Below are 576,716 nucleotides of genomic sequence, written 5' to 3' on the forward strand. Positions count from 1 at the left end.
GTGACACTGTATATATCAACCACTCTAGGATAGGCCTCATGTTCAGGAGTTGTTGACCAACATATAATGGACTCAACATTTGTTTTTGTTTGTTTGTTTGGTCTGTGTGTGTGTGTGTGTGTGTGTGTGTGTGTGTGTGTGTGTGTATGCTTTTATTTGGTTATACTTTGGTGGTTTTATTTTCCTTTTTGGATGTGGTTTTATTTTTGTTTTTGTGGTTTTGGAGGGGTTTAATTGTTGTACTGTTTTTTTGAAAAACATTAAAGTTGGCTGGGTAGTGAAGGGAAGGACCTGGAAGGACTTGGGAAAAGGAAAAATATGATCAAAATATATTTAAATAATAACAAATATAATTTTAAAAAGAAAATGAAAGAATCCTTATAAATTTCTTTTAAGAGCTCTTCATTCACTACTTTATTTAGTGTGCTGCTCAATTGGCAAGTATTTTTACATTTTCTATTTATGGTAAAAAATCCTGCCAAGAACAGCAACATGGGTGGGCCTGGAGAACACTATGCTAAATGAAATATATTAGGCACACAGAGAGAAACACTGTATAGCCTCAGAGGAGGAGTCTATAATAATCAAATTCATAAAAGCAAAATTAGAATGGTTATTGTCAGGGACAGGGGGAAGGTGAATGTGAAGTCACCAGTGAAGTTCAAAAGTTTTGTTACAAGTATGAGTAAGTTCTAGAGGTAAAGTGCAGCATAGTACTTATAAATGACACATACAATACTTATACTTAAAATAAGGTAGATCCTAAGTATTCTCATCATTAACAGATAACTAAACAAATTTAAAGATATATTCATCATATTAATTTTATGATTCTCCACAGTGTATACTTATATTGAGTCATGTTGTATATCAGTACATATAATCACATTTTATATTATTGTTTTGCAGTTTGCCTTAATTTTCAATTTAAATACACTTGTATTTTCAAGAAACACTAAATATTCTTCCACAAAATATATATTTACCCAGTAATAGTTGTTGTATCTATTGATCATGGTTTTCATAGCTAATAACCTGTAGTTCGTTGGTTGTGTTCATAACTTTTCATTGTGAGGAAAAACAAAGAGATAGCAGTAAACATCAATGTATCTTTTGACTCTATGTAGTATCTGGGTAAATTTCAGACTGGGGATTAAGGAGCATGCATGCATATTTTACCTATTGCTTAATCCTGCCTTTGTGACAAGATAAATGATGGGCAGCGCTATAGTTTATTTTAGAGATCTGATGTCTAAAAACTATTAGATACCTGAAGAATGCTTAATTTGACACTAATATTCTTAGCTACTTAACTATAGCATGTTTATAGAGCAGACTTTATACTCACCCAGCTTTGCAATGACCTTATAGTCAACATTGCTTGATCATTATGAGTTTTGTGGTAAGGAATCTAGTCATAGTGCGTTTTTATCTGGGATATTTGCTCCCCAAATTGAATAACCCCAACCTCTACTGTTTTCCTCGCATAGTCAGTTCTAGGATGTAGAAAACAGTCTTCCTCGATTTTTTTTCTTTCACTAATGTAATTTATATTGCAAGGAGAACTCAGAGAAAAATGAAATAACAAAACTTCCTAAGTTGTGGTGTATGTCCAATTCTAAGTAAATAGACTCTGACCTAAGGCCATTTTATTCCAACATTGCACATCATTTCCCAGAATCCCTTTCCATCACCTCCTCTGACACTGGTGTGCAGCTGCTTGAGATTGCTAAGTACCTGACCTGAAGAACATCAAGTGTTTCTATCACAGTGCAGCATGTTCTTAATCATGTCTAATACTTTAGGGTTAGGATACATCTTCTTTGTATTATTTGTCTCGAGTCAATTTTTCCTCAAGCATACATTCTCCAACAAAAACAAGGAACTATCAGGGGGAGCAATGTTTACTCCTGAACAGTTTCACTAGAGCATTCTTTTCCAATAATTATCTCCCATGGTGTATCAGATAGGAAGCCCTGCACATTTGCTCTGTAAATTGGAGGGTTTGTCTCTGAAATTGACTTATAAACATAGTCTGCAGATGACCTTTTATGGAGGATGAAGGAAAAGATGACCATAGAGCAGGTTATTATCTGCACTGGTAGCATAACAGGTACTTAAGTTCTCTCAAACTCAAGCATCAACAGGGTCTACATAATCAAAGTAAAGTGCAGAATTAAAGCAATTTGAGATAATTCAGACTGGCAAAATCTACCCCAAAAAAACCTTTCACGTAATTGCATCAATTATCTAATTGAAGCAAATCTTTGGGGATTAGGGCTTGAATTATTCTTATAATTGATTTAATTTTCATTTAGCTTGTGTATGAAAACACACCCACACACAATCTACCTTAAACCTTCATATTTAGTGGCTAGTTAATGCAACTTCCAAACCATAATTTTTGCTTGTGGTTTCCTCCTATTGACATATCTTAACTGCAATATTTCATTAACATGGTCACCATGCAGCTCTGAAAGGAAAACTGCAACTTTCTACGCTTAAATTATATATTTAAGTACGGCTTTTTCAAATAAGAAATCAAATATTCCTACATTTCTAACAAGGCCTTGTTCATTGATTTTTCCTTTTTTCCTCCCTCCTTCCTTCTCCTCCTCTGTCTTTCTTGTTTCTTGTGCATTTGACATTCTGTAGGAGAAACTGGAAGTACTTAGTTGGAGAGCTTATAGTGACAGGGATTTCTTTTCTCTTCAGCTGTGCCTATTTAACAGGAGCCTATAAATACATTGTCTCCTCACTGCACCAAACCTAAAATTCTCCTCTTAACTAAGTTCTCCAAATTGACAGTAGGTGTCCCAGACTTAGATCCTTTTCTCTCTTAAAAGAAAAAAAAAATTCTCCTACTTCTTTCCCCTAGTACTGGCAACTTAAAAAGTTCAGGATCATTAAGGCTTATCTCTTCACATGTTGCTGCTAATGAGTACATGAATATTATTCAATCCAAACAGTATCTAAAACAGAATAGTGACCAATGATTATTAAAGGTTAGGGTGAGTTGTCTGGGGAGGAAGGAAGGAGGAAAGCTGGATAATATACAGCAAAGCATAGGTATAAATGTTCCCCAGCACAGTAAGGAAACTACAGTTTATAACTATTGTGTGCTTCGTGAAGATCAATCAGAAAGGAGTTCAAAGACTCTTCTAAGCAAAAAGATACACTAGATAGAAAGGTAATGACGCTGATTTGCCCAAGTCTGACCAAATACTACACAGTGTACAAAAGTGTTGGAAGAGCCCATAGTGCTCCACAAATATACATAAATTTAAATGGTCATGGTTTAAAGCAGTGAAAAGTGGAGGGGGAGGTATGGGGGACATATGCTTAATGTATAATACATACTTGCATTAAAATGTTCTTATGTAACACAATATCATGTGATATGAATATATACAATGAAGACCATTTAGTATATTATAGAAAAATTGATAAAGGATTCTAATTTTCATCAAGAAAAGAAAAATACATAACTATGGATAATATATCAAATAGATTGAAAAGTCTGTTGTCAGATATTAACCTAATTAATCTCTAAAATATGGGATTCAGAATAATTCTATTTTGGTTTTTCTTTATTTTTATTATTTTTTAATTTAATTTATTTATTATGTATGCAGTGTTCTGCCTGCAGGCTAGAAGAGGGCACCAAATCTCATTACAGATGGTTGTGAGCCACCATGTGGTTGCTGGGACTTGAACTCAGGACCTCTGGAAGAGCAGTCGGTGCTCTTAACCTCTGAGACATTCCCCCAGCCCCCAGAATAATTGTAATTAGATTTTTGCATCTCATAATTTGATGACTATTGTTTATGAACTTTTGAAATTCTATAATAAAATGCACTTACTTAGTCAATGAACAGAAGCATGCAGGCACAGAGAACTGTAAGAGTTAAGTCATTTAACAAGCACTTAATGAGCCTGAGCTGGATCAAGGAGCTGGAAAATAGACAGTTTTTGTCGTTTAAAAGACTTCAGCCTAGGTGAAAAGAGACATGAATAAATTGATAAATTTCAACCTAGGCTGAGAATATTCTGGAGATGTAGTGGATTATAGGGTACTGGAGGTGCACACGGGAGGAGCCATAAACCAGGCTTTAGTTATAAACTTATAGGATACTACTGAAAGATTATAAGCAAGGGTTTAAGCACTGTAAGAACATTATGCTTGAAAGAAATGTTAGGGGGTGGGTAAGGATGGCAAAAACAAATTCAGGAAGACCATTTGCCAGGTGCTGTAGTGGTCCAAGCACAAGAAGATGCAACTCACTATGGAGATAATTGATGAACTGAGAAACTATTAGGAGAAAAGCTGAACACAATTTATATGAGGAAATGGATGAAGATGGAGAGAGATATCCAAGAGAACTCATTGAATCTTGGTTGGGATAACTATATCTATTGTGGCATCATTCACCACCTGAGACATGCAGGAAGAGGAGCAGGTTTGGTACAGGTAAAGAGAATGAGTTCAGTTTATGACTTGAAGAGTATAAGGCAATAATAGCAATTCAAGTGAAGATCTAATCTAAGGCATTTGGCCATATGAGACCTAGACTTAAGCAGAAACTGAGCCAGAGACATGGAGGAATGAATCCTCGGTATGTAGCTTATTAAAGCCATGGGGAAAATAACATACGCCCAAAGGAGTGTATATAGAAGAGTGCAGACATGAGGACCCGAGGAACAAATGGAAGGAATGCAATTTTGTGAGAGATAGATGTATGAAGAGGAACCCACAATAAGGCAAGAGCAACCAAGGAAATGCAAGGAAAAAAAGAGTCACTTGTTGGCATCAAAGAGGCTCTGAGTCTGCTGGCAGTCACCTACATCCTTCCATAAACTCTTTCACCTTTCTACATTCTTTTACTTGATTTTTATTAAAGTCAAACATGGTAACTGTGGTTTTATGTTGTTAGGTTAAATGGATAAATGCAAATAAAAAGAAAGCTGTGGCAAAACATACCACAATGTTAATCATAAAAGGCAATATCTCACTTTGCTTATAGCTTTGTTCTGGGAGAGCCAGGAGCTGGTGTGGTTTTGTTTGTTTTCTAAGATCACTCAATAAAACATTACTTATTAATTGCAAATTGCCACTGTGTACAGTAATTCTCTTCAATTTATTCTTCCTCTCTACCTAAAATTTTGTATCGACTTCTTCCAAATCTGTCCTTGATCTGGCCTCGGCTCTACATACTTGATCTCTGTGGTTAGTCTGAATGCCTCATGCTTCACATAGGAATAAAACCATTCAGTAACTATCTTTCTGTTCCTGAGTTATTTCACTGAAGGTAATGGATAGGTTCATCTAAATTGTCACAAAAGATGGAATTTCTTTCCTTTTAAAGGCTGAATCATATTCATGTGTGTATGCACCACATATCCATTCATTTAATGATGGGGATTTTGGTTGATTCTATGTCTTGGCTATTATAAATATTGTTGCAATAAATGTGGAAGAATAGATGTCTGTTCAACACACTGATTTCATATCTTTGTATCTATGCCTGGATTGTATGCTTTGTATACTTGCTTTTGATTTGTCTGATAAAATTCCGAAGATTTTTTTCCAAAATAAGAGTAGTAATTTCATGCAAAAGGATTGATTCCCTTTTTGCCTATATCCTCTAAATCTTTATAACAGCCATTCCGGTGGCTGTGAGGTGATATCACATTGTTTTATGATTTCTCTTTATGAGACATGATCTCATTATGTAGCCCACACTGGCCTCCAACTCACAAACCTCTCATCTCAGCTAGCCAAGTGGGGAGAGTACCAGTGTGTGCCAGATGCATGCTCCATCATGGTTTTGATTTGCATTCTCATAATGACTAGTGATGGTGAACATTGTTCATATGCTTAGTGGTCATTTGCATGTGATCTTTGTCTTAGAAAAGGTCTTTTGCTTATTTTAAAATGGGTTTATTTACTGTCTTACACAAACTATCAAGTTCTTATGTATCTTGGACTTTGACTCCTTATCAGATTTGTGGTTTGACAACATATTCTTCCATCCCATAGGTCATCTTTTCATTCTGCTATTTTTCTTAGGTATGCTTGTGTCTACTGTTTGTTTAGTTTTTTGTTACCTATGCTTTGGAGGTTAAATTAAATAATCATTACAGGGCCTGAACAGATGGCTCAGCAGTTAAGATTGTGTAGTGCTCTCACAGAGGATCTGAGTTTGGTTTCTGGCACCCATATCTGGCAGCCCACAACCATTTGTAACTCCAGATCCATGAGATACATCATCCTCTTCTGTTTACCTATGACATTGCACTAATGTGCACAGACAGATGCACATGAACATGTGCACACACACAATTAAAAATGAAAAGTAAATCCTTAAAAACAGAACAAAAATCATCATGAAGACAACTGACATGAAGCATTTCACTTTGTCTTACACTTGAGTCATTAATCTATTTTGATTGATTTTATAAATAGTGTAAGATAAGAATGTAATTTTATTCTTCTGCATATAGCTGTCTAGTATTCTCAGAACTACTTGTTCAAGAGGGAGTCCTTTTTCTATTGATTATTCTCAGTATCACATTTAAAAACTGGGATAAATTATTTTAATGATAGAAGCAATGATATCTATCAGGAAGCATAAAGAAATGTGTAAGGTCAGCAACCTTCTCCAAATTAAGACTTACCTTAACATAAATAATTACCCATCCTGATTTATTCTGCATAGAGATACATTTTCAGCTTTTTCTTTTCTTTTTGAGATTACAATCTAATTACATCATTTCTCCCTTCCCTTTCCTCCCTCCAAACCCTCCCATATACACCCCCTTGCTTTCTTTCAAATTCATGTTCTCTTTTTTCATTAATTGTTTTACATATATAACTAAATATAAAAATAACCTGTTTGGTCTTATAATAGTACTCATGTGTATTTCTTCAGGGCTGACCATTTGATATTAGATAACCAATTGCTGTGAATAAATTCAAATTTTAATATATCAGATTTCTTAATTCAGGGTGTATTTCTACTTGTATTTACATCTGTTCTTATAGTCCACAGGCAAGGGTATATATTTTCATTTCTAGGTGGATTTGTGTTGAAATCTAGGCTTCCACTAATTACCATAAGTAAAGCTAGTTAGTTACAACATAGTTAAATGTTCCTAATACTATATTAATTTTTATCTTTTTCAGTTTTCTTTTTTAACTGATTTTTTCATATGTATTCTAATCATGGTTCTTCATCCCCCAGCCCATCCCAGATCCTCCTCACTTCCCACCCATCCAACTTCATGTCTTCTTTTTCTTTTTGTAGAAATCAAACAGGTAAATAAAACAAACAAGTCAGAATAATTTTTAAAATACAAAGCATAAGAAACACACACAAAACCCATAAAAACATAAAATCAGAAACTATAATAGACAAGCAAAAGGCCAGTAAGGTTAAAAACAAATACTGCCAGGCAGCAATATCATCAGTATTTTCAGTATGACCCACATACTTGTTTGATGAAGTATAGAACCTGAATGTGGCTTCCTGGGAGCCATTTGTGAATATGTCCAAGAGGTGTGTGCCATTGGCATGATACTCAACACTGGCTGGCAGTCTTACATGATAACAGGGACAACTGGAAGTACCAGAGCAAGGGGGTAATAAAATCCACTACAACCAATCAGAATATCCAAATCTGAAACTTTGGTTTTCATTTGAGGAAGAAAAAGAGGTGGAGACGTGAAAAGGAACAAGGTCCACCCTGAGTACTCAACCCACCCAACACTCTCCAATTCTAAGATTCTAAATCACAATAACATATCGAGGTAAATGTCTATGTTGATTATCCAACACAGGCTAAACTCACAGTTAAGAACAAATGAAGGAACATAATTATTGATTTCTAAGAATTTATGGCTTAGTGTGAATGGCTGGCATATTAATGAATACTCACAGAGCAATGTAATTAGGGTTCCAGTAAATGTGTGAACTACTGATATTGTTGAGAACAAAACCTATAATGGTTAACTCCATCTCTAATAGTATATACTTGGTCTAGTAGAGATTCTCGATGCTTTGTGAGCATGGAAACAATATGGTTTCAAAAAAAATAGGTGAGAAAACAGGAGCAGGGGGCATTTCATTTCATCACATTAACTATTTCATCAACCCTCCTTCAGGACTTGCAGAACTCACATTCTAATACAGCTAACATTTTGACAGTCATATAAAGGACAACATTGATGTTCTTGAAAGACAGGCATATGTGAAGAGAGGGTACTCCCATAATCTCAGCACTTAGAATACAGTGGCTAAAGGATTGCTGCAGGTTTGAAACCAGCCTAGTTAACATAGTGAGTTGCAGGCTAACTAGGGCTACATAGTGAAACCCTGTCTTAAAAAGAAAAAAGAGAAATAAATCTCATATTATCTTACTTCTATTTTTATTTTTTGTAGAAACTCATATTCAGAGCACCCCAAATTTTTATCCTGTAACATACTAGTGATTTAGATAAATGGTAGCTGAGAATTTTAAGTAAGTAATATAATTTGAACTTGATTGAATATTACAGGATACACATATGTCATGAAATGATTAAGTAAAGCAGATTATCACAACAATTATGTCAGGCAGTTATGTTTTTGTCACAAAGCAGCTAAAGTCTAAGTCCCCAATCTAGTACAATTTTAATATGTGGAGGGGAAATAAAGAGAGATATGTCAGAGATTATAAAATACCAGGATGGACAAGTTTAGAATAAACAAAACCATCCTGAAAAATACCAAGTTGGAAAACTTATGCCTATTGACTTCAAAACTGACAGCAAATTGAAATTAAAGGAATTCAGGTTAAGTAGAATCCTTGCCTAGCATGCACAAAGCCATGGGTTCTATCCCCAGTACTGCATGAACCAGGTGTGGTGGTGCACACATGCAATTCCAGAACTTGGGAAGTATAGGCAAAAGGATCAGAAGCTTTTTATTGTAAAGTAAAGGTAGTCTTCAGTCACATGAGGAATTCAAGACCTACCTGGAATATATGAGACTCTATCTCAAAAGAAAAAAAAAAATGATACTTATATGTGGATAGACATATGGATCAATAAAATCAAATTCAATGTTCAGAAGTAATGCCTCTCATTTTCAGTGATTTTTTTATTTGTTTACATGGGTACCAAGATGATTCAAAAAGAAAAAATATGATCTTTTCAGTAAATGGTGCTGGAACATTCTTGCTCACATAGTCAACAATAAAGTTTGGCCTCTATATCCCATCATATACAAAAATTAACTAAAAAAAATGGGTCAAACTCCTAAATATTAAGCTGTATCTTAGGAAAGATCATGAGAATAAAATTATTTCTTATATACAACACCAGAAATGTAAGAAAACTAGAAGTGGAGAAATAGTGTCAGCAAATTTAAACACATTAGTACAATGGCAGGGAGCTGGTGTGTTGATAAGTGCCTATAACCATGGAACTCAGCAAGCTGGTATAGGAGGACCATGAGTTCGAGGCCAGCCTGTGCTACCCTGAGAGTCTATTGGAAGGTCCACAATAAGATGACAGGGTGTCTTAAATATTGACAGAAACTACATGTAGACCATGTATTTGGTGAATGAAGGGAAAAGAGTAAATGTTGGTGAAAACTGCACACTATGGAGTTAGAAGCCCACAATTGGTGGGCTTGTACATAGTGAGTGGGACTCCAGGCTTAAAGAAGCAGTCTGCTGGGAAGACTGGGTCCAGTGGAAGCAGAGGTGAGGCATTGACACATAAGTGGGCTAGGAACATGCGGGTTTAGGGAAGACTGAAAATAGTCTGAAATTTTCAGTATAAACCAGTTTCCTCATCAGCATCAATAACAGTTGGAGGTGTCAGCTCATCCTTGGCTAAGAGTACTTTGGCCTAAAATACACATTCATTGAAAGGCTTCAGTAGCATACACCTATATCCCAGCTCTTGGGAAATATGGTGACAGGAGGACCAGGTCAAAGTCATCCTTTACTACTTAGTGAGTTCAAGGCCAGTCTGACTATGTGAGATCCTATCTTAAAAAACCAGAAAGCAAAACAAAAACTATTTCTTTCATATTAGATACCATTTTAAGGTAATCAAACACAGTCCATAAGAAAGAAAGTACTTTATAGCACAATTTCAGGAACCGTCCTTATTTTTGTAACCACTATTAAATAATGCAACTAAATATGTGTGGTGTGGATATATGGAAAGGGTACTTTGATGTGGTAGTAGAAGTAGGCTGTGAGCTCTTTATATTGGTTAAAATGATATATTTTGCACTGGTTCTGGGGTTTCCTTCTACATGCCATGTTCTTACCCTGGATATTTGGATGGCTAACTCTTCTCATGTTTTTTTTTTTTTTAATCAAATGTCACTTTCTTTAAATTTTTTAAAGATTCATTTATTTTCTTTATGTGTATGAGTGATTTGCCTGCATGTATGCATATGTAGCACATGTATGCTTGGTGGTTTCAGAGTTTATAAGAGGCCATTGGATCCTCTGGAATTGAAAATATGGATGATTGTGAGTCATCATGTGGATACTGGGAACTGAACCCAGGTCCTCTGCAAGAGCAACAAGTGCTCTTAGTAGCTGAGCCATCACTCCAGCCCCAAATGTCACCTTCTTAATCAAGTTTACTGTGACCATTCTATTCTAAGTAACCTATCCAATCCACTCTGCATTATCATTCCCCTTAACCCTGCTTCAGCTTTTGTTGAAGTCTTTATAATACTTTTATGAATGTAACATAATACATAATTTGATAATTTTTGTACTTACTGGTTCTTCCCAGTCTTAATCGGTTGGAATATAACCTCCTTGAAATCAACAATATCTTGTTTTTGTTCAGTGATGGCATCCCAATGTTTGTGGTAGAATAGAGTGTGACACATAACAGAGCCTGACACTTATCTGTCCACAGACAATACAATAGAATCTGATGCAAGAATCTCTTGTTTTTGTTCATTGACGTTACTTCCAGTATCTAAGACACAATGGGGCCTGGCATGCCTGACACATCAGAGTCCAGTAAATATTTGCTGTACACAATTAATTCGTATTACACATTCTAGAGCTAGTCTCATGTGCTTCTAGGAGTTCTGTGACATTTCACAGTACCACATTGTTGTCTTAGTTGTTTGGAAGACCGAAATGTTAAAAGTCCCACCCTGCTCTTCTTCAACAAGCATCTCCACTCAACAACTGCAGTGCTATGCTCCTTATTTAAAAGCAAACATGCCTGCTTCTTAGTAGCAAGTAGAAGATTACATACAGATAAAAAAAGAAAATGGGGATTAACTCTCTTCTGGCCGAGCAAAATAAAGCAAAGGGCAGATAAACCCAGAAGAGCGGGAATGATACCTCAACCTCGCTGCAAATGTTTGAAGAAGGAAAGCAGTGCTGGCATACCTTAGATATAAAGCCATTCACTGCTGGGTTAGAAGACTTCTGTGGGATAAGTGCCAAAGAAGGCAAGGTACCCTATCTTAGGAAGTCCACAGAAAAGCAGACGCTAGTAGTATAAATATCTTATGGCTGGGATTAGCAAAATGACTTAAATTCTTCTGAGAAAAATATTAGAGGGTGTTTCCTAATGTTTCCAGGAATGAAGGACACCCCCTTCCTCTGCACACACACAGATACAGACACCAGGATAAGAGCTGAAATATTCAATTAGGGGCCTGTTTTCATGAATTTGAAGGAACATGCACTTGAATTGAGGAGGAACATATTCTCTGCCAATGAGCTTTTATCTTGAACACATTCTGAATTGAGAAAAGGACAGTGTCTCTTAGATGATTAGCAAAGCACAGACTCATGGTTTACAATCATGAAAGTGGCCTGAGATAAGTCCTTGTTTAGATAGAAAAAGAACAAGGTCTTCACTGGCTGAGCACAGTGATTTACATCAAAGCCAACACAGCATGTATAAAGGACTACCTTGTACTCATATGTCTAAAACACAGAGTATGTAGGAGGGCAATGCTGGGAGAGAAAATAGATACAAAGGGAAATCATCATAAGGCACTTCTCTCCCTTAGAAAATGTCCAACATGGAGTTATCATAGCTATAAACAGTAGAGCAGAATACTATTTTGTTTTATGTGTTTATAGTATAAATGAAGTAAATTTTTGAGACTTCTTTTCTCCAAAGCCACCTGATAATTAGTAGTGTGAGAATGTATGGAAGCAAAAGTGATTAGAGTGTGTGTGTGTGTGTGTGTGTGTGTGTGTGTGTGCATGTGTGTGTGTGCATGTGTTCTTGATTCTTCAGTTGGGGCTAGAAGACTCTGAGGCCATCACTAGGTTCTCATCAAACTAGAGATTAGGTACATAGTGTGTATTTAGTGTGTACCCTGGATTTAGACAGACCAGAGTTTTAAATTTCACTAACTTTTTGTGAGTTGCTACCTTTAATTGGTTTCTTAACCTCTAGATCAGCAGTTCTCAGCCTGTAGGTTGTGACCCCTTGGGGTCACACATCAGACATCCTGCAGATTCGATATTTCTGTTACAATTCATAACAGTGGCAAAATGACAGTTCTGAAGTAGCAATGAAAATAACTTTATGGTTGGGGTCACCACAACATGAGGAACTGTGTTAAAGGGTCACCACATTAGGAAGGTTGAAAACCACAGATCTAGGCCTTAGTTTACAGCTGTAAAATAAGTTTCATAAAGCACTATTATAGTCCAAGCACGTACAAATACACAGATGCAATGAACATGCAATTGGAACTGTTTTAGTACTGACAACCAAGTGTCCCCAAAGAACAGCGAGTCTCAAAGTTGGACAGGATTTTCCGCTTCTGCCACCACACCCTTTGAACGTGACTTGACTGCCCTTTAGTAGCGTTCCAACCTTCCTTATCATCACATCTGTGAGTGCAGCAACTAAGAAGACAACTGACTCCCTACCTGTAAAACTGGAAGAGCCATGTTTTCTGCCTTCCTCTCCAGGCATATTCATTTTAAAGGACTAACCAGGGGACACTAGGAATTACCTCATCTATTATCAAGAAGATAACAGCCTTGTTTTCTAGGCATTGTCTCTGTTAAGATACTAAAATGTTCATTTTATAATTATAACCAACAAAAATTTTCATTAATTATACCCTTCTTGGACAATAAGCAGTGAATTTGGTATAAAAAAGATACTAAAGTGTTAACATATGACTAATCTTTTAATAGAGGAACTAATTGAAAAATTCATGTTTTGTATGAATGTATGTTAGGTTTTAAATTCAACTTCACAAATGATCTCAAAAAAAAATACATACTTAATTAAGCCCATGTATCATATTCATTGACAATCTCTTTAGGTTCAATTAAACTTGGAAATTAATGTAAAAAACTCATAGCATATGTGCTTCTATCCTAGGTCTCTGGGTCATCCAGCCTCTGGGTCCTGGTGTTCCAAGCAGTGTTAGGGGTAGGCTTACGTTCCTGGTATGGGGTTGTAGGCTAGATCAGTCATTGGTTGGGCACTTCCTCAATCTCTAGGGCACTCTTACCCTTACATCTCATAAGCAGGACAGACCGTAGGTATAAGGTTATATGGCTGGGTTGGTGTCCCAATCCCATTGATAGTCTTGCCTGATCACAAGAGATGGCCAGTTCAGGCTATGTATGTGCTATTGCCAGGAGTCTTAGTTGGGGTCATCCTTGTAGATACCTAGGAGATTCCCTTCAGGGTCAGGTTTTTACCTGACTCCCAAATGACCCCCTTTCTAGTAGACTCTTTCAGTACTCTCCCCATAGTACCCCCCTAACCTGATCACTCATGTTCTCATACCCACCAGCCCACATTTCTGCTCAGGTAATCCCTTCTATTTCCCCTTCTCAAGAAGATCCAGGCATCCCACCTTGAACCCTCCTTGTTACCTAGTCTCTCTGGATCTGTGAATTGTAGCATAGTTATCCTTTATTTAATAGCTAATATCCACTTATGAGTGAGCACATACCATGTTTGTATGCCAGTGTTCCACAACAATATGGCTTTCAATGGCCAAAAGAAGTACAAATCTAAGTGCCTATCAACTGATGGGCTCATAAGCCCATAACATAACCATAACCATAACAGGATGCTGTAAACAAGGAAATAGAATGGAGTTAAAGCAAGGGATCCTGAAAGTAAGTAATACCTTGTGGTGTAGAATGACAAGATCTTTATTTCAGGGAACCCAGAGAGTCAACAGTTTGTTCACTGGGTCTATCACTCCCTGAAGGTTATAGACTCCTTGAGAGCAATCATTTTCTGTTTGATACATTGCTTCCCCAAGATACAGCACACAGTAAGGGCTTTCTAGGTTCTTTCATTCCACAACCTATCAGGCCAAATAAACTTCAGATTTCCTAGGATACTGGGACTCTGTACTTTGCATACCCTGGAGTAGTTCCTTTGCAAGCTACTGAGAATGGGCTAGTGATCCTATGGGTGGCTAAAAATACTACTAGAAGGAATTTACATCCCAAATTGAGATTTAATTGCTCTGTGGTGGTGCTGGCAATAGATGTCATCTATGCATCCTTCATGTGATTTTGCTATGTGGCTGCAATTGAGAACCACGGTCCTATAGTAAGTAATACTTGAAGAATTCAATCTGCTAGTGATAGTGGGCTGCATATGTTTCTATGCCAGAGAGTTCAAGAGTTATTTAAAATGTTGATTCTCTTGTTTCCATCCTAAGAGATCCTGAATCAGGGTCCTTGTTAAGGTGTCTAGGAATCTGAATTTGTAGTATAGTGTGTTATTCTGATGCAATGGAGTGCAAAGGAAGACCATGCCTTAATAAAAAAATAATGTAAAGCCATTATTTGTGTCACATGAAGACTCTAAGTTTTGAGAAAAGAAAGCAGGTAAATAGTTCTTTGTAAACACAGAAGAATTGTTCTCTTAAGCCATTAAACACAATAGGAAGACCCATTTCTCTGATGAATGACTCCAAAGTACCAAATTTTCACCATACTAATTGAAATGCAGGCTGCATACAACCACTTGTTACTTTTGCCATGCCATTGTTCTCATTAAAGCCTCACACACTCTTAATCCGTTGGCATCACAATGAATACATTTGTGCACTTTCTACATAACAGCTTTGCAAATAAGTTCAAGAGCACAACATTCTCATTTTAAAAGATGGAGAGATTAAGGAAGAAACTGAGCCCAAGGCATTGGATAGATTAGTTTGGGAAAAATCAAAGCCTAGATTTGATTTGCGTCAAAAGCACTTTAATGTCCCTGACTTAATTTTATCCTTACTAATTCCTTTATGAAGCAAGTGGGGGCAGGTGTCATTCTCCTTAAGAGTTGACCTTATCTATGGGAGAAGCAGATACTTAAAAGGGATTGATGGAATCAGAAAAGCTTGATGCCAATAGACCTTCACATTTGTCATGCCTTAAATTTTGTATTGAGCAATCATTTGTTTCAACTAAACTTCATCCCCTCTTTTCATATGCAGATGGTCTAGCAGTGTGTAGCATTGGATATTTTTTTCAGATGAACTCTTCTATGGTAGGAGATAGAACAAGCAGGAAGAGAGCACTGAGAATTAAGGAAATAGGAAGTACTATTCAAAAGAGGAATTTGGGAAAAAAAAATCCCAAATAGGTTGGACAGGCGCATGAGCTCAGTGCCATATTCCTCATTAATAGCAAAAACATAAACATTATACAGGAAATAAATTGACCTAGAACTAAGATACCATTTGTTTATATCATATTCTTATTTTATTTAACAAAATTTTTAATTAGTATATATTCACTGTACATGTACTGGGTCCTGGGTTTCTTGTTGTTGTTGTTTGTTTGTTTGTTTGTTTTTGTTTTTCAAGATAGGGTTTCTCTGTGTAGTTTTGGTGCCTGTCCTAGATCTTGCTCTGTAGACCAGGCTGACCTCAAACTCACAGAGATTGGTCTGGCTCTGCCTCCTGACTACTGAGATTAAAGGCGTGTGCCACCAACGCCCGGCTCAGGGGTCTTGGGTTTCATAAATACATTTTCATACAAATACATAAGATGCTTTTTATGGTAGCAAATGCCAGTAGACAAATGCTGAAGAGGATGCAGGAGGATACTGAGTTCAAGGTCAAATTCTTATATTAAGTTGCTGACACTGGGTAATCTAAAGTCTTTTGAGGGCTAGAACAATGGCTCAGTGAGTAAAAGCACTTGTCACATAAGAGTAAGGACCTGAGTTCAAAGCCACAGATCCAATGTGTAAGTCAGACAGGTAGCAGGAGTACATGTAACCCCGGTGCTTCTATGAGGAGACAGGAGGCAGAGACAGGATAAGCATGGGCCATCAAGCCCGGTGTGTACAGCACCAATGAGACCCTGTCTCAAACAAGGTAGAAGACAAAGATCAACACCCAAAGTTGTCCTCAGACCTCCACACATGCAAATTCACACACAAAATGCATGCATACAAATATACATACATACATACACACACACACACACACACACACACACACACACACACACACACACGTATTTCAGAACTGAATCAGTCTGCGTGTTTTATTCTCTGTTGATATAACAAAATATCTAAGAGTGGATAATTTATAAAGAAAAAAATTGCTTTAGCTTGTGATTTTGGAGTTAAGGAAAATCAAAATCAGGTTGCATATAGCCAGGACACCTCATGCCACACAATAACACAGCAAGTGGAATGACATGATGGAAGCATGTGCAAGAATGATGAGTAGGTATGAATGGAAGAGAGGGGGGAGGACAAAAAGGCAAACTACTTTATAAGAGCCCGTACTTGCAACAATTACTCCATTCCCATGAGAACTAAACCCAGTCTCAAAAGAAAGGCATTAATCCCTCTTAACAATTTAATCACCTCTTAAAGACCTAATCACCTCTTAAAGCCCCACTTTCCAACACTGCTCCATTAGAATTCAGACCTCTTCTTGATTGGTGGAAGGGAGAAACTACATTCAAATCACAACACTGGGTAATACAGAATTATAATCGTAACGTGAGGAAAAGACACTCTTGATTTTCTTCCCTAGAAAAGGAAATTTTCCTTGTTCTTGTTAAAGATTCTACAACCTCTGCTTCCCATATTTTCTTTTCCATACCATTACAGCCTTTATCCCATCAAATAAAAGGGGTCCAGGTTATAGCTTCAGAGGTGTTAAAGTTTGGTAAAAACCAAACAGAAACATCTGGACTTCCGATGCAGCATTCTGGGAGGTTCCAGAGAAGTGGTTCTCAACATGTGGGTTGTGACCCCTGGGGATGTTGAAGAACCCTTTCACAGGGGTCACATATCTGATATCCTGCATATCAGATATTTACATTTTGATTCATAACAGAAGAAAATTACAGTTCTGAAGTAGCAATGAAAACAACTTTATGGTGGAGGCATCACCACAATATGAGGAACTGTGCTAAAGGGTCACAGCATTAGGAAGGTTGAGAACCACTGTTCTAGAGTCAGAAAAAATTCAAATATGCGTACCTCACTACACAATTTTCTTTATGAAGGATGTTCATGGGAAGATAGGAGTCCATTTGGCCGGCTCGATGCAATATACTCAGAAAGGTATGCATGGAGGTAAGCAGAAAACCCAGGCACCAAGTGCTACATGTGGAGTATGTGGGGGTCAAGGTCAGAAAAGAATAGTCTTTAAAGATGAAAGAATGTTGTTGGCAGGAAAAATGCTCTATTATAACCAACAGTGATAAGATTACCAAGCTGTTCAAAGGTAGGTGGGTAAACATTCCTATTAGCCACCTGCAGATATTAGCAGCTGGCACCTTGAGCCTGAGATAAAAATGATAGAAAAAGCCTGAAGAACTAGGTTGTTAGGGGAGAACAGCAAGTCACAGACTCAAGGATGATATCCTAGGGCATGGCATAGGCATAAAATCATAAACATTTTTCCAGGGAATAAAGTAGAGGACCCAGATAATCCCATACATTTACAACCAACTGATTCTTGATAAAAACTGCCAAAAACACATGAGAAAAGACAGCTCTTAAACAAGTGTTGCTGGGACACTGGATAGTCACATATTGAGAGCATGTCCCTATCACTCTATATATACAAAATCAACTCAAAATAGATCCCTAACCTTAATATAATACCGAAACTAGAAGAAAACAAAAGGGAAAATACTTCAAGACATTGCTATAGGCAGTGCTTTTTTTTTTTTTTACAAGATTTAAAAGCACAGGAAATAGAAGCAAAAAGGAGGCATATTGGTTTATAGTAAATTTTTTAAAAGGCTTCTACAAAGCCAAAGAAACAACAGAGTGAAAAGACAACCTAAAGAATGGGAGAAAAAAATCAACCGATTCATCTGACAATTAACATTTTGAATATATGATAAACTTATATAAATCTCAATACTGAGATCTGGCATATTTGGGGAAGCCTGTAATCCCAACACTCAGGAGACCACTGAGTCAGGAGGATATCAAGTTTGAGGCCAGTCTGGCCAAACCTAATAAGACCCTGTCTCATAAAATAAACAACAAACTTGATACCAGAAAAAAACAAAACAAAACAAAACAAAACCCAGGTGATTCAGTTTAAAATGGGCAGAGGATATGAATAGTCATTTTTCAATAGATGAAATTCAATATGGCTAACAAATTCATGAACATGAGGAAATACAATCCAAAGCCCTTAATGAAGTATCATCTCATCCTGGTGAGAATGGCTATTACCCAAAAGACAGAAAATGACAGTGCTGGCAAGGATGTTGATAAAAAGGATTTTCATGTGCTGTTGACAGCCACTACAGAGAACAATATGGAAGTTACTTAGGAAACCAAACAGAATTAACATATTTTCCATTTATAATGCTCTTGTGCATATACCTAAGGACTCTTGAGTCAACATATTACAGAGATATTTGCACATGTTTATTGCCATGCTATTCACAATAACCTAGTTACTGGATCAGCTTATATACCCATATTATATTTATATTTATATAAATTTGTATAATTATATTTATATTTATCCATAGACAAATGGATAAAGTTACTGCACTATGTATAATCAATGAACTTTTATTCAGCCATAAAAAGAATGAAATTATGTCATTTTCAGGAAAATGGATGAAAGTGGAGATCATTGTGTTAAGCAAAATAAGTCAGACTCAAGAAGACAAATTCTATGTGCTCACTCTCATTTCATCATGGATGATTTTTAAGACATCAGTTGACATCAGGCTAGGTGATACATGCCTGTAATCCCAGTGCTGAAGCAAGAACATCTACAATCCTGACAAGTCTGAGATACACAGTGAGACCCTGTCTTGATCAACCTCCCTAGTCAAGCAGAATAAGAAATAGTGACAATAAGAGGGTAGAAATGTAGAGGAGGGAGGATAGTGGGAAACTGTGTAACGGATATGCAAATACTGATGGGAGTAGTAAGCACTAGTGTTCTACAGTGCAGTTCTCAATAACCTATTACAGTGGTCCTCAACCTTCCTAATGCTGGGATCCTCTAATATGGTCCTCAGGTTGTGGTGAGCCCCAACAATAAAATTATTTTGTTGCTACTTCACACCTGTAATTTTGCTACTGTAATAAATTGTAATATAAATATCTGATAAGCAAGATATCTAATATGTGACCCCAACGGGGTTGTGTCCCTAGGTTGAGAACTGCTGATGTATTTTATAATTGATGAATAACTAGAAGAGAGGAGCTTCCAGGCTCCAAACACAAAGTAATGCTAAGTAGGTGGGAATGTTAAGTTCCCCAATTTCATTGTTACACATTGAAGTATCACACAGTACCTCATAAATATGTACTATTATTATATGCAAATAAAACATTTAAAAAACAAAGGACCTCTCAAGACTTGGGTTCTTGGTACCAGATCAGCTCTGAGCTTGATAAAGGCATTCCACCCATCTCTAGGAAGAGGGAGTTGTTCTAAATCATAATGTGACATAGCTAAATCACAGTGCTTTCTTATCATTTTCTCTCATAGTATATAAAGGTTCATGACCTTGACACTTGGAGGGAAATGTGTTCTGTACAGAATCAATTGTCTAATGTGTAGAAGTGAAGGAAAATGTTTGTAAATTATTTATCCAGAGCATAATTTCTCACCTCCTAATGTTCTGTGTGTACAAATAATTAAGGTATTTTGTTCAAAGGAAGATCTGGATTCAGAGGATCTGAAAAGAGTGTTCAAGGCAATATTGGCACTAGTGATTCAGGGCCATCTGATGGATATTTAGGGAGTAGACCTTACTAGCTGTCTTAGGGTTCTATTGCTTTGATAAAACACTATGGCCAAAAGCAACTTGGGGAGGAAAGAGTTAATTTCATCTTACAGCTTGTAGTCCATCATCTAGGGAAGTCAGAGCAGGAATTCAAGGCAGAGGCTATGGAGAAGTGCTGCTTACTGACTTGTTTGCTCATGGCTTGCTCAATCTGCATTCTTAGAACACCCAGGAACAGCAGCCCAGAGGTAGTCATCCCATGATACTAGCATCTCCAAAATGCTGGTGTCCAATGCAACTGGTCTGCATCTTAACCACGAGCCTCTCATGGGCTCCCTTCAGGAATTCTCAACCTGTCACATGGTGCCAAGCCTCAACTTTTCTCCATGACCCCTTCAAACCTGGGGCATCTCCTTCAACTGAGGCTGTAACATCACCAATGGTGCCAAGCTTTAGCTGCCCTTTTTGTGACCCATTCAGACCTTCAAAATCAGTGCCTCCTGGGAAGTTCTGGCACATTACCCAGTTCAGTTACCAGCTCAAGGTTCATCCTGGCCCCCACTGGACTACAGCTTCTATGCACTGAACCTGAGGAAATAGTTCTGAGTAGATTTTTGCCTCAGTGATGCTTACCAGTGTCAATTGTCCAAGCAAAACAAAGTTTTCATTTTGGCCATGTTGTTCTCCTATTAATCATAGCTGCTGACTCTTCAGCTCTAGCTGATCAGACACTGTGGATTCTTAATACAAAATTTCCCAATATTTTCATTTCTTGATCCTCATGTATAATCATTCACTCTCTTCCCATCGTTCTTTCTCCCCACTTTAGGTCAAGAATAGTCCCAGATACAAGCCTCAGTGAGTCTGCCAGGGGAGACATTTAGGAAAGTGAGGAGCTAGAAACACCACTTCCCCTGGGGGATCCATATGCTAAGTCCCATCATTTATGAGCTGAAGTCAAAATCATAACAACTGTCATGGCTGGGACTTCACTATGATATCTTCTCTTCACTTCCAAGCACTCCTTATGAAATCATAACAATGGGCAGAGTTGGCAGCAACACCGTGTCTGAGAGTCCATAACATTTAACTGGAGTCACCTATTTTCACTGTAGGAACATGCTGATAAAGGCAATGAAGGAGACATTCCTGTGAGGAAAAGGTAGTGAATTCATATGTGATATCTTCCCAGGTCTTCTCACATGAAAACACCCACCTTCATTTACTTTAAACTGCCTTCTACTTTAGCTAGTTGGCTTACCTTGCTCGTTGCCAGGACCCAAGCATAAAGCCATGTTCAGCAAATATTTGTCAAAAGAATGGATCAATCAAACCAGTTTAGCTAGAGTTTGCACAAAGAACAATTCTTTGGGACCTTGTACAGCAGGAGACAGAGAACAGGGAAGGCTGCTGTCCTTTGGTCATCATCATCCAAAGTGTTTCTGCCCTCACCCTCCCTTTTGTTGGTCTGCAATCACAACAGGATGCACCTGTGCAGACATGGGAACTCCAATGGGTAGATGGGAAAGCTGATATCCAACCCTTGTTAATTAAAAAGCCTTTGCCAATGGAGTTGTCTTCTATCTGACACAAAGTGCCCTGCATCCTGATGGCTTTAACATCCACAGGCTTCAAGAACATACAATGAACAGTCTCAGGATTATCCACTAATCCTGAACCTAGTAAAGGAAACAAGATCTGTCCATAGCCGTCTACTTGACTGTTATTTATCATGTCAGGACCAAAAATTAAACTGATGTACAGCCAGATGGCCAAGGAACCAAAGTACGCTTTGTACAGATTTGTTAGTGAAAATGAAATTTAATACTTTTTGGCTCAAATTTCCTCTGGTTATGCACTCCTTGATTCTACTTATCTCTGAATGTTCAGACAAGTAACTGCACCAATGATCATGCTAGAACCTTCAATATGATCCGCTCAATAAATCACACCAAAGTTTGCAAACATCAAAGGAAAGTTACAGTTTCAAAGAACTTTCTAATTTTACCCAATGCAATAGGCTGAAGAGAAGACAAATGGGGGAAACAGGGAGAAGGGAGAAAATTTCCTTGAGTCTTACTTAGAAGTCATCTAGGTAGTTCACCTTTCCTCTCCTGTGCTTATTAGTTTGGAACTGCCTTCTGACTCCCACTAAAAAGCTTTACCATAAAGATAAAGACAGCTTGCCATAGACAACCTAAACACATTCTCACCCCACTATTGCTTCATTAGGGTGGTTAGCCTAGAAAACTCTTTTGAAATAATAGAACAGATCAGAGTTGTTCTCTGGCTTAAGAGGGGTCTCTTTATTTGCCTCTTGCTCTACTAAATGATTTGGGCATCCAGTCATGAACAGCATGTACTCCAAAGCTGCCTGGTTCCTGTGAGCTTTCAATTGAGGGGTGAGTGTGCTCCCTGGTGACCAAAGCCAGAACTGCATCCCAGGGGAGGAGACCCAGAGAAGTTCAATACTGCTGAAGAACTCTCCTCACTGTGTGGCAACTTTGTTTCCCAGGGCCAAGAGACAACGGCAGAGGGGATATTTAAAAGAGCTTTAGAGGAAGACTCTACATTCTGCATCCAGTCTTACTCATTTTCCTGTTGAAAATTAGGAACTCTTTAGTAAAAGCATCGCTGGAGCTCCATTAGGGCACATGTATGACAAAGAGAAGCTACTAATGGCCCTTAATGATGGGAAAGTGGGTTGCTCAGAATATTACTTATTTAATAAAAAGTAATGGCTGTGCCACCGCAGCCAGGAGAGTAATGCTAAGTGGCCTCTTCACATATGTGCTCCTTTTAGAGCTAGCCTTTGTCAGAGCATACGTGCTTGAGAGATTCAAAACAAATGACTCATCCCCATCTGCTAACTACTACAGAATGCACCCTGAAATTGCTTGCAATCCATTTCTCCAACACTCCATGGTTTGTCCAACTAATTCTCTTAGTGTTCAACTTGGAGACCATTGGTGCAATGGAAACAGACCAAAGAGTTAAAGAGTCTATTTTTTTCTCCTACATCAAAGTTTCACTAAACAGACTGATATTAGTGATGACAACTATCCTTCATTTGGAATATGAGAGGCTTGAAATCAAAGGGCTTAAGGGACAGTTCTTGCAACTCTGGGTTTTAGTACTCTTGAGTTTCTGTTTGGTCAAAAGTAGACAGGTGCTATCACTAAGGAACACTCCTGAAACATTGCATCAACTGGCTGATTAAAGGCAAAAGCCCATTGTTAGTTTGTTGGCATCTAGATTTCTTCAGCTTGCCAGCAATCATTTCACCCTATCATTCTCCTTGCCTAGAAAGTATTTGACAGATGCTACCTTTTTGTTCCTTTTTATTAGATTATTCATGTATTCATCACATGCCATTTCCCATTCTGTGTGTGAACAGTTACTTTGCCAGAATTCTTTACTTCATTCATGGTATGATTAACAAAGTGTGCCTGAACTAGTCCTTCCTAAAATGGTATCCTGTCTTTCTACAGTCTACAGACCACAACAAATCACAAATTTCCTTCCTCCCTCCCTCCCTCCCTCCTTTCCTTTCTCCTTCCCTCCCTCCCTCCTTTCCTTCCTTCCTTCCTTCCTTCCTTCCTTCCTTCCTTCCTTCCTTCCTTCCTTCCTCTTTCTTTCCACCTATTAAAGGAGATAGGCATTTTTGCATCCCTGCAAACACCTTCATGTCCCAACTTAGCATCTTGATCCTCCTTTCTATCTTTTAGCAGAGGACTGCTGTGTCATTCTTGTCTTTGCTAACTTTGTTTCATTGTGGTACTAAGTTGCTACAAACATTATAATTACTGATCTCTTTAAACACTGTGAAATGAATTAAGCCTGCAATTCAAACAAAAGTGATACCAAGTGAAGGAGTACAGTTGGAATGAAAACAATAAGGAAATACACATTTAACTAAAACCTAATAAAAGGTATCATGCTTGGCTTGGGAAATTTCTTATACATTCTGTAGTAATCAACTTTCATGGTAGGTCAGCCTGTATTCTCAAAAAGGAGAACTAAACTCAGATATTATTTCGTTATTCATTTGTTTTTCCATATAAGTGTGTAAAGCCCCTGTTATAGCACTGACCACACTATCTTCCTCCATGTTTATGTACAAGACTGACTGTTATTCCTTCAATACACTGTCCATATTTTATCCAACTCAGTGTTTACAGCTCCTAGCACAATGCCTTTTTTACTAGTTCAATAATCATATATTGAATAAATGCACCATTTATACATATTATTCAACAGAAAGTGGAAATAATGTTTTGATTGCTGTCAAGGGAGATGAGTAAAGACATCAGCCACTGGTGTCATTACATGTTGATACCATTTTTTCCAGGGCTCAATTTATATCAAAAGCTATTAAATGTTACCAAGCTCACACCCAGTAAATTTACTGCTATGAATTTCTCCTAAGGCACTAGCTCAAAAGAAGAAAAATAGATAATACACAAATACATTAAAATGGTACAATAGGCAGACTTTTGAAATCTGATTGGCAGAATAGCATGCAGATATTGCAAATTATAGATAAAATAGTACAACAATAAAGAGTATCTATGAAACATTGGAAAGGTTCAAAAGGAGAATTTAGTATTGTACTTCCTATTACTCCAACTGAAAAAATCCTGTGAGCATAGAAATAAAGGTTATGAAAGGGTGAGGGGAAATGAGGAGTTATATTTGCCTCATAGAAGTTGAACATGTCTTTCTAAAACATTTCCTTTGGTATAGGTATTATGTTCATAAGCATTTATGTACTTTGACTTCCGCTTTGTTAGGGATGAGCTTGCTGCCACATGCAAGTATTCTATCATGGAGCTATGCCACTAGCCCCTAATGCATAGTTTTGAACCAAGTTACGAGGCCATGTTTCAAAAACGGATTGCATTCCTGAGACTCCTCTATAAATTAGATATCTGTCACATAGAAATATTGTAGACTGTGTTTCTAGATAGCCTTAAACTATATCAAGCTGTCTTACTGGATGTAGTTAACCAAAATATAACCAAATACTGAGTTTTCGGTAAAGGACTAGAATAACATCACATTGTAGCAATAGAATAGGAAACAGACTTTGTTTCAACTTTTTTATATTTATGGCATTTAAAAAATAAGCAAATTAAAGTTAGTGGATATATAGAAGGTGGAAAGGAATTTTTGCTGAGATTCTGAAAGTGTTTTTGGACTTGTTTCAAAGTCTTTATCAGATTAGGGCATTGGCTTATTGTGGAATTTTTGTATCATAATTTATGAATTCCTCTGTGATTCAACTGCATTCCTTTTTACTACTATTACCCATTTTTGACATGATTTTTCTTTTCATTTTGGTGCACAAATGAGATGAGAATAGAGAAACCCAGAAAAGAAATTCTCATGAGGTAAATTCAAAGCTAAGGAAGAACTGTGTAAAAGCAGCTTGAAACAGATGCATTCAAGAGTGCAGAAAAAGACAAAAATAAAACGTTCCAAAAACAAAGACAAGTTCATTGGTGGCTTCTTGACAGACACTCTTACCCTAAAAACATTAAACTAAACTAAAAGCTTTGAATGAAATATTCAAAACATCTTCAGTCATATCAGAATGGACAAAAAGTTTCTAGTTAACAGGCCAAACTGTGAGCAAAGATTAGACCTCAGCCCTAGATCTAGTTGAGGGGTTACTGGTTTACCGAACTATGAAGATGCTTATTGGACCTGGAGAAATCACCATTCCGATTCCCATGGCCGGCTGAGGTGTGTGTGATAGAAGATTAAGCACAGAGTCACCCAAGGTGGGGTAGCTAATGCTGCTTCTATAATTATAGTTCCTTGTAGGGTTAAAAGAATAAAAGAAAACTAATTAATATGGTAGTCTGTCAACCCAAATAGCTAACTAGTTGTCTTAGGGGAAGAATAGATGAAGTTCCTGTTCTGAAGTCTAGTAATCGGCCCAGAGAACAGGAATACAGTTGAATATTTTTGATAGCTTAGCATGCATGTTGCCATTTCAAAGCTAACTATGAAGAGAACAATCTACAGCTAACTAGAGAGGGAAGTGGAATGATAAATCAAATCCATCTAAACTCATTATGAGAGAAGCACAGAACAAGTGGTACAAATGGAAAGAACACAGCTCGGGCAACAGAAAGCACAAAATCATACAGGGCATAGAAACCCAAATAGATTGTGAATTACATGAAGTATAAGTGGACTAAAAGCTTCAGCTAACAAGAAAGACACTCAGAGTAGATTAGTCAAAAAGGCCAACTCAGTGTTGTTTATAGCAGAGCCATCAAATTGATAAAGGTTAAAGTAAAAATGTAGACATAATGTATGCCATGAACATGCTAAGGAAATGAAATGTAATTTAGCCAAGTTAGTGACTATTAAAATATTGTTAAAGATGATTACTGCATAATAACTATAATCTTAGAAATGCTTTAAATTAGTATTCACTGATGCCATAGTCTCTAAAATGTGCGAGCAAATCGTCTACAAAAGGGAATAGAAAAGCCCAACAGTAGTAGGAATTTTTAAAAAGCCTTCAATAATTCAGAGAACAGGTAAAAATGAGAATATGAAATATTTAAATGATAGGTTTCAAAAATTGTAAAAAGAGAAAGGCCTTGATTCTTAACAACTACAAATACATATTTTCCCAAACACAGAAGATAGAACTTTTTATAAGATTCATCCTTCAACAATTTTCAGTCTTCAGAATCACATAGTTAACTATCCTTACAAACTAAAATAGAAAACAAAATAAATATTAAAAAATTATACAAAAACAAAAGGTTATATTTAGAGATATATGTGTATATAAATACATAAGTGTATTCAATAACATTGATGAAATAAAGGCTATGAATTTGAAGGAGAGTGAGGAGGAGTACATAGGATCATTTGAAGGGAGAAACATTGTAATTAAATTACAATCTCAAAAGTAAAACCTCACAGATCAGAAATAAATAAGACATATATTTTCAAACTTTATTGATGTTCCATCTTCTTCAGGAATCTTTCATGAGATAAATTATTTTTATAATAATTATTTTTTTAAAAATTATTAAGCTACTCTAACAGTCTAACTTCATGGTCTGTAATATGGGGCTGGTACCTCTCTTAGAGCAGTTCTCTCCATACTGGGATAATTTATACCACAGCTTGGTATGAGACTAGGATGTAACAAATAATAGTGATCATGTAAATATTAATTTCCTACTTTTTCTGTCTTCTTCCTTCTTTACTTAGAAGTACATGAGTGATGATGAATATACAATATTCCAGGTATGGTGACTTAAGCCTGTCATCCCAGCATTTTGGTAGTACAAGCAGGAAGCTCATGAATTCCAGTTCAAGCTACACAGTGAGTCTATCTCTCAAGGAAGGAATGAAAGAAAGAAAAGAATGAAAGGAAGGCTAAGAGGAAAGGCAAGAAAGTAGTATTTAAGTATATAATAATAGACTAGGTGAATTACCCAAATATTCCTATCTCTTAGAAATTCACCAGTATGATTGAGCATTCTTTGGCTATATGCCCAAGAATAGTATAGCTGGGTCTTAAGGGAGGTTGACTCCCAATTTTCTAAGAAAGCACCATATTGATTTCCAAAGTGGCTGTACAAGTTTGCATTCCCACCAACAGTGTAGGAGTGTTCTCCTTGCTCCACATTATGCTCAACTATGTTCATAGCAGCATTATTTGTAATAGTCAGAACCTGGAAACAACCTAGACGCCCTTCAACTGAAGAATGGATAAAGAAAGTGTGGTACATACACACAATGGAGTACTACTAAGTAGAGAAAAACAATGATATCATGAGGTTTTCAGGCAAATGGAAGGAACTAGAAAAAAATCATCCTGAGTGAGGTAACCCAGACTCAGAAAAACAAACATGGTATGTACTCACTCATAGGAGGATACTAGATGTAAAGCAAAGGATAACCAGACTGCCACTCACAACTCCAGGGAGTCTACTTAGTAAAGAGGACGCTAAGAAAGACACATGGATTGCCCAATGACAGAAAAATGGATGAGATCTACATGAGCAAAATGGGGGTGAGGAGGATAACGGAGGGCAAGGGTTGGGGGAAAGGGAGCTTAGGGGAACAGGAGGCCCCAGCTGGATCAGGAACAGAGTGGGAGAACAGGGAAAGAGATACCATGATAAATGAAGACCCCATGGGAATGGGAAGAGGTGGAAAGGTCCCCAGAAATCCACAAAGATACCTCCACTATGGATTAGTCACAATGGTTTGGAAAGTGTCTGAACTGGCCTACTCTGGTGATCAGATGACCGAACACCCTAACTGTCATGATAGAAATCTCATCTAGTGACTGGTGGAAACAGATGCAGAGATCCACAGCCAGGCCCCAAGTGGAGTTCCAGGAGTCCAATTGGTGGGAGAGAGGAGCTATTGTATTGAGCAAGAGCTATTGAGACCATGATTGAAAAAAGCACAGGGACAAATAGCCAAACTAGTGGAAACACATGAGCTGTGAACCAATAGCTGAGGAGCCCCCATGGAACTGGACCAGGCCCTCTGGATAAGTGAGACAGTTGATGAGCTTGAACAGTTTGGGAGGCCCCTGGGCAGTGGGACCTGGACTTGTCCTTGGTGCATGGGCTGGTTTTTTGGAGCCTGGGGCCTATACAAAGACACTTTGCTCAGCCTTGGTGTAGGGAGGAGGGGACTGGACCTGCCTCAACTGAATCTACCAGGCTGGGCTGACTCCCTAGGGGAGACCTTGCCTTGGAGGAGGTGGGAGTGGGCATGGATTAGGGGGGAAGACGGGGGAATCCGTGGCTGAAATGTAAAATTAAATTAATTATAAAATACAAATATTTATAATGAAAAAAAATGGAAGAAATTCACAAGTAACTAGGCTCAGCATGTAGAACCTCTTGAACACTGGTTCCATAGTCTATTATCACCTTGAATGCTGCAAATTCACCCTTCTGGTTGATTGACAGTAGTGTGACTACCCAGCTATTAGCCTCCTTTGACTTTAGGGTCAACAGGAGGGAACTCATTGAAGTGCATCAACTTGGTTTCCACACTCCTGCATCAGAGAAGCTGGGATGGAAGAGGAGTAGAGTGGCAGCAGTTTGACACTGGGTGAGTTAGGGCGGTCATCTCCAGCTCTGTGCTAAGTGCCCATTGTCAGGGTAGGCTGCATAGCTAAGCAGGCACTCAGCAGTTTTCTAGCTGACTCAGATCATGCTCAGTGTGTGTCTGGGTGCAGGCTAAGCTGGTGTCAGTAGTGGAGCTTGTGGCTTTATACTAATTCGAGTGTGTCCCATGGGTCATAAAAAGAACAGCTATTTCATCTGCCACAGAGGAATGGCAGCAATCATACTGTCATGTCTGATACTACTGGAACTGAGGAGGACTGTTTCTAGACAAAGCAACCCCGAACTTTTTCTTTGGAATGAGACTGTGGGGAGTCCATTAGATACCATTTCTGTTTCCTTATTGTGTTTGTTGTATGTAATTGTTCCATTGGATTCTTCATGAGCATGACATCTTCAAATGTAAATAGTAAAAGGACTGCTGTGGAATAATGCTTTTGTACACTGGTTTAATAAAACACTGATTGGCCAGTAGCCAGTCAGGAAGTATAGGCCAGATAAGCAGGCAAGGAGAATTCTGGGAAGAGGAAGGCTGAGTTGGGAGATGCTGCCAACCAATGCCATGAAAAACAAGATGTAAAGGTACCTGTAAGCCACGAGCCACATGGCAAAGTATAGATTTATAGAAATGGGTTTATTTAAGATATAAGAACTAGAAAACAAGAAGCTTGCCATGACCATAGTTTAAAAATAATATTAGCCTGTGTGTGTTTATTTGGGTCCAAGCAGCTGAGGGACTGGGTGAGAGAGATTTGTCCTTACTGTGGACCAGGAGGGACACAGGAAAACTTTCAACAACAAAGGACAAACACTTTTTTTCTAATCCTAGTTTCTCTGCCAGTTAGATACAAAAGACTATACCAGATCCCTTATCCAACTCTATCCCATCCAGCACCACTGCCCACCTTGCAGAAAGTGCCTGGGCTAGGGAGGATCGCTTCCGAGTAAGCAAGTGGACTAGGAAAAGCCTGAGGTCCTGACCTAGACACATCATTGGCAAAAGTAAAGCTGGCTTGAGGGCATTCCAGGTGTGCTGATTCTTATAGCTAAGAATCGAAGTTGTAAAATCAGATTATTTTGACTTTGAATGCTACTACTAATTAGTTATTTAACCTTCTGCAACACTACTGCCCTGGGGAAAAGAAACATAATGAACTCCACCAACTCCCATTCAGCATGATCTATGTATGGAGCTTAGCATAGTACCTAGAACAAATTGTTTGATAAATATTAGCTCATAGTATTATTATCAATAGAGCCATTGCTATTATTGAAGGCAGTAGTTTGGCCAAAAGCAGGCTGACTCATGCTATGTATCTTTAGGGTCACCAGTAAATTTGGCCTTGGAGTTTGATAGACTATAAGAGATAGAGAACCTTTACAATTTTAAATGCTTTTCTTTACTACATAGCCTTAATCTTCAGTTTCCAAGAGGTGGGGTTAATTTAGCTATGCCTAATATCTCCTGGCAAGTACAGGTTGACCAGCATCCAGAGTGTTTCAGGACTGCTATGGGGTGATGTCTTATTACTGTGATTCTGTGTAGCTGGCAGATAGACATATACAGCAGGCTCTGACCTGGGCCCTGTCTATGTTCCTGTTGTTAGTGTTGATCTTGCAAGAGTCCCACGTGGAAGGATTTTGGTGAAGAGAAGAAATGTGAGAGAAATAGGGCTAGAACTCGACATTGGGAATGGTCTCAGGCTGCCATGGAAGCCTGACCAAATTAGTCTAGGAGGAAATTCAAACTTGGCAGAGGATCTCCGAACACAACACAGCAATGAGGCCTCTGTGGTCCATTCTGTGCTTCCCAGTTAGAGATCTGCTATGTATACTATATGTATGTAACACAGATATTGACATAGATGTGTAAAAAAAAGAAAACAGTGACAGAAATAACATTTTTACCAGTTGCTTTTCAGTTGCTGTGATAAAATACTGTGACCACAAGCAACTTAAGGAAGAAAGTTTGTTTTCACTTATGCTTCCAGAGGACTAGGAGATAATGGCAGAGGAGGCATGAGAGAACAAAGTGGGACTGCACATCCTCACAGTCTGCCCCTTCCTCTAGGAAGGCAGTACCTCCTAAAGGCTCTCTAACTCCTCCAAACACCATCTGGGGACCAAGCATTGAAATACATGAGCCTACCAGGGATGTTCTCATTGAAACCACTGCAACATTATATAATTTTCAGTGTTCTGCTCTGCCAGATGCTTATTTGGTTTACTTTTATTTAATTGTGTGGTACTGGGAATTAAACCCAGGATCTTACATGTAGTAGGCAAGTGCTCTACCACTGAGCTACACTCCCAGCCCTCTTCATACATTTCATTTTGGGACAGGGCCTCAGAAATTTGCAGTGGCTGGCCTTGAGCTCACTCTGTAGTGCAGGCTGGCCTTGGTCCTGTCATTCTCCCATCTTAGACTCCTACATGGCTAAGATTGCAGTCATGAGCCACTTTACTGAGGCTGCAGCCGGGTTTTGATAGCATCCTTTTTCAAAGAAGCTGGCTAGATGCAGTATCTCCAAGGCCCTAGCACAAACACACCAGTATCCTGGGGCACTTCACCCTGTTCCTTCTCATCAAGATCTGTGATTATACAACCAGAAGATTTTGACAGCTATGAAAATTAGGTTATATTACAACTTAATGGCATGAAAAAGTATTCAAACTGTGTTTTTAATTGAAGAAAACCACATTTTAAGCCCTGTATTTACAGTATAATTTCCATTTCTTTAAAAAATATGTATGCATAGGGAAAATGTAGAAAGATAAATGCAGAAATATTAACAATGGATATTTAATGTTTTAAACTTTCTATGCTTTTCTATTGTTCAAATGTATTTTTTGAGATATTATTCCCACTACTTTGGAGGTATTTTCCATTTCAAAATTCTGAGCCAAAGACTGAAGACTATCGCTGGCTTGGTCCCTCTGAGAAAGAATGAAATGATGAAGTGGTTCTCCAGACTGGTCACCATTGGAGACTTAGGATTTGGAAGCCGAGCACTTGCCTCACATCTGCATGGCCCTGACTTACTTCCCAGCACTGCTCTCCCCAAATAAATAAGACCATGCTCACTACTTAAACTACCTTATTAGTGGCTTTTTTCCTCCCTCTGCTGGAGTTTAAACTCAGGGCTTAGTGTACTATAGGCAAGCCTTATCCTGTAGAACTATGCTCCAAGTCTAAGCTTTTGGTCTCTTGCCTGGCTTCTGACCATAGAGAATTAAATTACTGCCTTCCTGCCAAGGTCTCCATAACTCTCTTGTGTCTGGATCCCTTACCTGACTTAACTAGGAGTGTCCATTAGATTGTTCCCCTTTGGATTCAGTAGTAGCAATAGGGTTATTAATATATTTCATCTACTTTCCCTGTTTCCCAAAGACAGTAATAGTAGCTAAGATTTTTTTGTTTTGTTTTGTTTTGTTTTGAGATAGGTATTCCCTGAGTTCTCAGAACTCACTCTGTAGACCAGGCTAGCCTCAAACTCAGAGATCCACCTGCCTCTGCCTCCCAGGTGCTGAGATTAAAGGCATGTACCACCACCACCTGGTCAATAGCTAAGATATGATTGAGTGCTTACTACATGCCAGGCCCTGTCCTGTGTGCCTTAAATGTATTGAGTCATTTAATTCTCTCAATAACTCTGTAGGATTAAAACATAGTTACCCATATACATAAGAGATGAGGAAACTATTGCAACAGAGACATAAATGAAATGTATCGAGCTCACACACAGCCAATGAGTGACAACACCAGGATGCTTGCCTACCTTTGTTTGAAATGTTGATTTCTTGTTGTTTCTTGGTCCTATATCCAAATGGTTATCTTTATCAACCACCACTGGCCTATATTCAACTATAAAATATCTATACATGTTCCTTCTCCAAGCAAGGAGCCACAGAAATATTCACCTATGACTTTGATCAAGTTGTTTCAAATCTCTGAGCCTTAATATACCAATTTGAAAAGAACACTGGTATTCCTTGGCAGAATTCTTAGCAATTGAGTTCAATATGTTACAGGAGCCACCTAATATCAAGTCCCTGCACATGGAAAGCAGTAATCAGAGAGGAAATGAAAATGCTCACCTGCACTTAATGTAAAAGATAAACTTAGGATCTGAGCACATTGAAACATTCCTTTGCAGAAATGAAGAAAGAACAATGTTGTGTTCAGAGGGGGAGCTTCCATGACTTAGACATTTGAAGTTGTAGACAGTGAAGGAATTACATGACTGTGAGCTCCAGGGCACTTTTGAAGAGAAAAGGAGATTCCAAACAAAGAGGAGACTAGGAACATGACTCTGAACAAACACTAGAAGAATTAATGTACATACAGAATTGTAAAGAGTGAACAGAGATAAGCAAAGAGTCGCTTTAGGTTCTTACCAATGGAGCAAACTATGTCCACAAACAATGCCATCCTCTTTCTACTTGCTGAGTGCTAAGTGCTTCTTATATGTTATTTCAAATCTCTGTAAGGTAAGTGTCACTATGGTCATTTCATAGATAAGGAAACTGAGACGAAGGCTCGGTGGAGCCATACAAATGCCACTGATGACCATGCATTCCTACCTCAAGACACAAATGCATGGTACTATGTGAAAATCCTCCCTGCAGATGTGAAAAGCCACACCGAGTTTGGAGAACTGAAGACTATCCAATACCTCTGGTGGGCATCTGGAATGGCGAGGAGAAAATGAATAAGCAAGATGCAAGTCACACAAGCCTTTGAATGCCGTGCTTGGGAATTTAGACTTTCTCCTAAAGGAATTGGGAACAATGGAAGTATTTGTGATGATGGAAAGGCATAATTGGTTCTGTACTGTTGAATATCTATTTGACAGCAGCATATGTATTGAATTAGGTCAAAATTGGATGTGAGATGAGGCTGGAGAGATGGATCAGTGGGTAAGAGTACTTACTGCTCTTCCAGAGGACATGGGTTTGATTCCCAGCACTTGCTCAAAACCCATGTCCTCTGGAAGAGCACCTGTCACTCCAGTTCCAGGGGATCTGACACTGAAGGAACAAGTACACACATGCAAGTAGGCACACATAAAATCATTCAAAAACAAGTCAAATATGAAAGAAAATTCAATGTGGGAGGTCAGTTCAAAGTTATCAAAGCCACTTGATGATAAACCTGAGGAAAATGAGCACAACCCATTCAAGAATCTGCTTTGATGGATGAGTCAGCTAGAGAAATTGCATTATGTTTGAATTATTTCTTTCTAGAAACTTCACAATGCCTCTGCTGTCTCTCTTCTTTCTTCTACTTACTCACCCCCTTCCTCAGGATAATTATAGACTCCCAAAACAGAGAGTAGTCTTGTAGGGCTTGGACCTTGCTCATTCCTCTAGCCTCACTTTCCCTTCCCCATCCCAGATGCCTATCAGCATCTCTGGATAGCCTTCAGTTCTCCGAACTCATTGTGGCTTTTTGCATCATCAGGGAGGGCTTGCGTATAGCACAATGCATTTATACTTTGAAGTCATTGTGAATGGTCATCACTGCTATGACGCTAATGAACTTTTCAGTCACTGTTTTCTTATCTGTGAAATGAGCATGATGACATAGGAAGGGGAATGTTCAGCGATGGATAGATATCACTCACTTTTGGAAACAATGCTGTGGCAATAAGGGGGGAAAGTCTGCATTTGTTTTAGAGCAAAGAGAGAACAGAGGAGTGGTGTCATAAGGAACAGCATTACTAGTTACATCAATGAGGCCATGTGTCCTGTCCAGCCAGGGAACAGGAAATAATACCTCTCTACTTCATGTAAATTACTAAGATTCTTGCCTTTAGTAACAGAGATAAGAGCTTTCATAGGGAGCTGTCTGTTCTTGTTAATTACCCATCAGTACTTCAATTCTACACTAGCTATCTAATACTTGAAATACACAAGATACAGTGCGAAGGGTAGAAAGCTCACTAAGCAGAGCATTAGTATCAACTGGGATACTAAATTGCTAGGTGATTTTAAGCAGCGCTCTTACTTCTTTTCTCTGGGCTTTGATGTTTTGCCCACTAGTGACACACCAAAGCACTGGTGTTAAGAATATAGGCCCCATTGCCAGAATACTTGGGTTCAAATACCACACCAATGTTTACTAACTATGTAAACCTGGGGAAATTACTTAATCTCACTGGGTCTTGAGTTTCTCAGGATGACATCTACTGAGTATGTATGAAGATTAAATGATTTCCAATATGTAAATGCCTTAGTGAGTATCTGGACCAAATGTTCCCAGGCATTCCCTACTTGCTAATACAAGCTTGATCCTGTTCATGGATCAAGTCATTGATGCTGCCTCTTAACTACAGTCTTTGGCTCTATGACTTCCACTCAGTCCATTGATACCCTGCCTATCTCCTCAATTCTTGTGCAAAATCTTCTCCATGTACCCCCAGGATCTTAAAATATACTTATAGCCTGAGTTATTTTTGCTAGATTCTCTAACATCTCTCTAATTTTGTAATAAATACAGATCACTAAGGAAAGTTGATCCACAGCCAGTTAGCCACATCCACATTTTTCAGCATTCTGTAACCTTTCCTACATGTGCAAACTTTTATACTCTTTCTCTGACCCCCAAGAATTTTTATAAATCACAACTTCCTGAAGAAAACAATCACAGTCTTCAACTGGAGTGGACTGTGACTAATCAAACTGTGACCATTAGGAGGTGGATCTGGTTTTTTCAAATACCTTTTTCCCTTGCCCATGAAAGATTTGAAACAGTTACCCATACAGATAAAATAGGTAATCTGGTGCTCAGGTGAATGCCTGTATTAGGAGCTACCTTAGCTAACTGCGACAAGTGGATAATCTGAGCCCAGGAATTTTAGTTCAGCCTCAGTATGATAGGATGGCTGTATGACTGTATAGGAAGGTAGTTGAAAACATGATGCTAAACAAAAAGGAACAATAATGTATCTCTCTCCGCTCCCTCCTCCTCCTCCTCCTCCTCCTCCTCTTTCTTTCTCTCTCTCTCTCTCTCTCTCTCTCTCTCTCTCTCTCTCCTGCCCCAGGCAACATGGGCCACCAAACTCTCAACTTACATAAAATTAATACAGAATGCTATCTGTTGATCTTAAGCATCTGAATGATGTCACAGAACGTTCATCCTCAAATGTACAGAGAATCATCTCTAAATTCAATGAAGAGACAAGAACCTATGAACCTTTTTCAAATAGTGCAAAGGGATGAAAAGGTTAAGACAATTCACTCACAAGATGACATTTTTTTTCTTAAACTCCCCAGTCAAAGCTATGGGAGCAGATAAGGACAGCACACACTGACACAATCTAATTTCTGCTGGGAAAAGATGATGACGAACTTAATGGATTTGGGAGTCCATACAACATAGTGTATTTTAACTTTAGAAAGACTTTTGTTGATTCTGCTCTTGGCCATGACCTACTCATTAACTAGCTTGAAAAATATGTTTCAGACCCAACACAATTGGTGCTAGAGGATGATATTGACAAAGTAGTTTTTGATAGTTCAATAAGAACCAGAGGCAGAGATGCACACTGAGTCCTGTGACCTAAGGCTGACACCAGTTAATATTTTCATCCATGCTTCAGTGGATGAAAGATAAAACATGCTTGTTAATTACAAGAAAATAAAGGAATGGAGCTTTTAACATGGAGATATGAGATTGCACTATAGATGGCAACTATTTTATCCTTCAATCCCCAAAGCAAAAGGAAATGGATTTAGAAATATATAGGAAAGAAAACTAACTTTAGTATGTACCACCTCCCAGAGACAGAGAAAATGTGATCAAGGGGAGTTAAAGACAGAGAGCAAATGAGTGATGCAGGGGAGAGGAGTCTCTGGCAAGGAGTTCTTTAGAGATGGACAGATCAGAGGAGCTATTAGAGAAGGCTTCAATAACATTTACAAATACCGCTGCAGGTCAGCATCTGATGGTGATGTGTGAGTAGCAATCTCTAGGCTTGTTGTAAAACACTACACTGGGCTACAAATGGCCAAATATGCCTTAGGAATATGTTTAAAGCAACCACTCAACAAAGAAGGTGAGTAATCACTTGAAATGAATAGCATTCATTGTGGCATGTTTTTATTTGATGTTTTTTTCCTGTGAGGGTCAATAGTTAAGGGTTGAATGTGGATGGGACTTTAATGGGATGCTGCCGTGGTACAGGAACATACAGGAGACTCTGAAATCAAGACCATTAAGAACAAGTCACTTAGGAGTAAAAACGTTTTGAGCAAGCCAAAAGCCAGGAGAGAAAGCCCCCAGGTGGTCAATAGGGAAACACGGGGCAATTTTATGGGTTCGTAATAGATTCTGTCATTAGTAGTCCTTAGGAAGAAAGAAGAGGAGAGGGTAGCAAAAGATGGAATTGGCTTTGGTGCGATTTCCCTAGAGTACTGGAAAGCAACTTGAAATGCTTTTCCAAATGTCCAAATCTATCCAGAGCACAGAGCTCTAATGACAAGCACTAAAAAAGCACATAATAGTAAATATATGTAATTTGGAAAGCCCTGAAATGAGAAAGGACCTGAAAAGCCAAGCGCAAAACAGTCTTCAATCCGCGCAGGCAACAAAGGAGGCTAAACGGAAAGAAAAACACAATTTTCTAGTTCCTTCTCTTGCTGCCCACCCCAGCCTTTGACATGATTCCTTGGAGAGTGACTGCCAGCTGCCAGCTGCTAGCTGCCAGCCAGGAAAATCTTCTAATGAAAGTGAATTCCCTTTCATTTGCCTGAAATAACAAACTTAAGGGACACCAGGAGCACGTAAATTTCTACCTCGTGTCGGTCTCAGCTTTGTGCATTTATGATTAAGGATTATTTGGGCACATTTGAAGCTTTGAGAGGAGAAATTATAACTTTTATAAACCTAATAATATCTTTCAAGTGGTTTTTAAGTTTTGTAATGCATTAACACCTGATCATTATTAAAATATAGAAAAAAGAGTAGGAAGGGAAGCATTACTGTCTAGGGAAACAAAGGGGACTAACAGGAGAGATGGGGAGAGGGGAGGGTAAGAGGTATGGGGGGGAAGGTGCTCAACATACATTGTATACTTGTATGAAAACGTCTTTATATAACAAAACCTCATTCAATGAATATGCACAATGAAAATTAAAACTAAAAATAAAAAAGGAATTCTAAAAGAGGGATATAAAGAGAAATGCAGTTATGGTCCTTCACATTGACAATCCATACACCCACCACAGATTTAGAATGAATTGAATTGTCAGTTTACAGATGATTTTTTCTTTTACATGTGTTTCTGTATATTTGCACATACAATCACACACACACACACACACATCACTTCTTTAATTACATATCCTCAATATCAGCTCATGCCAGCACACACACGTCAGCTTTGTTTCTTTTTAACAGTGGCATATTGCATGGTATTAACAGCGTATGCTTATTTATGAGTGATTTAGTTTGTAGCTAATTATAATGGCTCTTTTTCTCATATAAACAATATCATGTTGAATATATTTGTATACGCAAATGTGGGAGTGTATTGAGTATTTAAAAAAGAGGAGAGACATTCCTAAAAGTTGAATTCTTGGCAAAGACATTAGAATTTTTGTTAGAGGCTGCCTAATTTCTATACAGAATTGATATTCTTATTTAGTATCAAAGGTTTTACACCATAAAGAACCCTCGAATTATGCTTCAATTTTCTTCCTTCCTTCCTTCCTTCCTTCCTTCCTTCCTTCCTTCCTTCCTTCCTTTCTTTCTTTCTTTCTTCCTTTCTTTCTTTCTTTCTTTCTTTCTCTCTTTCTTTCTTGTCTATGCCCTTCCCTATTATCAATAGCTAGGGAGACTGAGCATATTTTCAAGTGTTAATTGGCTATTTATATTTTCCTGTGAATTGCTCCTTAATTACTTCTATCTGGCTGTTGGGTTATTTTTCTTTTTATTACTTGTGTATATGAGTTATTTGCATTTATAGATATTAACCCTTTGTTATATGGTAGCCATTTGTCGTTTATGTATCATAACATTAAAATTATCTTTATTGAAGGCATTCCATGAAGAAAAGCAGCCAACAATAAAAAGTTAGACCTCTAGTTTTGTTCACTTTGTTAAAACAACTAATTTTCCTAACCAGTGAGTAAGTTAAAGGCAACACAGAATTTACCTTTTCCCCCTCAGTTACTTAAAGTTAGCTTGCAATTACCTTGAAATCCTACCCTTTCTAAAATTTTAGCCAGGCCCTACAGGTCATATGCCTACCTTCAATAATCATGTTGTTAACCAGTAATATGAATTCATCTATGTCTACCCTGTTACACTCCAAACAGACAAAATATCAAAAAAATTAGCTGAAAATAGACAATCCATTTTGTGCTGCTGGTTTATATATATATATTTACCAATTTGCATAGGATTTATGTGGCCTAAAATAAATGAACCTCATAATCCAGGCTGCAAGAGAAATGTTCATGGTCAGAGAAGGAAAAATGTATGTCTCATTCCACCCCACAGCCCACTGAGCACATCAGATTGGAACAGAATCTGTTGTATACAAAGCACCAATATGGCCCACAATTTACTAGCTTGCTGTATAAGTGAGGAAGAACTCATAATTAACTGACATTTACAGATTTTATACCCGGTAGTTTTCACCAGGATTCCAGAGCCAAGTATGAGTGTAAATAGATTTTCTTCATTCTCCAACACTGTAGATAATATTTGGCACAATACTTAAACTTCCTGGCTCTCTTCCATGTTTGCTGTCTTCTCAATGCTTAGATCCCATATGGAAAAGCAAGAATGCTGAATATTTAGAGGGTTTTGATTACTTCCCTGGAGTGCATACCATATGCACGGTCACTACACCACCGTGTGGCCATATCTATGAACTGCCAAGTTCTCTGCTATGGGACAGTCAGCCAAGATTCTCTCTGCTGAAACTTAGCAAAGGTTGGCCACTGACTTGTATTTTTCTCCCTTATCAGATGCCAATTCAGAAAATAAAGGGCATGTTGTCAAATACTGTTTCTGGACTGTATTTTCTTCTCTGTCGATCTCTTGCGAGCTCCACCCCACCCCCTGCCCCGTGTGTGTGCACGTGCCCAGTATCTGCATGTACACTTAGTCACAACTGCTCCAGTGCCTCAACTATTTAGCTATATTTAAGACTCAGTGAGACATCCTGAAAGTCATGGCTCAAGGGCCATGTGGAACAAATATTTCACAAAAGGTGCTATTTTCTTAGATCAGTGGTTCTCAACCTTCCTAATGCTGTGACTCTTTAATACAGTTCCTCATGTTGCATGACCCCCAACCCTAAAATTATTTCATTGCTACTTCATAACTATAATTTTGCTACTGTTATGAATTGTAATGTATGTCTGACATATGATCCCATGTGGGGGTCACAACCCGCATGTCAAGAGCCACTACACTAGATAGATCCCATGTACCAAATAGCAGCTGTACAGTTGATTTATTTGAAACAGCTGCTCTGGTTCCTAATGAATTGAAGCACCTGATGCTTATAGAGAAGTGTCATCCATAAGAATCACCCAGGCAAAGGTGTTCATCAGAAACAACAGCTATTAGGACTGGGATGTAGCTCGAGGTAGAGTAGTTTCTATCATGTGGTGAGGCCCCAGGCTTTATCCCCAGCAAAACACACACACACACACACACACACACACACACACACACACACACACACACACATAAATAAATAAATAAATAAATAAATAAATAAATAAATAATATTTAGCCAGTTCCACATAGAAATAACATTATGAAGTCAAGTATATATGTCTCTGAGGAAGTGAAAGTGTGACATATTTCAGAGTTTCACTCAAGTACACTGAGGCTGGATCAATCAAATATTTCACCTCACACCTAGGAAAAGCTGCTAAGAACTGGCCATTCTCTCATACCCTAAACAAGTAAAAAACTTTTAAGAGCATAGTGGCTCCCAAGAGTACAGCCTAAGTCAAGGCCTTTGTAATGTATTCTAATAGCTAGGCTAACTGTATACATTTCCTGTATGTTTTGATTAAAAGGATTTGTTTGTTTGTTTGTTTGTTGCTTAGTTTTGAAGTATAGGGGATTAAACTCCAGGACTCATATATGCTAGGCAAGAACTCTACCACTGAGCTACTTCCCTAACCCTGATTAGAGTGGTTCATGAAAGAATTCACTGAGATGAGAGATTTGGAAGGCAGAGGAGAGTTACCGACAGTTTGCAGTGCACACACATTGGCACTAACCTGCTGGTTCACCTTCCTGGTCTGAGTCTGTGACTGATCAACCTTTCCATTTATCCTACAGAGCTTTCTCAATTTCTGCTGTTTGGGTCTGTCCTTATGGGTTCTACAGTATGCTTAATTTCTACAAATTAATGTCCATCTTCTCTTCTCAAACATAAACTTCAAACTTCAGCATGAGATACAAAGCAACTAGTTACAGAGATTGTTTACCAGCTCCTATGATATGTACTGTCAAATCCTAGACACAAATCCTCTCCCATTCACGATGTCTTTATAACTAAATCTACATCTTGTTCTTCTGCCACATTTCAGATGGGTCTCACACAAAGAACACAGACCAACCTGCGAGCTATCTTTGACCTCTGAAGTTTTGTCAGAATTCTAATGTTGTGATGCACAGGAAATATTTAACCCAACCTACATCATGAGGGGCTGCTGTGGGCAAGCCAAAACAATGGAAGACATAAAATGGGCAGCCCTAAGGAATGTATTTATAGTTCAGCAAGAGAAATAAGGCTGTTACACACAAACAAAATTTAAGGCAACACTTGGTGGAAAGTTTTGTAAGAAAAACTCGGAGCACAGATGGACACATGATCTTCTTGGCCATGGATCTTAGGTTCAGCTGTATAGAAATGACTAAAATCACCCTACTTTGCAACCATGGATACACCTACCACACTCAAAATTTCCAAAGTGTATGGAACTCAGGTGGGTTAACATCTTAGCTACTCTTGTGACAGGCTGTTTGTAGCTGGAAGGAAGCTCCTAGGGAGGAGTTGCTGAATTGAGAAGCAGCCAAATTTGCCTGTACTTCTGGGCTTATCAGGAAATAGGATGACAAGATGATTGACTTGGGGCGCCCTCTGCTGAAAGCACTTGCTATAACCTCAAAGCCTGCTGCCTAAAAGACAGATTGGAGTCTCAGACTGCTGAGGGGGGAAAAAACCAGAAAACCCCAAAAAAACAAAACAACAATGACACAACAACAAAAAAACCAAAGTAGAAAACATAGACATCAGGGGTGGTGAACTCCATTGCAGGCAACCATTTACAACAAAAGGCTTTTGGTAGGATAATTATTTTAAGAACCTAACACCGTTCTCTATTTCAACAAACATTTGCTCTGTCCATAAAATGTCTTTCCTCTCTCCCACGACAAGTTGTCTTTTTGCATGTTCAGCACCTTTTCATCATTTTATGTCTTGGTTTAGACGTCACTTCCTGAGGCTGCCTTCCTTTAGCACCCTGAATATGTTCTTTCTGTTACCCTTTATCACCTTTGTCCGCATTACCACAACCCACGCCAGCACTGGTGACAGCTCATAGAAGCCAGAGTGGTCTGAGCCTCTTCCAGGCAGCTCAGCTGATCTATTTCTTTTGGGCAGCTTGGCTGGTCTCCCTCTTCCAGGCAACTCTGCAGCTCTAAGGGTCTGCTAGGCAGCTCAGATTGTCCGTGAGTGTTTCTCAATAGTCCTTACAGCTTGTGTGCCCTTTAGAAGGGAGGAGGTCAGTTTCCGGGACCTTCTGAAGCAACCAAGTTACTTCATTTCTAAGCTTAGGAAGCTTATTTGTGGTATGGAATGTTTCACCTCCCCATAGAACAGCCTGCTGTTTCAGCTCCTGTCTAAAATCACATGTCTTAAAGAACATCTTTTGTGTGTGTATGGTGTGTATGTTGTATATGACCCGGGCGGAGGCAGCGGGGGGGGGATACAAGAACAGTAAAAGGGCAGTGTGTGAAGGAGAAGGAAGACAATATAAGGCAGAGAGCAGCTTGCACTCAATCTTTAGAGGTGAAATGACACACAAGGACACGAGGGAGAATCTCAGATTCTTGGGATGGTGCCTGGAGTGGAAGAGCTGAGATGTATTTCCTCAAAGCTGGATCCTGAGGGCCCTTCGATGCTAATCTAAAGACTTAGGATAATGCTCAAATAAACTCATTAGGTGGACTTCGTTTATAATGGTATGGTTTTGTGGAATATATGTCACTGGGGATTAAAATGAAATATACGACACATTGCTAACAGTACAATAACTACAAATTACGCTGTCTTTTTGTACACAGCCTGGAACACTGAGTGACAGAGGGATGAAATAATGAAGACTGTGGTTGTTACAGAGAATGCAGAGAGCATGGCTGGTGCATACGCATGGCCTATGCTCCATTCCAAACACAAGGAATTTGGGGTCCTGAGCACTGAATACTGTGTGCATCTGTTCAGTAGTAATTCCATATATTGTTGAAAATAAATACTCTTGTTGTTGTTAGGATGAAAGAAAAAGAAAGGTAGAGGGGCTCTCAGCAATGCCTCAGCAAGTCAAGGTGCTTGTCACCAAGCTTGATAACTTACGTTCAATCTCAGGGATCCACACAGTGGAGAGAGAAAATCAACTCCAGCAAGTTGTCCCCTGACTTCCATGCCCATGTCATAGCACTCATGTCCACCTCCAAGAAATACATGCAATAAAAACCTGGAACTACAAATACAAGGTAGAAATCAGTTTTCTTCAGGGGCACTATGTAGAAACATTTCTTTCAGGTACGGTGAGATCAACTGCTGGGTAATTTATCGGAATACAATGAATGTAAAACGTTACCAAGGAAAACAGTGTAGGCGTTCCATGAAAAATGTACCAAATGAATAAAACATACCAGTTAGAAATAATAATCAATTGCTTGCATGCTAGAAATGTTTTTCTCCATTAATTCAATCAAGCTGTCACTGCTTTAAAAATAAGTTGCACGAATGAATCCTTAGAAAGCTAGTCCAGGTGAGAGGTAGTACATATTTTATCTGATTGGTAGTTGAGAAGTAGAATGAGAGAATATCATTGAGTTGAAATCCACAGGGATGATTTTCTTGTGAGATAGCAAGAAAGAAAACACTTTTATCAAACTACATAAAAGCTTTTCATGTAGTTTTTGCAAATAGTACAAAGCATACACTAAATAAACTACTTTTACAAATGGAAAAAGTACTTTGCATGCTTTAACCACTTCAATTATTATGGAAAAATCTATGGAATAAGTGCTGTTATGACTTCAAATTGGAAGGGAGGACATTAAGGATCATTTAGCCCATACCACACAAAAGATAAGTGGGTAGGACCGTGTGAATGGCTCCGGACACTGTGCTTTTGACCACTACACTCCTGTAGAAGAAGGCTGAGAAAAGTGTTTACTTTTGGCTGCAGACAAATGGTCAATGGAACAGAGAGTGAAAAAAGTTGGCATGCTAACAATCTGCTCATTAACTGTTAGGGCAATGCTGTGTACACTTAGCAGACCTAGAGAGCGGGGTCTCAGCTCTATCATTTGCCCTCTGAGGTCCTTAAAGTAAACCTGTGAAATGATGAAGACAAGTAAAAATGTACCACAAGTGTGATGATGATGTTAGAGGTAAAAGAAGCTTTAAACATGCTTTCAGAAAAATATTGCTGCTCATCCACCATGTCGGCAGAGCACATGTGTTCTTCAGTGCCCTGAAAGGCAGTGTATACATTGTGATTAGTGACGGACTTTAATAAGAAATATATTGTATATGAAATGGAAGGGGGATTATGTAAGGACAGCAACTGGTAGGAGGGGGCATGGGGCACAGAGGAGGGCCATTGGGAATAGGAAAAAATCGAGAACAAGATAAAATGATAAATATGTATGAAAATTCTATGATGTATCCTTATAGAGAAAAGACTGCAATGTAAAAATGCAAATAACATAGAAGCAAATGTCCTTTTGTGTGCTTTTTGTTTTTCTTTATGTGCTATTTTCTTTAAATGTCTTTACTTTATATACCAACTTTAAAAAAATAATTACAGTTCACAATATATAAAGTGCAGGGTGCCTACCTCAGACTGGAGACCCAAACCATTTTATCTTAAAAGAAAATAATTTTCTAATGGTCCAGAGTTGAATCAAGATTTTGGGAAGTGGAAAATGTAAGTCTGGTACTATTGGTCAAAAATCCTGACATTGGTGGCCAAGGTTTTGCTGTTGTTGTTATTGTGTACATGTGAGTATTTGCATGTACATATGTGCATCATGTGCTTGCCTGGTACCCATGCAGGGCAGAAGTGAGCATTGGATCCACTGAAACTGGAGTTATAGGTAGTTACAAGATACCTGATGTGGGTCATGGGAACCAAATCCAGGTCCTCTGCAAGAGCAGTACTTAACCACTGAGCCATCTCCCAAGCCTCAAGGACCAAGGTTTTTTACTTCCATACACAAGACCTTAAAGTATATTTATGGACCAATCACATTGAGTTCAAGGGTTAGAGTCTACTTTTGTTTCCTCAATGATAAAGATACAAGACTGTTCACTTCCAACAGTATGGACTGGGTATGTCTGGGAATGTCTGGGACTAGAGACAAGTGATGAGCAGTGTGGAGTCCAAAGAAGGTCAGGAAAACTGGTTACCTTATGAGGATACCTAATTGGAAAAGAGCTCAGTGTTAATTATTGGAATATCCAGGAATGGTTTCCCATGCTGACTATCTAAGGAGCTCCATGGTCCTACACCCACAACTGCTGTGCTTTAGGAAGCTTCAGTTACAGACAAGAAATCCATGTAGGGTACAGATAAAGTCTTGAGGTTGACAGCCCTGGTTGTGAAACAGGGTTCGCACTCCCTCATTGTGTGGTTGCCAGCTCTGGTATCTGTGGCTGTATAGTCTTGTACACCCTTAATCTCAGCACTTTGGAGGCAGAAGCAGGTGGATCAAGTTTTCAAGGCTAGTTGTGGCTTTTTAAACAAAGAAGAAAAAACCTTGCCTCTTTGGCCCCCAAATATACCTCCTAGAACTTCACCTTACTTTCCTATATTATGGGAATGTCATACAATTTATTTGCTAGTTTTTTTTTCTTTTCAAGATGCATTTTATTGAAGTACTTACACTGGCAAGGAAATTAAATTTGAGCAAACACTGATAACAACTGACTCTGAGTGATGGGGACATGGGCATTCCTGGTACTCCTCTGCTTCTGTAGAAATTTGAAAAGTCCCATAAGAAAATGCTTGAAATAAAGAATAGCATAAAGAGATGGAGCTTTGGACTTAGAATTAGGTTTGATCCTGAAGTTGAACTTGTGGGTTAATGAATTAAGTTTTCCTGAGCCTAGCTGTACTCCTGTATAAGATGGGAAGTAATCTTTCCTGTCTCACAAAGTGATTCTGATTATTAAGTGAGGTTCTGTATATAAAGGACTTCACAGAGTGTCTGAGCTATAATAAAATTTCAGTAAGTAGCTGCCAGCATTGTATGAAGAGGCAAGTAGAGCATGTGACATGCAGTAGGTATTTGATATGTATGAGTATGGATCCTCATTATGGTCATCAGCCTCATTGAGAGTGGGCTCTTCATGTCTGGCCAGAGCGAACAGTCAAAACTGAGCTTCTAATCTCCTGATAGGGGCCCTGGGTGTCTGCACTGAATAACTGTTTTCCTATGGAGGAGTGGAGTTGTAGCATTTGTCTCCAGTCCCACACATTCAGAACTTCCACCCAAGAGGAGGACCCTTAGGTGCTTAGTAGCACCCTCCAGCAGAACTGAAAGCCTTCTTTCCCGGAACCTTTGTGAGCAGGCAGCTGCTATGTTTACCCCGGCAGTTCAGAAAGGCTTTTGCTTTAGGGGAAAGGCACACAGCTGGGAATCCATTTATTTGTTTGTTTGGTCTTGAGACAAAAGTCTACATATGTAGAACAAGTCAAGCTGGCCTTGGATTTACTATGTGACCCAGCCAAGCCTTGCAGAAATCTTCCTACCTCAGCTTCTTAAGTGCTGGGATTATCAGTTTGAGCCACAACACTTGGCTTTGGAAACACAGCTTGATAAGCATTTTTCTGAGATTCCCCTCTCAGCTTTTTAGGATCGGGCTAGCCTCATAGGAAATTATTCTTTATCATATGGCCACTGAATGGGCCACAAGACCAAAACCAGGTTAGGAGATGATAAACATAGGTGCATAGTCCAGAGATGAATTTTTTAAAAAATCTCATAACCAGGATGACAATGCTCCTAGAGCTTGTGGTTGGCCTGCACAACAGCTGTAACATGGAGCCTGAACTATGGGACTCAAAGTTGAAATGATGGTCAAACCTCCAGTTGTTTCCATGCCCAGTGGAGGCCCCAGCCCCTCAAACTGTGGTATCCTAGGCAGCCTTCCTTTGCTTTGTACTGACTCAGTCTGAGTAGGGAACTGTTATCTACTCCACTTGTTGCTCCAAATGATTGGCACTTGTTTCTTTCTGGCCAAAGTGTGAGTGTTTGCTAAAGCTCTATTAAGATGACAATCAGCCCACTGAGATTTTTTTCCCTATAGATTGTTCGAGACAGCAATACCTGGTAAACTCCTGTTCAAATTCATTTTGGAAGGTCAACACTTGGGGCAAGGAGTAAAGCCATTTAGATAGGATATATATCCTGCATGTCAGATATTTACGTAACAATTCATAACAGTAGCAGAATTATAGTTATGAAGTAACAATGAAATAATTGTGGCTGGGGGGGTCACCACAACCTGAGGAACTGGATTAAAGAGTCACAGCATTAGGAAGGTTGGGAACCACTGCTCTAGAGCATGGTTAAGTCACAAAAACTTTCCTATATCCAGGTAGGCATCATCAAAGCTTACCAAGATTAGTGAAGTAATAAGACTTCAATAAGTATAAAACTTAATAAGTAATAAGTATAAAACATAACAACGGACAAGGAAACTTGATGAAGATTATTGAACCTTATGCTATCCTTAAAGTAACAAGACTGAAATGTAAAAATGCAAATGAGATAGAAGCAAATGTCCTTTTTGTTTTGTTTTGTGGTTTTTCAAGACAAGGCTGGTTTCTCTGTGTAGCCCTGGCTGTCCTGGAACTTGCTCTGTAGACCAGGCTGTCCTTGAACTCTGAGATCAGCCTGCCTCCACAATGCTGGGTTTAAAGCATGCGCCACCACTGCCTGGCTTTTATTTTTTAAGTGAAGTGAGGTACTTGAATTTAAAGGCTCGTGTCACTTTTGCTGAGAGTCCACTGTAACTACCAACCTGATTAACTAACATATACTGGTAATGGGTTATTCTGTCTTCTTCCTCTTAGGTAGTACATTCGCATGGTTTTTGAGAAAGTTTCACAAATAGCCCAGTTTAGCCTCAAAAATCTCTATGCAGCAGAGGATGGCCTGGAACTACTGATCTTCCTGCCTCTACATTCTGAGTGCTGGGATTGTAGGCATGCACTACCACCATGCCTGATTTTATACATTTCACCCAGAATAAAGACTCGGAGTCCGGGAATTCCAGGAAGCAGGCCAGACCTGTTACAGAGGCAGCAAGACCTTTGGAGCCTTGCAGATATCAGTCATATAAGCCTGACCTCTGGAAATGCTGGGTAGAGACACGGGTGGGAAGGAATGAAATCATAAGTTGTCCTTGCCAAAGTGTGACCAAGCAGATCCCAAATCTATTAGGGTTATCAGAGAATTCATTTTTATTATCGGAGAGATAGTGATTCACTTGACATTTAGTGGGTTAAGTCTTTCAGAATGTTTTGTGTCACTGGCTACATTCAAAGTTTAGATGTCATTTTTAAAAACATTTTTGAGCATATGATTATATGAGTATATGGAATATATTATTACATAATATGAGTATGTTCTCTTATTCTTTTGGGGAACATGTCTTACCTTCTAGCCTAGGATGGCCTATAACTCACTATATTACACAGGTTGGCTTTGAACTTTTACCAATCCTTGTCTCTGCCTCCCAAATGCTGAGATAGCAGGCATAAGCCACCACATCCAGCAAGGGAGCGGTTCTTGAATTAGTCACAATAGGACATGGTCTAGGTTTTTGCTTAATTTCTTGCCAATATTTTCACTGTTTATTTTAATTTTAAGTATTCATTCATTCCCAGAGCTGAGGACAGAATTCAGGCCCTTGGACAGTCTAGGCAAGAGCTTAACTGCCAGGCTACCTTACAGCCCAGTGTTTTCAAATCTTGATTTCAGAAGAGGGGAATTTGGCAGACACTTGGCCTTCATGCTACAAGCAGTGAAAATAAGTGTATTGACAAGTATACACAAGGCTCTCTGCACCTCCGTCATTATCATAAATGTGTTGTAGACAGATACTCCAATCCACAGGAGGAAGTCCTGAACTGTTGCCTATTGCTTCTCCATTGGTAGAGAAGAAAACAGAAACATGAAGACGTTAATGACTTTCTCAGATATTAGGGTTGGCATTTGGCGGGAGAGAATGGCACCAAACCCAGACAGTATGTGGCTGAAATATTTGTCCTCAACCTATGACATCTGCAGCAGTCAGTGTGCAGGGTGAGGGGGAACCATTGACTATAGTCACAGCTGCGAAGGAGAACCATGAGACACAGGTGAGCCTCCAGAAAGGGGAATTAAATAAGAGTGAGGACAAACTAACTCCATCATTGTGTAAATATTGTTTATGATTGTGCAAAAGAAGAAAAGAAGAGAGGAAAAAAGAAGGAAGAGGGCAGGGGAGGGAAGAAGAGAAGATGATGGAGGGGAAGGGAGAAGCAAGTAGAAGAGATGGGAAAGAAAGATTTCAGTGTGATTAGGACCAAGAGAACTGCAGTTCCTTCGGACAAGTGCTAAGTTCACTGCTTATGCTAACTTCGCATACTTCCATACCGTTTAATTCTCACAAGCACATGTTCAAATTAATCCCCTCCCTCTCTCAGAACTGGTGAACATGTTGCAAGCATCTGACACAACCGCAGACTTGAGTTTTTATTCATACTCATTGACACAGTACTTGTTCTCTGTAACTTCACTTGTGAGAGCAAAGCTCAGCTTCTCCTCATTCTTGTGCTCAAGGAGGCACCCCAGCTTGTGGTGGGGTGTACTTAGCAAGCATGACATCTGAGTCATACTTCTATTCTCTTAGACTCTGGGAAACTCCAAGTTTCCAATACATAGGGAATTTGGAATTGCTCTCTAACTCCAGGGTCAGTCAACTTCTTGTCCACAGGGCAAGGAAACAGACATTTCAGGCTCCAGAGTTCCATTTTAATGACTCCTGCTGCTGTATATTAGAAGCAGCCAGAGAAATGGCTGTGCTACATTCCAATAACACTTTAATTCCTCCTTAAGTTCCCGGCACATTGAGCATCTGTGAAAACCTGAGGTCTGCATGCTACCATGTTTGTGTCTAAAGTCAAATTCCTTGAGAAATGTCACGATACTTCCTCCCTCCACCTCCTGTAAACAATCAGAAATCCAAGTCCCTGGTGGTAAAGTTGAAAGTCAGCATATCCTTGGTTTTTGTTAGTATTCTCTATAAGCACCCAGTCTTTGTTTACTCAACCCCCAGTGAGGAAAAGAGGGAAGAAAGTCCCGGTTCACTGCTGCACTATGCTGTCCCTTCTCAACATATTAGTGTCAGGAGCCATGTCATTACAATGCCAGAAAGCAGTGGGTTATATGCACATTGGCAGCCATTAGTATCCCATAGTTCTCTTGTTCCAAATATGTGGTGCTGTGGGAAATGCTTTTGTACCCTGGTTTAATAAAATGTTGGTTGGCCAGTAGACAGGCAGGAAGTATATGTGCAGTAACAGACAAGGGGAATTCTGGGAAAAGGAAGGCTGAGTGGGCAGACAACAACCTGCCTTCCATGGAGCAGCATGTAATAGCACACAAGTAAATCCACAGAACACGTGACAACATATAGATTAACAGAAATGGGCTGAGTTTAAATGTAAGAGCTAGTCAGTGGTAGGCCTGAGCTAATGGCCGAGCATTTTTAATTAATATAAGCTTCTGAGTGATTACTTTGTAAGTGGTTGCAGGGTCCGTGGGGCTGGCCAGGACCGGAGAGAACTTCAACTACAATGTGGTGCTGTGCTTATGCCTTATTTTCACCCCCATGAAAGGAAGTCATTCTCCTCCTCAACTCCACCCCGGTCCTATTTTGTTAGAACACACTGAAGGTGTGACTGTTTGAATGTGAAGCCTCCCCCGACTCAGGTGCTAGGCCACTTGGTCTCTGGCTCCTGGTGTTGTTTTTGGATACTGTGGGATATTTGAGAGTGGTCCTGCTGAGGAAGTGAGTAGCTGTCCAGGTGGACCTTGAGGCTTATAGCCTGGCCCCTGGTTTTTGTCCCATCTCCATTTCCTGGTTGTGGAGATGTAAGCAAGTAACCTCACAGGCCTGCCACCACAATGGACTGTACCCTCAAACCACGAATGAAAAGAATGTCCTCTCTCCTTTACATTGTACCTTTAAGGTCACAGTTATGGGGAAAATAATACACGGGGAAGAGCTCAAGCCTTGGGGAACTAGGTCAATCATTTCTTCATTTCAGCTCTCCTTCAGGCTCAAATAGCCCATTTGCTCAGGACACCATTTCCAACCTGTTTCCATGGTACCCATACCTCTCAAGCGAAAAATGGAGCTAACCGTTATTTACTAAGTGTTGTGGTTTAAAGACAAATGCCTCCCATAGATTCATGTATTTGAACCCTTAGTCCTGAGTTGGTGGCATTATTTTGGGCAGGTATAGGTGGTGTGGCCTTGCTGGAGGAAGTATGGCATTGGAGGAAAGCTTTGAGATTAAAAGCCCCTCACTATTTCTAGTTTGCTCCCTCTGCTTCTGGCTTGCCATTGAAGATGTGCCCTCATCTTCTGGCTCTGGCTATCATGCCTGATGTGTGCTGTCATACCTCCCCACCATGATAAACTCAGGCCTCTGGAAGTGTAAGTCAGACCAAACTCTTCCTTCTAAAAGCTTTGGTTTTTTTCTTTAATCATAGCAATAAAAAAGTAACTAATACACTAAGTAGTTTACATTTTAGGCCTTCAGACTCCCCCATTCCCAGGAAGCTTGGGGTCTTCATATAATGGACACCATTAGTTAACCATTTTTCTGTGGTGTTAGGGTTGGAAAACAGGGAATTATGCATGTTAAGCATTCTACAACTGAGCTGTGTTCCAGGTTTAGTCTCCTGATTACTGCTCAACAGTGGATAGGAAAACCCTCACAAGAACAGTTTATAAGCAGAGGATACTAACAGCCACCTGAACCTATAGATTTCCTCCCTCTAGAATGGATATTTAAATTCTCTTTGAGAAAGAGCTAGCACAAATCATCCCTACCCATAGTCCTAGCCCCAAAGATTTGGGGAGAAATGTGTAGGCCGAATATAATTAGAGCAAATTGTGGTCAAAGCCAAAGTGTTAATACTTACCTTTAACCTTTTTCTTGTGGATAAAAGAAAGAGGTAAGTAGTTTAGAGTATCTCTCCTTTTTGTATCCTACTATATATCAAAGCACCTACTATAATAACCTTTAAATTAAAACATGGGTATATTCCATTTGCATGGCAAACCTTGTATTTCACGGACAATCTTGTTTTACTCAAATCATGGCCTCCAAGGAGGAAACATCCCAAATTAAGGCTATTTCAGCATGAAGGATTAGAATGGACCATCTAGTTTTCATACTTTGCTGTTAAGTGTAAAGAAAAGCACTGTCTTAGAAAAGATTCCAGTTCTGGTTTGTTTATGATGTCACACTGTCTAAACCTTGAAATCATGAAATTGCTCAAAGCTTGCAATTGAAACTTTATTTCACATCTATTGTTAAATTACACAAAATCAGTGAACGGTTTGTAAAGCTACACCACTGAACAGATGTTTACAGTTTGAAATTGTGGGATTTACATGATGATGACAAAAATGTATATTTATAACATTCTCTATATACAGTAATCAGTAGAGACAGAGAAAATGCACTTAATCTCTGCAAACCATGCACACCACAGCAATAACACATATTTTTTTCTGTAATGAGCTTTTCCACTGGCTCAGACTTTGTCCTGCTTTCCAACATTGTCACATTAAAGAGCAAACATTTTCAATTAAAACTAAAGAAACTGAAATACCATAGTGATCTACAGAATATTTTAAGAACACAATGTCCACCAAATAGGTTTATTCTAAAACACTTTAAGATGTGCTTTTAAAAATTCCTTCCAGTTTTTTTAAGGTATCATAATTCTCAACACTGCAATACCACAAAACAAAAGCTGTAAATATTGTTACAGAGCTCAGAATCACGAAAATCCCTTTAGACTCAGATACTCAACTTCTTGTCCAACTTGTGGCCATATTATTACAGATGAAATCAGGTCATGCACTTGGGCAGACTGTGCTAGATATGACTTTATGATCATACTTTTGAGCATGTCCCTCTTGAAAACAAACGACACTTCTAGTCACCGTGTTTGATTGAAAGCCAAGGGATTAATGTAAGTTCTTATAGGAGTGTAGCAACAACCATGAAGTGGAAACTGCCAAGTAGAATGATGTTTAACAACACAGTGGTGCATAATTCTTCCTTTGTTCAATTTGCAAATGATACCATCAATGTACAATTACACAGACTTACACTACCAAACTATTTTCAACTTGTATGTCCATGAAACTTAGCTTCAGTGCAGAACATTCTTCACTTTTGATCTTTCATCAATAAAAGAACTGGTAAAAGTGTTAACACCAAGTATCACGAGGCAGCTTTTGGTATTACTTGAGTACCTCTGGCTATCTCAATGCTTAGTACCATTGTCTTTGAGAAAATGTTTTGCTCTTGTTATTGTGTACAAATCTTTCAACACAAAAGAAGAACCATGGGCCAGAAATAGGCAGCCAAACTGGAAACATTACAATAAACAAAATAATGAACAGTTCACATTCAGGTTCAATTCAATCTGATCAAGAAGAATAAGTTCAGCAATATTTAGAGACACATTATCCTGTTTGAGAGTTTCTTCTTAAGGACCTTACTACATGAACATTGACAAGACAATTCTATAGAAAGTCCTGACTTTAATCCAGGATTAAATACCACAAGAGATTCGTTAACACACCATTTAGATTATGAAGAAAAATTCTATACATGGATTCATTTGGAATGAGCACAACTCGGAAAAGCCTTAAAGTGAATGAGAAGCAGCGCCAAAAAGATTGAAACTGTTGAAATTACAGTGCCCTGAAACCATCTGGAAACTGGATCTTTCCACTGGTATTCCGTTTGGAAAAAATGCTTTGTTAATATGAGATATACCCTGTTTAAAACCTTTTAATCAGCAGAAGGTAGAAAAATTTTAAATTTTAAACATCTGTTAAATTACAAGACATGAATCCTGATCTATTTGAAAAGCCATATTTTTACATAAACCCACCTACATTTAAGTGAGAAATTGTTTACTTTCCACAGTTTGGCAAAATTTATCATCAGTTGTTTTTCTGTTTAAATAGACTCCTTGTTAAAACAAGAAGGAAATGAAAGGTTTTGAGTGTCTTTTAGTCTGTTCATGTTTTTACTTAGGCTTCCCTCTGGCAGGCGGGTGGCAGGGTGGGGAATTGCTTTCAAGACTGGGTTTTAACAGAGTATCCGGAATCATTTAAAAATCTGTTTCTTAGCCAAGAGTTTAAATGGCCACATTTCGTGTTTTCTTTGTGTCCCCATACCTAATTTAAGAACTTCTTAAAATATCTAAACTGCAATTTCTGGTGTGTCTGGTTTGGCTCTTGGATTGCAGAAATAGTTCATCCCAAAAAAGACAATTTAATTACACACTGAGATCTGTTTTAGCCACACACAGTGTAACATTGAATCAAAAGGCAACTGTAAAGGCAACACCAACACTTTTTTTGAACTTCCAAAATGAAGGAAGCAGGATGTGTTTGGACATTTCCATCTTGTAAGATACATGCCATCTTTTTGGTGGTGCTTTGGGAAGCAGTGTGCACAAACCTTTCGGAGCCAGTTAGCGCCATGTCTCTACGCTGCCTATGTAGTCATTGGTGCCATTGCTGGTGCTGCTATCACTTTGCTCCTGGCCTGAGCCCTGCTTCTGACTTCCCCGGTTCTCCTTCTGTACCAAATTGGGATTGGAACTCTGAGTCAGATTCTGACTCAGATTCTGAGTCAGGTTCTGATTTAGGTTGGGATTTGGATTCTGACTCAGATTCTGACCTGGACTCTGGTTCTGGCCCTGACTCTGACTCTGACTCTGGAAATGGGTCTGAAGGAACCTTCCCTTCAGAAATTTGCGTTGCTCCTGACGCTTCCGCCTGGCATCCTGATGCTCCTTCTGCCTCATGAACTGATACCTTTGCAGAAATAGGTCTTTCGCATAGCTGTACAACTCCATATCCAGAAAATTCAGTCCCTCAATACGCTTTTGGGTTTCCTCATTGATCTCTACACTAGAGGCCCTAGTGGTATTGTATTGGGTAAACGGCGAAATAAAGTTCATGTTGAAGGTCTTCTCAAACAGGTACTGGGTCTTGCGCTGAAACTCAGTGAGGCCAAAGAATGCCATGTGCTTCAGATTGGACTTGGCACTTTCCAGAAGGACCTTGTTTCTTTGCTTTTCTGGCATGACAGAGAGGTTGTAGCAGCCCACTAGAGTCAAGTCAGAGAGCATGCGCACTTGGCGGTTGTTGGCCAGATTGAAGGGGCAGTCCATGAACTCTTTGAGAGGGCAGCCAGACCAATCGTCACCTGTGTAGCAGCTGGGCAGTTCTTCAGAGGTTGGGGGCCTCCCATCACAGACATGCAGGGATGCTTTCCATGTCGCCCCTCTCTGGACATGTCTCCATTCGCTCAAGTACCGGGACACTGGGTCTCGGAGGATGGTGATATAGTGGAAGTTCCTATGGACAAAGTATAAAGATCAATAGTCAGAAGCGTGGCTGACATAAGTGTAGTCAGGAAGCTGTGTGGCCTAAGTGATGTTCATGATCACTAAGGAATGCAAGAGAAGAATGACAGAGATTTAGTGTCATTTGTACTGTGAACTGTGTTGCGGTCCCCTCTTTATACCCAGCTAGCCTGACCAGATAGCTAATTCATTTATCCAGTTTCCTGACACTGTATGTACAGCAGGCATAGAAAAAGTTAGACTCCGATAGCATCCTTGTCGTGTTTTGCCCTCCTTTGTTCTCTTCCCAATGATGCTATTGGTCCAGTATACAACCATTTTATTTTATACTCTAAACCCCTAAAACTTCATTAAACCAATCACAAAATGGAGACTCAATTGAAGCAAATGACTTATGGAAGTGAAATGGAGTTGACAAGGGAGCTAAATTTTAATGTTTCTTGTGAATGAAACACAAGCATTTTTCTAATAACCTGGTCGAATACGGGAGTGTTATAAAAGAAGAAAACCACATCAAAACTATTTGACATGATACTCTCCATTCTTGCTATTGCCAGAATATCATGGCTCATCCGCTAGAGAAATGGAATGTAGAGACAGGCAGAGCATCCCGGGGCTTCCAGAAATAAACACAGTGGTTAGTCACTGACTAAAGTAGGCATGTAGCTGCCAATGGCATATATGCAAGCATCTACCTTTGCTTACACAGCACCATTCCCAGGACAGGAAAGTTATCTCTGTCAGTTCCAAAATATCCTTTTTCTTTATTCACTGGATCGACAAACAAATATAACAGCTGTGAAAGCATTGCTGGATGCCTATCTTTCCTTTGGAGTTGCAAACAGATAAAGTTCTCTGCAAAAAAAGTAGACTAGTAGACATTTAAACTCACTGGCTGACACTCAAATACTTACATAGTACATATACACTCATGGCCCACAAACCCAGAGATACACCAAAGTCTATGTGGTTAAGCATAATCAAAGAGAGAAATTCCTTCACAATTGTGCTTTTTTGTGAGACATGAATAGTAATTCACATACAGTAGGTGAGGAGCAAGGTTATTGGAAAGGTATATTTGTGGCAGGAAAACAGCAATAAATACTGAGTATTCATATTTCTTAAAGGAAACTCAGGAAATAGCTTGCAACTTTTCTCACTTTGTCATTCCCATCTGAAGGAGCTGTGAATGTTCTCTGAGAGGGAATCAGAGAGGACCTTCTCAACTACCTGGCCTATTCAGCGTTCAACCAGGAAAGGTTTCTCTCAACTCAGACTCAGGGCCTTTTGGCATCTCAGGGGTTCCCAGGTTCTAGCATTTGTGTCTCTGTCATGTGGCATATGTGGTGCTTCATCTGTCTGGCACAATCCTTCTTTGACTAGAAGATGATACTCGCCCTTCAAGTCCAGTTCAAGTACCATCTGTCCATAGAAGACCTATGCTGACATTCCTTCTTGCTCTGTTACAATAGCACTTCCTTGTCATACCGAATTAAAATTACTCATTTGTAGCTCCACTGCAACTGTTTTCTAGAACACAGACTCTGTCTTGTTTCTATAACTGTTGTACCACCCATTCCAGCTTTGCACTATAGTGTTTGTGCCTGGTCCCAAACAGAATCCTAGCAGTGCTTCAACTGCTTATGTAAGGAGCCATTCCAAGTAAGAGGAAGGACAGGGCTGGGGACATGCCTCATCACAGCAAACCTCTTGCTCATATCACACATGCCTTACAAACATTACAGGAAAGTGTTCTGTGTTTTAAAGAAAAATTACCTTATACATTTTCATGGGATAAACAATCACCAGGCACAGAATCTGGGAGTAGGAATGAAGAGTGGGCTGAGTATCTTCATTCATCTCTCTGAACCTTTTCTAGGACCCAACTGTGCTGATACCACTAAAATGTGTCTCTGAAAAGACCCATTACTGAAGAGTATCAGTTTTCTGTTTCTCAGCATCCTTTAGGAGTTCACATAACCACTGTATCTATGGACTGTCTCCTCCAATGGCTAGTTTTTCTTTTCATTCATTCCTTTGTTCATTCACAACATATTCATGGAGCATTTATGCAAACCATGAGGCAAGATTTTAGTGGCAATTAGCCTGATTGTTAGAAAGAAAAAGAAATTTATTTAATCCAGTGACACATTTGAATTAACCTTTCTTTCCCTCTTTTATTTTTTAATTAAGCAATTTTCTATTCACTTTACAAACCAACCACAGATTTCCCCCTCTTCCCTCTTTTGGATTAACCTTTTAAGCAGTTTTTGCAGGCATGCATTGTAATGGGGACTCTTGGGCAGGGAGTGAGTGAGGTGGGGGTAGTTAGCCCTCATAATGAAGTCACCTTCATGCATAGCTGACAGCCCTCCTGCCCTAATTTGTTCTGCTGGTTTAAGTCTACAGTAACATCTTCTGGCAAATCTTAGAGTGCATCACAGTGCAAGTTTGTGCCTTTCCTTCCCTCAAACTGATCCTTTCAGACCAGATAGAGTCGACTACTAAGATTAGAGTCTGAATCCTTGTTTTATAAGCACCACTCACACATGAAAAGACCAAAGAGGAAACAAAGAGTGACTGAGACAGAGAGTACTCTAAATGTCCCTCGAATTATGCATGAGATAATCCAATATACCTCTGAACCAAATGTCACCTGTATGAAATGATGACGTGGACAATGGGAGCAGTCTCAGTTTCCATACTGTAGTATTATCAGCACTACACACACACACACACACACACACACACCCTGCAACTCCTTTGATATATAGCAACACATATTCAGGCAGCAAAAAACTGGAGATTATGTTGATAGCTTCATTCTTCCCGGGAAAATAGTCTCAGGGACCTAGATGGGCTCAATTGGGAGCACCCGATGCTGCTGAAAATAATATTCAATGGTGAAAAGAGGATGTGCTGATGGACTGGTCTTCAGTGCTCATTGAACTCTGGAGTTACCTTGTGTACTGGAGGTGGGAAAACAAACATAATACACTGGGGTTTGGGAAGAAGGTCAGTTGGGAAAGTGCTTGCCTTGCAAACATGAAGACCAGAGTTCAATCCCTGGAATCCACATAAAAAGCCAGGTGTACAGTGTGTGTTCTGGAATTCCAGAATTGTGGAGGCAGAAACAGGTGGAGACATGGAAGTCAGTGGCCAGCCAGATTAGCTCAGTCAATGAGCTCTGGGTTTGGTGAGAGACCCTGTCTCAAAAGTAAGGTGGATAGTCACTATCACAATGACCCTTTTGGAGGCCATGTCAAACCACTGACACAGCAAACAAAATTGTTCTACTTTTTTATTTACCTGTGTGGAAACAGAGGCAATTTTCAGGAGGAGGTTCTATCCTTCTACCACGTGGGCTCTAGGAATCAAACTCAGATTATTAGACTTGGCAGTAAGTGCCTTTACCTGACCTATCTTGCTGGCCCTGCAATAGAAGGTGGACCAACGTTGGGCTGTCTTGTGCCATTAGAGGCACCATGGGCATACTGAAAAATCAGAGACATCCTGTTAACCCAGGAAACTGATAAGGAATTTTGAAAGCCAGTCTACTCATCCTGGATGGATGTAGGTTGCTTGTGACTTTGTTCAATTTCATCCTTTTAAAGGAACTCTAAGCCTGTCAAAAATACATCTGGATTCTGGTTATTTCCCCCAGTACCTTCAGCACACTTTCTTCTTCCTGACCATGTCTGTATCCAGGCACTGATTAAAATAGAGCAAGATACTGCAGGTCCGTAGCATTTGCTAGGAACCTCACTTCAGATTGATATAAACCCAACTGGTACTGTGAAACAGACTGGTTTAATTTTCAAAGAGCAAGCTCATCCCCAGGAAAATCATACATAGTTGGTTTCACTCAGCAATAATTGGACAGTATTGACTTGCAACCCAACGTGTCACTTAATTAAAATGAACAGGTTTCACATTGTGAAATTGGAGTCACGACTCTCCATCAGTTTCCCGGGTTAATGGAATGACTGATTGTTCAGTGCATATGTATGCCCATGGTGCCTCTGGTGGCACAGGGCAGCCCAAGGCGAGCCACCTTCTATTGTAGAACAGCTGCTCTCCAGGTGGCCTTGGATTAACCCAACCTTCACTTGTTTCTTGCCTGTAGTTTTTGAGATTATTGAAGAATGTGCTTGGAATTTGATATTCTGAGATAGGAAGGAACAGCCTGAAACAGCTCCAGCCTTGCTCCTGTCTTTCCTATGGAACACAGCATCTGGAATTAGGAAGGAACTGCCAAGATTTGGTATTTCAAACATTTGTAAGTGACACACATTGTTTTTAAGATAAAATTTGGGATTCTTTTGTTATGGTCTACATGCAGTATGAATACTTTTTTTTTTTTTTTTTTTTTTTGAGGCACGGTCTCACTAGATAGTTAAGCTAGTCTGGAGCTCACTAGATAGTTCAGACTAGCCTGAAACTCTTGATCCTCCTGCCTCAGCCTCCTCAGTAGCCAGATTACAAGCATGCACTACCGCCACTCTTGGCTCTGGCGTGAACATTTGAACTCCATGCACCCTGAGTAGCTTTCTTAGGCCTTGGAAGACTAGCTCACAATGGATCCTGGCTGCTTTTGATCTTTGCTGTCATTCTATAATGAACAAATTTACTTCACTTAACTTGTGTGTGAGTATGTTCTGTCTTGCTAGGCTCAACATATTGTGAGCCTGCTTCACGTATACAGTGTCCTATCACTCATAAAAAATCATGGAGAAAATAAGATACAAGGAAAAAGCTGTGTAAGCAAGAAACCCAGGGGTAATCGCTGACTCTTCTGTCTCAGGAATTATTTATACCTAAACAATCCCCCCATGTTCTGCTGATCCTGAATCTTAGTAGGACTCTCAAATCTAACCTTTGTGTTGTTACCCATGTGTCAGGCCCTCATCACTTCTCTATTAGATAATTGCTACAGCAGTGTCTCAAGCTACTTCTCTGCACTCATTCCTATTCTACTTCCACAGCCTCAGAAGAAATACATCTGACCTGTCATTCCACAGGAAGTTCTCTCAATAATGCATTCTCAAAAATATTATAAAAACTCAGGTGTTCTGTATTAGACAGAGCCATGTGGAGTCCAGCTTATATTCTGTCCAGTCTGATCTCTAATGAGCATACCCTTTACTGCCCTAACTTGGGGATATTGACAATTGACAAAATTGATGTTTGGTTGGTACAACTGGAAAGAGCAGTTAGTATTGGTTTTCAATGGCTTGAATCTAGAATATCACTAAGCATTCTACAAGGCCAAGCACCCTACAACAAAAAAATCATTCATTGTCCAAACAGCAACGGTTGAGAAATTTTGTCCTATTTGTCATACTCCAAGGATATAAAAAACTTTCCATTGTTCAAGTTTATCCCAGTCAATGACTCTACAAAGCCCTTGCCTACGTATATAGTGTACCTACTCTTTCAAACAGCATCTATTTGTCCTTCATAAATCACCTAGAAAACAGCACTCTATTCATAGGTTTTCTCCTCCATGAAGCCTTTCTGGACAAAATAAGCTCCCCGCCCACCACTACCCTGGTTGCCCTGGGATATAGTGATTGGGACAATCACTACAGTACACTGTGATTGTCTAGTGATTTTTCTGCCTCCCCCTTTGAACTCTGAGCACTAACCGAGTAGAGAACGTGTATTGTTTATCAATATAAGTTCTTCTGGGCCCAGCATAATGTTTGACATGAAGTAAGTGATTAATGAAAGAGTATTGAATGAAGCAGCTAAAGCAGCCAGCAAGAAAATGTGCATTTTATTCTTTGAGAATGAAAAGCCACTAGATGTCACTATTTAGTAATAGATACACCACTTTGTACTGGTTATGGGGCATTTTAAGGAGATCTGGTTATATTCAGCTGCTGTACCTGACTTCTCTCTCAGTAGGCCACTTTAAAAGGATGCTGGGAAGATCAAGGACATTACAGAGTAAGTGAGTAAAGGACAAGAAGCATGCTTTTCTCCTTGTTTTACTATTGACTTACTCGGCAATAAGAACCTGAGTTGAAAGTCACAGAGGCTCAGCTTTGTCAGAACAAGAAGAAACAGTTGCAGCAGCAAACCATCTGATTCAAACCCTCCACTCTAGAAGCAGGAGGAGCCAAGGCCCTGAGGGATATAAGACCTTACCCAGAAGCCCCTGGGAACCAACCTAACCAGGAACACAGGATAGCACATTCAGGCAACCTTTAAAGAGCTCACTAACCCCAATTAAGCAGACAGGTCTGACTGTTGAGAAGGGGCACTTCCTCATCTAAAGCCCATAGCTAGCAGTGCTTTGTGCCTGTCCTTTCTGCATTAAGAAGTGGAGACGCTGAGAGGAACAGCAGGACCCAAGGTCATTTCTCAAGATAAAACAAGGGCATTCACACTTGCATCTTCTGATTCTGGAAAAGTTTTTTGTTTGGTTTGGTTTGGTTTGTGTCCTCATTCCAGCTCTGGGACCAAACCCCAGGTCTTCCAGCTTTGAGAAGAAATTAAAGGAGTGGTTCCAGATGTGAGGACCTAGCATCAGCACCACCATCCTCCAGGAGCTTCTTGAGTCATCCACTATTCTAAACCTTGGGCCTCAGGGCTCTGGAACCTGTGATTTAGAGAGCTCTCTTAGGCGGTCTGCTGCATCCTTACACATTGGAGCTGGAGAATCTCTGGCCTAGAGGTGTGGTGTCAGTGATCAGAAGTTTTTCCAACCAAGTGAAGCCCTAATGGAAAGAAAGCCCAAACACCTGCTGGCACTGATCGGAAAATTTCTGGGGATGCTCATTTCTGTCAGGGACCATCCAGGGACCCGCTCCCTGAACGAAGTTCTGAGGAACAAGTGTAAATGTTGACTTTCCTTTGAGTCCACTGGTTCACAAAAGGCCATCGCAAGATTTTTCTATACAATTCATAGAGGAAATAAATATCAAAGCCATTTTTTTAAGTGGAAGAAGGCCGGCAAACTCATAGCAGTTAAGGTCATAGGAGTGATCAATAAAAAATTAATTTAAGAAAGGAAACAGTTTCTTAACCCAAATCAATAGGAGCAAATTTTTTATTATACCTATAGTTTACTTCTGAATTTTTGCCCTGAAAGTTCAATCTTTAAACACCTTACCTTAATTTTGGAGTAATAGTGATACTATTGAAGGTTATAGAAAACAAGAATTGTAGTGGTGGTCCTCAGTAAACTCAGCAGACAGTAGGGGGTATACATGTGACTGATCATTAATGCTGAAAGACTGGTCTCTATCCTCAGCTATAAAGGTCTGAAGCAAATGTTATGATCCTCTCTTTGCATGTAAATAACACAGTCCAAGCAAGGAGGATGACTTCCCATTCAAAAAACATAAATATGTGAGCCTCGGCTAAATAAAAGTACAGTAAATTGAATTAAAAGCAAGCACATCTCTGATGGGACCAGATCCCTTCAGGCCTGCAGTTGCTGTCTGAATTGATTTCCTTGTGTGGCTCATATATTGGCAGTCCCCAAAGAGGAGTTCCATAAACTCTGTGATCAGCAGTGGAAACAGCCTCATTAAAGAAGAGTGGGGCTTCGCAAGGGGACTACTTTGAAGCGGGTGGACGCTCATTCAGATGTTCTGGTTTTGGTACATTTGCCACAACAATCTTGTGGCTTAGTAGTCAAGCTTTATCTAGTGAAAAGAGTGAGCCATCACATTTGCAGATAGTGAGCTACACAGGGCATTGATACCCATGATTTCGTTTCATTGTCTTCTCAACACTGGAAGTCCCAAATGATGTGGACACTGAACCTCTACTTTCCCCTTTCAAGCTGATTCTCTGGGCTGTCGTTTGGCTTGGTTCACTCAGCAAGCCAAGTGGGACAGGACCAATTATTAGGGGCCCACAGAGCTATAGGATAACCAAAACTCACTATGATCACTCAAGGGATCCTTAGCAGGGGGTATCAGTTCCAAGCAGAGCATCTACTGAACAGAAAACCAACCTGGAACAGGCTGAAAGTCTTCTTCCCACCAAACAAGTTACAATTTTTTTTAATATATCAAAGAAGGAACTCATATATTTTGATGGTCCAAGATTATTAAAATGCAGCCTAGGTGTGCCGTGATATCTAAGTTGGTATAGGATACTCTAGGACACTTAGACAACAATAAATATTCTTTTTCTTTAAATATTTGTTTATTTTATGTATGAGTGCTTTGTTTTCATCCATATCAGAAGAGGAAATCAGATCCCATTACAGATGGTGAGTTCAGTTCCCAGCAACCATGTGGTGGCTCACAACACATATTCCTAATGACAGGTGTCTCAAGACATTCTTTAAGTAACAAATGTATGTATTCAGCTCTTCATGGAGAGGTTTTCGCTCTTCTTCACACCTCAACAAAGAGACTAGTTCTCTGGGCATAAAGTAACATTTTAACAAAGTTATCTCCCCACTCTGGTTAACTAGCTGTGGGCCTAGTGTGTGTGATATGGAGAATCCTAAGCGCACAGATGGCCTTCACTAAAACAGAAGCCTGGTTTTGGTGATATCTTTTATGGGACAGACAAATGATTCAATTTTTTTCCTCTATGGAAAAGAAAGACTTCTAATATGTCTGAATTCAAATTCAAGATGGAGTTCTTTATATAATCAGTTATGGGGGTATTAACTTAAAAAGTCATTCCCCTCTTTCCCAAAGCCCCATAGATTTCAAAGTACATAAATACAAAGGGGTTTGCAAACAGTGGGAAAACTGAGTTTGTTTAACAAGATGTAAAATTCCAAGCTTTATGACCTGTGGCCACCAATCTTTACCCAGAATCCACTCAGTTGCTTGGCATCATGAAGAGCTTTGCAGCTTATACCACTTCCCCACCACCTTTATTCTTGCACTCTAAAATTATGTTATGAGTTTTGGTTCATTAATACTCCAAGTGTTTTGGAGGAGGGAGGGAACTTTTAGAGAAAACCCTCTTCAGTGTGTACATGAGGTAGATGGGGGGGGATTGCAGGAGGCATGAAGGGATATAATTTCTCTAAGTCACATGCGACTAGTTTGCCATTGATTAACAAATTCAGACTACCTAATTCCCCTCCCAGGACCTCTTTCTTGCTCACATGGTATTTCTTGGGGTTCTGAGTCTTTCTATTCTTTCTATGTGACATTCTATGCCAATCTGCCATGCTCTGAGGGTGGGCATCTGAAGCCAGCGATAGGGGTTGGCTCTCTTCCTTCCTCCAACCCCAACATGAGTAGGTGGGGCTAAGGAAAGGAGCTCTTACACCCTATGGCATCAGAAGCTTCTAAACAACCTCTCTGTGATTACTCTAGTTTGTGTCTCACTCATCAGATGATGTTTCCTATAACCCCTTGAGCTGGAAACCCAATGGTTCTGCCCTGCCTTTTGATTGGCCTGTAAAACCACTATAAACCATGATATGCTTCAGGTTCCAACTAGGAAATAATAAAACTAATACCTAAGTGACATCTAATTTGGTAACCTACAAATCTAAGGAAGGACTAGAGTGTCCTTTGACTTTTAAAGCTGGGGGAAGGTTTTAAAAGATAATACTCAAACAGTGTTTGTTACTATTACTGTTTTTGGTGTTGCTATATGGATAAGGATATCCAACAAAAAGATTCAAGTCAACCACCCTTCAAAACGGCACAGCCAGATACTGACTGTCTGGTAGCTCTCTATAAGCCCTGAGCCCAAACTCTTGTGCATAGCTTCAGTCGTCATAGGCCAGAAACAAAATCAGCCTTGTGGGGGAGGTAACATCTGAAATAGGGGGCAGTTGGCTTTGACAAAGGGTACTAAACGATTGGGGCTAACCCTGTAGTTTTGTGGTTTCCCTATGAAGCCTTAGGAATGGGATCCGAGCATTTCAGAGCTACAGAGTCTTGGAGTTGGGGCATTCTAGCTCAAGCTTTCCATTCCACAGATACAGAAACTGATAAGTCTGTTATCTTGCTATCTCCAGATCCTGAGAAATGCAGAGGCATATGGACTCTTTTAGGGACTGCCACAATGACAAAGAATCAAGTCACAGCCCTTTAACATGGTAAGTGGTCAATAAATATTATTTAGGGCAATTTTAAGGGCTGGCCTCATTCATCCACCCAGGGTCTGCTGTACACACACTGTCAGCCAGGCAGGCACCCCCTCAAGTGTTCTTTTTGCAGAAATCATTAGAGGAAACCTAGTCAGGAAAAATGCCTGCTCTCAGCATTATGCTATTTTCCAGAACAGCACAGAGGGGAAGTTTCTCTTAAATGAAGGCTGCCCTTCTTATGCCCTGGGTTGATTTTAATGAGCTCCAATATTGTTTTAAGGTACTTCGAAAAATGAAGTGCAAAGCTTGGCTTTGGTGGGGAGATGCAGACCTTCTTAACCATTTCACCTGGAAAGAATTGGAACCATTCAGAGTCTCAGGGGCTAGAGAGGTCATGAATTTCATAGGCTTATCCCCCTGGAGAGAGTTTTCTTTAGTTATTCCAGCTGCCAAAGCCATACATTCTGAACAACATGGCAGCACCACATGTGTGTGGAAATCAGCATTAGTATAGTAACAAGCACTTCCTTGTGTCTTCATACTGATAATAGAAAAAAAATAAAACTCGTTAATCTGCCATATAACTTTTTCCCGAAGAATCCAACACAAGCTAGAATGAGTACAGGAGTGTGGAGGGACTGGACATGGACGCTCCTGCTTTGGCAGAAGTTGTAATCTTTAAAGTTAGTGCAAGAAGCCTGGAAGAAGGCTATGTGTTTTGTACATCAGAGATCTATCTTTCATGTGTAGACAAAAGAGCTTGGACAGCTCTGTTTCCCTTTTAAGGTAAAAAGGGGACCTCCTTCATAACCAGTGGTGCAGTATTGGGAAGCCAAAGGATGAGTGCCCTCACCATCATGTCTCGTTCCCTTCCACCACCCACCCACCCACAATATGCTCCTATAGGTAGCAATTCAAAACCACACTGGAATGTCTGGAATCTGAGAGAAAGACATTTTTCTTCAAGTCCAAAACATTTTAGATTGAGTAAATTTATAGTGCATGAAATCCAATGCCAATGTATACTGTAAAATGTAAGACATGGTTTCTTTTTGTTTTGTGAATATGTAAACATGCCACAATTTTTGACAGAGTTTAAAAAAATTGGCATGCTATAAACACCATCTTGTGAAAAACAGAGCCTCAGTTTGTGGAAAAGGAGAGGGGCCATGCTATTTGTCATGCTGGGGAGCAGTTCTCAGAGAGAACTGGCTGGAATGTTCCACATTGCCAGTCTATGTGCACTTAGCTATGGTTGCTTTGTAGATAGTGAACGCTGTGTCTTATATGTAGAACTGACCACCTGATTAAAGACAGAGGCCATCACAGATGTAGATGACCAATCTGTATTTTGCTCAGAGCCTTGACAGGCCTCTTAAAGGTCACCTGGTTCAAACACTTGAGCAATGAGACACCAAGACTTAGAGATGAAGGATAAGGACTTGCCCAAAGTTACACATTCTTCTTATAGCATAGCTACATTCCAAAGCCAAGTCTTCACCTCCTTTCTCAGTATTTAAATTTTTAAAAAATTAAAATAATTTATTATTATTATTATTAATTATTATTATTATTATTATTATTATTATTCAGATATTATGACCAGGTGACTGGCAAACAGAAATGGAATTTATGCAAAGATAGCTCCTCTAATGGGTGGAAGTTTACTTCTTTTCACTGCATGATCTCAAAGCTGTAAAAGAGGTCTCACAGTCAGTGATCACTTGGAGAGAGATGTCTGATCCTGAGTTCCAAACTTAAGACAAATACTAGAAGAGAAAGCATCCTGGGTTTTTTTTTCATTCAATGCTGACACTGAACATGTGCCAATGGGAAGCTGCATTCATTCATATGTGTTCCACTTACAAGGCAGGGCTGCCCTTCCTCACTTGGTCTTTCTTACTAGACGTGAGGTTCATCCTCAGAGATGGTGACTGAACGTAAATTGAAGGCCACAGATTCTGGATGATATCCTCCTACCTGTATTGGTAGTACACAAAGGTTGACAGCAGAAAATCTACAGCTATTAGTCCCTAGAGGAGAGAGAGAGGGTGGCGGAGGGATGGTGGAAGAACAATGAGGCCCAGTGGTCTGGGTAATAAAAATTGGGTATTTCTTTGATCATTCTCTCTTTACAAAGAATACAAGACAGGTATTAATACAAGCTGAGGAAACTAAGCTTCCAAATAAGTAGGCAATTTGCCCAAGGAGATGCAGCTAGCCAGCACTGGGTCCAGGACTAGAAGGCTGTGGTGTTTTTCACTGTTCTTTTGCATAGTAAACACTAATGTCAGAAGAATTATTTTCTCCCATTTTGTCTCAGCAACCACAGACTTGTTCCTTAAGAGCCTCAAGAGCCAAACAATTTGGCACATTTCCCATCTCTCAGAAGAGGGTCAGACATCTTACAAGATGTCATACTTGAGGGACAGTTGATGAACTACCTACCATGAAACTTGGTGATTGTCCAGGTTATTCCTTTTAGCTTTCTCCTACCTGCTCTATGTCAGTTCCTTATTCTACCCATCAGAACAAATGTGCTCTTCTGGTCCCAATGCTGGCCTTTCCCCAGCAGCAGAAAATGTGACAGTCCTAAGCCTACCTGAATGGGTGGCCAAATCTGGTACTTTCTTAGGTCTCTCTACTGAGGCCTGAAATACTCGAACCTTAGCTGCTGTTTCTTCTTGTCTTGTACTGTCAGAAAGTCTAGCTGCTCAGACAGCTGACATTCTCCATCTCTTGTCCCAGATCTCCAGATCTTCATTTTAGTAAGCCTTTTCTTCTTTCTTTTTCTTTCTTTCTTTTTTTTTCTTTTTTCTTTTTTTTTTTTTTTTTGCTTAAATTTCTCAGGTCTGGTAGTAAAGGCATTAACAATACATTTAACCAAGATATCACCTATTTAACAGCACCAAAAAATTTTTGTAAGAAGGACACATCCCTAAAGGGCAATGCCATGCCCTCTTCATTTAATGAGGGAAGTTCTGGCAGCATTAGGCAGAGTATCATGACAGAGGTCCTGGTGGAGTGACAGCCTGCAGGTTGCTGGCTACTATGGACAAGAGAAAGGCTCTTTCCATAGTTATCATTAAGAGGCTTTTTTCTTTCTGCTAAAAGAAAGCAAAGGAATTTGAAATGAGGCCATTTGGTGACAGTTTGATCAAACTTTCCCCCCACCTTTTCAGAATCATGAATCAGTCATGAACACAGTAAGTTAAAGCAAGATTTGATTTCCCTAGGGCTATTTTTGAAGTTCCGTTGTTCCCCTTTCCCACGTCCTTCCATTTAACATTCATGAGTCAAGGTGTGGGGAGAACACACCGACCTTCACCTGGAAAGAATGTACTGACAGTTGATATATGGGCAGGTATGATATGCAAAGGCTGTCGTTGCTGCAGTTCAGCATACCAAGTTCTGTTCAGGTGACGGGGGCCTTAGCGCTGAGATACTTCACTAGAAACCTTGGTATTTCTTGGTGCATGTTCAAGGATTAAAGCGATATTGCCCCAATACCTTTCTAAAGGCATCATAGGCTCTTTTTTCTTTTGTCCTAAAAGAGATCTTTTAACAGAGTACATTTGCTTTCACTCTCATTAGATCCTCATGGCATGCCTGTAAAATAGACAGGTCTAGCCCATTCCACAAAACACAGAAATTAGTGCTCAGAAAGGTGAAAGGTCACATACCTAGTAAGTGATCAAGTTGCATATGTCTTAAACCCATGTCTAGACATCCAGACTCATTTTGTTATCCGGTGCCACTTTGCTTATTTTTAGAATGAAAGGAATTTTGTGTGATGGAGTATGGAGCTTTCCGCAACTCTTAACAGCACAAGAAACCAAAGCCAGCCTTGTGGGGTAGTGTGATTTGAAGAGTGCTGGGGAACAGAGTCCCTCCATCTCATAGTAGCCAGAAGTCCATAACAGAGGATGTGTGCCTTTTGTTTAAGTATTTGCCAGGTGTGTGTGTGGTGTGTGTGTGTGTGTGTGTGTGTGTGTGTGTGTGTGTGTGTGAGAGAGAGAGAGAGAGAGAGAGAGAGAGAGAGAGAGAGAGAGAGAGAGAGAGAGAGAGAGAGAGAATGATAGGGAATAAGCTATTTATTTGTTTGTTTGCTTATTTATTTAGTTAGTTAGATCTTTTTACAGACAAGGTTCTCTGTGTAGCCCTGGCTATCCTGGAACTAGCTCTGTAGATCAGGCTGTCCTGGAACTCACAGAGATCCTCCCTGCCTCTCTCCCTCGTACTGGGATTAAAGGCGTGCACCACCACTACCTGGCAGTCATAAGCTATTAAGATTTATCATTTACATAGAGGAACAGGAACTCCAAGCTAGCCTCCTGTGAACGTACAATCAGATCCCACATAGAGAGGAGATGGTTTGGGGTAGAGAAGGAAGTGTACAAGGCATGCATATTACTAAGCATGAGGGTTAGAGGAAAGAAAAGGGAGAAATGAAGGAATACAAAGGACCCCACAGGAATTATACTGGGGCTGAGAACCTGTCAGAAATCTCTGTTTTAAAATACATGTGATATGTAGAAGGGAGATATAGGGACCAGAAAGAATGGGAAAGAAGAAACAGGGATAAATAAGAGCTATGTTCAGTGATAAATTTTGTGTACTAAAAAGTAATAATAAATCACATTTATATGAAATTAGAGCTACAAAGGGTAAAGCCCAAGGCTTTACAGAGGAAATGAGCAGACTGGGTTTTGGCAGAATAATATCGATAACTAAGTTCCTGGTTTGGTCTTGTCTTCTATCTCAGCACTACTCCCCAGCCTATGGACCACACACACACACTAACTAAGCAAACTGACCTCCTGCTGCCTCACAGCAGATGGCCACCCATGGCTTTGCTCCATGCTGTTTTCCCCAGGCACAACATGGTCTGTTTTCTTTCTCTTTCCAAATAGCTTATAGGAAATCCACAGGGGATGAGTTTGAGAAACATCTAGGGTTGCCCAAATCCACACACGGTCAAGTCCCTTACATAAACTGATGTGTGAAGTATATCCACACCATGCACATCCTTCCATATAGATGAATCATCTCTAGATTACTTATAATGTCCAAATGCATGCAAGCACTATGCAAATGCTGTGTTAATAATTCTTACACTCGACTGTTTAGGGATTAATTACATGCAAAAATGTCTGCAGGTGTTCAGGACAGTCACAATGATTTTTCAAATAATTTTCCTTTAGATTTGGTGAAACCACAGAAATGGACCCCATGAACACAGAGAATCAACTATACTGTTGTCTTAAGGTTCCTTTCCTCCTGCTATTCACAGCTGAAGCTACCGTGTATTCGTATGAATCTCCAGAAATGCCTCTTTGGACATCCTTCAGAGCAGTAGTTCTCAACCTGTAGTTGTGACCCCTTTGGGGGTCGCTCATCATATATTTACATTATGACTCATAACAGCAGCAAGAGTACAGCTACGATGTAACAACAGAATACTTTTATGGTTGGGGGCCATCACAACATGAGGAACTGTATTAGGAAGGTTCAGAACCACTGCTCTGGAAGATGCTGCTCATTTAACCCTGTAATTCATGTCTGAGTCTTTTCTTCCCTCCAAGGTCATGGACATTTTACAAAGAGAGCAGGTTCTCTTTCTGTCCTATTTTTCTTCTATGGACCTTGTGGGCTCCAAATCATGCCGAAAACCCAACCACTGACAAATGCTTAGTATTTGCGACTCTGGAGTCAGACTGCTCTGGAGGCAAGTTCTAGAGTATATTATATAATGCCTCTAATGTGTGTCTCTCCTCTTCTGAAAGCATCTACTGCACAGAACTATGATTCTTCAGTGGGCTAGCAAAGGGCAAGACACCTAGCACAGATTCCCCAGCCTCTCACTAGTGTATCACTTTGCTCTTAATGAAATGTGCTGTCCTATCAGGCTCCTTTTAGCCATAAACAAACAGAGCTGTTATCTCGAAGCAAAAGGATTCATATTAGTATGCCTTTGGGTGAGAATTTGTTAAATGACCTGACTTCCACTATATTTACAGTGATATTTGTTCCTCAAACTCTAAGGAAAGACAGGAACTGGTTTCAACTTGAATTTGGTACTTTTGTGGCCCACACACTGAATGCCACCAAAGGCTCTACTCCCTGAACAGCAGTTTGTGGAGATGGAATAGCGGCAGTTTTTCATTTTCCAGAGTCCACTCACCCTTCCAAGAATCTCAATGCCTCATTGATTCATAATACAGTGCATAAAGATTTCATTTTTCCTGCCCACAGTGATACATTATGGAGGCAATCTGTTTTGCCACTGAAAAGTTTGCTTAGTAGAAAAATTTGGAGTTTTGACATTCAGGAAATTACAGTCATCTGTAAAACACGATTGATATGCCAAGGCTAACATTTTCATTGCACTCTTGGAGCCAGAATAACTATGATAAAATATGTGTTACCCCACACACATTTCAGGATCTTTTAAGGAAACATTAGTTAGCACTGGGAACCTGCCTCCCTGGGCTCGAGGATTACAATGGCAATACCAGACAGCTGCTCCCTTCTCACCAGCGTATCTGCATGTCCAAACCAAGACTCAGGTGCTATGACAAGGCAATGACTTGACCCATGTTCCATCTTGGTCCTAGGCTGAGCACTGGAGCTGTTCGTTATGATGCTGCCAAGTTAAAACCATGAAAGGGAATCAAGAGAATTAAATTTGAGGATTCTACACACCCCCATTTTGGAATGGCTAACCAATTGCAAAAAGTATGGGGTCTAGGTTAGGTAGAAGTGGAAGCTGAAGCCTTACAAAAGGGTATCTGCCTATGACCCCAACTTGTGCTCATACTTTAAAAGGTTAGGCTAGCCTTGAACTCTTGGTGATTCTCCTGCCTCAGCCTCCTGAGAGCAGGATTACAGATTGTACGCTACCATGCCCTGTCCTTTTCTTTGCCTCATTACAGGTGCAATTTTCTAAATGATACCAGAAGCCTGCTGCTCTGGAGCTATTTGTTTAGCATTTGGTTTCAAAGTGATAAATGCTGTGGACACGGTAGAGGGGTTGGATGTGATATGCCCTTTGGGTGATGTTATGAGCAGTTTTCCTTGGTCCTCATCCATTGGGTCTCATTGGAAGTACACATGCAAATTTATGGTTCCAAAGCAGATAACAGGCATTATTCTCTTGGCATTTGGAAACTGCTTAAAGTTGATCCCAATATAGCCTCTCCAGCACTGGGAAATGCATAGCACACAAACTGTATGAATAGGTCTGACTCAATCAAGGAGTCCTTAAAGGCATTAAAGAAGTCTTAATGCATCCATACTCAATTGTCCAAATGCTCAGTCATCTTTGACTATATTAGACACAATTCTAGGGGATTAAAATGTGTTCATTCAATTATCACAACAAACCTACAGGGTAGGGACTAGTACTGCCATCCCCCTTTTAACAACAAAGAAACTGAGGTTTAGAGGGATTGAACAACTTAAAAGTCACACAGCTTTTTAGTAAGAGGTAGAGCAAGGGTTCAAAGCTCCTACAGGGTGGTGACACACATCATGTTCATGATCTATATTGCCTTTCATATGGAAAAAAATTAAAGCCCTCTCTTGGGGACCAGGAAGATGGCTCCATTAGTAAATTACTTGCTGTGCAAAAGCATGAGGGCTCAAGTTGAATCCCTAGCCCCCCCATAAAATGCTAGGCATATGGTAAACCCAGGGTAGGAGAGGGAGAAACAGGCAGATCTCTGCGCTTGCTGGCCAGACAGACTAGCCTAATCAGTGAGCACCAGATTTCAGTGAAAGACTGTCTCTAAAGTCAAGGTTCACAGCTCCAGAGGAATGATATCCAAGGTCATTCTCTGGCATCAACATGTGCATGCATCTGCACACACACACACACACACACACACACACACACACACACACACACAAAGGTGGGTGCATGCACGTACATGCATTCACATTGACCAAAAAAAAAAAAAAAAAAAAAAAAAAAACCACTCTGCTGGGCTTTATTGTCCCCGAGAAGGTCCCTTTTCCATGCTAAGCCTCTTACAGGAACAAAGATGACAGAGGGGAGGGAAAGAGGCTGGAGGAGCGAGAAAGGGGGTTGAGAGGAAAAGCACATAGGTTCTCTTCTTCATCACAGTAACATCCAAACTGCTCAAGTTGGCTTGGTTCTCCACTTCCTGGAACATGTTCTGGGTAACACTGCATGTTTCTGACCTGACCACAGGGCTCTAGAGAGGTGACCTGACTCTCTGCAGTCTTGGAGACAAGTCAGAACCTATGTCCCTAGTTTTGACTTATGTTATTTTGTTTTATCTATAACTAAGCTACATACTCTTTACAGGTCAGGAGTCAATACTTAAACAGGACATTATTGCCCTAAAATCTCTCCCTGACCACTACAGGAAATCCTTAGAACAGGTAACTGACACATAAAGCACAGGACGGGAACAAGGACACTGCCTGGAGAACACAGATGCTGGGGAAGGGGTTCACAGGAACACCAATTGAGCTAGTCTCCCAAATAAACCCTGCACTTAACCATCCCCCAGAGCTAAAGGGAGAGGGCCCCAATAACATTGCTTTTCATAAATCATTCTTCTCCATTTATATGATATACCTAGAGGCAACTCTCAGAGTTGGTTCTGAAATACTCCTAGGCATGAGTAAGAATGTTTTTGGAAGTCACCTCAAATCTTTCTTAGAAGTAGGCGGGAAATAAAAAATAAATGTACAGGCAAAAATAGAAAGGCGTTCCTCCTTTTTATCTTGACGATGTCTTACACATTGATTTAGACGGTTTTATTACTCTGTGAGTCACACATTTGGTGAACAGCACATTTCGAAATTTAGACTCCATAAAAAGACCTAACTGATTGCTGTAAACTGCTCTCAACTGGGTCCACTTGTCTTCAGTCCTCAGAATCCCAGGAAAGCAAGGCCCTTGGCAGCCTCTGCAAATATCAGTCAGCAGGCAGCCCCAACACACTCTCCCAGCAGAACCTGCACTGTTATTTCCAGCCCAGCCCCCTCCAGAAAGTTCTTCAGCTCCATCGATTCAATCCCTTACCCACTTAGCAATTTTCTTCATTTCTGTCCCCAGACAGGGTTTCTCGCACTCCCCATATTGTTCTGTTTCTTCTATCATGGAGTGATCGATGGCCCAATAGGCATTTACATTTTCAGAGCAATTGCATTTACATAAGATAGTGCTTATCTCAAGCTTCAAAGAGGCACAACTATAACAGACATATACTAGGGAGGCACCTATTCATCACCCACATTTACAGTGTCTTGAACAGGATAGACTGTTCTAGGAACTGGTATATGAAGGGAGAGAGCCCTGTAAAATGTATCACTAAAAGGAATCAATGAGTCTCAACTAATAGACTCTATAGCTCGAGGAAAAAATATATAAAGGTATAGGGAAATATATTTTGCGTTTAAAGTTTGGGGAATTTAATTCAAGCGCTCATTGATTTCATTTAATACACAGATTATATAAGCAGGAAGTCCATAGCAATTGAAAACGGCAAGTCTAGCCTTCACTCATCAGGGCATTTTGGTAATATCTAATAATGATAGGGTAGTCTCATTTAAGTGAATTGAAAATGCAACATATATTAGCTTACAAAACTAAATCAATGTAATAAAATTAAAACAGGCCACTGCCACGCCATCCTGATTAAAGCACTCAACAACACTCCACACTTCTCAGAGATTTGTGGTATTAATGATTTAAACCCAGGTTTCTTCTCAAGGGAGTCAGATTCAGAATTTTTTTTGCTAGACAATTAGAAATGTCCATTCTTTATTCTGAAAAATGTTGCAGAGGCATTATTGATGTTAATTCTCATGGCAGAATAGGAAAACCATGTGCTGGGGAGCCTTTTTTCTCTTGACCATCACTGTCTTCCCTATGGGATGATCACTAATCTCAGAGCTGTAACTCTTGTGAGTGGTAGTGAAGCTTAGCAATGGTAAAGTGAACATTTCTAAATAGTTTGGGGTGGGGGGTCCACTTCTCCACCTTTTGCGAAGCAGCTCGAGGGTTCACTCAAAGGAATTTGCTTAAGGCCCCATTAAAAAACAAACCCTGACTGAACTGGTCTGCTGCCCTGAGTGGAAGAATGTAGAATTAGGCTTCTTTTCAATGTGCCCTTAAAAAACCACCAGAGACTACGTGGGGAGACATGAAATACTTCTTCCTTCTTTTAAAACACATCTCCCCAATCTTTAAACTGCAGCAGCACTAAAGTACCTAGAAAGGAATTGATGTTTCTGCTTCATTATTTCTTCGGATACTTGTACTTGAGTCAGCAAAGGAACACCCTCATTTAATAGCCTAGAAAGCATAAACTCAGAGAGGCTAAATGGCGTTCTTGAGGTGGCAGAGCTGGTCAGTGTCAGGCCTGAGGACAGAAGTTCAGTTTTTACCTTGTTTTTGTTGTTGTTGTTGTTGTTGTTTGTTTTTGTTTGTTTGTTTGTTGTTTTTTGTTTTGTTTCTTTTTTTCTTCCCTACCCCAGACTATATCTGGCCTACTTTTCAGACATATGCCAAGTTCTTAGACTCTAACTTTACCCTCTCTATCTATCTCTGCCTCTCTCCTCTCTCCAACCCCTGCAACCATATATAAAGTATTTTTAAAAGCACGCTCAGCAACAATTTCCCAAGTAATAGTTCTTGAAAGGCAGACAGAAGAAGAGGTTCAGATAGAGGGTCAATTGGGTCTGAATATCCATCTCTGAAACCTCACAGGACCCAGGGAGATGCAATGAGCCCCATACTTGATTAAATATAAAACTCTTCAACAGGAACAAGGACACTTCACTTTAAATAAGTTCAAAGAGAAAGACATTTTGTTTATTATCCATTTGTTTATCTTTTTTAAAGCAAGGCCACCATTTAAATATTTTTGCATGCTGAATTCCAGGGATATACTTGATGTTCTGGGAACAAGAGGAAGCAAAGAATCAGCGGCCGATCGTAGGGTGTACTGCCATCATCTGTTGGGCTTATTACAAATACTTTGCAGACAGCTCTTACTGCAGTCTTGGGGAGACTCTGCAGAAGACCAAAGGAGTACACCTACTTTCTCAGAAGAGGTCATAGTCACAAATTTAGTGGAGAAAGGATTAAAGAGTGAAGTAACTGGAAAATGGGCTAACAGTAGCAAGGGAAGCTGTGATTGGCAGGACCTGGCCTTGTTTTGTCCAGTGTTTCTAGTCCTCCAACCCACTGTATCTCTGATTGCACCTTTCTTACAAGTCCAGTTTGTTCTTCTGGCCTACTTATTTGGATAGACTGGAAAAGATGCTCAGTAGCAGTGACTGACTTTATGTGGTTCAGACTCATATGCCACCACCACTGCCCTTCCTCCTGTCTACTTTCAGCCACACCAGCAGGCAGTGCTTGTAAAAACTGGGTTTCCAATACAAATTTGCTGATCGAATTAATAAAAAAATCAGACAGTGCATGATTAAATGATAAATGGATGTTATTCAGAGATGGAGAGATGTTCTCAGAGTGAACCAAGAGAGACATGATAGAGAAAGACATACTCATCATTTTAAAATGTGAATAATAACAGTGATTCTCTTTAACATGCTCCCAAATGTTTGAGAATATTTTTGTAAGTCATCTTACTGAATCCTCAAGACTCTCTAGCAGGAGGAAATAATGCAATGTACATTTCAAAAGTCTAGATGGAGGGAATTTTTAAAGTTTTCACCAAATGAAGTAATAAATACCACTACCATCATACAATGTATACCTGTATCAAATGCTGATTGTGTGGCATCCCACAGACATTAATGTACAATCTATATGGTTTTGTGTATCAGTTAACTTAAAATCCAATCTCTGCTGGACAGTATGGTCTGACTATTACTCCCATTTTACAGATGAGGATATCGAGACTGAAAAACGTGGCTTATTGGAAGTGCTAGAGCCAAGATGCCAACCTATGTATATCAAATTGGAAAGATCAGGCTCTTTCCAATAGGATTTTGACAGGGGCATTTGAAAGATGAAGAGCAAGTGAGGGTGCTATGATGGCACCTAGTGGATGAGGAAGACAACAGTATAATCAAGGGGAAAATTAGCTATGAAGATGATAATAGTATGTGGTTAAGGATGCTGTTAAATTAGTCAATGAGCATATAAACAGTGAAAACACTGAAGAGAGTTTTTGAAAATTCAAAGCAAAATTATGCTTAGAATCGTACAAAATATCTGATTATAAATGTTAGAAAAACCACAGGCCTTCTAATGGCATTCAGGTTCGACCTTGACCTTTAAACATCTGCTGGACCATTTTCTGGGACAGGATGGCTTTAGCAACTAAAAGCCCTCTCTAAGCCAATGCTCTTTTCTTCTACAGGTTTCATTATACCCTCGCACTGAGGCCGGTGGAAGGAAATGGAGTGGAAAAAGTGCATGCTCATTTAGTCTGGAGAACAGCAGCCAGTTTGGGAGCATTACTCAAAACCAAAGGTATTCTGTTCTTTCTAAGTATTTCAGTTTGTATACAGGCTGTAATCTTGAGTATTATCACCCAATCAGGTACCTCTCACCCAGGCTGAACAATCTGACCACATGATGGGGGACTCTTTCTTTTTGGCCTTTTAAAAAAAGAGCATGCAGAAGTGAGGAAAGGGGTGCTTCCCCTGTCTCGGAACAGATTGGGCAAGAAGAGCCCAGGCTGTAATCCTCACACACTTTTCCTTAGTTATTATCTGGTTAGGTCTGCACCAGTATTTAGAAACTAGCTCTCCACAATTGGATGAAAACAGAGTCACTCAGGAAGAGTCGGGTCTGGGGCTTCGACTTTCTAATGCAGCTTATCCATCACTCTAACCTTCAGCATGCTCTCAATTCCTGCCGTAGAACCAAATGACCAGAGAGCACAGACTGGAAACACTGGTCCTTGCAAAGGAAGGATGTGGTAAACACATTTCCCTGGATCATCGAATCTAGGGTTTTTTTTTTTTTTCTTTTAGTATTTTCAGCAGTTAGAAGCAGTTAGATCATGTCTGCTAAAGGAGAACACTTAAGAAGCGAACATTTGGTGAGGCACTGGGCATATTATGACTGTAAAGGATATAGCAATGTTGAGCAGGGCTTGGGAAGTGTGTGTGGGGGGACCAATACAAACGGGGTCTGAAGAGAGCATGAAGATAGTCTCAGGACAAAGGGTCTAAGTTTGTCAGTTTATGTGGAAATGTGCTTATTCCCCGCAGTTCCTGATAACCGCTTAACACAGTGGACATGTAACTAGTAGCTTTCAGTGGGTCTTGGAGACATTTCACTGTTTGCTTTCCCACCTTCTTGGTGATGCCAGGAGAAGTAACAAGAACAAGTCTCTGTTTGCAGAAGGAATGGTAGTTATCCTGGGAGAGTAATGTGGGGAGGTAGAGACAGCAGACTAGTTTCTGACACAATTTACAACATAACCAACTGCCCTAGTACTTACTGTGAGGGCACAAAAGAGTGTGGCCATCCCTGAAGAGTTCACATGTAAGAATAAAAAAAAGAAGGTACATATGCCAATGCTGGTAGAAAACATCTCATTAAAGCCATCAGTGGATGAATCTCCTCCCTAGCCATGATGAGAAAGAGGCACATGGAAGTAAGCCCACCATTTCTAATTCTTCAGTTCGAGTTCTGATGCTTAAAAGAAAAGTCTTAGACTAAAAGACTGGGATAGCCAATGATCTGACTAAGCTCAACAATGCAGCCACATTAAAGTCCTGTCTAGGGACTTGAGATATAGCTCAGTAGTTAAGAGCATTTGGTGCTCTTCCAGTGGACCCAGGTCCAGTTCCCAGCATCTACATGACAGCTTACAATCATCTATAACTCCAGTACCCCAGGGGATCAGATGAGTTCCTCTGACTTCTGAAAGCACAAGCATACACATGGTGCAGAGACATACATGCAAACAAAACACTGATAAACATAAAATAAATGAATCTTAGGAGGAGCCATATGTGTAGAAGACACCTAGCTGCTCAGTCCCAAGTCCCTTCAGAAATTTGTATGGTCCAATGCCATAGAAACATCTGAGGAGTTCTCCTTGAATTAACATCATGCGGCACTTTCCAGGATTAGGACTATTCATGCATTTAAAGAACCTTGAACAAGGGTAGTACAAAGAAAGCACCCAGTAAAGATCCCCCCTTATTACTTAAAAAAGTCCTATTCCATGTGTAGCTACAGTCTTTACTACCTTCACTGGAAATGAATTCTGTACATTTCCCACGTGCATGTAACTGGATAAAGTGTTGAGGAGGTTAGATATCTAAAATTCATTCTTTGGCTTCCAATTTCAGAGTGGTCTGTGCCTGTGCCCTACAGAGGTGGGAAGATAATTCAGACTTACATGGATACAGACTTAAACCACGGTTCTGAAACTTACTAGCTGTGTGACTTTGGGAAAAACACATTGCTTCTATCAGTTTAGTTTTCCCATCTCTCGGGTGCAAAATCTGCCTCACGGAATTGCTGGTAAAATTAAAGAAGATAACAGATTCAAGGTCTCTTTGAAAACTTATGAAAAACTATGTATGTTTGTAATTTTTAGTAACTTCAGGCTTAGCCAAACTCAGCTCTTTTCCTCCTCATGTCCCTCAAACACAGTCAGAGTTGTGAAGATAATAATGGTGTAAGGAAAGATACAGTGGCATGAGCATGGGGTATGTCTGCAGCTGAGCTGTAGAGAGATGAAGGTCTCAGTCCCCTTTCTCTGTCTTTCCCTTTTTATTCAATCTGGGACTTCAGTCCATGAGAAAGTGCCACTTGCCTCCATGGTAGGTCTTCTTCCTTAGAGTAGTCTGGAAATACCCTCAACATACACACTCAGAGAGTTGTTTCCTAAGTGATTCTAAATTCAGTCAACTTGACAATCAAGAGCAAGCACCACAGAGGAATAAATGGATATTTATTCCAGCAGCCAGATGCACAGGGGTGGGGAGATGGTATGGAAAGATGATCACTTGGATTATATAATCCAGTCCTTCTCCTCTCACCCCTATTCATATGATCCAAAACAGTAGGTTGTGAGGGATCAAATAAATAGGTATTTCAAGGAACATAAGATACTGTGGCTCCTTTTGTGGGTGAGAGTATCAGGGTGTCATACAGCCCAGGCTGGCTTCCAATTTGCTATGTGGTCAAGGCAGACCATGGACTTCTTATCCTCCTGCTGCTACCTACTCAGTGCTAGGATTATAGGTATGTACCACCATACTGAGTTTATATGGAGCTGGAGAATGCAACCTAGTACTCTATGAGCTAGATAGCTTTGCATCAACTGAACACCAGCCTCAGCTCCAACACGATATTCTTCTCTGATTATCTTCACCATCTACAATCTTTCCACATATTCTAGTCACCTCTACACTACTGATTTGTTCTTCAAATGCATTTGATATCTTGATTACCCAGTGCAAATGCCACTTGAAGCAGGCACAAACAGATGGTGGCCTGAGTTTTATAGCATTGCCAGCATTTCCCAGGCAAAATATATCATTTATTCATCACTGAGCCATGTCTTCCTTTACATTTCTCTTTTGTCTAAACTTTGGCAAGCTAGCATTCTGAAAACACAAGGTATTTTTTTTAGAAGATGTAGTCATCACTGACCAGTCAAGTTGCTTTATTTCTGTCCTCCACACTCCAAACTTTGGGGTGCTTGCACATAACACGTAATAATGAAAGTGTCTGAGCCAGAGGCTGCTGGAGCACCAGGAAAGACCAGCCTTATCCTCCAGTGGAAATACTAGGGGAAGATGAGACAGAACCATTCACCCCAGCTCCTACAGAACTTTCTCCTCCCTCAACACCATTCCCAAGACCATTCTCAACAGCAAGATCAGTATTCTAATTATTTTTGTAACTCTACTTCTAATACACTGCCTAAACACAAAGTGTAGCTATATAAAGAAAAGATGAGTGTATTCTCAGGGGTCAAGCACAAAGTATCGTGTGAATTTTGACTATATCACCTGTAAACTACGTCACTTTGAATTCCCTCTTACAAAGGGCTTATAGTTCTTGTTCCAATAGTCAAACAAGGGAAAACATGTGAAGAACTTTGCACAGTGCCTGACTCAGAAAACACTCAATAAATTACAGATGACAAAGCATTGATATAATTTATTATATATGAGATTCTTTTTCAAATCCTTTTATATGTATGTGGTGGTTAGTTCAATTGTTAACTTGGCATAACCTAGAATCACCTACAAAAAAATCTCAATGAGGGATTGTCAACATTTGGTTGCCCTGTGGACATGTTTGTGGAGGACTGTCTTACTAAGTTAACTGATATGGAAAGACCCAGCCCAGCATGAGCAGCACCATTCCCTGGGGCAGGCAGTACTGAACTGCATGAATGAAGAGATTTAGCTGTGTGCAAGCAAACAGGCATATACACATTCATTTCTCTCATCACTGTGTATTTGATATATTCAGTTGATTGAAGTTCCTGCCTTGACTTGCCCACAATGATGGACTGTAATCTGGAATTGTAAACTGAAAGAAACCTCTTTCTCTTCTAACTTGCTTTGTGTTAGGATATTTTATCACAGCAACAGAAATGAAACTAGAACAATGTACTAATTCATTTAAATAATTCAGACCTTTCATATGTTCTTTTGGTGCGATTTCCCACAACCACTTCATCTAAATCTATAGATTTTTGCCCCTTCCTTCCTTCCTTCCTTCCTTCCTTCCTTCCTTCCTTCCTCCCTCCCTCCCTCCCTCCCTTCCTCCCTCTCTCTCTCTCCCCTTCCTTCCTTCCTTCCTTCCTTCCTTCCTTCCTTCCTTCCTTCCTTTCTTTCTTTCTTTCCTTCTGAGACAGAGTCTTGCTATGTAGCACAATCCAGCTTTGAACTTGGAATTCTCCTATCTCAGGCTCCTAAGAGCTGGGATTACAGGCATATGCTACCATGTTTATGTGTATTTATTTGTTTAATGACCATATCTTTCCACTATATTGGGCAAAATGGCAAAGAATACTGTTGAGTTTATTCTTTTCTGAATCTCCAGAATGGTACTCAACACCTGTGTGTATGCACTAGGTAAAAATTTTGAAAACCCAATACAGTAAGTAGATACTACTGGTATCTGATGTCATTTGTATATAAAACAGTCTCCACAGGTTCATGTGCTTGAATACTTAGTCTCCAGCTGTAGGCAGAGTTTTTGTAGAAAATATGTCACTAGGGGCAAGCCTTAAGATTTTAAGGCCAGTCCCACTTCCTATCCACTCTCTGCTTCCTAACTGGTGACACAATGGGTCCAGCTACCTCATGCTCAAACCATGCATTCCTTACCATGATGCACTGTATCCTTTGAATTGTAAGCTAAAATGGACTCTCTTCCCCCTGAGCTGCTTCTTGTCTGGTGTTTGGTCACAGCAGTAAGAAAAGTAATTAAGCAAGTGTTTTCATTGTTACATGTGAAGGAAGTAATACCCGGAGGATGAAGTACTCTTCATAGGGTAGTGCTCTAACCTTTGAAGTAGCAATTGAGTTTTAATATTTGCCGTTTTAATTAATATACTTTGTTGAGTGGGGGAGGAGGCAGAAAGAGGAAATGCAAGCAAGAGAATAAAACCAGAGGAAGATTGTATGTGATTATATAAACTTTAGGTGTTCTTTTTTTTTAAATTTTGTTTGTCTTGCCCGAGACTCTAGCTTTGACATGTGATGTAGTTATGATTAAACCACTTTTTTCTCTCAAGCAGCATCTCCGAAGGATATTTCCTCTGTTCAAAAATCTCTCCATCGTCATATGTGTTTATTTTTAAAAATGTTACATGGGAGAGAATTTACACATGAGAAAACTCAGATCTGTTCAACATTGTAATAGAGCAGTAAAGCAAGAAAGTCTCCTTGGGATGGAAGAATAAAACAGTAATGCTCTGTGTAGAACATCCAATGGGATTGGCAAAGGAAAGATCTCTTGGAATTAATGACCTTAGCAAGTTCTCAGTACACGAGATTAACAGACAAAAATTGACTGTACTTCTCTACACTTGAAATGAAGAAGTATACAGTAAAACAATCCAAAAGCAAAAGTACAAAACATTAGGGACAGAGCACTGGCTTAGTACACACGCGGCTCTAGTTTAAATCCCAAGCACTATAGAAAAGGTCTGAAATTCTTGAAGATTTACCCGACAAAGTCGAGGAAAGCTATGCACCCTGAAACTCAGAGAGCATGAATTGATCTAAGTGAATTGACAGAGTTCATAGAGACTCAATGTTGAAATGTCTATTCTCCCTAAAGCTCATGCACACATGTAGGGCAATCTATGCCAAATTCTTCTAGGATTTTCAAGTATAAACTTATAGTCTGTTTCTAGAAATCATAAAGAAACAGAAAGAAATTATACTAGCCAAAACAACTTAATGGAACTGAGAATGTAGAAACAGAACAGCTGATTTTTACAAAGGTGCCAAGGTAATTTGATGAAAAAAGTATGGTGTCAAAACTCGGTATCTATATGTGTAGTGGTTTGCATGAGCAATGTTCTCCAGACACTCAGATGTTTGAACAATTGGCTTCCAGCTGGTGACGCTGTTTGGTGAGATTATGAAATCTTTAGGAGGTGCAGCCTTGCTGGAGGAAGTGTGTCACTGGGAGAAAAGCTAAGCATTGATAGCCATCTCACTTCCAGTTCACTCTCTCTGCTTCCTATTTATGGGAGGAGATGTGATCCACAAGCTTCCTGCTCCTGTTTCCTGTGGCCATGCCTCACCCACTGTTACAGACACTCCCTCTGAAACCATAAACCAAATTATTCTAGAAGTCACTCTTGGTCATGGTGTTTTATCACAGCAATAAGAAAATAACTAATACAACATGTAAATTAAAGCCTTTCCTCACTGCCATACACAAAATCTAATTCAAGATGAATATCTGGTTTACATAAAGGATAAAACCACTATAGGAGCAAACCTTCATAACTTTGCGCCAGGGAAGGATTTTGTTAGGTATGAGATTAATGAGATTAGAGCATGATTCGGGAAAGACAAATATTGATGAACTGGGCTTCCAATTAAAAGCTTCTCTGTTTTAAAACTTCCACATTCCAGATTATTGGTCAATAATGGACTCGTCATAATGATCTAGATGGCATATCACTTTCCCCCTTTGTCTCCATTCTCTCTTAGTACTGCCAGCCACAGGAGGCTGCACTCCACTGACCAGTTGTCAGAAAATCAACACATGTGTTCTAACAGCGTTCACTGACACTGTTCCTGTAGCATCTGTAATTCCCATAGCCTGGAAAGACCTGGAGGATCCTGACTACAGGGAGCAGCAGGACCTTGCCTCCTTGAGTTTATGTGACACAAAATGCAGGTCCTGTTTTCCAAGGTCCACTTGCAAAACACACTTTCCCACCAAGAGGTACCGTCTAGGCCAATACTGACAGGCACTTCTTGGGAGGGGTACTTCCTATTTAGTACGTGTACTATATCTCACAGAGGGGGATGAAAACCTGCTAGCAAATGTTCTTCTTCCTAGATGTGCTACTCATTTGTTCTCTTATCCAAACTGTATTACTTGTATATGCTAGTGGTGAGATTACTATTGCCCCATTTCAAGAGCTGGCAAGGTAGATAAACAAATAAGCTGAGCCAACCAGAGCTCATCAAAATCCTACTGGCCAGAATCCTATTGGCCAGGTCACATTGTCCCCAGCTGCAATTCATTGGCAAATGAAACAAACATAATCACTAGTTGACATTTAGTGAACACTTGCCATGTGCCAGGCACTATGAGAGCTCCACTCGGCTTAGGGTATTTAATCCTCACAACAGCCCAATGAGGTACATATAAAGTTATGAAGCAAGGATTCAAATTCAGGTCTATCTGACTCCAGGGATGAATCTTTTCATGAATACACAAGGCTGCCTGATTAATTTATTTACAGGAGTATTTGAACAGGCGTGTGTTGCAGCTGCTTAGCCTGAGGTTAAACATCAAAGTATCAAAGTATGGTAAGCCTATGTTATTTATCCCTGGTTCCTGTAAACCATTTTTCAAGTGGTTTATTTGAGTTTCCCAACTTGTTAATGAATGTGTTTTCTAGGATATATCTGAAATTTCTGTTTTAACCAAAAGTTTCATAGTATCCTGGCTAGAGAATATGGAGGAGAAGAAAATCAAATTACAAAGGAACTTGTCCTGGGCATGTCTATTTAGGATCTAGATTTCCCCATTCCTATAAAGAAGTAATGAGCAGGGATGGGTAAATTAAACAATCAGTTTAATATTTTGGTTTTGCATGAGCTTTGTGGTATTGGTCTAACAGCCAAACGAAGGGCACTGTTGGTATTATCACCACCCAAAACTACAAAATCATATGAAAATTAACACTTGACGATTTGATGATGTTAGCATAACATAGCAGTGAAAGAACATACACAAACAGGCAAAACTCGGAGTTGAGAAGCAGTCACAGCTCACCAACTCAGAACAAACACACATGTCTCAATGAGAGGAAAGGCCAGGCAAGCTTTCTGTGATGAACATGTACATAGCTAGCGCAACCATAAAGCACACACAAGTGAGTTTGCAGAGCACCTACTTCTTCCTAAAGCAGGAATGCTTTTCTAACTGGCTTCTTCCAACCAGAACCACTCTCTCCCCTCTTCCCACTCCATATTGCCGAATAGATACAGAACTCTGCTTGCTACAAAACTTTCAGCAAATCCAGGCTGTAGTCAGTCATCCAGTGGCATCTGCTACTACCGTCAGTCCCATGCAGTTGGTGCCATGAGAAAGTTGGACTTTGTTAAAGGATTTTTCTTTGGGCCACCAGCTCACAAAAATAATATGTGGAATTATTATTAATCATGAAAGCTTAGCCTATAGCTTAGGCTTGTCCCACTAGCTCTCATAACTTAAATACCCCATTTTAAAATCTACATTCTTCTACAGGCTCATTTCCTCATCTCCATTTTGCCTATCCTGTTTCCTCCACATCTGGCTAGAGAATCTGCCTTTCTTTTTCCTAGAGCTCTCTCTGTCCAGGAGCCCACCCCTGCTATACCTCCTGCCGGCTATTGGCTGTTTAGCTTTTTATTAACCCAACCACAGTGACATATCTTCACATAGTGTAAAGCAATATTCCACAACAAGACTTGGATATTCTATCATGCAACTGTTCTTCCCTTCCCCTAGTATAATTCATTTAAGCCATTACTTACAGTACTTAATTCACCATTTATGGTATCACTTACCAGGTACCATGCTTGGATGATCTGCAATGGCTTTTTTAATTATGAAATTTATTTTGTATTCATTTTATATAGCAACAATAGATCCCCCTCTCTTCCCTCCTCCTGCCCACCCCCAGCCACTTTCCCCCAACCCATTCCCAATTCCCTCCTCTAACAAGGTAAGTCCTCCAATGGGTATTCAGTAAAGCCTGGTGTATTCAGTTGAGGGATGTCCAAGACCGCCCCCCGCCCCTGCATCAAGACTGTACAAGGTGTTTCACTATAGGTAGAGGGTTCCAAAAAGCCAGCTCATGACCAGGGGATAGATCCTGACCCTACTACCAGGGCTTACCCCAGGAATCAGATCAGTAAATACCCTAACTGTCATCATAGAGCCTTCATCCAGTAACTGATGGAAGCAGATGCAAATATCCACAACCAATACAATGGCTTTAAATATTCATGGCCTTTAAGAATATTTGAGCCAGGCATGGTGATGGATGCCTTTAATCCCAGGACTAAGGAGGCAGAGGAAGGTAGATCTCTATAAGATCAAGGCTATCCTAGTCTACATAGCAAGCTCCAGGCCAGCCTGGGCTATATAGTCAGACCTTGGACAAAGAAAAATAAAGAGTATTTAAAAATGGGAATTAGTTCATGCCTTTCCATCATCTCAGCCTATGTTAAAACTATATTATGCTGAGATTAACTGATTCTTAATATCATCTCATCTGCATGTAATCCACTATAAATGGGCAACCCTATAATATATATATATATGTGTGTGTGTGTGTGTGTGTGTGTGTGTGTGTGTGTATGTATATATGTATATAGTGGGTATATTAGTATACACACTCTTATTGTTGTACCAAAATATCTGACAAATACAACTTAAGGGAGGAGAGTTTTATATTGGCTCACAATTCAGGGCATACAGTCTCGAAAGACAAAGAAGGTTTAGTGGCTGGCAGCCTCTGTCAGTAGTGGCAGGGAATTGTGGGATAATTTGTTATAACATCTACTAGGTCAGGAAGCAGAGAGCTTGGGCTGGAAGTAGAGATGGTCCTTATGTTCAAGCCTCAGTCTATATTTATTATTATTATTATTATTATTATTATTATATTTTAATTTTATACATCAGCCATGGGTTCCCCTGTCCTCCGCGCTCCCGCCCCAACACCCACCTTCCCCCCAGCCCCTCCCCTCCATTCCCATATCCTCCAGGACCAAGACACCCCTGGGGATTCATTTAAACCTGGTGGATTCAGTACAGGCAGGTCCAGTCCCCTCCTTCCAGGCTGAGCATGTGTCCCTGTATAAGCCCAAGGTTCCAAACAGCCAGCTCATGCACTAAGGACAGGTCCTGGTCCCACAGCCTGGGTGCCTCGCAAACAGATCAAGCTATTCAGTTGTCTCACTTATCCAGAGGGCCTGATCTAGCTGGGGGCTCCACAGCGGTTGGTTCATAATTCATGTGCTTCCATTCAACTGGCTATTTGTCCCTGTGCTTTTTGCAATCTTGGAGTCAACAATTCATGCTCTTACAGTCCCTCCTCTTTCTCGACAGTTGGATACCTAGAGCTCTAACTGGGGCATAGCTGAGGATCTCTGCATCCACTTCCATCAGTTATTGGATGAGAGTTCCAGCACGAATGTTAGGGTGATTAGTCATCTGATCACCGGACTAGGTCAGATCAGGCTTTCTCTTGACCATTGCCAGCAGACTACAGAGGATATATCATTGTGGATTTCTGGGGACCTCTCGAGCACTCTGCCTATTCCTGTTCTCATGTGGTCTTCATTTATCATGGTCTGTTATTCCTCATTCTCCTTTTCTGTTCTTGATGCAGCAGGGATCTCCTACTCCCCTAAGCTTTCTTTCGCTCAAATCTTACCCTTCATTAATCCCACTGTCATCCAGGTTGTTCATGTAGATCTCATCCATTTCTCTGTCATTGGGTGATCCCTGGGTCTTTCCTAGGGTCCCGTTTTCTAGGTAGCCTCCCTGGAGTTGTGTAGCAGTCTAGTCATCTTTGTTTTACATCTAGTATCCTCCTATGAGTGAGTACAAACCATGTTTGTCTTTCTGAGTCTGGATTACCTCACTCAGGATGATTTTTTTCTAGATCCATCCATTTGCCTGCAAACCTCATGATGTCATTTTTTTCTCTGCTGAGTAGTACTCCATTGTGTATATGTACCATATTTTCTTTATCCATTCTTCAGTTGAACGGCATCTAGGTTGTTTCCAGGTTCTGGCTATTACAAACAATGCTGATATGAACATAGCTGAGCAAATGCCCTTGTGGTATGATTGAGCATTCCTTGGGTATATGCCCAAGAGTGCTACAGCTGGGTCTTGGGGGAGATGGATTCCCAATTTTCTAAGGAAGCACCATATTGATTTCCAAAGTGGCTGTACAAGCTTGCATTCCCACCAGCAGTGGAGGAGAGTTCCCCTTGCTCCACATCCTCTCCAGCATAAGCTGTTTTCTGTGCTTTTGATCTTAGCCACTCTGACAGGTGTAAGGTGGTATCTCAGAGTCGTTTTGATTTGCATTTCCTGGATAATTAGGGATGTTGAGCAATTCCTTAAATGTCTTTCAGCCATTTGAACTTCCTCTGTTTAGTTCTATAGCCCATTTCTTAATTGGACTATTGGGCATTTTGATATCTAATTTCTTGAGTTGTTTATATATTCTGGATATCAGCCCTCTGTCAGATGTGGGGTTGGTGAAGACCTTTTCCCATTCTGTAGGCTGTCACTTTGTCCTGTTGACCGTGTCTTTTGCTCTACAAAAGCTTCTCAGTTTCAACAGGTCCCATTGAGTGATTGTTTCTCTCAGTGTCTGTGCTACTGGTGTTATATTTAGAAAGTGATCTCCGGTGCCATTGCATTTAAGACTACTTCCTACTTCTCTTCTATCAGGTTCAGAGTAACTGGATTTATGTTGAGGTCTTTGATCTACTTGGACTTAAGTTTTGTGCATGGTGACAGATATGGATCTATTTGCAGCCTTCTACACATTGACATCCAGTTATGCCAGCACCATTTGTTGAAGATGCTTTCTTTTTTCCATTGTACATTTTTGGCTTCTTTGTCAAAAATTATATGTTCATAGGTGTGCAGGTTAATGTCAGGGTCTTCAATTCGATTCCATTGGCCCACGTGTCGGTTTTTATGCCAGTACCAAGCTGTTTTTATTATAGTAGAGCTTGAGGTCGGGGATTGTGATGCCTCCAGAGGTTGTTTTATTGTACAGGGTTCTTTTGGCTATCCTGGGTTTTTTGTTTTTCCATATGAAGTTGAGTATTATTCTTTCCAGATCTGTGAAGAATTGTGTTGGTAATTTGATGGGGATTGCATTGAATCTGTAGATTGCTTTTGGTAAGATTGCCATTTTTACTATGTTAATCTGCCTATCCATGAGCATGGGAGTTCTTTCCATTTTCTGACATCTTCTTCAATTTCTTTTTTCAGGGACTTAAAGTTCTTGTCATATAGGTCCTTCACATGCTTAGTTAGAGTAACCCCAAGGTATTTTATATCATTTGTGGCTATTGTAAAGAGTGATGTATCTCTGATTTTCTTCTCAGCCTGTTTGTCTATTGTATATAGGAGGGCTACTGATTTTTCTGAGTTGATCTTGTATCCTGCTATGTTGCTGAAGGTTTTTATTAGCTGTATCAGTTCCTTGGTTGAATTTTTGGGGTCACTCATGTATACTACCATGTCATCTGCAAATAGGGAGAGCTTGACTTCTTTCTTTCCAATTTGTATCCCTTTAATCTCTTTGTGTTGTCTTATAGCTCTGGCTAGAACTTCTAGTACTATATTGAATAAGTATGGGGAGAGGGGACAGCCTTGCCTTGTTCATGATTTTAGTGGTATTACTTTGAATTTCTCTCCATTTAATTTGATGTTGGCTGTTGACTTGCTGTAGATTGCCTTTATTATGTTTAGGTATGTTCCCTGTATTCCTGATCGCTCCAAGACCTTTATCATGAAGGGGTGTTGGATTTTGTCAAATGCCTTTTCTGCATGTAGTGAGATGATCATGTGGTTTTTTTCTTTGAGTTTTTTTATATGGTGTATTACATTGACAGACTTTCGTATGTTGAACCACCCTTGCTTCCCTGGGATGAAGCCTACTTGATCATGGTGGATAATTGTTTTGATGTGTTCTTGGAGTCTGTTTGCCAGAATTTTATTGAGTATATTTGCATCAATGTTCATGAGGGAGATCGGTCTGTAGTTCTCTTTCTTTGTTGAATCTTTGTTTGGTTTAGGAATCAGGGTAATTGTAGCCTCATAGAAGGAGTTTGGTAATATACCTTCTGCTTCTATTGTGTGAAACAATTTAAAGAGTATTGGTATTAAGTCTTCTTTGAAGATCTGGTAGAATTCTGCAGTGAAGCCATCTGGTCCAGGGCTTTTTTTGGTTGGGAGACTTTTAATGACTGATTCTATTTCCTTAGGGGTTATTGGACTATTTAAATGGTTTATCTGGTCTTGTGGTACCTATCGAGACAATTATCCATTTCTTTAGATTTTCCAGTTTTGTGGAGTAGAGGTTTTTGAAGTATGACCTGATGATTCTCTGGATTTCCTCATTGTCTGTTGTTATGGCCCCCTTTTCATTTCTGATTTTGTTAATTTGGATGCTCTCTGTCTGTCTTTTGGTTAGTTTGGATTAGGGCTTGTCTATCTTATTGATATTCTCAAAGATCCAACTCTTTGTTTCATTAATCCTTTGTATTGTTCTCTTTATTTCTATTTTATTGATTTCAGCTCTCAATTAGATAATTTCCTGGCCTCTGTTCCTCCTGGGAGACTTTGCTTCTTCCTGTTCAAGGGCTTTCAGGTGTGCTGTCAAGTCACTAGAGTGAGATTTCTCCAGCTTCTTTATGTGGGCATTTAGTGCTATGAATTTCCCTCTTAGCACTGCTTTCATAGTGTCCCATAAGTTTGGGTATGTGGTATATTCATTTTCATTGATCTCTAGGAAGTCTTTAATTTCTTTCTTTATTTCTTCCTTAACCCATTGGTGATTCAGTTGAGCATTATTCAGTTTCCAAGAGATTGTAGGATTTCTGTAGTTTTTTCTGTTGTTGAAACCTAACTTTCAACCATAGTGGTCTGATAGAACACAGGAGGTTATTCCAATTGTTTTGTATCTGTTGAGATTTGCTTTGTGGCCAAGTATGTGGTCGATTTTAGAGAAGGTTCCATGGGGTGCTGAGAAGAAGGTATATTCTTTTTTGTTTTTTTTTTTTTTTTTGGTGGAATGTTCTGTAGATATCCATTAAGTCCATATGAGCCATAACATCAGTTAAGTCCATTATGTCTCTGTTAAGTTTCAATTTGGCCGATCTGTCCAGAGGTGAAAGTGAGGTGTTGAAGACTCCCACTATTAATGTGTGGGGGTTTATATGTGATTTAAGCTTTAGTAATGTTTCTTTTACATATGTGGGTGCCCTTGTGTTCGGGGCATAAATGTTCAGAATTGAGACTTCATCTTAGTGGATCTTTACTGAGATGCGTATGTAATGTCCTTCATTATCTCTTTTCATTGATTTTAGTTTGAAGTCTATTTTGCTGGATATTAGGATGGCTACACCAGCTTGCTTCTTAAGACCATTTGATTGGAAAGTCTTTTCCCAGCCTTTAATTCTTAGGAGGTGTCTATCTTTGAATTTGAGGTGTGTTTCTTGTATGCAGCAGAAAGATAGGTCCTGTTTTCCTATCCATTCTGTTAGTCTGTGTCTTTTTATAGGTGAATTAAGTCCATTGACATTAAGGATATTAGTGACCAGTGATTGTTCATTCCTGTTTTTATTTTTATTCTTTGGTGGTAGTGTGTGTGTACTTCTCTTCTTTGGGGTTTACTGCTGTGGTGTTATCTATTGCCTGTGTTTTCATGGGTGTATCTACCTTCCTTAGGTTGGAATTTTCCTTCTAGTGCTTTCTGTAGGGCTGGGTTTGTGGATAAGTATTGTTTAAATCTGGTTTTGTCTTGGAATGTCTTGTTCACTCGATCTATGATCATTGAAAGTTTTGCTGGGTATATTAGTCTAGGCTGGCATCCATGGTCTCTTAGTGTCTGCATTATATCTGTCTAGGTCCTTCTGGTTTTCAAAGTCTCCATTGAGAAATCAGGTGTTATTCTGATGGGTTTGCCTTTATAAGTCACTTGGCCTTTTCCTTTGCTGCCCTTCATGTTCTTTCTTTATTCTGTACATTTAGTTGTTTAATTATTATGTGGTGAGGGGACTTTTTGTTTGGTGGGGGTTCTAGTCTGTTTGGTGTTCTATAGGCTTCTTGTATTTTCATAGGCATTTCCTTCCTTAAGTTGGGAAAGTTTTCTTCTATGATCTTGTTAAATATATTTTCTGTGCCTTTGAGTTGGTATTCTTCTCCTTTCTCTATCCCTATTATTCATAGGTTTGGTCTTTTCATGGTGTCCCAAATTTCTTGGACATTTTGGGTCATGACTTTGTTGCTTTTAGTGTTTTCTTTGACTGATGAATCTATTTCTTCTACCATATCTTCAACACCAGAGATCCTCTCTTCCATCTCTTGCATTCTGTTGGTTACGATTGCCCCTGAAATTCCTGTTTGTTTACTCAGATTTTCTATTTCCATCATTCCTTCTGCTAGTGTCTTCTTCATTTTTTTCTATTTCCCTCTTCAGGCCTTGGACCGTCTCCCTTGCTTTTTCATGATTTTCTTTCAAGGACTTATTGTTTTCTTCTGCTTTAATTGTCCTTTCCTGTAGTTTTTTATAGCGTTCTTCCCATTTTTTGTTTGTCTTTTCCTCTACTTATTTCTGTATAAGGCTCTAGCCTCTTCATGATGTTACTTATAAGGTTGTCTTCTTCTTCTTCTTCTTCTTCTTATTATTATTATTATTATTATTATTCTTATTCTTATTCTTATTCTTATTCTTATTCTTATTCTTATTCTTATTCTTATTCTTCCATTCTGTGATGTTCAGGTCTAGCTGTTGGAGAAGGGCTAGGTTCTGGTGATGCTGTATTGCTCTTTATTTTGTTGTATGTACTTCTGCCTTGATGTCTGCCCATCTCCTTGTGGGTTCATTCTTGGTCTTATCCATGTACTTGGTCCAGAGAGAGCTGACAGATTTAGGGAGCCTCTCTGGTCCAGATGGAAGCTCTGGGCCAGATGGGAGCGCTGGTCCAGATGAGAGTGCTGGCCGGATAGGAGCTGGGGCCCTGGACTCTGAGTCTCTGGAAGTCCCTGGGGTCTCCTTATTTTGTCCAGATGGGAGTTCATCTGGTCTCCGGTCCAGATGGGAGTTCCAGGGCAGGATGGAAGCTGGGGGCTGGTCTCTGATTCTCAGGAAGAGCCTGGGCTCTCTAGCAGATGGGTGTGGGGGCAGGATGTGGAGACTGCAGGGTATGCCTGCAGTCTTAGAAAAAGGGAGCCTTCCCATAGGGCCCACCAATTGGCTGGAAACTGGCGCCAAGTTGAGCAGGTCCTCCAGGGATGGCCTGTGTCCAGCGGTGGGACCCAGGGGCAGTTGCCTCTCTGGCTATAACCCCAGGCACTCAAGCCTCATTCTTATAGTCCTATGCCTGCACCAGGTGCAACACGTAAAAAGTCCCACAACCTCTCAGAACAGCATTAGTGGCTAGGGTTCAAGTGTTCAAACAGAGTAGTGTGAGGGGGCATATTTGACATTCAATATACACCAGTCTATTAAGTACATTTTTTGAGCCTGGGTTCTGACCTCAAATTGACAACTTGTCTCTCTAGCCTCCTAAGAATGTGCATGCACATGTGTGTATGTGCATATAGAGGTCAGAGGTCTCTTACTGACCTCAATCTCACCAAGCAGGTCAGGCTGGCCATTCAGTGAGCCCCAGGGATATTTCTGGGCCAGCCTTTTAAATGCTAGGATTACACAGATGTGCCACTGTTCTCAGCTTTCTTACATGGGTTCTGGGGCCTGAACTCATGTATATCATCATGCTTATATGATAAGCACTTTAGTGAGTTATCTCACCAAAATTTATGTGTAGTTTAACATGAGGTTTTCAGCTTATGGTGGGTTTATCAGGACATAACCCTATTAGAAGTTGAGGGGCATCTGTATCTCTACATAGAAATGACCACCAGCATTGGCTGTTTGATTTGAGAGAAAGTATCTGTGGTGAGCTGTACATTCTAATTATTGCATCATTGGCAGTGCCATAATAATCATGAGAAAACATACCTCTTCAAACACAGCAGAATGGCATTTCAGAGAAAAATGAAGAATTGAAGAAATGCATGCTTTTTCCTTTCATCATCACTACTGCTATATTTTTTGCAAAGTAGAACAAATCTAATTTTTCCAAACTCTCCAATTTCACTGTACCACCAATCCATACATCATGGAATATGGAGGGTAAAGCACACTGTTGGACATCTGAGAGCAAAAGAGGCCAGGAGCTGAAGTGATGTTCTCTGGAACAATGACACCATTCAGTGTTGAGCATCGGGTATGGGGAGAGTATTAGAAGACCAGACTAGGCTTCCGTGTGCTATTAAATAGATGTGTGACTCAGGATACCCTTTATTTAGTGGTGATGTCCTTATCCACAGTGTGTCCAGCAAAAGAACGGGTCTCATGTAATGAATGAAGATATTCTGCTACAAAATGAGCAGTTTTTAAACGAGACATAGTGACAGATGCCACTAATCCTAGAGTGTAAGAAACTTGTGAGAGTTTCAAGGCCAGAGTGGGTAACATACTAAGACTCATATCTCAAGAAACCAGAACTGAACACTTTGAAAGCATCTGGTAGCAACTACTCATTTTCAGCCTTGACAGTTTCAGTGTGATCCAGTGGGAAGTAAACTGATTGACTGTGGACTGCTGTGTCAGCCAGAGTAACATGTTTATATTTTTAAAAGGAGCCCGATGTGTGGCTTGGTGCTGTGGTCTGGCCTAGTTGGTCATGGGTCAGCAGCATCTGTAAAATCTACACTGTTTGCTCTAAATGCTATGGCTCTGTACTGATTTCTGTCACTGTCTTGTCAATCTGACTCACTGTCAACACTGAAGAAATTGCTTGCTCCTCACTGAAAGTCATTGCCAGGGTGGTCTGGCTCCACTGCTCAGACATGTCCCACTCCATCTGTTCCTCCCTGAAACAGAAGGTTGGATGCCCAGCTTCAGATCCAAGCAATGCAACAGAGCAAGCAGAATTGACACAACGTCCAAGCTGGAGTTTTCCTGAGCTCCTCACTGACCATGCTTCATTGGACCTGAGTTGGCTCTAAATAGGTGAAAAGGCAGAAGGAGTAATTGGTCGTGCACTTTTAGCTTTGACCGACTCCATAACTCCAGCTTCTCTGACCCACCTTTCCAGCATGCATTTTCTTTGTTAGGGAGGGAGGGCAAGTGAGTGAGTGGTGAATGTATGTGTGTGTGCCAATAAGCATGTTCATGCAAACACACACCATGGCCAGAGAAGGGTGTCGTGTGTCTTTATTGCTATCTGCCTTATTTCTTTGAGACAGAACCTAAAGCTCACCATTTCAGTTTGGCTGGTTAGCAAGCTCCTGGTACCCACTTGTTTCTGTCCCCTAATATTGAAGTTATAGGTGTATGCAGACCATACTCTCTACTGGTAAGGGGAATTTGAACTCAGGCCCTTAAGTTTACACAGAAAGTGCTCTGTTCATTGAACCACCTCTCCAGCCCCGCATCTTGCATTTTCCTTGGTCTTGACCTAGGCTTGTTACTTAAGAGGTGAATATTGATAACATTAAAGAGTTCGGGAGTCACTTCAGTATCCCCTCATGACTTAACTTATTCTGCATCCCAATAACTGCATTGGGTCATGGGTGACTCCTGTCACAGCCTGGGATTATTTCATTGCATCAGTTAAGCAACATATCACCATTCCCACTTTACTAAGACTGAGCTATTTGGGGATAATTACTGAATCTTTTGTTTTTATCTGTGTGGCCCCAGGATAAAATACAGTGACACAAAGTAGATTTCTCCCTCCCCCCATATCTAATTATCTATCTATCTATCTATCTATCTATCTATCTATCTATCTATGCATACACACTTGAACACATATACAATGTAACTTCTAGAACTTGAGTCAAATATGGTCTTTGCAAAAAGCATTCATTTGTAGATCTCATTTGAACATATTATTGTCCCCGAGTCATAATTTCTTCACATGTGAAGTAGAAATAATAATAATGTCCACTTTGTGAGCTTTATGTGGGCAAAGATTAATGAGGAAAAATTATACTGCATGAACCATAGACATGCTGGCACATAAGCACACAAGCAATACATACTAGTTACTATTAATTTATGCCATGAGGCAAACTTGGCACAGATTGATTTTTGCATTTTAAATTTCATCAGAAAATAGAAGAACTATTTTCTTTTCAGAGAAGAACAGTCTTTCTCTCCTATAGCCTATATCTGGCCTCAAAAATAGCACAGAGAAACTAGAGCTACTCTGTAGCTATATAAATTACCATCATTACATCAAAAAATGCCAGGAAGCCCAACAGAATGGCACCTTCCACTTCTGGCTATTGCTACCACCATACACTCTGGAACTAAAGACGTGCAAGGACAACTTAGCAAGAAGTATATAGAGCACCTTTCTCTGAACTCCAGAGCAGAATGCCTAAACATTGGTAGACAGTATTCTACAAAGTGTGAAGAAGGTCCCCAAGTGCCTTGTCACAGGCATGGAACACCAGTGCTGTTCCTGAGGACAAAGGTAGCCTAAGGCAGAGAAAATATGCAGTGACAGATTAAGAAAAAATTCTACCCCTCAAAACCAATGAGAGATAAGTGAAGGGCTATGATACAAAGGAATATGGTCCACACAACTGTGAAGAAGGACTCTGAAATCTTTCTAATTTAATACTAACAACTGACCAAAATGACGAGAAGTTAAAAGGGACTATTTCAATCTGAAAGTCACTGTGTATGGCAAACCAAAGACATCGAGCTCAGAATGCAGAATGGCAAAGGCTTAGGATGAACACAAAGTAGCTGTGATAGAAGATCATGGTTATCTACTTGGGAATGCATTTATTCAGGCCTCCTATTGTGAACAACCTGGACAGAGCATTTAGCATGCATTCACTACAGCAGCCTAACTTACATTATACCAACTGCTCCTTGGGTGCTACACAGAGAGTCCTCACTTAATAGGTAAAAGATCAGGTGCCTGCAAAATCCAAAGATACAGAGCAATGCTCCTTTTGAAGTGCATCAGTAAATCACATATATCCATGATATACATCAGGGTCTAATGAATGGAAATTGTACCCTAGAATCATCAGTGTGACAGGTATGAATAAGGGTGCCCAGACAGAGTCTGCACATAGATAGGGTCTGTCATTTCATCAAGTCTGGAATTAAAGCTTCTCTCCAATGCATCATTGTGAACTGAGTGTGCAGTAACAATGGAGTGGGACTAATTTGGAAACCTTCAACTGTTTGGAAATGAAATCAATTCTACTCCTTCATAATCTATATAGCATTTTGACTGTGGTGTTCGGCAATAAATAACTGAAATGAATTCTAACTCTTCAGAGAGTTGGTCTCATATCTTTACCAACACTTTTTGTATTTTCACAGATAGGCCACAATCAACTTTATATGCAAAACTGATATGGTATTCAGGAGTTGAAAAAGAAGGAGAAAGCGGCAGCCGATAGATATTTCACATTAGGAATCCAACAGCAGATTATATTCAAAGTACAGCATTTAGTGTCCAGTGCTGAATGCATAAAATATATGACCATTACAAATCCACCTTCCACTGCAAAGCCTTGCTCTTGTAGTGACATATTTTTATTACTCAATTAGAACTTCTAGTGTGATGAAAGCATCTTTCATTTTCTAGATGCAGGCCAGCATAAAGTCCCACATCCTTGGGGAAAAGAGCCTATAAGAAAAGTTAGGGGCTGGATAGATGACTCAGCAGCACTGGCTGCTCTTCCAGAGGACCCGGATTCAATTCCCAGCACCTACATGGCAGCTCACAACTGTCTGTAATTCCAGTGCCAGGGGACCCAACATCCTCATACAGATAAACATGCTGTTAAAGCACCAATGCACATCAAAATTAAATAAATAAATGAATAAATGAGTGAAAAGAGAAGCTGAGTTGTTCATAAAAGGACTGCACCTATTGGAGAGGGAACTACCTAACTGAATGTATGTCACCTTCATGGGGACACACCACTTCAGAATGCCATGCTCTGCTGAATCCAAGAGGAGAGATTAGCCAAAGCTGTCTTTGGGAACCATCATAAAGACATAAATCTACTACCACAAATACCCAATCAATACAAGCTCTGGCAATACAAAAAAAGATGTAGGACATTGTACATACCAGTTACTGTGAAAAGAATAAACTTATCATTTGATAAGCTATACAATTCAAAAGTAAATGTATTTGAACCAGGAAATAGATGAACTGGCTTTCTAGAACCTTCTCATTTAACCCTAAAGCTCAAACACAGATTTCCACACATTGCACAAACCATAAAGTGAATAACCAATGCTGCTTATTTAGTTTTTTAACATCTTATAATAAAGCTGGCATTGCCTTGGCAGACATATGGTTTTACCCTTCTCCCTTGCAAAATCATCTCCTGCCTTTTCTTCCCCTTCCCTCCTCCTTAGACAAGTATCCTCCACAGAGATATTTTTCTATGAATTTCCACTGTCAGGTGCACAGAAAGTATCCACACTTCTTTATTGAATGGCTATGAAGGAATGACCAAATGACCATGGCTTTGTGTAACTATGTGAGATGCACAACAGCATTTTTCACTTACTTCCCACTCTTAGATGTGCTCCGGGTCTTAGTAGATGATGGAGAGTTGGCACCTGAGTTGAAGTTTGAAGAACCCCATCTATCCTTACTATACCCACCGAACAAAAATATATATAAAGAACAGAGACAAAAAGCAATTAGTCATTTCATTTAACGATTTTCAAGACCACCCCCCTCTCCTTCCCTCCCCTCTCCCAGCAAATTTTTATCCAGTGATGTCATTCAATGACAAAGATAATAGGAACCATTAGTCAAGGTCAAATAAAATTGTCCTTTAGAGTAAAGTTTGACCTGTTACATTCTAGTAATAGTAGCACCATAGCCCAAGCTCCCAGGAAGGCTTTAGTGGGGCGGGGGGGGGGGGAGAAAGCACAAAATACATTATCAACCAAACAAACAAATGAAAATAAAACCCCTGGCGTGTCTGCATCACAAGTTCAGTTCTGAAGCTGCTGACTTTCAGTGAGAGATACGGAACCAAGTGACTTCAAAGTGTCTTTGGGAGATACTGTCAGATCAATTAATAATTTCCACTCATAATATTGCATGGAAGGCCATGAATTCAGATATTATTTCAAGAGAAGCACCACTTGCTTCATGAGTAATTGAATTTAAATTTCCACCTTCAATAACTCCACAGCTTATGTCAAACCTTGGAAACAATTACTAAATAAATCACAAGGAAGTTCTGCTTAATCTCATCAGGTTAATAAATGAAGGCAAATTAATCACTTCAAGGTAAACAAAGAGGAATAATTGATTGGAGTCTCCTTGATTACTTTATTCTATTTTCTTTATCAAACTATTATACCATTATCTTCAATTCAGCTGCTTTGCCTTGAAATTAATACTTTACTTCATCTTCAGATTTCCATGGAAACCAATTCAAAGCCTTTCTCTCACTTCCTGTGTAGAATTATTTATCCCGATTTCATCATATTTTTTTTCTGTTACTAAAATCTGCATCAGCATAACTTCATAAAGAGTAAAAGGTAAAACATGCCTATCTTCATGTTCAAGTAATTTAATAGGACCCTATTTTACATTTATTTACTTATTGTGTATCTAATCTCAAGTGTATTCGCAAGGTGCCATAGCCTGTGCATAGAGGCCACAGGGCAACTTGTAGGAGTTATTTCTCTCCTTCCACTATATGGGACCTAAGGGATGCATTATGTTTGGAGCGACCTCCTCAGCCCATAACCTCCTTTTTAAATTTAAAATTTATTACTATTAATGCATGTATGCATGTGTGTGCTGGTGTGTGTGTATGTGTGTATTGGTGTGTGCGTGTGCGTGTGCGTGTGCGTGTGCGTGTGTGTGTGTGTGTGTGTGTGTGTGTGTGATGGTGTGCATGTGGAAGTCAGGACAGCTTTTAGTTGTTTGTCCTTCAGCCAAAGGTTCCAGGATCAAACTGAGGTTGATGGGTTTGCTCAGCAAGTGCTTTTACCTGCTGAGCCCTCTCATGGGCCCAGAACCATCTATGGGTGGAGAATAGTGTCTAAGAGAATGTCAAAGAGCCTTCTAGATTGTTATGAATCTTTAAAGTCCTTTGAAAATAAGTGTCTCTGTGTAGCAGCATTTATGTGAAGGCTGTGAGGAGGTCATAAATGACGTTCTATCCTACATTCACTAGTTTCAAATGGGCACCAGGGTATGACTAGAACAAGAAATAATGAGGATTTCCTTGTGATTGCAAAGGTAATAAAAGTGTATAGGCATAGACAAACACTAATCAGGAGGAGTTGACATTAGCAAAAGCTCCCACAGTTTGGCTGGAGTGTCTACAAAGGCCAAAAGCAGTCGTGTAAAGTGGGAGCCATGCAGGTGGGTTCTGATGCTGCTGCATGGTGTGTGGCTCTGCAGTCAGGATTGAAATGCAACACAGTGAAGCAGTGAGGACAGCACTTTCTGTGCTGCTCACTGACTCTCCAGCATGGGCAACATGCTCACCAGGAAATGAGGGGCCCAGGGGAGTGTTACCAGTGCCCATCCATTATGATTTCTTGGCAAAGAAATTCTTGGGCAGTTTGGGGATGAATGCCAGTAACCCTCCCTATCCAGAACCAAGATCAGAAATTGACTGCCACAATTCAAATCTGGACAAAAGATTCTGGATGAGAAAAATCAATCAGAGGTATGTATGAAAATGCCATAATGAGACTTACTATTTTGTATGGCAATAAACAGCACAAGGAAGGAAGGAAGGAAGGAAGGAAGGAAGGAAGGAAGGAAGGAAGGAAGGAAGAATGGATGGGAGAGGGAGAGAGGGAAGGAAGAGGGAGGAAGGGAGGGAAGGAGGGAGGAGGAGGGAAGGAAGAAAGCAAGGAAGGGAGGGAGAGGGGGAGGGAGAAAGAAGGAAGGAAGGAAGGAAGGAAGGAAGGAAGGAAGGAAGCTCTCATTCAAAAGCATTCAAAATTATTACTTTCAAAAAGTGGGTGCAGTCTGATGTAAAGGATGCAACAAGTTTCCTGTTACAATCAAGTAGTGGCTGGGGCTATAGTTCAGTTGGTACAATGTTTGCCTAGTGTGTATGACTCCTTGGGTTAGATCCCCAGCAGAAACCCTATGTGGTCATGTATGTCTGTAATTCCACAGAAACCCCGTGTGATGGTGTATTTCTGAAATTCCAGCACTGAGGAGGTAAAAACAGGAGGATTTAAAGTTCAGGATCATCCTCAGCTGCAAATCAAATTTGAGGTCAGGATGGGTTACAAAGGGCCCTGACTCAAAGGGGGAAAATAACACAAGTAGCTCTTAGCCATCTCCCTTCAACATTCCTGGGCACTGGGCCTCTTCCAATACACAGTAGGCAGTGGGAAATTTGCCTGGAAGCACTCTTAAACCAGAGATCTTTTAAATCATCCTTTGCAGGCTACAAGCTCAGATTATGTGCTCATCTAACTTTAGCCATCCGTGTACTTTTGAATAAAACAACACTCGTTCTCACTGCTAAATCCCCACCTCTGTGCCTTGGGAAAGAAGGTCTTCTAAAATTTGCATTACAAGTGATTCTCAAGGGACAGCAAGGCAGGACATCAAGGGAAAATGTCAGCCTGCAATGACAGCCTTATTATTGTTAACTGCTGCTCTGGAGGTGGGTTGTCCTGGAGCAGTAGCCTTTAAAAGATCGAAATGACCCCACCCCACCCCCAGGCTTACTGCCAAATCCCTGAGGTGCAGATCTGAGGGGAATGAAAATAAAAACATTCTCAAGACTAAATCACACAGGGAAGGCATGGCACCGAGGCTAGAGGTGAAGGTACTCAAATGTCTCCAAATGTGTGTTCTGTGCAAATAACAGATGGGCTCCCGGTGGGAGATGAATCAGAAAGAGGAGTGGGCAAGAGGAACTTCTGGCAGGCTTGGATCCTAGGAGGGCAATTTTGTAGCTATGCTAATAAGGAGAGTTGTACAGAGAGATCTGCCAGAACTTGGCAGAAAAAAAGGCATCTTTCCCCATCCCAGAGATCTAGGCTGGATAGATAAACCTGAACAAGATGCTGTAAATCTCAAACCTTGAGACAAAGACTATGAAAGCAGGAATTCTGAAGGCCTTGAGTTTTCCCAAAGTGCCTCCTAAGAGAAAAAGAGAAAATACTGCAGCAGCAGGCTACTGAGAGCCTCAAAGATCTGGAAAGACTCAGGTCAAAGGCCCAAAGATTAAAACGCTGCCAAGAATCTTGGTCACCGAAACATCCAGCACTGCCAGGGACTTACAGGAATGTCTGCTTGCTTCTCAGCTATGGATGATAATTTGTGGCATGTGAGCATGGGGAGGGGCTGCACTGCTTTTTGAACTAGCTCCTAACCTTTGCATCTGAAACAGACATGCCCCGTTGTCACTCCTTTGATCCATCTGCTTCTACCCCACTTGTCAGCCCCCTTCACTTTCATCTCTCCTTTAAGTTGTAATCTCAAGAGCTGTGGCTGAAATCCTGGAGGGTCAGGGGCTGGCCCTCTTGAGCCCCACCTGAGTGTATCCTCTTCTGAGATAAGATTCTGGCTCTACTCCGGGCCTCATCAAAGGCTTGCGAAACCAATTCCAGGTGAGTTTCTGATAAGAAAAGCTGATGCGAGCCAGCCCTCCTCTGACTGTCTGGTGGGCTGTCCTCACTAACTATTAATAGCAAGGAGGTTTTTTTCTCCCTCCAGGTTCCATACATGCTCCAAAGGCTGGAAAGGTGTGAAAGACAATCCCACAGTGTTGTGCACATTCCATCTAAGTAGGAAAATTGTGATGGGCCCACATCTGCAGCATTCTCAAAGGATTCCTGGTGAGACAATTTGATATCCATTGTCAGAAACTAAAATGGCAACCATACCCACTCCTGCTGGAGTTTTTTTTTGTTTGTTTGTTTGTTTGTTTTTTGTTTTGTTTTGTTTTTTTGGTCTTGCCAGAGAGGTAATTATGAACAAAGAATTTAGTGGTTGAAAACACAATTCATTCACTTTTTTTCCCTGCTATTGGGATTGAAGTTAGAACCTCATTCATGTAGGTCATACCCTCTATATGCCTCAGTAGTTTAACCTACTTTCATGATGAGCAGCATGCAGAAATGTGTATTGCTCATAGTATATCATAAGCTCTCTTTGGAAACAATAAACCTTGGGTTCAAGAAAAGAGTTTGCTTCTACAGTTACTGAAATTGTAAAAATTAATTTCCAGAGCCCTAAGAACCTGAAAGTGTATGGGCTAGTGCATACTTATTGTCACTGTATCATTGTTTGGCATTGAGCATATGGTCCCATAGTGTTGCTTATATTTTATTGCTAATCTATCTCTTCTACTAGTCAGAGCTTGTTAAGGTTTAAACATCCTTTGTCCTCCGGAAAAAGTACATTGAGGGTTGATCTCCAAATTTAATGATATAGGTATGTGGTGAGACATTTAACAGGGACATTTAATGGTGGTTACCATTTAATCAGGCTCATAGGGTCCGAGCTTTCATGAATGGGTTACTGTAAGAACATGTTGCTCTCAAGGGAGTCTAACACTCCACAATACATCTGCTCTCTTCAGCCCGTGTCTGCTTGCTCTTCTCACATGTCCTGCCTTCACCTGTCATATTATATGCAGCACGAGGACTTCGGATATGACTGAATGATGGAGCATAATTAACCTCTTTGAGAAAACTCCAGCAGAAGTGGGTCTGCCCTTCATTGTGGTTTCAGACAATGGATATCAAATTGTCCCATCTCGATCTTTAGTACCTTTCCAACCATGATAAACAAACCAGCTTCCTTATAACTAACCCATGCTCATGAATTTGATTAATGGAATAGAAAACAGGCAAAGCAAGCACATAGAGAATTCTTGAACAAATAAATAAAAGACAACCTGTATTTGGGCTCAGATGGAAGGATTATTATCAAAGATTAAAAAGTCTGGCAACAGTGTGAGAAAAAGAAGTAGGGATATATATAAAATCTATCACATTTTCCATGCCTGACAAATGGTCCAGGAGAATTGGAATCCAATTGCTGATGTTTGATCATTGTGTATATTGCAAAAACATATGAGTTTTGAAAAAAATTCATTTTCAAGCAAGCATGCTTGGAAGATAGGCTAGTACTTCTTTATAATAGTCCTAAGCCTTTTGCAACCATATATAGCATTTAATGATTTCTAATGCATGTTCTTGCAAGTGATAATAAAGATGCAGCCCAAGCAACTGTGGAAGGCTTGTTCCAAGTCTCTCTTGGGAGAAACAGTAGCAATTCTGTGCTTCTAGAAAAGATTCTAGGATTCAGAAGGTTCCTAGGATTGGGAAATGCACTTAAAACACAGCCACTAGCAAAGATACAAACTCATCCAGTGTGCTTCCCAAACAGAGGTTTGAGTCTACTCAACAACCCATCTGCCAAGTGGAAATCTTCTGAGAGAGGCTTTTAAATCATGACTGCCTCCTGGTGAGAACCTGCCTTTCTCTTCTTGAAGAGGCTTACATTTTTGAAGTAGTTTGCCCTTGTTCTATTACCGAGTAAGAAAACTCTTCAAATATTGATTCCTTTAATTAGAGCTGATGAAGCATCTGTATTTCATTTTCCTGCCTTGTTATGTCCTGAGTGGTTTTCTTTCCTTGCCCCCAACCTTTTCATTTTCATTCCTTCTACCAGAAGTGTTTGAATTAGAGTCCACAGTCCCTTTAGTCTCTTGTACTCATTATCTCTATTTCTGTTACTCATCAAGCAGAGAAAGTCCTCTAAATTCTCTAAGATGCACTTTCATTTTGCTGTCCCCCTGGCTTCCCTTGGCTTAACTGTGGATAGCAACTGAGGCTTTTCAGAGAAGACAATGGCTCATCTTTATTGCCCTGTAGCCTAGTATAACTATAGTCTTTCAGGAACAACTCCTACGTCCAGAGCACTTGTTCAGAAATCTTGAGTTCTAATCTTGGCTGCCAGTAAGAAGTCTAACTGTCTTCTTGCTGTCTTAGGATTGTTATGTGTAAAACAGAGGGTATTAAACCAATTGGGTAACCCATTTGTAGAGAAGCTCACAGCTGCTCTGTAATTGCAAAGCTTTGAGGAAAGGCTGCTTGGGCACATATATTATCTTGCCCTTGGGCACATATATTATCTTGCCCTTTCCCATTCCATTAACTTCTCACTCTAACAGCTCACCACGGGGCACCAGGAACTGCAGCAAAGAGTTCATTGATTATTGTTGCTGTTTTGCTCTCTTCACCTATTGGCAAATGTTGGCTTTTGCCAAGAGAGTGATAGTCAGGTCCCTCTCTTAGAGGAAAATCTGAGTCAGATTTTAAATTATATTATGATCTCATGTAAGCGGGCCAATCACTTATGTAGTTTGAAAGAGTGTGTACCTTGCTTTCAGAGTATCTGGGGCCAGTGAAGGTTTACCTAACAGTTATAAGTGCTATTGTACTATTACTATATTCACATCAAGCTCTGGTGTTCCTCCATCAGAAGGAAAGTTCAGGAACAAAAATCATACTTCTGGGATTAGCTGGCTTTGGATGATTGAAACCTAAAATATGAAAGGTGCTTGGACTAGACTGATCTCTAGAAAGGTGGAAAGAAAGAAACCATGCCCAGAATAAAAAAGGAAAACATAACAGAACTTGGAGATTGAATACATTGGAGGAATGAGAATAAACTCTAAATAACAGCTGCAGAGAATGCTCAGAAGCCAGAAGACTGGGAAACAAGTCTACTCTCTCTGTGAAAGAGATTAGTTGGGAGGAGGATATAGGTTATAGAAGATGATGAGAGATTTGGCTTGGCTCATATTAAGCTGGCTTATGGATGGACAATTTTGGGCAGACATTTAGAGATGACACTGGAATTCCAAAAGAAAGGCAGAGTAAGAAGCTAATCTCTGCTCCAAAAGGGTGCTCTAAGGATGAGATAAGCAGTGAGACCAGATGGAACAGTTGTCCTTGTGATTAAGAAACAGGCATGTCTGGTGGCAGCCTTTGCCAGTTCCTCCTTGGTTTATGGGAATTGCGGGGACGTTGCAAAGATGTATAGACCAAGAATCCAAGTAAAATAGGCCAAGCCAGTAGTAGATTCAGTTGTAGAAAGCTCAGTGCTAAGGCTAGTGAAGGAAAGTGCAAGTCTTGATCCTTGTACACCCCAGTGGTTTTCTTTATCATCCCCATCCCCTAATTCAGACAGATCACTAAGCTAGATACAAAGGGTGGATAGAAAGAACATTGTCAACCCTTAGTGGAAACCCATCACAAAGTCCCTCACCCGGTGCTGCTGCCACCTCAGTGTAGGGAAGACACTGGCTGATGAACAAAATTAATCGTTAAACACAAGCTTCATTTACAGTTCATATCTTGTCTTTGTCCACTCTTCCCAAGGGCTGACCAAATATTAGAGGCTAAACTAAAATCTACTCTAACTTTTCTCTGTGGTTCTACTGCCCTTCCCTATGTTGTTTCTGTATTTTGGCTTATTAACTGCATCCTAAAGTACCATCCTTGATGGTAGAAGGATACCATACTTCAATAATAAAACACTGCCCCTCTCAGTTGGACATGGGGACAAGCTATCTGGGAGTAAATCAAGGACCTGAAAATTTACAATTCTAACATGCTCTCAGCTAATGCTAATGTTGTCTGCCCATGATCTGCATTTTGACAGCCCCTGCTGCACAGGACAGCTGCACTAATAAAAATCAAGAGAACAATCACCTATAGGCACTGTCCCTGATACAATTAGAACCCTGATACCTGAAGAGTAGGGGAGGAAGACATAAACGGTTGCTGACATGCATCTTGGGAGAAACTTCTTTTTCCTGAGGAAGTGGCAATTACTGCAAATACCACAGAGTGGAGCTCAATAGCAGGTGAAACAAAAATTGAATCTGACAAGCATTAATTGAGCCTGCAGTTCTATTTACTGAAAACGATCTGGCATAATTAAAAATTCACAACTGGAGGCTTGTTGGTGAACGTTATATATTAGGGAGTTCCCAGAGTAGGCCAGAATCTCAGAGAACTTCTGAGGAAAAGCTGAAGGAGCCAAACACTACAGCAGGAATTAACACATGAACAGAAAAAAAAAGGTCTGCCTATTTACTTGACAGAAAATTTGATTTTATATGGCAGAATAAGATAAGCCAAAAGCCTTTGTACAGGTGAAGACCACTTCCCTACTGGGTTATCAGTGATTATTTTTACTTTCTAATAATACATACTCTTACAAGATTTTTAAGAAGTGTGTTCATGTTTTCATAAAACCTCATAATATTCGATACACAGAAAGTTTTCAATATCAGCTTACTGATAAGCATGCCTGATGAAGTGGCTGATAGGATGTATTTGTTGAACTGAACTGGCTGACTGACACATATTACATTAGAAGTTTGTTAATGGAGTCATGGTCTTTATTATTGTGCAAACAACTTATGTCACATAACACTGCATGCTGAAAAGGGTGATAGTCTATTGCAGTACCATTTTCTGAGCCATGGTGCCTACATATATGAAACTCTCATTACAGTAAAAATCACAATATGTCAGCAACTTCATAGAACAGCATTGCTGAATGAACTGGAAGCAATCCTGGGGTGTGGGGAAAATTTGGGCACTGCAATCAGGCAGAAGTTGGATCATATTTTTTTTTTTTTTGCACTCTGGAGGAGTTGGACAAATAGCATCAGACTTATGATCTTAACAATGGGGATTCAGGCACTAGCTGTTTATTTGTTGTTGTTTGTTTGTTTGTTTTTTAGGGTTAGGGTTAGGGCTAAAAGCTAGCATTTGTAGTGCAAATATCTAGTTCCTGCCCTCTTAAGTGAATAAATAATAAACAAACAAACAAAAGACTGAAAAGAGCATCTGTAACCTTAGAAATCAAATGGAAGCGCTGAAAATTTCAGCTGAAAATGTTTTCTAGGGCAGTAAGAGAAGAAGGTTGCTATAAACCGTGCTCCCATTTTAATAGCTTCTTTCTGTTGTGTTACAATTAGGAGAATAGCATTATTGTAGTATACACACTCACATACAATCAAAAACCTACCAAATTTCTAAATCACTTCATAATCACTGTTAAATAGTAGGTCTTATATAATTGATAAAAATAGATGTCTCTTCATGCACAGTCTACTCAAAACCAGGACATTTATCTGAGACAAAGATGAAGACTCTTTATTAACTATAATCTACACTCAGACAAGGAAAAGGATCACAGAAATATGAAACTTGAAATAATCTTTGGAGACAGGAAGATAAAGCTCAGAGAGGAGATGGGATATATCCAAGAGAAGTATCTAAGGATAAAACATGAATTTAATGATAGCACTTGGCTGGCATGTGAGAAATAAGGTCATAATCTCCATGAAGTGCAAAGCAAGGCAAGGTGGCTTAGAACCAAAAATGATGTAACACAAATTAATTGTAGCTCCATTAGCAAACATAAGAGGGGCGGGTGGATTTTGGTGGGGAATGGGAATCCATACATGGAAGGAGACAATATATTCAGTTTTGTTGAATTTTGCATGGCCATGGGACCACCGAGCAAAATGTTGATTTAGCAATTGGTTATATGGATACAGAATTTAGCAAGACAGAGATCTCAGCTAAAGGCTGGCCTTCACAAATCTGAGCAGTGTAGGTGTTCAAACCCATAGAGTACAAGAGACTACACAGAGGGAGTATGTAGAATACACTGAGTGAGGAGGGAATAGCCAAGGAGGATGATTAAGGCCAGGCCAGAGATGAGATTGTGTGCTGATGAAAGCCAAAGAGGAAACTGAATCTGAGAGCAGGATAATTCCAATCATAAGAGACTCATTTGCTGATTACGAGGTTGTCCTATGTCCAAGGATTCCAACTGCTGCATGTTGCTTTCTCCTAGTGGACTTTTCTGATTAGTTGTGGTATCTCATTATTCATCCTGTTCTTTATCACACCAAGAGCATGTGGATAGTAAAGAATTCGTCTTGATCACATGCAACCTGTCCTCATCAGTTCCTGGGCAAGGATGATCTGAAGTACAGTGAAGGAAAGATATCATACATTAACTAAATCCATAAGTATAAGCTTTAGATGTGTTTTTTCAATCTGGCCTTATTTACAAAGGCAAAAAAAAAAATAACCCCAAGAAACTGTCATATGATAAACTAAATGTACTAAGGCTTGTGCAAATATAGTTACAACTTCTCTCAAAAAAAAAAAAAAACTAGGCTTTTGATTGTTTGGTTTCTCTATTATATGCAAAAACAGAAATAAGCCTTATAGCCCTCATCTTGGCTTCAAAACCTTAAAGAAATTCTTGACTCTGGTAGACTTAGAATTCAAATCCACCTGATGCTAATATCCACTTGTCTAATCACTTGGGAAAACCTAGGGACCTCTTTGTAGTATTGATTCTGGGCTTTGAAAACAGTGGTTCCCTGATTCTCACCAGTCACTAGACAATCCGCTTATTCAAATAATACTTTAAAACTCAACAAATCAGGTCTCCATCAATTTAGAGCAAGCTCTTCAATCACAGTGTGCACCATCAGTGTGAGCACTTCTTGGCTTAGTGGAAGTAAAGGAATGAAGAGGGTAAAGACATGAAAGGCAGAAGAAAGCTTTCTACTGAGAAAGTCTCCAAAGGAAAAGGAGGGAAAGAACAATAAAAGGCCCTTCCAGAGAATGTCCTCATGACTAGCTCAGTGTCACTGGCAGATGCTAGTATGGGAAGGGCAAGCTCTCATCCTGGCATTCATCCTATTTTGTAGAAAATGGCTGTCTTGTTGTTAGTGAGATTATCCAAGAAGGAATGCTATAAATGTCGAACTATCTCTAGACTCCTCCTCAACAGAAGAGTATGAGTTTGAACAGCTCTTGGAGATTATTTTAAAAGAATTCTGGATGTGAGATAGACATATAACTGAAGCTGTGAAGAATGCAACCTTCACTGAGGCTCAAGAATCTCAGTCAATCTTCAGGGAAGTAGATAAACCCTCCAGATGGCTCTCTAAGAAGAGAGTTCTAGAGGCAGAACAGAGGAATCTAGCTAGTGGAAGCAGTGTTGGCACTCAAAAGGGGTCAAGTTGGTATTTAATTCAGAGAACCTACATTTGGAAGAAGAGATATCTAGCTAGCTGCTGAAAGGAATATGAACAATTCTTTGTGGCTTGGGGGTAAACAAAAGGAGCTCCTAAAATCTGTTTCATGGATAGGGAGACAGCTCAGTGGTATACAGCTAACACAACCTGAGTTCTATCCTCAGGAGCCACATGGTAGAAAAGAGAGAATTGACTCCTGCAAGATGTCCTCTGAACTCCGTATGCGTACTTTGTCATTCACATATATGTGCACACACATAAAAAACAGATGTAATTAATAAAAACTGTTCAAGGTCAGAAGTGTCACAGTGTAGAGCAGTGGTTCAGTACTCACAAGGCTTAGATTCACTAGCACCACAAAAATGTTATTCAGTACTTATCTTAGGATTCTTACCATTATGGATTTTGTGGCCTCTTCTAATGTCAATTATGTTTTCTTCTCATTTCCAGAGCACTTTATTAAAGTAACCTTTTACATACTCTGCTTATTAGGGTTCATGGGAGAATATTCAGTGTTAATATTCTAGAAAGACTAGGGGAAATAAAACCCTGGAGGAAGAGAATGACCCTCTTATACCCAGAAAGCTTTGTTGTTAGATCTTCTTTAAAGCTTTTCTCTTTAAAAACTGTTGATCTACTCATCCCTGATAGGTCCTGGGAAGAGTTTTGTTTCAGTTAAGAGGACATTCCCATACTACATGTTTGCCAAGATGTCAAAACTCATGTCAGACCTATGGAGGCACTCAAAATTCCAGAGTAAGCTTATCAGTGATCTATGAAAGACCACACACTATGGGATACATATGGCTTGCAGACATGGGTCTTAACCCATCTGGACTTTGTTTCTGGGCAAAATACAGATGCTTTGTTTCTTGAGACAATATGGCTTCTGGAATCAGAGTACATTTTGAGCTTTGTGAAGTCATGACAACAAATTGAAAGTCAAGTAGGTACCATGTAAAACGATTCTAGAATCAGTCAGCTACACAGGTCAGCAATTCCAGCTCAGGAAAATTGTGGATTAAGTAGAAATTTTCTTAGTTCCAATTTTAAATAACCAGATTTAGAAATAAAGAAATACTGAGTGATACAAACTGCTCCATGACCCCTCACTTATACTGATATTTGGGGAGACAGAGAAAGAATAATCAAAGATGACCACTACCTACAGTGTTAAAAGTGTGGCTAATAGAAACTTAGTTTATTACAAGAACAACAGGTCCAACCTAGTACCATGGGGCATGGAAAACACTACCTTGTATAACACCATTTCAGACTACTGCAAAACAGTCATTTGTCATTTCCAACATACCTCTTATCTCCAAAATTGAGAGACTTTTCCCTAAAGTACCATCATAAGATGGGAAAAAAACAAAAGCAACAGAAAGACTTTAAAAGAAAGCCTCATCCACAAAACCTTGGGCTACTTGGATTACTGAAATTGAGTGTTGGAGTTAGCTTTGAGTTTCCTGGCAACAAGGGCCATTAATGGAGACATGATGGCTAATGGCATTGTCAAGCTGTTATTTAAAAAAAGACCAATGCTATTTTGTCAGGAGGATTAAACTTACTTTACTTTTTTTGTGCCAATCAGAGCATCACCTGTTTTATAGAAGATTCTGAAAGATAATATCCTCTCATCCTTTCTCTCTTTTCCATCTCTCTATCTCTCTATCTCTCTATCCATCTATCATCTGTCTATCTATCTATCTATCTATCTATCTATCATTTACATAGAGACTTTTTTAAAAAGTGAAGTTTATTGGGTCTAATTTCCATTCAAGAAACTTCAGCAAGCTACTAGAGATATTACATAATAAATATGGCAGTGGCAACTAAGCTAAGCTAATGTGGTGAAAGTACAGCATTTTCAATCATTCAGTCCTATCCTGAGGATGACAGTGGAAAAACTCTGGCCTCTTTGAAGAAGCATAAGTTGGAACATAAACAATCTGTTCATTGCACAGCAGGGAGGATCATGTCCATTTGCCTATTTTTCATTGGTGAGTTTGAGGCATTCTTTGGTGGGCTCAATTACCTGGTCCTGCCCCCAAATCCATGCCTGTATCTGCTGTGTCTGTCTGGTAGGGGTTCAGGGAGACTCAGTTGAAAGCTACAGAGAAATGTACTCATGATTTCCTTAGGTCCTCTTTCTAACTCTTTGTTCAGGGTTCCTGGGATATTATTCTCTTGTCTAGTGATAGCACTCATTCTCTTTAAACATCATCTACTTCCATTATCTGCAATTCTCCATCTATGCTTCCTATCAATTCCCCAAAAAGCTATCCCTCTGGGCAAGGTAGTGGCTCAGTACTTGATCTGCAAATCCAACAATTCGATGTACTTTGCAGTCTCAGAGCCCACTTTTCCCTCTCTTATCCATAGGTTACTAAGGAAGAATGTAAGGAAAGTTATCTTTCTCCAGAAGCATGCTTACCTATAATCAAAGAGGACCCATAAAAGGGCTCTAGCACAAACAAAGAGGCTCCCTCTTATAGAATTTAACAAATTAAAGCCCATATTAATTAATTCTTTAGCCCTTTAATTGCTCCTGGATTAAATATGCTGGGGCTATTTTTCATTCCTGCCCTGGTTGTCACAAGTTCAATAATTCACTTAGGGAATTCTGGCATCCTGTATTTGGTCCTGCCTGTCTATAAAGTCAAAAGGAGTAACTCATTAGTAAGTAAGAAACATTAATTAGACTTGGGTAAATTTATACTTGTGAAAGATGCTATTTTCATTCCAGATTGTTGGAAGGAAAGTCATGCTCAGAGTTGCTTGGCAAATGATGAGTCAATGTAGGCAATGTGATAAAGTCTCGAAACAGATCTTCAGCAACCCACCAGAGGCTACACTATATCCAATGCATGCTGCTCCTCTTAAAGGTGTCACCTAAAAAGGCTATATGAAGATTCAATAAGTACTGATGGTATCCATATTTCCAGGGCTCCTCCTTGGTAACTGTCTTTATGGGCAGTTATGAGACACATAATAATAATTCATGACTATGTAGTGACACTTTATTTTTGGCCTCAACCATAAGACCCAGCTTGATTATCCAATTACAACATCATAATTATCTTCTGATGAAATCCGGCTGATTCTCAAACTCCAGTCTACCTTCCAAAGACAATCTCACAACTGTGCAGAGTCATGACAAGATGCTATAACTGTCAATGTACTACCAATGCAGAAACATGGAAAGGCCAGACATGTTGAATAAATCAGCATTGATTTCCATCTATCACTTCTGCTGTGTCAAAAATAAATCTGTTGGATTCTTTTGTTTATTATAGTACTTTGGCATCATTCCACACTTGAATAGAAATGAATCCCAATATCTGTACCTCAGGTTAATATTTTCTGGATTTTCTTATGTACACAGCAAAGAACCAAGTGCCATGGTGAAATGCCCTCTTCCCTGCCCTTGATCTTTCATTGACTTCTCTAATGGAAATGGTTCTGATGACAGGTGAGGAAATGGATTCACAGGTCAGTACCTTCAAAGGTCCATTAAGTATAGTGCAATTTAATAGCACATTAACTATCTTAACCAGTGTCAGACAACAACTAGGGAAATGCAGAAGTTTACAAACTAATACAGAATCTTGGGAGGCTGAATGCAAATATAAATCACTACCCTCACTAATTAAAACTTTGGCCCTTTGATTGCTCCTGGATTAAGCTCACAGAGGTGATTTTTCATCCCTGCCTTGGTTGACACAAGTTCAATAATTCACTTTGGCATTCTGACGTCACTTGCTTGGTTCTGCTTAGCCTGAGAGTCAAAAAAGGTACCTGATTAGGGAGTGAGTGATATTAATTTGACTTTTGTAAATAGTACTCTGTATGATATCAGCTCCTGATTTCACCCTGAATACTGAGGGGCCATATTGAGAATTGGAAAATTGGGATTATTGCTAGAAGGCATCATGCCACTTATCCAGTTGAGTGGCATGCTTCATTTCACACAAATGAAATGTGGACTAAAATAATGCAGTCTTGACAGCTGGCCTAGTGCTCATGAACTGGAAGTGGCAGAGTATATTAACACAAATTGTTCTATAATTAAAATGTGGTGATGGCTCTTGTCGTATATGCATTATAGCCATATAGGACTTATGGTACAAATTCACAATGCTGATCTACTGCTGTTTCAATAACAATACCCTTAGCACCTGCTAGGGATAAAATGCTACTGATACAAAGACCTATTGTACACTACCTATTCGCAAAGATATTACAGAATTGAAATGGACAATTCAAATGACAGCTCATGTCAGTGAGGATGTGAAGTAAGGGGAACACTCATCCATTGCTGGTGGGAGTGCAAACTTGTACAGCCACTATAGATACCAGTGTGAGCATTCCTCAGGAAGATGGGAATACATCTACTTCAAGATCCAGCTATCCACCCTTAGGCATATATCCAAAGGGTACTTCATCCTACAACAGAGACAGTTGCTCAGCTATGCTCATTTCAGCTTTATCCATAATGACTAGAAATTGGAAACAACCTAGTTGCCCTTCAACATATGAATGATAGATAATGCAGTGAATTTACACAATGGAATATTACCCAGCTGTCAAAAAAATGAAATCCACATATAAATGAATGGATCTGAAAAAAATCATCCTGAGTGAAGTATCCCAGATCCAGAAAGACAAAGATGGTATATATTCATATACATATTGATATTAGCTGTTAAGTCAATGATAACCAAGCTACAATCTGTAGGACCACAAAGGTTAGGTATAGAGTAAGAGACTAGGGGCAACAGATAGAACTCCCTAGGAAAAAGAAATAGAATATATAGTTATGGATGGATGGGGAATAGGGACTGGAACAGGAGGATGAAGACAGGAAGGGGAAGGAAGTGGGAGTTCAAAACCAGAATGGGAAACTTAATGAGAGTGTCTCAAAATAAAAGGTAAAGGGAAGACTCATGGTGTAGCTTAGTGGTAAAAATACTTATATGCATGAATGAGGCTCCAGGTACTACAAAATGACAACCACACACACACACACAAAACCCAGCCTCATTACCTTCAGGGGGTGCTTGGATTAATGATGGTCATCCTTGATGAATGAACAATTAAACCGAGAGGCAGTATAAACATTCTATTCTGGCCTCATGAAGGACACTCTTCTGATCTTGGGGGAGGGGAGAAGCAATGGAGTATGATGACCTACAGATCGATACTTCTCTCAATGAATTTCATCATAAGTGACACTCCTTTGGGATAAAGAATGGCTGACTAGAAATCATTCAAGGTTATCAGATGAATGATAGTTTCTAAAGTGTTCAGGTGCAATATCTGGAATTTAAACTAGTGGCTAGACACAGAAGCATAATTAAAGCTTCTTTGTCTGGACATTGAGTGGCTGTTACGACAGGAGGTGACACTTCGAATACTATTCATATAAATCTTCAATTCAGTGACCAGAGTCATTGGAAGTTAGCGCTGTTCTGATTTCAGAGCCTTATGAAATACAAATTTAAGGTGGTTTTGATTACTTTAGCAGCAAAGATTAGCCAGAGGATCAGGGGCTAGGGAGGACCTTCCTCTTAGAATACACAAATCCAACAAGAAGAGGATTAAAACCCCATGAAAAACATAGCATAATGGAAATGTGTGGTTGGGAGTGTGAAAGCATTGATTCAAAATACAAGATAATAATTGGAAAATTACTATCTCTAATATTCATTAAAGCATTCCAGTCCACAGAATCAGTGATGGAAATCTGAGATAGAAAGGCCCTTGGCCCATATAGCTACCGGGATAAATCTCTTCCAAGAATAGGATTCATTATCTCTTAGATCTAAGCTACAGTTGATACAAGTGCTCAGTTAAAGAAGTAGAAAGCAGAAAATTGCCTGAATTGCATAGGCTTCAGTGACAGCTAATCAATGCAAAATATGTCCTTAGACTGCACAAGAAACGATTCACAGGTTCAACATACTAATATGCAAAAAAAAATGACCTTCCTGACCTTCCAAAGATGATTCTTAGCCCCTTCATTTGTCTCCTGTTGTCTATCTCAAGCCAGGACCAACCCTGCATCAACCTAAGTGAGTAGGTCCAGAGAGAAGTTTTAGATGAGCATGTAAATTCCTGCTTCGATTTCATTATTCAAAAATGCCCTTGGGAAACCCAGCTTTGAAAGGGTATTATGGTGAGAGACAACACAATGAATAATTAGCTCAAAATTGGTACATATAATAGCCTGCCCCACAACCAACTCAATATCAAAGCTGTTGGTATAGAGGCATTAAAGAAAATAGAATCCACAGCTCGTTTTTAAGTCAAATTGCTGATTTAACCATTCAGCTTTAACTACAGCTAATCGACTCAAAATATACCCTCTATCAGCCTTCAGACCCCAAATTGCTTGCTTTTAGCTATACAAAGCAGATTGTTATAAAGGGCAAATACCAAAATTTCCCCTTAATCTCACTGAGAAATACTGTTAAAGTTAATATTACATTTTAGAACACTTAAACATTTGACATATAATTTTATAGAATATAATTTATAATAATCAGACTGTAAGCTAGGATTGTGTGTTTCTAACTTGACTGCAAAAGAATGGTGGTGAAAAAGAGCTGCTGAAATAAGTCACACTGACCCAGAGTGTCAGTGAGTCTCAATATCCCTGGAACTAAGAGCTAGGCTCCAGAGACAGAAAGTGAAATCCTTTAAATCAGGAATCTACTTCAACTGAAAGCTGAAGTTGACATAGATTTCCTATAAAGGGCCAGATAGGAAATATTTTCACATTTGAGGACTCCATTGTTGTAGCACAAAAGCACCCACAGACACCATGTAAATGAATGCATGGCTGTGCTCTAACAGAACTTTATTTACAAACACTCAAATTTGCATGCCATATAATTTTCAAGTGTCAGAAAATAGTGGTCTGGGTTTTTTTATTTACTCATTTGAAAATACACAACTTGCTCTTAGCTCATAGAATATAACAAAACCAAAGAAAACCCATGCCATGGGGCTAGGGCTGTAACTCAGTGATGGTGCATGTGACTATGAGGCCCTGGGGTTCATCTTCAGTATCTGGAGTTGGGGGAGGTATGCAATGAATTAGATTTGTAGTTTGCCATAATTTATTGACCCATCATGTAAAACCCTAAGTCTTTAGTTTCTTGGGCAGTCACTTTCAAGCAGAAAACAACTGATGCTCTATGAGATTTAGGGTCATTATATATTCAAATATCAGTTGTCTGTCTCAAAATTTTGTGTTTGGTGGTGGGGGGGCGGCATTTGGAGACACTTTGCTTTTGTTAAGTCTTCATATAGTAGTTTATTCCTTGCCCCTTCCTTCTTCTAGCAGTGTCTCAGTAGGTTCAAGAGGCTGTCTGAAAACCCATTATCAGCATTTGTTCCTGACCTAGAATCTTCCATTTTCTTGTCTTTTAAAACTGCTCGTTCCACCTTAAGTCTATTCTGATCCTGAACTAGTCTTATGTGGAGAATATGTCAAGTTTTATTGACAAAATTTTAAGGAAGTAAGAAAGAACATAAAACCTTCCTCAGTTCTATTTCTATCCATACTCCACTACAGCTGCAGCACAGTGCGATTTAAAATGTCACCAGTACCACTAAGAACAAAACTGGGAGAGACATTCAAGATGATATGGTGAGGGCCTGGGTGTAGCCCAGTGACAGAACACTTCTCTAGTGTACATGAAGATTGGAGTTAGTTCCCCAGAACCACACTATGGGGAAAACAGTTACACCAACTCTTAAAGTGCCATCGGCAAACATGTTAGGTAGTTAATTGTGGTGCTGTTACATGGCAAGAATGTGTGCTTATGAACATGATAGTGTCATTATTAGCTCATTAGAGTTACTCCAAAGGGGGATGTGACAAGCTGGTTTTATCTGGTGGGACAAAACACCTGGGTTGCAAATGAGACTCTACCTCCACTTATGTTCATGACTAGCTGGGAAGAAAGGGGAAGAAATGAATTTTTGTGAGCCTTGGCCTTGAGTAAAATGGAAGGGTTTTGGCAGAACCTATAGGACCCTTCCATGTTATAATTTCCATATGTTTTGAGCTGTCCATCATAACAAAAGAAGATAATGAAACTTTTTGAGAAGTTGCTGGTGCTACCTCATAACATCAGAGAAACAGTTGATGAGGAAATACCTCAAGCTCCTCTCACCTGGTTGTCTTCAAGCATAATGGGAGCAAGATGGGTTGTGGTTGCAATATGACTGCAACACGAAATTTAGGCCTAACGTAGAATGTGTGATTGTTTACTAGGTATGTCAAAAGATACATTGCTGTTTCAGAAATGAAAAAGTCAATAAGCCATGTAGTTGGCTTGGGGCAATACATATCTCTATGGACAATAGCATTTGATTGCCTTTGGACTAGTTAGTAAAACCCTGTGGGACAAAAGCTACATGGAAAATATATTCAAAAGGCAAACATTTCCTGAGGATTTTCTCTTTATCCTTCATCATCAACCCTAGTTAAAGCAAACCTCTTCACCTTCACTGGACACACCTTAATAAGTTGCATATTCTTAACGATTTCATACTCCCTAGATGTCTTGTCTCAGTCTAACAAGGTAGAACATGCATAATCCATATGTGAGGGAAATGGAGACAACGCAGCCGGCAGACATCGCTTTCTGGCTTGTGCAAGGCTCAAAAGTACTAGCTAAAACCCATGAGGGAAAAGAACACCAGGAAAAGCATCTGTTTCCAAGTTCGTTGCTTGGGGTGGGGGAGACAGGGGAAGCCAGTTGTTTATAGAACAATTTATGGTTACAATTTCAGTGGTTGATTGCTTGATTCCTTCATCCAGTTCCTAATCACAGATCAAACACAGGTTCCAATAATGAAATAATTTTAGGCATGATTATAAACAGTCTCCTACTGAGGGCTTTTACTTAGAAACAAGGAGCTTTTACCCCAGCCCCAGTACACACACACACACACACACACACACACACACACACACACACACACACGTCACCTCCCCCCTTACTCAGTGAAGCAGCCACCAGAAGGAGTGATAGGATTTCAGTTCATCTTCCTCTGAGGAATAACACTATCTACTCATTCTCACTAACATCTCTTTCCTTTGTATGGGCAGTTGTTGGTTATAGGCAGAATAGGGCATAAGTACCAAAGGAGACACCTTTCCCTTTCTGTGAGCACTAACTGAGCCAGTGCTATATTCTCTCTTTGACAACAAACTGAGATACTTATCTTTGTTTTATCATATTAGATAGCTCATTATTGCCTTCCAAATCAGGCCTACATCTCTTCGCCTTCTTAGGCGATCCATGTTGGAGCTCAGGCTTATGTATCTTCTACATACCATGCCAGCAGTTCTCAGAGATCTTCCACACTTGTTCTTGCCTCTGGGAACTGGCAAAGCTGCTTCCTCTAAGCAGACCACACTTCCCCATCTCGTCAGGGCAAACTCTTTTCTTTGAAAACTTGCAGTTGCCTTTTCTGTTGCTAGTCTTCTTTACAGCCCCAGGCAACATAAGTCCCTTCTAACCGACTCCATTTTGTTCAGACTGGATTATAGCACATTAAAAGCATAGTATCCATCTGCACTTTTATCTCTGTATTCCATACCCTTGAAACTGTGGGGTTTGGGGAAGGTCTGTGGATCATGTTTCACATTCACATATGCTCCTCTCCCATGATGCCCAGCTTAATCAGTACTTGGCAAGACTGAGCCTGATTGGCATATTAGTTAAGTATATACTTACATAAAACTCACAGCACAGAAAAAAAATCCTCTTTGTAGGATAGGAGTAACTTTATTTATTCCTCATAGTGTAGCTACCTATTCTCAATAGTCACACTAATGATACTATGTTTCCTTCTACTCAAGTAAAGATCTCACATGATAAATGGGGCAGGTGGGACAGCATCTTCAGATTGTAGCCAGCATAACAGGATACATATTACAGTCCTGTTTCGGGAAATGGAGAGCTTAAAATATATTACTGGACAGTTGCAGGCAGAGCTGCTTTAAGAACTATGTTGGGTATGGGTGCAGAATCCTCCCAAGATCCGTACATTGCAGAAGTGACTTTTACACAATTCTTGGACAGCAAAAGAAAGGAGGATATACCACTGAGGTCAATAGGTTCTAGAATAAATAGATACAAAGAAGGCCAACCTCTTCTGTAGCTGGTGGCTAGGGTAAGAGTGCAGAGGGCAGAGGCGAAAAGGAGGAACAGCAAATGAGACTGCCATGCCTGCATATGCTTTCCAATAAGAGAGGAGATGAAATAAAGGGCAAAGTCAACCACATTATTGGAGACCTCATATTATTCATGTTTTTCACTAGTGGGTGTTAACTGTCTGAACCACCTGGTAAATAGCTAGTCATTAAGAGTTTTGCTTGATATTATAGATATTTTGTGAATTTAAATGATACTTCCAGTGTCTAAAAGGGGAATTTTAAAAGTGGGGCACTTAATAGACCAGCAGACACTCTGAAGTTTCCTATCACCCAAAGAGAATGAGGATGGTTTCATTCAGCCTTGCTTTCTAACCTGCACATAGTATAAACCTCCAAACTGCTTATTTAATACTGTGACATATACCAGTACTCAAGAAAGAAATCAAAGATCCCTGTAAAAACACTGAGAAATCAATCACAATGTATTTTTATGTAACCAAATGTTTACAAACAAGATACTTGTCCATTATTTAAACACTGTCTACTGAGTGCCTGGCATAGGGAGGGATGACACAATGTCAATGAGGCATCAGTAGCAGACTCATGAAGCACACACTAGTAAGGGATATAGACAATTAGAAAAACAACCTGGCTCTGCTTCTGCCACCTGACTGCAACTCCTCTATTAAAGGTCATCAGTGACCTCCTACTATCCAGGTCCAGCGAGTTTCATTTTAAAAGGTGGTATGGTTGGTTATGAGCAGAATAGGACATTTATTTAAGGAATATATTGGATATCTTGGCCACGAGTTTTCTAGGAAGAGAAAGGATGTAGTACAAGTTCCTGATGTTGCAGAAGTCCTCGTGATTGAAGAAAAAGCAAGGAAGTAGATAGCAATTAACAGAGCCTCATAACTGTCAGCATGCAGAGAATAAAAGTGTGGGAGTGCTCAGCCTTAATGGAATATCTATCGCATACCCTGAAGGCTCAGGGACCTATGTAGAAGAGGAGGCAATATTGAAAGAGCCAGAGGTAGCAGATGACTGCAAGAAAACAGTTTCTCCAGACACAAAATGGAAGATACACATATGAACTCACAGGCATCATGACAGTACACATGAGACTTGCACAGGTTCAAGCCACACCAAATCCCAGCGTGAAGCCCCACCCCTAGCTGAGGAATTATTTGCATTTGATTGCTGTTGAGAGAGGAGAGACACTTTTCTTCAATGGTGTGATACCTAATATATTATCATGGGATCATCACTGTGGTGACTAGGTAGATGAAGGACTTCAGGGGCTGGGCTGGCTCACATTTGTAATTTTCAGGGGAAACCCATGGCCAGGAGTAGTTGGCTAGCACATTGGACTTGATGGCGTGGGGTTGGAATAGTAGAGAAGGTAGGATATGGGTGATTATGGGAGGAGTTTGGAGGGTGCGTGTTGAAAATAGATTACATGATATTATAAGAGAATTGATTAAAATACTGCATAAAAAGAGAAAAAGTGAGGAGACCAGCATTATTAGAGAGACATGGGCATGGAGCTGAGTAACAAAATAAGAAGTCAGAGGGGGGCGGGAACAGGGGCAGACTATGCAGGTTCTTGCAGCGTTGCAGTCCAGACGGGGTAAGGATCCATTAGGATGCAGGCCAAAGGCATGACATGCAATGAACTAACAGTTTTAAAGGATCAGCACTAAGGTATGACTACGTGGATGGAAGAGTTGGAGGAGGGTGTGGATCACATTTGTAATCCCAGTATCTGGCAGACTGATACAGGGGGACTGCCACAAGTCCTAAGCCAGAGTGGAATGTATAGCAAGACTTTGTCACAAAACAGTAACAAATAAGACTGTAGGAGGTCAATTGTAGATCAGAAAGACTAGCTAGTAGATTTATAGAAATCCATGTAAGAAATTCAAACACATGGTGTTGGTAAGAGGTAGCCAGACTCCTAATACACAATGAAAGGCAGAGTAGATTGAATGTGCTAATGACATGGCCATGTGGCCTAAGAGACAAAAATTAACATGAATGGGACTATTTCCACTTGAACAATGGAAAAGTCAGAATTATCATTTACTAAGGTGGAAAATACCTTAAGACATCCTAGTTCTAATAAGTCTGAGAACCAAGGAAACTTGCCAGTGGAATTGAGGAATATGATGTTGGTCAACAGCAGTCTAGAGAGCTCAAAGGGGAGGAGAGCCTGGAGATATACACGAACACAAACCTTTCAGCATCCTCTATTACCCCTTGGCTGCAACCATCCTCCAATGTTGACAAGCAGGCTGGATGTGTTTCAGCCAACCTCTTCTTTCTCCTCTTTACACCATGCTCATCTTGGCCTTTGTTCTTAGAACCTTTGGTCTACAAAAGCAGGGGTTCCATGTAAGGAGGTATTATAGTAATGGACATAATGCAGATTCTGTTACACTAATGACGTATCTTTCACTGGAAGAGGTTATTTTCAGTGGAATTATTCTTTATATGTTCTTCCTTACTTGAGCATTAAAATGTGAAAATCTGGATATAGTCATAATGGTATACCTCACAGACACAGAGAGACCAGTGCCTAAGCACTTCTGGTAGAGGCAGACCTACTTTCTATCAGTTCATATGCCCTCTGATTAAACTGTTGGAGTATGCTTTGTGTATTGTTTTGGGTTGAGATATGACAAATTGTAGTAATCAAAGCAAAAGAAATCATAATATTTTATTTCTTACAAGGCCAAATTAAGGCAAAAGAAACCAGATCCTAAAACCTGATCTGAAAAGCTTCATCATTTTACTTCACTCACTGAGTACATCATTAGCTTCTTGCTGAAGTGATTCTCTAGCTGGAACATCAGCTTGCACTAATTATTGTCAGCGATTCTATGACTCTGTAAATGAGATCCACACAAGTTTAAGAGTGCTAAACTAACTATGAAAGCCAGGAGACACATTCTGCTTTAAATTATCCATAGAACTTTAAAGGCAGGTATCCAGACAGAAAGTTCATGAGAATAAACTTGGGGGTCATCAGCATTCCTACACTCTCAAGTGTTCAAACAGCAGGTCTTCTGTATTTTCCTCTTGAAAGGAGGGGGGGGTGTATGGGGGGAAAAGAACCCAGTATAATGATCTTATGTACAAAGCTTGACAAATGACTTCTTCCTTCTCCCACCTGAGTATCAAAGATAATTTGTAGATCTTCACTCATCCATGCTTCTGAGCCAATAAAGGAAGAAGTGGCATCCAGGCCACCTAGAAGGCCTTACCACCATCCCCTAGAACTATGGTGGGCACCTGACAGTGTAAAGCAGTAAATTACTCAATTTACCATGGCAATACCAAGGGTGATGAGTTTTGTGGATCTAGCTGGAGCACTTTAAGATCTACTGGTGCAATATGGTTTTAGTCTTCTCCTATTATTTTCTGTCAAACTAGCCTATGCACATACACAGCTTCTGATTGCACAGCTGCCTGTGCATATTTTCTCCCCATTAATCCTTTTTGACTCTGTACATATTTTCTCACTATTAATCCTTTATGTGGCACTCATAAGAAGTACTAAGGGATCTGTAAATTCTCTTATCATTTTCTAGCATATCCCCTCAATTTATAGATGGATAAACTGAGGCTTGGAGACAAATGATCTGACAAATGTTTCTCTGGATTTAAGGACCAGAGTGGGACTATAATCAAGGTTGGTTTTTTTTCAATTATTGGTCTTTGTTTATTCCTTGCTCTTGGTAATTTGTCTATCTCTCTTTATCTTCATTTCTACACACCTTCTCATGTACACACATCTCAGCCCGGCACAGTAGGTTGCTCACAAGTGATCACACCTGAATAATAGGAAACTTAGTAGAGCCTTGTTATTTTACTGTATTGCCTAAGCTTCAAGTCTTGGTCATGTTTTGCTACAATCTCCTTTTGCTAAAAATGTCACAATAAGCATCTTTATTACTCCACAGATGTTACTTTCTCCTCTAGGATTATTAGAAAATATTTCAGGGGTAGTTCCTTAATTTAATTTTTATGATACCTCTTCTACTCTCTGGTTAACACCGATCTTAGAGTATTTGAAATCCTGCACATATTTCCCCATGGCAAATCATGAATCCAATTTTAATTTAATCCATAACTTCTAATGTAACTTGTTGACAGTATGAAAGAGAGGAAGAAAGGGGAAAGGGTATTGCTTACTTTCTCATCCTTATTTCCTAAAGTAGTACTATAATCTAGTACATGTTATAGTCAACTTGAAGAACTTTTGGTGAAAAGAGAGGACACTGTGTAGAAGATTGTGTCATTCCTGTAGAATATGACACACTACTTCCTGCTTTCTTTGTATTTATGTGAGAAAAGAAATGAGAGTATCAGCTGTGATACATATCCTTTTCAAAGTGCTATTGGATTTAGACTATAAACTCGCAGAAGACAAAGCTACCTAAATTCTCTGTTCAGGGCCCATTAAGAATCTTATGGCGAACAATCAACGAATCTTTTCTATTGACTCAGGAGTAGACGTAATGCTTCAAAAAGAAAAAGTAAAGAAAGGAAGAAAAGACAGGAAGTTAAAGCTGGCTCCTCAAAACAGTTGGTCAAATGAGTACAGTTCTAGCCTAGTTGGGCACGGCATTCAAATCGCACATCCTGTAACAGCTATGTACCTTGAAGCTAGACAATTTTTCTCAAGGCTTTTAAAAAGTGGCATATGTATGTATCCATGTGTGTATATAAACTGTTCCAAGACTGCAAAGCAATCTAAATGTGAGGTAAAGGAAATGACCGTAACAGTTCTCGTGCTAACTACCTCAAATCATTTCAGTTCTCTGGTAACTTCTGACCCAACCTCAAATTAATGCAGATCTTCTGAGGCATGAGGGATGTACCTTTCTATTAGCAGACACATATTAGTGTCTACCACAATATTGGTCTTTTCTTCCAAGTTCAACTCTAAGTTACATGATGGCATTATCTCTCTGTAATTGACTTCTGTTCCCTGAGTGACTGGCACAGTTCTTGGTAAAGGAAGTAGCTGCAAAATCAGGGAGCTAAAATCATACTAAGATATAATTAAATTTCTATCATTGGATTCTTCTCATTTTCTAAAATCAATTTTACTAACTGTGTTTTACTGAGGATAGTTCTAGAATAAACAGAGTCACTAAAGGAAAGAGGTAGAGATCATTTACATTAGCCAGGAAAGAGAAGTCAACTTGGAGTTCTTCTACCATTCACCTTATCCTTGCTTATAACAATATTTTCCTTGACTTGTTAAACTTCTTTGAAGTACTATATTAACATTCTACAGATTTACTTGATACAAAACAGTATAAATGAAAATTTACTTCATTATACTAATAAAAGAAAAAAGACTAAATTCTCAGCTGTCAAATAAAATTTTACATGTTAACAGCTATATTACATGGTTTGAAACATCTCTATGTTGACTTTACATATCAACATAACAGTTAAAGTGTGTTTGTCAATAATGACAAGGGTTGACCAGAAGCAGAAGGAAAGAGAGGAACGGAGACAGTGCTGTTGACAGCTGTGGACATCTACAATATTACCAAGGGACAGTTCTGCTTGAGATGGAAATAGAGATTGGAGAAAGAGAGATGAATCAATAGTTAAGAGCGCTTCCTGCACTTCCAGGTGGTGAGAGTTCAATTTCCAGTACCCAAGCCATGTGGCTCATAACTACCTGTGACTCCAGCTCCAGAGACGCCAATGCCCCCTTCTGGCTAATGCAGGTACCTGCACACACATAGTGCGCGCGCGTGCGCGCACGCGCGCGCACACACACACACACACACACACACACACACAGAATAAAAATAAAAATAAACCTTAAAAATATAGAGGTGCACGTCCCTAGTTTGTCTAGTGTATATGGCACTTAAATATATATAATATATAATCCTCAGCCACAGTATTGGGTAATCACCAAGTTGTGGCGCCCTACTGGGTTTCCCCACATCTATTGAAAGCTGTCATCTGTTTCTTTTTGGTCTCAAAGCTGAAACGCTGTGTACTTCAATTACAAATACAATTCTTGGGTATTCAGAGTAAACCATAGTTTACATAGGCTGAATTTAAAATCAGCTCCAGGAGTATTATTTTACTTTCAAATATTTTATGAGAACTGTAAAGGAGACACTGAAACTGCTCATATAGAAAGTAGTAAATGAGGCTTAAGTCTCCTGGTGCATGGCTTTGCATGGCATTCCATGAGCGGGGAGTACTAAATTACATGGCTCTTCAGTAACACATCCTGTGGTTTTTCACTGAAACTTAAACTACCCAAACCCTCTAACTCTATTTCATTTTCTTATATGATCCAAGCATCTTTACAATTACACCTAATTATTTTTTAGACTCTTTATTTCATCCTTTGTGAATTTCTCAAGCCTTCTATATTTATGTAACCAGAAACTAATTCCCAAGAGGTTATCAAATCAAAAGAACATCACAGGGGCAACATTTTCCTGCACAAATTCGAAAGCAGGGTATTGCTTAAAAAGTATTTCAAGTCAGAAAATGGCTCCTACCTAGAGAAATCTACAATGTTCATTTCTTTCCTATGCTTTTTATTCCTTTCCATACATCATCTATAACATTGTCAAATCAAGTCATATGAAAAAAAAGTGAGAAAGACTTGTATGCCTTTATGTTTTAATATAAAAACAATCAGTAAATGCTACTTAAAGATATCTTTATGCCAATTTATTATGAGTGACATTCCACAGCCGTACACATAGCACAATCTTCTTTTAGGTCTCCTGACAAATGAACAAGAGCTTCCAGAAAAGAGAAGGTAAACTGTGCCCTGTGGGCAGCAGATATCAAGTTGGAAATTATAGAAATCTCAAGAAGAAAGAACAAAGTGCTGTGAACTGCATTTTATGAATGGTATTTAGCATCCATATCACTTGAACTAGCAAAGTCAAAAAGGTTTTCAAACCACACAAGGCCTTGAAGAAGTCCTCTAACAATGTCAGTGCCTAGGTGATGATGCAAGGCTGAGCTGTCTAGAAAACAACAGTGAGCCAATGGAAGAAATGAAACAGGAAGTCCATGGTGCTACCTTTTTTTGGGGGGGGTGTAGGTACAATTTTAAGATTACAGAGAAGAACCACTTACAAAACAGGAAATACTTCAAAGTCAGAAACAGAACAAAAATTACCTAGTAATTTCTAACTTGTGAGTTCGTCTTCTCCATTTTACACACATACAACATCTCCTCTGCTATGTGTGCATACACACATACACACACACACACACACACACACACACACACACACAGAGTTGTATACAAACATCAATGGCAATCAAACGAGCAAGCACAACAAGCAGCTATAGTTAACTATATGTCAAAGTACAAGACAGGATTCACTTGAACTGGGCGCCTGTCCAGCATCTAATTAATTGCATGTACGTAGGTAAGTTATTATCCTAAGGCTTCATGGAAGTCAGAGAAGGCAAGCTTTCTAACTCTCAGCTCAGGACCTAACTGAAATTGGACTGAGTGCCCAGGGATGTGACACAAAGATTGCTACATGAATACATGCCTTTTTGATACCTGAATCACTGGCCTGCAAAACCGATGCTATATCATATGGGAGTCCACTTCTAATTTAGTCCCTTATATCCCTATTGTTTGGTTCTTTGTGAAGATTCCCCATGGGCAAACTGGAAAGATACTGGATTTCAGGTAGTCACATTAAAGAAGTTGACACTTGTATTGGTGGCTCTGAATTGTCACCCTAGCTAGCAGAGGTTAGAACCAGAAGCAGTGTTTTGACTTCCCGTGACATTTACAAGAATTGTAAAGCTGGCTTTTGCCAGAAAATGTATGTTTAATCTAAGCAGTTCTGATACACTGGGAAATTGGTCCCTACATATCCACTTTACAAAATTAAACCAAATTTTGAAAAGACATTTTGGTCCATATCTCAGAAAACAACTAATTGTACCATTTCAAGCTATGAAGACACTATGGGGTCATATGCTTTGAACGTTGGTTTTATTCATGAAGAAATTAGCTGGGAGAGAAGAAGTTTTGATACTTAAAATCACAGTTCCAGTTTTCCAGTTCCCAACTGGGGCTCTTCCCACTCCAGAAATAGACAAAGGAAAGGCTAGGCATGGCAGATACTTGCAATCTCAGTCCTTGGGAGCGGAAAGGAGAATCCTTAAAGAAAGTAGCCTGGGCTATTTTACAAACGCAAACAGACAAAGTCAAATGCTTTGTAACCTTGAATGCTTCTGTCTTTCTTTTAATAGGCAGTATGCTTTGATTAACAAAAACACTCAAATTGATAAAAAGAAGTATCCCTAAAAGACTAGAAGGATCATTCATATTCTATAATAAGCAAAGGAGGGATATGGCCAAATTCTAATGATGAAAAAGACAAGAAAAGTATGGAGCAGAAGTGTGACCAGGAACTATGCTGGGCTGTACTTGAGGGCTATGTTGCTAATGAATGAATGGGCAGAAGCAGGAAATGAGAATTGGTACCAAAGCCAGGAAAGCATGAGGCAGAGGGAATGAAAGGAGCAAATTTCATCTCCCTGACCACTCCCCACTCATCTGATCATTCTCTATCCAATTTCGATTTCTTCCATGGCATTGGCCACTCTCCAGAACTAGCATATTCATATACTTCAGCTTTAATTGCCTCTAGCACCTGCTTCCAGGTATACAGACATTCCATAAGGAATATAAGGACAAGGAGTGGGCTTGCCTTTCTCAGACCATGTGAAGTGCTCAATACATATACATTGAATAAGCAAATCTAAGAAAGATATAAAAAGTTAGACTGGGTGGATTAGATCTGTGAGAAAAAGATATTAAACGCTAAATTCAGGACTTAGTTTTTACTGTTCTGACATCCAATGAGAATAAGATACTGTGTCTAATTCATCAGTGTTTGCACTGATGAATTCAAGGCAAAGGAAATAAGAACACGAGAAATTTATACATAGTTTTACTATGAGAGTTTCCATGGCATGTAATATCTGAAGAGCATGGTGGAATGAGCTACAGGCAAGAGCTGTGGGATATCCATAATATCCCTAAGCTGTAACATTTCAAGCAGAGATTGGATCTTGGCATCTGAAAGGGCCACAAAGTAGACTTTGACATACAGAGCTACGACAAGAGCACTTGGAAGTGAGACCTGCAAACTCATAGCCATGCAGAGCTCTAAAATGAAACATGATGTACAACTGTGAGGGCAGGGATCTCTACCTATTTGGAACCTAAGCTGGCCTTCATGTACTGCATAAGACAGAGGAAGTACCTTGGGACTGCAGAGTAGAGCCACACTTCCAAAAAAGATAGTATTCTCTAGTAATGATAGCAGTGCTGAGATTATAGTTTCCAGGGGAGGAGTTTGTTTATAGCCAGGTTTCCTAATGACAGCACATACATTAACCAAGATTTGTCTATCCCCTTGCTCTAATTAAATTTTAGGGTTAGACACAATCATTCATCTGGCCTGAAACACTGATGAGCCCACTTGCAATGTAAAACCCCAAAGCAATTCAATATTTACTAAATTTAAAGGAAGCAATCAATTTGTAATTCGAATTTATGTACATCTTTCCTCCACTTTGGATCTGTCTTATTTCCCTTAAGTTCCTCTGGTCATTAAGATGGTCAGCAAAGTTACAGTCTCAGTGTTTCTGCAAATAACTAAAGGAAAATGTATCAGGCATCTAAGGACAGAGCCTTTATAGGTATGGCATTCACAGTCTCATTCCTTCACAGAGATCCTGGCATTTTTTCCATAAATGTTCACAGAATGAAGGAGAAAAATCTTTATAACTCTTGAAAGAATGAAGGAAATAATTCTGTATACCTCTTTGCAGCTTGTCATGGTAGTTCATTCCTACAATCCCAGAACTCATGAGCCACAGTGATTGCTGCAAGTTCTAAATTGGCTTGGGGTTACAAAAGTGAGTATTCCAGGCCAGCCTGGGCTACAGCTTAAGACCTTGCCTCACAAAAATTAGTTTCACAAACAACATCTCAGACACCTCTGACCCAGACTATGAGTATGTCTATGCACTCAAGTACTCTCAAAATTCCCATATGGTCACTCTTCCCTTTGACATGTGCATTTTAATAACCAAATTCTGGAACAATAACCATTTGTTTCCCAAGAAAGATGCTTTTAATTAACATTCCATCCAAACATGCCAATCATTCAGCACCTTAAAAAAATGAATTCAATTAATATCAGAAAAGCTGTTCCCTTTTCCCTAAAAAGCATACAACTTTTAAGGACCCAGTTGGCATCTCCAGTTCATAAAAACCTTGTTTATCCATCATGCTTCCCCTGAAAGCCCATTTGTGTGGATTTGCTAACTTAAACTTCGTTTACTTCTGCTTAGGCTAATATCTCACCCTTGCTCCTTTTTGTTAATTCTTAATACTTCTGAAGCCTCCATCTGCTTTCCTAAGGGTATGACAAAAGCCAGACTACATTTTCAGCTTCCTAGGATATCCTGCCCTGGAGATGCTCAGCAGGCATTTTGAAATTGGAGTTAGCCCAGAGCTCCAGAGTGAATTAAGAATTGGTGATGTCAGTTTGGCAATCATTAGTGTAGGGGTTAAAGGTGAAACCACCATGTAAAGAGATGAAATTACCCAGGGAGACGACATAGCAAGAGAGAAGATGCAGATCAATGACAGGAACTCAGGAGTTGCAACATTTAAAGAGGTGAAGAGGGAGCATGCACATGGTTATGTACATGCACTAGTGTACTCTGTGTGTGTGTGTGTGTGTGTGTGTGTGTGTGTGTGTGTGTGTCAGAAATCCCAACAAAGCAAACTTAATGAATATTACGAACACATCAAGATAAATGGTGATCACTTTTCAGCAAAAGAAGCTATGTTCAGGTGCAGGAATCTCCAGATGTCCACCTGAATGAAGCTAAGAGGCAGCCTTCAAATTCTGACAAACAGTGGTCATAGATAAATTTTGGGAAAAGCCATCTTCCCAGTGTGGTTCTGTGGACAGTGTGCAAGACCAGCCACACATGGATGCATGCAAGATACACAGGTGAGGATCCCAAAGCATCAGAAGATTAAGCATTAGTAAAGAATAAGATTGGTACTGGGTATTCCAGACAATGACATTAATAACCACTGTTGCATATTGACTCTTCCCCGTGTGTTGAAATCAGTGCATAGTATTTCTGTGCATGGCTTAACTTTCTTCCTCATCATAGCTCTAAGAAGTCACTACATTTTGCAGTTGAGAAAACCAGAGCCAGCAAAGGTAAAATAAATTACCCAAGGTCACACAGTTAGACCATGGTAGTGCTAGGATGGTACCGAATTCTACTTGAAACTCAAAGCCCCTACTGTCAGCCACTGAAGTTAACACCTCTACACTCATGTTAGTTAGATAGCTATGCTTAGGCAGAAGGGAGCTGAAACTGATGAAGTACCTCTTAGTATTTATCAGGCTCTTTGCATTGAGTATCTCCTTTTACACATACGCCATCAACTTTTAGGCTATATTTAGGTAAACCTTATGAGGACATATTCAAATAATTATATTTTGGGTTCTTAAAAAAAAAAACCCTCAAATCTATGTGACTGCAAAACAACCTGTTATCATTCAAATGTACTTACTACAATAGTTCCCAGTGGTTTGAATTGTTTTTAAAGTGTGGCATCATTGATTAGGTGGTTGTTTTTAAGATTCAAATTAGTAACATTCAAAGGCATCAGGTAACTGGGGGAAATTTGGCAGCATGCTCTGAAAAGGCCTGGTCTGGCCTTGAATTTTGACAATTCTCACATTCAGATGGAGTGGCAATAATGTTCAAGATGGGAGGTGGGGCGTAGAATGAGGTGCAGCAGCAGAACTGGTTGCCATGCCAGCATCCTTTTAGTCCTTACAACAGTAGAAAACTAAACTTGTGGCTGGTCAAAACAGTCCTTGCTAACATACTTAGAAGCTTGAGAATGCCATACAAAAGGATATACTGGAAATCCAACTAACCAATTTACCTGTGACCCAACAAAGATCTTAGAAGATCCAATTGGTTATCAGGAAGAAGGAGAGACAGCAAGTGAGTGAATGAGTGACAAAATGTTTTGCTGTCTATAGAAAACCAAATGAGGTTCTGGTCTAAAGCAATTAGTATCACTGCTAATTGTGCATGTGTGGAGCAATAATACTAGGCATTTGGGGTGGCTCGCACTGATTGTTCCCTTCTTCCTCTGGATTATAAAAATCCATTCAGACAGCCAAATAATAGCAAGTACTTAGGCAAATTGTTAATTATGAGGCAGAGGTAATCATAATCTTGTACATTTATAAAACTGAATATACAATGAGGATTACCAAATGAATTGTGGCTTTATTATTTTACCAGTGACTGAAAAATATGCTAGCCCTGCAAACAGTTTTCATACATCATTCATTCGGTCCACCAGAATTCAAAAATGGCCCCATCAATATTTACCAAAGCTGTTTCTTTCCCATCTCGCCACCTGCACATCCCTTTTCTTTCTCACTAAGACTGTGTGTAAGGTTGCTCTGACGACTTCTGCTCCAGCTGAGCAGCACCATGGTAAAAAGAAGAGTATGTCAGAATGGTGCTACCATGGAACTTTCAAAGCACAAAGAGAATAGAAACTATCAATACTTATCTTGTAAAAGTAATTACAAGGAAAATAATCCCTATGTTATTGACTATTCTCCTAATAATAATCCACAAAATTTTATTCACAGATGAGTAAATCAAATCTCATAGTGGAAATCGGATCTGTTCAAAGTTACTGCTCTAGGCAGTAGCAACATGTAATATTCTTGCCATGAGGACACATATCCAATCTATGATCTTTTAAATACTCTCCCATAGTAATGTGTGATGAAGTGTTGATATCTATCTATACCTTTTATCTCAATGAGTTCAAAACTGATTATAGCGTCAAAGGATGACTTTCTTCTTCTCAGTTGTCAGATAGGTCCACAGGATACTAAGAAGAATATGGAAGCCAAAGTCATGAAAATAAACTGGTCATTTTACAGAGGGCCCATCTAATATATTTCACAAGAGGCTGTCCTAGTGGAAGAATGCTGAGCTCATCACTTTCCTACTCTTATTTAGTCAGGGAGAGGTATAGGTAGGCAGGAAAAGAAAACAGAGGCACTGGTAAATATTTCTAGAGCCAATAAACCTACAATAAGCCAAATACAAAACTGGTGAACACCATAACTTCAGAAAAAAATGCCAAGCAAGTAGAGTATGCCATTGATGGGGGGAAGGCTTATCATTCTCATTAACCTCTTCAGCACTGGTGACAATATGAAACAGCCATAGCAACTGTGGGTACTTTCCTGGAGCATTTTTATTGTTCCTTCTTTCCCACAGAAAATAACTTTCTTGTGTTTGGTTAGATTTGTTCTCCAGCAGGGTTCATATGACCAAGGCCTACTGCCAATGAGGTTACTCTACCTTTTAACCCCATAGGCATGTTGGTCCAATGGTTCTGTAGGCATGTAACCCCATAGAAAATGTTGGTTCAATTGTCTTGTAAACCATCATCTGACTTAGGAAGAGGCATGCATGCCTAAGCACTGTAAAGACTTGGTTGATGGTGGGGATCTTCTTACCCAGACACTCTTCTATGTCATCCAATTTCAGCTAACTCTCAGGAGTGGTGGGGCAAGCTAAATCTTCATCCCACTTCCAAATGGGATCTGCCATTATACCCAAGACTACATGCTGCTTTAAACTAAAACAAGCCAAGTATCTATGATAAAAAAAATAACTATTTTGCATTGCAGTTAAACTGGCAGGCTATTGCAGAGTCTATTTATTTTCTAGCTTTCCCAGACTCAGTTAAACTAAAAATACATTGTTACTTACCTGGTTGCATCTAGAATCTGAAATATCCTCCACCTGTTAAAGGAACAGTAAAACCAATCGATAGCAAGAGCTTGCCAAGAGAAGAATTAAAATAATAAAAATATCCATTTTGCTTGGATATCATATTTTTATAGTTTCCCAAACTGTAAGGAAATAGTTCATGGGTAGCTTTCCCATTTTGTTCCCCATTAGCTCATCTCCAGCAAATGGTGACATTCTAAATCACAAGGCTGAAAAGAGCATGGCAGCATTGATAACCAATCTTCTGCATTGCTGTTGGCATGGAATGATGGATTTACCACTCAACTAACTTCATTCTCTTTCTCCAGGGGGCAGTGGCAAAGTTAGCAAGGACAAAAGCCAAGAAACCCAAACCCAGACCAAGTCTAACCCTGTAGCATGGATGAAATGGAAACGGCTCATTGAAAGTACTGAGGAGAGATTTTTCACATCATTGGAAATGTATGAACATGGATAAAAGAGAGAGAAAAAAACCTTTTAGACTTTGCTTATACTCTTAAATGAGATGAAAATTCAAAGCATGCATGTATATACGGACACAGACAGACAGACAGACAGACACACACACACACACACACATACACACACACACACACACACAGTGAAAAATAATTCCTTTCTATAGTGACTGTCACCCAAACAGAAGATGTCCATCAAAGTAAGTAAATAATATCTCCTCATTTGGGGCTGGAGAGATGGCTCAGAGGTTAAGAGCACTGGCTGTTCTTCCTGGAGGTCCTGAGTTCAATTCCCAGCAACCACATGGTGGCTCACAACCATCTACAATGAGAGATCTGGTGCCCTCTTCTGGTCTGTAGGCTGAACACTCACTGTATATATAATAAATAAATAAATCTTTTTTAAAAATCCCCATTTATAAAACTTGCTTAGATATTTCTCATAATACAAGTTTTAGGATTCACAAAACATTAACTCTTCAGTGTAAGCTTCTTTTAGGGGTTTTTTTTGCATTTGCATTTGCATTTGTGTGTGTGCACCAAGGTGTATGTATGGAGGTCAGAAGATAATTTGCAAGAGTTGTAGGCTCAGGGGATTAAACTCAGGTCTTTAGGCTTGATCACAGCTCCTTAACCACTAAGCAATCTCACATGTGTGAACTTCTCATATGAACAGCATCTCTGAAGTTGTACCCAGGTCACTATGAGACTCAGTTAGCTTTCTGATTTTAAATATACCGTAACAAGGACCATTATAAATTTTTACAGTTTTTTGTGCACAAAAAAATGTTATAAGGGCCTGAGTTGTTATTGGGGAAGTGTCTTTTGATATAAAAATGTTTTATGTTTATATTAAAAATCTGTGCAGGATTCTGAGGAGAGTTAAGATCTTTTAATAGCATATCCTGTAGCAGAGCCTTGTCTGTGTCTCACTTGGGAAACAGTAGGTGAATTTTTAAAAATATTGAGTCCATGGTATGGTTAGACCTCACTTACCTGCTTCTCAGTTCTTAAAACTGCCAGGGAAACATGTGTTATGAGAAACCAACATGATATGCCTAGTGAGTTCTGACACTACATCTTTTAAACAAGATACCCCCACAAATTAGCTTGATATTCAAAGCCCAATGTATTCTCTTCCACTCCAGCCACAAAAGGAAGAAATTTAGACTATACTATTCTGCCCCATGACATAAAATCCTTATAAATGAAGACAGCTTGGGAGCCCTTTTACCACACTTGGTCTGGTGAACAAAGAAAATACAACTTTGGATGAAAATACAAACAAAAACCCCTAACAAAAACAGCAATAAGAAAAAAATGAAAACAAGACCATGTGATGATTTTTTTTAGCTCCAGATAATTCCAAAGCAAAATATACCATAGTTTCTAAAACCATAATTTCTATTATACTATCTTAATGGAAATCCTCAAAATGATGTAAATATTTCCATTGATTTACTGATTTGTATCAGGGCTGATTTAAATTTAGCTTCAATCAGGAGCTATTATCTCTTCGGAATATCATTTTTTTTTATTTCTAGGCAAAGTTCCCTCATATGTGTTAATATTTTCCCAATGATTGCACTGATAGGATTTTATGGAGCTCACTGCCTTACCTGGGTGTCCAGACAGCCAGACGTGCAGTATTCAATGATGATCCATAAAGATGTTACAGGTACACCAATCAAATGGGTGGAGAGTCATTGCAAGTGACCAAAGTCCATGGGGGAAAGGTTAAAGAGAGAGAGAGAGAAAGAGATGCACAATGATTAGAAGAAAAGGAATTAATTTCAAATTTTATTTTATACAAATGTACACATACTCTCTCTTTGGGATAGTTCTCAAATGGAATCCTTTAAAAAGATCCTTTAATCATGAAGTCATTCAAACTGTATTTATTATCCATTATGTGCCAGGAATTGTTATAGGATAGAGCAGTGGATAAAACAAATAAACAAACAAAAAACCCTTCCTTTCTGCAGGCTCTGCAATCTTATGGAATATTTTGTGGGTCATATGCTTGAAATAAGAATTTTCCAGAAATATACCACATGTGAAATCATTTCTCCTGGTTTTATTTATTCTTTTCTTTATGTATGGAGAAAATAACCAATGGCATCACAGTCAACATTTGCAGTATAAGAACTGCTTTCTGATTATAGAAGGAACACTATAAGTTATGGTCTCTTCCCCTTAAAAACCCTTCCCAAAGTCTGTCATAAGCCTCCCATGCTGGCATTTTGAAAGGCTGTGAAAACAGGAAGTCTCTCAGTAGCACTGTCAATAATAGCTCAGTTCCATATCTGACTGTTATTGTTTTCTCTAAAAGGTGGCCAAGGTGGCCTGCTGAGATGAGACCCATTAGTTCTCAGCAAGCCCCATCCTGGGACAACAGCAGACCTGGGAAAACAAAGGAGACTTGGATACTGAGCTAAGTTCAAGGAGATGGGCTCAACCTTCAAATGTTAATAACTATCTAAAAATGGCAAGTTAGTAGGGAAAGTAAAAGAGGGAAGTGAATTCAAAACACATCACTGGAATAATGGGAATGTGAGAGCATCTGAGATTTTGAAAATTTAAAGAGGAATTCATCTTTTCTTTGCAACTATTTCATACATGTATACAATATATTTTATTAGATTCTTCCCACTGCTCTTTCTTGTCATCCTATCTATCCTGTTGAGCCCCCCTTTCCCCAGTTACAACCATTTTTACTCTCATGCCATTTACTGTGACCCTCTGAGTTTAATTGGGGTAGATTGCTTGAGCATGGATGATGGGGCCTGTTTCACTGGAGTTTGGGACACTTAGAAGTGCCTCTACCACTGAGGAAAATGACTTCAGAGGGGATTCATTTTAACTAGGAATCTCAAACTACGGCATCTACTTTCTTTGGTGTTTATAGTATTAGGTTTGCTGCTTAAGGTTTCAGAAATAAAATTAAAGCAATTCACTTTGATATTAAGACCCAAATCAAGACCTTAAGAAAAGCAAAATAGAATAACAATGTAGGAGCTCTTGCCCAGGAATCAGGATCCCTGGTTTGTGGTCTTGATTTTCCCAATGACTCATTTGATCTTGTGTGATGATCTTCTCCATTGTGTTTCTTGAGAAGAATCAGGAGATGAAATAGTTGGTTTCTAACCCACTCATTATCAAGCCTAATCCTTTACCTTCCATTTTTGAGCTGTGTTAATTGAAAAATATACTAATCTCTAGTTGTTTCCTCAATACAGCCTGCCACTGGTAGACCCAGCACTCCTGCATTCACAACAAGCAAATGAGACATAGCCAAAACAACAGTGTCCAAACTGAAATGTGGCCAAAGATCATTCTGTTCGAGAAAACAGCTCTGTTTACTTAAATATACAAAGTGGCTGATTCTTTATGATGGAAAATTTGCAAAAACATTTGAAAACTACCTGCTCAACTCTCTTGCCTCCAAAATGGGACAAGTACAATGTCTGTAATCATAATGATATTTGAGATACATACAAAATATATTGTTATGAGTGATGCTCCTTTAGAAGAGAATGTAATCCAATCTGAGCAGAAACCTGGTGCCTTTTGTAAGCATATCAATGAGTTTGAGTACAGAAAGGTAGTTCTCAAGTTACCTGTAATGATTTGATATGATTATACACAGAAACCCTGTGGCAGAAGACAAGAATCAGAGTCAACATGCAAACAACTTTTTGTCCAGGAAGAAGACCAGATAAGAGAACAGTCCAAAATGATAGTTACTGAGGCAGACCACAGAAATAGCTCCCAAGTCTGTCACTGAGTCATCTTTCTCAGGGAACAGAACCAAGTTGTCAAAACCATGCTCAAAAAGACCTCTATGTCAATGGCCACGGTGAAATCAACCACATTTATTAGTATAGTGGAGAGATGTGCCCTAATTTGTGTTTGACCACTTTGTATTATTCTTCAGCCTATGCCAAGTCCACATGGAATCATGCACACTGTATCAGACAGGGAACTTCATGACTGGCCTGAGAAGACTACAATCCAGGTCAGCCTTTCTAAATTGTGCTTTTTGAGGATCTGTTTTTATTCCACAAGGCCTAGCCTTTGCCACAACTGTGAAGTCCTCTGAGTTTGTTTTGGTTGTTCCCTTCACAGTAACTCCCTTTCTCTAAGACATTCAAGTTGGTTTCCAAACTTATCCTTGTGTCTTTCTATTTTCTGACAGCCAACAGGGATTTCAAACTGTTTTTTTTTTTAATTTGGGCAACAGAAATAGGAATAAAGAGCCTTTTAGAACCACAGTAATTACTGTTCATTGATTTTTACCTTCAACCTTCTGACAATTATGAAGTTTTTTTTAAAATATAGCCGCTAATAACAGAAGGCATAACACAGATCTACTTATAGTGATGTGTTTCATTCACAGCTACTGGTTGCTTATTCCCTACACTCAGTGAAGGAAGGGAGAAACAAATACTATATAGTATAAGGAGACAGAAAGAAGCTTGGACTAGAACTCAATAATTAAGGTCTTCATTCCAGACCTGCCATTATCTGGCTCAGAACTTTGACAAGCCCATTCCTAATCAGAGAAGTTAGTTGACTAGTTCCCTTTTCCAAGTTCTTTATTCACTCTAATATTCTAAGACTCTGTGATAAACTTGGCATAGTCAGGACCATTCCCATGAACTATAATAGCCCAAGTCTCATAAACAGAAACAGTAGACAGAAAAACTCAATTTTTCTAAAAGACCCCCATGCCAAAGGCTGGGTAGACAAGTTGGTCCTCACTTGTCTACTCTTCCTATCAGATCCTCAGACAGCTCACTAGGTCCCCAGGCATCTGTACATGGCCATGCCCAAGAATTTCTATGATACTGGGAGCACAAGTGAAGAGATACCTAACTTGGGCATATTAAGCCAATTTAAGGAACACTATTGATGACTTAGCATGTTACATCTCTGAGGTTATATTTGTTGTGAGCTATAAACTTAAAAAGTGAGTAATATGGACACATCAGTGTTTTGGGGGTGGCAAATCCTTTCATTGCCATCTGTAATGAAAACAAAGAGTCAGCACCTATCTCAAGATGCCTATTACGTCATGTCTGAATCAGAACACAAATGGCTGCTATAAACAAGTGATACCGAAAGATATTTCAACATTACCTATTAACCTTTGACATTTTAGATCTGAGTGCCCTATCCACTTGCTCTTCCATACCCTGACTACCATAAGTCTAGATTCAGTCTCTATGGATCTATCCCTGGAATGAGGATGTGTAAAGAGACACTCTAAGGACTGCATGACATCTTTTAGGGACTATTGGAGTCACTCAATCTTTCCCTAATACTGATATCCTTCTGGGGACTGGGATTCACCACAGAGTAGAGTAGTGGTGGAGCGAAGCCCAGGACCTATCTTAATAGTATGTCACTCATACTGTGTCTACTAGAATCTACTTAGAGGTAGCAAGCAAGCATCTTCTCTCAGACACAGTCACACCACACTTCAGAACAACTAAAGACCAAGGTCTGCAAAAGACTGGAAAACAACTACAAAAGACACCAGGGATGTTTCATTCTTTTTCCTCTAGTAGCTGTTAATTTATAAACACCCTTTTTGTGCTTCTTGCTAACTTACGTTGACTACTTCACTCATTATCAATCCAATTCTTTTATTCTCTTCATTTGAAGAACAATGCCAAATACCCGGGCCCTTTATTGCTGAAGCACCAATCATGTTTTGGAAACAAAGTGGATCTGATGAGAAAAATTGCTGCACAGCCCCTTTCAAATAAGAATTTTCTTCTCTGCTGCTTGTAAATCAGTCAGTTCTCAGCTGCAGATGCCTGCTCTCAGCTGTTTAGTGTCTGCATTCCTGGCAGACCACCCTCCTTTTTCCTCCCCAGTACTCCCACTCTCACACACCAGAATTTAGTAAATTTCCTCCATTTTGGCATCATAAGAGTGCCCTCTAGTGATGATCCAATTAAGAACCTGGGGAACAGAATTCTTATGTTATGGTGGGAAATGGGTTTGTTCTTAACTTGCCCTTGACCATCTGAAGGCATCTACAGCACCTGTTTAACAATTTAGTCTTTCTCAAAGCAGGAAAATGGGTGTAATGGAGTAAACAAAACCAAATAAAGTGGAGGACACAGACCAGACGTCCAGCTTCTTGAGAAGTATTAGCATTCATGATTCAGGACCCCTGTGTGAGTTATAAAATAAGTATGCAGACACAAGCTGACTCATCAGTTAAAATCTAGCAACTATTTTCATACAATCCTTAAGAGTTCCCTGTGGGTAAACATCTGGGGTTATGTGATGGGACCTAGTAGTATGTTTCTCAATTTGTTCACATGAATATTTTTCAGCAGAAAGGAAAGAACCACAAGTCCCTTAGAAATTTCCCCAAGTATAACAGGCTTGCCATCCATTGTAAGAAAGACTCGAAAAAGCCATTTGCAATATGAATGTAATATAAAATTAATATTAGGAAACATTTGGGGTCATTGCCTCCCATTTTACATCCACGTTTAAGAGTTTTTGGTCTGGAAGATCCACGATGCATGCTAGTTTAGCACCAGTTCAAATCAGCAAAAAGGTTTCCACTGTATCTTTAATAGTCAATGATGCAGGGCACTACAACTTTATTGTATCCATAATATTTTATGTTGACACAGACAAAAAGTGGGGCAAATTGCCAGCATGGAGTATAATTGCTTCATTAATATGTTAGCATGTTTCACCACAGGGACTGTAAAAATGTCCCTAACAAGTAATCATTTAGCCAGTGCTAACATGAGAATTGAGATCATTCCCAAGAAATGTTTAGAGAAGTTTCTAAAAGGATCAGACTCATGGGATGGTGCGTTCTAGATATATGGCACTCCTTTTCATCAGGGGACTTAGGTTTCTGACAAAGTAAAATCATGGTGAGAACAGTGGATTTGATTGGAAACTTCATTCTAGCTGTCTCAAAACAAAGAGTTAATTGTGAGATGAAGCTGAGTGAGCAAGTGTTCTGGCAATTGTGTTTGAACCCCAGCTCCTCTTCTTTGGTTACTTCAAATTGTCAGTTTCATTTTTTTTTCAACAAAATTGGGAGCCCTTTGTGATCTGCAGCAACTATTAAACGACCCATAAAATATCTGTTCAATTTAATAATCCAACAGTCTTCATGAAAAAGGAAGGAAGGAAGGAAGGAAGGAAGGAAGGAAGGAAGGAAGGAAGGAAGGAAGGAAGGCAAGAAAGCAAGCAAGCAAGGAAGGGAGAGAGGGAGAGAGGGAGGGAGGGAGGGAGGGAGGGAGGGAGGGAGGGAGGGAGGGAGGGAGAGAAGGAGGGAAGGAAGGAAGGAAGAAAGGAAGGAAGGAAGGAAGGAAGGAAGGAAGGAAGGGAGAGAGGGAGGGAGGGAGGGAGGGAGGGAGGGCTGTGGATATCACTCTGTATAAATAAAATGCTGTTTGGCCAGTGGCCAGGCAGGAAGTATAGGCGGGACAAGCAGAGAAGAGAATTGTGGGAGGTAGAAGGCTGGGAGGAGAGACACCACCGCCGCCATGAGAAGCAACATGTAAAGACACTGGTAAGCCACAAGCCATGTGGCAAAGTATAGACTAACAGAAATGGGTTAATTTAAGATAGAAGAAGTAGATAACAAGAAGCCTGCCATGGCCATACAGTTTGTAAACAATGTAAATCTCTGTGTGCTTTCTTGGTTGGGTCTGAGCATCTATGGGCCTGGCGGGTGAGAAAGATTTATCCTGACTGTGGGGCAGGCAGGAAAACTCTAACTACAAGGGAGGAAGCAAGCAAGCTAGCTAGCTACATCACCTTATTCAGATGTTTTCAAAGATGTGATGCATGGGATCAAGTAAATGAAACATTTGGGTAATGGTTTTCATTATTATTTAAAAACATCTCTGACAAGGATTTTGGATATGCCACTGTTCTTCTTGCCTCCACTTACCCAGCTAGTGCCTTCTGCATAAGTTGGGAGCTGAGAGATTATGTCTTTATTCACATTTAGGAAGGCGAGAGAATGAAGTGGAAGCTGAGTGAGGCTATAAAACCTCAAAGCCTCAGTGACGTACTTCCTCCAATGTGAAAAACAAACAAAAAAACACATTTCGGGGATTGTTCTCTAAATAACTACAAAACAAAAAAACAAAAACCAAAAAATCTTTAAAGGTACGATAACCTCCTCAAACAGCACCACCAACCACAGACGAAGCATTTGAATACATGAGGTTATAGGTGGACATCATCTCTGATTAAACACAACCACACCTGCCAAACAGAAAGTACTATTTTATTTTGCTGCCTGCTGCCATGCCTCCCATGTCATTATGGACTCACCCTCTGGTGAGTTTCTGTAAGTTGCTTTTGATCAAGGGATTTTATTCCACTAACCAAATAGATGATAGATAGATAGATAGATAGATAGATAGATAGATAGATAGATAAGTGGTGGGGCAGGTATAGTGTGCTCCTAGTCAGATTTTTCTCTGCATTATCTATGGCAGCATTTCTTTTGAATGATTAATTAATAATTTTGTGGGCTGTAGGCAAAACCAGGACCAAAAATACTCAGTACCTTTGTCTGCCAAAATACAAAATACAGACCACATTTGCATTATCTGCCAGAGAAACACATGTTTTCCAGAATTACTGGGACTTATCCCTGGATGGCAAATAATAACATCCACACCATTAAATAACATGTAACTAGTACTTACTCTGTGACAGACACTATATGGTTTTCCAGGAACTATTTCACCCAGACAAAGACAAACTTACTGTGTAGATAAGAAAACCACATGTTGAGATGTTGAGATGGCTCAGGGGAAAATGCACTTGTTCAGCCAGCCTGACAACCAGGACCTATCTCAGGAAGAAGAAAATCAACTCTCTCAAGCTTTCCTCTGACCTTGGCATGCACAAATACAAACAAACAGTAAATAAATAGATGCAATTAAAAACATAATAAAAAAGAAAAGAAAAACGCAGCTCAGAGAGACTAGCACAGTAAGTGGTAGAGTCTTCATTCAAATTTAGAATCACAGGATGCCTGTCCCCAAGCTCATTAGCCACTAAGTTGTCTTACCCGAAATTGACTTTACTTTCACTGTAATGCTGTAAGGTAGACACCATTTTCATTTCACAGTGAAGGTAGACGGGCCTCAGAATGCAACTTACTCAAGGTCATATAGTTAGTGAAGCCACGAGGACAGAAATATCCAGTCTGCCAGCCTTAAATACCATGTTTTGATATTAGACTCTGTGCTTGTCTCAATGTAGCCCTGATATTGAAAGGGCCACTGCATATAACCATGCTAGGCATAGAACACTTCCACTGAGAGCTAAGGATAGCACACTTGAAAGTATTTCCATGTATGCCTCTCTTCATGCTTCTGAAGGGATTGTTTTTCATTTTGAATTCCAAGATAGAGTGCAAACCACTTGAACACAAGGAGACTAGATGAGAACTCAGTGTAAATCTTCCCTAGAGCTGTATTGTGCCTGAAACATAAATCAAGTGGCTGTGGGTGGGCCAGGTACCTTCAGGGAAAGGGAATTGGCAGGTGGGTCAGGTCTCTCTGGAACAGTGAATAAACCTGCCTTTTTTTATTGTTCCTATATTTTTATCAACACAAAAATATGATTATAGTGGAGAGGCAGAATCCAGAAATGTAGGGCAAGAATACCAATGTGCATAGGGAAGGGGCTAGAAGAAGGGTATGTGCCTTATTCTAAAAAGCCTTGTGTGATTACTATGGGAAAAGGATGAGTGGATGCCTTGGAAAATAATAGGTGTTGGTCCTAAATGGCAGGGTCCATCCACTAGCATGCCAAACCAGGCCATGAACAACTTGATAGCAACTTAATTTTAAACTTACTAAAACAGGAAGGTATCCTTAAGAGACCATCAAACCCAAACTCTTCATTTATAGCCTCTGAGAGAGAGAAAGATCTATGGAGGTTCAAAGAGTTCAGCATGGGCCTCCAGTCTCCTAGCCTTTAAGACTTTTAGTTTAGGAGTTCAAAAAGCACAAACATTTTCTTTTAAAAAGACAAGAAAAAAACTCCAGTTGTCCCTGCAAGAGGGAGGTACAGGAGAAAAAGGGCCAGGAGGAAGCTGGGATTAGAGGTTGTGGAATGAAGACCAAGCTTTCTTTTCTAACAGTAACTGTAAGATGTTCTTTCCTAACTTCTTGCTCAGGCCAGGAAACTGAGCCTTGAAGAGATGAAGCACCTTGCCCAGTGTAGCACAGTGAACACACAGAGAAGGAAGCTTCCAGGTTGCGCTCATTCCAACAACTGTGGGATTTTCACAAAAGCAGTATGAAACCAAATCATTTCTCTTTAGCTACATTCCTAGTACAAAAGAAGTGCCTCCATATTGAATTTTTATATACGTTTGACTTCATAATTTCTGTAACGAAGCTGATCCAATGGAGCCTTGGATAGTGCCTTGCTCTGAGCCTTTTGAGAACACATTGGGCAGCCTTTATTCTCTGGACTCAAGGAAAATAGATGCCACCAACAGCCTATCAAGTAACAAGTAAAGTGCCTTTTAACCACCCCCATGTGAACTGGTGTGCCACCTCAGGCTGCTAAGGCCATCTCCCCAAGACATGAGATGTTGATCATGGTATCCAAGTTTCCAGATAACTAGGATGATGCTGTCAGAGTGTCTTCATACTGAAAAGCAAGAGACCTAGATGACATCTGCATCCAGAGATACTTCCAGAATATCTCCATACATACTGGTGCAAGAAGGCCCACCTCCATTCACTAGTGATAGCCAGGTAGTAGGTCAGAGTCTGACAAACACTAAGATTCTAAGCATATTCCTAAAGAATGGAAGAGTAATTTGGTGGTGCTTATTTGAAGTTGGACTTGCTGACTTGCTAATTACAGAAGTGGCCCCTCATTTGGCCTGCTTATTCTTCCTCATCTAAATGGGGAGTGCTCTATATCACAGTCCAGGCAGAAAGCACCAGGGAGCTGGTTTTGTGAAAATCAAATCCTGGTTTCCCACTGACATATATTATGATCAATCTCTAGCAACCCAACTTTTGGCAGTTGCCCTTCATACTCTGGCTTTAAGCTACTCTGGCCCTAAGCCTTCATCAGATGGGTCATGATCTGGAAACACACAAGAGCTACTCCTCCATAGGAGGCCCAATTTAAAAGGACCTTTCTCTACAGAAGCCCTTTGTGCCTGTACCTTATATTTTACATGGTTGTCTCTCCAAACGAAGTATCTCCCTTTGATTCAAAATTTATCTTCTACTTCTTCTGATATATGTAAGCTTGATAGTTTTGTTTCCCATATAATTGATCTATTTGAAGTATACAACTTAGTGGTTTTCAGTGTACTCACAGAAATATACAATCATCATCAAAAACATCTTCTCATTTCCAAAAAAAATCCTTGAAATCTTGGATCTACCTGTCCTATTCGGTTGTTATCCCAGACCTGACTGCCGTAAATGTAGTTCCAGGCTACAGATTGGTCTTTCTGGGACATTTCAAATAAAAATCATATGGTAGTAGTTGCCCTTTGTGACCAGTCTTTTCTACTTAGCATATTCATTTCAAGGTTCATCTGTGTTGTACATTACACCTGTCCTTCCTTCCTTCCTTCCTTCCTTCCTTCCTTCCTTCCTTCCTTCCTTTCCATAACCAAAATGCTCTATTACCCCATATCCAAAATTTTAAGACATAAAATGGGTCTAAACAATTCTATCCTCACTTCCTTATCAAATCAACAGAACTATCCTGAGTACATCCTGGGCTACAATTATTACTAGCACTATGATTATAGAGGTGGACTGATAAATACAATGGACCCATTCATGCATTCATTTATTCATTCATTCATGTATTCATCAAACACCCTATTGGATGTCTCCTATGTACTAGGAAAGTTTAGGCACATGGATTGTAAGACTGAGTTAGACAAGACCCATGTCTTCCATGATATCACAGTGAAGCTAGAAGAATAGGAAACCATGCATTATAAGGGGTAGTTCCACCAGACATTGTAGTTGAAGTTTTCCTGGTCCTATCTGGCCTAGGTCCTGCCTGGTCAGATCAAATCTCTCCCACTCACATCCCCCAAGTAAACACACAGAGACTTATATTGATTATAACTGTATGGCCATGGCATGCTGCTTGTTATCTGTTCTTATTTCTTAAATTAACCCATTTCTATATACCTTGCCATGTGGCTGGCTCATGGAGTTCCAGTATCTTACATCATGCTTCTCCTCCTCGCAGCTGGCAGCATCCTGCCTCAGCCTTCCATCTCCCAGAATTCTCTTCCTCCTTGCCCCTCCTACTATTTATCAATCAATTATACCAACAAGGCATTACTACTGAAAATACATATAAATTATGCTGTGTCCATTTGCCATTCACAGCTCAGAACTGGGTTCCTGACTCCACAGATGTTTGTGAGAGAAGACAGTTAGGAAAGAGACAGTAGTCAAGAATTCAGGTGGGTTTTATACATGTTCTGCAATATAAGATGAATGATTTAAAGTTTGGGATTTAGAATAGACATATATTATCAAGCTATCACCTCTAGCTAGTTCCAAAACATTTTAATCACCTCAAAGGAAACCTTGTACTTAGTAAGCAGTTACTCCATCTCCCCCTCCACTCAGTGTGCAACAACCACAAATGTTTTTTTTTTTTGTCTAAATGGATTTGCCTACTGACATTATTCATACAAGCAAAATCATAAAATGTGGCCTTTTAAAATATGGCATATCTCACTACTTAGCATAATGTTTTTGAGATTGGTTCACATTGTAGGATATACCACAAGTTTGATCCTGTTTAAAGCTGAACAATATTCCTCTGGATGAATACACCACATTTTGCTTATCAATTCACGCACTTCTGAGTATTTGGGTTGTTTGTGTTTTGCATGGTCACACTTCATGCCACTATGAAGATTCATATGCAAGTTGCTGTAGAGACATATGTTTTCATTTCTCTTAGATTTAAACCTAAGGGAAGAACAGTGAATCATATGGTAATAGCATGTTTAACTTTTTGAGAACCTGCCAAACACTTCTGTACAGCAGCTGTACCATCTTACATTCTCATCAGTATTGTACAAGATTTCAGTTTCTCCCAGAGCATTGGCTTTATTCTTAACTCTCAGAGAAGAGTTCCATTAAATTGGAGACACCCAATTAGCCCAAATGATTGGCTATAATGTTGGGCATTTGGATCTGGGCCTCTTAATTAATGCTTAGGCCAGCAGGAGAAACAAAGCAAACAAGGACAGAAGGGGAGTAGGGGTCCTCCTCTCCTCCACAGTCCAGGAGTGTCTTTATTCTAAAGGCTGGAGTAAGCAGGTCCACTCGAATGTTATGGAACTGTCCTCCAGTCCTTGCCTATGGGATTCACAGCACCCAGTTCAGCAGAGAACCTAGAGAGGAAGGTTCTTGGCTGTAAGAACCAAGGCCAGAGAATTCCACATGAATATAGGGGAGAAATGTCACAGAATCAATACCGACTATGGCAAGGAAAGAAAGGAATAGTGCTGCCTTCTCTGTTCCATGAGAAATTCAAAGTTTCAGTGGGTTCTGCAGGCTATTAAATCTCATGGTATTTGACACTGGCTGTGATGTGGATTTAGGAAATAAATAATAATGATGAATAACTAGCTCTCAAGATGATGGCATGTGAGTATATCACTGAAACTTGCCCTTATGGCCTGTCTCTCTCCTTCAGTGATCAGACAGCTGGATGGCTACTGAATCTGTGGCTCCTGCAGTCTATATCACTCTGTGGGCTGTTCAGCCTCATTCTGAGATGCCATTAAATCGTTCAAGCCATTCCATGCTATTTTCAGGCACTGAAACTGTCACTGTCAGGATGACATACCTCTTACCATCCAGGAAGGACTGAGGCACAATTCCAAAGTCCCTCCTCAACATGGTAAGAGGAAAGGAAAGAAAGCCTCCAGGTAGAATCTTGATGATCCAGATCAGTTTCAAAATCCTTGACTCTTCAATAACCTGAGATTTTGATGAGCAGATTTGAAATCATATTAGGAGAGGCAATTTTTTTCCAGTGTGTATATGTGCAGATAAGAGGTCAGTCCTCTGGGTGTCATTCCTCAGGAGCCATTCATTTTGACTCTTTGAAATAAGAGGCGTTTTCTTTGTTTGTTTTGTTTGTTTATAGGACCTGGGGCTCACCAATTAGGTTTGGTTGGTGTGTCAGAGAGCCCCTGGAATATATCTGTCTTGTCTGCGCCACCAGTGTTGGGATATATGTCTGTTTAAGACTGGATTCTACTCATATATTTCAACTCAAACAACCTAGATCACATCAGATCAAAGAAATAAGTTTATATAAAAGCCTATGAATCTTTTATGAAACCAAATATCAAGTATTTGCAAAATGTAAAGCACCACCTTTTGCTAATAATTTGTTATTCAAATGTGTTTTTCATATAACTCATTTCTGTGTTATTTGTGATAGCATTTAATAAGTGCACTATCCTCATTTAAAATGAATTAAAACATGTTGTTGAAATTTTTAGTTCTAAATCCTAACATTGGCAATATTAATACTTATATCCCATATAAGCAAAAACAATTTGAAGTACTTAATAATTTGGAGGAGGGAAATAAAGGAGTCCTGAGGCAGACAAGCATGAGAACTGCTGATAATAAACTATTTTTCCCTTTAATTTGCTACATAGCACTAGCTGGAATCAACTTTGTAATCCTCCTGCTTATAACTCCTGAATGCTGCTGATTATAGGTATGCAGAATGTTGCCCAGATCTAGAACATAATTTGAATGAGAGTTATGTTCTGAAGCCCTGACTTCTGAGTGTTGACGCAGAGTAACTGAAGTCTTCCTGTTTGGAACTCTGAGGGGCCAAGATTGAAAATGAATAATGGGAGTCCAACCGCTTCATTGTAGAGACCATGGAACTTATAGAAGGCAATGGGAATGGGTGTGTAACTCAAGAACAGCTGAGGTCACATCTGGATCTTCAATGAGCTTCTTTGTAACTAGCTGCCTCAAAAGTAACACTGGCACCTTCTACTTGTTGAGCTCTCCATCTGCAGAGCACTGTGCTAAGAAACACTGTGCCTTAGGAAGTAAAAACCAAGCTCCCTCCATACCCTGAATACTTCTACTCTATAAGTACAATTGTTCTACATGCTCGACATTTACAAAACTGACCTAGAAATGCAGGCAATAGTCTATCCTTGTTCCCTCACCATATTCTTCGTTGAGTCAGGTCAGCCTTGATCTCCCTAAGATAAAGAATTCAACCAAGCACTGACTTCTTTAGACATCTTGATAAGCAGCAGGCAATCCACAAGGGAATGGATTTTTGAGAAGCAGGGAATCAATTAATTTAATCAGGTCCCTGTATGGTTCAAGAAAAGGTCACATGGCTGACAACTAGAAAGCCGTCTTGGCAGCTTGCCACTTGGTGACTCCACAGAGCGTGTCTGGTGCCCACCACCCTCTCACCCTACACAAACATCCCTCCCTATGCAAAGACTCTGCTGGGAAGGGACATGCTAAAAATGCCTTTAGCTAATCCCCATATCACTAGAGCAGCAGCAGCAGGACAGACAAGACCTGAAACAGCACCCAGACACTGCTCACTTGAATCTCAGAATAGCAGTGGTAGGATGGCCAAAGGAATCAAGACAGCCAGGAAGCTAAGCTAGACCTGCACATCAGGATCATGAGGGAGGCAAATGAAACAGCATACCTATAGAACTCTGTTCTGAAGGAGAGCCACATTTGTTAGACAGCACTGAATCCCCCACCCCCCCTCTCTCTCTCTCTCTCTCTCTCTCTCTCTCTCTCTCTCTCTCTCTCTCTCTCTCTCTGTGTGTGTGTGTGTGTGTGTGTGTGTGTGTGTGTGTGTGTGTGTGTTGTCTACACACATACAGTCTTGGGAAACCACTGAGCACCAAACATTCTCATGTTATAGTTAGGGAAACTAAGAGAAGGGAAAATTTTACCTGAGGGCATATTAAGAGTTCAAGAAATAGCTGGAATGTGAACCACATCACCAGGATCCTAGACTAGTGCTCTTACTACAGTGGCCCACTGTGGAATGACTGAGTGGAGGACTAGTGTATGCACATACGCATGTGTCATGCAAGTGTGTGGTGGGGAGAAAGCAAAGGGTATTTAGTAACAACCAAGCCCTTTTTTATTTGATTTGTGCTTTTCCTTTTAATTCCTCCTCTTTTCTTCCAAATTGGTCATCAAAACCCAGCCTCTCAATTTATAGATGAGGAATCCAGGGACAAGAGTGGAGAAGGGAATTTTCTAGGTCAGATTTTAAGAGCCAGATCTCCACACTTTTTCCTGCCTGTGTTCCTCCCACTACATTTTCACCCCTTAGTCACATCCTGAGAGAAATATATGGGTACCGATAGCATTTAATTAGTAATCCTCCTACTGAGAGGTAAGCATTGTTAGAAGCCAGCACACTTCCGGATTCTATAGCACCAGCCTGCCCTGGGAACTGTGCTGCCTGATTATTTCCAATATGAGTTCAAATTTCAGGGTTTCCCTGGAAATATCTGGGAAGCCAATGCTGCTAATGCAGATAAATGATGGCAAAACTAAAAGGGTAGTGTTGTCATGAAATAAATTATTTGCATAGGTGGGACTTCTCTCTTAATTGGACTATTTTAAAGTTACAATTTGTTTTCTGGCCTTTATGTATAATTAAATATAGATGTTCTTGGAGCTTAATGTCAGTTTAAATTTCAGCCCTTGGAAAGTAATTTGTTTGCATGTTCAATGAACAAAACATTTTTTATCGGTTTCAAAGACCGAGGTTCATGCATCATAAATCAAGGTTGCCTTTATGAACACTAAAAAGGTCAGACAAAGTAAGCTTCTAATTCTAGTGTAGTCATTCTCTAAAAGTGAAAAATTAAGCTTCTGGTGATCATAAGTACAAAGATGACTTATTTTCTTTAGGAAGCATGTGTAGAAAAATACAATCAATCTTACTTTAGTACCCAGTGCTCACACACAAGCCAGCTAAATGATGCCCATTATGTCCTTTTGGATGAAATAACCTGGAAGAAAATTTGTTTTTCTTTCAGTGCTTCAGTTTCCTTATATTCCATATAAATGTACTTCTACAGTTCTTTCTGTCCTGACAGGATAATGTAACTATTTAGAGAAGAACTAGCCCTATAGTTGGCATTAAAGGATGTTGATTTGTCCTAGCAAGTAGTTCATAAAGCTTGAAATACTTTAGGTCAGGCAATCAACAAACACATTGATCTATGAGTTCTTAGAAAACCTCCTTCTGCCTTTCCTTCCTGTCTTCTACTATTGGGAAATCATCAAATGTCCAGCCCCTTTTTCCATAGTGTCAAGGTTAGTCTCATGGAACTTATAGTGTAGTGCTTGGTCCCTTGGGGTTCATCTTTTAACTCTGCCTATGAAGCAGAAAGTGTTCCTTGACAATATACAACTAAGATATATTGTCAAGTGGGAAGAAAAATGGGGTATTAAACAGGATATCCAGTATGATTTTATTCCTCCAACTGACAAGTGAGCCTGTTGACACCTCTTTCTGACATGGCCTGAATCTGACTAATCCAGAGCTGCTTGCTTGCCTTTGCCTCTTTTTTGTCGTTATTGCTTTTGTTTTTGTTGTGTTGTGTTGTTGAGAAAGGCTTTCTCTGTGTAGCCCTGGCTGTCCTGGAACTTACTATGTAAATCAGGATGGCCTCGAACTCACAGAGATCTGTCTGCCTCTGCCTCCCTAGTGCTGGGATTAAAGGTGTGTGCCACCATCATCTGCTGCCTTTGCCTCTTAAAGTCAGCACAGAAGAGTTTTAGAAGCTACCTCACGGATGTGCCCGAATGGATGCTCTGTCTTACCTTTGTTTAAATCTGAGCCATTCCCATTTACAGAAATATTTTTATGGTTGTCTTCCAATTCTGAAAATAGTTAGGAAAATGGGACTGGGAACATTAGAAATCTTCAGAGTCTAAAGGTCCCATACTAGAAACAAAAATAACTGAATGATAAGAATGGAGACATCTAGAAAGTATCAGCGTTGAATCTGGACTGGGGTGATGTGATAGACTCCAGCTAATGCTAAGTGCACTATGGTCTTTTCTCATTTTATCAGAACAATCAAACATTAAAAATTACAATTATCTCCATTTTGCAAATGACACAGAACAATTAAGCTATTTACCCGAAGTAAAAGCTGAGTAGAGATTTGCATTAGTCATTTGTTTCTAGAGCTATGAACTTCATCTTTGCTTTAGGGTTATAAAAATAACTGCCTAGAGTTAGATAGTTCTAGTAAATAACCAACTTCTCTCTCTCTCTCTCTCTCTCTCTCTCTCTCTCTCTCTCTCTCTCTCTCATTCCTTACCCCCGCCTCTCAAATCACCATACTAGACAAACCCTTAGGACACTAGAAGAAGCTCTAATTTTTTTTTTATTTTCAAGAAAACATTCCATTCAGTTAGACAGGCAGATGGCAGAAAAATGATAGTGATGGAACAGTCCAAGATAATAACAAGGAGTCTCTATCTGGACAAAAGTGGTATTACATTAATTGAAAGTGGAAACATGGCCAGGAATTGTTCTGTTTAACATTTTTAGCATTAAATAAAATACCCAATTATATATAAGTGAGTTTCCTTATGATATTTTCTTATTTACACATAACATACTTATCCTCTATGACTTGGTTCTTTACTGGTGGGAATGGAAGGTTGGCAATGATGACTACAGAAACATCCTTGGGATCTCCAAACTAGAACCTGATAGTTTTAACTACAGACACTAAGGCTGCCTGCACAGCATAGAGCCCGGAGATGAACACAAAAACGAAGAGCAGAGGACCAAGCATCTAAAAAGGGATAAAGAAGGAAGACAAAGACACAGAAGGATGAAAGCAGAATTTTTAAAATGCAATAAATAGTAAACTATCAGTCACGTCAAGAGAAAACAGGATTTTAAAATGGGAGATAAAATAAAGTGACCAGAAATGTTGAAAACTTGAGGGGGTCAAAGCATATCCGCTTGAGAACCATCACAGCTCATTCTCCTCTCTGAAAACATGACTTCTCCTTATACAGGCAGCTGAGGTAAGGGTATATCTCCGCTGTTCTCATGGCATCCTATGTGTACTAGGCACTTGATGTTCTCATACTGATCTCAGGCACACTCAACTTACTAGCTTCCATCATCATAGGCTGATTCTTCACAAACAAAGGCAGCTCTAATTGAAGGCAAATTTTTATTTTTATTTTAAAAAGAGTCTGATTAAGGCTGGAGAGGTAGCTTTGTGGTTAAGAGCACTTGCTGCCTTTGAAGAGGACCTGGCTTTGATTCCCAGTACCTACATGGTGGCTTATAACCAACCCTAACATCAGTTCTAGGGACCCTCTTCTGAGTCCCTCCTCCCCTGGCTACAAATCACAAACATATACATGTAGGCAAAACATTCAGAGATATAAATTAAAATAAATAAATCAAAAAAATAAGAAAAAGAATATGCCATGTTGGCCCGTACAAGCCAAACTGCATGGCCCTGGATACCACTCATCATTAGCTATGTCATCTCTACATGAAAAGAAGTGAATGGTGACAGCAGAGGCAGCACCCTCAAAAAGAATGATGATGGAATGAGGGGTGGAGGGGAAGGTAGTGGTTGGAAGGATGTATAATGAACATCCCAGAGAAAGATGATGATCACAAAATCTATATTAATAAGAGGCAATTTATTTTCTTATCATTTCAAATGGATAAACTAAGTTAAATTATTTTCTCAATTTTAAAACATACTTGAAGGATTTAAACCAAAAGCAAAAATAAAAATATAAAGAGATCTTGCCAATGCTTTACTCAATTGTCAGCTGAACAACTCATGCATCACTGTCATTAGGTGTCTCCTTGTATGGGGCCAAAATCATCATTCTCCCACTTACGGGAGTGATATCAAGATAGAGAACAGAAGGTACCTAAGTTAGGTTACAATCACTCTAGTCAAGATATACTACAGAGTCTCTTGGGCCTCAGGGTCAAGGGTCAAACAGGTCAAATCAGGTATCAAGAAGATTCAAAGACTCTAGTAGCTCCAAGAAAAAAAGTTCATAAGATAGCAAATGTCAAAGGACAGTCTGTGGCAAGGAATCCATGCAGTTAATCATACCTGTGAGGTCAGTTTAATTATAAATGTCTAAGGATGCAAACAATCTGGATTCAGGGCATGGAGACTTTTGAGCAACAGTCATCAGAATTTAAAAAAGAAGCCTGGTTTCAAGGCTCACTCTGATTATGGTGTCCACACTGAAGTTCACTTGAATCTGGGGCATTTGAGCTTACAAGTGAGGACATATCTGAGAAAGAACAGTATAATTGGAGAATAAAGGTCCTTGGGTGGTGTTGGCAGCTTTTTATTTTTCCTCCTTCTCCTCCTCTTCTTCATTGGGTACTATTTATCCCCCTAAAAGGATTGGTTTTGCAGCACCATGACTATATTATGAGGAATTGGACACTGTTGTACATAACCACATATGGCCAGTTTTGCATTCTATGAAGCAAGAATTAGGCAAGAGCATTTAACTCTAAGTTTGAACTATTCAACCTAAAGACACAGTGCTGTGGGATGTCCTATATGATGTTAATATATGTTGCTATGATTGATAAATAAAACACTGATTGGCCAGTAGCCAGGCAGGAAGGGACAAGGAGAGAGGAGAATTCTGGGTGGAAGAAGGTTAAGGGAGGAGATGCTGCCAGGAGCCATGAGGAGAAGTATGATGTAAGATACCAGTAAACCAAGAGGCAGAAGGCAACTTATAGATTAATAGAAATGGGTTAATTTAAGATATAAGAACAGATAGCAAGAAGCCTGCCATGGTCATAGAGTTTATAAGTAATGTAAGTCTCTGTGTGTTTAATTAGGTCTGAGCGGCTACAGGAGCTGGGTGAACACAGGAATACTCAACCTAAAACATGACAATAGCTCTGCAGCTCCTAGAATTAATTTGATAATGAGATACATCATGGATATCCTATCATGACACTGTTGTGGGGGGTTGGGGGAGACATACACTTTCCACTAGCTGATTTTCAAATTCTTTTTTAAGTTTTAACATCCTTTAAGTCATTTCATTCTTCACTGCTTACCTATGAATTGATCATTTGAAATCTGAAGTACAGGGTGGCTGACTGTATTTCTAATGGTACCATGAAAGTCTAGAGATGCCTATCAGGGGAAGTACCTGAAAGTGAGGATGACTCCAGCAGGGTTATAACTCAAGATAGCAGCGGGATTCTTCACAAGTAATCTCCCATCTTACACACACACACACACACACACACACACACACACACACACACACACACACATTGATAGGGAAAGAAAGGTAGAAAAGATCGATCGAAGTTCATGGTTCATCCAATTTAATGTTCTCTGTTTACAAATAGCAATCATGATGAAGGAGAGTTTTACTTCACAATGTCAAATAATCTAGATTGTGTAGAGAACTAACCATAAGCATCTTAGCTTGAGAATACTTTAGGATCTGAGAATCAAAGAAGGCACATAGTAAAAAGGGCTTGAATGTGTAATTCTGGGTCCACATAAGAATCTAAGAGTACTTTCTTTCTTGGTAATATATTTATTGTTTTATTAAGTGTAATGAAAGCATCTGAAGTTAGATGCATAGTAAGAGCTCAAAGAAAACTAAGAAGTAACTTATACAGTCCATAATAAAAGTCACAGCCCTAGGGGCTGGAGAGATGGCTTAGCAGCTAAGAGTACTGACTGCTTTTCCAGAAGACTCCAGTTCTATTCCCAGCACCCATAAGGCAGCTTACAACTGTCTGCAACTCCAGCCCCAGGGGATCCAGTGACCTCTTTTGGTCTCAGTGGGCACTGCATAAAAGTGCAGAGACTTAAACGAAGGCAAAACACATAAAACAAAAATAAAATCTCACATAAAATAAAATAAAACCCACACAGCACTAGTAAGAATAACACTTTTTAGGCACAACATAAAGGTGACAAAGTATTCAGCAATGAACACTTTGTTTTTTCTAGTTTTATCACTGAGGATGGATTTTCATAGTGAGAATCCTTTCTTCGTGACTACCTCCCATCTCCATGCTGGAAATTTGTTTAGTTTCAGATCACAAAGATCTTGTGCATGCTATCACATCCAAGAATATATAGGTAGTATAAATTGGATTTGATTGGTTTTTGATAGCAAAAAGAAGACAAGTTGGGTGGGTAGGGAAGGGGAGTGTCAAATCTGGGAGGAGCTGGAAGAGAATATCATCAAAAGATATTGTATGAAAATCTCAAAGAACTAACAAACAATAGCCTTTTCATGATAAGTCATTCATCTTTACATAACTTATATCTGCTAGCGAACATGTTCTGGGGCTCTCAAAAAGAATTATGAATTGCACTCACTAGCCCACATTAAGGATAATGGGAAAGTGGTACAACATTTAGCCACAGTATGGTTGCAAAGACACCTTAAGCTCTATTTGTACCATTTTTTAAACATATGGTAAATTAGCTGTTAGCCTCATCCACTTTAAGCAGCATGGTAGAAATATGGTCTGGAACTGAAGCACAAATCTAGCCTTTCACACGCTGATTTCATCTGCCATAATACATACCCCACCCTCAACACTAGTCAGAGACCCAACTAATTGTTTTTCTCAATCATTCACTGAATCCCTCAGGTCAGTGCTGGGAAAACAGTCAAGCCTGCAGAGAGGGCAAGCACAGCTGTTTGGCATTTCTCTGGCTAGAATATTCTTTGCTCTTCCCAGGCTTAGTGGGAGGAAAGGCCCCAAACACAGACTAGAGAAGTGCCAGCTTCAGCAGCCAGTAGATGGCATGGGAAGGCTCTGCAAGCCTCCCGCAGAGTTGAGAGATCCATTCCTGGAAGTAGGAGTGCCTTTGACCAGGCAAAGTGCCAGGCAAGGTGCCAGGCAAGGCAGGCCTACAGTATCCTCAGACCTGCTGGCTGGGCTTTTGGCCGACCCTTGTATCTAGACCAGGGCAGATTTCTGTCCGAGGCGTGGACTGAACTGGCAGCCCTTAACTAGTAACCATCCTGGCAGAACATGGCATCCTGAGTGACTCTACTGTCCTTTTGGTTTCCAATGGGTTTCTCTTACTTCCTCAGCTAGGGTTGAAAATTCTACTGTTACTTCCTTATTCACATAGCCTGAGATGGAATGGGAAATGGGGGCCATATCTTTGGAGAAGGACAACCCTCAATGAACTGAATCTTGGCTTGTTTTCCCTAACTCACAGACACCCTTCCAAGGTCAGACAAAATTATCTTCCTCCCTGTTGCTTCCTTCTGACGTTGACAAATCCAAATGGGTCTGGGACTAGACCTTGCAGTGAACATGTACAAATGCTTTCCCTAGATAGGCTGCAGAACTCTGGAAAAAGAATGGAACAAGATTGCTGACAGCTATAAGAGAAACTCTGCATTTTCACATCAACACTTAATCTACTGCGTCACATCTCTTAGGAAACTAAAAGAAATGCAGTAATGCTCTGACATTGAAGCTGCATTCCAAAAACGATTTTGCAGAGCAAATAACTATCTTATACTGGCTATTTTATGCCTTATTGAACAACCAGCAGCTTATGAAAACAACGTTTCATAAATACAGATGCAGGTTTCCAAGTGGAAAGTGGTGGGATTTGCAGCAGGGAGAATCAAATAATCAGATTTTTCATTCTCACCGGAGCTCTTGCCACGTTTGCCCAACTAGGGCCTCCACTGAGATCCAAAGTCACTATAGGAAAGAGCTAGTGCTATAGCAAGGCTGGCCTAAGGTTGATAAATGAGACCCTGACTACTAGAGACTCTGGAAAAACCTCAGCCTGACTATCAAGGAACCTGGATTGCAATCCTACCAGGAACTAAATGTCCTACAGAAGTCCTTTAACACTGGCAGTCAAGTTAACTCAAGATAGTCATCTGGAAAAAGCAGACAAATGCTCTTGTCCACTCAGGATTGTGAGCAACTAGGGTGCCTCATTGGAACTTCATAAACATAAACCACTAGATTTGTGAAGGCTTATCATTATGGTTATATTTTTGAAGAAGTAGTTGCCAGAGGCAGTGAAATCCTTAAATACAGTATTTAAGAAAAAGCTGCCTCAACATGTATGCCAGGAAGATAGCGAGAAGATTCCCATTGCTTTGCTCCAATCAACACTAGATGTACTTCAATGTCTTCTGGCACTCTAACTTTGTCACTCCAGAATATACAAGGTTTTCATACTTTTACAGGGGCAACCAGGCATGTGAGTTGGTCTAGCATTCTACTAGCCCAGCTTTAAATTTTCTACCATTTTTTTCTGACTATAGAAAAGGTGTCGGTATAGGTAAGATGACACTGGGTTCCATCTCCAGTACTGCAAAAAATATTTTTAAAAAGAAAATCATTACATACTCATTATAGAAAAAAGAAGAATGTAAAAAAGTATAAGGGAAATAGTAAAATCACCAATAATCTTCCATTTTAGAGGTGATTGCTATTTACATATCACAGTCATTTTCTATGTATTTTGCTGTTGCTTTTCTTTTTAAAGATTGGGATATTTTATAAAGCAAGGCTGTGTTCAGTTTTGTTCCTGGAATTTCCAAACACACACCTACACACATACACACACTCACAGGAGGAAGAGAGGGAGAGACAGAGACAGAGACAGAGAGACAGAGATAGATAGACAGGGACTAATCCTTTCCTTAGAATTTTAAACCTTTAAATATTCCCTAAGAACATGATTTGGGATAAAGACTTAAGCAAAATCTAATCTATGATTATACATTAACTTAGGTTGTACAATCAAAATTTTACAAGATTGTGCTTTGATTCTATTGTTAAAGGATGCTTCACCAAAGATCTTTATACACCAGTGTCTGTATCCAAGAGCTTTTCTTGGTGATGATATGTGCAGGTTCAAAGCATACACGTATTTTTTACTTCTATTCATCACATTATTGAACATACTCTCAAGAAAAGCTGAGTAATTTGTGGCTCCTGCTAATAGTGTATGAAAATATGCACTCAACTAACACCTATTCAGCCCTCGGAATTTTTACTCAAACATTTCTCAGGCAGTTTCATGTGTAAAAATATTTTTCCATTGTTAATTTTAACTTACAGTTCATTGATTGCTAGTGGAGGTGTGTGTGTGTGTGTGTGTGTGTGTGTGTGTGTGTGTGCGCGCGCGCGCTTTTCTTTTTAAAAACGCTGTTTGTACCTAATGTGTGGTGAACTGATTTTTTGCATTAGCTCCTTTTAAGACATACAGTGCAGATGGAATCAGTTCATAGCCATCAATACCCAAGGGGAGCAGTTGCTCTGAAAGAAGACATCCCATCAGAAGCTCCTAGCATTCATCTCCCAGAAAACCACTCAGAGATGAGGTAGGAGAGAACCAGAGTAGGCACTGAAATCCCGCACTGCTTTTTATTTCCCTGCTTGCTTTTCCTTCTGCTTTGCTTCTAATGAGCAGCAAGCCAAGAAAAGACTAATCCCTCAGCTACGAGTGGGGAATGGATGGGGTTGTCCCGTAGAAATGGGCAGGGAGACGGAGAGCAACTTGTTTTCTGGGAGCCATGCAATTCCCTGTATGTACCACTGGATGGCAATCCTCCATTGGATAGGCAAAAGCCTGTAACATTTCTAACAAGGCTAGGGAAACTGAGGAAGTGGCTGCTGAAATTGATAGACAGGCACAGAAAGGCAGTGAAAAGCTCAATACAGCTACCCTTTCAGTTCCACTGGGGACATGGATCTCTAGTACGAAAAGCAATGAAAAGCAATGAGACACTATGGGAACTGGTCAAGGAAGATCAGACATAGAGGAATATGTTTCTCCCAGCTCCTTTCCCTGTGTTCTGTTTTGAGTATAGCTTGATTTACTTCTTTGTCCCTGAGAAAGCAAAATTACCTATTTGGGGCATGTAATTGTCAATAAGTTTTGCAAGCTTCTCAGCCACCATGGAGTATGGGGTAGCTTGGAAGGGTTGGCTGCTGGACTGTTAGGACTCTGAATTGCCCAAGCTCGGAAAGCTGTGCTGGCAAAACCATTCTAGAAAGCAAGAACAAAGTTCCTAAGAACAGACAATCAATATCAAACTCTTGTGGCTGCATAAAGCTTGTTCTAATCTCAAAGGAAGTACTGTATAGGAGAAGCAGCATAGGTTTGAAGGCATTTAGCTTGGGGTTCATTTCAGCTCGGTTGTTTATAGGTGTGTGACCTTGGAAAAAGCTTCCTTAACTCTCTAAGCTGTGATGACTTCCCTGTGTGATGGAGGATGACAGTATCTCTACCTCATGACATGCAAGAAATATTGCTACTAAGGGCTGGGGAGATGGCTCAAATGCTAGTATGTGAACCTGAGTTTTGATACCCAGCACCTACTGCTGTGTGTGGTAGCATGTACCTGTAATCAGTGCTGAGGGCTCCATGACAGGCATTCTAGCCAGCCTGTCTAGTCAAAAGAGGGGAACTCAGAGAAAACCTGTCTCAAAAGTAGGTAGAGGGTGACTGAGGAAGACATCAACCTTGATTTCTGTGGTTCATACACATACATATGAGTACACAAACACACACACATATGTATATTTATATATATCTCACCCCACTCAATTAAAAAATAAACCTTTAAAAAAAACAAATGACAAGTATGTCCATTTATTCAGCTGTCTCTTTTGAAATTACTGGAATAGCTAAAGATCAAATCAGAATGAAGTAATGAATTCAACCTTGTTTGGGAACTAAGACATGGGGATAAGCAATGGCTCACACAAGGCAAAGGAGAAGTGGTCACAGAAGATAACACAGGTTCTATATTCCAGAGTCATGAAGGAAGAGACTAGACTGTCAGTGTAGACAATCCTCTAGGCAGGCTGCCACACAGGGGGTCCTTTAAAGAACCCATTACATAAAGGTCAAACAAGGATTATCCAAAATGTGGGAAAACCATTGTGGCATATCCTCAGTCAACATTTCCTCAACAGGGGCAAATATGAGTTTTGTTTGTGAATCTACTCATTCAAAACTTGACTCTTATTATTTGATCTTTATATATCAACTTAAGAAAGCAGCTATATGGACAATTCATAAGTCATGTATGGTTATCTGGTCTTCCAAGTCACATGTACACCTGTTAAATCCCCCGTCACATGTACACCTGTTAAATCCCCCAATAGTTCAAAGATTTAGCAATTCAGGGTAAGCTCTCTATGGTCCTCTCTAGGCACAATAGTAGCAAAATGCTATCTGATGACCAGCAGTCCCTGTTCAGTAGTCTGGGTTCTCAGGAAAGCTAAGTGAAAAGCAGACACTTCAAATTTCACAAAGCCACAAAAAGAAACAGGGAAAGCAGCAACATTAGGAAGACTGCAAGACCTCAAACCATGAAAGTGAACAACAATCACACACTGTCTAATGACAAACTCAACCAAAAAGAAGCAGAAGGCATGAGACAAGGCCTGTGAGCATCTAGAATCATTGGCCAAACCACACGTGGTATTTGGTGTGGATAAAGGGCAAGATGCAGACCAAGGGTCAAGAATACAAATTAAAAGGTTGGGAGACGTAGTTTAACAGCAATCTACACAATATGACCTTTGGATCTGGTGCACATGGGGTGAAGGGCATTCATAGACAGGGAGCTTAATCTTAGCAATAGGGCAATGGATATTAAGAGCTGAGTTTAAAAAAAAAAAAAAGGTAACATTCCAGGTCCTGAGTGCATTTTGTGTCTCACATTCTCTCTGAAGCAAAGAGCCAACCAAAATGTCAAGGAGTGAAGAAAACATACATTGCCCAGTGAATGAAGGAAAGCAGTATCTTAGTGGTGACTTACAGGCATAACATTTATTGACCACTTTCTTAAATATATCATGCATTGTGCTAAATACATCAGCCAAGTCATCAGTTGTGAAAGATGTAAGAAAATAGTGACCTACCATGAGATTTTAAGCTAACTTGCCCAAGCCACCCATCAAGACCACCTGACACTCAATATCTTCACACAAATCTGGTTTCACTGGATTGGGCTAGCTTCATCTCACTAATGGCTAAACAAATGCTTTGGTATCAGTTGGTTATCAGGTCTCCTAAGTCAAAGTGCTGTGTGCTTCAGCCTTGCTGAGTGACCCCACTAGCCTTCTCAGTCATATAAACCATCATCATTCCTTTAGTTATTGGTTGAGCTGTATTCACTTCTTTGGCCTATTTGAAATTGCAGTGCCCACTCCATCAAGAGTTCTCTGGGTAAAGCCTAGAGTCGAAAAGCTCCAAAGTCAACGATCTGGTACATTCATTCATAATGGTGGTACCCACCATTTGATTCAGAACAAAGGAATCGAAGTATGGAAGTCATGTATCAAACATTTACCATGCAGAAATACTTGAACATTTTCTAGAATACAGCTCTGGCCATGCTATTTACAATACACCCCTTTGGAACCACTTATTTAAAGTATATGTGATATTTTGTAACTGTAAGGAATGCCTGGTGTGTTGAACAATCAATGAAGTCAAAGAAAAAGTCATTAGTGTCTACAGGCCATGGAAGATATGGCAGGAAGAGAGTTGTTTCATCCACATGTTTCAAATCCACATGTTTGATGTGAATTCGTGCTGGATTCAGATGGACGCAAATCTCCAAATGACAGTAGATAGAATACCTCTCAGTATCTGCTGTATTCCAAACCATCCTTCACAGAGTTGGGAGAAATTCTAAGAGCTCTGGTTCAAAGGGACATCAGCATATAACAGAACAAGAGTTCTGGGTATGGCTTAGGTGGTAGAGTCCTTGCCTAGCATGCATGTAGCCTTTTGTTTGATTCCCTAGCACTGCATACACTAAACCACATGTAATGTTGATGCCTGTGATCTCAGCGCTCAGAAAGTAGAGACAAGAGGATAGAGATGTGAGTCTACAATTAGCCTGGACCAGATAGTTCAGCTGGAAGCAGCCTGGGCTACATGATACACTAGGTCTAATAATCCAACAAGAAAGTAGCATGATAACCACCTTCTCCCTGGACCAATAGTTTGCATTGCACATTCAAATCAAATGAAGAGTTTCTAATATTTGGTCAAGGTCCAGCCTGTAAGATTTTGAAGAAATAGCTCTGAGGTGGGTCAGAGCACTGGTTATTTTTCCTATTAATTCTGGTATTAGATTTTATTTCTATAGCCAAAATTTTTAATTTAAATATGGAGAATGATGGACATGGACAAGTAAGAATTCCAAAGCAAGCCATTTGTCTCCAATGATTCATTAGTAGCTGTCCCTCCTACTATAGTTTGAATAAAAACTCTGAATGCTTAATTGTTTCAAATTTCAGATTTTCCTATGATTTTTTTAATATCTGCATATACATAAAGAGATATCTCTGGAGTGAGACTCATCTAAATGCAAATTTCATTTGTTTCATAACAACTTATACAATAGCCTGACGGCATTTTTATATGATGTTTTAAACTTGTCACATGGGGTCCTGTGTGGGGAGTTTTTACTTGTGGCATTTTATCACTGCATAAAAGCTTCAGGTTTCAAAGCAATTCAGACTTCAGGCTTTTGAATTAAGGATGGAACAGTTACATTGTACAGCTCTGGCTAGAAAGAAAAAAGAAGATACCATGGAGTGAATGTATCTAAGCCAAATACACTGCATCAAATAATCGAGGAATGAACCTGAAGATACATCATTTCCAGAAACAGCAAGACTTTTGAATAGAAACCCATGGAGTAGGTACCAAGGCCAGGGAAGCAGAACCAAGCCTCTTATGGAATACTGTCCACTGGGCACGCACAGTCACTGCCATTTTAAAACTAGGGAAGCTATGATTACACAAATGAGACCATTACAGATTGAGCCCACTAACGTTCATCATGGAGAGGACCCAGAATTTAAAAGCACACCAAATGCAAGCAACCCTACCTTCCCTGCAGATGTGAAAATAGTGAACAGTTGCTGAGGAAGGAAGGCTTTTCACGAGTATAGTGTAGCTACTGTGAAGCTGCTCCTGGTTCCATAGGTAGCTCAACACCTATGTTCTAAGCACCCCAACTAACCTCATTGGCTCACTAAGATACATTTGGGTGTAATTGTTGCTTTGGCCTATCCTTGATGTCCTATCAGAGGTGAATACGTGTTTGTTTTCATGCCTCACCCCCCAAAAAAGCTAATGTGACAATGCCACCTTTGGATAAGAGATAAAGTATTCTGACCTGAAATTCTAGCTTCATAATCTCCATGTTCTTCTACGCCTGTCTTGGAAAATGTCTCTTTCCTGTAGTGTTCAAGGGAAGTAGAACATAAGTAAACCCCAGCCTTTTTAGTACAACTTAACATCTATCAAAGCAATCTTTACTGTGCTTCTGGAAGTTGGTTGTCACAGAAAACCAACTGAGAGAAACAAACTGTAGGATTATGCTAGTGCACACAAGGCAAACAGCAGGATTTGAGTCAGCAGTGGCAGGAAGTATCAAGCCCAGCAAGCAAAATAAAAGCTCATCTTTCTTGTCTATCTCTTTACCTGGAATGATGCCTTTTTAAGTTGCTAAGGAGAGAAGCATCAAACTTTGTTATCATGAAAACCTGGGTCCTCAATTATTCAAAAATATTCACTGTCTACTTTGGCCTAGGCCTTACCTAATGCCCTAGAGAAATGGCTGCAGTTCCCAAGGAGCTCACATCCCAGAAAGGCAGAGAGATGCATAAATAATGGCATACAGTACTTTAAAGGCTAAACCAGGACAGTCTTGTACAGCTCACGTGTGGAAATGAGGGAATGTTTCCTGGAAATGGTGATACCCTACACCATGTCCAACTCTGGTGATTTGAGGCCCAGGGGAAGCTTTGGTCTTATAACATGGCTTTGTCTACCTGAATGCCTTCTGCAACTTAGGGACATCATTGAGTCTCTAACAAAGTGAAATAAATAAATAAAGACAGCAGCTTGCTGATTGGAAATGTGAACAGAAAGAGCCAAGGCAGTTCAAGTGAGAGAGGGCAGCAAGGAGGCCTGTTTCTCTTTTCTATGCCTTGTAGCATCTGCAACAAAGAAGACACTCACTTCCCTTTGCTTCCAGATTTATCTCCTGCGTCTGACAGGGAAAGGGACAGTAGAGGGACTATAGCCTACAATTGGTAAAATGACTAAGAGGGAAAGAAATCTGAACATGAATCCTTGCATCACCTCCAAGGGTAGTATCGTGACCATAAACAAGTCCACAGAGAGGAGCTCTGTGGGCCTCCATTTCCCAATTTGTACAACAAGTTGGACTCGGTGCACTTTCTCTATGGCCTCTCCTAGCTCCATACTCTCAGATCTTTTGCTTGCTTGAGGTGAGACAGGCACAGGGCAGAAAGCAGAATGATGCCACTGAGCAGTCACCTGTCATCTCTTTGTAGGTGCTGGCACTCAAGGCTTCACACTTTCCACACTACAGGTTGACATTTCCCTGTTCACTATGGTAAGGAAGCAGCAGGGTTGTAAAGTTTGGAAGATAAAGGCAGGTGAAAGGCACACAGTTAGTGACAAAAATCTTACACTACTTTCTTTGATTTTTGAGAGGACCAGAAAAGGGGGGGGGGGAGGCTTTCTTTTCTTTTCTTTTTTTTTCTTTTCTTTTTTTTTTTAAAGATAAAGCAGCTGCATGGGCCATTCAACATGCCCGTGAATCAGAGATCAAATATTTTCTTTCTTCTTCAACATAACTCTCTCTGTGGGAAAAAAGAATCTAGTATTAATAAGAGCATTAGAGGGGAACTACCCTTCAAACATAGCTAAGCTGTAATTCCAGCCTGCCAATCAGGACACAGGCAACTCCAAACCCCATAGCTATTACTGTCTACCTCTTTTCTTTTGAAGGACCCTTTGATTTCTTTCTTTCTTTTCATTTCTTTGCCTTTGCAAGCCAACCCTGAACACGTTGGTGACACTCAGGAGTTCATTAGGAGTTTCGCTCTCGTTAAGCCTTGCTCAGCAAAGCCCGCTGGTAATGGGACCAAAATAAATCTTCTCAGATTTAACTCCTCTCTCCCACAAAGCTGCTGTCCTTGGCTGCTACCGGTGTCGCCACCATTTAAGGGAAGGTGGCCTCATACCAACCTCTGACACTGAAGGAGCACACACTGCTTTTTCCAGAAATGCTGACCAGGATATGGTTCAGTCTTAATGACTGGATCACACTTGGAAAGAGCTGTTCTATAACAAGGTACTCTTTATTTAATGCATTCCCTCCTATTTCCCAGACAAGGTTCCCCCAATACCTCGAATGCCTTTGCTTGCACAGTTCCCCTTGCTTAGAAGAGCTTTTCCACCTGACTTAGCACGAATATCACCTCCCCTGAATGCCTCTCTTGGCCTTCTCCCCTCCCAAGTAGAAGTGATCCTTCCTTCCTTGGTTCATATGGCATGCTCTGCTCCTGCCACTATCATGGTACTTGCCGAAATGCATCAGAGCCAGGGGGTGCGGGCAGTCTAGGCCCCAAAGAGGGACCTCCTTGAACACAAGGACTAGAACTAGTATTGAAATCCTTAGAAACTTCAACCAAATGATGAGTAAATGCAGCCTTCAGTAGTGCAGCTATACAGCAGTCCTTTTTAGACATAAAATTCTGACAGTCAAAGTAAAATGGTCCCATACACACACTGCTTTCAGGGTATCGCAAAAGTACCTAGTCTAGCCAAACCAGACTGGTATAGAAATTCCCTTAGCTAAACTCACCAAATGGTTTTCAATCAAGCTCGACCACTAGTTGCTTAGTGTAGATCAACTTGATCTATGCTAGGCAGACAGCTGGCTGAATGGTCAGTAGCCTTGGACATTGGGTCACATACTTAAGGGGAATAGCACAGGGAATTGGAGGCAGGGAGACCAGAGCAACACATCCTGTTTTATTTGAATCAGGCAATTCACTTGTATAAAAGCAAACTGGAACCCCTAGTGGAGTTGTTCAGCAGTATCAAAGATCTCTAGTCACTCCAGCCTGCTAGGGGGAATGTCAGTAGTTACAGTTGCTTGACTGTAAAGAAAATATCTCCAGGAATGAAGCCTTTTCATTTGAAGTGATTTGATCAGGAGCAGCTGACAAAAATTTCAAGAAAACTGGCAGTGTTAAGAGGAAGCTGTATATACCAATAGGAGAGGGACTTTGAAAAGAGCTAATGAAGTTTCAACACACAGCTTTGAACATGAGCTGGGCCCAATTTTGGATACTGGTCAGTGTATTTCAGAAACAAATTAACAAGGGTAGAAGTTTAAGAGGCCATATATATCCAGCTCCCTTCTAAAAGTTTCCTGTAGAACACTGGGAGGCAGCAGCCTCTTCCAGCCAGCAGTAGGCCTTATCTCCAGACTGGATGAGGTCCAGTTGGGGCGTATGTTCCTGTAATATCACGCTCCAATTCCAGGGCCTGGAACAGGATCATGAACCCGGTAGGTGCTCAATAAATGTTGATTGACTCGAATTTCTGGAAGGAGTATTTAGGGGTTTTATTTAGAAGCAGAAGATGCCAATCAAGAAAAAGGAGCCAAGGAAATCCCAGGAGTCACTTCGCCTGGGCAGTATCATTCCAGCAGGAAGTGGGGTAAGTGAGCAAGTAAAGCCAGAGCCACAGTCTATTTTGAAAACTACAACAAGATGTGACCTGTACGGTAGTGCTGCTAACTTTGTTTATATCTATAGACATCTGTTAGGGGTTTCTTTGGTTCCAGGTCTTTAGAGCTGTGGTGTAATGGACCAGAAGTATGGGAACTGTGTGGTTCCCCAAATAGACATAGAATTGTCTGCAGAAGCAAGGCACTGAAGGAATATCATGAGTTCTCAACTATCTAGGAAAATTCCCCCATCCTCAAATACCCATTTTCAACCTGCAGCTGGGACCTAAAATTAAACTATCAGCACATCAAGCCTCTAGCTTAAGAATTTACCCCTGAGGTTGGATGCTTAATATTTGTCTCTTCAATGTGGGATTCCACAGAAGTGAAGAATAGAAACCACAAACAGCAGTCTGCATGGTCTTTCGTTACTCAGCCCTTTGAAATGGTGACCACCTTCAAGTGGTCTGGACAAGGTATGACAGACTGAGCACAGGATAAAATTGTAGACACGTTAGTCATGCAGAGAAGGCTGGATGCAGGTGTTACAGGTCAAGAGTTGGTTTTCGAATTGCTCTTCATGGCTTCCTAATGTATAGTCTAGTCACCCACAGCTCAGTCTGACCTCTGGGCACACAAAGAAAGATTTGGGTAGAGGACAGCTAGCATTCTGGATCTACTTCCACCCCCATGGAACATTTAGGAGCAGTGTGTTCCCTAAGCAGGGAAGCCTTGTTTCCTGTGGCAACAGCTGCTTCTAGCCCCCACTCTATCCCTCAGTTTTCAATGATGTCATCTGGTCCTCAGCTGCACAATCAAAAAAAAAAAAAAACCAAACCAAGAAAGAGTAGACCTCTCCAGTTATGAATGTCACTAAAACAGAACTCTATCAGGGCGTTCTCAGAAGTGCACCTGGGAAGGCAGATGTATGTTGCTGCCCGTGGCCCCCAAGGCTCTGAGAACAAAGCCTAGACAGAAATCATCATACATTCCAACTCAAAGAATACTATATGCACCCCCAAATAGATGAAGAAAGCATGGCTAAGCTTTCAGAGCTGCTCTCCTCTGGAAACTCCTTAAGAACACCCCCTTGTGGTGGTATTGTGTTCCCCACAATATTGTGCACCCAAATAAACTTATCTGGGGTCAGAAAACAGACAGCCACTAGAACAGAGCCAGAAATGGTGGCTAGAAAATGGGTCAGAGCAAGCCATAGCAGAAGTTGGGCGGCGGTGGTGCACGCCTTTAATCCCAGCACTTGGGAGGCAGAGCTAGCCGGATATCTGAGTTCAAGGCCACTTTAGAAACAGCCCAGAAATCCAGCCTTTAATCCCAGGGAGTGATAGCAGAAAGCAGAAAGGTACATAAGGCCCGAGGGCCAGGAACTAGGTTAGTTAAGCATTTGGGCTGGTTAAGCTTTAAGGCTTTGGAGCAACACAGTTCAGCTGAGATTCATGTGGAGGAGGACTCAGAAGCTTCCAGCCTGAGGAAACAGGATCACCTGAGGAACTGGTAAGGTGAGGTAGCTGTGGCTTGTTCTGCTTCTCTGATCTTCCAGCATTCACCCCAATAACTGGCCTCAGGTTTGATTTTATTAATAAGAACTTTTAAGATTCCTGCTACACCCCTTCTTCCCGTAAGCCTGAAAAGAGGAGGATAAGAAATCTCACTCAGGTGGGGCACCACTTTGGAAAACCACCATTTTCAATGGGGATTCTTCCAACAGTCTCCAAAGAGAAGCTTTTGTCCCTGAACCAATTCTAATGTGTTATTCAGGAAAGCTAGTGAGTTCCATGCCACTAGCATCTCCAGAGTCAGTCTGGAGACAGTTACTTGTGGGAGTTTCTTATCCAGGCTCCAAGCTGAAGCCCTTCACTGATGAAGAAACTCATCCAGCAGGCATCTTTCCTGTGGGCTGGGCTCACTAGTTCCCTTCATTGCAGAGCAACTCTGTCTTGGTGTCCCCATTTTCCGACGAAGAAACTTGGTTTCTCTGATGGCTAGGTTTCTTGTCCAGGTCTCACTGTTAAGTAATTCAGGGACTCAAGTACAAAAAAGATGGGATCCACACCCAAGTTCACTTGAAGGCAGAGATAATGCCTATAATGAATCCGGATGGTGTCGCTAGCATTTACTTTCATTTGCTTTCTAGTATTTCTTTTAGCAGCAGACAGACACCAGATTCATCCAATTACTCCAATGAGAACCAATTGGCCTTACTTTGAGGGATCTTCTTACAGAGATGCTCATCAGAGAGCAGAAGGTACATTCTGTGATTTACTGTCAGCACCAACTATTTCCGGATCTCAACGCCCCTACAGACAAATCTTCCTGCCCAAAACAAGTTACTCAGTATTGTTCTTTCATTGATGCAATTTCACCTGAGGGAATACAGTGAAAGCAATGCGTCTCCCCAGATTTCTGGCATGCACTGGCAGCCTAGCTTCTCTGCACCAATGGACAGAGTAGAGGTAGAGGGAGGAGTGAGGGACAGTATACACCTAAGACCTCAAGGCTGAACTAGAGGCTTTTCCTGTCTTATCAGTATTGGTGTGAAAGGCAGTAGGACAGCAACAAGAAGGACAAAACCTACTTCGATCATACCGCGTTCTAGGACAAAGGTCCTGGCTTCTAGAAACAGGTAGCTGAGAGCTGATGCTCTCTGCCAGGATGATGATGCAATGCAGCCAACCATAAGGAAGAGCTTGCATGGTGACCTACCTTCTTTCTTTCCTTTCTTTCTTCCCTCCCTCCTTCCTTCTACCTTTCTGACTTCATCCTGTCTTCCTTCCCTCCCTTCATTCCTTCCTTTACAGGATCTTATGCAGTTTCTGCTTTAATATCCCAAATGCTAGAATTATAGGCATTAGCCACCATGCCTGACTTTCTATATATAAAAACACAAAGCATACTGGCCATCTGGCCTGTGTGTATAGTTCTCTCTCAGGAAACTCGGTGTTAGGGATTTGTTTTCCATATGGAATTAGGACTGTGACTGTGACAACATGGATGAGGAACTCACCTTTTTTGTGGAATTGAAGGAGACAACAAAAAATCATCCAAATAATATTCATAATTTTATGTTTTATGATAGCTTTAGATTCACAGAAAATTTGGAGAAGGAAGAACAGAAAGTTCCCATATACCCCATCTCAGGCTTTCTTACATTGCTTTTCTTATTTCACGATAGGGCTTCATATATATCCTAGTCTGCACTTGCTAAGATTTCAAGTGGGTGTCATCAAGACAAGAAAAGCAATTTATTTATTTATTTTTTTAATTCTGGGAATGTAACTTGGGGCCATACCCAGGCTCGCCAAGCCCTGTGTCACTGAGCAGCATCCCTAGCCCTTCACTTTCCTCCATTATTAACAGCTTAGTTTTATAAGTACCTTTGTTATGACTTGTGAGCTATATTTTCTTAGTTTTTACTTGTTCTGTCCATTGAGATGGCACATCTCTTCAGGCTCTGATTGGCTGCAGCAAATTCTCAGATGTTCCTCGTTTTCTTTTGTTTTATATGACCAACAATTGAAGAGTATAGTTACAGAATACTCATCTGATGGAATTTTTTTTCTGACCTTTATCCCATTAACATGATTTATGGCTGATGATATTGGCTTTGAATACCTGGCTGAGGTACTACTTGGCAGGATTTGCCACTGGAAGGCTCCTCCTCTTTACTCTTCCACTATATTCATTATGGAAAAGTCACCAACCACCTCTCAGAGGTAAGGAGTGGGGAGCTATGCTCCACCTCTGTGAGGGCAAAATATCTGCACAGATCACTTGGAATTGTTGTATGCAATCTTCCCTCAGGTTACAGATTTACTGAAACACTGAATTATGTCAATGTGATTTCTTGACTGTGCTTTCGGTGCTTTGAATAGTTGGGTTGTAGAATGATACAACTTAATTAGTTTCTCAGAATTTTCCAGCTTTGGTCACTAGTAGCTGTTCTACTTGGTTCATGAGGTATGACCCATTGGTATTTGTTTGTTTGCTTGTTTGTTTATTAGGACTTGCTTACTCTCTGGCACCATAAGGTGCTTGTGCTATTTCCAGGCTCATTCTTAGAACCAACTATTTCTCCAAGGAGAATGGCAATGGAAACCATGATCTGGATCTTAGCTGAATAAATAATGTCATAATGTAGTGTTAAAAAGGAAATCAAACCCTGGACAGCAAGATGGCTAAACGGGTAAAAAGCATTTGCTCTATAAGCCCAAGAATCTGAGTTCAGTCCCTAGATCTAGACGTTTCAGAAGGAGAGCTCTGACCTTCACATTCATACCATAGCACAGGTATCTTCATTCAGGCACATCACAAACAAGAATAATAATATAAAGAAAAGTATTTGATAAGTGAAGCCTATAAACCATGGCCCACAGTTGGTTGGCTGGTTTTATAAAGGTTAACTGGAACTAAGGATAGATGATTCAAGGGAAGTAGAGGTACATAAGTGAAGAATTGGAACTTCTGTTTATTTAAAGGTTTATATTTTCTTGGCCATCAGTTTTTCTACATGAATTTTGAGTCTTTGTATTAAAATATTATTTCTACTAGTTGCTGATATCTAGTCTGGGCCTTGTTAGAAAGCATTCTGACTGCAGATCAGTGACAAAAATGAATTTGCTTAAAGCTAGCATCTTGCTAGGCAGCAGAACCTTGTGGTGGGCTGTGTGCTATCTCTCCAGCCCCTGGAAACATTGTGTGTGTGTGTGTGTGTGTGTGTGTGTGTGTGTGTGTGTGTGTGTGTGTTATACATAAAAAATGTGCATGAGTGTTTTGCCTGCGTGTGTATCTGGTACATGCCTGATGCCTATAGAAGCCAGAAAATAGTGTTGGATATCTTGGAACTGGAGCTACAGAAGTTTGCCAGTCATGTGGTTGCTGGGAATCTAATCAGCGTTCCCTAGAAGAGCAATAAATGCTCTTCACTTATGAGGCATCTCTCGGCACCTAGAACATGATAGAACAAGCAAGAATCGGTGACAAGTATCCAGCTCTGGTGTTTGGGAATCACTAAGGTAAACCACTTTACTCATGAGTTTCTGGTTTATTAGTAGCATGTTATAAAATGATCAAATTTGCCTCTGTGAGGAATAATACCAAATTTTCAAATACATTGAAAGAAAAGAGTAGATATATTTTCAGTCATGCATGGGGTCTTTTGTTATTTTGTTTTTACTTTGGGGAGAAATGGGGTTCTCATGTAGTCCAGGCTGGCCTTAAACTCCGTTTGTAGTCAAGGGTGGCCTTGAACTCCTGATCCACCTTCCTCTACCTCCCAAGTACTAGGATTCTGGTTCTAAGTCACCATGCCCAGAATATGGTGTACTAGGGAATGAACCAATGGTTTCCTGCATTCAAGTCAAGTGTTTTGCCATCTATATCTTCAGAATGGCTTCTGGGACTTTAAAGTGCTCAGCCAGTAGAAATTTTGAAGCTCTGTGGTCCTGAAGTTCCATCTGAGGTACAGGGGGCCTAGGCTCTGTGAGGAGACTGCTTCTGTCTTTGAGAGTTTCCTGTTAATTCTTTGTCCTGGGAGTGTTTGCTCTCCTTCTTTCTTCCTTCCCTCATGCTTTTGTATTGTCTTACTTGTCTCCTCTGTCATTCCTGGATGCTCACATTTCTCTGTGATCTCTTTGGCAGTCTTTTTCACAATTGATCCTGCAGGAGCTTCTCAATCTCTCTTGAACTCCTCACACTCCCTTGCTGTCTACTGGCTCTAGCGTAATTGTGACATCACTTTCTTCATTGTTCTGTCTGTCTTTCGTCTGCTCTGTCCCCAGCCTTCTTTACCCATCCCCCTGTACACACTGAGTGTTCCTGTGAAGAGACATTTCCCTAGATATACTGAGTACATGACAGAGAGCAGAGAACTAGGCTCACTGCATGAAAGGAAATGGGAAAGGTTTTTGTTGTTGTTTCATGGATGTAAGATTGTCAGGAGTGATCTCAGAGAATGTTTAAAACCCTAGGGTTTTAGAGGTTCCATAAAGATGTAGATGTGTAATCTAGCATTGTCTATTACAGATAAAGTATGCAGCCTCATTACCAGCAGTGAAATTTACCACAGGGAAAACCACTTCACAAGGAGAGTCCTCTGGGAAACCCTAACAGCTGGAACTATTTAGGACTAATTGCGTAACTCACCCTCAGGAACAGGAAGCTGAAGCTGTGGGAGGACAACATTTTAACTCACCTCAAATGTGTTATCAGCAATACAACTTCCCAAAGAAAGAGAAGTCAGCATCTCTGAGAAGATAAGGAAGGGGGACTTCCAGAGAGATGCTTGCCTGAGGCCTTTTGAAGGCAAACCTCAAGTTTACAGTTATTGGATTAGGTCCTTAATTTGGGCCACCAAGACAGTCCTGGAATCTCACTTAATCCCCTCAGAAAACTTCTCTGTGGACCACTGCCTTTCAGGGAACAGAGATGTACTGTGGTCTGTGGCATCTGAACAGACATTGAGACATGAGTAGGGGTTTGACTACAGAATGACCGTAGGACATCCTGAAGAGCAAACAAGGAAGGCAAGAGAAAAAGAGGGCTCTAGGTGGGGGCTGTCTTTCACTTTCTCTCCTCCCCCAACTCAGTTAAAGGTCAAGTTTTAGGAAAGGCCGACTTAGATGCTTTAAATGCTTTGAGATAAACATAGAGCAAGGGCCAAAATAAGACTTGAGCTGTTCAGAACCTTCCCTTTGTGAAATACTAGCCTTTTAAGAGACATTAAACGAGACTATTTCAGGTTCATTTATAGGAATCCATCTAAGTACAGCAATAAAACAATGATTCTACTTCCATCCACAATGCAGTTTAATTTTTAAAACACACTTTACTCCAGGAACAGAGAGGGCAAATTTAGTAGGAGCCACTAAATCTCTGACGCTGTGAACAGGAGGTGAAAACTCCTCCTTCCTCAATTCAAACAAACACGAGGAAAAGAAAATATCCTTGAGCATGAAACTTTTAGAAATCTCTGTTTATTAAGCCATGAAGAATACTTTCAAATTTAATCTCATGGATGAAGTTAAAGCTATAATTGTCAAAGGCTGTCCTAAAACTTCACTTAATGTGTTTTCAATCACAGATAATGGCCGCTTACTTAAGTCTCTTCAGAAAGTAGGAAATGTACATAAACAGAAATGAGTGAGAAACCCTATTTCATGATCCCTCATCTTCAGTATAACTAGCTCATAACTTTATGAATAATCCGTTTGTTCTGATCCTGTTATCAAACTTAAGGGTCACAATCTGTGCTCCAAGCTGGGTCTGCCCACTAGTCCCCAATAACCAGTTAAAAGACCAAATTCCAGGACGGGCAGTGGTGGTGCATGCCTTTAATCCCAGCACTCGGGAGGCAGAGCCAGGCAGATCTCTGTGAGTTCAAGGCCAGCCTGGGCTACCAAGTGAGTTCCAGGAAAGGCGCAAAGCTACATAGAAAAAACCCTGTCTCGGAAAAAAAAAAAATTTGAGGTAGAAAACATTCTTATGTCTCACGATTTAGCCCTTTACAATTCCCATCCCCAGAATTCCTGAGACCACTGTTTCCCTAAGCTCAGGTCCAAGGCAAAATACTTCAGAACCACTCAGGTTACTTGCTCAAACATATTTTTTTCTGATATCAGCAATGTGTCTGGTTTAGGGACCCAGATATCTGAATCTCAAACATATTCTAACTAATTCTTAAGTTAGCATATAGAGTCATATATTTCATTGTGGCATTAGGAATCTGACTTCTGAAGAGGCACATCCCTGGTCTCTAGGATAATTCTGATGGAGGGTAAACTGTACCATTTCCATCAAAAGAAGCCAATTGCAATTGCCACCATCTCTTAGGTATTTACTTCTAGATTATGAGAACCTCATTTCCCATTAAATAAAAGTAAGGTTTCCCAAGTATATCAGTACTGATTTACTTCTATTTATAGCCTTAAAAACTGGAGCAAGGGTTGGAGTTATACCTGCCTTCTAAATTGTTCATCAAATGTACACAGGACATCGGCTTTGATCATCAGTATGTGCTCCCACACACAACCAACTGCATCCAAGTTTTCCCAAAATGACATTGTTTTCTAGAAGGAAATTATACTTTGTAAGCTGGTAGCACAGTGACCAAAGCATCAACATCCTAGCCTTTTAAAAAAAAAGGCTCGCTTCAACTAATAGACACTTAGCCAAGAAGCCTGCTCAGCCCTTTAGCTCGCAAGGGCACAAGAAGCCTTATAAGGTAGCCCCACTGTCCCAAAGTACAAACTAATACATAGTTTTCACAACCATTTGCAAAATCCCACAGTATTTCCACCAAGAAATTCTCTCTCTCTCTCTCTCTCTCTCTCTCTCTCTCTCTCTCTCTCTCTCTCTCTCTCTTTCCTGTGTTTCCTTTTCTTCATTTCTTGTAGATACAGCCAACTGGAGTTTCTCTTTTGTCTCCATGGCAGTTGACTTATGAAGCCTTCCCTTCACACAGCCTGCTGTGGGATGCTTATAAATGGTTCCACTGCAGTGTGGTGGTCAGGCAGACTGCACCTGAGTGCTGATGAGTGGGGCCCCTCTAACTTGGGTGGTGTGAGTTGATCAGCAGCTGCAGAAACAGACAACCAGCAACTTCAAAGGGCCAAATTTCCCCTGAGGGTTATCTGGAGCCTCCCAAGACTGAAATTCCTCTCCTGGAATGTGTCAGGATAGAAATTAACTGCAGAGAGACTGACCTGCTAACCTTCCTCCTGGCTTTCTCATCACTGGTTTACAGGACCATTTAGGAAAATCCATCCCTTCACTACTTACTCAAAGACACAGGTCTCTTTCTTTTTCAGTTAAAAGACAAGAAAATAATGTAAAGGATAAAGACTAGATATCAAAGAGTCAATTTTCATGATGGCTTCATTTCTTGGAAAAAGAGCTTACTTACCACTTCAGATTTTTCACTGTATTCTCTAGTAAGACAGTGTTTGGATATTAAAATGGCTCCTCTATTTGGGGACATGTTCCTGATTTTTAGGAAAAATGTGCCACCTGGAATTTATCTTCCTCAACTCCTCAGTATCAGAAACATATTTGAACAGTAAATAATTTCATAGGTAGGGGATGATCAGTGATTGCTTAGTGGGTAGGTGGTCTCACCTTGGGGTGATTTTGAAATGTTTCAGAACTAGAGTGATGATAATTCCACAATATTATCAGTGAATTGTTCAATTTTAAATGGTGAATTTTATGGACTATGAAAAGCAAATAATTTGGTTCTAAACAGGGAAGAAACAACATGAAGATGCCATACTCCACACTAAGCTCCTAACCTCTACAGAGCCTGTCAGAAATGAAGACTAGCTGAAGATTCATGAAGTTTCTCAATCTATTTGACTAGTGAAACTGTGGACCCCCCCCCCGAAAAAAAATGGCAATTTCCCTAGGAATCTAATTCTTGGAGAAAGAAAAGCCACCAGACAGAAAAGGGACTTGTCTCCTCGAATGAGATTTCACACAGTTCTAACAACTTGTTAGACCACCTTAGAGGATGAGCCTGCAGCCCAGATAAGGATGGGTCAAAGGGAGGGAGGACTGCACATTGGCCATGACTGCTTAGATGTGCATACCCCTGCACTTCTGTTTAAACCTTAATCTCATTTCAGGACCCCATACATTGATTGGGGTAATTCCAAGGATCTGTTTGCCTCTTTCCAATGTGGCTACACTGAATAAATCTCTGTTTTCTGCTTTCTATCTTTCAATTAGTTATTTTAGTTTGTTTATTGGGGGCAGGTGGCTGAACTTGGCTGGGGGCATAGGTTGTAACCTCAAGTTCCATGATTAGAGCTACATTCATTGCTTGCTATGGGCAAGACTTTTATATGAAGGGCCATACTTGATTGCACTGAATCTACATGCAACACTCTTTGTGGTCAATTCTGTTTATGATTTACTGGAGGAATTGAGGTTCAGAGTTAACTGATACACACAAGGTCACATATCTGATATACAAATACCTAGCAGCAACACATTCTGTATATGCGTGCAGGAGGAAGAGAGTTTTATCAAAGTAGAGCATCTCTGAAAAATGGGTGTAGCATGGACACCTCAAAATGGCACATAACAAAAAAGGCAGAGCTATTGACAGCAACACTAGCCATCATAGCAGTGGATTGAAATGAAGGCAGAAGCACTGGCATCATCTTGTCCTCTCTGACTCTGACTCATGGCTCCATAATTGTTCTTCCTGTTTTACCTTGAATTCCAGGAGCAATAGGACTAATATTAAACATGTTCATAATATATACCAGGTCATCTTCATATGTGGATGTAATTCTAAACAGTCTTATTAAATAAGAAACACAGAGTCAAATAAAGAGTTTAAAGCCCAGAGATTGAGCAGTAGCCAAGAACTAAGACCACCTTATCTTACCACTCGCTGCTGTCCTTCCCCTGAGAGAGAGACCATCTTCCTGTGTCCTGTCTTTTGACTTTCTGTTCTGCCTTCCAATTGGCTCTAAACCCAACCACGTGACTTCCTCATCACTGCTTGTCTATACAGACCTTCAGGTCTGTATGTTTGTGTCACCATGCTGGCTGTGTCCTTGAACACACAGAGACTTTGCCTGCCATGTGATCGGATTAAGGGCATGTGCTACTTCTGCTTAATAGCTTGCTCTTAGCTCTGATCCCCAGGCAGCTTTATTTATTAATATACAAATAAAATCACATTTCAGCACAAATAAAATATCACCATATTCAGAAGCCAATATTGAAAGTGGGCATGGAAGGTGTCTGAAGCCCGAAAGCTTGGAATCAAAGTCCTGCCATTTCTCAGGCCAATCATCCTTTTACCTGTATCTCTACTTCCCTTTTGGAAAAGACAGATGATGAAGTGCTTCTTCTGGCTAATCTTATTGTTTAACAAGGGAAAGTTTTCTATACTAGGTCCATGCAAGGGGAGTTACTGCATCTTCTGAATTGATAGGACAAAAGGGGCAATATTGAGGCAAAATGCTATGGTTACTGCCTTTGGAGACTGTATTCACATGGAATGAAAGAAGGACAGTAAAGACACAAAACTTTATGTAATGATGTTGTCAAAGAGAGATATGAAGCTTTTGTGAAAGCTCGATTGAGGATATCCCCCTTATATTATGTATGGGTACATATGGTGACTCTTCTTCACCTTGATTGCTTCATTTACACAATGATGATAATTAGATGCACATCATGGGGATATTTATGGGGATTAAATGAAATATTTCATGTCTGCCTGGTACAATAGCTGTGACACGATGAACTCTCAAAGAATTTTGGCTGTTATTGATATAAAATAATAATTTGTCATCATTATTCAGCCTTATAGAGAAGCTTGTCTTTTGTGAAGAATAGGGACTACTCCACTTAGCAGATGGATACTGAATCATCCATCACGTTTCACTTATTGTCTGGCTTGAATTCAAAGTCAAACTGAATGCTCAAGTTCACTGATCATTTTAATGCTAGTAGATTTTTGAGCTCCTTGAGGACAGAAGCCATGTGTTTATTGGAAGCCCCACAGCTACACACATGGTGCTTATTTAGTACTTGAAATTACTCCCACTCCAAACTCTTGATAGATATACTACTGCTTATACCTTCTTCTCGTTGCATTTTTTCTACAAGGTTTCAGGTGTCTTTGTCACCACATGTCACTTAATGATGACTTTTGTGGGGAACCCATAAACTTCATTTCAGAAGTATATAAGGAATAATACTAACTATGAAACATTTCTCTACCATAACCTTACATGACTCATCTATAGTGGAGAATGATGTCCAAAAATAGTGGTGGCAATGTTGCCAGGATCAGAGGAAAGTTAATGCAGAGGTAAGGTAGATGAGAACAATAGCAGAACACCCTGAAATCAGCCTGTAGACATGCTGCTTTACTAGCAAGAGGTAAGCTTAAAATAATACTTTCTCCTTGGCCCCATGTTGCTAGCAATAGCATGGGAGACAAAATCCATTTCTTTCTACTCTTAATCAGGTTAATTAAAAAAAAAAAAAGAATATGACAAAGTTACCTGCAGTGGCACATAAAAGATTAGCCTTTCTACTTTTTAACTGAGTTGAACTCTTAACTCGGTCACCTACTACCATGAAACCCTGAGAAGTTCCTTATATTTTGAGTTTCATTTTCCCAATCTACAAATTAAAGACAGGACTAATGCTATTGTCTTCATTGAATTGATATGAAAATTAGTAAGAGTTTCTTAAAGTGCACAAAACATAATGAGAGCTCAATGAACCTAAATTCTTATAACTACTTAGCCTGTGGGCTTGCTATAAGCTTGGGTAACTGAGCTTACAGACACTAATATCTCAATTTTTTCTGGGTATTTCCTGTTACTGCATTGATATGTGGAGAGGTAATACACAGCACAGACCCCAGGCACTGCTCTCACATCTCTCCAGATCTGACACTGTCTAGGATCTTTTCAAATGCCCCTGTCACTTTCAAATGGTCTTTCCACTGGGACATCAGTTTGAGCATCAACTTGCAGGTGAGACATGTCTAATCTTTGACCATGTTAGGGTTATGACAGGTTCGCAGAGGGCTTGAGCTGCCTGTCACAGCTAATGGCTCAGTCCACAAAACACAAAAACTGTCTGTGTCACCCTCTGTCCAGTTGGCAGATGAAATGTCGTGGAGAGCTGTCATCTGTCACAAGACTAGAAGGCAATTTCTTATGATAGAGATAAAGACAATCAATACATTTGGATTTCCATCAGAAAGAATAAGTTTTCTCCAAATATGTCTTACTCAGTATGTGACCTGCCACACAACATGTTCATGTGGAATGTGAGCTGTGTAGAAGCAAGTGTCACTTGGAATACTAAAATAGGTGTAATAGGAGAAACACAGTCAGAATATATCCTGCCTTCCAAACTCCTTAAAAGCTTTGTACGACAACTTTGTAGTGTAGTTACCTTGGCTCACTGGGCTGCCAGAATTTCAGCATCAGGACAGAATGGGTTTTCCTTAAAAAGGAACAGTACAATTCTATTTCCTGGAGAATCTCTTATGTTAGGGCTAAAGGGACCTGTAAGTTCTTTCAACCCAGTTTGTTCTTTTTATCAAAAGAATTTATTCTCCAAGAGTACAACTCCTATGTCCAAGGTAACACAGCTTATTAGTGTAAGAGCTTGAATTTGAATCCCTAAAGATACTAATAAGTTTGGAGTAGGGCATAATTAAGAAAACCAAGGAAACCAGCAATTAAGGCTTATGAACATTTGGAGAAAGGAACAGGAAAAGAAAAGAAGAAAAGAAAGCAGAACTAGCAAAAGAACAATGTCTGGATGCTGCTTCCTGGTGCCAATGAACCCTGTATCACCCCCAGCAGCAGCAGTCTGGGATTTCATGATGTGACTTATGCATTTCATCTCTCAGGGTTTGAATCCTTGTTCTAGCAAGGGTAGGTTCTAGAGACTCAAACTGAACATAAACCCTTAAGCAGTCAGTTAAAAGGCAGAAAAATCAAGCTCCTGTTTCATGTGCCCTGAAAGGAAAGTTCCTCCATTATTTAATTATCTGTTGGGTTCCAGTACAGAAAATCACCCCAAAGGCATTACAATCCCTTATCCACCAAGTAATGGACACACTCATTCACAGGGATGGCCTTGTTTCTTCCTCCAAGAACTAAATATGTGATTTCAGAAAATGTCTTCCATCTGGGAAGAATTTCTTTTTCCAAATGATGGCAATCATTGGTGGTTTGGTGGGGGTATTGTTCCACTCAATTCTTTTCTGGATATTTTCCCTCAAATTGCAACAGAAACAAAGCAGAGAAGACCTCATACATCTCAGTGATTATTGAAGCTTGGGAAAGAGAAATGGTTGCACTTTGAAGTGTTTCAGTGGAGGCTTCTCACTTCTAGAACTTCAGCTCAACATAGGAAAGGTGGATTGGAAAACTACAGAGCACCAAGCATTGATTAGGAGCTATGGCTGTGTGAAACATCAGCAGATGCACAAGATGGCTGTAAGATCCTTAGAGGTTGGCAACCTAGAAAGAGATGCCAATTTCTTACTAAAACTTGGTGCAGAATGAAATGCCTTCTATTTGAGGGGGAGGACATGTGGATGAGCCATAAAAGGAATAGTGATTTAAGGAGAGAGCAAGATGAGAAATACATCAAGGACAAGATAATATGTTAAGTGTTAAAGGGTGATACAGTTCATCTGGAGATGTGTATGTATTCATACAAAGATAATCTTCCTTTAAAACTGATAACCATTTAGTAACCACAAAAGGACACGGTGGATTTAAAAATAATACTAGCTAACATTTCTTGATCACTAATTGTAAGTTCAATGCTCTACTAAATGCTTCACAATTACTATGATGTGTAAGGATTATAGTGATATTATGTTGATGGAAAGTTATTGTGAGTCGTGCAAAGGCAGCCAGCTAGACACTGGTAAAGGCTGAAGTGAAGCCAGGTAATCTGACTCAAAAATCTAAGAACTTTTCCAAAGCTATAAGCTGCATGCCTCCAGTCTTGGAGTGTATTTGGGAGGACTCAGAATCTCTGAACATGAATAACTAAAAATCTGTGTTGTAAACTAGGTCCCAGATAAGAATAAGCAATTAATGTAAAAAGGAGAGCCACTGAAGAACAGAATTTATTTGCACAAGAAAGCTGAAATAGTAAATACAGAGGTCTCAAAACATACAACCAAGAGTCCTTCACATTGGTATAAATCTTTCATCATTATCTCACAAAGTCATTTTAGATTTTGCCATGGTATGGTTAATGGGATGTCAAAGCAATGCAGTTCTATACAGTTAACCATCTGAGATTTGAGGAGGGGGTAAAAGAATGATCAATGGCAGGTTGGGGATTTAGTTCAGTGGTAGAATGCTTGCCTAGTAAGCACAAGGCCGTGGGTTCGATCCTCAACTCAAAAAAAAAAAAAAAGAATGATCAATGGATAGTGGACTCTATAGAAAGAAAAGAAAAAGCATATCAAACTGCAGAGGACACAGCTCTGGAGTGCAGAGGTCAGGATGTGGAATCTTAGGCAATACAATCCTGGCTCTGCCATTAAGCAAGATGTGTGACCCACAGCAAAGCACTCAACTGTTCAAGGGTTCACTTCTCTCTTGGAAAAAGATAATACACAGTACATGTAGCTTAATACATAGAGCATTGTGACAATCAAATAGGGGTGACAGTATGTGCCAGTGAACACGGAAGCAATAACATCTTACTATTAGAAGGCAACCATATGAAGATTGCTCTGTTTCAGTAGGGTGAGGGTGAGGCTTCAGGCTTTCAATTTCTCAGAAGCTTTCATGTGCTATCAAAGTAGCTGATTCAACCAGGTCTAGGCCATTCTGTCATGAGTATGTAGACCTTAAATGGGCTGTGAGAACTTGGTCATTATATATAAAAATGGGAAGATTGGCAGCCAATGGTGCCATTTCAAGAAATGAGCAGTCAAAGGTAAAGTTATTATTATGCATGTTCTACCAAGTAAAATACAATTTTAATATCAAGAAATTCAATGCCAAACGCTACCCCATAAAAGAAAGTCTTGCTTCCATACATTAGGAAGCATCATTATTGAGTATGCTTCAGAGAATAGGTAGTCTTTTAAATATGGAGTGCCCTTTTTCATTCTTTAAATAACCCTATGCAACAAATAATTATTTAATTTTCATTTGTCAGTTTACCTCTGAGGAGTAATTGACTCAACTTGCTCAGGTGAGTCAAACTTGGAATACCTCAACAGCCAGATGACAAAAATTTTTAAGACTAGCTACTGTATTGGGGTTGTAACTCAGAAGTTAGAGTGAGTGTCTAACATGAATGAAACCTTGGTTTGATCTCAGCACTGCATATACTAGGTATGGCATAACTTTACTACTAAAATGTTCAAGATCATTCTTGTCTACACATAAAAATTCAAGAGAACCTAAGCTATACCCTGTCTCCAAAAGATGCTGATATGAATTCACTATGATCTACAGCAGTGGTTCTGAACTTGTGGGTCAAATGACCCTTTCACAGCAGTCACCGAAGACCACCAGAAAACACAGACATTTACATTAGGATTCACAACAGTAACAAAATTACATTTATGAAGTAGCAACAAAAATAATTTTTGATGGGGGTCACCACAACATGAGGAACTGAAATAAAGGGTCACAGCATTAGGAAAGTTGAGAACCACTGGTCTAGATAGACAGTAGGGGCCAAAGATAAAGAATATGACCTCCATCAAAGGGAGCTCCAAAGGAACCATCACTTCAGCTACTTCAAAATGACTGATGACTTACGTTTGAAAAGGTTATTACTACCATAGCTGTTGTTGCTGCCACTCTTCCCAATTGTCCTTGAACCAGTTTCTCTGGGGGATATAGTAGTGTGTTCTCCATATTTTATAAACCATTTCTCCTCCACTTTAAGGAAGTAACATTGTTGGTCTCACTTTACACTAACTAACCAGAACCACAAAGAGATCAAGAAGCTTGCCAATAGGGCTGGAGAGGAGGCTCAATGGTTAAGAGCATTAGGTGCTCTTACAGAGAATGTGGCTTCAATTCCCAGCATTCACATGGTGGCTTACATCTGTCTATAACTTCAGTTCCAGGTGACCTGACAACCTCTACTGGCCTCTACAGATACAAAGCATACTCATGATGCACAGGTGTGCATGCATGCAATACACATGTACAATTTTAAAAATTGAGAAATCTTTCAAACAAAAGAAGCTTGGCCATTATGATTCTACAGTTCATAAACAGGGGAGTAGGATTCAAAACCACATCTAGTTGAACACAAACACTTTTTTATGCAAGGTTTTGTGTCTTCCCTTAGTATGGTCAACGTAACTTTCCTGAAAATGGGATATTGCCCTCTTTGTCAGGAAGGCTTTTCTAATGACCCAAGACCTCTATTCCTTCAATGGATTCCACTGCCTCTGACCTAACAGTGAGTGGATTCTTACTGGGTCTGGGGAAATGGTCTTACAACCATTTACAACATGGGTAAAGTGCTTACAACAAGGAGGTACTGTCAGACCCACAGTAACCACATAAAAACCTGAGTGTGGTGGCATGCTCTTACAATCACAGTGCTCTCAGGTGCCAGTGAGAGACCCTGTTTCAAAAGGAAAAGCTTCTGAGGAATGACAGCTGAGATCAACCTCTAATCTGCACAGACTTGCAAACCCTTGCAAACATATGTGCATGTACTCACTCACACATTACCATGTATACACACATACTTACAAACACACACATGAGTGCACACACACACACACACACATGCACACATGCTTCACTTGGATTCTGAGATTCTGATTTAAGCTCATCGATAACTGAATATGAATAAGACAAATAAGTTCTATAAGGAACTTACTATCCTATCCTTTGTTCCCCATGGAGCCTTGGAGAAATGAAAGATAACAAATAAAGACCTTGAGCAGAGGAGACATTCAGTTGCCATAAAACTAAATGATGGAAACTCAGGCCTCTGTTCCTACTATGGGGTCTTCTGCCACTGGAGGACACTATAGAGAAGCGGCCAAACATTTCATTTCCTTTAGACATCCTCCATCTCTCACTTGTATCAGGTTTGCCCATCAGGATAGATTTATTTTCCATGGCCTTTTGATGCTAGAACATTCTTAGTTCTATTCATCAGAAGAAATGTCTGTATGCATAGATTCAAGACCTGGGCTTCTCCTACAGCTCCTTAATATTTTACTTTTCATGAAAATTCCCAGCATAAGCAACATTAACATTCACTTCTTTTATAGAGTGTGATTAAAAAGTCCTGAATAGTGTCTGCATGAATCATCAGCCTTTGTGAAAGCCTTGCTGTAATAACATCCCCCCCCCACTTGAATAATGTGCTGATACATTGATTAAATCAGTTCCAAAGGTTGAATCAGTGAAGGAAAATTGGCAGGCAGGATGGTATTACCAGACACTAATTCTCCTACCTCGAGGTGAGCTGCATAAATGTGTAGCAATAGAACATCTTTGCAATCTTCAGAGAAGTCGAAGGTGCTGAAATGAAACCCATCAGACAAAGAATACCTTTTTCCCAACCACAAATTACCCTGTGCTTTATGAGCAACAGGTAAACAAGGAACTTTTGAAATCAGGAAGACAATAATATTTTCCATTCCACCAAGGTCTTATTTCACAAGGGCCTGAAGCATTAGTACTTTAAAAGAACAGGTAATTTGCCCCCATTCCTTTTAAACTTGGAGGCATTCAATGCACGGGCTCCAGGATGGGAGAAGTCAGCACATATCACTGAAATAGACCAGCTCCCACCCCACAACAGGAAAATGGCTGGGGGGGCTGGGAGGAGTGTGTCCATCAATTGCATTTCATAGACATTTTCAGTCTCTAACTTCTTTTGCTACACACTTAGAGCTCTCCAGTGCCTTGACAAAACTCAAACTACAAAAGCCATTCTTCAGAGATGGCGCAAGAGACAGATATCATCAAGTCCAATGAAGTTTGGGCTTGGTAGTCAATTCCAGGACAGCAATAGGCAGAGCCTCAAAACTCTACCAAGACAAAATGTACTTCAGGAAGCCATAACTATGTGGTACAGTGAGCAGATACAACCAACAGTTTGAATAGGTAAAACATGGGATGGGCTTCGTACAGCTCATTTTTGTAAGTCATGGAAGACTGCGTCTTGGAGAGTTAAGAGTGTCTTTTGCAGGGGTATGCCAAGGTCTACCTGTTCTAAACTAACAGCAAACTCTCTCTTACATCTTTCATGCCTGGTACAATTCCCTTATGTTATATTTTCCTGTTCTTCACCAAGATAGCTATTATTATTGAAATCACCATCTTAATTTGAGGCTATAGCAAAACTGTTTTACATTTATGTATTGTTTCCATTACACATATGCATTCCTTGGAAGACAAGAAACCTCATTATCAAAGCAATGACAACTAATTCACGAATTATTATGTGCCAGGATTTTGCGTATGAATTGTTATGCATATTGTCACCATTTCTGTCTTCTAAACACTCTTGTTATTTACCCTGTATGGCAGATAAGACAATCAAACTCTGAAAGTAAGAATTGTGTTGATCCCTGTATCATACATAATACCTAGCTCAAGTTCTGATGCATAATAAATAATAAGTATTTGGACTGCTTCTTTGAGTTTATAACAATTCCATTCCTCCTCATCACTCTTACCTCTCTCCTTATAGATTTATATGTCATTATATATAAATATGGTGCCTCAACTACTACAACTAATTGGCCATGAATTCTTGAGGTCTAAGGAAGTTTTTGTTTTTATTTCTAATATAAAAATTGGCTTCAGGGCATAGGAGAGTTGGCTTAACAGTTAAGAGCACTTGGGACTTCCAGAGAGACCAGAGTCTGGCTCCTAGCACCCATGTCAGATGGCTCAGAGGGGATCTGACTCCAGTTCCAGGGGATCTGATACTTGCTTTTGGGCTCCACAGGCACCTTCTCACATGTGGATAAACAGAGACATGTATTCATAAACAAATACTAAGTATTTAAGAGAAACTGTACTTTTGGTAGTGTCAATCATTCTGACTTGCCTTGAATGCAAGGGGATAGATTAAGTCATTCAATTCTTTTGGTCTTCTGTTACGTAATGTCCTTTACTATGTTAAAAGGTCTTCATATACTGCTGGTTTATGTTCACATTAATAAAACATTCTGAAGTAAATTTTGACTATTATAACAGCAGCCATAAAATGTATATACTCTCTGAAGTGATGCTCAAAATTACCTTAATTATTATAACAAACAAGAGAGAAAATAAATGACCAATAATAAAGAATAAATTTTAGTAGAAGCTTAAACTTGGATCGTACACAAATATTATCTTCAGTCTGGGGATATATCTTCAAAGAATATTTTTTAAAATATTCATAATCACAATTTTGTGTTTGGTACATAACTACTCCTTAAGTTTAAAATTTAGGAAACAAAGCAGTTGCAACATTAATAATTATAAACATAGTCACTATAAAGACAATCAATAGTAGAGTTTATATCTTAATACTGTCTAGGACACAAAGTAGGTGCTCTGGAAGTACTAAGTGAAAGGAAAGATAAGATAGAATGTTAGCAAACAGAGTCCTTTTGGGGCTTGGACCTGTCTAGGCTCAGTTTGCCGGGCTCTGCTGACTCCCCAAGGGAGACCTTGATTTGGGGGATGTGGGGATGTAGGTGGCTTGGGAGAGGAGGCCTGGGGGCTGGGAGGAGGGAGGAGGGGGGAATCTCTGGGTGGTATGTGGAGTAGAAAATGTCTTAATAAAGAAAAAGGAAGGAAGGAAGGAAGGAAGGAAGGAAGGAAGGAAGAAAGAAAGAAAGAAAGAAAGAAAGAAAGAAAGAAAGAAAGAAAGAAAGAAAGGAAGAAAGAAAGAAAGGAAGAAAGAAAGGAAGAAAAAAGAAAGAAAGGCCATATGGTACATTGTGGGCCATCACAGAGAAAGTTATTTTATGAGTGTCAATTTTGCTTTCTAATGAACAACATAGCACACATAAGACCTAATAAGAAAAATAAAAATTTCCTTTAAAAGAAGGTAGAAATCTGAACCTGTAACCATTGAGGGAAACTATGCCTAGGAAATACAGGAACTATTTGGAGGGCTCACTATGTATTTTTCAGGCAGGATTTTTTTTTTCGTAGAACAAGAATAAACTGTTGAAGCCTCTTCTTTGTGTTCTAAACAGAACATTAGAAATGAAGAAGGAAATGGGAAAGAGATTACAAAAATGAGCTCCTTGTCCTTTGAGATAAAGATCGCCAAGTGAAGTTGGTCACTTGGGCATGGGCCTCAGGGACTATACTCACAGGGGAAGCCCTTGGCGTGTACAACAGGCAAAGCCTTGGGGAAAATCCTGTCACACTACATCATCTTTGAAGTAGCTTTTATAATGAGCCATCAAGACACTCTGTGTGACTAAAAATAAAGACTGGAGTGAATTCATAATTTGTAATTGGTGAGACACTTCGGCATATATTTGACGTCTTCTTTTTGAGCTCCTCTTTGATGTGATGTATCAATTGATTTTCTTTCCTCCTATCATTGTTCTCAGATTTGTACAACAGAGCCCTTTATTTTCAGAAAAGTGATTAGCATGAAATGTGACTTACAGTGTCCTCAACTATGTGTTCTATAAATGGTAAATGGTTGTAATTACTATAAGATGAAAGTCATATATTGGATACATTCTTGTAATTATTATAAAGAAATGGTCTGGTCATGGTCTCAAATCAAATTAAAGAGGCATAAAATTCAATTTCATTTTCTCAAGATCTGTGTAAAAGTTGAGCACACACAAAATGAGGTTTTAAATGGAATACACTGGCACAGAAACAATTTCTGCACAGATGTTGTGAAATGGCATATTTCTAGAATTTTCCATGCCATCTCAATGCCCAGTGTGTGTTTTTTATGACCATCACACTCTCAATCAAGGAAGTGCTAAAATATGGCTTAGCAGGTTACCAATCCCTCTCTTTCATTTCCTCTATGAGGAAATAAAACATGAAACTAAATGAAAACTAAAAATGTAAGAAGGAAAATGTTGTGCTGACAAGGCTACTTCTGTAGCACCAAAATACTAGTTTAGTGTTCATGTTTGTGTTCCACGCGTGTATTTACGTAATATATTCATAATTTCAAAGTCAATATTAACCTACTTAGGACGACGAGAGTCAAAAATACAGGCAGTAACAAGTGCTGGCAAAGTTACAGAGAACTGGAATCCTATACATTCCTGGTTGGTGATTGAAATGGTATAGACATTTTAGACAACAATCTAACAGTTTCTCAAAAACTAAAACCTCAAATTATTGCATGAACCAGCAATTCTACTCCCAGTTGAATGCTCAGGAGAACTGGAAATGCATGACCCTCAGAAAGCCGCATGTTCACAGCAGCTGAGTGGTAGAAGCCAAAGGGTTCCTCAAACCCCAATAGTAGAAACTTAAATACCCATCCATGGCTAACTAGGTTAACAAACATGGTATGTCCATAAAATGAAATATTAGACAAAAAGCAGTGCAGAACTGACACTGTCGCATACTGAAATGCAGAGCTAATGAAAAGAGCCAGACATAAAGACCATATATTATTATCTTGTTTCTATGAAATGCATAATCTTGTTTATCTGAATCCATAGAAACAGGGAGAGATTCCTGACTACTGAAGGCTGAGAGGAAAAAAAAATGGAGAGGGCCTGCTAAATCATAAGGAGTTTGTCTTCTGATTGTGGGAAATATTCTGGATGTAGTGATCATGAAGAACACTGAATATACCAATAGAACTCAACTATATGTTTTGAAAGGATGAACATACTATATGGATTATATGAACTGTCATTTTAATGATGCAATGCTAAGTAGGCAAATTCAAGCTAAAAGGACAAGATATAATATAGATGATTGTATTGGTATCAAAATGTAGAAAATTCAGTAATTCCCACTTATTATTTAAAGAGGAGATGTTGAGCCTCTACTGTGTGCTAGACACTATTCTTGGTGCTGTGACTCCAGAAACGAACATAACAAAGTCCCTGCTCTCATGAACATGACATCCTAATAACCCAACTTTATACATTTAGGTTTGGAAGGATGCCCAGAAATAGCTGGTAAGCCTCCTTGTTCATTTGTAAAACAGTGCTATTTGCTCTTTTATGTTCTCCAACCCATAGATTCATCTTGAATGCCAAGTGCAGATGGTTCTGCTTCTAGAAAAATGGCTCCTACACACAGTGGCTCAAAACAGCTATGAAGTAGAATCCCAGTTCCTCATGCAAGGATGTCTCATGTATTTGTGGGGGGGGGGGACACATAGTAAATCAGTAAAAGTGTAGACAATTGAATCTGAGGTTGACTGTAATCACATTCCATGGCCATAATAGTAAAAAGAATCTCCATAATGCACACTACTTAAACTCAGGCTATGGAATGCTGTATGATGTCTCCTGTTTGGGGGAAATTTCCTTCTAAACACAGCACCATGGACTACAGTGGTTATCACTGCTGATAGCATGGAGTCACCTATCTTTCAAGTCTATCCAACTTTGTGTCTAACTTCCCACTCTTTCCTTAAACATATCCCTTCTTCCTCCTCTACTCCAAATTGGCATGCCATTGAGCTTTTTCCTACAGCTATGTTGTTACTTTTCATGATACTCAAAATGCCCACACCTTTCGCCAGAGATTACTTTCCAAAACCTAGACTAAAACTCAACTCCTCCAGGAAACTCCCCACTGCTTTCCAACTATACTGGCTTTGATGTATATTGCACACACAGCTTCTTGGTGGTAAGCTCCTTGAGATCAGGATCATGTGGCTTGCCACTGTGCCTCAAATTCAGCTCCCCTTGCACAATAAAGGACATGAATTATATTCTGCACACCCTATCAATAGTGATTCTGCAAGCTTTTTCTACCAAAGATACATGAAAGGACACAGTGTAGACTCCTCATTTGTTCAATTACTATTATTTATTTGTTTGTTTATTATTTATTTGTCTAGCTTATTTATTTGTTTCTTGTTTGTCTGTGGATATGTGAATGTATAAGTGTGTGTGTGTGTGTGTGTGTGTGTGTGTGTGTGTGTGTGCATGACTGTGAGTGCGGATGTGGTGTGGAGGTCACAGGATAACTCTCAGGAGTTGATTCTTTCTTGCCACCTTGGGAGGCAGGGATTGAACTCCAGGTTGTCAGGCCTGCACTCAAATGCCTGTACCTACTGAGCCATTTTACTAGCCTGAAGACGTCCTTATTGCTAGAAAGCTTTCTGTATGGGGTTCAATTAAGAGTGGCAGTGTAATTTCCACTCAAGTCAGCTCGACCTAAGATCTCCACATTCATTGCATGGCACGCTGGATGGGTTCAGATTAGTGGTGCCAAACGGAAGGGCTTGAAGATGTTCTTGTGCCTTAACTTTAAGATTGGGCAAGATAGGTGGCTGAGGGGATTTCTATCATGAATGGTCCTCCCACCGCTCACAGGTTTTTAGATGACATTAGGCAAAGAAAGGGACTCACAGTTTGAAGCCTCTCCTGGGATCCTATCACTGCTTTAAAACTCCATATCCTCAAATTTGGATGATGGTTCCATACAGATGGAGTGGTAGACTAACCTCCAAGTTATTAAAATGTAAAAACACACATGGTGTCCTTTTGTGAGTATTCTATGTGTGGAGTTCTTAATCTCCCCAATGTGAATATGGTATATTTTGACAGAAATACAACACTAAAAAAAAGTTTTCTTCTGGTGCATTTATAACATTGGTAGGATCATGAGGTGAGTGGCTGGACAGATGACACTGATATCAGCATTATTATTGGATGAGAGGTCCTGTAAGCAAAACTGAGAACATTCTGAATGAAAGACAAGAGAGATACTGTATAGACGCAAAGGGAACTCTGGCTAAAGAGAAAAGTGCTCTTGAGATATGGATTTTAGCCCTGGAATATAATCTAAAAGACCTAATGAAGTATATTAATGTGAAGAACGAGATAATTACTTTTAATGAAAAAAACCCTATGCATCTAAATCTTCTGATCCTCAAAATACAGCCAAAGGGGAGAAAGGAGGAGGAATCTGCGTCGAAAAACCTTAAAAACCAAAAAAACAATGACAAACAACCTTCAAATCTGCCCAGCCTGGTGTTATCTCTTCTTTCCTAAGCCCCAGACTTTGTTTGCTGGAGTCATTCACCACCATCTGAAACAATCAGGATTTTTCCATCATCTCTATCCCCACCCACCCTTACACTCAAACCAGAATGTAGGGGCCTTGGGAGAACACAATTCACAGACAATAGATTTTTTTCAACCAGGTGCACATCTGGTGCTCTTGAGATTTCCAGAAAGACAGAGAACTTTAATCTAGAATTATTAGTCTCCAAAGATCCCTCTCTCTCACAGCCCAAGAGTTCTGTTGTCAAGGAGGCCTATTCCTGGGGACAGAAGGCAGATACTATATGAGGGAAAATATTCTCAAGGAAGAAACTTTGTGTGGAAAGTGGACTTTCCTTGCTAAGGGCTTCTTTTATAAATTGGGTTTATTTTATTCTTTTATGTGTAAGACTGCTAGCCAGCATGTATGGATGTATACCACATGCGTGCTTGCTGCTGGCAGAACTCATCAGAGGGCATCAGATCTCCTGGAACTAGACTATCAAATGATTATGAGCTGCCATGTGGGTCCTGGGAACTGAACCAGATCATTTTGCAATAACAGTAAGTGCTCTTAATCATTGAACCATCTCTCGAGCCCTGCTAGGAGTTTTTTTTTTTTAAATTATCTCTTTTTCATCAATTTTCATACTGTAGAAGCTACAAAGTAAAGAAAGAACACAATTCTTTTGACTGCAGTTCTAAAGCAAGGGTTGGTAAAATGGTCTTATAGAAGGCTAGCAATGTTTGCTGGAAGCAGGATCAGGAAAGAGAGGCAATCCAAAGCACTGACCTAAGATGCGGACGGAATTTGCCATGGGTGTTCATAATCCTGAAGCCATTACACACATTTCTCATACTTGTCACAATGAAAAAAAGTGACTCAACCCCCAGTTTCTGAATGAAGAAAACTAGCAGGAAAGCATTCCCCAATTCAATCATATGCTCTATCAGTGGTTCTCCATCTTATTTGCTTGAACTCATCTGTGGATCCTAGCTTTAATAATAATGAAGGCTCAGATCTCTACTCAGATTATATAAATGAGACTCTCAGAAGGGCTGGCAATGCAGCCAGAGTTGACAGGACCATTCTCATACATGGAGAGCACTCAAGCACCAAGTTTGTAATGCAATGGGGAGGGAGGTCAAGGAGTGTCCTCTTGCCTTTATCTCATAGGCACCAAGCATACCACTGAAGGAACCCACATTTGAGTTTCATTTTAACAATATTTTTTAAAGCGGCCATGAATTTGAGAGAGAGCAAGAGAGATGGGAGAGGCAGGAGACAGGAATAAATGATATATTTTAATTAAAAATAAAATAAATTTATAAAGAAGAAAGACTTTTACAGGAGGAGCTCATGAGACCCCTTCCTCCCTGAGGGACTAGTGGCAACAAATGGCTCCTGGGGGAGAGGGGGTGTGTCGTTCTCTTCAGTTATATAGAAACTATACTGATAAGCTGCCTAGGCTCCAGTAATAGCACCTTTTCAATGCTCATGCACGAAACCATAATTAAACTCACTGGGTCAAAAAAGATGTCATGGAAGTAGGAGAAGGCCTTGTTGGAAAGAAGAGCATCAGTGAGAAAGGGGGGATAACAGAGAAGAATGTGGTGAGAAGAACTTAAAGTAATTATATACAAGCATGAAATTGTCAAAGAATAAAATAAATGAAAAAGGTATCCACAGAGGCTAGTAATGTAACTCAGTTGGTAGAGTATTTGCCTAGAATGCACAAAACCCATGTTTGAGCCTGAGAACCACATAAGCCTGGCACGGTGGCTCAGAACTACAACGTTTTGGGGAGACTGCATGAGACTTGTCTCAAAAAAAAAAAAAAAAGAAAAGAAAAGAAAAGAAAAGAAAAGAAAAGAAAAGAAAAAAAAGAAAAGAAAAGAAAAGAAAGAAACAATTCCACAAATGACCAGATGGCACTTGGAATTTTTACATAATAGACTCAACCGCCCACAGGTGCCAGACACTGTTTGGGGTAAACTCTCTTAATCTGTCTTTTAACATCCCACTCCACCTCTCCTACAATTCAGTTCAGAAAAATGAGCATCGTTGTTCATAGCTATGGCCTGAGTCACTCCAGATTGCTGGCCTTTGTTTTAATAGTTACTGCATTCTATTTTAGCTTTTCATTGTTTGATATAAACCTTTTCATTCAGTTACACTTTTCAATTTCAAGACTGCATTTTGAATCTTCCCAACGTCATTGAGGCAGAGGAAGGTGATTAAATGTTCTATCAAAGTCAAGTGTTACTGTGTAGTTTTCAACATAATTCCCACAGAGGCCTGGCATGGCAACTTCATCACACAAGACTTCAGGCTGATGCTGAAGTCCAAGTGTGGCCCTCAGAAGTGTTCAGAAGACAAAAGTGTAGATAACTGAAGCATGAAATTGCTTTGAAATGATGTAACAAAAATGCATTTTTCATCCCACTCAAATCTTCTGTGGAAATAGTAACAACAGGTTTACTTGATGCCCTTGAAATGTCATCTCCAGCATTGTTTTTTACACCTTGGTCTCCTGTTCTACATATCATACTATAATGCAGCTCATGTGCCTCTAAATCACTCACAAAGGACACATGTATGACTATTACTACTACTACTATTACTACTACTGCTGCTACTACTACTACTACTACTACTACTACTACTACTACACAATTGCATGACAGCTTCTAACATGACTGTTTAAGCTGAAGGACAACCATACCTCCTGCCAGCTCCCAAAAACCCACTGTTCAAATAGCTATATCATAATGGAAGGCAACATTTTGGACAGCTCAGCTCCTAAGGAAGGGTTCCGTGATGTAGAATAGTTTTGTTGTTGTTGTTGTTGTTGCTGTTTTTGTTTTAAGTGGAGACCAGGATATTTAGTTTGTACCCTATGATTATATGATTGTATGATCATTATGTTGCATATATCCAAATCAGAGAGTACCAGAGCTCAAATTAGAACTGAAGAAAGGCCACCATAGAGACTGTGTTCATTCCATTCACAGATCTGTTGTTGATCAGTTATGTTGCTTTTGAGGCAGATTGACAGTTATGCTCAAAGTTTATAACACCAGAGATGAGAAAAGGAATCTCTGTGCCTCAGTTTTCTTATCTGTGCATTGGTTCAGAAGATTTTCTACCTTTTCTGATGGTCTTAAGTGACTCTTCTGAAAGGTCATTCAACACCCAGAGGGTCACAGCCCACAGGTTGAGAACCACTGCTTTTAACATTTGTAGGAATCAGCATTCTGTTTCTTAGCTATAAGATACAGGTTAAATGTAATGATCTCCAGCCTTCCTCCAGCTCTGTCTCTATCCTAACTTACATGATGCATTGGACAGACACTAAAGTTGAAACAATTTGTGGGAGAAATTCTCAGGACCAATATACTAGCTTTTCCAGTAAAATCCTGAAAATGTGGCATCACTAGGGAGTGAATGATTCAGCTAAACCTAAGTTTCAAAATTGCTAAGGTTTCACACTTAGTATTTTCTTGCTTGGGAGTCTTGGCAGCTGTCACCCATGCCTACCTTCTAGTCCTCCTCATTTTCCACTTTAATCCTTGTTACTCTCTTCCATCTTCCGAATTTTTTCTTCTTGATTTCTATTAAGTTATTACTCTTCTTGCCCCAGCTACATTGATTGAGATGTTGTCTCTACCTGGGCTCTTTCCTCATCTTGTCCTGTCTCAGCTCCCAAGTATCTTCAGATCTGCACTTGAACATTTCATTCTACGGTAAGCCAAAGGCCCTAAAACAAGCCACTACAGAACATAGTTTATACTTTTCACAGCAGGGACCATGATTGAAATGATGCATTATTAAGTACATTTTAATAAACAGAAGGTGGATTTAACAATCCATCCTTCCATACATCTATTTATTCAGCCATTTAAGACATGTCTATTTAGTCATAAAACTAACTATATCAGATCTGGAATAATCACAGAAGACTCAGTATTTGGCTCTTTTCCCTGACGCTTGCAGAATGATTCTTTGCAGCCAAGAATGAATCAAGAAAGTACACACTGAAAGTATTTGGTGCTAAAAGTAGCAGTTCTCTGGGTACTGAGGGCAGTAAAAGGGTGTCTGGAAGTGGGTAAAACTCAAAAATTTCACATCGATTTTTAAAACTCTGTTAAAATTTTTGTTAACCACTCCAAAGAAAATTTAGTGGGAAGATATATCCATTTTCAAAGATATGGAATGGTGACTGTCACCAGTAATCACACAGCATTTAGTTATGAGACCTTGGTCCATTCTGAGATAATCTTTATCTTTACCAAGATTTAAATGCACGATGGTTAATTTTTGATGAACAAGTAAGTATTTTTAGTTGAAATATAAAGACACATCACTTTGGGGCATAGGCTTCTGGCACATTGTTCATAATTTTGGTTGCAATGTGATCTTCCTAGAAATATATGGTTATTGATGTTTCTAACAAAAACTATATGTATTCAAAATAAGACACCACCTGAGCTGGTTAGGGTGGTTCATGCATGTAATTCCAGCATTTAAGAAGCTAGGGCTAGGGAATATCTGTGAGTTTGGCTACATAGTGAGATTCTGCCTAAAAAAAAAAAACAGGAATTAGGACTCAGTTTACAAAGGGTACATACTATTTCAGACTTCAAAATAATATTTTCTTACTGTGGAGTAAATTCAAAAGCTTGAATTAGTTTGGGGAGTGTAGCATCCAAAACGGTTTTCTTTTCTTTTTTAACAAAATAAGTCCAAAGGAAGGCTAATGAATAACATGTACAACTCTGTGTTAGAAGTTCGTCAGATTAAATGGGGGTTAAAAGAGTCTACTCCCTTTTCTTTTGAAAGTGACAATTTCCTATATGAAACATAAAAACTGATTTGTGGCAGCTGTTTTCATTAATAGAATTACTGAATTCTTGTAGGATTCTTGGATTTTTAAGACCCACAAGGCAGAAGCTTGATTGAGGCCTTGGCAGCCCTGGGAAAGCATGAGAATGGGAATAACAGTGTGAAAGGTGCAGTATAGCATCTACCCAAGCAGACGCAGCCAGATGTGTGTGTAAGCACAGCTTTAGACCAGGAGTTCTTTAGCTATCACATCGATTCTTGATTGGGTGTACTTTCTGGGTATTAGAACTAAACCAGAGAACTGCAAGTTAGGCTGAGAGAAACCTGGACGTCCTAAGATATGGAGGGGGAAAAGGGTTAGGAGCCCATAGTTTGCTGGAATGTTAGTAATGTGTGGATCCCAAGTGTATCACAAAGTCAGATAGAGGACATTTTTATATAATAGCTTATAGAACTAGATAAATGTAATGAATTTAAAATAAATTGAAACTAATGATCCATACTGCAATTGCATATCCAGGTGTCTTGAAGTATACAATTCAAGTTTTTTAATACACTTTAGTGTGAATTTGTACAAACATTACTGTCATCAATTTAAGAACATTTCAAAAGCCCCCAAAGAAACTCCATAATTTCAGCTATTTTCTTCTAATATTCTTTGTTAACATCTGACAACCTTCAATCTTTCTCTATAAATTTTCCTATCTTGATACTTCATATAAATGAAATCAAACACTTGCATCTAGCTTTAGTCACTGCAGTGTCTACATAACTCATCCATGCATTTCTATGTATTAGTATCTGTTTATCAATGAATAATAATCTATTGCATATACATGCCATATACACATGTATACTTACTCCACAGTGGAAGGAAGCTTGGGTTGTTTCTACCTTTGGGCTGCTTTGGGGGGTACAGATACTCAGTTACCAACTAAGACTCAAAACCAGGTCTGCAGTAACTTGAAGAGAATCCCTAGGAATGTTTCTGAGACACAGATTACAGTCCAAACCAGCTTGTCTTTACCATGCCAATTGATATGCCAAATGGCAATCTGATAGGAAAAAATGTCATGGCCTCTCCCTTCAGGTGAAAAAGTGCTCAAGGGAAGACTGAGAAGGCGTTTCTGGACTGAAGACACAGCTCAGCAGTAGAGCTACCATCTAGTTAGTATACACAAGGCCTTGGTTCAATCCCTCTGTCACCAAAGTGCTTTACTCAGCTACAGTTCCTATCTTCATCCTTCATCTTGGCTGGTCGGCCAGGGAGTTGGTGTGACATGCACATTTATTGGGGGTAGGTGTCAATCTACATAGTTATGCAGGAATGTTGGCTTAACCTGGACTTCATACATTCTGTGATGTATGGTACCCTGAGTATAGTATACAGATGCCAAATGAAAATGTTCGCTATCTTACAATTAAACAGTTCGCACAGAAGTACTCTGTATGTATCTGTGCTCCCAATCATGTGTCAGGAGATGAGCACGAGAGAAAGCTAAGGAAAAGCAGTCTAAATATGACTTGGTTCTTGTTAGGTTCTTCCTTTTGGAATTTCAACTACTTAATTAGAATCCTGGAATTGCATTTGATTCGTTCTTGACAAGACCATATGTGCCTGTTTGGCCAGATTCTAGTAAAATAGATATTCTGTGCCATGTTTCAGCATTCTGCCATTTGTAAAATTAGCAGTTTCAGGGAAGCAAGAGGCTACTTACCGTTTTGCTGGATCAGCACCTCATTTGGTCTACTTGCCTATGCTGTGAGTAGAATTAAAGAATGCACAAGTTTGTCTCTAGATAAATAAATTTGAATGTAAAGCAGATGCAAAGCTGTGTCTTGAGAGACAGGGTTGATTTAAATCTCAAACTAGCTCTCATATCAAAAATGTAGCACTTGGGCTTGGAAAAAAAGCATCCTTCTGCTCTGGAAATGTGCTTTGAGAATGGAGAAGCCCATCAACCACCATGGAGGCCAGCACCAATTTTCTTTTTTCGAAAGGATAATGTCAATTACGTGACTCTCTATACTTAACATTCTCATAATCACTTCTATTTATGTGGAGCATGAGAGTTTTAGAATATTTTCACATTCTTCCATTTAATTTTTACAACAATCAGGTGATGAATAATGGGAAAGGATTATTCTAATGAATTGATAGATGCAGAGGTCGCAGATGAGGGACTTGTAACAGTCATAAACATCAGATCTCAAGAGCTAGCTGGAACATCAATTCTTCTTACACATAGTTCCTTTCCCTGGTTTAATGTGTTGGGGCCATTTTAGAGTCAGCATCCTGCCTGAGGAGGAATCTTACGTTCTTTAAGCCCACTTCTGGGCTGAAGTCCTAATTTGATATTTCCGAAAAACGTGTGGGCAGTAGAAAGAGACAAAAGAGATTTGAACAAATTTAGGTAAACTGTATAGGGAGGACAAAAGGAATTCGCCAAACTGATGGAAACATAACTCTGTCTTCAAATTTTTTCCAGTCCTTCCCTGGCTGAGGCCACTGCTTCCTCCCACTTTATGAAGATTTTAAGAGAAGTGGACGATACATAGAATTTTTTGTTCAAAGCCAACCCTGTGGCTTCCCTGTCCTCAACTGAATTATTGGAGCCTGAAGTAATATGGACTGGCTGGAAGCCTCCCTGTAAGAGACCCATGTGTTCCTATTACCAGGGATTCTTAGTCTGGCTGCACAGGATACATAGCTACTGTGCTCAAAGCCTTTCCCAGGAAGCTTTCCTTGCTTGCTAGAATTTGCAAATAGTAGATATAAAGCAAGGGTCTCAAAGGCAGACTAATCTTCAATAGGCCCAAGTTCTGTGTCTTCCTAGCTGTGCTACCTTTATCAACATACATGTAAGTGTCTGCTTCCCACTAGTAGCATGGGAATGATACTCTGTCTCATAGCATCTGGGAGGATGGTAAGAGATGATGCAAAGGAAGTCCTATACTACTTTCAATGTATTCTCAAAGATTAAATACATTTATGAACACATTAAAGGTGGAGATGACAGAAAGATGATTAAGGTCAAATGTGAGGCAGTTCTGAGGGTCCTCTTGATGTCTCCCCTCTGCTAGGCAGAAATGGTTAGGCTAGGAATCTGTAAATCACATCCAACTTGTTTCTGTTCTCATGAAAGCTCATTACCTATAAATATTTCCCATCCCACCTAACGAACCCCTCCCACCACCTGGATAGCATTTCCTCCTCTTTTAATTTTTGTTACACTTGATGGCATCATGACTGGATCTGGCCTAGGATTTGTCCTAAGTTCCCACCATATGTTTTCAATGGAAAGGAATAGCTGTGTCCTAGCTGCACTGAAAATGGCAATCACACATGGACTGATAAATTTAGTGGGAGGTTTTTTTTTTAAGGCGCTTTCACTTGTACTTCCAGTGCCTATCATGCAAAATGTAACGCTCAGGTTGGAACAGCAGTGTGGCTTTGAAATAAACAAAGGTCCATTCACGGAACAGGCCTTAACTGAGACATCTTCAGAGGCATCTGGCCAGATGGTTATTATTATAATCCACGGGAGTTCTGTGGCAAGTGGATCCCTGGGCTCTAATGAGTACTTTCTACCATTCCCCCCACTTGAAGGTACAGGCCCATCCATGAAGCAACGGCAACAGAGCTGTTAAGGTCCATGAAAGAGACAAGAGATGCAAGGATCTTGTGGAGCCAATTACTCCCTATTTTGTCAGCAGGAGAGAAAGAGCTGCCACACTTTCTTTAAAGAACCGAGAGCTTAATATAAAGAGCTAAAATGGTCGATAGAAAAGGAAAATAGGGCAGAGGTGAAGGGATGGATTGATAAACACACTGTATTGTATTCTTTGAGTGAGAAAAAGCTTGGTTAGCCCACCTGGCTGTCCATAGAAAATGGATTCTGGGAAAGTAAATACACTCATCCTGAAGGAACGTATTGGGTTCAATTCAAGGGAATAAAACTAAGTCTAGTTCTAAGAAGTCTCTTTTTGAGTACTAAAACAACACAAAGATTCAATTAATCTGTCACGTCTTTCCCCATGATTGCAATAGGTACTTAATGCATGGAGAAAGTCACACAATCGGTACATGAAACATGCTAAGCTCCAACCTAAGTCATAAGGATGGAAGTCATAATACCAGGTCCCTTGCAGTTCCAAGTCAGATGAAGGCTGAAGCCTTCAGACTGCCTTGCTATACAGGGTGATTACCTTACCACTCTGTAAAAGTGCTTGCCAAGAACACCATCACTGTTGGAATTCTGGGCTCTTGCTCCTGTCTGAAACTTGACAAGGATAATGGAATTCCATTTAATACAAAACTGTATAAAAGTCCATCCATCATTTTGAGATTCTGAGTGAAATAGGAGTTTACACGGAATTCCTTCTCTCCACTGATCATTGTAGAATGTGTATACTCGTGTGTGCACGTGTGTACATTAAGAGAAAGAGAAGAGAAAGAGGGACTATGGAAAGGGAGGCAAGTTATCATTATTACCCAGAAAAAAAATGGCCTGATCTCTGGATTGAATTCCAATTGATTATCTAAAGGGAAAGACTCAGAAAAGAAAGGCCACAAGCCACAAACAGTAAAGAAGTAGAGGGGGTAGCCTATTGACATGGGGAGCGCTACTTTCCCTTCAGAATGCTTTATACACTCCCCTTAATGCTTAATGATCTTAGAAAGCATTGCCTAGGCATGTGTGGTGAAGGAATTAAGAAAAGAACCTACTATATACTAGAGTCAGGAACCTTAGCATGATGTATGCAGCATTATAGGAGAAATCCAAGATTCCACCAGCCTCAAAAAGAAGATAAACATTAAGATTGAGCTACCTATCTTACTGACTTGGGAATTGAGGTCGGAAAGTAACAGGAACTTCCTGGGCGCTTGGCACAATTCTCACCATGGATCCTGTCTGCACAAATCATTGCTTGTTTTCCATTAGGCATGCTGTCTCTTTATAAGTCAAGGTTTTTGGCATTTTGCTTTTTTTGTTTCCTTTTATTTTGCACATAAGCTCATTGTGTATCAGGAATTCAGACTTCACAGCATATTGCTGTGTTCCTGTATTGTCCTGTCTGTGCCCCTTTTGTTTAGTACCCTGGAAGCATCACCTAACTATCAGTCATTTTAGAGAGAAACATATCCAGTGAACTACAGAACATATTTTTTTGAGTCAACATTATAGAAACCGATTGTGTTAAAAAAAATTATTTCAAAGGCAACTGTTTAGCTTTTGGCTAACTTAAAGTCCAAAATGAACAGGCCTCCTACTCTTCTCATAGAGCTTTGACTATGCCCCAAGTGCCCACACTCGTCAAGCACTCAAGGACAGACTTGCTAGGACATAGATGAGGTTTGCATAATTACCTGCTTCCCGCTTATCTCTCCTAGCTGACTGTGAGCTCAAGGGTGAGATTTCCCTACTGAGCCTGGCAAGTGGCTTGACCTGGAGTAAGTGCTTAGTAAATGTTTATTGAATAAATTATGAGAGTAGCATCATTCCACTTAAAAACGTTCCCTTAGGCACTTCATGTTAAGAATCGTTTGACTTTTTTTTTTCAAGTGGCCTAGCAGAAAAAGCAAGGTGCCATGTTGAGTTTACTCAGTGACTGTGAACCAGGGTCAAGGGCAAAAACCTAAAGGACAATCAGCATCATTAACAAAAAGTAGGTTTCATGGTCTCAAGAATCATTGCAGAGAAACTGGTAGTGAATTTGGAATCAATGTTACTGAAAATACTTATCTACCTGAAAATGTCCCTAATTAGACAGATGACATGCAATAGAATAAACCAGTGTTATCCCACAGGAGTCCCTAAATATTGACACCTTTCACTGCCAGTGTGCCGTGAAATATTGTGCCCCATTTTACCTTTGAGCTGTTGAACCCACTTGTACCACTACTGATTTTGAGAACAGGAAATGAGCCACTATCTTCATCTTCAGTACAGAGACACCATTTTTCTTAACCACATGAGACTTCAGAGATGATGAAATGAGATAATGTTTGTGAGATACCCAGCACAATTCAAAAGATCTCAATAAACACTATTTTCAACATCTCTTTAAATGCCATAGAAAAGACTGTTCTATTCACCTATTAAACCAAAAGAGCACTGTAAAGTTTAAGGTGTGGTAGAATGTGAAGGAGGACCAATTCTCAAAAATCTGAAAAATTGCCTCATTCCTTTCCCTTTGTTGTCTGCTGCTTCCCATGTTTAACTCAGCCCCACAGGCACCTGTTGCACTTACAGGCTCTAAATGGACTACAGAGGTCAAGTCCCAATAACACAGAGAGAAATCCCCCCAAAACACCCAAACATCACAGAAAGAAGGGCTTCACAAACTTGGGAGGTTTGTAATGTTTTTCCTGACTACTGATTCTTGTTTCCAAGGGATAATTCCAGTATTTCTTGACACAGGAGTTTGGTTTGTAGAACAAATAGAAAGGTTTAGTATATGAACACACAGGTAGGACTCCATGGTTACAAATATTCTCCTATTTTCTTGCTTAGCCACATTTGTAGTATATTAATTCTACCTCCTTTCCTTTGTGCTGGATCCATTTATATTCTTTTATTAGTTTCATAGCCCTGGAAATTGAATATTGATTATAAAACAAAGTATGCAAAAATATTAACATTTTTATTTGAAAAGAAGAATTGGCAAGATTTTCAACTTTCTATAGCTGGAGCCTTCCAAATAGAAGTGTTTCAGAGCAAAATGGCTGCCCTATTACTCCTCCATTTGCTGTCAGCAATTCAGGGCATGGCAATATTAAGCTCACAGAATGATTCTATACTTACATGGAAATATTAAATGTGTGCTCCTCAAAGGAATTGAAACAAAGGATGGCTGAAAGATGCTCTATGGTACCATCCTGGCAAGTAAAGAAGCCCATTGATATTTCTCTTTCATTGATACCTAAGGGATTCAATTAAATATGTGGATTTTTAAATTGCTAACAAAAATGATCCATCAGATATAAATATAAGAAGAGATGTTTTTCCTCTCTAGAGTTACTATTAATGCTAAGTTCTAAGATGGTTAGTAGGGATTTCATAGAGGCTTAAGGGGTTTATAGATTTTAATTGGGACCTGTTTGGAATGAACATGATTAATATTGCTTGTATTACAAAATATCTGCATAAGTATAATTAGAGAAACAAACTCACTGATTGTGTGTGTGTGTGTGTGTGTGTGTGTGTGTGTGTGTGTGTGTGTGTAGTTGGTGATAGGGCTGAGTACAGCTAGACACAATACTAGGGAAAAACCAGCATGAGGTTGCTCTATTTAATGGAAAACTCACTGAGAGGAAAAAACAAAACCCCTGAACTTGCAAAAGCAATTAGAGTCATTTATGTAACATGCTTATTGGCTTTGCCTAATATCCAGGTGGCCAATGATGATAACATATCCCAACAGGCTTATGTCATGGTACCTTGACCATTGCTACACTTCCCTGAACCTGTGTGCCTTTTCCTGGGTCTCAAGGTCTGTGATGTGTTCACACAGCAAGCTTACTGCCTACTTTCTCACTATCTTCACAGATGAAGGGGAGAGTGTGATACAGTAGCTCTTTCCCAGGAAAATAAACCTTGCTTCCAAACAAACTTGAAGATTGCTTAAAAAAAAAAAAAAAGCCCATACAGCTGTACTATCCAGATATCCATGGCTAAATTTGTCAGGCCTAACAAGTATTTAAAAATCCAGCAGTAACAGGTAGAAAACTCACTCTGGGGCATCTATACCAAAAGGAGAGCAGGAAATACCAGAAAGCTGCCTCCACTTCTGGCTTCTCATGTTTTGTGTTATCAAAACATAAAACTAAGCCTTTGCGTTTTAGTCTAGTCTCATAAAAGTCCCAATCTCAAGAACAATAGTTTCAGACCTAAAATAGGATGGTCAGGACTAGAGCTACAGAAGGCCCAGCAAGTACAGGAAAACAAACCAGAGGATGGAAAAAGGACTTGAATTCTCTCCATTCACCATAGTCATCAAGCCACATTTGAAGACTCCCTGAATATGCTGCCTCATTAATGGACTTCCTCTTCCAACTCCCCACCTCCTTCCCTAGGAGAATGCTAGTCATGTGGCACCAGAATGACCTGACTAAAGCCATGAAAAGAAAGGCAGGTTATATGGGTATTTAAAAGACCAGTAAAGGCCCATGGCTGGTCCTGCTCTATTACAAATAATCAGTTTCATCTAGGCCTAATGCTCTCTGCCAGATTTGATAAGCTGCCAGCATCTTTCATTGGTTTTCCCTCCATTGGGTCCCCACCAGCTGAATCTTTCTGCACTTAAGAATTTATAGTGTCATAGGAGATATATCCTTTCTACCTAGTTTCATAATATGTATATATCTCTAGCTCTGCCACATCAGCAAGGTAATACCTAGTGGGAACACTCCCAAAGGAAATGGCCAACAAAAGTTTCCGGCTATGAAATAAAGAATACAAAATGGAATGTCAGACATATAGGCATTCTTAGAACTGCCAGTTAGCTGTTTCAGAGAAGTGACTCCCTGAGCCTCAGCTTCCCCATCTGTAACATTCGTATAAAAATAGCAAGCCCAACCAGACACAGTGTCACACACCTATAATCCCAGAATTCAGGAGGCTGAGTTAGAGGATCATGCATTCTAGAGCGGCCTGAACTACAGCATTAGACAAAAAAGTTATCCAGCTCACAGAATTACCAGTGGTGTTAAATGAGATAATGTTTGTGAATGCTTTGCAAAATCCTGGAACAAATTAAGTACTTGAAAATGATAGCTTTTATTAATTAGCACGGCTAGCTTTGGCACATATGTCCTTGCACTAAGAAATTACTCAAAACAGAAAGGTCTTTTGGTCAAGTACACAATTGTCACTATATGAACATAAACTCCAACCTATTGTTTTTAATTATTAAATCAAAGCTGTATTGACCATTTGAATATCAAAATCAACAGTGAACAAAAATAATAGGCATTATTTACACCATTAAAAATGTGTCCATTATAGAAGTATAATACTAACAAACGAATATGTCAAAAGGACCATTGACTATTGTAAAGGGTGATGTCTCTCTGATTTCTTTCTCAGCCCGTTTATCGTTTGTATATAAGATAGCTATTGACTTTGTTGAGTTCATCTTGTATCCTGTCACATTACTGAAGGAGTTTATCAGCTGTAGGAGTTTCCGGTAGAATTTCTGGTGTCACTTATGTGTATTATCATATCGTCTGCAAAGAGCAAAAGTTTGACTTCTTCCTTTCCAATTTGTATCCTTTTGATCTGCTTTTGTTGTCTTATAGCTCTAGCTAGGACTTCAGGTACTATAATGACTAGTCAAAGGCTTTTTCAGCATCTAACGAGATGATCATGTGGGTTTTTTTTTTTCAGTTTGTTTATATGGTGGATTACATTGACAATTTTTCATATGTTGAACTATACTTGCATCTCTGGGGTGGGCTACAGAGCTAAACAGAGAATTCTCAACAGAAGAATCTCAAATGGCCTAAAAATATTTAAGGAATTGCTCAACATCTTTAGTCATCGGGGAAATGCAAATCAAAATGACTCTGAGATACCATCTTACACTTGTCAGAATGGCTAAGATCAAAAACACTGAAGACAGCTTATGCTGGAGAGGATGTGGAGCAAGGGGAAAACTTGTACAGCCACTTTGAAAATCAGTATGGTGGTTTCTCAGAAAATTGGGAATCAGTCTTCCTCAAGACCCAGATATACCACTCTTGTGCATATATCCAAAGAATGCTCAATCATACCACAAGGATACATGCTCAACTATGTTTATAGCAGCATTATTCGTAAAAGCCAGAATCTGGAAGCAACCTAGATGCCCCTCAATCAAAGAATGAATTAAGAAAATGTGGTACAAATACACAATGGAGTACTACTCAGCACTAAAAAACAATGACATCTTGTGAGTTCGAGGCCAGCCTGGTCTATAGAGTGAGATCCAGGAAAGGCACAAAGCTACACAGAGAAATCCTGTCTTGAAAAAAAAAAAGAACTAGAAAATATCATCCTGAGTGAGGTAACCCAGACTCAGAAGGACAAACATGGTATGTACTCCCTCATAAGTGGATACTAGATGTAAAGCAAAGGATAACCAGACTACAACCCAGAGCTACAGAGAAGCTAGCTAACAAGGAGGACCCAAACAGGGATGCATGGATTGCCCTGGGAAAAGGAAATAGATAACATCTCCAAGACTAAACTGGGCATGGTGGGGGCAGGCAATGTAGAGTAGGGGATGGGGGATGAGAACATAAGGGAATGGGGTGCTCAAGCAGGAACAGGGATGGAGTGGGAAAGCAATGAAAGAGATTCCATGACAGAGGGAGAGACATAATGAGGATAGGAAGAAACCAGGTGCTAGGGAAGTTCCCAGAAATCCACAAGGATGACCCTAGCTTCGACTACTAGCAATAGTGGAGAGGGTACCTGAGCTGGCTTACCCCAGTAATCAGATTGGTGAATACACTAACTGTCATAGAGCCTTTCTCTAGTAACTGATGGAAGTAGATGTAGAAATCCACAGCTGAACTCCAGGAATCCAGTAGAAGAGAGATAAGAGGGATTCTATGAGTAAGGGCAACAAGATCAGAGACAACTGAACCAAACAAGTGGGAACTCGTGAAATTTAGACCAACACCTGTGGAGCCTCCATGAGACTGGATAAAGCTCTCTGCATCTGTGAGACAGTTGTGTAGCTTAATCTGCTTAAGGTGCCCCCTGGCAGTAGGATCAGGATCCATCCCTGGTAAATGAACTGGCATTTTGGAGCCCACTACCTATGGTGGGACACCTCGCACAGCCTTGAGGCGGGGGGAGGGCAGGCCCTTAGACCAGCCTCTAGTGAATGTACTAGGATCTGCTGACTCCCCATGGGAGGCCTTACCTTCTTGTAGGAGGTGGCTGGGAGGGAGAAGACTGGAAAGAGGGAAGGGGTGGAAAGAGGGAAGAGGGGGATCTGTGATTTGTATGTAAAATAAAAAAAAATTCTTAATGGGAAAAAAAGGTCCATTGACACAATTTTCTTATTTAAGCTTTGTTCCTGAGCTTGGTTGGCCTCTGTCTCCAGTGTCTATTCACACTATCTATGAGTTTGGTCTACGCCAATACCTGGACACCACACACTATCTAGCCCAGAAGCTGGAAGCCACAGATATTTTCTTGGAATGATCCTGGCTGAAGTCATCAGACTATATGATGTAATTCCTACAGAATAGTAATATAGAGCATTGACTTGGAGAAAGGAAAGAGGGGAAATTTTGGTTGGGATGTCAAAACCAAGAAAATAAAGGAAGACATTCCTTCTTTAAATCAAAGTGTGACAATAGGGAGATTGCTACAGTAGATTCAAATCTCATCAAAATGGAAGCCTATCACCACAGAGTACAAGTCAAGTTCAGCTATATAACATCATCAATTGCTATTGTCCACATCCGAAGTTTAGTGGGCTTGTCATGGGATAAGAACGAGAAAGAAGGCTAGACAGAGCAGTACACTCCTCTAATTCCAGGCTTGCTAGGCTAAAGTGAGAGAATGAGCCATTAGTGAAATGGTATCAGAAGAAGAGGAGGAAGAAACAATGGAGTCTGAAGTACAAGCTCAGGGGATTATATATCTGGTAAACTTGAAGTATAAGATCTATATACAGGGGACCACCTTGGGCCTTTCTTGGCATTTGTTACTTTTATATGCTGTTTGTAGCCAGAATTACAAAGCATAACTCAGGAAAGACAAAGGTTAAAGTATGGATCACCTCACCAGCCCTACAAGAATATGGGGAGATGGCAGAGGATCTGGGATTTCAGCAAGATCAGTTTTCCTGTGTGTCACAGCTCCCACTGGCAGTTTCCTAGGCTTACTCTCTTCTCTGACAGAGAAACAAGACTATCTGCAAAGCTCAGCCAAACACACACACATTCCTCAAAGAGGTCAGAGTCCTCCTCCGCCCCATGTACATCTAAGTCTACTGAAAAAGCATTTTTATTAGAGCCCCAGGCCAAACAAAAAAATGAATGTGAAGACCACAACACTAAAGTTAATAGCTCCAAATAAGAGACATTCCTACCTCTCCCCAGCCACCACAATTCAAAACGGAACCTTTTGTGTATCTGTGTGTGTCCATAGCCATACATATTGTAAAGCATATGAAATTTAATACTTCACAGATATTTAAATCTAGTTCCAGTACACAAACCTCCACCGAAGGCCATCTTAGCTGAATAAATTGAATGAACTTGTTTATTGTGCAATATTTTGCCTTCAAACAGGATATTGTATCTACATCAGCAAGGAGATATTAATATGTGTATCATGCCTGCACATCTCCAAGGCTCCTTCCAATCTTGATATTCTAAGATCTTATACTTCTCCACAGAAATTGCCTTGGGGGAAGGGTAGGGTGTTCTGATGACATTTGCTGAGAACAGACTTTGCCTCTGTGTGCCACATTGGGGACCAACTTCATACATTCCCAGTGCACTAAGAGAAATTCAATCTACCTTCCAAAGAGAAATTAATCATTCATTCTCTGCTCTGCACAGAGGAATAGAGGATGAGAAAAAGTCAATCAAGAGAACCTACACACTCCGACAACGAAGATTGCCCCCATTTCTAAATTCTCTGACTCCTCAGATACACAATGGGAATCCTTAGCTTAAAATGCTACAATAGCCCATTGCCAATTATCTTACATGGACTTGTGTAATTTCATTCCTTATACATTACTTCACATCCAAACACACTCATACAGGGTTTGGAGATGGTACTGGTGATAATCTGCGGGTTATTTTGGAATTATGCATCTCAGTGATGTTCTAAAATCTTAGTCAAATGCCCTGGAGTTGGGGGTCATCAAGACAGTAAATATTTAAGCTTTCTGGATCACACCATCTCTATGAAAATTACCTGATTCTGTGATTGTACAGTGAAAACAACCGCTGACAACACAAAAATGAGTGAGCATGTGTAGCTGGAGTTTTTCTGGTCTTGCCTGGACCACGGTCAGGACAAATCTCTCTCACCCACCAGTCCCCGCAGCCGCTCAGACTCTGATTGGTTAATAAATAAAACACTGATTGGTCAGTAAACAGGCAGGAAGTATAGGTGAGACAAGGAGAGAGGAGAATTCTGGGACGTGGAAGGCTGAGGCAGAGAGATGCTGCCAGCCACCGCCATGACAAGCGAGATGTAAGGTACCGGTAAGCCATGAGCCACATGGCAACTTATAGACTAATAGAAATGGGTTAATTTAAGATATAAGAACAGTCAGCAAGAAGCCTGCCATGGCCATATACTTTATAAGTAATATAAGTTTCTGTGTGTTTACTTGGTTGGGTTTGAGCAGCTGTGGGACTGGCAGGTGAGAGAGATTTGTCCTAACCAGGGGCTAGGCAGGACCAGAAAAACTCTAGCTACAAGCATTCTATGTTTCAATATGACCTTATTTATAGGGACTGAAAGTTCAATTTTGCATAATTTCCAAGGTACAAAGTAGCATTCTTCTTTTTATTTTTTTTTTCAAATTTCTAAAACTGTGAAGAACATTTAGCTTTAGCTACTAAGAACAATGTATAGCATCTTCTACAGTTCTTCATTGATGTAAATAATCACAATTACAATGCCATTTGAGCTCATGATAGATGCTAGGTATCATACTAAGTGATTTCAGTGGGCTCTCTTAATTGTCACACTAATGTATGAGCATAAAACTGTTTTTATAAATGAGAAGGCTGAGGCACACAAATGCAGAAAAGACTTGCCAAAACCTTTATATCTGACTGACTCCAAGGCCCACTTCTCCTTCCTACTAAATGGTGCAGTTGCCAACTCTATACTCATTGAACTACTCTAGCAGTGCGGTAACATGAATGCAATGGTTCTAAGTTAAAATTCTATCAGGTCCATGAACATAAGGGATGAAAGAGTTACAAGTTGAAACTTGATTTTCATTTAAGTTTTCAACAAAAGATTAAAAAACATTTTATTCTTTTCATGGATAACTGAAATCAAATATTAAGCAGAGTCTGAAGAGAGCTGGGATGGGATGAACAAAGCTGGTGGCAAAGGAAGAAAGGGGAAATGAAAAATGGCAGGGCTCTTGCATAGGGGAGCTGATTTCTGTCTTTCCTTAATTTCAGTTTATCTTTGTGAATGGCCTGTTAGAGTAGGCAAAAATTGCTGAGTGTGGCAGAATTGAAAATGTTAACAATCTAAGTATACGCAATGGTTCGAGAAAAAGCTGATAGATTCTTTACTAGGACAAGTAAGCATCCCAGAAATAGAGAAGTCATGAGGCATGGTTTTGACTAAAATGCAGGCACTGTCAAAAGACAGGCTAGAAAGTGACTGAAAGCAGAGGAAAAGAGTAGTCACTCTGAAATGCTAAATATGTTAAAGTAACATTTCAGCCCTTTGGTCTCCCTCTCTCAAAACAGGTGACAATCTTCACCTAGGTGCTATACTGCTCTCAGAGAAAACATGTGGAGCTTTCCAGCTGTGATGATTCAACTTCATTGTCTCCTTGGCAGGATTTAGATTCACCTAAGAAACACTCCTCTGGGTGTGCCTGTGAGGGTGTTTCCAAAGAAGTACAACTGAAGAGAGAGGATGCACTGTCTGTTGGTAGTACCTAGTAACGCTTGAGGGTTACCAAGAAGACAAGAAGGCAAGAATGTTATGTGCCTGAATCCCCTATTCTCTGCTTCCTGGGATGTGAGGATGTGAGGAGATAAGGAGTCAGGGCTAAAAGCCATTTCCACTGTCATTCCTTGCCTTCCACAGAGGAAGCCAATATCAGTCCTCCATCCCTAAGTCATCCCATCTCAAGTATTTGGTCACAATGATGAGACAAGTAACAATAGCTCAGTTGACAAGATGACTCAAACTTGGCAAGCTTGCTATATTTACAGTTGGTTCGCAAGGGGTCCTTACAACCTTTCCTTGCTCACTTGAAAATATTGCCCTAGTAGAGCTGTGATGAAAAATCACTGTCTCTATCCCCTTGTTCCAAAAGATCAGGAAACTAGGTGAATATCACATTCTGATTGTGATGAAGGATGAACCAATGCAAAAGTAATATATAAAAAAAGGGTGTTCTGAATAAATCCTCAATTGCTACCCCCAAACCTCATTTCCAATTTCCAAATGTCACCCTCCACAGTTAACTTTTTCTTCCTAACAGGGAAAGACTTTATTTTTATTTTTCAAAACATGTCTATAGTAGAAATAATTCTAGTATCTGGAGTTTGGGGCAAAGAGATTATTTGATCTTCATGTTTTGTAGTCCCTTCACCCCAAAAAAACCTTCCACCATAATCCCATGTACCATGAAAAACATCATTTGATGAGGTCATTTGCTAGGTTGTGTAACTTTACGTTCTCCCAAATACCAGCACTTTTCAAAGATGGACCCTATAGGGTCATATTCTTGCTCCACAGTTGCTGGAACAGTTTGGGAAGGATTAGAAGGTTTGGCCTTATTGGTGTTATTGGGGGTGGCCTTTCATATTAAAAAGGCTAGGTAATCTATCTATTTAATCTATCCCAGTTAGTTCTCTGTTTCTGTCTGTCTGACCTTCAGTCTGCCCTTCTGTCTGTATGTCTGTCTCCCTCCATCCCTCCCTTGTGCTTATGAGTCACTTGTAAGCTCTCAGCTACTGCTCCAGCACCATGCCTGGTTGCCTGCTGCTGTGATTTGTGGTGGTATTGTGTTCCCCAAAATATTGTGCACCCTAATAAACTCATCTGGGGTCAGAGAACAGAACAGCCACTGGATACTGAGGCAAGAAAATGGTGGCACTCATACCTTTAATCCTAGCATTCCAAAGGCAGAAATTTGTCTGGATTTCTGTGAGTTCAAGGCCACAAGGATACAGCCAAGCATGGTGACTCATGCCTTTAATCTCAGGGAGTGATGGCAGAAAGAGAAAGATATATAAGGCGTGAAGACCAGAAACTAGAAGCATTTGGCTGGTTAAACTTGCAGGCTTCTAGCAGCAGTTCAGCTGTGAGCCATTCTGGATAAGGACTCAGAGGCTTTCAGTCTGAAGAAACAGAATCAGCTGAGGAACTAGCAAGGTGAGGAAGCTGTGGCTTGTTCTGCTTCTCTGATCTCCCAGCATTCACCCCAGGAACTGGCCTCAGGTTTGATTTTATTAATAAGTACCTTTAAGATTCCTGCTACAGTGATTCCTGCCATGATGGTCATGGACTCATTCTCTGAACTGTGAGCCCAAAATTAAATGCTTTCTTTTATAAGTTCCCTCAGTCATAGTGTCTCTTCACAGCAATAGAAAACTAAGACAGTAATTCTACATTGTCAAAAATACTGAGAAGAGGGGCTCCTAGAAGCAAATGACAGGTTATAGAACTCCAGAACTGTATCATTGCTTTAGCAGTTAAGAGTGAACTCCTATTATTATAAAGAAGATGGTATAGTATGATATACCAAAAACTGGCAAATGAGGAAATTGACATTAAATAGCTAAAAGATCCCTGATCCTAATTCTACTCATTTGGGTCTCTTATTCTAGTGGGTCTCAGGTCAGCATCTTGGAACGTATGTTTCCTGTAGTAGTTCTTTCAGCTGGGACTCCCTTCAGACAGGACTGCGTTAGTAACAATTGCATTTATTCTGCACATTTCACAAACATGTAAACTACAGTTTCTCTGGGATCAAATGCAGAGAGTAGGATATGGGACCTAAGCAAAGGAGTTCTGAAGCAACTCTTTAAGTGATCCGGTGCAGGTACCATATCGTGAGGAAGATTGGTTATCTCATTCATTCAGAATCCCTGTTAATAGATCCCTCAAACAAATATATTTTAAGCACTGACTATGAGGCAGTCACCATAATTTATAACAGGTTATAAGACAGTTATGGTATCTGTCTTTACTGAACTTAGGTAATATCTGCAGATCTCTAATCCTACATCTTATCTAAGAGTCTTCATGACAAGAAGATCATACAACTGACTGAATGACTGTACTTTCTTCTTATATTTTCAGGGTTTTATCCTGATCATATTCATATGCTTGGATTACTATTCTAAGAAAGGTTTCACCCAAGCAACAATTTCAACTTTAAGATCCTATCACATGGCCCATAACCCAGCTCAGTGCTTCATTTACATTACTTATGAGCCTCCCCTGGACACAGAGACATATTGAAAAGAGCAACACAAAACAAACCAACAGGCCTCCTGGTCTGCATTAAAAAAAAATTTATCGGCTTTACTACAACTGTGTACTTTGTTGTACCAAACAAGTGATTACAAAAGATTATTGAAAAGCATACAGCTTTAGTTTAAGCCTCTACCTTTGAGGGACCAAGACATAGGAATCATAAACGGGGGCTATGGAAAAAAATAAGACAACCCACTTACAACCTCCATCTTTCAGTCCCATCCATTATGCCAGTTCCAGTCTTAATACCAAGACTTACCAGACTAATATTTCAAAAGACTTGCCAAAATACAGATTGCTGGGTTTTACTTAAACCTACTGTACTTGATTTACTGCACTGACAAGCCCCACCAGTGGCCTTTCTAGTCCCTTGAACTTGCCTTTTATCATTGTAGACCCCACCTACTCAAAGAATCTGAACGATGTCATGTGACAAATTACATGTCAACAAATAAGGACACAGAGACTTGCAAAGTTCTAGTACATTTCTACTCATGAATATGTGGGTTTCCTTAGACATGAGCCACACTATGAGAACAAATGTGGTCTGACTTGGGGAGTAGGGCAGCATGAAGGCCCACAATGAAAGATATTTGATTCATTCCAATTGGGGCCATTCTAGAAAAGGTAAACTCAGCCTAACCTACTGATGATGATCTAGCCTAGCTATGATCAAATAAGCTTGCAACTAATTCAGCCAGCCAATTCATTGGATAAATAGCAATAAACAGAGCAGGGTGGTAAAGTTGTGCACACTTGTAAACCCAGTATTCAGCAGGCTAAGGCATGGTCATCATGAGTCTGAGGCCTACCTAGGCTGTATAATGATACTTCTCTGGAACAAAAAAAAATGTAGCAATCAGTCAATAAGTCTCAGGTCAGGCCCCTGTACACAAATAGGACTCTTACTGAACTCACTTAGGAAAAGTGATGATTTTGTGTAACTATATCTCGAATGAGATCTCCAAATAATTGTTTTTCATTCACATTAATCATTTCACCACTGTGTAAGTACACTAAGAAAGAAAATGTGAGTTAACTGAATCCCAGTTCTCCTGGGAGGGAGCGCTTAAAGGAGGTGTCATGTGACTTTCTTTGGCTAATTGAATGCCAGCAAATGAGGACACAGGCAGAGACGTGAAAAGCTCGTGTACATTTCCAGGACACTCTGAACTTGTTAGCTGTCACCTGTGGGAAATGTCACTGTTTTAGGCTGTGGAGAACTCAAGAAGAACCCAACTTGGTCAAGCTCAAAGAACAGCTCAATGAAGCTAGATTTTCTCTTAAGGTGAGATAATATAACTTGCCATTTTAACTAATTTTAGGTATACAATTCAGTGGAAATAAAGTATATTCACATTGTCATGCAGCTATCACTAACATCCATCTCCAGACATTTTTGATCTTCATAAACTCAAAAATCATTCCCCATACCTCCTTCTTGTAAGAATTTGAATACTCTACACATCTGATATAAGAAATCATATAGTAACCAATCTTCTCTGACCTTTCACTTAGCATGATATCTTCAAGATGCATCTAAGTTGTAGCATGTATGATGATGTATTGCCTTCTTAAGGTTGACTAGTACTCCCACTTTATGCATGGCACTATAGCTATTCATCCATTGATGAATACTTGGGTTACTTATACCTTTAGGCTATGGTAAAACACTCTGCTATGAGCACAGGATTGCAAATATGAATTCTAATCCCTGCTTTCAAATTCTATTGTAGCTATACCCAGAAGTACAGCATTCATTTAAATATTTTCAGCAACCATTATACTATTTTCCATGATGTTACAAAACCTTCCCATAGTGTTCAATGGGTTATAATTTTTCTATATCTCAACAACTCATATTTTCCATTTAAAACATGGTCATCCTTATGGTGATGAAGTTGAATTCCCTTTGGTTTTTTCTCTACCTCCCCAAGGACTAGCATTGTCAAACATCTTTCCATGTGCTCCTCATGCATTTTTAAATTGAATACTTTCTCATTGGTCTTTGTTGCAGCGTAAAAGGAAAAAGGTCTCTCAGATAAATACTAAATTCTACTGTCACAGACACTTTATACTCTGTTGAAAAAGAATCCCTGTATTTCCTTGTGTCTTTTCCTCACTCCATCTCAGACAAAGGACTCAAGTCCACAGTGAGCCAACTCTCTGTGGTCCTGCTTTCATATTCTCCTGCATTCTTCAAGATCATTTATTTAGGCATACTCAATATTTCTTCTAACTACCTCTTTAGTAACTCATTCCTGTTCATCAAAATAGATGTTCCACTATTGTCCATCCTGAAGAAAAATCTTAAGATATGTTTTATATTCAACGTCTCTCTACACCTTACCAAGCAAGTCTCTTGGGCTGGAGAGATGGCTCAGCCGTTAAAGGCTAGGCTCATAACCAAAAATACAGTCAGCATCGACCACTCTTCAGTCTTCATTCTGGCCTCAAGGTACAGCCATGATTTGTAGCCAGAACATTCTATTTTATCTACTTCACTTTCCTAAATAAATTCTTGAGTTGCAAAATACATTGGCCTCTTTTCAGTCTATCTACCTTGGTTTCTCTGTATCACATGGCAGTGCAGAACACCTCTTCCTTACTGAAGTTCCCTTTTCCCAAGACTTTTGTTCCTTCAACTACCCCTACAGACAGTTGTATCTGCTTGTTTTGTTGGCTACAACATTTATTTGGCTCATATCACATCAAATATGTGTATATTACCCAGGACTATGTCTTTGTTCTTTCTCAAAACCCACATATTAGATAAAGCATGACTTCACTGATGAATTTCCTTTGTTCAGGTCAAATCATATTGGTCATGTATGTTATGTAGTCAATGACAAACTGTTATGTATCCTTTCTTCTAGGGAAGTATAGATAGAGAAGATCTCAACATGAATCTAGATGGTGCAACATGAGTGGCACCATATCAGTCAGTTTATTTCCTCACTTTGTGCCGGTTTCTTGAGAAAAAGGAAGCGAATGAGTTACCCATACATATTCAGTACTTGATGCTTTATAGAGCCTGCTTTATAGAAGGTAGTCAATATGAACCAATTCTCACACATTTTCCTGCTGAAGAGTCCCATGTCTGTCTTTAGGCTGATCTCCTAGGATTTCTCACTAAATCCTACACTCAGAGCACATAAAGATAGCACTTAGCTTTCCTCAAACCACAGCAAATAAGGTTCTCTGTTTTTGCTGTTGCTCTGGCCTCTTCTCACCCTCTGGAGTTTGATGAGTTCTGATTCATATTTCAAAACCCAAATCAAATGTCACTGCCTTCTTGAAGTCATTCCAACACTCTCTCTGCTTCATGCCATCTTCATTTGAGGCACTTCCTGTTGATAGCCTTAGTTTAGGACTATATAGTTCTTCACTGGCCTTTTCATTTAACTGTGAGCTTCTTAAATATACAAATTCATCTTCACACTTTTTACAATCTGAAACCTAGATTTTGGCACAAAGTAAACAGCAACCAGGTATGAAGATTATGAAGATATTGATGGCCTATTTGGTGGTATAAGAAAATATCTGTTTTCATATTCAGTAACTAGATATCAAAACAATATCAAGAAACGTATGTGGTAATTATGCAGTGATAAATGGTAGTCTAAATACTCTACATTTTAACTCAGTGCATCTTCACAACAGTCCTAAACAGTAGCTACAATGTTAATTTTAATACATTACATTGGGAAGCTGGGTCTCAAACAGTTAAACAATAGACTGAGATCAAAGAGTCCATGAAAGGTAAAGCAAAGTGTTCAATCTGGGCACTCTATAGAATTTATGCTCCTGATGGAAACTGTGCCCCACAAATGTGAACTTCAATTGATATTGCACTGGGCTAAGATGACAAAAATGCATGCTTTCTACTCATGGCTCTATGAGCTTTGTTTTCTTGAGTAATTCCTTTCACATTTTTGGGCTGTGGTTTCTCTAAATGTCAAATGAGAAAATTATATTGATGATCATCTTGATGTTTCTCATCATCAACAATCTAGGATGCTGTGCAACGTGTACACTACTTTCTGAGGTGTCTTGTGAAAACCTTTCAAAAGCGGGTCCTATGTTTCAGCCAAATTTGTATTCCAAGAGTGGTTGACTAAGGTGGAGATGATGGGAAATTTAGGAGTTATGACTAAAGGATACAAAGATCCTTTGGGAAGTGATCCAAATGCTTTGAAATAAACTGGAATAGTGTTTTCACAACTCTGTGACTATGCTCACAGCCACCAAACTTTGCATTTTAAATGAGTGAATTATTTGGTATATTTATTATATCTCAATATAGCTATCATCCAAAAATTGTATTTGTGCAGTTTGTCACAGCGTCGCTCAACAAATATTTGATTGGTGAATGGCCGGCCACATGCCATACTATATGTTTCATTTGTTTGTTTTGGAGACAGGATCTCATGTATCTCAGGCTGGCCTCAAATTCTCTATGTAACATAAAATGACCTTGAACTGATTCTTCTGCCTCCACTTTCCTAGTGCTGGAATAACAGTGATGCAACGGGATACTCATTTTTTATGGCACTCCACCACCTAAGCTACAACCCCAGCCCCTATATGACATTTAACCTTCAAATTCTAAGAGTCTATTAATGGAACAATTTGTATGTACATTCCAATCCTTTGCATATGAATTTGCACCTCCAAAAGTATGTTCTGTTTGGCAGTTTAAATAACCCCTTCACCAACGTTCTATTGTCAGAGATGTACCAAATTTGTTCTTCGTACTGTCTGGATTATTACCTTTTGAATTCACAGGAGCTCAGCTAAAGAGGCTTAACTGTATTGCTGATAACAGCTCACTGCTATGCTGCCCATAGACAGACTAGCTCCCAAGATTCCAAAGTTATAAATTGCTTCAAGTTCTTCAAGTGAGAGACCAGAGAAGATGGTGTCACTACTGTAATTAGTTTCAGGTACAAAATTAGTTATTTGAACCAAATGAGTAGGGAGTCATTGTCAATGACTATTTTTCATCTCAAAGGAAATAAAAGAAGCATATTAATTACTGAGCAAACAGTTTGCAGTTTGTATAAGGGTACTACGGGAGGGCAGTTTTCTTAAAATATTTGCTAGATTATAATTAGCTCATGCATGTGATTAATTTAGGAAAAAAAGGCAGGGAAACATCTCTCAACTTTGAGACCAAATGTTAAGCTTTTCTGTACTCAAGAAAGCCCAAGCCCAAAGCCAGTAACTTTTGAGTTCACTGCCAACAAAGAGTAATGAAGCTTCCAGGCCCTGGGAAGTCTCAGCACCAGCTGGGTTCTATGCCTCAGTACAAAGAGGCCCATCAGGCTGAGAGGCAGGCAACAGAACCAGCATGGACTCAGGGCTCTAATCGGCAGTGATTAGAGAATAAAATAAAAAGTGAAATAAGATCACAGCAGGTAAAATTAGGGGAAGAGTGGAGGCCTCGAAGTTCAGCCTTGGAACCTGTAATCAAGGTGATTAAAAACGAGTCACTCCACCTTGTTCCTCAGCAGTTCACCACCTCACCATGCACTCACCCTTCACAATCACAGGCAATTGTTTGGATATTTAAGACTGCTAGAGCCTAGAAACTGAACAACACTCAACTCCAGTTGAACTGGATTTGCATCTCCCTCCAATCTCCTTTCAAGAAGCCCAGCAGAGACCTAGATCTGAATTGGGGTTACATAAAGGGAGTTGAGGGGTTTTCAGCTAGTCACTTGTTAATTAGAAGCAAGGAGAATTATGCACGGTAATCAGGACACAAAACATCATCTGGTTTTATAAAGGCAACAAAGTTAACTAGTCCCTATTCAGGAATACCTTATGACGAATCAGAATCTACTGAGTCAAGAGAAAAAAGGGCTTGGAGATTAATGCAACAAACCTCCAGAGAGAGCGTGTTGAAAGCAAAATACTTAGGTTTTGCCAAGCCACCCTTTTTAAAAAACACTAAGAAATTATCTTTTGATCGTGCTGATTCTTTTCACTAATCCAGCCCAATTTGTGGGGTCTCTATCATATACATGAGACCTTTGAGGCTGATTCTTAAAAGGAAAAACACAGAGACAACAGCATGCAACTCAGTTCAACAAATATCAATAACTATCTTCTGTATATCAAGTACTGTGCTAGGAGATAGTTGAATGAATAAAGAGTAACTTTCTCTCAAATGTTATTTAAAGCAATAATTCAGAAGCCTGACTGTTGAAGTTCAAATCCAAGTATTGCTGTTTACTAGTTTTGTAACCTTTGGAAATTACCTTTCTTAGACTCAATTTCCCCTTTTAAAGTAGATATTATGTTCATACCTACCTCTTATAGCAATGGTAACAATAGAATGTTTCCTCACATTCCAACAAATGTTCATGATTGCATCCAGGCATCAAATTCATGTCTAGCACATGGCAAATGCTATCTACATTTTAGTTACACATAGAATTTAATCATCTTGTACCAGAAACTTCAAGAAGCAGATAAAAATTCTGTTCATCACCTTAGAATATATATGTATATATTTGCATCTAGTCTGTAGCATCCAAAACCAAAGTGAAGAATCCATGGTTCCCTGGGAGAGACCTCAAAAGGGTTACATACCTTACAGAGTCTTGGGATCTCACTCCCATGAATTAATGGTTGTATTGGGATAATAATCCCTTTGGGCCTTATAGTGAACCAATGTAGGGCTGTTATGGAAATAAGACTATAGGGTAAGAGAGATGTACATTCCGAGATTGATTCTGACATTTTCTGGTTGTGTGACTTCAGACAAGTTACTTATACTTGTGTCTCAATTTTTGAATCTGTATTAATAGATAATAATTGTATCTCTACCATAAGTATGCTGGGAAGGATAATGTAGGTAACATTTTCAAAGGTATCTGGGCTCAGGTAAATACTGTATAACTATACATAATACTAACAATATCCATCAATATAGAGAGTGATGGCCTGGAAGTAACTGTTCCATATCAGCATTAAAATGAGCACTTGATTTTTTCTTTACATGCTAAAATATTTCCCATCTACAACTGAATATCTATTTATCCATAATGGAAATGTGTACAAAACTCAGACAAGGCTTGCTGTGGAAGTGCAAAAAGCAAGAGGTTGGTGTCCACTGACTTTCTCGGTACATAAAAGATCTATTTTCCATATTATCAGAGCGAATGAAACATGCCAAGAGAAATAGGTAGGTGTGACCAATTGGGAGTTTCTTTCCATTCCACCAGACTGCTGAATATCCACCATATCTTTTGTCATCCAAATCAGGAGTGAATAGCACTGTCAGACAACCCCCAGTGCATTCAGCAGATAGGTTGCTTAATTAAATATGCCACTGAATGGGCTATAGAATTCTATTGCTTATGCTGACAGGTGAAAGACAGAAGGCACAATTTCCTGGGCTTTTATTTAAGATGTATTTTGAATGTATCCTCCACAAAGAGTATCCCAGGCTGCATTACTTTTTATAAGATTTTTTTTTGTTATGTCCAACTTGAAGCAGAATGTGTTATAGTTGATGAAAACAAGTCAAAAGTCAGGAATGCCTTCATGCAACATGAACCAACAAGCAATGGCTGGATTCGGCCATTATGAATGATTTAGAGGATGTGGCAGAGTGGAATTTGGGGGATCCTTCAACCAGGAGAGGGGAAGCAATCCTAGCACCAGCTAGAGGGGTGGTATTTGCACTCCGCAACCAGCTCGACCAAATTCTACGTTAAATGAACATTGTTAAATGAAGGCTTGCCTGAACTAGGATCAATCTGATTTTGCAAAGAAAATGCTGAAGACAGAGAAGACAATTAAAAACTAAATGCGAAACAGTGCAACAATTTGACTAAGGGGCAGAAGGTCTGGCTTCCTATGCTTTCTGAATCGTTAAGGTAGGAAGTCATTAGGACCAGCTACTGTCCAGAGCCCAACTCAAGCACTGACTGCATGTGATGGATACAAACACGGTGCTTAGAAAACTAAAATGTGACCAAGGCTCTCTTGAGAACTGACCTTCCTGAAATAAATGGAGAAAAACATGAAGCCTCAAACCTATGCTGTCTTTAAAAGATTTAGAGAACTGGAAAGCAGTATGCCCCTTCCATTTCTCACCTGGAAGCAGATTTGTAGTAAGCTCCAGTTCACTTTTAGTCCCACATCCAAGCATTTGACCTGACCAATAATTGGACTTGCAAAACAAAAGATCTCCTCTGGCTTGTGAGCTGGGGAACATACATGGGACCAAACTAGACCCACTGAATGTGGGTGATACTTTGGAATACATTCCCTAGGGTGAGATACCTTGCTCAACCTTGGCACAGAGGGGAGGGGCTTGATCCTGCCTCGACTTAGTGTACCAGATGTTATTGACCCCCCCCCCCCAAGGGAGGCCTTACCTTCTTCTCTGAGGAGTGGATAGGGGGTGATATAGGGGGAGGGGAGAGGGAAGGGGAACTGGGATTGGTATGTAAAATGAAAAAAAAAACTTTAAAAAAAATAAAAACAAAAGTCTTCTTCAGCAGCCCATTCCTTCTTTCTAGGTAACGGTACTGAATAGATAGTAGCACAAGTTCTGAAGGCTAGGATTACAAAAAAACACACAGATAGAGCCCACCTAGCAGCTTAGCAACTGTTTTCCTTTCTCCAGGCCTAACTGAGTACAGAAAAGAAAAAGAACTTTGTCAAAGTGAGTGCTATGCCACTGTATTTATTTCCATTTCCTAGGAGTGAGGGTGAGGACAAAGCTTAGCCAAATGTTAATTTGGATCCCTGATACACTTCACTCTAGGGCCCAAATAAGAAGAACATGAGGCAGTAGGGGGTAATTATTCTATTAGAAGGCACTGTACAGAGGTTGTCTGCCCTATTATCCACTCCAAGCCCCCAGAGCCTATGGTCTACTGAAGGTACACAGTCAATCTTTTAATGTTGAGCATTTAAAAATAAGAGTTTTGGAATCCATTCCTATAAAGTCAAAGCCTCCCCTGTTCCTGTGCTGTTTTCTTACATAATAGATGAATGGTTCAATAAGGAAGTCATCATCACAAAGCAATCACCCCTATGTCCAAGTGAATAAATGCTAGGCATTGTCTTCCATAGTTCTATATTGAAGTAGGTGTACATAGAGGCCATTAAGTGAGGGGGCATCACCAAGATGAAGAAAGCTGTCCGCAGATTTCCAAAGTCATGAGACTGAGAAAGCAGAAGTGGAAAGTACTCTTCCTGGTAGGCATCTCAGGAAGCTTGTCAAATAACTTGATAGAAAGGAGGATAAAGAATAGAATACAGACCAAAGCCCAAGACTAGAATGCAGAGAAATGATGTTGCTATCAAGTGGAACTTCAGGGGAACTGCTAAGGGCCACTGTAACAAACTACACTTGTGATGTGTGCGCTGGTAATTGATAGGAATATTTGGGATGATGAGCCATGATAACTAGCTTGTTATCAATCAGAAGTCAGAGCAAGGGCTTGGGCTACTTTTCTATTTAATCACAACTCAGTGGCCATTAGGCCAATAGTAGGATTTATACTATTGATGTGACTCTCCATTGGGTGGGGCATTTTTCCTAGTTTTATCCCAATTACAAGACACTCACATCCACCTCTCTCTCCCTCTCTCTCTCCCTCTCTCTCTCTCTCTCTCTCTCTCTCTCTCTCTCTCTCTCACACACACACACACACACACACACACACACACACACACACACACTATGAAGTAATAACAAACAAACTAAAAACCATCTCATAGTGGTGATTTAACTGGTAATTCTTGATAACTCCTCATCTTAAGCAGGCATATATACACAACATATCTAGTATGTATAGGACCCACTTTCATTCCCATTATTTGACAACAAATGGCATTTGAGTCACCCTCATCCCCACCATCTTCCAACTTTCAGGAACTAATGCTGAAAGACACCAAAATGAAAAGTGTAAAGCAATTCACTTTTCTCTTTGTGGGGAAAGTGTGCTGAAGATTGAACCTATAGCCTTCATGCATGCTGAGCAAGCTCTCTGCCACTGAGCCACATCCCCAGGCCTAAGGAATTCAGTTCTAATGAACATAATAATTAGTCATTTAAAAGTACTTGCTATGGGCCAAGAAATGTGCCAGAACTTGACAATATGTAAACTCTTTAATTTTCATAATAAACCTGGGATGTGTGTACAACTATTGATCCCATTTTAGACATGATATAATGTGGCCATGGATAACATAAACTCGTTGTCCAAAGTCACAAAATAAGTAGTCAGTTAATATCCAAACATCAAGAATTCAGCTCCAGAATCTGTTATGGAATCTTAGCAGAGCTGAGAGACCAAAGTGATTTACATGTTCCTGTTTCCCACCGGTTCAGAGTTACCTCTGCCTCCAATGTTGCTGATGGTCTCAGAGAGGACACCTCCCTCCTTCTCAGATATCAGGCTTGCCCTGAGGAGCTGGGCAAGCTGGGGCCACTGAGGAAAGAAAAGACTAAGGTGCCATGCAATCGCCAGAAGAAAGAGAACCTGGCAGCTCCCCAAGCTCTGCCTGGACTCTTCATATGTGCTACATCACTTTGAAATCCATCTAGATTATTACCCCAATACTTCAACTCAACCATCCTAATGAAATATGAGTAGATATTAACTAAGTTGTAAAATCCATAAAAGTGCTGCTTTACAAGAGACATTTACCTATGAATCAGCAGTTGGGTTAATTCATTATTTAGTAGGCTTGTTATTTATAGCTTATTACAGCTTGGTAAATTATTCATATGCACTTGTTTCTGTGCATGGTTTTCTCTTAAGAGAGGGAAATGTTTATCAACCATACAGGGAGGTTGTTTCAGTGAGAGGCCTGTTGCTCAAATAACTTGAGCTACATTCTCTTTATGACTTCCTGCTCCAGACTGTCATCTGGAAAATCCTGGGGCTGACAAAACTGTAACCTAATCAGCCATTTAACTGCTGCAGGGGAGCCAAGTCACTGCAGGCCAAAGCATTTCCCAAGGTGTGTGCTGCCACAAGGCCCAAGGGATATGCTTTTGAAAATAAAGCCTCTTTAAAACAGGCCAGTTTGGTTAATACTGGGAGGAGGTCAAAGTTTCTAAATGACAGAATCAGGAAAAAGGTTTCAAAGCTTCACAGGCTTTTATATGGTAAGATGTCTCAACTCTCTAAGGGGATGATGAAGTGCATATGGAGTGTCCCCATTTTTACAGCTTTGGATTATAATATAATTACCACATTTCTCCCTTCCGTTTACTCCCTCCCATATACACTTCTTCAATCTCCTTCATATTCAAATTCATGGCCTCTTTTTTCACCAAGTTTTATTGTAGGCATATATGTATATACATACACATATAAATATATGTGTATATTCCTAAATATAAAGTGTTTGATGTGAATAATGTTACTTGTATGTATGTTATCAAGGATTACCATTTGGAATAGAACAACCAATTGGTCGTGAATCTTATGGAACTAGAACCTAATTTAGGAATAGTCTCCTTGTGCTAAAGGGGAACTAGCCCTTAGCAGATTGGGAACACCAACTCTGGCATCTTGTCCTTTTCTGAGATATATCAAAAGGTCAATGTGCAGTGTTACTGATCTAACAGAGGGAGTTAGTCTCTACTGGGTATCTGCACATCATATGGCATACTTTTGTACTGTTTGGGCTTCACCAGTAGCTCCTATTGTTTTAATCCTGTCTTCTAAAATGACAAAGCTTCATTGCAGCGAGGACTCTTTGGTCTCCCCTTGTAAAGTATGAGTATCACAAACATCAGGTCTGAATAGATGACATATATTAAGTAGCAACCAGTCATAAGAATAAACCTTACTAAGAGGTATAACAGAAGCCACAAAGAAACAGACTATATTGATACCTAGAAGCCAGATTTACAGGGACTGGCTACCTTGTATTGTAAATAGTTTGTGTCAGATAGGAAACAGCCTAAACATCTACCAGAATGCCTGGTCACTGCCCTATGGTTACTCTATGTTTCAAAGTTTTATTTTATGGCTTGATATCCAACTGAAACCACTTTTCCAAGTGAAGGAAAGTAATAATGTTTCATTTTAAAAGTCATTGCTTTACTTTTAAATATGCACTGAAGGTAAAATTTTATTACATTCAGAAGGGTAAACAGTTTCCCTATAGGTTGGATATCTGGTTTTATTAAAATCTGTAATACTATAGATTCAGCATACTAGAAACTCATTTTATAGCAACCATTGGTGAAATTCATCTCTTAATTCAGAGCCATCTATCATCTAGGATGAGGCTTTAAAATTGTTAACCTTAGACAGCTAAAGCAATTACTCAGAATAACTGAAATACACTTCCTAATGTTACTTTGTTTTGAGAAAGCCTTTAACTAATGGAAGTATAGTTTTCTGGGTACAAAGAATAATGATATGGGCCCCAGCTCTGCCACATCCAAAACTCTAGGTGACTCTGTGAAAGTTATTTCCTCTCCTGGCCTCTGCTTAAACTTCTATAAAATTAGGGCATTGATCTCAGTATTTTAGTATAATATTGAAGTATGTAAGGACAGAAAAAAGAAGAACTAAATTAGGGCCATAAATATTTAGGTTCAAGGCTTCCATCACCCTCTGAAACAGCATACCACTAGTGCCCATTTGCATCTCTTTAGAACAAACAACCTGTAGAGAACACTAGCCCTAGAGAGCCCTATGTGGAAGTGGTGCCTCAGCACCTCTACTGCATTTGAGTCAATATTCCTAGGGTCCCCTCAGGAGCCAAGCACACAGATCACAGCCTCCCACATTCCCAGAGGCATAGATTTTAATGGTCAAGGTTAACAATGTTGAGTCAGACCGATATGAATTCAAAATTCCATTCTGCCCACATAGACAAGGCATTCGACATCTCTAGAGTTTTAGCTTTCTTGATTGTAAGATCAAAACATACAAAGCACTGAGCACAGGAACTGGCCCCTAATTGCTTAAATGACACTAGTTATTATTATTTTTGTTGTCGTTATTTGATGAAGCATTTTAGCCATCCCCCTACATGGTTGACCTCTCTGAAACACAGCTGAAAGGAATCCCATCCTTCCGTCTCTAAGTTCTTTGACATGATTTCTCAGTTATAGCCAAGCTAATCTATTCCCACAGTACTAGAATTTCACTAACCCTATAGTTTTGCTTAAGCTGTACCCCCTGCCCAAACTGCATGCACTCTTCTTTTGTTATCTCATATAAAGATATTTTGCCCAATGTCCCTTGTCTTCTAGCAATTAGCAAGGGTTACTCTTCTCCAAACTCGGGGTCCTCTCCTGCCTGAATCACTCCTTGGAGCTGAGCTGTGTAACACTGTAGGGAATAGCTACAGATGGTTGTCTAGCCCTTGAAATATGACTAGTGCAAAACAAAATTTGCTTTATGTATAAATTATACACCAGATTGTAATGATTGACTACAATAAAGAAAATACCACCATTATTTTACATTACTTCTTTGTTGACATAGTGTTTGTTTTATAAGTTCAATGAACTGTATTATTAAAAGCAGCATCACAAACTTTCATATTTTAATGTGATGATTAGGAATTTTTAAATTAAAAAATATTTACATTTATTTTATCCAGATCCACTGTGTCCCTATAAATATATGAAGCATGTGAGCATATTGATAATTAGATGTATTCATTATCTTATCACTCTTCTTTTCAGAGAGCACCTAAAACAACCCACTGCCATTTGAATTACACATCTGCTCTAATGTAGCACTATAGGTGGGAAGTGTTCACAGGTCCTTGGAGAAAAATGGGAGCCCTTGATGTCTATGCCAGATGGGGAACTATCTATAGAGCACTTACTTAGTAAAGGAATGTGCTGTGGTCAGGCCATCTAGTTCTTGCTTGATACGCTCCTGCTATTAATTAAGAAGTCTGAAAGCTCCTTGATGAGATGCTAAAATAGAATACCCCAAGGTCTATGCATGTCACTGGGTAAGGGTGGCAAAGCAGTCATGAGTTTTGGGTAATGATACCAATTTTAAGGTAGCAGTGTGAGAACTAAGGAGTTTCTTTCTATTGATCTCATATCACCCAATAGCTCTTGGTCCATTCACAGAGGTCATTTGTACCTTTAGACTAGCAGTGCTTACAGAAGCCATCATTCTAATCAGAAGCTCATTTTTGCCATAGCATTATTCATGACTAAGAGTTGTTGAGTGTTCCATGCATACAACTTCTATAGATGTTGTGGGATTTGTAAATGATATCACTGACAGAGCTTCAAATCTCAAGGGTCATATAAGCTTACTGTAGCCTACAGTGTCAGGAAAGGCATGCTGGAAGGGGAGATTGGATGGAAAAATCTCTGAAGTTGCTAGCAGGTCAATGAGAAGAGATATTTGTCACAGCACAGGATATTATAACAAAGAAAAAAATGAGAAAGAGGAGAAAAAGATAAAGAATGCAATAATAATGGAAAATAAGGAAAAGACACAGAGTCAAAGAAGAAATATAGCTCTGAGACTGTGGGATATGTTTCAGTATTATCACTGTCAAATGGAAGTGACCCCATGCCCACAATGTTAGGGTGCATATTAAATGGGTTAATGTGGATAAAAGCACCTGACATTGTTCCCTGCTCAGGTGTGGACCCTGGATCACTGTTAATTCTCTCTCCTCTTACTTTTCATTTGGGACTTAACCCTCTTGATTTCTGTTGTAGACATCTGAATTTATCCCTATAATTACTGTTGATCCTCCATGTTGCTCCTCATGATGTTCCTAACATTGACTGACCTCTGCTTTTCTACTAGAAAGGATTTTAGATGCTTGTCAACCTATGAAAAACCAATTTATCTCTATGAGGAGGGAGGCAGCTGAATACAGTTTGCATGGAAAAATCGGGAATCATGATTGTCATCAAAATTGAAGATAAAATGTCCATTTAGTCTCAGCAAGGAATGCTTACTCTCTAAATTTAGATTTCAAAATGCATGGGCTAACAGGAATATACCATTTCATGGGGCAATTCTTCTCACACTGAGAGACTTCACTTTAAAAGTCACTTTCTAGGGACTTTACAGTCCAAAGCACAATGCTGTTCTAGAAAAGTCTTGCTGGATCTGCAGACCAAGTTCTTTGCAGCCTCTCTTTTAACTCAACCACAGACGAAGAAGTGCTCAGGAGCAATGCTAGGGGAGGGTTCTTCTTGAGCCAGCATTGCCCCTGCTTTCTTTCTGTACTGCCCCTTCTTCATCACTGCTCTCTACTACCTCACAGGAGGCAGAACGGACACCAGGGCTCTCCTCAGTTCTCCAAGAGGAAAAAAGATAGTGGGTGTGTTATACATGCTGATGAAATGGTCAATGCTCTCTGTGCACAGTATCATCACCCAAGCAGCAATGAAATAAAGACCATGCAGATCTGTTCAAGACGAGGAAGCAGAGGTCTTAGTGGCTGAAAAAGCCTGCTGCAGAGGCTACCTGTGACTGTTCATGGTGACATATGCCTGTAAACCCAGCACTTAAAAGGCAGAGACAGGAGGATGGCTGCACTTTTGAGGCAAGTCTTAATTTCCATAGTGAGAGCTTCACTACCCAGGGCTATAAAGAAAGGGAATGGATCCAGATGGAAGGAGAGGAGGGAGTAACTGGGAGGAGAGTAGAGGGAGAAGAAACCATAATCAGGATATATTATGTGAAAAAATTTAAAAATAAGAAATGGAGTTTGGATAACAAGATGGATAGCCTTCTCTATGCCGCATTACCAATAAGTGTTTCCTTGCTTTTTCAGGTTTATGACCAACTTTGTGAGGACAATCTTCAGTCTACAGTGAATGAAAAGGCTTAACCCAAAACTCAAAAGCATCATCTCTATCTGAGAATATAATGCTATATGTCTATACATGTAGAGAATGCTTTCACAAAGAAGTAAACTACCAACAAGTTGAAATAATATTTTCAGTGTTATCTATACATATTTAAAGGCCCAGAGGAGACTTGGGCCTTGCTGTTCCCATCTGCGTCAACTGGCACACTCTTCAGGAAAGCAATTTGCCACCACACATCAAGGACTTCAAAATAGCTTTAGAGCCTGACTTAGTAATCCCATTTCCGGATATCTATCCTAAGGAAATGATGTGAAACATGAGAAAACCAATGTGCAAGATGATGGTCAAATAATGCAAATGAATGAGAAACACATTTGATCAGTGTAACTAGGTTGGAACCTGTGCACATAGTAAGTTAAAACTGCAGAATACAAGGGCTTCCTTATATATTATGACTTGTCCTGACAAAAAAGGGACAGAACAAAACCGGCAAAAACCCTAGAATTATCAAAATGGTTAGGCTAAGAGGATGGAGTTGTTTGTTTTCAGTGATTCCTCTTATGAGACTCCAATCTCAGGTTGTCTCAGAGTCCCTTTTACGTTTGTGCACAGCATATACCCCAGCAGTATTTTCAGAAGTGAGGGACAAAGAACTTAGACACCCTAGGACTGCCCGGCCTTTTACAACTACTTCAAGGGTTTTGCTAACAAGACAGATAGTTGGACAAAATGATGCTTCTCGAAGCAACAGCACAGTTCATAAGGATTATCATAGCTCTGCATTGTGCATTTAATATCTACAGCATGTTGAAATGTGTCCACCTAATTTTGAGAAAGAAGCAGTGCTAAGACACATGGCTACAGGGGCCACTGGAGCCTTTGACGCTAGGATGGACATGAGGCCTGCAGGGGAAGAAGAAGCCACCAAAGTAACACTTCCAATACCATTCCCTCAGGTGGTCTCTGGAGTTCATTTCTTTCCCTAGAAGAACACTCCAGAGATCAGCAAGTAAGTCAAGACTGCGTCTTCATCATCTCCTGTGACTTTGTACATTTCAAACCCCAAATTTTAAATCCCTGTCAGTTCACAGAAGTTCTAGAGAATTCTTTTTTTCCTTTCTACCTGTAAGAGACTTGAGGATGATTTCACATTTCCCCTCCAGGTTTTCCATTAGCTAAAGCCATTAGAAAGGGCCTGAACTCTGTCTTTATGAGGCTTCCTTCAAAGGAGGCTGTCACTGGGGTTGATGGTCCAGTTACAAGATTGAAGACTTGGATTCTGTAAAGAACTGCTTTTCCAAAGTCATTAGTAGGGTCCCCAGGCCCAAGTTTCTACACTCAGTGTAGAAAATCTTAGGGCACATCACCTACAGTGAGTACATAAATTTCATTAATCTCTATGTCCCTTTCCACTGAGGTGTGTAAAAGTGATTACATATGCAGAATGTGATAGAAGGTGGTAAGAGAGGTAAATGAGAAGATATAAAAGTTGTTGTACTATAAAGATTCTGACATAAGACATATCAAGACACTATCTCAAAATTTCATTTTTTTGCCAGAATCGTTCTTTTAGTTTGTTTAAACTTACTAAGTTCTATGAGCACTGATCTCCCCTTAGAACAAAGCCTGTGTACCTGTAACTTCAATATGCTGGATTCAAGGTAAAGCAGTAAACACAAAGAGAAAAATGTTGCTCAGAAACATGACAAAATGGGGTCAGCAACAACTCTGTGGACATGTAAAACCATTAGCCACCTCTGTCATGTAAAACAAGATAGTTGAACCAACCCACCTTGGGCTCCTCATTTGTAAATTGAGGGGTTCCAACAAAAGAAGCCTTCGATTTTCTCACTTGTTCTGGTAAAAGATGGAAGGCTAGGCAAACCTTCAAGAGGAAGTTTCTATTTCCAAGACAAGGAGGACTAAATGCAGTCAGGTCATTCCTCAGTAAGTCCCAAACACTTTCCAGACATTCCACAGCACACAGGCTTTGTCCAATGACATTCAGAACAATACCCCTCAGTTCTGGGAAAAGAGATGTAGAAACGCTTCAGAAATGGTTCTCATCTACTAAAATGTACTCAGCAGCTGTGGTTAATGAGAGCTGGGAAGAACTCACTCATTCTGTTCCAGGGGCAAACAAAAGGGTCAGGCTTGTTTTAGGCAGAAGCCACCCAAAGCAACAGTTCTCTTCACAGTGAGCCTTCCCTCCTGTCAACAGATGCTTAAAGCTACAGGATGAATAGGGAACAGCTGAATTGGACACCAAAGTGGAACAAGACAGCTGTTCCTTGCCCTTCAATATAAAGAGCATGGCAGTAATGTTGAAAGGGTCTGATGGTGCATAAATACAATCACGTTGCATGTTCTCTTCTCTCTGTGGTTTTTACAGCTTGAGTTGTTTAACTAACTGAAGAAGATGTAAAACATCTTATGCTACAGGTAGGCCACAGAAAAGACAAATTACAGTATACAAAGGATAATAACAAGGGTTAGCATGGAGGAGGGGCACAACAGGGAATCACTCAACTGTACGATTAAGCTTCAATGGAAAGGCTAGCTTTTAGCAAGTACTTCCCACCAGCACTTAATGGTCAACATATGAAAATCACTTTTTTTTCTGAGTGCTTTGATAAAAGCTACTATTTAATTTATAGAATAAGATCAAGACAGGCATTTGTGTGGCACATCATGATTATGAGCTCTGATTGAAATCATGATAGACATCCATTCTGGGGTAAGAGAAGGAGGTTGTGTGTTATTTTTCTGCCGTGAGTCTTCCAAAATGAATTTGTGCTATTTTAGCATGCCATTATTCTTGGCAAATTTTTATAAAATTCAATATATTCATAAAAACATTGAGTAATGATGCTTTCATCCAGACACAGGTCATATACTTTAATTTTTTTCCTGTAAACATAATTGAATCTCTTTGTCATTTCTATCTTCAATTTTATGAGCTGAAAAAGGTGGTATTAATTCATTTTATTTTCCTTTTTAATAAATTTTTATTATATATAAAATCACCAGGAAAAATGTGGTAAAATACAGATAAGAAAATAAACAGCTAAGTCAGATGTGGTAGTTCACACCTATAATCTCAGCACTAAGAAGGCTGAAGCAGGAAGATTGCTAAAGGATCAAGGTCAGCCTGGGTATATAGTGAGTCCCAGAACACTCTAAGCTAAAGAATGAGCCCATCTTTAAAAAAATAGTTAAAAATTACCACTATATTATATCCACTATTAGCCTTCAAGAAACATTTATTTCCATTCTGTTTTTCTATAAATATAAGTTTTATTTTTCTTGCTATTTTGTTTGGAAGCAGGTTTATTGAGATATAATCTACCTAACAAACAACTCATTCATTTAAAATGCTCTGTGTAATGGTTTTTAGCATATTCACAGGTGTATAAATTGCAACACAATCAATTTTAAAATATATTCAACATTTGCAAAAGAAAGTCTACTCTACTTTCTCTTAGTCCCTATGAGCCCCATCTCCAGGCAACCAAAAACCTATCTTCCTCCTATATCTAAAGGATTTGTTTATTATTGGGGATTTAAGCTAACACACACACACACACACACACACACACACACACACACACACACCTTTTTCATCTAACATTTCTAATGTTAATGTCCACATGCTTGTTTAAAAACTGTTAAGGTCTGAGTTATATAGGTCAGTTTTAGAGTGCTTTCCCTAACATGCATGCAGTCCTGAGTTCAATCCCGAGAACTGCAAAAAAATGTAAGCAAATATAAACAAATAAATGGAGATTTATAAAAACACATTGAACTACTTGTAGGAATTTTTGATACTTTCTAAGTTACTATTCTGATGCATTTATATTACATTGGCTCCTGTACATCATAAACAAGTGATAAGTAAGCCATTCATTGAATACAAGTGCCAGATAGTGACAGAGCCATACAACCTTCTATTTCTTCCCTCTGCTGAGGTTTATTGCTTGGCTAGAATTCTGACCATGAAACCCTTGGCAAAGAGTGGATAACCTTGTCAAGGGGAATCCAGGACTCAAAAGTCAGCCTTGTGATCAGAGGCCGGATGTCTAGTGTCCTGTTATCTCCATGGTCTGATCACTATCACAACATGAATACTGTCCCTCCACTCAGCCCTGCAATCTGATGCCATTAGTCTACAGCCAGAAGCACACACTGCACTCAGGAAACCTTGGGAGAATCCAGTTCCATTGCAAAGGAAGTAGGCAAAAGCCTTCCTGGCTCAGGTCATTTACAGGGAGAGAAGATGCACATTCCACCCCACCAACTGTTGAAAAGTTACAAGACAACACACAGCAAATGTTTTCATATCCTCATCCGTAGTTTTCCAAACCAGGTAACAGGTCCCAATCTGTCAAAGATGTCATTAGTAATTCTAGGTTACAGATGCAATGAGCATTTGCATGTTCTTTATATTCAGCATATTATTTAATCCTCTCAATACAAACTTAAAGGTCCATATGTCTAGCGTCCATCCCCATTACCAGATAGAGGAACAAACACCATAATGCTTTTTTAAAAAAATCTACCCAAGATCACATAGCTCTTTGTGCCACTATTCCTATAAGTGGGAAATATAGACTACAAATCCAGGTCTTTCTTATACCAATGATAGAGACTTCTCATTCATTTATTTGAATACCATCCACCTATTATGAATGGAGAAGAAATGGAGCAATAGCACATCATTATCAGCACATCTACTATGCACCATGCCCTGGGTAACATACTTCCTCATAAATGAATATGCAATTGCTCTGTGAGTTCAATGCATCACCATTTTACAACTAGACAAAGGGAAGCTTTGAGTGGCTACATGATTGTCAGACACCTCACAGCAAATCATGGCCCAGATATGATGAAATTCAAGATTAAGATTCAGACTCAATGATCTTATTGTTGTAGCAAACCTTAAAGAAAAATGTTTGTGTTTTAAGTCCCTGATAAGATCAAGGCCCTGTGGCAACCTCATTACTTGAACACCCAGGGCTCAGGAAATTAGTCTTTGGTCAAGTCCAGGAAAATCAGGTTAAACCTATCTCAAGGTTTCCAAATGTAAGATAACCTCAAAGGAAAAGATATCATTTTCTTCATGACTTGAGAACTGCACATCACACATAAATGTGCACTTTGTCAAACCACTTTGTGCTTCACCTTTATGCTTAACAGACCTCTTGGGAAGCAGAAAAATATGACAATTATGCAAATAGCAGTGCTGAGCCAATTACATGGAAAAGTGGGTGTACTTAAGGAAAAAAAGGTTTGGCAAAACTTAAGCTTTTTAACAATAAAGGGCTTAAATTCAGAGACATTTTTGGCAAACAGGAGGGCCTAGGTAGGTCTCGTTTTCTCTCTAGGAGTTATTAGCGCCAGAGGGCTCCCAGTCCTTTGTTTTCAGCTTTTAATAACCCAAGTGCTTTCTAATGGTATTTTAAGTGAGTTGCTAAAGTGTTCAGGATTCATTTCCCCATGTTGAGCTCCACAGAGATGATTCTCAGCGAGCAAATAAAAATAAGCATTTAAAAGATTTCTTCTCTCATCAAATGGTGAGGAAATCCATTCCTTTTAGCTGGCTCCATGCTTGAAAAGGTTAGTGTGGCCTTTGGAAAATACCAGGCTGTGCATCCGTACAGTGCTAATGAATACCGCGATGTACTGACACTTTCGAGTACATCTTAACCTTTTTAAAATGGGGCCTCCATTGTCTTACCTTAATAAGCAGTTTGTTCACCTTATGTCTTACAAAGGCCACTCCAGTGGAAAATACATATTAGATGTACAGCTGCATGGCTGAGTGGTGTAACAGACAGAGGAGGACAGGGCACTGATTACATAAACCATGACCTGCAGAGACCCTCACCCCGCTCCTGACCTCAACCCAGAAATGGCAATAATGACAGCTGCTCTCTTAAACAATACCCGACAATTACTCCTCCTCCTCACAGTATCATTCAGAGGGCCCTTCTCAAAACTGTAGCTGTATGAAATGAACTCTCACACATTCTATGGGTCTCCCTGCAGCCAGCAAACTTCAGGCTCACCAAGTAGCCCTTATGGTTTAGAGATTCCGTATTAATAATGAAGCTAAACAGCCTACTTTCCTGTTTCAATGCCTCACATGCTCTGGTGTCAAGAACTCTGGGCCCCTCCCAAATTCCTGAGTTGGGGAATTCATCTTGCACATTCTTGTGCACAGTTTCAGAGTCCCCGATGCAGAGCTGGTTGTCTCTTCTTCTAGAATCCCAGAATGACTTTTTCCTCAGCAGCTTGAAACACTTGCTTAGCGTGAAGTACTTGGGATACTGCAAACAGTGTTCAAGGATTACAAATGCTGTGTTACATAGTCCTGCCCTCAAGAAACTCCACATCGAGTTCATTGAGTCTGGGGAATTTCTATGAGGTAAAACTATTTCATTCAGAAATCTCTATGTCTAACTGTAAATTTTTCTCCTAACTTCAATAGTCACTCAAGAGTCCTGGCAACGTTGTCTGTAAGGTTGCTGGAAGAGGGGGTATTTATCTACAACTGGAAAGGCTGGCTATTTTGGAAGCATGCTAGTCTTCTTACCTCCAAGGCATAAAAATTCTCCTTTCCAGCCTCCTCAAGAATGCTGCTGGCTCTGAGAGGCAACAACTTTCCTCTACTTACAAAGCACTTGACTATATATCAACATGGGTTGGCCATAGCTTCCCGAAGTGTCCATTCTCACAATTGTTCTGCACAGTTGCCAGTGACTTGCTTGAATGAATTGGCTGTGGTTATTGTTTTTGTGTCTCCCTCCAACAAGTAACTCCTGGTGTGACTTCCCTACTGTACCCAGAAAAACAGATAAGTGACTTTGTGATGATTAGTAGCAAGCCTTGGTTGTTAGGCTAAAAATTTGAGTATGACTAAACATAGCTTCTCCATGAGAGATTACAGAAGAAAAGAAGCCATGAAATTACAATGTATATTAATTTGTGTTTCTTATAGAATTAAAAAAAGGCTAGTCTCTAGAGTCTAAAACAAGGTATTAAAAACTCTGCTGGACAATCTGTTTGTAGAAAATGAGGAGCCATTTAGGATTCATCAGAGCAAAAAGGTTTACTTAAGCCTTGAGGTGGAGAGAAATGGTATTATAAATCCATTTTAAAAAGAAAAGCCAAAAATGCCTAGAAAGCATTTTGCACTACAAGAGAAAAGCAATTTACTTGTTACTGCTTCAATTTCTTAAATCATCTGGCTTCATAGATCAACACTAACTCTCCTTAAATCTACCAAATGAAATACCATCCAATGACTCATTACCCAGGGCAAGCCACAAATTTGGATTTGTGACTCCAGTAGTTCCTCCAGGAAATGTGGGGAGAATGGTTGTACAGGAAAATAGCAGCCCTGGCACGTGTGTAAATAGACACTTTTCACATGCCTACTCTATTCTGCTCCATTATATCTGGAACTGGGAATTGGAGATGGTCCCCTGACTTCTTGGCTGTATGTTTCTAGCTGAATACTAAGTCTTTGCACAGTGGGGCCAGGCCTGTCCCATGACCAGAGATGACCAGATTGTAGACAAGCGGGCTTCTCACTGATTGAGCTCTGTCACTGACTCCCACAGGCAGGTGTTTCCTTTTGCTCCACACATCCAAAAACTCAATCTCTTCACTCCTTCAAACTATTCCACACACTTCTGGAACTATGACAGCAGGTGTCCAGTGACCCTCAAGACCCTTCCACTCATCTCATTGGTTATTGTTTGTTGTACTTTGTACCTCACTTGGTCCTGTAAGGATTTCCTGCTGTTTTTTTTTTTTTCTGTGAACACTTAGCATAAGCTGGACATAACTGTTATCTATCTTTTTCTTTTTTTCCGTCCTCCTCAACAAAAGCATAGATTTCTTTATGGCACAGATAACTGCAGTCATAAAGTAGTTATTTGATCAATTACACTATATCTTGCAGTAATTATGCTTTGATGGTGATAGTCTTTCACATTCACACAAACATAATTTTGATGGTCATGAGTTCTTTAACAATCTGACTATTCTTCGAACAACCTCCAACACACACACACACACACACACACACACACACACACACACACACACACACACACACAATCAGGCTCCGGCAAGCTTAATATCAAAGTTCCATCAATGTGCACTTTTCATGCCCTCCCCTGCCCCACATCTGCCAGTGAGACTAATCAATACTGTTCTCAAATATGTCTCTCATCTGATCCTAAGAGCTACCCCTTGGTTTCTTCACATCACTAAGCAAGCAGGTCATTAGCTAAGTATCTCAGTTTCACTATTTAGCAGCAGATGGTGTTTACTGAAAAAGGAACGAGGAGCTCTCCAAATGTAAGGTTTTGGATTAGAGGGGTGGTCTAAGGGGGCTTTGGCTCTAAGGAACCAGAATTAAAAATTATCATTTGTGAACTGAAATTCCACTCTACTGGCAAAATTGAATTTAGTATTTATTATTTTGATTTGTATTTGATTTTTCCCACTAAGAATGGACTTACATAGCCATTATGAGATAAAACACATATGATTTCCAAATGAATGCAAGATTTTCTTTTCTTCCACATGCTAACTTGAAAGTAGTTCAGGGTTTCTATGTCACAAGCTGAAATGCAATTGTAGATGGCAAGCCAAGTGTGAGGAGCGTCCAACTTCCCACCACTATTAAATGTGTTGCCTCTAGCAAGCAAGAATTGCTTAAGATGATGCCATAACTCTGCAACTCGAATAGAAAGGCAAAAAAGAGCTCCTAAGGATTAGAGATAAAGCTCATTGGCAGAGCACTTGCCTAATATATAGAAGGCCTTGAGTTCGATGCACACCACTACCAAAATATATAGCTCTCTATGGAAGTAAGGAACTGAAACCCATTATCATTTTCAGATTATAGCCTTGGCAGAGCTACTAAGAAATAAATGACATGAAGTGGTTCCAATCCCTTTGCACCTCACTATAAACCGAGGACCTCTTAGTTCTTATTCCAAATATCCAATTATTTTGACAACAGGACTTAGTTCAGGGAAATGGGGGAACCTTAGCATACGGAGATGAATAATGCAGCTTGCCAACCTGCAGTTTCAACGTCCTGAAATAAGGCAGGTTTTGTCTCTTGGTCTCCCCACTTTTCCTCCCTCTTGTTTGCCCCTTTCTACTCTCCCTTCCTTGCTCACTCCTTGCTCCTCTTGTTCCTCTTTCCATCCAAAGATATGTACCTGATATATTTTTATTAAGATTGTTGGAAGTTTTTAAGATTCTACAGAGGGCACTTTGGAATTTAATACCATTGCTAGGCACAGTACATGACAGACACATTTGGGGACCAGTGAAATATTCATTTTACTCTTGCTCTCTCCTTTTGTCCTGCCCATCCCCTCCTTTTTAATCTGCATCTTTGCTAACTATTGTTTCCTCAGTTGGCTATGACTTGGAAATAAAGTCAATTCTAACATATATTCATAGTCCCAGAAATACATAAATACTATCATTTATTCTTAAGTTAAGCTTCATGCTCCCTGTTCTTGTTGAGGAATGTGGTAAAGATGAACATTTTAAATTTCCCTCTTGTATATAATGCATACTGTGCCTTTTTTAAAAAAGAACTTCACAGGGGTGGTTCATAAAACTCCCAAAGCAATTTTAAACTGCAGTGGGTCAGTAGAAAGCAATAGACTTACTGAGCTTAATTTATTTCAAGTGCAACTTTACATTCTAGTTAGAGCTGGTGAAAAAGCCCTAGTGGAGGAAATGAAATCACATGTTCTCACATGCTTCCCAAATCTTGCACTTTAAAGAAGAAACTGAGTCTCTTGGTTGCTTTTATGAAAAATAAAGAGCTGGAACTCTTATACAGAACCATGGAAACATGAGATGTAGGAGCTTTCCAGGGTTCCAAAGAAGCCTGTTAGATTTATTGCTCAGTTTTCTAAAGGTCTCCAGTGAGATGTCTGCTCTTCTCATCTGGAGTTCATATTTCTCCAAATCAAGAAAGTACAATCAGCATAAGTATTGCTCTGTGACATCATACTTGGGCCTTCCTACAACAACAAACACTTCTCTTGCACCTTTCCTGCAGAGGACCCTTTGTGCTTTGTAACTATCTCTAATGGGTACCAAACTGAGTAGCAAATGAACACAGACCTTTCTGTAGGAAAAATTCCCAGGATGATTGTGCAGCTCAAGGCATGGAGGCATTTCTGGCAATGGAGCTCATTATCTGAATTAGACACAGAGCCTTTTGACTGCCAGTGGGGCTCCTGATAAAATTCAAAGTCGACATGAAGGGGTACTGGTTGAAGCTCTCGACTAAGTGACATACCATATGAAATGGGGGCACCTCTACAGGTACAATGTTCAGAAGGTAGTTAACTTGATTTCCAAATAGCCAGCTGAGAAGTGGAAAAGGCCGACAATCATATAGGTGTGTTTTATAAGGACAGAACCCTGGTCTTACTGATTGATTTGTTTTTACAAAGCATGCTTTTACAATTGAACCAGCCAATTATGTTTAGAATCTGCAGGCGTGACATGCTAAGTCAAACATTTTAGCTCATGTTTTCATAAAAAATGGGTTGGTGTAACTTATGGGCATGACAAACATGCCCACTAGGTGAAGATCAAAGGACAGATGAAGTAATTTTATCTCTTCTAAGTCTTAAGAAGATTGGAGATGAAAGAAAGTCACTTAAGAAGGCAATGGGCTATGAAGACATGATACCATACTTAGATGATTAGAAGTTAGGAAAAAAATCAAAACTACTCAACATAGGGGTTTTGCCTATGTGAAAGGAGAGAAAACACAGTTGAGAAATCCAGTTACTACATCAATCAGTTTTGATTGAACAGATCAACTCACCCTACTGCTTTCTAGGGGCCAGACTGGGCTTTGAGCCAACACCATGCAGAGCCACAAACAACAGCGCAGACTAGCAAATGCTCCCTGACAAGGCTTTCTGCCTCTCTTTGGGGACTATATTTGATCAGTTTTGGTTATGTAGCAATTATATGCAGCCTAACTTCAGTGCATTCATTTTTCACACAGCAGTTTCATTTATTTACTTATTTCCATGTTCCATAGATAGGTCCCTAATCACCAAACAGCTTGTGAGCAAATGCCCTTAAATATGTTAAGTCTAACTCATAATACAAATGCATTGTGCTGCTGTAAGGACTTCTCATTACCACCTCTAATTAAATATGTTGCCAAACTATCAGGAAAATATTCTCCTTTTTATTCTCAGAAAATCCCAAGAGAAGATGACAGATAGAAAACAGCATTTTGGAACTAACCTGCTATTCCTCACCCTGCCCACACTGCCCTATATCGCTCTGCAGAGGAAGGAGGGAACATTCCCCAATTATCACACACAGCCAAATGTCCTCATTGGTAATCACTACAACCAACCAGAGCAGCCTCCACAGGATTCCAATCCCAGGGACTCTATTCCTATATGAGGGCCTCTTGTGCCTGCAATACTTAAGCCTGTATAGTACTTACCCACAGTTCATTACAGACTTGAAGCCAGTGGGAGCTCTTTAATTCCATTATAAGTATATAGATAAATGGCTACAGATTTAATAGCAACGCATTTAGAAAACAATGGTGTTGGGAAGCCACTCTATCTCTCTAAGGAGCAAGGACACCCCCCACACACTTACATAACGATGTTTTTGTCTATCACTTACAGTTGCCGTTTTCTCAGCATTCATGGATGACTGAGGACAACCCCCATCCCCTGCAGATACTGACATTTGTGGATGTTCAAGCTCTTTGTATGTAATCTATGCACAGGCTGTAATATACACTAAGTCTTCTTTAGATGACTTATAATACCTAGGTACTATGGAAATGGTTAAAATGCTATATTATTTAGGGAATAAATATAAGCACATGCAGGTTCAGTACAGACATAATTCACTTCAAATATTTCAAGTCTTCATTTAGTTGAATTCACACATATGGAACCCATGAATAAGGGGAGCTAGAGGTATGTGTATCCACATGCCATATCACGTGCTTTGTCGCTCAGCAGTGTTTCAGGAAGTCCCTAGTGCTAGTTGTTCACATTGGCATCTGTTGAGAAGGTATCATCACCTTCAACCTGGCTTAGATTAGCAAGTGACTTTTCTCCTGTGAATAATTTCTACATAACTACTATACACCTTAAACATCCTGAGTTCTACCTGAACTAATAATTACCACAACATTCCTGCACTATTTGGATAAAAATGATAAAACATTTTTTAAGTATAATGTAATAACTCACTTCCGAATTTCTGTGTCTGAATATTGTACTGAACTTTCTTCATATTGCTCAGAAGAGCTCTAGTGTTTGCTCTGAAAATGTCAGCTTTCTTAAGTATTTTGCAAAGCAATAGGAATAATAAAGATAAATAGGGATTTTACTTGAATTCTTGAGAGGAAACTTACCTATCCACATACATATGCATATAGTTGTCATGATTTGGCATTAATATGAAGAAATCTAAAAACAGTGAGTATAAACAGATATATAATCTATCCAAACTGAATCTATTCCAAGTGGAACTGTAAATAGAAATATATAATCCAAATAACCTTCTCATTTGTACTGCTCACAACACCTCTGGGTTGCTATCTTTATGTCACGGGACCATAGCTTTACCACAGACAATGAGAAGCTGGACAAAACACCACTATGGAAAATAGTCTAGAAATCACTGATGTGTGACACAGTTTAGGGAAGATTCTTTTATCTGGGGAAGTATTTTGGATTCTCCATGGTACTAGGCCTTCATCTGAAAGTACAAATTGTAGCATTTCTCATGTTTCCAGGGACATAAACTTTTAAATGAAGCTCTACACCTAAGTGATACAAAAGAACCACTGGCACTTAGCTACTCTGTCTTTCTTTCTATTTTTCTTAGCCACCAAATGTGGGGCTAGGGCAGGACATCTGTCAGCAGGGCCAAATCCGACTAATATATTTCTCCTCCTCAACAAAACACTCTTCACTTCTTTAGCCTCTCCTAATACCACAGGGACTCCATTAAAGGAATCAACACCAACGAACTAGATAGACTGAGTCTAGATACGCCCTTGAGAATACTGGGTAAATTATAGACAAATACTTGTGGAAATTGTTCAATCATTCATCACTTCTATAGGATTGTACAGATGAAGAAATCTCAAGGATATTCTCTCAACCGCAGTCAAGTTAGCTTAATTCAATAAACATTTAACAAGATTCTACTATGCTGAACATTTTAAATGATGCTGGAGATATAAAATAGAATGAAATCTTGGCATCCTAAATGAACTGCTAAAATAGAATGTTTTGGAAGCTACAAATAGTCTGGGTAGGACTGAAACTCAAGCACCTGGCAAAATACAAACGTATGCTTTACAGAAATTCATATTCAGTTACAATATATAAGTGTATAGTGTTCATATACTTTATAGAGTATTATATATTAATAAACAACTGAATGTTATAAAATATAGTATCATATAATATGATAATATAGTATATTATTTGTATATTTTGCTATATACAATTTTACATTAACAATTATATGTGTATGAGGAGTAGACAATTGATTGATAATTACTGATCATCAATAATAGAATATTATATTACTATACTATGCAATGATACTTTTATTAATTTTAACGATTATGAACAATAAAGTACATAACTATTAATAATTGTATCATACTTAACTATGTATATTAAAGATGGAGAGTTTGAATTCCAAATGCTGATTAACCTAGTCCTAATGGTAAAAATGATAGAGATGGAGAAATCTCAGTTCTATTCTTTCAAAATAGATTTAGATACATTATGTAAGTACATATATGGTTTACTTGTATGTGTGTCTATATATTACAGACGGCTGTAACTGAAAGTTTTCCTGTGTCCCGCCGGCCAGCGTTCAGGACAAATCTCAGCGGAAATTTAAAACTTAGCTTTCTAATATCTCTATATATAGGAGAGACAAGTGACCATACGTTTCAAAAGGTTGACATCACATTAATTTCAGAAAAAGCTGAGGTAGAAACTCCTAAATGAAACATATAGAAACTGTTCTGGGAAAGATTTGCACACTTCCTATCTAGTATATAGGAGGTAAACACACATTCTGCTGAATAGATGTGAATAACTGAACAGCCTTTGGGTTCCTCAGATGGAGGAGATCATAGCCAGCAATGCCTATGAATGAAGTTACTGTGTGCAGTAGGAACTGTAGTCATAGAAGCAGCTTTAGCACACAGGAGGCCCAGGGTGCCATTGCAAGCACCGCAACAAAGAGAAAGGACTGTGCAACGCTGGGGCGGGGAGAGACTCAGAAACTCCCATCCCTCCCATCTTCAGCACTTAGGGAATTCTTTCTCCCAGCTCCAAGACCAGGGTTTTACAGAGTTTTATGTAGTTTCATCCTTAGGCCAGATGCCAGAAGACTCCTATGAGACAGGCTATTAAAAGAAAGATTATTTTCATGGCACTCAACAAATTAAAACACACAAAATGAAGACTCCTTTACATATGCTATACTGGTGAGGAAAAGTTAGTTTTCTTTTTCTGTAAAAGGACAGATAATAAGATATTTTGCCCCAACATGTCACTTTGTGGGCTATAAGAGCTCCATCACACCTACTCAATTCTGCTCCTCATGAAAGTGGCAAAGAAAACATACAAATAAACCTGGTTGTGTTCTGATAATCCTTTTCCTATGCATCTTTAAATCTGAGTTTCATATAATTTTCACATCATAAAATATTTTACTTTGGGCTATTTTAAATCATTTGACAAGGTTAAAAAGAAACATTCTTAGTTTATAGGCATAAAGACACAGGAAACACACTGACCTTGGCTATAGCTTGTTGACCTCTGCTCTACTCTTTAAAACAACAACAACAAAATCACTCATTTGGCCCTAGGAAGTGAAATATTTTAGCTATCTGGAAAATAAGCTCAAGAGGGAGACCTCATCTCTGGCAACCAGGGCATGAGAACTGCCCTAGCTTACCTCATGCAATTTGATTGCAAAATGCGATATAAATGCAAGTTGGAATGTGAGTCTGCTTATCTTGGCCAACAGTGGCAACAATGCAGTCATTAAGCCAGCAACTGGAGCGATGCCTGGCCTGGTGCAGAAATCTGAACAGAAGCAAGAAAGTTTTCCTTAAAACAAATCCCATTAAAGGCAGGAGTATCTGTCTACCAATAACAGTTATCCCCCATCTCTGTCTAGGCATGTGGAACTAATAACACTTGAATACTACATGGCAGGGGAATAGATTTTGCCAAGCAACAATCTAGGTATCCTTCATTCCCTGTCCCTTGTTCTTCGGGGGAGCCAATATTTTCCGCTGATGTGGCAATTAGAATCTCCACTTGCAGCACACTACCGTCTAAGTGGTCTCTTGTTAATCTAACTATCGTCATTCCAGAGCCCACCAGCTCTCTATCAGAGAAGTCAGACTACCAAAAAATGTTTACAGGGTTTTTTGTTTTTTTTTTTTTTTTTAAGAGAGAATGTTAGCCAACCTGTTGTAGAAGTACAGGACTTTTTAGGAGTCATTGTTCTGAGAAAGAGAAAGGGTCTCTCTATGTGCTAATAATTGTCCTTTACAAGCAGTGGAAAATCATGCACAAGGCTAGAAATACTGAAGACATGCTGACTGATGCTAAGTGTCCAAACATCTTAATGTAACATGATTTCTAAAGAGATGAAATTAAATGAGATGTAAATTTAAAGATTGCAAGTAAAGTACCTTTGAAAGTGTAGAGAAATAATCTGAAAGTAATGTGTGCACACTGGTCCTAAGGAGAGTTTCTTGACATTGAAAGTGTACACACACATACACACACACACACACACACACACACACACACACACACACACACACACACACCAGTGGTACATAAACTCAGCCATGACTACCAAAACTGTGTCCAGGGTAAGAGAGGTGGCTTAGCATTCAGGAACACTTGTTGCTCTTGCAAAAGACCTGTGGTTGGAGCCAGCATCTACATGGTGGGCCATAACATCTATAATCACAGTTTTATTGGATCCAGTATCGTCTTCTGGCCTTCATAGGCAACATTCATTCAACCAGTACACAGACAGATAGGTAGGCAGGAAGACAGACAGACAGCACACTTATATATACATTTTTTGTGTGTTTTTTCAAGACAGGGTTTCTCTGTAGCCTTGGCTATCCTGGAACTAACTCACTCTCTCTCTCTCTCTCTCTCTCTCTCTCTCTCTCTCTCTCTCTCTCTCTCCCAGACTGGCCTCAAACTCACAGAGATCCACCTGCCTCTGCCTCCCAAGTGCTGAAATTAAAGGCATGCACCACCATACCCAGGAAGATTTTTAAAAATATCTCTAGACATTCCCAAATGTCCCAGGAGAGTGGGGATAGAAATATCACCCCCATTCAAAACCATTAATTTACAGGCAGCAAGGCAACAACCAAGATCAAGTATATGGTAAATGAGAATTTCCAGTATGGTAAGGCCACCAGAAACCTAATAGGTGCATGAACTTCAGTGTTAAATCAAAGTGCAGTATAAAGATGAAGGAAGGCGCTCATCAACACCAGAAAGAGTTTGAGATGGCATCTCAACATGAAGCCCAAGCTGGTCTGGAATTTGTAAGCCTTCTGCCTTAGTCTCCTGAGTGCCAAGATCACAGGCCTAAGCCTCCTTGCTCCGCTCCACTAGTGAGGTTCTATCTGAATCTTGTTAAAGGAATACTGAGGAAGAAGTACTTGTCTCTATTAGTGGAAATAAAAGGATCTAGGAAGAGCAAGCGCGCATCATCAAAGGAATGGTTGTACAGCCATTCCTCATTCTACCCCTAAGTCTCCACTAATTTTCATCAATCAATCTCACTTTCAGCAAAAGAGAAAGAAATGCTTTTCTCCGGTAATCTCAAAGGCATCCTTTCATTCTTGACTTTACCTCTACAGGATTAGAAGACCCTTGGAAGAACTCAAAGCAGACTAGGAAGGGAACCCACACCAATTTCTAAAAGATTCATGTAAATACAGCTATAAATGTTCCGTGTGGTCCCAGCTAACAGCAATGGATAACAGTAGTATGGAATAGGAATTCAAAATCACCTGTGGCTATGCTCTAAGGTCCCTGGGTCTGAGAGCACTGTGCATAAGCAAAGAGAGCAATTGGGTTGTAGAAGCAGCTGGTGTATCAGATGGGGGTGAGTGGGTGGAGTAGATGACTTTTAAGAATTCTTCCAGCCCATAGATTCTAACTAGTGAACAGAATGCCACGAGCACTGTGCTCTTTTCAGAGCGTGCTGGGGAGGCAGTATACTGAAGCATATCTACTAAAGATGTCTCTCGCCTAGGACTGTATTCAACATGGGACCCTAAAGATCATTTGTTCTCACTGTACCTTTGAAAGGAAAGTCATTTGCCTGGTAATAGAAAAATGAAGCATCATCAATCTGCCTCCTTCCATAGTACCTCCATGCCCAGAGATGTACCTCGCCCATGTAGAGTAGATGACAATGTGCCAATTTAGGATGAGGCTTGGCATCTGTACATGCACAACAGTGGCTCTAATGGAAAAGCATTTTCTACAACCTTTCTGTTTAAAGGAATATTGTCCTTGAGCATTCCTGGCCCTTCTCCATAGGAGAATATTTTCTATGTCTCTGGCACTTGGCCTCCCTGACGCTCAGCATAAATCCATATATAGTTGCTAGTGGGCCATTTTCATAGATGTGTGCCATGAACTCAGAGACTGCAAAAGGAAGGTCATTTCTTTCCAAAAATATTAGGAAAAACACAGTATATATATCTTATAATCACTCAAGAGAACATGAAGGAAATTCTGTGCAGATTCTGAGAGCATCCTCTCTACAACTTGTAACTGAAAACTAACAGCATTCTGGAAGGATGCCCCAAGGTAGCAGGAATAGAGAAGAGTTCAATTCTGGAAAAGAGCACCAAATGATTGCAAAGGTCAGTCACAAAGAAATTACTAGAAAGACTTTGATTAAAACCATATAGGCATATGGAGCCCTCTTTTGTCTATAAATCATGAGAATGAATGTACCTGAATTGTCACACATTCAAATGCACCCGGGTTCCTCCAGAGCTTATTATCTTCAATGGAAAAAAGAGAAATTTCCTTGCCTAGTCAGGAGAAAGAGGTGGGGGGGGGGAGTGAAAGAGACAGACAGAGCTATAAAGACAGAGACAGATAGAGACAGAAGCACATGGGGGAAGCTTGATAACAAAATATAAACACACTGGTCTGGAACAATACTTTTTATTACCTTCATGAAAAACTGATAGATCTCAGCTAGCCAGTGAAACAAAAATCAAAGATAATCAGCTTTTAGTGTCTGGGTTTTTTTTTCTGCTATTATTTGAAATAAATTCCTTCTAGTGATTTTTATGCATAGATAATTTGGGCCTTTATTTCTTGAGGCAATACAACATAGTAACTATCCAGTCCTCCCACTGACAATGCAATGACATAGTCAGAAGCTGGATGAAAGACACAGAAGGTATTTCAACTAGGCATACCATTCTGCTGGCTTCTAAGAAGCCAGACAAAGAACTGTGTGTGGAAAAAAGCAAGTGTGGAGCTTGTCAGTCAAACAAAGATTATTTTTTTCAAATAAAAATCATTATAACCACAGAAGCCCACATTAAAACATAGAGGCTATGCTGACAATATCAGGCAATTATTCCTACCTATGGGAAGTATTCTGAGCTGTAAATATTAGTACAGACAAAAGACAATATTTTCCCACATTCATCTTAACTGGAGCCCAAGTAGTCAATAGATAAGATAGTCCATGCAAACGCTTCAGTAAGGCATACTGGTTTTGTAAATTGTTTGCTTGGTAACATTAAAAATGTCAGCAAATATGGTTTGTTTAATATATAAATAACAAAATTGAACACATTTCTTTCACTTACTGCCTATCAACCTATAGTACATTTTCATCTACCAAAAATGACCATGGTATGAAATTACCCGTGATAGAACAGAAACTTTTAGAATGATACACAAAGGCTAAACAGTGTTAAACCATGTTCCTGCATGATGATCATTCATGTTCCTGTTAGCACAGACTTATAAGTACTTTAGAAATTATCTAATTCACCCCTGCTGTTTCATGGGAAAAGACATCAAAGTCCAGAGAGACAGTTTCCCTTGACCAAGTCACCCAGAATGCTGTAGGAAAGTAAGTCAGAACCAGGCGAACTAGCTCTTAGCAAAAGGCTATCTCTTCATCTACCAACAAGGCCACTTCATGGGCTATATCACGATAGATCCATTTTTGGCATCTCTAAAAGCAACATCAAATTCCAGGAAGACTTTGTGTTTGGGGGAAATGTATAGTGTATGGCTGTATTGGTGTTCCCTAGGATTATTTTTATTTCTAGATGTTTTGCAATAAATTTATTTACTAAAAAAATCTATACTGTAACCTACGTATTATTATATAAATATGCATGTGTTTTGCTGAGTCAATTGTTCACATTCTTTATCTATTTTTAAAATGATAGGGCCCCTTTTAATCCCAGCACTTGGGAGGCAGAAGCAGGTAGATCTCTGAGTTAAAGGCCTACAAAGAAAGTTTCAAGACAGTCAGGGATACACAGAGAAAGCCTGTCTCAATAATAATAATAATAATAATAATAATAATAATAATAATAATAATAACAATAATAATAATAATAGAAATAGAGGCCAGGGCTGGCAAAATGGCTCAGTCAGTAATGGTGCTTGCAGTGGAAGCCTGGAGATCTTAGTTTGATCCCCAGAATCCACATAAAAGTAGAAGGGAGAAACTAATTCAAAAAGTTGTCCTCTAGCCTCCACATATGTGCTGTGGCATGTATCCCCCCCACCAACATATACACTTACAAACACTCAATGATAGATAGATAGATAGATAGATAGATAGATAGATAGATAGATAGATAGATAGATAGACAAGCAAAATAAAATATTTTTAAAATGAAGAGAGACGGGGCTGCATTGGGCTTGCATTCGTGATCCTCCTAACTTCACTTGCCAAGACTTGGGATCACAAGCATGTATTCCCCATGCCCTGTTCTCTACATTTTAATCTTTTGAAATGTTACTTCAGCTCCCAGATTGGTCTCTGATAAGATACCAGCACATTTTCCACGCGCCACCTTCTTTAAAAGTTTCTTTTTTGGTAATTCCATAAATGAGTAGAATGTATTTAGATTATTTTAGCCCCTCCTCCTCCTCCCCTCCAGCTGCCGCCACCACCACATCGTCTTTCCAACTCCATGCATTCTTGTTTGATGAGTACCAGAGAGGAACAGGGCAAGCATCTCAGCTCCAGTTTACAGGACTATTGGAAAGCTCTTGTTTTTCATGTCTAAAATGAGAAAGATGCCTACTGCTCAGTTGCTAGCTACTCTGAAGCTGGGCATTCCCAACTTGGCTTGATTTATTTGCACCTCAACTTAATGGGGGAGAAAATTTGGAGTGGCAGAGGTGCTAAAGAGCAAGCGTGTTAGAGCTCAGATAGGAAGCTGACACATACGCATAACTGACCATCATTCATTTTCAACATTAAACATATGCACACACAAGTACACACACTCACAAATACCCTCTCATCACACACACACACACACACACTCACTCATGAATGTGCACATATGTGCACGTACACACATACACACACACACACACACACACACACACACACACACACACACACACACACTAGCTTGGAAAGCAACTCCATGTCTTATTTCACCATTGTGAGCCCAAAGCATCTTGGTTTGTTTTTACGTGACCAGCTACTTCTGCTGATTGTGTGTTGAAAATCAGTTCACTTTCCCCTTCTTTTGCCAATTTTCTGCAACTGACAATGGCTTTTCTACTGGCCAAAAACATTCTACCAAATGTCCTCTTCAAGTTTCCCAACTGGAAGTCTGTTTCTTGTAAAATTAAGAGCTGTCTTAAGAACATAATATCATAAACCTTTTCAAATGCAAGAAAGTCACTGAGTTCACAGGATCTCAGGAAATATAAGGAAGCATGTCATTTCTATATACTACTAAAGAAACACAATCAGAAGAAAGAAAGAAGAGTCAAAGAAGATTTACTTGTAATAATGTTTCTCTTTTTCATTTCTACCAAAGATTAGCCAAAACAATCCACAGGCCTCAAAACCAAATTCATTCACTTATCTGTCCTTTCTACTGAGGCATAAGCAATGCTCTCTTCCATAGATAGATAGATAGATAGATAGATAGATAGATAGATAGATAGATAGATAGATAGACAGACAGACAGACAGATAGTATAGCCCTGGTGGATATCAGAAAGTTGCAGGTTCAACCATTCCTCGTCATTTTGTGAGGTTGGAGTTTTTGAAAAGTTACTGAACTCTTCAAATGTTGGGCCATTGTTAAGACTAAACCAAATAATATGTGAGAAGAATCTAACACATACAGAAATTAAATTGACATAATGGCTCTCCTGTATATGGTTATTTAACTTTGGTTATGGAAAAAATCCATCATCAAATACTAATGGACAACACAATTGGACTTAGTGTATTTTTTTTCTCCTTTTGGAGGGGAGGGCACAAGGGTGAGAGGGTGGACCTGGGAGAAATGGAAATTGAGTGTGATTGGGGTACATTGTATGAAATTCACAAATAATCAATAAAAACATTATGTTGGAAAAAAGTCACCACATAAATTGTCTATAGTTTTACATATCTGTATTATGTATTTTCAACACAGGTCATACTGCCCACAAGGGGAAGAAAATTGGTTCATAGGGAGAGGAAAAAATAAAAATCTTAGCTATTACAGTGGTGTATAGTTATCCACATCCAGTTCTACTCTCTGCCAATCTCATTCCTTGTTTATTTTACTTATTATTTAGGGATAATCTTCCTTAGGTTGTTATCATAAAAATAAAGGTCATGAAACACTGGCCTATATTGTCAGCTATATTTCAAAGATGTATTTCTGGGTGTTTCATTCCTAATTCCCTATATTAACAATAACCCAATCTGCAGTTGTAACCACAACAAGAAAAAGAGACCTCAAAGCCCACCCCCACAGTGACACATTTTCTCCAACGAGGCCACAATGACTCCAATAAGACCACACATCCTAATAGTGCCACTATCTATGGACCAAGCATTCTAACATATGTATTATCTAACACATGTACTATATAACACATGGTCATATGTATTCTAACCACCATGGTTATCCCCAATGAATATGTTTGTGTCAAAATCTCCTATTATCAATGAACCTTAGGACCAATCCAAATATAGGATACAGATTGTGGCCCTGCAGCTCCCTAAAGCTATTCCATAAAGGGATGCCACAGACAGTTCCTCTTTTTAAGTGTCATGGCTCTGATTAAAGTGGGAAAAGTTTTATGAATGGGCAGCCAACACACCACTGATAGCCACGGGCTCTGCTACATGTCAGCCATCATTCCTGTCATCCTGGAGACACACAGTAACTGCACCTTGAGATTTATTTGAGCTATCATTTATAGGTACCTGCCAATAATTTGTAGTCCTAGGGAACAACATGAACATAGAACTGAAATTCATGATCTTCCAACACACTATAGCCAAGAGTCTGAATGCCTTCCTCATTTAACTGTTCTGTCTTTAAGATTTGTGTTGAAAAATAAAATGGTTTTCACCTATGTCTCTACCTCCAACCCTACCCAAATATGGAATCTGAGCCTCTAAATGTGAAAGGTAGGCATTCAAACATAGTTAGCACCGCCCCTCAAATATCAATACATTGACTTCTTGTAAAATGTACATCATGATTGTAAATGAACTGAGAATGGGCATTCTGAGCAGCTCAAAAGCCACTAAGGGATCAATGTACATCCAAGCACAAACAAGTGCCCACAACCCATAAAGCCATGTTTCCAATTATGAAAAACAAGCAGCAGGCCTGTTGAACAGCATTTTGGAATCTGGACAAGTCTCACAGCTTCCACTCCATCGCTAGCCACAACACCATCCTTTGCTGAGAATTTTTTTAAGAGTGCCATCTTCATGATTCTAAAAACCTTCCATCCTTTTATAGATGGAAGTCTTGTTTTAAGAAACTCAGACTTAATCACTTCTCATTTTCTTAAGGAATCCTGGTACAACTATCCACGTAAAGTTGAGGGAAAGAGCAAAGGTGGTCTGCCACGGCCCAGTGCTGTAGCATAAAAAAAGGTTATCCATCCAGCTCTAGGTTTTGTATCTATCAAAGAGGCTCTAGGCCAAGCAACTGTTCTTCAGTGTCTTTCCTTCTGAGACTGACATAATAATTCCTGCCATCCTAGCAGAATAGAAAAAGCACAAACACATTTTAAAGTGCATAAACCATTATTATGTGTGATTTACTACAAGATCTATGAATCTGGAAGCAAAGGATAACGAATTTGTAGTCTCTTTCAATCTATGCTACCATACAATAAATAAAAGTAACTTTAATAGGCACAGGCAACTTCCTTTTGAGAAACTGCAACATGACTGCTTCTTTTAAAATACAGAAAATCACCACAAGCTCTACCTTCAAATATTCATTATGGGGAAGAAAGGTGTTCAATTACATTCCTTAGGAATCTTTACCATTTACTCTGGACTCCTGGAAGTAAAATTAACACCCAGAATTATTACAACATTACTGAACAGATTTACATACCATCCAGCCTCCCTTTTGTACCCATTCACTTCTGGCAACTGAGTACAACTACTCAATCTCCCTGGCCTTTTTTATCACTTTAAAATGCTAGGGAGCCAGGCGGTGGTGGCGCACACCTATAATCACAGCACTCAGGAGGCAGAGGCAGGAGGATCTCTGTGAGTTCGAGGTCTCTAAAGCGAGCTGCAGGAAAGGCGCAAAACTACACAGAGAAACCCTGTCTCAAAAAACAAAAAACAAAAAAAAAATGCTAGGGAAAAAACAGTCATCTTTAAATTTCCCATGACTAGATCAAGAAATCTCATGCTTAATGTACTATGCTCTCGCATTCAAGTTTATTTAAAGTATGTGGTATAATGGCCATGTAAAAAAAGACTTACTAACCTCTGCAGCCAGTTACCTTCAAACATTCTCTATGAAATGTTTGAAGTCTGTGAAAAGAATCCATATCCAAAGGATCTTCATTTACCAGGACCAAAGGCTCTCTGGCATGCACAATGGTTGTAAGAACTACCATTGTTGAGGTCCTACCATGTCCTATATGGTAACCATCATATCTACACTTAATTTTTTTCTCAAGAAGACATTATGCTTATTTTAAGATTATGCAATTAAAGTTGAGAGAAATGAAATGACTTGCTTGAAGAGAGCCAACTGTAAGTCTCACAAAATTGGATCATGTCTGTTTTATTCAATAGCAAAATACAGTGCCTAGAATCATATCTAAAAACAATAAGCATGTGCAACAAATTTACATAATGGCAAATAAAAGAAAATAGTATAATGAGCACATCTACGTTTTGGAATATGTACTAACTCAGATTTAATTATTAAATAGAATTGGCCTAAGGAGACGAAGGCTGTATCCCTAACTTCACACACATCATTTGGCTAATTTTTGGTTACACAATATGTTAATACCAATTTCACCTTAGTATCCTGACACTAAACAAAACATAATTTATATGAGAATGATTACTGGACTACAAATAAATAAATCATACGGCAACAACTTATTATCTTTTCCTTATAATTTTTTTTAAAATCATTACATTTGTTAGAGTTCCACTTTCTTTAAATAATGATCAGATGCTACTGCCAATGAAGAAGTTCCTCAAAAGCTAATTACTATATATAATAAACTAATATACCTCCAGGAAAATGAACCAGCATCTTGCCAGTCACCAGGCAAAAATAATAAAAAGGATGTAAAATCAGTTCAACAGAGTTATTGTTGGGAACTTGTTATAAAAGAAAAAGTTATATCCCACAAATAAACACTCAACTTGCATCAAATCACATACCAAATTCTTTGAAAATGAAATTATCTTTGAGAGGATATTTACTATAAGCAGCCAAGATTTAAATAAAAAAAAACTGTGGAGAAAGGGGGGCAATTTTCTTGTGAGGTTCTATCATGGTTGAACAGGCAACTCCTTCATCTGAAGAAGCCAAGGCTAGAACTCTGGGAGCTGCTCTTAGGACAGAGGACTAAAGGAAATAAACAAAAGTGAGCCACTGTTGCAATGGAAAAAATTCTAAGGTAATACTTGAAAAACACATTGTAAGCTGGGACACTCACGAAGTAAAACAGTCAATGTCTTTGGCTTAAGTAAATCCATAAGTAGGAAAGGAAAAAGAATTTGCTCTAAGCAAATGTGAGCATAAAGATACCAAAAATTGCCCTATAGTCAAAAAGGCATCTGTTATTTTCCATATGATATTAAATATTTGGAATTATGGGAAAAGACTATCATGAAAACAAAGTGTGATTAAGGCAAAAATAATGGGAAAGAAAGACGGAAATATTTATGAAACGTTCAGTGTACACTAGAGGCCACATTTACTCCCTTCTGGAAAGCATTATGCTTGAGGCCACACATAGCAAGCAAATGGTAGATCTGGACATGAATAGAAAGGTTGATGAAGACAGGGCCCTTTGTCTACTTTGGTCATTAGAATGGAGACTTATAAACTCTCAATCAATATTTGATGAAGGAAGGAAGTGTAAGAAGGAGGTGCAATTCAATTTAATAGTAAAACCTATGTATGATGTCTTGCTTGGAATTCTAAGGGGAAAACTGTGACATGGCAACTGGCCCCAGGAACTTACAATCTATTCAAGGGAAACATAGAGTGCATACCAAAGGGTGACTCACCACCAAATATTAGACCCTGAATCAACCATTTAAGAAAGAGAAAAATAGTCTACAAAATGAGAATATGACTCAGTACTATCCATAAGCTTATCTATCTTCAAGAAGTTGGTGATGTTGATATGCATAGTGTTAGCATATGGTAGAAAAGATGCAGATATATTAAGAAAAAAATTCCGGGTCTGAGGAGACAGTTCAGTCAGTGACGCTCTTGCCTTTCAAGGGTGAGCACCTAAGTTTGATTCTCAGAATCCACATAAAAAAGCCAGTGCATGGTACAATGCTTTGTAATCCCAGCAGCCTGAATAAGTAGAGACATATCACAGTGACTCACTGGCTGGCCAGAATGACTTACTTGACAAGTACCAGTCCAGTGAGAGATGCTGTATCAAAAAAATAATAATAATAAGGTAGACATTTACTGAGGAACTACATGCAAGGTTGACACACACACATCACATGTATACACACACACACACACACACACACACACACACACACACACACACACACACACTAATAGGTTTTTCAGGAGTTCAAGAGAATGAAAGTACACCGAGGAGTGTAAAGATAACAAAGAGGAAACAGTGCTGAGCTCAGTGTTTCCCCTTTTTGGTCTGCAACAATTGACCCAGTAAGAGGCACTTCTCTCCTGGAATAGCTATGGTTAATCACATAGAACATATGGTGTCTTTATAGGAACCACTGAAGTAATATACCAGGTATCCCTTCCTCCAGGCTAGCGTGGACCAATTCCAAAGTACGGGCTGTACTTTAGTTCCTCTTCTTTCTCTGCCACGTATCTTTATACAATGAATAACCTAAACACCCATATATGCTCATCTTGGAAATAGCCTGTTCTGTCTTTGACCTGCTGTATTAGATGGCACATTCTTTCACAGACTGTCACTCTACTGCTTGGTAGCATTTGTTGCATATGTGAAATACCTAAGTCTCTCTTCCCAGAGCCAGTCCACATACTTACACTGCTTCAGCATCACTCTTCAATCAGACTACCACATGTAGCTAGATATTTCCTTAGAAAGCAAACCAAACTAGACCAAAAGCTACAGCAGAACTGTGGTGTCACTGGAAGTACACTATAGACATAAGAACAACACAGAGATTGGGATCATCATCATCACCAACACTTTAATGAACTCAATAAAACATTAAAGGTGTGTGGGAACAACCAATATCACCATCACCAAATATGAGAGACTTGGGTACCTGAAAGAGCCAGCAGTATGATACATTTGCTAACATCAGCACCATCACCAAGTATAAAAGACTCAGGAACCCAAAAGAGTCCCTAGTGAGAGCAAAGAAGAAACTGAGGATAGGAGGAACACTTGGAGGAAATGATTGTGAGATGAAATTGTGAAGAACTCCAGGGATGCCAGCTCTTATTTTTTTTTGGGGGGGGGGCGGTTCGAGACAGGGTTTCTCTGTGTAGCTTTGGAGCCTGTCCTGGAACTCACTCGGTAGCCCAGGCTGGCCTCGAACTCACAGAGATCTGCCTGTCTCTGCCTCCTGAGTGCTGGGATTAAAGGTGTGTGCCACCACCGCCCGGTGGGATGTCAGCTCTAATAAGAATGTGAAGTGTCTAGGTAACTAAAGAAAAGTGGAGTCAAAGAAAAGAAGGGAAGAAAGGAAGGGAGGAGTATTTGGAGGCTATTCAATAAATAAGCAAGAAGTTGTAGTGATTAGCAATATGAAATGCCTCAAGACACCTAGGAGTTAATAAAAGAGAGGAAGGGAAGAGGAGGAGGAGAAAGGATAAGAGCTGCTATCCAGATGCAATTCTAACAATTCTGATTGTCTGGTTCACTAATGAATATGAGCTAAAGGTAAACCCAATGCCTTTCAGTTCATTCTGAATTTACCATAGCCATTGAAATAGCAGTTCCCTCAGAGGCATCTGTGTGTGGTGTGGAAGGATGTGGGTGGGTGGGTTTTTTTTCCCCCTAAGGGGAATCCATATCCAAAGTGGTCTGCAAATTTTGGCTTAAATGATGCTTTCCATAGTAATGGGATTATCCGAGCTTATGAGACATATTGTCAGTCTGTAGTTGATTTGTTTTATAGTACCTCAGCTGGTCATTTTCCAACTCCAGTGCAGTTGGATTTTCTTCTGATATTCCATGTTCATAATATGCAGTTTAATTTGCCACAGCCCATTTTAACAGATGGCCTCCTCTTTCATTCCCACTACCTCTGTGAAATCTACCCACACATTCTTTGTACATCCTTTCTTCTGCCAACCATCACAGAATAAATCTCCTCGCAGAAATCAGTACTCTCTTGTGCGGATTATGTTTGACTGAAGGCTGGACCCTTCTGATCATGTGCTGCTCATCAAAATGAGAAATAGATGTCTAAGAAGAAAGGGAGAAAGAAGGCAGCTTCCAATAAGAAATGATGCTTTGTGAATGAAGCCCATCTCTTTGACTGCTTGTCTGTGTTTTCATTTCAATTTTATCTCTTTCAGAAAACAGGAATAAGGTAAATAAAAATAAATCCTAAGACTCTAATATACCAGATGTTTTCACTCTCCTGAGTTTCCTTTCTATCTGGATCCGTGTGTGTGTGTGTGTGTGTGTGTGTGTGTGTGTGTGTGTGTGTGTAAATCTTTTTTGACATGGTTGAAATTTTAGTCTGGATAGAAATATGTATCTTGCTGTTTTCCATTTGCCATGATGAACATTTTCCATGCTGTTACGATGTTCATAATTATCAATTTAACAGAGATCTAATATTTTACACACACACACACACACACACACACATATACATACACACGCACGCACGTGTGCACACACACACACACACACACACGTCATGACTTACTATATTATATTGTTTCATTTTTCTTTCCTTCTACAGGACCACATTATACATTAAGATCATCATACGTTCAATTCATAGCTTTTTCTACACTTTAAAACTCTAGTGAAGGCACTGAATTTTTCCATAAGGTTGTTTACATAGGGTAAATTTTCAGGGAGAATGAGTGCATTAATTATTCCTAGTGACTTCAAATTTGCTTTCAGCTGCCATGAGCAACATATAAATCTACTAGCTTTACTATCTTTCTCCAGCACAGATAATTAATATTTTCTTTAAAACTGGCCGATTCAAATGGTACAAGACACTATCTTCTGAGCACTTACTTAGTAGCTCATTGAAAAGCCTCATCTTAGCTGTTCTCTATAAACCTATCTACTAGTTCTAACTCCTGTTGTGTGGACTGTCTGTTCAGCTTCTTTTCAACTAACTCCTGGGTATCCATCTTGAGGTGTTTTGTGATCTTAATTATCACCTACTTCTTTCTTACTTATTGAATATCCCCCAAATCATTTTTTTATTTCAGCACACTTTATTGCTTTAGTACTCCAACCTATAATCTTTTCTTCATTATTTCTTCAAATTTCCACAAAACATGTCTTTCTCAAATGAATTTTCAGCCATTTTTCCCCATCCTTTAAAACTGCATTGTTAGAAATGCTTCACATTGGGGATCAGTTTGCACTGCTTTAATGACTACTGTCCTTTCTTATGTGTTTCCTCATGTGCCTCATTATAAATGTCCCAGAGTTGTTCATTGGCAGATTTGGAAACAGCTAGGGCAAGCATAGTCGAAACATCAGAGCAATGGCTTCAGAACTAAACCCAGGAATCACATTCTCACTCCAGGACTCCCAGGAAATTATTTAACTTCTTCAACTACAACTTACTTACTTACAAAAATAAAAATAAAAAAATATTTCAAGTTCCATCTGCATCATTAAGTACTCTACTGGCCACATTAATTATTTGGGTTATAATTAATTAATAAAAATTAAAACCTCTGTTTCTTAGTCTCACTAGCAATATTCAAGTCCTCAATAATCACACATGTTAATGGTTATCAGAGTTGGGTAGTGTTCATATTATAAATTATTTCTGTTGTCACAAAAATTTCTATTCCATAAATTTGCTATAGGTGCTTTATGCATATAGTAAACAACTTGTAGTAACTATAGGTATAGTGGCTAAAATACAAATAAAATGTTTTTCAAATGCATACTAAAGAAGCTATTAGTAGAATACAAATGATCTATATCAAAAAATCATATTTGTATCACACAGCAAGAAACTTAGGAATAAGGATGTGACTTATTAGAGTGCTTACCTAGAAGGCCCAAAGCCCTGAGTTCAATTTGCAAAACTATATAAATTGGGTGTGGTGACCCACACCTGTGATCCCAACACAAGGAGATAAAGGCTGGAGAATCAGGAGTTCAAGATCATCCATGACTACATAGATTCCTTCAAAGAGTCCACAGGAATAAAGACAATAGACTTTGGAGTAAGTTATGTGGATGTCCATACATTTCCAACCTGCTTCGTCCCCTCTGCAAACTCTCAGTCCTGAATTAAGGCCAATAAAACACCTTAGGGGCCAAAAAAGGGAGGGAGGGAGGGAGGGAGGGAGGGAGGGAGGGAGGGAGGGAGGGAGGAAGGAAGGAAGGAAGGAAGGAAGGAAGGAAGGAAGGAAGGAAGGAAGGGCAGAAAGAAAAACAGAAAGAAGGGAAAAGCTTAGATGCTGCTAAACATTGAAACACATTTTGTGATTTTTTAAACGAGGTTTCTGGTGACCAAGTCTACTCTGGGTACTAATCTGTGTTTTCCAGTCTGAAACTGCTATACAGAAGCAGAGAGCTAGGGCTGAACTTCTCCAGATCACTTTTCTTCTCCTGTATGCTTGATATGAGATTGTTGTTTTTTTCTATTCCCACTCATCATCCTCTTTCATTTCTCCCAGGAAAAACAAGAAGCAAACATTATTCTGCAATTCTGACAATGAGAAGCTTTGGGTCTTCGCTCATGCATCTATTTTAATATTATGTTATTCCAGAGTTCTCATTCTCAGCTATTTCCCCATGCCCTCAGACCTCCGGTTATGAAAAGATATTAAAATACCAACATCTGGCTGGAGAAATAGATGCCTCTGTGGCAAACTTGATTAAATTGCATTTGCCTCAAGCATCCATTCATACTTATGGAAACTATATGCTCAGCAGTATGTACACATAAATGAAATATGCACTTCCCTACTTTTAAGAAGCTTGCAATTTAGTAGATCTGGGTAATTTCTTTTAATCACTGAAAAGCAACATGAACTTAATTTCAAAATATGTTTCTTGATTATAGAAGGAAATTAATGAGTAAATGAATGACTTTAATGACACAACTCTAATGACATCAATTAGACAAACCAAGGACCTGGTTAAGAATAGAAATGGTCTATACACCTGAGTGTGGAAACATATGTATATCCCTCAAAATGTTTTTTTAAGAATCAAAGTGTAAGGATTCTCAATGGTCAGGAACCAGAACAAGTAGAACAGCTGAGTATTGGCTGGTGCCACAGTAAAAATGTAAGCAGTTCTTAATGTAGACCCCTGTGAGACAAAGCATTTCCAGTCCTCCACAACGCTCCTTTCTAAGAATAGCTATGCACCTCAGAGTGCTTCTCAGGCAGCTGGGAGGCTCCATGCACTGTCCTCTGAGAGGCCTATTGGTACCACTGAAGCTTCAAGTTTACCCTGGATCAAAGAGAGCACTTTCCCAGCACTCTTGCTTTGACCAAGAGAATTAACTGTGTGTACTTTTAAATAAATAAGCAGGTGAATTTTTCCTAGAACTGCTCCCATAAGATGGAAGGATCTGAATCAATAAGTAGAACCCACAACACAATCTTATTACAATTGGAAACGTTGTCCTTAGGGTACAAAGCTAGCCAAAAACTGGGAGTAGAAAAAAGAAACATCATTAAACACACACACACACACACACACACACACACACACACACACACACACACACACACACACACACACTTCTATCTAGGGCCAGTAAGATGGCTGAATGGGTAAAGGTATCTGCTACCAATTACATGAGTCTGATCCTTAGAACACACTCAATGCATGCATACACACACATGTATTCACACAATAAATAAGAGTAAAAAAAATTAAAAAACAAAAACTTCTTTGAATTCAGCTTAAGATGCCAACTCATCTAGAAACTTAAAGTTCTGATGAGAACTCTTTCATAGTTCAACTCAAACAGTGTTTCCCTTGAGAGTCTTTAGGACTCCATTATGTACTTCTTCCCCCTTCAACTAGCTGTATGAACATGGAAAAAAACAAATCTCAACTCAGCCTTGGTCCAGTACAACAACCAGAACAGGGTGATTGCCAAAGACCTCTCTGGACTTGGTTGGCTGTTCTATCTTGTGGGAGACGGCTCTCCTAGGCCTCCTCCCCCTCTAGAAAAGAGGCAAAACATGGGTGGCAGAGACTTGGGGATGTCATCTCTGCCCTAACTCAGAGAGGGCCAAGAGGAAGTTAAAATCTGAGTAGAATAGCAGGCCAAGAGGAGAGGAAATGAAGGCTGTTTTTCAATGACAAGAAGCTTTTGGCTCCTCGCTAATGGGAATTGGGCTTCCCAAGCTGAGCATTGAAGGTCCAGAAGGCAGAGTTCTGAGACAGGCCTTGGTAGGAGACAGACATGCAATTTGGAGACTCTAAATGGCACCTTATTGCCAACATGTCTGTGACAACGAGAACACAAAGTGTTTGTGCATTCCCAGGAGAGGCAGGCAGTCCCCAAAAGGTCAAATTGGTTTTAAAGACAATGTTCATAATTAGTGTCCCTTCCAGTTCCAGATTCAAGTTGAGGACTGAAATGCTTTGGAGATCCTGAGTTGGAGCTTAGTTCGCCAGAGATGAGGCTCTGGTATCTGTCATTCTAGCCTTGTCTGAGAAGTAATGAACAGTCTCTAAGTCCCCCATCTGCAAAGACTGGCAGGATGGAGTGTGAAAAAAGTCAGGAACTCAGCCAGCTGCTTCCTTTATCTCTCTCCATCTGTGTCTGCAATGCCCAAGATGGCTAAGCATCTTGTTATGGCCCAGGGAGCTGGTTAGCTTACTGTTTGTATAAACCTTTCCAGAAAGCTCATCTTGGGGGAGGCTCTTGATGGATAACAGAGGAGAACTTGAATGAATTCACTTTCTTTAGCTGAGAAAAAAAAGGGGCTGTCAAACATTTGTAGAGAAGCACATGTAAAGGCAAAGGCTACAGCCCCAGCATCGGACCAGACACAGATACTTCATTTTCATATCTGCATGCTTTGAGGATCACTAAACTTCACAAGGAGTAGGGAGAACAAAGGGACACTTGGTTTTATGCTAGCATTCTGTTTTCCATTAGCTCAAACAATACTGCCTCAGGACATCCAAAAGGATGTAAAGTTAAAATCCAAAAATGGAGTATTTAAAAGAAAATTTCAACTTTTGTGGAAGAGGCACATTAACTTAAAGAGTTTTAGTTTTCAGTTGGTAATGTCAATGCAGGGGATTTCAAAACAACCAAAATCCTACAAGTAAGGAGCTTGAGTAATGAGAAAATCTGGAAATACCTCTTTTCTAAAACATGGGTCTATAATCACGTCTCCTCCCAAATATGATTTGGCTTATATAATCCTCTGAGCTCCCCCAACCCCTTTGCGGTGAAATGTTGAAGTACAAAGGGCACTGAAAGATGGGCAATTGATGTGAGAATGGAAGGCCTAACCCAGCAACACCTTCAGCAAACTTCATTAACCTTTGGGATACTAGTCCTTCAAGAACTGTGACCCATCCAGAGCAACATAAGCACTGGGTGCTAAATTAATTAGAACTTGGATGGGTTGACCTTCCCTTATCCTTCAATAGTTCTTTCAGGGGCAGAGCTTAAAGTAAGGCTATTTGTGATCTGGAGACAGAATAACAGCCAATTTTCAAGTAACCACCATTGTGGGGTGGGTGTTTACATTTAGGATCACCTTTCCTTGGAAGCTTTTTACGTTGTTATTTTTTTGGTTTTTTTTTTTTTTTTAATGCTTAATTGTCTTTGGTCCCAGGAAAGAAAAATTAGCCACAGGGTGGAGAGGTTCTGAGAAGTATGTGTGGGTTGGGAAAAGAGGGCTGGAGCGAGGGAGGTGGGTGCATGGTCCTTAGGGAGCACCTACCTTTTCTGGTGAGGGATTGGAGAACTGAGAGCCTACTAAGGAATGAGCTCTCTTCCAATCCACCAGCAGAGGTGGCTGTAATTCTGATCGGAAGCCTTGGTTTGCCCTTGCTGGCAGCTATCACCACTGTTTCTATATAGATAAGACCTTTAGGCTGGAAATTCAGAGAGAAAAAGCGTTTTCTCAGTTGTCTTCTGAGTCTGAGGCAGGAATATGTGTAAGTAAATAGGATATTTCTGCCACATCAAGGACATCAAATTTTTTAAAGAATAATATTTACTCTTTTTATTGGCTGCCACTCAAAGGCCTGGAAACATTTACTAGTAAATTTAATTACTTTGCATGTTAGAGCTATGAAATTGGAACTAGCAAGGCTAGGGGATGGGAGGAGCAGTTGAATTTACAGTCCAAGCAGCCCAACTTCAGCACATATTCTCTGGATTCTGGGAAAGGCCCCCACTAAAAAACAGAACATTCATTAAATACCTACTGTCTGCTAAGTGCTTCTCCATGCTGTCTTATTCAATGCTCCCACTAACTCAGTCAGGATGGGATTGAGATTTCCATTCTAAAGGTAAGGGAAAATGAAGCTGTGAAATGGAAATTTACTACATGCATTTATTCACAATTTGTAAAACGTTTGTTTATACATTCATTCTTTTCATCCTTATAGTAGTATCTTTTCACATGTACGTCAGGGACTTTTTTATGTCTAGTATAAAAAAATGGAAAAATAACCTCAGAAAAGGGAAGTCATTGAAGGTTATGCTACTAATCAATAGCACATTAGGAGCTCAAATGAGTCATCCAGTTCTAGTGCATCAGCTCTACCTACCTGGAGTAAGACCCCATTCCACACACGCAGTTTGCCTCAACAAATGATCTCCCAAAAGAATTAGTGCAATTAATGAGGAAGACTGGGCTGTTTGTTCAACAAACACAGATACACCAAGCACTCCAGAAGACACTGGAAGGCTCCAATCCCAACCTTATGCTTGCTTTTCTCAAGTGTCTGTTAGTGGAATGAAACAATAACCAAGAAGGAGCTCACACAACAAGGTACATACTGGCAAGGACACCAAGAAAGGTAATGGTGAGATCCATGATACCAAAAGTAATAATGCCATCCATTTTAATATGCACACTATAGGGGCTTTATGGGCGAGGTGGTCTTGAAAGTTGTACAAAAAAATGAAGGTGCATGATATGCCAAGAGAATAGAAACTATGAGTAATAATATTTAAAAGAAAATCATGAAAAAATGGCCATTGAAGGGGTAGGATCTGAACCTGCTCCTCTAGTCCTAAACACTCATGAAGCTCTTGCTTCTGCCAAAGCTCTAACAATTTGTTTGGCTCATGATCGATGTGAATTTTAAGGCAAAGAGATTGTATGCTACAAAATAAATGTATCTGCTTTCTCTTTCCTTTTGTAATGCTTGAGGGTAGCAAATGATACAAAATACCAATGAAATGCTTCTTAATGATTCTAGAAAGCAAAATCAAATCTCAAAGATTGCACAAAGTATTAATTTAGAGGAAATAAGATCATTTGGAATATAAATCAGGAATAATAAACACATCATACTGTCAAAATCTGGAACATTTTCAATAAAGTACAACATCCTAGATACCACATACAATCAAACAATTTTCTTGGATATTACAACTGTAATACAGAGCAGCACAAAATGCTTCCCCAGCACCCTGAGCCAGTCCCAATCCTGAAATAAAAACCAGCAAATAAGTAATGTTGCTTGGCAAAGCAATATTTGAAAATCCCATTTCTAAGATGAAGACTGTCATAAAAATAAATTAAATAAATTTTACAAAAGCCAGCAGTGCCCAGTTGCTTCAAGCTTCCCAAACAAATTTCTTGACAAAAACCAATACAAATCTAGAAATCCCCTAATTACAAGCATTTAAAGAATTAACATCTATGCTTAATAAGCGGGCTGGAGTGCACGACTCAGTTCCAAGGCTTTTAACCTCTTCTCCCTAAATTGGAAATTAGTAAGTTACAGACATATATTACATGCAAAGTAGCTAATGCTGCAAGGATTGCCTCAGGAGGAATTCCACCCTTTAACTAGAGCCAAGCTAAAGCAAGGTGAGGTTCGAAATGTCCCCTCTGTCTCTCTAACAGCTCAAGAATCTTGTGCATCATAAAGAATGCTTGCTCTAAATGGCCATACATTTCAGACCACCACATGTGTAGAGAGCATGGCTAGATCTCCTGGAAACATATTTTTTTGGGTGTTGCTTGAAATCCTATCACATCCTAGTAAGTGCAACAAGAAACTTACGCCCTCTCAGGACTTGACTGAAAGCCTATACTACTCAAACACAAAGAGGTGGGTAAAATGAAGGAAACACAGGGCTTCCCTCAGGGAGGCTGAGCCAGAACTGCCAAGGCTGAAATCCAAGGAGCCTGGCTTTTCAGACTGCAAGGAACCTTAGAGATCAGATTCAGATTTCAATTCAATCTTCATTTCAATGTATTCTTGTCCATTATATAGCAACTGAACAGCTCCTTGGCATAAGCCTCTTGAAATATATGTCAACGTTTCACTCCCTGTGCTGATGGATGGACATAAAGCAAACAAAGATGTTGAAATACTGTGGTTCCGGAGAAACCTTTGCCCCTCCGTTTGGACACTAAGCGCGTACAATGGTCACTACTGTTCCCCTAACACTCTCTCCCACTTCCAGTTGTCTGCTAGGGTGCTATGCTCCCAAAGCACAGTGAATGTGAATCCAATCTTATACCCAAAGCAGGAGCCCTTCTGGGAATAAGTGCTCAGTGGGTGGTGCCCAGCATTTGCTAGGACACTCCAGGTGTGAATTCTCTGCTGCATTATTCCATTACTAACCCATGTGTGCTAACAAAATATTTGCTTCCTGTAACATTTTTCAAGCAGAGCCACTTATCTTCATTTCCCCTTCTGTCCCAAATGCAAGGTTAACCTTCACCAAAATGAAAAAATCAAATGTAAAGAAATTTAGAGAGAAAATTCACCTGATAATGTAGTGTTTATTTGGCAGAGATTTTTATGGTTTAATACTGAGAATTGAGCCTAAGGCCATGTACATACTATGTAAGTACTCCACCTCTAAACCAGATCCATCTTCAGTTCTCTACTTATGCAGAGAGGTGAACAGGGTCTCATGTAGCCCAGGCTAGCTTAAAACTCACTATGAAGCCTGATAAACTCCTGCTTTCCTGATCTCCATCTCCCAAAGGCTGGGATCACAGGAATGCGCTCAAGTCTTCTTTTACTTTTTATTTTGAGACATGGTCTCATAATTGCCAAGCCTGGACTTTGAATTTGCAATCCTCCTGTCTCAGCTTCAAAAGTAAATGAGATGACACACTTGCACTAAAAGGCTCAGCAACATTGTTTTGTAATATCTGTTTATTAATTTAGATTCAGGTGCCCTTGGAAAACAGGTGTCGGGTACTTCTGAAGCTGGAATTCCAGGAAGCTACAAGCTGCCTGATGTGGGTATTGGAAACTAAACACGTGAAGAGGAGTATGTGCTTAATCTTCCCATCTTCCCATCCCCAACCAACATTTTTCACTGAATACATAATACAAATCAAACTTATTTAGAAATTTTTATGATTTTGGTGAGAGAAAAGAAAGCAGATAAGAGAGAAGAAAAAAAGAAAGAGAATAAAATCATACATTTTGAAAATCCAAATTAACCCCCAATCTGAAGATGTATTGATTCTTTGAGTGTTGGTATGTTCTGATCCTACTGGGAATGCAAAAAGAGATAATAAAGAAAATTCAGCTGAAGGACGACTATTCCATATGACAGCTGATTAAACGATATTGTGGAAGTACCACATGCCAGAGGAGAGACGGAGTATGTGGTGATTGGAATGAAAAAGGCCCCCATAGACTAATTATGTTTGAATATGTGATCCCCAGTTGATGGAAATGTTTGAGACGGATAAGGAGGTGTACCCTTGTTGTAGAAAGTATGTCACAAGGGTCGGCTAGAAAGGTCGCTTTCTGCCTCCTTCTTGCTCTTTGAGATATGAGCTCTCAGCTGTGCCTGCTGTCGTGTCTTCATTCTGCCATCATGGAGTCTAACTCTCACAAACCATAAGCTCAATTAAACACTTTCATTTGTAAGTTGCTTTGGTCATGGTGTTTAATCCCAGCAACAGAACAGTGACTAAGACAGAGTAGATCTGCAAAAGAAAAGGTATGAGTGGTAGGGATAAGGGAAAAAAATGTAATTTCAACATATAAAAACAACATTTATTACATTTATTTAGTAACCAGTGGAAGGAAAAAATGATGGGAAATTGAAAAAAAAAACTCAATGTTTGGGATCAGGCCACATCACATCACATTTGTAGTTTAACAGAATAGTCAGAGGTGAAGATAAAATTGAGTGTGCTGGCTCAGCAGTTAATTGCACTTGCTGATCTTACAGAGGACCTGACTTCAGTTCCTAGCACCCATATGGCAGCTCACAACAATCTGTAACTCCGTTTCCAGGGAATCTAAAGTCCTCTTCTAGCCTCTGAGGACAACAGGCACACATGGTACACAGACAGACACAAAGGCAAAACATTCATATACATAAAATACTGAGATAAAATATTTTTTAAATTAATGTCGGAAGGAGCATGTCACTGGAATAAGGACTTAGAGGTGTGATAAAGAATGGAAATAGCTAGGCATTGGTGGTGCACGCCTTTAATCCCAGCACTCGGGAGACAGAGCCAGGTGAATCTCTGTGAGTTAGAGACCAGCCTGGGCTACCAAGTGAGTTCCAGGAAAGGTGCAAAACTACACAGAGAAACCCTGTCTCGAAAAACCAAAAAGAATGGAAACAAAGTTTAAGATTTGGGGAGGTGGGAGGTACTAGGAGGAGAAGAGGGAGGGGAAACTGAAGTGAGATGTAAAATAAATAAATAAATTTTTTTTAAAAATTAAAGTTTAAGATTTGACATAGAATTCTTTAGTGAAAAGTTAGAATAGTATCCTAATATATAATAGTAATATTGTACTATATGTAAAATAGATAGGTATATATACAAGAAAGTTAAGACGGACTATACAAAAATTTATACACTGCAAACAAACAAAACGGCCATCAAGTACTAAGTAAACGAAGTATAGCCTACTCAAACAATGAAATATTATTCAGCAACAACACAGAATGAAGTGTTGATTCATCACCAAGCACTTTCAAGGACAAAAGAAGAGGGAATACTAACTTAGTAGTAATAAACACAGTGTTTATTTTCAGGGCAGTATAAATATTCTGGAATTTGTAGGGATGGTTGCATGACTTTGTGACTATTCTAAAAACAAAGTTGTGGGCAAGTGATGCAACTCAGTAGGTAAAATTTGTTGAACTGGGTTCAATCATTGGGACCCACCTGGTGGGAGGAGAAAACTGACTCTTGCAACTTATCCTTTGACCTCTACTTACACACACACACACACACACACTAAATAAATAGAAAAGCAAGTAACAGAAATGCACACTTTAAAATACAATTTATTATATCAATTATATCATAATAAAAGAATAAAAATGAGAAGTCATGGATATTTTCATTGGAGTTCCCAAGATCTCTCCAGAAAATGAAGTTAGTTATCTACTGAGACCAAAGAAGCTAGATTTAAGGTCTTGAGCTAATAGGCAATAAGAAAGAAAAAAGTATACATTATCACTGCTGAAAGAAAAAAAGCTATGCAATAGCATAACCACCCAGAGTCACTGAGAACATAGATCATGCAATATGACTCGCAAGGAAAGAATAGTAAGAACAGACTCAGACTCAAAATATACTAAACTTGAAATACACAATGGTCCCCAAATCCAAATGCCGTGCCTTGGTGGCATTAAATGTCTGATCACAGACTCTGTGAAGTAGCCACACAGAGGAAAGCCCCATGGGAAACCTGGGGCAGGGGAGAAGGAAGAAGAGGAGGGAGAGGAGAATGAGGAAACCACCTGAGAGAAAAACTGGAGACTACATACTATGTAGGAGACAATTCACATTCTTATCCCACACGAGTAAATAAACAAAACTAAATAAAATAAAAGTGTAAAAATTAGCAATAATGCCAAGCTTCAGGAGAAAACATTAGAATACACAATTTGCTCTAATCCATTATCTAAAATGTGAAGTTTTGAACAAAAATTTACAAGAAAGAGAAGGGAAACCTATTCAGTAGATAAGGTAGTCCATAGAGTGAGTTTGATGTTGGATTTAGGAGAAGGGACTTCAAATGATTTATTAAAATACATTTATCACAGAACTTAAAGGAAGCATACTTTAAAAATTAAAGAAGATGCTGGGACACAGGCCCGGGATGGAGTACTTCAACAAGCCGATTCATGTGGTAAGTAAGAGAATAAGTGGGAAATAAATTAAAATAAATAGTTTGACTTGAAGAGAAAAGACAAAATTAAAAATATCAAACTTGAAATATGTGAGACAACATTAATCAGTATACTAATGAAACTTCCAGAAGGAAAGGGGAGAAATGTACAGGAAGAAATAATGGTTAAAATTTTCACAAATGAGCCGGGCCGTGGTGGCACACACCTTTAATCCCAGCACTTGGGAGGCAGAGCCAGGTGGATCTCTGTGAGTTTGAGACCAGCCTGGGCTACCAAGTGAGTTCCAGGAAAGGTACAAGGCTACACAGAGAAACCCTAAATTGAAAAAAAAAAATTCCCAAATGTGATTAAGACCACTAACTTAGAAACAAAAGCATACATAACTTCAAGGATAAACACAAAGAATTCCACCCCTAGAAACATTATGGTCAAACCACTCATAGGGCAAAGGGAGAGAGAGGACAGGAGGAGATTAATACGAAGACAAGAACATGCTAGAGTTACGGTTCAGGAGAGTACTCGGATGGCTTCCACAAAGCCCCAAGTACAATTCCTTCCCCTCTGAGGGAAAGAGAAATTTATAAGGATGCAAGAGAGGAAAGAAATCTTATATACACAGGGGAATCAATACAGTAAGTGGCTAGGATTTTATCTGTATCAATGGAGACTGTAGAGAGCAAAATAACATTGATACAAAACTGGTCAACCAAGAAATCTCCATGTAGTAAAACTAACCCTCAAAAGTGAAAGCAAAATCAGGATACCACTACTTAAGTAGAGACAGAGAATTTCCCACAGGCAGAAGAGATAAACAATTTGTATGAATAATACAAAAAGTATTATAAGAAATTACTAATGAGAAAATGAGCTAACTATAACTGAGCAAAATATTTGAATTATCATTTCAAAAAAGATACATTAATAAAGGTTTATCAATGCATGATTTCCACTTGCTATTAGACATGAATTAAATTAAAAACAAAACGAGAGGCTACTATACATCTACTGAAATGACAATAGCAGATAATAACCAGCTTGGTTGACAGCCATTTGGGAAAAAATTCAGGCAGTTTCTTAAAAGTAACATTTATTCTACCAAATAGCCTAATAATATACTCGTAGGTGTAAATGTAAGGTGAATGAAGACACATGACCATGCAAAGGAATATGCAGAAACATTCATAACAGCACTATTCACAATCAGTAAAACATCCATCCACTGGCAATGGAAGAACAGTCTGTGGTAGATCCATATAATAGAATATTATTTAATTAATTATAAAAGGGAAAATACTGATGTATGATATAATTGATTCATGAATATAAGTATCAAAACCATGATGCTGTTTTGTCAAGGAACTTTAATCACAGCAACAGATAGGAAATTAGAACATGGGGCAAAATCTCATCATCTGGCAAATCTCCTGACCCAAATTTATACAACAAAAATATTCACTAAAAGAATAAAATGTTTCATAAATTATTTATGTTTAATGGAGTTGTTAAAAGCAAAGAAAATGTGTTCTATGACATCACTTTAACACTTTTAAAAATGCTCAATTAGGTTATGAGACTTGACTTTCCATGCATTTCTGAAAGTGTACTTATGTTTTTCAAATGTGATCTATGGATCAATAGCAACAGTGTCAACAAATCACTTAATAGACACCCATGGACCCCATGACTCATGCCAAAAAATGATGAATCAGAAACTGTAATTTCCAAGATTCCCTGGTGATCTCCACACACATTGTATTTGAAAAACACTGATGAACACTTAGATATCAGAGCAGCAAGATGGATAAGATGGAGTACAAAGAGACCACAGGTTCTGGGTACAACTCTGCTAGTGGCTAGCACCTAGTGGTAGTAATTCCTCAAGCTCTTTAGGACCCTCCTCAATTCTATAGAACTGCAAAAGGTAGCTGTGTCTGGCATGGTTACACTTGACTATTGTTATGGTCAAGTTATTTGTTACATCCTGGGTCCTGTTAGAGCATTTGTCTAGCATGGATTCTATCCCAAGAGCCACAAAAATCTGTGATTACATCTTAGCAATTGTCATGAGCCAGTGTTACTAAAACTTTAAAAATATCCTTGTAGATATCATTGGAATGATAAAAAAAAAGGAGCACAGATAGCTCCAAGGGCTTAAACCTGAAAAACTAGGGCCCTAAGGCTATTGTGACCTGAGTATCTGACAACTGTATGCCTCTGGGCACAAGAAAAGAACTGAAGCAAGAACTGGGCTCAAATGGCAGACAAAGAACATTGTCCACTGAAGCTCAACAGAGTTCTTCCCAAGCCAGGCAAGACATTTAGGGACAATGTAGACACAGAAAGAGAAGAGGAGGTGCTACATCTCAATGATCTGACTTCAGCTAAGAAAGATAGAGAGGAGGAAAACCAAGATGGCATTACTTTCAGTAATGGTACATGACATTAATGCAAACTATATATACCCTTTAGGTATCTCTTTTGCTTCTACAATATCATCATTCTAATAACTATCATCTGGAAGATCCCTACATGAATTAAGAATAACAAACATTAAGTGCCATTAAGACTGATTGCCTTAGCCAGGAGATGGTGGTGCACGCCTTTAATCCCAGCACTTGGGAGGCAGACCCAGGCAGATCTTCGTGAGTTAGAGACCAGCCTGCTCTACAGAGCGAGCTCTAGGAAAGGTGCAAAGCTACACAGAGAAACCCTGTCTGGAAAAACCAAAGACTGATTGGCTTGAAAAAGAGGACAATGCAACATACAGTGTTTTGTTCAAATTCAAAGCTCAAATAATATTTCATAATTGAGAACTGTTATCAGACTCTAAGTATAAGGGTGCTGTGCCCTAAACAATGGGAGAGGTTCAAAGTACCAAAGCATCTATTCCATATGGCTACAGGTTGAGGGTCTTGTATCCAAATTGCTCAGGGCCAGAATTATTTCAGATTGGTTGGAGGGGTCAGGTTTTATATGATTTACATGGACTCTACTAGAAGAACATCCATAATGTAAAATTCTGAAGTCTGAAATGTTCCCAAATCTGAAACTTTTTGATCATTATATTAGAACTCAAAAATGTCTGTTGGAGTTCAGACTTTTGAATTAGGGATACCACTCCTATACTAAATACTAAGTGAAAAGACAGTGTCCTTTTACATGTCCGTTAACATAGGAGAAATACACATATAAATGGAGGCTAATGTGCAAGCTAATAAGTCAAAGAAGTTAGCATTTGGAAAGCAAAACTGTAAATTCACTCAGACATGAAATATGTGCTAACAAATTCAACTTCTACCACAATGGAGTAAAACAAATGAGATTAAACAACTATAAAACTGTACAACAGATTACAAAAATGTGGTTTTTTTTAGATCATCAATAACAGCCAACACAGAACTGTACCCTTTGAGAGAAGAGAAATAAGTTGGGCAACCATAAAACTGACTACACTGCTCACCAAGGTTTTCCATGCTGTAGTACAAGGAGAAGTGATCTAAATGAACTCCAGACATTAATATATGGAGAGGCCAAAACCGTTTTTAAAATACTACGAGGAAAGGTACCACAGAGGAAAGAAATGTACAGAAGAGAAATCAAGGTCTTTAGACGGGTTCCTTTATGTTGTTGGGTAAGCACTGATCTACATAGAACTCAAGAAATGAACAAGGAATGGGAGTACTCTATGTCTTTCTGGTGACATTAAATAGAGCCCTCAGAAGCATATTACCTCAGAAATAGATAAAAAGTAGCCCCAAGTTAAAGACTGATGATACCTAACAAGACATAAAATTAAGTCTCAATAGGAACAAAATGATACTGAGTTGACAAGAGAGTTCCATGGGTAAAGTGACTACCAAGCAAGCATGAAGTTGTGAATTCAGATCCAAAGCGCCTGCATAAAAAGCAAGGCACAATATTATGTTGTAACCAACAGTGCTGTGGGGAAGGCAAGATAAGTATATCCTCAGAGCTCACCGGCTAGCTGACTGGATGAGATCCAGGTTCAGGGAGAGAACCTATCTCAAAAGTGAGGTAGAGAAGGACAGAGAAAGATACACAGTATTGACTTCTTGCCTCCAGAAACACAGCAAACATGAGAACACAACACACACACACACACACACACACACACACGCACGCACGCACGCACGCACGCACACATGCATGCGCATTAGCTGTGACAAAGCATCAGGTGCTTTAATGAAAGCTTTCAAAGATATGAAGAAATAAGGAGCAAATTCTGAATATTTTCTAAAATCTATAAATGCACAAGTTTAAGAATATTAATGGGCCCCACACAGAAAAAAGAGGGGAGAGAAACATACTACAGAACATTCCAATCCAAATAAGAAAAAATAAGGAAGTTCATTGAAAGGAACAAAGATAAGAATGACATCATATTTTCCATCAAAAGTAGGCCAAGAAGGCCAAACAAGAATGGGTGTGACAGCTTTATCATTCTAGTCTTCCAAAAATAAGGTGAAATAAGGAGTATTCTGTAGTAATTCATTTAAGTAAAACTTTTCTTCAGTCATTTATTGTTGATGAAGCAAAATGGCATTGGTTTTTGGAAGCTGTCAAATATTCTTATTAGTAATCAAAGCTTTATATCTTTCTTCTCATTCCTCACTCATTTCTTTTAAAGGAAAGTTTATTGCCAGAAGACCATACCTAAAAAAATAATAAAGTTATCTTAGCAGAAGGAAAATTAACTACTAGGGATACAAAAGAAGGAATTAATCATATGATAATTGACAGTTATATAAATAACACTTAAATATATGGATTTGGGTCTTTTTAATTATTTAAAATATAGTTAGCAATTTAATTGTGTTATACTATGTACTATATAACATATGTAGAATAGGTTGAAAATAGCAAAAATCCTGAAAGTAAGAAAAGTAAAATAAACTTATATACTTTTCATACCTCATGTGAAATGCTGTAATATTTCAAGGTAGAATACTAAAAACTAGAAAGAGGTGGTAGGTAGCTGGTTCCCAATGATCCAAAGCTCTGATACTCACTCCTGTGTGCTACCTTTCTTTGAATGTAGGACGAATATGACAATTTACTCTTAACAAACTAGTGCAAACATACTTGGATGTCAGTTCAGAAGGGATGGGATGAAGGCTCTTGTCTCTCGCTTGTTTCCTCTCACCTCTTGCTATAGAATTAGCACCTGATGTAGTTTAGACTCTCTCATTCATCAGCTTTCTCTCAGTGGAATCATACTTCCTATTTTCAATTTACACTTCTCATTTAATAGTGTGCTCACTGCATTGGGCTTTCCTTCAGAAGAAGTTCTCTGATCTTGGCATCTTCAACTTCCAGAAGTCTCTACTGTAGCTTAGGTTTCTTCCTCACATGCATTGCCCTTTCAAGGTTCACATGCAGGAACTCCGACCTTGTCACATTGCCTAGACTCCTAGGGTTTCCTTTGAAATCTAGGTGGAGACCTCCATAGCCTCATCCTTTTGTCTGAATTTATTTTAAGTTAGCATACAGAACAATGAGTTTCATTATGGCACTTTCATTTATGTATGCCATATTTTGTTCTTATTCACCTGCTTTCCCCAATGCCCAACCTCATCTTCCCTACCCTCCTTCTGCTCCTCCACAACATCCTTCCTGTTCTCACGTTACATGAACATCATTCTCTCCTTTTGAAACTCCTTTAATAGCTTTTTCACTCCTTTCACAGGAATTTCTGGCATTGCTCTATAACATTTGCATCCTGCATGCCTGGAAAATGCTGTCATATAGATGACACAAAGACCCACTGCCAGCTCACCTTAGAGCTGGAATCTTTTAATCATGGACTCACTTAGTGTCTGGAAGGGAAACCTGGGGAGGTGCTTCCTTATGTGGTCATATGGGAGTAAGACACCTTAGAGATCTCTTCACCCAAAAAAGCCTTTCAAAGCACTTTGCTCTTTTATATCTTGCAACAAGTGGTGATTGGCCAACTCCTGAAATGCCTTCAAATCATCTTTCTTATTATCATGGAATAATAAGTACTCAGGCAACCAGATCATTACGGGGCCCTGGGTCTGCACAAAGTTCATTTTTGACCAAACTGGAAGCTTTTCAAATCTTTCTGTTTCTCCTTTGCTTCTGATTCTCACTGTAAACATGGAGAAAAACAGCCAACAAAAATTCATACCACACCTGAATGCTGGGCTGTCTGTAGTTTTCTCCACCAGAATAAATAGTTCACCACCATCTCAGCTTCTTGAGTCAGCTAAATGGTTCAGTGGGTAGAGCCAGTTACTATAAAGGCCTAACATTTTAAATTTCATCCCCACAAAGTTGGAGTAGAGAACCAAGTCTCCCAAAGTTGTCCTATGTGCTATGAAATATGTATGTCTTCCCCACATATCAAATACACACTACACACACACAGAGAGGGAGAAGAGGAAGGGAGAGGGGAAGGGAGAGAGAGAGAGAGAGAGAGAGAGAGAGAGAGAGAGAGAGAGAGAAATAGTAGTAATAATAATAGTAAACACAAATTGTTTTAAAAATCTGTTTCCAATAGAACCCTAGGGCATAGACAAAATCTAGAGAATTTCTTTGCCAGGATGTAATACAAATGATGTAATTCCCTATAGGTCCTTGCTGCAATTTGAAACCTCCTGAGCAGTCTTTTCCGTCTACATTCCTATCATTCCTATAGGCATGCTGATCTGTTGAGCTTCCACTAGAAAGGTCCATTAGGCTCTGCTTTTAGTACTCTAGGCTGTCACTAGCCACCTTTCCAACTTGTCCTAATTCCTCCCACAAAACATGTTCCAGTTCCAAACACTTCTGAAGCACACTGTCAAATAATCACAGCAATGACCCCACTTTTCTGTTCTGTTGCTTCTTTTCATCACTATGACAAGATATCTGAGATGAATAACAAGGGAGGAAGGACACGTTTTGACTCGTGATCTCAAAGATTTCAGTTCACACTTATCCTGCTCTGTCATTTCTGTGGTGAAGAAGGATATCAGTGGTAGAAACATGGGACAGAAGCTGTTGCCTTATCAAAGCCAGGAAGCAGAGTGGAAGGAACAGGAAGGACCAAAGACAGTATAGATTCCCAGGGGCACACCTCAGTAACCTCCCTCTGCTAGGAGACCCCATCTCCAATAGTTTCTACTTCATCCCCAGAGACTACTACAAACTAGGGACCAAGCATTCAACAATGGGCTTGTAAGGAGATTTTCAAAATTAGATGGTAACAACAGCCCATTAATTCTCTATAGTTGCTTCTGCAGTGATGAAGTACTGTAGCCAATGAGCCAAGCATGGTAAGTAAAATGAAATTCTATAGTTTTTTTTTTTAGTGGATTCACGATAATTTTGTTGAAAATGAACAGGTCATCACAGGTGAAGTCCCAGAATATGATTATGGTACCACCATTACTGAAGCCAGCCTAACAAATTTATAGCTACCCCATTGGAATAGTTGTACTATGCATAGCTATTGTGAGAAAAGAAAGGAACAACCAATAATAGCTTTTTCACCAAAAGGTTCTGTTTCCAAACAATATCCATGCAAATGGATGAAAGTGGACCCTTCATACTATATGCAAAATTTAACTTGAAAGATCACACAAATATATGAAGAGCCAAAATTACATGTCTTAGAAGATACAGCTAAATCTTTATGACTTGCAATAGCTTCTTAGCTATGAAAACAATAAACAACAAAAAAAGAAATATAAATAAACTATACATCAAGTCTTTTGGGTTTCAAAGAACACCACCAAGAAAGTGAAAGAAAAGACGGAGACTACAGCGCAGGGATAGAGGGAGGTCCCAGGTTCAATCCCCAGCATTGCAGGGGGTAGAAGTAGAGAGCTAATGTACAGAATGGTGGCACATTTTTACAAATTCTTCAACTTATGGACACACATCTAGAATATTTCAAGAATAATTACAACTCATTAACCAGAAAGACAGGGGTACAATTGTTGATAGGCAAAGAACTTAAGCAAATGTTCCCCCCCCAAAAAAAAACCCATAAAAATGATTAATAGTCTGATAATAAGAGGATTAACATAAGTAGTCAACAGAAAAACACAAGTTACAATCTCAGTGACATATCAGTTCATATCCACTAAAGTAGTTATGATGAAAAATAATTATAGTGATACTACCCAGAACTGACAAGGATACAGAAAAATTGGGTATCTGTATATGGGTATAGGGGTGTAAAATGGTTCCTTAGGCACTGAGACTTCATATAACACAGCAAATGTACGCTAAATCAAACTTTGTTTCTTCACAGGGTTATACACACATGTCTAGTGCAGTATTATGCACAAGTCAGATAACAGGAAACAACCCAAATGCCCATTAGCTACTGAATGGATGAACTGTGGTATGTCTATAGAATGGAATGTCATTCAGCAACAAATCTGAATGAAGCACTAAGAGATACTACAACACAGATGAACCAGAAGCCAGCAATAAAAGATTGTGTGTGCTGTGAATCCATTTATGTTACAGGTAGAGAGCAAACAAATGGACAGAAAGCAGTTTAGTAGTTGCCTAGGGCTTTGAAGAATGGAAAGGCTGCGAATAAAGGCTAAGGAGTGTGGGAATTCTTTGGGGAATAATGTTTTAAGATTTACTACATTTTGGATTCACAACCTCGTGAATATGCCCCCTAAATTTTAATCTTTCCCTTTAATATGTAAACTATATAGTAAAGTAAATTATGTTTCAAAAAGTTGTGCTTTTCAAAAAGGAGAACTAGCAAAGCTTCAAAGTCATACAAGCCTATCAAAGAGGCTGGGTTGTACACTAGTTGCCTTCCGAAATTACAAGTGTTTCAAAGCCAGCCCCATAGAAATCCCAGGAAAAAACAGAGCTGTCTTTTTTGCTTAGAGACAATGGATAGTTATAAGGTGTTACATCCTAGCTAACATATAAATGTGATTTTCTGCTTGAGAAAATTCTGTTCTAATTAAGTAAATTACATTTAAGGTATTATCAATCTGGAGCTACTAGAGCTGGGACAGGAAATTTTTTGTCAAACTCAACATAGCACAATGTATACGTAGCTCTGGTTTCGATCTCTAGCAGGAAAAACAAAACTAAAAAAGAAAAAAACATGACTACTCCTCAGTTCTCTCAAAACATGGAAAGCTTAAGATTTAAATGCCTCAGAGTTTCCCAAAAATAAGTGTAACAAACTCTTGTTTCCTGAGTCCTGGCAGAAAGATGTTTTTCAACTGTGATCTCTGCACAATGGTGCTAATGTGAAATTAGCAATGAGACGACTATGTGGTAGGGCTCAATGCAAAGAAACATGCAGAATGCCTTAATTAAGGACTGCTGACTTGAACTTAAAAAAACACTGAAATAGAGAAAAAATTGCTTAAGTGCACTTATGAAGAGAGAATGCTTTCCTGGGTCTGAGGAAGGTAGGGGAGGTGGCACACATTATGAAGTCATTCTTCAAACCATAACAAATCGAAAAGCTGTGGTTTAATATATAACACAGATGGTCAGTTTTGTAATGTTTTTAAGTTTACAGTATCTTCTTTTTGTCCCCTGGAGCATTATACTTCACTTGGCAGAAGTTTGTATCCTGGTTTTCTTCCAGCTGCTTTTCAAAAAAAAAAGGCACATTACTTCATCTAGTGGTTTACTCTTGGTATATGGAACATTATAGCAGCAGCAATGATTTGCTGCAATCACCTCTGCCCTATATCAAGGTCCTTAGGGAGGCAGCATTTCATACATCATGCTGCACCACCATCAAGAATGGTTATCACTTCAATAGCTACAGGGGTGGTAATAAATGCAGACATCAAACACTTCCATCCATCGCACCCAAATTCCATTCTTCAGTGGACAGATGATAAGATGGACATGATTTCATAATACATTCACATTCACTCTACCATTTGCCATACTGGGACCTTGAAAGCCTTCAACTTTGTTCCTGAACATTATAAGAAGTGATTTTTATTCTTTTCTTTCCAATTCTTGTAGAAATGGCTTGCTATGAATTTGGGATATCAGCAACATTTCTTAGAATTTCAATTAGGAAAAAAAGACAGAACCAATGAACTTGAGGATTTTTTAGTAAAGTGCTTTCTACTTCTTTTACTAGACCAAACAACCTCAGATCCAGTTTTTTTTCCACCAGTTCTGAGTAGCCAACACTAAAGAATAGCAAACAACAAAATCTTGAAAAGTATGAGCACCAAGGAGAGAAAGAAGAGAAATAAGAAGCCAAGGTATTGGATCTATTATCTTTTCTTAGTGTATAAAAGTTCAAGGTAACTTACATAAACTTGCAATGAACATGTTTTTCTTTAATCACTACCAAAGAACATTGAGGTGATCAATACAATAAAGAATGGGGATAACATAAATGCCTTATGAATTCTTTTGATGAAACTTCAATTTTGTTTTTATTTAAGAAAGGCTAGACATTACATATATCGCGTGTTAAACAGGAAAGGTAAATGAGAAGAATCAAAGGCAACACAAACCCAAGGAAAAAGTCAAAGCCTGACCTTAGACACCTTTGTTCAGGACCTAACCCAGACAAGGATGGTTTTATGTTTCTTGCAATCAGTAGTTCTTTGCTTTTGATCTCTATGCCTCTGCAAATACAGGCCTCTGATGGTCATGGGAAAATGTTTCTAGGAATCTTTGTAGCATGATGTATACTTCAAACCTTAGAGAAACATTTGTCAGTATTCCACCAGTCATCTGGGATTCCAAGGCCATTCCTAAGTCTTTCGCTTCCTGCTACTCCTACACTTCTAGCATTCTGATTCATCCTGCTCTACAAAAACACAGCAGACAGACAAGCTTTAAGAGAACTGTCGTGACATGAGACTCTGGTACAAATTCTCAAGTTAGAGCTACCAACAATGGAGCACTTGTGTAGTGAAAGTACCAGACTGCAGTAGGCCTATCAAAGAATGAGCCCAGTAAGAGTCCTGAGGGCAAATTAACCTCAGACTTTGCAACTCGCAGGCTGGCTTCTTCCATCTTTAACTTGGATCCTTCTTCCCCAAAAGTCCATGGACTTCAGCTGAAATATTACTTCTTCTTTACAGTGGCCTTCCCTGAAAACCCTTTTGAAGTTCCCTACATCTCCCAATACAAACCACTTGACCACATGGTCCAATAGTTATGTCCACAGACTAGAACCAGACAGACCCTGGCTCCTACCACCAGCCAGACCTTAGTTCAGAATCTCATGACCCTAATTTTAGTACTCTCCATAACAAAATCATACTAAGTATAAATGGAGAGAAACAGTAGATTGACAGGTGGCTTATGCTTTATTCTGCAATCAACCTGGAACAACTTTCCCACATAGAACCTCAGTTTCCTCATATGTTCATTTAAGGGGCTGTATTCAATGAGATACTTGTCTGTTTTCTACATCTCTGCATCCTGCATTTTAACTCTCATCCAAATTCACAGACACACTGATTTGATCTCCAGTTAGAGACAAGGAGCAATCACTTGAGGTTCTTCATCCACAGAATCCCATCCATAGCATCATAAACACAGGCCCTGACACCTCATATAAGGGGCTGAAATGGTATGTATTTTACAACCATCAAATAGCTTAGAACCATCTGGGGCCTAAGACCCAGAATTTACTCCCCTAAGAGTGCACTGTAATTTCTTTTATGTTCTTTTTTCAAAAGTTCATCTTTTGCTCATGAATTTTGATAAAATTTCCCCCTCAATTGGTTCCCTTTCCATATTTCCTTCTCTCTCCTCCCTGCCTCTCCCCTACCACATTTAGTATTTCTGTTCTAATTTGTCCTTTATCTCTTTATAACATTGTATTCTAATGGAGTGACACTGGAATATCAACCAGGAGAAGTTACTCAACACAAATCTAACTTCATATTTGTGTGTGAGTGAGCATGCTTTTGTTGTTGTTTTAAGAGAAAGAACATGAAGTTAGGGAGGGAGGGAGGGTCTGAGAGGGGTTGGGGAAGTGAAATGACTATGATCAAAATATATTATGTGAAATTCCCAAAAGCAAGACATTTTTAGGATTCCACTAAATCAAACACAATGTCCACTGCTTTACAAATGGAAGCTGACTAGCTCTCTCCATTCTCTACCTTTCCCCTCACTGAGGCATCAAACTGCCTGTTCTTCAATACTATCCTTTCATCTATTCTTTTAAATTAGGGTTTATTAGGTTGTCATTGAATTATTAAATAAAACTCATTGACCAATCATCTTGGATAACATATGAAATTTTTGCTTCAATGATAAAATCTTTATGTGTTTCCCATTCTGCTCTCCCAAAGGGGGAGAAATGATTAAAGTATTTTCATTGGCAAACATTTACTTCCCTGATAGTACTTTTTATATGATATCATCATTTTAACAACCCACCTAAAATACTTAAATTGACTAGGTGTTATGGAATCTACTGACAACTAGTACACCCTTATAACGTGTTTATTGAGCCAGCAGAGAAGGATCTACATCTGACGAACACCAAATATGCAACTTCAGGCTCTGAAGCTTATCTGTGTTCTAAAGGAAATTACAGCCAGGAAAATCGTATCCCAACCACCAAGTGTTACTTCGAATCCGGAACTTATGAGGGGGAATAGAGGCTCACACCTGTTATCCCAGGACTTACAAGGAACATAGGGGAAGATCACCACAAGTAGGAAGCCAAGCTGGCCTGTATTGTAATTCTAGACCAACAAGAGCTGCATACTTTGATACTGTCTCAAAACATCCTTAACTTGATTGTAGAAAGGTTCTCTTAAGATTGTATCTTGCCTGTCTCACTTAAGCACACTTGGTATCATGCAACCTGACACCTCTAATAATGGAAACTGTCTATTCCTCCACTAAAAGTAGCGGCAGAGCCACTTTGTGGGTATCTAACTCACCAACACCATGGCCCTGACATGGAGTATACTGGGTCAGTAACCAAGGAGGTTAAATGTCTTGATGTGACCAAAACATTTTTCTCTGAGCCATCCATGGATGTCCAAAATGCCAGCAGAGCAGGGCTTGAACTCCAGTATGCATACCAGGAACCACCCTTCCTTATAGCATCCACCAAACTAATGGGTGAGGCAGTATCTTCTTCTAATATGGCATTTCAAGTATTAACACTTGCAAACATTTCTGTGCCAGCTAAAAAATGATCAGCCATTTAAAACACTAGAAAAGTGGCAGCACTTCATTAAATTTTTAAAAGAAAAGATGTGTTTCAAAAGGGAAAATCACAACAGACTGAAATCTGCCAAGTGAAATGAGCCTTTGAGGCTCTCCTGTAAGCAGTGTGAATGGAGACAGACTATCTCAAACAATGGCAGCCGCCCACATTAACCACTGACCTTGTCACACTTGCCCTTTAAAGACAGCTTCCTTGGTATGGCACCCTCTCATGTAGTACAGTTTCCTCAGTGTGACACTCTCACGTGTAATACCGGAAGCACTAGCACTGGCCACTGAGCCCACTGCTGATCTGTGTTAAAATAGTCTCTGTAATAAGAAACACCCAAGGTGCAGCATAAAACCACCCCAGGTCTGCATGTACGGCATCGAGTTTATAGCTAAAATCATCTAATGTTGTGGAGTCATTGGATAAAGATGCTAGCTAGCTAACAGTTCTGGTAGAAAGGAGTTGTATTGAGCGGTGAAACAAGCTTCTTGTGAATCTCTTTTCTCAACACATTCTTATTTTTATGTTTTGCTTTTATGTGCAGCAAAATTAAATGAATATGTCACAATGACCATCTCAGTTTGATTACTGTATACTTAATCCTAAGGCAGACATTTATGCTCACTGACTCAACTTTTTCCACCGTAATACAGAAATGGAAGCATTACTAATAATGACAGGATGGTGACGATGCTGTTCCTGCCCTACCTCACAAGTGTGCTAAAGAGACACACATGAACAAATAAGAAAAGAAAAAATTGTAGATGAGCCAGGTAGTGGTGGCACACACCTTTAATCCCAGCACTTGGGAGGCAGAACCAGGCTGTGAGTTCAAGGCCAGCCTGGTCTACCGAGTGAGTTCCAAGACAGCCAGAACTGTTACACAAAGAAACTCTGTCTCAAAAAACAAAACCATGCAGGCTCCCCAGCTGTCAGTCTAGTGTCCCTGTGCTCCCACAAGTTCAGGTCATCTGTCTCTGTGGGGCTTCCCTGTCATGATCTTGACCCCTCCTTGCTCATATAATCCCTCTTCCCTCTCTTCAACTGGACTCCCATAGCTTGGCCTGGTGCTTAGATGTGGGTCTCTGCATCTAATTCCATCAGTTACTAGATGAAGTTTCTATTATGACAGTTAAGACAGTCAACAATCTGATTACAGGGGAAGGCCAGTTCAGACACCATCTCCACTATTGCTATGTGTCTTAGCTGGGGTCATTTTTGTGGATTCCTGGGAATTTCCCTAGCTCTTTGTGGGACCCCTGGCAGTGGACCATGAACTATCCCTGGTTCATGAGCTGGCTTTTTGAAGTCCATACCATATGGTGGAATGCCTTGTTCAGCCTTGATGCAGGGAGGGGGGGGGGGCTTTGTCCTCCCTCAACTGAAAGCGCCATGCATTGTTGACTCTCCATGGGAGGCCTTACCCTTTCTGAGGAGTGAATGGGGGTGGTTCTGAGGAATAGATGAGAGTGAGTTGGGGGAGGTAAGAGGATTGAGAGGAGGGGAGGGAGGGGAAAATTGTGGTTGATATTTAAAATGAGTTAAAAAATAAATTAATAAAAAGACAAAATAAAAAGAACAGTAGATGTAAAACTACTCTGTAAAATGCAAAAGGTAACATGAAAAACCTTATTGCTGATGACTATGTTAGTTTGTTTTTTACTGCTATAATGCCACTGTCAGGTGTGGTGGCAGACGCCTGTAATCCCAGCATTTGGGAGGCAGATGAAGGTGGAACTCTGAGTTTGAGGGCAGTCTGGTCTACAAAGTAAGTTTCAGGACAGCCAGAGCTACATAGTGAGACCTTGTCTCCCCCCCACAAAAAAAGATAGAATACCATCACCCTAGTCATTTATAATGAACATAAATTTATTTGGCTCATAGTCCTGAAAGCTTCAAAAACTAAGCTTAGAAGGGTCACATCTGGAAAGAGCTCTCTTGTGTGATAACATAATGGGAGACATCATGTGAGGGAGACAGAGATGGATGCCAAATGCATTCTCTTAGCAGAAACCACTCCCAAGACAACTGACCCACTCCTTCAGGAGCATAAACTAGATTTCTAATACAGGAACTTGAGAAGATACATTCAAATCACAGAAAAAAAACTTATAATAAGATGGCTTTAAGATTCTTATACACAAACCAAACAATGACAAAGGAAAAACATGGTAGAGATATAATAAGACTTTGGACAAGAGGCAAAATGACACTTATAGACAAGTGATGTGGCATTTCAGAGGACTTGTCCCCAATCTTGATGGCAACTACTCCTGTGACCTTCTTGCTGTTTTTTTTTTTTTTTTAATAGAAGGTTAGGCCCATTTTACACTTCAAAAGATTTACAAATCTTTTGCTACCTGAAATTAGTCATGAGTTCAACATTTAGAGCAAAGCAAAATTTTTTTAAAAATCATTTGCATTATTGTAAACTTTCACTGCTTAACAGAGAAGCATTAAATTTTGTTAATTTGATGATGGATTATATCTATTTATAGTTCACACCTAAAGTAAGGACAGGTTTTAGAGTAAATGTGCATCTTCTTTCACTCTTCTAAAGTACCAATTTTAATGTTGCAAACAATAATCCATGACATATTAGCATCCATCAACAATGTATGTCTGGTAGTTCCTTGACTTTGGTGTCCCTTCTAGAAACAGGTGGGATCTGGGAACATGGTACAGAAGTTACTTAGAAGATTTCTAAGAGGCATGTCATTCTACAATTTAAGTATTATGAGTGACTATCAGAAATAACAAAGTTCTATTCTAAACATATATTACTAGAGGCATTACCATACAAATTTCAAGTTATACTACACAGCCATAGAAACAAGACAGACACAGAGATCAGTGGAACAGAATCAAGTAACCACATATAAATTCACTCAGCTACAGCCACTTGATTTTAACAAAGATGAAAGAAATACATCTTAGAGAAAAGATAGCCTCTTCAACAAATAGTTCAGGAAAATTTGGATATACATACTTGCGAAGAAATAAGGTGGCCTATCTCTCACGCTGCACAAATTCAACACCAAGAAAATAAAATATCTTAATAGAAGAACCAATACTCTGAAAACAACTATGGAGTACACACTTCAAAATGTAGACATTGAAAAGTATTTTCTGAGCAGGACTCCTATTGCTGCTGCTAATAATAATAATAATAAATAATTGACAAATGTGACTTTATGAATTTAAAAGGCTTCTGTATTGCAAAAGAACCACTAAAGCAAGAGAAGAGATAGCCTACAGAACAGGAGAGAAATCTTTGCTAACTATTCATTTGGTGAAGGACTAATATCTAGAATATACAAAGGATTTTAAAATTTAGACCAAAAATCAAATAATGCAAACAATAGCCGGACTAATGATATGAATATAGCTCTCAACAAATGAAATACAAATGGCCAGTAAACACATGAACAAAACGTTCAAACTCACTAGTCATCAGAGAAATGGAATCCAAACTACATCGACATTCCAGCTCACCCCAATTAGAATGGCACTGATTAAGAAAACAAATAACAGCAAACACTGGCAAGGATGTGAACTGGCAATGTAACTTAGTCCACATGGTAAGGAAAATGGTATGGAGATTCCTCAAAAGACTAAAAAGAGACCTGCCATATTACCCAATCATATCCCTCCTGGGCACTTACTTAAAGGACTCCACATCAATATGTCAGAGATCCTTGCATATCAGTGCTTATTACAGCACTATTCACAGTAGCCAAGTTCCATAACAAACCAAGGTGTCCAAAAATAGAGGAATGCATAAAGAAAAATATACAATGGAACAAAGAAAATACACAATGGAAAATGTTTAGCCATCAAGAAGGAAGTTATTTTCTGGGAAATGGATTGGAGAAGATTACAGTAAGTGACTTAATTCAGTTCCTGACAAATATTATATGCTTTCATATAGATACATAAAACCATGTATGTATGTTTGAGATAGAAATAGAAGTAAAACTGTCTTGAGGAAAAAGGGGACTGGGCTAACAGGAGTCAAGAGGAAAAAGAAAAGGGAAGGAGGAAGAATAGAATCAATGTCTAAGACATATGAAAAAATTTTAAATTAATAATATTTTTCATCCATTTGTTTTTATTTTCCTTTTTGTTTTGGGGAGGTGGTCGTTTGATAGAGAAAGAGGAGAACAAGAAAAAAAACAGGAAAAGATGAGTGGATAGTGCGGTGGAGAGGATCTGGGAGTTGGGAGTGGGAAAAACATGATCACAATATATTGTATGAAAAGAATTTAAATAAACAAAAGAAGAAACAGCAGCAAGATTCTATCCAAGCATATTCCACAGAATGGCTATTCTGGAAGATGTTTCTTTTGTGACTAAAAGAGTCACATCTTAAGGTAATCTGTGATATGTTTACAGCTACCTCTACATTACTTGAGAATACTGTCCATTCACCCACTTGTCCAAAGGCATCCCTGCCATTTTGAGGCCTCAAAGATTAAATGGAGCCATTTCTCAATGTACTACATGATTCTCTATATGGGAAGAAGCCTGCTGTGGTGAGGAAAGGCATCAGGATGTCCTGGGCCCCTCTAGGCCTGGGAAAATGAGGAAGTTGAATTAGCTGTAATGTGACTGATAATTGGAGTAAAATCCCTCCAGCATGGAAATCAGTTTTACATCCAGGATCTCTTCTGATACCTCTAACACAAATTCAGCTTGGGACAGAGTTCCTTTTATCAGAGACAATGATTTACACGCCAATTCCTTCTGCAAGTGTGGAGGGCTTCATACCTGTCCCTGTTGAAATCATTCAGAGTCTTGATGATGACCATCAGACCATGAGCAACCATAATTCCAAGACTGGAGGCACCTCCACCACACACACACACACACACACACACACACACACACACACACACACACACACACTTCCAGAAAGCTTTCAGAAAACTGGACCCCATTTGTCACCTCCTTGGAATTTGGTCAGGTAGGACAACAGCCTCCCTTAGTGAACTTTCAGTGAAGCCCTAGAACATACTTGATTTTCTCTGATAAAAGCCCCTCAGCATAATGACAAGCATCCAAAAAAACACTCTGGTCTTAATGGCCCCTGTCATGGATACAACTGGCAAGGAAAATCAGAATAAATGACATGCTAAAGGCAAGAAAACACTGCTAATTCCTCTTACCACACACACATTCTTAGGGACTCTGGCCTGTGTTCTTCTTTAGACAGTCAGTCCTTAATCCTTTATTCTAACAGATGGGATTGTTGTCATTTTTTTTCAAGAAATAGTGATAATGAAAGGCAATTCATACTAGATTGTGGACCATGTCCAGTGATGTTTTTAAAAAATTGTCTTCCTAAGTATGTTTTCTTTAATATACCACAGAATACATTGGTTTTCTGCTTTGGCAACAGCAGAGAGACTTTAATGAAGCTTAGGATCTGTGTAATGGAAGAAAGGCTCATCTAGCCAATTCTCTATGATTGACCACTAGCCAACTAGACCTCTGTAGAACTAATAGTATTCATTATGTAATAGGTCAATGTCAAATGGCTTAGAATATTCAATATATTCACTTTATTCCTTAGGCATGGCCACATTTTGTCATAACAAAGGACAAAAGACAAAATGTAATTTTCAAATTTGCAATGCCATAAAATCCTATAAATTCTACTCTGAGTGCATTGATTTGCATAATAGAATTTCTCATTTTGGAACTTCTGAGAAGACAGAGACCAGAACTACTGAGTTCTAAAAGCCTCTGGAATTTTTCCTGAAATATTTTGTAGTCTCCGTGTTCCTTATTTGTTGAGATTTATAGGAGCTGGAAAATGGGTGTGTGTTTGAAAATTATTGAAGGGGGATATTTTATGTAACTTTCCTTTCCCCGATCTCCAGCCCTAACCCCCCTACATACACATGCAACTATCCAATAATGTGTGTGAAAGTACATTTTCACTACTTTGATCTTCCATTAGTGAATTCCTTGAAGTCAAATGCACTTCATTTTCCCTTGCTCTTAAGTTTTAAGCAGCCATTGGAAATCTAAGCAGAACTGAACACTTGGGCTACAAAACAACCATCTGAGGTCTATTTGCTCTGCTGCTATTTGGGAGGCATTTCACTGGGCAAATTTCATTCCTTGGAAGCACTTTTTCCCACTGAACTCAATAGATGCTGCTCGAACACATTTAAAAACCTTATTTACCCTTTAAGATCTCATTTGATTGATCTCCCCAGAACTTTTCTCTAGAGAGCCAGCTGTAGGCATTAGTCAGCATATGGAAAAGCCTGGAATGATGAGTTACTAAATTAAAGAGGGAAGAAAACAAACACTACCAAAAGTCAACAGGTCTCATCATTCTTCCCTGAATGCAGCCACACTCCAGCAGCAGCAGCAGCGGTGGCAGCGGCAGCTCAATGGTCAGGACAGGCCAGTTAGAACACCTGGGGTAGAGTCAACCTACTTTTCTGCCTACCAGGAGGACAGGATGCTTTGTTCTTCTCCACATTTCCTAATGTCTGGTCATCCCAGATACACCTGTTGCAACAAGTGCAGTGTGCTCCCTTTGTTAAGAAAGAAAAGCATAATCCTATAAGTCCACCATATCCTATTCTTGGGACAGACTGAATATCTGTGAATTTACACCTGAGTGAGACTATATGCACATTAACCACTTAACAGACCCCAGCTGATAGCACAACAAGAGAAACCTGAAAAAAGGAACTGGTGAGCAGTATTTCAGGTGTGGAAAATGTAATAAAATATTGCACTAGGTACAAGAAAATTCTCTGTAATTCAAACTAAAACATGAGTGGTGGATTTGGGGGGAAACAGAGCACAGACTAGCTAATATTTGAACAAGAAAACATTTGAGACATCTCTTCTGCCAAAGAACCAATGGCCAATGGCCTTGGCATTTTGGATGCCTGGCTTTCTGACCACAAAGAAGGAAGGAAGGAAGGAAGGAAGGAAGGAAGGAAGGAAGGAAGGAAGGAAGGAAGGAAGGAAGGAAGGAAGGAAGGGGAAGGGAAGGGCAGAGAAGGGAAGGGAGGGAGGGGGAGTGCAGGCATCTATAAGTAGCCCTGGCTACTACGGTTGGGGCTTCTAATGACTGGTTCTTAGCTCCCCAATCCTTGTGTTATTTAGCACAGCCCTGCTCCCACCCAAAATCAAAATATCTAGCAGCAGAAGGGCTGTTGGTTTATCCTCTATTGAAAGCTTCTCAACAATAGACTGGCATAACCAGAGATGTATTTGCAGGATATCATTTGGCAGCAGTACAGGAACAGAAAAGAGAATAAAGATATAGTTTGATTAGATGGACGCTATTGCAGTAATCCATGCAGAAAACAATAAAACCTTCAGCTAAAACAGAGGCTACAGAAACAGACAGGTTGGTACAGGAGACAAAGTCAACTGAACTTGATGATGGAATCAACTTTGGAAATGAGACAAGCCTCACCAAGGGACTAGATTTGTAGTCAGAAGGTTTCTCATGTCTCGCCAGGACCCTGCAGTCCTGTGGCCCACTTATAAAATAATCACTCAGAAGCGTATATTAATTATAACTCCTTGGCCATTAGCTCAGGCTTATTATTGACTAGCTCTTACACTTAAATTAACTCATAATTCTTATCTATGTTTATCCATGTGGCTTGGTACCTTTTCTCAGTCCTGCCTTCAACTCTTGCTTCCTCTGTGCCTAGCTGGCGGCTCCTCACTCAGCCCTTCCTCTTCCCAGAATTCTCCTTGTCTCCTTATCCTGCCTATACTTCCTGCCTGGCTACTGGTCAATCAGCGTTTTATTTATCAACCAATCAGAGCAACACATATTCACAGCATGCAGAACGATATCTCACAGAACTTCCCCTTTTCTGTCTAATCAAAAAGGAAGGTTTTAACTTTAACATAGTAAAATTCCATGTAACAAAACAGTTATCAAGCAAGAATTACAGTTACAATATCTAGTCTATTTGTATTTGGCAAAAATTAAAGAAAATATTCTGTCTATGCTATATTTGTGAATCTAAAGTTTCATATCTAATTTATCTTTTATCACAACTAAGGAAAACTATAATTATAACTATCTAGTCTTCAACTACATCGAAAACCTCAGAAGGATATAATATTACCTAAGTAAACAGGAAATGCATTGTAAGCAACTTCCAAAATTCTGGATATGTCAGAGACAGCTGCCTGCCTGGACAGTCATCCAAAGTTCCTCTTCAAACATTAGGACATCCACCATCTTCAGCCTAGAGGCCTAGAGTCTCTCAGTCACTTCTCTCTGTGTCCTGTAGAATGTCTGGCAGTTTTCTTCTGCAGGAACCTGAAGGACCATCTCACCTTGCAAAGTTCAGTGGTCACCTTCCTATGGGTCCAGCATGTCCAGTTGATACAACATTTTGTCCAGCAGTCCAGGCAAGAACAGTTTCTTACCCAAAATGGCTAACTTTTGCCATGAAGAAGATAAACTCCATATGGAGTGTCTTTGGTTCCCATCATCTGCCTTGAAGTAATTGGTGCTGCTAGGAGCAGACATGTCTCATTGTCCAGAAAGTCTAATTTTTTAAAACATTTTAAATGCCATATTCTGTAGGTCTTTGAAGTGTTTGAAGATTACCTACCCAATTGAATTATATCTATGTATACCTAGAAAACTTAACTAACATGACTATAAGTTTGACACTCATAAAAGATTAATTATTAATCTGTATTTGTTAATTATCCATTACAATTTCAAATGAGCTGCACAAACATAATACCTTAAACAAGAGTAGAAATATACATACAGTATAGCAAAATTAACTTTAAATGTATAATAAACTAAAATCTATAGCAATGTAAAACATTTTAAACAAATTTCTCTTTAAAAGTAGATTCGATAATCTACCCTTTCATCCTATCATATCTATATCATAGATTCTTAGTTCTCAAAGTAGAATCTACAAACCACATAATTAACCTCACTTGGGAGCTTGGAAAAAAATCAGAATCTCAGGCCTCACAGAATTAGAATCTAGAATTTAACAAGATCTTCAGTTGGTTTATGTACACAGGGCAATTTGACAGTACACTTAGGTTTCTAGAAAACTGGCTCTACCACCGTCCACTGAAAGATGGACTATTGCCTTTGGCTTTTGGCAGGCTAAATTTAAAGCACTCAAAGACTTTATTTTTTCTTATTCAATATGAAATTATTGTCACTACAGACAAAGACTCTTGGAAGACAGACAAAAAAGTTCCTAGCCTTACAGAGCTAACATGCGGGAAAACAAAACAAAAAGGCAACTATACTACAGAATGTTGAGAGCACCATGTTGAAATAGACACAGGCTACAAACTGGGTACATTATCTAAAAAGCCATGCAACTTTCTGCTTTCCTGTTGGAGCTGAGCGTCAGTAAAGACCAAGTCTAGACAGGTTCAGGCTGAACCCAGAAGACACTGAAAGTAAGTTCAGGTTTGATGCCCAGTTGTTTTGAGTATAGCCCACATCATATTTTAGCAGACATGTCAATGGTTTAGTTAGGAACCCTGGGCTTCTTTCCTTACAACTGTATGGTTAAAGGTTAGAGAATTTTGCTAGAGTGATTTGGGTAGCTCATCAGATGCACATTAGCTATCATTGTTCTCTACTGCTTTATGGTCAAGATCTAAAAAGGATGTATAAATGGGGCTGTGATCCACTCAAAATAACTCCATGTTGTATAAAGCAGTAGCTTTCAGGCTATATGATTTTTTAAAAAAAAACAGCAGTTTGAGTCATTTTAGGTTCAAATGTTGAGGCATAATGATTTTTCATTTTGATTGTACAAGTGAACAATGACAATCTGTCCCTCATAAACTATAAGGCACAGATAACTTATTTGCATAAATAAAATATTACCACCTATGAACTTAATAATTAAATCAGAAACACAAGGGTAATGTAGGTACCTCCAAAGCATTGCATGAAACCAAAGCATGAGTTTATCCAACTACTAGATCAATGAATCATGCAAATTCTTCATCAGGTTCATACAAAATAAGAGGCACCTAATATTGGCTACAGGCAGCACCCACTGCACCATTAGGCCATCCAGTGTACATTACAGGACATGCAATAAACTCTAAACTATCTCCAGAGTAGTTCCGATGAAGAGGATCCCCCTGCTTGATCCAGTCTGCTTGAACTGCCACTTGTCTAGAAGAGACCAAAAGCACTTTGAACCAGCTTTGTGTCTGGAAACAACCGTGTGAGGGCTTTTGCAGGCCTGAGCTAGAACACTTCGGTTCTGTAACTGGGTTACTTAGGTTAATATCTTATGTACCTGGTAACTCTCTTTGCATTAGTCTTAGGGTTTCTATTACTGTGAAGAGACACCATGACCATGGCAACTCTTATAAAGGAAAGCATTTAATTGAGGTGGCAGCTTATAATTCAGAGGTTCAGTCCATTATTATTGTGGTGGAGAGTATGGTGGCGTGCAGGCAGGCATGGTACTGGCTACATCTTTTTTTTCTCAATCAAGAAATGTTTTATTCATTTTACATACCAACCACAGATCCCCTTCTCTTCCCTCCTCCTGCCCATCTTGATCAGAAGGCAACAGGAAGTGGACTGTGACACTGGGCAGTATCTTGAGCATAAGAGACCTCAAAGCCCACCCCACGGTGACACACTTCCTCCGTCAAGGCCATACCTATTTCAACAAGGCCACACCTCCTAAAAGTGCCACTCCTTAGAGCTTATGAGGGTCAGTTACATTCAAACTGCCATGGCATCTGTTTTAGTTTTCTACCTCTTATCTGTAGTAAGGATGCTTTGATCAACCCCAGCTGCTTTAGCTCATTCATTGCCATTCAGTAAACCACGGATCATTGTGTGAAATGCAGTGTGATATCTGAAAGCTAATATCAAGCAATTAAGATTGTAATGAAATTTTAAAAAAAAACTATTTGCAAATGGGCATTAATATCAAAGTGAAATAAAGAGTACTTGGTGAATTAAAGCCAATGAAGTGAAAGGGCTTGTGAAATTCTTTTTAATAAAGTCTTCCATAGTGGAAAGACACATATGTGCCTGCTTTCATTTCTAACCACTCACTCATGACAATAAGTAAAAAATAAAAAATAAAAAATAAAAAATAAAAAATAAAATCAGCAAGCTGTAGATCCAACATAGCAACTTTATTTTAACAAGCAAACATTCTTTCAAAACTTACTAGGGAAATAAAGAAAATATCACACTGACTGAACCAAAAGGTTCTTCTTTGAAAACAGGTACAAAATGATACTAGCTGCCTCCACTTATCCTCCCCTTTAAAAATTCACTTCCGTCCCAAGAAATGAGCAAAAGCCGTTTGGCTCATGTGGCCATGGTCCTTGTTTGAATCTGACCAGGAGACCCTCCTCTTTGTTTCGCCTCACACTGATGTTACTAATGCCTGTTATCTAGTCTGCATGCTTTGATCCATCAATGACTCATCTTTTGGCAATATGTTTATATTTATAAAACCATAGGCTCTACTTAATTTGCCACAGCATATTTCTCAACAGAGCACAAAGTGCTTTTAAGGCGTAATCTAGTTAGCAATCTACCATCTCCATGAGGTCAGTAATAGCAAATATTACTTTCTGCCTCATTATTAGCAACACTGAAACAGAAAGCACTTTAGAGACTTTGTCTAAAGCCATTTAGCTCAGCAGGGAATGGACCCAGGTACCACTACGCCAAGAGATAGTGCCATCCACCTGTTTCTTGCTATATGTAACAATATAAATTGATAGCCCTGACACACATTCGAAAATGCCTATCAAGCTTCATAAAAATTTTAAATAGCCTGGATTTCTATACAATTTTCCCCTCAAATATCCATCACTAGTTGGAATATCTTGCAAAGATAACAAGATCTTCTGCAATAATTATTCCCCAGTTAAAAGGCATCATTTGATAAAGTGTTGTTCTTCAGCTGTCCAGTACCATCACAGACTATCTACAACACCTAAAAATCCTTCAGTTATGTCACATTAGCTGAACTTTATCTCTTTACAATAAATTCTGCCCAAGTTAGAAGCCAAGAATAGTTATGAAACGTATTAAGAATAATTACAATTCCAAATTTCAACTACAACGTACAACAATCAGGGAATACAGATCTCTGGAGAACATGTAAAACTCCATGCTAAGGGGAAGAGGAACACATGCTACAAATTTACAACAATCAACATATTTTAGGTTTTACATAAGCATGTTTAAAACTGGGTGAGTCATCAACAGATACATGATGAATATTCCTTATTGGAAATGTTTGAGATATCCTCTCAAATTTGAGAATATTTTATATACATGGCAAGATGGGAAGTTTCAACCTAAAATTAATTGTTTCATTATATATATCTCCTGAAGGAAATTTTGTATGATTTTTATTAGACCTGCATTTTGACTGGCATCTGCCATCTGAAATCAGGTGTAGACATTTCTACTTGAGGGATCACACTAGTATACAAGGCCATTCATGTTTTGACACATTTTGGATTTTAGATGTTCAGATTAAAGATACTCAATTTTACATGTGCTCCATATCTTAGAAAATATTGGATGGGCACCATTACATCAATCCATGTTTAATCTGAAAATGAAATCATAAATGGCTCATTATTGGTATGGTAGTGTGATTTATGGTAGAAAATGTGTGTGTGTGAGAGAGAGAGACAGAGAGACAGAGACAGAGAGAGAGGCAGAGAGTAGGCCCTTTTTATGCTAATGATATCTAAAGAATGTTGAATAAGGACAGGGATGACTGATTTCTGGGAGTACTAACTTGTGATACTAACCATATAAAGAGTTGGGACTTCAAACTACCTATGACATTCAAGGAAGAGAAAGGATTGGAAGACTGAAGACCGAGTTGATCATGGAAAGCTAATGACTTACACTTTAATGCTTCATAAAGCTTCCACTAAAACTCCCATAAGCTGGGCTTTATAAGGTTTCCATATTGGAAAGCATGTATAAGAAATGGCAAGAAGGCAAGCCACAAGAAGACATGGGCACACTGTATCCGTTCACACATACTTTTGCTTGCATACCTTTTTATCCTTTATTAAATAGAAAACCAGTAGATGGAAGTTTAAGTGTTTCTTGAGTTCTGTAAATCATCTGAGAGTTTTTGAAAAATTGTTTGGTTTTGGAAAAATGCACACATTTTGGTAACTAGAAGCATTGTACAGCTATAGACAGAACCAAAATAAGAAACAGGTTTTGTTTTTCATTACAATCATGCAATTATATAATTTGTTATTAAGTGAAAATGGTGCAAAATAATGAATTCTAATTACAGCAATGCATTCTAATTTTAGCAATAATCTCACAGATTTTCTAATAACATTGACATATTTCATAGTGAACCCAGAAAAATAATTACACTTCATAAATCCCTTTCACTTACTTTGTAAAAGCATTTGTGCTTCAGGGCAACCCCATGAGGTAGCATCCCCATTTTACAAATAAGACATGCACAGAGAGCTAGGTATGTTGACATACCCAAGGTCTCATAATTAGTAAGTAAAAAATCAACCATGCAAACTCAGGTCTATGAGACTCCAAATCTTGGAAATATTAAATAATTGATTCTGGGCTCCAGAAAAGAAATACCTTTATTAGTAATTTGACAGATAATGTATGCAAGGCTAAATTTTTATTCACCTAAAGTTGTCACTCTCACTGATGAACAAGTGTGATATAGAAAAATTTAAGCTTCTGGAGTACTGTATAGAGAAAATATAAGAGAAAAAGTACAAATGCAAGCATTTCCTTCTCAATGTACAAAGTTTGTGACAAGAAGTGTACTTGTTCCCCCAAGTGCTCTTGGCTTTCACACCTGGGATGTGGGATTGGGAGGTTTACTTTAGATGAAAAAGTGTTGCCTATAGGCATCAAGCCCTGTGTTTGATCCCCAGTACTGAATAAACTGAATATGGTGACAGGCTTGTGATGTCAGCAGTTGAGAGATACAGGCAGGAGGACCAAGAGTACAAAGTCATCCTTGACTACATAGTAAGTTCAAAACCAGCCTGGGCTACATGAGACTCTGCCTCAAAAACAAGAAAAAATAACCCTTGCCTAGAACACCTTCAATCATCCCTCACTTGGGACCCTGCAGTGGGGCTGAGGCAAGCTAAGCCTGTAGGTTTCTATGTGTCAGTCCATCCCAATAGTTAGCATCCCATTTGGTCAAAAAATGTTTCCTCATATCCTTTCTGTTATCATTTAGGTCCAGTTTCTCTGGTTTTGTCCTCAGCAATTTGCAAAGACAAGTTGCTTACACACTGTAACTAGAATTTACTTTTCACTAAATTAGAAATTATTTTAAATAAGATCCTGAGATGAAGAGCCTTGGAACCCTCAGGATCTATCTGAAGTTCTGAGCTCTCACCCTACATGGCCATCTCAACATTGTCACTGTATAGTCTTTTCAAATTCCTTGAGTGAAAGCTGGGCTGCCCTACATCCTTGTATTTATTATAGCACTCCTTCCAGATGTCTTAAAGTGCAAATCTTTCTTGTTCCCTCATCTTTATCTTCCATAACTTTCACCTGCTGCTTCCCTTCTATCTTTCTTCCTAAATACTTCCTGAATTCATTCACCTCTCCATCTTTTCATGGCCTCTTCTCCAACCCAAGCTACTCCCGGAGTAGTCCACAGCCTTTAACTGGGCCCACCAATGAATTCTTGCCCTTCTCTGCTCTCTTCTTGACATAGAAGTCAAAATCACTTGGTAAAAACACAAATCTAACCTGACACCTCTATATTAACAGTCAGGATACCATACTGATTCCAAGATAAAGCCCCAAGGTACTATAGCATGCCTTCCAAGCCTGTACATATCAACTCCTTAGATCCCACATCTCATCCTAGGCCATACCTACAAGTTCCAGTTCCTCCTGTTGCTACACCTACCCATTACTTCCCAAAGATTCTCCCTAGTCTTTGCTGGACTATGCACCTATTGGAATGCAGATGAGTTGCTACCTCAATAAGTAGAGTCTTTTCTGGTTGAGAGTTCTGTCTGTCCATCATAGCAGCTTCAATTTAAAAGACTATTCGCGCTGGGTGGTGGTGGCGCATGCCTTTAATGCCAGCACTCGGGAGGCAGAGCCAGGCGGATCTCTGTGAGTTCGAGGCCAGCCTGGGCTACCAAGTGAGTTCCAGGAAAGGCACAAAGGTACACAGAGAAACCCTGTCTCGAAAAACAAAAACAAAAACAAAAAAGACTATTCGCTTGTTCCCCATCACTAGTCTAAAAACTCTGCCAAGTCAGTGTCTATGGCATTTCCACCAGCTCTGTAACTCCAGGAAATGACACACTTCCTGGGACATAGACATATACATACTGAATCAATTAGTTAATGGCAAATACTCTAACTTAGTCAAAGTACATCATGATACTGGGTTTGTGTTTTAGCATCAAACTACTTTACACATAAATTTTGTTTGTTTTATGCTGAATTTGTGGCAGTAGTGACTTCCAAATTATGCATTCCCAACTCTTCATATACTTTCAAAGGGTATGTATTCAAATGAAATTAAATCAGTATGTTGAAAAGACCTCACACACACACACACACACACACACACACACACAAACACCTACATTCATGAGAGCATGTTCCCAATACTCAAGATATGAGATCAACATAAGCATCATCAACTAATAAATGGATAAAGAACACATACAGCAGTATCCATATGCCTTCAATAAAATACTATACATCCACAAAAAATGAAATTCTATCAATTGTGACATGGCTAGAAGTGAAGATCATCATGTTAAATGAAATATACCAAGGTCAGGAAGACACTTATTCAAAAATTAGAGATTTAAAAATTGAATCTCAGAGAAGTTGAGAGTAGAATGCTGAGTACCAGATGCTAGAGAAAGTAGGAGGGAGGAAAGGATGAGAAGTGCTTGATTAATGGGTACTACCTCATAGTTACATAGGAGTAACAAATTCTGGTGTGCTATTGCACAGTAGCCTGACTGCAAATAATTATACTGTACAGTGTATTTCAAAACTAGAAGAAAGGAGTTCAAATTATTTCAGCACAAAAGAAAATGTTTGAGATATATATGTTGAACCCAATTTAAACTTAACAAAACATACAGCTCTACTGTAATAGCATGTGGTACCTTACAAATACATTCAATATTTATGTTTTATGTAATAGTTAAAAATAATCTTAAGCCAATTCCAGCTGGTAATGTGCCAGATGATCTTTCAAAGTCATGGTTATAGTCATTTACAGTGATTGCTAAACTTTAGCTGGCATTGAATAATGCCTTGGAGCACTAGATATAGATAGAAAAGGATGAAGGACAATCTTTTGTAAACAAAAAGCTTTTCAGTTGTTCCCACATAGGGCTTAGAAAACAATGGGTTTGAAATGCTAAATAAAGTACTTCAAACTAGGAGTTTAAACCCAATCGAGAAGACTGCTGAGGATGCCCTTGCATACTTTTCTAAAAAGTAAATAACAATAAATAGATATACAAGCAAAGTATGTTGGCAGGCCTGTAATCTCAGCACTTGAGATGCCGAGTCAGAGGATCAGCAGCTCAAGATCAGTCTCAGCTACATAATTATTTCAAAGTCAGCCTGAGTTGCATACAGCCTGTCTTTAAATTAAACTAAATTAATGAATTAATTTCACTTTTTGAAGTACCAGGGATAGAATCCAGAGTATCATACCTGCCATGCAAGCGCTGTCCCACTGGGTTATTTCCCTAGCCCCTAAATTTAGTTTAAAAACATTTGATCTCTGGAAATAAAGAAAATGGGGCCACTACAGCCTTTGATGTACTGAGAAGTAGACTTGGTAACATGAGATTATTGAGCTAAAATTAGGTGTGTGCAACAGCCTCAGAGGTTTCAACAGCCAACCTAAATCATTCAAGCAAACAGAATAGGTGAACTAGAATTCTAGTCGTAGACATGAAAGAACATATGCATCACTCTTTATTCCTCTGACTAATTATAGACTGAAGGAAAAATGACATGGACATTTAAAACTACTTAAAACGCACTGTAAGATAGAAAGTTATACTATGTAAAAAGCAATCAAAATCAAGTGTAAGTAGATCTATCTATAAAGTAGCTTTTGAATATGAAAATTCCCCCAAATGAAGGGAACATTACATAATTAATGGGCTACAGATGCACAGCCACTCTAACTGCAACAAACAACAGACCCACAAAACATGAAGTGAAAACTGATGGGAAAATGAACAAATATGCATTGAGGGAGACTTCCTATCCCTTTCTCAAATGCAGAAAATTACAAGGGTGTGCAAATAACACACAGTATCATCAATTAACAAGACATGAGGAGTATTACCCAACACCAAGATCTAATCCAGTCTTCCCAACAACTGTAGAATTCTTTGCCAGTGTACATCTAAATCAAACATGTCAAAGGAGAAGTCTCCAAAAAAAGATCACAAACTACACTAAGCTAAATAGAAATAAAAATAAAGCATCTAAATTTTAGGAGTATGGCTAATGTTGGCAATGAAATATTAAGCACTAATTAGCATAGTGACTTACTAAGCAGATAAGCCTTTTCCTATACAACTAGACAAGTTTACTACAGAGAAATGAAAACATATGTACACAAAATATGTCTAGGAACTTACAGCATGGACAAAAACATCACCTTCACATTTGTCTCTTCTCCTGCTGGATGAACACAATAGGAAACCTTGCATGGATACAGCTCAAGAGATATCAAGGTCAAATAAAGGTGATGTTCTAGTTTTATTTCCATTGTTGTAATAAAACATAAGGAGCAACTTGAGTGATAAAGGGTTTATTTTAGCTTACAATTCCAGGGAACAGTCCAGGTTGTAGCCCATCACTGTTGGAAAGTAAAGACAAGAACTTGAAGCAGCCAGCCAAATCCACAATCAAGAAACAAGAGAAAAAAAATAAATGCATACATGCCTGTTTTTTGCTCAAAACTCTCTACATTTACGCCATCCAGGATTCCCTGCCTGGAGAATGGTGCTTCACACAGTGGGCTCCATATTCCCACAAAAACTAACAGTCAAGACAACCCTCCATAAATATTCCCACAGGCCAATCTGATCTAGAAAATCCCTCCTTGAGACTCTTCCCAAGTGATGTTGATTGTAGTGAGTTGACAGAACTAACCATCACAGGTGCTAAGAAGATAAGCTAGATAACCACACTAGACAGTGTGTCTTGTTTCTCTCCAACAGGAAGAAGGAAACGAGGTCTGTTGTTTCCCTGCTTCTAATATAGAAAATAGACCAGAGCAAATGGAAATCTTTACCATAATGAAGGTCTGACACTACATGTAAAGAAGGCAAATTGAGAGCCTTTGGGAAAAGTCCTCATGTTCCCCAAAGTGCTAGATTCCCCTCTCCACTAAGAGAACCTGAGTTAGATGGCTGCAACCAACAAATTAAACTCATCTACAACAGGTGGCCTGTTCTTGGCAGGGTCTTTATTCTTGAAGGGATATAACTGTCTTTCTCCACCCAAAGACCCAGGATAAGGCAGGTGACACTTCAAAAATGGATCCAATAACATCAAGTAGACTTGTCCAGAAAGTCTCTTTGCACAAGGGTCCAAGATTTCTCTTCCCCCAGAGAAGACAGACCAATAGGCAGAACTAAAAAGATGTTCTAATCATGGCACCTAGCCCATTCTGGGAAGCCTCTTTATCCTCAAAGGCTTGAGATTTCTTTCCTTTTCCAGAAATACTGTAGTAGGCTGGCAAAGTCATAGAAAGAGACAAGCAGCTGGATCTAAGACACTTCTTAGCTACCAGGTTTCCAAAACATTACTCACTGATGCTGCAACACCAAACCAGAGGAGTATGGTTAAAGATCCCAGTACATTCCTCACCCACCAAAACCACTCAGAAGTCTGGCTTGGGAAAGCTGGTACTGCCTGAGAATGCCAGACTTCTGAGTAGACCAAACTAACATCAAAAGACTCTGGAAATTATCCTCCCAATGAAACCATGGCCCAAAAGAGGGGGCTAACGACCTATATGTTAAATGAAAACAAAGTTAAGATTCCTAAAATAAAAGATTCAAACAGGAACTAGAGTTCCTGAATACAATGCACAATGCTTCCTAGAGCTAAACTAACAAAAAAATTTCATCAAAACTGGAATCAAGAACACTAACTTGAATAAGAAAACAAAATCAAGGGATGCCAGTCCCAAAGGGAATCCGACACTGTAATTAAGGGGAAAGACTTTAAAGCACTGACCTAGTTAATTTTCTATCATTGTAATAAATATCAAAGGTGCTTATTTGGCTTACACATCCTGATCACAGTCTATCACTGAAGGAAGTCAGGCCAGGAACTCAAGGCAGGAACCTGGATGTAGGAACTAAAGCAGAATCACTTCATAATGGTTTGTTCTCTGTGACTTGCTCACCTGGCTTTCTTATACAACTCAGGACCACCTACTTAGGGGTGACACCACCCACAATAAGCTGGACCCTCCCAAAGTCAATCAGTAATCCAGGAAACGCCCCACAGACATGCCTCCAGACTGATATGATGGAGGCAATTTCGCAGCTGAGGTTCCCTCTTTCCAGGTAACACTCTCTAGTGGGTGTCAAGTTTAGATAAACTAAGGAGCACAAATACTCAGCAACAACCATTTATAAGAGTCCCACATCAACAATGGCAGCGTGAGGAGCTCTGCACACCTGTTTCCCAGTGAGATATCCACACTTGGGCAAACCATAAATACAAACCAGCGCTCACTGCTGGGGATGAAGCTCGATTACCTACCATGCACAAGGCACTGGGATCCATCCCCAACAGTACCAAAAGAAGCAAAAAGAAATCTGCCGCTTAACATCTTTGGAAATTGTGCTCACTACATATAGAAAATTTATTTCCCAAAACTGTCTACTAAACGTCACTAAGAAAAAGAATCTGTAGCACATGTAGCACTTGAGACCTGACATGTTCGCTGTTTCTCTACCAGCAGAAGCAAAGTAAGTGGATCTAGGCAATAAGATGTTCCCACAACCTCCAGCTCCAAGTGAACAGCTGCATCTCCCCAAGAGCACAAGACTGCCAGAATATCTCACTGGTTTCAGTTCTTTGTTGCAGGGGATAAATTACACGCAAGACTCGCCAAGTCAGAATTCCCTTCCTCAATCTTATCCCCAATTAGAGCACTAAGATTATGGCAGACATAGAAAGGCAACAACATTGAGTCGTTATCCCTCTCATTCCAGCTCACTATTAGTGAAGAGGGTCTATATCAGGAGAGTCTGATTGGAAACATAAAATACTGACTTCTAGGGTGCCCTGCTTTAAAAAAGAGTGTAAATCTGAGACATGCAGCTACTTCCCTGGCCTCCATGTCCTTAGTAGTAGATTAGAGATTGCAAACAGTGAGAAAGCCAGAGCATAAACACAGAGTGCTCAAATACTCTCTCCAAATGTGTTTTTGTCCTGTTTTGTTTTGTTTTGTTTTGAGACAGGGTTTCTTTGTGTAGCTTTGCGCCTTTTCCTGGAACTCACTTGGTAGCCCAGGCTGGCCTCGAACTCACAGAGATCCTCCTGGCTCTGCCTCACAAGTGCTGGGATTAAAGGCATGCGCCACCACTGCCCGGCTGCCTTTTTTTAGTTTTTTAAAAAATCTTATTGTGTGAGTGGCTGTTTTGCCTGTGTGTATGTTCTGCCACCAAGAGCAGGTCTGAACTCCAGGGAGGCCAGAAGAGGGCATCAGATCCCCTGGGAATATAGTTGCAGCTTGGTGTGAGCCCCATGTGGGTGCCGGGAATCAAACCTGGGTCCTCTGGAGGAGCAGTGTCCGGAGTGCTGACCCAGATATCCACTCCCGGACTCTAGGGGGCTATCTGAACTTGTGGCCCTACTCGCAGCCTTGTTTCCTCCAGGTGGCCCCCCCTTTCCATGAGCCCTCTGCCCTCCCTCCGAGCTCTCTTCACCTCCCCTGTGCTCTGTGCCCTTATCATCAGCATCCTGCCAAACCAAAGCTTCCTTCCACACTCTCATCCTCCTGCTCACGTCCTCACCCTCTTTCCTTCCTGTTGTGTCTCCTGCTCACCTCCATATTACACCTGTCTTTCAGCCTAGCTTTCTGTCCATTCCCACCATCCTACCATCCAACTGAGTCTCCTTCCATCCTTTAGAAAGCCTCCTAGCCTCTTCTAAGGCTTTCTGTTTTCTGCCCTCATCCTCAGCTTTTTTACTCTCTCCCCATTCCTTTTTCCTTCCCCAGCCTAGTGCATAACCTCTCTGGTTCCTAATACTTCCCCAAAACATCAAACCATGGTTCTAAGGAAAGCTAGAAAAAGACATTAGATCCCTGTAACTGGAGTTCTAGGTGGTTGTGAGTCTCCATCCTGTGGAGGAGCATACAGTTGCCTGAGTGCTGAGCCATGTTTCCAGCCCCACACTTTCCCCATCTATCTAAACTTTTGGTACTATTTTCTAGCCTTATTTCCTCCAGCAAGCTCCATCTTTCCATGAGCCTTCTTCCCTAAAATTCATCTATCCTGCAAGAACATCTTTCAAAATGAAACTGATACAAAGGCACTGCAGATAAACAAAACCTGAGAGAATCCCATGCTTTACAGATATAGATGCAGGCAAAACATCCATACACACAAAATAATCAAAAAGGAAAGGCATCAAGTAGAAAGTAAATAAGGCCAATTCAAACTCACATATAATACAACCAAATAAGCATAGTAACATAGTATTAAATGGTAGTGGTGGCACATGCCTTTAATCTCAGCACTTAGGAGGCAAAGGCAGGTGGATCTCTGAGTTCCAGGACAACCTGGTCTACAGAGCAAGTTCCAGGACAGCCAGAGCTGTTATACAGAGAAACTCTGCCTCGAAAAACCAAAAGGAAGTCAAGAAAGGAACTCAAACAGGCAGGAACCTGAAGGCAGGAGCTGATGCAGAGGCCATGGAGGGGTGCTGCTTACTGGCTTGCTCATCATGGCTTGCTCAGCCTGCTTTCTTATAGAACGCAGGGGTGACACCAGGCACAATTGGTTGGGTCCTCATCAAGTACCAATTAAGAAAATGCCCAACAGGCTTGCCTACAGCCTTATCTTACAGAGGCATTCTCTCAAATGAGTCTTCCTCTTCTCTGGTGACTTTAGCTTGTGTCAGGTTGACATAAAACTAGCCAGCATAGATGGTCATGTAAAGCTTCGACAAAGCACTAGTAAACTTGGTCCAACAACACAGAGCCAACTGGTATGAAAAGTTGTTTTAAAACCCAAGAGTCAATTAACATAAAACACTATACCAGAGGTATTGATGGAAAAAAAATGACAAAATCTAATATCCACTTGCTGATTGAAACTAAAAATTTATAAATTTGTTCATCAGGGTTGCAGCATACAAGATCAATATTCAAAATCAGCTGTCTTTCTATACACCAGCAATGACCAATACAAAGATGAAATTAAGAAAAAAATACTAAGATTCAGGATATAGCTCACTTGCTAGAATGTTTGCCTACCATACATGAGGCCCTGAGTTCAGTCTGCTAAATATGGTAGTGAATCTTGCAATCCAAGAACTCCAGAGGTGTAGGCATAAAAAAAAATTTACAGGGTCCTAGCAAGCGCAAGGCCCTGGGTTTGGTCCTCAGCTTAAAAAAAAAAAAAAAGCACAGGGTCAAAATTATCCTTGGCTACATCGGGAGGTCAAGGTTCTCTCTCAAAAATGTTTTACTTAAAACAGCAACAAAATGATAAATGTGTGATATATTTAAATGCCAAATTTACAATCTGAAATCCACAGAAGAGCATTAAAAACTAAAGAAGCAAAAAATTTTTCATAGGTTAGAAGACTTAATATTGTTATTAGGACACCATTACTTAAAACTGATCCACAGGTTCAAGACAATGTCTAGGAAAATTTCAGTTGGGTTCTCTGCAGAAACTGGCAACCTAGCTTTTCCTAAAATTCATAATGAAACCAATGTACAGAACAAAAGAAAAAAATGGTTATTTCATCTGATTTTGAAACTAATCACAAAGCAATATCAGCAGTAGTATTAATGACTATGTGATATTAGCATAAAGGCACCTATATAGAAGGCTAAAATCCCAGAAATAAATCCATATTCACTCCACTGGTCAATTGATTTTTAACACTGCTAAGGTAATGCAATTTTAAAAAAAAAATCTGTGCTGGGGCATCTTATGCACACATAGAAAACCATATAGTTAGGGGCTGAGGAAACAGCTCAGTGGTTAAGAGCACTGGCTACTCTTCTAGGAGACCCAGGTTTGATTCCCAGCCCCCATTTAGTGGCACACAACCCTCTGTAACTCTAATTCTGGGAAATGAGATGCCCTCTTTAAGAACCATCAAGCACTGTGTAGATGTGATGCACAGACTTACAAAACAGCCATACTCATAAAATAAATTTATTATTTTATTTATTTTCTTAAAAATACAGTTGGACCTCTTACAATACGCACAAAAATGAACTTTAAATTCAGAACCACTGTGAATTCAAGACCAACAAGGATTACATAGTGAGAATCTGTCTTCAAACAACATTTTAAATACTTTTGTACAATGGACATCTTCAATAAATTAAAACAACCACTGAATCGGGCAAAAAAAATACTTGAAAAGCATACCTGCTTTAAGGTATTTGTATCTAGAATACAGAAATATTTAACTCAATGCTGAAAAGAAAAAGCACAATGAAAAATAGCACAGAACATTAATAGACATTTCTCCAAAGAAATTAACTGAATGGATAATAAGTACCTGAGAAGATGCTCAACATCATTAGCCATCAAGAAAATTAAAAACAACGGGGGAAATGGTGAGAAATGCAAGTAATATCGGAGTTAAGAAGAATCATATACATGAATGAAATGTCATAATCATACACAATTGATATATACTAATAACATTATGCAAAGAGCCCCACATTGAGTCGCTATGGCATAATTATAAGACAACTATAATGAAAAAGGTGGTACAATATCAATGAATCTTGAAAACATTACACTAAGTGAAAGAAGTAATATAGGAATGGACGTATATGATGTGATGGCACTAGTATAAAATATTCAGAGCTGGCAAATTCATAGAGACAAAAAAAAAGCATGTTAGTGGTTTCCAAGGACTGTGAGAAGGGAAAGGGAAGGAAATGAGTGCTTAATGGTAAGGAGTTTACTTTGAGAGTATGAATTAGATAATGGTGATGGTTTCACAGCATTGAATATCCTAAATGTCAATGATGATAAATTGTAAGTTGTGGCCATTTTACTACAATTAAAGGCAGATGATAAACACTGAGGTTTCAAAAAATGAGAAACCTCACATGCTGCTATGGGAATGTAGTTGCTTCAGAAAAATGAGTAGTTTCTCAAAATGTCAAACATAGACTCTTTATATGACTCAGCAATTCTATTCATGTAGAAATGCAACTCCAGTCCCAATGTATGCACATATCCACTCAAGCCCATGAAAGGATGTGTGCACATAAAAACTTGTACACAAATGTTCACAATTTTATGTTTATTTTATTTTATTCATTTGGTTGGTTGGTTGGTTCGTTTTTGGGCTTTTCAAGACAGCATTTTTCTGTGTATCTTTGCACCTTTCCTGGAACTTACTCTGTAGCCCAGGCTGGCCTCGAACTCACAGAGATCCGTCTGCCTCTGCCCACCCCCCCAGTGCTGGGATTAAAGGCATGCACCACCACCGCCCAGCATTTATTTTTATTACTATTTATAAATGTGTGTGTACACATGCACATGAGTAAAGGTGCCCATGGAGGCCAAAGTCACTTTATCCTTCTGGAGCTAGAGTAACAGAAGGCTATTAGCCTCCTGACCTGGGTGCTGGGAACTGAACTAGGCACCTTTGACCTCAGAGCCATCTTTCCAGCACCCTCACAAACTCATAATTGTTTTAATTCTCTCCCTCCACACACCTTATGTACTTATAGGGGTGTGTGTGTGTGTGTGTGTGTGTGTGTGTGTGTGTTTGTATGTGTGTATGTACAGGCATGAGTGTGCCAGAGAACAAGAATATAGAGGAAAACGTTCAGAAGTAGTTCTCTCCTTCAATGCAGGCATTGAACTTGGGTCATCAGGTTTACATGGCCTGCACTTTGGCTTTCTGACCAAAATGTTCATAAATTTTGATACAACTTAAATGTAAATCAGATGGTGAATAGATTAACACAATGTGGTACAAGCATGTATGAAATAGAACATCATTTGGTCGCAAGAGTAAAGTGTTTGTATATGCTGCAATAGATAAATACTCAAAGTAATTTTATTGTACACTAAAGGGGTAAATATCATAAAATGAAAAGATGTATGATATTGGGCTGAAGAAATGGCTCAGTGGTTAAGCACATTGGCTTCTCTTGCAAAGGACCCAGGTTCAGTTCCCAGAACTCACATGATGGCACACAACCATCTGCAATTCCAGTCTCAGGAAATCTGATGCCCTCTTCTAGTCTCCTGGTGCATATAAATATGTGCAGGCAAAGCACCCATACATATAAATTAATTTTTTTTTCATTTTCAAAAAATAAATACAACTAAGTATAGCATAGTTTTAAATGTAAAAACTGCAAAACTTTTAGGGGGAAAAGTCATAGGAGAAAATAAATCAATATCCAGATACAGGCAAAGAATTCTTACACACTTAACATTCAGAAGCATGATTCACAAAAGGAAGAGATGATGTTATAACTTATTAAATATTGAATGAAGATGAAAAAGACAAGCGATTGAAAAAGAAATAGTACAGAGAATGTCTAAAAACACTCGAATCTTTTAAAAAGACAATCAGAATCAAGGCAAATGGCATAAACAGACACATTGTCAACTAAGACATACAGATGGTTTAGAAGCATGTGAAAGGATGCTGAACATATTTAACCATTAAGAGAAAAGCAAGACCACAATGAAATATTACTACACACTTATCAAAATGTCTGAAATTTAAAAAGTGGCTCACTTGTACATAGGAATGTGAAATGCTGTGCAATCATTCTGGAAAACAGCTTGGCAGTATGAAACTCGATGTGTAGTTACCAGAGAACCCAGCAAGTGAAATGAAAGCCAACTGAGACCTTAACTTCTGACATTCTCATTACAAGTGCTGCCACAGTTTGCATCAGGCCACGGCCTCTCTCAAATGCCAGGCAGTAGATGAGGGTCTACTGATACATCATGGAAAGTGAGGGCAAGCCATGACTACATCTGGAAAGGGGTAGTCAGGATCACTAACGGGCACTCTGTCATATGGCAACAACTGTATTTCTCTTTCTCAGATTCAAGAATAGCCTCTGATATTTCACCTGTTTCTTCTACATTTCTAACTCCTTGAAGTTTTGAGGAAAGCTCTTTCTTTTCCTAGGCTCTGTCTGCTAAGCTAAACTTGGGAAACAATCAAGAGCCAAAGCAATATGGGTGCACACACCTTGGGCGTTATGGCACTCAGTTGGTTTTTGGTTTTTGTTTGGCACTTGACCTTGTCTCTGCTAATCAAAACAATTCTGCTTCCAAAGAGCTGGCTTTAGTGTCACCTACCTGCTTGTTGTCAGCATGGAAACATGACCACTGTGACATTCTTTAGACCACCCAAGTTCACAATCTAAGACCTCCACTTCAGTCTCTGGAAACTAGAACGTAACCTTGCTACAATGGCATTAAAAGAAACAGAGCCAGGATGTAGCTCCGTTGGTAGAGTACATGCATAGCTTGCAGAAAACCTTGAGTTTGATCACCCTACTGCATAAATGGTGGTTCACACATCTGTAATCCCAACACTCCAAAAGGATAGGATATTCAAGGTCATCTTCTGCAACATAGTGAGTGAGGCCAGCCTAGGATACACAAGACTGTCTCAAAAAAAGGGCAAAACAACATGACATTTGATGGAGAGAATCACGATTTTATTCACTCTAATGCAACTAAATTATTTAAAGAAGAAGACTTTGACTTTCATGAATACAAATCCAGTGTGTAGCCTTTTATTCAGCTTTTGGTTGAACTCTAGGAAATTATGAGCCAGTTTTCTACAGTGGCATTAGACAAGGTGCCTATGACACAAAATGCCCTCATTGAACTGCGCTGAGCAAATCTGGCTCCATTAAATAGTTTAGCTATATACCTTTAGCTTTCCACATAATGAACCATCTAGCCAACACACTATGCTCTTTTCCTCTTTCTTCAAAGTCACATTTACTGATGGACCACCAGCTAATTAAAAATCTTTGATCATAATACTTTACTATCACAAGTCCACACATGTATTTTTCTGCTATCTACTATCTATCTACCTATTTATCTATCTATTAAATATTAATAAACTCAACCCCTTACTACACAGGAGGAAATTCTGGAACCCAAAAAAAAAGTGATATCTCTGATGCCATCCAGGTCTCTAAGCACCTCACTAATAAAAATCATTTGGAATAAACAGACATCTCACTCAAGGCCGTATGTATGTAAATTCTGGCACTTTAAATGGATTCTGTCCCTAAGTGCATAAACCAAAAAGCATGGGGGCAATTGGATTAGGAAAGCATGGCTTAAAAAAAAAAAAAAAAAAAAAAAAACTTCCTCTAATTGGCATTAAGTCCCCAAACATTGTCAAACACCTCACTTGCCTAATTATTTTTTGCGTGCTTGTGCCTATCTTTTTAACTTCATAAACATATAAATGAGAAGGAGATGCAGATTTCATATACACCCATATGGTGAGGAACACAGAAGCTACCAATAGGTTGTAAACTCCTCTACTGATCTTAATATCATCTTTGTGTTCTTCTCCTTTGTTTCTTGTTTGCTGTGTAAGGTTAGTTGGTTGGGGTTTTTGTTTTTATTTTTGTTTCTGCTTTTTTTGTCCTTTTTGCTTTTTGCTTTCTTCCAAAGTCACAAAGAATAAACTGAGGGTGGTAAAAGCCAAGTTTGGATCTTTACCTAATACACACTAATCATTTTATTCAAAATTAATTTTTAATAATTTATTTAACTTTATTTTATGTACATTGGTGTGAAGGTGTCAGATCCCGTTGTGGAATGTTATTTTGGGGTGTGTTACATTTGTTTATGTTGTGGAGCATTTGTTTCAATGATGCAAAGATGTGCTGCATTCTTTTACATTGCATTTGTTTAACTCTGTGAAGCTGTGTTACTTTGCCTGTCTAAAACACCTGATGGTGTAATAAAGCGCTGCATGGCCAATAGGTAGGCAGGAGTAAGGATAGGCGGGGCTGGCAGACCGAGAGACTATTTAGGAAGAGAAAATCTGGGAGGAGAAGTAGAAGGAGCAAGAGAACAAGGAGAGGAACACTTCAGGGGCCAGCCACCCAACCACCCAACCAGACGAGGAGTAAGAAGGAAAGAAAAGATATACAGAAACAGAGAAAAGTTTAAAAAAAAAAAAAAGCCCAGAGGCAAAAGATAGATGGGGATAATTTCTTTCTTTCTTTCTTTCTTTCTTTTTTTTTTTTTTTTTTTTTTTTTGAGCTGAGGATCAAACCCCGGGCCTTGCACTTGCTAGGCAAGTGCTCTACCACTGAGCTAAATCCCCAACCCTAGGGGGATAATTTAAAGTTAAGAAAATGTGACAATGCCTGGTGGCGGTGGTGGTGGCGGCGGTGGCGGCAGCGGCACATGCCTTTAATCCCAGCACTCGGGAGGCAGAGCCAGGCAGATCTCTGTGAGTTCAAGGCCAGACTGGGCTACAGAGTGAGTGCCAGGAAAGGCGCAAAGCTACACAAAGAAATGCTGACTCGAAAAACTAAAAAAAAAAAAAAAAAAAAAAATTTAACTTCACATTCTCAAATGTATGTGATGTTTATACACAAAATTATTTCTGTATGTTCATTATGATCTTTAATGAGTTAGTTTCTCTTAAATAGCCCTAGTACACACCATTCAGCCCCATATGCTTCATTTCAACATGTGTTAATGAACTAGCATGGGCAGTTATACACTTGGAACATACCTGCATCAAGGCCAGTCACAAATATTGCCTGTACAATATTTGGCAAAAAAAAAAAAGCTCAAGCAGCTTACCAACCATAACATATTCTACTGGTTAATTTTACACTCAGCCCTCTGTCTTGTTTAAGTGGGCCCCAGCTCAAGCTTCCTCTCGCCTCCAGGTGTACTAGGCATGACCATTCTTCCATGCCTTCAACATAATTTTTTTTTTTTGCCATCCACACTAATAATGCCTGCCAGGCTAGTAGGCTTTTGCTAATTTGCATGTTCACTTAATGACACTTTTCTAAAGCTGCCTCTTCAAAGGGGAGGGGATAGTCACACTTAGAAGAATTTGCTGCCCTCGATCACTTAGTTATTTCAGAAACCAAATACATTAATACATTCATATTAGCTTCTTGATGAGATCCTAGGATAAGAACAGGTTCTCAAATTCATCTTTCCTGGTTTTGAGAGAAAGTCTCCTCTGCTTCCATATTAGAGGAACTGCCCTTGTTGAACACAGTGACACTCCTTCCAAAACACTGGATCTACACAGAACAAATGCAGCAAAAACAATGGCCATTTAGAGAAGGCATGCTCTCAGGACACTGCAACTGATATACTGATATTACTAATAAAACAACAGCAACATTCCAGAAGAATCAAGGTGTTTGGCTCCTTACAAATCTTCCAGAGTGGACAGCATATTGTCAGTGCACAAGCCTCATTATAGCATGAATCTTAAAGTTCTTATTAATGAAATCAAACCTGAGGCCAGTTATTGGGGTGAATGCTGGAAGATCGGAGAAGAATTGCCAAGACCAGCATGTTACAAGAAAGCATCAGCAAAGGTCAGTTTGGAAAAGGTTGGCAAGAGAAATGCTGGGGAGAAATTGCTGTGAAGATTTTCTCTTCTAGGGAAGAACGTTCATGGTCCCGAGAGACAGACATTTATCAGACTGTGATTGCTCCAAACCACGGAGGAGGCACAAAAAAAAAAAAAAAAAAAAAAATCTAAAGGGAACCATGATCATGCCTAACAGTGACTTTGAAACCTTAAAAGGATGATGGGACTCCACAATGATGATGCCACATGGACTATGGTAAAGCCATTAACACCATGGAAAGATTGACTTTGGACTACAAACTGCTCAGGACATTTTCGAGATGACTGGCTGAGATGATACAGCCTGACAGACTACTTGAACAAGGACTTGAAACAAGCCCTGCACTTTATCATTATGTAGCAGCTGGACAAATGATACAGGACTTGACAATTAACCCAAAAATAGAGTTGAGGTTTAAAAAAAAGAAAGAAAGAAAGAAAAAGGAGAATATACATATGAGGTAGATCACTGAATCTACTCTGAGAAAAAAGATAAAGAAATAATAGGATAAATGGGTAGATCATTGAATCTACTCTAAAAAGAGAAAGATGACAAAAGGTAAATTATTGAATCTATTATGAAAAGAGAGAATATGGATATGATAAGATAAAAAGGGAGATTATGGAATCTACTTTTTAAAAAGGGAACTATTTGTTTTAAATAGCATAAGTAATGAATATTTTTTTGTCTGAGTTTATCAAATGTTACTGGACTGGACATTGTTAATATATATAATGGAGTTTTTATCTGAATTTGTCAAATGTTAATGGACTAGACATTGTTAATGTAATTCTTGACTGTACATATTGTATATACTTGTTGGATAGTTTTTCTTGTATTAGTTATAACTTTTTTTAATTTTAGACAAAAACAGGGGAAATGTGGTGGGTATTGTGTTCCCTGAAATATTGTGTGTTCCCCGAAATAAACAAATCTGGGGTCAGAGAACAGACAGCCACTAGAACAAAACCAAAAATGGTGGCTAGAAAATGGGAAGAGTAAGCTATAGCAGAAGTTAGGCGGTGGTGGTACACGCCTTTAATCCCAGCACTTGGGAGGCAGAGCTATCGGATCTCTGAGTTCAAGGCCACTTTAGAAACAGCTAAGCATGGTGACCCGACTTTAATCCCAGAAACCCAACCTTTAATCCCAGGGAGTGGAGGCAGGAAGAGAAAGGTATATAAGGCATGAGGACCAGGAACTAAGTGAGTAAAGCATGTAGTTAGTTAAGCATTTGGTTGGTTAGCATTCAGGCTTTGGAGCAACACAGTTCAGCTGAGATTCATGTGGAGGAGGACTCAGAAGCTTCCAGCCTGAGGAAACAGGATCACCTGAGGAACTAGCAAGGTGAGAGGAAGCTGTGGCTTGTTCTGCTTCTCTGATCTTCCAGCATTCACCCCAATAACTGGCCTCAGGTTTGATTTTATTAACAAGTACCTTTAAGATTCATACGACCTGTAAGATTCCTGCTACACCTCATTTTCTGTAAGAACAAAAAAAAAAAAAAAAAAAAGGAACCATATCTCTAACCTCTTCTTTTTTCTTGTTTTTGTTTGATTGTTTAAGAGAGGGTCTTGTTATGTTACCCAGGCTGCCCCTGAACTCCTGAACTTGAACAGTCATGTCAGCTTCCTGAGTACCCAGCCTGAAAGTGCTGTGTCACCAAGCCCAGCTCATTTTAAAAAACGTTTCTCCTGGCCAGGCAGTGGTGGCGCATGCCTTTAATCCCAGCACTTAGCTGGCAGAGGCAGGTGGATCTCTGTGAGTTTGAGGCCAGCTTGGTATACAGAGCAAGATCCAGGACAGCCAGATCTGTTACACAGAGAAACTCTGTCTCAAAAAACCAAAACCAAAACCAAAACCACACATACACAAAGTTTCTCCAGTGTTATGGTTTTCGTTTTTTAAGAAAAATGTCTTCTAAAGATTCATGGTTTGGGGCTTCATAATGAGGTGAGGGACTTAGGAGGAAGCAGGTCTCCAGAGGCACATCCTAGGAAGGTACTCTGTCTGTGTCCTTGACCTCTTCCTGTCTCTGTGTGCCTCTTTGCTGCCTGGATGCCATAGGGTAAAAAACTTTGTTCCTCTGCTTTGTTCCATGGCCTAGAAGAATGTAGAGTGATCTTGCCATAAGATGAGGTCTCTCAAATGTTGTTTTTCTTAATTATTTGTTACAGTAACAAAAGAAAATTCACATGACCAACACACCTTACAACCTTTAACCCTCTCTAAAACCTGGTCTTGAAAGCATTTGAAATAAGTTAGTTGTCTGAGTATTTGTTTAAGAGAGGAAAAAATAAATAGCAGAGTTCACTTCAAAGAACAACATTTTAAAAACATTGTGTGTGTGTTCTTGTGTATGCACATATGGAGTGGTAAACACATGTATGAGCATGCATAAGAAGGCCTGAAATCAATATCTTCCTTAATCATCTTATGTGTTGAGACATAGTCTCTCACTGAAACTAGAGCTAACCAACTCAGCCAGTAAACCTCGGGATCCGCCCATTTGTTTCTTCAGGACCAGAATTGCAGGCAATGTGGGGCCACATCCAGGTGCTAGGGATTGAACTCATGCCCTCATGCTTATCCTGCAAGCACCAAATGAGCCATCTCCTTGGTCCCCTTTATTAAACATTAAACAAGATGTATTTTCAAAAGCAGTTAATTACGGTCCTAATATCCCTAATAGTCACATCAAGTCTCCAGTCTGCTTCTAAACACAGAAATCTATAAGGCAGACCAGGTGTTCTGAATAGTTTTATATACTGCTCCAATACTGACTGGCTGATTAGATTTAGGAGAGAGGGGGGGGAGGGGAGAGGGAGGGATATAGATAGATGATAGATGTAGATGATAGATTGATAGATGTTAGACAGACAGATTGATAGATGACAGATGATAGATGATAGATAAAAGATAGATAGATGGATGGATGGATAGATAGATGACAGATTACAATCCTCTTTTTTCATCTTTAAGTAGATTTTAAAAACATCTCTCTCAAAGGTTTGTTCTGTAAATTAAATGAAAAAATATATGTAATGCTCCTTGCTCAGGGCTTGGCTAAGCATACACTCCAAAATGGTGGTAGATCTTCACCACCAATCAGGCCAAGCTACCTGGACTTAACAAGTACTGTACAGCTCTTCACTTGGACTTTTTGCCTGTTCTTCACTTTTTGCCTGTAAATTAAGAAACTTGCCATAATCTGTGAAAGATTAATAATACCCACCTACTAATGATCCTTTGCATGCCCTCACTCAACCATAATCCAGTGCCCTGTGCCTGCTAGACTGCTGGACAACAACCAATTAATAAATAATAAGGCCTTAAGATTATTTCTTAGGGACTGAAGAGATCAGGTTAATAATGTGCATTGTAGCCAGGCATGGTGGTACACACCCTTAGTCCCAGAAGGTGGAGGTAGAAATATCACTGTGAGTTCAAGGCCAGCCTGGTCTATGTAATGAGCTCCTGGGCAGCCAGGACTAGAGTATTATAAAGACTCTATCTCAAAATAAATAAATAAATAAAAATAAAAATAAAGCACATGTATTGTTCTTATAGAGGACCTGAGTTCAAGGCCCAGCATCCACATTAGGCAGCTCACAACTGCCTGGGGACCTGAACTGACAAGTTCCAGGGGATCTGATGCCATTGGTCTCCATGGGCATTTGCATTTATGTGTACATAGACACACACACACTAAATGAGAAATCTTTTTTTTAAGAATGTTATTTCCTTACCCAAGTTTGTCAATACTAACTTTAGGATTTATTACACAGAATATTTTCAAAATATTCTAGAAATCTGAGAAAAAATTATTCAGTTTGATGTAAATATGTGTATTAGCTGTATGTATGGTGCATGTACATTTGCATATTTATATATTTTTATGTTGAGCTTGCTTATTGTGTGGTTCAATTTTTCTGCATTTTTGTAATTTTTGTCTATTGATTTTTGGAAGAAATCAATAGATGTCATAATTTCTCCTTATCACCATTAAGTGTTAACTCTATGCAAGCATGTAGTTATCTGAAAATTGAATTTGTAGTTTGCTAATTTCTTTTTATTCCCAAGAATGGTTCTGCTTTAAAGTCTATTTTATTTGATATCTGTGCACCTACATCAGTTTCCTTCTGGTTAGTGTTTGCATAATTATCTATTACAGTCCTTCAAGTACAGCTGAATTTTGTACCTTTATCCCTTGTGATAATCTGTGTTTTTAACAGATGAGTTGGCTTCCATCATAAAAAGGGCCCTTTTACACTTCTTCTGAGTTGACTAGCTGTAACTTGATCATCCATGTCATTTTTTTTTTCTTTTTCTTTTTTTTGGAGACATGATCTTGCTATGTAGTACCTAGGCTGGTCTCAATCTCACCTGTAACCTAGGCCCTCCTTAAAGTCACAACAATCCTTCTACCTCAGTGTCCTCAGTGCAGGAATTACAGGAATGCACAGTCATACCTGGATATCCTAGTGACTTTCTAAGTCTCTTTGTTTTGTTCACTCTTTGAGAATCAGAGCTGAGGCTCTACTACCATTTGTCCTCTTTACTAGTACAGTTCTGCTGGAACTATCCTTGGAGGAGAGAAGACATTCTAAGTCAGGCCCTTGTTGCCCTCCCTTTGCGATCAGAGTATTGCAATAACAGACCCCAAAGAAGATTTCCTCCAGGAAGTTTATGGTTCAAAAAGGGAATTGTTCAAGCCAGAGAAGGAAAAGGACCTTGCCTCACATGAAAAGATGTCATATAGTCCTGACATCCTAACAGAAACCCTCAAATAACAGACCTGAGCAGTGACAATGGTGTGTCAAGGACTTGCGTCCCCACATCTTGACTAGGACTGCTTCATTATGCATACCTCTTACCCTTTATTTAAACCTAAAAATGTCAATACACTGAATGTGAGTTATGGGGATCACCTGACCCCTTTTATTTTGTTCCTCTTCACAATTTGAGCGTACTAAATAAATCTCCTTCTGTTTTTCGCTATTGTCTTTTTCACTGGCATACTGAGGATGAATCTAGGTTGTTGGAGTTAACAGAACCCAGTCTTTGACCCTAAAAATTCCAATAACAATAGGGAAAAGTCAATTTATGCAAGGGATGGTGCACACAGGCTAATCCATCTGATATAAATCAATACACTGCACAGTTCAATTGCTCTGTGCTTCCACAGACAAGTACATGGAAGTGATTCACCAGGACTAAATTCATCACAAGCAACAGCCCAGTTCTCCCAGACTCACTAGGGCATCTCTGCTAGTAAAATTTAAAAACCAATCAAACTGAATAAGAAATCTTCTTTGCAGACATTTACATTGTGGAAGAGTGCAATTCTTGACAATTTAGAGTAAATGAAGTGCAAATTATTCTCTTATAACTCAAAATTGAAGCTTAAATTGTCAGTGAAAAAAAGCCCACAGTTTAATCAGAAAAATATATTTATTGGTAATTCCCATGAGCTCACATTTGATATATTTATATCATAGGATAATGAGTTCAAAATTATTGCTAAGTTATAAGTAAGAAATGTATGCAAAATTTGCATGTATTGAATTTTATTTTGAATCTGCATGTATGCCTATATTTGAATATTTATAATATTCCAGAAAAAGCACAGTAGAATGTGCAAGACAGATTTATTTAGTGTAATACTCTGAAATGTGTCAAAGTTTTCAGCACTGTTATAGGAGGCAAAATGGCAGAAATAACAAATGAATGCAATAAGACCAACTAAATAATCTGCACAGCACAAGACCTAGTAGAGTGAGAAAAGCTCTCTTGCTAATAAATATTTTACTGAAGTTCAGACAAATATTTCCCTAAACTTACAATGGCATTGTTTTACATGACATGTACCATTAAGTGGATTATTCATTATCCTTTAATGGAAAAAGAAAAATTCCCATTCATGCCTTTCTTTCTAAACTCAGTCACTAAATACCTTATTTTCTGTTATGGAATGTCAATATTAGCTTTTTGCCCATGAATGACATAGTTTATAATGTCAAAATAACTTCTACATTGGGCGTAGTCTCAGTGGAGGTTCAACAGTAAGAGTACGCACCTCGATAGATGTATACAGAGGTAGACTATAGACATCTAGAATAGCTAGGAAATAAAGTGTTCTAATGGTCTTCATTTATGTCTAATTAAATACAGTGAAACTGCTCTAAGAAGGCTGTCCAGCTATAGAACTTTCTTTCCTTAAAGAAAGCAACACATGCACTAACTAATGCCAGTTCTCATAGACGTTTAACATCCTAAACCTTAACCAAACTTAGTCTTTGCTCTTCTGGCTAGGTGATCAGCTCACTTAAAGAGTCCCATGAAGGCCAATATTCTAATTAATCTTGAAGAGCCATGGTCAAGCAAAATGAAGCTTCCTAATTCCAACTGAGGAAAAGTATTAGTTTCCGGTTTCCTTGAGTCTTTCAGTGAAGAAGAAACAATAGCAATTTGCCTAGACATTTCTAGGCTATGCTGGTATAGAGTTCCACGGAATGTCAGAAATAGAGTAGCCAATTAGGAGAAAAATCAGCACCCAGTGCTAGACTAATCTGGACTTAGCACCTCTGCCTTTCAGTGGGAGGGTTGACTGGACTGAAGCTACTCTCCTCATTAAGAGCTACCAGTATAACCACAGATAGTCTTTAGGGAGCAAAATTTAGACACATTTATCACAGCCACAGAAAAACCTTGTCTTAAAGACTTGGTATTGTTTACTATATATTTATTTGGTTTTTGTTTTTGTTTTTGTTTTTGATTTTGAGGCAAAATCTCACCATGTAACTCTAGCTAACCCAGGAATCACTATTTAGGCTAGTCTGGCCTTGAACTTGCAGAGATTTGCCTACCTTCACCTCTGGTTTAAAGGTGTGTGTTATCAGCCCAGCTATGTTTACCTTTAGCATCAAATTGATATACTTGAGAATGAAATTAAAAACCCTCAGAATATCAGAATAAGAAAAACAAATCACTTCCCTATCTCTTAAGATCCTAGTGTGTCTTCTTCCTGTCTGTATTCTTTATTGCTTAGGTTTAGTAGAGATAGAAAAATTTTTCTACTTCTCTCCCATTCCTCCTCTGCTTTTAAAAAAGAAAGAAGAGAAAAGAAGAAAAGAAAAAAAAACAGTTTTAGTCTTATTGGTTCCATAATTCTATGAGGTTCTGCTTAGTAATGAGTCACTAGCATTTCCCATACTTTATAACAGGACGTTTACATGGTTTTGCAATAATAATCCTCAAAGTGAATTCACTGACATTCTTAAAGCATTCTTTTCTGTGTGGACTTCTTGTTTCAATTGAGACTGTTCTCATAACACCTTGTACTCCCCCCTCCCCCTCCCCATGCTCCTCTACTGATCCTTTAATTAATTAGCTTTTAACTATTTTCCACTCTACAGAGGCAGGGACAGTCTACCTGGTTCATCATAGTGCCCAAAGCATAAAGTTTTAGTGATGATAACAGTTACTCAATGAATATTTGCCAAATAAATAAATAAATGAGGAAACAAATGTGGGTGGGGATTTTGTTTCAATGAAATCACAGGAAATAACTTGAGTTAAAGAAAAACTTTTGTGGTACTATGGATTGAACCCTGGACCTTGCACATCCTAGTCAAGCACTCTACTACTGAGCAATATATATCTCTCTAGTGAAGAAGTTTAATACGTTTAATATTCTATGTTTACATTATCTAATTTATTTCCAAAAGGAATATTCAAACTTATACTCACAACAATAATTTATAAAAATTTTGATATATATCATTCTCAGCACTGGCTACTAATATTCTGTTTTTGGTTTGGTGGTAATGTAGATTACTTTTTATATTTCTGAGTTAGGGTTAGTTAGAGAGTTAAAAGAAGTTGTGCTAAGTTTAAATGCTTCTATTTGCATTTCTTTAGTACCAGGGAGACTGAGTCTTTTTTTTTTCCATGTCTGCAAACTAGTCGTGGGCCTCATGTCCTAAACTGTCTGGACATGCCCTTTGTTTCTCTAATCAATTCATAGGGTTTCTTTGTACAGAAAGGATTGCAGCCTTTTGTCTGTTGTAATTGTTGCACATATTTTCATGAGTTTGACATAGGCCTTTTCATCTTTCCCTTTTTCTTTCTTTTGACAGATGAACATTCTCATTTTTATGTAATCATAACTGTCTATCTTCTACTTTATTCAAACCTCCTTTCTTTGGCCAAGAGTCCCATGTGTGAATTGCAGCTATCATTTAAATAATAATGCCAATTGTGAATTCAGATGAACTGGGTTCACAGATTCCCACATACACCACTAAGCTTCAACCAGGGCCAGAGCCCCAGTTCCCATCTCCTTACAAACCCTGCCTACTAGGAGTCTAGGCAACAAGCATCAGACACTGTGCCTTAGCATTCTCCTATACCAAACCACATGTCTACTCAACCTCTCTGTTTTAATCTATGATACTATCTCAATTGGAGACCAGAAATCAGAAAGGTACCTTTAAATGAACTTTAAATGCCTTTGTTTACTTTTTGTGCTTTTTATACTCTTCCATTTAAGACGTTCTCATACTCACATTGGTTCATACTCTTCATCGTATTTCCAAATTACTTATGGTGGGGCTTCACCCTCATCTACCTCCACAGTCATTACTTCCCCAAATGAGAACCTTCTCTATGTCAGGCTCCTAGCAAGGTCAGGCTACCTGGTCTCATAATTCCCATTGGCTCCATACTGCCAAGAGGATGCTATGTCTAGCTACAGTGACTCCTTTCTCCTAAATACAACCTCCTTGTCCCATGGGCCTTCTCAAATGGATCTCTTCCTTTTCATACTTTCTAAAGGAGTGGGCCTTGGGAAACATCTTGCTTAAATGTTCCATTTTACAGAGAACACATAGCAGGCCAGGAAGAGGAAAGGACCTCTCAGCTCATGGAGTCTTCCCCCAACCATCTTATCCATACTACACATTTCTACACCTCACATGGCAACCTTTAAGGGTTTTATGCTGAAGAGGATGACCTGGGCTTTCTTGGCACTGCTTTGACTCTAATCTCTTCAACTGCTGGTACTACAACAGGGCCATGAGTATTACATCTGCTAGTTTATAGATTAGATCTAAATTACCACACAACAAATGAAAAGGTCTGTTTTTAATATACTCTGATAAATGTTTGACATTTTTAAAACATTACTGGTTTTCAGATAGTTTTCAAACAAAACGCATCTTTTTAAAATATCTAAAGTGCCAGCTCGATGAGAGCATGTCTTCCCTGGAATATAATGGGCAGTTTCACAAAATTTTATTTCATGAGCAACAGTGGGAAAAGATGCATATTCTCTTAATGTCATTTCATACTATTTCAGTTGACAACTGATACCCATAAAAAACAATCTTTAGTCTTTTAATTGACACATCATGGCAGGAACCTTGGATTATCAACAGAAGATAACTCTGAGTAACATTTTGTACTACCTGAAAACTTGGGAATCTTAATGAAGATGAAACAGTCTGTTAGCGATCCACACAAAGTTACTAACAAATCCAGCTAGAATTCTACACGTGCTGTTGTTCCCTCTCATTCATGATTTCTTTCACCACTACCTATCATCCTGCTCTTTATTATAGTTTGAATATGAATTTTCCTGCACAGGTTCAACTTTTGAATGCCCAGTTCCCAGCTGGTGGTACTATTTCGGGAACTGGTAGAAACTTTAGGAGATGAGGCATAGCTAGAAGAAAGGGGTCACAGAGGACAGAACATTAGGGATACCTTACTCCTTCCTGTCTGCTATGAGGTGAGAAAAATCCTCCGCCACCTGTTCCTGTTGCCTTGATATCCTATCAGAGCACATGGAGCCAAGAGTTCATGAACTCCCCTCTGAAATGGTGCACAAAGAAAACTTTCTTTCCTTTAAGTTGCTTCTATTGGGTATTTAATATCAGTGACTATAAATAACAGAAAAGCTCTTACCAACAGATAAACTAACCAAAGGCATCAATTCTGGAGAAGTGGCTCAATGGTTAAGAGCACTATCTGCTCTTCCAGAGGACCAGGTTCAATTCCTAGCACCTACATGGTTCACAACCATCTGTAACTCCAGTCCCAGAGGATTTAACACCCTCTTCTGGCTCATGAGAGCATCAGACATGCACATGGTGAATAGACATTCATGAAGGCAAAACACCACACACATAAAATAAGAGCAAGAGTGTGTGTGAGAGAGATAGAGATAGATAGATAGATAGATAGATAGATAGATAGATAGATAGATAGATAGATAGATAGATATATGAAGAGAGAGAGAGAGAGAGAGAGAGAGAGAGAGAGAGACATCTTCAAATAAGTGAAGGTGACAGCCTGGTAGAACACATGGTTGGCTGTAACAATTCATTCTCTCCCTGCCTCATCTTGCACCACACGCCTGTCTCTTGTTTCGCTGCAAAACCAATAAAGAGAGGGAATACAAGTAAGAACATGCAAAGGATGACCAGGCACATGAACTGTATTCTAGCTTTTTCAAAATAAAGCCACCATATTAAAAGAAATATAAAGCTTTCATCACATTTATAAATGAATGGCTGCTACCCCAAACAGAAAGCTTTTCTAGATCTAAACAAAAACCTTTTAGTTCATTCCTATCAATAATATTCTGCCATATTTTAATGTTATCCTTCCATGTGGCTGCTAAGACTGTAGAGATGTTAAAATCTAGACTGTGCAGATATGCAAATTCTGAGACTCCATACAGCCCCGTGGGCCTTGAGCCCACACCCATCTCCTGGGTACCAGCCAGCACCCTACCAAGTGAAGAACAGGGTTTGTGCACTTTCTTGGCAGTTTCGAATTCCTCCCACAGACCAACTGACACACTAGAGTTGGCTATAAATGTAGGAAGTTTGGGCCTGGGAAAAGCCTGTAGAACTGGGAAATTTGAACAGCTGGTGTGCAACAATGTTTTGATACATTTTTAAATGGTCTTAGAAATTCTAAAATGAGCAGAACTCTTTTCTGACCTCAGGCAACATACTGGCAAACAGATGGATGAAACACAACTTCTATTTTTTTTTTTTTAGGAAATATTAGTTTAATAAACAAGTTGAGCTTTTCTCAGGCTCTGTCCCTAGCTCCCTCTCTTCCCTCCTTTACTCCCTCCCTCCAAACAATATGATCAGTCATTTCTATTCAACATTATTATATATCACCCAAGCACTTTACCATCTCTAGAGGTATGAAACCATTTCAGATGCTGCAATGATGGAAGGAAGGATTCAGGGACTTGCTTATAGCCCCATAGGCCCTCTTGGTAACCCTAATGTGGGTGAAAGGCTCCTTTTGGCACTCACCAACCATACCTCCAATCTAGCTCCATCCTGTTTAGCTTTACAGAAATTTCCACCATAAAAGGAAGCTTCACAGCAATCTAGCCCCAAGACCTACTCCAACTGAGAATAAAGCTTTCTTGACACAAAAAGCCAATCTTCTTAGGGCAGGGTGGCAACTATGGACTAACCATTCGCCTAAAGCTGCAAGTATAAAATGGCTGATAACAGTAATAATGGAGGCAAAAGCAATATCAGCTAACATTTATAATCACTAGTAGGAAATACCTCACTGTGTTTTGATGATACTGTTCATTGAGGTATTGTCAACATATCAAAGTGTATGGAATCAGACAAAACTGGAGGCAGATTTCTGCAGTGTCACCAAAGATCTCAATGACCTTGGAGAAATCCTTCAGCCTCTTTGGATTTCAGTGTCTTCTGATAAAAAGGAGTATTCTTGTCCTGTGTGCCTTCCTCCAAAAGACAATATGCATTCTCAGAGAAATAGCAAGACAATATGAAAGCACATTACAAAACAGAATGTTCTGTCTACACAGGCTGCTCTACCAGGAAACTCCAGAGGTGTATTCTGTAATCCTGAGACTAGTATCTCACCTCAAGAGTCACTAGCCGTGCAGTTGCCTTGACTACTAAATTTTCATCTCCCATGTGCAATCATGCATGCATGCATGCACACACATTATCAGAACTCATCCTGCAAGCAGGGATCTGTCACCATTCTGGAAAATTTTGTATCCCTCTGACTATCACTGAATAATCCTGGAGATGGGTAGAAAGAAAAGAAATAATAAAGGTGCCCTTGATATGATATTGTATTTCTCTAGGAAATTTTACTTCATTTTTATAAATACTGTATAATCAATTTACTTTTCCAAACGTGGTTCTTCTTTGATTAGACTAGATGGCACTGTGGTATCACCCTTTTAATGCCTGAGAAAAATCATATTGCATTACAATTTTGCTTCAACTGGGAACAACCCAAGAGGCTCCAGTGAGTCCTGGTTATCCTATAGATTATATCTGAAGGAACCTGGAAAAGGACAATGACTACTTAAGATATTATTCAGACCACATTAATAGTACATTTGCAGACATCACATCCCAACCTACATGTCCAAAAGAACTGGAAAAGGCACACATGCCATATACAAACGCTAGACAAAGCTATGGCTTCCACGGCAGTTAAGACTTCTCTTTTACTTCCCCACCATGGTTGTAGGTGTAGAAGTCCACTTTTGCCCCAAAGATTGCTTTGATCACCATCCCTCAGTACATCTACAAGCTTCGCTAGCTTAAGAGATCATTCACAGTACTGTCAAATGTGAGGGGACTTTCTTAAACACCACAATGCTGTTGTGACAATGACTTACAAAATTCTTGCCATGAACTGAGGCTCAGCCTTCCTGTGACCAAGGTTCTCTAGAGATGGGAAAACAAATCTGTTAGTATAGAAAGAAAATGAAAGTTCAAAGGATTCAGCCAGACCTCCGGCCTTTGAGAAAAGACACTGTAAACTGAGGTTGTGACCAGAAAACCAGAGGTTCCCTTTGCTGAAGCTAGACAGAAGAAACCACACCCATAGCTCATTCTTAACAGCCACCTGCAAAGCACCACTTTGGCCAGGAAACTGAATGAGTGTCTCCATGAGATATGAAATGCAAGACGGGTCCAGGTGGGCAAAAACAGCAGCAGCACCCTTGAAGGCCCATGACGTCACCAAAATGGGCAAAGCAAGACACACATGACCATGCCCTTGCCCACTGGAAGACCCCAATTCCACTCCCTGCAACTAACTCATTCGTAGACTCTCTGCCCCAGCCTAGATACTTTTTTTCAAAAGCTCTGTAGAACAATAGCCCTGGGTGTATTGATTTCACTCCAAAACAGCTCCTTTTGTCCACTTCACACAATCCTATGACATCCAGGAATTGGCCATAGCACATAGAGGGAAGAAAATGCCCTGCTGACTACAGACTACTCATAAATCAGCTTTTTCTGCATCATTCCCAGTCCCCCAGAACCAGAGCTGGCCATGGGTGCTTAAGTTATGGAATTTCTGTGCTTCAGAAAAAAATCCTAGCACTCCTCAAGCCCCTGAGCCCTGTGCAGGGTCTACCGCACCTTTCCAGCCAGTCACCAAATATGTGCCCCCTCATATTTGAAAAGCACTGTAGACACTTCAGTGTGGGCAGCAGTGAGGGGCACAAGATTAGAATTGAGAACCCTCATTGAGTGTCAGCAAACAGTGGCAAAATGACACCCACTCTCCAGAGAAAAGTGGGGCCTGGGGTGGGAAGACAATAGAACCCAGGAAATAACAGAAAGATGAGAAAAAGAGAGAAGAAAAGTGGGAAGAGAGACAGACGATGGAAAGAGAAAGACCAGGAAAAGGAAGGAAGGAGTAGCCAACAGCAGACAAGATGGGCAGAGAATTTTCCACTAGAGAAAGCCAGAAACTAAAAGGGGAAAGAGAATGTGGGAGTAGGAAACTGGGAAGGATCACCAAGCAGAGAAAGAGCACTGGGCTTTCAAACCAGGTGCAGAGGAGAGAAGAGGATAGAGTATAAACCCAGAGATTTTGCCTGTGGAGCACAATTCTTTAGGGCTCTCTAGTGCTCTGAGAGTAGTAAGCAGTCCTGGCGGTCCTGGCGGCGGCTGCTGGGGATGCTCATTCCAGGCAGCCAGGCCACTTTCCCCACACTCACTCCCAAGCACTGGGCAGGCCAACCTTCTGATGGGCAGACCCCGGGCTGGAGCCCAAAAGCTTCCTGACAGCACCATAGCGCTGCAAAGATAGGCTTTAGGGTACCTAGCATCTAAGAACTTGACACTCACAGCGCTAAAGTGTGCTTAGGGTCCCCAGCAACTGCAGGCACAGCCTTTCCCATCCCTAGTTGACCCACTGAGAAGTAGCCACTCACCTGGAAGGTCTCAGCCTGGCATCGCGCTTGCCGTCCACCACTGCGGGCACACAGCTGGTGAGCTCGGTCCAGTCGGCATGCAGCCCGCAACTCCAGCCGGTGGAGAACCTGGAGAAGAGCCAGGTCTCCCTCTTACCCGGCCGGTGGCAAGTGCATTTCTTCTGCCCCACGCGGCACTCACATGGCTGCTCCAGCTGGATGTTGCGCACCAGGTGACGGCCAAAAGTGGTGCCCCCAGTCTTCTGGATGTGCAGGAACACGATCAGGTCATCGCCCTTGATGTCGAAGTCTACCTTGCGCAGGAGATCGCCGCGGCTGAAATTGTAGCGGGGTACAAACCTGGCGGAGCTCTCATCCTCCGAGCGGTACGGATCGGGCACCGGGGAGCTGAACGCCTGCAGGCGGAGGAGCTGGCATTCTGTGCCGGGGCACACGTATTGGAGGACGATCACGGCAAATAGGAAGAGCATCACCAAAGCCAGCAGCAGCTTGTTGGATTTCTCATCCATGTTCCCGACGCTGGGGGAAACCCAAGCTCGTTACGTCAATCCCGCAGCTCGGCCCGCTCTCGCTTTGCTCCCGCACCGCCCCCTCCCCGTGGCGCCACCGTTGCGCCCCTTTCCCCTCCCGTCCTCACCGAGTACTCCACCACGGAGGCGGCGGCGCCCTTCCCCGCTTCCTTCCTTCCCGGCAGGCTCAGCGCTGTGGCTTCTGCTGCACCCCCCCCTCCACCCCGACTCCATCCCGCTGGCCGTTGGCCCCCTCCTCCGCGGAAGAACCCCGGATCCCTTCCGCGGTGTTTCGTTCCTCGCAGGATCCCTCCTGTCCCGGTCTCTCCACTCCCTAACTCACGCCCACCCCTATCCGGCACCGGGTGCTTCCCGCTCTGTTCTCTCCAGCTCCCATCCCCATCCCGCTTGGCCCATGGGATTCTCCTGTGTTCCGGACCCCAGTCCCCTCCGCGTGCGCGAGCTGCCGACCCGAAACGCGGGCTCCCTTGGCGCGTGTCCCGTGCCTACCGGGTGGCCGCTGGGAGTGAGCTGGGCTTTGGGGGTTCCCCTGGAAGGGAGGGAAGGAGACCGCGGGCGGCAGGACTTTGCAAGCCGAGGCTGCGCTACCCTTTCCCGCGGAACCGCGGGGAGGAAGCCACACCGCGGTCAGTTGCGCTCTCAGCCAGTCCGGAGTCCCCCAGACCGGTCACAGCAGGCTCGCTGGAACTTTGAGCCTTGCCCTCCGCACTCAGTACCTTCCCTCCTCCCGCCGCCCCAGCTTACCCTGGACCCAGAGAGCGAACCCCACTTTCGCCCACCACGTACCTGGCCAAGGGACCGAAAATCTTGGAGAAGATCGCACTGAGCACGTGCTTGAGCGAGTGGCCCACGGCTGCCAGGCCCCGAGTGAGCAGGGCCCGGCAGAGGGAGCCCAGGTCCCAGCGTCGCCTGAGGTCGTGCATCCGCCTGCGGCGGCCTCGAGGCAGCAGCGCGAAGAGCGGAGCGCGCAAGGCTCCCGCCAAGGAAGAAAATGCCTTTGGGGGCTTGTCCTGGAGTGGCGGGGAGTTGAATCCCAGAGACACACCCCTAGGAGGGCCGGCGCGGACTGAGGCGGCGACTGACCCGGGCCGGCTTGCTGCCAATTCAGCCTCTACTCTGGAATGCCGGCGAGGACAGGTGGTGCAGGCGGGCGCTCCTTGCTCCGGTTGCAACGGCGGCGGCCGGAGCGCCCGGGCTGCAAACGCAGGCAGTGCCATTCCCCCCTTCAGGCAACTCAGGGTACTAAGGATGAGGAGCGAGCTTGAATTTATATAATAATGCCTCGCGCCCAAGAGCCCCAGCCACTTCACAGGCAAAAGACCTGGGTTTTCTCCTGTGTTGGAGAACGGAGGTCACTCCAGAGAGCGCATCACTCCACTTTGGCTCGTAATTTCAACCTCCCTTAAAATAGCAAAGGCGCAAATTGGACCTTTTCCCTCTCTCTTTGCCAATTTCCATTCTGCAACGGAAGAGGGGGTATTTTCTGAAAAGGTAAGTCAGCATGGAAATAAAGCATGACTAAAAAAACCTTACATGGGGGATTTTGAGCATTTTCAAAGCACACTGGCCCTTCTTCCTCTCCACTGTTGAATCAATCCCCTGCACCAAGCCCACCCCCCCTGCAGAAAGATTTCACTCACTACTGTTTATTGAATGAATGAATCTATAACTACGCACCACATCAGAGAGAGACCATCTTATTCAAGATGCCGTGCTATATGAGGAAATTGAAGCCCAGAGAGAATTAGATATATACCCAAGGTCACACAGCACAACACTGGGATTAATTTTCAGAAACCCCGAACTATCCAACCATTTTTTTTCATAATTAGGGCATGTCTCTCAATAAATATGTATGTGATTATTATCAAGCCCAGTTGTCCAAAAGGCTCTTTTCAGCTGGGAGACCCGGAGGTGCAAGAATTTGAAAATGGATATTCCTTCAGAACAAGGCCCCTGACAACCTGGGACCCAGACGTTTCCTATCTAATTAATAGGGGGAAATTGCAGTGCATGAAGACACTGGAAAGCACAGAACATGCACTCCCAGCCCAACTGATACAAAAGTGGTGCGGGTTAACAGCAATGTTTCAAAGTAGTAGTACCATTGGCATTGGGGCCACTGGAAGAGGATGCTGTAAGCTGAATGCCAGTGCAGGGATGTTCATCTCCAGACATTATCTCCCTTGCTGTGTGGTGAAGCAGCAAGTAGAGCACTGATCCAGGAGTCCTTGGAATTTTTTCAGTTCCTTACAGAAACTCTGGCTCAGTGTTCTTTTCTATCACATAAGACTAATAATAATGCCTCCACTTTAACCAAGCAGGCTAGTGTGAAGCTAAAATGTAGAAACCTTTGGGCAACTCCAAATACCAGATGTTGTTTACCTGCAACTCTTGCCGAGGTGTACCACATGAGTCTGAGGCTAGTTAAAGAAGGAAGGGGTCCCTGCCCTTCTCCTCAGAATCCCTAGTCCCGTCTAGATTCACTCACACCCTGAGGAACCTACTGGGACATTTAGGGATTCTTTATCTAGCTGCTGCAGGTGTCAAGAATAGTGCACCTCTTGGAAATTCTGCATTCATGAGACATTCCTGCATCCCTGGCCCTGAACTCCAGGAGCAAAGTTGTACAAAGGAACTGGATGCTGCAATACACAAAGAAGACCTCAGACTCCCACCAAAGCTTCCCTGGGTCTGCTAAGTCTGTGGAACAGGACCTATTCCCTATTCCTGCTGGGAGCAGGTAAGGATGGAAGCCCTGAAGCTACAGGAATTATCCTTTTCATGGCCACCCACACAGTGGCCTCTGGCTGACACAGAAGGTAGCTAGCCTCATGGTGCCATATAAGGTTCTCCCTGTCATTATATCACCATTATAATGGCATTCAGTGGATCCCTAAGAAAAATACCTTCTGAAACCGGTGGTTCACACATTCAATCCCTCAGCTACTAATTATGGAATTTTTATTTAAGAAGGATTAATGGGATTGGAATATGGGAAAGAAAATTACCTTGGGTGGAGGGTAGAGGAAGGTGGTGAGCAGCACCAGGGAAAATTAGGATTTTCTCAGAGTGTAAAAAAGAAACCTGGGCACAAGTGTAAATACACATGCCCAAACAGGCAAGCACATTCATAATGAACATCAGAGGAATCTCGAGTCAGGTTTATCTCTACAGAGCCAAAGGAAGTAAACTGCACTTATTGAGATACAGTGCTTGGCTAACACACCAATGTGAATATATACAACAGCTCAGTGGAGGATATTTTCATTTCCTTGACACCCCCTTCATGATTGTGAGACAAAATGAATCATGTGGACTAGCCAGGTGGCTCAGCAGGTAAAAAACTCTTGCTTCCAGGCCTGCTATCTGAGTTCAATCCCTGGGCCCCACGTGGTGAAAGGAAAAAACCATCTATTGCAAGTTGTCATCTGATCTCCACAGGAACACAATGGTACATGCATACACACACACACACACACACACACACACACACACACACACACACACACACTAAAATATTTAATGACAAAAAAATCTTATGTTTATTATTTTGAAATACATTCTCACTATGTAACCCTAGATGGCTGGCTTAGAACTTCCTATGTAGCCGAGGCTGACCTTGAACTCACAGAGATCCTCCTGCCTCTGACTCTTGAGTGCTGAGATTAAAGGCCTGAGTCCCCCCACACACCTGGCTCATAATGGTTTAAGCAAGTTGATCTTTTTTTTTTTTCTTGGACCACATTCATAGCTATTCTCAGCAGGCTGCCCACTTACTGCTGGTTGGACACATGAGTGTGGCTTCTGGGAGACACTGAGATGGGAGGAAAAGAGCAAAGGAACAAGCTGAATTGCAAGGTTACCTCCCAGGAGCAACTGGAGTTGCAGTGGGTAGAAACATTTAGGATTTGATACTTGGAAGGTAAGGAGGACACTGCAGTCTGAACAGGGCCTCTGGTTGACTCCACAATGTGGTGAGGTTTTCAGTATTTGCACAGAACTCTCCTTCAATGGTTTTCAACAAAAGGTTGGTGATTCAGAGAGCACAAAGGTCAGCTTGGCTTGTATAGTAAGCAGAGCACTGGGAGCCCTGGGTCTGGGTGTTGGAGGCTGAGAGGACTGGCCAGAGCCCTTTGTTAAAGGCATGAATCTAAATCCAGAGGGCACCCACTGAGATGGCCAGGTTCTTTTGTCACAGAACAAAGAAGTGAACCGGGGACACGTGGATAGTGACAGAAATAGTGACAGTCCATTAAGAAAGACAATGGCACTCTTGAGAATGGGAGTGGGCTAGAGAGCTGGGACAAATCCCAGGCTCAAAAATCTCTTTCTAGGTGGCTCTGCTTTCTCCCACACTTGCAGATTGCATGCATTTCTCAGGGATGGTCTGCTTGGTTACAGACAGACGCGGGGGGTAGGAGGAGGGTGGGGGGTGGGGGGGGAGAGGTTAAGGTCCTTCTGATTTTTTCATATGTTAATCTTGATGCCTACTTTCCCACCACACCTTAACTAGGATGCTAAGAAGCCTAGTAGGCCAGGGAAGCCACTTCCTTGTTGGTTTCTTTTGTCCCCTGTGTATAAGACAGCAAGGTTAATGTAATTCAAAGAACACTTTCCTGATCTGATAATGCCAAGACCAAGGTTACTTGTCTGCTTCAAAAGCCAAAATGCCACAGACAGTGGAAGAAAGTTGGATACTTGGTCCTCAAAACAAAATTCTCCAGCATTCTATGGCATTAGAGAAACACAGTATCTCAGAGGCTACATTTGTTCTGGGCCTATAACACACTAGTGACAGCAGGATACCCTGTTCAAATTAGAATAGAAATAGTGGAAACAATGTTAGGGGGAGTGTGGCACATTTACTATTAAGCATAGAACAATGTGTTCACCCTCATCCTGAGTATTCACTTCAACCCCGTTTTTCCAGCTGTCTATAATTTTTTTGAAAATGCTCATATTCTCAATAATAGGCAATTTTTGTCACAAAGATTGAAGTCATGCAAATGGTAGAGCCAATTCATTTCTGTATTTCTGTGTCCCTCCAAACTGAATGAACAGCAGTGCATAATGAAACGCTCTGCTGAAGCCCAAGCTTTAATAGTATAAACAGGTTGGGTGTGGTATACATATCCCTCTCCACAGTCCTGTTTTCCTTCACAAAACACAGAGCTTTGATTTCTAGCCTGACAAAACCTGGGGCTCAAGAAATGATAAGAGGAGGATAATGTTGGGGTGCTGTGCATACTAAAGAAGTGTGTACTGTGAAAGTAAAATTAGCAATGGATGGGGTGCATAGTAACCTCATCAGTACAAATGTACAGACTGATGACTGCAGAAGCATTTCAGGAACAGGGAAGTTTCTCCTTCTTGCTGAGAAAGAATAGAAGTTAGCTCATGCTGGGCTTTTAGACCTACAGCAAGCATGTCAACCTGCAGCAACCATAGCCTCAGCTCCTAGGCAGTCAGCTCACTACTCTGCATCCCAGTTTCTGTGCAGAAAATAGTGAGTTGTTTTATGGGCACAGTAAGTATGAATCCAATCTCAAGTGAGCCTTCTTAAAGAGAACATAGCAAAGCTCTAGAGAGAACATTGCTCTGGAGTTCAATTGGAGCTCTCTGAGTGCCTCATTGGGTTCTCACATGACTTAACTAATCTTCTGAGAACACTTTGGGTTCCTGGACAAGCAGACCTTTCCCTACCAATTTTTGTTTGTTTGTTTGTTTGTTTGTTTGTTTGTTTTTCGAGACAGGGCGCCTTTCTTGGAACTCACTCTGTAGACCAGGCTGGCCTCCAACTCACAGAGATCCACCTGCCCCTGTCTCCCCAGTGCTGGGATTAAAGGTGTGTGCCACCACCGCCCGGCCTCTCTATCAATGTGGAGTCTGAACATCTTTGATATGATATCTTTTTTTTTCTAATACTAACATATTAATGATGAGTAGCTGGCATGGACCTAATAGCAGTTCAAGCGGCTTGGTCTTCATATTATTTATCTCTAGTATTGTCTCACCTTCCTCCCACAGCTCTCTATCACTCTCTCTGCTGATGTTTCTTGGTGGATCCATTCAGCCACGTGAAGGAGTAGGGCACAAATTCATGGTAACTTCCAAAAGATACCAACAAAACAGAAGGAAGAATAAGGTACTTAAACCTACTGAACACTTCCTCTGGTGGGATACTCCCAGAGCCAGTAGAGGAGAGACTTGTGGAGCTAGGTGGAACAGACCAGAGTTCTATGCAAATGAAGGGGAGTGCTGACAAAACCAGCTTCCTCCCAACCCTTGTCACTAGTTTTCAGCTCTACTCATTTCCAAAAGTAATAGCTGAGTTAGCCAGAGGGGTTTCAATTTGAGCAGCTGGTCAAACCACGGCAGTTAGGATTGAAAAACATGAACCAGAACTAAGCAAGCCCGCCCATCAGCTAATCCCTGGGCTGATTAGTCCACAGAGGCAAAGTAGATAGTACATCATGATAGAGGCCACAACAACTGTGTTAGCTCACTGCGTGACCCGGGGTGAGTCACTGGATATCTCTGTTATCTCTGGGAGTCAGTTGCTTCCCTTGATAAAATAGTAAGGTGGCATTAGACCCTAAGAGTCTTTCCCAAGAGGAAATGTGTATGTGTGTGTGTGTGTGTGTGTGTGTGTGTGTGTGTGTGTGTGTGTAGTTAGTGTAGTGTAATCATTGCTAACGAATGGGAGATCAAACCTTTTCTGGATCTGCCTTTCTGGACACTACCAAAGATGGCCAATTCTCTAGCTAGGAGCTGAGTCAAAAAAAAAAAAAGGCAGAATGAAGAGCCTAGAGAGATGGCTCCATGGTTAGGAACACTTCCTGCTCTTGCAGAAGATCTGGGTTTGGTTCACAGCATTCACATAGCAGTTCACAATGGTCTCTAACTCTAGTTCCAGAGTTTCCAATGGCTTCTTCTGGCCTCCATGGGCACTGCATATACAAGGTGCGTATACACACATGCTACCAAAACATGCACATAAAATAAAATTAAGTTTTAAAATATTTTTTAAAAGCAGAACAAGGAGCTGGGAGGATGGATCAGTTGCTCTTGCAGAGGAGCCAGGTTCAGTTCCCAGCACTCACATCACAACTGCATGTAACTCTGGGTCCAAGACATCTGACACCCTTTTGTGGCTTCTGTGGCCACTGTACACACATGGTACATTTACATACAAGCAGGCCAAGCAGTCATAAAATAATTAATAGCAAATATATATTTTTAAAGCAGAACAAGAATTTCAATGAGAAGCAAACTTTTTCATGACAGGCACTCTGGAGGCAGAGGCAGGCAGATCTCTGTGAGTTCAAGGCCAGCCTGGTCTACAGAGCAAGTTCCAGGACAGCCAAAGCTACACAGAGAAACTCTGTCAAAACTTTCCCAGGTAACATGAATAAAATAGAAACCTGGAATAGAAATTTGGGGCTCTACTGACTGACATGGTAAAATCAAATCGAAAGACTTGGGGAAAATAGTATTGAGAATGGACCTCCGACTGACATGGGAGTGATAAGAAAAGCAAATGGCTTTGCCTGGCCCAGGGTCTCCCATTTGCTTCACATTCTGGTATCTTAACAAGAAAGGAATGCATTCCCTCTTCATCCATTACTGACTGGTCACCACAGGAGGTCTCATTTTGGATAATAAAATAAAAAGTTAAAAATTGTATCACAGGGCAAAATGGAGGACGTAAGCCTCAAGGGCCAAGTTATACACAGAAAAAGGATGCTTTAACACCCAGATGAGCTAGGGAGGGGATGTCTTATGAGTATAAGTCAGGGAAAAAATTTGGGAAATTATGCATGTTACAGACTAAATGAAAATTAATTTTAATAAGAGAGAGCCAGGCCAGAGCCTCCTAAAGCCCTGAACTGGACTTTATTGAATAGCCTGGAAAGGGACTTACTTGTTTTATCCATATTTTCAAAATCCACATTTCACTAAATAGCATTAAATTGCAGAGAACTGGAACATTAGAGCAGTGGGGGGAAATGAGCCTGGTAAAAGGCACTTTGAAATTCATCTTCTGCGCTGAAGAATGTCCCATTAATGGCTATCATCTTATAGATAATTTAGCTGAGGGGGAAGATAATATCTAGACCTTCATTGAAAAGAGACAAAATATGGCTGGAAGGGCTCAAGGAGGGATTAGAAATACAGCCAGGTGTGGGTGAGGGAAGGAGTGGACATGTTGGCAAGTGTGCCAATCCCAATGATCTATGGGGATCAGGGATGGCATGCCCTGGTGACATATCTTGTTGGTTAGCATCAGAATGCTTAGCAAATGATGCCAGCATCTCCTGGAATAAATATCTCTTATATATTGGATATAGTACTAAACACCATACAGGTACGATCTCAATATTCCTAATGATCAAATGAGTTCATTGCAAATGAGGACATTGGGATTCATTGTTATAACCATGAAGCTAGTTCTTGAAGCCACATCTCCCTATGTAGTAACTATTGCCCTTATGATCCTCACCCTGATCCAGGGCGTCTGGGAATGAGGTGGAGTCTATGAGACATTATTTTTCCAAATACTAAAATCCAGAGACTTAGATAATCCACACCTTAGGCAGAAGAGCTACACAGAGGGGTACATGTGTACAAGGGCACAGGCTCGCTTGCAGAAACATGATCTAAAAGTAATGAAGAAGGAAGTACTCAGTATTCTAGTAAATGCCCAGCCCACTGCTCACTGCAGTGTATTCACTAGCCTATCGTTCCTTTTTAAAAGGCACTGAAGGAAATTGAGACTCCAGAGCCTTAATTTTCACAGGAAGAATCAGAGATTGAGACACTGTTACATGGAACAATGCAATACATACATAGCTTTGCAACATGCACACTATGCAACACTTATTCTGAGATTTGCCATAAGCTAACATTGTCTATTGTACTAAGTAATAACCTTCTGGAAGCGTAAGCCTTGGATTCTTGGTTTTTAAAAAAAATTTCTTGAAGTGCCCAATAACAATAATATTGTTCACTAGATCCTTTCGCAGCCAATGACTGGGCTTTTCTAATCCTCTAAGGCAGCTCTTTCTGTCCTCATTACATGTATGAGGAAATAGGTCTAGGAGGGCTGGGAGAATTTACCCAGTGGCCCTACCTTGTGCGGAAATACCACTGCTAACCGCCCCCTTGTTTCTCTCCAGCCACAGAGTCAGTATCAGGTAATATTCTCAGAAACCCAAGGTCAGAGAGTGGTGATAGATGTTTCCCTTTTCGTAGTCTCATATTGTGCACCCAAACATCTTCAACAGATAGGACCCATCCTCAGAGAACTTACTCTCAAAGTAAAGACATATGACAAATAGCAAAGAACTGGAGGCTAGCAAATGAATGCTAAGAGGCTGGCACACTCTGGAAGAGTACCAGGAAAAGCTAGTTAGCCCACCCATACCCATTCTGTCTCAGTTGCAGAATGAGGAACTTCTCATGACAGAAGTTGACTTTAGGTTCACTTGTTCAAGGTTTCTTACATATATATGTTGTTGTACGTTGAACATATTCTCCCTCCCATTTCCCATCCTTTTTCTCCTCCCTCTCACCTCCTATTAATGAATACCCTTCATCCTCCTATAGAGTTTCCAATTCACTTCCATGTTGTATATACATACATGGTTCCATATAACGTTGTAAAATCTAGGAACTACGAGTGAGAAACAATGTGACATTTGTCTTTCTGAGCCTAACCTGATTCTCTAAATAGGATTATTTTCAGTTGCATCCATTTTCCTGTGAATGGCATGCTTTCATTCTTCTTTGTGGCTGAATAAAATTTCAATCTGTTTATAATCTATAGTTTCTACATCCCACCCTCTGTTGCTGGCCACCTAAGCTCATTCTATAACTTAGCTATTGTGAAGAGTGCTGCAATAAACATTGATGTGCAAGGATCTCTGGGATATGTTCATGCCCTGGGAACTGTGTTCATTTTCTTTCTTTTTTTCCTTGTTTTCCTTCTTTGTTCATGATATTGTACAAAACTATCCCCACACTCTCCAGCTCCAATCTGATGAGGTATCCTCAAACTTCTGAGATCATTATGTTGTAAAAACTTTTAGTGCAGTCCATGTCAAAGCCTCCATACCAGCTGGAGAACAAATATCTGACTTCTTTGTAGAACAACTCTCCTCGCTGTTCTTTGAAGAGAGAAGAGGGACCATGATAGACACTGTTTCAATAACATAAAAGACGTTTTGTACTTCACCCCAATCCTTCCCACAGTTCCTGCTCCTACCAGAGGTGTGGTAGCAAGTAAAAGTGGAAACAGGCACTTGTTGTTACAGAGTCTTGTGGAAGAGAGTCAGATGATGTATTACCACATGGACAGCTTCTAGCTCTCTTATCAAAGGCGAAATCTCAGGGCAGTTGAGAGACTAAGATGCTGTAGCAATAGCAAGCTAACAACCATAATTTGGCAGGGCACTTGCCAGTCCAGCAAGCGGGTCAGACAGTTTTCTCTGTTGACTCAAGTCTGGGGATATAGCTAGATATGATTTATCACCCATATTAGAGGTTTATACGACAATATCCTAAGCAAAGATATTTTCAAGTTGGATGGCAACAGAAAATCATTTTTATTCCACACAAATTTCATCGATCACTCGATCACTGACATAGAAGAGTTCATTCAATGATCAAGGAGAGGTACGTATTATAAAAATTATACAGACATCTGTTTGTTTTCTATCTTTTGTGCTTTATTACAAGTCTATAACAAGCAACCTAAGATAAAACAACAACAACAATAACAAAACCATGAGGGTGGGGGACTCAGGTTAAATTGCATGTAAAAGAATATCAGAACTGTAAATTAGGTGCTCTGAGTAAGTCTTTTTTCTGCCGCCTCCTCCCCCCCCCCCCCCCACAGGTCCTGCTGGGCTGTTGGTCAGTGCCGCAGGCTGCTTTTTAATCTCAGTAACCTGAGTGCTTTGGAAAGTGGACCCCAGGTCAGGTGTCGGACTAACTCCTGGGTATTCAATGAATTCCAAGTCAAGTCCAGGCTAGAGTCAGCTGCCTCCATTGTGAGTCTTTTGCAATTGGATGGATGGCTTGGCCCTTCTGTCTTGAGGATTGGAATCTCCTGAGCAGAGATTGGGTTTCACTTTCCATGTCTCCAGTGTTTGCATCAAGGTTATTAATATAATCTCTGCAGGGGCATCATATTGAGAGCAAACTGAAATTCAGATAATAAAGCTTGTACTGTGAAGTGAGGCTCAGCCAAGGCCTCAAAAGGAGACTGGACAACTAGGCAGCCACTCTGAGAAAATGTAAGCACTACCCACTTAACCTATTCTAGCAAACAGCTTCTTGCTTTTTATGTTAGTCCTACTCACCTAGATTCTCAACCATGCCTGGCAGTGCCCTGAAGTGTGTATGGGGAAAGAAAATAATCCAAAGAACAATTATTTCCATCTAATGGTTCGGGACTTAGAGGATCCCCTTCCCAAACCTTGGTTTAAATTTAATGAATCATTTAGACCACCCAAATCAGCCCACCTGGGGAGCAGGCAGCTGAAGTAGCAAGTGCACACTGGGGAGTCAAACAAAGCTTTGGGTCTCAATCCTGCTACTTACTAGCTGGTAGCCTGAAGCCTTAGTTTACAGTGCCTCCATTTCTTCCCTGAACAATGTGGATGATACTTATCAGCTACCTTGCAAAGTATATGTGAGAAATTAGAGACAATGCATGTAAAGGATCTTTTACAGGATTTGGCAAAGAAGTGGTAGCCACCTAATAAACAAGGCAAAGAGATGTCTAGGATTTTCTTCAAATCACAGTCCCAGGTGAATGTCTATACCAGCATTTTGGGCTTAAGTAAGTCATTGCAACTCCACATAAGCTTTGCAATCTTTTCTATCTTTATGATTTTTTGATGTTTCCAGTTTTATATTTTTTATCTACTTAATTATTTTTGAGACAGGGTCTCATTATATCAAGTGTATGCCACTCTGCCTAGTTTATGCAGTGTTGGGATTGAACCCATGATTTCATGCATGCTAAACATGCACTCTAATAACAACTATATCTACAGCTCCATGTTATTAATGATTCAAGTAATTCAAGACTGAAAACACAATACAGATTAACCCTTTTTGAAGACTGACTTAATATTTTCTTTTCTATCATCTTTTAAATCTGTGTGCTTCAATAAATATCTTAAGCAAAAATAAATTTATAAAATCTCTTGTAAAGGCTATCCTTAAGGCCAGTATGTGGGTGATTTTACAAGTGTATATTGGGAAATTTTCAAAATAAAATAAATTCACTGGCAAAAAAAAATTACACAATCAACCCTATCTGTAATTGTTTTAAAGCAAAATATATGTTTCATATGTATGCTTTGAATATATTATTGAAATATAATATACATAAAGGAAGGTGAACACAAGATAAGAATACAGTGATTTATTTTCATAAAGTGAACATACATGACCAAACAGTATTAACATCAACAACCATTGTCATTGCAATTTGTTGTGGGATATTTGCACTGTGTGTGAAAATGTATTCCTGAGAATGGTGTAATGAAAAGCTGAATAGCCAATAGCTAGGCAGAACGTATAGGTGGGACTTCCAGGCAGAGAGAGAACTCTGGGAAGAAGAAGGCAGAGTCACCAGTCTTCTGGACGAAGCAGCCTGGGCAGTAGAGAGAGATGACAGAACAAGCCACACAAGAGAATCTAGAGTAAAATAAATGGGTTAATTTAAGTCATAAGAGCTAGTGAGATAAGCCTAAGTAAGCTAAAGCAGCGCTTTCATAATTAATAGTAAGTCTCCGTGTCATTATTTGAGAGCTGGCAGCCCAAAGAAAAATCCAACTACAGTAATCCATATCATCATAGATTAGTTTTGTCTGTCTTGTGCTTTCTATAAATCATATCACAGTGCAATTGTTTTCTATTACTGAGTAACAAATTACCAGACTCTGTAGCTTAAAACAACAGAAATCAATTACCTTAGTTTCTGTATGTCAAAATCTAAGGTTAATGTGGCTGGATTCTTTTTCCAAGGCCTTACAGGGCTTAAATAAAGGGGTCAAAAAGGACTATGGAATCATTTAGGGGTTGGGGTCATCGTCCAATCCCACTGGTTTTTAGCAGAATTCAATTCATTGCAGTTATAGTACTGAGGTCAGTGTCAGCAACTAGAGGTCACCAACACTCCTTGTTTCAAGATCTCTTCCAATTTCAGGCCAACATGTCAATTTTTTTCCATGTCAGCAGCCCAAGAATATGTTCTGCTCTTTTTCTGAGTGAAAATTTGTTTTCATCTTTAATAAGTGGCAAAATTACTCTCTCTCTCTCTCTCTCTCTCTCTCTCTCTCTCTCTCTCTATCTCTAGATAGATAGATAGATACCACATAATGATTTTTTTAAAGATTTATTTATTTATTATGTATACAAAAGAGGGCACCAGATCTCATTACAGATGGTTGTGAGCCACCATGTGGTTGCTGGGAATTGAACTCGGGACCTCTGGAAGAGCAGTCAGTGCTCTTAACCTCTGAGCCATCTCTCCAGCCCCACATAATGATTTTAAAATAAATTTCTTTCTAAATGTTTGTATTCTTTGACATTTCCATACAAGTGTCTACTTAAGTTTTGATCATTTCATTTTAAAATTCCATGTAAAAAGCTATCCATGTTTCAGTGGTCAGATGGTCTAGCCTAATTGGTGAATTCCAGTTTAGTGAAAGACCCTGTCTCAAAAATTAAGGTGGGTGGTTCCTGAGGAAAGATACCGAAAGTTTTTCTCTGGCCTCCACCTGTACCTGCACACACATCCACATGCACATAGACACACACACCAACATGAAAGAAAAAGAAAGTTTTGTGAATAGTATATGAAAGCAGTCCACTTAGCACAGCCTTACCACCACATGGTATGATATGTGTATAGGTATTCATGACTTCTGTCCAACCTGGATTTTACCTTTTACACCTATAAGATACTACTCTGTCAATAGCACTGAGGGAATGTGCCTTGTCCAGCTCTAGTAGTTATCCCTTACTTTCATGAAACATCCCCACATATTTCATATGTTTACTGGTTTATGATGTTTATTGCTAGCTTTCTATCTCTACCTACTAGGGTGCAAGCTTCTGCTTTGTAGGCATCTGTTAGTTACTGATGCCCAGCAAAGGCCTAGAAGAATGCCTGATAAACATCCCAAGTACTTAAAAGTATTTGTTGAATAAATGAGTAAGTTAAATATTAACCAAAGATATGAACTTTACATGATGATTATTTTTAATGATGAATTAATTTCATAGTTATAGTAAACATTTAAAAAAATGAACAATTAAGATACTGGAGAAACTTTTTTTGAACTTAGATAAGGGAAAAATTTTAATTATGTTTTCATACCCATTGAACTTTCTGTGCTCTGTATCCTCTATCTCATTTTATTTTATTCACATTATTTACAAAGTAGACAGCTTTCTCAGGTGCCGTACATTCTTCCTGACAACTGAGAATACTCTGTAGAAAACTACATATTCAAAGATGCTCCTTTCATAGAGCAATATACCATATAAAAACAGTAACAATGACGATGAGATTCTGTAAATTCTGTCTCCTTTCTCCCAGAAATTAGTAACTGTTCTACTCTTCTTTCAAGATCAGACACAGTTGGAGTCAAGAGAAGAGCTGTCAAAGATAACTATCTTCAATGATGGTGATATTCTTTCTCTGCATTCTTCAATATGATAGTCACCAATATTATAGTCACTACGTGTGTATAGCTACTGAGTACTTCAAATGCAGCTACTGTAACTAAGAAACTGTATTTTTCAATACTGAGGATTTAACCTAGAGGTTTACACATACTAGGCAAACAGTGCCACAGAGCTTTGTTCCAACTCTATTCTCCTCTCACCTTTAAGTTTAAGTTCAGCTAACCTTGAACTCACTTCGTGGTTCAGGCAGGCAATCCTCATGCCTCAGCCTTCTAAGTAGCTAGGGTTCCAGGTGTGCACCACTAAGCCTAAGTGGAGGAGGTTGGTTGTATGTGTGTGTGTGTGTTGCTATACTTGTTCAGTTCACCCTGGGCTCACATACATAGAAGCATCTGATGTAGGCTGGGGATCCTCTGGGGATAATGGTAATTACTGCATTGGGTAATGAGGCAGAAAAAAGTCCAGACTAGATAGGTTATCCAATAAATAAAATAGCTAGAACCAGGGCTTCAAAGAAAAAGAATATTACCTACTTTGAGATACTTCTTGGAGCACAGAGTAACTGGCTCTACTGTACTGTTATGAAATTAATTTGAGGTTGAGAAACTGTGATATATTACAGCTATCAGTCTCTCTGGATGGCTTTACAATCAACATGTAGGATATGAAAAAAGAAAGATGCCAATAACATATTAATGTGGTAGTCGGTGTTCAATCTTCTTTATGCAGCAGAATATTACAGCTGAGGAAAAAAAAGATCAAAAAGTTGGTTCTCTTTTATACAAAGAAACAGAAGAAGGAAAGTTGAACTTTAAATTATCCTATCTGTCACTTCCCATTGATTGAGTCTTGCTCATTAAGATAAATTCCAAGGGAGACTATCATTTTTATCTTTTGAGCTCTCTAAAAATACATATGCCTTTGGCTGCCCTGTTTTCTCTCTCTTTCTTTCCACCTTTTATTCTTTTGCTTCTTTGCCGATATAGGTAGCTGCCAAGGAGGAACTGTGTGTTCTATGCCATTGTGATTCCTTTTCTAATTGGGTTCCTCTGGAAATACACGTACCTGCAGTTTAACACCTGATACCACTAACAGAAATGCCCAAGTGAAATCAGACATGGCCCTTTCCTTGGCTTTGCATGCCGTCCTGTTACAAGAAGGCTGTGTGATTTCTCACTAAAAGAAGAGAACCCAAACTCAGCCAGCTCTACCATAAACTAGCTGTGGGATCTTGGGGGAGCCTTTCAGCCTAATTCTCAGTTTCCACATCTGTTGAAAAGCAGATAATAATGATGAGCGCAAGATGGCTAACTGAGCTTGCTGTTCGGCTTTTGGCATTCTCCCTTCTTTCCCAGCAGGCTGATTCTTTCTCTCACACACACCGCGCCTATGGACTAATACTGATGTGATGTGGACATTCCTGGTAACTGGCAGATAGCAGGTGCTCAATAAACATGAATGCAGCTAGAGCGGGATGTTAAACAGCTGTCCCTTGTCCTTCCCCCTGCCCTTCATTGCCAGGGATAAAGTAACAGGACAAAGCAGGAAGCATTCGTGCTCACAAATCAACAACTTGGGGCCAGATGGACACCGTGCAAAGGAGAAAAGTCAGCAGTTGATCCTCATTGGCACACTCCATTCTCCAGCCCTCCCCAAGCCCCGACCCTGGGAACCTACCTCCCTGGGGCTTATATCTATAGACTCAGTTCCAACCTTGCCCCTATTCACAGTTAAAATGTGGTTTGTTTGTTTGGGGCTGGGATTGAACACAGATCCTTGTAAATGGTTATCACAAACTCTACAATTAAGCTACACACCCAGCCTCTAGAATGCATTGTTCTGAGCATATCATCTCAGGCATCAAATAATGGGAGAATTCTTTCCATTTTAAAGTTTTTTTTCCTAATCCTGGCTATAAATCTTTGTCATTCCAGGCTTACAGGGATGTGCCAACATCTGATCCCTCTTGAACTGCAGATGTGACCCATCATTTTCTTAGTGGAGATTGCTTGAGCAGTCTCCACATGAAGGAATTTCTCCTAGATTTCTGTCCATTTGAACAAGTGAGGAGAGCAGCGAACAGTTTGTCTGAAGAGAGGGTAAGGGGTGTTAAATAAAATTCTAGAAGCAGTTTTAAAGGAGGATTCTGGGAAGACGAGTTGGAAACAGGGCAAAACGGAGAGACCTCGATCTCAAAAAGAGGCTGTAGGGAGAAAGGCAAAGAATTTTTCATACAACTAAAGTCATTCTTCACAGTCTTTTGAGGATTCCAAAAGTATTGAATTTAAGGATTTGATGAGGTTAAATTCTTTGGAGAAAAGGGAATAAAGACAATATATTTCACGGTGAAATGGTGAAACATAAAGGATTTCCAGTTACCACCCCAGCCCCGTACACAAGCTCCAGGTTCGAAATTGATGTAGGTTTCAGGGGGAAAAAAATTGCAAGGCTATTTGTTCTTAGAGAAAAGGACCCGGGGCTGCCTTTTCACAGAGGACAGATTATCAGATCCATCTTCAGAGAACTCAAGTTTATCCTAATCAATTCCAAAGTTGCCTTAAATTCTGCAGCTTATCAAGCAACTACATATTCATATTGGGAAAAGGGAGAACTCATTGCTACTCTTTACTGATACAACTAATACACTGAAATATTTTTAAATGATAATCACTAATGACTTTACGCTGTTATCTAAATACTTTCTCATAACAACAAATAGACTCTACTCATTTTTATAACTGTGCTAAAACTGAGGCAAAATCACTTGTCCAGGTTCACAGAGCTAGCAAGTTGTAGAAAAGAATACAAAACTCAGCTCTACCACAACCATATTGTGGGATAATGTCTTAGTTACTCTTCTATTGCTGTGAAGACCATGAGTGAGGCGACATACAAAAGATAATGTTTGTTGGGGCTCAGGGTTCCAAAGGGTTAGAGTTCATAATCACCACAGTGGGAAGCATGGTAGCAGGCAGGTATGTCGCTGGACCAGTAGCTAAGGGTTTGTATCCTGATCTGCAAGTTGGAGGCAGAGAGAGAGAGAGAGAGAGAGAGAGAGAGAGAGAGAGAGAGAGAGAATGAGAATAACTGGAAATGGTATGGCCTTTTGAAACCTCAAAGCTCACATCTAGCAACACACCTCCTATAACAAAGCCACATTTCCTAAATCTTCCCAAACAGTGCCACAAATTGGAGACCAGGCATTTAAATCTATGAGCCTATGAGGGACATTCTCATTCCAACCGCCACAGATAGGTACCCACAAAAGTCCGGACTTGAAGTGGAAATAGTCAGCATTATTAGCGTGACAAGCAGGCCTTCAAGTTTCAGGGCACTCAGAACAACGTTTAAAATAGTAAAGAGACTTGACTCATCCAGTATTTGATTAAGTCAATGAGACACATCCTGGGTGGGTGGGGCTTTCTTTCCACCTTGAAATACATGGCCCCTAAATGACTGCATATACTGTTGAGTGCAATAAACATTTCTGCTTCAAAATTAATTAAATTAATTTAATTAATTTAATTTGTTAAATTTTTATAGATATGGGTTTTTGTGTGTTTAAATCTTTTTATGTATGTGTTTTGCATGCATAGCATGTGTACCCTGGTGCCCAAAGAGGTTAGAAGAGGGCAAACCCCATGGAACTAGAGTCACAGATGCTTGTGAGTCACTACTTCAGTGCTGGGAACAAAACAGGTTCTCCGCAAGAATAGCAAGGGCTTTTAACTCCAGAGACATCTTTCCAGCTCCTAAATATAGGTTTTCTTCCTTCACCTTTTATGCCCTCTCTGGTTTTAGTTGACAACAGGCATCTATTAGTAGAAGGAGAGTGTTTTAGAAAGTTAAAAGAGAGAGCTCCAGTGCTATGTGGGTATGCTGGGAAGCCACTTTTTCCAATCTTCTATCATTTAGCAGCTCCTGTCCCACTTGAGGACATGGGTTTGGATGTCTTAATGGACTATACAGACAGGCAGCAATAAAACACACATGCCTTGTAGTAGTTGGCTTAGAAAAACAATCTATTCCTTTCAATAATTTTTTAAGGGTACAATATGTTTGTTCCTTTTTTAATCAACTCTCCAGAACAAGAGATCTAGAAGCAAATGGGAGGCATTTTATAGAGTAATGAAGCCAGCCGCTGCAGGATAGAAATAACAGGATCTGACAGGTTAGTTTAATTTGTCTTTGTACTCAAGCATCTTCCCTATTGTTCTATCTACTGTCATCTTAGATATACAGGGCCTTTCATTGGCTTTATAAATAAATTGTTCAAAAGCATCCTACACTAGAATGAAAAATAATTGTATTAGGATGCTTCTCACCTTCCCTGTGATGGCATGCCATTATGGCTGATAACCATGGAATTGTCAACATGTTTCACTTTGCTCTACTTCCTATATTAAAGGAAATTTAGGAAAAGATTTATCTTTCTAGCCAGATGTGGTGGTGCAAGTCTTTAATCCCAGCTCTCCAGAGACAGAGGCAGGAGGATTGTGGCAAGTTCAAGACTAGTCTGAGACTCATAACAAGTGCCAGGATAGCCAGTACAATATAGCAAGACCCCATTTGTGGTCATTTGAATGTAATTGACCCCCATTATCTCATAGGGAATGACACTATTGGGAGGTATGGCTTTGTTGGAGTGGGTATGGCCTTGTCGGAAGAAGTATGTCACTGTGGGATGAGCTTTGAGGTTTCCTATGCTAAGGATATCACCCAGTGTCTCAATTGACTTCCTGTTGCCTGCAAGATGTAGGACTTTCAAGTACCTCTACAGTGCCATGCTTACCTGCATGTTGCCATGCTCCCCACCATGATGATAATGGACTGAACCTCTAAAACTATAAGCGAGTCACTCCAATTAAACGTTTTCTTTATAAGAATTGTCATGATGATGGTGTCTCTTCACAGCAATAAAAACCCGAAGACACCATATCAAAATTTTTATTTCCTTCCTTCCTTCTCATCAACTCCAGGGCTTTGCACATGCTAAGCATGCATTCTACCACAGAGCTACACAATTAGCCCCTCTTTCTTGTTTATCTGGAATAGAGTGTCCTGTCAACCTCTCATATATTTTAGCTCTAAGATATACTTTTCATCAAAAGAAAAACTTAATTAACTTCATTCTCTTGTGTTCTTCTGAATGATACAGTTTCACAATGACATACATCACAATAATTACTCTAAGTATGCAATATGGCCAAACATTTTGTGTGTGTGTGTGTGTAAGGGAGTTGTTTCCTGCAAAAGTACATAGCCCTCAAAAGGAGGACAAGGTAATGTAAAAACAGGGGTTGGTTGAAAATGGGGAGGGGTTGAAGTGTAAATTAAAAGGGCAGGAAAAGGGATCAAGGGAGTAGAAAATATAGAGACAGAACAGAAAAGTCTTGAGTTAAGAGCAGTTGTGATGGAGTTACTGAATGGACTAGGTTGAAATGCTGAAACAAATGAGTAACTAATTATCCAAAAGAGATTAAGTTTTAAACCAGAAAAGACTGAGTCATTTCAGAGACAAAGTGTAAGTAATGCCCCCCCCGGAGGAAATTGGGACTCATGAGCAGGTGGCGATCAGTTATAGAGAGATGAAGTTATTTTTTTTTTTTTTTTGCACAAATGACTCACAGATCTGCCAGAAGACTCTAACACCCACAGAATTTCCAAATGACGTCAAAAATGCTTGCACGTCCTCTGGTAAATTCCCCTTAATCTGTGGCTGAATGCTAGAGCATGGTAGTTTCATCATATATTGCCAGCTATTAAATGAAGAGAGATGATTCATGGATCAATACATATAGAATAAACTGAGTTACATGAAAATGAGTGATTGTAATTGCAATCATTTTTTAATTAAATTTATTCTCTGCTAATTTTGCACATGCCTACAGTGCACCCTGATTACTCCCTCCCTCTACCCTCTTTTACCTACCTTCAACCGTCAGTCCTCCTCTTCCTTAGAAAGTTTTCCCTTCACAATTGTGCCTTTTTGTTTTGTGACTCACTGAGTTTAACCAAGGCTGTCTGTGTCACCATGGGGTTTGAACTATTCATTGGAGCCTTGTGGGCACACAATTGAAGACAACACTGTCTCCTCTCTCAGATCCTGTCAGTAGCCAATCGCTCGGCACTAAGGGGTGGAACCCCATTTTAGCTGTATTTCTGTTGCTGTGATAAAATATCCTGACAAAGGGGAGAAAAGGTTTCTTTTAGCTCACAATCCCAGATTACTGCAGGGAAGTCAAAGCAATAGGAACTTGAAGCTGCTCGTCAAATCCATAGAAGAGCAGAAAGAAATGAATTATGCATGCCTGCTTGTGCTCAGCCACCTTTCTATGCTTAAACTGTTTGCAAACCAGAGACTGGCACCATCCACAATGTGTGCATCTTCCACATTTAAGGCAGTCAAGACAATTCCCTGCAGACATGACCACAGGTCATGGTCTTCTAGAGAATCCTTCAATAAGACTCTCTTTGCAGGTGAGTCTACATTGTGTCAAGTTAACAGTTAAAACTAACTGTTACAGGTCCCACGTGTCCCTCTCTCATCCATGACTGCCTGTTGACAGGGCCAGGCTGGTGCAGGCCCAGTGCCAATAAATGCAGCTGCTGTGGGTTCATGCTGTTGCAAGGGTTCTTAGCATCATTGTTGAATGCTATTATGTCTCTTCCAAGAGGGGATAAGCAAATTAAGGTTTTCAAACACACTTGCCAGGGAATTAGTCGTTCATAAGATGCATATTAATAACTTATTGGCCTAATAGTCCCTGGAAATTTTTGGGTAGGAAAGCTTTATTCTTTAAAGTACTTTATAGGAGATCTAGCTAGGGCACAGACGGAGGCTGGGGATGACAGTTTGTAAAGTATGGACAAAAGAAAAACTTTCAGAACCAGTGAGATATCTGAGTTTGATTGAGACCTACAACCCCTATAATGGAAGGAGAGAACCAATCCCTAAAAGTTGTCTTCTGACCGCAACACGCATGCCGCAGCATGAGCATGCTCATGCACCCACATGTATACACACACTAAATAAATGTAATTAAGGAATTTTTAATTAACCTACTCCTTGTTTTGTTTCCTTGTTGTTTGTTTGTTTTTTAGGGAAGTAGATAATCCTATGGCTCATATAAATATAGTTTCTTTCGGTGACTGCCACAGCGTATCTAGATGTGAGCAGGGATGATGCTGGGTCTAGCCCAACACTTCTAAGGTCAATCAAAAGGGTAAACAGTGGGGTCTTCCAAGCAGCGAGAAGATCTTGGGCCTTCACAGTGTCCAAAGACTGCAGCTAAACATGCTCAGGTGGGACTAGAGTGATGGCTCAGAGTTAGGAGCACTTTCTGCTCTTGAAAAGGGCCTGAGTTTGAATCCCAGAACCCACATGGGAGCTCCCCATCATTTGTAACTCCATTTTCATGGGATCCTATACCATCTTCTGTCCTCTGAGAACACCAGGCATGTACATGGTTCCCATACACACATGCAGGCATTCACACACAAAATAAAACAAATAAGTATTTTAATAAAACCAATAAAAATAAAAACAGGTAGGCATTTGGTCAATAATCTCTAATTAGTGGGGCTGGAAGGAGTGGAGACAGGAGATATCCATGCAATAGAAATGACAAGTGTGGCATGCCATGCTTTCCTGGAACAAGTACATTTCCATCAAAACTTCAAATAATGAAAAATTTGGTAACAGAGTGTTAAGTTAGTTAAATACAGTCTGTTTGGCTTATATCTACTGCTCTCTGCCTTTTGTGTCTATAATTGTCTTTGACATTTAATTGAAAACATCATTTTTTTTTTTCACTAAGCAACCCATTTGAGCCCTTGGTGGTCACTTAAGACCCACTTCTTTGCCATCTGGCATTCATCCTCAGCTAAGATTCTGTAGTAGATTCATGGTTTGGTGCTATCTGCTGCGTGTGTCTATTGATCTTGTGGTTCTTGCAGAAGCAGTGTCTCATTCATATTTTCACATTCTATATTATAATGAAGGTTCTTTGGCTTCCCATGGTTTCATAGCTGTGAAATCAATTATGACTTCAGTAGCACTGACAAGGTACTATATTTGTGAAAAGAAAATTGAAAAATGATTACCTGATGGATGAGAAATGGTTTTGACATTTAAAAACAGAAAAAAGCTTCTCCGTATCTCTTCTAAATTACATCTGATGTTGACATTAGCATTTAGGTAATTCACCCAATTGTGGCAAGTATCATGCACTAATTCTTAACAGCAGTAAAACCTATTACAATGGGGAATAATAGCCCTTCAAAGGGCTTCATTTAAGCTTTCTTCTGCTCTGCACATCATATCAGCCCCATAATAATTAACTTAGTTGTCTGTAGTTCGGCTGCAGCAAACCCCGAGGAGAACATAATGGGCCACCTGGAATAGCAGGAGACTCAGCCAGGACAATAGGCCTTAGTCCAAAGGTTTGTGTTTATTCAGGAAAGGCTTAGTGGACAACATTGAACTAAAAAGGATCAGCTTTTACTTTTTTTTTTTTTTTTTAAATTTGGGCAACGAGGGACAAATGTTCCCTTAATTGCCTGGAAGCAATTTTGACAAAAAGAAAAATAGAATAATGTACGTCTTTGATCTGTGGCAACCTTAACCCCAAATTATAATAAAAGCAGATGGAGATGCTACTCTACCTTAGTCTCCCTTATTCTAGTTGCTTTTGGAAGATTCTAAACAAATGCATTCAGACATTTTCCTGATGGAATTGAGTATACATGTTAGAACCAACCCTCTTCCAAAACAGCCTGGGAAGCAGAGTCCTATCTCATCAGGTCCTGCAAAAGACAGAGAATGAGTGTGTAGATTGAGTTCACCAACCTTCATCTCCATCAACTGAAATACGGTGGCAGCTGAAGAGTTCTCACAAAGTTGTGGTTGAAGTGTTCTGCCTTGCCTTAGGTAGTAGCACCACCCAGCCAGGCAGAAAACAGGGTGTTGAATTTGCAGATGCTGGGAAGAGTACATGCAAAGCAAAGGTATCACAGAAGACTGTCTGTGAAGAATACTGAGACTATTACGATCACACTAGTCCCAAAGGAAGCCAGAACCAGAAGAGCAATCTATACCATACTCAGATTGGGCTTGATTTCTGTCTCAGTAAAGTGAAGCTAACAATCTAGAAAAACAGCGTTGTAAGATGACCTTCTTACTCATCTATCCCTGGGTATTATAGTTTCCTAGAACAAATTCCGCACAGATCCCATCACCACATACTTTGTGAAACTTCTCTCTTTCTCTCTCTCTCTCTCTCTCTCTCTCTCTCTCTCTCTCTCTCTCTCTCTCTCTCTTTCTCTCTCTCTCCTCAAAAAACTTCCTTCTGAATGCTCCCATTTAATCTTGTAGTTGCTTTTTTACCTTGTACTTAAAATAATCTAGTGCATGAAGTCATATACATGTCTACTTCCTCCATGAGAAGAAGAGCAGAGAGTGGCGCTAGAGAGATAAATCAGTGGTTAAGGACCTGAGTTCAGTTCCCAGAATCCACAGCAGGTGGTTCACATTCACTTGTAATTCTAGCTCCAGGGGATTGGACACCTCTGGCTCCTTTGGACACCAGCACCCAAGTGTACATACCACCATATGTAATTGAAATAATAAAGTAGTATTTTTTTAAGAACAGAGAGTGTTTTATCCATTTCCAACCACTTTCTGGAATGTAGCAGGAATTCGACACGTGCTTGTAAGATGAAAGAACTTGTTTATATTTTCTGCAGCTACCACAACCAGCTCAGTTTGATTCTGCCTCTGTAAAAAGAAAGTAGTGTTCCAATTTTTCTCCTTAATTTGTTGAAAACATTTCACACATGTCATTCATAGACACTGATTTCTAATCAGTCGAGTTTCGTGCAAAGCATGCTAAAGAAAGGTTGCGTTTTTATTTGTTTATAGACCCTACAGCTCAAGCTCTAGAATTAAACGTCTACTGCACTTTTCCCTCATTTACTTCCAAAAGAGAAGTTAGGATATATTCTTTTTCCTTTAAATGGTGATCATGAGAAACCAATAAGAATGCATTTAAAGCACATGTGCATTCACTTTTCATGTATCTTAGATCAAAATTAGATAGTTCTCCTCCATTATCTCATCAAAGTATGTGATTTATAAAAGAAACTCAAATGAGCATCATTAAAACTGATTACTCTAAGTAGATGCTGACGCATATGTGAGTAGACAATGCTGATTACGATGTTAGAGAAAGCCTCTAATGATAAGTGTAATAATGCAATTCTGTGGTGTTGCTAAATGGGTGAAAAGCAGAGGTCCTTGGTGCAATTGCCCCTGCTGACCTGCTGTACAGGCTGAATGGAAGCTAAGTGGACATGTAGTTTTTTTCTGTGTGTACCCTCTGCCACAGCTCTCAGGTGGACAATGCCCTCAGGCTGCCCCAGCTCTGCAATGTCCTTGTCGAAGATTCTGAACCCAAGGGTCTCATGCAGAAACAGGGAGGCTAAAGGGAGAACATAGCATAGAGAAGAAAATTCTGAGAGAAGAACTGCTCCACTGGACACGTTCACAGTTGTTCCCAACCCCACCACAATAACTTCTGCCTTTCTTTCTGTTCACTGGATTCTTGATCCACCCCCTACCTGCACCTTCCATCTCATTCTGGACATTGCTGCATCTGTGATCCTACTTTTTCTTCCATTGCATCTCTGCCTTCCTCCATCACCGCGACCTCTCAAAGTTTTTCAACACACACACACACACACACACACACACACACACACACACACACACACACACACAATGTTCCAGTCTTTATACTGTGTAATCTTTCTTCTTTGCTGAGCTTCCTGGTCAAACAGAAGGAAGACATGCCCCTTAATTTCTTCAACCCTCCCTAGCTCCTTAGCCCTCCCTTTAAGTCTGGAGGTGCTATCTCTATCCTACAGCTCTCCTCTCCTCCTTCTCTTTCTTCTTTTGAGACAGGGTTTGTCAGTGTAGCCCTGGCTGTCCTGGAACTCACTCTGTAGACCAGGCTAGCCTCAAACTCATAGAGAGCCACATGCCACTGCCTCCTGAGTGCTGGGATTAAAGGTGTGTGCCACCACTGCCTGACTAAATAAAGCCCTTCTTAATAAGGTACACATGAATCTCATCATCCAGTGCCACCACCCATGATCAGTTCTCCACACAATTTGACCTTTCAGAAGCACGTGATGACTGCTTCAGATTTTCTCCACACACACTACATAGTGACCGCTCCTGATTCCAGCTACCTCTCAGATAAATCCCTTCTCTACCTCTTGACACCTGGATATGGGCATGTTTAAGAATGTCACAACTTTCCTTCTGAAATGTTTTTCCTGTGGCTGATTCTCCTCTTGTGACACCAGCCAATAATCTTTTCCTTTGATCGTCCCTCCCACTGCCACTGTGGTGGGTAGCTGGTCCAGCTTTGACCTGGAAATACCACCCTCTTTGAGGCTTCTGTAACTGTCATGCCTACAAGGCAGAGTTGAGAGAGGACCCCTGAAGACCTAGGATCTGGATGGGGAAGATCTCTTGGTTCCTGGCCCCTGGATGCTGGAGGTAGACCGAGCATAGTTCTCCAGAGAACACCACCGGACTGCACTACACCTTTCCCAGACCTTGTAACCTATCCCTTCACTTGTAAGTTATCCCACAAAACAAACCTCCCTTTTAACTATGTGGAGTTGCCTTAATATTTTAACCAATATGCCATTTAGCTGATTCTTCCTTTAGGAAATTCTTTCTCTTTTATGGCATGGTTCACTGTAGTGCTAGGCGTTTCAGCATTCTGGTGGAAGGTAGAGGGTCAGCTAGAAAAATGCTGTGTCTAGTTCTACCACATACTGCTTGGTGACCATTGGCCATATTTCTTGAACAACCTGAGCCATGGTTTTCCCATTTGGAGAACCAAAGATAATAATACATCCCTGTCTCATGTTGTTGTGAGAATTTAGAGAATTCAGATAAATCACTTCGCCTAAAGTAATTTTTCCAAGAGTTGGAGGTGCTGTTGTTATTGCTGTTTTTGTTGTTATTATTATTATACCCAGTGTAGACAAATTTCTAAATGATCTTATTAAATAAAAAACATGGAGCCAGATATAGGGGTGAAAGCCTGAAATATTAGGGAAATAGGGAAAGCCACAGCTAACCTCACCTCACCAACTCTGCAGCTTCCAAAAGCAAGATACTTCCTGTCTACCCACGCCTATATGCCATGCTGTTCTGCCATCTGATTTGCTCTCTCTGTCCAGCTACATCACTCCCTCTTCCTGCCCAGCTCTGTCACTTCCTGTCTGTCTGTACAGACTTCCAGACCTCCATGGTTAACTAGTGTTGGAATTTGAGGCATGTGCCACCACACCTGGCTCTGTTCCTAGTGTATCCTTGAACTCACAGAAATCCAGACAGACTCCTGCTTGCCAAGTGATAGGATTAAAGGCATGTGCTACTATTGTCTGACTTCTATATAGTGGCTGGCTTTTTCCTCTGATCTCCAGGCAAATTTTATTGGGAGACACAGTATATTGGAGGACACAATACAGCACCACAACCCAGTAAATGTTTCCTGAAAGGGAATGAACCATGGGCACTGTAGCAGAAAAGTGGGGGATCATAAGGTTTTAGGTCATTTCTTTGTTTTCTTATTCATTCATTTATTACTTGAGATGGGGGTCTCACTATGTACTCCTGGATGGCCAGAAACTCACTATGTAAATGAGGCTAGCCTTAAACTCTTAGAGATACACCTGTATCTGCCTCTTGCATGCTGAAATTAAAGGCACGAGCCATCAGGCACAAGCCCCCTGTGCAGCCAGGGTTAAGGACTTCTGAGTCTCCTCCAGTCTTGTAGCATAGAATAGGGACAACTCCAGTACAATATGAATGGCTAACTTTTTACAAATTATCACTTTATTTTTTAAAGAATGAGTTTTGCTATATTGCCAAGCTTGTTTGAAGTTCCTATGGTCACACAGTCCACCTGCCTTAGCTCCTGAATACCTGGGACTTCAGCACCACCACATCTGGCTTATGATATAGTACTTTTATAAAACATATTTTCATATACATAACAGAATCATCTTTTAGATTAAGCTGTTTATCCACTTTAGCCTGCTATATACAAACCCATTATGAGGTGATTCCAGTCTTTGCTGATTGCTCCATTAAGTAATCCATTGGGATCCATGTTTTCCATTTAAAACAATTACCTCAATGAAAATTGCATAAACAGAACGTGCTATCAAAGAAGAAAATCATCATTTGATTCTCCAGAAATTAAAACAGCCCTCCCCAACTCAGCCAACTCATCTTGTGGGATATAACAGGCTTTTTCTTGTCAGTAACTTTTTCACATAAATCAAGCAATTATCTCCCTAAAGAATCTCCCCCAGTGTGTGAGTGAATCAGTGCTTTGATTAGCAATCTGTCTTTGCTTCATTGAGTGATCGGGTTTGTTCTAACTTAAGATTAGTTTTTACTTTTTTGCTTTGGAGTAATTTTGTACTTAGAGACATTGCATCTTTCCTACGTGTCTGTCATCCAGGCCCCCTGAATGTTAGCATCATGCTTTATACAACAGCACTACACTTATCAAGCCAAGAAATTAACTCGGACATTATCAACTGAACTATAGATGTTACTCAAATTTCATTAGTTTTTCACCTAATGTCTTTTTTTTTTCCGATTCCAGAATTCAATTCAGGAAACTGTGTTGCACATAGTCATCATGTCATGTGAATAAATATCCCATTAATACTAAATAATACCAAATAATTCCTACCAAATGTTCTCATCAAACTGGAAGTGAAAAAAACATAGGCAAAATGGAATTTTGGCCAGTCATCCAAACAAGCAAAATCAGTTGGGAAAAAATATTTTTCAGTTTCTGTTAAAGAGAAATACTAAGTCTTCTGTGGCTCCTTCCCCACTCCCATCCAAAAACTGTCTCTAGTTTTGTCTTTCACAGAAAGTTATGATTCTGGTTGTGCCTCTACTGATGATATGGAAGTGACATATTCATTATCCAATTAAAATCAGAGCATGATTTCCCAACTCATTCCTGCCGCAATGCAAATACTAACTTATAGGTCTTATTCTTCACATGCCTGTCTGGAAAAGTTGGGCTTGGGACACTGCATATTTATACACACAGACACACATAAGACACACACACACAGAGATACACAGACATACACACACACAAAATCAGACTGTACGATAGGGTCTAGAACACATTGAATTAGACACTCTGAATGTTTCCTTGGTTTCAGAGGCTAAAAGGGCTTTGGGCCATGCCCTGTACCAGGAGAGGTAGAGGAATCCTCCTCGTGGCTGCAGGCCTGTTTCTTTGTAGAACACCCAAGACTATTGGAGTCAAGAAATGATTCCCACTTCTCAGGGCTTTGTAGCACAAATAGTGTGCAATGCATATTTAACTTACACCGTTGAAGAACTGCATTCTATTTCATTTTGGTTTTATGGAAAGTAACTGAAGAGGACAACAGAGATAAAGGAAAGTTTTACAAAGACATTGGCACCTGAGTAAATGACACCTTATCTTTGTTGTATTTGAAGTTTCTGCATTGGTTACTTTTCATTCTCTACCTGGCAGTGCAGAAACATGAGAATGTGATGATTTCACATGATATGCTTAGTTGATTTTCCCCTTCACCCACACTATGCCTTTTTAGAAACTTTCTCAATCATATTTCAGTAACCAGAACATAACAAAGAAATATTAGCAAACTGATTTTGTCTGTCTACATTCTCATGAGCAAAGCCAAAAAATTACAGTGATCATGTAATCAAAAGGGATTATAGATCAAATATTTTCATTAAATGAGGAAACTGAACTTTTAAACTGAATTCAAGCCACTTAGCATCACAACTGTGTGAGGTATCTGTTATTGCCACCTCTCACAGTTGAAGAAACTGAGGCTCAGACCTAACAAGAGTAGCAGAAAATCAGTCTGGACCTATAGTCTCCAATGTCAATTTTATTTGCAAGCACAGACTGAAAACAGGACAGAAATGCTTAAATAGTCTACTATTTGCTCCCAATATATCATCATTAAAATGGACAGGCATCCTTCCATTCTGCAAATGGGAGACTACGCCAGTGCAACCATTCCTGAAGGCGATTTATCAATATCCATGAAGTGCCCTTTCAGTTTATATGATGCGGCCCAGTAATTCTAGCAACTTATCTTAAGGTGGTGGTAATCAGAAACGTGTTAAAACAAAACAAAACAAAACAAAAAAAACCAACTCATTTGCAAGTATTCTTTTTGAAATTGTACTAAAAAAAAAAAAAAAAAAAAAAAAACCTGAGCCAGGTATAGTAAGTAGTACACACTTTAATCCCAGCAATCAGGAGGCAGAGGCAGGCGGATCAATGGAGTTCAAGGCCAGTCTAGTCTACATAGTGAGTTCCAGAACTTGCCTCAAAAAAAAAAAAAATCCAAGAATAAAAAACAAAAAATAAATAGACAAATTGGGGCTAGAGAGATGGTTCAGTGATTAAGAGTGCTTGCTGCTGGTGCAGAGGACCCAGGTTTGGCTGCCAACACCCACACAGTGGCTCACAACCACAGCCATCAGTAACTCAAGTTTCAGGGGATCCTGCACCCTCTTCTGGCCTCCACTGGCATTGCATACATGTACTACACATACTTTCATTCAGGTAAAACACCCACACACATAAAATAAATGTAAAAAAATGAAAAACTGAGCTGGACTGGGTGGTCCACATCTTTGACCTCAATTACTCAAGAGGCTGAGGCCAAATGATCTGAGAGTCAAGTGCAAACTAACTTGCATAATGAGTCTGAGGCCAGCCTCAATTATGTGTTATACAGCAAGAACTTGTTTTTTTTGTTTTGTTTTGTTTTGTTGATTTTTAAAATTGTAAAGAAACTAAAGATTTAAAAGTAAAGAGTCAAAAAATAAATAATAGTTCTTTTTCTTTTTTGTTTTGTTTTTTGAGACAGGGTCTCTCTATGTATCTCTAGCTGTCCTGGGACTTTCTTTGTTGAGCAGGCTGGCCTTGAACTTGAAGAGATCTTCCTGCATCTGCCTCCCTGTTGCTAGGATTAAAGGCATGTACAATAAATGGCAGTTTTTTTTAATGACAGTATACAGTCATTAAAAGAGTATATATGATTGGGAGTTGTGTCCATGAAATCTTAATGATATTGTTCCTTAAACAAAATAAAGTCTTAATGATATAAAAGCCTTTTCAGTGCAAAAGTATAAACAAAATATGCATGCACACTATGATCCCAATTTTTCTGAAAGAAAAATGTAAGCATGTGTAAAGTTAAGATAGAGAAGAACTATGCCACTGGGTATAATGGCACACTCCTATAATCTCAGCATAGGGAGGGATGAGGTAGGAGGAACAGGAGTTCAAGGCTTTCTTAGCTACACAGCTAGTTTGAAGCTAGCCTGGACTACAAGAGCTCCTGTCTCAAAATACAAACACCATTATACCCATAAAATAATGCAACTCTCAACCCTCATTAGAAAACTTCTCTTTGCAGAAATGGTGGTTAACACAGAGACCCCCAACTGGTCAATATGAAGAGAATAAGAGACTGTGGAATGATCAGTCCTAAATGGGATATCTATTTCACATCCCTTCCTCTCGAGGCTCAGGGATCATGGTGGAAGAGAAGGCAGAAAAAGTATAAGAGCCACAGGTGGTGGATGAACACAACAGAGCAGCTTCACATACAAGCTCACAGCAGTTGTGACGGCATGCACAGACCTGTATAATCCAGATCAAATCCCAACCAGGAGATGGGAGTTGAGCACATAATCCCACCAGTAACCATGAAGCTATTTATGGGCAATTGTTAGGCACTGAGCAAGGGGCAGTCAATTTTCCCTAAGAGCACAGCCCCTGTTATGTAGATTATTAACAGGTAACCTAGTGATGTAGATGGCTTATTGCCAAATAGCAGGCAGAAACTCTTTCCCTAGAGCATGGCACCAGAACCTGCTCCCTCATTTTCTTTTTCCTTCTCTCCCAGCAACCCATTCCTATTTGAGTTGCATTTTCTGCTCAAGGACTGGACTCCTCCATTGCAGCTCACAAGCATTATCAACAATCATACTTAAGGCTCTATCGTGTTCACAACTCTTCCTTTTTTCTGTTCTGATAACCCTGCTGTTAGAACTCTTGCCCAGGCATTCCTCAAAAATCTTACTCAAACTTTCCACTTGAAGGCTAACTATTTGGCTGTCTGGCTTACCAGAAGGAGGCTCTTTGTGTGGTTTTGCAACCAGCTCACAAAGGGAATGATTTCACTGCCAGTGTTGCTTTTTTAAAGCTAGTGAGGAAAGGGGAGGGAGAACGTTCAGTGTAAATGCAGAATGTATGATGTACCTCTTATCTCGAAATGAGATGACTTAGAGGTGACCCAAGTTCCATCCCCGGAACTCATGTAAACATTTAAGGAGAAACTGACTCCATGGAGTTGTCCACTGACCTCCACATGTGTGCAGTGGCACTCACAAGAGTGTACATGCACACACATATACAAACACACACACATAAACTAACAGAGTCATAAAGTATATACTACCTACCATTCTCAAAGATAAGTAACTAAGCTCAATCAGAAGGAACTAATAGTACCTATCTTTTCACCCCTGTTGATGATGGGAGTAGCAATTAAGTACAAAGCTGGGAGAACAAAGAAAATCGTATCTACATTATGATTAGTACTCTGTGTGTATTTTATAGTTTGAGTCTACTCAACTGTGAAAGTTCAGAACACAGACAGGATAGATGATGATATGGCACGAAAACAGCACTTTGTACATAGTAAATGGTACCAAATCTATCCTTAAAGAAAAGCATGCCTTCCAGTACAGGCTACCCCAGGTTCAGATTTGGTATATGGGGTGAGGTGAAGGAGCCCATGTATTGTATGTGTCCAAATGAGATAAGTTCTTGATAATGTCTACTGTTGAAACACAAATTGGAAATCAGGCAGATAGTGCATGCATGTGCATGCTAAAAATATGAAAGTATATGTCTGTGATACAGACTCAGATTCTTTTTTTTTTTCAGACTCAGATTCTTAAGATCTACCATTAACATTCAAATAAAAGCGACAAATCATTATGAGCTGTGAGTAGGGAGCATCTCTTACAGATACCCAGCAGGTTCAAGCATCTGCTATAAATTATTCCACAAATAAATAAAGTGAATCGAGAAGTGTAAAACTGTCTTAAAGTGATGTAGTTGGAGGCATTTTTGGCAATCAAAAGTTCATTTATTGAGTGCTTCCTACCCTCTTCTTTGTGGATAGATAGAATGGCTAGGGGACTACATCCCAAGGCTCTGGACTTAGAAAAAACATCTATTGATTCTGTGAAATGAAAGGGGAAAATCCTGTTCTTTAAAATAAATTGGCTATGTCTTTTTCCATTCAAGATGTTCAGCATATATAGTCAAGCACTTCAGAGTAAGAGAATAATTGAGATTAATGGGGGAATGTGACTGGAGGAGGAGATGACAGGACCATTTAGCTTTCAAAAATGTCTGAAGGGTAAAAAAGAAAGAGAAGGTGACTACCAGTGTTCAGTCTAGAGGGTTCAGGATGTTTTCAGGTTGGTCGAGTGTAGAGTGCTTTGATTGCTTTCAACATTATTGATGACTTAGCTTTGGAAATCACTGACTTGTTGGGTTCTGGAGAGCAGAGGCTGTGAAATCGCTAGCTTGTCAGGTTACAAAGAGCAGAAGCTGGCACTTGCTTGCAGCCATCCTTTAGTGGTTATAGTTAAATAAATTACAGAAAATAGAAAACTTCACAGTTAAGACTTAGTCAAATTTCTATCTAAAGTTACTGAAAATGTTGAAGTAATTATTAAAATAAAACACACAAATTTTGGAAAAGCTAATATGGTATGAGCCCATTTTGTAGGCCTTGGGATCCCCCCTCATATATGCTAGCAGATCCCGTATTAGTAAGAAGTTCAAAATATTATCTTTAAAAATACAGTATCTCAACATGAGTCATCTCTACAAAAACTTTACCTTTTATATTTTCATGTCATAATATTGGGACTGTGCATAACTTTATGGAATTATATCAGTACTATTGGAAAGTCAACATGGCTATATTCAAGATCTGAAATACTTCAAGGTACTAAATTTTTAAATATTGAAAAAGGTTTTGAAGGGAAATTGTAAAAGAGGTTTTATTTTCTTTATGTCTCTGTTTTATACTCATCAACTGAAGGTTTTGGAATATGGTATAAGTAAAAATCATTTGTGGGAACTGGATATAAAATTTAAAGTACAATCATTCAAATACATCTCTCTCTCTCTATCCCAAGGTATCTGCTACCTTCCTTTTCATTCCTTTCTTTTCCTTTTCCTTTTCTTTTTTTCTTTTCTTTTCCTTCTTTCTTTCTTTCTTTCTTTCTTTCTTTCTTTCTTTCTTTCTTTCTTTCTTTCTTTTTTAGACAAGTCTCTTACAGGTCAGAAATTTACCACATAATCTAGGACAATTGAACCGTGAACACCAGAAATCCTCCTGTCTCCAACTCCCATTCTGAGATTACAAGCACGTGCCACCAGCTTAGCTTTAAAAATATATATGCAGATTCTGGGGATACAGATCTGTGCTGTCTCCTTAGCCTGGATCTTGCCTGGACCATGAACTTCTGATCCTCCTGCTTTCATCTCTCAAATACTGAGATTGGAGATGTGCTCTACCACAGCTGGCTCATGGTGGTGCCAGACAGAGATCAAGCCCAAGGATCCATGCATACTAGGCAAGCACTTTGCCAACTGACTACACTCTAGGCCCAAAAAAGATACAATCCTTAACTTGTAGATGTGCCTTTAACCATCTCAGTTTGTTTGTGGAGAAATTCATATCTGCTACTTTGCTTTAAGTTAGAACTTTAATGTTTTTGTCAGCAACTAAGAAGTTTTAAATTTCTCTATGAGAAAAATTTACTGTAACATTGAGAACTTTGGCCAACTGTATAGTGGATTTGGCCATTAGGAATACAGCCTAAAATGAAGTTTATTGAAAGACATTAACAAATTGTTACTGTTAGTTTTTTTCTGTTTTCTTATTTTACTTTTTAATCTAATGGTCAGGGTTTAGAGATAGTCCCTAAATAGCTGGAATGTGTAGAATATATAAATAATAATTGGGTATACAATCTCTGGATCTTGGGTTCTTAGAGTTTTATATAATGCATGCTGTCACTTGTATTTAAAATTACTTTTTCTAGGCTAAAAATTTTCACATCAATGAGACTATCCAGGAGTCTAAGATCTAAAGCACACTTAGAAACATTTCAGATTTTGGTCCAAATACTGCCACACTGGTTTCAATCTCTTAGTAATATAAACTAAGGTATAGAAACATATGTTAAGCATTTGTCAACATTAATCTTGGATTCCTAACTGTTGGAATAATGGCCACCCTGATAGAGAGGTCAATGAGCAGCCATGGGGGTTGTATGTAAGCTGGCAGTATGACTAATAGGGAATTATGATGTTCTTTATTTTAGGAGGCCAGTGTTCTGCCTCATCAGATGCCCTGTGCTGCTGGACCTTGATACCACTATCCACCAGAGTCAATTCCAGGCATTTGTGTCCAGGTTAACAGGATTCTAATCTGTAATTTTTTCCCCATGCACTCTTCTCATGAACTACTTTAGATCTACTTCAAGCCCTACATTACAGAATAATTCTGCGGGTTTTGGCAGTACAGTTTGTTTTATTTGGGCATTTTATTGGGCTACTAACTAAGTGGAATATCTCTGAAGACCTTGTAGGCTGTAGGATAGTTGATGTGGAGGTGATTTAATTGATTTACCTGCATGTAAATATAGTGACAATTTAAATGATCTTCGTTACATAGCCCCAGAGTTGGATTTACTGGTTCAGCTTATTGTGCTTATGCTAGCATTGCAACAATTACAGTTAATGATTACTGCTAAGCACACCATCTACCATTTTGAATTTTGATGCCTCTATTAATATTTAGAGCACTGGTTCTCAACCTGTGAGTCTTGACCCCTTTGGGGATTCATATCAGATATCCTGCATATCAGACATTGACATTAAAATTTATAACAACAGCAAAAATTATAGCCATGGCATAGCAATGAAATGATTTTATGATTGGGAGTCACTACAACATTGAAGGGTCACAGCATTAGGAAGGTTGAGAACCACTGATTTAGATAAATGTACCACTTCTGTCGATTTGACTAATGGAAAGCAGTTGCCTAATGCCCAATGAGGTTCACTGATCTTCTCACCCTACACTATTGGTCAGACACAGCTGGTCTTGAGCAGCCTATTGTAGACTTGGTCTTGGAAACTTGCTGTGTAGAGTGTTAATCTATAGGATGTGGACTATGATTCTAGGTAGGAATCAAGTACCTGTGTCCATCTGGAGATCTGAATAACAGGATCTGGGAACCCAACGTTAGATATGTACATTGAATTTCCAATAATTTGAGACAATCGTTCTCCTCAAGTTTTCACAGATGTTAGAACTCAGGGAAGGAATGATCACACCAGCGGAAATAGAAAATGTCATTTATTGCTTCCGCGAAATCATACTGCTTTGCTTTTTTAGTTTATATGCCATCTATTATGTTGGCTATATTTAATAACTTTTAGGCCAACATTTTCTGAATGTCAAAAACTCACAGACATTCTATAGAAGCTATGAACTTCACCTGGAGGAATTCAGGTCAAGACATGTTCCTATGGCAACAGCCCTTGTGCTGTTGGACAATATGGAGTTTTTCATTACTTATACCTTGCACTTACACAAGGAATCTTGGAGTTTTACATATGGAGAGATCAACAATATATGCTGCATGACAACAGCACTCTCAGGCTGACTGCCCTGCATAGCAGGTGTCTTTTCTTCTTAGACCAGCACACATCTTATACTTGCTGTGTGACTGGGTCCCCTTGTCAAAAAAGCTTGGTTTGATATTTATCACCTCATCCTAGTTGTACCAAATTTAGTATTGGTCTATTAATTTTAGGGTTTAGAATTCCATCACAAAACTGAATAACAGTCCACTAAGTCTCATTAATATCCCTTATTCCAGTGAACATTATTTAGAGGGCTCACTGTTGAGTTCTCCTGAGCTCTCTTCTTTCTTTGCTTTTGAATAATATTTGTTATTTCAGTTTTAAATTCTATTTCCTAATAAAATCCTAATTACCTTTTCTAGTGATGTTTTCATTGCTGTATAGTTTTCACTTACAGACTATTTCACTATCCAAAATGAAATGAGGACAATCAAAGAACTTGGCAATTCTGTCAAATACATCTCCAGCATTCCAGGGCAGAGCCTTGAGTTAATAAGAACTGATACACTGAAGGCAAAGAATTGATGGCAGCATCTGAGGCCAGGCTAGGATGGAAGTTCTCTCCTTGGTTAAGGTACCAAGAGGTAGTATAGAAGAAAATCCCATTGGTGAGACAGGATTCTAGGAAGCAGGGAAGAAACACAATGGAGTCTAGATAGTTAGCTAGTTTCCTTTCTTTTACTAAAATTGTTCTATAAGTTGGTCGTACAGTCAAACTAGGGAAGCTATCTGTCTGCCAGGTCAAACAGCAGTTAGGAAAAAAATTCCCACCAAAATAAAAATCAGGACCATTCAACACACATTTCCAAAGAATAACTGCTGTACCATCATCACAAGTAAGACCATGTATTGTCAAATATTGTCCATCTCCTATTTACAATTTCCCAAATATCCAAAGAACAGCTTTTTAAAATTTTAAATTATGTTTATTTTATTATTTTATGTGTATGGGTGTTTTGCCTACATGTATGTCTCTGTACCACATTCATGCATGGCCCGTTGAGGTCAAAAGAGGAAATTGGATCCTCTAAAGTTAGAAACAGTTGTGAGCTGCCATGTGGGTGTTAGGGATAGAACCTGGGTCTTCTGGAAAAGGAGCAAGTACTCTTAACTACTGAGCCATTTCTCCAGCCCCATATAGCTTTTATTTTTTTTCCCCAAAGGAGGATACAGACAAGATCCATGCATTGCATTTGCTACCTTTCACCCTTTGGTCTCATTTAATTCATAGCAGCAGCCTGCTCCATATTTTTTTTTTACCTCGTGAAGTGACTTCTTAAAGGATTGGGACCTTTGTCCCAACAGCCACTTTATCTTATTTTAAAATATATTATTTTTTTAAGATTTATTTATTTATTATGTCCAGAAGAGGGCGCCAGATCTCATTACAGATGGTTGTCAGCCACCATGTGGTTGCTGTGAATTGAACTCAGGACCTCTGGAAGAGCTGTCAGTGCTCTTATCCCCTAAGCCATCTCTCCAACCCTAAAATATATTCTTAATTGACAAAAAGGCAAAAGATAGTAAGTAGCCTAATATCTCCTCATGAAAAGTGATGCTTAGCTCCATTTGAGGGTTACTGGGGGTGAACCTGAGTTCTGGATTTAATAGCAGACCATCAGAAAACATGGAATGTCATAAAAAAGATAACTGAAATGCATCCTTGTATATGTCAGTGTGTGTGCCTCCCCCATACTATATATGGGATATTCACTAAAATAGACACATCTTTTGAGGGTTAGATTATTAGTGCATTAGTAAGACTGGGAAGAATACATTTTATTCTAATTGTCCTGTCTAGATGATTGTTTTCCTTACACTCTATTTATGGTTCAGAACATCTATGAAATTCATACTTACCTTTCTTAGTCTGACAGGGGCAGACCAATAAGCCACCTGTATCACTAGCTTAATTGTTCATATATCCACTTCTTTTAGACTGGAACAGAAAGCCTTAATGCCACAAAGAAACACAAGAGCCATTTTAATTTAATACTGCTAATTATCACATGAAGAAACAAAGAAACATTTTGATGGGTCACAAGAGACTCAAGTCAGTATTCAAACAAGATCTGAGTGGCAGTCAAGTTCCCTGATATCTAATCTAATATCTGTTTTTAAAAGTCTGCTTTTCCAGAACTCACATGACATGTGTAATCTCTAGTACCATCAGATAAAACTGTTAAATCACTTTTCCCTTACAGATATGGTTCTCCAGCAGTAAGTCTTTTGCCTTTTGAAACTGCATAGCACTATCATACATTCTGTCTTGACCAAATCACCAGAGAACTGATATTTACAGCCGTATTTTGGAAACATAATGTCAATAGGTTTTAATCTTCCTGTCCCTTCTTGATGTTTCAGTTTGACTGTCCTCATCTGTAGGTACCAACTAGCAAGATGCACCGGAACATAGGAAGGAAATCATCATGTACTATAAGCAGTCTGAATCCATGGCAACTTAGATCTGTTGAGATAACACCAAACTCAGTGGCAAGGCCAGTGAGGCTCTAAATACAATTCTGTGATCTCCCTTATATATGCAAACTAGGCAGAGGTCACCTGCCTCTTTCTGTATCATCCAATCCAACTGTGCCTAAAGACTGTTCTAGTTTAGAAACTCCCGGAAGAAGAATGTGGTCAAGGGATAATATTAGATAGCTGCGGAGAAGGAACAGATAAGTCCCTTCAATGCATGCCTACCTGCTACAATATTACCAAGTAGCCCTCCTACGGGAGAGTAGTTTTCATAGGAGTAAAAGCTCAGAATTCTAATTTTGTAAATAGAGTAGTCTACTCCCCCCCCAAAAAAAAAATCAGAAACCCCATGACTGTCTATAACTGAGCCCAAACAAAACTATCATGAGGCATCTGAACATCTGTGAACTCAACTGAGTGCAGAAGCCCTGCATCTAGCAATGTGATCAGAGGACTGTGAATCTTCTGTTAAACAGTCACAAGTCTACTCACCTGCCTCCTCCTCCTCAGTCCTCACTCCCATACACAGTCACAGATACCACTGTACACACAGTGAAATGGAATTATTTCCCTCTCTCTAGGGGAGCTGCATCCTCCATTCCCAAGGGTGGTGTAGGCTGACCATTTTGAATTCTGGATGTTTGTATGTCAGCAAGTACCTATATTCATTTCAGCTTCCTGAAGCATTTATGAACATAGGTTAGTCATATTTCAGCCACAATATGGGAGATAAGACAGCCAGGGGGTCTCATAGGTAGGCTGTGAGTAATAAATAATGAAAAAGCACTTTGCAAAATATGAAGTATGATCCTAATGCACAATAGCATAAGATACTTTACTTTCCCATTAGCCTACTTTATCATGAGCTGCCTTGAAGGGAGGCAAATGCTGGACATCACCAGCCCAGCTTCCAGTTATGGAATAGGTCACAGAGAGCAAAGTAACTTTGGCTGTAACTGTTACATCTGAAATGAAACAAGCTCATTACATTTTTCAAGAAGGCACCTCATTCTTGAGGGTCTCATGACCCCCATTTACTGTTCAAAACTAAACTTTTTAATAAGGTAAAAAACTGATTTAATCTATTCATTTCATCTGCAAAAACAGCACTAACAATGTATCGATTTTTTTGCCTTCATAAAGAAGGCTGCTTATTACTAGATATTCAAGCGTAGGACAGGCTAATAAACAGATAGTACATAGAGTTAGAATTATCAATAAAGGCTCCAAACCAGCAATTCATTTTCCTGTAGTGAACCTCAGAAATTAGCCCCTTTTCAAACTGGTCTGTAACTGATAACTGAAATGCAATTGTACACACAAGGCTGACGCCATAGAAAAACTAGTAAATGTGGGCTAAGAATATAGCTCAGTTGGTGGAGTGTTTGCCTAGCATGTTTGAAATCCTCATGGTTTTGATCCCCAGCACTGCATACACTGGGTGTGGTAGTGTACACCTGTGTTCCGAACTTGGGAGGGGGAGGCAGGAGCATTACAAGTTTAAGGTCATCCTTTGCTACATGGTGAGTTGGAGGTCAGCCTAGCCTACATTAGCGGATCTTGTCAAAAACAGAGAGGGAAGGAAGAAGAAAAAGAGGGAGGGGATGCTAAGTAGACAAGAAGTGGTATAAGCCCGGGCTTTTTGAGAAGCTGAGAACACAGCGTGAATCACCCAAGTACTCGACTGCCTTTTGTGAATGTAAATTCAAAATGAGGTGACAAATATCTATCATATGAAGAAGGAGTAAGCATTCTATAAAGTATTCCATGCAGAAACTGTCCTCATTCTTTTCTCTGCACCTCCATCCGCCTCACTCCCACAAAGGTGGGAAGCATCCCAGCCCCAAAGAGTTACTCACTGCAAATTGCACATTTAATGAAAGTTGTCGTTGCCAAAGGTTCCTCTGTCTTCTTTGAAATTGAAAGTGCTTCTTACATAGTCACATATGTTCAAGTAAAACGTTGAGCTGTCTGGGCATTGCTTCAGGACAATAGCGGCAAGGAAAGGGGGATGTACAGACCAAAGCCCATTGGTCAGGTGTGGGAATGGTTGTCATAAATGATGGATACATTTAAGTGAATTGCTTTGCACTTTCGTGTGTTTGAACAGTTCCATGAGGAGTTTAGAGATTGCAAACTGCCTTGGGGAGCAATCTTGAAAACAGGTCATCAGGAGTAACATTGAGTGATTTATCACTCTTTTTTCTCTGGAGAGCAGGAAGATAAACCAGACTCCACAGTGTCCATTGAAAGGTGAACTCAGAGGGATTCACAGGCACTGAAGACTTGTCACCAGCCTCACCGTATCTGGCCAGGCCTGTGGCTACTAGTAACTGATGATGTCATTTATAAGAGGAGACCTTAGACTATAGATCTCCTTAACAGTTATAAACACATTTGGATGGGAGCACACAGGCAACCCCAGTACCTCGGTGATGAAGTCTTCAAAAACTCACATCTCTCTAGTCATTAATATGAGTGACGGTTAGTGTCAATTGTTAACTTGGCAAAATCTAGAGTCACCTGGGGGATGGGCTGCTGGGCACCCTGTGGAGGGTTATCTTGATTGCATGAGTTGAGGTGAGAAGCCCCAACAAAGGGAGCTGAACAACCAGCATGCATTCCTTCCTGTCTCTATCCTGACTGTGAAGGTGATCTGCCCAGCTGCTCCGAACTCCTGCTTCCCTGATTTGCCTACCACAATGGACTAGACAATCCACATGGAAGTGTGAGCCAGAGTCAGTCCTTTCTCCACTAAGTTGCTTTTGTCAGAGTACTTTAGTACAGCAAAAAGGAACAAATACAATAAAATTATCGCATGCAACTGACACCACACACTGGGAGAATCATGGCTTTCACATCAGACACCAGAATAAATAAAAGTATATTTCAGAAAACAAATTGGAGCCCATGCTATTTCTAGAAGAAACAAACAAACAAACAAAAAAGTGTCTGCACATTTTCCACCTTAATGCATTCTGTTTACCAATTCTGAATCTTGCTAACATTAAGGACAAATAATCATAAATAGATGTGGGACTGATGTCTCCTCAACAATAGAATACCATCCTCCTTCTCTTTTTGATTTTTCTCTACTGAAGTATTTGAAAAGCTAAACATACATCTACCAGAAAATCTGACAGCTATTGCTAGCCATGTGCAAGACATGTTGTCTGGAGACAACAAGGAACAGTGAAGAAGCACCAGGCTACTATGCTAAGGCAGAACTCAACGACAGCAGAAGCGTGCCTCCTCATGGCACAAGTGTACCACAGCAGTACAAATGGGATGACTCTCAACAGTACCTGCTGTGTGTGAGAAACCTGTGATGCTACTCTTCACTTGGGTGCTCGCTTGTGTGCAGCCAAATATACTTCTGCTTCAGGAAGGGTTAATACCTGAAAGGTGTGTGTGTCTGTGTCTGTGTGTATGTATATGTGTATGTATGTGTGCATATGTCTGTACATGCATGTGTATGTATACATGTGTGTGTATGTGTGTGTGTGCACATGTGTGTCTGTGCATGTGTGTATGTATGTATGCATGTATATATAATTCCACCTAACTCAAATTTGGTCTCCCAACCTACAATTCTAATGTGCTCCTTGTTTAACCCATGTTTAAAATGTAAAGCTGTGCATTGGCATTTTCACATAGTTAGCTCATTTACTCACCACCTTTATCCAGTAATAATGAAACAGGGCTTTAAAAAATGTTTTGCAGCTGAGGAGCCACAGTTCCACAATGAAATAAGCATTCAACCTGAGACAACTGCAGACTCTATTCCCCATAAAGGAGTGGGAATCTGGTGACTCTTCTCACCCCAGCCCCGCCCCATCTGAGGCAGAGCCCCAGGTCCAAGGGAGGCTCCTCTACCTGACTGTTGGGTCCTGACTCAAGAGAATGGCTAATATGTTAGTTTATAGTAAAGATAAACACAGCGGCTTATTTCCCTGCTTTATGGAAATCACAACAAGCCCTCAGAGACAGCATGTGAAAAGCACTATTAATTTTTACATCTATTCCTTAGACTCTGGGGTTTTCAGTTTTCAGGGAAACAACTAAGATCCCTGACACTTCAGTTGCACTTACAGATAATTGCTTGGAAAATGAAAAGGGCAAAAAGAAAATTAGAAGCTTCTCAAAGAGGAAACATAAAATCCTATAAAGAAGACAATCATTTTCAATACCGGTCATACTCATCGCTAAAGGATAGTCCTTGCTTCGCCAAGTTCTCATCTCCTACCTCTCTCAGTACAACTCCAACTTCTCCCTCAGAATTCTTAATATGACCCTAACTGCAAACCATCCATTAGAGTGAATCCCAAAGTCCATACGATGAAATGAAATATGTCTCATTCCTCCCACACTCCAGAGCGATTTTCTAACCAGATCCTTAGTCTCTAGAACAGGGCACCTGTGACGGGGGAATAAAGCTGTACTAAGTAAGTACTCACCTTGACAGTGTAATTGCCATCGTCCCACACTTGGGGAGGACCAGCCTTCAGAGAAAAAGAAAATCTGCACGTGCTGTAAGGGAAGGCTCTGAGTAGAAAAAGAGAAGTGAAGTGAATAAGAGGTAATTTCAAATGCGATCCTCTGGGGAAAGGCAGACTTGAGGGTGCTACGGAATGGAGGGTTCTAATAAATGGAGAGACTTTGGACACTGAAGGGGTAGATGTAAAAGTGAACTATGAGAGATGGAAAGAGTCAATCCAAAGCAGAAGTGATGCATTACATAATGAACCAGACTATTCATAGAGGAGCTACAGAACAATGTGTGTGTGTGTGTGTGTGTGTGTGTGTGTGTGTGTGTGTGTGTGTGTGTGTATGTGTGTTGTGCATGTGTATCTGCGTCCAATTATATGTATCTGTATGTGTGTGTATTTGAGTCTGTGTCAAATATGTGTATCTGTGTGTGTGTGTGTGTGAGTGTGTGTGTGTGTGTGTGTGTGTGTGTGTGTGTGAGAGAGAGAGAGAGAGAGAGAGAGAGAGAGAGAGAGAGAGAGAGAGAGACTGTGTGTCTATGTGTGTGGGCACATATGCACATGTGTGCCAGAGGTCAAGCTCAGCTGTCATTGCTTCTCAGGTGGTATATACTTTTTGTTTTGACAGTTTCTCTCACTGGAACCTGGAGCTCACTGAGTAGACCAGAAAGGATACCCAGGCAGCCCCAGAGATCTGTCTGCCTCTGTCTTGGCAGTGCTGAGATTACAAGCTTCCATCACCAAGCCTGGCTTTTTTGTTTGTTTGTTTGTTTTTTGTTTTTCCGAGACAGGGTTTCTCTGTGTAGCTTTGCGCCTTTCCTGGAACTCACTTGGTAGCCCAGGCTGGCCTTGAACTCACAGAGATCCACCTGGCTCTGCCTCCCAGGTGCTGGGATTAAAGGTATGAGCCACCACTGCTCAGCATGCCTAGCTTTTTTTTCTTTTCTTCTTCTTTTTTTTTAATGCCTTCATTCTGCCATTGAAACTTGGGTCCTCTTGATTGTATGGCAAGTACTTAACTGACTGTCTATGTCCCCAGTCAGTGTCAGGATGGCTTTTTTTTCTTTTTTACCAGAATGGCTAAGTATTTGCCTGAAAACCACACAGAAGGTTTTCCCCATGAAAGGCCAGTATAGCATCCAGCTCACCTCCAGTTGAAGGCAAAGGCCAGTAAGTATAAAGGTTTCTTCTACAGGACAGCTCATAAAAAGCAGACCTCCTGTGAAGCAACTGGTGGTCAAACACCCTGGAGGCTAGCGGCCACACAAGCCCCTCAAAGGAAAGTGCCCTCTACAGTTAGTAAACATTATTCTTATAGGCCTGGAATTGTGACACTCTATAAAATTAGATGCTACCCGAAGTTCCCTTAACGTCTCAATCACAAACTTCCCCCGTGCATCATCTGGGAGAAATTGTCCAGAACATCAGAACACATCTGTGCTCCTGAAAATAGCTGTTGGTGCCTTGCAGCATATAAGTAAGATGTACCTGATTTCTCTTTACCATGGGCTGTCCATGACCATGTAATAAACACATCAAGAGATATCCAACTGTCATGCCACATACATGAATAACTTATTTAGGAACCCACTATGGCAGGAAATTTTTCTTGTTAATATGTTTTCTCGTCTCTTCCCATTATAAATAGATCCTCTTTCCACGGAATCAAAAAGTAGCTACATATATGATTGCAAGTGGGAAAACAGAGGACAGAAATCAGGTAGCAGCAACACCTCCATTTTAATTTACATGTGAATTTTTAATATAAATGTTGGATATAAGTCAGAATGTTTCATTGAACAAGTTCCAGCTATTCAACTTTGTAACAACTTGTCTTTTGTTATCTCTTCAGTTTTTCAGGACAATACCAGCTAAATTTCTTACCGTTAACTATCTAAAACCTTCCCAAATAAACAAAAATACCCAAACAATACACCCACACTCACCAAGTGGGGGGCTATAAGATTTCATAGAAATTGAGAACAGACACATGAACATTTTGAACCATAGCCCACCTGGGTAGGCTCTGATAAAGGGAGGCCAACAATGTACCAGGACACTCTCCATGCATGGAGGACATGTTGATGGTTTACCAAGTGTGAGAGCCAAAGTTACATTTTAAGTTTGAATTATGCCTGTGCCTAAGAGATCCAAGAAACAAAAATGCCTCTGATCTGCAAGCCCCTTGCCCAAGAACATATAGTTCCTGAAATGCTGGAGGCTGTCGTTTATGTGAGATAACAAACCAGGTTTTCACTCATCTAAACAAGTCTGTGTGGCCCAACTAAATCAGAAGTGCTTGATCACATATGGGAGGGAAGTTCACACGCAGGAAATACATCAAATGTATGCTTGCCCCTGACTGGACTTGATGGGAAATATTTTAAGTCCCTGCAAACCATGACTCAGGGTCATTTCCTGGGAACCTAGAATGGACCTAGCCAGAGCCCATCCACCTGGGCTATTGAATTAAAGCTTGCTTCAAATTTGACTTTAAACTGTGGTGGTGGTGGTGGTCTTATTCTTGGCCAGTGGGATTAACAGTCCAGGCGATAGCCAGGGCATGGCATGTGATGAAGGATGTCCATGAATGTGGCCTAACACAAAATTGTAAACTCACATTACTTTAAACATTATTCATATTTTTGTGGGGGAGAGCAAGTTTATTGTGTGACTCTTGAGCATGAACCTTGTAGATAACAGTGTCATTTTGCAATGTCAAAAGATTGGACATGCCCGGGCCCTAAGATATCACATAAGATACTTGTTTATGATACACAGAGCCTTGTAGCTGCAAAAATCACAAGTATAGAAAGTAACTGTTGCACCAGAAGCTGGGCATGATCATGCATCCCTAAAATCTCAGCACTTGGGAGGTAGAGGCAGGAAGATTAGGAGTTCAAAGACACCCTTGGCTATATAAGACCCTTAGAAAAAAGTAACTGTTCTATCAGGTCAGGACCTAGTACTTTCAGCCAAACTTCTCTGCATGCATCAAAAAGATGGTAAAGCAAGGGAGAATATATTAGTATGAAAGTCCTCAATGCCTTTCACTCCTCAATAGAGCATTAAAGCCTTGGGTTTTCTGAACTTTATGTATGTGTGTCTGTCCGTCTGTCTGTCTATATGTATGTATGTGCATAAAGCTTGTTTTTAAATTTTTAAGTGAAATGTTCTCTGGGGCAGAAAAAGGAAGGATCAAGAATGTTAGGAAATACTATGAGGGGTCCTATGAACTTTTAAATATCCAAGGAATATGTTATTTAAAACATATCAAGTCTTTATATGATATCAGGTTTTTCTTATTACAGATGGACCTAGGATTGGAGAATGTGCTTTTTGAACTATTTCCCAAGAGTCAGAAAACTAAGACTCAGGCATTTACAACAGAAAATGGTAGAATACTTGACGATGCTGAGGTGATAAGCCTGTGCCAGTTAACTCCCAATTCATCCATCTGTACATGGTCTGTGGATAATAAAAGTTCACATAAACATTTCTGCTTTACAGTATGTGCAATGTCACCTCTTGCCAGTAGAGGGCACTTGAGGGACACTATGCACGGAGCCGCTTTAGTTTCTGCCAATTGTACTGTGGAGTAGGTCAGCATTGTTGAAATAAGGACCTTTGGGGAAGGCATATGTAAATAGATAACTCAGAATGGACACACCATGAAGATAACAGGTAAACAAAATGATATACCCAGAGAATGTCAGTCAGATTCTTTCTCCAGCCATCTGAGGGCTTGGTAGATGAATAGTTAAACAAAGTAGCCACAATGACAGAGGCTTTGCATAGGGAAAACAACAACAACAACAACAACAACAACACAAGCCTCCTCTCAGGAAGCTAAAGCTTTCTACTGCTGAGTACCTAACCTCCTGATGATGAAGATGAACATGAAGACCTGGATATGGTACCTGTCCTTAGCTGGACCTATAAGCCACCAGATAGTAGACCTTAAACATATCTTTAGCAGAAAAAAAGGCAAAATACTTGTACTCTTTTATTTATATTAATTTGTGTATATAGGAAAGGTTTATCCTTCCTAGTAATGATTCTGCTAGACCTGTCATCCATGGGCTCACAGAATGTTTAGTATTATGGCATTCCAAATAGCCTTGCATCTCATCAGAAAATGCATCTCAGAAAAGGAAGTGCAGCGATGGCCTCACACACATGGGTATAAGTAGTCTCATGAAATAACCTATTGCCCAGAAATAGCTGGTTCAGTTGAAATGTGGAATACTTTGTGGAAAACCCAGCGGCAGTGCCTGTTGCAGGAAATATCTTAACTGGATTGGATTAAAGTCTCAAAAGTGTTTACCTAGAGACCATAATATGATGCCATCTTCCCCATTCCCAGTTATGGTTTAAAAACTCATGTGAGGGCTGGAGAGATGGCTCAGAGGTTAAGAACACTGCTTTCTCTTCCAAAGGTCCTGAGTTCAATTCCCAGCAACCACATGGTACCTCACAACCACCTGTAATGAGATCTGGTTCCCTCTCCTGGCCTGCAGGGATACATGCAGACAGAACATTGTATACATAATAAATCAATCAATCTTAAAACAAACAAACAAACAAACAAACAAAACTCATGTGGATGGCCCTGCTTTTTGAAGTTTTGATTTTCATTCCTTACCTAGTTTGAAGACTAGTTCCCAAGGTAAGACTGTTTCCACTAGGGGGGACAACAGGGATTCCATTCCACTGGAGGGAAAGAGTGTCAACTAGATATCTTTGTCTCCTTGTGCCATTGAGCAAACTGCAATAGAGAGGGGCTAATCTGGGCCTAGAGATATGGCTCAGTAGGTTAAGCACTTGCTACACAACCAGAAATATCAGAGTACAGATCCTCAGCAACATGTGTCCCTAATGCAAGTACTTCTTGTCGAGATGGGAGGCAAAAACAAAAGAATCCCCAAAAGCTGATGGGACAGGTAGCCTAGTATACACAGTAGAAATTAAGAGACCTTTCCTCAAACAAGGTAGAAGGTAAGAACTGACACATAAGACTGTGGTGGTACTGTGTTCCCCAAAATATTGTACACCCTAATAAAGTTATCTGGGGTCAGAGACAGAACAGCCACAATATTAAACATAGAGGTTAGGCAGTGGTAGCACACACCTTTAATCCTAGCATTCCAGAGGCAGAAATCCCTCTGGATCTCTGTGAGTTCAAGGCCACATTGGAAATAACCAGGTGTGGTGACACACACCTTTAATCCTAGGGAGTGATGGTACAAAGTAGAAAGATATATAAGGCATGCATACCAGAAACTAGAAGCATATGGCTGGTTAAGCTTTTAGGCTTTGGAGCAGCACAGTTCAGCTGAGATTCATTCTGGATGAGGACTCAGAAGCTTCCAGCCTGAGGAAACAGGATCAGCTGAGGAACTGGCGAGGTGAGGTAGCTGTGGTTTGTTCGGCTTCTCTGATCTTCCAGCATTCACCCCAATAACTGGCCTCAGGTTTGATTTTATTAATAAGACCTGTTAAGATTCCTGCTACATAAGACTATCCTCTGACTTCCACATGCATCTGCCCACACTAAAAACATGCATACACATCATCACAGGTTTTAATTTTTTATTATTCTTAAACGCTTTTATTATTTTTATTCATGTGCCAATAGAGTCCAGATGAAGGCCTCGGATCCCCTGAACTTGATAAACAGCTCAAAGTGGATGCTGGAAATGGCCCTCTAGTGCTCTGGAAGATAGATGTGCTCTTAACTGCTCACACACGTCTCCAGCTCCCAGGGTTTTTTGTTTATTTGTTTTTTGTTTTTGTTTTTTTGTTTTGTTTTTTTGAGACAGGGTTTCTCTGTAGCTTTGGAGCCTGTCCTGGACTAGCTTTGTAGACCAGGCTGGCCTCGAACTCACAGAGATCCACCTGCCTCTGCCTCCTGAGCACGCCTTTAATCCCATACTAATATATTCTCCCTTGCTTTACCATCTTTTTGATGCATGGAGGAAAGTTTGGCTGAAAGTACTGGGGCCTGACCTGATATAACAGTTACTTTTTTCTAAGGGTCTTATATAGCCAAGGGTGTCTTTGAAGTCCTAATCTTCCTGCCTCTGTGAGTTCGAGGCCAGCCTGGTCTCTAAAGCGAGGTCCAGGAAAGGCACAAAGCTGCACTGAGAAACCCTGTCTCGAAAAAAAGCCAAAAAAAAAGATGTTTTTTAAAAAAGAGGGGCTAATCTACTAACTAGACTGACTGACCTGATCACAAGAGAAATCAAGTTAATGTTACATTTTAGAATCCTGGAAGTTTGAAGGGAAAATATATGAAAGCTGAGGAGATAGGTCAGTTGGTAAAGTGCTTGCCTTGCAAGCATGAGGACTGAAATTCAATACCCAGTCTCCAAGCAAAAGCCAGTGCTGAAGAAGTGGAGACAAGAGGTGCCTTAGGGTTCACTGACTAGCCACTTAGCCTACTTGGGAAATGCCAGGCCAGTGACTCATTCGAAAGGAAGTAGATGGTCTTCCTATGGACGACACCTAAACTTGTCTTCTGAAATCCATGTGGATGCATATACATACACATGTGCCTACATACACATACACAGAAAGAAAAAAAAAACGTGTCTTTTAAAGAAAGACTTTGAGTGGCCTGTTACAACTTGGAAACATTCTAACCATTATATCTACAGGCATGACAACGGATAGGTGGAAACATCCTATTTTTTTCCATCCTGGAAACATCCTACTTTTTTCATTTGATGGAGGTGTAAGGTAGGCTACAAAGGATCAGATGTTGGGGAGTGTGCAGTGTAAATAGACAGTGAACCAAAGATGTTTTTATTTAGGTTCAGTTGATTTCTGGAGTGATCATTAAGAAGTTCCTCTGCATTCTGAAATTTGTGAAGGCTGAGAATGGACAAAGAAAGTTCATCACCTTGTGGGAAGAATAGAAGCCAGGCTCCAGTTTGCTCAGACAAAGATAGTTGGTATTTGTCGACAGTGGTCAACAGGTACTAATGGTCCTGTTTTATTTACAAGAAAAGGGATGAGAATTTGGAGAGCCTAGCTTTGTCATAGGTAAACATGGCATGTTTTTATGTGTGAGTGCTGTATAAGTCATATGAGGAAAGGTGATCAATTCTTTTTTTTTTTTTTTTTTTTGAGCTGAGGATCGAACCCATTTTTGCTAGGATACAAGCATGCATGATGGTCAGACCTAGTGGTATATGCTTCCAATCCTAGTGCTGGGGAGACTGTGGCAGAATTGTGGATTTGAGTTAGAATTCTTACCTAGAAAACACCAATTCTCCTTCTCTTAGCAGCCATTAGTTGCCTATGGCTCTTCATTTAAGGAAAAGGTTATGGGATTTCTCTCACCCCAGTGTATTGTATACGTATATAAATTTAAATGACATTATGCACCTTGGGGTTGATACTGATCCCCACAAGAGCCTTGGCTTAGACTACCTAACAAAAACCCCAGTGCCAGGCATAGGAATCTTCCCTTCAAATGGAAGGTCAGGGTAGTCCAGTAAACTCTAAAAACAATATAGGTTACTTCTATTGCCCTTGATTGCTTTCCAGAATTTGAAGAAGGACCCCATTTCTGAAGACATGACTCATTCCAGACACAAGACTTGGAGAAATGGAGCTGGAACTGACCTGGAAGCCTGTTCCCTGAGGACTAGTTCTTAGAGCATCTAAGGTGCTATATAAGCTGCCAAGGGAGAAATGCCATCGACAGTCCAACCCAGCTCTAAATCCTATGAGTCTTTCATTATTGAAATGGAAGTGAGTAGTCTAAATATATTTTCAACCAGCTCTTCAGTGATCATATCCTGAGCTTGAGTTGGAGCTTGTGCTCTTGATGTCCTACTTCAGTTTTAGAAGGCAGAATTTTAGGTTCTACTTATGTTACTTAAGTAGTAACGTGAGGATGGGGCCCATTTTGTTTGCAATTTCATCCTTTGAACATATCTATGTGACTTTTAGTAAAAGACTGATTTTTTAAAAATTGTGTGTATGTGCACATGCTTGCAAGTGCTTGCATGCAGAGGCCAGAAAAAGGTATCAGAATCCCTGGAGTTACGGGAGATTGTGAGCCACCACATAGATGCTGGGAACTGAACTCGGGTCCTCTGTTAAGAGCTGTTGGGGAATATTATTTTAAGGTGTGCTACTTTTGTTGATGTTGCATTTGTTTAACTCTGTAAAGCTGTGTTACTGTGCCTGTCTACAACACCTGATGGTCTAATAAAAAGCTGAATGGCCAATGTCAAGGAAGGAGAAAGGACAGGCAGGGCTGGCAGGCAGAGTGAAGAAACGAGAGAGGAAGAAGGAGGACATCAGAGGCAGCCACCCAGCCGCCCAGCCGCCCAGCCGCCCAGCCACCCAGCCAGACACAGAGTAAGAAGGACAGAAAAGGTATACAGAAATAGAGAAAGGAAAAGCCCTAAAGGTCAAAGATAGATGGGATAATTTAAGGTTAAAAAAAGCTGGCTAGAAACAAAGCTAAGGCAGGTCATTTATAATTAATAATAAGCCTCTGTGTGTGATTTATTTGGGAGCTGGCTGGCAGGCCCCCCAAAAGAGCTAAACAACCAACAAGAAGAGTATGTGTTCTTAACCATTGAGCCATTTCCCCAGCTCTTCTATGAAACTTCTATGGTTCACCCCAGTTATCAAACCTGTTTAAACATTCTCTAATAAGTCCAGGTCACAGAAATCTCCTTTTCTGTATTTGTTCTTCAGTCCTGCTTCTCTGTTTTTGTACAGAACCAACAGTTACATATACACAAACACACCTTAGACTCAAAGGATTGTTACTTGATTGAGTTCACTAGTTTGAACCTGGCTGGTGTATGTAGTACTGGGAAAGAAAGAAAACAGAGATTGATGGTTGAGACAGATAATGTAGTTAAAAACTGATGTTATTCTTCTAAGGTTTTGATAGCCCGGCACATTTTCTACCTGAAGCTCTGTTACCAATTTGCTCATGTAGTAGAGATGAAGTGCTCAATTAATCCTTGTTGAGATTATCCAAGTTCACTTTAATTGAAATCTTTCCCCTTTTGGACATTTTGTTCATAGTCTTTGTACAATGCTCTCTGTGCCCTTCTTCCATGTTAGGAATTCTCTTCAGCAGAATTTGTGGGGAATATTACCAATATAAGCCTGCTACCCCATGTTTCCTGTTCCCTGCATATAATCTCTATGGATAGATTATATAAACCACCACACATTCATGCTCCTTTATTCATGGATTCTGTCCTGGAGCACCTTTCAGTGTTCCAACTTCATTTCTTCCTCCTCTTACTTACCCTATGCTTAGAGGAGAAAAGCATCTAGCCTTGTGGACACTGAATTACTTTATCTTGTCAGAGCTTTCCCCCTTACCAGTACGACTATTTCCAAAATACATTTCAAACACTAGCAATGATAAGTTATGGAAGGAAGCCAGCAAGCTTTCCCTTGGAAATTTTTTTTCAGTATTTCAAGCTTCAGGCTTTGTTGGTCCTATTTTTTTCCTTACAAATTCTGAAATCTGGGGTTGAAATGATGCTCAGAGGTTAAGAGAGTGTACTGCTCTTCCAGAGGACCTGGGTTTAGTTCCCAGCATTCACACAATGGCTCACAACCACCTGTAACCCCAGCTCCAGGAGCATCCCAAGCCTCTGGCCTCAAGCTTCTGCACTCACTTGCACATACCCACACCACACACATTATTTAAAAATTAACTTTTTGAAAAGGGCCTAGGGAGAAAGCCCAGCAGTTAAGAGCACTTGCCTCTCTTAAAAAGGACCTGGATTCTATTCCTAGCATTCAAAAAGGTTGCTTACAACCATTCTCAATTCCAATTCCTGGTGATATGGCACCTACTTTTGGCTTCCATGGGTACCCAGCATGCATGTGGCTCCCATATATACACACAAGCAAAAGATTTGTACACAAAATAAAAATCTTTTAAAAAACATAATTTCTTGGGCTGGAGAGATGGCTTGATGGTTAGGAGAACTTGCTACTATTGCAGAGGACCTGGGTTAGATTCCCAGAACTCACATGGCAGCTCACAGCCATTCCTAGCTCCAGTTCCATTCATGCAGGCCAAACACCCATACACATAAAATCAATCAATCAAATTCCAGCAACATCTCAACTTGGTTGTTGCAATTAGGCCACAGGTTAAAAAATGATACTGTGTGAGTTATTTTAGTTATAAAAATGAGTCAGACTGCCACAGGGCATAGTTTATTGATTCTGGTCTTCCGTTTTGACATCCCAGTGCCCTAAAACAACAATGCAAAAGCAACTATTATTCTATTTCAATTGTCACTCCCCCAACTGTACCTATTTGGAGTTTCAGTGGCAGAAAATTTTGTGATGTGATGTGAAAAAAAGGCCAGGGAATGTGTGTTCCCACTGTGAACCTTGGTTGTGAAAGATGTGACTGTCAAGTGAAAACACACCATTCTTGAAAAACTGATAATTCCATTGTTTTGAGTGTGCTACACCAGAAACCTAGAGGGATATGTTTTTGTCTTTCCACAATGTCAGAATTTATTGGCTAACAATAAATTCACAAGGTTTGGCGGTTTCAGTGACAGCAATTTGTCATATAATCCACCTACCTTGGTAGCCTGGCTAAGGCAAATGCAGATTCTTTTATTGGAATTTTAACTGTTATTGTCTTACACAGCACACGGTTAAATATATCTATGTATGCATATATATGAGCTACAGAATGCATGCAAGTTAAGGGGGCTGCAGAATAGCTCAAGAGGTTTCAGAAGACAGCTAAGAAAATCTGTATCAATAGCATAGTAAGACCAGTGATAGCACAGGGCTGCTGGGCTTCAGGGCAAAGCTGAAGTAGCCCAGCTGCTAGGTCTAATGCAAAAAATAATAATAATGTCACTCATATAGGTCCAAACTGGAAAATGTGGGCAGACAGGCAGCTGAGCATGTTGTCAAAACAGGAGAACAGGCCAAGTCAGAGTCCTTGGTCCTTAACGCGTGCACATGCGTGTGCGCGCGCGCGCGCGCACACACACACACACACACACACACACACACACCAGGTACATGATACAAGTGTTAGGGCATGCCATCAGCATAAGGTGTCCATCACAGTAATTGTTCTTGCAATCATGAAACTGAATAGTTGGTTGAGTTTTACTTAGTATCCTGAGGAAGCTGTTCTAAGAATTGAGTTTTTGTTGTTTTATCCTTACCACTGTCTATATGAAATTCATTTCTGGGAGTATTTTCTTATCCTACAATGATTTATTATAACAGTTTTTATGAAATGGATTGTTTTCTTCAGGCTTTCCAAAGTTTCTGGACTTAGTATATGTGATGGTTAGTTGTCTGCCAACTTGGCTAGGGTATATACTATTTAATCAAATAGTAACCTAGGGATTACTATGCAGGTATTTTGTACAGTTTTGTTGATCAAGTAAAAATAATGTGAGTTCACCTGCTCCAATCAGGTGAAGGTCTAAAGAAAAAAATCTGACTTTTCTGAAGAAATTCTGCCTCATATCTGCAGCAGTCTCCAGCATGCTAGTTTGCCTTGTGGATTTCAGACTCAAGACTGCAATACGGACTTATTTCTAGTCTTAGACTTTAGACTTGTTAACAGTATTAGAGCTGTCAAGATATGTCACGTTTTGTTGGCTCCCATGGAAGGATATAATAGGAAAACATAACATATTTATAATCCTTATTTTTCTAGTTGATGTTATGGTCTGAGTTCTTTAGGTACCTTTCTTTAGTTCTTTAGTTACCTTATTATCTTTCTGTTCTTCAAAAAACAACTCTCAGCAGCAGTGATGTCTTAACATGGTATTAATTACCCAAATTGTACTTCATCAGTCTAAGCCTTTGTGGTGGGTTTCCTTCACCTTTATTGGCCATGTATGGAAGGTAAAGAATCATATAAGATATCATCATCATAATCACTGGTAGCAAATGTTAAAGGCAGTGATAACTTAGGTTTCTGACCTGAAAAGTGTTATCATGGATTATCTGGATGGGCCTAGCCTAACCATTAATTCTTAAAAGTGGAAAACAAAAACAGATAAAGAACTAGCTGTTTCATTTGTGAAGAACTCAGCCCAACATTGCTGACTTTGAAGATTCAGAAATGAGACTAAGTGCCGAAGACTGTGGGTAGCCTAAACAAGAGAGAACAGGACTAATTCTGTCCTTAGAACATCAAAGATTGCAGCTTTTCTGACAACTTGGTTTCAGCCCTACTGATACCAAACCTGGACTCCTGTTTTCTAAAATGATAGCATAATAAAATTTTGTGTTGTTCTAGGCTCTTGTGTTAACCTGTTATAAATCAAACAGAAAATAATTAAGCAACATGTTTTTGCCCCTGGGATCACCTGGGAATATGACCCATAAATTAGAGAAACTGTTTACACCTGTGATAAATAACCATTGAGTCACTGTTACATTTTTTGGTATTTTATTTGAAATAACACATAGGCAGTATACAAACTAAAAGTGAACTGAGAATTTCCTCTTCCCTCTTCCTTGTTCCTCCTTTAACTGCCCTCTACTTGTAAGTGCTACATGCTAAAGAACATTCCCAGTATATAAACTCCCTACAAAAGCAATTCCTCAATCTCAAACTTAAAGATGTTAACCTTCTGTACCTCATAAAACAATTCTTTGGCCAGGTGTTATGATGGATGCCTTTAATCCTGGCACTTGGGAGGCAGAAGCAAGCAGGTCTCTGAGTTCCAGGCCACCTAAGGCTATGTTGTGAGACCCTGCCTTAAAAAAAATGAGTTCACGTTCTCCCCTGGTTAAAAGAAAAAGAAAAAGAAAATAAACAAAACCAAAAAAAATTCTCCTACACAAATTCCAACACCTTCACTTGCACTTTCCTGTTCTGAAGTCTATGTATGGGCTCAGAATTAACTAAAGAGGCCAATAGACTGGAATTCAGAAGCCCAACTCTTGGGAGTTTCAGTCTCTACATGAACTCCCAACATTATCCTCAACTGTCTCAGTATCAGAGAAATTGAACAATTCCTCTTTCTGTCTGTAACAGCTTTATCTCTGAAAGCAATTCAATCTAAAAGACTCCTGCTACCCACACATTTCAGCAAATTTCAGGCCTCATTTAGACTTCCTACTAGGTTCTACACTACCCTAAGGAAGAGAATCTCAGGCCTTGAAATCTGGTTTCCCATTAATGGCATTGTCTAGGTCTGGAAAGATGGCTCATCAGTTAAGAGCACTGGATGTGCATCCACAAGTACTGAGTTCAATTCCCAGCACCTACATGGTGGCTCACAACCAAATATAATGAAATCCCATGCCCTCTTCTGATATGTGGACACACATGAAGATAGAGCACTCATACACATAAACAAAAGGGCATTATCTATCTTCCCTAGTAGCACTAAATTTGAATTCAATCCTTTAAAGGCCACTAGAAGTAACACTAACAAAGCCAGACATGGTGGCCTACACCTTTAATCTTAGCACTTGGGAAGCATAAGCAAGTACATCTCTGAATTCAAAAAAAGAAAAAAGGAAAAAAAAACTCTCAATAAAACGGACTTAATACCACTATGCTGAAACTACCCCATATACTAGGTGGTAAATGCATATTGGCAAAGGTAGAACTGAAAACCCATTTTTCTGTGTATGTAATAAAACATACTATACAATCAAGTCATTTACTCCAATACAGGTATAAGGTATATACTCATTGCTTCAAAGGCAAGAGAAGACATTCCAGAGAACACAGGCTTAGCATTAGAAGTATTAAGTCTGATTACTGAGTTTACAGAATATCACCACACCTAGGATGCATGTGGCTTTCCCCACACAGCAAATCATCTCCAGAGAAATTTTTTTCATGTTTATCAAAGCTTGTTACTTAAGTTAGATTTTGCAGGTCTTACAAGTCCACTTTAAAGCAAGTATTGTGTATTAATTCAAAGAACAGAATACCATGCTAAAAAGATGAAAAAGAAATCCATAAGTCCTCTTCTAAGGTTGAATGCCCAAAACTGTTCAGTTTTGCAGATCAAGACCTGGTGAAGAAAACTCCTTTGATGTGACTCAATATGCCCTTCTGGGAAGATCAAAATGGTGAAGTAGGCTCAGATCACCAAAATCCAGCAGGTTACTTGCTAGCTGACAAACAGAAAAACATGCCAATTCCTTGAGCACAAATCAGCTTCCCCATCCTCAAGATCAAAGTCTGAGAATATCCAGCACCTTTGCCACCAAGGAAAAGAGGTGCTTTAGCGGCTAATGTGAAGACTTGTTTGATGTCCAGTATCATCTCCACAGGTCCAAGAGGACTCAAAAGTTTATCAGCCACATTTAATGCTTATTGCCAGGATTTAGTTGAATACAGTTGGCATGACCCCAGTACAGAACCAAATCAATGACTAGCAAGAGTATTTTTGTGTTTTCATAGGAAAAACACATATAAAAGAAATAAAAAGGCTATAAAAACTTTCTATGTAACAAGCAACTCAAATACGTAATGTAACAGCAAAAGAAATTCTACATACAAAAGCAGTGTCCCTAAAGCTAATTGAACATTAGAATCTCCATTGGATTGATGCCTTCTGTCCTAAATTTGGGGATTAGTAGGTCTGCAGAAGAGTCCACATATCCCATGATGTCATGTCTTCCTGGTGGTGCTGACCAGGTCAAACTCTTAAAACACTGCATCATAATATAAAAGGTAGGGGTTATGGCCTTGCTCCTGGTGGGAAAGGGAGGAGTCTAGGCTTCCATTAGGGCCCTGATGTGCTTGCAGGTCCATGCTCAGACTTTGTGGAGACAGAAGCCAGAACAACACATTTGAAGGAAATGAGAAAAGGAATCCATTGTGAAGGAATCCAGCTTTCAGAAAATATAACTGACCAGACGATGGAATCCTCTCCCTCTGGCTCAAAATCTCAGCATTATTGAGAATGGTGCTTCTGTTTCTGATGAAAAGTTGAAAAGAGTAACTGAAGAGCTGGCACTAGAGCCAAGGAAACCAGATGCCTTAAGGAAGCCAGGGATCTAGAACTAGAAAGGGCTCCAGCCAATAAGCGGGTATCCAGAGCTATCCAACTTCTGTGGAAAATGTTCTCTTCTCCCCTTTAATTCCAGGCTCCACCATTTAGTGATCTCCACTGTAACAAAGCTGGGAGGGGAGAGGGCACTAAACCATTCCAAACGGAGAGACAGCCAGATAATGCACCGGGGCTGGGGCAACAGTGCTAGGTAGACTTGCCTGAACTGTTGGCTGTATGAATGTGAGCTTTATTCTCCTGATTATGTAAGAGCTTTTTCATTACAACTTATTATGGTGATCATGCAAGAAAGACTGAGATGAGAGAAAAATGTACCTTTTACTGGAATAATGTTTATGATTGCAAGTAGACTTAGGCCTTTTTATCAATATAAAGGCAATCTTGGGTTATGCAACTTCCATAGTGAATACTGAAAACGTCACTATCAATAATAAATCTACTTTCTTACAAAAATGTATACAAAAGACATAGTTCCAGTTCCAATCCTGTATGAGAAGAACACTCATTAGTATCAGCTGTAACTATGGGATTGACTCCGTCAGAGTTAGAAAGGTGATTTCTCTGTAAATGTTTGTTGAGATATTGGTCCTAGGCTAATTATCTGTCCTCCTCGATCCAGTTTGAGTGAGGCATTCAGGTAGGTATATGCGGTGAGACGTATGTCCCTCATATTACTACTGTGACGTGTTGCGAGACTGAGTTTCCCTTGCCAAAAGCTCTTCAAAGATCTCATTTTGCATGTAGAAGAAGACATACCCAGTGGAAAGCCTAGCCTTAAGTACAAAGTCCTCTTGCGTACCTGACACCAACGAATCGCTGTAAGTAAACCAAAGCCGCTTCCTGAAGTCAAATGTATCATTGATATAGTGGCCTCCATGGAGACTGCTCCCAATATGGCTGATAATATTAAAGAGCCTGTAACCATTTCTTTCATTTCCAGTAGCTCTTTGTATTTCCACCTTGCCTGTAGGCTTTGTCTTATCTAAAATATCTTTGTGTCCTGGCTTCTTACTGGAACCTAGCGAGCCCTGTGGATTCAGACTGCCATTCTGGGTATGTGACTGTGCAGGTTTTCTGAGGTTCTCTGTCTGTTCCAGGGACCTTGGTCTATGGCTTTGAGTAACTGCCTCCTGGAAGGTCTGTTTATCACGTCTCTCTTTGTAACATTTCCGGGCCTGTTGGTACTTTGGGGGTCTTTCTGTAATTTTGAGGTCATTATCTCTAATACCCTGGCAGATGCTACCAGAATCTAACTTAGTAAATTTACGTGCTGTCTCATTTGTCAGGTGTGACTCAATTACGTTTGCAGTGGCACCCTTTGCCTGATCTTCCTGCTGCGCTTTTCCATGCAATACTTTAGAGTCTCTCTTTACATTTCGTGGTTCCGACGCCTTGGTTGATCTACTGTTTACAGTTGGGAAATCCTTGAATTGTGAGGTTGTCACTGAATTAAATGATGACTTGAATATTTCAGAACCCAACTCGTGAAGAGGTTTTAGTAAGTCAAGATCCTTAACATGTTCATTTTCGCTAAGGGGCTGAGGTGGTTTTGTGTTTTTGTTGCAATGACAGGACAGCTTTAAAAATTTGGAAATAATGATGTTCTGTTCATCCTTCTTCATTACCCATGACTCATTAAAGCTATAGCGCTTTAGATGAATAATAATAACCCTAGGTAGTCGGGAAAACTTGTGCAATGCAATAGAAGTGTCATGCATACACCTCTCGCATCTGTGCTCAAGTTCTTCTGCTTTAAAAAAAAGATCAAAACTGGATTGGATAGACAAGTTGTGGCCTTTCAATCCTTGAGGAATGTTGATGGAGAGGTAACAACTTGGTTCTTTCCTGAGAACAGCCAGGCCACAACCTTTACAAAAAATAGACCTCAACAACTCAAATTCAAAATTATTAGCAACAGGACAAACAGGTATTTTGTTGGTAATAGCATGGTCAGCAAAAATCTGTGTAACTAAATTATTTCCCCCAGATTCATTTTCAGATTGCCACAATATGGTTAACTTTTGTACAGTTTCCTTCAACTGAACTAAACAGAGACTTAAAAACTCATGAGCATCACTCTGCCTGTCAGCAGTGAACACCTCTCCAAATTGTGGGAGGGCTTTTGTAATATTCACAAGTAACTTCTCCCTAGTTTTCATGCTGTAAATATCTTTCAAAACAATCAGTTGCATCAAGGGCATGTTAAAATCATCTCTGGGAGGTTTGATCCATGGGAAACCCTGATTGAACAAATCATTAACAAACAGTGGAACTGAGCATAGAGACTGCAATACTACATTTATGTAACAGGTGTTTCCCACATTAGGCAGACCTTGCCATGATTTCTCTGGATACAGTAAGAGTTTCTTCATACGCTCGTGCCACTCCATGCCTTTCTCCAGACAGTGTAATCTTAACAGAAACGGCGAAAATAATTTTCTAATGAGACCATAAAGATCACAAACATCCAAATCAGCCTCCTCAGGATAATCGGTCTCAGATGCAAATCCTAATCCTGGTTTACTCTGTCCTGCCTCTCTGAAATCCCTTCCTTTCCCTCTATCATTGTATACAGACACCACTGAGTTTGCCTCAATTGCCTTACTACTCTCCTCCAGGACGTTCTCTTTTTCATTGTTTTCCGAATCGAGCGAGCATCTTTTCCTTTTTACAAGTTGATTTTCTAATAACCCTCCATTATCAAGTGTGGATGAGGATGAAAACAAAGGCAACTCACAAAGCCCTGGTGCTCCCCTTTCTTCACCCGATTTGAAGCATTTATTGATGGCTTTCGAGTGGACTTTCAGTGGTAAAGAGTCACCCAACTCTTGTGTGCTTATGCTAGGACGATCAGCTCTCCCTGTATCCCTTCTCCTGGATGCACGAAGATTTCTTTCATAGACTCTATCTAGGAATCGCTTCAGTTGTCTGGCATCTGTGGAGGTTAGTTTCTCAACAAACAAGAAATCGTTGTTTTTAAAAGTTAAATGTAAGTAATTCTGGTCTTCGTCATAGGTTTTAAGGACCACACTTTTAATATTATTCTTTAGCTGCAAAGCTTTAATCCTCCCAGTGATGAAATAAAGAAGGAGTTTAACTTCTCGTTTTCCTACTACTGTTTCAATGAATGCAGTTCTTGACTTAGACATTCCTGCCTTTGCACTCCACATCTGGACTTGAGCATGGATCAATACGGGATCCATCCTTTTTTTCTTAGCAAATAAAATACACGTAGTTTGGATTACTAATAATCTTGTAGCTGCAATTTGCTTCTCAAGTTTACCTAAAGAGACAAAGAAATAGTATATTATTTTTTATATACAACGACTATTTCTAATGTTGATTCTAGACTAAAAAGTCTTTACGTTCTTTCTGGGTATCTAGCCCTTTAGTGACTAACCAATACCTTTAGAAAGAAATCTATACTTGCAAGAGAACAGAAAATTTGATTACCAATGCAAGACCATGATTTAAAAAAAATCCAAGACAAAGTTCTTTCAGTTATGAGAGAAATGTTTATATAAAACCCAAACTCCATTCTTATACACTAAATCTCCTTTCCTCCTTAATATTAGATTCTATTCTGATTAATTTCACCTTCCCAATGGAAATTAGGAAACATTTGGAAGACTTTTAAGACATAGCTTAAAAGCATACTGAACAGTATCATGGGTATATACATATACAGAATGATCTCACATGACAACCAAAATAAATGTCTAAGCAAACAAGAGCACTATGTAGCCCTCACTCCCATTGCAGATGACTATTGCTTGATGTGTAGTGGAATTCATACATGGGATACTCAAGAGTAAATTTACCTCATTACAAATCCAGTGAGACCACCTTCTTTCACTTAACACTGAGGAACTAATATATATTTCACCCTTTGTTTTAAAAAGTTGAAGAATAACAACTTTATAACCATTAAATATAGGGTAGAATGACTTCGGTAGCCAGCTCTGCCACTTTACCCAAATTAGCTCTCTCTACTCAAACCCAATGGGGAAGCTGGAGTATAGCTATGTGTTATAGCACATGCTTGGAATGCAAAAAAGGGCCAGGGTCAATCCTGAGAATCCAAAACAATTTTTACAAAAATAGTCAAGAAGGATCAGATATATTTAATTACTGTAAACTAGAAATTTCCAAGTAATATGGAGAAAATTTGAATTAATGGTATCAGTCATCAGTACAACAAATATTTGCAGCAGAAAGTATTTTTAAGAATTCATTGGAAATTATGTTTTCTCCTAAATAGTTAATATTCCTTAGTCTTACCTATGCTGTTAGCTAATGCAGCAGGCCGTCTTTATGAATACCAAGGAAAACTTCTTTAAATCCATATTCAAATGATCAAAAACTTAAAATTGGTAGTGCATATGAAGTTTGTATTATATGCTCAATAAAGTAGTTGCGCCTATCCATACATAAAAGTACATATGCACCAAAGTGAAAGAATGACTGTATTTATCATGATGGAAATGGTTCCATGAAAACATTCAGCATAACAGCAAATTCAAGTTCTCTAGGTTTGGGGGTGGGTGATGAGGAAGTTCAAGACAGGGTTTCTCTGTATAGACCTGGCTGTCCTGGAAATCACTCTGTAGACAAGGATGGCCTTGAATTCAGGGGATCCACCTGCCTCTGCCTCCTGAGTGCTGGGACTAAAGCTGTGCACCACCATGCTTAGCTTCAAGTTCTCTAAAGTAAGTACTGTGCATGCTAAGTAAGGCTTTAAACAATTTTCTCTCTATTTCCCCCTTAATTGGTCTTTATTTTGTTTAAACATTCAAAAGAACCTATAACCTAAGAATTACTCCCAGGGCTGGAGAGATGGCTCAAGTTAAGAGCACCGACTGCTCTTCCAGAGGTCCTGAGTTCAATTCCCAGCACCTACATGGTGGCTCAAAACCATCTGTAATGAGATCTGGTGCCCTCTTCAGTGTACATAATAAATAAATCTTAAAAAAAAAAATTACTCCCCATCCACATTCAGATTCTACAATTTCAGATCAATCTGTGCGCGCGTGCGCGCACACAAACACACACACACACACACACACACACACACACACACACACAATGTGTGTGACCAGGCATGAAAGAGTACAAGAGACTACAAGTTTCAGCCAGCCTGAGCTATGAGGGAAACAATGTCCTCCCAAAATGTCTTTTCTTTCTAATGATAGTGGAAATAATCTAATATACTCTTGGCATTCCTACTCTCTGTATTCGAGTCTAGTTTGAAGCCAGGCATAGTGTCACAGGTCTTTAACCACAGCACTGGGGAGGCAGTGTGATCTCCGAGTTTGAGGCTGGCCTGGTCTACATAATAAGTTTCAAGATAGCCAGGGCTGCACGGAGATATCCTGTTTTGAAAAACGAAACAGAATAAAAAATAGGTGTGCTTATGAAATTGTGTCTGCATTTTTCAATTATTTCCTTGAAGTTTTACATACATTTCATTCCCAAATAAAGGAAACGTTTTTAAGCACACTGAGTGTGGTAAGCAAAGACCAAGGACCATCTATGCTGATGGAGAGGTGAGCTGTCTAACCACTCACTGTCATTTCTACAGGACATTCAAAACTTAAATCCTCTTCTTCATTCCATCTCATTACTCAAAGCTGTTGAAGCTTCCTTTGGATTATGTTTACAGTATCTTATACTAAGAGAGTATTGATTCTCCAAAAACCATTATATGAATATTCTATACAGCTGAAAGCTTCACTACAGTGACATTTCTCTTCCCAGCTATCCTTAAACTAGAATAAAAGACTACAATGATAACTACATTTCAAAGTTATGAAAAATGTATGAGCTTTTATATCATTTCCCACAAACTCAAATATCTCAGTTTAGATTGATACTAGCACAATATATTAGGCTACCTGATACTTTCAAAACACAGCCAGAAACTCAAAAAACTACACTACTGTCAGATTTGGAAGAATGACCTATGATATCAAGAAGTTGGCCACTGTCTTTAAAAACAAAAACCAGGCCCAGCTCCTGTCTGCCCCAGAACTTCCATCTGGACCAGAGGTGATTATAGCCAGAGAGACAACTGCCCCTGGGTCCCACCGCTGGACACAGGCCATCCCGGAAGGACCTGACAAACTTGGCCCCAGTTTCCAGCCAATGGGAAGGCCCTGCAGGAAGGCTCCCCTATTCCAAGACTGCAGGCAGACACTGCAGTCTCCACACCCTGCCCCCACACCAATCTGCCGGAGACCCCAGCCACTTCCTGAGAATCAGAGACCAGCCCCCAGCTTCCATCCTACCCTGGAACTCCCATCTGGACAAGAGGAGCTGCCATCTGGACAAAATAAGGAGACCCCAGGGACTTCCTGAGACTGAGTCCAGCCCCCCAGCTCCTATCCGGCCAGCACTCTCATCTGGACCAGCGCTCCCATCTGGCCCAGAGCTTCCATCTAGACGAGAGAGGCTCCCTAAATCTGTCAGCTCTCTCTGGACCAAGTACACTGATAAGACCAAGAACGAACCCACAAGGAGATGGGCAGACATCAAGGCAGAAGTACATACAACAAAATAAAGAGAAATACAGCATCACGAGAACCTAGCCCTTCTCCAACAGCTAGACCTGAACATCATGGAATGGAAGAAGAAGAAGAAGAAAACAACCTTATAAGTAACATCATGAAGAAGCTATAGCCTTATATAGAAGAAATGAAAAATAAAGTAGAGGAAGAGACAAACAAAAAATGGGAAGACCGCTATAAAAAAAACTACAGGAAAGGACAATTAAAGCAGAAGAAAACAATAAGTCCTTGAAAGAAAATCATGAAAAAGCAAGGGAGACGGTCCAAGACCTAAAGCGGTAAATAGAAAAAATAAAGAAGACACTGGCAGAAGGAATGCTGGAAATAGAAAATCTGAGTAAACGAACAGGAACTTCAGAGGCAAGTATAACCAACAGAATGCAAGAGATGGAAGAGAGGATCTCTGGTGTTGAAGATACGGTAGAAGAAATAGATTCATCAGTCAAAGAACACTAAAACCAACAAAGTCATGACCCAAAATGTCTAAGAAATTTGGGACACCAAGGAAAGACCAAACCTACAAATAATAGGGATACAGGAAGGAGAAGAATACCAACTCAAAGGCACAGAAAATATATTTAACAAGATCATAGAAGAAAACTTGCCCAAATTAAAGAAGGAAATGCCTATGAAGATACAAGAAGCCTATAGAACAACAAACAGACTAGACCCCCAAAAAAAGTCCCCTTGCCACATAATAAACAAATAAACGTACAGAATAAAGAATACTAAGGGCAGCAAAGGAAAAAGGCCAAGTGACTTATAAAGGCAAACCCATCAGAATAACACCCGATTTCTCAATGGAGACTTTGAAAGCCAGAAGGACCTGGACAGATATAATGCAGACACTAAGAGACCATGGATGCCAGTTTAGACTAATATACCCAGCAAAACTTTCAATCATCATAGATGGAGTGAACAAGACCTTCCAAGACAAAACCAGATTTAAACAATACTTATCCACAAACCCAGCCCTACAGAAAGCACTAGAAGGAAAATTCCAACTTAAGGAAGGCAGATACACCCATGAAAACACAGGCAATAGGTAACACCACAGCAGTAAACCCCAAAGAAGAGAAGTACACACACACTTCCACCAAAAAATAAAAATAACAACAAGAATGAACAATCACTGGTCATTAATATCCCTTAATATCAGTGGACTTAATTCACCTATAAAAAGACACAGACTAACAGAATGGATACGAAAACAGGACCCATCTTTCTGCTGCATACAAGAAACACACCTCAAATTTAAAGACAGACACCTCCTAAGAATAAAAGGCTGGGAAAAGACTTTCCAATGAAATGGTCTTAAGAAACAAGCTGGTGTAGCCATCCTAATATCCAGCAAAATAGACTTCAAACTAAAATCAATCAAAAGAGATGATGAAGGACATTACACACTCATCACAGGAAAGATCCACCAAGATGAAGTCTCAATTCTGAACATTTATGACCCGAACAAAAGGGCACCCACATATGTAAAAGTAACATTACTAAAGCTTAAATCACATATAAAACCCCACACATTAATAGTGGGAGACTTCAACATCCTACTTTCACCTCTGGACAAATCGGCCAAATTGAAACTTATCAGAGACATAATGGATTTAACTGATGTTTTGGCTCAAATGGACTTAATCGATATCTACAGAACATTCCACCCAAACAAAAAAGAATATACCTTCTTCTCAGCACCCCATGGAACCTTCTCTAAAATCGACCACATACCTGGCCACAAAGCAAATCTCAACAGATACAAAACAATTGGAATAACCTCCTGTGTTCTATCAGACGACCATTGTTTAAAGTTAGATTTTAAGAGCAGAAAAAACTACAGAAATCCTACAATCTCATGGAAACTGAATAATGCTCAACTGAATCACCAATGGGTTAAGGAAGAAATAAAGAAATTAAAGACTTTCTAGACATCAATGAAAATGAATACACCACATACCCAAACTTATGGGATACTATGAAAGCAGTGCTAAGAGGGAAATTCATAGCACTGAATGCCCACATAAAGAAGCTGGAGAAATTTCACGCTAGTGACTTGACAGCACACCTGAAAGCCCTTGAACAGGAAGAAGCAAAGTCTCCCAGGAGGAACAGATGCCAGGAAATTATCAAATTGAGAGCTGAAATCAATAAAATAGAAATAAAGAGAACAATACAAGGGATTAATGAAACAAAGAGTTGGTTCTTTGAGAAGATCAACAAGATAGACAAGCCCTTATCCAAACTAACCAAAAGACAGAGAGAGAACATCCAAATTAACAAAATCAGAAATGAAAAGGGGGCCATAACAACAGACAATGAGGAATTCCAGAGAATCATCAGGTCATACTTCAAAAACCTCTACTCCACAAACCTGGAAAATCTAAAAGAAATGGATAATTGTCTGGATAGGTACCACATACCTAAGTTAAATCAAGACCAGATAAACCATTTAAATAGTCCAATAACCCCTAAGGAAATAGAATCAGTCATTAAAAGTCTCCCAACCAAAAAAAGCCCTGGACCTGATGGTTTCAATGCAGAATTCTACCAGATCTTCAAAGACTTAATACCAATACTCTTTAAATTGTTTCACACAATAGAAGCAGAAGGTATATTACCAAACTCCTTCTATGAGGCTACAATTACCCTGATTCCTAAACCAAACAAAGATGCAACAAAGAAAGAACTACAGACTGATCTCCCTCATGAACATTGATCCACAAATACTCAATAAAATACTGGCAAACAGACTCCAAGAACACATCATAACAATTATCCACCATGATCAAGTAGGCTTCATCCCAGGGATGCAAGGGTGGTTCAACATACGAACGTCCGTCAATGTAATACACCATATAAACAAACTCAATGAAAAAAAAACCACATGATCATCTCACTAGATGCAGAAAAGGCATTTGACAAAATCCAACACCCCTTCATGATAAAGGTCTTGGAGCGATCAGGATTACAGGGAACATACCTAAACATAATAAAGGCAATCTACAGCAAGCCAACAGCCAACATCAATTTAAATGGAGAGAAACTCAAAGCAATACCACTAAAATCAGGAACAAGGCAAGGCTGTCCCCTCTCCCCATACTTATTCAATATAGTACTTGAAGTTCTAGCCACAGCTATAAGACAACATAAAGAGATTAAGTGGGTAAAAATTGGAAAGGAAGAAGTCAAGCTCTCCCTATTTGCAGATGACATGATAGTATACATGAGTGACCCACAAAAAAATCAACCAAGGAACTGATACAGCTAATAAAAACCTTCAGCAACATTGCAGGATATAAGATCAACTCAAAAAAATCAGTAGCCCTCCTATATACAATAGACAAACAGGCTGAGAAGGAAATCAGAGATACATCACCCTGTACAATAGCCACAAATGATATAAAATACCTTGGGGTTACTCTAACTAAGCATGTGAAGGACCTATATGACAAGAACTTTAAGTCCCTGAAAAAAGAAATTGAAGATGTCAGAAAATGGAAAGATCTCCCATGCTCATGGATACGCAGGATTAACATAGTAAAAATGGCGATCTTACCAAAAGCAATCTACAGATTCAATGCAATCCCCATCCAATTACCAACACAATTCTTCACAGATCTGGAAAGAATAATACTCAACTTCATATGGAAAAACAAAAAACCCAGGATAGCCAAAAGAACCCTGTACAATAAAACAACCTCTGGAGGCATCACAATCCCCGACCTCAAGCTCTACTATAGAGCTACTGTAGTAAAAACAGCTTGGTACTGGCATAAAAACCGACACGTGGACCAATGGAATCAAATTGAAGACCCTGACATTAACCTGCATACCTATGAACATATAATTTTTGACAAAGAAGCCAAAAATGTACAATGGAAAAAAGAAAGCATCTTCAACAAATGGTGCTGGCATAACTGGATGTCAATGTGCAGAAGGCTGCAAATAGATCCATATCTGTCACCATGCACAAAACTTAAGTCCAAGTAGATCAAAGACCTCAACATAAATCCAGTTACTCTGAACCTGATAGAAGAGAAAGTAGGAAGTAGTCTTAAATGCAATGGCACCGGAGATCACTTTCTAAATATAACACCAGTAGCATAGACATTGAGAGAAACAATCACTCAATGGGACCTGTTGAAACTGAGAAGCTTTTGTAGAGCAAACGACACGGTCAACAGGACAAAGTGACAGCCTACAGAATGGGAAAAGGTCTTCACCAACCCCACATCTGACAGAGGGCTGATATCCAGAATATATAAACAACTCAAGAAATTAGACATCAAAATGCCCAACAGTCCAATTAAGAAATGGGCTATAGAACTAAACAGAGAATTCTCCACAGTTCAAATGGCTGAAAGACATTTAAGGAATTGCTCAACATCTCTAATTATCCGGGAAATGCAAATCAAAACGACTCTGAGATACCACCTTACACCTGTCAGAGTGGCTAAGATCAAAAGCACAGAAAACAGCTTATGCTGGAGAGGATGTGGAGCAAGGGCAACTCTCCTCCACTGCTGATGGGAATGCAAGCTTGTACAGCCACTTTGGAAATCAATATGGTGCTTCCTTAGAAAATTGGGAATCCATCTCCCCCAAGACCCAGCTGTAGCTCTCTTGGGCATATACCCAAGGAATGCTCAATCATACCACAAGGGCATTTACTCAGCTATGTTCCTATCAGCATTGTTTGTAATACCCAGAACCTGGAAACAACCTAGATCCCCTTCAACTGAAGAATGGATAAAGAAAATATGGTACATATACACAATGGAGTACTCAGCAGAGAAAAACAATGACATCATGAGGTTTGCAGGCAAATGGATGGATCTAGAAAAAAATCATCCTGAGTGAGGTAACCCAGACTCAGAATGACAAACATGGTATGTACTCACTCATAGGAGGATACTATATGTAAAACAAGGATGACTAGACTGCTACACAACTCCAGGGAGGCTACCTAGAAAACGGGACCCTAGGAAAGACCCAGGGATCACCCAATGACAGAGAAATGGATGAGATCTACATGAACAACCTGGAGGACAGTGGGAGTAATGAAGGGCAAGATTTGAGGGAAAGAAAGCTTAGGGGAGGAGATCCCAGCTGGATCAAGAACAGAAAGGGAGAATGAGGAATAACAGACCATGATAAATGAAGACCACATGAGAACAGGAATAGGCAGAGTGCTCGAGAGGTCCCCAGAAATCCACAATGATATATCCTCTGTAGTCTGCTGTCAATGGTCAAGAGAAAGCCTGATCTGACCTAGTCTGGTGATCAGATGACTAAACACCCTAACAGTCATGCTGGAACTCTCATCCAATAACTGATGGAAGTGGATGCAGAGATCCTCAGCCAGGCCCCAGGTGGAGCTCCAGGTGTCCAACTGTCGAGAAAGAGGAGGGACTGTAAGAGCGTGAATTGTTGAATCCAAGATTGCAAAAAGCACAGGGACAAATAGCCAATCGAATGGAAGCACATGAATTATGGACCAACAGCTGAGGAAACCCCTGCTAGATCAGGCCCTCTGGATAAGTAAGACAATTGAATACCTTGATCTGTTTGGGAGGCATCCATTCTGTGGGACCAGAACCTGCCCTTAGTGCATGAGATGGCTTTTTGTAACCTTGGGTTTACACAGGGACACATGCTCAGTCTGGAAGGAGGGGACAGGACCTGCCTGTACTGAATCCATCAGGTTTAAATGAATCCCCAGGGGTGTCTTGGTCCTGGAGGACATGGTAATGGAGGGGAGGCGCTAGGGGGAAGGTGGGGGCGGGAGGGGGGAGGACAGGGGAACCCATGGCTGATGTATAAAATTAAAACACATAATAATAATAAAATTAATTAATTGATTAAAAAAACGGGTCTGGAGAGATGGCTCAGAGGTTAAGAGCACCGTCTGTTCTTCCAGAGGTCCCGAGTTCAAGTTCCAGCAACCACATGGTGACTCACAACCATCAGTAATGAGATCTGGCGCCCTCTTCTGTATAAATAATAAATAAATAAATCTTAAAAAAAAAGAAAGGAAAAAAAACCTCCAGGAGAAATGTCTGCATCGTTAATTTACTAGGTGACCACACATTGGTCTTCAGGTGTTTATTGACATGCTTCATATTATGATATCCTGAGTACATGTTCACTGCTGTACACTGCAACCAGTTCTCTAACAACAGAAATAATGCAAATATTCAGTGTACATGAACAATTTAAATTAAACCACCAGTATGCACAAGTCACAACTGAAGATCACTTTCCTTCCTATGAGAATAAAGGATCTAGGGATCTCTTTGGTGCTATTTCTAGGACCTGACATAACACATATCCATGGTGGAAAGTGTGTGTGTGTGTGTGTGTGTGTGTGTGTGTGTGTGTGTGTGTGAGAGAGAGAGAGAGAGAGAGAGAGAGAGAGAGAGAGAGAGATTGAGAAAGAAATATCAAAAGACAGAGAATCTCTTCCTGTGTTGAAATTTCTTGGGCTCCAATTCAAGAAAAAGATGTTACTGGCTTATAGTCTCATCTCTACAGAATACTTGAGTAAGTAATCTGCCCTCAATGTCAACAAAGCACAAGAACACCAAAAGGCCAAGTTATTAATTTTACATTAATGTAATTTAACAGGACTTGTGCTGCTGTGGTAATATTTAAACACTCTATGCTGCATTTATATTTTCTGCCATTCATGCTTTTCAAGAGAAAAAAAGTTGAAACTAAAAAAACTGTATTTTAAATTCAAAATCTTCATTCCCCAAGGGTTCATTATGAAAGAGTAATAAAAAGAAGGAAACGCCAGGCAGTGGTGGTGCATACCTTTAATCCCAGGACTTGGGAGGCAGAGCCAGGTGGATCTCTGTGAGTTCGAGGCCAGCCTGGTCTCCAAAGCAAGTTCCAGGAAAGGCGCAAAACCTCACAGAGAAACCCTGTCTTGAAAAACCAAAAAAAGGAGGAGGAGGAGGAGGAGGGATGAAGGAGGAGGAGGAGGGAGGAGGGAGGGAAGAGGGAGGAGAAGGAGGAGGAGGAGGAGGAGGAAACTAGGTGCAGAAAATAAGGCCTAGCATGTAAGAGTGCTTGATACCAAGTTTGATGACCTATGTTATATCCCTGGGATTCACATGGTAAGAGAAAAGATTTCCCCAACACATTTTACGTGTGTGTGTGTGTGTGTGTGTGTGTGTGTGTGTGTGTGTGTGTAAAAGCAGAAAGAAACTGGATAGAATTATTTTCTTTCAAGTGCTCTGATAAAATATTTATGTCATAAAATAACAGCTATATCTTGATACAAAGGGATTTACAAGCTAGGTGTAGTGGCTTATGCCTGTAACCTTAGCACTTGGGTGACAAGGCCATCCTTTGCTATATAGTCAGTTTCTGGCTTCTCTGGGATACAGAGTAAGACTCTCAAAAACTCCAAAATTAAAAAGGAGGGAGCCACAGTATGGAGGTAGATACACAAATTCTAGAAGGTTATTTTCCATATAATGACTATAAAAAAGTACTATTTGTCTGTTATTCAATTACATAACTGTGATCATCTGTAACAAAATCAAGTACTTGTTTATCACTACATTAAGGTTAGTATGTAGAAGTTGGTGTAGCAAAAACGGTGCTGGGTTTTTAATGAATTATTTTTTCCAGCCAGATCAGTTTCCTCTCCCTTCTCCCTCTCCCCTCAGTCCATCCCCCCCACCTCCCCTATCCACTCCTCCTCCTTTCTCTTCTGAGAAGGACAGACCTCCAATGTGTATCGGCCGGCCATGGCATATCAAAGTGTAGTGAGACTAGGCACCTCCTTGCCTGTTATGGCTGTATGAGGCAAGCCAGTATGAGGAGTGCAGTCCCGAAGCTGGTAAAGGAGTCAGAGGCTGCTCTGCTCTCACTGTTAGGAGTTCCACAAGAGCACATTACACAACTGTAACACATGCAGAGGGCCAAGGTCAATCCCACGCCATCTCCCTAGTTGTCAGTTCAGCCTCTGTGAGCCCCTATGAGCCAGGTTAGGTTTTTTGTCAGTTTTCTTGTGATGTCCTTGACTCCTCTGACTCCCACAATCATTCCTCCCCCTCTTCCACTAGATTCCTTGAGGTCTGCCTCATGTTTTGATGTAGCTCTCTGCATCTATATCCATCAAATTGCTATGTGAAGCCTCTTTCATGATAAACAGGAAGGATCAGGTGGAAGGAGGGGGAGAGAGTACTGAGAGAGACAACTGGAATCAGGGAACAACTTTGGGACAGCTAGAGACCTAGTGAAGTGGAAACTCCCAGAAATCTACGAGGGTGACCCTACCTAAGACTCCTGGAAATAGGAGATACTGAGACTGAACCAGCCATCCTGTAACCAGGCAAGAAATCCACTGGAGAGACTGGGACCCTAATCCAGCCATGTAACCTTTGACCTACAATGTCCCTTGCCTACAAGATGTGCTAGAGTAAAGGTGGCATAAAAATTATGGGAGTGGCCAACCAATGAGTGGTCCACCTTGAGACTCATGCCATGAGAGGGAGCCCACCCCTGACACTGCCTGGAGGGCCAGGACCCAGAAGGCTGGATAGCCCAGAGACCTAGGATAGAACCAAACATGACTGACAATGAAAAGAAAAAAGCTCATGAAATGATACCTAATGATATTCTGCTATACTCATAGATTGCTGCCTAGCCCAATTGTCATAGGAGATGTTAAGTTTTAATTACCTTATTTCACATTTTTTTTTCTTTTGCTATGCTGGGAATTGAACTTAACACCTCACACATGCCACACATGTGTTCTATCACTGAGATATACTCCCAGCCCTCAGAACATTCAGAAAACATTTGAGAGAAGAGGCCAAATATATAGGTAGTATATGCGAAGAAGCCCTGCTTAGTTACCTCACTGGATAGAAATTATGAAGGATCTAAAAGGTAGTGACATAGCCCATGTATGCAGTGAGTGGAAATGATAAAATCAGATACATTCCACTAGAGTTTAAAGTTCTGGCTATCTCTAATGAGCCCAAGCAAAACCTTCGAAAAATGAAAACATCTTCAATTTACATTTATTTTTAAATTATGAGTATCTTGCTGGGTTTAGGAAAGGCCAATGGCATTATCAAATTCTGTTAAATGTACTGAAAAAAATGACCATCAGAGTTATCTTTGAGGACTCCTCTATACAATTTTCATTTCAGGTACAATATACTTAATGAGTAAGTATAATTAATAAAGCACATTGGATTTCCCAATATATTCTAAATAAAAGGCTTCCTCCAACAATTGATTAGTGTGTCTTAAAATGTGAACGTGAAAAGTATGTGAATATGCTGGGTTTTGGTAAATAAGAAAGAGCATTCTCAAAAGCTCATGAGCATTTTCAAGTGACTATACATTCATTCATTAAACATATACATGTGGAAAGCACTGTATAGTTGTGGGTATACAATATTGTAAAGAAATACAAAGTCCAGGCTCTTATAAAACATTCACTGTATCAGAGTTGAAAATTTACATATAGGGTAGGGATATGGCTCAATAGTTGAATGCTTGTCTAGCATATGCAAGGTTGTGGGTTCAGTACCCAGCACTAAAAAAAGAAAATAAAAACATACATACATACACACACATACTTACACACACACAAAAAAAAACATATAGGCTATAAGATGATGCTAATTATAAAAAAAAAAACAGTGGCCGTGGAGGGGTAGACAAGCTTACTTGGTTAACTGTATGTTATGCAAACACAAGGACCTGAATTTAATCTCCAGAACCCATATTCAAAACTAAGGATAATGGTACCTACTTGTAATTTTAGCATTGGAGAAGTAGAGACAGAAGGATCCCTGGGGCTTGATGGTCAGCCAGCCTAGCCTAAATGGTAAGCCCTATGCTTCTAAAAGATGATGTCTCAAAATAGAAGGCAGGCAGCATTTGAAGAGCAATACCTGAGGTTCATTCACCTCCATTTGCAAGTACATAATACATATATGCATACACGTGTGCACATGTACACATGCACATACAGAGACACAGAGAGGGAGGGAGAGAGGGGTGGAGGATGGGAAACCTCCCCAAAGGAGTTGGGGACTTGTGAAAACCTGGTAGTGATAATATAGCAGAGTCTCAAAGAGAGAGCAAATAGATTCAAGGTGTTCCAGATGTGAGAAAGAGTAAACAAAATTACATTTCAGGGAGAACTGTGAAGACATCTGAAGAGAAAAAGGTCTGAAGGTTTTGTAAAACAGCAGGAGAGCAAATGGATTGATAACCTTGCTAAGCAGTTCCAAGCTACAGGACTGACTTGGGATCATGGCTGTAAATGTATAGTGGTCCCGATCATCACAATTTGGTTTCTTCCAGGTACATTCAACTGCCCAGTTGTCCTGGTCAATGCATAATAGAAGGAGCTTTGATTCTTAATTTGTTGGAAGATTCTGTTCATTCCAAAGTAAACATGTAAGAAAAAAAAGCAGAACTGAATACCTAAAGTGATGAAATGGTGCTGTAGAGATGGCGAGGCAATAAAGAATGCTTAATCCTTTGGCAGAGAGCACCCAATTCATTTCCTAGCACTCACGTCAGGTAGCTCACAACTGATGTTAACTCCAGCTCCAGGGGATATGATTCTATGTTCTGGCCTCTATGGACACCTGCGTTTATGTACACATATCTACAGATAGGAACACGCACACACATAAAAGTGAAAAGAAATCTATGAAAATAAAGATGACACGTGAATAGAGGATTAAAATATGGGAAAATGTGGGCCTGAGAGATAGCTCAGCTGGTAAGGCAGCTTGCTGCCATGCTTGACAATCAGAGTTCAATCTCAAGAAGAGAGTTACTCCCCAGAATTGTTCTGACTTCCACATGTGTAGTGGCACGCATATGCTCACATTCACAAAATAAATGAAATGTACTAAAAATATTAAAATACACATCCTCCATAAAATACCGAGGGGATGGATGGTAGGAACATCAGGTAGGGAGAGCCTCTTATTTCAATAGCTGTAATTCTGCCTCCTGCTTCTAAGAAGCTGTCAATAGCTTAAAACACTTCCTTCTCCCATTGTCCTCCCCTCTTCCTCTGTGGTTTTCTATTCATTTTCAATATGTCCCTCACGCTGGAAGCAAGCAATGAAAACGGAGGACAAAGGCGAACATTAGGTGTGTGTCGACTGGGTTGAAAGCTGGCAGGATCAGGTACAGGGAGTGAGCAAGTGAAGGCTGATGAAAGGAGAGAAGTAACCACCCCCTCCTTTTTTTTACTCTTCCAAGTTTGGGTTAAAGGTCAACACATCAAGAGACACACTGCCTCTAGAGCATTAGCAATTAAATCCTGTCATTATGTTTGTTCCCAGCCTCAGTGTGCATGGCTTTTCAAAATGATTGGATCAGAGAAGACTTTCTTTTTTTCCCTGTCTGGATTAAAGGTGCATTTCTACACTCAGCAAACCTCCAAGTCATTGTATAGCAAAGAAATGCCATTACTTCGCCTCTTGACATACACTGCACATAAATCTCTCCATAGGAGGCCCTGAACAAAATGGGAAGAATTCTCTAGACTAGCAAATTGTTCCCATGAACTATTCAAGCTTTGAAGCCTTTCTGAGAGACAGATTTGGCAGAACATGTTTTTTCTCACTTTTAAAATGATTATGCTAGTGCTACTAATAAGACATAGCTGAAAACAATGCCTAGATCATTTTTCCAGAAGTTAAATATGATTATTTCGTCAAAGAATGTTCTCTTAAATAAAAAAAAAATACTTTTCTCTTGAGAAAGCATGTATTTGTTATACAGAGTTTTTGGCGTTCTCCTTTCCTACTGTAACCCCTCTTAGTATTTTGTAGACAGTCCTGCTATTAAATTTGTTTATTCACTTACTAACCAAAATATTTACTCATTTTTAGTCAGCTACAGATAGCATCAACTATGGACCAAACCAAAAGATAAAGCAGTAGAATACTGCTTTCAGACAAGTTATAGGATAAATAATAAAAACAATAGCAGTACAAGGAAAAATGTAGTAAGTAAAAGCCAACTCCTGTGTTATCTAAGAGTCTGTGTGTTTTCTGCCATCTCAACTTCTTATAGTATTTTCTTTCCTTTTCTACTATATAAGTGGGGAGACTAGGGCTATTTGTATATATGTGGAGGCCAAAGTTCAGTCATGAGTGCTATTTCTCAGGAGCCATCTATCTTGAATTGTGTTTTTAAATTTTTGTTATTTTATGTTTTTTTACTACATGCATGTCTGTCCATCATATGTGTGACCAGTACCCAAGGGGGGCAAAAAGGTGTGGGATACCCCTGGAACTTGAATTGTACACAGTTTTGAGCTACCATATAGTTGCTATGAATCAAACCCCAGTAACCCAGAAGAGCTCACATGTGGCTCACTACACTAGGCTGGCTGACCCACGGACTCCAGGGATCCTTCTGTCTCCATCTTTCTAGTTGTAGGATTATAAATGTACACTATCCTTTCTGGCTTTTTTACCTGGGTCCTGGTGATCAGTGAGTGAGACCCAGCCCTTAAAGCATTTCCTTCCTACCTGCAATTCCTTAACGGTTCTGATTGTCAATAAAAACTCTGCTCAGGTCTTACGTCATCTAAACAATTGCCAGGTGTTTTTTGGTGCCTTAGATTCACAAAATATTCCTACCTGGTAAGACCTTTGCTTTACTTGTACTCCACTGATACTATTTCCCATAACCCAAGAACAAACAATATAAGGATTCAAGAACAACAAATTGGTTTTCAGTGTGTAAAGTTGTGGTGCATGCATGTAATCCCAACACTTGGGAAGTGGAGGCAAGAGGATCAAAAATTCAAGGTCAGCCTCAGCTAAACAGAGCATTCAAAACCAGTCTGGGTTATATGAGATCCTACTTCAAAATAAATAAATAAATAAAACGATTCTATGTCCTAAGTGGGAGAAAAAAAAAAAAAAAACCAAAACAAAGAAGCCCATGAACAAATCATGCCAAAGGAAGTGTCAGTAAAAGGTGACTACAAGAGAGATACTCTTTGGACCCACTGTTGGAGAATAGGAAATTACAAGAGCACTCAGCTTACCAGACAGTGGCACTGGATGCGGATCCCAAGTGAAACTCTTTCCCAACTCAGCAATGCATGTCAAGGGAGAACAACCTATTAGGTCAGAGGACTTATGGGGAGTTTAAAAAGACAAAGACACACAAGGCTGGACAAAAAAGAATTTTGCTCCTTTTCCTTGTTTCTGCAGCTAACAACCAGCCTTTGTTGCTGTTGCTTGCCTTTCTGTCTCAGACATCTAGGCTAGGATGAGAAATCAACTTGCTTTTTGTGGGCTTTTCATCTCATTTCATTTTTCTCCCTTGTCTCTGCCACGTAAGACATTCTAATCTCATAGACATTTTGGACAAACACCCCGTTATAGATGAACATAGAGACAATAGGAAGAAATAGAAGGAAAGCACAGCAACAAGAGAAGCAGCTCTACCCCCAAAGTAGAGGGAAGTCACAGTGGATCAGTAACCATCAAATAACCTTAGATTCAAAATATTAGTACAAACGTTTGTCCAGAAAACAACTTGCCACTTTCTTGGCAACCGCAAGTATTTGTACCCTACATAGTATTTACCACTTCAAATACACAGGAAGCAGTGCCTATCACTGTTGTGGATCCTTATTCTAATTATAAGAGGCTAGACACAAAATGAAAAGGCAGGCCTGGGACCAAGTTTAACAACAAGGTAACATGAAACTTAAAAAGAACACAGTAGAGACTACAGTTGGAGGGAGTAAAATATGACCTTCCTTTTAATTCTTTCAGAGATAAGAAGTGTGGACAGGAATCCAAGGCTGCTAGTCAGCCTTGTGGACAGTTAGCTTGGTGTCAATAAACCTTAAACAGTAAAGGTGTGATGTGGGCAATAGTGAAGGCAATCAAGTTGCAGGAGCATCTGAAATAAGATGAAAAATCTGAATTGGTATTGAATTGGAAAAGCTTTACCACTATATTGTGGTGATATTTTATTTGTGCTGAAATGTGGTGACATTTTATTTGTATGTTAATAAAGAAAGTTTTCCTGGAGATCAAAGGAAATAGCAAGCCATTTTAAGTAAACAAAGTCAAACAGCACATGCCCTTAATCCAATCTCTTAGCAGGCAGGGTCCATGTGTGTTCAAGGCCACATTAAGGAACAGAGCTGAGTGTGGTGACAGTACCAACCATAGAGACCTGGAGGTCTGTAAACACAGGCAGTAACAAGAAAGTGAGGTAGCTGGGCTGAGTTAGCCAAGGAGAGGGCAGAACAGCAAGGCAATAAAGGTGCGGGTAAGACAGGAAGTAGCTTGCATTTGGAGGCTGCAGAACTGGTGAGGTAGGGTTGGCTGGTGGCAATTCCTATTTCCCTGATCTCTAAGGCTTTCACTCCTATACTTGGCTCCATATTTTTCATTTAGTAGGACCATTAGAAATTCGTCTACACTCTCTTATATAGGATTCACTGGTTCTATTATTCTTTAAGGTGAAACAAAAGGTAGACTACACCAAGTTTATGGTTGACCAATCAAATTTGAACCGCCACTTCTAGAAGATTCCGGGGGTTCCCAAACCTCCTACACACACACAGTTTCTCCCCTCCTACGTTGTGTAATCTTATCTAATTACAACTTTCTTCCCAGAGCAACCCTCAACCGCAGTTTTAGATGATGTCCCAGGGTGATGCTCTCTGCTCAGCACAATTATTAGTCCTGTTCCTACCATCTCTGTGTTCTCTTGTCCTCTGTTCCTGATAACTCTTGTTTGCTACCTTTGTTAATATATACCCCTGACATCAGATTAAGGAGTGCTGTTACCCAACATAAATATGTTTAGGCTCTATCCCATAGCAACAGCTCTAAAGCTCATGTAAACCAAGGTTCCTGGTTCACAAACCACAGTTCTTCTAAAAGAGGCAAGTCCCACAAGTAAGACGATGATGACATATGTACAGATGTTGACTTTGGATTTATGCACCAAAATCTTATCTTTTGAGGGGAATTCCAAGATAAATTATATGACTCTGCATATACATACACTATCCCCATGGAAAAAAATAGGATGCTGGAAAGGCTGAGTAAGGAAAACAAATGAAAAGCAGACAGCCTGTGGGTAACAAGTTACATCCATCCATTATTCCAGTAATCGCCCTTGGGTCAAGGCCATCCTGGGAACAACTATGTTCACTAGGACAATTCTGAAAAGAGGAAATTTTTGTTCCAATTAAGTAGAGAGCAAGTTCCATTTTCAACAAGCAGAATGAAACAGAAATCTTACTTGAAAGTTTAGGCTGATCTTACAAAGACACCCTAGTACTTGATTTTATAGAAATTCCCAATCTCCCCCCCCCCCAAAAAAAAACCTCAAGGAGATACTTTCAGGATATTAGTGGAACAGACTCAGCTTTGGGGTTCAATCAGGAGTGTTTTAGACATCACTCAACACAAGGGGGCACTGCAGCATTTTTCTTGCCAAGGCAAAGAGGGCAGGCAAGTCAATACATCTTCATCTGACTTAAGAAAAAAACACATTCCAGGCTTAAGACTTTGACAGAATTTTACATAGCCACTATTTGGAAAAGGAACCTGAAAATGTAGTAAGTGGCACAAGGGATGGAACAAAAAAAAATCCATCCATCGGAATGTCTTCAAAATGCCAATGTATTTTGAATAGGAAAAATTTAACTTTGTTCACTACATTTTAATGCATCTTGAATACTGAATGTACCAAACCTAAATCATGTCTAAACTCTCTTTTAAAAGTACTTCTCATTCCTCTTAAGGTACCACATTCTTGCACACCAGAATATTTTCCTTTTGTTGCAATGAGGGGGGGGGGGATGGGAGGGGTGTACGCGCACGCACACATGCACATACACACCCACACACACCACACAACACACACACACATACTGACTGAGACCAAGGACAGAACAGTTAAGATGGAGGAGGTGACAAAGAATCAGGAATAGAAGAAACAGAGAGAGCAGGATACTATTCAAAATCTGAAAATTTATGTTTGATTGAGGCCTAGCACAAATGTTATCTTCTTCATTAATGTGCCCAACATAATAGCATGCCCACCCCTTGATTTCTGCACATTACTTCTTAAAACAGGAATGTGTAAGAGCCTACAGAAAAGCAGTGCATATTGATTACCCCAGGTACATCCATGCTAAGAACTAAAACCATCTAGACTTACAGTGTACTCTTTTCATTAACATGAGTTTACCATCTCACTATTTTCATCAATATGATTAGACTGTCTAAAGGACTCTCATGTAGGAAGATGAAATTTAAAAACAGCTTTATTGCTTACTCCAGAAATGCTTCAATAACAAAGTATGATGGGCCTGAGTGTGGAGCTCAGTTAATAGAATGCTCATTTACCGTGCATGAAATTGTGGGTCTGATCATGGCTATACATGAACTGGGTGTGGTTGTACATGCCTGTACTCCCAAAATTTGGGAGGTGGAGGCCAGAGGGCCAGGAGCTCAATGTCATTCTTAGCTATATAGCAATATAGTTATATACCAATATAGCAAGTTAAAAGCCATCTTGGGCTATATGAGATCTTGTCTAAAAAAATTTCAGAAAAGAACAAAACCAAAAATGATAGACTTTATTATGCCCCCTTTTCATCAAATTCCTAAATTTAACTCTTAACCTTAAAAGTGATGGCTTTAGGGGTTGTGGCCATTAAGAGATTATCAGGTCATGAGGCTAGAGCCTTCATAACTGAAATTAATGTCCCTAGTAGAGAGACCACAAGTAACTCCTTGATCTCATCATCCTATGAAGATACAGTGAGAAAATCCCATTCTATAAATCAAGAAGTTTATCACAGCACTAGTCCCAATTATTGTATTAAAAAATTAGCCTATTATGAGATAAATTCATTCAGATGACATGGTGGGTATCCCTCAGTGGAGTCTTAACTCAGTCATACACAATGAAACTGTATTTTGAGAAATATAAGAAACTGCCTGTAATTATTTTAAGTAAATTGACCCCACCAAGACAAGTATCATGTTTTCTCTCATGTAGAAGCTAGTTGGGAGAAAGGGCCATGAAACTAAAATAACAGGGAGCTACTATAACAGGGAAGGGGAAGGGCTTTGATACCCAGTACCATATAAACCAAGTTTAGTGCAATATATATGTAATACCAGTACTTGGGAGTTAGAAACAGGAGAATCAGAAGTTCAAGAACATCCTCAGTTAAATAATGAATTTGAGTGTAGCCTGGGATACATGAGACCCACTAAGTTTCCTATTCTCCTGAGATGTCAGATATGTTTCAACTGTCTGTAGCCCCTTACAGTTTCAACAGTAATCATCAGCTAAGACCTTTTGATCATCTTGTCTCTAAATCCCCATTTTCCTAGGTATACCAAAGCTAAACCATTATGTCATAATTTTTACCTAGTCATAATCAAGTCTTCATTTGCCATTAATCCAGACTTCAAATCCTCAGTATTTTGGCTTTTCCCTTTTTTTTATAACATGATCAGACTCTATTAATGGAGAATTCTCCATTAAAGTGGTTTGCAATAGACATGTGCTCTGGTCAGCAAAAGCTAGCTTTGTCTTAGCAACAGGCCGTTTACTCCACTGTCATCAGCAAAAGCCACTATTTAACATTCCCACATGTTAAATTTAACATGCTAAATTATATTATTTATTTATTTATAGGGCAAAATGATGGGACTGGCTTGCATTTATGAAGCATGGAGTAACTAACTAGTTCTTTCGTTGGGGCTTGATATGAATCCATTGGAAAAAATACATGGATTAGATCTGTATTACATACCTCATGGGTTTTGCTTTTTCGTGACTGTGACTATGTAAATGATGTCACATATCATAGCTCATATTGGCATATAGCTGGTGCCAATTTAAAGCCAACAGATCAAGAAATGCATATAGTCTATTCGTCTCTATAATATACCTTTGAAATGTGGCCCACATATGCTTATCCCCCATGAGGACAGTCTGAGTAATGACACAGGCTTCTATTGAATGTACCACTTCATATTGATATACAAATGAAAAGGAAAGTAAAAGACATTCATGAGAGTCGGGTGATCGATAATAAATTGATTTATTCAGTGACTCTTAACAGGGGTCAGAATTCATGAAAATTTCCTTGAGAACTTCCAACTTTCTCATTGGAAGTGACAATGAGTTGTACTGGACAGTTTTTAATGCAGTTGTCTTCAGAAATTTCTAGTGTTCTTTTTCATTTGGGAAAGAGTGTTGATTTTATGATTTTCAAACATCAAGCAGGGCAGTGCCCCTTATGGAAGCATAAAATTGGTACCACAAAACTCTGTACAAGCTCCTCATTCCCAAATGATGAAAACAGGTTTATGAATAAACAACTGATTTGATCAAAGGTAGTTCCCTTGTATTCTTTCATCACTATCAGTATACACACTGTCAAAACATCCATCCTCAGAACAAAGGCCTGAGTTCAGATCTCATCGATCCCTGTCTACTTCTGTCTTCTGGATATGTGAAAACAAATACAGAAGTTCTCTGAGAGGACCCAAGATAGCTGGTTACTGATTTCCCTGTTGAGGGGACTAAAAATGTATACAGAGAAGCTAGATGGACCCCAGGGGAATAATTGCTACTAATATTACTAAGGTTCAATTTTAAGGGTGAAAAATGTGACATAAACACTCATGATATTAGACATGCTCTAATTAGTGTACAGAAGTGGGTCGCTGTCTAGCATGCAGTTTTCAGTATTAAGGTGATTTCATTATATGTTAGCAATTATATGTTAGCAATGAAATCTAGGGGAGAGGGTGACTTTTACTCCTTGGAGATACTTGCACCTCTAGCTACAGCCACCAGGTAATGTATCTACTTGCAAGTGACTGGAGATTAGCTGACCTAACTTCTGTCACATTTCCCTTTCTAACCCCTTTTCCATGATATATATAAGACATGTAATACAGCAGTCAACAGACAACACGAATCTACTGCGTTTATTAGATAAAAAACAGACATAACTGGAAGGACCCTTTTGGCTATTTGCTACTCTTCCTTTCCTATCAGCAGAGTATACACATGCAAACGGGGATAAGCAAATGAAACACGAGACAGTTAAGCATATAGAGCACAGCTGGAATAAGGCTCATGAGATGTGAGCAGGTGAAATGCCATCAGTGAAAAGACTTAAGTACATGCTTCCCCTGAAGATGTCACTGAGCCAACTATAATAGCTGCCATACTTATGTAAGCATTTGGTACTTGAAGTTGAGCATTGAATAAGGAGTATCATGATGTTTAAGTCTGAAGAGTGGGAGAGTAAATGTCACTTTATATTAGCTGAACTGTAAAGCTAACAAGTTTACAATGGCAGAGTAAAATGAATGATCACAAAGACATCAGCCTTTTGCAATGATCTTGAGCTACTACAAGGAATAAATTTACTACCAACACATTTTCTGTGGTGTGACCCTGCATTTGGAAATCTATGTTGTAAGTGTTTTTACTTACATGAAATGAAACGTCTTGATACTTTCACCCATCAGTCCCAGACTCATGTTGGGAAGAAACGTTAAACAGAAAGTTTGACAGTCCAAGACAGAATTGTCATATTAAACCAAAAAATTAATTAAGATACTACTTGTTTAAGCTTTTTGAGTTACAAATAGTGATCTGGTCTCCTTACTGATCCTCTATTTCGTTCTCTTTTTCACATCATTGTTTGAATTAGTATGTAACAGATGGGATTTTTACAGACAGTGATAAGAGTGGCATGGAATAGAGATGAAGTTAGAGAAGGGTATTCTACATTGTCAGGAACAAGGCAGTAGGAAAGCATGAAACACCTTGAAAGATCAGGTAACATCCCTTTTGGTATAAAGTTTGGTGGAATGGTGTGAATTTAGTGGGTCCAAGATATGGAGAAAAACTATTTCATGACAGTGGCATGTGAGTTCAAGAAAGGTTAGAAGACAGTTACACAGTTACTTACACACACACACACACACACACACACACACACACACAGAGAGAGAGAGGGGGGGGGGGGGGGGGTGGGGGGAGGGAGAGAGAGTTATTCAGGCACATGCCTGTATGGGAAGGAAAATTTGTCATTTAGATATTGTGTGTGTGACACACTATCACAGTGAGTCTCCATGTTCAGAGGGCTTCAGAACCACTAGAAATTTCAGGAAAAGGAGTAAACACATTTGTGTCTACTAAAAAAGTGATTTGGGGGTTAAAAATGACCTTTGTCAGGGGTTGGGGATTGGTAGAGCGCTTGCTAGCAAGCGCAAGGCCCTGGGTTTAGTCCTCAGCTCTGGGGAAAAAAATGACCTTTGTCCTGTTAAAGAGTAATTATTTGCTGTATTTCACAATTCAGACAAGAAATGCCACTACAGATATTACTAGATACAAACACAGGATTATTTTGGTTATTTTTAGGAGAGAGAATGAGCACGTTTGTGACTTCAGACTGAGGTCTATAAGTGGTTTGCACAAAGATTCCCAGGAAAATGAGAACTTCACAGACATTTAGTTAAGAGTATTAGAGGTCTAAGCTATGAATGAGATACAGTGAAGTGCTGTTGATTTTGTTAGTCTACAGTCAGAGTAATGCCTTACCACTGTGGTAACTCCAATCTACCAAGATGGGTGGAAAAATAGGGTGCCTGAGCCATGCTAGGGACAACCAGAACTCCTGAATCTAAGGATGTCTTCTAAAGAGAGGTACAAGGAGCTGTCTCTAATTGCTCATATGGAGGGGGCCCTTTCTGTGTCATAAAGGAGCCATTGTCACACAAAGAAAATACTTCACATATTACTAAGTGCTACCTGAGGATTTCTATGTTACATTATATAAATTCCCCCCTACTTTCTTATACCCAAATTAGAATTGTTTTTCTCCTTCGGACAGTTATGGTTGAGAGTGACCCAAACTGCCAATCTTGGTGGCTCTGTCCTGTAACGCCAGCTAACTGGGAAGCTGAGGCAAAGGGATTGCAAATTTGAGTGAATTCAAGAGGACCTGGGCAATTTAGTGAGATCCAGACAAAGAATGTAGTTCAGTGATAGGTCACTTAGCTAGTATCTGCTATGCCATAGATTCAGTCCCTAGTATAACATAAATAAAGAAAAAATGAAGAGTGATAATAAATGAGAAGGGAAAGAGCAAGAGTGAGAGTGAGAAGGTGAGAGAGACAGAGGGGAAAAAAAAACAGAATGAACACAAGCTGCTAAGATGGGCCAGCAAGATGGCTCAGCTCAGCAAAAAGGTGCCAACTGCCACCTGACAAGAGTGTGATGGACTGATTCCCTGGAACCCACATCAGAAGGAGAAACTACTCTCCTAAGTTGTCCTCGGTCTCCACATGTGCATGGTAACATGTATGCATGTATATGCATATGTGTGCACATATATGTACACACACACAGAATACACACATAAATATAAAAAAGTATATTTAAAGCAGCCAACAACCGTCATACAGCATTAAATGAAAGATTTTAGCCATGAATTATAAGATGAGCACATTTTATTAAACCATGCATAGAAAGAGCAAGCAGAGGGCTAATATCCTACTGCAGATATGAGACAGACAGATTTATACTTGAGACAAATGTAAAATACAGAATAATTTTTCATGTGAAAATTCAGGAGTCTGGTCAGTGCTTTTCCACAGATGCAAGTAAATACACCTCCCTGCACAACTGGGCAACAGAGCAGGGAACTTTCTGAGGATAGTAACACAAAGACTTTAAAAAAACTTAGTGTTAATAGGCAATGAAAGATCTTTAGCCTCACTGCCAAGTTTGTCAGTTAAGAATATTAAGGTCAGAGAATTTAAGTATTTGGCCAAGACTGTAAGTCTTCCCTAGTACCCCAGCCCCCTAGACTGGAACTCAAACATCCCACTGAAATATTCTCTTTCTTTCCAATCTATCTTTTAGGAGCTTTTTTCCTATTCAACCAAAGGGCTGGAAGGCAGGCATCCAGAAACAGGAAGCAGCACAAAAGTCAGCAAGTACAAGGGACTGCACTAGCCTGGAGAAGAATCTGGGCAATGAGGAATTTGTTATTTCAGTAACTTAAACTCTCCTGGATAAAATCCAAGAATGCCTGCCTGATCCTGATTTCTATTTTCCAGTGCACAGCATCAGACTGAGGTCCAGGGACCGTGCTTCCTACAAGCAGGCAAAAGGTTAATAGCCTTCCAGAGATTCTCAAGAAGTGAGTCATTCCCCATCCTCTAGGCAGCCTTTACTTTTTCAAGTATAGATATGGATGACTGGGTGGGAGGGTCTCAAGTCTCACAGCTCCAATTAATTTTTTCACCCTTTTCTTTCCCACTCCCTTTACATTTTCCCTCCTGAGTTTTAATGATACAAATAGCACTGAGGCACCATCATCTTCCATACCCCAAACTGAAATAGATTCACATAATGGTTTTACAGCACTGAGTATTCAAGTCAAAATTGCTGTCTGGTTTGCCTTGCTCTGCCTTAATGGCCAACAGGAAATACACTCAGAGACCTTTATAAGGAAAGCAGAGAACTTCTTAACATAATAATAGTGTCTTAACAATTCAGGGAATGCATTAGGGGCTTGGTTGGTTTTAAGATTCTGTCCTTTTTCAAGCTTTCCTTGTTCCTTTCTTCTCTGCACATAATGAACCTTTTCTCTTAACTTATCAGTCACACAGAACCTGAGTGACTTGAAAATTGAAGACCATCCACTTGAATAAATTATTTGGTGTAATAATGCCTAATGAAATATCCTACATAATCATATCAAACCTTGCCCTTGAAATCACAGTCCTGAATTCTATTACCCTATATGCTTATCAATTTAGCCTAGCCCACAGAATTACTGGCTTTTAGATACCATCATTGAGCAACAATGTTGACACTAAAATTATAGGTGTTATTTATCAGCTAAAACATCTGTTATAGTCCTAAAAAACAATCACAGAGATTGCTTCTGTTTACATGCAGATGGCTGAACTCCATGCAGCTTCAAAGACTGACCTGGAGTCCAGCAGCTAGTTAAGGGAGCTCAGTTACTAATGACATCCTCGAATGAATCCATTTGCAATTTTCAACACAGACATGGTCATGAATACTTGAAATTAAAAGAAAAAAAGCTGATGAAAGTTTCAATAATTGATTGTACACATAGCAAAATCTGCACTTGCTGAGAAGGAAGGTATGAGAAAAATACTGCTTTCACTTAGTTTTCAGAGAATTGATGTGTAGCAGTTGGTGGAGTTTGGGGAAAGGGATGTAATTAGTTATGCACAGCACTAGGTTCCTGATTGAATGGGATACCCCAGCTCTCAGAAGGTTGCTAGTGATGGATTGGAGCTGCATAGCCATAGCAATGGCCCTTGCAATGGAAGTCATTACAGTAGGTGTCAGGTGATGTAAATCACAAGCAAAGAATGCAACCTCCCCCTCCACACAAAGATTAGACTCAGCTTCAGAATTGAGTTATTATGTGAAATGCCATCCTATTAAAACCAAAAGAGACAACCCAAATTGCCCTTTAAACAATTGTAAACACGAAACTTCTATTTCTTCATCTGTGATTTTACATGTGGGCAATCCTCTGTAGCTCGTAGTCTCCGTTCTTTTATGGTAAGGGAAAGGGGGAGGGTGTGCTCAGATTAACACAATCAGGAATATAGAATGGGTAACTTGGGCAGTGTTAAATGAACTCTCACTGTTCTCAGGCTGGGAACTCCAGATCAAGATCCTATATGATTTGACTTCTGGTGAGGCCTTTCTTTCTTACAGTTATGGCCACCTTGTCCCTTTGTCTTCACATAGCTCTTCCTGGTATGTGAGTATGTGTTGGCAGAAAGAAGGGGAGAGAAGGGGAAAGGAGAAAAGGCGATGGAGAGGGTAGAGGAAGAAAAGAAGGGGGATGTTTCCCTTCTTTTATAAGGTCACCAGTCCTACTGGATTCTAAACCTGACTTTATGACTTCATTTAACCATAATTAACTCTTAAAATCATCTCTTAGTACTCACATTGGGGGCTATAGCATCAATGCATACATTTCTGATTTGAAACTTTAATCCATGGTAGAAGTGATACGCTTTGGGGCTGTGTCAAGATTATTTAGTTCCAGAAAAAATTGGTTCTCTCCACATGAAAATAATCCCTAGGACATAATAATCAAAATGGGATATAACTGGAGTCTTACAGCTATCTATAAAGACAAAGATAATTAATAAATGATAATAAAAATAATCATCTAAATATCCTAGATGTGATGGCTTATTGTAACCATGGGAATAGTGGATGAAACTGGTGATCATCATGCTGAGAAAAGTAAGCCAGATTCAGACAAACATGGCATGTTTTCTCTTGAATATATATAGATAGATGTGACATGAAATTAAAAAGGGATCTAAGAAGGAAAGAAGAAGTAAGTTAAAATTGAAGGGGAATAAAAGGATACTGGAGGAAAAAAATAAACGTATTTTCTTTCATATGAAAAATATATATATGAAAGAAGAGGGACACTATTTGGGATGGAAAGGACTGATGGGTAGAGATAATGGAGGGTGGATATGAGTAAAGTACAATGGATGTATGACAATATCAACTTGAAATCTGTTATTTTTGTATAACTAAAAAAAAAAATCCAAGCCTTGGATGGCACATGCCTTTAATCCCAGCACATGGTAGGCACAGGCAGGTGGATCTCTCTGAGTTCAAGGACAGCCTGGTCTACAGAGTGAGTTGTTGTTACACAGAGAAACTCTGTCTTGAAAAAAAATTAAATAAAATATATTTTTAAAAAAATCAATGAAACCAATAAGATTATTAAAAAGCAAAGAATGATGTCAGCTGTGAGAAACCAGAAGACGGCTTGTGAGAGGACTGGCATCCTGGTAATTCCTGACCCCTTAGGTCTGTTGTAATGCATTCTGTCAGCAGAGTGGGAAAGCACAGGAGACGGAAGGCCATCACCAACTCTGGTCCTTCACCTCAGAATTTCCCAAGTCCACGAGGCTGAATTTCTAATACCAGAATTATGCAGTAATCAAAATGAAACTTACTACTGCAGTGAAGTGTGAATTTAGAGCATGAGAATGGAGTTTTGTGTTTTACATAGAATTTCTCTGAGAGCTTCAAAAATTCCTTTCTATTGTAGTAGGAGATAGTTGGATACAAAGGAGAAGTAATAATTTAAAAAATACTATTGTTCTGCCCTGTTGAAATGCAGCCTGTTCATCAGATTAAGGTAAGAGCACAGAAATCTGACAACAGATGAGAAAATAGTATTGTCTTACAATCAGACAAGAAAAAAGAAACTTATTTACCACTGTATGAATATTTAACTGAAATGTTATCTTTTTCATGCTAATGATCTAAAATGGACTTCCCTGGAGAGTAAAAACTTCTTATTGTTACTTAGAATACTTACAAATACTTGTAGATTATGACTGTACTTATGGTTACAGTAAAAATGTCTTAAAAGTTAGCTTAAGCCGGGCAGTGGTGGCGCATGCCTGTAATCCCAGCACTTGGGAGGCAGAGGCAGGTGGATGTCTGTGAGTTCGAGGCCAGCCTGCTCTACAGAGTGAGTTCCAGGACAGCCTCCAAAGCTACAGAGAAACCCGGTCTCAAAAAAAAAACAAACAACAAAAAAAGTTAGCTTAAGGACCAATAATATAGCCTTTGCCACCATACTTGATGACCTGAGACCCACATGGTAGGGGAACTGTCTCCCTTCAGTTGTCACCTGACCTCCACATGGACACCATGGCATTCAAGCCCTCCCCCTCCCAATGCGTCATTTTTCAAAGTGAAATATACTAGCACAACCTAATAGGAAAGGCAGGACAGGCCTCCATGTGCAAACAGCTCTTGCTGACCTAGCCTGTCTCAGTCTCCTGAAGAAAAGAACTCGTTACACTGCAAAACTACAGTTTGGTCTGTTTTCCTCTGTACTTGCTTCTAGTCTGTTTTAACTTGCCATTATTTGTTATAGCTTCATTCCATATGCTTTCACTTTTATATCTTGCATCTCTTTTTTTTCCTTACCTGACTTGCCTTTTTATTACTTACTAATGTTTTCATCTTTCTGCAATTTATTTTTTATTTTTTGAGACAGTGTCATGAGCTTACTAAGTCATAGCCAAGGATGGCCTTGAACTTCTGATCCTTCAATCATTAGCCATGTGATGAGGTTATAGTCATACACCACCATGCCTGGTTTTATGCAGTGCTAGAAAACACTAAAATTCAAACCATGTTTTTTTTCACACATGCTAGGCAAGCACTCTACCAATGAAGTTATATCCCAACCCTATTACTTAACATTTTAACTCTACTAATTTGTAAATTTCAAGTTACCATATGACTATCTTTTCTATCCTTATTGTAGTTGTTATTTCCAAATGTTTTCTACTATATTTTAATACCCATTTACTTTTGAGTTGTTACCGCTTTGCCTCCAGAATGGTAGGTCAGAGTAGAGACCTTAGGAGAATACTGCCCAAAGAAAAACCCAGCATTAATCTGGAAGAGATCTTTGACAACAGAAACACAAAAAGAAAAATTTTAAAAAGCAGTATGATTCCTTTAAAGTTCCCTAAATCACTATCAGAGTTCAAGATAATATACTAGTTGAAATACAAAATGAAAAATTCAAACTCCAATAAATGATCAACATTCTCAAAAAGGAGGTAAGAAGGTATGCATAGTAAGAAAGTTACTTTAGTATTTAAAAAATAAATTCACCAAAGAGATTAAAATTCTGAAAAAATGGAAGTATTTAGAAATGAAGAGGCCGTTGCTTTTAGGCCTTTTCACTAAGATAATGTGTAGAAATGAAGAAGTCAATAAATAAAAATTTTCAAACTGTTGGAAAGTCACCAGTAGACTAGAACAAGCAAAAGAGAGAATATGAGAGATTGAAGGCAAGGCTAAGAAACTATTACAATCTACATAAAGAAAAAAGACAACCATGACCACAACTTTCAAAAACTCTGGGACATGGTCAAGGCACCAGACCTAAAATTCAGTGGATTGAAGAAAGAGCTGAGATGGAAACCAAAGGCATAGAAATCTCTATGCAACAAAATTATAAAGGAAAAATTCCCAGATATGTAACAACTTCAAGGGGCATTTAGAACCCCAAACTGTCATGACTAGAAAAGAGCCTTTTTTAATTGTGTGTGGGGGTAGATACATAGAGTTAAAATGTCAAAGGTACAGAAAAATATTAAAAGCTGTGAGACAGAAGCATGCTGTCTTACTTCCCCCAATCGCTTCCCCAATACAAAAGACATGCCCTTTTCTGTCAATTTCAAAATTACAATCTGTGTATGCTATCGTAGGTTGTAAAACAAGAAACTGCATCTGAAACGCTGATCATTTGGAGTCACTGTAGTGAACAATGAACAAGAAAGAAGACACAGGAAATGGCCCCTCAAAGAAGCATTAACTTCTAGCCTTAAATTTGAAGACCAAGCTCAAAATCAGAAAATTCACCTTATCTTATAATCTTTGGATATCTCAACATACTGTGTTAGGAAAACCACCACTACCCTCCCTTCCTTTTCATGTATCTAACTGCCTGTACCTAATATCTATTTGAACTCTCTGTTTGGGTAGGAGGGTTTGATCTATTAATAGGCAAGTGGAGCAAGTAGAGTGTACAGGAATCTTATCATAAGTGGGAAAGTAGCCGGGCCTCAATCTGAAAGGATTCATTTCAGCATGAAACAGCATCATTGAAGCAAAGTTGTTGAGAACTAGCATGACCTATGACCGAAGGAATGCCTTCTGTTTAAAGAGCAGAACTTAAATGACTTGATGTATATTAAAAACCACCATGTATCTGGATTACCAAGGCAGTATTTTGAGGCTTTTTATCAATTAACTACCTGTTAACTAGAAACAGTGTGTAAATAAAATGTCAAATATATCTTAAAGTTTTGGCAAGAAAACTCCTATACAATAGCTTGCCTTCTTCTACTTGTTATTTGATATATTTTAAGTGGTTTATATAATATGTAACTTTGTGCTATTTTCATTTATCACAATTCCAAAGGAAATATTAAAATCACAGGTCTAGTGTTATCAAAGGCAATTTTCAGGATGTTTTGATAAAGAAATCTGGAGCTGCTGTCTTATTCTACATAGTAATGCTTCAAAGGAAATAAATTGTGTATTATTAGGAAAACTAAGGAAGACACGGAAGACTAGTTCTTATTTATTAGAGAAAAAATCTGAAGATTAGAATTAATAGGTTCTTTGGCTGCCCACTAACACCATAGTTGATGTCATGAGATGTGACAGACTTAATAGGAATCAGCAAGAATGGGACCTCAGCTGGGTAGTGGTGGCAAATACCTTTCTTTAATCTCAACACTTGAGAGTCAGAGGCAGGCAGATCTCTGTGAGTTTGAGGCCAGCCAGGTCTACAGAGTGAGTTCCTGGACAGCCAGGACTACACAGAGAAACCCTCTCTCAGAAAAAAAAAATAGAACTTCAAAAAGATGAAATGTAGTATAAGGAGTCCATTGTGGCCACAAAATAGTGCTCAGTAAAATGAGCCCCACAATCATAATATATTCCCTGGCCAGGCGGTGGTGGCGCACTCCTTTAATCCCAGCACTTGGGAGGCAAAGACAGGTGGATCTCTGTGAGTTTGAGGCCAGCCTGGGCTACAGAGCGAGTTTCAGGCAAGGCGCAAAGCTACACAGAGAAACCCCGTCTCAAAAATAAATAAATAAAAATAAAATAATATATTCCCTGAATATTAGGCAAAAATGTCAAAGAGACATGTAGAAACAAACTCAGGTATTACAGAGGATAGGTCCAGAAGATCCAACATTTAACTACTAAAAAAAATCCTAAATGATGGAAGAAAATGAAAGAAAAGGGATACACAGTTTTGAATACAGAGTTCTATATCAAATATTAATTAAATATAAGGCCAAGATAAAAATATATTCAGTCAACAATTGAGAAACCTAGTCTTAAATATGTACCTAACAATTTACTCCAAAAATAAAATTACTAAAAAATTAAAACTGTACTTAGTAACCTTTAAAAATGAAGTCAAAAGTATATTCCACAGGAGGCAGAATTGAAAGAACAGGGGAAAGACAGAAGTGCCAAATCAATGCCCTAGTCATCCATGGAGTCTTCACCTACGAACAGACAGAGGTTCAAACATAGTGGCTTACGTTGCTAAGGGAGGTAGTAGAATAATTAAGTGACAAATTTTGGCAGAAGTAATAACACCATTGCACTACTACCACAGAAAATAATAGATAACCCAAGTCAAAGCTAGGTAACAGTTACTAAGACAATATACATGTCCAGGGAAGTAATGACAAGAACTAAAAACAGGTCAGAGGATAGTCAAGGAGACAGAGCCATGAGAAGTGATTGTTGATCTTCATCACTAATCCACTGTATACTTCAATTCTCTTTTTTCTACTATGCTAGGAAGTTCTAGGTCCATCTAGATCCATTAATATGTCTAACCAGGATTCCATCTCTTTACTACTAAGGTCTCCAGGAAACCTACTAGTCATCAGCCTCTCCCCAGCCTAGTGTTTCTGTATTTTCCTGGGTATCTTTAGAATGTGGTCTTTGCAAGTGCTTTTGCCATATCAAGTTTTATAGCTTATCTAATAAAATTTCTTTCCCTTGAACATTTAATTACTCTAATTTTCCAGTTGATCTGACATGCTCATTGTGAATTATATAAATTTCTCATATGAACGTTAGAATGTTGATCTGATTTATCTTTCTGACTTTCTAAAACTAGCTCATTTTCCTTCACTGAAAATTGTGTTTGGGTGTTATTTAATTATTATCAACTGACATATGTAAGCTCCAGGGTGACTATAAAGCTATTTTCAGTGTAATAACTTTTAAATATCTTTATTTCATGCTGGTAAAATTCTCCTTGTTAGAAGAAAAGCTCCCAGAATTAATATACTCATTTGGATATTCTGGTATAAGCTTGAGGCCTTGGTTAATCTTCACTATAAAATTAAATCACTGTGGATTAAAAATTAAACCATATACCTCAACAGGAGCAAATGAATATTTGAATGCTGAAAATGCCTAGGGAAATTTTTTTTACAAGCTTCTGAAATGTTTTCTGTGGAGTTTTATAATAACAAACACTTTAAATATGACTTGATAGAATTTGTGTGCAGTTCCGTTCTCATAGCTTCCCTATATGTAGTATCATCTCTACCATCTCATGCAGTCCAGCAACAGTAACTTGACCTAATATACTTGACTGAAGTGATCTGAACTTTTAAATGTTTAAACATAGCCTAACATTAACTTAAAAAATTATGCAGTAGCCCCAAAGAATTAACCTGACCATTTTCCAGTATCAAATGAAACACAGGGCAATTTGGTGTTGCAGTGCCCTCTCTGCAATGAATAGATCATCTCCCTGACTTTACATGCCTTCTAGAAGACTTTGTTCCCTTTGTAATAATACATTCTCATGTTTCAGATCACTGCTATACCTTATAACCTGTCTGGCCTTGTGCAGTCTCTTCAATGCTTAGTAATACAACTTGAGTAATAGAAGGGTCTCTGGGGATTGTCCCACTAGGACACTCAAAAATGTAACTGGGTAAGTTGGTTGTGTATGCTTGCAGTTGCAGTACATGGGAGGCTATCATAGGTGTTATTACTTGGGCCCAAGAATTGGAGATCAGTCTAGGCAGTAGTGGGATTCTATCTCAAAAAAAAAAAGCAAGAACCCTCTCATTTTATGTTATAACTAGACCTGGGAAGGTAAATCAATGGCCTCAAAGCTACCTGTCTGCTTAGCAAAAAACCTTTCAGATCTGCCTTCTAACTTTGATTTGCAAGGTTTGTTTGTTCACCCCATAGACTCTTAACTGGTCAAATTGCTGAGAATAAATTAAACTTGAATTATCAGTCATAAATTGATTATCTATAACACCCTTTCAAGGCTCAGGGAACATGGTGGAAGAGGTGTTAAAAGAATCTCTTCCCGCAGGGCAGTGGTGGTGCACGCCTTTAATCCCAGCACTTGGGAGGCAGAGGCAGGCAGATCTCTGTGAGTTCGAGGCCAACCTGGGCTACAGAGTGAGTTCCAGGAAAGGCACAAAGCTACACAGAGAAATCCTGTCTCGAAAAAGCAAAAAAGAATCTCTTCCCAATCAGAATGGCAAAGACAAACAAAGCAACTAGCAACAAATGCTGGTGAGGACATAGGGAAAGGGGAACCCTCATTCACTGTCAGTGGGATTGCAAACAGAGCCTGACACTCAAACATCTGCATGGAAAATCCTCAGAAAGCTAAAAAACATCTCCCATATGATCCAGATATCCCCTGGCATTTGCCCAAAGGACTGTACATCCAACTCTGCAGATATTTGCTCAGCCGCGTTCTTCACTGTTACAGTCAAAATAGGTAGGAAATGGAAACAACCTAAATATTTTTCAACTGATTAATGGGTAATGAAAATGTAGCAGAAATGCACTATGGAATACCATCCAACTATAAATAAAAAGGAAATCATGAAATTTACAAGTAAATATATGGAATTTAAAAAGATCATATTGAGTTAGGTAACCCAGACCCAGAAAGACAAATGCTGTATGTTGGCTCTTACTGGAGGCTCTTAGCTCCAAATTTTCTGATGTAAAAACTACAGGAATCAGGAAAGTAAAATGGGGCCATTTTTAGGATGGGTGTTTAAGAGAAGGGAATAACAGTGGATAAGTAATCTGATTTGGCAAATGGGAAAAGGGGGCCTCCCTAGGGAAGGGGGAAGTAAACCAGAAGAAGATAGTATAGTAAAGGGGAATGTCAGGATACAAGTGACCTGAAGGGGAAATGTCCTTCACAACTAACAAAGGTTGGACTGGGTGTAACAGAAGATCTATAAGGGGTATGTGAAAAAAATTCTTTATTTTAAAGTAAGAGGAGGGCTGGGCATGTATCTCAGTTGACAGAGTGCATCTGTAGCATTCCTGAGGTCCTAGGTTCCCAGCATTGTATAAACTGGGCAATATGGCAAATACCTGTGATCCTTCTTCACTCAGGAAGCAGAGGCAGGAAAATCAGAAGTTCAAGGTTCTCTTTGACCACAAGCTATAAAACAAGTTAGAGGTCAATCTGTAATACAAAAGAAAAAGTTATGATGAAGGAGAAAGGACGGAGGAAAAGGGAGGGTGTGGTGGTATTGTGTTCCCCAAAATATTGTGTGTTCCCCGAAATAAACATATCTGGGGTCAGAGAACAGACAGCCACTAGATACAGAGCCACAAATGGTGGCTAGAAAATGGGAAGAGTAAGCCATAGCAGAAATTGGGCGGTGGTGGTGCACGCCTTTAATCCCAGCACTTGGGAGGCAGAGCTAGGCGGATTTCTGTGTGTTCAAGGATACAGCCAGCATGGAGACACATGCCTTTAATCCCAGAAACCCAGGCTTTAATCCCAGGGAGTGATAGCAGAAAGGTATATAAGGCATAAGGACCAGGAACTAAGTTAGTTAAGCATTTGGTTGGTTTAGCATTCAGGCTTTGGAGCGGCACAGTTCAGCTGAGAGCCATTGGGATGAGGACACAGAAGCATCCAGTCTGAGGAAACAAGACCAGCTGAGGAACTGGCGAGGTGAGGAAACTGTGGCTTGTTCTGCTTCTCTGATCTCCCAGCATTCACCCCAATTACTGGCCTCGGGTTTGATTTTATTAATAAGACTTTTAAGATTCATACTACAGGAGGGAGGGAAGAAAAAGAAAACAAACAAACAAAAAAACAACAACAAAAGCCAAAAACCAAAACACTGAAGCTGAGACTAACACTAACATTTCATATGTGTAGCAAATGCATAATGGCTATGATAAATACACTTGACTTCCAAGTTCAGTCCTTTGGTGAAAATTTTGTATCTTATCAGATCTTAAAGATTAATTTTAAAGAGGTCATGACTTTGAAGAAGAGTGGGGAAGGATGCATCAGATAATTTAGAGAAGGAGAAGGGAGGGAGAAATGTTTTAATTAAAATACAATCTCAAAAACAAAAAAGAATTAACTTACAGGGAAAAAATTTAGTTTTAATTTGTGTGTGTGCACATGCAAGCACATGTGAGTTCAAGTGCCTGCAGAGGACAGAGACATCAGATATTGCTGGAACTGAAGTTACAGATAGTTGTGAGCCACCTGACATGGGTGCTAGGAACCAAACTTGGGTCCTCTGCTAGATGAGTATGTGCTCTTAACTGTGAAACCATCCTTCTTCTGTCTCTCTTCTTTTAAAAAGGATTATATTTTGAAAGAAACAAGTAACTCCCAGTTTTATCAGATCTAAGTGTATGTGTGAGGGCAGAGCATTTAAGTGTCATTTGTAGAAAGTTTCTATCCTATGTACCACACCACCACTTTAGCCTTTTTGCCAAATTGTATGTGCAAAAGTTGAAGGAATCTTACAATCCTCTTGAAAAGATGCCCTTTCAGTATGTTGAACAGCCCGTGAGTACAAACTGGCCTGAATTGGACAATTAGAACAGACAGCCTATTTGGTTCATAACTATTCACACACTGCTTTACAAATGATTTTGAATACAGTCTTTGGAAAAATAACTTTAAACATTATGTTGTTGATTTTCACAGAATCCTTTCAAAACTAGGAATTAATTCAAAGGGAAAGACTGTCAAAGAAGTTGCAATTAGCAAGGGTGATTATTTTATTGCAAGCAATATAGCAAACAGTGTATAATAATATTTAAATTAATTACAGCATTTAGTGAAAAATCTGAGATGGTAAACTATTTTTTAAATAGAAATCTGATAGCCCATTCACAAATAAACACTGACTTTTCAATTCGCTTTCCTTATTGAGTTACTAAAGTCCCCTATCCCTACAAATATAATAGGACAAATGCTTATTTTTGAGTTAACAAAGAATTTTGCCCATCCAAAGTTGCTTCATAGGATTCTTAGAAAAATATCTACTTACCCCAAAGACATCTAATGGTTCTATTTCTTTCCTGTCTTGGAACACCAAATCTCCCAACTTCATAGAAAATATATTTGGGACCCTCTTTTGTGTCTATGCCTAATATTAACACTTCAGAGTGGTGATATGAAAACATTAAGTCCAGATGCAGGCCTCAAGGGTAATGCTTACTATTCTATACTTTCTAACTATATGCTTAGAGAACACAATTACTAAATGCTCCCAGAAGCTCCTAGACAGCTAAACTCAAACTGGATTGAACTATGCATACTCACTTGAATCCCCTTTCTATCTCTAATGCTTCAAGCCTAACCCTCATCATCTCTGAAAATAGGCACTTAAAATCCTACAAATCAGGCTGGAGATGGCTCAGAGGTTAAGTGTACTGACTGGTCTTCCAGAGGTCCTGAGTTCAATTCCCAGCAACCACATGGTGGCTCACAAGCATCTGTAATGAGGTCTTGTGCCCTCTTCTGGCCTGCAGGCATGTATGCAGGCAGAGCACTGTTTACATAATAAATAAAATCTTTTTAAAAATCCTACAAATCTTTAAATTCTAGACAAAATTGCCTCAGTCTTTTCAAGAGATGAATTTCCCAAGCAGCATATACCAATGACTCTAAGTAATGATGGCATTAGCTACCTAATCCATAACTTTTCTTCCCAAATACTCTCTTAGTTATAAAGTATGAGCAGATTCTTGACCTAGGGCCTGTTGCAAGAGTTTTCCTGGTCCTGCCTGGCCCAGGTCAGGACAAATTTCTATCACCCGCCAGTAAGACAGCTGCTTAGACCCAACCAAATAAACACACAGAGACTTATATTACTTATATACTGTATGGCTGTGGCAGGCTTCTTCTTATCTAGTTCTTCTATCTTAAAATAACCCATTTCTATTAGTCTATAAGTAGCCATGTGGCTCGTGGCTTACTGGTACCTTACATCTTGCTTGTCATGGTGGCCGCTGGCAGTGTCTTTCTGCCTCAGCCTTCTACATCCCAGAATTCTCCTATCTCCTTGTACCACCTATACTTCCTGCCTGGCTACTGGCCAATTAGTGTTTTATTTATTAACCAATCAGAGCAACAATTTAACATACAGAACATCCCAAAGCACTTCCCCTTTTCTTTTACAATGTGTGTAAAAATGTACATAGGCTTGGGAGAGAAAAAGGTATAGAGTTATATAAAGTTTTTAAAAATAGTCTTTAAAGAGACAGTAAAGGTAGTATAAAAAAGCCACATAAAGATGGATATTACACAGAGAATCTGGATTGTGTTGTCTTTGGGATTTTTAACTGAAGAGAGATATTTGATTGTAAAGGCAGTGGAGTTAAACCAATATGTATATTTTAAAGATACCTTGACTTCAAAATTTGGATGTAAGGATGTGTTGCTTTGGAAAGGAGGCTCTGCTTTTGTTTCTACAGGAAGCCAGAGGCTATGGATTTGTTCCAGATTAAGATATATCAGGTTTGACCAGCCAAGACCCCTGAAAGGTATCTGATGAAACCATGGCCCAGATGATCCAACATCCAGAATGGTTTCAAGGCAACTGGCTCAGACAATACACCCTCACAGACTACTCCATAATCTTAAAATTTTCTTTGTGTCCACATAAGATACAGTGCCCCCATCCAGCAGAAAGTAGTAAGAAAAGCTATGCCCAAATTCCAATATACAAAGCTGGCTTTGGAGATGGAATTGGCTCACTCCTTCTCTAAACCCAAGCATATTACTAAAAGAAAAGATTAAGAGATTCTTGTGTCCCATATCAGAACAGCCCTCTCTGGTGTGGGACAGAGAAAAACTAATATTTTTATTTAAATCAGGTTGATTATAAATGTGATCCCTTTCTAAAGATATAGATAATGATAGGATAAAAGTATAGATTATTGAACCTACTTTAAAAGAGCAACCTGTTTTGAAATGTTTTATATTGCTGTAGATTTTAGTTTATTGATACAAATTTAAAGTTGATTTAGTTATACTGTATGTGTATTTTTACTCTTGTTTAAGGTAATTATGTTTATACAACTCATTTAAATTGCAGTGGAACAATTAGTTTTCTATGATAGTCAAACTTATATAGTCATGTTAAGTTTTCTACATATACATAGATATAATTCAGTTAGGTAGGTAATCGTCAAACACATCAAAGACCTACAGAATATGGCACTTAAAATGTTTTAAAAATTTAGACTTTCTGGACAGTGAGACATGTCTGCTCCTGGCAGCACCAGATTTACTTCAGAGAGGAAGATGGGCATCAAAGACACTCTATATTGAGTTTATCTTCACCTTGGCAAAAATAGCCATTTGAGCAAGAAACTGTTCTTTCCTGGACTGCTTGATCAACTGGACATGCAGGAACCATGGGAAGGTGACCACTGAACTTTGCTTGGCAAAATGGTCCTTCAGGTTCCTGCTTCACAGAGAAAACTGCCAGACATTCTACAGGACACAGAGAGAAGTGACTGAGGCTCTAGACCTGTGGGCTAAAGACAGATGCCCTAACTTTACAAAAGAACTTTGGATGACTGTCCAGGCTGCCAGCTGTCTCTGTCTGCTCTTATAAGACTCTTGAAAGTTGCTTGCATCCTTCTGAGGTCTTTGATGTAGTTGAAGCTAGATAAGTTACAATTTTCTTTAGTTATGATAAGAGATAAATTAGATATGAAACCTTAGACTCACAAATATAAGATTGATAGGATATCTTCTTTAATTTTGCCAAATACAAGTAGACTAGTTATTATAAATAGACTAGTTATTATAACTGTAATTCTTGCTTGATAATTGTTTTGTTATCTGAATTTTACTATGTGAAAGTTAAAACCTTCCTTTTTGAAAAAAAAAGGGGGCAGTGCTATGGGATGTTCTGTATGTTAAATGTATTGCTCTGATTGGTTAATAAATAAAACACTGATTGTCCAGTAGCCAGGCGGGACAAGGAGAGAGGAGAATTCTGGGATGTAGAAGGCTGAAGCAGAGAGACACTGCCAGCCTCTGCCATGACAAGCAAGATGTAAATACAGGTAAGCCACGAGCCACATGGCAACTTATAGACTAATAGATATGGGTTAATTTAAGATAGAAGAACTAGATAAGAAGAAGCCTGCCACGGCCATACAGTTTGTAAGTAATATAAGTCTCTGTGTGTTTACTCGGTTGGGACTGAGCAGCTCCTGAGGGACTGGTAGGTGAGAGAGATTTGTCCTGACCTGGGCCAGGCAGGACCAGGAAAACTCTAGCTACAAGTACCCATCTCTAGCCTTTTGATGATGGATAAATAAAGTAACTATGATTCGTTCCCTTCCTTCATATTTCACATTCTCTAGAGAGGGAAAGTGTATGACAGAATGGAACTAACAATCTGCCACATTGTTCACAAAATTTCCATTTCTTCATTCATACTGGGCCCCCTCTTGGTCTTAAGGATATCAAAGTAAGGACTAATAGGGATTAGGAAAGAGACCCTTGAATGTTGCCTTAACTTGTCATATAAGCTATTTCGTGTGAAAGAGAACATAAGTGTTCATTTCTAAACATTAGCGATAGTGCTTCTTTACAGGAATATACCTTTGTCTTTATGTTTGCTTCTACCCACCCTCACTTTCAGAGTGTATCAGAAGAGTATGCTAAAAAACTGGGGAGGGATCAAACATAAATATGCACAGGTGCAATATACTTTTTAAAAGATCTGTAAGAAAAACTGGAAAAGCTTGAATGAAGTAGCAGGCTCATTTACATACTCAGGAAAGCACCTATTATGTGGCACAGCACATACCTTACAAAATACAGTGAACCTTGAACTATGTGCACTAGCATCTCTGATCAAATATTTCTATTATCAGCTCCTCTTGGAAGGAGTGGTAAAATTTAATGCAAATTAATCCCAAACCTTTAACATAAAACATTTTAAGGAAATGCAGAGATTTATAACCAGAGTATAGAATCATTCTTTATTCTTTTAGACCCTAAGAGTCTAAAAGCTGGGTTGGGGATTTAGCTCAGTGGTAGAGTGCTGGGTTTGATCCTCAGCTAAAAACAAAAACAAAAACATAAAACAAAACAAAACAAAACAAAAAACCACAAAAGAGTCTAAAAGCCAAAAAAAATGATTATCTGATCATAATTTCTGGACAAAAGCAAACAAAGAACATCATTATACTGTCAGTTTGCATAGTTATATATGACTAATATCTATAACATCTATACAGTGATGTGGGATAACTTTTTAGCAACCTAACACACACTAGGGTCATCTGGGAAGGAGGATCCTCAGTTGAAAAATGCCTCCATCAAATTAGCCTGCTGGCAAGTCTGTGGGGCAGTTTCTTGAATTGATGATTGATGTGGGAGGGTCCATACCACTGTAGTCAGTGGTCATGAGAAAGCATACTGAACCAGACATGGAGAGCAAGCCAGTAAGCAGCATTCTTACATGTTTTCTACTTCAGTTCCTGCCTTAACTTCATACCCTGAATTCCCTCAAAGATGGACTAGATGTGTTGGGGTTTTAGCTCAGTGGTAGAGCGCTTGCCTAGCAAGTACAAAGCCCTGAGTTTGGTGCTCAGCTCTGGAAAAAAAAAGATGGACTAGAACCTTAAAGGTGAAATAAACTCTTTGCTCATGTTTTTGGTTAGTAACTTATCACAGCAATAGAAAAACAAAAATGTCACAGACAAGTCACACTAGTGCTAAGAAAAATGACATGACTGGCTTCAGCACTAGACTCTGGTCATTAGTTCCAAATCAGACCCCCAAAACAGAAGTGCTGCTGACAATGTCCCAAATGACAGCCTGGGCTCAGACCAGGTAAACAGAAGGACTGTTACCAGGTCAACAAAAACACACTCAGTATTCCTCAGAAATCTCCTGAATCACGCAGGTTTGTGTTAATTCCCACATCTACCCTCAATGGTCAACTCTCTCAAGGCAAAGGACATCTAGTTTCTAATTAAGCCAATCTGAAACAAAGTTCCTATGCTGAATCCCAGGCTATTATGGCTAACAACTGTCCTCCTGCCACTACCTATCCCCATGAAACTACCAAGGCAGCTATTCTCTGTACCCCAGAGACAGCCCAACAGTTTGATTCCCTGAACAAACTTTTCTTTCCACCCACACAGTGGTCTAGTTTGGTGGTTTCACCATTCCCTTGCTTAAATCTTGTACTAAAACCAAGGAGGAATACTTGGGTCCTCCAAAGCCCAGTCTCTCCCAACAGAACCAAACTGCCAACTTGCACCACCCACAGTATTTGATGCCAAATTTAGAGTTCATCTTTTCAACCACTATTTCCATTGTTCTACATGCTCTACCTACTTGTCTTTTCCTTGCCTACTTAAGTGTTCTCTCATAGCTACCAAATCTGTCTCTCTTAAGTTGCTCAGGTGTGCCAGGCATACCAGATGCATCCAGCCTCCCTACACCTCTTTGGGTACCCTATCAAGTGGAGGAGGCATGCCTGCCCATGTGATCCTGGGCATCTTTCTGACAAGTTTTGGTCCCCTGGGGAATGCCCTTGGAATGAGACTCTGTCCTATGGCAGTTACCATGTACTGTGTCACCATTCCTGTGCCTCCATTCCTATCCCCTTATATCATTATGATGTGTAACTGCTATTTCTTACAGATATTCTATTGGAATCCTCCTTCTGGTGGAATTACTATTTATGGCCCCTAATACCTGAATTTGGAAGAAAAAAAAATCTTTCCTAAGTCTCTCCTACTTTCTTCTTTACTCTGCTCTTGGAAATTCTTTACTGACACCTTTTCCTCAAGGGCATCTCCTTCCCTTCCTCTAACTAATCACAGGCTCTTGCCACTCAAAATTGGACTCCTCCACTCCCCTTGCCTGTCTCCTTAACTCTCTTTGCCTCTTTGGAGTTACAAGATACCATTAAGCCTTTCTGCCTTACTTTTTACTACAATATGGCTTGGCCTAATCCTTACCTATCCTTACACCTTATAGTTTTCTCATTTCAAGATTATAAAACTTACATAACAATGAACAAATAGCACACTCCAATGAGAATATAGAATGCATAGGCATCAGTGTGGTAGGGATGACTAAAACTCCAGACAGAAAAATAGGATGGGGAAAAAAACCTTAAGATGAAAAGTTCTGAGGAATTAGACTGATTTATTCAAATGACCTACCCATTTATATTAACTAGGTATCTAAGGAAATATTTTGGTCAGAACCTTGGGAGAACTTGACCTCACTGAGATGGGGGTTCCTGATGGCTTGATGGCCTGCATGGTTTTAAGTAAAAATGCAGCTCTGCTCTATACACATTTATATTAAACAAGTACATCTCTGTCTAGACTTTTAGTTGTGATTTTAATAAACATCGGCATAAGCTTTCAGATCTTCACCTGTAATTACTTTGTTTTATCAATAAAATATATATGTATATTACAATGCTTCTCCTCTGTGATTCTCACATAATCTTACCTCTGAAAGAATCTTGAGAAAGAGACACTCAACACAGGTGGAAACACTGAAGTGAGATCTGTTGGAAAGAGACCAAACTTGGCTAAGAAAAAAATCATTCTGAGTAGCAGGCCACATACGTCCCTTTGTGCATTATAAATCCTCACCACTTTTTTTTGCATGATGGTCTCAGCAGGTATTTCTTGCCCTTCATTACCTAGTGAAGTGTTTGCCCAGATGCTGATGACTACGTTAACAGGACCTCCAAGCTAACTAGGAGAGAAAACCTCAAATGAAAGCTCCCTAGTCTACTGTTAGCAATTAAGAATCGTTACGGCTTCCTGAAGGCACTTGCGGCTATTTGGAGTCTTTTATTTCACTTGTAGAATCTCAGGAGCCTGGCAAACTTAGCCATGACATGCCAACCTCACCAGCTACTTCTAGGCCTTGGGCACAACTTTTTAAATTATATGTTCCAAAGAAACAAATAGTAGTGCTTTGCCCCTTTCAGAGCCTCAAGTAGACCTGGTTCCTCCCATAAGAGGCAGTAAATTCCAGAGTCAAATTCAGACACTAAGAATATAATATAAACTAGACAAAATAAACTTTTCACATGTTTACATACCCATGAAAAGACCTTCACTGACTCTGCATCGAGCTTCATTAGTCAAGTGCAAAGTTCCTGTGAAGATTACTGTCTTTTTACTGCTTGTTTCTATATCTGCTGTTATCAAAATCATGCATACAACTCATCTGAATGAGCCACACAACTTTTAAAATTCCACACAATATAATGCTTTCTGGATCATTTGCTTTAACCAAAAAATAGAATCTTTTCAGTTCATTGAGTTACTATACCTTTCCCTATTTATCTATAGAACATTAGAGTTTAGAAATAAGAAATGAAGTGAGACACTTGAATGAGAAAGTATAAATTTAGATTTAAAAAAGTGTATCGTCTTCTTAGAACTAATATGGATATTTCATTTAAAAAATTAGTTGTAGTAACATCAAAATGTTCAGAGTGGTCATAACCAGCTATCTGGACTGTGAATTATTTAAAATGTATTCAATGCTCCTCATAACTTACTCAGATGAACCAATAGTGGATCTTTTTCTAAATCTGTATTTAGCTATCTCATCATAATTGTCTGAAATTATGCAGTGTGAGAGTACTTACATCTGGGAAACTGGAAAAATCCTACATATCTGATTTTTCCTTTCCTGTGGAAAACCAATTGTTTTTTTAAAATATAACTTTTTATAGTCTCTATATTTTCCTTGTAAGCACATACTGCAATTACAATTTGGAAGTTATTTTTAAAGGAAAAAACTGAGCCTATTAACTTCTATGTAAAGTGCTTTTTCATGAAGTACGATGAAAAAGTCCTTTCTCTTCCATAAAAGAGCCATTATCCATAGGCTTGACCTAAAATTACCCATGCAATCTAAACTCTCTGGTACTCATATAAACAAGCACATTTCATCTAAATAAAAGTTTCAGGGAGAAAAAGCACACCATGGATTAGCACATTAAAATTACAAGTAATTGGGAACCACTTATAAAGTAGATCACGGTTGAGGGGAAGGGAAAGGTCTGAACTGCTTTGGTGTGTATATATATATATATATATATATAAAACCACACTCTAGCTTAAGTTTCACTATTCCTATGCTGTCCAAATTCTGAGGTTATCCACCCAAGTAGAGGTGAATCACTTCATATTCTTCAACCTTACAACCAGTTTTGAGTGCTAATATTTCACAAAAATTACCCACTAAGCTACTCTGAAGTTTTTTCTCCAGAATCTCCCAATAAAGAGATGTAAGATGACAGGGCAGTGACTACAGAAACTTCTTTTAAAAAGAAGAGAAACGCCGGGGGTGTGTGTGTGGTGGTGGTGGCGCACACCTGTACTCCCTGCACTCGGGAGGCAGAGGCAGGCAGATCTCTGTGAGTTGGAGGCCAGCCTGGTCTACAGAGCGAGTTCCAGGACAGGCTCCAAAGCTACAGAGAAACTCTGTCTTGAAAAACAACAACAAAAAAGAGAGAAAACATCCCAGCTATTAGTCATGGATGAGTAAATAAGTTAGCACCAACATAATACCACTTCATGAAGGAAAAAGTGGATGTCTTCTGCCCTCAAAACAAAACAAAAACAAAAACCTCAAATAGTAAGTTGAGTAAAAAACAACAAATACAAAGTGCTTACCAATCAAGCCCTAGGATTTGCCACTGTATGAAACAGGCTCTGGTCTAAATGGAAAAGAAATAACATTTATTATATAGTGAGCATTCAGTGAAATGTGTGTGCGCGTGCATATGTATGTATTTTCTGCATATATGCCTACTAACTTATAGGTCTTACTCTTCACATGCCTGTCTGGAAAAGTTGGGCCTGGGACGCTGCATATTTATACACACAGACACACACACAAACACACACAGAAAGAGAGAGGCAGAACATGCATACAAATTAAATGAATATATTTTTAAAAAGAATATTGATGAGGTTATTGTATACTTAGCCGGAAAATTGACAGAAATGATAAAGTCAGGTTCAAACACAGGACCTCTAACGCACCTTAAAAAAAAAAAAACAAAAACCTCAAACAGTAAGTTGAGTAAAAAACAATAAATACAAAGTGCTTACCAATCAAGCCCTAGGATTTGCCACTGCATGAAATAGACTCTGGCCTAAATGGAAAAGAAAGAACATTTATTATATAGTGAGCATTCAGTGAAATCCACTTGACATTGATGTTTTTGTCATATTCAAACAAATCCAGTCATCTTGTTTCTGACATGAAATGGGAGACACAGGGATAGGGTGTGCAGAGGGGAAGTGGGTGCCTTAGCATGCAGACCACGGATTCTTCCCACAGATGCAATGCCTGAATTCATTTTCAATTTTAACAAGAGCTTAAAATGTAGAAATGTATGTTAGAAGCCAGCTGAGTTGCCAGACTATTCAAAAAACCCACAATGAAAATAAGCTAAATGACTTTTAGACTTACAGAATGCCTTACAGTATTAGTAACATCTGCAAAAGAAATGGAAGGATCAAGGTCTGCAGAACTGACCTATTTGTTACTTAAATTGCTAGTATATGCTTCCAGGACCTTTATACCAAAATATGCTATGAGTGGAATAGATCAATAAGCTCCATGTTTGCCATCACCCATTTGTTGCATAGGTCCTATATCCCTACCCCCTCCCATCTCAGAAATTAAAGAGGCTTTCATATTCTCTTCAAAATCACATCGTCATACCCAAGAAAAGATACCTGAGCAGCACTCCCACACTCTCCTGACTCTTGCAGTCCACTCCAAGCAATTCTTCCACGACACCTAGCTTTCCTAATTTAAAAAAAAAAACTAGATCAAAATTTTGTTCAAAATCTGTTCTTGTGAAATGATGTTAATGTGTCACAGTGGCAGCCACAGCACACAAGAAGGTAAGTAGTAAGTGTAAAAGGATGCCTCTGTCTAATTAATATTGTTCTTACAGAGGACCAGAATTCAGTTCCCAGCACCCACATCAGGTGGCTCACAACCACCTGCCACTCTAGCTCCAGGGGATCCACCTACTCTTTTGACATCCATTGGCACCTCCACACATGTGCATGTACACATAAACAAAAATAAATCTTAGGGAGGGGAAAAGGAATAATAAGTTGTAGAGAATGAGTCATATTATAGAACAAGTCAGCAACACTCTAGAAGTGACTCTGACACTGGCATTTTGGATCTCTAGACACTCGAAAAAAGAATTTTAACATCCATTTTATTGATGACACAGGAAATGGCTATAGGCGAGGGAATGGCATCTCACAATACACACATGCTCTGAATTTCACTAAGTCATATCAAAAGCTGGTTCCCATTCCATCTTCACTTTACAGAGCTATGAAAGTAGTTTTCTATCATATTCTAAAGAAGGTTATGCACAAACTTGTAAGAACACTGACTTGTGAGTAGATGGTCAAGCACTATCTGGCTGGGACACAGGTGCTCTTTCCCAGAGGAACTTCTGAAAATGGATAGGAGGAGGCAATCATGCAGAAAAAAAGAGAATATAAGGTAAGCAGCACATTCTGACTACAAAATCAAAATTACTCAGATTTTTGACACTCCCTTCAAAATGAACCATAGTTCATACTGAATTCATCAAAAAGAAATGATTAAATATTACCTAGTAGGCAATGTCCATTAATTTCTAGCAGGGAAATGTCAAGTTTATTTTATCAAGAACCTGGTGAAAAACTCATATAGGATTATGAATAGCAATCTCTGAAATGGGAAACTGAGCTGTTCACCAGATTATACAAGATCATTTCATAGTGTATTAATGAGAGAAATCAACTACACAGTAAATTACAAAAAGAGATATCACAAAGAAGCTAATAGGATTTAGGGTAGTTCCATAAATTATTCTAACCATTAAGTAATAATATTACCATGTGAATACTGAAATTAGATTTTCAGGGAATTAAGGAAGGAACAAACTTCACTCCTTCTAATACTGTTTTTGAGGATGTAATCTGGAAAATATCCCTTACGGATTCTAGGGGTCAAAGGGATGAAGTAAAAATACCTTTAAGCCTGATACCTGAACACAAGTACCACAGATCCCACTCAGGTCTAGTGCCCTGCTTGAAAAGTTAGGATTTGCAAGGCTAATGTCCCATTTCCTAGACCCTTTATACTTCAGTAACAAAAGCAAAGAGAATTTTTAAACCTACCAACAATTCATCATTCTGATTTAATCTGGATGGAGAATATTTGAAAACCAAAAACAGTAGTAAAGGCTGGTGAAAGAGCTCAGCATGAAGGGCCACTTGTCACCAAACCTGTCACCCTGAGTTAAATCTGGAGAGGCCCCTACATGGTAGGAAGAGGAGTTACTCCCACAAATTGTCCCCTCTGACCTCTACACATCTGCCATGGCACAGACTTACAAACACACACACACACACACACACACACACACACACACACACACATTTTTAAAGTATCCAGTAAGTTAGCTACAAAACAACACAGAATTCAACTCCAAATTAAGAATAAAACATGTAGCTGGGCATGGTATCATACACTTTTAAGTCCAGCACTCTGGAGGCAGAAGCAAGTGAATCCCTGTAAGTTCCTAATGAACCTGTCATTGCAAGTTCCAGACCAGCCAGGGCTACAAAGTGTGGCACTATGTGCTAATAATCTCAGCACAAAATTATTTCTTTATAAAAAGGGGGAGATGACAGAAAACAATGACTGTGAACAAAGCATAATCTGAAAATGTTAAATTAAATTAAATTTAATTAAGTTAAGCCCACAACTCTATATGCTAACTTTAAAAATTAATTTTAAATGCTTAAAAGTATTTAGAATGATATTTCTCTTTATCTTGCCTTGAATATCTGGCAGGTGTCATGCAACAGAGGCATGGGCGTAAACAGGCCGTGTTGCAAATCTCAACTAATTGTACTGGGTCAGGGGAAGCAGCATGCACTTATAGCATGTAATCATGCCATTAAGACTGCAAAATTCTTTCAGCCCAAGTGTTTGGGGCCATTATGAGGCACATAGGGAGAGCCTGACTAAAAATAATAAACACAAAATAATATAAAATGCCTGCATTTGTGGCATCAGTGGAAACATTCCTGTTCAATTACCATAACAGCAAAGGGGCATGTGTGCTCTGACCAGACTTTATTTGTAAATAGAAAATTTGTAAGTCATTCTTTCTTATGAAAAATCTTGGAATGAGGACCCCCACTCATCAGAATTTCTAAATTAATACACAACTGTACTATAAATGTTAACTGTATTATAAAATTTTTTACTTCAATACTACACAGAAAAGTATGGGAGAGGTGGTACACACCCAAAATTCCAGCACCGAAGATGTAGAAGCAAGAGAATCGAGAATTTGAGACCAGCCTCAACTACTTAGTGAGGTTGAGGCTAGTTTAGATTTCATGAGACCCTGTTCTCAAACAGAAAACCAAAAACTAACCAATCAAAAAGACCCGTTACACAAGACTTCAAGCGCATTTTACTGCCCTAAACTACCAAATATTCACACATTTCTTTTCTGAAACATGGAGATGGCTTTTACCAGCTGTCCCACAGTGGTAAGTGACCCCTGAAAGTTGTCCTGACTTCCATACATGCTGTGCCATGCAGGGCACCCACACACAAATGCACACACACTCACATATGTCCACATACACAAGTGAACACACACATCATATAAACAACAAAAAATATAGTTATTTCCTTATTTACCTACTTAAATGCCTCACATTTTCCAAGTAAACATCCAACTGAATTATACAATGCTACCACTCAAAAAAATAAAACAGAAACTTTTTTAAACCATTGTATGAGAAGACTGACGCCAAAATTTAACCAAACAAAAGACGTTAACAAAAAAGGGAGCCACACAAACTTCACAGAAAGACAAGTAGCTATCAGATATTAATTATCCTAAATTTTAGATCAATCCCTCAGGGTATTATTTTTCTTTCCTTCTTTCCTGTTTAAAAATAATAGAAACAACGTAAGATTTAAACAAGCACACAGTAACAAAAATCATCTGAAAATGTAGAATAAGAGATAAATCACATTGGTAGCAGCCACTGTGGTGTTCCTGAACCTGCTCAACCAAGTCCACCCTCCTCTCTCTCTGGTTTTTGAGATAATACCTGGCTATTGAGGCCAGACAGGGCTCAAACTTGTGATATCACACTGTTCCCTCTTTAGCTGCTTCACATGCTCCTCCTTAGTAACCAGGAATACAAGCGTCTCACTGGATTCCCTCACTTTTAAGTCAAAAATGCCACCAAACTAAAAGAGGGTCCAAAAGCAATAATTAACCAAACTAAAATAAAGAAAATTAGGTTGCAAGGCTAGAGCCTGACAATGCAGCCCAATTTATCTGAGCTTCAAAGCACACCACCTTATAAATCAACTTTATCTTTTAAAACAATTCTTTACTTTTATTTTACTTGTATGGGTGTTTTGCCTGTATGTCTATATATGCCACGCATTCAGCACCTACAGAGGCCAGAAGGGGGCAACCGATCCCTTGGGACTGGAGTTATAGCCAGATTGTGTACCCCTTATATTCAGTACCCACAGAGGCCAAAAGGAGGCAACCAGTCCCTTGGGACTGAAGTTATAGCCAGATTGTGTACCCCGTACATTCAGTACCCACAGAGGCCAGAAGGGGGCAACCGATCCCTTGGGGCTGGAGTTATAGCCAGACTGTGTACCCCATACATTCAGTACCGGAAGAGGCCAGAAGGGGGCAACTGATCCCTTGGGACTGAAGTTATAGCCAGTCTGTGTACCTTGTATATTCAGTACCTGCAGAGGCCAAAAGGGGGCATTAGATCCCTTAGAATTAGAGTTAAAGCCAGTTGCTAACCATTTTGTAGGTGCTGGGATGAACCTGGGTTCCATGAAAAGCACTCAGGGGTGCTTAATCCCTGACACAACGTTCTACCCCGGCACCACCTACATACCTTTTTATAAATTTTTTGAGATACTCTTATGTAGTTCAGGCTGGCTTTGAACTCACCATGTAAACTTGTTTCTTTTGCCCCCACCTTTCAAAGGCTAGGATTCTGGGCATTCACATTTTAGCCATTAGGAGCTGTCTGGGCTTTGTTCTATCAACTGTCTCCTAGCCACTTAAAAAAAAAAATTTAGTAACTGGGCAGTGGTGGTACATGCCTTTAACCCCAGCACTTGGAAGGCAGAGGCAGGGAGATCTCTGAGTTCAAGACCAGCCTGGTCTATAGAGTGAGTTTCAGGACAGCCTGAGCTATACAGAGAAAAACACTTTGGGGGGGGGGTGTGCCTACACAGAGGAGAAACCATTTTGGAAAAAATAAATTTAGTGGGTAAAGTGGGCTTCATTATACTTTCTCACATATAGACTTAGAAAATAGATAAATAGGTACATCACTATTCCCTATGTAAACAAATTTTTAACATTACCGAAGTATATCATTCTAGGTAGACATCTCTATAAAGTGAATACTACATACAACTAAGAACTAAACATGAAATATAACATCTAAGAACTAAAATTAACCTTAAGATAGCTTCTGGAAGCTGTTACTGTCGATGCTTCCCAGTTGCTTGGTTGCTCCCTCGATGCTCTGGGATGCTCGACGCTCCGGGTCCCGAAGGCGCTCTGGGTCCCGAAAGTGCTCCGGGTCCCGAAGGCTCTCCGGGTCCCGGAGGCTCTCCGGGTCCCGAAGGCGCTCCGGGTCTCACTGTTCCTGGTCAAAGCTTCTCATTCAAGTCGGCCAACTTGAAGCTTCCAGGTCAAAGCTCCCCTCTGCTGCTCCCTGTCACCTTTTTGTCCGCTTGTTGTCCCTTTAGCTAGCTTCAGGGGCTTACCGCCCCCTCAACAGCTTTCTGGAACATAGAGTGCCCCTAAACAACACACTCCAAAAGCTGCGACAAAATGGACGCGCAAGTCCTGTGAACCTCCTTTTATAGGTAGTTTATAGCCCCACCTTCACGGATCTAGATTGGCTGTGGCTAAGATGATTGACAGGAATAATGTCTACTCTCATGTTCTCTTTAACTAGAGAAATTGCCTGCTATAGATCCTCACTCCTCATTGGTGAAAAGTGTTTTCATTTAAATCCATCTGACTGTTGAGGCTCTAAGAATTGTGGGAAGTGTAAAATGAAACCCACAGTGATGTAACTCATGTTCTACACCATGATTGGTTCTAGGACAAATTCAAAAAATCCTACTAGGCGCGCTCTCAAGATGAGCTCATCTTATTGCCTTTTCCCGGGTGTTCTTTCCCGCCATTTCTACCTTAGCTGTTAGGATTGCGCCAGACGCCTGATTCCTGACTGGTTTTGGGGGGCAGGGGCAGAAGTGCTGAGGGACAGTGTAATGGAGTTCAAGACCATTGGAAAAAGACCACCAGACTCAATACAGATAATAAATATCCAAACTTATTAAAACTGCTAGCAGCACCAGAGTCTCTAAGGGTAGAGGAAAGGTTTGTTTTGTTTTTTCGAGACAGGGTTTCTCTGTGTAGTTTTGGTGCCTTTCCTGGATCTCACTCTGTAGACCAGGCTGGCCTTGAACTCACAGAGGTCCACCTGGCTCTGCCTCCCGAGTGCTGGCATTAAAGGCTTGCACCACCACCAAGCACCTGGAGGAAAAGTTTTTAAGAGTGAAAACCACAATTATTCCACCACAGCAGAATTTACAGCTATGTAAGGAACTGCCTTAGACCGCACCCCCAACCCCCCCCCCCCCCCCCGCACTCCCCAGCTACATAAGGAACTGCCTTGCTCTCTCTGTGTACAGTAATCAGGAAGTTTATAGAAGCCAGAGCAAAAGGTTAATCATTTCACTATAGTTAGTTTTCAGGATGGGGCAACGTCAGAATTTTCAGGAATTTAGGTCAGAGGTCAGTGGCTACCAAAGTAGGTGCCTGGTACAAAATGCAGTTTCCTCACCATCGCTTCAGTGAGCAGTCAGCTGAGTGAGCTGGGTGCTACAAAATTCTATAAAGCACAAGGTTAAAAAAAAAAAAAAAGCAGTAAACGTTTCCCTGGCCAGAAGTGGTGGCGCACACGTTTAATCATAGTACTCGGGAGGCAGAGACAGACCAATCTTAAAAACAAAAACAAAAGACGCAGTGAGTGAATCACATCTGCCTCATGATCAAGTCCTTAGGAGTTTAAACATAAACTGCTTGTTCAAATTAAGTTTGGAACGGTGATGGCGCAGCAAGCCTTTAATCTAGTACTCAGGAGGCAGAGGCAGGCAGATCTCTGTGAGTTCTTGACCAGCTTCGTCCACAGAGAGAGTTCCAGGACAGCCAAGGAGTATAAAGAGAAACCCTATCTCGAAAAACCAGAACAAACAAAACCAGCAAGAAAGCTTAGTAAACAATTCAAACAGCTCCCCTGGACCCTGGACTAGTCAGAACCAGAAATTTAACCTATAAAATAAATAATATTTCAGGGTTGGGGATTTAGCTCAGTGGTAGAGCGCTTGCTTAGCAAGCACAAGGCCCTGGGTTCTATCCTCAGCTCTAAAAATAATAATATTTCAAATGAACTGGAAGAACCTAGCACAACCAGGAACTTGAGGGGTGGAGAGTGTGAAATGAAGTGAGCAAACTGGACTAATGCATCTGTACAGTTTTGGGGGTGTAGTGTACTTGCTAAATTATGCTACTTCAGTGTTTTGCTTAACCCATCAGAAGCTTTCAGCATGAAATAACATGGACTACAAAGTTCTGTCAATTTTGAACAGTACTGCTATAAACATTCATGAGCATAAACCTCCTTATCAACAGCACTCTGGATAGTACCAGGATTCTACATTTTGAAAAAGCCTCTTAAGTGATAGAACTAGAATTGGGAAGGGGGTACAAATGGCCTGTCTCTAGCACTCCTAACAGGGCCAGCTCAGCCACCCATCCTAACAAATCAATGAAAGAGACAATGATTAACGAAATGGAGATTTTTAATCAGTGTGCATTGGGGAGAGGAAAAGATGGCCTTAAGGTTTAAACACAAGATTTAGGGCAGGATGGTGAGAAATGCTTAGTAAGCATTCCTAGCTGTGTTCCCACATATGCACATCCACACAGACACACAGACACACAGACACACACACACCAATGAAAATAATAATCACAAAAAAATAAAATTATGCCTACAGAGATGCTTAGTCAGTAAAGTGTTTATAAAGCAAAAGGACCTGGATCTGGTTCAGCAGATGAAAATACTAGCTGCTATTCAAAGGACCCTAGTTTGATTCCTAGTACCAACATGTATCTCACAACTATCTGTACCTCTTATTAAAGGTGATCCAGTGCTCTCTTCTGACCTCTACAGGTACCAGGCACAGGCAGATACACATCCAGGCAAAACACCCCTACAGATAAGATGAGATAAAATAACTTAATATTAAAAACACAACACAAGGGTCTGAGTTTGATCTCTAGTACTAACATAAACACACATGGTGGTGCATATTTGAAATCTCAGTATTAGGGAGACAGAGAGTGGTGGATCACTGAGACTGTCTGGTCATTTAGCCTAGCCTAATCAGAGAGTTCCAGCATAATGATACTATGTAAAGGAAAAAGGTGGATGACTCTAGGTCAATGATACCTGAAGGTGCCCTCTGGCCACCCCCAACACACTCATATACACAACAAATAAAATTAAGAAAGCAATTGCATTCACACAAAGCATGTAAAAGAATAACTAAAAGAACAAGATTTTTAGGAAAAAAATTAAATTCAAGGTTTATACTAAGATAATTATCAAAAAATTTAAAGTAAAATATATATAAATATGAGTGAATCCTATGGAAGAGGAGGTTGAAATTATGTAAGAGCCAGGGGGAATGGAAAGCACAAAGAAAACAAGGTCCTCTAAATCAACAGGATCAATATACATATGAACTCACAGAGATTGAGACAGCATGTACAGGGCCTCCATGGGTCTGCAACAAATGGTAGCCTAGCACTGAAAGAACACACCCCCAATCCCAAACCCTGAAGTTATTGCCAATTGACAACCACTGCAAATGAAAAACTAGTTTTCTTCAAGGGACTTTCACAGGGGAAACTATTCTTTAGGGTAAGCTGCATGTCCAGCAGTAGATGGCCCACAGAAAATGAACAAACGTCATCTTTGCAGGTTCTTTGTGTCATAATGTCATGTCAGGGCTTTCCTTTCTCTTTAAAATTGTATCTTATTTTAATTTAATTTTATTTACATATTTTTCATACTTTCCTCTCTTTTTGCCCCACAGGCCCTTTGCATATATATCATGGCTTCCAGTTCAGTGTTTTTATGGGATTTCTGGGTGTGCAAATGAGTATATTTCTGTCTGGGTCTCTCTCTTGTGCCTTTTCTTGGGCTCTTTTGCTTCAGTTTGTTTGTTTTGCCCTCTTCTGATGTGTTAGTTTTCATTTTATCTTATTATATTACATTTTATTTTTAGCCCATGGAAGCCTGTTTGTTTTCAATTGACAGACAGAAAGGGGGTAGATCTAGATGGGAGGGGAGATGAGGAAGAAGTAGTAGGGTAAAGGGAGAGGATATATTATGTGAGAAAAAAGTTATTTTCAATAAAAGGAAAAAGAATATTTAATTAATCTGAAAAAAATGAGGGAAAATATTCCACACTTGTGGAAAGAACCCCATTTACAAACAGCCTAAGTATTTAAACAAGCAATTGTACAAAGATACACAAATGACCAACAAGCCATAAAAAGATATTCAAAATCAATAGTTAACAGTAAAACAAATGGAAAACAAAACTACAATGAAGTTCCACTAAAAACTTTCTAGGATGGCTAAAATCCAAATGTCAGGTAGTAACAAGTGTTGCTGAGGATGTAGAAAAATCTAAACCTTCATACAGTACAGGTAGGAATGCAAGGTGAGCTGTCAAGTTTAGAAACACAGTCCTGTATGTCCTCAAACAATTGAAAAGAGATTTGACACCCGTCTCAGTAATTACATTGCTAAGTCCAAACTGGAAAAAACAAATGTATACAGAAAGTTGGATATGACTGCATTTAGCACCATGTTTCATAAAACCAAAGCTGCAAACAATTGCAGAGGGCTGTATCTATATCATTAAAAGAATAAACAAAATGTAAATGTACTATAGCAGCCATGTGAAGTAGAACACTCCTTTAATTCCAGTACTTGTGAGGCACATAGAGGCAGATCTCTGAGTTTAAGTCCAGCAAAGTCTATACAGTGACTTCGAGGCCAGCTAGGGTTAAATTTTACAACCCTATCTTCCTAAAACAATGCGCTATAGTAATACAATGGATTATTATTCAATCTATAAAAAAGTGAAGGAACTCAGTCCCAAGGCCACATAAAATAGGAAAATCTAGACATGGTAAGAAGAAGAGCATTTACTTATTTAAAGCTTGATGGTAGTAGTAGGGGATTAAAGCTTGTTGATAACTAAAGTTATGAAGTTTCTTATTTGTTTTATTATATAGAAGGATGCACAGGGTGTGTGCCATGGCACACTTGTGAGGTCAAAGGACACCTTGCAGGAGTCAGTTATCCCTTCTTCCACAATGTGGGTCCCAGGGATCAAATGCAGATCATTAGACTTGGCAGAAAGCACCTTTACTCACTAAGCCATGTCACCATTCCATAAGAATTCTTTTAAGGTGACTAAAACGTCCTAAATTTAATTGCACTTTTTGCTGTAAATATCTTTGAGGCTCCTCAGAATTCCCACATAACATTCAATAAACTGTCCAGTTCAAAAACTATGGAGTCTATCTTGTGGACAATATCTTTGTAAAGATGTGGATTACACACATTTGATAACTATACAAAAATACAAGAAATTGATTATATCAGGGGGCATAACTTGGAAAAGCAACTTGCACACGCCTCTGCTTTTCTACTTTCACTTTACATTGATTTCTTTAATACTGGGCCACAATTTGTGGAGTGCTATTTTGGGAGCTAGAAGTAACTCACCACTGCCCTGACAGGAAAAAAACAGATAAAGGAGCCATTACAAATCAGAGGTTGTTGAAGCCACATGGACACCAGAAAAGAAAATATATCTATGGTGATATTTTATTTGTGCTGAAATGTGATTTTATTTGTATGTTAATAGTTAAAGTTGCCTGGGGATCAGAGCTAAAAGCAAGCCATTTAGCAGAAGTCTGGTGGTGGTGGCACATGCCCTTAATCCAATCACATAACAGGCAGAGTCTCTGTGTGGTCAAGGACACAGACAAGCAGTGATTTGAACCTTTAATCCCATAGAAACCTGGAGGTCTATATAGACAGGCAGTGATGAGGAAATCATGTGGTTGGCTTTAGAGCCAATGAGAAGGTAGAACAGAAAGGCAATAAAAAGACAGGTCACACAGGAGAAAGTCTCTCTCTCTCTCAGGGGAAGGACAGCAGCGAGTGGTAAGCTAAAGGTTATTCCCTAGTGCTCTGATCTCTTGGGCTTTTAACTCTGTGTTTCTTACTTAATAAGACCATTTAGAATTTCATCTACAGATATCCTTCAATTTGGAATGTGAACCATGATATCTTAGTTCAACTCTCATGTACTCATGGGAAGGATGAATCTAAATCAGTGTCTCATTGTTTTAAGGAACTAAAATGAGATTTGAACTACAGGTAGCATAAGGTAGGGTAGAATTTTAGGCCTAACATTCTTCAAAGAACTATTAAAAATGGAGATTTTCATAACATACTATTCTAATACTCAGAATGTAATCTAGGGCTGGGCATTTAGTTCAGTGTTAGAGCACTTGACTATTATGTGCAAGGCCTGGGTTTGATCCGAAGTATTGTTGAAAAAATGGGGAAGTAAGATACAAAATTAATGTCATAAAGAATCAAGAAAATGTGACTCATTATTGTGTGTGTGTGTGTGGGTTAATATGTCATGGCCTTGAGATGATCCAGAAACTGAAGTAGTAGAAAAACGTTTTTAAAAGCTATTATAAGTGGCCAATGAGATGGCCCAACAGGTAACGGCACTTGCCACCAGTCTGGCAATCTAACAGATTCCAAGGACCAACACAATGGAAGGTGAGTGCCAACACCTACAAGTTGTTCTCTGACCTCCACTTCCATTCTGTGGCACATGTACACATACAAAATAAATAAATGTAATTTGACTTTTAAAGCTATTTATCTTACTCACTATTCTATTAATGTGAAGAGACACTACAATCAAGGCAACTCTTATAAAAGGAAACAATTACTTGAGAGCTGGCTTACAGTTTCAGATGTTTAGTCCATTATCATCATGACAGGGAACATGGCAAAATGCAGATATGGTGCTGAAGAAGTAACTGAGTGTGACATCCTAATCCATAAGCAGAGGGGGGAGAACTGGGCTTGGCATGGGCTTTAGAAACATCAAACCCACCCCTAGTGACATACTTTCTCCAACAAGGCTAGTCTTCCTAATTTGTTTGAATAGTGCCACTCCCTAGTGATTAAGCATTCAAATATATGACACTATAGAGGCCATTTTTATTCAAACTACCACATTCCACCTGCTGTGGATGATTGATTGATAAAGTACTGATTGGCCAGTAGCCAGGCAGGAAGTATAGGCAGGACAAAAGGAGAGGAGAATTCTGGGAAGTGGAAGGCTGAAGTGGGAAGATGCTGCCAGCCGCTGCCATGAAAAGTGATATGTAAGGTACTGGTAAGCCACGAGCTATGTGGCAACTTATAGACTAACAGAAATGGGTTAATTTAAGATATAAGAACTAGATAATAAGAAGCAGCTGAGGGACTGGCAGGTGAGAGAGATTTGTCCTGACTGTGGGCCAGGAAGGACTGGTGAAAACTTCAGCTACAAATGGCACCCAATGTGGGGCAAGAGTTTCCACCTAAAACCTGAGAAAAAAGATTCTAAAATGGAGCTAAAAACAGCTTCCTAGTTGTCTCTCTCAAGTTACTGGCAGCCTGCAGATTTGAGCTACTCTATGGCGGGTTCATGGTGTGTATATGGGCTTGACCTTCACTATATTACACAGAGATGTCTCCAAGCTATGCACTATGTTGTGTGTTGGATATAGTTTTTGCTAGTTTAAAAGAAAAAAAGAGGTTTCTGGGTTACACGCTGCTTTGATAGAAGCATAGACCCACTGTTTCTAGAGTTGGAGGTAAATGTACCACCCCCATGTTAGGAAGCTGAGGTGGGTGGAGCCAGCAGCCACAGCACCTTTGTTTCAGTCTTAGAATGCTGTAGTGTAAAGCAATAGGTTCACAATAAGACATATTCAGATGGAATAGTTTACAATGTGTGTAAAATATACGTAGGCTTGAAAGAGAAAAAAAGGTGACATATACAGTTATATAAAGAAATACATAGTTTTAAAAAATAGGGTCTTTAAAGAGACAGTAAAATTAATATAAAAAATAAGCCACATAAAGATGGATATCACACAGAGAATCTGGATTATGTTGTCTTTGATATTCTTAACTGCAGAAAGACATTTGATTGTAAAAGCTGTTGAGTTAAGCCAATATGTATATTTTAAAGGTACCTTGACTTCAAAATTTGGATGTAAGGATATGTTGCTTTGGAAAGGAGGCTCTGATTTTGTTTCCACAGGAAGCAACAGGCTATGGATTTGTTCCAGATTAAGATACATGAGGTTTGATCAGCTAAGACCTCCTGAAAGGTCTCTGATGACACCATGGCCCAGATGATCCAACATCCAGAATGGTTTTTAGGCAACTGGCTCAGACAATACAGCCTCACAGACTACCTAAGCCTAAAATTTTATTTGTGTCCCCATTAGATACAGCACCACCCTCCAGCAGGAAGTAGTAAGAGAAGCTATGCCAAAATTCCCAAATATACCAAGCTGGCTTTGAAGATGGAATTGGCTCACTCTTTCTCTAAATCCAAACATAATGCTAAAAAAAAACAAAACAAAACAAAAAAAAACTTAAGAGATTCTTGTGTCCCATATCAGAAGTGCCCTCTGGTGTGGGACAGAGAAAAACCAATATTTTTATCTAAAACAGGTTGAATATAAATGCAATCTCTTTTTTTGGGGGGTTGTTTTTTTTCAAGACAGGGTTTCTCTGTGTAGCTTTACACCTTTTCTGGAACTCACTTTGGAGACCAGGCTGACCTTGAACTCACAAAGATCTGCCTGTCTCTGCCTCCTGAGTGCTGGGATTAAAAGTGTACATCACCACTGCCCAGTCTGTATTCTCTTTCTAAAGAAGAGAAGGGGATATGATATTGATATGGTAGAATTAAAGGGTAGATTATTAAATCTACTTTGAAAGTGCAACTTGTTTAAAATGTTTTAAATTACTATGGATTTTAGTCTATTGATACAAGTTTAAACTTAATTTTGTTATACTGTATATATATATATATATTCTTGTTTGAGGTATTATATTTATGTAACTCATTTAGATTGTAATGGATAATTAAGAAATACATATTAATAATTAGTCTTCTCTGATAGTCAAACTTGTAGCATGTTAGTTAAGTTTTCTAGGTATACATAGATATATTTCAGATAGATAGATAATCTTCAAACACTTCAAAGACCTACAAAATACGGCATTTAAAATGTTTTAAAAATGTAGACTTTCTGGACAGTGTGACATGTCTGCTCCTGGCAGCAACAATTTACTTCAGAGAGGAGGATGGGCATCAAAGACACTCTGTATGGAGTTTATCTTCTTCTTGCAAAAGAGTCTTTCGCTCTCCCCCGGCCCCATGGTGGTACACTTGCCCTCCTTTTCCTCCTGAGACGTTTGGGGATGTTTGCAGCTCAATTGGTTCCATTTTGGGACTATAACGATCCTGGTTGGTAATGTTTGCACAGACATGAAAAGCCGGAAGGGCGTTAGTTTTTCAAATTTCTGGTTCCACCATGAGTGTCGTGGTGAAGCCGTGCTGAGCTGCACGTCCGGGGTCTGGACCTTTGGGGTTGCCTTAAAGCCGTTGCGGATGAAATGCAAGGTTTGAAGAGCGACAGCAATTTTGTTGGTGACTGATTGGTGATATACTCTGGTGGGCAACTTTATCTTTGTTCTCACTTTGCCTTCCGTCTTGCCCTCGCCTTCCTCTTTCCGTTTGTTTCTCCGTCTCCACATCCTTTCCCTCCCCTCCAGGTGATAAAGGCAGATTGCCTTTTGGCTGATAGATGTTCGCGATCCGAGGGTCTCCGGAAGAGAGCCGAAAGGATTGGCCATGAAGGGGGGGCTGTGAGGCCGAAGACGGGAGGGCGTTAGGTATCTCGTCTCCCTTCGGGGATCTGTATTTAATCCTTGGCTTGGGACAGCTGGTTTGTGTTGGAGCTAACTGCACGCGATCGCTCTCCTTTGTGTTCGTCCTTTTCTGTTGCTCCTTGCTTCATTTGGCATTCTTACTTTCCCAACTTTTCGCTCCGTGGGGGTTTTGCGCTGTGGCTCTATCACGCCCGCTCTGGCCCGTATCTGTTGTCTCCATACCTTTCGCTGGAGTACGTATGGTGTAAATACGGGGGCGACCGTTGACTTTAACGATGTCTGGGACTGATGAGTCCGAAGGGGAGGGCCCTCTTTGTTGCGGAAAGAAAGGGGCCAGCCCTGCACTACCTCTGTGTACCGATCGCTTTGCTTTTCTTCCTCTAGTCCGCATTATCGCCCCAAAACCAGGCCTTGCCCCTCTTTCCAAGGCCAACACATCAATTAACAAAAAATTCTCCAGTCTAGAAGATATTAGTCAGAATGGCTTCCACCCTGTTCACACGTGCCAACCACCTGATCGAACTAAAGTTGATGCGACCCAGCCCATCGTCTCACCTTACTGGAGGACTATGTGAAGTGTAACAGAATCGGCCTACGGTCCCCTTGCGCCAGTGGTCGCCCTGCATGATTGCTGCACCACGTAGCATCTCACCTTGAGCCCCGACTTCCAGCGTCTACGACATTCAATACACAAAAGTTGCATCCATTAGTAGAACTTAATCCTGTAGATTTTTTTTTCTGAAAGTCCAAGTTGTGTGGGCTTCCCACTAGAATCTAAACAATAGTGCCAGCCCTCATCTATGCTTGTAAGTCTATTCTTCTTTTAACTAATGCCACCTAAGACATAGGACCGCTTTGCTGATTCTTAAACACAGCGAAGTGTATACTGCCTCAGTATCTTTGCATAGTATATTCTTCCAACACAAATTGCTCTTTTCCTTTGGTTATCTACATGAAAATGGACTTTATCACCTCCTTGAGGTCATAGCTAAAATGCAATCCTTGAGGCCTTCTTAAATAATCATATTAAAAGAATATATACCTTGAGCTAAACAAGGCTTTCCTTCTTGTATTGGTATTTACACAACACCATTTGTCACTCACCTACAGAGTATTTCACTTCTCTATTGCTGTCTTCTTTCTCCAACATATAATCTTTCCAAACACAGGGACAGACAGGGACTCTTGACTGTTTCCCAGGGCCTAAAAGAGTGCTTGTCACCTTGTGGGTGCTCAATAAATATTTATCTTCATTGACTAGATGTGTCTGAGGTTTGCCCTTCATGTTATAAAATGATCAAATGACTTTGTAAAATGAATTGCCTGTGAACAATAAAAGTAAAACACTCCATAGATGCTCAGATGATGATTTCATTATGTGGACAATATACAAGAGACACATACAAATTGGTCTAATCACAGAGTGATGAAAGAGTAATGAACAACGGAGTCCTGACTAAGTGCAGGAAGCAAATAATGAATGGCAGTTTACATGAAATCACAACGAAATGGCCTGCATCACAGGCTGGCTTCATTTATTCCTGGAGCACTATCATTTAGAAAATGACCTATAGAGAAAAATAACTAGTAAGGTGGGTCGAGGGAAGACAGAGAGAGAGCAGAACTTCTATGGCATGTCTGAGTTACTTTCACTGTGGGTCCCTTACTTTCCGAGACAACTAGTTATTTATTTGCAAAAATGAATCATGTGAAGATTTCCTCTTTGACCTTGAAGGCAAAAATTGTCTTTACTCAGAATTCAGTTGAGAATAATTGAAAATCCTGGCTACCTCTGATCAAATAGCTTCTGTGCCCAAACACAATGATCTAAACAATTAATGATCAGGATTGTGCTTTCCAAGGGAAGGTTTTCATCTGGATCAGGTCAACAAAATACATATGCTTTTCATTACATTTCACATAGCTCAAGTTGCTAGGTATAGAAAGAACATAAAAAGGACATTGTTTCATGTAGCTCATCAGGATGTCCTCAAAATCACTATGTACCAAAAATGACCTTGAACTTCTAGTTCTGTTTCAATCTCCTGAGTGCTGAGGTTATAGACATGTGCCACCACACCAGACATAGGCATAGGGTAGAACCCATGGCCACATGTACATTAGACAAACATTCTAGCTAAGCTACACTGCCAGCCCTAAAGTTCTCGCCTTAATGGAACAAGATGCTGGATTACATTTGCATAGTTGTATACAATCATTCCTCAGTCTCTGTGTGGGAGCAATTTCACAAACCACCTTGGAAAATTAAATATGCAAAAGCTTAAGTCTCTTATCAAAAACAGTATAACACTTGTATGTAACCCCCAACACATCCTTCAGATTACTGGGAAAGGGGCTTCATTGTGTTTCTTTTATGCTAAGATAAGGAAGATAGGCTTGTTGGGGGAAAATAAGGACTTTAACTTTGGAGATGATGGATAGAGTCTGGGATGGGATAGCATATTATATGCACTCACACTTACCTTACAGCTATTTCTTTGTTTTTGTTTTTGTTTTTTGTTTGGTTGGTTTTTGTGTGTGTGTGTGTGTGTGTGTGTAACACAAGTCCAACAACACATGTGTGGAGGTGAGAGGACAGGTTGAGAAAGTTGGTTTTCTCCTTCCACTTTGTGGGTCCCAGGGATTGGCATCAGGCTCCTTTAGCCATTGAGCCATCTTGCCAGCCCATTGACTTACTGCTATTATATACTTATCCATTCATTCATGATTTTTTATATATTCTAAAAAGATGGGAGTTAGCATGCTAGCCTCTACTTACTCATGTTGAATCAGTATTAAACCACTTCCACTAGAAAAGATCTCTTGTATCAACTCAGTTATGTCCAACCCCCCAAGGGTGGTCTTACCTCCAATCCTTATATTCTCCACATTCTATGTGGTATTTCTGTTCTGGTATCACCAGCTTTTAGCTGGGCATGTTTCCTCTTTGAAGTCCAAATACTTTCTAAAATGGTCATTTGATCAGGCTATATGAACATTATGGAGGGGCATCATCAGCCAGTATAAAGTCCAAATCCTTCAGCACAGTATAAAAAGTGTATAATGAACCCTCCTTGTCATCTGGAAGAATATCACCTTTTATCATTCTTCCATTATATCCTGTACTCGAATCACATTTAATTATGCATGTGTGCTACACATTTGCTTTGTGCCACAAGCTTCATTCAGTAAGCCCCTGGAATTGTGATAGTTGACAGTTGACAGTTGAGAAGATGTGCCCCTGTCCTCATGGAACTTGGAGACACTTTATAGGTCCTTAAAGTAATTTTAAATTTCAAAATTAGACAAGACTCTTCAGAAACATTGCAACAAATGGCTGCAAGCAGCAATCCTAACATCTCAAAATTACGTTTTCCTGTGCTATTGTAAATGAAAAAAGTCATATTCCCAGCAATGTGTGCCATCTACTGAGTCTTACTCTCTATTACCCTATTATAGTATAGTTCTGATTAACCAAAGAACTTTGTGAGTTCAAAACACTAAATATGCAGCTATTGCCCTGTTAGCTATATGGAATATTCTTATTCCATGAAGTATTTACATGAGTACAATATCAAAGAAAGGAAGGAGCTCTCAACTGGGGAAGGCTGGCTTTGTTTATTTGTCAGGCATTGTTTTCTTGGATGAATTCAAATTTATGTAACTGCAAATAGACTTCCCAAAAGAGGAAAAAAAGAAATGTCTTTATATGTGAAATACAGATGCAAATTTGTATTTATTTATATGTGTATGTGACTGTGTATGGGTACATGCACATGAGTGCTGGTTCCCATGGAAGGCAGAAGAGGTTGTGAGATCCTGCTAGAATTAGAGTAGTTGTGAGCTGACTGACATGAGTACTAGAAACTGAACTCAGATCCTCCAGAAGTGCAGTATGTACTCTTAACTACTGATCCATCTCCCCAGCCTCTAGATGTAAGTTTTTTTAAAAAATCCTTTTGTTGTGGGCATGTTGGCACATGCGTTTAATCCCAGCACTCAGGAAGCAGGGGCAGGAGGTTCTTTGTGAGTTCAAGGCCAGCCTGATCTACCGAGTGAATTCCAAGACAGGCTCCAAAGCTACAGAGAAACCCTGTCTCAAAAAAAAAAAATCCTTTTGGCCTGTGGTTAGTTGCTGAAGTCACAGATTCAGAACCTATGGATATGAGGCCAACTTCTGTTAAATAAAATGCCACCAAATTGCCCTCTCTCATATAAGTAAAGAAATACCCAGTGTTATAATAGTATATTTTTTGAGTCTTCATAACAAGTAGCCCTCTTGATCTGTGTTAGAGAAGATCTTTTTTGGCACTAGAAGGTGGTGCCTGGGACCAGGTACAAGCAATGTCTTTTTACTGGGTAAATGGAGAATTTATAATACACACAACATTCATATTAGAGTTCTTGTATGTATGTTTCTTTGGTAGATCTCATATTCTTACTAATACCCAAAGCAGAACAGGCAATAACAATTTGTTGCAAAGGTAAGGAAAATCAATGACATGAACTAAAATCACAGCACAAAACCAAAAACATACATTCTTTTAGCAATTCTCAGTGTCTCTGAAAGTCACAGAGAAAACTCACTTACTCCCACTTCCAACAGCAGTAGGCTTTTTGCTTGTTTGACATGACAAAAATAAAACAAACAAAAAAAATAATAGCAGCATGGTTAGTTCTACAAACAAGAGTGACTATATGCTACTAACACTGAAATACCACGCATCCCTAAGAGCATCTCCTCTCAAATATATTAGAAAGTAACATGATGTTCTTCATCTTGCTGCTTTTATTTTGTTTCATTTTGTTTTAATAGCCATTCTAGCTGAGGTAAGATGCTGTTTCATTGTAGTTTTGATTTGCATTTTCCTGAGGCTAGTGATGTTGAGAACCTTTCAATTATTAGTTGGTCATTTGTATTTCTTCTTTTGAGAAGTGTCTATTTGGATGATTTGTTTGGTTTCATTGGATTATTGTTTCTTGATAATAGAGTTTTTAGAGTTGTTTATGTCTTCTGGATATAACACTCTGATGGAAAATAGATGGAACTGGAGGACATTACATTAAATAAAATAAGCCAGGCATGAAGATACAAGGGCTTTGAGTTCTCTGTCATATGTGGAGATCAGAGAAAGGAAAACACTGACCTAAAGGTACAATAGTGTTTACTACAAACTGAGAATGTGGATAAGAAAAACACATTAGGGCTAGCTGGATTCAATCAATGTACATTGTGTACATAGATTGAAAGACCACACTGTCCTCTGTAGTAGAATATTATTTTAAGGTGTGTTGCATTTGTTTATGTTGCATATGTTTAGCTCTGTGAAGCTGTGCTACTGTGCCTGTGTAAAACACCCGATGGTCTAATAAAGAGCTGAATGGCCAATAGCAAGGCAGGAGAACGATAAGCAGGGCTGGTAGGCAGAGACAATATATTGAAGGAAGAGATAGAGGAATGAGAGATCTAGCAGCTGGAGAAGGAGGATGACTCTAGGAGTCAGCCACCCAGCTATATAACCAGTAATGGAATAAAAAGAAAAGTATACAGGAACAGAAAGGGAAAAGCCAAGAGGCAAAAAGTAGTTGGGATAATTTAAGATAAGGAAAGCGGGCTAGAAACTAAACCAAGCTAAGGCTGGGCATTCATAATTAAGTGTAGCTGAAGGTTTTCCTGTGTCCCACCTGGACTATGGTCAGGACAAATCTCTCTCACCCACCAGTCCTGCAGCTGCTTGGACCCAAGTAAACACACAGAGACTTATATTACTTATAAACTGTATGGCTGTGGCAGGTTTCTTGCTATCTAGTTCTTATATCTTAAATTAACCCATTTCCATTAATCTATAAGTTGCCACATGGCTTGTGGTTTACCGATACTTTTACATCTTGCTTCTCATGATGGCAGTGGCTGGCAGCATCTCCTGACTCAGCCTTCCACTTCCCAGAATTCTCCTCTCTGCTTATTCTGCCTATACTATACTTCCTGCCTGGCTACTGGCCAATCAGCATTTCCCCTTTTCTTTTTTTTTAAAAAAGGAAAGTTCCAACTTTAACATAGTAAAATTACATATAACAAAACAATTTTCAAGCAATAATTATAGTTATAATAGCTAGTTTATTTGTATTTGGCAAAATTAAAGAAAATTATCTATCCTATATTTGTGAGTCTAAGGTTTTATATCTAATTTATCTTTTATCATAACTAAGGAAAGTATAACTATCTAGTCTTCAACTACATCAAAGAACCCAGAAGTATATAATATTACCTAAGTAAACAGGAAGTACATTGTAAGCAGCATCCAAAAATCTACAATGACAGAGGCAGCTGGCTGCCTGGACAGTCATCCAAAGTTCAGTGGTCACTTTCCTATGGGTCCTCCATGTCCAGTAGATACATGTCTCACTGTCCAGAAAGTCTACATTTTAAAAACATTTTAAATGTTGTATTCTGTAGGTCTTTGAAGTGTTTGAAGATTACCTACCTAATTGAATTATATTTGTGTATACCTAGAAAACTTAACATGACTATAGGTTTGACTATCATAGAAGACTAATTATTGATCTATTTCTTATTTATCCATTACAATTTAAATGAGTTATATAAGCATAAAACCATATATATATATAGATATGGTTATATATATATGGTTATTTATATATATATATATATATATATATATATATATATATATATATATATATATATATATATATATATATATAACAAAATCAACTCTAAATTTGTATCAATAAACTAAAATCCACAGCAATGTAAAACATTTTAAACAAGTTGTTGCTCTTTAAAAGTAGATTCATTAATCTACCCTTTCATCCTATCATATCTATACTATCCCCTTTTCTTCTTTAGAAAGAGATTGCATTTATAATCAACCTGCTTTAAATAAAAATAAACATTTATCAACAATATTTTGGGAATTTGGGTGTAGCTTCTCATACTACTTCCTGCTGGATGAGGGTGCTGTATTTTTATGGGGACCCTGAGAAAATTAAGAATTATGGTCAAGTCCTGACTGGAATAGTCTGTGAGGCAGCATTGTCTGAGACAGTTGCCTTGAAACCATTCTGGATGTTGGATCATCTGGGCCATGGTGTCATCAGAGACCTTTCAAGGGGCCTTAGCTGATCAAACCTGATGTATCTTAATCTGGAACAAATCAATAGCCTGTTGCTTCCTGTGGAAACAAAAGCAGAGCCTCCTTTCCAAAGCAACATATCCTTACATCCAAATTTTGAAGTCAAGGTACCTTTAAAATATACATATTGGCTTAACTCAACAGCTTTTACAATCAAATGTCTTTCTGCAGTTAAGAATATCAAAGACAACATAATCCAGATTCTCTGTGTGATATCCATCTTTATGTGGCTTATTTTTATATTACTTTTACTTTCTCTTTAATGACTTTATTTTTTTAAAACTATATCTTTATATAACTGCATATATTCCTTTTTTCTCTCTTCCAAGCAGATGTACATTTTTAACATATATTGTAAACTGTTTAGAGGTTTATCCCATCTGAATCTGTCTTATTGTGAATCTATTGCTTTAAACTGCAGCATTCTCTACCCACCTCAGCTTTTCAAAATGGCAGAACTACGTTTACAGCCAGTTCTGGGAACAATGCTCACCAACAACTCTGGGAAACAGTGGGTCTATGCTTCCATCAAAGCAGTGTGTAGCCCAAAAACCTTTTTTTTTAATACTAGAAAATGCTATATCCACCAAGCAGCATACTGAGCGGCTTGGAAACACCTCTGTTTAATGTGGCATAGGTCAAGCCTGCACACCATGAACCCGCCATAGAGTAGCTCAAGCCCACTTATTGTGGTGTCTCACTGCCCACATGAGACATGAAGCACAAACTTAGGTGGAAAGTCAAGCCATTGGGCACCATTTGTAGCTGGAGTTTTCTCCAATCACACCTGGGTCCCACAGCTGCTCACACCCAAATAAACACACCGAGGCTTATATTAATTACAAACTGTATGGCCTAATGGCTCAGGATTCTTGCTAGCTCAATCTTACATCTTAAATTAACCCATTTCCATTAATCTATAAGTTGCCACATGGCTTGTGGCTTACCAATACTTTTACATCGTGCTTCCCATGGCGGTTGCGGCTGGAAGCATATCCTGACTCAGCCTTCCACTTCCCAGAATTCTCCTCTCTGCTTATTCTGCCTATACTATACTTCCTGCCTGGCTACTGGCCAATCAGCATTTTATTTATCAATCAATCAGAGCAACACATTCACAGCATACAGAAAGACATTCCCAGCTGTGGTGGTAATGTGTTCCCCAAAATATTGTGCACCCTAATAAACTTATCTGGGGTCAGAGAACAGAAAAGCCACAATATTAGGCATAGAGCTAGAAAATGGTGGCACTCACACTTTTAATCCTAGCATTCCAGAGGCAGAAATACCTCTAGATCTCTGTGAGTTCAAGGCCACATTAGAAACAGCCAGGCATGGTGACATACGCCTTTAATCCCAAGAAGTGAGCCTTTAATCCTAGGGAGTGATGGCAGAAAGTAGAAAGATATATAAGGCATGAAGACCAGAAACTAGAAGCATTTGGCTGGTTAAGTATTCAGGCTTTTGAGCAGCAGTTCAGCTGAGAGCCATTGGGATGAGGACTCAGAAGTTTCCAGTCTGAGGATACAGGATCAGCTGAGGCGAGCTGTGGCTTGTTCTGGTTCTCTGATCTTCCAGCATTCACCCCAATAAATGGCCTCAGGTTTGATTTTATTAATAAGACTCTTTAAGATTTGTGCTACACACAGCAAGTAAGACTAAGCCTCCATGTATGATTTATTTGAGAGAAGGGTGGCACCCCCCCACAAAGAGCCAAAAAACAATAACAGTCCTCTATTAATATGAATTATTAATATATATTCATCAAAAATAAAATAAAATGCATTAAGGTATCTATGGTAGTTTAAATGTAATTGGTTCCCATAAGCCCATAGGAAGTGGCACTATTGGGAGCTGTGGCCTTGTTGAAAGAAGTGCATCACTGTGGGGGCAGGCTTTGAGGTCTCTTTTGCTTAAGCTTTGTTCAGTGTCATAGTCCTTCCTGTTGCTTTCTGATCAAAATGTAGCCAGCACCATGTCTGCCTGTATGCCACCATGCTCCCCACCACAATGATAACTATAAGCCAGCCCCAAATAAATATTTTTCTTTATAAGAATTGCCATGGTCATGATGTCTCTTCACAGCAATAGAAACCCTAACTAAGAGAGTTAACATATATATTAAATGTTTCTGTGCCTGCTGTGGAATAATCCTTTTGTACACTGGAAAGATTTCTGCTTGGATTGATTTAATAAAAAGATTATTGGCCAGTAGCCAGGCAGTAATTATAGGCAGGACAACCCAACTAAGAGAATGATGGGAAGAAGGGAGGAGTAAGAGGAGACACCAGCAGCAGCCAAAGGAAGTATAATGTGTAGAAAATGAGGTAACAAGCCATGAGCCACATGGCAAAACACAGATAAGAAATATGAGTTAATTCAAATGTAAGAGTTAGGCACTTACAAGCCTGAACTATCGGCCGAACATTTATAATTAATATTAAGACTATAATATTAAGGTTATTCAAGAGTTGCTGCCAGCACAAGAAAACCCTGCCTACATGTGCCAATTGCATATTGCTGTGTAAAAATAACACTAAAATCTATGTCTTAAAAGATCAACTTAATAATTCCTTATTATGTGGGTTACTTTCAGATTCTTCAACTTCATGTGGTATTGGCTAGACTAGGAAAACGGCCTCATTCACAGAGGAAGTGACAGACTGGCTCCTTGTGGTAGTTTGAATGTAATTGATAAGTTCACAGGGAGTGCCATTCTTAGGAAGTGTAGCATTGTTGGAGTAGGTATGGCATTGTTGGAGGAAGTGTGTCACTGTGGGAGTGGACTTTGAGGTTTCCTGTGCTCAGGATACCACATAGTATCTCAGTCAATTTCCTGTTTGTTACCTGCAAGATGTAGGACTCTCAGGTAGTACTTCAGTGCCGTGTCTGCCCGCTTACTGCCATGCTCCCCACCATGATGATAATGAACTGAACCTCTGAATTTGTAAGTAAGCTATTAAATGTTTTCTTTATAAGAGTTGCCACTGTGGCCATGGTGTCTTTTCACAGCAATAGAAACCCTAACTAAGACACTCCTGTTGGAGAGCTCAGGGAAATCGGCTAGTTAAGGGCCTCAGATTTTCTGCATGTGGTCCTCCACATGGGTCTTTTCTAGCTTTCCCATAATCTGATGATATGGTGGATTTGATGAGTATGACTCCCATAGGCTCTTACATTTGAATGCTTGATCCCTAGTTGGTAGAATTGCATTGGGAGGGATTAGAAGGTATGGCCTTGTTGGAGGAGGTGTGTCACTGGGGGGTGGGCTTTAAGGTTTCAAAAGTCCATGGCAGCCAGCCCTCATGCCTCCTGCTTGTGGATCAGATGTAAGCTCTCAGCTACTTCTCCAGTGTTATGCTGCCTATCTGTTGTCATGCTTCCTACCATGGTTGTCATGGATTCACCATCTGAAACTATAAGCAAACCCCCAATTAAATGCTTCCCTTTATAAGTTACCATCGCCATGTGTCTCTTCATAGCAATAGAACAGCAACTAAGAAAAAATGGCAAATTATAGATCCTTCAAATTCAACTTTAGATTTGTTTACATTCTTGCTAAATTCTATTAGTCAAAGCAGAACAAAGAGGCATACAAATTTAGTTATTAGCAGAAGAGAGTAATTCCCCACTACAAAAAAGTATGTGAACTGGCAAATACTGTTTGAGCCATGCAAATATTTCTTGCACCTGACAATGTAACTGAGTTGTTAGTCCTTGCATAGCATACAAAAGCCCCAGGTTTGATCTCCAGCACCTCATAGAACCCAGGAGGTACTGCATACTAGTAATCCCATCACTTGGTAGGTGGACACAAGAAAATCAGAAGCTCAAGATCATCCTCAGTTACATATTGAGTGTAAGGCCAGCCTGGACTATATGAGACCTATTCTCAAATACTGTTGTTGTACTAAACTATCTTTTACATTGTTTCCTTTGTTGCGTTCTTTCTCATTTCGTCCATATAGTGGAGGTGTTTTGTTGTTGTTATTGGGGATATAGTTAAGACAAGGTGTCATTATACAGCACAGCCTCAGCTTCCCTAGAACTAGGATTATAAGAATGAGCTCCATGCTTAATGAAAGATTTATAGTTAGGACACATAGACAGACTATATGGCAATATTTTAAATGCACAAGATGTTCTGATGATAATCACAAACTATGCCAGTGAAATCATTCATGGGGAATCAGAGCAGACAATATCCGCCTGAGGATTTTAAGGAATTCAAGGAAGAAATTGGGATGCTATTTATTAAAATGTGCAGCCTATAGTTTCAGGTTATATCATAAACTGGAGCTCAAATTTCATAGTGTCTGTATGCCATGCACCATTCTGAATATCTTACATTCATTACTTCATTTAATTTTCACAATATGCAGAGATCTATTTTATTGTCTCCATTCTTACAGTGATGAAACTGGGGTCCAGAAAGGTTAATTTTCTCAATGATCGATATTAAATAGTCAGACTGTTCTTGAATTCAGGTATATCCAATTCTAAAACCTCTGCTATGACTACTATGACCTTGATACTTTAAAGAGTATCTCCTCAGAACCAGCCCTACCAATATGCCAGGAAAGGAGCCTCAAGGGTACAGGTCCAGCTTGCTAGAGTCTAAGTAGAGTCAAGATTTGTATGTCTAGAGTGAAACCTGAGAAAAGGTAATATCAGCAGGGATCCTACAGGATATCAAACATCAGGCTTATCAGAAAACATTTAAAAGAGCTGTGAAGAGTCTATGATCAAATATGAGCTACTTGTGGAAAATGGTATGGATTATCTGAGAAGAAATCAGACTGAATTCAAATACCCAAGTGGTTTTATAGGATAATATAGTCTATGCAGGCCACTGACATAGCTTAGGGATAAAGGCACTTGCCTCCAAGCCTGATGATCAGAGTTTAACCCCCGAGCACACATGGTAGAAGGAGATAACCAACTGACCTTCACACACACTCTGTGGCACATGTTCATGCCCTTTAAACATACAAATAAGTGCAAAAAATTATTAAAGATATGACATGGATTCAATTTCTGAAGATATGGATCTACTATGGGAACTTGGAGGATTCCAGAAGCATATTCTAAAAATGAGAAATTATAAAACCAAAGATTGCCTATACTGAGGCATCTGGCAGAAGAAGACTCCTGCAGACACTGCTCATAAGACAACTGACACAGGACAGTTGTAAAAGTCAGTTTCAGAAGTTGATTCAAAATCTATTCCTTTCCAGAAGGCAGGGAATAAAATTCCATGGACCTACAAATGGAAAGCTATTTAGTTGAAATAGGATGGGACCTTACTTTTGAATCAGACACATTTGATTTTAATCTTGATTGAAACATACAATCCACGTGACCTTGGAAAAGTCATGTAAACTATTTGAGGCTCCAATTATATCTCACAAAATGGAGACTAAGCCAGGCTTGTTTTTGCATGCCTGTAATCTCAGCACTTGGGAGACTGAGACAAAAGGATGCCTGTGAGTTTGAGGCCTCCCTTTGTTACATAGTAACTTTGTGGCCTGCAGAATAAGACCGTGTGTGTGTGTGTGTGTGTGTGTGTGTGTGTGTGTGTGTGTGTGTGTGTGTGTGTGTGTGTGTGTGTTGGCTATTTTTGGTTGTCAATGTCAACTTGAGTAATTACCTAAATTAGCTAAAACCCAAATAGCTAGGTATACTTGTGAGGGATTTTTTCTTAATTAAATCATTTGAAGTAGAAAGCTCCATTTTAATTCAGATTTTTTGGCATGGGAAGAGCCACCTTTAATCTGGATCACACCTTTTACTGGCAGTCTCTATAAAGGATATGGAAGAAGGAAGCTTGCTCTCTTTGCCTGTTTGCTCTCCCTCTCACTGGCAAGTCCATTCCTTTACTGACATTAGAGCCTGTATCTCCAGGACTCTGGCATGTACTAAAGATTGAGACCTTCCATTAGTAAACAGCCATTGTTGGACTAGCTAGACCACAGCCTGTAAGGCATTTTACTAAATTGTGTGCATGCATGTACACACACACACACACTCACACACACACACACACACACACACACACACACTCACACACATACACTCATTCTATAAGTTTTGTTCTGTTCCTTTAGAGAACCCTGACTAATACAATAGATACAGATAGTATTTTTAAAAGAAAGGACATGAATTTGGGGGAGGCAGATAGGGTGAATCTGGGAGAAGTTAGGATGAAGAGAGGTGGTAAATGTGATTAAAATAGATTGTATGCATATACAAAATTCTAAAAGAATTAAGAAAATATCATATTTTTAAAACAGGGAAATAATAGTACCTACTTTCCAGGACAGTCATATGAAGAGACAAGCTTTTATTTGAAGACATCAGGAGGGCTAGATGTGTAGCTCAGTCTCTAGCCCAAATCCTAACCCTAACCAGATCAGAAGATCAAGGTCATCCTCAGCTAATACTGGGTTCAAGGCCAGTCTGAGCTACACAAGATTTTGTCTCAATTTTTTTTTTTTTGAGCTAAGGATCGAACCCAGGGCCTTGCACTTGCTAGGCAAGCGCTCTACCACTGAACTAAATCCCCAACCCATCTCAAAAATTTTAAGACATAGCAGGCAGCAAACAAATATTTATTTCATATCTGCATATGCTTCCCAGGTATCACGCATTATTCTAAGCAGTTTAGAACTTTATTTTCATTTTATATGTATGAGTAGTTTACCTAATGTATGTATGCACACCATGTATGTGCATGGTGCCCACAGAAGTCAAAAGAGGGCATTGGATTCTCTGGAACTTGAATTGCAGACTGTTGTGAGCTGTCCTCTTGAAGAGCAGCCTATTCTTAACCACTAAGCCATCTCTCCAGCCCCTATTCTAAGCATTTTATACATTTTAACTTACTTAGTCATCAAAACAATTATTTTTTTAATTTGTTGTATGAACTGATTTTTTTAAAAGATTTGTTTATTTATTATGTATACAGTGTTCTGCCTGCAGGTCAGAAGTGGGCACCAGATCCCGTTATAGATGGTTGTGAACCACCATGTGGTTGCTGGGAATTGAACTCAGGACCTTGGGAAGAGCAGCCAGTGCTCTTAACCTCTGAGGCATTTCTCCAGTCCCCAAAAGTAAAGATTTTTTTTTTCTTTTAGTTTTTTGAGACAGGGTTTCTCTGTGTAGCTTTGCACCTTTCCTGGAACTCGCTTTGGAGACCAGGCTGGCCTTGAACTCACAGAGCTCTGCCTGCCTCTGCATCCCGAGTGCTGGGATTAAAGGCATGCACTACCACCACCTGGCTCAAAACAATTCTATAGATATAAGTAACATTATTTTCATTGCACAAATGTGAGAGCTGAGTAACTGAGAAGTTGGAACTGAGAAGTTGGGCCACTTAGTCCCAGTTGCTCAGGAAACAGGAGGAGAAAGATGGTAGCCTAGAGCTGGCAACTTAGCTCATCAAGTAGTCTCTTTCTGCCAAGACCAATGACCTAAGTTTGAGCACCAGGACACACACGGGAAAAGTAAAATTGACTCCCAAAAGTTGTCCTCTGACTCCTACATGCATGCCATGGTGTGCATGCAAGCAGATATACAAACAAATATAAAAAAGCTAAAATCCTTATATATTTGATTGTTTTACCAATTGAGTTATACCATGGTTGACAAGTTCAGAAAGAAAAATGTATTTTACTTTTATTCCTTTATAGCATGTAATACTTTTGTACTGAAGTAACTATTCATATTTGTTGAACACTTTTGCTGTTTATTTATAAGATATTTTCTATATAAATTGGATCTTTTTATCATAATATGCTTCCTTGATATTTGTTCTAGTCTGGGGGTGACTTTGAATATTCTACTTATTTTATATGGTACTGGAAAGATGTCTTAGTGGTTAAGAGCACTTGCTGCTCTTGCAGAGGATCTAAGTTACATTCCTAGCTCCCATATAGTGGCTTATAACCTTCTGTAACTCCAGTCCCAGGGGACTTGATAACCTCTTTTGGCCTCTGCTTGTACCAGAACTCATATGGTACACAGATAAACATGCAGGCAAAACACACATACACATAAAATAAAATAAATAATTTAAAATCATTTATCTTATTATTTATGTATGTATGTACGGTGTGCAGTTTATGCCATTTGTGTACAGGTGACTTCTAAATCCACAGAAGGGTATCAGATCCCTTGTAGCTCCAGTTACAGACAGTAGGGAGCCATCTGCTGTGGGTGCTAGGAACCAAACTCTGATCCTCTTAAAGACCAGCATACTTTCTTTTCTCTATGTGTGAGAGAGAGGGTGGTGCTATGACCCTAGGAATGGAACCACATCCTAAGCTCCTTATTATCTTTGGGATACTCAAACTTAATGTGATACGCTCTTCTTAAACAAACTTTACATATGATTTGCTCTTTTTATTCTGTAGCCAATCTTCTTGAGTCTGAAAGTCAAGATGATATTGTGCATTTTCTTCTAGAAGGTCAATGAATATATATTTTGCACTTAAATCTATGGTTTATTCAATGATTTCTTCCATGTGTTTTGAACATGTGCTTATGAAATGCTAGTTCTTTCAGCCCCACCAGGTGAAAATTCCACCAGCCTCCATTGTGTTAGCTTAGCATGTTTGTCAATATTCAGATGCCTTATGTATAATGATTTATTTTTAGAATTTCACTAATCAATAGGCTTTTGATTTTTACTCTATAATCTTGTTGAGTTTAGTATAATTCTTGAGATCTGGACATATTATCTTGAAAATGTTTGTTTTCAATTTTAATTTTGATTTGGTTATTCTATTAGCTTGATTATTAAATTACTTGTTTGTATTTTTTTAAAAAAATACTTAAATCTAAGGAGTTTAACTTGAAAGTGTTCACTTCCAACTACGATGTTGCTTAACCATCACACTTGGCTAGAATTTCTAAGTTCTTTATCACTTAAAACTTCTGATTCATTTGAACATGAAAATCTTTCCAACACACTTTGGTTTTCCCATTAAATTTAACCTCAGGGCTAGGGAGTAGAACGATTGCCTAGTTGCACAAAGCCTTGGGCTCTCTTCTTAGCACCAATAACCTGAGCATGGTGGAACATGCCTGTAATCTTGGCACTAAGAAGGTAGAGGCAGGAAGAATAGGAACTCAAAGTCATTCTAAGTTACACAGAGAGTTTAAGGCCAGACTAGGATACACAAGAGCTTGTCTCAGAAGAAAATCATGAAAAATTAGAAATAACCACTGCAGCCAGGCAGTGGTGGCACATGCCTTTAATCCCAGCACTCAGGAGGCAGAGGCAGGTGGATCTCTGTGAGTTCAAGGCCAGCCTGGTCTACAGAGTGAGTTCCAGGACAGCCAGAGCTATATAGAGAAATACTGTCTTGAAAAACAAAACAACAGCAACAAAATAACCTCTGCAAGATATTTTCATGTGAAAAGTGTGAACAGATAATCAATATTACAGAAACACAAAGAGTGTTATCTTGCCTCCAGGGTAGTTTTCCCAGTTACCAAGGCTAACTAAAAGAGGGTAGTGTCCATGACCCACCGTGCCCATTTCTGTCCCTCCTGTACTGCAAAATGTGTTGCATAAATGTATCTTCAGGCCACATATCCTCTTCTTTGTCCAAAGATGGAGGCAAGGACATATTTTTTCATGTAGCAAAGGGCATTGTCTCCAAGGATGGGACAAACCAGGTAGCTTGCCAAGATTCTGACTGTTTGTATAATTTCAATACAAGGAGGCTGGAGAATCACAATATATGATTTTAGTTGTATGTACATCTTCTTATGCACTCCCCCATGAAGAGAAGAAAATGTCAGAGTTTTCCTCACTCTTGTGGAAGTACGAGGATAAGAGGACAATTTTGGGGAGATGGTTATCTCTTCCTATCACATAGGTCCCAAGAATCAAAGTCAGGTCATCAGCCTTAATCTGCTGAGCCATTAATCTGATTTTATAGACAAGAGATCAGGACTAGGCTTGCCTACACTGGGGCCAGAAACAGGAGGAATAGGTAGGGGCAATTTCACTGTCCATATTACTACTACTACTACTACTACTACTACTATTATTATTATTATTATTATTATTATTATTATTTGATAATTATCCATAGATATCATAGACAAGGCTGATCACATTACCAGGTGAACAAAACTAAACTCTGGAATGGTTAACTTCCTTTGTTCAGATTATCTATGAAGTGTACTAGCTGGAGATGAGACAGTAAAGGCAAATTTTGCAATGCTTAGCCTCTGTCTTCAGATTGCTGGCTCGCTGAATATAGCACAGCTTAAATATTTGATTTTGTATCTGTTTATGGGTATTTGCAGTGATACACACACACACACATTTTGTTGTTGTTTTGTTTTGTTTTGATATAGGGTCTCACTGTAGATGCCTCAACAGCCTGAAACTCACTAGGCAGACTAGGAAAACCATATACACGGTATATTTCATGCTATGCCTTGCCCTGAGTGACTCCATCTTTTAACCCAGCAGTTTGTGCCATTTTGAGTGCAAATGATGAGACAGAATGTTGTTTGTACAAGTAAATGACAACCATCTGTCCAGCACAAACCAACAGGCTCAAACTGACATAGAACTTATTTATATACACAAATAAAATTGTACCACCTATCAACTCATCATATTAAAGTTATTAGACATGCTATACTAATCAATGATGCAACCTTCTCAAACAGTCCTATGAAGGCAGTGGCATCTAACACAGGGGTTGATTAGCATTCACTTACCTGTTTGTCATCAGCCCATGCAGTACATATGCCAACTCTGTCCCTGGGGCTTCAGCTCAACACATCCCTTCTTGCTTTTGCCTGTTGTCTAGACCCAGTTAAGCTGGAACCAGTTCTGTACTTTGAACCAACTCTGCCAGTGGGTTCTTTAGGTTAACATTTTAAGTAGCCACTTACAATGACTCTCTGCATCTGTCTCAGCTCTCTACCAACTGTCTTCAGTAAGAACTCTTTGAGCTGGGCGGTGGAAGTGAATGCCTTTAATCCCAGCACTTGGGAGGCAGTAACAGGCATATCTCTGAGTGCAAGGCCAGTCTGGTTTACAGAGTGAGTTCCAGGACAGGCTCCAAAGCTACATAGAGAAACCCTGTCTTGAAAAACAAAAACAACAAACAAACAAAACCTCTTTGAACCCTAGAGATCCTTTACCCTTTCTTTAGCCTGTCTAAATTATATATCATTGTATAAAATGGAATGTGTGAGCTGAGAGTGAACACGTGTATTCTAAATATAGTCAGTAGGGTGTGTGTGTCTGTGTGTTTCTGTGTGTGCGTATGAGAGAGAGAGAGAGAGGGAGAGAGAGAGAGAGAGAGAGAGAGAGAGAGAGAGAGAGAGAGAATTAAAAATAAGACATCAGGAATTTGAGAGAAAGTGGGGAAGACACAGAGGGGGTTGAAGAGGATGAGGGAAGGGTGGAAATGATGTCAATAGAGTACTAACGTATGAAATCCCCCTCCAAAGAGTCCAAATAGGGTAGGAATTTTTAAAGGAATTAGAATATATGTGACATAAAAGTGGAAAGGAGACTAATTGAGTACAAAGAGGGCAGGACTATGAGGGAGAGTACTTGAGGAGGAAAACCAACACAAAGTATGTATGAAAATGCCATTATGAACCGTGTTACTTTGTATGCAAATTAGAGGCAAGCAAATATAAACATATAAAAACATTAAGAAAGATGGGATTAAAAGAAATAATCACAGCCAAGGGTCATGCTTACCAAGCTAAATTAGTATTATTTGGTAAATTAAAGCAAAAGAAATTGATATAGTCTGTGTGTTTGTTGTTATTCATTAAATTCCAATGTTTTGCAAAGACAAATGTTTTGGGCAATGTTTCAAACATAGCTCTCTCATGGCACCTTTTTCAATCTCTTAAGGAATCTCATTAACATTTTCCCTAGTTGCCATGTTGTCTTATATTCCCACCAACAGTTATAGCATCACCCTAGGAAATCAAAACAACTATCAGCTCAATCCACACAAATAGCCAGGGAGTCTGCAGGATGGCTCAACAGGTAATCACCCTTACTGTCAAGCCCAACAATATGAGTTTGATCTCTAGGGCCCACAGGATAGGATGAGAGAATTGATACTCACATGGTGGAAGTAAATAACTGACGTCTGCAAACTGTCCCCTGACCTCCATATGCTTCTCCAGGCACCTGTGTGGTCCCATACACACTTGATGTTATGGACATAACCAAATACTTTCTGATTGGATTTAAGACCTCCTCCCCAAGATGGACCCCATGTCTGGCATCATTATCTGGGCCAATAATCTGTGGTTAAATCAATGGTTCTCAACCTTCCTAATGCTGCGACCCTTTAATACAGTTCCTCATGTTGTGGTGACCCCCTCAAACCATAAAATTATTTTTATTGCTACTTCATAACTGTAATTTTGCCACTGCTATGAATTGTAATATAAATATCTATAATGTAAATATGCAGGACAGTCTTAGGCAACCCCCATAAAGGGTCATTCTACCCCCAAAGGCGTCATGACCCAAAATTTGAAAACCACTGTGCTAAATGAACATAGTATCTAAATGACTCCTGATGACTTAGCATTATTCCCATAGATTAGTACGTTTTTTAATCTTCATTAGTAAAGCCTCTAATTTCAGTAGAAGACAATTAACACAGAAATTCTCAACTGGTCAAAGTGCAGAGGATAAGAATGTGGAGTGCTCAGCCTTAAATCATACCCCTTCTCTGCAAGGCTCAGATCATTCCAGAAGAGGGAGTGTAAAGATTCTAAGAACCTGAAGTGGTGGGTAACTATGAGGAAACAGTGTTTTATGGACACAACAGTGCAGTTATGTACATTAATTCACAATTACTGTGACAGCATGCACAATACCTGTACAAGCTTAAGCCAGACCAAAACCTACCATGATGGGGCAAAAAATATCTCACCTGTAGTTGAAGAACTATTGGCAATTGATAGCTGTTGGGAGCTGGAGAATTAGTTTTACTTAATATATGACCCCTGTTACATCAACCATGCTCAAAGTCAAGCTCCATGTCCATGAGTATTTGAGCAGCATAAATTGGACTAAATGGGAAAAGGAATGAGGGAGAGGATGTAATTATAACATTTTAAAATATTTTTTAAAAGAGAGAACAGGAAGTTGGATGGGTAGGGAGGTGGGGGTGGATCTATGAGGAGTTGCAGGGGTGAATATGATCAAAATATATTGTATAAAATTCTCATAGTATTCATAAAATACTTTTTATTTCTTTTATAATTCTTTATTGGTTCTTTTTTAATTAGGAAATTATTTATTCACTTTACATATCAATCACAGATCCCCACTACTCCCACTCCATCCCATCCCCCTTCCCTCCTCCTCCATGGGGAGTCAGCAGAACCTGATACATTCAGTAGAGGCAGGTTGTACTGAATGTACAGGCTGTGTGAGGTGTCCCACCATAGGTAGTGGGCTCCAAAAAGCCAGCTCATGAACCAGGGATGGATTCTGATCCTACTACCAGGGCCCCTTAAACAGACCAAGCTACACAACTATCTCTCTTATGCAGAGGGCTGAGTCCAGTCCCTCTTTATTGGTTCTTTAGGAATTTCACATCATGCACCCCAATCCCACTAACCTCCCAGTCCCTCTATATCTTCCCCTCACCCCTGTAGTATCTTCCCCCAAAAGAACTCCCCAACAAAGAAACAATGAAAAACAAACAAACAAAAAACACCTGGATCCCCCATCTTCCCAACACTTCGTCATCCATCCTAGTGGCACTGGGAGCTGCAGTGTGTCATGCAGTACACCCTTTTTGTCCAATCAGCCCCACCCACAAAATGTTCATTGCAAAGAGTCATTGGTCTGGTTCAAGGCTTCTGACACACCATCATCACTGGACCCTCACAGAAACTCTTCTCAGATATTCTGCTGTTGCCTCGAGTCATGGAGATCCTGCTGTTATCATTTTACAGGGCTAGTCCCTTTACAAACTCCAGCAGGTCATAGATGGGGTAGATGTAAGGGTGGGCCAACCCAAGGTCCAGGATGTGTGTCTGGGTGGTAGCTGAGCAGGTTGGTCTGGGCCACTAGGACTAACCACCTCAGGTAAGGGGCAGAACCAGCTCTCCTAGACCCATGCTATCAGAGTCAGCTCTCACATGCCTATGGTGAGGGGTGGGACCATCTCTTCCAAGTGCAAGGGCCAGCTTTACTGATGAAGTGACCAGTGAGGGCAGAACCAGCTATCCTAGGGCCAGTGAGAGGTGGGGCTGGCTCAGCACAGATTTCAACGCACATGGTTCCTATGACCCGCTGTGGCAACATGGGCCATGGATATCATCACAGACCTCAACAGCAGCAGGACCATGGACACAGCCATGGCCCTTGGCAGCAGCTCAGGCCCAGACATCACCATGGCCCTGTTGGCATTACAGGCCACCCAGATCAGTATGGCCCTGGCAGCAACAAGGCCTTCAGATTCCAACATTGTCCCAGGCAGCAGCCCAGACCCCTGGCATCAGCATGGCCTTCAGTGATAACAGGAGCCACAGACATCAACACAGACCCTGGCTGCTGTAGGGCCTTGGAACCAGACATAGCCCTTGGCCACAGCCAAGGACACCCTGGACCCAGATGACAGCACAGGCTACTCAGATCAGCATACCCCCACAACCACACAAGCAGTGGCAGGGCCCTTGGAGACCAATGTGGCCACAGGATGCAGCCTAGACCCCAGGCATCTTTATTGTCTTTGGTGGCACCATGGGCCATGGACATCAACATAGACCCCGGCTGTGGTAGGGCCCTGGACCCAGACATAGTCCCCATCAGCAGCCTAGGTTCAGATGACACCATGGCCCCATGTGGCAGTGCAGGCCACTCATATCAGCATGGCCTCTGCAGCAGTGTAGCCCTCAAAATATTTGTGTACAACATGGTTCAGTGAGTAAAGGTGTTTGCCATGCAAGCCTAGTGGCCTGAGTTTACTCCTCAGGACCCATATAAAGGTAAAATGATTCCCATAAGTTATCCTCTGACCTCGTCCACATGTGCACTATGGCTGGTATAAACACACACACACACACACACACACACACACACACACACACACACAAATATTAAATCTATGTAAGTTTAAATAGAAATTTAGAAAATGATTGCTAGAGTGAGAACATTCCAGACTGTCTTTCTTCAAGAGTTAGTGACACACACTAAACATACCAAATCAAGAGCATATTGAATACCAGCAAGAAGTCAGCCATTAGCACCTCTGCTCTACCAGATTCCCATGGGAACAAACACTGAGAACTAAAAGAACCACATAAAACAAGAAATTCTAATGAAAGCACATTATATAGGAGTCTCCTGCAGAGTGGATTTTTCATATTTTGGCATAGCTCTTGCAGGTTTAAGTAAACAAAAACAAATCAAACTCTGCTTCTCCAACCATTATCATAGTTTCATACACATTTCTACATTCAATGACAGCCTCTAAAATGTTGTTTATAGTATTTCCTTCCTGTTGGTGGCAAAGATAGATTTGAGGCAGGATTTGCACTTCATCAATCTTGCTGATGCTGCCGCAGATCTCTAAATGCTCCTAGCCATGGGTTCAGCCTGGCATCTCTGTATTTGCTCTGCACGTGTCTTATTTAGGGATTTTATTACTGTGAGAAAATACCACGACCAAAAGCAACTTTTGGAGGGAAGGATTTATTTTTGTTTATAGTTCCATAGCATTGTCCATTATCAAAGAAGTTGAAGCAGCGAACTCACACAGGGCAGGGACCCAGAGGCAGGAGCAGATGCAGAGGCCATGGAGGAGTGCTGCTTATTGGTTAGTTCCTCGTGGCTTGCTTGAGCCTGCTGTCTTATAGCACCCAGGATCACCAGCCCAGGGGTGGCATCCCTCACAGTGATCTGGGCCCTCCCATATCAACCATCACTCAAGAAAATATACCACAGGCTTACCCATAGGCCAATCTGCTGGAGGCATTTTCTCAATGGAGGTTCCCTCTTCCAAAATGACTACAGCTTGAGTCATGTTAACATAAAACTAGCCAGAACAGCAGGCTTCCAAAAACCCACAGAGAACAGTGAGCCAGTCCTCAGACTCTGCATGTAGATGAAGATAACCTTGACCTTTTGGTACTCCTTCCTCTACTTCCCAAGTGCTGGGATTACAGGTGTGCACCACACCCAATTTTTATGAGATGCTGGGTACTGAACCCAGGGTTTCATATATGCACTCTACTAATTAAGCTACCTCCTCAGCCCAATTACAAATACATCTTATTTACTGTGATGCCCATAGTACTGCATGGACACTAACCTGCTTCAGGCTCACTACTACCACAGGAGGTAGATCTTGTTATTCCTGTATTGAAAAACACAGAAGCTCAGAGACAAAGGAAGTTTGCCGAGGTACTGAGCTAGTGATTGGAGATAGGAGGCCAGCCTGAAACTGTTTTATGCTGAGGCCTGAGGAACTTGACTCCTCCAATGTCCTGCTTTGCAAACATTGAAAGCAAAAGGAAATGGAACTATAGTGACCATTTACCATGTTTTCTTGAATTAAACATCCTTAAAAGAGGTTGGACAAAGAGTCAAAGAAACAGGCGGTATGACATAGGTGCTGGCCTGGAAGTTCAGAGACCTTGCTTGTTGCTCTCGCTTTGGGTCATGACAGAGTGGCCCCCAGCTCCATTTGAGGTTTCAGTTTTCCTGCCTGTACACTTACTTGAAGACAATTCCCGGGAAGATCTCCGGCTCTCAAAGACAGTGTACAACCATTCTAAAGGCAAGGGGCCACTAACATTACTGGAGTGTGGGTATTAGTGTTAGGGGACTCTCTATTGCAGAGTCTCCCCCATCCATGAGCACTGGAAATAGTGATCCTGCAGAAGATGATGCCCAGATGTCATTTAATCCCATGACTGGATTCTGCAGATGTGAAGAACTTTGCTATTGCCACCATGTTTTCCCTTTCCCTGGTAACTTTTTGAGAATATAATGCCTTAAAATACATTTAGAATTAGAACTCAGGGGCATGTAGCTCAGTTGGTAGTGTGTTCACCTAGCATGTGAGAAACGCTAATTTTGATTCCCAGCACCAAATGGATTTTTGTGCCTGTATTCCCAGCATCAAGAGATAGGGACGGAAGGATGTGACGTTCCAGGTCATACTTGGCTACATAAAGGAGTCTGAGGCCTCTAGACGAGCAGTAAAGGCTTTTCACCACTGAGCCATCCCTCTAGCCTCACAACTTTTTCTCTTTCTTTTTTGAATGGATTGCATTTCCTGGAAACCAGGTGATTTCATTTAATAGTCCTTTTTCACAAATAAGGGTGATATTTTTCTGTTTCTTTGTGTACCTCCTAACTTGGTATTGAAAACCGGATGCTTTAAATATTATAACACAACAACCCTGGAAATCCAGTCCACCTATGGGGTTAATTACTGTTTCTCTTTTTTCGTGTTTGTTGTTGCGGCTGTCTGTTTGTTTGATGGCTTTGCAAAATGAATTCTGTTAAGTCTGTAATCTTCATTGTGTGAGCCCACTCAAGTTTCTGCCTGCTTAACCTCACAGTCAGCTAATATTTAATTCTCCCAACTAGTAAAGCTCTCAGGCTAGCAAACATTTCACTGTGTATTGAGGAATAACTTCAATGCTTGGGCACACAGTTTACAATTCTGCCTAAGGACAGCCAGAAACAAAAGATGAGGCTATCTAAGGTCTTTCTTAGGCATCATGGTTGCATGGATCCTTTAGAGCCTGAGCAATCCACTTTTCAAGACCATAGTACCACAGCAGGTAAAGCACTTGAAAAAAAAACTGAAGAAGGGATCTTGGGCTTAAGGTTGAATATCTCATTTGCCTCACCCTACTTCCAATCCGGGTAAAACGTTCTATCATAGTAAAGAAAAGGCAATTGTGCTATGCCCACCCCATCCCTTCTGAGGTGCTTTAGCCCACATCTTTCTTTTAGAAGCATGTATTTGATATGTTTATTCTAGGCATTGTTTGTTGTGACAGACCAGCCCCCATATTTATTTACCCCAGGGTCTCTTGAGGAATGAGAGATTTAGTTAGAAATAAAGAAGGGAGAGAAAGCACAGGATAGAATCGAGTGGGCCTGGATCCTTATCCACCAGCCGAGCACTTTATTCCAAAGGGCTGTTTATAACAATGTCAAGGGGAGGAGCAAAAGACCTCCCCTTTGCTAGCTACAGTCAAGTGTAGACCCTTCCAAACACCTGATACTCAGGCCCATGGTCCAATCAACCTCTTACGTAGTCCTGCTGGGTACAGCCACTAGGAAATCTAGTGGGCTACAACAGTTTATATGCCTTTACATACAATGCCATATTTAATTCCCATTTTACCATCACAGGGTTCTTGCTCATGCTAGTACACACATCTTCGTGTAAAAAGATATGCAGTTACAGAGCCTCTGCAAACTCACACTTCTGTGGTTATTTGGCTTAAATCCTAACCTTCTGGCTCCTTGTACAGAATTACATGAAAATTGACATGCTTAGGAACTCTATTTATTATAACTAATTTGCCCATAATTAATTAACATGTTTTTGTATTTTATGTTTTTCTAAATTATTTCATGTGTGATCTTTGGAGCATCAAAATACAATATAATTAGATTTGCAACACTTTTGAATTACATCAAAATAATTTATTGAAATAAGGGAATCCAATTTTTATATAGACTACAAAGAATATAGAATTTAGAAATCTTACAAAAATAGTATTTTTTGAAATAATTTTTCCATAATAAAATAATTTTAGGTATTGGGAAAAAAGTAATGAAATTCAATATTGTCACCATAATTATATATATATATGATTACACATAAAATAGTTCACTTTACATATGAGAGAAGCTAATTACATTAACACAGTGGAAATTTTTGCTATAGACAAAGAAAATTTAAATTTTAATGTTAAAAATATGTATTCTCATATCTAGATATATTATACACATTAATTTTTATACTTTTGAGATTTTTAAATTACATTTCTTTTAGGTTTTTTTCTTTTATTTTTTGAGACAGGATTTCTCTGTGTAGTTCTGGCTGTCCTGGAACTCACTCTATAGATCAGGCTGGCCTTGAACTATATTTCTTTTTTTAAAGTCTACTTTTTAAATTTATTTTGAAATTTTTCATATATGAATACTGTATTTACATAAATTCTGCTTCTCTCCTCTCCCTCCATCTCTTCCCCTGTCTCCCTTCCCATTCCTACTCAAATTCAAAGCCTCTTATTTTATATCTACAATATATATTATATATGTATATATACATTTATAAATACAACTGCTTTGTTCATTTACTCTTTCTTAGTGTATATGGGCTTAGTAGTCCACATAGTTTACCTTAGTGCAGTACTTCTAAACCTTCACACTTTCTCATTTATTTTCCTTTGAAACATGTTTTCATGTAGCCAAGGCTGATCTCAAACTCACTATGTACTAGAGAATAACCTTGAATTTCTGATCCTCCTGCCTCCACCTCCTATGTGTTCTGATTATAGGCATGTGCTATAATCTACAATTCAAAGAACTGTGCCTTTAGAATCACTGCATGTTAAAATCTATGTGTAACAGTGTTGTGGAATATTACTTTAGCTATGTAAAGTTATGTTACATTTGTTTATGTTGCATTTGTCTATGTAAAGATGTATTACACTGGTTTATGCTGCATTTGTTTAATTATGTAAAGATGTGTTGCTGTTTTACCTTGCCTGCCTAAGGCACCCAATTATTGTAATAAAAAGCAGAACAGCCAATAGCTAGGCAGAGGAGGGATAAGCAGGGCTGGTAGGAAGAGAGAATAAATAGGAGGAGGAATCTAGGCTTGGGGAGAGAACAAGAGGGGAGAGAAGGAGGGAGAAAGAGGGACCCACCTGGGACTAGCCAGCCAGGCAGCCTCCAGACAGACAGACATGGAGGAAGCAGGAAAAGTAGGACATAGAGAAGGAAAGAAAAGTAAAAAGCCCCGGGGCCAAAAGTAGATGAGAAAGAGAAACAGCTTAAATGAAGTTATAAGAGCTAGTTAGAAACAGAATAAGCTAAGGCTGAGCATTCATAACTAATAAGGAGTCTCCATGTCATGATTTGGGAACTGGTCGGGGGCCCAATAGAAAGACTGCACAGCCAAATCTTTATAAACCTGGCCCTTTCAAAGACCACCTGGCCACTTCAATGGCTCACTTTCAAAGCCTTCCTTCGGATCAACCATAGCAGAGCAAAAACTAGTCTGGAAAGGCCAGGAAGGAACTCTGAGTCAAGACTCACTGCATTTGGACATTTCGGAAGGAGCCATTTTAATTACTCAAAATCACATTGCAAGAACTGTTGCCACAGACCCACTTGTGTCTTCAGAAGAGTTATAGGAGGGCAGCTTTCCTGCACAAGACCAAGACTGACTTCATAACTGAGAAGGCTGTAGAAAAAGAAGGCTCAGAGGCTCTGAAACTATGGAAAAGAAAAACGGAGACACTGGCAATTTTTAGCAAGGTCACATTTAGAAAGGTCACATTCTCCTGTGAGTATATCTTAAGATAAATCTTTTGAAAACATCCTCTACACAAAAGCCAGAAAATCCTGGGAAGGGGAGGATGGTCACCTTACACACCATAATAGGTCTGCAAATGTCGGAAAGCCACCTCAAGCTCCATACATTGCATAAGACCAAACCAATCCCAGACAGACACTGCAAATCCAAACTAATGCACCCAAGAACTCTGCATCCTGGGTCATTGCCATAGGATGGCAGATATAACTGACTCATAGTGCATGGCTCTTTATGGGGTCATGATATAGATTATACTGGAAACCTTAACTCACTTCTACCACAAGATTGCAAGCTCATTTGCCTCTGACCATTCTTAGCTTGGAGGAAGTTGATCTGATGAAGTTCTTATGTGGGCTAAGGTCTTTTAGCCTGAGCAAATGATTATAAAGGTGTGTTCCCCAGACAAAGTAGCATCAGTGTAACCCAAAAACCTGTTAGAAGTGTAAACTCGGAGGCCTCATCCAGGGCCCATTGAATTGGAAATATTGGGTGGGACCCAGTAAGCTGTATATTATATCTCCAAGTTGTACTTTGCTAAGTGTCTCAGGGGAATCTTAAGCTAGAGAAGGGCCATGGTTGGCCCCTAGTCACACACTAGAATTATAGTTCTTAGCCAGCTAGTCAGAGGAGGCTTAACTCTTAGACTAAGCGAGTTCTCCTTTTCCTGCAAAACCTTTTGTAGCTAAATACATCTGAAGATTTCTGAGGAATCTGAAAATCTAGCTTGGTGAAGGATGGAGAGATGGGTTATGGGGTAAGAGCATTGGCTTCTCTCCCAGAGGACCTGGGTTTGATTCCAAGCATCCACCCACATGGCATCTCATAACCATCTGTAACTCCAGCCCTCTTCTGGCCTCCAAGGGCACCTGCCACACAAATGCTGCAGATATACATGCAAGCAAAACACCTGTACATATAAAATAATAAAATTTTAAAATATCTAGGCTGGCCTCAAATTCTAAGGGATCATCATGATTCCAGCTCTCAAGTGCTGAGATTACAGGCACATCTAGCAGAGGCCTAAGATTGTATTCCTTTCTTTTTTTGTTCCCTTGTTTTTAAGATAGGGTTTCATGTAGCCCAGGTTGGCCTTGAACTTCTGATCTATTTGCCTCCACCTCCCAAGAAGCACATCCTCATTCTCCAAGCTTTTGTCCCTTGAAAGCTTCTGGGTGATACCGATGATGCTGATCCACAGGCCACACTGGGAGTTCTAAGGCTCTAGTTCTGACCTACTATGTGAGGTTCAAGCCCTGGGGTAGTGATTACCCAACCTGGCTTTTCTTCCAGACTTAATTTCCTGAGGAGCTTTCACATAGGAACCTCTAGATTCAGCTCTCAAACTCCTGAGTGAGAATCCCATGCAGTCTGCTTCACTTCCTTTCGGGCGAAGCTGATGCGGCCAGCTTTGCCTGTGAGTGGCATTTGTGAAGTACTAGCCTATTTTGCATTCCTGCTGACTTACATGATTTTGCAGTTCCTGCCTAACCATTCTAGGGAAAGGGGACAGGAGCTCTGTCAAGGGAACAGACCCTATTTGCAGTGAGCACTGATCATAGCTCTTACATATAAGCCTTTGATTCATTATGATTTTTGTATATAGTGGTGTGTCTTAGTTACATTTTTCCTCACTGTGACAAAAGATGTAACAGAAGAGTTAGACTGTAGTGGCACATGCCTTTAATTCCAGCACTCGGAAGGCAGAGGCAGGTGGATTTCTATGAGTTCTAGACCAGCCTGATCTATGTTGTGAGTTTCAGAACAGAGAAATGCTATCTTGAAAAACCAAACCAACCAACCAACCAAACAAACAAACAAAGGCCTGAAAGAAACGACTTAAGAAAGACTTAACTTACTGTTTCCGAGAGTCACATGTGATCATGGCAGCAAAGGCAAAGACTTTCTGAAGAAATGGGAGCATGTGGCAGCAGCGTATTCACTTGGGAGTGAACTAGGAGGCAAAGGGAGATAAGAAGAAGCTGAGATAATATACTTCCCCTTCAAGGGCCCATCCCTAATGACCTACTCCCTCCAGCTAGGTTCAGCCTCCTAGACTATCCAGAGCCTACCAAAGCAGTACCACCAACCAGGAACAGGTGTTGAAAACAAGAACCAGTGGGGGGCATTTCAGATTCAAGTAATAACAAGATATAAAGGACAGGTCCAATTGCATTGTTTTTACTAGAGGATATTCTGCTTTTCCAGAACCGTTTATCCTTTTCCACTAAGTGTTCTGGTACCTTTATTGAAAAAAAAATAAACAGGTATGTAAAGGTATATTTCTGAGAAGTTGATTTCACCCTACCGATCTATATATCTACTTTCACTCCAGTAAAACAGTTTAGCTTCCATTAGTTCTGTAGTTAGTTCTGAAGTTGAAGAAAACAGGGCCAATGCCATAGCTCGGTGTTAAGGGTGCTTACCCAAGGCTGACAACCTGAGTTCAATTCCCAAACCCCAGAATGTGGAAGGGAAGATCATAGTCTGCAAGTTGTCTTTGAGCTCCACATGCATACCATGGCATGGGTGTACATGCACATACCACACCACACCACACACACACACACACACACACACACACACACACACACACACACACACGTTAAGGTTTTTTAAATTGAGTCCTCCAATTCTGTCATTTTTCAAGATTATTTTGGCTATTTGGTTCCTTGAAATTTCACATAAGGTATTGGATTAATTTTTCTATTTATTTAAAAAAATCATTAGTAACTTTTGGGATTCTCTTTGATTCATATTTCTAGCTGTCTTAGTTTGCTTCTTTCTTGCTGTGATAAACAATATGCGCAAAAGCAACCTGGAGAGGAAAGGGTTTATTTCAGTTTACAGTTTATAATCCATAATGGGATGTTAAATCAGGAACTCAAGGGGAGAGTTCCTGGAGGAACTCAACCTGGAGGCAGGAATTGAAGCAGAGATTATAAAGCCGCTTACTGGCTTGCTCCTCATGGCTTGCTCAGTTTGCTTTCAATATCCACCCCTGGACCACCTGTCTAGGGATGGCACCACCCACAGTGGCCTGAGCCCTCCCACATCAATCATCAATCAAGAAAATGCCCCACAGGCTTGCCCACAGGCCAGTCTGATTGAGGCATTTTCTCAACTGAAGTTCCCTCTTCCCAAGTGACTGTAGGTTGACAAAAACTACCCAGCACGTATGTTAATAAAGAAAATAAAATTGAGACACGTTAATAGAACACCATGGAGGATGACATACATGGATACCCGTATAATGTGTAAATCAATGCAGCTATAGCTTTCTGCTGAGCATTGTTGAAAGTAGAAGAAATGTAATCCCCAGCACTTGGGAGAGTAAGAAAGGTTTGGTACAAATTCAAGGTCATCCTGTTCTTCATAGTGAGACACTGTCTCAAAAGTCTGAGACCATTTTAAAGATAAAAATAAATGTAACCTTCTCCTCAAACATTTATTATCCTTTTGTAGTTGAAATTCAAAAGGTGTTTCTTCTGTCTATTTTTTGTTGTTGTTGTTGTTTTTAAATAAAGTAGATAACTGTTACCTATGATCACTTTAGTTTGCATTAGAACAGCAGGCCTTTTATTCTAACTATAATATAGTATCCATTTATTGGGCTTTCTCTATTCCACCCTCATCCTTACTCTCCCCATCTCTGGCAAAACGCTGTTGTTTCTCAACTTTGTTGCAGTCATTGTTATCTAGACAAAAATGCCTGTGTTCCAGGCTGGCCTGACACTCTCAATGTAGCTAAAGAAGACCTTCAATTTCTGATCCTCCTGCTTCCACCTCCAGAGTGCTGGTATTAAAAAGTTGTGCCACCACACCCGTTTGTGGAGGTGCTGTGGATAGAGTGATCATGATTTCATTTATGCTAGGTAAGCACTTTACTAAGTGAGCTACATCCCAGTCCCTCTACTATCAAATTCTACAACATCAGCTTTATTAGATGCCACATATGAATGTGATCATGTGTTATATCCTTCTGTGCCTGGCTTATTTCATCTACCATAATAATCTCCAGTCTCAATCATGTTACACATGACAAGATTTCATTATTTTTTATGGTTGAATAGTATTCCATTGTGTGTGTGTGTGTGTGTGTGTGTGTGTGTGTGTGTGTGTGTGTGTATGTATGTATAAATGTGTGTGGCACATTTTTGAGAAAGGGTCTTGTGTAACCCAGGGCATTCTCAAATTTGAGAACCTCTTGCTCAGTCCCCTGAGTATTGGGACTACAGGTATGCACCACTTCACCAGGCTTTCACACTTTATTTATTATTATTTTTCTCATGGGTATGTGTGTATGGCATGTACCATGAGAGGATATGTTAGTGTGGGTGCAGGTGCATGTACACATGTGTGCTATGTATGTGCATGCAGAAGAACAAAGTTGACACTGAGAGTCTTCCTTGATTGCTCTCCACATTATCCATCAAGCCAGAGTCTCTTAATTGAATGCAGAATTCACAAATATGGCTTGTCTCTCTAACCAGCTTCTTCTGTGATCTCCTGTCTCTGCCTTTTAAACACTTGGAATTACAAGTGACTCACCATGCTCATATAACATTTATGTGGGTTCTGGGGATCCAAATTCCTGTCTTCTCACTTGTCAATCAAGTGTTTCAGCTACTGAGCCATCTTCCCAGTACTTTCCTATTTATTTTCATTTTTAATGCCTTTCATTATTGTTTTCCAGCTGTTAGTAAGTATTTCTGGTTTTGTTGTTGTTGTTGTTTTTGTTTGGTTTTCGAGACAGGGTTTCTCTGTGTAGTTTTGGTGCCTGTCCTGGATCTCGCCCTGTAGATCAGGCTGGCCTCGAACTCACAGAGATCCGTCTGGCTCTGCCTTCCAAGTGCTGGTATTAGAGGCATGTGCCACCACTGCCTGGCTTGAGAAATCTTTACATCTTTACATGACTATGAGGTACTCTCTAGCGTCCTTTATTTTCAATCTGGAGTACCCTTAGCATGTCTTGAAGGGTGAGTCTACAGAAACTCCCTTTGCTATTGCTTATCTAAGAATGTATTTATTTATCTTGTTTTTTTCCTTTGTGGAAAGGGGGTTGAGACAGTCTCCCTACGTAGTCCTGGCTTACCTGGTACTCGCTATGTAATGCAGGCCAGCTTGAACTCATGAGAGTCTTCTTGGGTTAGCCTCTAGAGTTCCAGAGTTAAAGGTATACACAACTATCACCAGCATCAATTTTCTTAAGTAATACATCAACAAGGGGATTATAGAGGTAAAATTCTACAGGTTGAACTTCCTGATAGACCCTGTGATAGATACTGAAGTATTTCAGATTGGTTTTATACTGTTTTGGGTTGATTTCTACTCTTACTCTTTTGGCTCTTTTGGGGGCCTGCCACCCAGCTCCCAAATAAATCACATTCAAAGGCTTATTCTTACTTGTGAATGCCTGTGGGGAGGTGCAGGGGTGGGGGGTAGGCTATGGAGCCGGTGCTAGTAAAGATGGCCCCAAGGGTAAATGTAGAGGGTGGAACCCAAGTTGTTTACAAAGAGATATGATTGGAGCTTCAGGTCAAGAAAGATGATGTCAGTACATGATTCCCTTGTGGGCAACACTGTAAATACTGTAGACTAGGCACATGATTGGGTAACCTTCAAGCTGATTAGCCCAATGGGACATTTACCCGCCCCCAACCTTGTTTTCTTTATGCTTTAAAAGAGCTTGCTGTTTTTAAATAAAGGAGTCCTTGCCTGACTTGGCCCACTGCGTCTGATTCTCTCCTGGGGAAAAGGGAGGCTGGGGAACAGGAGAGCAGCACACTTATCTTTCCTTGGTTCCAGGTCACCCCTTCTCAGGAGATCTAAGTTCCTGGTGGGGCAGGAACCCACAAATGCCCAGCCTTAGCTTGGCTTGTTGCTAGCCAGCTTTCCTTAAATTATCCCATCTATCTTTTGCATCTGGGCTTTATCCTTTTCTTACTTCTGTATAATTTACCTTCACTGTTACTCTGTGGCTGACTCAGTGGATGGCCCCTTCTTTTTTCACTCCTTGATCTCTCTTGCTCTTTCTTCTTTCCTCCCAAATTTCTCCTTCTATTTATCCTCTCTACCTGCCAGCCCTGCTTATCCGTTCTCCTGCCTCACTATTGGCCATTCAGCTCTTTATTAGACCATCAGGTGTTTTACATAGGTACCATAACACAGCTTCACAGAGTTAAACAAATGCAACATAAAGGAATGCAACACATCTTTGCATCATTAAAAAATGTTCCACAGCATAAGCAAATGTAACACATCTTAAAATAATAGTCTACTACATTGTATTTCTTATAATATAGATCAATTGATCATCAAAAGTCCTCCAAAGGGGGATGGGAAGGTGGTTTAGGTAGTAAAGTGTTTTCTGTGCAAGCATGAGGACCTGAGTCTGTACCCAATATGCACACAAAAAGCCAGACACAGTAGCATGTGCTTCTATTCCTACCTAAGTGGGGAGGCAGAGCCAGACAGGAAGATCTCTGGAACTTGCTGGCCAGTTAGAATTGCTGAATCTGTTTGATCCAGGTTCAGTGAGAAGATCCTGTGTCAAAGAAAATGTGGAGAGCATTATACAGTAAAACATTCTTTATCAACCTCTGGCCTCCATTCACATGCGCATTCATACCAGCATGTACATGTGCACACATAGAGAACATGTACACATGCATAACAGACACACAAAAATCCTCCCTGGTAGTTAATGGAAAGTTGTCCTTTGAGTGTACCCTTAAAGATAATTTCATCACTAGACATGGTTGTGCTCACTTATGATTGAATTTGGGGGATGGAAATGGGAGGATCAGGAGTTCAAGGTCATCCTAACTAGGTAGCAAGTCTGAGGCCAGCTTAGTCTACATGACACACTATTTCAATAAGGGATGGGAATGAGTCAGAGGGTAAAGTTGCTTCTTGCTGCCAAGCCAGATAATCCTAGTTCAATCTCCAAAACCCACATGGTTACAGGAAAGAACAGATTCCTACAAGCTGTCCTACACAAGAGCACCTTGACGTGGGAACACACACTTAAACAAAGAACTAAATGTTTAAAACATATAAAAATAAGAAAAAATAAAGCAATATAGGTTTTTTCAGATGTAAAAACCACAAGATCTAAGGGCAAAAAGGGACCTTAGAGATTTCCAGAAAGATAATATTCAAATAAAATCAAGTATCTAGTATTTATGCTCCTTTTAAAAATATTTTCTTATGAGAACCCTGAACATTAAGCTTACAACACAGCATGCTTCCCTGTTCAAGCACTCTAAAAATAGACTAAAAAGATGGTCCTTCCTGGCGTTATGCCAGGATCTTGTCTTTTAGGATAGAAGTTTAAGATAAGTGACACTTCTGATTCTAATTTCTCAGGGAAGAGGGCCTCTCTACCTCACTCCAATAATAGACTGGTTACCTGGGGCTGGCAGCCTAGGGATTTCACAAAAGGCTGAAAATGTGTATAGCTGATAATTAAAGTCTATATCCACCTGACCTAAATCTTTCTTTGGCATTTGTGGAACTTTCACACACACCCTTTACAGGGAGATTCCTATTTTAACAGGCTTTGGCAAGACACACAAATTGCTAGTTTCACTCTCATCTCCGTAAAAGGGGCACCTACTGTTTCACGGTGTAGAGAAGAGGCAAACTTGGTGCCTTTTAGTTTTCTTACATGAAGCAAATGCCTGCTATTGTACTTTGCAAAATGCTCGTGCTGGGGGATGCTGGGAGATGCACAATAAAGACAAGCTTTGCCCATTCCAGAGCAAAAGCATTTGGGAAACAAGATGCAAACTCAGTTTTCCATCTCTACAGATGTTCAGGGGGCTCCTGAGATTGCCAGAGATTACTGTAGTATGTGACTTCCTTCATGAAGCTTGTGTTCTGCAAAAGAATCACGACCTTCTTAGCATCCTACCCTTTCTGCTTACTTCCATTGTCAGCACTAGCAGCTGCTTTTCTTTTCAGTTAGTTTTAAAGAAAAAAGCCTGAGCACAGGAGACAAAGTTGTTCTAACTTCCTAAGAATTCCTGCTCTGAGCTGTAATAGCTGTGAGATTAGCTATGCTCAACAAGACTAAGTCCATGGGTGTCTCTGTATATCAGTCTGATAGGGAATGAAGTTCAAATGCATGTCTCTGTCAAACTGCAAATCATCACAGGATACAAATAGACTGGGTTTCTCCAAATGTGGGGATCACAACCATTAAGTAGAGATAGAATTTGGGGGAGGCCACCAGCTCACAAAATAATGACACAGATTTATTATTAATTATGAAAGCTCAGCCTATAGCTTAGGCTTATCTACTAGCTCTTATAACTTAAATTAACCCATTTCTGTTCAGCTACATGTTGCCACATGACTCCTGGCTTTTACCTCTCCTCCTGTATGTATCCCTCTCTCTGAGTCCAGCTTGTGACTCCTCCTTTCTTCATTTGAGAGCTCTCTGTCCCCATTCAGTTCTTTATTAAACCAATCACAGTGACACATCTTCACACAGTGTAATGGAATATTCCACAACAATTAAGGCCATAAGTACCAAATGTTTACAAAGAATTGGACTGGTGCAAGGTATGGTGGTACAGGCTTGTAAACCTAGTACTCAGAAGGTGGGGGTAAGAAGATCAAAAGTTCAAGGTCACCCTCGACCATGTATCTAATGGGCAACCAGTTGAGCTGCAGGACATCCTGTCTCCTAAGAACATATAAAAACTAAACAGCAAAAGCAAAGCTGAGGATGAAGCTGTAGCTCAGGTGATTGTCTACTATAAACAAAGCCTTGGGTTTAATTCATAGAGACCCCATGAATCATACATGATGGAATATACCTGTAATTATAGCACTTGGGATAAGGAGACAGGTGAATCAGTAGTTCAAGGTCATCCTCAAGTTCATAGCAAGTTTGAGGCCAGTCCGAGCTACATGAGATCCTCTCAAACAAACAAACAAACAAACAGAATTAGAGATATGGCTCAGAGATTAAGAGCCTTTGTGCTTTTGCAGATAGTCTAGGTTCAGTTCCTAGCACCTACTTGGTGGATCATAGCTGTCTATAACTACAGCTCCAGGAGATCCAATGCCCTCTTCTGGAATCCTCAGGCACTGCAGTCATGTGGTTCACATATATATGCAGGCAAAGCACTCATACACATAATAAAAAAAAAATCTTAAAAACAACCAAACAGCTAACAGGTTGAAGTTAGAGGATCTTTTAGGAAGGATCAGCTTTTATGAAGGTACTTTATTTAAATATTAGATAAATGTAAGTTAATGCTCTGTATATAAATATGTTCTTGTTTTTTTTTATGGTACTACAATAATAATGGAAGAAGGAAGACCCAGAGAGCCAAAATATACTTTCAGAAGTACCTCAGTTGTGGTGACACACATCTATAATTCCAGAACTTAAAGTCCCATTAAGAAGGTAAAACCAAGTCGGGCAGTGGTGGTGCGCACCTTTAATCCCAGTACTCAGTAGGCAGAGGCAGGTGGATCTCTGTGAGCTCCAGGCCAGCCTGATCTATGGAGCAAGTTTCCAGGACAGCCAAGGCTGTTACACAGAGAAACTCTGTTTTTAAAAAACAAAAGGAAAGAAAAGAAAAAGAAAGAAAGAAGGGAAGACCAGCAAGGAGATATGATGTAGGGGCACTAGGTGACTTTTCGTGTGTAAGGGGCAAATAGGAACATCATTGACTAAAAAACAGCAGACATAAGTTAGGTTTGAGCTTTCTGAGTTTGTTAGAGTGTCATGAGAAAGTAAGAGATTGCAGATCTCAAAGAACTCAGTGTACTTCCCCACAGTTCCACAGGCTAAGAGAGAAAGCCTTTTACAATAGCTTGTCCTTGACCACATTCTCTGAGTGTCTTCACACAGTGCTCCCTCAGGACAAGACTGTGTCCTATGTCTTCTCTTTGTTTCTTTGGGATTTTTGTCCGTTTCTTTGTTTTGAGGCAGATTCTTACCTAGACTGGCCTCTAACTTGTAGTCTTCCTATTTCCGCCTCCCCCAAGTATGGATATTACATGTGTGTGCCACCACACTGGCCATATATTTACTCCACATTAGGACTCCAATTAGATTGTATTAGGGTTATCCTAAGGACTTCATTTTTATTCACTTGCTTCTATGACCATCTCTTCCAATTTGGTCATATCATGAGATAATAGAGGTTAGAATTTGGGAAGGTACAATTCCACCAATAACAGCTTGCATATTGCTAAAGGTGATAGTGGGCCAGGCCTGCAGTTAGGCATACAAGAAATGAAGAAGAGTGTCTAGCTAAAGACTATTGGAGGAGCAGGAGGAGATAAGGAGGAAAGGAGAATGAAATGAATGCAGAAGACAAGAAGGAAGAGGAGTAGGGTTAAAAGAAGGAAGAACAGGAAGAGGAGGAAGGTAAAGTGGGAAGGAAGAGAGCGAAGACAATGAAGACAGAAGAAGAAGCAAAAGAGAACAGGAAGAGTAGAGGAAAAGAGAGAATAAAGGAGGAGATGGAGAGGAGGCGAGAGAAAAGAAGGAAAGATGAAAGACAAGAGGAGAAAGGGAGATACAGGAGAGGAAGAGGAAGAGGAGAAAATGAAGAAGAGAAAAGGAAAAACAAAAAGGCGAAGAGGAGGAAGTGGGGAGAGGATAGGAGGATTGCTGAACTGGCTTGCATAATGCCTGCAGGTAACCACTATCTGTTGGGAAATATTCGTTGAAGATGAGTTACATTTATTTACCTGTGGAGCATTTGTTTAATGATGCCAAGATATTACATTCTTTTATGTTGCATTTGTTTAACTCTGTGAAGCTGTGTCAGTGTGCCTGTCTAAAACACCCAATGGTCTAATAAAGAGCTGAATGGCCAATAGTGAAACAAGAGAAAGGATAGGCAGGGCTGGCAAGCAGGGAGAATAAAGAGAAGGAGAAATCTGGGAAGAAGAGATGAAGGAACAAGAAAAGAAGGGGCCAGCCATCTAGCCACCAAGCCAGACATGGAATAAGAGGGAAAGAAAAGAAATACAGAATAGACAAAGGTAAAATCCCAGAGGCAAAACATAGATGTGTTAATTTAAGAAAAGCTGGCTAGAAAGAAGCCAAGCTAAGGCAGGGCATTCATAAGTAATAATAAGCCTCCATGTGTGATTTATTTGCCATCTGGGTGGCAAGCCTTCAAAAAAGCCAAAAGAGTAAAAAACAACCAACTACAGCCATTCATTATGTTATGCCACCTAGGACATAACAATTTTAATAGAAAATCAGAGGCCAACTAATAGGAACAGGAGTCACCTTCATATCCAGAAGAGAGTGGTAGTGCATTTAAGTACCTTTCTTTTTTCTTTACTTTTCTTTTCTTTCTTTCTTTTATTTATTTTTTTTGTTTTGTTGTTGTTGTTTTGTTTTGTTTTCGAGACAGGGTTTCTCTGTGTAGCTTTGCGCCTTTCCTGGAACTCACTTGGTAGACCAGGCTGGCCTCGAACTCACAGAGATCCACCTGCTTATGCCTCCCGAGTGCTGGGATTAGAGGTGTGCGCCACCACTGCCCGGCCTCAGTACCTTTCATTTCAGTCATTTCCTGCCATGTCCCAGCCCCTGCTTTGCCACATCAGCTAGCTGGCAGCACTTTCTTTCCTTTCTCTTCATCACTCTACCATCATGCCACACAGAGGTTTGTTTAGTTCTAGTTAGACTACATTGTGCAGATAAACCGGAAGTTTGCAAGGTGAAATTTAATAGCATCAGTGGATTAATGTTCATGACCTGCACATAAATGCATATGAATATCAGGCTGGGGTAATAGAGCACTTGCTCTGAGTACCATCCTCAACAATACAAAAGCGCAGCATGGTGGCATATATCAGTGATCCTAACACTCAGGGAGGAAAAACAGGAGGACTAGAAGTTCAAGGTCATCTTCAGCTACATGGTAAGTACAAGGCCATCCTGAAGTATATGCCACTTTTTCTCAATAAATGCTTGGTATGATGATTTACATCTTTAATCCCAACACAGGGAAGGCAGAGGCAAGTGGATCTCTGTGAGTTCCAGGCCAGCCTGGTCTGCAGAGTGAGTTCCAGGATAGCCAGGGCTGCATATTGAGACCCTGTCTTTTAAAAAAGTATACACACACACACACACACACACACACACACACACACACACACACCTATATCTTTTCTACCAGTTTGCAGTATAAGATATATATATATATATATCTTAGAGGGAGGAAAAGGTGTGTTAGTCTTTGCTCATAACCAGCCACTCCAAAATGACTTTCTTAGTTAGTCTCTGGTGGGCACAACTCAGACAGATGAAAATGTTGTTGCACTTAGCACTATATAGGCTCCATTTAGTAAATAGAATACATAGTCAGCAAGGTTGTGTTTTGTTATAATTTTACCTGGACTGCCACTCAGTGGCCATTTGAAGAAATACCCAGAAGAGCATCTGCTGCTTGAATTAACTTTCTACTGTTTTTAGGGAGGCCCAGACACAAAGGCTTGTGCGTACTTCATGGCTGTAAGCATGCTGAAATTCAAGTAAGCTAATGCTACTGAATTTTAGCCTTCAAGGTCAGGACTTTACAACATCCAACTCACTGTTCTATTTATTTATAACCGTCATCATGAGTGTCTCCCAAATGTTCGCAAAGAGTTTGGGGAATCCTGTATTTTCTCTATCAAGATCCCCTTGAAGCCGGGTGGTGGTGGCGCAAACCTTTAATCTCAGCACTTGGGAGGCAGAGCCAGGAGGATTTCTGTGAGTTTGAGGCCAGCCTGGTCTACAGAGTGAGATCCAGGACAGGCACCAAAACCCTATCTTGAAAAACAAAACAAAAAAATTCCCTTTAAAAGGAGATAGTGGCATGGGCATTGTTTCAAGTCCAAGACCAGCCTGTTTTCAAAGCAGCCTGAGCTATAGTATGAAACATTCTCTCTAAAAACAAGGTAGAGGGGCTCACAGACTCCACCCATCCCTGAGGGTCTATAGGCGATCAATGGAGCACACATGCACACATGATGCAAAAGTTTCAAAAAAATGTAAGCAAAGACAGAAAAGTTGCTCTAAACACATGTTCTGTCCTTCCACCTGTGTGCTCCTCCACCTATTTTTCTTGAACAACTTTATGTGATATATCTGTCATCCTCTTATCAGCCCATCCATACTTATTACATTCTGCTGTTTATAACCCTGAAAGGAAGAAAGCATGGGAAGTGTTAGAATCAGATGCAAGTCCTACTAGAGAGAAACACTGAGTGATGGGGAAAAATTTCTAAAATGATAACTTCAGTAAAAAAACTCTTAATTTTTTAACTTCATGGATGATCTTAAAATATGTTTTCATCTCACTTTATTGCAATAAAAAAGCTTTCAAAGCCACATTTTATTGTATTGCAGACATTGGAACATAGCAATGCTTAGTTCATTTTAGGAGTTTCCCGAAGTCTGCAAGCAAAATTTACAACCACCAACTCTAATTTTATGATATCCAATGATTTCATGTCTCAGAACAAAGTAAGATACTTTAGTAAATTATACAATGTTCCTCCATCATCTGACCTCCAGTCCACTTCCTGCCATCATCCCTCCCACAGCTAACTATATTGACTGACATTCCTGGACCACCTTCCTCTCCTAGTCTCCTGACTTTCTTCTTGGCTTCAGATGAAACATCCCCATCAGTACTGTGCCTTATCTCATTTGAGTGTGGCCATCCCACACTCTATATTGCTTTCCTACATCTGGTCTAGAGAACTTACTACACAGTGTTATGCTACATATTTTGTTCATTGGTTTCTTGTCTACCTTATTACCTATAGAAATTAAGCTACAGGAATCAAGGAGTTTTGTCTGTTTTTATAGAGCCATATTCTCAGTGCCTTGAATAGTGTGCATTTCAGGTAGTTCATTAAACGAACAATGAATGAATGCAGACACAAATGAAGTGAGAAAAAACAGAAAGCTATTTTATTTGTATAAGGAACATTTTCTCCTCTTTTTGCCTTAAAATGAGCAGTTGTCTGATGTGGTGGTTTGAAAGAAAATGGCCCTCAAAGGGAGTGGCACTATTAGTAGGTATGACCTTGTTGGAGGAAGTGTGTCATTGTAGGGGTGGGCTTTGAGGTCTCTTTCTCTTAAGCTTCCCTCAGTGTGACAGTCATTCACCTTCCTGTTGCCTGCAAGATGCAGGACTCTCAGTCCCAGCACCACGTCTGCCTGCACGCCACCATGCTCCCTGCCATGATGATAATGTACAGAACCTCTGAAACTATAAGCCAGCTCCCTCAATTAAATATTTTCTTTCTAAGAATTGCCATGGTCATGGTGTCTCTTCAAAGCAGTAGTAAACCCTAACTAAGAGATCTGATCTCAATAATCTGATGAATCTTTGCAAGGTTTTGATGAACTCTACATAATCCTTAACATGAAATATGTAGCAGTCTCCCCAATAATCTCCTACCCTAAGACTGAATTAATTAGTTCTTCTGTGATCCCACAGTACATGTACATGCTTTGCTTTCATTGTTTATCATACTACAGTATTATAATAAAAATAATTAGTACATACATCATAATTATTGGCAATGGTAGTGTCAATTTATTTATATGTGAGGGCCTCTATACTAAAAGCTGCCTACTTAGATGTGGTATAATCCCCCACAGTGGGGAAGATGAGGCAGGGGAATTGTGATTTGGAGGCCAGCCTGGGATGTATAGCAAGACCTTGTCTCAAAAATAAATAAATTAATAAAGAAAACAAACACTACCCTAATCTGAGTATAGTGGCTCCTATCTGTAATTCTGGCACTTAAGAAGCAGAGATAAAGGGATCACTGTGAGTCTAAGGCCAGCTGGAGGTACACTGTAAGTTCCAGATCCATCTGAGCTACAGAGTAAGACCTCCTGAGAGGTTACCCATGTCCATGGCTTTACAGCCACACACATGTTGGATCCCATCGATTCAACAAAAAAGAGGAGAAACCAGGAAACTGGAAGGACTAATGGGAGGGAGGAGGATCTGGCAGGAGGGAATGGGGGTGGACTTAATACAAAACATTATATGCATGTATGAAATTTTCAATCAATTTAAAAAGAAAGCAAAAGAAGGAAAGAAAGCTCACCCATTTACCTTTATACCCCTTAAGCTCAGTGCTATTCCAAACACAATTCTGTGCTTAGTATATATTTGGCAAATGAATGAATCATTAAATAAACTAATATGTGAATCAATAAAAGAGGATAAGACCTTGTTAATGTAGAGATTCTCTATATGCTAAACATTTTTAATATTCCAATGAACTACTATGCTGGCTGCTGCCTTTTCAGACTTGCAATGGCCAGTATCCTGGACCACCCACACTGCTAAGACTAGTTTATTACATTCTGTTATCAGTAGGAAATGTACAAAAATGATCTTTCCAGTAATAAGGATGGTTTGTAAGCAGTAACTTATAAATAAGTTCCTCTGCTTTAAATACACTTTATTTTTTCAATCGACATGTTTATTTATTGAGGAGCATGCCATAGTACATGTGTAGAGATCAGAGGACAACTTTCAGGGGTCAGTTCTCTCCTTCTACTACATGAGTCTCTAAGATTCAACTCAGGAACCATCTTACCAGCCCTTGAATATAGTTTACAGAAAGGCAGTCCATGGACTTTGTGTTCCTGAAGGCGAGTTTTCTTTTTCTCCCCCAACAGAGTATTTTCATTAATTATTTGGGAATTTCATACAATGCACCCCAATTCCACTTGCTTTCCATTCCTTCCAGGCCCACTCTCCTACCCTTGCACCCTCTTGCCCCCCTAAAACCTACGAAGTCCAATTTGTCTGCATACTCAATGGAGCATGGTCAAACTCCTAGTGGTTAGCCCTTAAAGAAAACTGAGTCCTGTTCAGTCCCTTTCCATTCTCCCCCGTCAGAAGCCATCAACTATGAAGAGCTAACACTTCAACATCTTTATCAAAAATTTTAAGGACTCTCTTCCATAGCTTCCTGTATGGACTGTTTCTCTTTTTTTTTGGTGTGTGTGTGTGTGTGTGTGTGTGTGTGTGTGTGTGTGTGTGTGTGTTACAGAAGTCTTCAATTGTCAGTTATGAGTCTGCAGTCATCAATACTACTGCAAAACAGCTTCCTTGCCCATAGCAGTCAGTGCCTGCATGATCATGGATATCTGCATGGTCTCCAGCAGCAAAACTGACCCAAACCATAGAAGTCTTTCAAGGAGACTTAATCAAGAAAATGAACAATTCTTCATCTCAGATATCTTGTTGATAAGAATCAGGGTGATGACCAATCATGTTTGCAGCCGAGGTCCCATGCTCTCCTCCCTGCAGGGCCAGCAGCTGCAGGTGCCAGGCTTCGGTCCAGGCCTGTGGGCCAAGAGTTGGCACTGACCTACCAGCAAGGTAGGCCTGGTGGCTCAAGCCTCCAATCAGCTCTAAGACTGACCCTACTTGGCGACAACATGCTTCTTTGTCGGGCCTCAGCCACACACACCCTCCTACACCTGTTGCCACTGCCACCACATCTCTAGTCTGCTTCTCTGCTGCTCTGTTCTGCCATCTTTCCCATCTCTCTTCCAAAAAGTGGTGTTACAATCTGCTGTGTGTCACATGGTATATTATTTTTCCCAAAACCTTTATATGCAAATAGTTACTGCAATGAGTCATTGATCTGGTTCAAGGTTTCTGGAGCACCTTAAATCCTAGAATATTCCTGAGACTCATCTTGGATATATGTTGTTGCCCAGAGTCAGTGTGATCATGGGGCTGGTCAACAGTTCTGGGAGCAGGACCCCTTCTTGAGCCCCAGACTGTAGTAGGACAGGCCCATAAGGTCAAGGAAATTGGCTCAAACCAGTCGCCAAGGCATGCTCATAATGTACTTTCTTATGAGCCAACCTGGAGTCTGCCTGAGGGCCTAACAACAGGCACTGTCAGAGTTCCTGGTCACTATCAGTGTTCCTGCTTGTGTCCAACCAATGAGGGACGACCACATAATGCCAGCAGATTGGGACACAGCTTGGGTGCTGGAAGGAGGCCTTCCCCATTATTGAATAAGTGAGTCTGCTGTTTGCCTTTAATTGACTCCTGGTGTCTGTGTCATTGGCATTGCACCTTCTCACCCCCTCCCCTGAAGGAGCAGTTAGGATCTAGCAACACCATACCACTGCACACTTCCTTGCCCTTGGTACCTGCAACCAACAGGGATGCAGCTCCATACTCTCCTGCCCACAGCAGGGTGGTGGCCACAAGTCCAGGCAGTGGCCACAAGGTCAGGTGGCTGGTGGTAGCCCAAGTTTTCTGGCTGCCTGAGGACTTGTCTTACTCGGCAACTACATCCTTCTTTGTCCACTGTGTCTCTAGTTCAGCTTTTCTCGTCTCCTCTCAGCTCAGTTCCACCATCTTTTTTTCTAATTCCATGAAACCACTTTTTAAAAGCATCTTCCCATAAGACCTGCCATTTTTTTTAGATGTTCTGGAGATACTGCATGAACTACAGGCTCATCCTCTTTTGCCTCATCTCCCAGTGAAGCCTCTGTGGGTTTCTCAGGCTCCTTAGAGTAGCCCAGCAGGTGCTGGTGAACACCATCATCTCGAATCCAGCAATTTTCTTGATTCTGTAGTCTGCCAATAGATTGTATTCCTAATACTAACCACATAATTTGGCTAACATGTCATTGTGAGCCAACTGTTGCAAGAGCATGGTGTATGAACCTTGGAGACTTTGATGAACCTGATAAGAAATTTCTTCTTAGAACAGGATATCAAACAATCCATATGAGGTCTCCTTGTTCCCTGAGAATACCAGGTTTTAAAAAAAGGCTGCCTGGGGTGGTAGTGGGGGTGGACATCCTTTGAAGCCTGCTATGGTTTAGATGAGTGTCCCTTCCTCAAAGTCCGTATGTAATGGCTTGATCAAACCCAAAGGCTTGTAGTGGGAGATAATGTGGTCTGTTAAGAAGTGAGGCCTAGTGTGAGGCCTTTGTTTTTATTATTTGAAAATGTATTTTTACATTTATTCATTCATTTTGTGGAGGATGCATGTGTTGTATGTGGAGTTCAGAGGACCACTTGCAGGAATCTATTCCCTTCTTCCACTGTGTGGGTTTCACGGATTAGACTCAAGTCACCAAACTGGGCACCAAGTCCTTTTACTTGCTAAGCTATTATTGGCTGGCTCAGCGATAACACCTTTTGCTGTTTGCTCTGACAAAGCCTCACTGACCTTAAGTACAGAGAGATAGCCATGACATATCATCCTCACCAGAGACCCAAACACATGTGTCCATGTGGAACAACACTTAAACCTCAGAACCATGAGTCACAAAATTAATAGTCTATGGAAGATAATTCCGTTATAGTGACAGAAATTACTATCTAGCTAATATAGATCCATTCTCAGTGGGAAAACCACTGTGGTCCACGACCTCCACTGTGAAGAAGTGAAGCACCACTGGCTCTATCTCAAAAGTGCTAAAGTCTATCTCATGGGTGTATCTAGAAGTTAGAGACATTGTCACTGTACTAAAAATCAGTCACAGATTCCAAAATGTAATATCTCAAAGTTCAGTTCGGCTGACATAGGTAGGTAAGTGAAAAGGCTTTCAATATCCTCAAATGACCACATCCTATGGAGACCAGGCACCTACCCCTCACTGAGAGGAAAATCAAGCAGTAACAACTCCAACTAGCAGAGGATACAAAATAGATTGAGTCTGAAAATGAAACTTGCCAATAGCAACCTGCCCCTAATGAGTTTTAGAAGAAACAGCAGCAACACTGATTGACAAATTTCTATGTAATCTTGCAGGATGATAATATTGCCATCTCTCCATTGCTTAAGATCACTGAAGCTTTGTTAGACATCAATAGCAAGAAAATGAGAAAGATGTTAACTTGGGGTCATCGAGATGGGTCAGCAGTTAAAGGCGCCTGCCACCAAGCCTACCAATGTAAAGAGTTTGATCTCCAGGAGTCATAGGGTAGAGGGAGAAAACCTGTGCCTGCACGTTGTCCTCTAACATGCACACTGTGGCATGCATGTATATAACACACACACACACACACACACACACACACACACACACACACATTAAATGAATATAAATTTATTATGATGTAAACTCCTGGAAGAAAACAAAGCTGATCAGCACCAGTACCTTTTGGTATACATGTGAAGAATTCAGCTATATAAAGCCAATAGAAAGTGAAGGTCTCATAAATGAATGAAAGTCAGGTTCACTTAGAACTGAACCCAAACAAGTAAGGATTGTTTCAAACCTTGTCTTCTAGATTCAGCTGAGTGAAAAATAACATCAAGGGGCCTACCCCAAGAGGGACTAGATGGCCCTGTAACAATATATACTAATTAAATTCAATGTGGTGAGCTTTTAGCACCCATGTGATTTAATTCATATTGTCTTGGTATTGATTTGTGGCCAGAGTTAAGCAGAGCTCTCTTAACAGTGAGCACATTTTGAAGTGCCACCCACAAGTGGGAAAACATGTAAATGTGATGTCTTCTAAAGTGCTGTGGTCCCACAGTGGAATGCACTATGGCTGTTAGAGATGAAAAGAATGTAGTCTGTGTTGATCTAGGTAAATGTGTATGTACAATTATGCTAAGAGAAACCGTGAGTACATATTGATTGCAGCCCTGCAGGAACCTAGCCTGTGCATCAGCTGAGATCATAAGAGAACATGAAGTGACACAGATAGAAATGAATGAGCATCAGGTTGGGAATTACGTGCTTTCTTCCAGAAGGGTTCTTTAAGCTTTCAGTGGAAATAAATGACAAGGAAAATAACAACAAACAAACGAAAACCATTGCTATGTGCCCAGACCAGTGAAGTAGAGAAGCACATATTGAAATCTGAGTTTATAAACTCCAAAAAGGGAGCAAACAATAGCAGGATAACATAGTGACACGGTAAACAAACGGATCTGCCTTGAAAGATAGTATTGAGGCAGCAACTGGTCCAAGTGAAGGTGGTGACTGGCCCACGGGGAGTTTTCATGATACTGGAGGTTAACTGGTGGCTTTCAGGCAGTATGCATTCTGTCTGAACAGCAACCCCTTCAGAGGAGACTACTGCCTTTTCATAAGCCTGTACTTCAGAGATCAGTTTTGCAAAGGCATCTCAAGAGGAATTTCAAATGTTTGAGAAGTGTTAAGTCCATATCTCGGAGCCTTGTATTTGTCTCTGGAGGAGGGAATGGAAGATATCCAGGGGTGCTGGTATAACAGAGAGATCTGGAGAATGAGACACACCAAGACTCTGCAACAAAGCAGATCATTTACCACAGGCAGGCAACAGGTATAGCAGGCAAACTGAGGCACCACTTCTCTGCCTGCTGGCCTGTCTTCACTCCCAAGCTTCACTTCAGCTTGGGAAGACTGACTGACTTTCTCTCTCTCTCTCTCTCTCTCTCTCTCTCTCTCTCTCTCTCTCTCTCTCTGTGTGTGTGTGTGTGTGTGTGTGTGTGTGCAAACGCATGCAGCACTTACTTGCACCCTTTGCTACTGCTTTTCCCACCTCTTAGCCATTTTCTTCTGAATGAATGAATCTTCAGCAGAAGGAAAAAGATAAAGGCCAATGTGCTTCCCATGGCTGAATTACAGCTACCCAACTCCAGCTATCATGCAGTGGTAGCACGCTAAGGAACCCTGAACAATCCATCTCTGTCAGGCTAGCAATAAATAAGGTCTGTGTGGTTTTCCCAGGGCAGGCCTTGCCAGATTCTCCAAGCATTTTATCTGAAGGTCAGACTCTGCTAATTAAATGGAGAAGTTAAGCTGATATGGGAGGAGTCAAATCCACATGCCCTTTCCCTTGTTTGTGGCTCAGCATTATAACATATATATATAATAACATATATATAAAATAATATATATTAGCATTATATTTCCCCTCCCCTTTCTTAATACTCAGGACTACTGTGCTCTGCGGAAAGGAGAATCTGCTCAAGCACACATACCACTCATAAAAAACTGTCATGACCAATGTGTCACAGGTGTTAGATTCACACTTCAGCAACAGCTGTGAAGTCATCTGGATGAACTGTTGTCTTCTAAGAAGAATGTCTTGACCTCTGGAGATGTACAGGACAGAGCTACTGTCCTCTGAATACCATCTTCAGTGATGACTCCAGCAGCAAAGAAAGAGAGGGCAGTATTGGGATCTATGGCATGTTGGGGAGGAGACCAATGTAATGTCTGCCAAAGCTTTAGATTGTGGCCTTATAAAACAGTATCCACAGAAATAAAGTGCCTCTCCATTGAAGGACTGATGTGACACACAAATACAACCAAGGAGGCTCTGAGGTAACACTGGAAGGTCCCACAGCTGAGATCCTGGCAATGTTGCACTCTCTCATTCATCTAGTCAGATGTGAATGGGAGCAAAGAGGTGGGAACTTCAGCCAAGGGCTTGCTTTTATAGATGTGAATTCAGTAAGTGGCTGACCAGTGCTAGTCTGAAGACACAAAGAAGAAATGAAATGGCACTGCATAGACTCTTACATTGGGCATTTACACACAGCTCATTGAAGCCTCTGAACAGGAGGACAAAGTGAAGGACCCATTCCAAAGGAACAATGGCTGGAAAAACTGCCCAGAACAATCAACTAGCTGGTACCACTGAGCCAACTTGTTGGAAAAACTGGTACTGACATTTACCCTGGCATAATTGTTGACTTTGGAGTAAGAATCTTGTAATCTGTTTTGCTGGCAGAAAAACTTAGGGCCGGGTACAGCCTGATCTCAACAAGAACCTTCCTCAAAACAAAAACCAAAAAGCTGTTTCTTGTTCATGGGCCTCTTATAGCTCCTCCTGAAGCTCTAAACTTGTTCTGAGGCATTGGTCTCATTCTGTCTCCCATTCCATGGTTGTCTAGTCACAAGTCTCTGGGTAGCCTGCCTACTCTCGTGTGTGTCATCCTCAAGATGGAGCCCTGTGCTGGACGGACAGTCATTTATCCATGCTAGCTGGTTACTGGACAGATTTGTCAAGACAGACAGGCCGACTAGGGCAGTTATTTCACACAGTCAAGACTAAAGCAGTTGGAAAACATACTGAATAATTTAAAAGTCAGTATATTAAAACTCACAATAATATTTGAGGTTTAAATATTTTATTTTACCCTAAACAGAATTTATTATCATTTTGCTTTCCCAGATTTAATGGAAGCAAACACATCAATAATATTTTCAAAAGCTACTTCTAGGAAAAAAAAAAGAGTTGGCTCTTGAAATATCCATAAACATGTATCTAGGCACACATTTTTCTTTTTGCCTTAGGCTCTAATATGGCTTGGCATGGCATTGTGAGATCCTGTAATGAAAAGTTTGAAATTTTGTTACTCATAGTTGTTTAGCATTCGTTTGGAGTTGTGAAAATATTGTGTTAAAATGTGAGGTTTTGGTACCCTCCTTTAATGGTGCCCCAGAGGCAAATGCAGCTGCCTACAATGAATGGATGGATCTCTGGCCTACCCTTAGTACCTGAGACTCAGTGCAGCAGTTTTGAGCTGGTAGAGAGAAAATGCAGTGGATTACTGAAGAGTTGATACCTAGTATAAATGACACTCCAGCTGTTTCATACTTCACTTCTGAAACAGTCATTCAAAGAGATCTTCTGCTCTTTCATGTAGCCTATGCTGGCCTTGAATTCCCTAGATAACTGAGGCTGGTTTTGAACTCCTGATCCTCCCATCTCCATCTCCCAAGCATTGAACTTTATTTAATTTTAAAACTTTTCTGTGTTACAATTTATATCTTTTGTATATAATGTAACTCAAAAAGCCACAAAATAAGCTGGGAGTGGTAGTGCAGTCTTGAATTCCAGCACTCGGGAGGAAGAGGCAGGAGGATCTCTATGAGTTGGAGGCCACCCTGGTCTAAGAGCTAGTTCCAGGATAGCCACAGAGTTATGGTTGGTATAGCCACTAACAAGTTCCTCATGTTTCAGTAAATAACCCCCCACCTCTGCTCATGAAAACAACTTAAATTAAATGCAATATGTCTTCAAAAAAACACATGGAAGTAGGAAAGGTTCTTTTTGGGAAGAAGGGGGTTTATATGAGAGGGCAATGGGGGGTGAATATGATCAAAATGTATTGAAATAGTCAATAAGTAAAAATGAATATTTTTGATAGACCAAATGAGTTACATTTATAAACACTGGCCCACGTTTCATGCATCTGTCTCAAACTGTCAGAATCTAGTCTGATAGGTTTTTATCTATTTAAATATTTTGAAATAGAGCAAAATGAAATTTTCATAGCAAAAAAGCCACAAATCATATAGATGATAGATTGATAGGTGACCAACTGACAGATAGACAAACAGATATCTCCATTGTGAAGGCATCTAAACACAATTTTCTTGGCTCCCAATTCTAAGTTACAGTCTATCATTGCAAAGAAGTCAAGGAAGCAGGAACTTGAAGCAGCTGGTTATCATACATCCACAGTAGGCAGAAGAAAGCAATGAATTAGTGCCTACATTCTAGTGCTCAGCTCACTTTCTCCACTCATATAACATAGGATCTTCTCCCTAGGGAATAATGCCACTCACAATTAATGGGCCTTCCCTCATCAATTAATGAAATCAAGACATTAATTCAAGAGATATTCTCAGACATTCATCTTCACGGTAATTCTAGATTGTATCAGATTGATAATTAAAACTAACCATCATGGATCTAGAGCAATGGCTTAGCAATTAAGAGCACTTGCTGCTCTTATAGAGGACTCAGGTTTGTTTCTAACACCCATGTGGTAGCTCACAACCTTCTGTAAACCCTGTTCCAAGGAACTTTAACCTTCTTCTTGGTTCTTTGAGCACTAAGAACAAATGTGGTGGACATACATGTACACAGGCAAAACACTCATGCACATAAATAAAAATTAATTAATTAAAATAAGCATCATAGCACACTTCTAGATACATGGCTCTTCAGGCTGGTGAGAGGTTCAGAGGGTAAAGGTGTTTACTACCACATTTAATGACCTTAATTCATTCCCTGGAACTCACATGGTGGATGGAAAGAGAGAACTGACTTCTACAGGTTGTCCCCTGATCTATACATATGTGCCTTGGCTCATGTGTGTACACAGACATGCACACACAAAATAAAAACAAATACAAGCCAGGTGGTAGTGGTGCATGCCTTTAATCCCAGTACTCAGGAGGCAGAGCAGGCAGATCTCTGTGAGTTGGAGGCCAGCCAGGTCTACAGAGTGAGATCTAGGACAGGCTCCAAAGCTACACAGAGAAACACTGTCTCAAAAAACCAAAACAAAAACCAAAATGAAAAACAAAACAAAAGCAAAAACATTGTTTTTGTGACTCTTGGATGCAAATTGTCTGTCTTTTTCTGAATCTAAACTTTATTTCAAAAACAAAGTTGTTTTTTTCCATGAAAGGAGAATGTTTCATAACTGCATACAGATGAAGTGATCATTTTGAATTTAGACGTGTTTTGGAAGGTGAAAAACATCAGCAAATTAACCATCTCCATCTGGAAGTCCTTTGGTCATTTTGAGGTTGACAGAAAGACTCTGAGCTTTTCCTTGAGCCTTCTCCATTTGTGTCCAGAGGATAAAGTTAGAAAGAACATCAGGACCCTTGGCTCGTTTTCCCTTGGGAGCACAGGCACAGGGAGACTCCATAGGCCAGACTTCTTCCCTTCTTCCCATCTTCCTCCTGTCCTCAGGCTGGAACATTTCAAAACAGCAGCCCCTGCAGGGATGTGTAATAGGTAGATTGAGTGGTTTGTGATTGTATGTGTTTAAACTTTGGAGTCTCTGATGACTCAGAATAAGACGGGATGGAGTGGCTGGGAGTGAGAGTTGCTAGGTCCCCAACAGATTTATTCTGCAAGGTCAGAGACAGAATGGACTTTAGATTTTCACAAAACGCCTTGAAGTTTTTAATACTAAGTTTAGTGGTTTAGCTTAGAGGCTGACAGACTTCTTCTCAAAAGGGCTAATTAGTAAATATTTCAGTGTGGGTGCCACATAGATTCCTTCACAATCAACTCCACTGTTACATTGTCTATGACCATCATAATCATTAAAATTTTATTTTTACCTCTTAGGTATCATAGAATATTATTCTTGGGATTTTTTTCAACTGTTGAAAAGTGTAAAATCAATCTAATTTGGACCTGGTGATACTTGTCTGTTTTCTTAGCTACTTGGGAGACCGAAGCAGGAAGCTCAGGACTTCCAGGCCTGCTTGGGTTCCATAGTGAGTACAGACCAGCCAAGTGATCCTGTCTCAAGATGAAAAGTCATTATTAAAGGCCTTTACCTGAGAAAAGAAGATCTGTATCTTTCTCTTGACACTCTTCTCCCCCACTCCAATTTGAAATCTCATGATGAACAGCAGCAAGAGGAGCTGGAGAGGTGGCTCAGCAGTTAGGGGTAGTTGACCCAAGTTTGCCTCCTAATCCCCACATGAGGCTGCTTACAGGAGCCTGTAACTCCAGCCCTAGGGGATCCAACCCCTTCTTCTGACATCCATGGGCACCCACACACATATGACGCACACAGATATGGACACAAACACACACTCACAAACAATAAATCTGAAAGACCTGTAAAAACTATTAGTAATTGGATTCACCATATCCTTGCAATTCTCCTTTTATGACAGTCAAAAGTTTGGGTTTGTCTATCTGTTCTGTTGTTCTTTCTCAACCTGCTTTGATAGCACCACTTTTATACCCAGCTTTTACATGGCAAATGTTCCAACAAAACATTAAGATGTGAAGGAGCTGACCTAAGGTCACATAATCATCAGGGGTAGGCAGTCTGTGACTGACTAGACACTAAATTTGCTGTGTCTATAAGCCTTAGCACCTTTATCTTCCCACACACACAACCCCCCACACCAGAGGAGTCTGGCTAAGAGGAACTACTTTCCTGTTTTGCCCAAATGAAAGACAAATGCTAAGATGGAAGCAAAGACATTTTTACTAGCCTGATTGTTCAGAAGCCTCAGCTCTCAACCCACAACAAAAGGACTTAGTCTCACATTTCTAATTAAGAAATTATGGAAAGAAAAAAATGTGCAAACAATTTCTAGTCACAGATTTAGAGAGAAACAGTAATTCTCTGAGGGTGTCTCTTCCACCTTTTGAAATGTGTATCCTCTTATGTTCCCCACACTGTTCTCCCTCTCTCCATTTCTGTCCCCTAAACCCCCTCCCTACCTCACACTGATTTCTCTACACTGCACAGGTCTGGGCAGAGACTCCGCTTCTAAAGTCCTTTGGATCCACAAAAATCAGAAGTACTTATGCTGAAGCTAGGCTTCTGGAAGATACAAACTAGGCAAGTAATTCATGTGAAGCAGGTTCCCCCTAGCTCCAGTCAGCTCTGAGGACACAAATCGGACATGATTCCCTAAATCCAAGAAAGACTTCTTACTCCCACAAGCTTTAAGAGTCTATGTGAAAGAAAGCCCTTTATGTTTCTTCCTTTGTTTGGCTGATGAGGCACATGTAAGCATTTCTGGTTTAAATACATGTTAGAACAAATACTTCACTTTTCTGTTTTGTTCCAGCTACAAGGCATCCCAGAAGCACAATTTAATACCACTGCTGGGAACTACAATTATTATGATGTTTTGCTTCTCCTGGCGGCTCCTGAAAGACAACTGTAAATGATGGTGTATTCTCTTCACCAAATGGAAGGCGATTGAGTGCACAAATGCCTGAAGACTGGACCCAGGAACTCCTATTTGGAACCATAGAGAGAGGAAATTGGACAGTCGCTGACAGAAGATGGACTGATCATTTTAAGGCACATGTTTTTTCAAGCAGACTCCTAATTTTAATTGGCCTTTGACTACACTAAGATCTTTTCCTAAAACCCTCTCTCTCTCACTAGCCAGTAGAAGGATGTTTCTGCCTGCCTGAGGTCTGTGAGGGACATTTTTCATGGTGAGATCTGACAGACTGAAAACAATCCTGGGAGGCTTGTTAGCTGGCAGTTTAGAAATAGATGTAAAAAGAACGATGTTGGGTGAGTTTTCTAAACACATTAATGTTAAACTTGACATTTGTTTAGGAGCCTCGTGGACTCCATTAAAAGCTATATTCTCTGCTCAGCACTGTTGGGTCCTGGGCCTGGGAAAGTGGGATTAGGAGATTCCCTCCACATACACCCCCTTCATTTAGATACTCTAATTCTCTGTAATTGTATTTATAGTGCTGAGCTGTGATTGGTGGAAAGTAACCACAAACAGGTGAGGCTTAAGAGTTTTCCTGCTTGTCTGAATTCTGATCTAAGGCAGGGCAGACTGTTTGGATTTCATTCAAACACAGCCTAAAGTATCATTGTGTACACAATCGAAGGGAGCAGACAGAAAGACAGGGTAGCTGCTCTTGCCAAAAGGCTGGAGTGTTGCATTATGGAGGGCAGCAGAGAGCCCAGGGCACACAGTCACAGACCGGAAAAGGATTTTGAGTTCTCTTTTTCTAGAGATAGCAATTCTTAGGCTAGTCTTTGAGGTTCCCAACAGCAGCCCTCTCCCTTTCAGAGATACCTTGGGACACAGAGCTCCAATCTCTTCTGTCCTCAGAGTCCTCTGTTAGAGGCCTGGGCCTAGGGCTGAGATGATCTTCTTTGTGTCTCCCATCCTCTCAGGTAATTCTTCTGGATATGATGCCACTTGAAGTACCCACTAAAGTGTGTGTGTGTGTGTGTGTGTGTGTCTGTCTGTCTGTCTGTCTGTCTTGAACACATGCATGATGTGTGTGTGTGTCTGTCTGTCTGTCTGTCTTGAACACATGCATGATGTGTGTGTGTGTGTGTCTGTCTGTCTGTCTTGAACACATGCATGATGTGTGTGTGTCTGTGTGTCTGTGTGTCTGTCTGTCTGTCTTGAACACATGCATGATGTGTGTGTATGTGTCTGTGTGTCTGTCTGTCTTGAACACATGCATGATGTGTGTGTGTCTGTGTGTCTGTGTGTCTGTCTGTCTGTCTTGAACACATGCATGATGTCTGTGTGTGTGTGTGTGTGCGCGCACGCATGTGTGTGTGTAGCCAGAAGTAAACTCAGTGTTACTTCTCAGGTACTATCCACTTAGTCTTTTGAGACAAAATCGCTGGCCTAAATCTCACCAATTTAGCTGGGTTGGCTGCCTCCCTCTCGTCCAGCACCATTCTTATAAGTGAGTTCTGGGAGTCAAATTCAGGTTCTCACTCTTTCACGGCAACCATTGCATTGACTGGACTATCTCTCTAGTCCTTTCATTCCACTCTTAAAGTTTGAAGAAAGCCTATGTTCTTTCTCCTAGAGTATAAGAGAGACCTAACAAGGGATATTAAAAGAAGGGACAAGGCAAAGGGGAAGGGATCCCAAAATGGGAACTAAATTTAGATATAAGAGGAGAATGGGAAAGTTCAACTTGGGCTGCTTTGTGATTTGGCCTTGAATCCTCCCTGCCAGAGTAAGAGATCAGCTGGGAAGTCTCTAGCCTTATGAGCTAGAGGGAACACATGGGCCAGCTGCCTTGGTTACTCAAGAGCAAGGACTGGAGAGTGTCAATCATTTCCCAGTAGTACCCCCATTTCTCTTCTCCCCTCCCACAGCTGTAAGGCAAACATCTCTTTTCCCTCATATCCATGACACAATGTGCGTAAGTCAGTGGTTTCATGCTTCTAAATTTTATCCTTCCTCTTAGAGTTGGAATATGCGCCTTCATTTGCTGTTGCATTCCCCTTTCTCAACAAGCCCCTTTATGGAAGCCAAGGGGGCCTCTCATTGTCCTGAGTGAGAGGCTACTTTTACGGAGGAAGAGCAGATGGTAGAAATGCTGCCCTAATGGGACACAAGTAGGCCATCTAGTTTCACAAGGAATAGCTAGCTACAGCTCTTGGCCCCAACCAGAGGTCACCTGCCACTCCCTCTATCATCATCATGGCAGGCAGTCCTGGACTCAGGGTCTACTGAGGGCCTCAGTTCAACTTTGCCACCAAGAATAATCCTGCAAAGGTATCTGGAGCTCCTGCTGAGACCTCAGGCTCCAAAACCCTGAAGTCTTAAGTGGAGCATTTGTTGCATGAAGGAGAAGAGCTCACTGTCAACGTCAAGGGAAGTAGTTCCCAAATAGTTGGAGAAATGTGAACAGAACAGACACCATCCTTCTCTGCATTCCCAGCCTCCTCTTCCTTTCAAAGTCACCCAAGCCTAGCTTCTGGGGCCAGACAGGAAAGAAAAGGGAAAGGGGCTAAGAAATCCATTCATGTGGAAGAACTGGCAGTTTGATGGGAGCCAGTGCTGAGGTGGTACATTTTTAAAGCAGATAGTACTTTGCACAAGAATGCTCAGGTGAAATCATGCTTGCCATCAGTGGTGAGCAGGGACAGTATGTGTTTGGGAGGATTTATGGTGGATTTTAAAGAATACCTGCCAAGCAATTGTTGTCCTAGAATAGCATTCCTGCTCTGCCCATTTCATACATCCATTTTGGGCTCCCATGCTTCTACTTGAACCTTAGAGAGGTCCTGAAACTTCCCTCTGAAAAGCCCTCCTTGAACCTCTCCCCTTGGAAACACACAATTACGGATCTGACTGAAAAGCCACAACACTGAATACTCATTCTCTGTCCCCAGAAAAACATTCTGCCTAAGCCCACAATTGGATTGCCCGTGGAAAGCTGTATTTTCTCTGAGAAGTGAAAGATGTTGTGCCAGAGCTGCTCTCTCAAAGTCTCTGAGAACAACAAAGCATTGTTTGGTACCAGCAGCATTCAGGCTTAGGACAATTATGTAAGGACTCGGCACCATTATAACATTGTCTCTCATGTGACTTACATCACGTCACTGTTTCCAAATCTCTTAATCATCCAGAAAGCTATTATATTTGGGGATTACCAAGTTAATTGAAGGGGAAATCTTGGAACTCAATAAAACCTTAGCAGCCCTAAACTACCTGCCACACCTTTCATGAATTTTCAAGTTCTATAAATGGTCCTTTGTTGAATGGCTTTGTTAATGGTCATGGTAGGGAAGCTGAGGAGGAAAGTGCTCACCTCATCTCCTGCTAGCAATCCAAATGTACTAAAAAATGGGTGCGGGTTAACAGCCAGAAAATATGGTTCCAAATTCTGTTCCCTACCTCATAAGTGCAATTGAAAAGGAAGGACGTTATTAAGCTGCCCAAGCAAAATATTTTAAAAATTTAAAGGATGCTTCTAAAGCTTTCACTTCATGTGCTAGGAAAGTCAATTGGAGCTATTGCCACACGGAGCCAATCAAAATTGAGATGTGTTTTTGAAAGCAATATATTTTAGGTTCTAGCAAAACTGAAACAAATTGTCAACAAAGTGTCACATTTTAATTTCATTTAACTCTCTTGGTAATCCTGTAATATTCTGTACAAACTTACTAAGTAATAAAACTGAGGTTTAAGTGTCAATCATGGTAAGGCACACCTGTAATCTCAACACTCAGGAGGCTGAAGCAAAAGGATTGTGAATTTGAGTCCAAGCTGGGCTACATAATGAGACCTTGTTTAAAAACAAATAAAAACAGACAACAAAAAAAAGGAAAGAAAAGAGAGGGGGGATATAGATGGGAAGGCAGAAAATCTGGGCATGGTGGTGAATGTTTATGATCACACTTAGGAGGGAGAGGCAGGAGGATCAGAAATTCATAGTCATTTTCTGCTACATAGTGAGTTCAGGGCCAGTCTGGGCCATACTGGACCCTGCCTACACCACCACCCCGCCCCCCGCAAAAAACCCAGAAAAACAAAAATAAAATAGAAACACATTTGAGGTTTGGACAGTACAGGGAACTCAGTTATGTTGTGTACTTGGTGAGTGATGAGCTAGAAGAGTATGAATGGGTCTGCACTCTACACACAGTAATTTTTCACTAAGCCATGCTGGGAGCATACCTATTATAGGAACGCTATATATAGGTAGAATTCTTTCCTAAAAAATGAAGTGACATGACTGCTAAAATATGCATTGTGGATTGTGGAGAACTGGCTTAGAGGTAAAGAGCACTGGCTGCCCTTTCAGAGGCCTTGGTTCTATTCCCAGCACTCAGATGGTGGCTCACAGCCATCTGTTACTCCAGTTCCAGGGCAATCTGATGCCCTCTTCTGGCTTCTGCAGACATCAGCATATGCATTATAGACAGGCCTACATTCAGGCAAACACTTACATAAATAAAAACAAACAAATCTTTTAAAAAATTGTATTAACCACAAGTGACTTACTTTTTAAAGGTACAAGCTGATTTAAAGTAAAAGTCAAGACCTGGTTTAAGACCTATTACATTTTTTTTTTTTGCAAAGGGAAAAAATACTTCTAAACACATAAGCCAAACTACAGCTCCCAGCAAAGTAATAGAAGATGAGGAAATGAAAGCATAGTAAGTTACCAAAACCCAATAATCCAAACAAGTGTGGTCCAATCTACAAGGCAACCACAGGCATTTACAAATGAAAGTGACACAAGTATTTGAAGAGTCAAATTAAATTTCATTAGACATTAATATTTGAGCTTGGATAGTTCAAATAGGATATGAGGAAGGGGGTATTAGCTGCTGTAATGAAAAGAAATCACAAAATTTCAGTGGCTTAACACATTACAAATTTCCCACTAACTTCGCAGTAGAATGTGAACATTCCTGGTTGGTGAGTAGCTTGCTTAACTGTAACGATTAAGAGACAGTGTTCCCTCTATTCTGTGTTCCCACAGTACCCAAGTCCTCTCCTGCTGACCATCAGAAGGGGGAAAAAGAAAAATAGAGAAAAGCCTGCTTTTTCTTAAAGCATCTAGTCTAAATGGAGCTTTAATGGCATGGGATCTCATTTCATTGCAGAGAAGATGATCACACTTAGATTTGAAGAGGGCTAGGAAATTTAGTTCTTGGTTCAGCAGCCACTTGCCAGGAATAGTTTCACACTATGCAAGAGGAAGCATAGTCTTTTCATGTGGCCAGAGTGCTACATTGGCCACAGAGGAGCAAATATTGAGCAAAGACAATGATGTATGAAATAAGGCAGCATTTTTACACTAGTTCAATGCAAGGCTGAGAGGCAGATGCCACCAACGACATGCATGACCTGAGGTGTCTTAAAGTTGAGACAGAGTCAAAGGAACAGGCAAGGTTGTCTAGAGAAGGAAGGATTCACTCATTTACTCCAAAGTCTCTGGCTTGGGATGTGGATCATCCCAAAGCAGGTAGAGTGCTTGCCTACCATGTTGAAAGCCCTGTTTCCATCCCCAGCACCACAAAAACCAGATATACTTACATTTGCCTGTAATCCCATCACCAGGGCAATGTAGGCAGGACGAGCAGGGAATCAAGTACACCCTTAGCTACATAGGGTGGTCAAAGCAACCCGGACAACATGAGACCCTATCTCAAAACAAAAATTCCAAAGAGTCATTTGAAGGCATCATAGAAAAGATACAGCAAATTCAATGGCTCAGAGAGGAAAACTAAGATGAGTAACACTCATAACGAGCAAAATGAGGTGTGAGGTTTGAGTCAGATAAACTCCGGGCTTGATTTAGAAAGGAGGTTATGCTCCCAGGAGCTCCCTTAAAGTCGTGGCACCTGTGAGAGAAACAGAGGTTAGAAAGACTTTGTAAAGGAACCTCATGGGGCTAGACAGCATGACTACATGAAGAAAACTTCCTGTTATGTCAATGCAAGGCACTTTAGGGTTTTTTTGTTGTTGTTGTTGTAGTTAAGAAGGTTCACAAAAATCAGCAACATACAAAGAATGTAAAAATACACTTATAAAGACAGAGAAGTCTGCACAGCACATTTTCAGACTATAACGAAAGAATGGTAGACATGCATACCAAGAGCTGGAGTGGCCAGGGATCTCAATGATAGAATACTTGCCCATCATAACTGAAGTCCTAGATTCCATGCACAGAACCACAAAACAAAAGGACATGTACATGCACAGGGCCAAAGGTACAATTTCCAGTAATGCAAAATATACATGCATGCGCATACACATCTGCCTATCTACATATGTATCCAGAATGGAATTAATTAATAAACATGATGTAGCCGGAAGGTTTCTTGGGTCCCATCCAGCCCCACAGTCCCGCCCAGCCCTGAAATCCTGCAGCCTCTTATAAGATAATCGTTCAGAGGCTTAATATTATTTACAAACTATATGGCCTATGGCAGGCTTTTTGCTAGCTAGCTCTTATAGTTAAATCAACTCATAACTCTCAATCTATGTATCACCACGTTTTCCATGGCTTTACCTGCATCCCATTATGTGTTGTTCTTAGGATGGTAGTCTGGTGTCTCCTCTACCCCGCCTTTCTTTTTCCTGTCTCTCTCCTTAGATTTCCTGCCTGCCTCAAAGCTGCCTTGCCATAGGCCAAAGCAGCTTATTTATTAACCAATAGGAACAACATATATTCACAGTGTACAGAAAGATATTCCCCAACTACATGATGAAGAATTAAAAAATCTTTCATAGGTTATTATAAGGTCAATGAAGAAATAAAGAACAAAATGAAGCAATCGTTTTCTTTTGGGACAGGGTCTCCTGTACCCCAGGCTGGCCTCAAACTTATTATGTAGATAAGGATGATCTTGCACTTTGATCCTCCCAAATGCTGGGATTGCAGATATGGATGACTATATCTAGTTTATGAGTGAGTATCAAAGCCATGCTAAGCAAACACTCTAATGACTGAGCTATATCCTAGTCCGAATGGAATATTTTAAAGATGAAATACAAATATGGCATTGTATAATACATGGAATGCTGTTCACACTGTTCTTTAAAGAGAACTCATCTCCATAAACAGTAACATTGATAAGTAGAGAGTGAAACGTAACAAACTAAATAATTAATTTTAAAAGAATAAAGCTCCCTAAAATATAGAAATAAAATAATCAACTAAAGATAAGCAAACAAAAAATTTAAAAGGAACCATTTGGTAAACAAATCAATATTGTTTCTTTGAAAAAATGCAGCTCTAACATCCCCTGCCAAATGATTTACAAAGAAGAAACACACAGCACAATAAATTAGTGACTAAAGATTTAACAGTGAGGAGGAGAGAAACCAAAAAAAACTTGGGGCTATTTGCTTCACTTTGTTTCTGTAGCACCCTGTCTTTCTGTATTAAAACATTTATTGTGCTACCTTTTAACTATGTATTTCTTTGTCTGTCTCCTTGTATTAGCCATTCTTCCAGCAACAACAGATGGTACACTCAGAAAGGCTTTATGGAAGGAGACTTGATAAAGGGACTGTTCACAGTGGGAGGTCTCCAGAGCTGAGGGGACCAACAAGGACTGCTGTCAGGAGAGCATCAAGGCCATTCTGCCTGAGCCTAAGGGGCATGGAGCAGGAATGAGTCAGAGTAACCTGGCCGGAACTGAATCTAGGAAAGAAGGGCTTGCTGAGCTCAGGGAACAGATAGATGTGTGAAGTCATCACTAACTATATAGCCTGGAAGCCAGAAGGTGAAGAAGAAGCAGAACAACATCTTGCACCTCCACAATGCTCATTTCCTGCCATTCCTCCATAAGATGAGATTCATCCTGGAGCCATAAGACAGGAAGGCTTGGTGCCCACAGAGGCCAGTCGCCCAAGGTGGGGGCAGGACAGAGAGTAAGGCTAAAGAGAAGGCAAATGTGAACAAGTCCACTTAACAATCAAAAAAGGGAGTCCACAAGAGCAGAAATCTTGTCTTATTCACATTGTGCTACCAGAACCTAGGGGAGTGAGTCAATAATTATTTACTGAGTGAGTGATCTAGCTCATATTTACCTACCATACTGAAGGTCCTTGGTTCAATTCCCTCTAACTACTGCCCGCCTGCCTGGCCCCATCTCCCCCTCCACCACACACACAATAAAAGAAAGTGATGAATGAGTAGCTATAATACTAATTGAAACCTACACACACATATACAATAGCAATTATGACAAAGGGAGATCAGCAAAAATGAACTATTAAGAGAGGAAACCATAGAAGGGGAATTATAAAATTAGGTACCCAGCACTGATTAACTCAATGAAGATGTTTTCCAAGAAACAATCCTTCTATTAGTGAGTCTGTTTAAAAACACAGCAAAGGGTAAAGATATCTTTGTTTCAAGGCAAATTGCTTTTAATTTAAATATAAGGAAGCAATGTAGGAAATACAATCACAGGCCTGTTGTATAAATACAAACACAGAAATTGTCAGAAAAATGCTGCAACTCAAAGGCTACAGGGCTGGCAAGATGGCTAAGCAGGTAAAGGTGCTTACTGCCAATCCTGGTGTTCAGCTCACATGGTGGAATGAGAGAACTGACTTCTGAAAGTTCTTTTCTGACCTCCACACATGCACTGTGGGGCATGAGTCCAAGCTCACACATACCACTGCACACACATGCATTAACTAAATAAATAAATACAATTTAAAAAGAATACAGACAAAGCTGGGTATAATGGTGCACACCTTTATACAATCCTAGGATTCAGGAAGCAGAGGATTGCTGCAAGTTTGAGGCCTGCCTGGGCTACACAGTGAGACACTTTCTCAAACAACAAACAAATATATATATATATATATATATGAAAATAGTACAAAAGATGTTGGCAGAAGCCTTCCTACAGATATAAGAATGTTCTGACCATATGAACACTTAACATTAGATATAATGTTAGAGGATGGGAGACGGCTCAGAGTATGAAGTGCTTGCTTAGCAAGCACCTGAATTGAGGTCTGCAAACTCACATAAAGCTGGACACAGCAGCAAGGGTCAATAAACCCCAATGCTCCTAGGACAAGCTAAGAAGCAGAGACAAGAGAATCCCCCTGAAACCTGCAGGCCAGCTGCTGTGGCATTCTCAGCAGCAAACAACTAAGGAACTCTGACTCTAACAAGGCAGAAGATGAGGACTGACAATTGACATTGTCCTCTGACCTCAATGTGCATGCTGTGATATACCCTCACCTGCATGCACGCGAGCGCACACACACACACACACACACACACACACACACACACACACACACACTAAAAATGAAAGATACTATGTTTCAGGGAAAAGTACAAAATCCATACCCATTTATGCCTCCAACAAATACACGCTGAGGATATAGGGCAGGACCAGAGCCTTGGGCAATACAGACAAAGAGATTGTTCATGAGGGAAAGAAGGAAGCAGGCCCATAACTAACTAGAATAATTTCACATGGCAGCAAGTCCTCTAAAGAAAATAATAGAGCATCATATGGTAGAGTGGATGTGGAGGCGGGAGTTACATTAGATAAGGTTACCAAGGAACTTCTCTCTGGGAATATTTGTGCTGATGTTTTGATATTTCAAGAGTTGCTGAGAAGACACTTTCAAAACTTCCATTGATGAAACAAAAGAAAAAAACCACAAGAGGTTTTCTTCCTTAACAGGAGCATTATACATGCCTAAAATCCAGAGTCAGAAGCACGAGGGATGCTCTATTAAAAAACATAAATATGACAAGGCTGTGTTTTTCATCAGTCTTAATTAACTTTGCAATAAAATGAGATTGAATAAAAAGAAATGAGTTATAAATATGTGAAAGGAGAAAATAAAAATAACATTCTGAAATGACAGAATTATATAAGGAAGATGTCTCAGACATCAACACAAAATTCATTAAAAATAATAAATATGTTCAGCAAAGTAGAATAATATAAGATAAAATGACAAAAGTCTGTTGCATTTCTAATAAGAGTGACACAAAGCTAGACAATATAATGAAAAAGGAAGTTCACAATAGTGACACAATATTAAGTATGTGGTTATTCACTTAATTTGAGAGAATAAAGATATATTGAAAGAAAATTAGAAAACACCAATGGGACAAGTAAAGGAGACATGAATAAATGATGCTATTTACCAGAAAGAAATAATGCTGGAGAGATGAACTGTTACAAAGACACCTCGGTTTGCATATCAATTTAATGGAGAACAAATAAAAGCCACTGAGACAAGTTTTACAAGATTTGACAAGTTTTTAGGAAAATTCTTCTAAAAGTAAACAATGAGTTTTAAGCAAAATAAAAGTCAAAAATTACCAAATCTATATGATACTTGTTTTAACAAATATTGTAGTGTATGTATGTGTGTGTATCTATGTGGAGTCAGAGGACGACTCAGGGGAGTGAGTTCTCTCTCACCACGTGTGTCCTGAGGATAGAGCTCAGATGACCAGGCCGGCAGCTCCCTTTACCTGGTGAATCAGCTCTCGAATGGATACTTGTGATTCTGCAACTGACGCTGAAGAATGCACAGGTAGTATAGATCTTTTCACCTTTTATTATAAGAGTTTAACACTATCAAATGAATTTAGAATGCAGAAAAGATGTGCAATCAGTATTCAAACACCCTGACAAAAGTAGCCAAAGGAGATGGATAACTTCAGGAATACACAAAATAAACTACCCTATATAAAACGGAATTCCTGCTACTAAGAGGCAGAAATTAGAGCAGAACAGAATTAAAAGCACATTGTTGTTTGGGTGTTCCTTTTTTTTCAAATTTTATTTTTATTTTGTGTGTTTGGCCTGCATGTATGCCTGCGCAACATCTACATCCAGCTCCCAAGAAAGCCAGAAGAGGGGAGTAGATCCTCTGGAAATGGAGTTATGGGTGCTGGGAATTGAACCCAGATCCTCTGCAAGAACAGCTAGTGTTCTTAACTGCTGAGCCATTTCTCCAGCCTGGATTTTTTTCTTTTCTATTTCTTTCTTTCTTTCTTTCTTTCTTTCTTTCTTTCTTTCTTTCTTTCTTTCTTTCTTTTTCTTTTTTTCTTCCTTCCTTCCTTCCTTTCTCTCTTTCTTTTTTCTTTCTTTCTTCTTTTTTGATTTTTAAGATTCATTCACTTTTATTTCATGTGTATGGGTGTTTTGCCTGAATCTATGTCTGTGTACCATATTTGTGCCATGCCCATGAGATTTCCAGGGACTTGAGGTACAGATGGTTGGGAGCCACCATGCAGGTGCTAGGAACTAAATCCAGACCCTTGGCAAGAGCAACAAATGTTCTTAAGAGCTGAGACGGCTTTCTAGTGCCCCCTTTCTTTCTTGTTTTTATTTTTTATTTTGGTTTTTATCTCACATGGGCTAGACTGGCCTCAGACTGACTATGTAGGTAAGTATACAGTTGAACTCCTGCTTCTACTGCCCCATATCTGTAGCGAGGTTGGCATTACAGGCATGTGACACTCCATTTTGCTTTTTAAAAAATTCCTCTTAGTTTAGGTGGAGTATCAGTTCCCTACTACACCCGAGATGCCAGTATCGATCTCCTACTGCCCAACATGTTTGCCAGTGTTATGGTAGGTTTGGAACAGAAGAACTTTTGTGAGTCAGGGAGAGCCATTCAGATCCCTTGCCCGTGTATTAATCTGGTTAGTTGTCTTTTTTTTTTTTTTTTTTGGTTGCATTATAAGTGTTCTTTATATAATCCAGATGCTGGATTCTTGTCAATTATGACTTGTAGGTATTTTCTTCTGTCCTGTGGACTGTCCTATCCATTTTCTGACTGTGTCCTTTACAAAGTGAAGATTTGGTCAAGTCTCATGTATCTACATTGATGCATTTCTACATAGTTTACATTCTAATTAAATAAATCTGGGCTATGGAACACATTAGAAGGGAATGAATACTGGTGGAGACAGAGAACAAAAGCCTAGCATTTGTGTCCTATATATTGCATTAAATGTTGTTTAGTCTTGGCCTGTTCCTGAGCCACAAATGAGAGTTGAGGCTCTCAAGATGAATCCTTTATTCAATTTCATCCATTCATTCAAAAGTATACACTGGGTATTATGAGATGGTAAACATTATGCCAGGGACTTGGACTACAAAAATGCAAGAAGACAGTTCCTGCCCTCAAGGAGCTGACAAAGTAGGAGAGGGAGAAATTTCATAGGACTCATCCCCCTCAGGCAGATGCAGAACCTCTGTTTTGTGACAGCAGGGAGCATGGCGAGGAGCACGGGCCTAAGGAGGAGCTCAGGTTACAGGGAGCACATCTGTTTGGGGGCTTCACAAATGCTGCTTTGGCTGAAGACATTTTCAACCAAGGGGGAACAAGCAGGAACCACGAAATCAAAAAGAAAACCATAGCCACCAAGTAAACAACAGTTGAAGAAATGCTGAGCCAGGAGGGGGACTTCCTAGATATGCACACTCTCCCTTTCCATCTGTATATCTGAATTAATCCAGCGAGCTGTGCCAATTATGCTCCTTGTTTAATGACTGATTCATTTATTTACTATTGTTTTTTTTCCAAGACAGGGTTTCCCTGTGTAACCTTGTCTATCCTGAAACTCACTGGCCTCCAACTCAGAGATCTATCAGCCTCTGCCTCCCAAGTGCTGGGATTAAAGGTATACACCACCACACAACTGTCATTGTTATTTTTAAGACAGGGTCTCAAGTAGCTCAGGATGGTCTTCAATTCACTGTGTAGCTTAGAATGGGATCACAGGTGTCTAGCTCTAGGCCTGGCTCGACAGTTTCTTCTAAATAATCCTTATTGTAAGTTTAAATTTATCCCTAGCACTAACTGAATTTCCATGTTAAACATTTCTCCTTGAGTAACAGCTAATGGGCTGCTTGTGGATCAGATGCTGGGAGAATGAGAGAGAAAGGGGGAAAAAGAGAAGTAACCATGAATAAAACAGTCATGTTTTCTGTCATAGCAGTCTGTGAAGAGGCGGACACAGACACACAAACGGGCAATAGTGTGTGTGTGTGTGTGTGTGTGTGTGTGTGTGTGTGTGTGTGTGTGTCTAGCCTGAATTTGGAGGTCCTTTGGAATAGTGGAATGTGTGACACCCAAACTAGAAACTGAAAAACTGAATAGGAGTCACCCAGTAAAAGGCAGGAGCTGAAAATTCCAGACAGTATTACGGTCAAAAGAAGCAAATTAAGGCTTTTCGAGAAAGGAAGTTTCCAGCACTGTGAGTGAGGACAGGTGGCTGGAGGACAGGGAAAGGACAGGAGTGATGAAAGCGGATCAGAGTCAGGTTACAAAGGATGGTAGAAACTTTGACAACAGAGTGGCCTCATCTCTTTTCTCCTCTCCTATCTGCTCTGCCCTCCCCTTGTCCTGTCCTTCTCCCTGCCTCACTTCCATCTCCTTTCACTCCTCCTCCTTTTCCCTACCTCTCTCCCCACCTAGTCCAGGTTGCCCTGGAACTTCCTTTGTAGACAAGGATGGCCTTGAAATATTGATCCTCTCTGTTTTCAATTCTCTTATGCTGGGTTTACAGCCATGTGCCTCCATGCCCAGATGACAAGATCAATATTGTATTCCAGATTACCTGATAGCTGGGAGGTGAGTGTAGCCCAGGGGTTCTCAGTCAACCCTTTCCTAATGGCTGACCCTTTGATACAGTTTTTCAAGTTGTGGTGACCTCCAACCATAAAATTATTTTCATTGATACTTCGTAACTGTAATGTTGCTACTGTTATGAATCATAATGGAAATATTTTTCTGGAGATGGAGGTTTGGCAAATGGGTTGGGACCCACAGGTTGAGAACCACTGGTATAGAGGTAGGGAACAAGACAGAAGTTGGATGTAATGGTGTTCACTTGGCAATACCAGCGAAAGTGTAACAGAGGCAGGGAGAGTGATGTAAGGGTTGAGGCCAGCCTCGCTGCATAGTGAGTTCCAGGCTAGAAAGGGCTGCAGAGTGATGCTGTGGAGCAATCTTTGTACACTGTAAATATGTATTGCTCTCACTGTTAATAAAAAGCTGATCAGCTGATGGCTAGGCAGGATTTTCAGGGCAGAGAGAATACTGGGAAGAAGGAGGGCAGAGTCAGAGGAGTCTCCAGATAGACAGAAAGGAAGCAGGATATTTACAAAATGAGGTAACAAGCCATGTGCCACATGGCAGCACACAGATTAATAGAAAGGGTTAATTCAAGTTGTAAGAGCTAGTTAATAAGAAGCCTGAGCTATTGGTCGAACAGTTATAATTAATATTACACTTCTTGGTGGTTATTTATGAGCAGTTGCTGAGAAACTCTGCCTACATAGTGAGTATTCCTGTCTAACAAACAAACAAATACAAAGAAGATAGGAGGCTCAGGGAGCTTGCTCAACTCCAAAATTCTTAGCTGGATATCAACACCTTAGTAGGACAGCAAAAGGAGAGCTATAATTAGACTTGAAAGCTAAGAGGTAGCATAAAAAGACAAGGTGAAGGGATGTAGCTCATTTGGTAGAGGGCTTGCCTAGCATGGCATGAACCACCCCATAAAACCAAGTGTGATAGTTAACCTTGTTAACTTGATGGGATATAGAATTTCCATGGAAACAAATTTCTGAGCAAGTCTATGAGGGCTATATAGATTAGGTTAACTCTTGAATGTGCTGGCACCCTAATTCTAAGCACAGCATTTATCACCCCCTACTTACCAATTGGAGACAGCTTCCGGGTTAGGGATGGGGTATGTGTCCACTTCTCTTTCATCTCTAGGACGGCATCTGGTGCAGACCTTAGTCTCTGAGTTCATATGTGTGTCCATCCTGTTGACTTAGAGGACCTCATTTCCTTGGCATCCTCATCCTCTCTGGCTCTTACACTTTTCTATGTCCTCTTTCACATGGCTCCTGGAGCCACAAAGGGAGGGATTGGAGGGAGGCATCTACTTTAGGGATGGGAGTTCCAATGTCTTTCACTCTCTGAGTAATGTCTGCCTGTGGGTCTTTGTATTTGTTCCCATCTGCAAGAGGAAGCATCTCTGAAGATGGCTGAGCAAGACACTAATCTATGAATACAATGGAATATTGTTAGGAGTCATTTGATCGCTATCGTATGTTTTTGTTTGTTTGTTTTTGAACAGTAGTATTTGGTTTTACCCTAGGTTCTAGTATTTGCTTTCTGCTTCCTAACCTATGAAGAAATACTATCAGCAGCCTCAGGCTCCTATTGCCATGCCTTCCCCCACCATGATGAATTTCCCCTCAAACTGTAAGCCAAAACTCCTTTAGATACTTAAGTTACTTTGGTCAGCCATTTTGTCTCAGCAATATGTAAAATAACTAATGCAACTAGCTCCAGTTATTTTGTTACAGTAACATAAAATAATAATAATAATAGTAGTAATAGTACAATAATAATAATAATAATAATAATAATAATCACTGACAGGACTGGGGAGATGGATCAGTAGTAATGATGCTTAATGTCCAAGCCCCAAAATTAGAGTTTGAACCACATGGTGAAGAGACCACCAACTCCTGCAGGTTATCCTCTGACCTCCATTCTCATGCCATAGTATGTGCTCACACACACACACACACACACACACACACACACACACACACACAAAGTTTTAAGTATAAAACATAAAATGTAAGAAATACATAAAATTGAAATCTCCCTAGCCTACTAAATTCTCCATTTCTCATCCTTTCCTAGCAGCAATTTCCAAGGTGTGTGTTAAAATAAAAGGTCCACTCAGGCTATTGCTGTTAGTCATTTAGCCTTGATGGGACTGGTTCGATGGTAGTCAATTAGAGACAATGGATTCTAGTTGGCTGGAAATTCCAACCACACTTTGGTGCTCCAGGACAATTAAAGTGGATTGATGGATGGAAGGGCTAAAATGGGAAAACCAAATGCTGTGGGATGGTCTGTGTGTTAAATGTGTTGCTCTGATTGGTTAATAAATAAAACACTGATTGGCCAGTAGCCAGGCAGGAAGTATAGGCAGGACAAGGAGAGAGGAGAATTCTGGGAAGTAGAAGGCAGAGGCAGAGAGATGCTGCCAGCTGCTGAGATGAGATGTTAAGATACCGGTAAGCCACAAGTCACATGGAAACTTGTATGTAGTGGATAGCCATCCCAGCATTGGCCTGGAAGTTCCAACCCCCATTGAGGCTTCGGTAATGGCCACGCCCACAAGGCAGGGCGGAGGAGGAAGCGGAAGACCAAGGATCGAGAGGAGGTCTCTCTCTTGGTTCTGGGACCCTGGACTCTAGAGGTAGACCGAGCAGAGTTCTCCAGAGAACACCGCTGGACTGCGCTATACCTTTGCCGGACCCTGCAACCTACCCCTTCATTTGTAAGTTACCCCACAAAATAAACCTCCCTTTTAACTACGTGGAGTGCCCTTAATAATTTCACCAGTACTTGTAGATTAATAGAAATGGGTTAATTTAAGATATAAGAACAGCTAGCTAGAAGCCTGCCAGTGCCATACAGTTTATAAGCAATGTAAATCTCTGTGTGTTTACTTGGTTGGGTCTAAGCAGCAGGCAGGTGAGAGAGATTTGTCCTGACTGTGGGCCAGGCAGGAAAACTCTAGCTACAAATGGTGCCCAATGGGTTGGTAAGAGTTTCCACCTCAAACCTGAGAAAAAAGATTCTAAAATGGAGCTAAAAACAGCTTCCTAGTTGTCTCTCTCTTGCGGGCTTGACCTATGCTATATTACACAGAGGTTTTTCCAAGCTGAATCACTATGCTGTGTGTTGAATATAGATTTGCTAGTTTAAAAAAAAAGAGGTTTCTGGGCTACACACTGCTTTGATAAAAGCATAGACCCACTATTTCTAAGAGTTGATGGCTCCCAGAGCTGGTGGTTAAACGTACCACTACCATGCTGGGAAGCTGAAATGGGCAGAGCTATCAGCCACAGCTGCCATTCCAGTCTTCGAATGCTGCAGTTTAGAGAAATAGGTTCACAATAAGACAGATTCAGATGGAATAGTTTACAATGTGTATAAAATATACTAGGCTTGAAAGAGAAAAAAGGTGATATATATAAAGTTATATAAAGAAATACATGGTTTCTAAAAATTCTTTAAAGAGACAGTAAAATTAATATAAAAATAAGCCACATAAAGATGGATATTACACAGATAATCTGGATTGTGTTGTCTTTGGGATTTTTAACTGCAGAAAAACATTTAATTGTAAAAGCTATTGAGTTAAACCAATATGTATATTTTAAAGGTACCTTGACTTCAAAATTTGGATATAAGGATATGTTGCTTTGGAAAGGAGGCTCTGCTTTTGTTTCCACAAAAAGCCAGAGACTATGGAGTTTTTCCAGATTAAGATATATCAGTTTTGACCAGCCAAGAACCCATGAAAGGTCTCCAATGATACCATGGCCCAGATGACCCAACATCCATAATGGTTTCAAGGCAACTGGCTCAGACGATACACCCTCATGGACTACTCCATAATTCTAAAATTTTCTTTGTGTCCCCATAAGATATAGTGTCCCCTCCAACAGGAAGTAGTAAGAGAAGCTACACCCAAATTCCCAAATATACCAAGCTGGCTTTGGAGATGAAATTGGCTCACTCCTTCTCTAAACCCAAGCATATTACTAAAAGAAAAGCTTAAGAGATTTTTGTACCATATTAGAAGAGCCCTCTGGTGTGGGACAGAGAAAAACCAATAGTTCTATAAATGCAATCTCTTTCTAAAGAAAAAAAGGGGATAGTATAGATAATGATAGGATAAAAGGATAGATTGTTGAACCTACTTTTAAAGAGCGACTTGTTTAAAATGTTTTACATTGCTATGGATTTTAGTTTATTGATACAAATTTAAAGTTAATTTTGTTATACTGTGTGTATATTTCTAATCTTGTTTAAGAAATTATGTTTATGTAACTAATTTAAATTATAATGGATAATTAAGAAATACATATTAATAATTAGTCTTCTCTGATAGTCAAACTTGTAGCATGTTAGTTAAGTTTTCTAGGTATACATAGATATATTTCAGATAGATAGGTAATCTTCAAACACTTCAAAGACCTACAGAATATAGCATTTAAAATGTTTTAAAAATGTAGACTTTCTGGACAGTGAGACATGTCTGCTCCTGGCAGCACTGATTTACTTCAGAAAGGAGGATGGGCATCAAAGACACTCTATATGGAGTTTATCTTCTTCTTGGAAAAAAATAGCCATTTGGGCAAGAAACTGTTTTTCCTGGACTGCTTGATTGACTGGACATGCAGGACCCTTAGGAAGGTGACCACTGAACTTTGCTTGGCAAAATGGTCCTTCAAGTTCCTGCTTTGCAGAGGAAACTGCCGGACATTCTACAGGACACAGAGAAAAATGACTGGGAGACTCTAGCCCTGTGGGCTGAAGACAGATGCTCCAACTTTACAAAGGAACTTTGGATGACTGTCCAGGTTGCCAGCTGTCTTTGTCTACTCTCACAAGACTACCAAAAGTTGTTTGCATCCTTTTCCTGTTTCTCAGGTAATAGTATATCCTTCTGAGGTCTTTGATGTAGTTGAAGCTAGATAGTTACAATTTTCCTTAGTTGTGATAAAAGATAAGTTAGATATGAAACCTTAGACTCACAAATATAGGATAGATGGGGTATCTTCTTTAATTTTGCCAAATACAAATAGACTAGATATTATAAATAGACTAGACAGTATATCTGTAATTCTTGCTTGATAATTGTTTTGTTATCTGTAATTTTACTATGTGAAAGTTAAAACCTTCCTTTTTGAAAAAAAGAAAAGGGGAAGTGCTGTGGAATGTTTTGTATGTTAAATGTTCTGTATGTTAAATGTGTTGCTCTGATTGGTTAATAAATAAAACACTGATTGGCCAGTAGCCAGGCAGGAAGTATAGGTGGGACAAGGAGAGAGGAGAAATCTGTGAAGTGGAAGTGGAGGCAGAGAGATGCTACCAGCCACCACCATGAATAGCAACATGTAAGATACCAGTAAGCCACAAACCATGTGGCAAGATATAGATTTATAGAAATGGGTTAATTTAAGATATAAGAACAGCTAACAAGAAGCCTGCCACGGCCATATAGTTTATAAGCAATACAAGTCTCTGTGTGTTTACTTGGTTGGGTCTAAGCGTCTGCAGGACTGGCAGGTGAGAGAGATTTGTCCTGACTGTGGGCCAGGCAGGACCAGGAAACTCTAGCTACAACCAAATTTGTTCTTTACATTTCATTCTATATTTTTTAATATTTATTTTACATCCTGGCCACAATTTCCCCTCGTTTCTCTCCTCACAGTCCCTCCTCCCACCCCACCCCACCCCCCATTCATTCCTCCACCATTTCTATTCAGAAAAGGGCAGGCATTCCATGGATACCAACAAAACATAACACTATCAAGTTGCAGTAAGACTAAGCACTTCCCCATTTATTAAGTATTAAGGCTGGTCAAGGTGACCCAGTATGAGTAGTAGAGTCCCAAAGGCCAGTATAAGAATGGGAGACATGCCCTGTTCCCACTGTGAGGAGTCCCACAAGAGGACCAACTACACAACTGTAACATATATGTAGAGGGCCTAGGTCAGTCCCATGCAGGCTCCCTGGTTGTAAATTCAGTTTCTGTGAGCATCTGTGAGCCCAGGTTAGTTGATTCTGTGGGTTCCCTTGTGATGGCCTTGAGCCCTCTGGCTCCTACAATCCTTCCTCCTTCTCTTCAGCAGGATTCCCTAAATTCTGTCTAATGTTTGGCTGTGGATCTCTGCAACTGTTTCCATCAGTTGCTGGATGAAAGACTCTGATTGACAATTGGGGTAGGCACCACCAATCTATTAGTATAGCAGAATATCATTAGGCATCATTACCAAATTGTATTAAAAGAACTGATTATTTTCTTTAAAATCTGAGTCAACTTATAATACAGAGGAAAGCTACAATTTCCTAGTCAGACCAATGAAGACAATTATTATCGTCCTCAAGTATATTTGTTAATTATGTCTATAAAAAGCATTGCCTTGGAAGTAAGTCTTAATAAGAGCCCCAAGAGTCACTGCTATAGCAGCCAGAAATTCTACCTAGTTCCCAGTGATTGTTTCTCTAATGAAGATACAACTCAAAACATACCTTTTATTTATCCCATTGCTATTCTTGGAAAAATCTGTCTATTGATTTCTAAACAGTCTCACACAAAATAGAGAAGCTTCCCCTGGCTTTTAGCTGGAAACTGTGGAAAGCTCAGTAAGGCCTTGCTTCAATATTACTCCAGCTAGTAAAACACAAGCTATGATTCAATTCTTCAACTGTATCAGCTCAAGGTACCTGGTTTTTTGTTTTGTTTTGACTTGTTTTTGTTTTTGTTTTTTGTTTTTGCAAAGTCATTCTGTATATCCATAGTTGGTGTGGAACTTGCACTGCAGATCCTGCTACTTTTGAATTTGTAGCAATTCCTGATGCTGCCTCTGCCTCCCAAGTGCTGGCATTATGGGCATGCACTATCATGCCAGGCCATAACAGTTACTGAAAGCCCAATATGGAACTGACAACCGACCAAAGTCCAACTTGGAGAAATCAATGAGTCCATTAGAGTTACCTACAGGAATATGGAAGACTCAATGGGCAGCTACATCACTATAAAGCTCCCTGAAAAAATTCCAGGCAGGCAGTTTGGCTGGTAATTTCCCTAGAAGTGGTTACTGTTTGTATAATTTTGGAGGGGCCTTACAACTCTTGTAAGTTTGGTGAATTTTCTAAATGATGTGAGTTGTTTATTTCCTGAGCCTTGTAAGTTTTATTTACTTGAGTCTAAGGCAGCTCCTTCCAGGGTGGAATAGTTACATTTGGAAGAAATTGCTGTACAACAATTCATTCTGTTCCTCTGGTCATTGCTTAATATAAATATATTTCAGGGGGAAGCAAAAGAAGGAGGGATAGTTGATATGCCACAGGCTATAGAGCTAGCAGCAGAATAGCACAGGAAAACCGGGTTTTCCTTTTGTTGGTTGAGTATCTGTTCCCACACCCCCTTCCATTTGCCTGTGGGTGTCTGTCCCTACCCCACAAGCAGCTGTTGTCAGTGTCTATGGAGTCATACATTCAAATATGTCTCTAAGCTTCTGAAGGGCAGAGACTAGCTCTCCTAATTCCCAATAGTTCCTAAAACGATCATGCATTTCTTCAACTCATTCCACTTACGCTTCTCAAGTAAATACTGTGTCTCACATAATGTGTTAAAGACTAGGATAACAAGGACTAAGTTACACACAGCCCAGTCTTCAGATAACTTGTGAGTAAATAGATAAATAACCTACTACTAGCATTAGTTTTAGGGTTTGTCTTGTGTGCATTAGTTATAGGGTTTGCTATTTTTTTTAAAGATTTATTTATTTATTACGTATACAGCATGTGTGACTGCAGGCCAGAAGAAAGCACCAGATGGTTGTGAGCCATTATGTGGCTGCTGGGAATTGAACTCAGGACCTCTGGAAGAGCACTCAGTGCTCTTAACCTCTGAGCCATCTCTCCTGCCCAGGGTTTGCTATTTATTAAGCTATTTATGTATCAGATTAATGTGTGTAATAGCTCAGATAATTCTCAAAATAACCCTATGAAGTAGGTTCTGTCACTGTTTCTTTTTACAAATTAGAAGACTTCAACACACAGAATGGTGAAGTAACTCACCCAATGGCTAGCAAGAGAGAATGCCAAGACTGGAGGATTCTTCAAATGACTCTTGGTGACTATTTCATCTTGAGTATAATGGTTCATCCTGTGTGTTGGATGAAGACTAACACTGAATAGAAACAGAACCTGGTATTGCTTATCTCAGATTTGAGACAGTGTTGTTGGTAAAAAGGGAATCCTAACAGCAAGGCAACAGTGTTAATGTTTCTATCTTTGTAGCAGTATGATCCAAACAATGAAAAGAAGACAAGGCACGTGTGGTGGCACATGCCTATAATTCTAGCTCTCAAGAAGAAGAAGCCAAAAAATGGCCAACTGGAAAATAGCCTAGGATACTAATTGAGACCATATTTAAAATCTAAACAAAACAGGGCTGAAGTGATGGCTTACAGGTTAAGTGTGTTTGATATTCTTACAGGAGATCTCAGTTCTAGGACCTGAGATCTGTTCCCAGCCTCTGTGTCAAGTGGCTCACAACTGCTCCAGGAAATCCAATGTCCTCTTCTGGGCTCTGCAGGCACCTGCACACATCCACACAAACCAACATAGACACATACAATTTTAAATCATTAAAACAAAACAAAATACCATGAAAAAAGACAAAAATAATGAAGACATGGAAAAAATCATTCCCTCCCCCATCCACATTGGTCTATCAGCAGTAACCCATTATCAAAATCAAGGCTTGGATTCCTGTTAATGGTATCACATAAATCTTTGAAATACACTCCAAACCCAAGTTTGGTCCCAGGAGAAAGATCTTTTGAAAATGGAGTGGATGTGGCTTGTTAGTTCTCTTAGTGTAGAGCCATAGCTCCATAAACACGGGCAAGATTTGACAGAAATGTGATTTCTGGTGTGTATCACGGTGAAATTGAGACCACTGAAACATGTACAAAGAAAACAAATTCTCAACTTACTTTAATTACCAAGAGACTTGATTCTGAGTTGGCTAAGACAGAAAGAACCACATACTATTTTCCATAGTCAGTCCATTGTAAAAAGAATCTCAGATTTTTCCAATGAAAATGACGATTTGGAACGAGTGAGTAAAAGTCACATTGAAAGCAGGCAAATGCTTGAGGCCTCTTTTTAAAATATCCTTTATTATCCTATAATAATGCTGGGAGGAGGGCCTTTGAGTGCAAATGAACGTTACCTTGGGTGGGCTTAACACAGAGAACCAGGGCTTCAGAATCTCGATGGCCACCCAAGTTCCTCTGAGCCAGTGGCTCCAGGGTTCAGGGTCTCCCAGTCTTGAAGAACGTGGAGCAAAGGCAGCAGGAAACACGCAAAGCTTTATTGGGTGGGAAAGCAGCTCCCCGCAAAGGAGAAGGCTTGAGAACAATGTGTGGGTCTTGAGTTCCTTGAGTGAGGCTTCCGTTTGCATGAACGAAATGAGCATGAGGACTCTGGTTGGGTGGAAAATAAGGACAGCATCGGTTGAGAAAGGGGGTCTCAAATACTGCTGAGAAACTTCAAAGGGGAGATAGAACCAAACAGTGAGGAGAGCAATGGCTGGAGTTCTGCCATTATAGGAGCCAAGGCTTATGGTCAGCTGTTTATCGTGGTAAGGCAGGGCTCCTTCAAATGCAAAACTTAGAGAGAAGGAACTGTGCTCTCAAGGCCCAGTCCAGCACTCGTGTGCAGAAGAGCTCCTTAGCTGAATTTACAACGTTGGGCTAAACCCACAGTTTATGTTGGAGCTTCCGCATTCGGTGCTGATGGAATCCATTGGACAGCCGGTTCTGCTGGGTTTACAGATGTCCCCTTCTGAGATGAGCTTAAGGCCTCTGCCTGTCTGCAGCTCACTGAGGATCAGCTCTGCCAGTTTGTGAAGGTTTTTCTTCTCCAGGGGCCTCTCACCCTTACCTACCTGTCTAAAACTGAAACTACCTTATTTATGTCTATTAATATTAAAGAATGTATTGTGAAAAACAACAACAAACTTTCCCCCAGATTCCATAACTTCATTTTTGTTTGTTTGTTTTGAGGCAGAGTCTCCCTGTGTAGCTCTGGCTGGCCTGAACACCCCATGCTCACAAGACTGGCCTCAAACTTGCAGGTATCTACCTGCCTCTGCCTCCTGAGTGCTGGGATTAAATGTGTTCACCACTACACTTGGCCATAAATTTAATTTTTGAAAGTACATGTATTTATTCATTTTTTTTGTGTCTGTATGTGTGTGGTCTCCCATGCCGTGGCATAGGTGTCATGGTGGGAGTGTAGAAGTCAGAGAACAATTTGTGGAGTCGTCGGTTCTCTCCTTCCACCCTGTGGGATTGACCACAAGTCCCTTTAACGGCTGAGGTGGGGCTGGAGAGATAGCTCAGTGGTTAAGAGCACTGGCTGTTCTTCCAGAGGACTCAGGTTCAAGTCCTAGCAACTACATGGCAGCTCACAACTGTCTGTTACTCCACTTCAAGGGGATCTGAAACCTCCTATGGCAAAACACTAATACACAAAACTTAAAAAAAAAAACAACCCAGCTGAGCCATATCACCAGCCACCCCATCCCATCCAATATTTTGAACATAAGTCTCTATAGATATGCCTCTTTTAGCCCTATCTGTGCATACTCAAGGTCTCCATAATTGTATTAATAGTGAAAATGCAATGTGCTATCTTGTTTTTATCATTTTGACATCATACTGTAAGTATTTTTGAGGATGCTTTATAGTCTTCTTAATTGTCACTTGAAGTTTTTCATTGATAGCTTTAGTAATCTGCTGATCAGAGGGACCAGTGTAGATTTAACTATTCCCTTCTTAAGTGTAACTAATGTGATGGTTTACTATTAAATAATAAACACCTTATGGGCAGAGAGACCTCCTCCCTCCCACTTTTGGATAATCCCTTTCAATAAAGTCCTCACTGTGGAATTACTGGGTAAAAGCATGTGAAATCTTTGAAAGGTATTACAACCAGGGCTGGGCACTGTGGTGCATACACAAAATCCTAGCACTTGGGAGGTTCAGGTAGGAGGATAAGAATTTCAAGGTCATCCCAAACTACTTGAAAACCTGTTTCAAAATAACCAAACTTAACAAGACAAAACAACGCCCCCAAAATAAAAGTATACAACCAAAGGGTTGTTGTGGGACAAACCTTTCATGGATCCTCATGCTACTGCCTGCGTTCCTAGCATCACCAATTACTCCTTTATGTGTGCAAGAGCTCTACCTTGTTTACACTTCATTTATGGGATGCACAGAGCAACATTAGTCAGTGCAGATGGCTGACTTAAGCCAGAACTGTCTTGCTTATAAAAAGGGTGTGGGATAATCATATCTAACTTTTGAGGATGTTGCAAGGATGAAAGGAGGTAATGTATGTCAGTCCTCAGTCTGGTGTCTGGCATGTGGCCAGGATTGAGAAATAGAAGCCATTATTATCATCCCACTGTACTACAATCATGTGTTTATATGGCCACTTAACTGTGAGTTTTGGGAGAAACAATTCATATTTTGGTCATCTTTGTGTCCCCAGCACCCAGCACAGTACCTGCCATACATTAATTTTTTCCTTAAACATATTTTAAAGTATTATCTATCTATGTATCTGTGTGTGTGTGTTCGCACGCACACATGGGAGCATGTTAGAGAACATCATGGAGTGGGTTCTTCCCTAACATGTGGTTCTCAGGGATTGAACTCAGGTTGTGAAGCTTAGTATCAGGTATTTTGAGGGTTTATGACCTTGTCCCACTTCCTGTTGTGTGGATAAAATAAGTGATCAGTCATACAAGTTTCCTGTTCCTCTTGCCAAGCCTTACTTTCTCCATCATGAAGGACTCTATCCCTCTGGAACAGTAATCTGAAACAAATTCTTTCTTCCTTAAGTGTAGTTATAGTTTTCCTGCCTGGCCCACAGTCAGGACAAATCTCACCAGCCAGGCCCATAGACACTCAGAACCAACCAAGTAAACACACAGAAACTTACATTGTTTACAAACTGTACGACCATGGCAGGCTTCTTGTTATCTACTTCTTCTATCTTAAATTAACCCATTTCTATTAATCTATACTTTGCCACGTGGCTCGTGGCTTACCAGTACCTTATGTCTTTTCTGTCATGGCGGTGGCTGGCAGTGTCTCTCCTCCCCCAGCCTTCCACTTCCCAGAATTCTCTTCTCTCTTGTCCTGCCTATACTTCCTGCCTGGCCACTGGCCAAACAGCATTTTATTTATACAGAGCAATATCCACAGCACTTCCCCTTTTCTTTTTTTTTTAAAGGAATGTTTTAACTTTTACATAGTAAAATTACATATAACAAAACAATTATCAAGCAAGAATTACAGTTACAATATTAAAGAAGATATCCTATCTATCTTATATTTGTGAGTCTAAGGTTTTATATCTAACTTATCTTTTATCATAACTGAGGAAATTATAACTATCTAGTCTTCAACTACATCAAAGACCTCAGAAGGATATAATATTACCTAAGAACCGGGAGAAGGATGTAAGCATTTTTCAGGAGTCTTGCAGGGTAGACAGAGACAGCTAGCAGCCTGAACAGTCACCTAATGTTCCTTTGTAAAGTTGGGGCATTTGTCTTCAGCCCACAGGGCTAGAGTCTCTTGGTCACTTCTCTCAGTGTCCTGTAGAATAGTGCTGTGGATATTTGTAGCATGAATCTTAAAGAGTCTTATTAATAAAACTCAAACCCGAGGCCAGTTATTGGAGTGAATGCTGGAAGATCAGAGACACAGAACAAGTCACAGCTATCTCACCTTGCTAGTTCCTCAGGTGATCCTTTTTCCTCAGGCTGGAAGCTTCTGAGTCCTCATCCCAATGGCTCTCAGCTGAACTGTGTTGCTCCAAAGCCTGAACGCTTAACCAACCAAATGCTTAACTAACTACATGCTTTTCTCCCTCAGTTCCTGGTCCTCATGCCTTAAATACCTTCTCTTTCTGCCCCCACTCCCTGGGATTAAAGGTTGGGTTTCTGGGATTAAAGGCGTGGATCACCATGCTTAGTTGTTTCTAAAGTGGCCTTGAACTCAGAGATCCGGCTAGCTCTGCCTCCCAAGTGCTGGGATTAAAGGTGTCTACCACCACCACCCAACTTCTGCTATAACTTACTCTTCCCATTTTCTAGCCACCAATTTTGGCTTCGTTCTAGTGGTTGTCTGTTCTCTGACCCCAGATATGTTTATTTCAGGGAACACACAATATTTTGGGGAACACAATACCACCACAGATATTGCAATGCAATTCCATGGTCAATGAATATATGCTAATATAAAAGAAAAACCATTGGAATGGCTGAATGGCACATATGAAGAAAGCATTTTCTATGGTTGATCTATTCCCTTAATAGTGTTATTCTCTCTAAAGTGAGGTGTGGGGTGTGGGTAATATCATGCAAATTAATTCTGTCTGATCCTTTACATTTACATGTACTACTTTTACCATTTGTTGACCTGGAAGTGATCAGGTTTGCACCGAATAGTCCAGATCTGCCTGCCCAGACTTACCTGTGGCTAACATGACCCTAATATAGCCAGTCTGCCAACTGATATGGACCTCAGGAGCATCCTTCAGTGTAAAACTAGAACCACCAGAGGAAGGGAAAAAAATATAGGTTCTCAAGACTGGAAATGAAAAGATGACTGGGTGTTCACACTCAACTGGTGGGAAACAAGATGGCGGCTACCATGTGACAACAGATTGAGGACTGGTGGGGACAGAAAGCAACTATGATACCTGCAAAGCTAGATGAGTTCCTTAGGAGTACAAGGAAATGATAGCACGTAAAAAGTTCTACTTTGAAAGGCTGTTTGAAGTGCTGCTTGTATTTCTCCGTAAGGCATTTCATTTATGACTTCTCTTTAGTGTGAAGAGGAACATCTCAGCCTGCGTTATTGATATTGAGAGTAACTCTCAGAAAAATGTTCTGCCCACCCTAGGACTAGACTGCTAAGGAGGAACCTGTGCAGTTCTGATGACACAACTGATGTGGAAAGCTCTCAAGGAAAAGCCACCCAAAGAGCCCAAGTCTACCTACTGGGACAGTGTTGCTTTGCTTCCTAGCTGACCAGCTTGCTGCCTGCTATACTTGCCCTCAGTGCTGGAGAACTCTGTGCTGTGTTTTCCTAAAGTCTCCCTGTCTTCCGGCCGTAAATACAAAGTCCTTTGGGAAGCCAAGGGCACTGTTAGCTTCCTGTGTGGAGTCAGACCTCCATGGCTAAAGCCTCTTTCTCTCACTCTTACCCACTTATGAGCATGGCTATATTTCTTTCAACAAATATTCCTCACCTTTAAGTAATTTTTGCTCTCCTAATCCAAGCATTTCAGGCGTGTTTCCTATTGAAGTTCTCTCTTCCTGTCTACCAACCCCCACACACACATAGTCCCAGGCCTTGCCACCATGTAAACCTGTAATTTTTTTATGCCACTATCCGTATTGGTTTATAAAACAGAGGTATGCAACACGCTGGAAAGAAAAATGGTACCTGTCAAATACCAAACCCTATGAAATGCCTGCAGAATTTCACTTTTCACCTAGTAAATATCCAATTATTTTCCAGAATAGCTCTTTCCAGAATTCAAATCTGTTTCCATTAATATTAAAAGTTTAGAGGTCTGGGAGAACAGGAAGGGGCTGATTAAAAGCAGACGGGGTTCATTATCTGGTTAATGACAATCTAGTATTTCCCACCCCCAGTTTACTGCTCCTTCCCTCAACAGGACAGTTCTGCCTGAGAAAAGGTTACCCCTACATTTCTACAAAGAGAAACTTATCCTATAACACCTCAAGGGTGCAGCTGTATTTTAGAGGGTTTGAAATGCGTATCATTGTAAAAGAAATTTCCTACCAATTCAGCTGGGGATGAAAAAATCTTCCAAACTTCTTCCTCTCATTGTGCTGCAAAAAATAGATGCCAGTGTGCTTGTAGAGCCAGCCTGAGCTTGACTACTGATCATAGGATATTAAGATTTAAGAGTGTCTGAGCTGAGGTTGTGGCCCACTTGGGTGTGCTTGAAGCCTGAGGTTTGATTCCCAGCATAGAACTTGTAAGACAGAGGCAGGAGGTTCCTCTGCTGCGTAGTGTATTCTAGTCCAGTCTGGTATACAAAAGACTCTGTCTCAAAAAAAAAAAAAAATTGGAACTGCTCCTTCGAGACGTGCTGTTATTTATTTAGTAGGTAGAGAAACTGAGATCCAGAGAGGGGAAACGGTTTGCTAAAACAACCCTGCTTGGTAGTGGTGGAGCAGGCACAGAGATGCAAAGTCTTGTGGGCATCGCTGGCATGTGGGGAAAGGGCTGAAAGCACATTAATTGAATGAGTTGTAGTCATCTCTTCATATACTGCATCTCCATGGGCCACATGTTAATGGCTCATCTTTCACTGCTCCCTTGAGAACTGACTCAAAGTCCAAGCCAGAATGGGCATTTTAATACAAAGCACATTAGGAATCTGGAAGGCTGGAGGAGGTGTTGTCTTGAGTTGCCGGCTGCTTAGCTGGCAGGCTTTGCTTCAGGCTGCTCATTCATGTGCTGGAGGACTAATGGTGTTAGGGAAAAGCTGACCACTGGCTATGCAGTGATGCCTTCTTCTAGATTCTAACTCTGGCAAATAGGGCCAAGGATGACAAGTAGAGTTGTGTGGTATGTTCCCAGGAGTTGAAGGGATAGAAAGTCCTCCAAGGTTAGGTGACTATGGCAAGACTTGCATGGGGAAAGGCATATGTTTTCAACACAATTTTGAAATGTATTTAGGTCTGGCAAGATGGCTCAGTAGGTAAAGGAGCTTGCCACTAAACCTGACAACCTGAGGTCAGTTCCTGGGATCCACCAATAGAAGGAGAGAACAGACTTCTGCAAGTTGTCTTATGGTCTCCACATGTGCATAAACACACACACACACACACACACACACACACACACACACACACACACACACATTTAAAATGTGTTTAAAAGGACACAAGAGGAAATGGTTTAAAAGCAGGATCATTCTGGGCATGTTAGGGCTAGTGGTTATCCCAGCACTTGGGAAGTAGAAGCAGGAGGATTAAAAATAGCAACAACAACAACAATAATAATAATAAGAGATGTCAAACCCAGAATGTGGTGGCTCACCTGCAATCCCAATAAGGGTAGGGCTGAGACAGAAAGATTTCTGGCAATTTAAGGCCAGCTTGAGCTTCCTACTTGAGTACCAGGCCAGCCAGACCACCTAAGAATTTGTATGAGAAAATAAAAAAATAAGAGAGAGAAATAGGGGTAAGTATATAATAACATACTTCCTTCCTCTTCTTTCTTCTCACCACCTCTCTCTGATTAAGTTTTTCCCTCTCTGTGTGTATGTGTTTGATGTATGAGTGTTTGTGCATGCAAAACAGAATCTTCATAACTATTAAACCATAATAGTCCTTTTCTCCTACCCTCAGCCCCTGGAAACCACATTCTCCTTTCTGTCTCTTGTGAATTTGTATGTCAGTGAATCGAATCACACATTATCTGTCTTTCTGGGTCTGATACCTGGGTTCCTTCTACCTCCAGGTTATTGTGAATGATGTGAACAATCTATCTCATTTCCTCATCTCAATTCTTTTGAACAAACATCCAGGAATGGAGTTTGTTGAATCAAATAGCTATTCTATTTGAAATATTTTGGAGAACCGTAGACTGTATTTCAGAATGGCTATACCAATTCACATCCCAACCAGCCATGCATACATTTCCCTTGACCTCCACAGCCTTGCCAACATTTGCTGCCTCCTGTTTGCTCATTTGTGGCCGTCCTCGTGGCTGTGCCGTGCTGCATCACGATGACTGGGGTCCTGTTGGCTCTCCAACTTGTACTGGCACAGCAGTTACTCTAGTGTCTTTTTGGTGTTGAACTGCATTCTGTCATTGTGATGACATCTTTGAGGAAAAACATCTGACAAGAGGAAAGCTTTATTTTGGCTCACCATTTAAGTTCATGTTTAGTTCACGACTGCCTCCATAACTTCAGGCCTGAGATGGGGCACAATACCATGGTGGATGGAAGCATGTTGGGCAGAAGAGACTGGGGAGCAGCGTATATAGTCCTCACACAGGCATGTCCACCAAAAACCACTCCTTTTTACAAGGTCCTATCTCCTAAGTGCCTATTACTTCTCAAGAGCTCATCAAATTATGAGGCAACAAATGAATTGTTTTACTGGAGGTTGGAGCCCTCAGAATTCAACCAATCCCCTACAGCCTAGGAGCTAGCAACCAAGCCTCAAGTCATGCCCATGGGTGGGGGATTTAGATCCCAAACCAGAACACTTCTCCTCTTGGATTTGCCTGCAGACACATTATTGTACACAGTTGGAAGCATGCTGCTTGTGAGACCGTGCTTGAGGAATGCAACAGCGCCCTCTACTGTTTCCAGCCATACTTGTAGTACAATCTCCTCAGATGAATGAACTTACATTGCAGTTTCTTTTTCTTTTTTTGGGGGGGGGGGTAGCTGAGGATCGAACCCAGGGCCTTGCGCTTGCTAGGCAAGTGCTCTACCACTGAGCTAAATCCCCAAAGCCCCCTACTCAGGTTTGTTTGTTTGTTTGTTTTTGGGTTTTGTTTTGTTTTACCATACCAGGACATTCCCATGGGCTCCGCTATTGCTCTCCTACCACTCTGACAAAAGGCAGTTCTAGGCATTCTGCTTCCGGGCACCAAATGGTTACTGGGCAGACATGTCTGGATTATGAGTTGGGAGCTTGCAGCATCCTAAGGAGACTGATGAAGAGCAGGTGGGAAGGCCTCTACAGAAACATCTGGCACCTCTTCCTGACCATTGCCCCAGAAGAAGTTGGCTCTTGGCTCCTAAATAATTCTATTTCTTCATTTGTTGCTCAAAATAATGTCTGTAGTAGAGAGATCTGGGAACGTGGCTCAGTTTGCAGAGTACTTGCCTAGCATGCATGAGGCCTAGGGTTCCATCCCCAGACCCGGATAGAGTTGTGGTGGTATGCATCTACACTTAGGATGGGGAGGCATAGAGATCAGTGTTTCAAGGTCATCCTTAACTGCTTAGTTCAAGGACAGCCTGGGGTACTCGAGATGCTGTAGAGCAGTGGCTCTCAACCTGTGGGTCACAAGCCCTTTGAGAAGCCTCTATCTTCCAAAATATTAACATGACTATTCATAACAGTAGCAAAATTACAGCCATGAAGTAGCAATAAAACTAACTTTAGGGTTGTGAGTCAGCACAGCATGAGGAACTGTATTAAAGGGTCACAGCATTAGGAAGGTTGAGAACCACTGCTGTAGAGGAATCCACTTTTCATGTGTCCATTCAGACAGCTGCACAAATGATTCCTGGAGAGATCAAGTAACAATATGTCAAAGGAGACAGTACACAATACATTCATTTGTTGGGCTGTGGGACAATCAGTAGACTGAGGTCACTGTCTATACTTTACTTTGAAGGCCTCACACATTGTCAATGAGAAAAAACCTAGAAAGAAAACATGAAAAGCCCAGCAACAGTAGAGGCTCCATGTCAACTCTGTCCTCCCTTAGCCTCAACCTTGTCCATTTCACTAAGTGTGCTAATAACCACATTGTGCAGGGCCTTCTTCCATAGGCAAGTCTCCTCCTCTACTCCCTTCCAACACCCTATAGCAATGTACGCACATTCACAGCCTTGCCAGCACCTCAGCCCTGTACACACAGAAGGACTTCCTCAGCTCAGGCTGGCATGAGAAAACACCATAGAAAGAATGACTTCAACAGTGCACATTTATTTTCTCTCCCTTCTGGAAGCTGAGAAGTCCAATGTCAAGTTTCCAGTGGGATTGATGACTGCTGAGCGCTCACTTGCTGTCTTGCTGATAGCTCCCTGTTTGCTATCCTGTGGATGAGCCTAGGCTGTTTTCTCATTCTCTTTTGTAGAGGCAAATGCTACTTTGTCTGAGCGCTATACTTAGAATCAACCAGTATAGTCACATTGGGGGCTAAGACTTCAACACAGAAAATTTGCAACAGGAATAGAACAGAATTCAGTCCAAAGCCTTTGTTAGGGAGAAGCAGAGCTATGGGGCTGGGAAAAAAATGGCTCAAGCAGTCAAGAGCACTGACTTCTCTTCCAAAGGAACCAAGATCAATGCCCAGCAACCACACAGGGGCTCACAGCCATCCATAACTCCAGTCCCAGGAAATCTGATGCCCTCTTCTGGGCTCCACAGGCACTAGGCATACAAGTGGTGCATAGACATACATGCAGGCCAAACACCCATATACAGAAACTAAAATGATAATAAAAGACCAGCGAGAGGACAAGCAAGGCCGGATGCTGTGATGCACACCAGCATTTGAGAAGGGAAAGTTAGAGGATCAAGTGTGAAAGACCGTCTTCATGGCCTGGGCTGCATGAAACTTTGTCTTATAAAACAACCCTCCCCCCAAATTCAATTTACAAAATAGACAGGGAGAAGTACAGCCAGACATGAGTTTTAAACGGCTAAAGATTTTTATTTAGAAAGGACTTTCAGTGCAAAACTGGGCTCATTTTTGTGTTTTGTTTTGTTTGATACAGGCTCTGTTATATCCCAGGCTGGCCCCAAACACATATGTAGCCAAAGATGACCTTGAACTCCCAATCCTCCTCTCTCAACCTCCCAAGTACTTGGATTATAGGTATGTTTCACCATGCCAGAATTTTGGGTGGTGCAGTAGGGGTAGGTCATGACAAAGTCTCACTCTGTAGCCCAGGCTGACTTGGAAATCAGTATGTAGCCTAAGCTGAAACCCAAGTTCCAGTGACCCTCCTCTCTCAGTCTTCTGAGTGCAGATATTAAAGACGTGTGCCAGCACACCTAGCTTCACTCCTGAAGCTAATTAATGATCTGTATCTATAGCTAAGAAACAGCATGGAAGGGCCAGTGGATAGGAAATTACTGAAAGGAGATATCAAAGGTAGGGAGAATTCTTAATATTCCATTGTAGCAAAATTCTTGCTAAAGACACACCAGGGAAATTAGAGACTATTGTGCAATATTTTGATCACACTCTGACACTCCTGAGACTGCCAATAAAATTTGCTTTGAATCAGAGGGAGAAGCTAGCTACTAGCTGACCAAAATTAGCCATAGAGGTTTTGGAGGACCTAGGACATATAGAGAGACACAGGAAATAGTAGGGTGGGGCTTAGAAAGATTCTTGGCCCTTTTGGAACAAGGAAGGAGAAAGCGAGGTCACTTCTCTGATCATTCAGATTCTTACCCTGATATCTGACTCCTGAGATTTTATTGATAAAGAATAATTAGATAAATACTTCAAGAGATCAAGACTGGAAGATTCTCCCTAAACTGACATCTGGTGATTCTGCTAAAACTGAACCCATCAATGATGGAGATTGGAAAATGACCCCTTCAGAAAGAGTGCTTAGAGGACCTGTCTCATTCAATTAAGGAAAGCCTTAATACCAAGGACCCATCCACCAAGTTCATGTTCTTCCCATATGTAAGATACAGGTGTTCAGCGCTAACAGTCCCAAAGCCTTCAGTCACTCCAACAGCAGCTCCAAAGTCTGAAGTCTAAAATTTCACTGAGATATTATCTGAACCAAACAAAGGTGAGGCAGGAGTTATGATTTCATCTTTGGGCAAGATTTCTTTCCTACTGTAAATCTGTGAAACTGGACATTTTATGTACTTCCAAAGTACAAATGTAGCAAGCAGAAAATAGACATTCCTACAGCAAGAGAGAAAAATCTGAAGGGAGAAAGAGTGGAATGGACTCCAAATGACTCCTAGGTTGAGCAATGCAGATGCCATTAGATCTTAGGGCATGAGAATTACCATCTTCGGTTCAATTTTGTGTCCTTCAGGCCCCCTTGGGTGACAGAATCTCAGTGAGAGTCCTGTGCTATCAGTTCCATGCCAAAGTCCTACCTACAAAACTGGATATGGCCAGGCGGTGGTGGTGCACACTTTTAATCCCAGCACTCGGGAGGCAGAGGCAGGCGGATCTTTGTGAGTTCGAAGCCAGCCTGGTCTACAGAGCAAGATCCAGGAAAGGCGCAAAGCTACACAGAGAAACTCAGTCTCAAAAAACAAAACAAAACAAAACAACAACAACAAAACTGGATAGGGTCACACTGGCCCTAGGACTGGAAACACAGTCCTTCTCTTTGAAGCTGAAGAGGAAACTGTCTTGCCTCTTGGGTCTATGGTATGACTGAGAACCATGATTGTCTCTGAATTTCTCTCCTGCAACACTAGAACATTCTGCTACTGAACATATAGCTTGATCCTGAGATCCATGCACTCCAAAGCCTTTCTTCATTCCATTCAGCTTTCTCTAGTCCCTTTAGTTCAAACCGGCAGTATCTTTGACGGTATCATCCACCTCTATTCCTGACTTTTGATGGAATGGCAGATTAAAGCTGTGAACCCCATCCATTATCATTTGAGCAAATGGTTCCACTATTGCCTTAGTATCCTCTTCATAGTAAGCTTTCAGGCCTCCTCCCCCACATTTGTCTTTTAGACTATGGGGAAAACTGTTAATTTTCCCAAACTCTCCTCTGTTCCCCTTCCCTTTTGCCTTTGCCCCTTTCTTCCCCTCCCTCATTGACCTTCCCTCCCTTCCTGTCTCCCTGCCTTCCAGTGCTCCTTGTTTTCTTCTTCCCTTTCCAATTTTTGAGACAGTGTTTCACTGTATAGCCCTATCTGTCCTGGAACTCACTATGTAAACAAGACTGGCCTTGAATTTGTAGTGGGAGGTTATTCTCCTACCTCTGCCTCCCAGGTTCTGAGATTACAGGCATGTGCCACTGCACCTGGGTACCTGGCTGCAATTCATTTTTCTCTAAATAGACAGGAGAAAGTAAGCTAGCTCCTCAATCCTTTGTTTAGAAATCTCCCAAATTAAATACCTGGTCACTTGCAATTCTCACCTTCTGCAAAAGATGAGAATATAGGTCAACCAACTTCTTTGCCATCATTTCTCCAACTTCCAATAAAATGTCTCTTGTTTCTTTATAATTTTGTCCATGTTTGTAGCAAAAGTCCTGACTCTCCCCATTGCCCAGTTACAAAGCCATTTCTGCATTTTTAGCTATCTTTTCGATACATAATTTACTTATTAGGATTCAAATCTGTCTCATAAAACATGATGAAATCGAACTGGTATGTACAGACCTGGAAGCTTCCTCCCTACTGGTTAGCTTTATAGTGCTGGAAGATTCTATGCATACTATTGTTAGATAAAGAAAGTAATCAATCTAACCCAGCTGTGAACTCTATGAGCTATAATGACTGGCCTGCCAAGACATGCCCAGTGATGCAATAATGGCACAAAGGTTGTGGAAGTAACCAATCACTTCTGCTTGGATTTAAGTCCTTTTTTTGTTTTGTTTTTTTTTTTTTTTAGACAGGATTTCTCTGTGTAGCTTTGGAGACTATCCTAGAGCTCAATCTGTAGCCCAGGCTGGCCTCGAACTCACAGAGATCTGCCTGCCTCTGTTTCTCAAGTGCTGGGATTAAAGACATGTGCCACCACTGCTCAGCAGATTTAAGTCTTACTCTACATGATGAAATCCATGACTCATGCCATTATTGGACCAATAATTTTTGACTGGACAGGTCATAGATCCTAGAGAAGAATCTACTACTATTATGCTGCTAAATTGACATTCCTAATGAGTTATCATTATGCCTGTAGATCAGTGCATCTCTCAACCCTGATCTAAGAAGCTCTTACATGTAGTAGATGGTGATTAGCATGGAGACCCACAACTGGTCAACATACAAATAACAAAAGGCTGCAGAGTATTCAAGCCTTAATAGAACATACACACAGACACACACACACACACACACACACACACACACACATCCCCTTTCCAAGCTCAGGGATCATGATGGAAGAGGGAGTGGATAAAGAATAAGAGCCAGAGGCAATGGATGAGTACAAGGAAACAGCTTTTGGATGTATCGGGGTAGCTATACATATGAACTCAGAGTAGTTGTGACAGTATGCACAAAACCTGTGCAAGCTCAAGCCAGACCAAATCCTAGTTTGGAAAGGGGAATTAAGCACACAGTTCCATACCTAGCTATGAACTGTTTGCCAATGGTTAGTTGCTGGAAATGGTCAGTTTTCTCTAAGAGTGTAGCTCCTGGTAAGTTGACCATATTCCTGTGGATATCCAAGAACATTTTGAGTAGCATACATTGATCTTGAAGGATTAAAAAAAAAAAGGATGTAAAGTTGGGTAGCTAGAAAAAGGGGTGTATCTGGGATATGTTGCAGGGTGAATTAGATCAAAATACATTGTATGAATCTCTCAATGAACTAATAAAAATTTTATTGTATTATTTGTTTATGTGGCTGTCAGGTGTGTTGGAAGGTGCCCGTAGAGGCCAGAAGAGGTCATCAGATCCTTTGGAGCAGATCCTTTGATAGGCAGTGGTGAGTCATCTGACATTGGTATTGGGAATTGAATTGCAGTCCTCTAAAATAGCGGCAAGCACTTTAACTGCTGAGCCCCTTCTCCAGCCTGTGTCTTTTCTTTAAAGAGTTTTTATTTATTCTTTGGCAACTGTACACATGTATACAGTGTATTATGATCATATCCTTGCTCTACTCTTTTACGTGTGCCTACTGACCCCATTCTTCTTCCCTTCTCCCTTCATCTCTTTTTTAACCTACTCCATTTAATTGGGCTTGCTTGCCTGAACATGGGTGGGGACTTATTTACTGCAGCACAAACATCACAAAGAAAATGATTCCCTCTCCCCCAGCAGATATTAACTGCCTGCTCCTCAGGCAGGGATAGTGCTTTATGAGGTCCTCCCCAATTCATGATCGTGTTTATGGCTCCAGTCTTGCACAGCTGTTATATACGTGACCACAGCCACTGTGAGATCACAAATACAACTGGCATGCCATGTCCAGAAGAGGATTTCACAGCATTCATCTCCAGCCTCCAATTCTTATATTCTTTCCTCCCTCTCTACTGAAATATTCCCTGGGCCTTGGAGGGAGTGATATAGATGGCGCATTTGGGCTGACCACTCAACAGTCACATATTCTCAATGCTTTGCCAGTTAGTAGTATCTGCATTAAACACAACTCACTGCAAATAGTTTCAAAAACTACTTTTGAATGATTTCTGATATCTATTCATTGTTATGATTATGGGTAATGATGACATCTAGCTCCCATAAGAAGTAAGGAGCTCTGAGCAAGAATGCAAGCAGAGTAGGTCATAGGCCTAATGATAAAAATTATAAGTGAAAGCAATAAGCGGCTATATAAAACATTCTATCTCCTATTTTGGGCAAGTAAATTTTCATAAGAGCACAATCAGTAGATATGTGTAAAGTGATGGTTTAATACTCTTCAAAGTCAGCACAATATGAAGGATGACTGAATTTAATTGTGACTGTGTGTATCTGGGTGTTCTTTTGATAGGATAGAAATGTTTGCATGATGAATTACAGAAAGACAAACATAATTCAGGAATTATTTTGCACACATTCTGTAAAATCAGATTCAATTACTCAGCTCTGCCACAGAGCACAAAAGCCATGGCACACGGTGTGTGAATAAAAATTGTTATGGTTAGACTTTAACAAAATTTCATTTACAAAAATAGACAGTCCAATTGTAGGCCAACCCTTGACTCATACACACTACATCTAGACCTACAAATTCTCAAATTTCAAAGTGATATGATCATTTCCTATTTCAAAATGCTCCGTAGCCATTGCTGGGGAGTAAAAATGATACTTGACACCAAACAGAAATCATTTTTATTCAAAAATCTACCTTTCTGTCCCCAAAAATGATTTGGCAACATCCTTTGATTTTTGTAGTTGCTATCATTATTGTGGGGCAGGATATCACTATGTAGCCCAGGCTAGCTCAAGACTTGTACTCCTTTTACCTTAGCCTCCTGTGGACTAGAATTACAGACATGGACCATCAATCCTGGCTTTCAAAACAGCTTTTTTAAAAATCCTAGCACTCAGATCTGTTTTGGATTACAAACTAATTCTAGCCATTTTTTGTATCAGCACTCACAAAACTCAGAAACCCCCTCAATATTTTGATATTTTGCCCTTGTTATTGCTGAAGCAGAAAACAGACTACACAATATGAAAAAGAATTTCCCTTAGACATGACTTGTTATTCCTAAGACTAGGCATGCCTCTAATTCCAGTACTTGGGAGGCAGACGGTGGATCCCTGTGAGTTTGAGACCACCCTAGTCTACATAGTGGGTTCCGGGACAGCCAGGATTACATAGTGAGACCCTGTCTAAAAAAAGGAAAAAAAATGTCTAGAATTATGATTGAAATAACCATGTGTTTGTTCATAAATTCATTTAGTGTTTCAGCTATAACACAGTGGGTATACTAGAAGTGCCTTATACAAGCCTGTGACAAAAGTTTGGGACATTTCTTCTCCATGTAGTTTTGGTGATATAACATTGGTTACCTGAAATTGGCTGTGATGCGATTCTTTCCACCAGGGAATTCAGGAAATACTATAAACCACGGCCTTTTTTCTTTTTACCACTGTACCAGTGGACAGGGTAGTCTTCTTAAAGGGCAAGAAGGCCCAGAGGAGAGGCTCTCCTTATTCAGGCCTTAAGACTAATCCTGACCTTCTCAGACTGCCTATAGAATTTGTAGTATACAAAAAATTATGAAAATTTAGAATCCCTTGTTTAAAATTTAAAGTTTGCTTATATTAATTCATTCATTCTGGGGTAGGGGCATATGCCATAGCATGCATGTGGCTAAAGGAAGACAATGTGTAGAAGTCAGTTCTCTTCATCCACAATGTGACTTCTGGAGATCAAACTCAAGACATAAGGCTTGGCAGCAAGTACCTTTACCTGCTGAGCCATCTGTTTAGCTCAATTTTAAAGTATTTTAAGGTGGTGATGAGAGGGCCAGGGAGCCAGACCAGTGCCATGGCAGGCTCCTAGTAGCCCTTCCAGAGACCAGGCCTCAGTTTTGGTTTTCTGGAGCTGAGCAAGCAGTTGTCGAAAAACCACAACTCAGGGCAACCAGTCAGTAGGTGCCCCACAGCCTTCTGCTAGCTAAAGACAGCTCTCCTTACCCTGCCGCTGGAAAGTCCCTGACCACTAGAGCCACCTACCAATCCTGTAACAATCCATAAACTTTTTGTTTAAACCCACCAATCAGTCCCCAGACTAACCTCCCCTCCCTGGAATTCCCCTAATCTTGCTTAAAAGGAGCCTGTAAACTTCTCTCGGGGCCGCCATTTTGCCAGTTTCTCAGATGGTTTGACCCTAGCATGTTGAAATTTTTATTCTCAAGAAACTAAACACTCTTTTTGATTGCATACATGTCTGGTGGTCTTTTGTGGGACTTGCCATAGACCCTAACAGGTGACAGTGGAACATTAAAACAAAAAAAAAAAAAGGCAGAGAAAGACTTAAACACCCAGGAGTTAAGCCCCAGGGCTCAGGAAAGTGGAAAATCATTTCAGGTTTCTACAGAGCAAAGCCACCTCTGAGCAAATTTGTTGTTTCTCACTTAGAAGGCCAAAGACTCTAGGGCAAATTTGGGGGAAAGAAAAAGATTTATTCAGAGAGTCAGCAAGGTAGGGAGCAATGTTGCTCAGTTGGTGGAATACTTGCTTAGTACTTGCTTAATATGCATGAAGTTCTAGGTTCAAGCCCCAGCACCATATAAACTGGGCATGGTGACACATACTTGTAATCCCAGTACTCCAGAGATGGAAGCAGAGGCTGGGGAGTATCAGAAGTTCAAGGCCATTATCTGCTACATAGCAGAGTTGATGCCAGCCTTGGGTACATGAGATCCTTTCTCAAAAACAAAACAAAAAATCAGTGAACTAAAGATAGAAGCTGTGACCAACAAAACCCATGTCGTTTTGCAGTTGTAGGCATGAGGCTTACTTATATAGGGAGTTGTAGAGAAAAAAAAACCTCCTCTGACTGCTGCTGCTTGCTGCCTCGGGGTCACTGGAAGGTCCCCAATAGACTTAGATCATTGAACACTTAGTCTCCAGTTGGTGGCACCATTTAGAAGCTATTATGCAACTTTAGGAGATGTGTCCTTGCTGAAGAAAGCATGTCACTGGGGACAGGCTTTGAGAGTTGATAGCCTTGTAGTTAGAACTCTCCACTGTTTTTTGCTCCAGCCATTACAGACTGTAATGAAACTGTAAGCCCAAATATTTTTCCTTCCTTAAGTTGCCTTGATTCATGACCTTTTATCACAGAAACAGAAAAGTAACTAATACAGCTTAACCTCTCCTAAACTAAAGTTATTGATTATAACTATGTAATAATTTATGTCTTTTGAGGTGTTTTCAGGTACTCATTCAGATACAAAGGCACCCTTTCCCTTGAGAACAGAAGATAAGGCAGAGGGCTGCTTTCCGCTGGAGGACAGGGAAGATAGAAAAATGTAATCCTTCTATCCCCAGCCTTAAAAACCCCCTTCCCCCAGGACAGGGAGATTACTGCAGGGCAACAGCCATCAGACAAGGCAGTGAGATGCAACTTGTCACTTTAGAGGGCTTCACGTAGAGGAATCACCCCCAGAAAAGCTAGTGGGAGAGCAACATCACGGGTTTGCCCTGTGCAACCTCCCCCAATCCATGACTTTTTAAGTCAACTGACAACAAGGAGCTTCCCTCAGTAGCATCCCTGCACAAGAGTCAACACCATGTCAACCACATCGCTGGCACAGTAGAAGGGGATCCTGGTAAATAGAGGGCCACATCCTCAGTGTTTGACTTGGAGAAAGCTGCTACATGTATTGAAGCTTCTTTACCTTCCCCCAGAAAATTGATGTTTAACTGCACAAACTCTCAGGATATATCTACCCTTTCACTTGCATAAAATAATTTGGGCATTAATTGATTTTCAGTTTGGCTTTTTGTTTAATGCTTGTCTTGTCATTATCAGTTTTTCTTCTGAGACCTTCCAAGAATCTATACTGTTCAAAAAGGATTCAAGTTAAGAAAACAAACCTTCCAGGCCCTCCAGGGCACTTGACAGAGTGCTGAAGGAGAGCCAGCTGGGTGCCTCCCCTCCTGAGTCTCTCTGCCCAAAGCCTTGTGTGTGGTATGGTTGGAAGGAGATTCCTGAGCTCCTCTTGGGGATATCAGGGCACATGCTCAGGGCATTGGGGGCTTCTAGGATTGGCAGTGGGGGGGATGGGTGTGGAATTTGATGCTAAAGAAAATAAGTCCTCTGGAGAAGGGGAGACATGATGAGAGCTGTCTTCAACTGTCTGGAGAGCCGTTCTCTGGAAGGATGCACAGCCCTGAACTCAGGGACGCTAGAGGATGGAATTGGGAGCAGCAGGCAGAAGTTGCACAGATGCTGGTTCTGGCACCATCTCAGAAAGACTTTGTTAACAACAAAAGTGATTCAATAAAGAAAGAGACTCTTCACAGGAAACTCCTGGTGGCTGTAGTACTCGGGTACAAACCATGCATGTGGCTAAGATGCTTCCACAGATCTTACTGGTCAAACAGTTAGCATAGATAGTCTTTCTAAAGATCCTTCATATGCCATAGTAATCTCTAGGAATACATGTAACATCATTGAATTTAAGAAGGCTCAACTTCATTAGGCTTCAAAATGGAAAAGTCTGATTACTGCAGCACAAACCACTTTGGAATTCCGATTCGTCTTTCCTTCTCCAAGCTTGAAGCTTGGTGTGCATGTCTTTTCTCTCATGTGACATAGTAGGCAAGGCACGCTCCTCCTCCATCGCTTGGGAAACAAAGACTCCTAAAATTTGTGACTTCCTGGAGGCCTTACTGAATTTATAGAGGGCATTTGGAGCAAAACTCAGGTTTCCATAGTCACAATCCAACTCCAGTGACAGCCCATACAATACAAAGCATGCTCTATTGCTTTGGGATAGAAGCGGCACACTTGACCAATTTGGAAATCCTCTCACTGTGTTTAGATGAGTAGAAAATAGAATGTGAACTTTCCAAGTTCAAAGTCTATTTCCTACTGGGAAAATGAGACATCTGGTTCATAGTTAAATAAGATGGATCCTGAGGGATCTTTGACAATGAATTGCTTTTCTAAATCTGCCTTTTAGTAATTTAAACATGCATGCTTCAGAAACATATGGAATGAATGTACAAAAACCAGAGCATGTTGTTGGACTGGTGAACAATGAAGAAATCTTGGAATAATGGGGACAAGGGACTTTGAAAAGACAACAATATTCTGTCTTACCCTTTCTCTGCTTAGTTTGCTTCCATCAAAGAAAAAGTATGTAGTTCTCAGCACCTGCTGTGCTGAGGGAACAGTTAACAAAACAAAACAATAAAAGGACCAAAAATAATCAGGATGTTGGTAAGATGGCTACATTATTTTGAGGAAGATGGGATCCTATGGATCAAACGTGGTCTGGTAACCCAAAACTATAAAGGATGTTGAGGGACCAGATTATTAACACAGAACCCCATTACCTTCTAGAAAATGGAGCAGACTTCCTTCTACTGTGCACACTGATGATTACAATAGAGCATTGAAATGAGAGAGATGAGAGCAGGAGGTATATATAATACTTTGACAAAGCCCAGCTAAATTACTTGGTATTAGCTGGATTTTATGATTGGTCTTCAGAGGGTAGTCTATTCTGCATTAAAGCTATCTGAAACAAAGATGTGTCCACATCAAAAGTCTTAGAATTACTGATCCAGTCTCTTGGAGTATGTCTCTGTGTGGTACATGCGTGCCCGTGTTTATGTACATACATGTGTGTGTGTGTGTGTGTGTGTGTGTGTGTGTGTGTGTGTGTTGGTTGAGTGCTCATCAATAGAAACTTATAAATACAGCCTTTTACTGCCCATAAGTTATCAGCTTTGTAACCAGACTCTCAGTCTTGGTGTCTGCCCATGTGGAAAGGAGGCTGTACCTTGTGGCCCTGGGAAATCAAATTCTTCTACAATTGTAAGGGACCTGAATGCAGACTGGTGGCAAGAATATGGAAACACTGAAATGTGTTTCAGTACAAAAGTTGCACTAGAGGGCTGGGGCTGGTAGCACACACCTTTAATCCTAGCACTGGGCACACAGACAGATCTCTATGATTTCTAAACTACCCTGGCCTACATAGTGAGATCCCGGCCAGCCACAGCTATATAGTAAAACTCTGGTTCAAAAGAAAATATTGCATTACAGTCACCAGATATGGTGACTCACAACTATAATCCTGGCCTTCATGAGACTGAAGCAAAAGGATCACTATGAGTTCAAAACCAGCCTGGGCTACATAATGATTTGAGTTTAGTCTGTGAGCCTGCCTAAGAGGAAAAAAAGAAAAGAAAATTGCCCTAGAGATATAAGGACCTATAGGTGTTTCTGCAAAAATAATCAAGCAATATGATTAAAAGCCACTGCTAAGAATGTAAACTCTCTATAAATACAAAATATAGTCATTGTCTCCCCAGTACCTAGTAGACTCACTTAAAGACCCTACTTTTTAACTCCACTCCCTCCAGAAGCAAGCAGTCAGTAGTTGAAAGGAACCAAAGTGCCTAATCCTATACCACCCTCTTTTTTTAGTTCCACGCCTGGACTACACAGAGTGAACGGTTTCTGATTAGCTTTGTGCCTGATTTCACCACCTGTGCAAAGCCACCATCCCTGGTCCATCCTCCCAAGGGAGACATACCACCAGTGAAACAACTCCTTGGGCACGGAATCAGAGTCCTGCATGTGTGTGGTCCCTGGTGGTACAGAACAGAGCTGGGATAGCAAAGAAGGAGATCAGGACATCAGATAGGGCCAAGAGACACTACAGGAGACAGAGAGGAAACAGGATATGCAGGAGAGAGAAAAAGCCATGAGCCACGTGGCAGCACATAGATTAATAGAAATGGGTTACATTAAGTTATAAGAGCTAGTTAGAAACAAGCCTAAGCTAAGGACAAGCTTTCATAACTAATAAGAAGTCTCCATGTCAATATCTGGGAGCTGGCAGTACAGAGAAAGACTGCTACACTCAACTTCATAGTGAGTTCCAGGCCAGCCAGAGCTACATAGAAAGACTCCATCTCAAAAGAAAATTTTGAATGTGACCCTGGGCTTCCAAATCATTTGAAGATATGTTTCACTTGTCAAAGTAGGAGTAAACAACATACTTCTCCCTTTTTGCTTGTTTTGTGTTTCTAAGATGAGGTCTCACTCTGTACCCTGGCTAGTATGGAACTCTCAGCAATCCTTCTGCCTCCAACCTCTTCAGTGCTAGGATTACATATGTGGACCACCATGCCCAGCTCAAGAACATAGTATTAAAGTGTTAGCTTAATTTCTATCTTATAAACCTGTAAGCATATGGTTCTTGGAAGTCCCTTCCTCCATTTACTCTGGACCTCACATATGGTGGGGACAGGTTTGTCTGCCATAGTAGCTGTATATTATGGAATCTGCTGAAGGAAGGTGGCAGGCTGCTGTTCTCATTCAGGTCTGCACTTCTATTTGAGTCCAGATGTGATTACGTTATGTTAAATCCTACCCACGCCCCTGATATGGAATAGGAAAGATGGCTGCAGTTTAAGTTAATCATCCTACACTGCATGAGCTCCCTTTTACCTCCCAGAGGCACACAACTACCCATGATAATACAAGGTGAGCTTTGATTGGTTTTGCCAGGGGAAGAAATCCTAGATTTCTTGATCACACTTTTTTTTTACTTGTTTTAGGTGCTGCTGAACAGCAAACCCAAGGTTTAATGTGCTCCATCACTGAGATGCATACCCAGCCCTTACATCCCCACATTTTGATTATTAAGTCAGTCCTCTTACGTGAGGTCATTGTTATCTCCCTGTCATCCAAACAGAGGACTCTGACTACAACTCATCTTGCTTCTGAGCTAGCTAGGTGGTCCTGAGCTCCCAATCACTGCTAAGGGTTGGACACACAGGGAAAGTTCATATTTTTGTTTTATTTTGTTTTATTTTATTTTTATATTTAGTGTTTCATTTCCCATACTACCACAAATGATGCTATCCAGTTTCCCACATTTGGGGAAATCCCAGGGCTCAGCACAGCTGTGTGCACTGGATAAGCCTCACTCTGATATAAAACACCTTCCTGCAGGTGGTTATTAAGGGAGGTTTCAGAGATGATGAGAGGCACACACTGGCAGAGAGAAGAAGGGAAAACATTTGCAACAGAGTACCTGGAGTGTGGACAGGCTCACTGGGGAAAGATTCAGGCACTAGGCATTGCTTGGTCATAGCCCAGTGCACGGCACATACTTCGTATAAAACAAATATGAATTGAATAAAATAACAAAAGAGTAATCAGTAAAGAAACACTAATAAAGTAATCAGTAAAGTAGGGAGTACAGCTATGAAAAAGAGGGTGAAGTATTTGGACTCAGCGCTAGGGGTAACTGGGAGCTATTGAGAGTTCTTGAGCAGAAGAGTGATTTGGTAAATGTTGTGCTTCAGGGACTTATGTCTCATAGAAAAGAGACTAAAAAGACCTTACTGTTTCCTTCTGTTTTCCCCCATTGCCTATAACACAAGCCTGGCTATCCCTCTGTTTCTCAACAAGGGAGATCTCCAAGCTAGAGGAAAAATGGTTATTGCGACTTGTCATTGTCATTCAGTTTGGATTTTGTATTTTCTCCACATTGCAGTGCCTGGACCTGGGGACATGTGCCATATGCCACATACCAGATTTTACAGAACTGACTGAGCCATAGGCCTTAATACTGTTGGGCTAGGGACTGCTCATAGAAGTAATGGAAGCTTTATATGCAGAGACGTTTACGGCTCACTACAAGAGATGTTTCTCTGTCTTGCAATCTGAATCACTGAAAGCACTTTCATATCAACTGCTGGATTTTTAGAGCTCTAGCAGTCCCACAGGACCAATCTATAAACACACTACTAATTCCAATAGGACTCGTCTACCAGAGCCTTAAATTGTCAAGAGCTCCCTGCCCAATTGCCCCAAGCTAATAGAATTGGCATACCTTCCAGTATTTGCACTGAAGCCTTCACACTGCTCGGCCAGAAGGAGGAGATACAAACAGATGTGCACGCTGGCAGCTAAGTGAAACCTGCTCCACACACCATGGCTCCAGGTGTCCTAAGCCCCGACTCACTGACGGAACTATTGGCAATGCTACTGAAGGGGTCTGGAAGAGGGACAGCCATTGTCTTTAGTTGTGTACCCACTGCTGAACCCACCAGGCTGCAGTGGATAACTCCAAACGTGTGGTTACACAGATGGTCCTGGTTAAATCAGTGTGTCCCAGAACAAAACAAATAGACATGCATGTAGGGAAGGAGATTTGCAACGAAGAGTGGGGGTTGACGGGGGTGGGAGGGAGATAAGGAAAGGTGGTTGGAGAGGAATCAGAATGAATTACATGCATGTAAGACAAAGAACAAATTTAATGTTGAAAAAGAATGGTTCTCCATTAATTGAGTCTTGCCTATGTGCCAGCTGTAGGTACTGATGGTCTTCCTATTCACAGCCTCCCTGGGAGAGAGGGATTTTCACCATACCATTTTTCTTTTCAGAAAATGGTGGGGTGGGAGTGGGAGGAGGCAGTGATACTGTTAAAATAAGGAAGATTAGGACTAGGACCCAGGTCCCAGATAGAACAACCCCCAGGACTGGTGATTCCTGATTACAGAGACTTGGGTAAGTCACTGAGCCTTAGTTTCACCATGCACTGTATTCTACACATGAACTTGTGAAATGAACAAATTAATTTAAAAATACTCAACCTAATTAAAGTGTTTAATAAGTACTAGGTATTGTTTTTTCATCTTTATTCAGTACATAAGATGAACTTGTATGTATTTAAAGTACATGGCTAGATATTTTGATAGATACATGCATGATGAAATAACTACAGCTAACTAATGAAAATATCTGACACCTCACAACTTGTTGTTGTTGTTCCTTTTATTGTATTTTACTTTTGCAGGTGATGACACTTCAAATGTTACTTCTTTGGAAGAGCCCGCCACCCCTGGGTGGCACCATGGCCCACAGAGCTCTCTGCAGCACACAGGGAGTGCTTTGTCAGATCCATGCTGTTCCTTTTGTTGTCCAGATGTTGGGGGCACAGTGCAGGCAAAGTTGCTAATCAAAGCTTCTCCAGCTCCTCTTGGATCTCCCATTGTATATGATGAGTGCTTTGGCGGATCCATGTTGTTTACCATTTAGATGCTGGGGCTTACTGAGGTCTAAGACTGGAGTCAAGGCATCACCAGCCCCTCCTGGCTCTCATCTTATCTGGCCTCCTGGATCAGCTGGTCCTACTTTTCACCTTGTTCTGATCACTTCCTGTTTGGCTGAGTGTGGAGCCCCACATGGAGCTCCGATGGCCAAACACAGAAAGCCGGTGCCACAACACAGTGATCAAAAGGCTTTCATTGGATTAGGGAAGTCCAAGTTTTGTTAGAGATGACTGAGAACTTCGAAGCTCCTGAGCTCAGCTCTGCCCTCCTTTGTCCAATCATCCAGAGCTGTTCCCTCAGGCCAGACCTTTCTCCTGTTCCCTGGGGCTGTTTTGTGACTCTAAGCCTGTCTTTAGTACCTTGAACAGACCCCTTTGTCTCGTCAGAGGGACCACAGTCCTTGCCTTGGCAGCAGCTCATGGCCCCACCTAATGCCACAGTCAGTTGTCTGTTACCAGGCCTGGCACTAAAATTGGCTTTTGTGACAATAGATAACCCACAATTCCCTCCCCTTTCTCCCATCACAGAAAGTTAAAGGTCATGGTGGATGTTGCAGTTTGTTTACAAAATGAGAAAGGATCTATCTTCAAGGGCTAGTGGATCTAGATCATTTCTTTATTCTCCTGATTGGTAGAGCTCTTCGTGCCTGGCCCAGATCAGGCAACTTTGGTTTAGCCATTGCTTCCAAAAGTCCCCAATGTTCATCAGCCTCTGTGACTCCCAGGCTCTTGGAGGACCTTGTAGCCCTTCGTGGTGTGTGAGAAGGGAACTTAGTGGTCAAGAATAAAGAAGACACTGGTTGGAAAAGAATTCCTCTGGGCACCTCTATCCTTATCTTCAATAAATCACTGTTACCAGGCTCTGGAGCACACGGCCCTTGGTGAGGAGCCTGGTATTTCCTTCTAACACTGCAGAGAATGGACAGCCCCTAATTAAATAAAATAGTCCTTCTTTGTGCTAGAGAGGTGGTTCAGTGGTTAAAGAACTTGTTGTTCTTGCACAAGTTCTGTTCAACTGCATGGTGTCTCACAACCACCTATAACTAGGTTCCAGGGATCTAATGCCCTCTTCTGATCTCCAAGATAACCAGGCACATACATGGTGCATACACATACATTCAGGCTAAGTACTCATACACATAAAATAAATATCAATACATCATTTTTAATGTGCCTTCCCAGCAAACGTCAACTGCACAAAAGAGTATTGTTGTCTAGAGGCCAGACTCCTACAATGTCTAAATTGGCAGAACTATTTCCCTACCCTGGCCCCTGGAAAACACTATTATCATCTCTGCCTCCATGACTTCGGCTTTCTTACAGTTCACAAATAAGCCAGACTGCAAGAGACCCTGCCTCCAACACAAAACAAAATAGAGCACTATTCCCTCTCCTTGGCTCTGCATAAATACATGTCTTCACATCCTGAACTAGCTTTAACCATGGCAGAGACCTTTCTCTATCCCAGCCACCAAGATGGAGCTTTGGTCTTTCTGGGTTGCCTCTATTTAGCTCCTTGTCTAGGAGGTAGACTGAGATGGTCTAGGTGGAAGCTTCTTGTTAGAAACCACCCTTACTTCCAGTTTAGTGTGTTAGAACTAACAGCTCTAGAAGAAAAAAGGATAAAAAACAGAAATAAAAATCTAAGAAAGGACAATCATCTCTTACATATATGCTGTTCAAGGCTCGGGGATACCAGTTAGCCTACTCTCACTGAGCCAGTGTTCTGTCCTCCTGCTCTCTAGCTTGGTTACTTCACAGACAACTACAGGTGTCTTTGTCTCTCACCTTTGTTACCCCTGGCTTCACTGTTTGAACCCCAACACTGTCCTTTTACTCTAACATTGATTCCCACTGGAACATATTAAGCAACTTTGGCTTTCACTGACTGTTTTCCCTTACTGCTTAGCATGAGCTAGCTCCTGCTTCAAGATCATGCAACATTTGTGTTTATGCCTCTGGCTTATTTTACTTTCATGGTGTCTTCCAGATTCATCTGTTGTCAAAAATGCAAGACTGGCAAGATTTCCTTCCTTTTTAAGGCTGATTGATATTCTCTCTCTCTCTCTCTCTCTCTCTCTCTCTCTCTCTCTCTCTCTCACACACACACACACACACACACACACACACACACACACACACACACCCTCATGTTTTCTCTGGTCATTCATCCATCATTTGACTGAACCGTTCCCTACTAGGCCTTATGGCTTATACATTCTACAGTCATTAGATCTGGTTTCCTCCCTCAGGTTGGAGAGTCCCAAAGAAATGAGCATAAATACTCTCACTGACAATACAGATGTGCTTCTCTTGTTTTCTGGGCTTTTTAATGCTGGGGCAACATCCTTAGAAACTTGGGTTTCCAAAAGGATATTTTAGAGAAAACACACATACACACACACACACACACACACACACACACACACACACACACACACACGAAAGAGAAAACACAAGGAAGGAAATGAAAGGAATGGTTTGAGTTAACATAAGTAAAGAACAAAAGTCAGAATCCAAGGGACTGTTCTCCGTGTGCCATTGTAATTCAAAGCAAAGATCTGGCTCAGTCCAAGAGAGGAGATTGCAGTATTGTGAGTGGGCAGACAGCCAAAGCTGAGCTCACCAGCCCCAGCCACCACACCCACAGAGCTTGGAAGCCCACAGGAAAGCAACTGCACCAAGCCAGCTGCAACCATTTGGCCTCAGTGTGTGTTCGTGCCTTGACAGGTATTTCTCAGCCTGGGCTTGAATTGATGTCCAAAGCCACCTCTGCCTTCAGAGCCAATCCAGGGTGAGAAGAGCTATGACCTTCCCATAGAAATCTGCAATTGTTTACACAAATTAGTAGCAAACTCAGACTCAATTCAATTGGTGCCTTAGGCTCAGGGTCTTGGGAGACTGCTACTTTGTGAACGAGAGTTCACTTAGAACATGAAACACATAAATATTCATGCTGGCTCATTTTTATGTCAACTTGACCCAAGCTAGAGTCATCTGACAGGAGAGAACACCAACTGAGAAAAGGCCTCCATAAGATCAGGCTGGAAGCAAGCCTGTAGGGCATTTCCTTAATTTGTGATTGATGTGGGAGTGGTCAAGTCATTGGGGTGATACCACCTCTGGGCTGGTAGCCCTAGGTTCTATGAGAAAGAGTTACCAAGCCATGTGAGGCAAGCCAGTAAAGAGCACTCTTCCACTGCCTCTGCATCAGCTCCTGCCTCCAGGTTCCTGCCCTGCTGAGTTCCTGCCCTGACTTCCCTCAGTGTTAGAGTTGTAAGATGAAATATACCCTTTCTTCCTCAAATTGCTTTTAGTCACGGTGTTTTATCACAGCAATAGAAACCTCAAGACATAATCAGAATGTAAAGGAGGATGTGTTACCAAAGTTTAAGAGAACTCCAGGCCATGGATGATGGATCACAAAGAGGTGGAGTTGGGTACAGCACTGACTGAGCAGCTGTTTTTCTCAGGTGTGATCATCTGGAAAGAGCTGGCATTGGCTCACTTGTTCCCTCTTCCACACTCCATCTGTGGATTTCAAGGTCCAGCTGAGTCTCTCTAATCCCCATATTGCTTCTGCCCAAGCATTCCATATTAGCGCAACTCATCTATATTATCATCATTCACTACATTGTGCTGCTTCTTCTGAAGTTGTCTATAACTGATAGTAACACCAATATCAGGCTGGGGCTGCAGATTAGGGGGTAGAGTGCTTGCATAGAGTACATGTACATGAAGCACTGGCTTTCATTTCCAGCACAGCTTAAACTGGGTATGGTAGTGCCTGCTTTTCATTGACTCACAAGGTAGAGACAGGAGAATCAAAAATTCAATATCAGCCTTGGCTGTGTTAAGTTTGAAAACAGCCTAGGCTACGTGAAACCCTGTGTTAGGGTTCCCTAGAGTAACAGAACTGTTCACATATATACATGTGGATTTATTAGAATGGCTTACAGGCTGTGGTCCAGCTAGCCCAACAATGGCTGTCTACCAACAAATTCCAAGAATCCAGTAGTTGTTCAATCCACGAGGTTGGATGTCTCAGCTAGTCTTCAGTATATCCTGAAGATAGACTCTAACACTCCATCTAAAAAATAAAGTACTATTGACTCTTTTCTTGGCTGTGCATATAATACATGTTTTCTCACCACATTCATTCATTCAAGTCTGTTAAATCATTATGATCCATCCAATGTAATTTACAATAGGCTTCAAGATATCTAGGCTCATTGTTTTAGAATGATTTTTTTTTTTTTTTGGTTTTTTGAGACAGGGTTTTTCTGTAGCTTTGGAGGCTGTCCTGGACTAGCTCTGTAGACCAGGCTGGCCTCGAACTCACAGAGATCCACCTGCCTCTGCCTCCCTAGTGCTGGGATTACAGGCGTGCACCACCACCACTGCCCAGCTTAGAATGATTTTTATTGTTCACAGACTATCACACAGTCATACATAAAATCATTGCTGCTTGTTAAATGAAGAAAAGAACAAAGGACTAATTCATTGACTAAAAGTTCAATTCATGGATTTAAGTCCTTTGCCTTGTACAGAGAGCAAAATGTGAGCTTCTGCTCTCTTCCCTGGTCACTCTAAGCTATAGACAAATGGGAGTCAATGTCCACTGTGCAGGAGCAGCATGCAAGGTATCAGAGAATCCAAAAGGAATTCTGACTCTTCCTAGTTATCTCCTCTGTGACACACCCTGTAAAACTTTAAAAAATAACCATACAGATTCTGATGTCCATGCATCTATTTTATTTTTTTACTTTTTTGAGATTATAATACAATTACATCATTTCCTCCCTATCTTTCCTCCCTTCAAATCCTCCTGTGTAACCCCCTCTCTTTCTTCCTTCAAATTCCTGGCATCTTTCTCTTTAATTGTTCACACACACACACACATGTTATGGTGTAACCTCTAAAATTTCTAGGAGACATAATTTCACAGTAAACTCCCTATTCCTCTGCATGTGCTGTCTTTCTGACCTTTCTTCCTCAATGATTCCTGAGCTTTAGGTGCAGGGGTTGTGTTGTAGATGCATCGGTTGGGACTCACCGCCACAACTCTACATTTTGATTGCTTGTAATTTTCCATAATGGTCTCTATCAGTTGCAAATACAAGTTTCCTTGATAAAGGGTTAGAACAACAAATAAGTGTATGAACATGAAAATTTAGGAAACAGGGATTATTCTGGTTTTAGTAAAGTGATGGCTGTAGATTCTCCTCCAAGATCCATGACTTTACTACCCCTGGTTAGCTGGCTAGGTTTCCAGTACCGGATATGTTTTCCCTTTTGTTGAGCAGGTCTTAAGTCTAGTTAAAGAGCTGTCAGTTACTCCCAAGGTATATATGCTACTACTGCGCCTTTAGGATCGTGCCCGTTGCTCATTGTGGTTCAAAGACATTTATCATAGCTAGGTAGGACTATTGGTTGCTTCCCTCCCTTGGAAGCTTTCATGGCTCCTTCTGGTATGATGAAAGCTAGTCCTCAGGGAGGAGGTTGTTAGGCTAAATCTAGATCAGGGCTCTGGGCTTTGTTCAAAGTACATGGTGTCTTCAGCAATAGGACTTGCTTTCCACCTCTGAGGGGCAACCAAGAGCAATAGCAATAGACTGTAATGTTTCGGGAGTCTCTTGGGCAACCTTGACCAACAACTCAAAGAAGACTTCTCATGTTGGTGTCAGGTTTTTTGGGGGGTAGACTATGGCTTTAAGCTTTTTTATGTATGTCTATATACAGTTCACAAGCATTTTATTGAGCACTTTAGATTCTGTTTATCAGGGACATTGACCTGTAGTTTTCTGGTTTTGTTCTGTCTTTATCATTAGGAATCTTTTTTGTCCACATTCTACCTGATATGGTGAAGAGAGATGTCTCTCACTTTAACTCAGAGGTCACTGATTTGGCTAGCCTAGTTAGCAAGCTTACTAGCTAGCTTGTCCCAGGGACCCTCTGTCTCTGCCTCCCATGTGCTAGAATTACAGGTGTGTTGCCATGCCTGCCCAACATGGATGCTAGGGATCTGATTTCCAGTTCTCACACTTGCACAGCAAACACTATACCCATCGAGCCACTTCTTCAGACTTACAGGACTCCTTTGACAACCCTAATTTTACAAATAAGGAAACTAAGGCTCATAAAATTTAAGCAGCTAACCCAAGACCCTAAGCTTATGAGTCATTGTCTGGCCTGCTTAACCACATATATTCATAGGGTGAGAATCTGTGCAACTGATCCCAGATACTTCAAACAACACAGGGATAGGTGGTTGGCTGAGAGCACCAAATGGCTGCAGAATGGAACCATTGAACCTTGGACATGTCCCAGTTCGGTTTGATTCATTCCAGCACCTATGTCCATGCAAGGTGCTGTCTTTTACTAGAATGTCTTTTTCCCTCTTCAATACATGCCCTGTGCCCCTTTCCTCTCCAAAAAAATGGAGTTCTTTCCTCTTGCTATTTGAAAAATGCTGGAGTAGGGGTGTCACTGAGGTCAGTGAGCTTGTTGGATGAAATGTGAAGGATCCAGATTTCTACTTAGAGGTTTTGTTGTGTGGATATAGACAAAACTTTCCAAAATCCAGGACCAAAAGGCAGCAAGTGAACCGTATCTGCCTTATGATCAGTCCCAGCAGTTTAAAAGTAAAGTGATAGTTGAAAGTCAGCTTGGTAAACAACAACAAAGTCATTCACAGCATCCGCTTTGTGATTGGTCCCAGCAGCAAATGTAAGCAATATAGCAATCACCCTTCTTGCTCATCATTGAGAGATTTTTTTTCCTTCCATTTGTTCTATAAGAATAGTTCCTTCCTTTGAGCTTCCAGCATTTTCTCCTCTCTGAAGCCTTCCCTAATTTCACACTCCTTTACTCCTAAAAGAGATAGTCAATAGAGGTAGTCATATCAGATGGGGATCATGTAGCGACCACACCAGGTCATCCATTTATCCACTGTTCATTTTCTCCTCCCCCACGTGGGTATGAGTTTTATGTGTATGGTGTATGTACAAATGTATACATGGTACACATGCCTGTGCAGGTGTGTGCTCATGCTTATATGCAGAGGTCAGTGACATTGGATGTCTTCCTATGTCATTCTGTCACTGAATCTGTAACTAGCCTGGAAGCCAGCATCCCCAGCAATCCTTCTATATTTGGCCCCTATCTTTGTGGCAATGCTGGGCTTATAGGCACATGTGATGACCATAATTTCTTTTACATTGGAATCAGGTCCTTGTGCTTGCATAGCAAATACTCAATCTACTAAGTCATATCCCCAACCCCACACTATTCTTAAGCAGCAAAAGTTAGATTTAAACCCTAGTCTTGCCCATGTGACAATGTTAAGCTGACAACAAGGCCTGTACATGCCACTTCTGTGGCAGCTGAGTCTCCACTGGCAAGACAGACAGACAGACAAATATCTAGTGACAGTGTGTTATTAGGACATCCGCTAGAGCACATTTCTCCATAGTGATGGCCCTTCTCCACGCTGTCCCTTTCTTTTGTCTTACCTTGGCAGTAGCAGTGTTCAGCAGTTTCTCCTAAGACTCAACCACAAATGGAAGCTGGGCAAGAAAACAGTGTACTACAGCTAGGTGCAAGATCCTTGGTATTCTGGCTCACTCTGGAGACACACTCAGAATCATTTTCTGGGCTCTTTTTGCTGGTCTCATTTGGTGGGGTGGCAGTGAGTTCTGGCTATGGCTATCTGGGAGAGTTACCTCTTAACGCCCACTCTGGAGTTCCTGAGAATCTGAAATCAGCCTCTTCTCCCTCACACCTGCTCTGTCATCTCCACCCATCCCTGACTCAGTGCCTCAGCACCTCTTTGATCTAGTATTATCTTGGTGTCTCTGAAGACTACAATGTCAAGTGTCTGACATGTACCAGTCAGATTTGTTCCTCAGAGAGCATACCCTACCACACCCCAGAGAGCACACCCCAGGCAGTGACAGAAGCAGCTACATGAGAGGAAAGGACTATGACAAAGTGAAACAATAAAAGGCTAGGCATACACCAGAAGCACACAAAAACTCGCACACAGATCATCATTATCATCGTCATCCACATGCATCCATATAACACACACACACAGCAGAGAAGTTGTGCAAGTTTGAGTCTAGCCCTGTCCTCTGACCTCCACATGCATCAACTAATTTGACTTTTTTTTTAGATATGGTCTCTATATCTACAAAAGTCAAAACAATTAGTTAATTAAATCAAAGGCATGGGAAATGTGTAAGCTCCAGGTTAAAATTCTCTAGACAGGGATCTCAAGATTTGATTCATAGACCACTGTTGTCAGAATTATCTAGAGAGCTGTGTTAGTTAAGGTTTCTATTGCTGTGAAGAGATACCATGACCCCAGTAGCTCTTATAAGGAAAACATTTAATTGAGAGAGCTTGATTACAGTTTCAGAGGTTCAGCCCATTATCATTATGGCAGGGAGCATGTTTGCATGCAGACAGACATGGTGCATGCAGGCAACACAAAATGGGATTAGGCACTGGGCAATATCCTGAGCATAGAAAACCTCAGAGCCCACCCCCACAGTGACACATTTCATCCAACAAGGACATACCACCTAATAGTATCACTTCCTATGATATTATGGAGTTCAATTATATTCAAACTACCACAGGAGCCTTTAAAAATATATAATCTTCCTTGGTATTGTGGGTCACAACTTTAACTGCAGCAGCAGTATGATCTTTGTGAGTTTGAAGCCACCCAGGTCTATATAGCTACATGCAGGCCAGCCAGGACTCCATAGTAAGGCACTGTTTCAAAATATAAACTCATAACCCCAAACCTCGACATTTTAATTTTTCGACAGATTCACATGTGTTACAGACTACTCTGTAACTATGTAGCTGAGAATGAACTTGAATTTTTAATACCTCTTCCTCCACCTACCAAGTGCTTGGATTACAAGTATGAGTCACCATACAAGAATTCACGTGGGGCTGAAAATCAAGCTTAGGACTTCATGCATGCCAGACAAACACTCACTCTACCAACTTGAGGCCCTGAACTTCCATTTCAACAACATTGCTTAACTCTTAGAGATATGGAAAGGGGAAAAGAGGAAAGGAGAGAAAAGTAATAATGGGGATGCCTATGAACAAAGTAAACTGCATGCATGTATGGAAAGGTATGCCTCTATAGTTCATGGCCCTCTCATGCTAACAATAATCACCAGATTATTCCACTATGCACTGATCTTAGAAACCTACTGCCTTTGTCCATCTTAAATTGCTTAAATAAATGGGCACATCAGAATCACTTGGTGAGCTAAAAAATTTCTGGCTTCTGAGTCCAAAGCCCAGTGGTTGTGATTCTAACTGTCTGGAGTATTTGAGATTTTTAAGGTTCCCAGGTCATTTTAATGGGCAGCCATAGTTGTGTTTGTTCAAGAACAAACACTCTCCTACACTGAGATAGGAGCTTTTCCATCCATGGCGTGTGTATGCATACTTCAAATTCTTAAAAATCTGTACTGGGTCTGAAGTATAAAACACCATGGGTAAATGAAGAATTCTCTTAAGAATGCCTATGGCTCCTCCCACCAAAGAGATATGGGGCAGGGCCAACTCCCCAATGATGGAAGTGATCATGTCTCATCACCCCTTTGCTCAATCACCCTCAAATATCTGAGCCACAGCTACATCCCTATCACAGATGACCTGACAATGACATTTGCTCCACTGAGTTTTATGCTTTCAGTTGGGCTCATTTGAAGTTTGTTTATTGACAAGTTCCTGCTGCATAGCCCTGGGTTGCCTGAAACTCACTATATAGTCTACACTAACCTTAAATTTACAGCCATCCTCCTGCTTCTGCCTGAGATTTCAAGCAAGTGCCACCCACACCCTGCCTTCTCATTTAAAGTTCTAATGAGCAATATAAAGTTAAGATGGAAAGCATTGACTTTCAAAGGGCATGGTGGCACACACCTTTAATCTGAATACTAGTACTTGGGAGGCAGATGCAGGTGGATCACTGTGAGTTTGAGGCCAGCCTTGTCTACATATTGAGTTACAGGACAGCCAGATCTATACAATAGGGAGACTATGTCCAAAAAATAATCAAAACCCAGAACAAAACAACAACAACAACAAAAGTGCTGACTTTTGTTTTGCTATTCACTGCTCTCCCATCCCTATCCCACCCCAAAGAAACAAGATTTTTCCCAGAGAAGTCCCTTCATTCATAGCTTTGGCTACATAGAAAGGTTCAGATCCTTTTATGTGTTTCATCTGTGACTGGTGAATAGCTATCCATCCTCCAGTGACTGGAGTTGCTGCTTGTTGTTGTAGTAGGTAAGCAATTGTATAAATTACCTCTCATCCAAGTCACAAAATATGTTTGCCAAAATGATTCCTTCTGAAATTGCAAAAGTGGAAATAGAGTGCACAGAGAGAAATTGAGTTTGCTCCAAGGGGCTGTGAATGCACCATTAAGAAGCCATAGAAAGAGATTAGCAATCCATCTGGTGTGTTTGCACATCATTTAGTGCCATTTCTGAAGCAGTGACAGGCACGATGGGGAGGAAGAAGAGGCAGTTCCACTAGACATTAAGACGATATACCAAGAGGCTGTGCTTATCAGGGCATGCAGCTAAGGGACACTTCACAAGTGCTGACCTCAGTTCAGTAAAAACTCCAAAAGCTCCAAAGCTTAATAAAAATCAACTCTTGGATTTCAATTCCAGGGTATTCATTAAAGCGTCAAGAGCTGCAAGCCAACTTCTCATAACAAAACAACTTTCTCCTCAGATTAAAACCTCTTTCAAGGTGGAGAGATGGCTAAGAGAACATACTGCTGTTGCAGAATACCCAAGTTCAGCTCCCAGCTCCCAGCACGCAGCAGCTCACAACTACCTGTTAATTACAACTCCAGGGGACTTGATGCCCTCTTCTGGCCTCCACAGGTACTGCACTCATATGTACAAACACCCACTCAGACACATGCACATACATACACACAATTGAAAATGAAAATAAACTGTTTTACCCCTCCCTCCTCGCACTCACAGCAAAGAAAACTGAAAAAAAAATGGTTAAGTTTTACCTCTGATATCTATCATTTTTAAAGCCAATCTGGGGGAAATCTTGTTAAATATGGGACACACCTTAGTTAAGTTTTTGTTGGAAACTCATTTGTTAGATATAAATATAATCAAAAATTCACATATAAATCAGACCTTAAAAAATAAGTCACATTTTATATAAAAGAATTCTTTAGTAAAGAGTGTCTCTTTGGGCCAGGCATTGGTGGTGCATGCCTTTAATCCCAACACTCGGGAGGCAGAGGCAGGCGGATCTCTGTGAGTTCGAGGCCAGCCTGGGCTACAGAGTGAGTTCCAGGAAAGATGCAAAGCTACAGAGAAACCCTGTCTTGAAAAAAAAAGAGTGTCTCTTTTCCAATGATATTCAGTTTTACTATTACTAGAAAATTCTAATCCCTTTGTGTGGTTAACAAGAACACACTTGGATTCATCTCACCATGAAAGTTAGGGAGTACACACCTTCTCTCTGTGAAATTTGAAAGACTGGTCATTGGGAAGGTTTCACAAAATGGAAGGATGGTCTTAAACAGTGCATACCCGGTGTATATGATGAAAATGCCTACTTCCTAGAAGCAGGAACACACTCAATGACACAAGGAGCCAAGGTCAAAGAGAAGGGCCATGTCATTGAGAAATGTGGACACATTCAGCTAGTCACCACTCCCGAGTTCCTGTGCCTAGTCTTGTTTTGTCTGCTCAAGGTCGAGAAGTTATCATGAGGTTTTAGAGCAACTTCACAACAGAATATGAAGTCTATGAACGTAATATCCTCATTTTTACTACTGGCGCTCCATTACTTAAGTGTCTGATTGATAACCATTCAACAATTCTGTTCTTGTTCTTAACTGGAAGGCAATCCAAATCCAGGTCATTGCTGTAAGCATGTGTTCAGCTATCCCTAAGGACAACAGAGAAAATAATAAGGTATTTCAATCCTAATCTGTCTCTTGACCTCGGTCCCACTCTTTTCTCTTCAGTATTATAAATCTAAGTTGAGTAGTCACATGAATGGTGAGATGGCCACCAAGACAATGTATCATGGAGGAGGAGGTATGGTCTAGGTAAGGACAATTGCTCAAAGAACAGATGGGGAGAAAGAATCTGCTTGCAGGGAGTCCTCACAACCCTGAAGACTCAGTGCTTCTAGACTTACACAGTGTGAACCCAAATGAAGCCATGCCCAAGAGCAGAGACTTCAGTTCTTTCTGGTTACCACAGCAGGAGCCTCTTACTTTCCAAAGTGCTGGAATGATTCACTCTGTGAAGAATCTGCATGGCACTGAGTGCCAGAATTAAAAGAACTAGTAACTGCTAGAATGAAGCCCATCAATAGAGTGGTCAATATATGGTCTACTTTGTGTATCTAGACAATTGTAGATGCTGAAGAATATTCCCTTCTCAGAATACTGTCTCTCAAGAACACACTACTTAATTGTTGAGCACAAATTAATTTAACCTGCTGAAAAGCATAGGCATGATTTAAAATATAATTTCTATAAGCTGAAACCTTCATTTTTAAAGATAGTAAAACAATAACCACATAGCAAATTCAAGGGCTAAAAAAAAAACCAATCATAATTCCATGGTCCTAAAATAATTTTTTTCACTCTGCCTCCCAACTTCTATCTATATCCATATATCCTAGTTAGGGTTTCTTTTGCTTTATTTGAGACAGGATTTCTCTGTGTAGCTTTGGAGCCTTCCCTGGTACTCACTCTGTAGCCCAGGCTGGCCTCAAACTCACAGAGATCCACCTGCCTCTGCCTCCCAAGTGCTGGGATTAAAGGCATGCGACACCACTACCTGGCTTCCAGTTAGGGTTTTTATTGCTGTGATAAAACACCATGACCAATAGCAACTTGGGGAGAAAAGAGTTTATTTCATCTTACAACTCTTAGAACATACTCCATCACTGAGAGAAGTCAGGGCAGGAACTCAAGGTAGTAACTGATGTAGAGGCCATGAAAGAGTGTGTCTTATTAGTTTGCTCTTCATGGCTTACTTAGCCTGCTTTCTTATATTATCTAAGACCACCTGCCCAGAGATGGTACCACCCACAGTAAGCTTGCTCTCCCACATTAATCAAGACAGTATCCCACAGACTCGCCCAAAGGCCAATCTTAGGGAAGTATTTTCTCAAGATACCCTCTTCCAAATATGTTTAGGTTTTTGTCAAGTTCATAAAAATCAACCAGCATACCATAATTTCATTATACCTTTCATCTTATTTTTATAAATAGTACTGGTAAAATAATACAAACAAGCAAGAAGAAAACTGACAGCACAGTCTAGACTGAGGAGATGATTCATTGGGCAGCATCATTTTGTGTGCAAGCATTAGAAGTGGAGTTCAGATTTAGGCTCACACATTAAAAAATGCCAGCCTTGACCATGTGCACCTGTAACCCTGGCACTGGAGAAGAAGCAAGAAGGAACAGGAAGGAAGATCACTGGGGCTTCCTGGCTGCCAGCCTAGCCAAACAACATTGATCCATAGGTTCAGTACAAGAACTTGTCTCAAGGGGATAAGGCAGAGAGTGGCAGTGGAAGACACCCAATGTCCTTTGGTCTCTATATATGTGCACGAGTACACATGCACCTGTACACACACACACACACACACACACACACACACACACACACACACGTATACACTGGTCTGCAAACCTCCTAATCAGAGATAATCACTGTTAGATTTTGGTGCATACTTCCTGATTAATATCACAAGTATACACATACACATATGCAAATGCATTCAGACCCTAACATATTATTTAAGAAACTGCTTTTGGGGGGATAATTTCTTAAATATGGTTGTGAACATATTTCCACACCAATAAATATACCATAAAGACATGTCTTCTTAAGTCCTCATCTAGCCTAACTCCAGAATTATATTTTTAAACTTGATAACTTAAGTACAACTACTCAGAATCCATGTTAAAAAACAAAACAAAACAAAATGGGAAAGAAAACCAAGTATGTGCTTAGAATCCCAGAGCTGGTGAAGCAGAGGCAAGTGAATTTGGGAGAACTCACTATCCAGCTAGCTCAGCCTACTCAGAAAGCTCCAGGCTAAATGAGAGATCATTTCACAAAACACAAGATTGGCAACACTGAAGGGGGATGACACCTGCACGAGCATGCACACACACACACACACACACACACACACACACACACACACACTACATTTGTACTAGGCTTTTTCTTTTGGGCCACCACCCAGTTCCCAAATCAAGACACAGAGACTTACTCTTAGTTACGAATGCTCAGCCTTAGCTTAGGCTCATTTATTGCTAGCTCTTATAACTTCACCTGATTCTCTTTATCCACATTTTGCCTTGGAGCTATTTACCTTTCTTTCCTTCTGTCTGTCCTACTTTCCTGCTGTCTCCATATCTGGCTGGCAACTGCCCGGCTCCTGGCCCTGGGCATATGGCTCTCTTTCTCCCCCATTCTCTCCTCCTTCTCCTCTTCTCTCTCTCTTCTTTGCCTAGATTCCTCCTGCTACCTAGTCTCTCTGCCTGCCAGCCCTGCCTCTCCCTCTTCTGCCTAGCTATTGGCTGTTCTGCTTTTTATTAGACCAATCAGGTGCCTTAGGCAGACAAGGTGAAAGAGCAGCACATCTTTTCATAAATAAATAAATACAGCACAAACAAATGTAACATATCCTTACATAATTAAAATAATATTCCACAACACATATTCACTAATCCATCCAGGATTTATTTTCCCACTACATACCCTGAACTGTGCTGGATTTTATAGAGAAGTACAAATATCCACCATTTATTACACCTGTTAGGCATTATACCACTGGCATGTTGTGGATACTCTCTTGTGACAACCTTGTGAAACAGGCACCATTATTTTGATTGGATGAAAGAACTGAGAGAGACTTCAGAGGGATTTAAACCATCCACACAAGGGGAAAATGAAGACCTCAAATTTGCAACATCAAGCCCGCTCTTGTCTCTGAGGGATTCATGAAGGAGTTGAGCTGTTGCAGTTCTGATTTTATGATTAGAGAATTGGCTGGCGTGTAGTGTATGGGGACTGTGATACTAGCAGACTTTCAAATTGTGTGATGGAACTAAGTCCCATAAGTTATGAGACACTGGAGTGGTTCCTGCTGCCCAGAGGAATCACAGAAAACTTCATGGGATAGCAGAATCAGAGATGGGGCTTGAAGGATCAAGGAGGAGACTTTTTGTGGGGAGAGGTTGTAGCAAGGTCAAAAATGGAGGGGGAAATCTTACCATTGAATCGGCTGGGCGTAATATGTAGATGCAGTTTAGGAGGGGAAAGGGTTTGTTTTGGCCAAGAATGTGGCACATGAGGATGACTGCCTGCTTGTATGTTCCTGCACAGTGTCAGTGGGAGACAGCCTATTCTGACAATACTTGAGAAGCCAAGATATGGAGAACATTCTGTTTCCATATGCTTACTTAGTTATGAGTTCCAGAACTTGGAAACCTTGCAAACTCTGGAAAGAACCAGACTACATATTAAAGGATTAAAGTTTCAAATGTCATTTTCCATTTCTGTCCAAATGAGATTGAGACATTTTTCAAGAGAAAAATAAATTAAGCTTCCCATGAGTAGTCGTTTGCAAGATATCTGAATGATTTGGGTCACCTAGTTACTTCATGGTAGTCATGAAGTACTAAGACTGAAATTATCTGCAATTGGATGCATTTTGGGCATCAAAGATAGACATTGTGTTTCAAGGTTGAGCATTATATTTTAATCAAACTTTCTAACTCCATCTTCTTAAAAAGCAATCTTCATCTCTAGTTCCATCTACCATTTGTGTCTGACCTACCCCAAAGAATAAATTGGATGGACTCCGCCCATTTTAAAGTGCATCTTTACATATGACCTGGTTTCCTGATTCCTGTGTGCATACTCAGACTGTTTCATTGTGTTTTTATATACATGACATCATATACATACTTTGGCTACATGCATACATATGCATATACAGATGAAACAGATAACAGATAGAAACATAGGTATACATGTAAGATGTAGATATAGATGAAATAGAGGTATAGAGATATATGAAATTGACAAGTCATCCCATTGTGATTAGACAGGGTCTCTGAAGGGACCTGGAGCTTATTGATTGGTTAGACTATTTGTCCTCCAAAACCTAGGGATATTCTTGTCTCCTTCCCCAATCTGGGATTACAGGTGGGAGCTGCTTTATACATGGGTGCTAGGGATTTGAACTTAAATTCTCATACTTTCACAGCAAGCACTTTACTAACTCAGCCACCTCTTCAGTGCCCAAAGTTCACATTTGAAATGGCAGCAAACACTAGGCCCTGTCTATATTATTAGGCTTGGATATTGGTGGAAGGGTTTTGGGAAAGCATTGTGCACTAGCATCTTAAAAACAAACAAACAAACAAAACCCAGATTTTAGCACTTCCCCGGTTGGCTTTTAGCATTCAAATTCTGTTGCTGATCAGAACAGGCTCTCAGTAAAAAGGGGGACGATAGAAAAACTTGAGTCCTTGGACTTGGTAAAAAGGATGGGGTATTGGTCTGAGATTTACAAGGTGACCCACATTGAGTGTTACTTGGCCAAAGGGTTTGGACTGCTATTAATCCTTGCTGTTTTCCGATGTGCAGTAGTGAGTCATCTGCTGGAATAGGATTAATCCTATTATGTAGGAGTGGACAGCCTTAAAACTCCACCCATATCTCATATAACCCTGTCCTTGGAGCTCAGCAAGCTCTCTCTTCCTGTAATAATCCCGAGCTACAGAAGCTTCTGCCAAGTTGCAGTATTTATTAAGTCTTCTGGAAGAAGAATGAAAGTGTTGCCATCAAACACTGAGTCTTGTGGACTGTATGCTTACTGATAACGCAAATTTGCCTCTTCTTCGTGTGGGCAACACACTCAGAAGCTAGCCTCTCTACCCAGCTCCATTAGTGTGGTTCTATAAAATAGGGTTAGAAGATCTGAAATGAACTTCTGATATTCATTGGATGCTTGGAACTAACTAGAACAAGCCATTTCAATTCTTTAGACCTCCATTTCTTAATTTGCAGAGTGGGGACTTACATATCTATCCCACCTATCTGCCTTCACTACTGTAAGATCAAAGAAAACAATGTGAATAAGTAGACTGTGGAAAGTATATTTTATAAAAAGTACAAGAGATTATCAGGATGATTTTGGTTTTGAAGGGCTATGTTATGAGTTTGTCAATGAATCCTAAGTCAAAATGTCTAATACAAACATTATGTTTTTTGAAAACCCAAACATTTGGTTTAGTGTGAAAATTTAGTGACTTGTCTATTGGATATAAGGTAATCTGTGTTCCCAGTAGCTCATTTGAGACAAATAATCTAAAAAGAAGTTTTTGGTTTGGGGGAGGGTTTTTGTTGTTGTTTTTGTTTGTTTGCTTTTACTTTAGGATATTCCAAATGCCCACCTCAACCAATGGGTCCCAACTACAAGTGACAATCGGACCCTTGAAGTATTGTCAAAAGCTTACCGCCTACATATTCTATACATCTGTTCCATGTTTAGGAATCCTCTAAACTTTCAGAAACTACCTAAGACACATAAAGATGGCATTTACTCCTGGTAAGGACACAGGAAACAACCTCAAGTCAAAGGGAGGACTATGCCTTCTGTGCTGGAGGTCTGGAGGAGGGGTTGGCAACTTCTCTGAAGAAAGACTAATAACTGTATAACTAGTTAACATATAATATCTAATATAATAACTAGTATAATATAATAATAATAGTAATATCATATAACTAGTTCCTGTTTTTTTGTACAAACCAGTGAATGGACTAGAGAGAGCTCAGGTCTGGAAGAAGCCAAAGGCTTTTTGGAACCTAGGGCCTATGCTAGGACACTTTGCTCAGCCTAGGTGAAGGGAGGAGGGGACTGGACCTGCCTCAACTGAATCTGATCCAGTTCCATGGGGGCTCCTCAGCTATTGGTTCACAGTTCATGTGTTTCCACTAGTTTAGCTATTTGTCCCTATGCTTTTTCCAATCATGGTCTCTATATCTCTTGCTCATATAATCCCTCCTCTCTCTCACCGATTGGAGTCCTGGAGCTCCATCTGGGGCCTGGCTGAGGATCTCTGCATTCACTTCCATCAGTCATTGGATGAGAGTTCTAGCATGACAGCTAGGGTGTTTGGCCATCTGATCACCAGAGTAGGTCAGTTTGGGCTTTCTCTCGACCATTGCCAGTAGTCTATTGTGGAGGTATCTTTGTGGATTTCTGGGGACCTCTCCGGCACTTTGCTTCTTCCTGTTCCCATGGGGTCTTCATTTATTATGTATCTCTTTCCTTGTTCTCCCTCTCTGTTCTTGATCCAGCTGGGATCTCACGCTCTCCTAAGCTCTCTTTCCCCCAACCCTTGCCCTTCATTACCCCCTCTCACATCCAGTTTGCTCATGTAGATCTCATCCATTTCTCTGTTGTTGGGTGATCCCTGTTTCTTTCTTAGTGTCCTCTTTACTAGGTAGCCTCCCTGGAGTTGTGAGTAGCAGTCTAGTCATCCTTTGCTTTACATCTAGTATCCACCTAGGAGTGAGTCCATACAATGTTTGTTTTTCTGAGTCTGGGTTACCTCACTCAGGGTGATTTTTTTCTAGATCCATTCATTTGCCTGCAAACCTCATGATGTCATTGTTTTTTTCTGCTGAGTAGTACTCCATTGTGTACATGTACCACATTTTATTTATCCATTCTTCAGTTGAAGGGCTTCTAGGTTGTTTCCAGGTTCTGGCTATTACAAATAATGCTGCTATGAACATAGCTGAGCATGTGCCCTTGTGGTATGATTGAGAATTCCTTGGGTATATGCCCAAGAGTGGTATAGCTGGGTCTTGGGGGAGATTGATTCCCAATTTTCTAAGGAAGTGCCATATTGATTTCCAAAGTGGCTGTACAAGTGTGCATTCCCACCAACAGTGGAGGAGAGTTCCCCTTGCTCCACATCCTCTCCAGCATAAGCTGTCTTCAGTGTTTTTGATCTTAGCCATTCTGATGGGTGTAAGCGACAGCCTACAGAATGGGAAAAGATCTTCACCAACCCCACATCTGACAGAGGGCTGATATCCAGAATATATAAAGAACTCAAGAAATTAGACATCAAAATGTCCAGCAGTCCAATTAAGAAATGGGCTATAGAGCTAAACAGAGAATTCTCAACAAAGGGAACTCAAATGGCTGAAAGACAATTTCTCAATCATCAGGGAAATGCAAATCAAAATGACTCTGAGATACCACCTTACACCCATCAGAATGTTGATTAATTTTTAAACAAGCCCATCGATTTTGAGGAACACCATACACTAATGAAGTGAATCACTGTGGCATTGTATTAGTAAGCTTTCTGTTTCCAGGGATTAAAGGAACATGAAAACATAGAGATGTCCAAAATTTCCATGATTATGCAACCAGCTTTTAATGCTTTTTAATATAATGTCCCCCCAAAACCCCAAGAAAGAAAATATTCTCTCAGCTTAAAATGTCATTAAATCCTGCTTCTATGTGTGTGCATGTTTTAAATTCTGTTCTAGTAGTATGAGTCCTTTACCAAATGTATACAGTTCTAAATTGTGAAAATGGGTTAAAATCATGTGTGCAGAATTTCCTGGGGGAGGGAAAAACAAGGCAAGGGATCAAAAGCCATACATAAGGGGTTGGGGGGGGGGCTTAATTAGTGTTTGACCTACAAGCATGAGAACCTCAGTGTGGATCTCCAAAACCCATGCTAAAAAATAAAAATAAGAAACTGGTGGTTGTGGCTCATACTTATAATTACAGATCTAGGGAAGCAGATACAGGAGGATCCTTGAAACTGGATGGCTAGCCAACCTGGCCTATTTAGAGAGCTCTGGGCTATTGAGAGACCCTGTCTCCAAAAACAAGATG

The 576,716-nt window shown here is 39.9% G+C and overlaps 2 protein-coding genes across 5 annotated transcripts; both read right to left on the reverse strand.

Annotated features, from left to right (window-relative positions):
- Nucleotides 1–53,189: 53,189 nt before the first annotated feature.
- Nucleotides 53,190–332,258, reverse strand: Hs6st2 (heparan sulfate 6-O-sulfotransferase 2). Of its 4 annotated transcripts, none has more exons than XM_036175228.1 (5): nt 331,738–332,258; nt 330,422–330,940; nt 136,036–136,068; nt 100,419–100,505; nt 53,190–56,305 (listed from the first exon to the last, which is right to left on the reverse strand). In XM_036175228.1, the coding sequence occupies exons 1-5, from the start codon at nt 332,166–332,168 to the stop codon at nt 55,414–55,416; spliced, it is 1,962 nt and encodes a 653-aa protein (XP_036031121.1). In that variant the 5' UTR covers nt 332,169–332,258; the 3' UTR covers nt 53,190–55,413. The 4 variants fall into 4 exon arrangements, with proteins under 4 accessions (XP_036031121.1, XP_036031124.1, XP_036031122.1 ...); XM_036175231.1 differs by lacking the exon at nt 331,738–332,258 and adding an exon at nt 331,059–331,117; XM_036175229.1 differs by lacking the exon at nt 136,036–136,068.
- Nucleotides 332,259–390,224: 57,966 nt separating this feature from the next.
- Nucleotides 390,225–392,753, reverse strand: Usp26 (ubiquitin specific peptidase 26). Its single transcript, XM_036174059.1, has one exon. The coding sequence runs from the start codon at nt 392,751–392,753 to the stop codon at nt 390,225–390,227; it is 2,529 nt and encodes an 842-aa protein (XP_036029952.1).
- Between the last annotated feature and the right edge of the window lie 183,963 nt (nt 392,754–576,716).

The sequence above is a fragment of the Onychomys torridus genome, chromosome X (assembly GCF_903995425.1).
Source record: "Onychomys torridus chromosome X, mOncTor1.1, whole genome shotgun sequence".
Taxonomy (NCBI): Eukaryota; Metazoa; Chordata; class Mammalia; order Rodentia; family Cricetidae; genus Onychomys; species Onychomys torridus.

Excerpts from the sequence above, each read along its gene's own strand:
- Hs6st2 (XM_036175228.1), bottom strand. The coding sequence starts at position 332,168 with ATGGCACTGCCTGCGTTTGCAGCCCGGGCGCTCCGGCCGCCGCCGTTG. Across the intron at positions 330,941-331,737 it reads ATTTTCGGTCCCTTGGCCAG|CGTCGGGAACATGGATGAGA; the intron begins GTACGTGGTGGG and ends GGTTTCCCCCAG. Across the intron at positions 100,506-136,035 it reads CAGATTCTAGATGCAACCAG|TAAGGATAGATGGGGTTCTT; the intron begins GTAAGTAACAAT and ends CGGTGGGTATAG.
- Usp26 (XM_036174059.1), bottom strand. The coding sequence starts at position 392,753 with ATGGATCCCGTATTGATCCATGCTCAAGTCCAGATGTGGAGTGCAAAG.